This window comes from Podarcis vaucheri, assembly GCF_965113315.1.
Source record: "Podarcis vaucheri genome assembly, chromosome: Z".
Taxonomy (NCBI): Eukaryota; Metazoa; Chordata; class Lepidosauria; order Squamata; family Lacertidae; genus Podarcis; species Podarcis vaucheri.
In genome coordinates, this window is record NC_138758.1 from 50541706 (window position 1) to 51013930 (window position 472225).

At 47.1% G+C, this 472225-nt stretch overlaps 10 protein-coding genes and 3 long non-coding RNA genes across 32 annotated transcripts; 6 read left to right on the forward strand and 7 right to left on the reverse strand.

Moving 5' to 3' along the window:
- Window positions 1-11782: 11782 nt before the first annotated feature.
- RBM18 (RNA binding motif protein 18) lies at window positions 11783-27352 on the reverse strand. Of its 2 annotated transcripts, none has more exons than XM_082209020.1 (6): window positions 27191-27352; window positions 23459-23586; window positions 16713-16839; window positions 15549-15635; window positions 15124-15209; window positions 11783-12607 (listed from the first exon to the last, which is right to left on the reverse strand). In XM_082209020.1, the coding sequence occupies exons 1-6, from the start codon at window positions 27335-27337 to the stop codon at window positions 12448-12450; spliced, it is 735 nt and encodes a 244-aa protein (XP_082065146.1). In that variant the 5' UTR covers window positions 27338-27352; the 3' UTR covers window positions 11783-12447. The 2 variants fall into 2 exon arrangements, with proteins under 2 accessions (XP_082065146.1, XP_082065147.1); XM_082209021.1 differs by lacking the exon at window positions 27191-27352 and adding an exon at window positions 27033-27155.
- Window positions 27325-45145, forward strand: MRRF (mitochondrial ribosome recycling factor). The gene is made up of 7 exons (XM_082209018.1): window positions 27325-27426; window positions 29530-29726; window positions 33943-34092; window positions 35521-35639; window positions 38284-38375; window positions 43378-43537; window positions 44578-45145. The coding sequence occupies exons 2-7, from the start codon at window positions 29546-29548 to the stop codon at window positions 44653-44655; spliced, it is 780 nt and encodes a 259-aa protein (XP_082065144.1). The 5' UTR covers window positions 27325-27426; window positions 29530-29545; the 3' UTR covers window positions 44656-45145.
- A 9814-nt stretch (window positions 45146-54959) lies between these two features.
- Window positions 54960-64880, forward strand: LOC309524442. Its single transcript, XR_014215929.1, has 2 exons — window positions 54960-55164; window positions 64711-64880. It is a non-coding gene; the product is annotated as an uncharacterized lncRNA (long non-coding RNA).
- A 16053-nt stretch (window positions 64881-80933) lies between these two features.
- On the forward strand, window positions 80934-142072 carry PTGS1 (prostaglandin-endoperoxide synthase 1). Its single transcript, XM_082208927.1, has 11 exons — window positions 80934-81031; window positions 81166-81228; window positions 124081-124197; window positions 128289-128429; window positions 129263-129406; window positions 131896-132077; window positions 134714-134797; window positions 135171-135417; window positions 136610-136896; window positions 138679-138826; window positions 140416-142072. Exons 1-11 carry the CDS (start codon window positions 81025-81027, stop codon window positions 140775-140777), a joined length of 1782 nt encoding a protein of 593 aa, XP_082065053.1. The 5' UTR covers window positions 80934-81024; the 3' UTR covers window positions 140778-142072.
- A 9283-nt stretch (window positions 142073-151355) lies between these two features.
- PDCL (phosducin like) lies at window positions 151356-161894 on the reverse strand. 3 transcript variants are annotated; one of them, XM_082209006.1, is made up of 5 exons: window positions 161768-161816; window positions 159040-159165; window positions 155904-156090; window positions 153593-153774; window positions 151356-152656 (listed from the first exon to the last, which is right to left on the reverse strand). In XM_082209006.1, the coding sequence occupies exons 3-5, from the start codon at window positions 156079-156081 to the stop codon at window positions 152102-152104; spliced, it is 915 nt and encodes a 304-aa protein (XP_082065132.1). In that variant the 5' UTR covers window positions 156082-156090; window positions 159040-159165; window positions 161768-161816; the 3' UTR covers window positions 151356-152101. The 3 variants fall into 3 exon arrangements, with proteins under 3 accessions (XP_082065132.1, XP_082065130.1, XP_082065131.1); XM_082209004.1 differs by lacking the exon at window positions 159040-159165 and having other exon boundaries at window positions 161768-161894; XM_082209005.1 differs by lacking the exons at window positions 159040-159165; window positions 161768-161816 and adding an exon at window positions 158547-158700.
- Window positions 161895-164412: 2518 nt separating this feature from the next.
- Window positions 164413-215259, reverse strand: RC3H2 (ring finger and CCCH-type domains 2). Of its 3 annotated transcripts, none has more exons than XM_082208807.1 (22): window positions 215137-215259; window positions 207363-207581; window positions 200636-200933; window positions 198557-198674; window positions 197402-197635; window positions 196878-197053; window positions 195879-196079; window positions 194837-194969; window positions 193649-193767; window positions 190683-190795; window positions 187308-187619; window positions 186204-186436; window positions 183473-183894; window positions 182112-182288; window positions 180278-180433; window positions 179598-179811; window positions 179389-179473; window positions 178264-178345; window positions 177957-178091; window positions 173719-173826; window positions 171243-171391; window positions 164413-170053 (listed from the first exon to the last, which is right to left on the reverse strand). In XM_082208807.1, exons 3-22 carry the CDS (start codon window positions 200864-200866, stop codon window positions 169837-169839), a joined length of 3615 nt encoding a protein of 1204 aa, XP_082064933.1. In that variant the 5' UTR covers window positions 200867-200933; window positions 207363-207581; window positions 215137-215259; the 3' UTR covers window positions 164413-169836. The 3 variants fall into 3 exon arrangements, with proteins under 3 accessions (XP_082064933.1, XP_082064934.1, XP_082064935.1); XM_082208809.1 differs by having other exon boundaries at window positions 169886-170053; window positions 171262-171391; XM_082208808.1 differs by lacking the exon at window positions 207363-207581 and having other exon boundaries at window positions 215137-215251.
- A 4314-nt stretch (window positions 215260-219573) lies between these two features.
- Window positions 219574-228741, reverse strand: ZBTB6 (zinc finger and BTB domain containing 6). The gene is made up of 2 exons (XM_082208959.1): window positions 228533-228741; window positions 219574-224195 (listed from the first exon to the last, which is right to left on the reverse strand). Exon 2 carries the CDS (start codon window positions 224183-224185, stop codon window positions 222908-222910), a length of 1278 nt encoding a protein of 425 aa, XP_082065085.1. The 5' UTR covers window positions 224186-224195; window positions 228533-228741; the 3' UTR covers window positions 219574-222907.
- A 3232-nt stretch (window positions 228742-231973) lies between these two features.
- On the reverse strand, window positions 231974-238840 carry ZBTB26 (zinc finger and BTB domain containing 26). 7 transcript variants are annotated; one of them, XR_014215881.1, is made up of 3 exons: window positions 236824-237140; window positions 233063-236468; window positions 231974-232849 (listed from the first exon to the last, which is right to left on the reverse strand). XR_014215881.1 is itself a non-coding variant. In XM_082208952.1 (2 exons), the coding sequence occupies exon 2, from the start codon at window positions 236456-236458 to the stop codon at window positions 235115-235117; it is 1344 nt and encodes a 447-aa protein (XP_082065078.1). In that variant the 5' UTR covers window positions 236459-236468; window positions 238818-238840; the 3' UTR covers window positions 233436-235114. The 7 variants fall into 7 exon arrangements, 6 of the variants coding, with proteins under 6 accessions (XP_082065078.1, XP_082065081.1, XP_082065080.1 ...); XM_082208952.1 differs by lacking the exons at window positions 231974-232849; window positions 236824-237140 and adding an exon at window positions 238818-238840 and having other exon boundaries at window positions 233436-236468; XM_082208955.1 differs by lacking the exons at window positions 231974-232849; window positions 236824-237140 and adding an exon at window positions 238327-238450 and having other exon boundaries at window positions 233436-236468.
- Window positions 238628-338798, forward strand: RABGAP1 (RAB GTPase activating protein 1). Of its 3 annotated transcripts, XM_082208850.1 has the most exons (26): window positions 238638-238790; window positions 257831-258031; window positions 267203-267443; window positions 268747-268951; window positions 270666-270840; window positions 271898-272055; window positions 273909-274019; window positions 274801-274867; window positions 275024-275126; window positions 277033-277202; window positions 279308-279482; window positions 281400-281493; window positions 285647-285797; window positions 316915-317028; window positions 319108-319182; window positions 323670-323795; window positions 325286-325429; window positions 328511-328552; window positions 329531-329659; window positions 331384-331476; window positions 332080-332190; window positions 334238-334342; window positions 334828-334911; window positions 335293-335364; window positions 336376-336573; window positions 336863-338798. In XM_082208850.1, exons 2-26 carry the CDS (start codon window positions 257882-257884, stop codon window positions 336983-336985), a joined length of 3216 nt encoding a protein of 1071 aa, XP_082064976.1. In that variant the 5' UTR covers window positions 238638-238790; window positions 257831-257881; the 3' UTR covers window positions 336986-338798. The 3 variants fall into 3 exon arrangements, with proteins under 3 accessions (XP_082064977.1, XP_082064976.1, XP_082064978.1); XM_082208851.1 differs by lacking the exon at window positions 257831-258031 and having other exon boundaries at window positions 238628-238790; XM_082208852.1 differs by lacking the exons at window positions 238638-238790; window positions 257831-258031 and adding an exon at window positions 265037-265060.
- On the forward strand, window positions 286908-297097 carry GPR21 (G protein-coupled receptor 21). Its single transcript, XM_082208986.1, has 2 exons — window positions 286908-292483; window positions 295158-297097. The coding sequence occupies exon 2, from the start codon at window positions 295255-295257 to the stop codon at window positions 296314-296316; it is 1062 nt and encodes a 353-aa protein (XP_082065112.1). The 5' UTR covers window positions 286908-292483; window positions 295158-295254; the 3' UTR covers window positions 296317-297097.
- LOC309524428 lies at window positions 310896-314210 on the reverse strand. The gene is made up of 2 exons (XR_014215914.1): window positions 313691-314210; window positions 310896-311668 (listed from the first exon to the last, which is right to left on the reverse strand). It is a non-coding gene; the product is annotated as an uncharacterized lncRNA (long non-coding RNA).
- Window positions 338799-346122: 7324 nt separating the features above from the next.
- On the reverse strand, window positions 346123-466196 carry STRBP (spermatid perinuclear RNA binding protein). Of its 7 annotated transcripts, none has more exons than XM_082208889.1 (18): window positions 466091-466196; window positions 407255-407442; window positions 404488-404708; window positions 392178-392343; window positions 390093-390237; window positions 377816-377910; window positions 377233-377328; window positions 375837-375948; window positions 374586-374683; window positions 373019-373130; window positions 366740-366832; window positions 364941-365140; window positions 361125-361283; window positions 357386-357520; window positions 356484-356624; window positions 354382-354505; window positions 353072-353122; window positions 346123-347067 (listed from the first exon to the last, which is right to left on the reverse strand). In XM_082208889.1, the coding sequence occupies exons 2-18, from the start codon at window positions 407255-407257 to the stop codon at window positions 346973-346975; spliced, it is 2046 nt and encodes a 681-aa protein (XP_082065015.1). In that variant the 5' UTR covers window positions 407258-407442; window positions 466091-466196; the 3' UTR covers window positions 346123-346972. The 7 variants fall into 7 exon arrangements, with proteins under 7 accessions (XP_082065015.1, XP_082065017.1, XP_082065016.1 ...); XM_082208891.1 differs by lacking the exon at window positions 466091-466196 and adding an exon at window positions 421426-421510; XM_082208890.1 differs by lacking the exon at window positions 466091-466196 and adding an exon at window positions 413275-413412.
- A 1002-nt stretch (window positions 466197-467198) lies between these two features.
- On the forward strand, window positions 467199-470262 carry LOC309524423. The gene is made up of 2 exons (XR_014215909.1): window positions 467199-468182; window positions 468499-470262. It is a non-coding gene; the product is annotated as an uncharacterized lncRNA (long non-coding RNA).
- The last annotated feature ends 1963 nt before the right edge of the window (window positions 470263-472225 follow it).

Sequence of the window (472225 nt, forward strand, 5' to 3'; positions counted from 1 at the left end):
CCAGAGGTGAATTTTAAATAAAAGGACACATTCTACTCATGTAAAAACACACTGATTCCTGGACCGTCCGCGGGCCAGATTTAGAAGGCGATTGGGTCAGATCCGGCCCCTGGGCCTTAGTTTGCCTAACCATGATCAAGAGTCTAGAAGCCAAGCCTTATAAGGAACAGTTGAAGGAACTGTGTATGTTTTGCCTGGAAAAGAGGAGACTGAGAGGAGAATTGATAGGCATCTTCAAATATCTCAAGGGCTGTCACATGGAAGAGGGAGTGTGCTTGTTTTCTCCTCCTCTGGAAGGTAAGACCCAAATCAATGGCTTCAAGTTACAAGAAAGGAGATTCAAATTAAACATCAGGAAAAACTTTTCCATGGTAAGAGGTGTTGGACAGCGGAACTGTCTCCCTTGGGAGGTGGTGGACTCTCCTTCCTTGGAGGTTTTCAAGCAGAGGTTGGATGGCCATCGGTCATCGAAGCATCAGTTGAGAGTCCTGTGTTGGTTGGACTAGATGACCTTTGGTGGTCCCTACCAACCCTATGATTCTATAAGCCCTGCCCCACATAAATGATCAAAAGATCCAGCGCGCACACACCATTTGAATGACGATGCCCATCAACTTGAGGAGGCCTGATGCCCTCAAGTATTTTGTGGTGGGTGTGTGAAGTGACCTCGGTCCAACTCTCCCTCTCACCCAACAAAGCTGAATGTTAGATGATTCAGGAGCGATAAAATTAAGTCCCTCTTTGTGCAGCACAGAGTTAACCTAAGGGACTCCTACCCACAGGACGCAGTGAAGGCCACCAACTGAGACCATGGCTTCAAAAGAGGAAAAGAAAAGAAAAACAGAGCAGAAGGCTATGAATGGCTCCTAGCCACGATGGCTCTGCTCTGCTTCTGGGGTCAAGGGCAGTGAATGCTTCTGAATGCCATTTCCTGGAAACCACAGGAGGGGAGAGTGCTTCTCATGCTCAAATTCTGCTTGTGGGTTTCCCACAGACATCCGGTTGGCCACTGTGAGAACAGGATTCTGGACTGAGATGGGTCATTGGCCTGACCAACAGACTCTTCTTATGTTCTTATGTCATCTTCGGTTAACTATCATGCTCCATCATGCAAATAACATGCTAATGTTTACTATGCAGGAATCAAATATGTTTGGGGTTGTTTGTGTGTGTGCTACGTGATGCTTTTAACCACCAATGCATATTACATGTCCTCATGTAGATACTTAACGCACATGCACAACAGGTGTGTAAGAGAGAGCACTCTCAACGGGATCGTTGCCCCAAGTGATATGAGAGATGGACCAAATATGGTTGGGCTTGTCATGGCCAGACCACTGTCTCGTTAAGTTTGGATTGAGAATGTCACTTCCTCCCTGTAAAGGGGGTGAGCCCTCAGGGAATGATGCGACCTGATGTGTTCCTGAACGCTCTGGGGGATTTTTCATTGGAGAAAGCTGGTGGTCCTGTCAAAGACCCCATCTTGCTATGGGATGGCAAGATGACATGGGCCGCTGACACCATTCCTTCCAAGTGGAAGTTGGGAACCCAAACGATAATGAGCACCATCCGCAGGAGCTAGGCCCCGAGTGCTGTGAGTGTTCGCAGGGACTGGGTCCCGAGTGCTGTGAGTATTTGCAGGGACCGGGCCCTGGCCATGCTTGCTTTGGAGGAAAGAAGTACAGGCTGACAGGGGTCAAATGAGGTGATGTGCTGGAAAGGCTGTGGAAGAAAGGGATCAAGCTCACTTAATGTACTCTGTTAAAGGAAAATATAATGGAAATTATGTATAGATGGTATTTGTCTCCAGTAAAACTAGCAAAAATTTACCTTAACAATGATAATTGATGCTGGAAATGTAAAGAAAAAGAAGGTACCTTTTATCTTATGTGGTGAACCTGTCCCAAGGTGTAAGACTTCTGGGAGAAGATTTATAATGAATTGAAAATTTTTTGAAATACTGTATACATTTATCAAGAAACCAGAGGCCTTTCTTCTTGGAATAATAGGTTTGGAATTGCCCAAGAAAGATGTTAAACTATTTTTGTATGCCATAACTGCTGCTCGAATTTTATTAGCTAAGAATTGAAAAAAAAAAAAAGAAGTACCAACAGTGGAGGACTGGCAGATGAAGATGATGGATTTTTCAGAGCTAGCCTGACTGGAAGAGTCTGCAACCAGAAGGAGGAAGACTACCAGGAAGAATGGATGAAATTTAAAGAGATTATTTAGTTAAATATGTTAAGTTAAATTAATTGGAGAAGCTTGCAAATATCTGATAGGCTTGGGATTTAAATATGTAATGTGATGAATTAATATGTTTAATGCTGAACTAGAAAGTAAAAAAAAAAAAGATGTTAAGTGAATAAGTTAATTTTATAAGAATACTGGTTTTGAAAATCGTTAAAATGATATACACTGAAATTCAACCAGGGGCATATGAGGAAGTCACTTAACAATTTTACTAAGTTTGGTTTAAGTACGGTTGAGATTTATGTTTGTTTGTATATTTGTTTGTTTAATTTTTTTTTAGAAAAACAATAATTTTTTTTGGGGGGGGGGACAAAACCACAAGTGAGGTGATGTGCTGCACCTGGAGGCAAACTCAGAAGGACTAAGGTCTGCACTTCACCCTGGGTTGTTCCACACCAACGCGATTTCATGCCATGCTGTAGCTAGTTCCTGTTCCGGTTTGATGCAGTTATCCTGCATCCTGGCCTCCTCTGGTCCCTGACCTCTGATGGACTTGCTCCTGAGTTTGGGCCCACCAGCTGGAAGGCTACCAGCATCACTGCCCACACCTTGGTCCTAGCGTACCAGTCCTGGACTCTTGCCGCCCATGCGCCAGATTGTGACACAAGCAGCCCCTTGGTCCTCTGAGGAGCTCCACACTATGAAGCAAGCTGGACGAGGGTTGGAGCACAGGTGGCACAGGTCTCACTCTGAAGCCAACCAAACACTGGTCAGAACATATACCCGTATTTTTTGCACCATAACACTCACTTTTTTCCTCCTAAAAAGTAAGGGGAAATGTCTGTGCGTGTTATGGAGGGAATGCCTACGGGTTGCATGCCTACGGACTTTCCTCCTCTAAAAACTACGTGCGTGTTATGGTCATGTGCGTGTTATAGAGCGAAAAATACGGTAATTGTGCACCCTCTAGCAGCCAAACAGTGGAGATGTTTTGGTTGGTTCAGAGGTTACTGACTTCCAACATGGGGGAGGAACTTTTGGAGCACTTGAATACCTGCTGTGATCAACTTGCTATGAGCTTTGAGTCACTCCACTGCAGAGTGATCTTGACTCTACACCAGGGGGTCAGCAAGGTTTACCTCGCCTGGGTCAGTTCACTCCAGCGAAGATCCCTCTGTGGGCTGGATTGCATGTGCACATGAGCATGCGCAGCTGCAATTTCCGGCGTCTGCATAGACACGATTTCCGGTCAAAATAAAAAATAAAAAATTCCTTCCAGGTGCTACTGGAAGGAATTTTTTATTTTGACTATGGCAGACCAACACGGCTACCTATCTGTAACTGGAACCATGATTTCCGGTGTCTCTGACTGTGCAGACGTGATTTCTGGCACCACAGAAGCAAGTCTCCAAACCATGCTGCACCGGTTTAGCGCAGCACACAGGGACTTGCCAAGTGGGTGGCTCGTTTGGGGGGCAGCTCGTGGTCTGGTTAAACGACCTCTGTGGGCTGCTTGTGGCCCATGGGCCTTAGGTTGCCGACCCCTGCTCTACACTGTTGCAGTTGAAGTACTCAGTGCCACTATTAAGCATAGCTTTTTTTTTGCAGGAAATTCCCTTATTCCAGCGCCATTTCCCGCTGCTTTCCGCTGCTATCCCGGATTGTTAGCTATCCCGTAGCCTGTCCCTGGGACAGGTGAGGCTGCTGGTCCCTTATTTTCGAAGCTGCTGATCCCTTATTTTCAAATCTGAAAGTTGACAGCTATGCTATTGAGGATATTTTGTAGAATCAGTTTCACCTTAGGCAGTCAGCTGATTTGGACAAGGTATTGGTGGCAATGCATCTGACCACATGCCCCCTTGCTCTTGTCCCTCCTGGCTTATTAAATCTAGCTGGGGGGGGGCGCTATCTGGTTGGGTGGATGGATGTCCTCTGCAGAGAGTTCAAACTTAGCCCTGCTTCTTGATCTCTCATTGGCATTTTATACCATTGACCATGGTATCCTCCTGGACTTACACTTTGGAACTTCCTGCCCATTGATATCAGGCAGATGATGCCTTTGCTGTATTGTGTGTGTGTGCACGCACCTGCTAAAGACATTCTTATTTAAAGACTAACCAGATGTTTAAAAAGCTTGTATGAGTTTTAATTTATTTTAATCTAGTCTACTGTGGGTGTGTCCCCCTTATAATTTATTTTTTAAAAAATATTTTTAATAATCATAAATAAATAAGAATAAACATATGCACCCCACCATCGAGACCATTCCATTGTAACTATCCAACCTCCCAAAATTTCAACACCTCTTGCGATGGTTTGACCCTTTTCTGTTTTAACAGTACAAATTCTACAAACACCCTCCATATCTCCTCAAAATCATTTCTCCTGCATATTCCCTGTCTTACCTTAATGGCACATGTTAATTTATCGTTTATAGCTATACAGTCATACCTCGGGTTACAGATGCTTCAGGTTGTGTGTTTTCGGGTTACGGACACGTCGAAACCCGGATGTACTAGAATGGGTTATTTCTGGGGTTTGGTGATTTGCACATGCACAGAAGCGCCGAATCGCAACCCGTGCATGCGCAGACACGGCACTGTGGGTTGCGGACGCTGTGGGTTGCGGACGTGCCTCCCGCATGGATCATGTTTGCAACCTGAGCATCCACTGTATCCCACACCTTCTTACCATTCCTACCATTCTTCCATTTTATATTCTGCTTGCCCCTTCCACTTCCTGGCTATAATAATTCGTGCAGCTATCAATAAATGTGAACAGGTCCTTCATAGCCTGCGGACTTTCCACCCCAGCATAAACTGATACCAATGCTACCTCTGGACTTTCGGTCAGCTTTAACCCTGTGATTTCTATTATCTCCTTAAACACCCTTTGCCAAAAAAAAGTTGTACATATTTACACCCCCACCACATGTACTGTGGTTTTGACTTTTTTGTATGTTTTAAATTATGGTTGTAAGTTATTAAATGATAATCTTATTGCTTTATCATTTCACCAAATTTCTACCGTCATGACTAGAGTCTTGTTCTTTTCGCAACAAACTCAGATTCTCAGGATGCTGAATTCTGGGACAAACCCAAAATGTCTGATGCCAGCAGAGAACCTGAAGTACTGTGTCCTTGGTTAATGAATGAAGATGCATGGCAGGATTTGCACATGGCCCTCAAAGTGACTTGGGCAGGCAGTGAAGTTGAGCCACCCCATCAACTGTGCAGAGGGAGGGAGGGAGGGAGGGAGGGAGAGCTGGCTGTTGACTGCTCTCTTGCCTAGACTTGGCACCCGTCTCTGCTTTGGGCACCAGCCCATCTGAGCCTGCCTGGCAGCATGAAAGCAAATCATCCCATCCGCCCGTCACCTTGGCCTCTTGGCAGCCGCATCCAAAGAGGGCCTGCTTAGAAATTTGATCACCTCTGTGGCGCAAGGACCTCGCTGGGGCTTCTCTGTGGAGTCAGGCCCAGGGAAGTAACATGAGAAGATGGAGCGCCAGCGATGGATAATCACCCTGATTGAGCTTGACATCCAAATTGGCCAGTGCAAGAGAGAGGAAGTCATTTTGGGGGCTGCTCCAGAGGCTGACGCTGCACCAAAAACCTCAAAAACACATTAGGCTGGCAACAACAAAAGAGAAAGTGAGACCCACCAGCTCCCCACCTTCCTCCATGGCTGCTTCTTTGTGAAGAGTCCAGCCACCGGTCTGCCCTTGCCTCTTCTGACTTGTCATGGTGCTGCAAGATCTCCACTCCTGCTTCCTGATCCAGTGGTACCTTGGTTTAAGAACTTCTTAATTTGTTCTGGAGGTCCGTTCTTAACGTGAAACTGTTCTTAACCTGAGACACCACTTTAGCTAATGGGGCTTTCCACTGCTGTGCGATTTCTGTTCTCATCCTGAAGCAAAGTTCTTAACCCAAGGTACTATTTCTGGGTTAGCAGAGTCTGTAACCTGAAGCATATGTAACCCAAGGTACCACTGTACTTTTTAAATTGGAGTCCCTTGATCTCACTCCACCTTTATCTAGGTAAAGGTAAAGGGACCCTTGACCATTAGGTCCAGTCGTGGCCGACTCTGGGGTTGCGGCGCTCATCTCACTTTATTGGCCAAGGGAGCAGATGTACAGCTTCTGGGTCATGTGGCCAGCATGACTAAGCCACTTCTGGAGAACCAGAGCAGTGCACGGAAACGCCATTTACCTTCCCGCTGGAGTGGTACCTATTTATCTACTTGCACTTTGGCGTGCTTTGGAACTGCTAGGTTGGCAGGAGCAGGGACCGAGCAATGGGAGCTCACTCCGTCGCCAGGATTCGAACCACCGACCTTCTGATCGGCAAGTCCTAGTCTCTGTGGTTTAGACCAGAACACCACCCTAGTCCCTACCTTTATCTACTGAGCATTTATTTGCCGCCTTTTGGTCTTTGGGACCTCAAAGCAGGTCACAAAACAGGTTTAAAAAACCATGACATTCTCTTGCAAGCAGAAGGACAGTTCCCAGTTTCTCAGGTGCAATTTGGGTTTCTGGAGGTGTTCAAGGGCATTCTACCAATGGCTACAAGGTCAGTGGGTAGGAATTTTGTAACTCCTTCTCCCCACTACCTGACTCTCCTCTACCTAATCCGAAAGCCCCATTGTGGAACTTCTTTTTTCCTGGATGGGAACCCTGGGGCTCTCAAGATGCTGTTGCACCAAAGCTCTCCTTCTCTCTGACCATTTGACATGTTGGTTAGAGCTAATGGGTGTTGGAGGGCTACAGTTGTTCCCCACCCGTCAATGGGTGTCATCCCCTCCCCCCACTGTGCATGCATCAGAAACATGTGTTGAATGCAGCAAGGTCATGTTTTGCTAACAAATATACCAGACAGGTTCAGCGATACAAACCAGAGCAGATATTGGCTGCGGTTCCCTCTATGGAATGACCACATGCTAAAACTAGGCATTCGGGCAGGGAGCTCCCACCCCTAACTACACTGGACAGCATAAACAGTGGTGTTTGTGTGCTGTAAACAGTATCCAGACAAAGGGGTTGGACTAGATGGCCCTCATGGTCCCTTCCAGTTCTCCATTTCTGATTCTAATTACTTTGCCGCCTCCGCCTCCGCCTCCACCCACCACTGCAATGTGACCCAATGTGGCTGTAATTCATGATCACTTATGGACAGAGGGAGCTGCCTTAATATTGAGCCAGACCACTAGTCCATCTCCCTCAGTACTGCCTATACCAGCAGGGCACAGTGGTTCTCCAGGGCTTCAGACTGGGAGTATTTTCCAGTCCGACTTAAGATGTCACTGGGGACTGAGTCTGGGACCTCCTGCTGATTGTTTGCCTGGTCTTATTAGCAGACATAAAGATGCGGTTACCAAAACGCTTCTTAAAAAAAAATATTTGGACCTAGTCACTATGGCCAATTATTGTCTAGTCTCAAATTTTTAATTCTTGGGCAAGGTGATTGAGATGGTGGTTGCGGAACAACTCCAGGCATGCCAGTAAGATGTGGGCTATTTGGACCCCTTCCAGTTGGGTTTCAGGTTCACCAGTATGCGTTTGATACCCAGCTCTACCTCTCATTTAAATCGGAGACCAGTGAAGGAGGTGAATGTCCTGTGGGTGTCTGGAGGTGGTTGGAGGGTGGAGGGTGGTCAATGGATTGAGGTTGAACCACAAGAAGACAGAAGTACTGTTTCTGTGGGACATGGAATGGGCAGCTGTGGGGGACTCCCTGATCCTGAATGGGGTAACTGTGCCCCTGAAGGACCAGGTGCGCAGCCTAGGGGTCATTTTGGAGGCGCAGGTCATTTGTGTGTCCAAGGCAGCTGTTTACCAGCTCCATCTGGTACACCAGCTGAGACCCTACCTGCCCTCAGACTGTCTCACCAGAGTGGTGCATGCTCTGGTTATCTCCTGCTTGGACTACTGCAATGTGCTTTACATGGCGCTACCTTTGAAGGTGACCTGGAAACTACCACTAATCCAGAATGTGGCAGCTAGACTGGTGACTGGGGGCGGCCGCCGAGACCATATAACACTGGTCTTGAAAAACCTACAATGGCTCCCAGTACGTTTCCAAGCACAATTCAAAGTGTTGGTGCTGACCTTTAAAGCCCTAAACGGCCTCGGTCCTGTATACCTGAATTGGCGTCTCCACCCCCATCATTCAGCGCAGACAAGAGGTGAGGTTACAGGAAGCAGAAGACCTTCTCTGTAGTCATGTCCACCCTGTGGAACACCCTCCCATCAGATGTCAAGGAAATGAACAACTATTTGACTTTTAGTAGACATCTGAAATCAGCCCTATATAGGGAAACTTTTAATGTTTGATGTTTTACTGTGACTGATATTTTAATTTGCTGGAAGCTGCCCAGAATGGCTGGGGCGACCCAGTCTGATGGGCGGCATATAAATAATATATGCCTTTGCTAACCTGGTGCCCTCCAGTTGTTTTGATCTACAACTCCTATCAGCCTCCTGTCAGCAGAGTTGAGGAGTTGAAGTCCAAAACATCTGGAGGGCACAAGGTTAGCAAGATTCTCTCTCTCTCTCTCTCTCTCTCTCTCTCTCTCTCTCTGTGTGTGTGTGTCCCTCCCTCCAGCATCCTTTGTTGGAGGTTGTGAAATAAATGTAACAACAACAATAAAAAGCTCACACCCTCCCCACACCCACCCCTTGGATGCTGGCGTATTCAGCTTTGGAGGAAAATGAAAGTGGATGGATCTCCCTGCCTCTCTGTATGTTCCTGTTGCTCACGTGACAAAGATGCTCCACGCCTTAGAGCCAGGGTTGGTACCTGCAGCCCTCCAAGTGATGGAAGGACCCCTAGCTCAGAGGTGGGACATCCATTTTGCATGACATTCAACTCTAGAATTTCCATTTAGGGCTGGGAAAGCCTCTTGCCTGAAATCCTGGAGAGCTAGCTGCTGCCGGCCAGTGTAGACAATGCCAAGTTGGATAGACAACAGATCTGCACTGATCGGAAGGCAGCCAGCGATGCTCCTATCCTGAACTACAACTCCACCACCCCTGGTCATTGGCCATGCTGGCTGGAGCTGATGGCAGCTGGAGCCCAACAGCCTTAACTGGACCGAAGCCTTTCCACCACTGCCTTAGATTGGCTTGAGAGCTGAGTTTTGCAAGATGCCTTTCACCACTGCTTTCCTGTCCAAAGGGTGTCCTAAACTGGTGGGTGAACTTAAGGCAGAGGCTCAAATGCCTGCTCAGAAGAGGGCAACCAAAATGATCCAGCAGTTGAAGCAATTCTTGTTGAGGTTACAATTTTGGGAGCTTTTTAGAGAAGGTGACTAAGAGGAGACTTGTTAGAAGTATAAAACATTGTGCATGGTAGGAAGACAGTGGCTCAAGAAGGATCCTGCCCCCCCCCCGCCCCCCAAATCATGACATTAGAACTTGTAGACATGCAATGAAGCTGAATGTATGTTGGATGAGTCAGGACAGACAAAAGGAAATCCTTTTTCACACAGCACGGGATCAAAACTATGGAATTCACTCCCACAAGATGTGGAATGGCAATCAACTTGGATGGGTTTAAAAGATTAAACAAATTCATAGAGCTATTTGTGGTTCCAAGTCATGAAGGCTATGTTCTACCTGGACTGTTGGCCAAAGAACCACAAAGAGTACCGCACTTTTCGCTCCATAAGACACACTTTTTTCTTCCCAAAAAGTAAGGGGAAATGTCTGTGCGTCGTATGGAGTGAATGAGTGGTCCCTGGAGCCGAATTGCCCAGTGGAGAAAAGCAGATCATGTGGGGTTTTTTGAAAGAGGGAAGTGGGTGTTGAAACAAAGCCACTAATCAACAAGCGATCAGGGAGGGTGATAAGGGACGCTAGTAATAAAGGAGGCTGCTTGGGAGGGGAGAGATAAAGACAGCTAATTTGCAAAGAGAGGAGACAGGAAGACTAAAGCAATGAGGAGAGAAATTAGAAGAAAAGGAGGAGCAAAAAACTGCTCCAGCTAAGGAAAAGACACTAAGGCAAGCAAGAGGGAAGGGAGTGTTGAAAGGAAACAGCTGATCGGTGGGATCGCTAGCGATAAAGGAGGCTGCCTGGGAGGGGGGAGGTAAAAGCCCATAGATCCTCAGGATTTTTGCATTGGGTCACCCCAAAGTCACCATCAGATCACATAGCATGTCCATGGCTACAGCCTGCACCAAAAAAACCCCACACATCCACTGTTTCGTGGGGCCGCAATGGCGCAAAAACGTGGTTACAAAGCACAGATCCACATGGACCCTCAGGATTTTTGCATTGGGCTACGCCAAACTCACCGTCAAATCAGATGTCTGTGGCCACAGCATGAACCACCAAAATCATACATCCATATTTTTTTTCTTGTTTTCCTCCTCTAAAAACTAGGTGCGTCTTATGGTCAGGTGCATCTTACGGAGCAAAAAATACAGCACTTTCTTTGCTTTTAGTAATGTGTGTGCATTATGCTTGGCTGTGGGGCGTGAAGGCCGCTCCCTGCAAGGTCCTTTCCACCTGGCCTAGGGGGCGGGCCCCAAACTCACCAGCTCCACTAAAGAGGCTCCTGGGAGACCAGAGGGAGACTATGCCTGACAACAAATCCCAATTATTGGATTCTTTTGCCCCATCTTTTTGTGCCTGCCAAACAGCCGTGTCATGCTTATGATATTTTATTCTCTTGTTAATTATGCAGTTTTAAATGTGCATGTTATATTTTACTTCAATTAGCAATATTTTCTTTAGAAATGTTTTAAGTTTTTTTTTTGTTAACTTTATGTTAGATATGTATTCTGTAGTTGACCTACTTTATGTTTCATCTTTAAGATAATGTTTTAGTTTTCTGTTAATCATGTTGCTTTGACTATATACTCTATATTTGACTTTCTTCAGATTGGTTTATTGATGTTTGATTGATGTTTTAATATTCTGTAAACCACTTTGAGATTTTTCTTAAAAATATAAAGCGTATAGAAATGAAATTAATAATAATAATATGTTGTAGCAACGTCTTAGAAGCAGCATTTATTCTGTGAGAAAATACATCATTCAAGATAGTGCATGCCATCTCAATGCTTATAACCACCTATATTATATGCATGATTTAAAGGATTTTAATTTATTCATCTCAGCACTCAACGTAAACAGTGCAGCCTGACAAGGCAGCAGTAGCAAATGCTTAAGTGCCTGAGATTCGTGCCAGAGTTGGATGTGTGTTAGGATTCTGCAAGACGATAGACACTTGTGCAAAATCCTGCTTCTTGGCTATCTTTGCTGTCATCTAAAACACATTACGTGACTTTAGCTTTTCCAGATGGAAGAAGCTTCAAGCTATAAGGGTAATTCCAGGTGACACTGAAGGGGTCAGTGGGGTGGCTGAATTTGTTTGTGTTTGTTGCGGGGGGGGGGACGACACACAACTTCAGTACCTTGTACACCTTCTTGCTGTTCCCCCACCCCAATGCATAATGATACGAAGGAGTAAAATATACCAATGAGATCAGTGTGTATGATTTGGGTGCAGAATTGGGACCCTTTAAGTTTGAAAAGGCAGAAAACGCCCAGTTTTGTTGCATTCACAAGCATTTCACATTAGACTATTTTGCTTCAAAAGGTGCACTTCGAAAGTCTGCATAAAGTTTATTCCTGTACAATCATTAGAAAGTTTTGATACATACACCCAGATGAGCTGACGTCGGCAGAAAACCCAGCACAGAAATCCCACCCCATTCTTGCCAGGATTCAGGGTTGTGTCCCCAAGGTGCCAGGCACAGGAGACACCCGGCTGGCTCAGCTGCAGACGTCACAGAATTCATCCCATGTTTAGATGCTTGTCAAAGATACTGTTTTCTAGCCTACTAGCTGCATCAGGATTCTGTATCTTCAGGCTGGAGAAATACAGCAGGAGTGTGTTTGGTGTGTCTGTGAGATAGAGTGAGAACTCACACATATATCTGGAGTCTTGATGCAGAACTAGCCAGAGGAGTAGATGCTTCAGGTTTTACTACTGAAAACAACCTTGGGTTCTTTACAGGTCTGGAGATGGTGTTGCAGTCCCCCACCATTGTCACCACCATCACCACCACCACCAACACCAGGAGAGGATTTGCTCCCACGTGCAAATGGAAGATGCAGGAGAAAGTTCTGAAAAGCCCAGGATGTCACACTCTATGGGGAGGCAATGAAGTCCCATCCAATACAGTCCGCCTTTCATCCTGGTGGACCTTTGTTAGTGCCAGAAAGGGACTTTGCCTCTGACAGCAAATCATCTCTTTGACTTCCAGGCTGCTTTGGAGTATGGGGCAATCCGTTTTTTGTCTGGTGGCTTAAAGTAGGAGTATGGCGCTGCCGGTGGGAACTCGGCATCCGGGTTCTCCGCCATCATCTTCAGCTTGGCCTCAATGGCTTTGATCTTCGTGCTGACACTGCGGAGGAAGCGAAGAGTAAATCTGGTTGAAACGTCAGCCTGTCTGTCCCGGGCCTTGGTTTAAAATCAGAATCTAATGTGGATGGGGGCTTAGAGCTGGAGAATCATGTAACTGTCATCATCATTATTACTGATTCATTCGTATCCTGCCTTTCCCCCCAAATTGGGACTCAAGGCAGCTTACCCAAATTAAAAACAACACAGATAAAATGTATAAAAGATAACAGTTAAAAAGGTATCAAGCTCTAGTAGAATTTTAAAAATATAAAAAACCCTATTAATATACAGAGAACAAAAAGAAAACAGCACTGTTAAAGCTCTTTCCTTTAAAAAGTGTCAGATCCCAAAGTCCTGCCAGAATAAAACTGTGAAGACCTGCTGGCCGAAAGCCAAGGAGGAGCCAGTCTAGCTTTAGGCAAGAAGATCCAAAGCTGTCTGGGGGCTGCCACCACTGAGAAGGCCTTCTTCCGTGTGTCCCCCCCCCCCACCAAGCATGCCTGTGAGGGTGGTGGGGAGAAGGGCCTCTCTTGAAAATCTCAGAGCATGGACAGGCTTTATGGGAGGATACAGTTCTTCAGACAGCCTGATCCTAAGCCCTAGCGGGCTTTCATAACCAGCATGAGTACTACGCACCTCTGGGAGCTTCAGAGTTGTTTTTCTTCAACGATAGTCTTTGCAAAACTACCTGATAAGCAGCTTCTGAAGCAAAGCGAGCTCTCAAAAACCAATTGGTATTCTGGTGCCAGAGAAGGGTGGGGTATTTAAAAAAGCAAAATGCTATATTGCAGCTAGTGCAGAACACTGTTGCCCACCTGCTGACAGGTACAGGGTGGTGAGAATACATTGTATGCCTGCTAATTTGTGGTTTCCAGGCCCAGATCTGGAACTCCAGGTGCACCCTATCCATTCACCAAACCTTTTCCCCAGGGGTGACCCAGCATGTGGCCTGGGGATCTGCCATGTATTCTGAATTTGTCTTATGAATGGAATTGCACTGCTGATTTGATGCTGTTGACCGCCATGGCATTCCTGCCCCCCGCCCCTGCTTAAAGATAGCGCTCCTGAAATTTTAAAAGAAGAAGAAATAATCTGAGGTGCTGTTTGGGGCATTACAAATCCTCATTCAGGAGCCAGGGCACCCTGCAGCCCTTTCTGTAAATATGTTTCTGCTAGACTGCAACGCCCATCACTCTTCACCACGCTGGCTGGGGCTGATGGGAGTTGAGTCTAAAATGCCTGAAGGGTCACAGATCCGCCCCCCCGCCTCTCCCACACACTACAGTGGTACCTCAGGTTAAGTACTTAATTCGTTCTGGAGGTCTGTTCTTAACCTGAAGACCACTTTAGCTAATGGGGCCTCCAGCTGCCGCCGCGCCGCCACTGCATGATTTCTATTCTCATCCTGAAGCAAAGTTCTTAACCCGAGGTACTATTTCTGGGTTAGTGGAGTCTGTAACCTAAAGCGTCTGTAACCTGAAGCATCTGTAACTCGAGGTACCACTGTAATGTTAAACTATTGCAATGCACTTTGTGGAAGGCTTTCCTGAGTTTTCTGCTGAAAGGCAGCAAAAAAATATTGTAGAAATGAACCAAAACTCACACCCAGAACTTGGATGCCCAGGGCCCAATGTAAAGCAGCCATCTGGATGCCAGCCTCATCTAGGACTATGGGGCTGGGTAAGGTTCGAATCTCTCCTTGGCTACAAAGCTCTTTGCCTCCCAGCCTAAGCTACTCTGCAGGGTTGCAGTGAGGATGAGGAGAGACAGCCAGGATCCCGTGGCACTGGATCCATAGTCCTGGATCCAAAGAGCTACCTCAGGTTCACCTGAATGGGATTTCTGATTCCAAACAAAGACACTGAGCACCCTCCCCACACACAATCTGGTATCAGATCACCAACTGGTTTAGAAAACCCAGTTAATTTCCACAGTGAATGGCCATGCAGTCGGGCAGGGGGTATGTAGTTTGCTGCTGCTGCTGTGGAAGCAGAAGTTCACAAGCCTAAAATGTATTTCATATAACTGACTTTTTATTTCTAGTCTTTGTATATAATATTGTTGTTTTATTGCTATGGCCGATGGCTGATGCAAATAAAGATTCATTCATTCAGAAGTTCACAATGTTGCCCTATGGAACAGAAGTGGGACTTGAAGCAGCAGGATGCGCTGGCAAGTTCAGGACTAAAATAAGGACTTCTTCACATAATGTTTAAAGTGTTCATAGCTTTAAAAGGGGTTTGCATATAAACTGATGGAGGATAAGGGTTTGTCCACATACAGTATGGAACCTCCATGTTCAAGGCAGTCTACCTCTGAATAGCAGTCACTGGTATTCAACAAGAAGTTCCTGGCTTGTGGGTTTCCCAGAGGGACCTGGATAGCTGCTGTGGGAAAGAGGCAGCTGGATATGGGTCTGATCCTGTAGGCCGCTTCTTAAGGTGTCTCCAGCTGAAGCTGCACCCCCCCCCAAATGCATACAGCATGTTGCAGACATGGTAAAAGCACAATTCTCACCTCAGATTAGACTGGGTTGGCTCTGAGCTGGATGAGGGTTCCAGGCTGATGGGAAGTATCTTTTCATTCTTGTTCTGATCATATCTCTGGGAAATTAGGGGTGTTGGTGGAAAGAGAAACAGCAGAAATTATTTGACAAGAAGGGAAACAGGCCCAACCCACAAACAAGCAAAAGGAATACTGTGGACGCTCAGGTTGCGATTCAGCGCTTCTGCGCATGCACAAAGTGCGATTTAGCACTTCTGCACATGCGCAGCCACTGAAATCCGGAAGTAACCTGTTCTGGTACTTCCGGGTTTTGGTGGTCCGCAACCCGAAAAAACACAACATGAAGCGCCTGTAACCCGAGTTATGACTGTACAGGGAGATTGGGGGGGGGCTGCCTGCTCTTCTCTGAATTGGGAAGACGGTCAGGTTCTGCTTACCTTGACCTGGGCATGAGCCCACCGCACCACCAGCTTTTTGGAGAGGGCTAGCTTGCCATTGAGGGACTGGATCGCCTGCTCAGCTTCCTGCAGGAGAAAAACACCGTCAAGGGATGAACCCCTTTCCCAGGGGCTTCAGCTGAATATTTCTGGGCAGTTACTACTCTGAGCAGCTAATGGGTAGTGCCAGGCTTTTGAGGGAGGTTTTCATTTCAAAAGGGGCTGTAGCATAGAATTTAAGGGGACAATAGGTGCCCAGGGGCAGAGTGACCTGCAGGATACACCAGACTTTTAATCTTCCCAGCTGCTCTTTGTAGACCCATCAAATTGTAAAGCTGGAATCATGGAACTGTAGAGCTGGAAAGGAACTCTGAGGATCATCTATTTCAACGCCCTGCAATGCAGGAATATGCAGCTGCCCCATACAGGGACCAAACCTGCAACCTGGGCATTATCAGCAACACACTCGAACCAATGGCCGTCTAGTCCAACCCCCGGCAATGCTCAGAAAGCTCCACTCAACACTTGAGTGCAGTTTGCAGAACCAGAACAGAAGGCAGTCAAGGAGTGTTTTTAAAACGACCAAGGCACCATTCCAAGACACACAGCAAATCTGTATCGCCTCCAATTTCCCCAAGGCAACCCTGCGGACAGAAAGGCCAGCAAAAAGAGATATAGCTCCGAGGGCAGGAAAAATTGCTATACGATGAAACTCCATTGGGGAGGCAGGAACAATAAAAGAATGTCTATGGAAACCCCCCCCAAAAAAAAAAGGTTTGTTGGGAGTTAAGCAAAACATCTGGAGCACCAGGTTGGGGAAGGATGTCCTACTACAGTCACCTGGCACAGCCAAGCCCACATCCCCACCAGAATCCTTAAAGCTTCGGAATGCTCTAAACTGAGTGATCCTCAGCTTTGGGGATGGGGACGCAGAACAGTGGCAGAGCCCTAGATTCAATCCACCTGCCTGCGTCCCTGGCGAGCCACCTTTCCTCAACCAGGTGTTCTGCAGATGTGGTTGGGACCCCAACTTCCACCAGCCCCAGCCACGGATGGTAATGTTGTAGTCCAGCAACATCCGGAGCGAACCAGGCTGGGGAAGCCTGGAATAGACACTGCTGGACTGGATGAGGCCATGGCCTGACTCAGGACAAACCAACCCACCTGCTTGGTTTCAAAGTTCACAAAGCAGTAGCCTCTGGGCTGCCCCTCCAACACGCCAGACTTGTGGAAAAGGAAGTCAAATTGCTTCACCTTGCCAAACTTCTGGAGGAGCTTGAGAAGGTGGTACCTGGAAGGAGGAGGGGGGGAGAGAAGGCAAGATGATGACCTCTGTTGGTTAAGAGGGCTTGAGTGAAAAAGGAAGGAGGACAAACCCCTAGGCCAACTCAGTTCAAGCAGCTCCCAGCTTGTTGCTTGGGAATGGAAAAAAAATGAAGTTGTGCCCAGTATGTGTGTGTGTGTGTGTGTGTGTGTGTGTGTGACCAAGGGGATTTAATTAGTTAGTTCTATGTCCTGCTTGACTGCAGAACCTCAAAGCGGTTCAGAAAAAGAATGAAACAGTAAGATTATTAGTAAAAACAATCAAAGCATTAAAAAAAATTAAAACTAGCAATAAATGAAAAATGCATTGGCATTATAAATATATAAATATCTAAACAGCAATGTTTTAGCAGATACCGAAAAGAGTGAAGGTGCCTGCCTGTTATCAACAGGCAGGGAGTTCCAGAGCGTAGGTGCCTCCACACCAAAAGATTGATTTCTCACTAGTCTTATGTGCCAACTGTAAGTGCCAGTTCTTACAGACAGAAGCAGTCGAGTGGGCATATACAGGGTAAGGCGATGTTGCAGGTAATCTGTTCCCAAGTTATTAAGGGCTTTGTATACAGATGAGTGAGAGCTGAGGACCGTTCTGAGGGTGGGCAGTTCACACGGTCCAAGGCTGCTGTGGCCTTCAGCTGCCAAATTCAATGCAGTGACCTTGTAGACACACGGTGCCAGGCAGTTCTCTGAAGCCCAGTACAAGGAAGGACATTCCAGGAACTGAAGCGATCTCCCAGGCCAGGTTGCTACAGATGTGTTCCTGGAACAGGAAGGAAACAAGGGCCAACTCAGTTTGCCCTGGCCCAAGAAGACCCTAATGAAGTGGTGGAAGGAAAACAGCCGCTGGGTCTTATGGTGTGGACAGGTAGTCCTCACACTTTCCTTGAGGTGGTGTGGCTGGAGAGGATATGATGGAGGCAGAAAGCAAAATCTATCCAAAAAGCCCTTTTAACAAAGCCAGAAAAGTACTGGTGACTTTTTCTTCTTCGTTTAAAACTTTGGAGAGTTGTTGCTCCCAAACGTTTTGGGGCCACTACCCTATTGGTTCCATAATCTTGGTCCCCATAAAAAGCATTGTTCAGAACACTGTCCTCGCCTGAAAACACAAACACCTTTTGCCACTTGGCCAAGAGAAGCACACACCTAGCTCTCTCCTTTAGCAAGTCCTGTTGGGGTGTCTCATTTAAATGCATGTTTGTGCGGCTGTGCGTCAACCTTGATTTCATCAGGATTCACCGCGCATCTTTCCCTGCGGTGTCTCCACTGAGCACAGCTGGAAAGCGATGAAGCCTCAGGGACATCGAGCTTAAATGATATGCCGGATTTTGCTGGGTTGGTGAGAAATGCTGAACTGAAAACAATTTAGAATAGCACCGCAGTGTTCATACATGGCCAAAGATAGCAACGTCCCTCTCCACCCTGATGTTCATTTCACACAGGGATTTCTCAAGTTGGCAGAGACAGGGTTGTCCACATGAGAGAGGAAGAGATGGTCAGGAAACTGAATCCTGAACACTGAAGTGGAAGCCCTGGAACCCTGGCCTTGCCAAGGCAAGATGAGCCAAAAACAGAAAGAATATGAGGAGCTGTAGGTCAATGATAGGGTCCTTCCAAAGGTTGCTGGACTCCTACTCCCATCAGCCCCAATGAGCATCCTCCACAAACCTACCTTGGAGCTAGCCCCACTGAACTCAGAAGCTTCATTCTGAGTAGACTTGCATAGGATTAGGCTGTTAAGTACATAAACTACTGGTACTCTTGAAAGCAGCCAGGGAGCCTACAAATGTGGCATATTCACAGATGGGCCATCAAATAAGCCAAAGGATGTTCTGGGCCTGAACCCTAATAATTAATACCAGCCTGTTGTTCTTTAACCTGTTGCCTTCGGTTTTTCTGTTGTTATTGGTATTGCATAGGTGTTGGTGTTACTATAATTTTTAGCATGTGATGTTTAAGTGAAAAGTTATACACACACACACACACACACACTTATTGATCTATGGAGAAACTGGATGCTGGCTCTGCTTATGTCTGAGCTGAGCTGCATTTTGAGCTCTCCTTCTGCACATGGGCCTTTGCGCTCTGTGGAGTTTGCTGTCCAACAGGAACTGCCTGCTACAGCAGTGTAATTTTCTTTGCTCCCTTTGGAGAAAACATAAAAACCACCTGTTATGTTTCTGTGTGTGGCTATATTCTGTGTAGTTTACCCAAATGTCGCACTCTAGCTCATTATTCTGAAACCACATACACACACAAACTGGAAGCTGATCACAGAGGCATTAACTAGCACTCAGTTCCCTTGAGTCACAAGAAGACAGTTTCCTGGATTCATCACCAGCCTGGAATTCTGCATTTCTCCCTCATCTTCCAGTTTTTTCTTCCAGTATTTCTGAATGCAAGGAATTATTAAAGAGGCCCAGAAAGAGTTTGTGAGCAACTGGAGAGCTGCATTGTGAAGAAGGAACAAGAAGCGAGGCTGTTGGAAATTCCTGGAGCATCTTGATGGGCTACCTGGGACGAGGCAGGGGAAGGGGAAGGTCACAGCTCTGCTGCGGGCTGCAGCCAGGTCCCCATTCCTACTTCCTGTCATCCAAGGCAAGTGTGGGACAGCCCGTCCAAACCCCGCTTCCTTTTCCGTCAGTCTTCCTCCTGGCACCCTAAGAGCTATTCAAACACTGAGTCAAGGCTTCCTCTGAACAATGCTGTCCCAAGGATACAGGGAATGGTCCTAGCCACATGCTAAAGCCATTAAGGCTGGGAATCCTGCCCCACTGGGAACCAGCAAGCTGTTGTTAGAAGATGCTGTTTGCTGAGCAAAGCTTATCAGGATGGATCTCAATGCAGCAGGCAGAGCTGTGGCGTAGCTGTGCCTTTTCGAAGGCACCCCCCCCAAAAAAATTGAGGCAGCGGCTAAAACACAATGCTCTATCTAAAAGATAGTAACATGCACTCCTATGTAAGAAGGGCATTTTGCAAGGGGCAAACTATGGCATCAATGCAACTTTGGTAACAACCATAACCCTCCCAAATGGAAGTCAGTGCAGTTTAAGCAAGGTAGGCTGGAAATGAAGGGGAGCGCTTTGGGTTCTTTGCAGTAAATAAGCAAAGGACTGTTGACTCACAGTTGTTTAACAAGAGCATAAACAAAAATGCCTCCACCACTTTTCTGAAAGAGAAAAAAAGCTTAGGGGAAAAACCTGGAGTGGATTTGTGTGTGGAAGGGCTAAGGGCTGAGCTCTAGTATTGAAAACAAATCCCTAGTCCTGAGCATGTGTGGCCATAGACAGGAATATTGCCCCCACTTCCAAGTGCCTGTGTCCTTGTCCCCCCATGCTCCCAGCCTTCCTTTTTCACCAATCTCTGGTCAGTGGACTACAACATGTGTGTGTGTTGGAAGAGGGGGGTGGCAGGCCTTAATTTGAACTTAGGAACTGAAACAAATATTTAGAATACTGGACAGAAGCAGGCTAGGAACAGCAACTAACATCCCACTCCAGACAGTGGTTTTGGTGCCGTTTCAGCCAAAAATGCAATGGAGTCTAGCTGTCCAAAGTTCCTCCTCCTCTCTCCCCTCACCCTCTGCTACTCCCCACTTGTAAAATAGAAATAGGGACGCGGGTGGTGCTGTGGTCTAAACCACTGAGCCTAGGGCTTGCCAATCGGAAGGTCGGTGGTTCAAATCCCCGCAACGGGATGAGCTCCCGTTGTTTGGTCCCAGCTCCTGCCAACAGTTCCCATCATCCCTAGCTAGCAGGGCCAGTGGTCAGGGATGATAGGAGTTGCAGTCCAACAACATCTGGGGACCCAAGGTTGAGAAAAGCTGCTCTTAGTGTTTCCTCTTAGGCGCTTACTTTCAACATGTGAGCAGGTTTTGCTGCTAAAGGAGCACTGGCATGTCTGGAGATAGGAAACACATACATAGGCAACTTTGGAAAAGAAAATTATGAATTAATAGAGAAGTTTATCAGTGGCTGGTAATCTTAAAAGCTAAATGGAACCTCTTTGTTCAGAGGCAGTCTACATCTAAATACTAATGGCCGGATGACAATAGCAGACCCTGTGGTGGATTTCCCAGGGGCATCTTGTTTGGCTGCAGAGAGCAGGTATTAGATGGACCTACATTCTGATCCAGGAGCCAGGTTCTTCTTATGTTCTAGTGGGAGGGCATTTTCTGGATGTCCACAGGGGTCAACAAGCACCTGACAAAGGCAAGGTTTGAAGCTAAGCACCCCACCTTTTCTAAGTCCAAGCTCCCTTAACAATTCACTCAACACTGCTGACTCTGGAGCCCCAGATCTACAGATGCTTCAAAACGTCAGATTTTACAAGGTCAGGCAAATGAACTTCAGTTCCTAGATGCTGCGGTCAGAATTTTCAGGGAAAGAAAACTGTCTTGGATGTTCCCTGCCTTGTAAGGTATATGAAAAACAAAACAAAAAAAACCCCCAACAAAACATGGAATGCCTCTGTTTGGCCAAGTACAGAACCTGAAATCCCTAAGGGGCAGGTCAACCAGGCCTAACATGTACTTTTCTCCTTGCACACCTCCTGGGCCTTTAATTCCCACCCCCAACTTTCCAAACGGGCCCTTCCCCAAAAGGCCCAGGCAGCCTGTCAATTGAGCAGTGCTCACAATTACTCACCCCCAAGAAGCCACAGCAATATAAACACTGGGCAAAAAATGGTAATTAATGCAAAAACTGAGAAGAGGCCAGCCAGTGCAGCGCTGAATGAGTCGCCTGAAGAGGGCATTACGTTAATGATGGACTCCACTTAGAGGTACGATTATGAGTGCTGCCGGGCTGAAAGGAACAGCACTTGGAACAAAAACCTCAAGGCACTTCCCGAAACACAAGAAGCCGGGCAAAAATTGCTTCCACAGCTGAGAGGCCCACAATATCCGGGCGATAAAACAAGAACAGCTACTTGGAATGCATAAATTGGAGATTGTTTTGTAAAGTGTGTTGCGGGGGTGGGGTGGGGAGAGGAAAGACGGCCACCAGAACCCCTGGCCCGGCACATCTAATATCCCTCTGAGCAATCAAGCTCTCCTCCCTCGGCGTTTAATTGCCCCACTTCAACTTGCTCAAATGTGTTAGCACGCAATTTAAACGCGCTAATCATTTGGAGGCCAAGGGAATGTCAAATGCACACACTTAAAGCGTTCGCCGCCACCAGAAATGGGACTGGGGTGTGCACACAGCTGCGATTATTAGAGAAGCAGCTCGGAGGAAGCCCGAAGGGGCTTGGGCCAACGGAGTTTCTCTCAAGGCACTGTCAGCCACCAGGCCTCGCCACAGTCACAAAGGTTGACCCAACTACACTTGGTAAGCAAGTTACAGCCGTTCCTAGATCAAGTTAGCTGGATCTCAGTTGTCCATGCACTGCTAACCTTATGGCTGGATTACTGAGATGTGCTCTATTGTGAGGCTACACTTGGGGGCTGGTCTGGACGCTGCAGCTGGTGCAGAGCATGGCGGCTAGGTTGATTGTGGGAGCAAACAACTGCCAGCATATAACACCTTGCACTCAGGATTTGCACTGGCTGCCAATTTACTGCTGGGCCAAGTTGAAGGTTTTGGTACTAGCATGCAAGTCCCTATACAGCTCAGGACCAAGTTACTCAACAGACTGACTTATCGCTTATGCACCCAATAGTTCACTGCAGTCCATGGAAGAGTCTCTCCTGCAAATTCCAAAGATCTCAGACGCCCACTCCACAGTAACTTGGAGCAGGGCTTTTTAGTAGCTCCTTTGTGCTGTAGAATAGCACTCCTGTTCAAGATACAACAGGTGCACACTTTCTGGAAACAGCTAGAGACATTTTTGTTTCAACTGGTTTTCCTAGCTGGATGAATGGGTGTTTACCACCAACGTTAGTATTTTAGTCTTGTTGGTTTTGTGTTTTTAAACTGCTTTTAATTATTTTGTATAACTTGCCTTGAGATGGCAGTTTAGAAGACAACCAATAAATTAATTATGGTGCTGGAGGAGACTCTTGAGAGTCCCATGGACTGCAAGAAGATCAAACCTCTCCATTCTTAAGGAAATCAGCCCTGAGTGCTCACTGGAAGGACAGATTCTGAAGCTGAGGCTCCAAGACTTTGGCCACCTCATGAGAAGAGAAGACTCCCTGGAAAAGACCCTGATGCTGGGAAAGATGGAGGGCACAATGAGAAGGGGACGACAGGGGACTAGATGGTTGGACAGTGTTCTCGAAGCTACCAGCATGAGTTTGGCCAAACTGCGGGAGGCAGTGGAAGACAGGAGTGCCTGGCGTGCTCCGGTCCAGGGGGTCACAAAGAGTCAGACACGACTAAACAACTAAACAACAAATAAATTAACTGTAATGATGAGGATGATAATCCCCTAGACTCAGCCATTGGGATAACAAATATGTAGGTAAAATTGGCACAGTGGACAGGAATTAAACAGAAAATTAAATGCTAGCAGAAGCCGAATTCAAATAGCAGCAAAACAGAAACGATGGCGTGTTTTCTTTTTCTTTTCTTTTTTGAGAACCCCCTTCCTTTCCTGCCACTCAAAAGCTAAATCCCAAGCCCCTCCCTTCCTTGCCCCTCACTCACTCTGTAATTTTGGGGTCGAGGTTTCCGATCCACAAGCGATGTCCATCCTGCAGGGCCCCTTCGGACAGGATAGATGCATTCTCCAAGCGCAGGCTCTGCGTGGGAGGCACTGCGGTCGCCATCCGCACCTGGGGAGGTGGAGAGACAACGAGGAGAGTGCGTTTGGTGGGGTGAAATTGAAAAAGGAAGAGGTTGTACGCCCAGCAAGATTATCAGAATTATGAGAAAAACCTTCTCAATTATGATCTCTTGCTGATACAGTGGTGCCCCGCAAGACGAATGCCTCGCAAGACGGAAAACTCGCTAGACGAAAGAGTTTTCCGTTTTGGAGGTGCTTCGCAAAACAAATCTCCTATGGGCTTGCTTCACAAGACGAAAATGTCTTGCGAGTTCCTGCGGTTTTTTTTTCCTTTCCCCCCCTTTTTCTAAGCCGCTAAACCGCTTATCAGCTGATCCGATAAGCCGATAAGCCGCTAAAAGCGCTAATCCGTCAATGGGCTTGCTTCGCAAGATGAAAAAACCGCTAGACGAAGAGAATCACAGAACGGATTCTTTTCGTCTTGCGAGGCACCACTGTATTTAGAGTTTCACTTCTGAATCTGCTCCCTATGCCAAAGTCTAGCCCCAGGAAACATCACTGCAAACTTGGGTCTCCATATGTTTTTGAACTACAATTCTCATCATCCCTGACCACTTGTACTGCTAGCTAGGGGTGATAGGGGTTGTAGCCCAAAAACAGCTGGACCCAAGTTTGGGAAACCCTGCTCTAAACCATAGCACCACCACTTCCTCGTACCAGCAATTTAGGGATAATGATGTTGATGGCAGTTATGATGATACAGCAGACTGTTATTGTACACAGTGCTGGTATGCTGATCTTTAAAGCCTGCGTAAAGCCCTCCTGATGTCACTGAACTGCAATTGCCATCATTGCTACCAGAGCTGACGGGATCAGCAGTAAAAAAAAAAAAACATCTGGAGAGCCACAGGTTGCTCATTCCTACTTTAAAGGCACCTGTAGTTTACATCCAGGTAACAAAGGCTAAACACTCCTATCCACACTTAACCTGGGAGTAAGAGCCATTCAGTTTACCAGGACATTTTTCTAAGTAGACACGTAGAAGATTTCACTGAAAAGGATTATCTATTTGTTTTCCTTTCCTTTGTGTTATGACTTGCTAGTGTTGTTTTCTTTCTTAGGTTTCAGTAATAAAATTTATTTAAAATAAAATAAAAATTATTGCCTATGCCCACAAATCTACCCAAATGCCCAGGTTGTCCTTGAGTCCCATCAGTGGGTGCCTCTCCCTATAGAGGTGCAACAGGCACCAACCAACCAACCAACCAACCAACCAGAGAAGGGTCTTCTTAGTTGTGAGGAGCCATCTGTGAAACGCCCCCCCCCCCCCGGAGCAGCTTGCCTGCTGCTGCGGTCTAATGCTCCATAACATAACATTTTTAAAATAATCAAAAACTCAAATAAAGAAAGAAATGTCTGTTTAGCATCAGGTGAATCCTTTACTTAAGTATATCTGTTACTTGCATTGTTAGATTGGGGAGACCACATTGATTTTATCTGTGCTCCTCTGTTATTCATTATTATTACAGTGGTACCTCGGGTTAAGTACTTAATTCGTTCCGGAGGTCCCTTCTTAACCTGAAATTGTTCTTAACCTGAAGCACCACTTTAGCTAATGGGGCCTCCTACTGCCACTGCGCTGCCAGAGCACGATTTCTGTTCTCATCCTGAAGGAAAGTTCTTAACCCAAGGTACTATTTCTGGGTTAGTGGAGTCTGTAACCTGAAGCGTATGTAACCCGAGGTACCACTGTATTTGTTAACTATGCACAGTTCTCCTTTAAGAATTGTTTTGTAAGCCACCCTGGAAATTGTCAGAGACTGAAAAGGTGGAGAATGAAAGGCCTTAAATTTATATAGCAGCAGGCAAAACCAGAGCTGGCAACAGGACCTGCCATCCTTGTTGTCAGGGCCTCTAGCTCTAGGTAATTTTAATCTATTTAATCTATTTTAACTTTGGTATGTTTTGAATTGCGGTTGTAAATTTTTCATGATTTTCTTATTTTCTCTTTTTGTAAACCGCTTTGATGGTTTTTTAAACAATCAAGTGGTACGCAAATTTCATGAAATAAATACATACATACATAGCTTGCCAGGATCTAGCAAGACCCAACATGGATGCCAGCCTTGGGCCTCATATTCCTGCCCTACTCACTTCACAAAGCAGTCTTAGCAGCACCAGGTAGCTAGATGTAGTGACATTTTTAAATTTCCACAATGCGAGTAGCCGGCTGTCACTCTGAAGCACTGTGAGAAATTAAAAGGGTGGCAACCAAGGAATAAATGGCCTCGGTCCAGTATATCTGAAGGAGCGTCTCCACCCCCATCGTTCTGCCCGGACGCTGAGGTCCAGGGCCGAGGGCCTTCTGGCGGTTCCCTCATTGCGAGAAGCAAAGCTACAGGGCACCAGGCAGAGGGCCTTCTCGGTGGTGGCACCCGCCCTGTGGAATGCCCTCCCACCAGATGTCAAAGAGAACAATAACTACCAGACTTTTAGAAGACATCTGAAGGCAGCCCTATTCAGGGAAGCTTTTAATGTTTAACAGACCACTGTATTTTAATACTTTGTTGGAAGCCGCCCAGGGTGGCTGGGAAGCCAGATTGGCGGGGCATAAATAAGAAACTATTATTATTATTATTATTATGCCAAAGGACACTTGCATCTAAGGCCCCCTCAGACATGGAGCCAGCCCCAGGAAAAGCTTCAAGGGAGCTTACATTTAAAAACAGACAACCTCAGGAAACACCAGGGTAAAGAAATGTGAAAAGCGGCAGGGCTGGTCCAAGCCATTTTGGCACCCGCAGTCTCCTTGTCAGAGGGATTGGAACTCTACATCAGGAACAGGGGGTAGGGAGTGAAGATCATCATTGGGAATGAAGATCTACATGTGATGTGTGTCCTGGAGGTCAGATCTGCTGCTCCTGTGGATCCTGCCACCCAAGGCAGTCGCCTCACCTTTCCTCACGGGAGAGCTGGCCCTAACTGGGGGAGGGCAAAGGTGATTACTATGGATCACAGCGGTTGCATGGCCTGTAGAGTTGGAAGGGACCCCTAAGGGTCATCTGGTCCAACCCCCTTGCAGTGCAGGAATCTCAACTAGATCATATGTGAACTGATGGCCATCCAACCTCTGCTGAAAATCCTCCAAGGAAGTTTTTAATCTTGATTACAGCTGAGGAAATGAAAAGCAAGAGAGGGAGATGCAGGCCGAACTCTTTAAACGGGGAGGCTGGTCTCAAAGCGAAGAGTCAAGCATTCTCTCCCTCACTCGAAGGGCTGCTGCCAGTCAGTGCCAGCAACGTTGGGAAGCGGCCTGGCCAGGTGAACAGAAGGCCGCTTCCCAGCCTTGTCTTCCAGCTGAGAGGGGCTGCAAGGGCGGGGGGGGGGTGTGTCTCCTTTTTTATATACTTTATCTTCGGTTCTTCTTTGTCTGTCTCTGCCTGTGCCTCTGCGAGGCGCCCGCCGCCCAGCTCCCTCGCTCTCCGCCTAGCCCGCCTCGCTGGGTTGTTGTGCGGGGGACGAGGGAGGCCCCGCGCGCCGCCTGAGGTCTCCGGCGGAAGGGCCGGTTAAAAAAAGCGACAGGGTCACCCTCTGGGCATGTGCAGAGCGCTGACACGCCCTGACGGGCGCGGCCCCCTGGGCGTCACACTCACCGGCATCCCCTCAGCGCGACTCTCTTCCTCTCCGCTCCCCGCGCGCTCCGGCTGCGGCGTCACCGGTCCGCGCCGAGAAACGTCACGACGCTCCGCCGACGTCATCGGCGCGCGCAAAGAGTGGGCGGGGGGAGGGCCCGACGTCATCGACCCGCGCCGGCGTTGGCGCTCACTTCCATCCACACCTCCGACGAGGAGACTCTCGGGTTGGCGGAGCGGCGGCGGAGGAGCGAAGCGTAGGCTTGGGAAAGGGCGGGGGTCCGAAGGGAATGCGCCGAAAGCGGGGGCGGCGGCGGGCGGGGCCTGCGGGAAGGGGCAGGGCTTGGCTGGCCAAGCATGCTGACTAAGGAAGGGGGCGGGGCTTCTGTTTTCGGTGTGTTGGGGCGGGGCTTGTAGGCTCTGGGGGCGGGGCTGGTGGGCGGGTCTTGTTTGGGGGCGGGGCTTGGGGTTGGGGTTCTCCTATGGAGGTGGGACCTTGGGATTGGGACCCTTGACTGACTTATAGCTCCTGGCCATAGCTGTCAACTTTCGGATTTGAAAATAAGGGATCAGCAGCCTCAAAAATAAGGGACCAGAGGCCTCACCTGTCCCGGGGACAGTCTACGGGGTATCTAACAATCCGGGATAGCAGCGGGAAGCAGCAAAGGGATAAGGGAATTTCCAGCAAAAAAAGGGAAGGTTGACAGCTATGCTCCTGGCTATGTCAGGGTCATAAAAGCCCATTACTGCCACGATCACCACAGAAGGGGTGACTCCAAAGGACCTCATCCCTTTTGGAGCCGCAAGGGCACTATTCCCTCCTATTATTATTATTATTATTATTATATTATTTATTAAATTAGCATACTGCCCATCTCACAATATCTCACAGATCTCACAGTATAAAGATACCTTAAAATACAAAATAAAACCAGAAAGTACGTAATAAAAACAAGTACAAGAACAAACCAGTAATCCCCTCTCACACGCACAGACACATTTAAAAGGATATGGAATGTTAATCAGTCCAAGGCCTGGTTGCAGAGAAACACCTTCGCCTGGCGCCAAAAGATGTATAATGAAGGTACCAGGCGAGTCTCCCTGAGGAGAGCGTTACACAAATGGGGAGCGACTGCACAGAAGGCCTGTTCTTATGTTTCCACCCTCTGGACCTCTCATGGAGGGAGCACACGGAGAAGGCCCTCAGGTTATGATTGCAGGGTCTGGATAGGTTCATATGGAGAGAGGTGGTCCTTGAGGTATTGCAGTCCTGAGCTATTTAAGGCTTTATAGACTAAAACCAGCACTTTGAATTGGACTTGGAGACTAATTGGCACCCAGTGCAGTTGGGCCAAGTGTATTATGCTGAAACTATCTTGCCCCAGTGAGCAGGCTATCCCTGTCCAGCCCGGGCGCAGCTGAGCCATTCTATTCACTTCAGCCCCAATTCTGCAGGAGATAGGATAGTGTGTAGTGCCTAAAGTGCATGTGTGAACTGTTTCATATGAAAATGTCTTCAGATAGCTTCAGAGTGAGAGTCTGTAACTGGCAGAAGGCTGGCCCCTGGTGGGTGTGAGACATGGCAGGGAATAGAATCATAGAATCATAGAGTTGGAAGAGACCACAAGGGCCATCGAGTCCAACCCCCTGCCAAGCAGGAATAGGTGTGCTCTAGTGTGACAGTGGCCAGGTGGCTTCTGTGGACTTGAGTAATGCTGTTCCCAATTCTGTCAGATGCTATCTGGGATAAGTGGTTGTGGTAGATTTTGTTGGTGGACTTGTGTTGTCTGCATAATATGGGAGGAGTTTGGGGAAGGAGGCAGTGGCGTAGCGTGGATTGCCAGCGCCTGTAGCCATGCAGAGTTGGGAGTTGGTGGAAGGGAAACAGGCAGAGTACGCATGCGCATTCCACCGGAGAAGCCATTTCCAAAGGAGCCCAGGGACGGAAGCATGCAGCTGTATTGCGGCAGCACCAGTTGTTGAAATTTTCTGCTCCTTGCAATTTTGTGCCTGGAGCAACCACCCTGTGGCCCCCCCATGGTACGCTACTGGAAGGGTAGGAGGAGAGATATAGCTGTAGAAAGGTGATAGGTCGCAGTGGAAGATGGGGTTAAGGTTATTTACGTCTTGTTCCTTGCTCCCACCTCGCCCACAGATTGGTCCCTAGTTGTTCATCTTGGGGCATCTGTACAATGCCAGCAGAAAAAAACACAATTTTAAACACCAAACAACTCTGAAATATCCAGCACAGAAAAGCTACCAGCCCAGCACACTCATTAACCAACAATGTAACTGAACGAAAACCCGCCTCACCTATTATTTACTTGCCTTTTTAAGAATTAATGGTTCTTTCCAGGCAGCTTTCAACAGGACGACATGGCTGGGCCTCTGAGATGCCTCTGGCAGTTGCCTCCCCTACTGCGTTACTCCACTTTGGGGACTGCAAAGCCATCCCTGCAGGCCCCTCTGAGGGGCCTTTTGCTGCATGGCTGCCTGGATAACTGGGCCCACCCACAGACGTTGCAGGCCAGGCACCTCGCTACCAAGAAAGCCAAAGGTGAGAAAGGGAGTCTGTGGACCCGAACTTTCCCCAATTATGCGTTTTCTACCGATCACCCCATCCTGGTGCCTTGAGAGTGGGTGGGAGGTCCCACTACTCCCTACTCAACGGGAGTGGTGGCAAGATTGAAGCAGTTGTATTATTGATTGATCAGTTACAGATAGGTAGCCGTGTTGGTCTGCCATAGTCAAAATAAAAAAATTCCTTCCAGTAGCACCTTAAAGACCAACTAAGTTAGTTCTTGGTATGAGCTTTTGTGTGCATGCACACTTCTTCAGATACACACTGAAGAAGTGTATCTGAAGAAGTGTGCATGCACACGAAAGCTCATACCAAGAACTAACTTAGTTGGTCTTTAAGGTGCTACTGGAAGGAATTTTTTTATTTTGACTATTGATTGATCAGTTATTGTTATTTTTTATTAGGCCTGTCGCTTTTTTGCAGAGAAGTTTCCAAGGGACTTAAAACGTATTAAAAAACAGAAACGTTGTAATATTGACATGTTCATGGAAAAACACGTGCAGCTTGTAAAAAATGTATAGCTAAGACAGGTAAATAATGTTTTTATTCATCTTTTATGGTAAAGAACAGACATTTTGAGAAAACAATTGTTACAACAGTAAACAACAAATAATATCCTGATAAAGTTACAGACTTTTGTCATGCTGTGTAATAAAGTTTCATTTGATGACTCCCAAGAGATCACACCACATTTTCCCAAGAGTGTTAGGTGGATTCCTGCCACAGTCTGAACCATTTGTGTATTCAATAAATATCTTCCATATGTTATAAAAGGAATAGGGATTCTTTTTGCCCTTTGCCACTTGACTTTGTCATTTATCAGCCAGTGCTGTTGACCATACTCTTGTATACCAAGAATAGATGTTAAGCCCAATGCCAGTTTTCCAACATCTGACTACCTCCATATAGACAGCTGTCAATAGAAAGGCTAAGAGGTCATCATTAGGGTGGGATTGTAAGCCCAAGTCGTGCTACTGCAGGAGACATTTCAACTGTTTTGCTATATATCAAGCTTATTTCTTTGAAGACAGCACTCGAGAAAGGTTTGATGATATCACTACACCACCACATATGGAAATATGTACCTTTGACTGCGCATCCTTGACTGACTTCCTTAGATTTTCAGGATAGCCACATCATTGTCGCGTCACTTGTGCAGGAGTTTTAATAAGGATTCCCTGATTTTTGCAGAAACTTATTTCAACAGCCATCCAGTTCTCGCTGGAATTTGCACTTCTAGGTCCATTTCCCATGGCATTTTTGGGTATAATAGATTGCCATATTCTAGTGTTATTGTTGTTGTTTAGTCGTTTAGTTGTGTCCGACTCATCGTGACCCCATGGACCAGAGCACGCCAGGCACTTCTGTCTTCCACTGCCTCCTGCAGTTTGCTCAGACTCATGTTTGCAGCTTCGAAGACACTATCCAACCATCTCGTCCTCTGTCGTCCTCTTCTCCTTGTGCCCTCCATCTTTCCCAACATCAGGGTCTTTTCCAGGGAGTCTTCTCTTCTCATGAGGTGGCCAAAGTATCGGAGCCTCAGTTTCAGGATCTGTCCTTCCAGTGAGCACTCATGGCTGATTTCCTTCAGAATGGAGAGGTTTGATCTTCTTGCAGTCCATGGGACTCTCAAGAGTCTCCTCCAGCACCATAATTCAAAAGCACCAATTCTTCAGCGATCAGCCTTCTTTGTGGTCCAGTTCTCACTTCCATGCATCACTACTGGGAAAACCATAGCTTTTACTATATGGACCTTTGTTAGCAAGGTGATGTCTCTGCTTTTTAAGATGCTGTCTAGGTTTGTCATTGCTTTTCTCCCAAGAAGCAGGCGTCTCTTAATTTCGTGGCTGCTGTCACCATCTGCAGTGATCATGGAGCCCAAGAAATTAAAATCTCTCATGGCCTAGTGTTATTAGAGCTTTATAAATTGGAGGAAGCCATGCCCCTAGAGAATGAAGAGAGGTTAACAAAGAATCTTAACAGCTGATCGAAATGGTACCATGACTATTTAAGGTTTGGTATGTCATCTTTCTTACTTTGCAAGCAAGGGCTTTGTTGGTGTTAGGAAGCTGAGCTAGGTGGTCCCTTGGCCTGAGCTCACAAAGCAGTCCTTGTATTTTGTGAACCAGAGGTGGAGAGCGTGTGGCTCTCCGTGTGCCGCTCCCAGCACAGCCAGTGGGCACACATGATGGGAACTGGTGTTCCAGCAGTGCCCAGAGAGACACAGATCCCCACCCTTCCTTTAAGCGCACTCTTTTCGCATGCTGACTGAAGAATTCTGTGCAACCCAGGGTTTGCTACGCATCAGGAATGTTTGCTTGCACAAGCGCCAATGAAACGAACAGGAGCTGTATAAAAACACAGCTATGCTCCTGCTGGCGCTTCCGTTAGGAAACTGTTTTCGCGTAGTAGTAGTAGTAGGGGCTAACCAGGTCTGCCTCCTCCGCCTCAAGTGTCCTCTGGCTGTTCTGTCAGGCTGTCTCAGCGGGAGAGATGGGAAGCAGAAGGTTCGTTTCATCAGCTTTGCTGGAGGCCCAGCTCCACAGGGCACCTGCCCCTGAACTCTTGTCAGCTGCTCTTTATAAGAAATGGTGCCTGATATTCCTGCCTCCCACCCACTTCCCTGCCCCTTTCGTCTTTTTTAGAATGTAAGAATGCAGGGGCCGGGACTGCCTTGTTTTAACTGATGGTATTTAAGCCACTTTGGGGCTTCTTTTTTAGCTGAAGAACTGGTTGCAAATACTCTAAATCAGTGGTTCTCAAAGGCAGGAGAGGATGGCAGGTGTGATGCCAAGATTCAAGGACAATCAAAGAAACATTTAAACATTCCGGTATAGTATAGTATAGTATAGTATAGTATAGTATAGTATAGTATAGTATAGTACAGTACAGTACAGTGGTACCTCAGGTTACATATGCTTCAGGTTACATACACTTTATGTTACAGACTCTGCTAACCCAGAAATAGTACCTCAGGTTAAGAACTTTGCTTTAGGATGAGAACAGAAATCGTGCAATGGCAGTGGGAGGCCCCATTAGCTAAATTGGTGCTTCAGGTTAAGAACAGTTTCAGGTTAAGTACAGACCTCCGGAACGAATTAAGTACTTAACCTGTGGTACCACAGTATAGTATAGTATAGTATAGTATAGTATAGTATAGTATAGTATAGTATAGTATAGTATAGTGGTACCTCGGGTTACATATGCTTCAGGTTACAGACTCCACTAACCCAGAAATAGTACCTCGGGTTAAGAACTTTGCTTCAGGATAAGAACAGAAATCGTGCAGCGGCAGCAGGAGGCCCATTAGCTAAAGTGGTGCTTCAGGTTAAGAACAGACCTCCAGAACGAATTAAGTACTTAACCTGAGGTACCACTGTATAGTATAGTACAGAAATGGGGGGGGGGGGGAATACAACCAAAAACAGTATCCATGCCTCTCTTAAAGAGCCTTGGCTATTCTACAGATCTCCACGACATATTGTTGTGAACAGGGATTTTCGACGCTGACAAATAAAGTGGTACGTCGGGTTAAGTACTTAATTCGTTCTGGAGGTCCATTCTTAACCTGAAACTGTTCTTAACCTGAGGTACCACTTTAGCTAATGGGACCTCCTACTGCTGCTGCGCCGCTGGAGCATGATTTCTGTTCTCATCCTGAAGCGAAGCAAAGTTCTTAACCCGAGGCATTATTTCTGGGTTAGTGGAGTCTGTAACCTGAAGCGGATGTAACCTGAAGCGGATGTAACCCGAGGTACTACTGTATGAAAGGTTAGAAAAAAGAAAGGCTTCTTTGTATTGATGAGGAGACAAGATTTTGTTTGGTCTTTGTCTAAAATAAATGAGATTAGCCGGCAAAAGCCAAGTTACACCTCACTGTGAGTTTGTATACACACTTAAGATACATATGCAAGAGGCTTATTTATATTTTGGGAATGGTTTATGTTCTTATGTAGCTACACTGTTTTATACTTCTTGGAGGTCCCACGATCATATTATAAAGTAGTTGTGTTCTATGTTATAACTCAAGCACTGCTAGGAATTGTTTCTTCTTGTTTTCCAATGCATTTCTTACCAATATAAAATTCAGTGTGTTGCAAGCAAACTTTCATTCTGAAAGTGTGGCCCAGAGGAAAAAAGTTTGAGAACCACTTCTCTGAATAAATAAACAGCCTTGCTTGTGCTTCTCCAGCTAAAGGGAAAGGCGGGGCACGTGTGAACATCAACACCTCTCTTGTTGAGGAGATCATTGGCTTGGATGAGGTGAATGAGAAAATGCATTCTGTGGTCAAAACCCTGCAGGAGGATTTCAACAAAAACCTGAGCATCCGCACCTCGCCAGGTAAGTCGCTTCAGCAGGTTTGCAGCACCTGCTCTGAAGCAGCAGCCCCCAGCTTCCCCACATTGCCATCCCTACATCTCAGAGCTCTTCTCCAGACACAATAATTGATGGCTGCCTTGCGATTCTTAACAAAAGTGCTTTGCTTGCCCTGAGCTTGACCAGGAAGCATCCCTTCCTGCTAATAGCTTCCTGCAGGCAGTCATTGCAGAGTGGGAGATGTCAGAAGCATCTAAGCGAACCATTTGCAGATGTGATGACGAGGAGAATTGTCAGCTACCAGCATGGCAGGAAAGGGGCAATTGCCACTAAATTAGCCTCTTGGAAATTGCCCTCAAGATGTGGGGAGGACCAGAATTATCTTGACGGACTGGCACCTTTGGCTTAAAACGGGGTTCTTCTGTAGTGAAGGAAGGGCATCCCCTTCCTACGAACTTATATTGGTAAGCACCAATGTTTGCAGGCCGCGAGCGCAATCCTCGCCTCACTGATTTGATGGAGTTGCCGTTTCATAAGAAGAGCTTGGCTGAATTATGACGTCAAGCAGCGTGGCTTTACTTTCGTCCATTCGTTTCAGTGGGGCTGCTCTGAAAAGACTTTAGTTGTACACATCCCTTAGATCCACTTAACATTTTAGAGTGGTTAATTGGTTAAAAGGTTGGCATTCGTGTAAATTAGTTCCTTAGCCGCTGGTCTCTTTTAGCAAGGTAGGGAAGAACAGCAGCCTACCTCGCATATAAAAATGGAATAAAATGAGAAGGAGCTGGTAGTCGGACATTGGGGTGGAGAAAGTAGCTAGTCAGAAAACACTGTCTCCATCGGAACAACCCCCTCCTCAGTTCAGGGGTGGGGACCTTTTTTGGACAAGTGTTGGGCTTTGGTTGCCTTCATCACACTGTTCTGCTGTTCTGCTACTGTTGGTTTATTTATAAATATATTTGCATACTGCTCTATCGTTTAAAAAACATCAAAGCCATTTACAGCAACAAAAGCATAAAGCCATGCAGCAAAACACTGAAAAGGCCATAGAAACATTGTGTGTGTTGGCCTTTAGATAGCTTAGTCCAGGAGACCTCCAGCTTTGGAGACAGAACTGTGGTGATGCCTCCTGCTTCCCTGGGTGGACGTGTGTGTATATGTATACGTATACGTATATGTATATGTACATGTACATGTAAGAGTACAAACCCCCTGACTTTCACATGGTGGGAATGCAGCCTGCTGTTCAAAGGGAGGAGTCAAATAATTTCCCTGCTCCCTTTTGCCTGTCTCTCCACCCACCCATTCACATCGCATAGCCCTTGCAATGGAAAAGGTTGACCACCCCAAGCATGGAACTGCATGACGTTTGGGCTGTTTCCACGCTGTCTTTGCTTCCACCAGCACCCAGATGCTGACATGGCTTTGGCGTCAATGTCCCTCTTGTTCCAGGCGCTCTGGACCACATCACTGTTGCCACCAAGGATGGGAAGTTTCCCTTAAGCCATCTTGGGCAGATCTCCCTGAAATCCCCTCAGCTCATCCTTGTCAACATGAGCAGCTTTCCAGAGGTACGTGGACAACCCTTGATGGACTTCTGCATGGTTGGCTCTTGGAGTGATTGAGAACTGCATGAGCCAGAAAGGAGACTAAACTAAGGTAGCTGTGAATTCCCCAGGTGACCCCAGGAGCTGAAGGGGCCAGGGACAATCCCAGCATACCCAGGTAGGACTGGGAGAGTTCCTTGCCTGAAGCCCAGAAGAGCCATTGCTGCCAGTCAGTGTAGACAGTACTGAGTTAGATGGACCCAGCATAAGGCAGCTTCCTATGTTCTCACCCTGAAATGAAGGCTTAACGGCCATCGCAGCTGATGTTATTCATCTTGCCTTTCCCACACTGTGGACATTTAGAGTTGTAAGCTCCTTGTGGGCAGAGACTTCTTTTGGTGCCATGCTTTGACAACAATGAGAAACATGTGAACTGCCTTGTCAGCACTGGAGCATCTCTGTAATTCTGCAAGCTTTCCTGTTCCCAAGGGTCAGAGAACCATAGGCTTGTAGAGTTGGAAGGGACCCAAAAGTCAATCTAGTCCAGCCCCTGCAGTGCAGGAGTCAAGGCCCCCATCCTCCATGACCCTAAAGCTTGCTGTGGATTCAGCAGGGACCCTATTTCTTCCCACCACCCCTTCTTTTGTCTTTTTGTCTCTTTTTCCTCCAAGAGTGAGTAATGCTGGCAGGGGCTCATGCGAGTTGTAGTCCAAAGACTCACTGGAAAAGACTGGAGGAGAGGGCTAGATGGAGCTACAATTTGACCCCGCCTAAGGCAGCTTCAGGGATGCAGGTAGCGCTGTGGGTTAAACCACAGAGCCTAGGGCATGCCGATCAGAAGGTCGGCGGTTCGAATCCCCGCCACGGGGTGAGCTCCCGTTGCTCGGTCCCAGCTCCTGCCAACCTAGCAGTTCGAAAGCACATCAAAGTGCAAGTAGATAAATAGGCACCACTCCAGCGGGAAGGTAAACGGCGTTTCCGTGCGCTGCTCTGGTTCGCCAGAAGCGGCTTAGTCATGCTGGCCATGTTACCCGGAAGCTGTACGCTGGCTTCCTCGGCCAATAAAGCGAGATGAGCGCCACAACCCCAGAGTCGGCCAGATGTCTAGGTGGTTACTGCAAAAACTGTGGAGCTATATGGGGTGAACAGGATTTCCAGCGACTAGGTTTGATGCCGGTGCTCTTCATGATGTTTGCTTTTCCCTTGACTAACAAAACCAAAATAAATTATGCAGGCAGGAGAGGTGGGTTGCTTTTTTAAAAGAGAATGAACAAACTGACAACCCGTGTGTGTGAGAGTAGAACAGACAAAAAACCCCACTGCTTTTCAGTCAACCTGGCATCATTTTATTACATTCGCAACATCAATAGAACAGTCACAGTCCTTTGGCAACTTGTGGGATTATACCTTTGTTGAAAAACTGAAATGGCTCAGAAGTTCAAGGTAATTAAATAGACTATTGGTGCTTCTGGTGGTGGGTAGGGCTGGGAAATATATCAATATAGCATCCAAAACCTGTTTGAAGTCCATATTGTTAAATCGGTTTCATAATTTTTGACCTGGCAATATATTGCAAATCGTGTGTGTGTGTTTGCTATGCAAAAATTCCGTACAGGAAAAACCATGAAACCAGCCACTGCCTCTACATAGATCATGACGTCTGAAATAAGAATGGAGCTATCAGTATATCATGATGTTTAGCTGGTGATATATCACAGTGTTGAAAACCAGATATCACCCAGCCCTGGTGGTGGATTACTGTTCGATATTGACTGTTGCTTGTAAAAATAAATGAAAACAAATAAAAGTTGTGGTGGGGGGGAGGATAATAATTTAGACAGGTTTCTTCCTTTGGCACAAATTATGCAGGGTGTAGAATACAGATTTTGAAGTTCAGTATGTAGACTGCCTGGGCGCAGCACAGTGTGTGTGCATGTATTTTAAAAATAGCCCCCCAAAACGCCAAAGCCGCCCCCTCCACATTGCCTGTCAAAGGGGCTGTGTGCCTTGTCTCATCCCTGCCTGCCTCCCAGCTCTGGCTACAGATGGGGCTGGCAGCTTTCAGATCCTGCCTGAAAATCCACAGCTGTGAAAAACAGGCCTTGTGCTAATCCCCGTTATTTTCACACTTGCCTATGGTTGCAATGTGGAACGAGTTAAAATGATTTAACTCTCGCCTCTAAGCTCCTGCTGCATGAGATCTTTGGCACGCAGAGTCAGACCCTGGAATCTTTCATCTGCTTTTGGCCTATGTCTTGCAAAGTCCAGAGTCTCCTTCCACCAGCATCCCCTTGGGAATTCACCTAAAAAAAAAAAATCTGTATTGCCTCAAACCATCAAAATGGTTTTAGTTTTCCACTTTTGGTTTTCTTCCTCCCTTCCTTAGCTGCTGATCCCCCCCCTCCTTGCCCTCCCCCCACAGCCACTTCACTGATACCTCAATACTGGGGATGAGGGAGGGACTGCAGTTTGCAATCCAGTTTTGATCAAAGGGGCTTGCGCTGTTGTAACTTCCTGGTTTTGCTGGTAAGCGAACTAAATGTTTCCATGTTCTGTCAAGATGGATTGCTTCCATTGATGGAGAGCTCCGGCATTTGGTAATAATTATTTGCTAATTCCCTCCGCCTTTTTTATCTCAGGGTGGTTTTTTCATTTTTGTTTTTTGCAGAGCGCAGCTGCAGCTATCAAGGCGATCCGAGAGAGCGGAATGAACCTGAACCCGGAAGCAGATGGCCTGATCATTCGCGTGCCTGTTCCTATGTAAGCAACCACAACAGCCGTCTCTCTTGATTTGGCGACCACAGTGGGGGAATGCGATAGCGCTGGCTGGCTTTCCTGGGCAACCCTAGCTTTGCACCCTGGATTTCTTTTATGGAGTTGAGGGGATTAGCTGAAGGAGTGTTTTCTATCATGTAAACCTCCCCCTGTGTTGATGTTCTCTGGGTTCCTCACACTACCATTTGCAGCCCAAGCGATTGGAGAGAAGCCTTTCTCAGCAGCGGCACCCAAACAAGGAGGTTGGTGCCAGCTCCAGATTCAGCATGCCTTTGGGCAAGGTGGTCTCTGTGAATCCCCTTCCTCAAGGGAGTCCGTCTCTTGCTGTGCTGTCCAGGACACAGTGAGGTCCTTTCCCAGCTCTTTGTACAGCTGGCGCCCACTGAGCTGGCTTCGCCTCTGAACTGACCAATGCAGGCAGTGAATAGGTTTGAAAATGTATGATGGAGAGATGCTTTTCCTCCCCACCCACTCCATCACCTTGTTTCACCAAAAGTAAAGGTAAAGGGACCCCTGACCATTAGGTCCAGTCGTGGCCGACCTTGGGGTTGCAGCACTCATCTCGCTTCACTGGCTGAGGGAGCCGGCGTACAGCTTCCGGGTCATGTGGCCAGCAGAGCAGTGCACGGAAACGCCGTTTACCTTCCCGCCGGAGCAGTACCTATTTATCTACTTGCACTTTGACGTGTTTTTGAACTGCTAGGTGGGCAGGAGCAGGGACTGAGCAACGGGAGCTCACCCCGTTGTGGGGATTCGAACCACCGACCTTCTGATCGGCAAGCACAAGGCTCTGTGGTTTAACCTACAGCGCCACCCACGTCCCATAAGTTTCACCAAAAACTTGCCCATAAAGGCTGGTTGTTTATGTATTTATTTGGTTTCTGTATCACTACTCCTTCCACATTGGAGCCCTGGGCTGCATACAACATAACTAGAACAGCATCAAAGAATGGCGATTGGCAGTAACTTCCAGACTGAAAAGAAAACTGCCCTCTGAAACACAATTAATAATTCCAGTATCATCAATGTAATTTAACTTAGGTTCTGTTCAATAGCATAGCACAATGAACAGTGCAATGGGTGCTATTTACAGATGAAATCTTACGGAGTCCAAAAAGCAGTCTTTTTAAAGGATTAGATTTGATTCATGGGCAATAGATTAGTAGGTGATAGTAACTAAGGACCTTAGAATAGCCCTGCTGGATCAGACCCTAGCAGGCCTACCTAGCTCAGCCTCCTGTTCTCAAAGTTCTTCAGCCATGGAGGCAGAGCCATCTATGTCTTATCCTCCATTAATTTGTGTAATCCTCATTTAAAGTCATCTAGGTCAGTGGCCATAGGAGGGAGTTTCATAGTTTCTTTTTTATATATATAAAATATTTATTAAGATTTTCAAAATATTACAAAAGAAAAATAGAAAAAAGAAAAATAAAAATAATTAAAAACAACTCAATCTTTCCATTACTTATTTTTCATTAGCTTGTTTCCCGGACCTCCTCACGCCTCCCTTTTTTGTATTCCAATTCAGTTTGTTGGTTCAGCAAATCCTTCCCCTGCGAGTTTCATAGTTTCAACTACGTGCCGCGTGAAGAAGTGACTTAGTGGAACCTATGTTTGCAGAACAGTCTACCTCAGAAATAAGAATCAATGGGCAAATAGCAAAGGAGGGCCAGGCTGGAGCTGGCCAATTTGGGAAATGAATGCTGGGCAAGAGGGGTCTTGGCTCTGGTCCAAATTTCAGTCTCCAAATTTCCCATGGATAGTAGCAAGAGGCTAGTGTTTGATGGCCTTGGAGAAGGTGACCAGACAGGATAATGTTGCGTATTAGATTAAGCATATCATACAGGGTTAGTCCTACTCTGCGTAGAACCATTGTACTTGATGGCCTTGGCTAACTTGAGTACATTAATCTTATTAATTTCTTCAGTAACCATGCCATTGTGATGTAACATCACCGACACTTCGTTTGATCAAACCTACCTTTGTTGATATCTACAGGAGCCTGGCTAAAGGAACTTTAAAGACTGGATCTTGCTTTTGGAAACAATTTGAATGAGTTTTCTGTTTGTGGCTTCTACAGTAGATCTTGTACCTTGTCCTCTCAATTTTTGGATCATTAATATAAGATTTAGAACGTAGAATGGTTTGGTAGCGTTTTGTGTGCCGCTTATGTCTGCTTGCTTCATACTGGTCTACATTGTGATGTTTAAGGCAACTTTACTTGGCCCCCGGGGGAACTCACAAAAGTGGAGCCCCCAGCCCTACAAATTACACAGGCTTACATAGGGGAATCCCCTCGCCTTCGCTTTATACATGCGTAGAAATTATGTCCCTTTCTCAGGGCAAAAGCATGCCTGCATCATCAGAGCTGGATGCCGGATTTGGTGAGAAGAACAGGTCAGCTCAGAGCTGATTTTTTTCCTGCACAGGAGTAACTGACACATTCTTCATGCGGTCTGAGTAAGAAGAGTCGCCTATCTTAACAATATCCTTTCACACCCTCTTTTACATCTCTTAGGCTGTCTATCAAAGCATATAGTATAATTCCCACTACAAGGGCGACTCTTGAGTAGAACTTAGCAGGGAGGCAGCCCAAAGTCCCCAAAGAACCCTTAATAAAAGCAACCTCCCCACTCGCCTTGGGTCTTCCATTTCCCTGCACGTGGTAGGAAATCCAGCTCTTGGGTTTGGACTCCGCAGCGAAGGCCTTCAGGAAAGCTCACCGTAGCAGTTTCACAGGCATGTAGCCAAGGACTGAGGGACCTGAGCTCCCAGCTATTCTCAGCACCGGCCAGCGTGGCCTGAGGTTGGGGGTGAGGACAGCTGGAGCCCCCATCAGCTTCTCTCCCCACACCTGGGTGCAGGCAACATCAAGAGAGATCATCCTGAAATTAGTGCGGCCAAGCGCTCATGGCAGAGAATGGCTGAGCACCAGCATTTTTGCTTTGGCTGATAAGATCCTGCTCTGGTTTCTGCAGCTCCTCCTGCTCTCTTCTTCCTTTCTCCTCTCCCTGCCCGGTTCTCCCCTCCCCTCAACTCCCCCCCCCCAATGCAATCCTGAAGGAGGCTGCTATTATCCTCCTAATTGCTGAGGATTTCAACTGGGTGCACAGCAGCCTGATTGTTAACACACTCCCAGATCATCCCCTGGTTTGAATTACACAGGAGGAGGGAAGAGACCCAGGAGGAGCGGGAAGGAAAAAAGGCAGGTTCCAATGTTACTCTCGCATCTCCTCCTTTGTCCCAAGGCCACGCTTCTCCCTCTGTTGCCCCATTTCCTGTCCCCAATTGCAGGGTGTAACCAGGGCTTTTTTCCCTAGAACTTGCTGAGCACCCACCCAAAGTCATTGAAAGAAATTGATATCTTGTGGCACACATACTGTGGAACTCCCTGCCTATTGAAACCAGGCAGGTGCCTTTGCTCCTTTCAGTGCCTGCCTGCCCAGACATGCACAATTCTGTCATGTGTTTTAAGTTTTTAGTTCATTGTTGGTTTTACCCTTTGAAAGTTTTAAGGAGTTTTTACTGAGAATTTTATTGTTTTATTTTCCTTGTAAGCTGCTCTGGGTTCGTTTTTTGTTGTTGTTAAAACAAACTTGTGGTGTATACATTGTATGCTTTAAATGAATAAAATAAGACAGCCATTGCCCTGCATGTGTTTGGGGCTACAGCTTCCATCAGCCCCAGCAAGTGCAGGGAAGCATACAAATTGCCCAGAACATCTGGAGGGCCTCAGCTTCGCGAAACCTGCCATGTGATATACCTTGCTCTTCCTCACCTGTTCTTGTCTCCACCTCTCCCATAAAACTTTATCTCCTAAGCACCGATTTTCCCTATCACTCAAGGTTTTCTCCCCCACCCTGTTTTCAGGGCCAATCAGATTTGCATCTGCGTACACATTCAGAAACCTTTCTAATCCCCTGCTCCAGTAGCCTTGTAGCAATTAGCCCACACATTTATTGAGAGTGGTTTTCCTGACATTTCCTATTTATATTACACTTAATCTTATCGTTGCAATTTATTAATTGCCTTCTAAACCACCATCCCACAGCAGATTACATGTAAGATAGTTGAAAGGATTTAAAACACAGAACCAACAAATACATTCAAAACAAGACAAAAACCCTAGATGTAAGAAGACACTCATGGTAAAGACCCATCGATCCAGCTGAGGATTTGAAAGTGCGCATAGCAGGTGCCTGTTGTATCGCGACAGGTATGTGATTCCACAGGCCAGGGGCAGCCACACTAAAAGCCTTCCTCCGAGTTACTGCAGAGTTGGCTGCTGAGGTCTTTGGAACTTGAAGGAGACTGCAGTGATGTCCTAGGTGCATAAGGGGTAAGCAGTCTCTCAGATAACGCAGTCCTGAGCTGTATAGGAACGTATATGTTTAGTACCAACACCGTGAACTTGGCCTAGTAGCAAATTGTCAGCCAGTGCAAATCCTGCAAGCAAGGACTGCGATGCCTCAAGCACGCCTTACCCCATATGGACCAACCTGGACCCTGTGATTATCATCTGAGGTCCTTTGTGTGCCTCCTGTATGAGAATTTCTGGAGGGTGGCAACACAAGAACAGGCCTTTCCTGTGGTGGCTCCCTGCTTGTGGGATGTTACATATGTTGGGGCCATTCAGAAACATTCCTCTTCCCCCAGGCTTTTGGTTAGTTAAACAATCTTTGGCCTTTAAAACTGTGGGTGGGGAGGTGTTATAGTTTCTGTTTGTTACCATGCCAATGTGTTTTTGTATTCCAAACCACCCTGTGATCCTCAATATGAAGGGCACTATGATAATTTAATAAACAAATAAATGAAATGAGACTTGCCCCCACAATCCACTGAGCCGCCATGTTGTGTACCAGATGCAGTCTGTGGGAAAAGCCCCGAGGGTAGCTGCACATGGAATACATCGCAGAATTCCAGTGGTGAGGTTGTGAGTGCATGAGCAGCTGAGGTCAAAGACACACTTTGCTTACTGTTTGACTAGGGTCACCCGCGAGCACAGAGAGAACCTGGTCACTGTGGGAAAGCAGCTGACAAACAGAGCGAAGGAGTCGCTGCGGAAAGTTCGCGCCGAGGCCATCAGCCAGACCAGGAAGGCCAAAAGCTCCACGTCAGAGGATACCATCCGGTTAATAGAGAAACAGGTACTAGTCAGTTGATGGGCCATTTTCTAATACAGTGGTACCTGTACAGTGGTACAGTGGTTACAGACACTTCAGGTTACAGACACTTCAGGTTACAGACACTCCAGGTTACAGAGAACAGAAATCATGTGGCAGCAGCAGGAGGCCCCATTAGCTAAAGTGGTGCTTCAGGTTAAGAACGGACCTCCAAAACGAATTAAGTTCTTAACCCAAATTACCACTGTACAGTCATACCTTGGGATAAATATGCTTCAGGATAAGTATTTTCGGGTTGCGCTCCGTGGCGACCCGGAAGTAACGGAGCATGTTACTTCTGGGTTTCGCCGTTCGTGCATGCGCAGACGGTCAAAATGATGTCATGCGCATGCACGAAAGCAGCAAAACACGACCCGCGCATTTGCAGATGCGCCGTCGCACCTTACGTTCTATTCAGGATGCGAACGGGGCTCCGGAACAGATCCCGTTCGCATCCCAAGGTACCACTGTACTTATTTATTTACTATTATATTTAACCCTGGAACGCATCTGGACCTGCTCCCACATCAAAAGCCAGCCTGTCAGGGAGAACTCAGGAGGGGAGAGTTCTGCTTTTGCACTTGAACCCTGCTTGCTTGTTCCTCACTGTGAGAACCTCTCCTCTATTAATTCGTCTAGCCCTCTTTTCAAGCCATCCCAAGTTGGTGGCCCATCACTGCTCCTGTGGGAGTGAGTTCCATAGTTTTAACTGTGTGCGGCATTAAAAAAACCACTTAGGTGAAATCTACACACGTATAAAAACGCTGCGAAAATGCTTTTTTTTAAAAAAAAAGGTTTTGAAAACTATATTGAATTTGTCATAACTCACTGTCGCCATCTAGTGTCCCATTTGTGTGTTGCACTTTACAACGCAGCCAAAATGTTTTATTTGCAGCTGTATAGCTGAGTCCTTACTTTCATCTGTCCCGAACTTACCAACATTGAGCTTCCTTGGGTGTCCATAATGTTTTTTTTTGTTTTTTTTTTAAAGTTGCCTGCATTCACACACTTTTCTCCCCCTGCAGATCCAGCAAATGGCAGAGGACACAGTAGCCGAAATGGAGAAGCTGTTGGCAGCAAAGACAAAAGAGCTGCTTGGTTAGCCTGCTTACGGGAGATTTCAAGCCATCTATCACCAGGAGGAGTTTTCTACCCATCACTGGACTCTCACGGCCTCCTGTGTGGCTGCAGCATTTTGGCTCCCATCATGTGCGAGGCTCTTTGGATCGGGTCGACGATCATCCCTGCCACCCTCCCTAAGACTTTGGCATTGGCCAGAAAAATTGTATTGGCAACTTTGAGGGCAGCTGGGGCTGATGAAATTAATACGGACAAGGTTGCAGCCCCACTAAAACCTGGTTGACGTAACCACGTAGAGTGGTGGTTCTAGGCAAGAGAGAGAGCGTGCCTCATCAAAGAGGATTTTTTTTTCCCTGGGAGCAGTCACATTTTGGATTGTCGTTGACCGCCTTGGCCATTTTCACTCGCTTGTAAGCTTTGTCAGAGTGGGAGGAGGCAGCAGAGTCCAGGCGTCTTCACGATCTCACAGGGAATCTTGTACATTAAATAAAGCACCCCAGGAGGGATGAAGTATCTCCATGTGATCTGGTGATTCTTCCCCTGCCCTTTGTCCTTGCTGGGGTTAGAATGCAGGAAAGGTTACATGTAGACTTCCATAGCAGTTCGGGGCAGGGCAGCCTGAACTGCTGGGCTGGGTCCCGTGGTTCCTGGTGGCAGTTCCCATACTGCCTCAGTTTCCTAGATGGGAAACCTGGTGCAGTTTCCACACCCCGCCCTTATGGTAGAGCACGAGGCTGCGTGAGCAACTTGACTTCGGTAGGCTGCTAGCTTCAGTTTCTTGAACGCCTAGCCCTCATGGCTGCAAAGTTAGTCCCATGTTGGCAACGCTTGCGGGTGTCTCTGAAGGCAAGTTGAGGTGCCTGAATGAGATTGCTCATTGCAGGGCGCAAGGCGCCTCCCCAAGTGCAGCTGCGTTGAAATGAAAACGCAGAATTATTAAAATCCCATGAATATACTTAATGTGGGTTGTAGGGAAACGTGTGGGGGTAGGGTAGGAGGGGAGAGGAGGACGGTCACATCCAGCCCCCCAAACCACAGATCTTTAAAGAGTGTGCCTTTTTGTTGCAAAGGGGGCATTAGGGTTGTAGGAAGCTAATATATCCTGAGTTGGAATGTTGCTTCATCTAGTTCAGTACTGTTTACACTGACTGGCAGTCACTCCTCAGGGTTTCAGCATGGAAGAAAGGGCTCATTTGATAAACACAAGGCGAGCTTGAAAGGCCTAAGCTGAAAGAAATTTGCTGAGCCAAGTAAGCACCGTGGGGCATTCATTTCCCCCTTGATCCATTTATCAAAAGAGGAGGCACTTCCGGCAGGCGGCAGCAGACATTTGAACGGATTGCAAATGTGTCTACTCAAAGTAGACCCACTGAAATTGACAATCATGATGGATGGATAGGCCCATTAATTTTAATGGATCCTTCTTCTTTGGTGATCACTCGTAGCCGAGTAAGATTGTCTTCCATAAACACAGTTTTAACAATGAGTCTGTAAGTGACTGTGGAGGCCAATTCTGGACCCACACGTCCTTCCACAGTGGGGACACTGGTTTCCAGGCAGGAGCTGATCACGGTGTGGATTTGCCCTGCGTGCCTTCTTCTTGGCACGCTTCTCCCATGCATCCTGAGTTTGAGTGTCTTCAAAGCCCATGACACCTTTGGTAAAGGCTGTTCTTCAATTGGAGCGCTCGCAGCAGAGCTTAGTTAGCTACTACCTGATATTTCTAAGCACTTTTTGAGGGCAGGCTTGTATAAAGCGGGGAGGGGGCCGTCCTGCCTGGAGGTTTCTAGGGCTCAGGTGAGGTCCCACTTAGTCTGGAGGAGATGCACCTGGAACATCAGCCAAAACTGATAAGAGGCTCACAGTTGCTGCCTTGACCTGGGCCTCCCAAAGCGCCACAGGATCAAGGCACCCCCATGAAGCTAAAATCCTAATCCTGCAAGGGAGCCTGCACCCCAAACCCAAGGCCCCCAAGCCTCCCTGCAGCACTTCCTGGTGGCCTCTGCTAAGCCGGGCCAATCATCAGTGTGGAGAAACCCACCGGTGTCCCTAGGAACACAGGACGCTGCAGAGTGAGACCCACGGGGCCTCAGTTAAGAGGCAAGGGGGCGACAGACATTGGGGCCACTGGAGGTGCAAACGAACATCAGGCTATCATCCATTTTGTTGAACTGATTGAACCAATTTTGGTTGGATATTGAATGAATGTCTAATTGCTACTGTATTGAATTTCATTGCGCTATCTTCCTTGGCGGGTTGTGCAAACTGCTGTTTGATGCTTTTTTTATAAGGTAGGAGAGTCTTTTAGGCGGGGGGGGGGGTCTTTGCAGCCCTCCCCGCAGTTGCTGCCCTTGGGGGACTGAACTTTGCTCCATGTCTGCATGCAAAGCAGATGCTTTGCCCCTGAGCTGTGACTCTTCCCTGTATCCATGAGTGCTTGGGCCCGGCTGCCGGCCTTGGGTTCAAGTGATGCCTTTGCAAAGCACCCTCTGGTCCCAGTAGAGAGAGAGTGTGTGTGCGGGTGGAAAGCAGGAGAGACGTCCTGCAGGGGTGGCGGGGAGAGAACGGAGCAGCACGAGGGTCTGAGCCAGAGTCGAGTCCCTCCAGTGTCAAAACCCAACGCTGTGCTTCAAAGGAGAGGTGATTGCTCTCCTTGTGAGCCACTGGCGGCAGAGAGAGACGGTGCAATTGCGATTGCTTTTGTGTAAAGGAGGGCTGAATCCTCTCTCTGATTGTAGGCTTTCTGGATTTGTGTCAAACAAGGCTGGTGGTGTGTCAGAGTTTAGGAGGCGCATACATCTTTCAACAGTGTGCCTTGCCTGCCGGCAGTGCGGGCAGGGGGGCGGGGGGGGGAGATGAGGGAGATGCGCCCCCATAATCGCCTGCCTTCTATATTCAGTGTTGATTAGACGCGCTTTCGGCCTGGATTGTCGGGAGGCTCAAGTGGGTTTTTTTTAATCACTACAGAAGCTCATTACAGCTTCCCAGTGACTCTTATGTCCTCCAGTTCTCCTTTCAGATTAGAGCCCATCGTCGGATGAATATTGGATGATTTCATTACATACAAATGCAATCAACAGTTTTGCATAAAATTTCTCCTCTTTTTCTCGAGTTTCAATTGACCCCGGCACCCGTGGCGGTAGGCGCAATACACATGCAAATGAGCCTGCGCTGCCGTGCGAGATATATATATATATATATATATATATATATATATATGGAGCGGGGAGTAAGGAAAAGGGACACTCAGAAGCAAAATAAAAACCTCTGGAAAATCTTTGGGCATTGAGTGACGAGCCAAAGGCTTCCAGCTTCTCCCCCTCCAAAAGAACACATTTTGCCTGGGAATATACAGCTTGACTCGCTCTTCTGAGTTAGCTAGGGCTGTTTGTGCACTGACACACCTCTTGCTTATTTGTTTATGGCCTTTAGACCTCACCTTTATTTCTCCAAGGACCTCAATAGTTCTCAGTGCTGCCTTTGAAATCCCGGTAACATCCAGGAAATCTGGACATAGGGCAGTCCTATTCTGCATAGTAATGCGTCCCACCTTCCTTCCTTTATTGCTATTTCTGTTGCTCATGTATGCATTTTTAAAATTTCATACACAGGAAGCTGCCTTATACAAAGTCAGACAGTTCTCTAGCATTTCAGGCAGGGTTCTCCCTAGGGCTTTTTTTCAGTAGCTGCTCAAGGGAATACAGTACTAGCAGTACCTGTTGTTGTTGTTGTTAAAATGTGTGACACTTACTGTAACAACTTCATGGTAAGTAAATGTAAAGGGACCCCTGACCATTAGGTCCAGTTGTAACCGACTCTGGGGTTGCGGCGCTCATCTCGCTTTATTGGCCAAGGGAGCCGGCATACAGCTTCTGGGTCATGTGGCCAGCAAGACTAAGCCACTTCTGGTGAACCAGAGCAGCGCACGGAAACGCCGTTTACCTTCCCGCCGGAGTGGTACCTATTTATCTACTTGCACTTTGACGTGCTTTCGAACTGCTAGGTTGGCAGGAGCAGGGACCGAGCAACAGGAGCTCACCCCGTCGCGGGGATTCGAACCGCCGACCTTCTAGTTGGCAAGTCCTAGGCTCTGTGGTTTAACCCACAGCGCTACCCGCGTGCCTTCATGGGGGGGGGGAGCACTGGTTCTCCCAACCTGGAGATGCTAAGTTGGGGTGCGTTTGGACCTTCCGAGGCCTCCATGCAAGTCAGGTGCTCTACCACCGAGCCTCAAGCTTCCCCCTTGGGCATTTTGTAAAGGGCAAAGTGGGCGCAAAAAAAGCTATTTTAATAATTTGTCAGTTGCAGCCCCAAGTCCTCAGGCTAGAAGTCCTGGGGCCCCAGTAGGGGCTTGCTTTCTTCCCCATCTTGTTTCTGTTTGTTGAATCTGGGAGATAAGTGGTTAGTGCAAGACCAGCCAGGGCAGTGTGTGTGTGTGTGTTTGTGTGTTTATCATATTATTGCAGTTTCTCTCCCACCTCCAAGGAGGCTAAAATGGAGTACATGGTTCTTTCAGTGAGCAGCATTTCCTACATGTGGAATTGCTTGACCTCTTCTTGACCCTCAGAGGTCAAAAATAAAATTACAGTTCTGAGGTAGGTTAGGCTGAGAGGCTGTGGCTGGTCCACGGTCAACCTCCAGGCTGGACTTCTTTAAACCCCTACTAATTGAGTGGTTCCCAAACTTTTGTTTGTTTGTTCCATAGGCTTATCCCCTGTGCCCCAGAAGCCTATTAAAAGCATTATTCAGAGTAGCTTTCTGCAGGAGCCACTAAGGAAGATAATAACTCAACAAAATTCAAAACACAAACCATTAATTGCCACGTTTATTCAAACTATTTAGTTCAATTAATTCAACAAAGCTGATGAACTTGATACACAGCGATACCAGCTTTTCAAAGTTTGGCAGCTCTTTCCACCTGCTGCCCCCTTGCCTATTACTGCCCCCACCCTGGTAATCCCAATGCCATGAGCTACAGACCTTCAGCTGCCCGAAATCCAACTTTTAGCTTTTAGCTACAAACAGACCATCCAGCCAAGAAAAGTTTCCAGTCAAGCTGCTAGCGTGAAATTGGAACCCCATCAAAAGAAAGAAGTACCTAGCCTCTGCTTGATCCTATGGTCTCATTAGTCAAACTGGGAGGCCTCGTTTTCATCTAATTTGCTTGTCAGGGCAAGGAGGGGGTCATCCATTACCCTGGCGCCCCAGCAGATGACGTCACCACTTCCACTCTGGGAAAGGAGAGAGAATGTCCCGGAGTTGCACTTCTTTGCTTTCCCCTTTTGGTACCACTCATTTTGGAATAAAGGTGAAAATGATTTGAGATTTCAGCAAGGACTAGAACCTCCAGGCCCTTTTCGCAGACACAGCGGAACCATCATTTTCAAGACAGCCCTCGTCACAATCCTGCCAAATCTGGAATTAGACTTGGCAATCAGATCCCACTGATAAGTCTTCTTGGACTTTGATGTTTTCACCTGTGTGCGACTGTACTCATTCGATGTGCCTGTTTCATAGAAGAAGAAGAGGAGGATGTGTTTGGATTTGATATCCCGCTTTATCACTACCCGAAGGAGTCTCAAAGCGGCTCACATTCTCCTTTCCCTTCCTCCCCCACAACAAACACTCTGTGAGGTGAGTGGGGCTGAGAGACTTCAGAGAAGTGTGACTGGCCCAAGGTCACCCAGCAGCTGCATGGGGAGGAGCGGAGACGCGAACCCGGTTCCCCAGATTACGAGACTACCGCTCTTAACCACTACACCACACTGGCAATAGTTGATAGTTATTAGTCATTATGGATAGGGGGGAACCTCCATGTTCAGAGGCAATCTACCTGCGAATACCAGTTATCACTGAGGCACGTTGCTTCAGCGCCTCCATTTGTTGGGCTCCCCAGAGATAATCTGCTTGGCTGTCAGGGAAAACTAGATGCTGCACTGGGTGGGCTGAGCTTTGGCATTATCCATCCGGGCTCCTCTGGCAACATTCTGATAGGAACAAAGGGAGCAGCGTTATACTGAGTCAGACCTCCAGTCCATCCAGTTTGTGTTGTCTACCGCTCTTAAGCACTACACCACACTGGCTGTCATAGGTTCCCCCCCCCCAGCTTTTAATTTTCATCCATTGTCATAACTGATCTCCCTATTTTATATACATTATAAAATGAAGTTTTTGTTTTTTTTTAAACTTTGCAGGGACATTTGCAGTAAAACGAGGCTAGAGATTGGCGGCGGCGGGGGGTAGTGTAGAGCATTGCCTTGCAAACTGAAGGTCCCGGGTTCAGTCCCCAGTAGCATCTTCAGGTGGGGCTGGGAGAAGTTCCTGCCTGAGACCCTGGAGATCCATTGCTGCCAGTCCGTGTAGACAGCACTGATCAAGATGGACCTGTGGTCTGATTCGGTAGAAGGCAGCTTCCTAAGTTCCAACGAGGGCTTGAGAACAGAGGCCTCCTAGGAAGGGGGAGATGGGGGACTCCCCACCTGAATTTGTGGACTGCCTGCAACTATTAATTATCTCTCTGCAATTTACAAAGAGCTCCTCCCCAACCCCCTGGTTTGGGTATCACTCCATCCAGGGCTGTCTTAAGCATATGTGGCCCCAGGGTGCAAAGATCTGCCTGGCGCCACCGCCACCCCAGGTTGCCCAGTCCCAGGTGCGCAGGAGGGCGGAGCCGGCTGGCTGCCTCGATCGCCCCATAAACTCGTGGCACAGAGCCGCGCGCAACAGAAGAGCCCACTGCGGCGCTCCGACCAACGGGCAGCGCCCTGTACTCTCGGCCTGGCACCCCAGAGAGCCCAGCACCCAGGTGCCCCGCACCCCTAGCTCCTACGGGTAAGATGACCCTGACTCCGTCACCATCTTGGTCTCCCTCAGCAAATCCCTGCAACACGTCCAACTGCAGGACCTGCAGGGCATGAGGCAGCACGGATGCCCACAGCATGGGGAGGTGGGCACCCACCCATGAAACATCACCCCCAGATTCCATTAAAATGAAGAAGAGGTTTCCAGCATGCTTATTCACACAGCACCTAGTGAAACTGTGGAACTCGCTCCTGCCAGAGGCCGTTATAGCCACTAACTTGAATGGCTGTAAAATAGGATTGTGACGAATTCACAGAGCATGTGGCTCTCCAATAACCCTCACAGTTATGCTCTTAACTCCATGGTTTAGGGGTGGGGCTTGTGCATAAGGGGCGGAGCAAAGCAGGCTAGTGGGAGGAGCCTATTTTTCTTTGGCGATTCCAGGAGCAGAGAACAGTGTCCAGGCTATTTATTCCCCTGACGTGTACAGCTTTTAAAAATAATAATAGCAATATTCAAAACAGTTGGGGGAGATTGGGGGCTGCTTATCTTTCCTGGTAGTTGTTCTTAACTGCATGCACTCACTTTTTAATTCCAGTTTTATGTTTTGTTTGATATGTTAGTCACCTTGCTTAGATTCCCTTTTTTTTTTTTTTTTTTTTGGCCAGTTGCCTTGTATATCTTACAAATAGAAAGCTGGGGCAGAAATACTTTTAATAACAAACTGATCTGAAATTCAAATACCTGGGCAGGTCATGCCCCAGCCCCAGACAAGCTGGCAGCCCCACAAATGCAGAGGGGCAGATTGGGAAAGGTGGCAAACCTCTTTTTCCCTCCTGTGTTAGAAGGATGTTGATTATACCTTCTGGATTATACCTTGGAACCCAAAGAAGGCCCTGCCCTCCCTGCCTCTTTCCTAACCATCTCTCTCCTAATCATCCATGCTAATTTAAAGAAGCTGTCATTATAAATTAAAACCTTTATCAGCAAAGGAATCAGTGGGGAATGGAGGGGATAAGCCACTTCGGCTGTGAGAAAGCCTCACCTTCAGCCGCTTAATTTTCTAAAAATCAAACATACATACTCCCTCACGCCTACGTTGCCTCAGAGGGGAGGCAGGGGAAAAACAAACCCACTGGTTCCTTTTGATATTTTCCCCTTGCCGGTCTTAATCGTCTTTTAATTAACGGGAGCAACCTACCCTGCAACTGTGGCAATGAGCAGGTAAGGTTTTCCTGGAGGGCTAAGCCGTTGCTCCCCCACCCTTAAGCCCCCACCATGCCCAGGGTCTGCTTACTCCATTTCTCCTCCTCCCCCGGACGTAGGTCCATTCTGAAGCAATTTTTATAAAATAAACTCTCTAATCAGGTAAATGATTCCATACGCTAAATTGCTGCCTTGCAGCTGCTTTCCTAAACCTGCTCGCTCTTCCCCCACTCGCTCACTTTAAAAAAAAAAAAAACACAACAAAAAGGGGGGGAAACAGGGCTTGGGGGGGCAGGGAGATAGGCAGAGAGTAACTGTGCCCCCCCCCAATTAAAGACAAATATAGGATCAGGTGAAAGGGATCCTTTGCAAAGCTGCACTGCCCAGTATTAAAGATGTCACTTGGGACAATTCTGGTGGGCAGCTGATAACCTGGGGGTGATGGGGGTGGGGAGTATTGCCTTCTGTTTAGGTTCACATCCGCTGCAATTTCCTGGCCTCTGGCGTGGACCATGACAGACTGCTGGGCAAGTCAAACTCTGGGCCACGTGTGCCTCTTGCTGACCTGTGTCCTGATGAGAGAGGGGGGGGGAAACACCAGCCAGCCCAGCCTTATTTTGCTGATCATTTGGGCTGATTTCGGAGGCTGGGGTTTCCTAGCCACCCAGCCATGCAAATCTTCCCTCTCCACCCTTCCAAAACAAAGGCAAGATTATGTAAACAGCCAGCCTCTGAGCATGTAGAGAAAAACGCTTTCCTGATATGCTCAGAAACAAACGCTCTCCCTACACATCTCGGAAGCATTGTCAATGAGCTGTAATTCATATCACGGCATCTCCCATGTTCTGCGGAAGCTGCAGTCAACACACAGCACTGCTCAGAGACGCTCTGTTTGTAAGGCCTGGGTCTCCAGTTAATGCTTCTAGCTCAGCTTCATCCCCAGCACATATTTGTTTTCTGAATCAAAGGGATGTTCCCCCACCCCAATTCATCTTCCTCTTCTACTGAAAGGAGACCACCCAGGATGGCAGGAAGGGGCCACCACCTTAAGGTTACTATAGAAAACCCTTAGCAACTTGGGACCAGTTTACCTGTGAGATCTCCTTGCCCCATATTAAGGTAAAGGTAAAGGTACCCCTGCCCGTACGGGCCAGTCGTGTCTGACTCTAGGGTTGTGCGCCCATCTCACTTAAAAGGCCGGGAGCCAGCGCTGTCCGGAGACACTTCCGGGTCACGTGGCCAGCGTGACGAAGCTGCTCTGGCAAGCCTGTACCAGCGCAGCGCACAGAAACGCCGTTTACCTTCCCGCTAGAAAGCGGTACCTATTTATCTACTTGCACTTAGGGGTGCTTTCGAACTGCTAGGTGGGCAGGAGCTGGGACCAAACGACGGGAGCTCACCCCGCCGCGGGGATTCGAACCGCCGACCATACGATCGGCAAGTCCTAGGCGCTGAGGTTTTACCACCCGTGTCCCTTGCCCCATATTAGGCTTGCCATATTTCAAAAAGTGAAAATCTGGACACAAAAGCTACACTTCTGACACGGGTTGCTATACCTCCGGATTTTCCTGGACATGCTTGCGATTTCTGGATGTATGGCAACCCTACATATGTGCCCGCTCAACCAGATCAACTTAATCTGCAGAGCTGACAGCTGCCGCATGATGCCCTTTCTGCATTTGTAAGAAATCAATATTTAGTGTGACGGCACTCAAACTTTGGAACTCCCTTCCTATTGATGCCAGGCAGCTGCCTTCATTGTACTCTTCTACACCTGCTAAAAATATTTTTGTCTAGGCAAGCCTAGCCAAATGTGTAAAATGTTGATGTGCATTTTTATCTGATTTTAGTTTATCTCTGATTATATTTTATTGGAATCTTTTAAATAACTGTTTTTAACAATAAACTTTTTCTTTCGCTGCTTTGAGTTTTTATAATTTATGAATTGACTAAATCAATATCCCAACAAGCCTTGGAGGCAGGCTGTGGACCAGCCACGCACTTTCAGCCTAAGGCACCTTTGCCCAACCTGGGCTCCTCGTGGGGGTTAGGAACAGAAGGTGATTATTCAAGTAAGTTTTACTCAGAGTAAATCCTTTGAAATTAATGGACCTAGCTTGGTCATGTTAAGTGGATCTACTCTGAGTAAGGGACGCGGGTGGTGCTGTGGGTTAAACCAGTGTTTTTCAACCACTGTTCCGCGGCACACTAGTGTGCCGCGAGATGTTGTCTGGTGTGCCGTGGGAAAAATTGAAAAATTCGAAAGATTTTAAAAAAATAAATGTCAAATTTTCGCCCACTAGGCGGGCGCCGGACTGTGTCCACCCTATTTTCCATCCGTCCTGGGTGGGGATCAGATCGGATGGGATCGGATGAGAGCGGACAGGCGGTCCGCTCTCATCCGATTCCCCATAGAGAGCAGCGGGGCTCTGACATCTCCCTCTCTGCACACCGTGGTGGTGTGCCTCGTGATTTTTTTCATGAAACAAGTGTGCCTTTGCCCAAAAAAGGTTGAAAAACACTGGGTTAAACCACAGAACCTAGGACTTGCTGATCAGAAGGTCAGCAGTTCGAATCGCCACGATGGGGTGAGCTCCGTTACTCAGTCCCTGCTCCTGCCAACCTAGCAGTTCAAAAGCACGTCAAAGTGCAAGTAGATAAATAGGTACCACTCCGGCGGGAAGGTAAACCGCATTTCCGTGTGCTGCTCTGGTTTGCCAGAAGCGGCTTAGTCATGCTGGCCACATGACCCGGAAGCTGTACTTCTCGGCCAATAAAGCGAGATGAGCGCCACAACCCCAGAGTCATCCACGGCTGGACCTAATGGTCAGGGGTCCTTTACCTTTACCTTACACTGAGTAAGATTTAGTTTAATACCTCCCACCATAATCCATACCTCTGGTCCTTCCCACTCAAGACTGTCTACACCAAGAATCTTCCACTGGGACCCACGTATAATTCAAACAGGCATTTGGGGGCCAAATTCAAAATTTCTAACCATCTGTTTGCTGCTGCTATTGCGACCTATTTTACAGCAGGCAAAGGCCTGTCAGTGAGTTCCAAACTAACAGTGAGATGCTCTCGAGGGTTTCAGAGCAGGTTTGGGCTGCCATACATCCAAAAGGCAGCACTTTGCTCTGGATCTTAAGCTCAACAACTTTCAGGGTGTCCTGGTTTTTACTTTTTGAAATACGGGAACCGTAGGGAGGTTAAATAAGTTGGAGTGCTTGTTATTAAATGTACCAAGAAAAATGTTATATAATACTGTTTTATAATTTATGACTGTTTTATAATTTATGATAATTTAGAATTTAAATGTATTTTCATGTAATATTTGATACTTCCAGCTGATGAAGGTGAATACATTGAAACAGGGCCCTGTCCTTATTTCTGATCCATAAGTGACTTCTGAGTTCTGCTCAGTGATTGAAACTAAGAGACCTCTGTGTGGAATTTGACTATGGACTAACATAAACTTATCTCTACTCATAAACTCTTATCTCTAATTCTTTAACGAATTATTGTGTTATACATATCTTTATGAGTTTGAGTTTGCAATCTCTGTTAGAGTTTGTAATCTCTATTTGAATTTGTAATCCTTGTCAGAACACATACTTTTTAATGGATTAGTTTTTGTTACTATTGACTATTGATTTGCGAGTAGGGACCACTCCCAATATTGAAACTTACATTAACCGTAGGGAGGTGGTATTCCCGGCCCCACCTGGAGATGCCACTGGGGGGTTCAACCTGGAACCTTCTGCATGCAGGTGCTCTACTGCTCTACTATCACCCTTTCCCTGAGAGCAGGGAGTCCCTCAACATGGAGGTGGGTGGGGGGAGGCAGAGGCTCCCCATCTCTGCCCTACAAAATGATGGGGGTTCCCTCACGTATATGAAGGCTGCCTGCCCCCACTGCCCCAGCAGTAAATAGCCACAACCAACAGCTACATAAACAGAGGTCTCATCCACACCAGACATTTAAAAGCACTCTTATACCACTTTTAATTGCTACTTCTTCCCCCAAAGAATCCTGGAGACTTCGTTTTGTTTTTTAAAGGCATTGAGAGTTATTAAGAGGCCCCTCGCAGAGCAATAATTCCCAGCACCCTTACTAAACTGCAGTTCCCAGGTCCTAGTCCTACGTGCTAAAGATTGCACCCACACTGCCTCTGGTGAGGGTGTGAACAGAATGAGTTCAAAACCAGTTCCAGGCCATGTGGAGCAACTTCCTGCCCTATCTGCCAGTTTTGTTGTACCTTTCTTACCTTTCAGGTGAGATCCGCTAAGCCTAGGAAGGGAGGAGAGGGCCAGCCCTGCAGCTGCAAGGGATCATCACTGCAACTCAGGCCTGACACAGGAAACTTCATGCAGCTTTATGGGAATCATTTTTGGAAGCAGCAAGGTGCTGGATCATGCCAATGGCCCATTTAGTGCAGCGTCCAGGTCTCACTGCTGGAGACCAGCAAGCAGGATCACGCACAAGAGCCTCCTGCTCCATGAATCTGTCCAGTCCTCTTTCAAAGCCACCTACGTTGGCAGCCGTCACTGCCTTCTCCAGTGGGAGGGAGTTCCACAGATTAACTAAACCCCCAGCATGTCACTTCTTACTTGCCTTTTCTCTTAACTGAAAAGTCCTGAATGGGGTGGCTGGGGAACCACTCCGACTTCATCTCTGTTGCTCTTTTCTGAACCTTTCTGCTGCTGCTGCTGCTGCTGCTGCAGTAGTAGTAGTAGTAGTAGTAGTAATAGTAGTAGTAGTAATAATAATAATAATAATAATAATAATAATAGCCAGACCACAGCTCAGGCAACATCTTCCTAGCAGCAGCAATAATAATAATAATAATAATAATAATAATAATAATAATAATAATAATAATAATAATAGCAGGACCACAGCTCAAGCAACATCTTCCTAGCAACCTGGAAGCATTTATGCCTGTGAAATGGATCCCTTTTCTCCATGCCTTGCTGGGGATCTGCTGTGGCCAGCTACCCCGAGAGCAGATGATGGATTTGATTGCTGAGCAGCTGCTTTTTCCGGGAGGACGTCTTGGGTTTCGCTGTCCCAGACTTCCTGTCCAGCACCAGACTTGGCTTTTCATCTCTCCTTCCAAGCGGTCTGTCAGTGGCTCAGGAAACAACTGCCCTTCTCCAGAGGATGGCAGCAGGCGAAAGAGGCCACAGGCCAGCAAGGCTGGCAGGAGCCGGCAGAAAGAGAGAGGGTTTGTTGTATTTTTAATATTTTGTTGGAAGCCGCCCAGAGTAGCTGGGGAAACCTAACCAGATGGGCAGGGTATAAATAAATTACTACTACTACTACTACTACTACTACTACTACTACTACTACCAGGATTTCTGCTGTGGAGCAAAAAGCAGCATCATGGGGGAAAGAGGGAGGGAGGGGAGAGCCCCCAGACCTGATGGCCATCAATAGTGGTCAGCTAGAAGTTTTCAGTGCCCCCCCCTTACAAAACAACACATTGTTACTATTTTTAATTAATAAACAAAATTCACCAAAGATAAAAAAAAATAAGAAATGCTGTTACAGGAAGGTTGTAAACAGCATAATAAAGTTGGGCATTATTGTTGAATGTCAGTTTTTTCGGGGTCAGCGTTATTTATTTACTTCACTTTGTAGTGCGTATGGGACGCAGGTGGTGTTGTGGTGTAAACCACAGAGCCTAGGACTTGCCGATCAGAAGGTCGGCAGTTCGAATCCCCATGACGGGGTGAGCTCCCGTTGCTCCATCCCTGCTCCTGCCAACCTAGCAGTCCGAAAGCACATCAAAGTGCAAATAGATAAATAGGTACTGCTACGGCGGGAAGGTAAACGGGGTTTCCGTGCACTGCTCTGGTTCGCCAGAAGCGGCTTAGTCCTGCTGGCCACATGACCCGGAAGCTGCACGCCGGCTCCCTTGGCCAATAAAGCGAGATGAGTGCCGCAACCCCAGAGTCGGCCACAACTGGACCTAATGATCAGGGGTCCCTTTACCTTTACCTTTACCTTGTCTAATCCTCTTTTAAAGCATCTGAAAGCCAAGGGGAGAGAGCAGCTGCCATGTTAGGATACGACATACTCTGGGAACCTAAAACGTTTATGCTTGGTTATCCAAAATACAGTGGTACCTCGGGTTACATACGCTTCAGGTTACATCCGCTTCAGGTTATAGACTCCGCTAACCCAGAAATAGTACCTCGGGTTAAGAACTTTGCTTCAGGATAAGAACAGAAATCGTACGGCAGCAGCAGGAGGCCACATTAGCTAAAGTGGTGCTTCAGGTTAAGAACAGTTTCAGGTTAAGAGCGGACCTCCAGAACGAATTAAGTTCTTATCCTGAGGTACCACTGTATGTTATTTTAGAAAATGATGAAGAAATAGTTTTCAACCTTATAACTGCTTCCGAGATAATAATAGGAAATAATGGAGGGCTGGAGACATACGTCCTAGTACTCAGTCCTTTCCCTCCCCCCCCCCAAATGTTTAGGACTACTCTCATTTTAACTCAAGAAAACCACCATTTTATAGTTCAAATCGGGGAAAATAAATACAGTGCAAAAGTACGAAGATTCACAAAATGTTTAGGGGTATGCGTACCCCTGCGTCCCCCCAGAAAAAAGCACTGCTCCCGCTACATCTGAGTGCATTGAGAAAAATTGGTACAATTATTACCAAATAATACATATAAACCAGCCCAGTGAATTTATGGAGAAATTGGTATTTTTTTGGTGTGAGGGGTAAAGTTTTGCAACAAGTTCAACTATTGTCACAAGCCCAGAGATCTGGAACTATAAACCTGAACGCTTTGTAGCACTCACTCCGGAATATAGTTATAATGGAGAAAAGTACGTATAACTTCAGATTTCAACAAGGACTTAATCTCACTGTTTGCATGATTTGGCATTTCTTTATTACATGTACAGCGGAACCATTGTTTTAAACACTGTCCCCATCCCAGTCCTGAGAATCTGGAACTAGACTGACAATCAGATCCTGCTGATATCTGTTACTTGGAGTTTGTTATTTTAACTCATGTGCATCAGTACCCATTCTATGTGCCTATTTTGTAGTTTGGTTCTTCCGCCTTTACTTTTCTTCTGGTGTTATAATCGTTCTCTCTGTTTTATATGCACTATAAAGGTAAAGGTAAAGGACCCCTGACAGTTAAGTCCAGTCGCGAACAACTCTGGGGTTGTGGCACTCATCTCACTTTACTGGCCTGGGAGCCAGCATTTGTCTGCAGACCGTTTTTCCAGGTCATGTGGCCAGCATGACTAATCCACGAACCAGAGCAGCGCACGGAAACGCTGTTTACCTTCCTGCCAGAGTGGTACCTATTTATCTACTTGCACTTTGACATGCTTTTGAATTGCTAGGTGGGCAGGAACAGGGACTGAGCAATGGGAGCTCATCCCGTTGCAGGGATTCAAACCATCAACCTTCTGATCGGCAAGCCCAAGGCTCAGTGGTTTACACCACAACACCACCTGCGTCCCATAGGCAGAGTCCTAGGCTCTGTGGTTTAGATCACAGTGCCACCCGAGTCCCAATATATGTGGGCACCCACAATAATATAATTGTGGGGGCTAAAGGTAAAGGTAAAGGTACCCCTGCCCGAACGGGCCAGTCTTGACAGACTGTGGGGTTTGTGCGCCCATCTCACATTTATTGGCCGGGGGCCAGCGCTGTCCGGGGACACTTCCGGGTCACGTGGCCAGCGTGACATCGCTGCTCTGGCGAGCCAGAGCCGCACACGGAACGCCGTTTACCTTCCCGCTGGTAAGCGGTACCTATTTATCTACTTGCACCCGGGGGTGCTTTCGAACTGCTAGGTGGGCAGGCGCTGGGACCGAACAGCGGGAGCGCACCCCGCCGCGGGGATTCGAACCGCCGACCTTTCGATCGGCAAGCCCTAGGCGTTGAGGCTTTAGCCCACAGCGCCACCCGCGTCCCTATTGTGGGGGCTGGGCACCCACAAAGTCAATGAGAAAAGCTGGCAGGCAGACAAGCAGTTCCACTCCACCCTCCACAGCCACCGAGATAGGCAACAGAGACACGTGACATCACACACACCTGCCTGCGTGCACCCACAATCCTGAGGGTGAGTTGGCTCCCCTGCTAAGTTGCGAACCAATATATTAGCTATGTGATTTTACTCTTTTCTTCAACCAGGAAAATGCATGATCAGTAAGAAGACAGTCCCTGCCACCAGACTCTTAATCTAAATGACACGACACGAAAGGAAAAGAGATTGGGGAGAAAGAGGGGGAAAGCGAACCCGGGCACTTGTTCTGAGTTGCAAAGTTCTTGGGCCAGGGAGAAAGCAAGCTTGCTGCAGCAGCAGCTGCTTCTCTGGCCAGCAAGGGGGCAGGGGGTCTCCCCCATGCCATGATGCTATTTCCAGGAGGCAAAGGGCACAGCCTCCCAGTGTCCCTTAGACTCCTGGTCAATAGAAAGGTTCATCAGGAGGAGGGGCTGCGGCTCAGTGGTCAAGCACCTCCACTGAATGCAGAAGGTCCCTTGGCCTCCCCAGGTAGGGAATGGCCCCCAGCTGAAACCTGCTGTCAACCTGCTTGCCAGAGCTTAAGGCTTAAGGAAAAAATATATAACAGGCTAAAGAAGGGGTGAGGGAGACATACAGCCATCATTTAAATGTTTCGTTTTGCAGACTGGAGCTACAGCTGGTCTTTCCCATAGAGATGGTCAAAGACTCTATTGCTGCAAGGTTCTTACAAGCAATTTGTCCTCAAATATGATGCTCTACTGCCCTTCAGTGGCCGAATGTGGATTTGCAGCATGTCCTAATCCTGCTCTGTCTCCCTGAGCTGTTCACACTGTGCTGTTGTCATACATAATGGGCCCACTTTATCTTCTGCTTTCCGTGCTCGTATTTGTGCACCCCCCCCCCGCACACACACCCCAAGCCAGTGTTATAAGGATACAGCCTAGGACCCTCGTACCTACGGGACCGCCTCTCCCGGTCTGCCCTGCGGAGGACCTTAAGGTCCATAAACAGCAACACCCTAGTGGTCCCGGGCCCCAAGGAAGTTAGATTAGCTTCAACCAGAGCCAGGGCCTTTTCAACACTGGCCCCGGCCTGGTGGAACGGTTTGTCTCATGAGACCAGGGACCTGCGGGATCAGATTTCTTTCCACAGAGCCTGTAAGACAGAGTTGTTCCGCCTGGCCTTTGGCTTGGGATCAACTTGATCCCCTCCCTCTCTTTCCTTTTTTCTTTCTCCTTCTGTGATGGAACTTCTATCTGGGGACTTCCCTGGTTTTCTTCTGGCCCATGTAGGACCAGTCTGGATAGTTGGCCTTGGTGAAGATTTGACGTTTTCTCCCCCCAAAACAGTTTTTGATCTGGGCTTCCACTGAAATGAGGCTGCATTTTAAGTTGTATTTTAATCCTGTTTTTAAGTTGTATTTTAATCAATTGTTTTTATACCTGATGTTAGCCGCCCTGAGCCCGGTCTTAGCCAGGGAGGGTGGGGTATAAATAAAAATTATTATTATTATTATTATTATTATTATTATTATTATTATTATTATATCTCTCAAATATAGAATAAACATTCATAAATGTGTGCATATCTAAATATATAAAACATGTGTCTGAAATAGTACAGGAGAGCAATCCTGAAGCCATTTTGACTCTCCCAGTGACCTCAAATATTCCTCTGCAGTAAAGGATGCAAATGGCGAAAGCCTTCCCATTGTCTTTTCGCTTACAAATCCTGTCTTAAGGGTGTACTGCATTTGTGTATGAATAGTGTGAGCCTGTGAAGGATTTAGGAACCGAAGTATTAACCATCACAAAAGAATGGCCAGGCTGCCCAGGTAATGCAATCAGTGACCATTATCAGGTATCCTGGCAGACAAGATTTCTGCTGTAGACAGCCTCCTATGATGTATGCATGATGATTTTGGGGTGGCTAAGGGGTCTTTGGCTAAGGGGGTTAGGCAATGTCAAAAGTCTTTAAAAGTTCCTGGACACTTTTGTTCAGGGTCTCTCCCTCCTTGGAAAGAGTGGAGAGAACTCTGTTGCAACAGAAAAATGATTTGCCTTGCTTTCACTGCATCCTGCCTCCATCCATTCTTCTCTGGCTGATCATGGACTTAGGGGACTCAAAGTCCCATGGGGAGTTGGGCAGCAAAAGCAAAACCCCAATTTTTACGTCACCAGCATGACCTACAATGGAACTCACTGCCACAATACACAGTCTTTTTGCCGCTGAAGTTTTGCTATTTCGCTGTGCCTGTTTGTGGGCAGCTGGAATGATTTTGTTTTTATGCAGTACTTTTTGGCTGCTTTAAAAGGGGATTAGACACAGGGGGCAGGATGGCTGTGTGTGTAAAATTTTGGCATCGCACAGGGTGCTGCTGAAATTTGAAAGACCAAAGTCCACTTCTGCTGCCGGGCATCTCCCAGAGGCATCTTGTTTGTTTGCTTGCTTGCTTGCTTGCTTGCTTGCTTGCTTGCTGTATTTATGATCCACCTTTTCCCCCAAGGAGCTCAATGTGGCATGCATTAATTCTCCTCCTCATTTAATCCCCACAAAAGCCTTGTGAAGTAGACTATGCTGAGAGGCAGTGACTGGCCCCAGGTCACCCAGGGAGCTCCATGGCCGAGTGGGGGATTCGAACCCTGGTCCCCCACCTGGCACTCTAATCGCTATACTACTGTGAGACCGTTCCCAGTAGTGATGTATGGAAGTGAGAGCTGGACCATAAAGAAGGCTGATCACCGAAGAATTGATGCTTTTGAATGATGGTGCTGGAGGAGACTCTTGAGAGTCCCATGGACTGCAAGAAGATCAAACCTATCCATTCTTAAGGAAATCAGCCCTGAGCGCTCACTGGAAGGACAGATCCTGAAGCCACCTCATGAGAAGAGAAGACTCCCTGGAAAAGACCCTGATGTTGGGAAAGATGGAGGGCACAAGGAGAAGGGGATGACAGAGGACGAGATGGTGGAACAGTGTTCTCGAAGCTACCAGCATGAGTTTGACCAAACTGTGGGAGGCAGTAGAAGACAGGAGTGCCTGGTGTGCTCTGGTCCAGGGGGTCACAAAGAGTCGGACACGCCTAAATGACTAAACAACAACTGTGAGACCAGGATGCTGGACTAAATGTGCCTTTAGTCTGATCCAGCAGGGCTCGCCTGGTGCCCTTAAAATAATTTGTTAAATCGTGGCTTGGAGCTTCCACACCCACTAGCCCCCTAACCCATTAGACCTCTCCCCCCCCCCTGAGTCTTGCTCGGAATATCTCCTCACCCCATTCTCCCCATCTTTCACATGTAGACAAAAAATGTTGACCACCTGCTGTAGAATATTAGAGAGGGTTCCTTGCAAATTCTTGGCAAATATTCAAAATAGCTTTCCCAACCTCATTTGTATAAACGTGGAAGAAACATCAAATAGTTTATATACCAAAGGCCTTGGGGTATAAACCATCTGGCACATTTTGCAAACAGCATCCATCACAAATGCAAGAAAAGGAATTTCTAAAAACCCTTTTAGAGGATCCTGTCCACTTCAGCTATATTTATTTCTGTAACCACGACAGCAACTCTGTTAGGTACGTGAGGGTAAGGATTATATCTCAACATTGCAGACCAGCAATGGAGTGCTGGGAAAGTGAGGTTTGAGGCAGCTCAGTTTATGGGGTCATGGCTAAGTCACTGAGCTACATCAGCCCTCGACATTGGATCCTATGCATTTTATTTTATTTACTCTGAAGTAAACCCCATTGAGTTTTATTTGGGCTGGTTCCTAAGAAACTGTGCTGAGGTCTGCAGCCACAGTCAGATTTTAGATGGGAGGAAAGGGGCAACTCCATGTCATGAGACAAAGGTTCTTGACAGCAGAAGCAGTAAAATAATAAATAATAATAATATATTTTTTTTATACCCCACCCTTCCGGGTTCAGAAAACTGGGCTCAGGGCAGGTAACAACAAATTTAAAACACTTAATTGATGCAACAAAAAACAACATAAAATACAATATAAAACGTGAATAACAATATGTTATGTACTGAAGTTCTCACCCTGGGCCACCAGGAGTATCGTGTGGATAGTTTTCACTCAGGTCCACGTCAGTTATCTTAGGCGGGAAACCCTGGGTTGTTGTTGCTACAGTGTTGACAGCCGGCTGCCTATAAAAGCAGGCCGGCTGAGCTGTTTGCTGTTCAGTTCTGTTCCAGCTTACAAAATAAAGAGCTGCTTTGGAGAAATCGCTGTGTCGTCTGCCATGTCTACCCACTATTTAACACAATAAATTCTAAATTCAAAAATCAGTTTGGGGGGGGGGGGAATCCATCCAATAAACATTAGATGATCACCAGGGCTAGCTGGCTGAATTGGTCCTACTTGGGCCAGCGAGGAGGCCAGGGGAGAATTAGCTGTGGGATCCCAGAGCGGGTAATCTTCATAAAAAGGGGAGGGGGAGGGAAGGAAGGGGAATAAAAGATCAGGCTGAATTCAGATTAAAGGCCGGGCGGAACAGCTCTGTCTTACAGGCCCTGCGGAAGGAAGTTAAATCCTGCAGGGCCCTGGTCTCCTGGGACAGAGCATTCTTCCAGGTTGGAGCCATCACTGAGAAGGCCCTGGCCCTGGTGGAGGAAGCCTACACAATCATTCAAGCCTGCTAACTGTTAACTGTTAACAGCAAACTGCTAAGTCACTGTGACCCGTGACTCATCTTGGGTGATGACTCATTCTCCCTATAAAAGTAGCCAGTCTCTCTATGGGCCTCAGTCAGAGAGCTGTATGGATTGTGTATGGAGTAGTCTGTGGAATATAGTCATACCTCCTTTTGCGTCTGGGATTCGTTCTGGAGCCCCGGATGCTCAACGAAAGGGACGCTTGACAAAGCGCCACTCTGCGCATGCGCAAAGCGCAATGTAGTGCTTATGTCTGAAGCATGATTTATTGCTTCTGTGCGGGTGCGAGCAGCAAACCCGTTCCGGTATTCTGGGTTTGCCGCAGATGTTCTACGAAATGGACCCAACAGGGTGCGCTCAAAACGAGGTACCACTGTAGTGCTGTTGCTGCTGCTATGTAAAGCTAAGGCAGACAGAGTGCCTCCAGGACTCTAGTAAATCACTAGCTAAGACTGTGCGTCTGTGACGAGTCAGCTAGCTGCTATGAGCACTCTGTGTATGCTCTTTGACTATGCTGTTTCTGAACAAGTTTATTTTCTTCCATAAAGTTCTGTTTATGAAGAAGACTCTGTGTGGTTAATTTACCGTTGCACGACACTCCAAAGGGTACTTAGCCCTGCTCTCTCCTCTTGCTTCTGTGGCTTCTGGAGAAAGCTACACCAGGCGAACAGAAAAGCAGAGCAGCCCTGGAGAGGGATCAAAGGTGACAGACAACCTGAAGAGAAAACACTAACAAAGTAAAAAAACGGGAACAGAAGAGAAAACTGAAGCTGGTGGGGATTTTTGGTTGTGTGTGGGGTTTTTAAGGTGAGAAATGTTTCAACCTAGGAATGTTGTTTTCAAAGGATAAATAAGAAGCACCAGACCTAAATAACATTTTGGATGGAAGGCACAGACAAGGTTGCAAGTGCAGGGGCTCTCCTGAGCCTGATGGGGCTTTGACGCTAAACAGGCCAGACTCCTTTACACATCTGTAAACATTGCAGGCAGCAAGTCAGATGGCAGAGCAGTCTTGTCAGACAGCACAAGACGTGAAATGTGTATTTTGATTTGACAACGGTTACAGCTGGGTGGGTTATTTCTTGTTGCACTATTCTGTATATGGCAGGAAGATGGAGGACACAGAGCAGTTCTTAAGAGCAACAGCAGCAAAAGGTTTCCAGAGGCGAGGCCTGCATAGCTCTCTTTGCAAAACAGGGTAAAATACTGTTGTGTGACCCAATCCTTGGACTGAAGATCAGCGGAAACTGTGGTGTCTTCAGGATATATGGTTTTATTTACATACAACCTGAGCATAGGGTGGAGGGGCTCACAGCACTGACACTCCCGTAGTTCTTGTTTCCTCATTAGGTTTCCAGGGAAGCTCCCAAACTCAGCTTTGGATCCAACACAAAGCTTCCAGGGCCAGTGTGATAAGAATTTTAAAGTCTAAGATATATAATAAATGTTCATAAATGTACCAACCATGCACGTACATAGATCAGCACAGGAAGGCCGACCTGAAACCATTTTTAATTCCCAGACTGACCAAATGTTTTCTCTGCAAGGTCAAAGGAAAATGGAAAAGCCTCCCCATTTTCTCTTTCCTCACAAATCCTGTCTTAAGGGCACATTTAAGATATGAATAGGGTGTGAGCCTATGACCTGGCTCAGGAACTAAGTATTTATCATTACAAAAGACTGGCCAGGCTCCCCAGGCAATCCAGTCAAGTGACCATTAAACAGGTAACCTGGCAGACAGGAGGTAAATGAAACACTCATATTTCTGCTGTAGACCGCCCTTTCTGTGATGTAGGTATGATGTGTCGGGGGTGTGTCTTGAGCTCCACCCCTTCTGTGATGTATGTATGATGTTTCTGGAGGTGGTCTTGGACTCCAGGGAGGGAATTTAAAATATAAGGGCAGGCACACCTTGGTTCTAGGTTCCTCCACCTTCCCTGCGCCACTGCTTACCTACTGTTTACCACTGAATCAGAACAAATGTCCATCTGTGGAAAATCTGATACATGTTTGTTATCGTTCCATTGCAAACAGTGGAGAAAGAAGTGAGGTCACACAACAAAACTTATCAGACCTTTGCCTAGAAAGCCCAGGGCAGGGGGAAGGGAGTCTGTGGCCCTGTAGATATTCTTTGACCCTCAATTCCCGCCAGCTTGGTCGGAGGTGCCAGGGGCTGGAGCCCCACAGCGTCCAGCTGTGATGGAAGGCAGCTAGTAACATGCAAGCGTTTTGTCGCCACCGTTTCCATTCTGCTCCAGATGCAGCCAGCCACAACATTCTAGTTTGGGCGCCCAGACATGGCTTTTTAATCCACGCCTGAAATCAAGCCAGGAAGGCAGAAGTACCCAGAGCCAAGGGACAGCCGCCCAGCAAGACTAACACCAAGATCGGAAACATCTGGGGTGAGACAAGGCCATCGAGAGCACGCAAGGGGCCTGGAATGGCAGGGAAAGCAATTGCAGATGAGTCAGGATCTGCAGAAAGCCAGGGGGGCTCCCCTTGCACTCGATTCAGAAGCTGCGGCTGACAGGAGGGGCCCCTTGTCAGCATGTAAGCTCTCTGCTCAGAGACCTGCACTGGCTGCCCATTTGCTGCCACGACAAGTTCAGGATATTACAATATAAGCCCTTAACAGCTTGGGACCAGAGATCCTCTTACTCCATATACGCCCACACTACTAAATCAACACAATCTGCAGAGCTGGCACTGTTACAGGTGCCGTATGGCACCCATTCTGCATCCGTAAGAAATCAGCATCTTGGTGTGATGGCTCCCGCCCTTTGGAACTCTCTGCCTATTGACATGAGGCAGGTACCATCACTGTACTCTTTACAGAGCCTGCTAAAAACATTTTTGTTTAAACAAGACTATCTAGATACAATGGTACCTCGGGTTACAGACGCTTCAGGTTATAGACTCCGCTAACCCAGAAATAGTACCTCGGGTTAAGAACTTTGCTTCAGGATGAGAACAGAAATTGCATGTGGTGGCGCAATGGCAGCGACAGGCCCCATTAGCTAAAATGCTACCTCAGGTTAAGAACAGTTTCAGGTTAAGAACGGGTCTCCAGAACGAATTAAGTTCTTAACCCGAGGTACCACTGTATGCGGAATGTTTATATGTGTCTTAATCTGGTTTTTAGCTTATTTTTGATTTTAATTATTTTTTAAATAATTTTTTAAATGTTTTCAATAGCTGTTTTTAACTGTTTTTCCTGATAACTTTATTGTTTTGTATTTATATAAACCCCTTTGAGAATTATTTTTTTTTCAACACAATCAGTGGTATATCAATTTTATGAAACAAATGAATAAATACATAAATAGCCAGAAGGAGGCTTAGGCTGCCAGCCAGAGCTGGTTTTCTTCTGCTCCAGAGGGTAGGACCCGGACCAAGGGATTCAAATTGCAAGAAAGGAGATTCCAACTAAGTGCAGTACAGTAGACGCTCGAGTTGTGAACATGATCCATGTAGGATGTACGTTCACAACCCGCAGCGGCATGTCTGAGCACGGACAGGTTGTGATTCGACGCTTCTGCGCATGCGCAGAGCTCAATTTAGCGTTTCTGCACATGTGTGGCCACTGAAACCTGGAAGTAATAACCCATTCTGATACTTCTGGGTTTTGGTTGTCCGTAACCCAAAAAAACGCAATCTGAATCATCTGTAACCTGAGGTATGACTGTATTCAGAAGAACAGTAAGAGTCACTTGACAGTGGAATGGCCTCCTTTGGAAGCTGGTGGACTTCCCTTACCTGGAGGTTTTTTAAAGAGAGGTTGGACAGCCCTCTGTCAGAGATTCCTGCGTTGGAGGGAGCTAGATTACTCTTCGGGTCACTTTCTTCCAACTCTACAATTCTATGAGATCAAGGGCAGAACTGGTAGGGTTTTTTTGTTCTTTCTTTGTAAAGCCCAGGGGGATATCTTTAGAATTTTGTGAGTCTGGGGCCTAAAGGGTGTGGAATCAGTACCATAGCCACCTGGAACTGCAGAGGGAGACCTAACTTTGCATATGCTCAGAGTAGTCACCTTCACTTACTGAAGGCAGGTTCCGGGGCTGAGGGGAGCCTCACCTTGTCTCAGTTGGATAAGCAGGCATGAATTCCAGGGGAAAGTTTGCAAGAAATGCGTTTCACGGTTTGCTCTCTCTCTCTCCACCCCCCCTTCCTTCTGCCACCTTCTTCTCAAGGAACTGAGGGGGAGCAACATACCACAAGCCTGGCAAATCTGGAAATAGACTGCAGAGGGAGACCAAACTTTGCACATGCTCAGATAACACTTGTTATGTATTGAGGTTCTCACCCTGGCCACCAGGGGTATTGTGTATATGGTTTTCGCTCAGGTCCACGTCAGTTATTTGAGGCAGGAAACCCTGGGTTATTGTTGCTACAATGTTGACAGCCGGCTGCCTATAAAAGCAGGCCGGTTGAGGTGTTTGCTGTTCAGTTCTGTTCCAGCTTACAAATAAAGAGCTGCTTTGGAGAAATCGCTGCGTCGTCTGCTATGTCTACTCACTATTCAACACTGGCGACGAAGGTGGGATTGATGGACATCAGAGCACAGCCAGACGCAGCCACCCTCTGAGCTGAGCTGAATCAGGGAGCTGAAACACTGAGCAAAATCACGGAGCAGAACCAATTCGGAGCTGACTGTTCTGGCTAGAGCACGGTGTTCCATCCATCGCCCTTCACGCCGGCATCGGAACCATGGCTTCACTCGTGCCTCTACCACCGTTTGCCCCAGCCTCTGAATCATGGGACTCCTACCTTGCTCGGCTCGACTGCTACCTCCAAGCCAACGAGCTGACGCAAGTATCACAGGAGCGGAAGCGGGGCCTATTCCTCAGCCTCTGTGGGCCTGAGGTGTTTGAGATGGCCCAAGCATTGGTTGTACCTGTAGCAGTCCAGGCAGCACCGTGGGACACGGTTCAAGAGAAGCTCCACAACCACTACGCGCCAAAGCCGTCCAAGATTGCTGCCCGCCATGAATTCTACCACCAGAACCAGGCAGAAGGGGAGTTAACAACTACACCACCACCTCCGACAGGCTGCAATGCACTGTGAGTTCCGAGACTTAGACGATGCCCTGATGGATCGAATCGTCTGCAGGGTCCGGAACATCCATCTGCAACGGCATCTCCTTGCCAAGCCAGACCTCACTCTGCAAAAAGCCATTGAGGAGGCCGTGGCCTCGGAAGCTGCTGAACTCTCCACCCAGGAAATCCGCAAGGCCACCCGGACTCTGGTACTGGCCCTCGGCGATCCAGCAGGGCTTCCAAGCGCCCAGCGTATTTAAGAGACTATGTTCACTGGACAATACGCTTATGTGCCTTACTGAAACCAATAAGGGTATTGCTGTATGTAATGGAACCACTATGATTGTAACTAATGCCTTATCTCGGTGGGGAGGGGTGTTATGTATTGCAGTTCTCACCCTGCCCACCAGGAGTATCGTGTAGATAGTTTTCACTCAGGTCCACGTCAGTTATTTTAGGCGGGAAACCCTGGGTTATTGTTGCTAAATTGTTGACAGCCGGCTGCCTATAAAAACAGGCCGGCTGAGCTGTTTGCTGTTCAGTTCTGTTCCAGCTTACAAATAAAGAGCTGCTTTGGAGAAATCACTGTGTCTGCTATGTCTACCCACAACTTAACAACGCTGATATTCGTTTCAGAAGGAAAGGAAAGGAAATTCTCTTTAAGAGGCAGGGGATGAAATGTTATCTGCTAGGAAGGCAACACAGTTTACTTTGTTTGCAAAGAGTTAGAAGACCAAGCTGGCATCCTCCTTGAGACTCGCCTATCCTATCAGCAGGCTCTCATCATTAGTCACCCCAGGGGTTTGGTTTTCCTGTTGCAAGCTGGCATTCTGAGGGTGTCTGCTTTGTAGCAAAGGAGATAAGTTGCTCTTGTTCCTTTACACAGCTTAACGAATCAAAGAATGCAAAGCAGATAAAAGGGAGCTGTGGAGGTGAGAACCAGGGAGGGTCCTTCTGGGTTAGGTAGAAGCAGAAGTTTGTGGGTAGCTATGGAGCTACTTTGCATTAGATTTCTCCACCTGGGTGATGTCAGCACCAACTCTTGCTTCACATCGTTTTACCACTGCTAAGGCTGGGGAGGGGAGATCTTTTGGCAGGAACAGTCTAGCGTCAGGAAGGGTCATTTAAATGTGGAAGGCAGGGAGGAGAGAGACCCACTGGTCACGCTAATCACAAGCAAGTCCCATTGAATTGAACATGAAAGGAGGTGCCGCACCACTGTGGAGGGCAGCAGCTGGCTAGTGCCCACTGTGGTGTCACCAAGCACCAGGCTTTTGCATGGTTCTCAGTGAACCTTCTAGACAGCATCTTAAAAAGCAGAGACATCAACTTGCGAACAAAGGTCTGTATAGTTAAAGCTATGGTTTTCCCAGTAGTGATGTATGGAAGTGAGAGCTGGACCATAAAGAAGGCTGATCGCCGAAGAATTGATGCTTTTGAATTGTGGTGCTGGAGGAGACTCTTGAGAGTCCCATGGACTGCAAGAAGATCAAACGCATCCATTCTTAAGGAAATCAGCCCTGAGTGCTCACTGGAAGGACAGATCCTGAAGCTGAGGCTCCAAGACTTTGGCCACCTCATGAGAAGAGAAGACTCCCTGGAAAAGACCCTGATGCTGGGAAAGATGGAGGGCACAAGGAGAAGGGGACAACAGAGGACGACATGGTTGGACAGTGTTCTCGAAGCCACAAACATGAGTCTGACCAAACTGTGTGAGGCAGTAGAAGATAGGAGTGCCTGGCGTGCTCTGGTCCATGAGGCCATGAAGAGTTGGACATGACTAAATGACTAAACAACAACAACAGTGAACCTTCCACACAATAAGGTGGATTGGGCCCCATATTAATCAGTAAGATGCGGCAATAGTCAGAGTCTTGGCTTCTTGGGAGTGGGGGGAAGGAGAGAAAATCCTTCCAACTCATTTTCAGTTTGGTAAGCTGTGGAACTCCTTGCAACTGGGTATAAGGCCAGAAAATGTTGGGACTTTTTGTATACGGGAGCTTGCTTGGAGAAAAATGGGTGTGGAAGTGCAAGGAGCCTGCCAGTTTCACCCACCCCTAGAGCTACATGCCTGCCTTGCGCAGATGGTATCACTCACTTCCTTGCCTGGGGCATAGCAGCCATCATGAGTAATGTGGGCTGAGACTGGCAAAATGTGGGGCAAAAACACTTGACAAAAATGTGCACCCCCTGAGGAGCACCAAGCTTTGGAGTTATGCTGATCTCTTCCTCAGGCAAGTTGCTCCATGAATTGGAAAAAAAAAATGTAGACCCTAAAATATGGACATTAAAGTCTGGCAAACCAACTCCCCTCCTTTGCATTTAATGGAGGGGGGGCGTGTTTCCCCACTCCCAAACACACAGTTGGGAGAAGCAGTCTGTGCAACTCAAAAGCTTGCACATTTAAAAGATGCAGGCTGTGTACACATTGCTGCAGATTTCCACCTCTGGTGGGGTTTGAAGCTGAGTACACAATCCATAAGTATCCTGTAGCTTCTTAGCTCATAATCATCATTAATGATATTTATATACTGCTTTATATGCAAAATTCCTAAGCACTTTAACACAGTAAGATAATTTTTTAAAGGAAAAACGAAATGTATATACAGCATTTTAAACAAAAAATTAAAAACACCTCACATCACGAAAAGCAAAGAAGCTGTCAACAAGGATGGATTTTTATTAGGTAGATGAGGGAATATAATTAACTATATTCCCACCCCCTCACCCCCCAGACCTACATGCGTGGATCAACAGTCAAAAGGATCAGCTTTTCAGCTTGTTTTTAAAAGCGTGCAGCTGAGCAAAGTTTAAAATCCCATCTTAAGCGGTTTAATTGAAAGCAAAGGATTCAGCTCTTAGGCTGATCTCCCCCCCCCCCTTTGTAACCCCATTCATCAAAGAAACAAGCTGCAGACAGAAAAGTAAGTTTAAGACATATAGTTTATACACAGTCAAGCTTTTGTCTTTAGCATGTTGCAGGAACACAACACCCCCAATCATTCAGTTTGTACAAACACGACACACATACTCTCACACACGACATACGCGACACTTCTGTTATAAATTCATAGAAAATCAGCCGTACATCGGATCCGTACCGTTCCACTTTATTTTACTCCATGAAGGTAGGACTATCAAAGGAGGGAGACTTGACACAAGGCAGCCAACACGTCCGCAGCGAGCCCTACCCAGTTGGCATGTCAACCTTGATGGTCCTAGACAGAAGATCATGACACTCACAAAGGACCTGAATATTGAAGTGGACTAAGTAAGGACTGAAACAAAGGACAGTGACCAGCCCTTCCCTCTGGGGGCAGGAAACAGTGAACTCCTATTTGTCCTCAGGGATGTAATCATGGGGAGGGGGAAAGGAGGAACTGGACAGGTGACAAGACACTCAGGTTACCACCACAACTCCTCCCTGAACCCCTCCTCTTTGTGATGTATCATGATGTAGTTATGATGTAGTCTTAGGGGCGTAGCATGGGGGATTAGTAGCTAATAAAAGTTGGGGTCTTCTTTGGTTCAGGGCTTCCATCTTGTTCCACCTGGTGGCAGGTGGGAGTCCTGTTGCAACAGTCTTCAGTAAAGACCAAACCTACTGGCTGCTGTTTTTGCTCTGGTATTCCTGGCTGGTGTCCTTGTTTTTTGTCCAAGGGAGCCCTCAGATTTCTCCGTTAACAAGCAGCAACAGCATTAAAATAAATGCAGTAAAATACTTGTGTTTACAGTAAAAACAGCTTCAGGCTTGTGCCTAATGCTGGAGCATGTTTAAAAGATAAACCCACAACAATCCAGTTTCCATCCATTTGGAAAATGGAAGCCAGACCCTCCAAGTCCCTGATTTAGAGAAGCCGTCGCGGTTTCTGATTTGATCCAGGAATGTCCCACTTTTCCTTAGGCTGTCCCTATTTTCATTGGAGAAATGTTGGAGGGTATGGGAAGTTGCAGCCAGGCTCAGGCGCGTCCATTTCAGACAGCCATTGCACATGTTCAGATGACTGCAGGCACTGGTAATGGCTTCCGTGAATTCGAGCTCTGCATGGGGAAATGAACAGGGCAGTGGGCACTGGGTGAAGAAGGTACCTCCCCTCTGGAACGCACAGCATTATGTGATTTGAAAAGCAGTGTTGTTCAACTTCAACAGCAAATAATAGCAAATGCAGATGTGCACATTTGAGACACAAGTTCCTGCCAAAGCAACTGTATTTGCTTTGCTGGCCTGATATGTAAGAAGTCAGGGGGCAAAATAGCTTGGATTCCTAAGACGCAAGAAGCAGGAATGAATAAACAGTTCAGTTCACCAAACAACGTTGTCTCATTTCTGAGTGAGCAGAAGCTTAAGAGGAAGCCATATGCTTCGGACGATTTGTCCAACTAGTGTAAGAGAAGCTTCTTAGTGGCTCCTAGCCATAATGGCTATGCTTCACCTCCTTGGCTGCAGGCTGTATGCTTCGGAATACCAGTGTAATAAACGAAAATCTGCCCTTATTCCCTTATGGGGGACACAAGAGCCCTTATAGAGTCCTTTGTAGGTTCTCAATCGGTCAGAGAAAATAACAGAGGCCAAGCAGAGAATATTGAGAAGCAAAGCAGCTCCTAAGCCTGATCTTTATTGAACTGTTGCAACAGGGTGCTCCCCTCACCCGCAGGAAAGGAGGAAGACCAAGAACCCAGGTGTGCCCGCCCTTATATAGACATTTTAAATTGCCCGCCCTGGAGTCCAAGACCACCCCCAGAAACATCATATCTACATCACAGAAGGGGTGTAGCTCAAGACCACCCCCCAGACGCATCATACCTACATCACAGAAGGGGTGGTCTACAACAGAAATCTGAGTGCGTTGTTTACCAGATATCTGTTGTTTACTTCCTGTCTGGCAGGTTACCTCTTAATGCTTACTTGATTGGACACCCTGGGGAGCCTGGCCAGTCTTTTGTAATGATAAATACTTAGTTCCTGAGCCAGGTCACAGCCTCACCCTATTCATACACAGACATGCCCTTAAGACAGGATTTGTGAATGAAAAGACAACGGGGAGGCTTTTCCATTTTCCTTGACCTTGCAGAGAAAACATCTGGTCAGTTTGGGAGTCAAAATGGTTTCCGGGCTGTTTTCCTGTGCTGCTTCAGACATGTGGTTTATATATTTATGTATGTGTTTGCTTGGTACATTTATGAACATTTATTATATATATGAGACCTGAATTTTTTATTTCAGCAGAAACCAAAGGAGGAGAGAGGGCTCTTGGGTTTGTGTCCAGCTTGCAGATTTCCCACAGTGGGCCACTGGTTGGATCCATCAAGCTCCTTATATTCTTCTGCGCCCTAGGAGTAATGGGGCTTGCCGTCTAAAAACAGCTGGAGGGCACTAGATTGGGAATGACAGCTCTACTCACCAGCATATCTAGCAGAGAAGGTTGTGGGTTACCTGATGCCTTCTCACAGGAGATGTTTGGGATTGAACCTAAAACTTTCTGCATACAGAGCAGATGCTTTGCCCCCGGGGTGTGGGCAGAAAGAGAGGGAGGGGTGACCAAAACAGAGAGAGAGAAATGAAAGAGGTGGCAGAGAGAGAAGGGGGTGGCAGAAGGAAAGATGGAGGAAGGGTGGCACAGAGAGAGGGGGGAGGGAGGGGAAGGTGATAGAGAGAAAAAGGTGTGGCAGAAAGGGATGGCAAAAGAGAGAGGCCAAGGGCTTGCAGAAAAAGAGAGAGAACGAGGGTGGCATAGACAGCCAGGAAAGTGGTGGTAGAAAGAGAATACAGTGGTACCTCGGGTTACAGACGCTTCAGGTTGCGCGTTTTCGGGTTGCGCACTGCGCCAAACCCAGAAGTACCGGAACAGGTTACTTCCGGGTTTCGGCGCTTGTGCATGTGCAGGAACACTAAATCACGCTTTGTGCATGAGCAGAAGCACCAAATCGCAACCTGCACGTGCGCAGATGTGGTGCTGCGGGTTGCAAACGTGCCTCCCACACGGATCACATTCGCAACCTGAGTGTCCACTGTATTTATCCCTCCAGGTGCCAGGTATGTGGGCTGGACCCTTGACAGCAAAAATGAAAAGCATAGGAATTAGGCCGCAGAGCGAGTCAAGCTACAAAGCAAGCTGGCTTCACCCTTCCTAGCCCACTTAAGAAAGAATCATGCAAGCAAGTGTAAAAGTAAGATTTACAAAGTTTATAATCACGCATTGGTTTGTAGCAACATTGGCAGTAAAAACCATGAGGGCAAAATACTTAAATTTGCAATGTAACCTGCTTCAAGCATGTGACTAAAATTGGAGAGAGCGGGGGCACGTCTGCCTCCAACACTGGTCAGAGGAAGAACAGGAAGTACTTGATGCGTCTTCCTCTCCAAGAGAGGAGCGGAAATGACATCACACAGAGCCCTCTCTGCTAATTTTATCTGCCTATCAGCAATACGGATGCGGGTGGCGCTGTGGGTTAAACCACAGAGCCTAGGACTTGCCAATCAGAAGGTCGGCGGTTTGAGTCCTTGCGACGGGGTGAGCTCCCGTTGCTCAGTTCCTGCTCCTGCCAACCTAGCAGTTCGAAAGCACGTCAAAGTGCAAGTAGATAAATTGGTACCACTCTGGCGGGAAGGTAAATGGTGTTTCCATGCGCTGCTCTGGTTCGCCAGAAGCGGCTTAGTCATGCTGGCCACATGACCCGGAAGCTGCACGCCGACTCCCTCGGCCAGTAAAGCGAGATGAGCGCCACAACCCCAGAGTCAGCCACAACTGGACCTAATGGTCAGGGGTCCCTTTACCTTTATCTTTATCAGCAATGCAGCTCTTTGGTATTAGCCCCCTCATGCTAACTAGCAAGAACACACATTTGTTAGGTTGGGCTGCTAATCTCCTGCAAAAGGATGGTGGGAAAGAGAGAGTCACAGAAATCAAGGGGGGAATACTTATTTGGGCAGTTGCTCCAGGCTCTTCTAGTTTAAGCTCTGTCCAGTCCTGGCATGTTATCCTGCTTTTTCTTTCAGGGGACTCTCTCATTTTGGTGCAGCAAAGCAACCTTTCATAAACCACCTTGGCTAGGGCAGGGGGCAGAGGTGGAATCTACTGGTCAGGGGTGGGAGCACAACCTTGTTGATAATCCCAGTAATTAGCAAAAGCAAGACAATATTAGGTAAAATAAGAAGAAAAAGGGTCAGTTGTCATTGCATGCCAGCAACTGGATTCAGTGGTTTTGGCATGCAATTTTGAAAAATTCACTGCAAAACAAACAGTGGGAAGTAGTAAATTTATGGTGGGACCGTTGAAGAACTGAAAACATTCCATTCTGTGCACAAATTATGCCTGGCTCTTAAAAATTGATGGTGGCTCCCAGGAATTTGAAGTATTTTGCCTAACCTTAGAAGTGACTTTGAAGGGTTTTAAAAAATGGTTCCATTGTTCCATTGTTCTCCTCTGGGTAAATGTGGAGGAGGAAGGAAGTGGAATGGCAGGAGGCTTTGTGTTTGTTAGGGTTGGATGAGAGAGGGGACCAGCCTTTGGCAAAGGAGATCTGCAGCTGAGTAGCTACCAGGTTAGCAGAAACAGAGAAAGGTTTTTCAAATCACTAGGGGACATCTAATGAAGCTGATGGTTGGAAGATAAAAATACTGTAAACCCTTCTCATGCAGCCGTAGTCAGAATATGGAACCCCCTCTCACATGAGGCAGTGATGTCAACAGAGACAGGTGGCTTCAAAAGAAGACTGGACTAATTCATGGAGAAGGAGAAGGCTATCAATGGCTACTAGGCAGTGTGGTGTAGCGGTTAGAGTACAGGATGCGGATCTAGGAGACTAGGGTTCAAATCCCTATTCAGCCATTAGGCTCACTGGCCCCTCACTATATAATATAATAATAATAATTTATTATTTATACCCCACCCATCTGGCTGGCTTCCAACAAAACACTAAAATACAATAACCTATTAAACATTAAAAGCTTCCCTAAACAGGGCTGCCTTCAGATGTCTTCTAAATGTCAGGTAGTTGTTTATCTCTTTGACGTCTCATGGGAGGGTGTTACACAGAGCAGGTGCCACTACCAAGAAGGCCCTCTGCCTGGTTCCCTGTAACTTGGCGTCTTGCAGTGAGGGAACCGCCAGAAGGCCCCTGGAGGTGGATCCAGGTGTCCGGGCAGAATGATGGGGGTGGAGACGCTCCTTCAGATATACTGGACTGAGGTCATTTAGGGCTTTAAAGGTCAGCACCAACACTTTGAATTGTACTCGGAAAAGTACTGGGAGCCAGTGTAGGTCTTTCAAGACCAGTGTTCGAGACTCACTCTCAGACTGCCTCACAGGGTTGTTGTGCAGATAATGTGGGCAGGGATCTTCGTATGTTCTCTCTTGGGGGATGACCAACATATGTTGGACTCCTAATTCCCATCAGATTCAGGCAGTGGCTCCAGGCTGGTGGGAGACCAGTAGTATCTTCAAGGCCCCCATGGGGCTCCCACCCCTGGAATAAGCCTCACCATAAGCGAAAACAGGAGGGGGCTTGGAAACTTTTGGACCTTGCCCAGGCGAGTCGCAAGACTGAGTCAGTCAAGGGAGGCCTTGTGAAGACCTGTTGCAATACAGCTGCTGATTTGATGACAGATGGGGGAGGGTGAGTGCCGCCTGCTTTTGCCCCAAGCTGTCTGTGGGGCCCAGGAAGCTGCGTGAGATTCTCCTAGATAACACACCTCAGAACCCCTGGGTTCAGTCCTCTGCATCTCTAGGTAGGACTGGGAAAGGTCCCTGCCTGAAACTCTTTTAAGAGTTGCATTTGTAGCCCTGCACAGCAGCTGCCCACACAACACACACACACACCCAGGCTTAATTTAGAACCTCTTTCAAAAAATAGCACTGGCTGTGCTGCGGAAACTTTCAGTTTCCTCTGTGTCCCAGGCTTGTGTGGCGCTGGTGCTCTGGCATGCAGGAAAGAGCCCTGTGGGTGTCTAAAAAGGTTACCCACCCTACCCTAAGACTGTGGCCTCCGTGGCCAAGGTGCCAATGTTCAGGTGCATATGCATAAGGATATAAGAAGATCGCTGGCATTCTGCTTCCATGGATGCCCATGAATTACCGTATAGTGTTTCGAGAGAGGGAGGAAAACGTTTCACTACCCACTTTCTTCTTAGGGCTATGTACGCTTTTGTCCCACTGCTTTCCCTTCGGGGGAGGGGACCACTCTTTAGGGCTCCATTGGAGCAAATGGCAATTGGATATTCCACAGATTCTCATTTGTTCCAATTTGACGCTAAAGAGCAGGTGTTCCATGAGAAAGGAGTGGGGCAAGGGAAACACGACTCAGACTCATGGTTTTTAGGGGAAGTGTGGAGAGCCCTTGTTTGCCTTTTACATCCTGGAGTCTGAGGGTCAGGCCTTCCCAATAAAGGACAATCAATATTATATTTTGGGAGTGATTTGTGTCTTTATGCAGCTGCCTTGTTTTATACTTTCTGGATGTCCCATAATCGTGTTATAAAGTGGTCGTTTTCTGTGTTATAAATCAATCATGGCCGGGAGTAGTTTCTTTTTGTTTCCCATTGTATTTCTTATCAATAAATAAATGGTGTGGCATATGTAAGTTTTTATTCTGAAAGTGTGGCCCAGAGAAAAAAGTTTGAGAACCACTGGTCTAACTGTTGCACCGCTGTAACTGCTTTGAAATGAGACAGTTTATATAATCCTAAGCAGATGCAAGGGAAGAGGGCAGAAGCAACTGCTCACTTTCGTAGAGGTGACAGCAAAGTTGTGAAAGTTGGCTTGCTTGGTGTGTGTGTGTGTGTGTGTGTGTGTGAAAACACTAGGTCACCATCAGGAGTGTCAGCTTGGCTCCGCGGCCGTGGGTGCCCAGGGCTGTGGGTGACATGCAGCGTGGATGGCCCTGGCACCGAAATTTGTGGATGCCTGGCCACTTGGGGAATTTTTTGGGTGCTCGGGAGTTGTCACCTATGCCAGTGGCGTAGCGTGGGGGGTGCAGGGGGGGCCCCGGCCGCACCGGGCGCAACACCTGGGGGTTAGGGTTAGGGGGCGCAAATCCACGGGCTAGGGGGCGCAAATTACTTGCCTTGCCCCGGGTGCTGACAACCCACGCTACGCCACTGACCTATGCCACCGCAGAATACAAGAAAACTCATCAGCTTTCCCCTTCCAGCTTCTGGGCAGCTCATGTGTCACACTCAAAGACTTGCAAAAAGACCCCCATCCTAGGAACACTAGAAGAGTCTCCAGGAGGAGGCCAATGACCCCTGTAGTCCAGCATCCAAGTAAGAAAGATGCCTGTGGGGGGCCTGTAGGTAGGATCCAGGCACAAGAGCTCTCAGGAACTGGTGTTCAGAAGCATTATGCCTCTGAGCGTGGAAGCAGAGGCCACTGATTGCCTTCATCATCCATGAATTTGTCCAGTCCTCTTTTAAAGGTGGTGGCCATCACTATCTCCTTTGCGAGGGAGTTCCACAGTTTAACTACGTGCTACGTCAGGAATTCTTTACTTCTCCAAAGAAGAACTCAAAAGCCCACCGGCACAGCCTGTGCAAATGCACGCAGAGGCAAGAATCAGAAGGAGGAGCGTCCCACGGGGCGGGGACTTTGCCGGGCTGCCTTTGGAGCCCACGGCAGGCAGGAAAAGGCACAGCTATCTCTGCCTGCTGGATTTACCGTGCCTGGAGGCTCTCTCCTCTTGCAATGTACTGTAAGTCCTGGCCAAGCGCCTGGCCGCTCCCTGCTGCTGCTGCCGCTGCCCCCTCTTTCCCCCTCCAACCGCCCAAGGATTCTTCATCCTCACTCCCACCACTAACCAGCTTCCTTCTTTTTCTGACTTTGCAGGGCTGTGCTGCGCCCTTCCCTTGGTGATGCTCCTTGGTGCCAGCCCTGGAAGCCTCAGCACAGGTAGGGAAACTCTTCCACCATCACCACCACCACCACCAAGAACACCTGCAAGCTTTTGCAGCAAGCAGCTTGTGGCAGTGAGACCTGGGCAGTGTGGGTGAGAGACAGAGAGAGAGAGAGACTAGGCACAAATGTGCGCCCTGAGGTCTCTGAGGTCAGTGGCACTGATCATTCCTGGGTGGCTGTGAGAGAGCTGCAGTTGTTGGTCTGCAAAAGGCAAGGATGACACCCTCCCTCCCTCTGCTAGCCAGATTCCTAGGGTGAGCAGGAGGGAATGGACTTTGTTTCCATAGGCTTCTCAGAGGTGTCTGGCTGACCATTGCCAGAAACAGGATACGTACCGGGCTGCGGGTGGGGGAAGGGTTGGTCTGATCCAGCATTTCTTCCCCCTCGCGTTTTTCGGGATGGGAATTTGATTGGAACCAGGTCTTTGCTACAGAAGAGTTCCGCTGCGGAACACATCCTGAATTAGGAAGCAAGAGTCTCCAGGGCATCTTGTAGCATGAATATCTGGCAAAGACACAGGCAGAAGCTGGGCTTGCTTCTGTGAGGTGCCTGGCTTAGTTGTGTGGACTCGAGACCGGGCTCAGAGGAGGTAGCGCATCCATTTAGGTGACCCCTCCTTCACCTGGTGCCCTGGGACTACAATTCCCATCAGATCCAGACTGCTGGCTGAGACAACTGGGAGTTGTAGTCCAAAACATCTGGAAGGCACCAGGTTCCAGAGCACAGACATGTGGGCGTGTTGTGGAAGTTCCGGCATGTGCTTAAGTAACTTACAAAGCTTTTATAATTCACATTTTCCATTGTTGCTCTTTCATATGATAATCAAAACCAGTGGGCATGTGTGTGTGTGTGTGTGTGTGTGTGTGTGTGTGTATTAAAGCTTTACCCACAAGGGAAAAGAAAAGAAAAGAAAAGATAGAAACATTAAAAAGATTAAACAGATTTGACATTGATATATTAAGGATTTTTTAAATTTGCAACTCAGTATACAGTACAAGGTATATAATTTATATATAATTATTTTCAGCCCCTAAATATTGCTTCTATTTCTTTCTGTTATGTCCTTCTGTAAGATACTAAGCCCTTCTAATTAAAAAAAAAAGTTATAATAATTTACAAATAACTGTATGGCATTTACAAGCAATCCATAGATTGAAACCCGAAGCCTTGCATTCCTAACGGAGGAGAAACAAACCCCATTTTTCTACAGCCTTACCACCTGCCTTCCCTCTCTCTCATAAGACTTGTTAAATTAATGCTATCGATCATCACCTGAACTTCAGATAACTGCAAATCAGTTGAGGGTGCCGTATGGTTTTTCCAGTTCAGACAAATTATAATTCTGGCAGCTCGTTACAGATGGCTATGATGTTTCTGAACTATTTCTGAGAGCGAAATACTTTTAAGATGTCAGATGAATGTGCTGCAGTGAACTTCCTTTGGGAAACGGTACGTGAAGCCCTTAGGGGGCAGAGGGCTGTGCTTGTTTCTTTGGGTGCTCAGGGCCAGCTCTGGAGGCAACCAGGCAAAGCGCCCCAAAGCAGGGTCTCCTGCTGGTGGTGGAAGCAGCTGTACTGGGTGTGCCCCCCCCCCCGGTCGGTAATTAAAAGGTCTGAGCTTGAGTGTCAAGCATGCGCCTGAGGTGAGTGACTTGAGGCTTCCAGCCATGGAATTATATCCTGCAGTTGGAAATATTTTAAGGGCTCTGGCTGAGGCTGGTGTGAGGCCTCCAGGCCCTTCGGCCACACGGGGCACGTGGGTGGACTTGGCCTGAATATCTAAGGTCCTCTGACTTTCACTCCTCACCCCTCAAATACCTCCTTTCTTTGCAACCCCTGGTGGGTTGAGAAACTGACCCTGGGTAACCTCAGTGGGAAATGAAAACAGCCAGAGGTAGAGCTCAAAACCCCCATCTTGTTCAGTCTCAGGCTCTTCTCCAGGCTGCTACTGCTTTAAAGGAGGGATTCAAGTCTGTGCAAAAGTGGCAAAAGTGCTCTGCAACCCCACTGCAACCTTTTTTTAAAAAAGGAACAGGCTTTTTGCAGTTTGGGAAGCGATGGAGAGAGGCACTGGAAAGTGTAGGGTGAGCAAAAGGTGAGCAGGAATATGTGTAAGGACCACTTGAGCAAATCAAGATGTATAATAGAATGGTAGAGTTGGAAGGGACCCCAAGGGTCATCTAGTCCAACCCCTGGCAATGCAGGAACCACAGCTACAGAATTCTGCTTAATAAACCTCCCCAGTGAAGGGGAATCCTCCACTTTCCAAGGGAGTCCACTGCACTGTCATGCAGCTCTTACCGTCAGAAAGCTCGTCCCAATATATGTGATGAGTGTGGGATCAATACTCAGAAAAGACTGAATATGAGCTAACACAGCATATGCTAGACACAAGTTATTGTTGATGGATGGATGGATTGCATTTGCACTGGGCTCTTCAGCTAAGAGGGGCTTCCAGAGCGACATTTGGTAACAGGACAGTCCCTGCCTTCACCTGGAATAACATGACACAAGGGGAAAAGAGACTTGGAGGGAAGAGGAAAAATCAAAACACAGATTTCTAAATAAAATAAAATAAAATCATTTAAAAATTCCTTCCAGTAGCACCTTAGAGACCAACTAAGTTTGTTTTTGGTATGAGCTTTTGTGTGCATGCACACTTCTTCAGATACACAGAAACAGAAGTCGCCAGACCCTTATATATAGTGGGAAGAAGTGTGCATGCACATGGAAGCGCATACCAATAACAAACTTAGTTGGTCTCTAAGGTGCTACTGGAAGGAATTATTTTATTATTTTATTTGTTTTGTTTTGTTTTGACTATGGCAGACCAACACGGCTACCTACCTGTACACAGATTTCTAAGCACTTTCCCCTGTATTGACCCAATACTGCCACAAGACGTGCCTGATGGAGCCGGCCTCTCACAACAGAGCCCAGTAATTATGTTTGCTCAGTAATTATGGACCTTTTCAGTGTCGGCTCCCTGTTTGTGGAAAAGTCTTGCCAGGGTGGATCCCATGGCACTACCTTTATCTACTTTTAGGCGCCAGGCCAAAACTTGCATTTTTAACTCTGGCTTTTGGACCTCCATTAGAATCTTTTCTAGTACTTGTGGCATCTTTTAGTGAGGAAGGATCTGTAAGGCCCTGGCTGTTATCTGTACAGGTGTGGTTTCTAGGTTTGTTCTTGGCTGCGTTCATTGACGCTGGTTTTTATCTGTTCACATGGTGTTTGTTACATCACTTTGGGTCACTCTGGTAAGAGAGCGAGTAATATAAAAGCAAATATTTATCTGTTTATTGAATTTATATCCCACCTTTTCCCAAGGAGCTCAAGGTGGGGTACATAGTTCACCCCCCTCCCCATTACTATCCTGGGAGGCAGGTTAGGCTGAGAGGCAGTGACTGGACCCCAAGGTCATCCACTGAGTTTCATGGCTGAGTGGGAATTCGAACCCTGGTCTCTCCCAGATCCTAGTCCAACACTCTTAACCACGAGACAACATTGCCTGGAGGAGTCCTACCAAACTGGCCTTTCAGCTCTTCCAATCCAGGTCCCCTCCTGCTGCAAACCTCTCCCTACTGGAGCTGAATTTAGGTCAGTGCTGATCCTCCGAACCTCTTTTTGGCACCAGTGATCACCTCTGTTCCATCACCATTGGCACCCATTGAGCTCCCACAACTTCAGTTGCTTGAGAGCAATCTGCCTCTGAGCATGTGAAGAATTCTTTCCCCTAACCCCTGATTGCCAGCCAACCCGCAAGTACCCAAGGTTTAGTGGGTGATAGAGGCAGAGGAAGAGTTTCGTTCCATCCCCTTCTCATTCTGCATACCAAACACCTTCCTTTCTCCTACTTTCAAGTTGTTTTCCTGTTGCTAAATTCTTAAACCTACAGAATGCAGACAAAGGAGAGTTATAGAGGTGGGAAGAAGATGGGAGGGGGGGTCAAAGCTAACTAAACAGCTCTCACAATGAATATTTTATGTGTTACGAAGCTGTCAGAGGAAGCGGTGACGTAGGAAGCTGTCAAACGAAGCTGTCAGAAGAAGCGGTGACGTAGGAAGCTGTCAAACGAAGCTGTCAGAAGAAGCGGTGACGTAGGAAGCTGTCAAACGAAGCTGTCAAATGAGGCTCTCGGAGCGTTTGAGACGTAACTTGAGGGCGTTTGTGTCCGGAATGATCTCAGATGTCCAGTTGGATGTCGTGGTATCCGGTCCGGTCTGTTGAGCCCGATCTTGGCCCCGATCTGCTGGTCCAGTCTGTTGAGCCCGATCTTGGCCCCGATCTGCTGGTCCGGTCTGTTGAGCCCGATCTTGGCCCCGATCTGCTGGTCCGGTCTGTTCCTCCTCGTCGTCGATATAGGTGGCCGGCGAGGGAGGTGGGGTTGTGTAGGTATAATCTTCCCCGAAGCTTTCGAACGTCTCTTGGGGTGGCGGTGATGTTTTGCACCTCGTGTGGTGCAACCATGCACTTTTCTCTCCTACTTTTACGGCGGTCGGTGAGGTCAGGAGTACCTGGTAAGGACCTTCCCAGGAAGGCTGAAGGGGTTGTTTTTGGTAGACTTTAACGAGGATCCAATCTCCTGGGTGGAAGGAATGGGCTTGGACATCGATGGGTAGGTTCTGTCCTTCAACGGCCGCGTACTGGTGGAGGCGCTGGAGTTGAATCTGGAGCTGAATGACATAATTAGTGAGCTCTGCTTCCCCCACCTCAAGTTCAGAGAGGGGAAACAGAGTATTGTAAACGGGAGGGGGTCTCCCGAATAGGAGTTCAAAAGGGGAAAGCTTCAGGGGTCCGGTTGGAGCGCTGCGTATATTATGAAGGACTAGTGGGAGCGCATTTACCCATTTTAGTCCAGTGAGCTTGCACAGTTTTCCTAGCTGTATTTTTATTTCTTGATTCATGCGTTCTACTTGGCCGGAAGATTGCGGATGGTACGGAGTGTGCAGATCCCATTTTATTTGGAGGGTCTTGGCCACGATTTGGACTACATCCGCGGTGAAATGGGTCCCTCTATCACTGTCTAAACGGCGGGGTACACCGAACCTGGGAATAATTTCCTGTAGGAGGGCCCTAGCGACTACTGTGGCGGTGGCCTTTTTACAGGGAAATCCTTCTACCCAGGAAGAGAATTGGTCTATTATGATTAAGGCGTGTTTGAAGCCTTGGCATTGAGGTAGGTCAATAAAGTCTAGCTGTAGGCTTTCGAAGGGGACAAAGGCCCATGGTCTGGCTCCCGGGGGTTTCCTGGGCTGACGTTTGGGGTTGAAGTTACTGCAGACGACGCAGTTTTTTGAAGCTGCTGTGGCTGCGGCTGCTATCCCCGGGGCATACCAGGACCTTTTGACATGTTCTATTAGTCTCTCTTTTCCCCAATGTGTCTGTTGGTGAAGGATCCTCACTAATTTTGGAGTCCAGGCCTTTGGAAGGACGGCTCTGCCATCAGGGAGGATCCACATACCATTTTGCTCGGTGGCGCCTATGGACTTCCATCTAGTTTTTTCTTCTTCTAAAGCGGATTGGTATAATTGAGTGGGATCTATGTCTGCCGGGAATTGCAAGGCTTGGAATTCGGTTTCATTGTCGGGGGGGCGAAGGGCGGCCTGTTGGGCTGCCCTATCAGCCCGTCGGTTGCCCTTTGAGACAGAGTCCTTCCCTTTGGTGTGTGCTTTGCAGTGGACGACGGCTATGACCGTGGGCAGGTGAATGGCGGTTAGTAATCTTTCTACAAGGGCTGCATGAGAAATTTGGGAGCCAGCGGCAGTGAGGAAGCCCCTCTGGAGCCATATTTGGCCGGTCGTGTGGACTAGACCGAAGCAATATTTGCTGTCTGTATAAATAGTGACTTTCTTTCCCTCACTGATTTCGCACGCGCGTATAAGTGCAATCAATTCTGCGGCCTGGGCGCTGTATTGTGAATTAATTGGGTTGGATTCTAGGACTTCAAAATCGGAGACAACAGCATACCCACTCTTTCTTTCCCCATTGACGACTTTTGAGCTACCGTCGGTATAGAGGATTAGGTCCGGGTTCTCTAAGGGGAGGTGATCTAGATCCTCACGAGGCTTCTCAGCTTGGCGAACTATGGTGGCGCAGTCATGGTGTGGAGTGCCATCGTCGGGAAGGGGTAATAAGGTGGCCGGGTTGAGGGAATTGACTCGTTTGATGGTGACATTAGATGGTGTTAGTAGTAGGGCTTCGTAGCGGTTTAAGCGGGAATTTGAGAAATGATGGCAGCCCCTCAGGGTGAGAAGGGTGGAGACGGAGTGGGGTACATGAATAGTTATTTCATGTCCGAGTACTGTTTCTTGGGCTTTTTCAAGTAGGATGGCTGCCGCAGCGATGGCACGGAGGCAACTTACTGCACCTTTCGCAGTGTTATCCAGCTGTAGGCTGTAATAAGCTACTGGTCTCTCCTGATCACGAAAAGTTTGAGTCAGGACGCCTGAGGCTACCCCCATTTGTTCGTGAATGAATAGGTTAAAGGGGATGCGATAGTCGGGCAGTCCTAAAGCAGGGGCAGATCTTAGTTCCCGTTTTAGTCTTTCGAAGGATTTATAGGCTTCCTCTTCCCAGATCAGTGTGTCTGGGTGGTCTTGGCGGGTCATGATAGTTAAAGGCTTTGTGATTTCGCTGTAGCCGGCAATCCATGCTCGGCAAAAGCCAGCCATCCCAAGGAAGCCGCGTAGCTGGCGCTTAGTTTTTGGGAGTGGAATTTTAGTGACGGCTTCTATCCTGTCAGTGGCTAAACTTCGGGTGCCTACTCCTAGGATGTGCCCGAGGTACTTTACTTCCTGCTTGCAATATTGTAGCTTCTTGGGAGACACTTTATGTCCCTTCTTCGCTAACTCGGACAGGAGGTGTTTTGTGTCTGCTTTACATGCCTCCTCGCTGGTAGAACACAATAAGAGGTCGTCTACATAAAGAAGGAGGGCGGAGTTAGCAGGCAAACGTATATCTTCTAAATCTTGATGTAGCACCGCAGAGAAAATTGCGGGCGATTCTACATAGCCTTGGGGCAGCCTTGTCCACGTTAGTTGACTGGGTCCCCAGGTAAAGGCAAAGAGGAATTGACTGGCGGGATCTAAAGGTATACTAAAGAAGGCGGAGCACAAGTCCGCAGCGGAGTACCAAGTTGTTTCTGCCGGAATGGCATTCAGTAGAGAATTTGGGTTGCCCACCACTGGGTGGCGAGGTATGACGAATTGGTTTACCAGTCTTAAGTCCTGAACGAATCGGTATCGGATTGGGGCTCCTTCTGCTGAGGGCTTTTTTACTGGGAGCACTGGGGTATTACAGGGTGAAGCACATGGAACTAGGATCCCATTTTCAAGGAAATCTTCAATCATTGGGGTCAATCCTTCGATGGCCTCCTTGGGTAAGGGGTATTGTTTGGTACAAGGGAAGGGTAGATCGGTCCGGTAAATAATTTTAACTGGGGTGGCTGAAATTAAGAGTCCCACCGAGGTTGATTCCGTTCCCCATAGGGATGGAGGTAACTCGTCTAATTCTGGAGGGAGTTCCGGGAATTGGCGATCCGACTTAGCTTCCTGTATTATGCCTTGGAATGTGGGGACGGAGTCCTCGGGCATATATAAATAGATGCCATCTGCAGAACATTTTATGGTGGCATTTAGCTTGCAAAGGAGGTCTCTACCGAGGAGGTTTATTGGGCTGCTGGTTAAAAGGAAGGTGTGTTCCGCTAGTAGTGGTCCGAGGGTGACTTTAGCTGGCTGCGAGAGTGGGCAAGTACGGGGTATCCCATCCAGTCCCATTACTTTTTTCGTTACTGTTCCCGGTTGTAAGTGGCTGTCGGTTAAGGTGGAATATGTGGCTCCTGTATCTAGTAGGCATTGGTAAGGATGGCCGTCGATTTCGATAGTGCAAACGGGATCCTCAGGTGACAGCGCTAGTATGGGGCAAATGTTTTGGGCAGGAGTGGGATCCCCTTCTAGTTGTCAATAAGTGTCTTGGTCATCCGGTGGTGGCTGATTTGGGGGGTGCAAGGGAGAAGTAGTAGCATTGGTCCAAGGGTTGGGAGGCGGGTTTATGGCTGGCATTTGAATCCGTGGGCCCGGTTGGGGTCGCTGGGTCTGAGGAATTGGATTTGGAGGAGTGTGCGGAGTGTAGGTCGTTGGTTGTTGAATTGTATGAGGAGTGTGCGGAGTGTAGGTCGTTGGTTGTTGGATTGTATACCCCTGGGTTAGATTAGGCTGCGAGGGGAATGGAGGACGGTTGGTTCGAGCGGGGAGCGGCTTAGAATCCTGCCCTCCGTAAGGTGGTGTGTTAAGGTAGGGGCAGAATCTTTTTATATGTCCTTCCTCCCCGCAGTAGTAGCATCCGGTAGTCGGTCCCCATTGTCTGTTAGGATTGGGTGGTCCTCCTCCCCGGACCCCCTTGCCTCGGTTGAAGCCTCTACCTCGGTAAGGGTCATGGTTACTATCCATACTTAAAGCTAAAATTTGCTCGATCTCGGGCTTGTTTTCCTTCCTTTTTCTCTCATCTCGGGAGTTGTAGACGGACTTTGCGATGGACAAAATCTCACTAATGCTTTTCCCATCGTATCCAATTTGAAGGTTCAAGGCTTTCCTAATGTCTGGACAGGCTTGATCTTTGAAGAAACCTTTTACTATCACCTCATGTTGGGAATTTTCAGGATCTATTCCCCCCCAAGTCTTAATGGCCGAGACTAATCTGGTGTAATAATCGGACGGGTGCTCATTCGGTCCCTGCATTACTGTCTGGACCTTGGTCCAATTAACGGTGCGTTGTCCGGCCGCCTTTACGCCGTCCAGAATGGCCTTCTTAAATAGATTCAGGCACCAGATTCCGTTTGCGGTATTGTAGTCCCATGAGGGTTCCACACGGAGGCACTGGGCTGATAGAGCCTCCAACCCTTGGGGCCGTCCCCTCTGGTAATCTGGCAATTCTATTGCTTCTCCAGCCTTGGTTAGGATGTCTGCTTTTTCTGCCTCGTTGAAAAGGGCATTTAAAAGGACATGGACATCTGGCCAGGTGGGATTGTGGGTGGAGAAGATGGCACTAATTTGCCGGTGGCATTTGTCAGGGTCGTCCCTCAGGGAGGGCATCTGGTTCGACCAAGTTACAAGGTCGGAGGTATAAAAGGGGTGATGTGTATAAACCATTCGCGGAGGTCCGTCGGGTTGAAGAGGCGGTATCGGCAAAGCTCTTAGAGGCATTTGGACCGCAGTAGAGGTTACGGTTGAGCTCACTTGGTCAGAAGTTCCCGGGGCCTCCGCGCTTTGACCTAGGGGTTCTACTGTGGGCTCCTGTGGTGCTGAGGGGAGAGGCTTCTTTCTAGTTTGGACGGGATCTTCAACGGTATTATGGGGCAGTGGGGTGGGGAAGATTTTGGTCTTAGCTTGGTCTCTTTTAGCCTGTTGTCTCGTAATTACTTTGTTCTCGTTCCCTTGTGCCCCTTCATCCCCCGTCTCCTCGTCACTATTTGAGCTGTCGCTAGGGGCAGGCGGTGTTGGTCTCCTATAGTAAAAGGGGACCAGAGCTTGTTGCACATCGTCATCCGCGAGGTGTCCGTCATATGGGGGGGGCATGGGCTGCCGTCCAGGATTTAGTATAGGCAGTTGATAAGAAGTAGTTCCCTTTGAGGCTTGGAGTAATCCCTTTACGATCTCAAAGGTAGCCCAATATTCCAATTGACGGGGTTTTTCTTCCATTAAATGTTTCTTTAAATGGTTCATACGATCTTCATTAAACGAGCCTCCCGGGGGCCAGCGCAATTCTGGCTTGGAAGAGGCAGTACTGGCGGGCCAGATTTCAGAACAGAGGTCCTCTAACTTTTGTTTTGATAATAGTTTGTGGCCAGGGATTGACTTCCAATACGTAATAACAAATTGGAGAGGGGAGTCAGGGTCTTTCTGAGATCGGGATGGCTTTCCAGAAGCCTTCCTCCCAGAGTGAGCCCGCTCGTGTTTGGAAGTCTGGGTACCCATTTTAACTCACGCGTGTCTAGACAGGAAAGAAGAAAGAAAGAAAGAGGGTCGGTAAGGATTGGTATACCTAGGGAATTGGTATGCCTACTGCGAGGATATATAGTAAAGAGGGGTCTTTAGCTGCTAAGCAACTTCTTTAGTGGGGTTTTTAAGAGCTCTATCTACCTGGTTCCTTATAGTCTATTCCCTTACTTTCCTTTAACCTGGGGTTCCTTTTCCACTCTGCCGGTTCCCGCCCAATTCCTCATGGGCAATCTCTCCTGGCAACCTCCTACCTATCGTCACACTCTCAGGAAAAGGGGCCTTACTGGACGCCCGCGCCGTGCGGTGCCAGGTCGGGTAATCCCTGGATAGAATTCGAATAGGAAATCCCCCTTGCTTTCGGAAGCGGGCTCACGCACGATACACGTGTTACGTGGCACCGACCGGTGCGGCTGGGATTGGTGATAGTAAAGCCAGACCCCTTCCTGCCCCCTCGGTGAGGGCGCTCGGGAAGTTCGGAAAAAGAGCTCCAACCCCTTGCTTTCAACTGGGATGCCCGTTGCGGGGAGTCGGCTATCTTTCAAGTCGGGTCTCTCCGTCTTACTTTCGGGCTCCCAATTGGTGCGGCTGGCTGGAGATTTTAAGGAAAAGAGATAGAGCTCAGAACCCCCCTTTCGGGTTGAGCGGCGGTCCACGGTCTCTCTCACTAACCGGACCAAGAGAAAGGCAAGAAGGAGCGATAGAGAGGAGGGCAGAGAATTCAGTTGCCAGGAGACTTCCACCCCTTTCCCACCAGTGCACTGGATTTTCCTATACTCACGCGTCTTCCCGTCGATCCGATCCCGGGATCGATGAATGAGCCGGCTGGATCCCTTTTGCTCCCCGGCTGAACTCCTGGGGCTTCCGATTACCGCCCGGGAGATGGCCGGAGGTCCAAAAGGGTCTTCTCGGGCAAATTGGCCCGCAGCCGGCTGAAGAATTCGGGGCCTCCGGTCAGCAACCCGGGAGAACCGCCCGCCCCACGTTGGGCGCCAAGCTGTTACGGAAAATCTGGGTGCGTATCTACCCTGCCACCCAGCCAATCGGACCAAGTCCGTGGATTCTAGCGGAAGAAAAGGAAGCTCAGCCGGACGCAGGAGCAAAATGCGAAGATCCAAGTTTATTGCGCAACAGGTTCAAGGCGAGATTGAACCCCGAGAATGGGGCGACATAAACTTTTAAAAGTTCCCACCAAGTCCCATAACACAGTGCGCGGAACGTCATGAATACATTATGGGAAGGTTGGGTTTCATGGGTTACATCATGAATACATTACACACGTCATGAATATGTCAGAGAAAAGGTGGGGTTAGACTAATTTACATTTGAGGAAAGGGAGGGGGAATATGCAGAGCGAGGGTCATACACAAATATACATTTCATGAGTACCGGTGGCGGTGGGACAATGGGTTACTGATATGCGCTGTCTGCCACCTGGTATTGCCCGGGGGACGGGCTGGGCAGAGCGATCTGACAGGATTAAGGAGTTCCTGTGTACGTGACTTGCCGTCTCGAGGATTATGGAGTCGGCCAACATCATGGAGTCCTGGGGAAACTGAGTCGAATGACACCAAGAGCAAGAAAATTGGAGCTGTGGTTGATTTTATATGAATTTTGAAAGGTTCTGATGACTTTCAGTCCGTCCCGTAGCCTAGATCAAAAGCGGAAGCAGAATGTATCCATTCTTGTAGAAATGGATACATTGTAACAAGGGTTTGACAGTTTTACGAGGTCGGGAGTTTCGGTTCTATTGTTCTCGCCGTGGGGGGCCGTCAGCAGCTCGTCAGGAGGTTAAATGAGGCGTGCAAGAGCTCCCTGAGCTAGCTCCTGCAGGACGAATGCATGGCTGTGATTGGCCAAAGCGCGGCCATAGGAATAAGCGGAGAAGGGAAACACTCGGTCTACTCATTCTAAGTATGGAGCGCAGATAGGCATAGGAAAGGATAGGGAATATATATATATTCGAGCTTATTTCGCTCAGGAAAAGGTCTGGGAAACGTGTGGTGCTTGTGCAACGGTGAAGGGGGTTCGAGGGTGGGTGTGCGGTGGTACCCTTGAGGTCATCGCCTCGGACAGTAAAGAAGAAGGGGGAAATAGGTACCCCCCCCCTCGGTCCGTATCATATGTTAAGCATTTATTACAATCTGTCCTGGCTTATGTTAGACCAGTGGTTCTCAATTTTTTTCTCTGGGCCACACTCAGAATAAAAATTTGCTTGTGCCACACTAAACTTTTTATTGATAAGTAATACACTGGAAAACAATAAGAAACAACTAGTAGTGTTTGATTTATAACACTGAACACAGCTACTTTATAATTCGATCATAGGACATCCAGGAAGTATAAAACAAGGCAGCTACATAATATATAATATTATGTATAATATAGTATTATCATATGTATATAATATAATATAATACAATACAATATAATATAATATGTTTGTAATATAATAGAATAAAGTTTATAATATAAACGGCCTCGGCCTAGTACACCTGAAGGAGCGTCTCCACCCCCATTGCTCAGCCCAGACACTGAAGTCCAGCTCCAAGGGCCTTCTGGCGGTTCCCTCACTGCGAGAAGTGAGGTTAAAGGGAACCAGGCAGAGGGCCTTCTCGGTAGTGGCGCCCTCCCTGTGGAACGCCCTCCCATCGGATGTCAAGGAAATCAACAACTATCTGACATCTGAAGGCAGCCCTGTTTTGGGTAGTTTTTAATAACTGATGTTTTAATGTATTTTTACCCTTCTGTTGGAAGCTGCCCAGAGTGGCTGGGGAGTCCCAGCCAGATGGGTGGAGTAGAAATAATAAATTATTATTATTATTATTATTATTATTATTATTATTATTATTAAACGAGTCTCCTACATATGTTAGGGCTGTCATACGTCCGGATTTTCTTGGACATTACCAGGATTTCAAAGGTAGACTGGGGGGAATTTCTGAAAGGCGGCACTTTGTCCTGGATCTTAGGCAAGTCAGTCGAAAAATCGTGTACCTTAGGAATGCATACATGCTCACTGAGAGGTGTGTTTGCATCTGTATCACTTGATGCTTCTGCTCTCATTTTGAGAAGACATCTCTCAACATTCTGCTAATTAAAATAATATTTTGATACTATACTATATTGCACTGAAATGTTTAAATGTTTCTTTGATTGTCCTCGAATGTTCCTGCCACAATTGCGGTCCGCTCCTGCCACATGACTGTGGTGCAGCGCTTGAGTTGAGAACCACTGTGTTAGACTGCCTAACGACTGCCTTCGGACTTTGAAATCTAAAACACATAACATAAAAGGACAAAGCGATGGGCAGGGTAGAGGAAAACAAGCCTGCTCAGGCACCCATTGGTTCTTAACTCATCAAGTTGGAATCTGCCAACTTTGCCAACTCGACAGTGAAATTTGCCAACTTGACAGTGGAATTTGCTGCCAAGGAGTGTGGTGGAGTCTCCTTCTTTGGAGGTCTTTAAGCAGAGGCTTGACAACCATATGTCAGGAGTGCTCTGATGGTGTTTCCTGCTTGGCAGGGGGTTGGACTCGATGGCCCTTGTGGTCTCTTCCAACTCTCTGATTCTATTCTATTTTATTCTATTCTAAGTTCTTGCAATTTCTGGATGGGGTCGAAATAGAGCAGAGGCAGATCCAAGCGAAACTGATCACTGAGCATTGGCCAATGGAGAGACATTGTACCCCCATTCCCCCCTTTGCTGTAATCAGTTTCTTGACTGTCCAACTTAGGCACCTAGGAACCTTATCAGCAATATAGAAACTGAGCAGCTGGCATGTTGCAAAAAGGGGAAACTGCAAACCTAGCGACTTTTTCCTTTTTAAAAAAAAAAAGTTCCCCAGAACTTCAGAGTTCCTTCATGTATCCTTGTATTCTAGTTTTTCAATCTGGGTCAGTAGAAAAGGGGAAATGGGACTTCATGGCCTCTGGCTCCTGATAACCCCACACTATAAATTCCTGTAAGGCCTTACAGAATGTGCAGAATGAAATGGAGAACCCATCCACACTTCCCGTTGTCTTGTGGTTTCTTCATTTGTTCTGTGATTTCAAGACGTGGGTCCTGGAGGTTTTTGCTTTCCATCGCCACTTTCCCAAACTCACTGCTTATTGCTGAATCGGGACAAATGCCAATCTGCAGAAAACGTGATTGTTGTTGTTTAGTCGTTTAGTCATGCCTGACTCTTCGTGACCCCCTGGTCCAGAGAATGCCAGGCCCTCCTGTCTTCCACTGCCTCCTGCAGTTTGGTCAAACTCATGCTGGTAGCTTCGAGAACACTGTCCAGCCATCTCGTCCTCTGTCATCCCCTTCTCCTTGTGCCCTCCATCTTTCCCAACATCAGGGTCTTTTCCAGGGAGTCTTCTCTTCTCATGAGGTGGCCAAAGTCTTGGACCCTCAGCTTCAGGATCTGTCCTTCCAGTGAGCCCTCAGGGCTGATTTCCTTCAGAATGGAGAGGTTGAATCTTCTTGCAGTCCATGGGACTCTCAAGAGTCTCCTCCAGCACCAGAATTCAAAAGCACCAATTCTTTGGCGATCAGCCTTCTTTATGGTCCAGCTCTCACTTCCATGCATCACTACTGGGAAAACCATAGCTTTAACTATACAGACCTTTGTTGAAAATGTGATTAACATTGAAAATAAAGTTTGGGTTTTCCTGGGAAAGCAGTGTGACAAAAGAAAAGCCTCTTGGACCTGTGCCTAGAAATGATGGGGCAGTCAGTGTGGGTGAACCCATTGTTCTGTGGGGCCCTGAGGCATTTTTGCCATAGAGGCAAGTCGGGATCCCCCAGCCCACTCTCTGATTAGCTGCCATAAGGCAGCAAGATAAATTCCTGAAGAGTGGAGCTCCATTCATCAGACAGCGGCAAGAACAACAGGAACATCATGCAGAAGGTATGTTGGCGTATTGTAATATGTAGATTCCACAAGTTGCAAGACATTCTGGCGATAGCTAAGAGAGCAGAAGAGGTATTATTCCAGGATCTGACTTATCTATTCCACCTGCTGGTGTGCTATCCACAGGCACACTCATATTTTCAGAAGCTCCAGGAACACCTTTTAAGAATGAGAAATGAACCTCTGTCTGAGAGTACTGTACATTATCTGGAAGCCCATGAAGGTAGAGCTATTGATTGGTAAACATCTGGATGATCCTGGTAGAATATGGCTTGAGTTTATATGAGTTATCTTGGCTAGCAACACCCCAGCTAAGATCACAATGTCAGCTTATGAAGATGGGAATTTGACAATGTAGTGAAATGAGATTTCTGATCCTCTGAGGGTCAGACAGTGGCTGGAGTAGAGCCTAGTATCTTGGTCCTAGCACACACTTCACAGGCATGGATGTAGCACTTGACCTCATTTTGAAGAGATGGCAGCAAGCAGGCATGAACAAGGTTTTCAGGAACCTCTAGCTCCCTATAGTAGAAGCAGCCTGGAACTGGTGGGGCATCTGAAGACTAAGTAGACACCCTTTAATGTAGAGCCTCCAGTGGTGGAACGGGTGGTCAACCTTTGCATTGGTGATGGGGAACTTGTAGCCTTCCATATGTTCTTAGACTGCATTGCCCATCAGCTCTAGCCAGCAGGGCCAGTGGTGAGAAGTCCAACAACCACAGAGGATAAGGCTATCAATGCAAGGCTGGATTAAGACCTTTAGAGACCCTAAGTACTTAAAAGATGTTGGTGCCCCTGTATATATCTAATTCAAAATATAAACAATAAAAAACCATAAAATAAAATTTTATTTTTCGAAATGAAACAAAACCTACAGCAAGATAGAAAAGTAAGATGAATTTTTGTATACTTCCACTTTATTTATATTTGGGGGGGAAATCCTACTTTTTCTAACAGTAAAGTCTTTGATCAGATCCTCAGAACTAATCTTACATGACACATCTGCTTCCATACTCAGTAGAGATCAGGCATCCAGCCTGCCTTGTTGCATAGTTGTTCTTTTGGGTTTTTAAATATCCCTCAACTGAGAAAATGAACGCTCACCTGAGCAATTTGCAGCGAAAAGCAATGACAAACCTAGACAGCATCTTAAAAAGCAAAGACATCACCTTGCCAACAAAGGTCCGTATAGTTAAAGCTATGGTTTTCCCGGTAGTGATGTATGGAAGTGAGAGCTGGACCACAAAGAAGGCTGATCGCTGAAGAATTGATGCTTTTGAATTCTGGTGCTGGAGGAGACTCTTGAGAGTCCCATGGACTGCAAGAAGATCAAACCTCTCCATTCTGAAGGAAATCAGCCCTGAGTGCTCACTGGAAGGACAGATCCTGAAGACTTTGGCCACCTCATGAGAAGAGAAGACTCCCTGGAAAAGACCATGATGTTGGGAAAGATGGAGGGCACAAGGAGAAGGGGACGACAGAGGACGAGATGGTGGGACTGTGTCCTCGAAGCTACCAGCATGAGTCTGACCCAACTGCGGGAGGCAGTGGAAGACAGGAGTGCCTGGCGTGCTCTGGTCCAGGGGGTCACAAAGAGGCGGACACGACTAAACAACTAAACAACAACAACAATGTTAAAAATGCAAACTATATAGGGGCTGCAGCTAGGAAGGCAGATGGCTGGATGAATACTTCCCAGAGTTTTGGTTTTTTAAAAAAGAAAAGGGCATGTGTACTCTCTTTCCCTCCCTCCCCATGATAGGGTTGCCATATTTCAGAAATTGAAAATCTGGACAGAAAAGTCCGGCCCCTCAGCATGGCCCCAGGTGCTGGCAACCCGCACTATGCCACTGATGGTATCCTTCTAGAGGGGTTGTCCAAGGCTGGGAAATTGTAGCCCTTAGAGGGAATGAGGGGTGTGTGCGTCTCCTAACAAGCTAAGCAAACTACACTTCCCAGGATACTTAGAGGTGAGCCACGGCTGTTTAAAGGGGTATGATACTGATTTACATTTACAGCGTGGATGAGGCCATGTTCTGGAAGCAGTAGAATTAGTGGTGGATTGATTCTGCTTAATTAGTTGTTCCGTGATACAGTCATACCTCGGGTTACAGACGCTTCGGGATGCGCAATTTCGGGTTGCGCACCACGCCGAACCCGGAAGTACCAGAATGGGTTACTTCCAGGTTTTGGCGCTTGTGCATGCGCAGAAGTGCTAAACCACATTTTGCGCATGTGCAGAAGTGCCAAATCGCAACCCACATGTGCGCAGATGCGGCGCTGCGGGTTGCGGGTGCTGCGGGTTGCGGATGTGCTTCCCGCACGGATCACGTTCGCAACCCAAGCGTCCATTGTACTTCCTCAGTGCTGCCACTTATTGCTGTTTGGAAAAGGCTGTAGCGCAACAAAAGTGGTACCTCAAACATTTGCAGAACGAAACATCGTGAGATTGCAGCAGGAAATTACAGGATATGTACTGACTAGAAACAAAGAAATGTGTCCTCCCCAAAACTTTTGCAGGCATGAAACGTATCGAAAGCAGGATCACATACTAAAGTCTTGATAGCCTCTTGAACAGAGCCGTTTTTAGGTTTGATGAGGCCCTGAGCCCCTGAAGGTAATGGGGCCCTTTATATGTCCAGCTGTCCTTTGTCAACAACAAATGGTCGCTGTTTTTGTGTTGAATATATGCTATATGGTAATTTATGGACCTAATAGGTATCTAAAGCCATTTGCACATAACAAATAGGAGCCTACACAACACTGTTGCTGTATGTAGGTTTTATTTTATTTGTTTTTTATCTTATATTTTGGAAATGTACATCTAGTTTTTTTCCTTTAATTTTTTGGAGGGCCCCAAGAGAGTGGGGTCCTAAGCTTGAATTTGTTTAGCTTATATGTAAATCTGTCACTGCTCATGAATTGTCACGAATACACAGTCAAAAGGATGCCTGGAGGGACCCAAAAGGAGTCATAGAAATTGGGATCATGAGTAGACAATGTGTTGGCCAATAATTGCACCTCCCCATCCTAGCCTTGGTGTTTCATTAACTTTAATGTACAGTGGTGCCTCGCAAGACGAAAAACTCGCTAGACGAAAGGGTTTTGCGGTTTTTGAGCTGCTTCGCAAGACGAATTTCCCTATGGGCTTGCTCTGCAAGACGAATACGTCTTGCGTTTTTTGCAAGTTTGTTTCCTTTTTCTTAACACCGTTAATACAGTTGTGACTTGACTTCGAGGGGCAACTCATAGAACGCGGTGTGGTAGCCTTTTTTGTTTTTGGCGATTTTTGAAGCTTTTCCAAAACTTTTCCGACACCGTGCTTCGCAAGACGAAAAATTCGCTAGACGAAAAAACTCGTGGAACGAATTAATTTCGTCTTGCGAGGCACCACTGTAACCTTCGATGCCTCCCTCTCCATGGAGGCGCAGGTTGCAGCCACAGCAAAGGCGGCCCTTTTCCATCTCCGCCATATTAAGCAGTTGGTCCCTTACCTTTCCCGGCCCTATCTGGCCACAGTGATGGTCCACGCAATGGTCACCTCCAGGCTTGATTCCTGTAATTCGCTCTACGCGGGGCTGCCCTTGAGACTGACTCAGAAACTCCAGTGGGTGCAGAATGCCGCAGCAAGACTCCTTACGGGGTCCTTGCTGCGAGATCACATTCATCCAGTGCTTTACCAGCTGCACTGGCTCCCGGTGGAGTACAGGGTCAGGTTTAAGGTGCTGGTTTTGACCTTTAAAGCCCCTCATGGCCTAGGATGCTTGTACCTACGCAAATAACAACACTTTGGAAGTCCCAAGCCCCAAGGAGGTCAGATTGGCCTCAACCAGAGCCAGGGCCTTTTCAGCTCTGGCCCCGGCCTGGTGGAACACCCTACTTCAGGAGACCAGGGCCCGGCAGGATTTGACATCTTTCCACAGGGCCTGCAAGACGGAGCTATTCCGCCTGGCCTTTGGGCTGGACTCAGTCTAAACCCCCCCCCCACTTATTTATTTTGATGGAACCCCTCATATGGGATTTTGTATATAAATTTTCCCTCAGCTCTTTTGCTGGCCCAGGTAGGACCAGTATGGATAGTTGGCCCCGGTGAATATTTGACGTTTTCTCCCCTTATGGCTTTGATCTATAGGCTACCACTAAAACGAGGCTGCATTTTAAACTGCATTTTATATTTTAATCAACTGGTTTTTTGTTTAATGTTTTTACTGTATTTATATTTCAGTGTCAGCTGCCCTGAGCCCGGTCTTGGCTGGGGAGGGCGGGGTATAAATAAAATATTATTATTATTATTATTATTATTATTATTATTATTATTATTATTAAAATATCTGCTTTTGTTTGTGTGTGTATGTTTTTTGGGGGAGGTGTTCCACTGGCTTTGAAGGATTGAAACTGGAGTATTAGCTCAGTTATTAACTGATTGCACCATGGCCGTAGCCAAGATTTATGTTAAGGCAGGCAGAACCTCAGTTAAGTATTTTTATTGATTTACTTGATTTACAATAAAAAGTACGTTTTATTGTTCCCCACCCTGAGATTTCGTGATAAAAGCTAGGCTACCAACGTCTTTAGTAAACATAATATAAACTTAAATGGAAGCCTCATGACCCGAAGTGAAGCTGCGTTTCCTGGGTCATAACACAGCATTGTTCCCTGGGGTTTTTGTAAAGTAATGTGTGTGGTGGGGTGTGATTTGAAATCGCACGCCACCCTTGTGGCCAGAGGCCAACTCACACAGGGCTTCTGTGCCTTTCATAGTTGTGCAGGCAAGGGAATTTCAGTAGCTGCACGTTGTCATGCAAGCGATACCTATTGAAAGGTGCAAGATCCGTGGCTGATTTTAAAAACACAAGACCACCAGAACAGCCCTGCTGGATCAGGCCCATAGACCACGTAGCCCAGCATCCTGTTCCCACTGTGGCCAACCAGATGCCTGTGGGAAGCGAGCAAGCAGGACTTGACCACAAGTCTCCCCTCCTGCGGCTCCCAGAATTACTGCCTCCAGTTGTGGAAGCAGAAGAGAGCCATCATGCCTAGCAGATGCTGAACGCCTTGTCCTCCATGAATCAGTCCTCTTTTAGAGTCCTCCAAATGGGTGGCCAAATGGGACGCGGGTGGTGCTGTGGGTTAAACCACAGAGCCTCGGACGTGCCGATCAGAAGGTCGATGGTTCGAATCCCCACAACGGGGTGAGCTCCCGTTGCTCGGTCCTTGATCCTGTCAATCTAGCAGTTTGAAAGAATCTCAAAGTGCAAGTAGATCAATAGGTACCACTCCAGCGGGAAGGTAAACGGCGTTTCCGTGCGCTGCTCTGGTTCGCCAGAAGCCGCTTAGTCATTCTGGCCACATGACCTGGAAGCTGTCTGAGGACAAACGCCGGCTCCCTCGGCCTATAGAGCGAGATGAGCGTGCAACCCCAGAGTCGTCCACAACTGGACCTAACAGTCAGGGGTTCCTTTACCTTTAAATGGGTGGCCATCATTGCAAGTTCCATAGTTACCTCCATGCTGCATAAAGAAGTACTTTCTTTGCCATTGCCTTGAATCTTTCAACATTTAGCTTTGCGGGATGTCCACAAATCCTGGTGTTGTGGCAGAGGGAGGAAAGCTTTTTTCTGCCCACAGATTCCAAGCATAATTTTATAACCTTCTCTCAGGTTGCTTCTTTCTTGCCTTTTCTCTAAGCTTGTTGTTGTTATTTAGTCATTTAGTCACATCTGATTCTTCATGACCCCCTGGACCAGAGCATGCCAGGCACTCCTGTCTTCCACTGCCTCCCGCAGTTTGGTCAGACTCATGCTTGTAGCTTCGAGAACACTGTCCCACCATCTCGTCCTCTGTTGTCCCCTTCTCCTTGTGCCCTCCATCTTTCCCAACATCAGGGTCTTTTCCAGGGAGTCTTCTCTTCTCATGAGGTGGCCAAAGTCTTGGAGCCTCAGCTTCAGGATTTGTCCTTCCAGTGGGCACTCAGGGCTGATTTCCTTAAGGATGGAGAGATTTGATCTTCTTGCAGTCCATGGGACTCTCAAGAGTCTCCTCCAGCACCACAATTCAAAAGCATCCATTCTTCAGCGATCAACCTTCTTTATGGTCCAGCTCTCACTTCCATACATCACTACAGTACTGGGAAAACCATAGCTTTAAGAAGTCCCAAATGTTGCACCCTTTCCTCACAGGGGAGTCCTTCCATATCCTTGATCGTTTTGGTTGCCCTTTCTTGAACCTTTTTGCATCTGGCCATCTAGCCCCCTTGATACATTGAGTTCAAAGAGCTCTTCTGCCCTCCCTGCTCAGGTGAGGAAGGGGATCCGCTACTCCACCCAAGGACAGAGAATATGTGAAGCCAGTTGTGGCATCGTTCCCATGCTGCTCCAGGCTTCACAAAACCACCAGCATCCCCAAGGCTTTATTTTTGAAAGAAGGAAAGGGGGTGGACATGACTCAGCCACATCAAAAAGCCTTGTTCACACATTACATTGAACACAGGGTCTCTGCACATGTACAAGTGTTTGCATGAGAGAGGGTACACTTGTTGATTTGTACAGGTCAGCTCTTCCATGCTCAGGTACATTTACTTGTGAATGTACCTAAGGTGTACTGCTCAACACACAGTCTGCCTATGCAGATGGTATGATTGTTGGATGCTAGTATGTGCAGACTCAGCTCAGCCTGGGCACTCAGCACCAAACTGCATTATGAACAGAGGCAGGAACCTGGGTGTTATGTACTGAGTTGAATAGGATCCAAAAGGCAGCAGCCTGATTGGTCCTAGAACAAAAGGATCCAGAATGCAGCAGTCTGATTGGACCACAGTAGCCACCCAATCCAGCTCCAGGTGGAAGTGAATCCGCAACCTGATTGGCCTACAGGAGAATCCCGGAATTAGCCAATCACATGGTTCCCACTGTGTAAATAATGTATATAAAGCAGACATTCTGGGGGAACTTCCACTCCTCCTCAAAACTATGAGCTGAATAAAGAGCATGAAATCCACTCTCGACTCCGAAAATACACCCAACATTCTCCTGCAGGTACCTCTCCGTGGCAAAGGTACAAGTGGGAGGGAGGGCAAGACAGTGTTCAGGTGCCCCAATTCAAAAGAGGACCTGCGTTGCTCCTGCACCTTTAATAGTTGCGTGGCGGCTGAAATTCCCTCTTCTGCACTTCTTTTAAAGGTGCAAGAGTCCTTGCCTCCTTTGTCTTCTAGGCAAGCTGGTCTCTTGTGATGAAACTTCTCATTGCGGAGCCGCAGAGAAGCTTGCAAACAGCCCTCTCTGGGGGTTTTTTCTGTCTCATTTCCAGAAAAAAAAAAGCAGCTAGCTTCCGAAGCGGGAAACAGGCACAGCTCAGCCCTGCCTTTACTGGCCCGAGATAAAGAGTTGCTCCCACTTCTTCCGAACTGACTGTTGTATTAATATGTCTCATGCACCCCTCTTCCACTTCCCGGAGGTTAACCACAAATGAACTCCCACAAATGAACAATCTTTAGGGAGTTACCAGGAAGAGCCACCTCCATGCTGTTTTTCAAAGGGACAAGCGAGTTGCGTCCTTTCCTTCCAGCAGATTCAAATAGCTGGGCATTCCAGAAAGTAAAACATTCTGTAAATATGTGAGGAAATAGATAGGCCTTTTAAAAGGGCTTGAGATGTTTGCTTTAACTTAATTTGCAAGTAAGGCATGGGGGAGAGAGGCTTTGACATTCTCCCTTCACCAGAGAGCTTGATTTAAGCCTTCCTAGGCCCAGATGGTTTTTTTATATGTGCAAGTGAAACATTTTATCCTCTGGACAAGAACCAGGAATTCTAGCTCAGAGGCTGCAGCCCAGGATAGTGGACACGAGGGATGGGGTTGGGTAGGATTTGCTTCAGAGTTCCTCAAACATTTGTAAGAGCACAGTTTGAATTTATGCATCAAATGTAATAATTGAATCCCTTTTTAAAACTATGGGACTCCTACCTCTGAAAGTTTCTCTTGCAACCCAGGGCTGTGTCCACAATGACACTCTCAACCAAGGGAGGTGCTGGAGGGGGCAGGGGGGCAAGTACCCCCCAAAAGAGCTCACCCCCTCTTCTCCCCCCCCCCAATTTCTGGACTCCTTAACATATTGCTATGTGGCAGCCCAGTCTTCAAGTGGTGAGAAATTCCGGTGGTTCCAGGTTCGGTTTCCTTGGAGTAAAAGTCATCGGAGATTGCCGTGTCTTTAGGATATGTAGTTTAATTTACACATCTATACAACCTGAGCGTAAGATGGAGAGACTCACAGCATTAACATTCCAATGGGTTTGGGGATCCAGCACAGAGCAAGCGTGTCTCTGGGTCTCCAGCTTCCAGCCTGCTTTTTTCAGCTCAGCTCACACACACCACCCTGGCTCTTGTTCTCCTACCTAGCAGCCAGGTGAGGAGGGAGAGGAAAGACCTGCCCATCAGCCTGGAGGGCCTCATCCCTTCATTGTAGCTCTTGCAATGGAGCCCGTCCTTTTGGGATGCGGATGAGGACACTGCAGTGGCCAGCCAAGGCCATCATCTTACAAAGAAACTTCTCTGGCTAGTTCAGCAGTAGGACCCTCTCTTTGATTCTAGCCCTCCCTGGGTACGGGACCCCAAGAACTGGAAGGGACTTGTGGCATCATCTAGACTGACCCCCACGAAGCAAAACATCATTCAAGTGTAAGGTAAAGGTAAAGGGACCCCTGACCATTAGGTCCAGTTGTGACCGACTCTGGGGTTGCGGCGCTCATCTCGCTTTATTGGCCAAGGGAGCAGGTGTACAGCTTCCGGGTCATGTGCCCAGCATGTGGCAAACCAGAGCAGCGCATGAAAACACCGTTTACCTTCCCGCCAGAGCGCTACCTATTTATCTACTTGCACTTTGACGTGCTTTCGAACTGCTAGGTTGGCAGGAGCAGGGACCGAGCAACAGGAGCTCACCCCATCATGGGGATTCAAACCACCGACCTTCTGATCGGCAAGTCCTAGGCTCTGTGGTTTAACCCACAGCGCCACCCGCGTCCCTCATTCAAGTGTAGTCATATACTATTTCTGTAGCTTTGCAACAGTGCAGCTGCAGCTCTTGAGGCAGCAATGTCTGTGTCTTTTGCAGCTGCTGACAACAGATCATTGAGAACCCAGAAATGGGGAAGCATCTACCGGTAACTTACAGCATTGAGCAGCCAGATTCCAACCTGGTCCCCACCTCCAGCATCCCAGACCCACCCAACCAGCATGGAAACAGAGCCTTTAGTCATTGAAGAGATGTCTCCTAACTTTTTGTGCTATTGGAGCCCACCAGAATGAAAGGAGTATTACCCATGAGGATGGGCTTCCAGAGTAACTTTGTGGGAGAGGTGTGGGAAGGACACTGAGGAGGAATGTGGAGGACCTGGAGAGGATAAGAGCAGACAAGCACTTGCAAATTTACCAGCAGCCTCTTACTCTAGTGGTGACCTTGGAAGCTCTTTTCTGACTCCATTGTGGCCACAGTACTGCACTCTGGAGAGGGTGTCTTGCTGCTATTTGAGAGCCCAGGTTATCTTGAGCTTCACCAGAAGCAGGACTTGCACACAACTGAAGAAACATCAATCAAAGTTTGCTGTCCGTTTTGGTTGTCTAAAGCTGCATACATCAGCACTTGGGTTTAAAGCAATCATTCTGAAATGAGATAGTCACTTCCTTTGGTTTTGAGATGCTGCACGGATTGTCACGGCAACATTTTAAAAGAGATCAAGAGAGTTTTGTGTCACCCCTGAAGACTAGCAAATATATTACACAATAAGCGTTATAACTTAGAACTCTAGTCTGTAACCTTCAGATACTCCCTTAGCGACTGCCAGTTTCCCTTCACCCTCCCCATTTTCCATTTCTTAAAAAAATGAAGGGAGTTGGACTAGATGATGCCTTGGACCTCTTCCAACTCTACAATTTGGTGCTTTGGTTGCGATGGTCTGTTTTTGTTGTTGTTGTTTAGTCGTTTAGTCGTGTCCGACTCTTCGTGACCCCCTGGACCAGAGCACGCCAGGCACTCCTGTCTTCCACTGCCTCCCGCAGTTTGGTCAGACTCATGCTGTTAGCTTCGAGAACACTGTCCAACCATCTCGTCCTCTGTCGTCCCCTTCTCATTGTGCCCTCCATCTTTCCCAACATCATGGTCTTTTCCAGTGAGTCTTCTCTTCTCATGAGGTGGCCAAAGTAGTAGAGCCTCAGCTTCAGGATCTGTCCTTCCAGGGAGCACTCAGGGCTGATTTCCTTCAGAATGGAGAGGTTTGATCTTCTTGCAGTCCATGAGACTCTCAAGAGTCTCCTCCAGCACCATCATTCAAAAGCATCAATTCTTTGGCTATCAGCCTTCTTTATGGTCCAGCTCTCACTTCCATACATCACTACTGGGAAAACCATAGCTTTAATATACGGACCTTTGTTGGCAAGGTGATGTCTCTGCTTTTTAAGATGCTGTCTAGGTTTGTCATTGCTTTTCTCTCAAGAAGCAGGCGTCTTTTAATTTCGTGGCTGCTGTCACCATCTGCAGTGATCATGGAGCCCCAGAAACTAAAATCTCTCACTGCCTCCATTTCTTCCCCTTCTATTTGCCAGGAGGCCTGCTTTTAGGGGGCATTATTTTGGGGTCTTTTTATTATTTGGGGGGGGGCAGATAAGTGTTTTCCTGTTTAGAGGTGAGTGACACAGGGAAGACTCAATATGTGTCCTTCATATTGTCAAAAGGGTGTCATATGCATTAGACAACTGCTTGAAGAACCCCAAGGGAGTAGTGTCAGTGCAAGTTCCAGCTAGTATTGCATCATTGATCAGAAAGGGTTGAGCCCCGTTTCTTGTATTTTTAAAGTCATCAGCCTTCGGGGGTCTGCAAGAGGGTGTGGCAACCTCTGCTGTAGCTGCAGTGCTTTTAATTTTTATGTGGGGGGTTGGTGTGTGTGTGTGACAGGACTGCTACAAGCATTGTGCCATTGTGGTGTGATAAGAGAGTGTGAGACCAGGGTTCAAATTCCTACTCAAGTCATGAAACTCGCTGGGGGACCTACCATACAGGCAGGATATAAATGTAATAATAATAAACATATTCATTCATATATATATATATATATATATATATATATATATATATATGCAGGTTTTGGTGTCTTCGGGTGTCTTCCCGTGTAAGAGTCGGGGTGTCTGTGCGACGTTTCGACGAGGTCTCACTCGTCATCTTCAGGCCTGAAGATGACGAGTGAGACCTCGTCGAAACGTCGCACAGACACCCCGACTCTTACACGGGAAGACACCCGAAGACACCAAAACCTGCATTCCTGTACCCGTGAAAATCTACGAAAGCATATATATATATATATATATATGCAGGTTTTGGTGTCTTCGGGTGTCTTCCCGTGTAAGAGTCGGGGTGTCTGTGCGACGTTTTGACGAGGTCTCACTCGTCATCTTCAGGCTGGTGCTTTTGGCTTCTTGTTACTGGAACAGAGCAGAATCTGGTGTTTGAGTTCCTATAAATACTGTTGAGGGGTGTGGTGTATAGCCTCCAACGTTCTGGGCAGAGAGGAAGTTCCTAGATTAGTGTGCCTTTTCTAGGAACTTCCTCTCTGCCCAGAACGTTGGAGGCTATACACCACACCCCTCAACAGTATTTATAGGAACTCAAACACCAGATTCTGCTCTGTTCCAGTAACAAGAAGCCGAAAGCACCAGCCTGAAGATGACGAGTGAGACCTCGTCGAAACGTCGCACAGACACCCCGACTCTTACACGGGAAGACACCCGAAGACACCAAAACCTGCATTCCTGTACCCGTGAAAATCTACGAAAGCATATATATATATATATATATATATATATATATATATATATATATATATATAGTTTTTTACATATTTTTTTCAACAATCATTTAACATAACTTCTTACCTTATACATATTTAGACTTCCATCAACAACCTCTGATGATTTTCCGTTCTTTGTCACTTATTCTGCATTTCTTAATTTCTTAATTTCTCTATTACTCCTTATTACCATTAACTAATAATTCTCTTCATAGTCCATATGTCAAATAGTCCTCCTTACAGGACTTCTTGCAGTCCTACTAGCGTAATCTGTTCATTACAATTGCTTTTCAAATAGTTCATATATTTACTCCAGTCTTCTAAGAATCTCTGGTCCCGCAGGTTTCGAAACCTTCCTGTTAATTTATCCAATTCTGCATAGTCCAATAAACATAGTCCACTGCCATCAACCTCTCCTTCACTGGAGGTTTTCAAGCAGAGGTTTGATGGTCGCCTGTCCAGGGTCCTTAAGCTGTGATTCCTACATTGCAGGGGGTTGGACTAGATGACTCTTGGGGTCCCTCCCAACTCTACAATTCTATGATCAGAGGAGGAGGAGGGGTCTGTTTATGTCTACCAGTCATGGTGGCTGCATGGCCTTCAGAGTCTGCCTCATCTGCTAGGGAACAGCAGGAGGAAAGGACTGTGCTTCCTGGATACGACTAGCTGGCTGCTCTAGGCCGCATGGATCTCTGGTCTGATCCTGCAGCCGAGCTGTTCTGGAGGTAACTTCTGGCATCCAGTGGTGGATGCCTATTCCAAAAGCAGGAGGCAGCATCGTGGGAAGAGGATGGGCGCCACCAGGTCTGCACTTGCCAGGGGAGTGACTCTTGTCCCATGACGCTTGTCCATGCACAGCCTCAGGTGGGAAGGGCATGTATGCTCATGCCCCTCCATCCCCACCTCACATTCCCTGGGGTTGCCAAGTGTAATTCATCACCACAGCTGAACGAAGACTTCCAGAGGACATTCCCTTTAGAGACTGATGCCAGGAGGGTGTGTGTGCATTCACAAAGCTTTGCGGGAAAGGATCCCAGAAAAAGTCCTTCTGGAGGGCAACCAATATGATAATGGATCTGGAAAGCAAGCCTTATGAGGAACAGTGAAGGTGGTTGGGGATGTTTAGCCTGGAGAAGAGGAGACCGAGAGGTGACAGGACAGCCATCTTCATATATATCTGAAGGTCTGCCACATGGAAGATGGAACTAGCTTGTTTTCTGCTGCTCCAGAGGGTAGGATCCAAACCAATGGATTCAAAGGAGATTCTGACTGTAGCACATTCAGAAGCATTTTCCAATGGTAAGAGCTGTCTGCAGGGGAATGGACTCCCTCGTAAGCTGATGGACCCCTTTTCATTGAAGGTTTCAAAGCAGAGGTTGGATTGGCCGCCAGTCACAGACTCCTTAGCTGTGACTTCTGCATTGCAGGGGGTTGGACTAGATGACCCTTGAGATTTCTTCCATCTCTGCAATTCTGTGATTCTATGTAATGCTCAACAGACTTGATTGTTAGAGGAATGTAGGAAGGACCGTTCCAGTTCAGGAGAATTATGAACAGAATTATGAACATTTATTAATTATGATCATCTTTATCTTTCTATATTTCACATATGTAAGTTGCTTTTCAGCAAGTACCCATGAAGACATGTAAACCATAAAAGAACACCCACGTTTCTCACTGAGGAAAGAGATAGGTAAAGGGACTCCTGACCATTAGGTCCAGTTGTGGCCGACTCTGGGGTTGCGGCGCTCATCTCACTTTACTGGCTGAGGGAGCCGGCTTCCTGGTCATGTGGCCAGCAGGACTAAGCCGCTTCTGGCAAACCAGAGCAACACACGGAAATGCCGTTTACTTTCCCTCCAGAGTGGTACCTATTTATCTACTTGCACTTTGACGTGCTTTCAAACTGCTAGGTTGGCAGGAGCAGGGACCGAGCAACGGGAGCTCACCCTGTTGCGGGGATTCGAACCACCAACCTTCTGATCGGCAAGTCCTAGGCTCTGTGGTTTAACCCACAGCGCCACCCGCGTACCTGAGAAAAGAGATATTTGCTTGTAAAAAGGAAGAAGTATTTGTGTGCTTCCAAAAAAATATATACAAAACCCCTCGGAATTACAGTACATACTTTCTCCCTTTCTTTGCAATGCTCTCTGCTTGACCTCTCCAGGAGAGGCTGTTCTCCACCCAGTCAGGAAACTGGGACAGGAGCCAGTAAGGGCTTGGGATCTCACAGAGCAAGGAGTGCATGTTCGGGAAGAGTCCTTGGCCGCCAGTTGGTCTAGAGCAGCATTTTTGAGACTGTTACTAACAACTGTTAAGCACCATGTGAATCTCATTCCTCCCTATCTGTCCTGAGGGTGGCCAGTCAGCAGTGATGGAGCCAGGGTTCCTGTATGCTTAATAGCTGTGGAGAAGAACTGCAGGTTTCAGCAGGTGAAGACACTCTCTTCTGCACAACTGTTAAAACCGGCATTAAAGTACAGTTTGCCCTGACAGCAGCCCAATGGCCGCCATCACCTTCATTTCCAAAGCCCTGTCCTGAATAGGAAAGTCTTAGCCTACCCAACAAAAGGTTAATAAGAAGAAGGGAGTCATCCTAATCTCTCTTGGGAGGGGTCTCACAATCTGGGAGCAGCCACAGAAAAGGCCCTCTCTCATGTCACCACCAGCTGTGGAGAGGTGTTCACAAGAGGATCTTAGCACCTGGGCAGGTTCAGACAGAGAGATACAATTATCCAGGTAGCCTGGGACCAAGCTAAGTAGGGCCTTATAGGTCATAACCAGCACTCGGATGCCCGGAAATGGATTGGTCATCAGTGATGTTGTTGTAACGGGAATAACATTCTCTCTGTAACCAGGCCTCAGCCAGCAGTCTGGTAGCAGCACACTGGACCAGCTGAAACTTCCAAACACTTTGCAAAGGCAGCTCCACATAGAGTGTGCTACAGTAGTCCAACTGGGGTGTAGCTAAGGCATTGTATCCCGTGAAGCACCAAACTCACAGTTCTGAACTTTGTACTTTTATTAATGTATAACATAATTATTCCTTCTGTTTTATTAAATCTGAGATGCCAAAACTCATGGCACTGAAATACTGGGGTTTTTTTCCTAAGCTCACCATACTGTTTAAAAGGTTTTAAGGTTTCTACCAAGTTTTTAGTCTGCTTATGGAAGGTTCAAGGCCCACTTCTGGCAACCCTTAGTAGCCCATGCATTTGGAATGGGTGCTCAAAGACCCATGGAATTGTAGAGTTGGAAGGGCCCTCGAGGGCCATCTAGTCCAACCCCTGCAATTCTGGAATCACAGCTAAATAATCTCTGACAGGTGGCCATCTGGCCTTTGATTCATAACTTCCAGGGAAGGAGAGTCCAGCACCTTTTAAGCTGGTCTGATGTCAAACAGCTCTTAGCATCAGAAAATTATTCTGAATGTTTAGTCAGAATCTCCTTTCTTATAACTTGAATCCATTGAGTCCTACCCTCCAGAGCAGAAGAAATCAAGTTTGCCCCCTTTTCCATGGGACAGCCCTTAAGATATGTGAAGATGGCTGTCATATCTCTTCTCAGTCTCCTCTTTTCAAGGCTAAACATACCTTGCTCCTTCAACTGGTCCTCATAAGCTTAGTTTCCAGACCCTTGACCATCTTGGTTGTCCTCCTCTACACACCTTGCAGTTTGTCAATATCCTGCAGAACTGGACACTATTTCTGTTGATACAGTCAACAACAACAAAATAATAAAGCTCAACAACTTTGCCCCCCCCCAAAAAAACCCCTCAACATTTGTGTCCAGATTTTCACTCTTTGAAATATGGCAACCCAAATACATACATTGTTGTTTAGTCGTTTAGTCATGTCCGACTCTTCGTGACTCCCTGGACCAGAGCATGCCAGGCACTCCTGTCTTCCACTGCCTCCCGCAGTTTGGTCAAACTCATGCTCGTAGCTTCGAGAACACTGTCCCACCATCTCATCCTCTGTCGTCCCCTTCTCCTTGTGCCCTCCATCTTTCCCAACATCAGGGTCTTTTCCAGGGAGTCTTCTCTTCTCATGAGGTGGCCAGAGAGATGGTGGACTGGCCCACGGCTGAAAAAGGTTGCTGACTCCTACTCCAAACCATGCTCCAGGCTGCTCACAACATGGGGAAAAATGTAATTACAAACATAGGAAAAATAGTCAAACAATAAATAAAGCATCAAAAAGTACACAACCGAATAGAACAATTTCCAGTACGGTAAATCACAAGATGTAAAAGAAAGATACATAAAAGTAATATAAATAACAATCAATACCCCCCCAACAAAACCCCCTAAACAATACTGCAGCCTAATAGTCTGTTCAGCAGCCTCAGCTTTTGCAGCTGGAGTCAGTCAGGGAGTCCACCAGCCTTCCCAAACAGGCAACAGATCTTCCAGGACTCACACCCTAGATCAGTGTTTCCCAACCTTTTTTGAGCAAAGGCACACTTGTTTGATGAAAAAAATCTCGAGGCACACCACCATTACAGCCCCGTGACGTCAGCGCGCAGCGTCACGCCGGGAGGGACGCGCGAAAGTGTAAGTTTCAATTTTTTCCCCTCCCCCTTGCCGGGGAACCTCCAAGCTTTGGGGGTGGGGGGGAGGAGGCAGCAAAGTGAGGCAGGAAGGAGAGCGCGGCTTGGCTGGGTGAGCTTTGGCAGGGGCAGGGAATGAGAGCCGCGAGGCGGGCGCTGCGGACGGAGGCGCTGCCCGCCGAGCTCGCAGGCAGCCAGGCAGGCAGACAGACGGTGAGAGCCCCGCGCTGGCGGCCTCTCCTCGCCGCCGCCGCCCCGCCTCTCGCCGCCCGACTTGCCCGCCTCCCTCCAGGCAACATCTCGCGGCACACCAGGCAACATCTCGCGGCACACTAGTGTGCCACGGAACAGTGGTTGGGAAACACTGCCCTAGATGCTTATTCTTACCTAAGATCTTATCCACACTTTCTCTTGCCCTTCTGCTTTCTCGGGGTGGGGGACCACTCTTTATAAATGTCGCTTTTAAAGATCTCATCTGTAAGATCCTTACGCAGCCACACTAGTTTCTTTAGGTACCTCCCACTTTTCTTTCTTGTTGGAACTGTTGTGATTGTGCCTTAAAACACCTCACCTTTAAGAAACTCCCGTCCATCATGGACTCCCATTTCTAATAATGGGATCTTGCCCAGAAGTTTTTGAAACCAGCTTTCTTAAAGTCCAGAGTGTGTGTTTGACTACCCTCAGCTTTCCCTTGCCTCTGCGTAATCACTCCCAAGAGGAAATGCTCACTGCATGAGGAAACCTTGCCTTGGGTCCAGGAAGCAGCAGGAGCCTTGATAACTTCATTTGTGAGCAACAGCTCAGCAGCTCAGCACAGCAGCTGGATCTTCTTGCCTTAGGCAACGCTAAGGCTCCAACTATCTCCCACGATGGAGGGACTCACAGACCAAAGAGAGGAGGGGGTTAGGACTAGATGGCCCCTCAAGCCCCTTCAAACTCTACAATTCAATGATTCAATTATAGATCGAGTACGTCTCTCATAGGAAAAGGAAACCCGAGACAAATCCAGAGTGGGATCCTTCAGCTCTTGCAGCCAATCTGGTGCCAAACCTATTGCTCTGTTTTCCTTTGGACTACATCAGCAAGGCCCAGAGGGGGGTCTTGTAGATGTCTGGGCAGCCCATGACCTCCATACGCACGGCCCAGGCCTGTGCCCCGGGGGGGGGGTTACTTCAGCGCTTAGCAAGAGCTCAAGGGTATCAGCTGTTGTTTTACTACATTAGCCACTGATTATCTCTGAAGATGCAAGGATCTTCTCCAGCTCCATTTAGTGCGTTTGTTTAGTTCTTCCCCATCTCGTATAAACACAGCATTCTCCAGCGTCCTATTAATTTAAGCTTACAAACTACAGCTGCATCCCTGTTTGGCATGTCAAGAAAAAGACAAGCCACAACAGCTGCTGTGCAGCTGTGGGTGCTAATGTCATTCCGTTGGCTCAGAGGTCCTGGCTCTTGCTGTGGATTGGCCAGGGTGGGGCCGTGACGAGACACCAAGAAGGACTAGGGACAGACAAAGTTTATGGTTACGAGGACATGGTAATTAAAAAAACCCAAGCACCCCATGTTTAGGGGATGTATAAGTGGGGATACCAAACAGTAGTAGAGGGGCTGTTGCCTTTGTGGCCTGTCTGGGGGCTTTATGCAGAAAGCAAGGAGGAATTAAAGAACCTTTTAATGAGGGTGAAAGAGGAGAGCGCAAAATATGGTCTGAAGCTCAACATAAAAAAAACACGAAGATCATGGCCACTGGTCCCATCACCTCCTGGCAAATAGAAGGGGAAGAAATTGAGGCAGTGAGAGATTTTACTTTCTTGGGCTCCATGATCACTGCAGATGGTGACAGCATTCACAAAATTAAAAGATGCCTGCTTCTTCGGAGAAAAGCAATGACAAACCTAGACAGCATCTTAAAAAGCAGAGACATCACCTTGCCAACAAAGGACCATATAGTTAAAGCTATGGTTTTCCCAGTAGTGATGTATGGCAGTGAGAGCTGGACCATAAAGAAGGCTGATGGAGGGAAGAATTGGAGGGAAGAATTGATGTTTTTGAATTCTGGTGCTGGAGGAGACTCTTGAGAGTCCCATAGACTGCAAGAAGATCAAACCTCTCCATTCTGAAGGAAATCAGCCCTGAGTGCTCACTGGAAGGACAGATCCTGAAGCTGAGGCTCCAATACTTTGGCCACCTCATGAGAAGAGAAGACTCCCTGGGAAAGACCCTGATGTTGGGAAAGATGGAGGGCACAAGGAGAAGGGGACGACAGAGGACGGGATGGTTGGACAGTGTTCTCGAAGCTATGAACATGAGTTTGACCAAACTGTGGGAGGCAGTAGAAGACAGGAGTGCCTGGTGTGCTCTGGTCTATGGGGTCATGAAGAGTCTGACACGACTAAACAACAACAATAACAGTTGGCCACTCTTAGGATCTGGGTGCTGGACTATATCATTTGATCTCGTGGGTTGATTTGCATTTTTTGGTCAACTATGCCAGTGAGGTCTTGAGATGTGCTTCTGCATTGGCTCAGCCTCAGAGCATAAACTTGTTCAGAGATGCAACAGGCAGGTTTTTTTACCAGAGACTCCCCATGGGATTCATGCTGGTGAATTCAGATTGCTGGAAGCCCACTTCTTAATGACACAAAACTCTTCCTGGAGCCCCTTTTTGTACCAAGTATCTAGGGCAGTAGCCAATGTTAGTCCTGCACAGAGTAGACCCGCTGAAATTGAGGGTCTGTTCTGAGCAGGCTACAACTTGAGTAGACAACAACTTCTAGTTCACTGGTTTGGTTCAACACAGAGGAGTGGTGGGAGGAACCAAGTAAATAAAGTTCAGAGCCTGGGGATTGGTGGTGGGGTGGTGATGAGTGGTCACAGGGAGATGCCTGGGAGGAGGAGGTGTCAGAAGCTGAAGAGGTAACAGGGCTTAGTGAGCAGGGTGAGTCTGTGGCCAAGGGAAGTCTAGAAGCAGAGGCTGATGAGATAAAGCACCCTTGTCTCCCAGAACCTGAAGAGGCATTAAAAGGACAGAGGAGAGGTTGGCTGCACACAACTTGGGGGAAAGCCCTGGAGAGGAGGAGACGTGGGCAGCTGTGGAGAGCTGGTGACTTTCAGCCTCCGTGATTTCATGGAGGAAGACCCACCAGGAATGAGCTGGTGTGCTCATTAGGCCTGACACTCAGCCAAGTCTGTGAAGATCATGCTTTGCTAATAAAGAGCTAACTCCAACTTCGGACAGTGATTGCTGACTGGCACACTCTGGGACAAGTGGTCTTCAACCGTTCGGTCAGGACTCAGTAGTGGGTCGCAGTCTGATGACCCAAGGCAAGTCACGATGGGAGCGCTACCACCATGCAAATATGTGGTAAAAGATTAAGAAATGGGTCCCCAAATGTAGGAAGTCAGGCCATTGGCCATCTAAATAAACAAACAAACAAACAAATAAATTTCTATTTATACCACGCCCTTCCCGGTTTAGGAAACCGGGCTCAGGGCAGCTAACAACAAATTTAAAACAATTGATGCTACAAAAAAACCAACAGCATAAAATATGGTATAAAGCATAAATAACAATAAAATCAAAAATCAGTTTAGGGGGGGAAATCCATCCAATAAACATTCGATGATCACCAGGGCTAGCTGACTAAATTAGTCCCACTTGGGCCAGCGAGGAGACCAGGGGAGAATTAGCTGTGGGATCCCAGAGCGGGCAATCTTCACAAAAAGGAGAGGGGGAGGGAAGGAAGGGGAACAAAAGATCAGGCCAGGTTCAAATTGAATGGAATAGCTCTGTCTTACAGGCCCTGTGGAAGGAGGTTAAATCCTGCAGGGCCCTGGGACAGAGCATTCTACCAGGTTGGAGCCATCACTGAGAAGACCCTGGCCCTGGTGAAGGATAGTCTGACTTCCTTAGGGCCCAGGACCTCTAAACTATGGTTATTCAAGGACCTTAAGGTCCTCTGCGGGGCAGACCAGGAGAGGCGGTCCCGCAAGTATGAGGTCCCTAAGCCACAAAGGGCTTTAAAGGTCTAGCTCAATATTGACTACACTCTCAAGGATTTTAGGCAGGAAGCCTCTCTCCACCCTACCTGGAGATGCCAGGAATTGGACCCAGGACTTCTGCATGTTTGGGTCCCGGGTCTGAAGTGACTGAAGATACCTACCCTAGTTTGTATCTAGTTCTCTGACCAGATTGAAAACAGTCAGAGATTCTTGGCTGTAACTGAGAGGTTATCAGCTAGCTGTCAGGGTCAACTGTCCTAATCTTCTAATGCAGATAATTTGGGCTTCTTGGCTCAGCTTGGCTGCATGCTTTTAAAATTATCCTGAGCACTTGAAAAAAAAAGGCAAAGGGTCTGTGTAGAAATGGTTCCTTCATCAATTGCCTCGTTTTCTCTTCCCCCTCCTGCCACACCCTCTTGCAATGGCCAATTTGCAATGAAAATCCAACACCAGGCCCCTTTCTTTTGTAAAGAGATCCCGTGTGCTTCTAAATTTCCTTTGCGTGGTTAGGTGGCCCAGAGAAGGACAAGCCCTACATTGTGCTAGTGTACTTGTGGCGGCCTCATTTGCTTAAAGCCTCCAAAGGTGTGGAAATCTGCTATCATCAGGTCCCAAAATTCCCCTAATCTCTGATGACTGCAATAGCTTTACTCATCTGTGCCTATGCATGAGTTGCAGATTGGGGCTGGCACCAGCCCAGCGCAGCAACTTGTTCAGAGACACGGTAAGCATCCTCTTCCCAGGAGCAGATAGTTTTCCAGCGTCTCTCCAAGGGGAATTATTCAATTGTTCTGTCACACATTGGAGAGGTCTACTGGCAGAGTTAAGGAAGTGAGCTTGGAGCAGCTGCTGAGGCAGAGAAGCAGCAGGGAGAGTTTTCTATTGTGGTATGTGTGTGTGTGTGTGTGTGTGTGTGTGTGTGTGTGTGTGTGTGTTAATTATTTGATTCATCTTACCCCATGCCAAAGAACGCGGGTGGTGCTGTGGGTTAAACCACAGAGCCTAGGACTTGCTTATCAGAAGGTCAGTGGTTCAAATCCCCGCGACGGGATGAGCTCCCGTTGCTCGGTCCCTGCTCCTGCCAACCTAGCAGTTCAAAAGCACGTCAAAGTGCAAATAGATAAATAGGTAGCGCTCTGGCGGGAAGGTAAACAGTGTTTCCGTGCGCTGCTCTGGTTCGCCAGAAGCAGCTTAGTCATGCTGGCCACATGACCCGGAAGCTGTACACCGGCTCCCTTGGCCTATAGAGCGAGATGAGCGCCTCAACCCCAGAGTCATCCACGGCTGGACCTAATGGTCAGGGGTCCTTTACCTTTACCCCATGCCAAACCTGGTGCCTTGCAGCTACAATTCCCATCAGCCTCAGCTTTCCCAACCCACACTTCCATGGGCAGCAATTTCCCTATGAAGAAAGGTTGCAGAGTTTGGGACATTTGGGTTTAGAGAAAAGGTGTGTAATAATAATAATAATAATAATAATAATAATAATAATAATAATAAATTATTTGTACCCCGCCCATCTGGCTGGGTTTCCCCAGCCACTCGGGGCGGCTTCCAACAAAGATTAAAAATGCATTGAAATGTCACACATTACTTCTCTGAACAAGGCTGCCTTAAGATGTCTTCTAAATGTCAGGTAATTGTTGTTCATCTTTGACATCTGGTGGGAGGGCGTTCCACAGGGCGGGTGCCACTACCAAGAAGGCTCTCTGCCTGGTTCCCTGTAACTTGGCTTCTCGCAATGAGGGAACCGCCAGAAGGCCCTCGGCGCTGGACCTCAGCGTACGGGCTGAAAGATGGAGGTGGAGACGCTCCTTCAGGTATACTGTTGTAAATAAAAATATGCCCCTTTCCCTTATGGGGTATCCAAGAGCCCATATAGAGTCCTTACATAGGTTCCCTATTGGTAGGAGAAAATAACAGAGGCCAACCAGAGAATATTGAGAAGCAAAGCAGCTAGTAAGCCTGATCTTTATTGATCTGTTGCAACAGGGTGCTCCCCTCACACGCAGGAGAGGAAGAGGACCCCCCAAAATTGCTGTGCAAGGGCTTATAAAGACTTTTGAAATTCCCATCCTCTAGATCAAGACCACCCCCAGAAACATTATGCATACATCACAGAAGGGGTGTAACCTAAGACCACCCCTCAGATACATCCCACCTACATCACAGAAATTTTAATGTTGTTTTTCTCCTGTCACAGTTTATCTCCTGTCTGGCAGGTTGCTTGATTGGATTTCCTGGGGAGCCTGGCCATTCTTTTGTAGTGGTAAAATACTTATTTCCTGGGCCAGGTCACAGGCTCACACCTTATTCAAACAGACATATCTTTGAGACAGGATTTGTGAGGAAAGAGACAATGGGGAGGCTTTTCCAGTTTAACCTTGCAGAGAAAGGATTTGGTCAGTTTAGGAATCAAAATGGTTCCAGGTTGGTCTTCCTGTGTTGATCTATGTATGTGCAGTTATGAACATTACCATATATCTAAGACCATAAAATTCCTATCACATTATTGGACCAAGGCCATTTAGGGCTTTAAAGGTCAGCACCAACACTTTGAATTGTGCTTGGAAACGTACTGGGAGCCAATGTAGGTCTTTCAAGACTGGTGTTATGTGGTCTCAGCGGCCGCTCCCAGTCACCAGTTTAGCTGCCGCATTCTGGATTACAGTGGTACCTCGGGTTACATACGCTTCAGGTTACAGACTCTGCTAACCCAGAAATAGTACATCAGGTTAAGAACTTTGCTTCAGGATGAGAACAGAAATCGTGCAGCAGCAGCAGCAGTGGGAGGCCCCATTAGCTAAAGTGGTGCTTCAGCTTAAGAACAGTTTCAGATTAAGAACAGACCTCCAGAACGAATTAAGTTCTTAACCCGAGGTACCACTGTAGTTGTAAGAGGTGGCATGATAGTTCATAAAATTATGCATGGCATGGAGAGTGGATAGAGAAACCTTTTTCTCCCTCTCGCATAATACTTGGAACTCACGGGCATCCAATGAAGCTTACTGTAGGAAGATTCAGGACGGGTTTTTAAAAGTCCCTCCTCACGCAGCACAGAGTTAAAAACTAGGGAACTCCTTCCTTCCCCCAGGAGGCAGCGATGGCCACCATCTTGGATGGTTCTAAGAGAGGATTGGACAAATCCATGGAGGAGGAGAGAGCTATCAATGGCTCCTAGCCACAAGGACTACGCTCTGCCTCCACAGTTTGAGACAGCAGTGCTCCTGAATCCCAGTTGCCCTAAGGAGATTACCATCTTAATGTCTGGCAGTAGAGGCAGTAACGGAGGCAAGAAGAGCAAGGAGCCTGGCCACACTGAAAGCTGCTCCCCTTCAAACTTCTAGATGCATAGGTTCTGGGATAACCCAGAGGCTTGGGGAAGCCGCTGGTTCCTCCCAGTGTATGCTGTTAGCCTCTGATCCATTTCCAGAGGATGTGGAGCAGGAGTTTGGCTCCAGCGGTGGGGTGGAGTCTGCCTGGAAGGTACTGTTTCATCATCCACGCTTTCTGCTCCTGTGCTGGGCCACGTCTACCCCTTTGTTTGTTTAGCTCAGATTGCTTCCTTATCTCAGCACTCTGTTTAATGGGGCTATAAAAAAGCATAGGGCCTGGATCCTTTGCCAGCAGGGTTGATTTGTGATGGGAAACCCCTTGCTTCTTCAGTTGCCTAACTTTGCTACAAGGCAAGGCAACCATCTTCAAGCCCAGTCCAGCCAAGGACAACCATGTCTCACTTGGCCAAACAGCGGAAGCTGGGTGACATCAGATATGACCCTGAGCTCAACTAAAATCCAGCACATATCTTTTCCCAAGCTGGCCAGAGAACTCTGGACAAACCTCCACACCCTCTGAGCTTCACAGTTGTAGACAAACACCGGGAAGATTCAGGAGGAATAAAAGGAAGTCCTGTTAAATAAAAGGAAATTAAAACTATGGCACTTGCTTCCACAGGGGACAGTGATGGCCCCATACCTTAAAAGAGGATTGAACAAATTCATGGAGAAGGAGAAGGCTAACAATGGCTTCTGTTACCAGAAAAATGCCCATTGCACATCCCACCCCATTCTCCTTTCTCTATACAATATATCTGTTGTGTGCCACTGTGATAAGAATTTTAAGGTCTTAAAGGTAAAGGGACCCCTGACCATTAGGTCCAGTCGTGACCGACTCTGGGGTTGCGGTGCTCATCTCGCTTTATTGGCCAAGGGAGCCTGCGTACAGCTTCTGGGTCATGTGGCCAGCATGACTAAGCCGCTTCTGGCGAACCAGAGTAGCGCACGGAAACACCGTTTACCTTCCCGCCGGAGCAGTACCTATTTATCTACTTGCACTTTGACGTGCTTTCGAACGGCTAGGTTGGCAGGAGCAGGAACCGAGCAATGGGAGCTCACCCTCCCACGGGGATTTGAACCACCAACCTTCTAATCGGCAAGTCCTAGGCTCTGTGGTTTAACCCACAGCACCACCTGCGTCCCTAACCCTTTAAGGTCTTAGGTATATATTAAATGTTCATAAATGTACCAACCAAGAACGTACATAGATCAGCACAGGAAGACTGACCTGAAACCATTTTTGATTCCCAAACTGAATGTCCCAGGATATACATGAAAATAAGTGTATATTTATGCCATATACTTTCACCTGAGTTTCCCCATGGAACAGTGTATTCTTGCCTCTTTGCAATGTGGGAAATCCCCCATGATTCCCCTAGCCAGAGATAAGGTAGGCAGATAACCATCAGGGGAAGTTCCTGAATCTGCCATTGTTTGCTCAGATGTTCTTCATAGAGAATGTCTGATGAGCATCCTGATTGTCTTCATCAAATGCAAATGCTTTGTGTAAAACTGTGTCTGGAACCACATGAAACTTGCTAAATCTTTAGGAATACCACTCCTTGACCTACCTGAGCCATTGTAACCCCATATTAGGTGTGATGTATTTCTGATTTTGTTTGCAAAAGGGGATGTTCTTTTCCACGCTGAAAGGCAAACCTTGAAAAAGAGTGGTTTTTCTTGTTTCTGGGTCCTTCACCTCCTGACAAAAAAGCGAGGGGGGACGGGACTCTATTGCAACAGATCATAAAAGACCAGCTTTGCTCTCACTGGATTTCTGCTTCAGCTCATTAATCTCTGACCAGTAACGAACTTGGGGAGTTAGGCCATCAAAAGGCACCCACCCCTATTTTCTGGTAACACTACTAGCCCTGGTGGCTGGGCTTTGCCTCTATGGTCAGAGACAATACAGCTTTTGAATGATTGCTGGAAGCCACAGGAGGAGGAGAGAGGGCCCTTGGGCTGAGATCCCCATTGGAAAATCTGGTTGACCACTGTGAGAGCAGGACGCTGGACTAGAGGAGCCACTGGCCCCATCCAGCCTCGAGTCTCTTCTTATGTTCTTAGCATTGGAGAATCATCACAGACAGTAGAACATTGGGTGGACAGCCCATGGTTATTGTTTCAATGACATATTGCAGGAGATCCCTAAAAAAGCCAGTGGTCTCAAGGAATCCTGAATTTCTTTGTAAATTGACATCTGGCTTAAAGAAGAGGTCAGTTCATTTGAAAACACTGGTCCCTTTTTATGAAGCTTGATGCCTCTTCATAGTGTCTTGATCGGTAGGCACAACTTAAAGTAATAGAGAGCCAGGTCTAATGTAGAGTAATTGTGGTGTTTTGGACAGTTATATGTAGATCTCTGTTCATAAATCGTATTTCCCCTTTGCTGTTCTTTTCCTTTGCGAATGGAATCACTTGCCTTAGTATACAATCCCTATACACACTTAATTGGGAGTTAGCCCTATTGAACCCATTGGAATTTGCTTCTGAGTATAACAGTTTTCTATAATAGCCAGCAGAAACAATTCAGGGGCAGAGGGTGTTTGCCCTGCTTCCCAGCTCCCCACCCCACGACCACCCCACTCAGGCAGTCTGATGGAATAGCTGCCCCCAGATGGCAAGTGAGGGCGCATTGGCATGGTGGGGCTGGCCTGTCACTGCAGAGCAGATGGAGTGATAAACCGTTGGCCATCTAATTTTACATGCCAGAGGTTTCATATTGGATGCTAGATGCTTGTATACTGCAGAGTATCAAATCAACAACAACAATAATAATTTATTATTTGTACCCCGCCTATCTGGCTGGGCTTCCCCAGCCACTCTCGGCGGCTTCCCCAAAAAATTATTAAAATCCTCTAATACATCAAACATTGGACCTGTCACTGTGAGAAGAGAGAAGAATGTGTCTGCCATACTTATCATTACAGCCACTTCTATTTTTCTAGAAAAAGAGGTGCCGGAACTCACCATGAACACCTCCCTTGTTCTCTTATAATGGCAATGCCGCCCACCTGAGAGGTGGCAGAACTGAGTTCTGGTGAGTTCCAACTGGAAAAAAAGTGCCCTTAGAGCGGTACTTATACTGACAGAGAACATTTTCTGTTAAGTGCAGCGCTACACCTTTTAGGGCTGCATCATCTAGATTCACTGTTTTTGGAGTCAAAACAAAATTTAAAAATTCCTTCCCGTAGCACCTTAGAGACCAACTAAGTTTGTTATTTGTATGAGCTTTCATGTGCATGCACACTTCTTCAGATAGTACAAGAGTGTACCGTGGTTCCTCAGGTTAAGTACTTAATTCGTTCCGGAGGTCCGTTCTTAACCTGAAACTGTTCTTAACCTGAAGCACCACTTTAGTTAATGGGGCCTCCCGTTGCTGCCACGCGATTTCTGTTCTCATACTGAAGCAAAGTTCTTAACCCCAGGTAATATTTCTGGGTTAACGGAGTCCGTAACCTGAAGCATATGTAACCTGAAGTACCACTGTACAAGTTTTCAGAGTGTACATGTCCTGCTTATATCTCACCTTGATCACTCAGATCATCTGCAGAGAAAAGATGACAAGACTCATTTGACAGCAACAAGCAACTGGGCCTATACAGTGGTGCCTCGCAAGAGGAAAAGAATCCGTTCTGTGATTCTCTTCGTCTAGCGGTTTTTTCGTCTTGCGAAGCAAGCCCATTGACGGATCAGCGGATTAGTGCTATTAGCGGCTTTTAGCGGCTTATCGGCTTATCGGATCAGCTGATAAGCTGCTTAGTGGCTTAGAAAAAGGAGGGGGAACCCGCAGGAACTCGCAAGACATTGTTGTCTTGCGAAGCAAGCCCATAGGAGATTCATTTTGCGAAGCACCTCCAAAACGGAAAACTCTTTCGTCTAGCGAGTTTTCCATCTTGCGAGGCATTCGTCTTGCGGGGCACCACTGTAGTCTTACCAGCCCAGTCTTATGGAACGCTCTACCACTAGAGACTCGGAAGGCACCTTTCGTTTCAACATTTAAACGCCTGCTGAAAACTCTTCAATCTTGCCAAGCCTATGCTTGGCAAAGAACATATCTTTCCACAATAGTTGATTCCTTGATTCCTGATTTTGATTGTTTTATGCAGTTTTTGCTGTATGATTTTTGGGTGCAGTTGTTTGCAAGCTGTTATGATCTTTTTATGAAGAACATTTTTAATAAATAAAAAGTGACAATAATTTGTTTTCTCTCCCTGCCCCTCCTGCCCCACACAGTGAATCCATGCTGCTATTTCCCATGCCAACACAAGGGCGTGTGTGTCCGGGTTGGCACAGAGGGCTACGAATGCGATTGCACCCGGACCGGCTACTTTGGCACAAACTGCTCTCTGCGTGAGTATCCCCGTGGCCTTTCTGCAACATGGGCAGTGGTGTAAGGATGGATAAATAAGCAGATTCCAGATGCTGAAGGGTCCAGAAACGGCGGGGAAAGCCGCTTATCATGGAGAACCTTCTTGTTGCCGCTGTTCTACCATCACACGCCACCTCAGTCTCTGAGTGGTGAGAGTCTCCAGGGGTTCCAGGTGATCACCCAGGCTTTGGTTTCCTTGGAACTAAGGTCACTGGAGACTGGGGTGTCTTCAGGGTCTGTGATTTATTCACACCCATAGACAGCCTGAGCATAGGAAGGAGGGGCTTACAGCATCATTACCCCAGCATATCTTGCTTAGATCCAGCACAAAGCAAGCAGGTCTCTGTGTCTCCAGCTCCCGGTCTTCTTTTTTAGTTCAGCGCTCTCTCTTCCTCTCTCTTTCTCTCTTTCTTTCTTTCTTTCTTTCTCTCTCTTGCTCTCTCTCTCTCTCTCTCTCTCTCACACACACACACACACACACACACTGGCTGTTATCTGTAGCCAGTGCCACTTATGTTGATCGACGCAGTTGCGTGGGCACATGTAGAGAAAGGCCATTTTGTGGTTATCTGCATAGCTGTCAACTTACAGATTTGAAAATAAGGGGCCAGCAGCCAAAATAAGGGACCTGCAGCCTCACCTGTTCCAGGCACTCCGGTCTTCCTGTCCTCCTGCAGTCTGGTCAAACTCACGCTGGTAGCTTCGAGAACACTGTCCAACCAACTTTGTAACTAGAGGTTCAACTTAATAGAATCTGAATCACATGCACCACAAGGCCTATGCAGCCTCAACTTAAGATGTCTCCCCGGCCTGGCTTTGCAGTGCAAAGTTTGCAGCAGCACGTGCAACAAAATGGCGTCCAGCATTCAAAACCCCCCTCAGCTTGCATTAACTAGCCACACACAAGGCATGCAAGCTCCAACCCCAGTCGTTCTCAGACTCCTTATTGGGTGAGCAATACAGCCAAGCAACACAGTTGGAGCCTCCCTCCTCCCTGGCCGGCAGGGAGGGAGGGAGAGGAGCTGCTTCCTTTGAATTTTTTGTTTTGTTTTGTTTTTGTTTTACAAAGTTTTTATAAACACAAACAAGCAAACACACAAACAAACATGTATAATTTCGTATCCTTTTTTTCTTAAACCTTACTTCGCCGACTTCCCCCTACCTCCCCTTTCTACATCCCAATTTCCATAATTATTTCAGCAAATCCTAACACTTGATTTTATCGAATTTTTCCCTTATTCTTTTCTTTTACTTAATCTTTTACAGCTGTAACCCCCTTTCCCCCCCTAAAACCTCGCCATTTTAATATTCATTAATTTTGCAATGTTTCTTAAGATAAATTTTGAATTTCTTCCAATCTTCTTCCGCCGTCTCTTTCCCCTGATCACGGATTCTGCCGGTCATTTCAGCCAGTCCCATATACCGTATTTTTCTTTCTATAACACGCAGATTTTTTCTCCTAAAAAGGAAGGGGAAATGTCTGTGCGTGTTATGGAGCGAATGTGTGGTCCCTGGAGCCGAAAAATCGGGCAAAAATCAAACCGTGCTTCACAGAGAAGGGAAACCTGGAAAGAGGAAGTTTCTGCTTTCCTGCATTCTGCCTCAGGGTCTTACTGCCCACCCCCTCTGTTTCGTTGCTGTGTTTGCTGAAACGGAACAAAGAGCAGGAAAAGCCCCTCCCCTCCAGGCAAGAAGAGGGGAAAGCAGAGTGCCGTTCCTTCCTCTCTGTGCTCCGGTGCTGCTGAAAACATGCAGGTGGGAGACACACACACACACACACACACAGAGAGAGAGAGAGAGAGAGAGAGAGAGAGAGAGAGAGAGAGAGAGCTGGCTGGCTTGGGTATGTGCGTGGGGGAAACTTTTGCCTTCCTTTCCTCCCTCCCGTTATAACCCACTCCTGCATTCTTAGCCCTTCTGTGTTTTTCCTTCCCTCCCCACTTAAAATGTGGTTAAAAAGCATGGATCCACATGGATCCTCAGGATTTTTGCACTGGGTCACCCCAAATTCACCATCAGAGCACATAGCATGTCCATGGCTACAGCCTGCCCCCCAAAAATCATGCACCCACTGTTGCCTGGGGCTGCAATGGTGCAAAAATGTGGTTAAAAAGCATGGATCCACATGGATCTTTGCATTGGGTCACCCCAAAATTCACCATCAGAGCACATAACATGTCCATGGCTACAGCCTGCCCCCCCAAAATCATGCACCCACTGTTGCTTGGGGCTGCAATGGTGCAAAAATGTGGCTAAAAAGCATGGATCCACATGGATCCTCAGGATCTTTGCATTAGGTCACCCCCAAATTCACCACCAGATAACATAGCATGTCCATGGCTACAGCCTGCCCCCCCCCCAAATCACGCACCCACTGTTGTCTGGGGCTGCAATGGTGCAAAAACATGATTACAAAGCATGGATCCACATGGATCCTCAGGATCTTTGCATTGGGTCAGCCCAAATTCACCATCAGATCACATGTCTGTGGCCACAGCATGAAGCACAAAAATGATACATCCACTGTTTCATTCAGAATGTTTTTTCCCCTTGTTTTCCTCCTCTAAAAATGATGTGCGTGTTATGGTCAGGTGCGTGTTATAGAGCGAAAAATACGGTAGTCTATCACCTTCATCTGCCATTCTTCCAGAGTGGGTAAATCTTGAGTCTTCCAGTGCTTTGCGATGAGTATTCTTGCTGCTGTGGTAGCATACATAAAGAAAATTCTATCCTTCTTTAGCACTGCTTCCTTTGAAATTTAAGGGACATCATTTAAGGGACATTTAAGGGACATCCATCAATAAGGGACAGCAGCAGGACATGGCGCTGGAATAAGGGACTGTCCCTTCAAATAAGGGACACTTGACAGCTATGGTTATCTGTTGATAGCTATTAGTCATTAATCATAATCATAATAAATTTTATTTACACCCCACCCTCCCCAGCCAAGACCGGGCTCAGGGCAGCTAACACCAGGTATAAAAACAACTGATTAAAATACAACTTAAAAACAAGAATAAGTACAACATTAAAATGTAGCCTCATTTCAGTAGAAACTCAAATCAACAACTTTTTGGGGATGAAAACGTCAAATCTTCACCAAGGCCAACTATCCAAACTGGTCCTACATGGGCCAGAAGAAAGCCAGGGATTATGGATAGAAAGGGGGGAAACCTCCATGTTCAGAGGCATCTACCTGCAAATACCAGTTATCAGTGAGGCACGTTGCTTCAGTGCCTCCATTTGTTGGGCTCCCCAGAGATAATCTGCTTGGCTGTCAGGGAAAACTAGATGTTGCACTGGGTGGGCTGAGCTTTGGCATTATCCATCCGGGCTCCTCTGGCGACATTCTGATAGGAACAAAGGGAGCAGCATTATACTGAGTCAGACCTCCGGTCCATCCAGCTTAGCACTGTTGACACTGACAGGCTGTCCAGGCTTTCATAGGAGGAAATTCCCTGCCCTACCTAGAGAAGTCATTGGGGACTGAACCATGCATGAAAAGCAGATACTTTGCCCCTGATAGCTAAGAAGGAAGCCTCCAAGTCTAGTGGCAGTCTACCTCCAAATACCAGGTGCTGGGGCCAAGCAACGGGGGGGGGGGGTTGCCTGCCTGCTGCTGTGCCTGCCTGCTTTCTGGGCACATCTGGATGGAGTCTGTGGGAACAACAGGATTCTGGATGAGCAGGGATTTTTTAGCTGTAATTCCTGAATTGCAGAGGACTGGAGTGGATGACTCTTTAGGTCCCTTCCAGTGTGGTGTAGCAGAGAGCCAGTGTAGTGTAGTGGTTAAGAGCGGTGGACTCGTAATCTGGTGAACCGGGTTCGCTTCCCCGCTCCTCCACATGCAGCTGCTGGGTGACCTTGGGCCAGTCACACTTCTCTGAAGTCTCTCAGCCCCACTCACCTCGCAGAGTGTTTGTTGGGGGGGGGAGGAGAATGTTAGCCACTTTGAGACTCCTTAGGGTAGTGATAAAGTGGGATTTCAAATCCAAACTCTTCTTCTTCTTCTTCTTCATCATCATCATCTTCTAACTCTATGATTATAAAATATTTGTGTTTTCTTTCCCAGCGGAGTTCTGGACGCGGTTGCGCGATGCCCTGAAGCCGAGCCCAGCCTTCTATCATTTCATCCTGACCCACTTCCAGTGGTTCTGGACCATTGTCAACAACACCTTCATCCGGGACACTTTGATGCGTTTGGTGCTGACGAGTAAGTGAAGAGCAGTAGATTGAGAGCGGGACTTAGGGTGATTGGGGGGCAGACTCTATGACCACCAAACAAACAAACAACCAAACAACCAAACAACTCTTACCCCCCAAAAGTGAGCTTTTGAGCATGATTGCACAAGGGGGCCAGGGAATCATCCCAGGAATCCTGAGATCTTGGCAAGAAGGATCCATATCCTATTGATGCTTCCAGCAGTTCACCCAGGTTTCCCACTAATTAGCACGGAGGGCACAATCCATTGGGCCGATTGGCTCCTACAGGAGGCAGTGATGGCTCCTAGCCACAATAGCTTTGCTCAGCACATTTGGAGGCAGCAATCATTCCAAATGTCATTTGCCAGAAACCGCTGGAGGGGAGAGGATCCAACATGCCAGTTTACCGTGGGGATCTGGAGATTTCATGCTCTACAGAACAAGCCACACTGGCAACAAATGGGAGATCCCTAAAAGCAGGGGTCGGCAACCTAAGGCCCATTGGCCACAAGCGGCCCATGGGGGTCATTTAACCAGCTCACGAGCCACCCCCAAACTGAGCTGCCTGCTCGGCGAGTCCCCACGCAGTGCACTAAACCAGCACAGCACGGGGACTCGCTTCCGCGGCACTGAAAATCACGTCTGTGCAGACACAGGTGCTGGAAATCATGGGCCATGGAGGGATCTCCTCTGGAGTGAACCGGCGCAGGCAAGGTAAACCTTGCGGACCCCTGCCCAAGAGCATCACTGTGGTGAAGGTGTCAGTTGGCAGTGTTCCATGGAGGTTTATTTTGCCCTCTTCTCTCTCTCTCTCCCTCCCTCCCTCTCTCTCTTTCTCTGCAGTCCGAGCCAATCTCATCCCCAGTCCACCCACGTACAATTCCGCCCATGGCTACATCAGCTGGGAGTCCTACGCCAATGTCAGCTATTTCACTAGGGTGCTCCCACCGGTGCCCACCGACTGCCCCACGCCAATGGGAACCAAAGGTGGGTGCAGCTCAGCAGGGCCTCCACCCCAGCTTAACTTTTCTCTTAAGATAGCAGCAGCGAAATCTGCTCCGTATCAAGTCCATTCCTGCCTTCACAGCTGTGTCACATGGCTTAACTTTTCCGAGAGATGAAAGTGGTGTAGTGTGGGAGTTTCCGTTGATAGCATCTAGGTGTGGGCTGGTAAGGAGGGCTGTGTTATTAGGGAGGGGACGCAGCTCAGGGCGAGGGTTTGTTTATTTATTTGCCTCGTCAGTGATAGGTTCAATAACAGGCACAGAGCTGAAGAGCTCTTTCAAATTGTCTAGTCTGACCCAATGCACAGTGCAAACAAGACCTACAAACCAAGCCTTATGAGGAATGGTTGAAGGAATTGGATATGTTTAGCTTGGAGAAGAGGAGACTGAAAGGAAATATGATAGCCATCTTCAAATACCTGAAGGGCTGTCACATGGAAGAGGGAGCAAGCTTGTTTTCTGCCTCTCTGGAACCAACGGCTTCAGGTTACAAGAAAGGATATTCCGACTCAACATAGGAAAGGACTTTCCCACAGTAAGAGCTGTTCAGCAGTGGAACAGACTCTCTCGGGAGGTTGTGGACTCTCTTTGGTTTTTGAACAGAGCTTGGCTGGTCATCTGTCAGGGGCACATTAATTGTGATTCCCGCATTGCAGGGGGTTGGACTAGATGACCCTTTGGGGCCCTTCCAACTCTACAATTCTATGCTTCCGTCTGCAACTCAGGATATTACAACTGCAGCATCCTTGCTGCCTGAATATTTCCGTCGCAGGAGAAGCCACTGCCTGCTGTGGAGGAGGTTTCCCCACTCAAAAGTTCTGAGAGTGTCTGTTCTACTATCAGACTCAGTCTCCTCACCTCAGGAAAGGATGTTTCAGGGTTGGGCAAGATTCAGAAAAGGGCAGCCCAGATGATCAAGGGGACACTATGACTCTCCTGCAAGGAAACGTTGCAGTGTTTGGGACCTTTTAGTTTAGACCATGAGTAGGCAAACTAAGGCCTGGGGGCTGGATCCTGCCCAGTCACCTCCTAAATCCGGCCTGTGGACCGTCCGGGGATCAGCATGTTTTCACATGAGTAGAATGTGTGCTTTTATTTAAAATGCATCTTTGGGTTATTTGTGAGGCATAGGAATTCGTTCATTATTATTTTTTTCAAAATATAGTCTGGCCCCCCAGAAGGTCTGAGGGACAGTGGGCTGGCCCCCTGCTGAAAAAGTTTGCTGACCCCTGGTTTAGACAAAAGGTGACATGATAGAATAGAAAATGTATTTCTTGCATTTGTGTCCCAGCTTTTTCTCCAAGGCACTCAATCTGGCTTACATGGTTCTCCCTCTCCTAATTTAATCTCCTGTGAGGTAGGTCAGGCTGAGAGACTGTGACTAGCGCAAGGTCACACCCAGTGAACTTCATAGCTGAGTGTGGATTTGAATCCTGGTCTCCTAGTTTGTAGTCCAGTACACTAACCCCAATACCATCCTGGCTCTCTCACAAAATTATGCAAGAAAATGGATTGAGAAAAGTTGTTATCTCTCTTGCAGAGCTACAACTCCTAGAGTGGCTTAATAATCAATCCCTCCTCATCGAGAGTCCTGAGAATAGTAGTGCTTCTGTGAGGAAAACAGGGAATCTCCTAACAACCTTCACCACCCTTAACAAATTAACAGTTCCCATAAGCCTTTGTGGGAAGCCGCAACTGTTTAAAGTGGTGTCATAGCGCTTTAAACGTACTGTGTGAACATGGCCTTCATATCATTCTGGGCACCTTTTGTGGATATTGAAGAAAGCTTGTGAGAATGTTTATCAACCAAATTGACTGCTCCCGTTGTCAGAAGAAAAGTGTGGCTTCAGAAAACAAAGCAAAGGTGCCTTTAGCTCTGTACTCCAACAATTTGACAACTGGCCCAGCTAAAGTTGGTGGATCTCCTAAGTACAGACTTGTGGGTCTGATTTTATGGCCTGTTTCTTAAATGAATTGGAGTCCATGCACATCAAAACTCCCCCTCTGGTTGACTGGTGTGTGTTTCTATTTGCTCTCCTGCTGTGTGTTCACACACCTTCCAGCCAGAGCTACTAAACTGAGCCTTGATGTGAACTAACTCCATTGAAAAGCCTTGTCTTTGAGTTGCTTGGATGGGAGTCTTTGTAGTGGTTCATTCACATATGAAAGCCACCACTCAATTCTGCAGCTGTTTACTATCACCTTTAACCACTTCAATTTTGATTTTCAAAAGTTATTATTATTAGTGGTGTTTCCTATAAGGGCATGCTTGAGCCCCCTGCCTTGGCTACAGGGGTCTTGCAGCTTTAGCTGTGACTCCAGCGCTGCAGGGAGTTGGATTAAGTGGCCATTGGGGTCCCTTCCAACTCAGCTGTTCTATGATTCTATTAAATAAATGGACAGGAGAGATGAACTCTTAGCCACACGCCAGAGGGGCAATCTTGGAATTGGTTTTTCGTTCCTCCCTTGCAGGGCCACCGCAGCTTCCTGACGCACAGCTGGTAGCTGAAGAGTTTTTCCTGCGCAAGAAATTCCACCCGGACCCCCAGGGGACAAACTTGATGTTTGCGTTCTTTGCCCAACACTTCACTCACCAGTTCTTCAAGACGTCTGGGAAGATGGGTCATGGCTTCACCAGGGCTCTAGGCCATGGGGTGAGCAGAGCCCTAGCATGCTAAATCCTGGGGGGCCTTCAAAGCCTCATCCTGGGTCTACTGCTGCAGAAATAAGGGCATGGAGTGACCCTCAAAGGTGGTTCCCACCCCCCCACCCCAGTACAACATTGATATGCACCGCTTGATTTCTTTTTTAAAAAAGAAAGAACCTCAAAGTGGCTTGCAAAAAGATAAAACAAACAAACAAAATCAAGACAAAATTACAACAGTACTTTAAAACATACAAAAGTTAAAACACTAAAACAGTTTGGAATTATCTCAACTGGGTAGGCTTGATACGATAATCTTTATTGTCATTGTCCCATACAGAACAACGAAATTGAAAAATCTACATAAAACATTCAAAACCCAACAAGCCTGCTATCCCAACCTGGTTAGCCCCCTAAAAACTCTGATACCCCATAACTGAATACAATATACTCCCATAGAGACTACCTTACAATGCTTTTAAAACCAAAATCGCATTTAGATAGAAACTGTTTCTCAGGCAGCTAGTCCTAGTCTTTATAACCCTGGACCTTCTTCCAGAAGGCAGAAGCTGGAAGAGATAATTTCCAGGGTGCACACTATCCCTGCAGCTTTCTTAGGCACCTGGAAGCATAGATTTGATCCAAGGTGGGAAGAGTGCACCCTATTATTCTCTCCGCAGTCTTTACAACCCTGGACAGCGTTGTTTTCCCCCTGACCGTGCAGCTCCCAAACCACACACATAGACCATAAGTTAATACACTCTCAACCAGTGCAGGTCTCTGAGCACAGGTATTAGCAACCATGCTGCAGCCTTCTGCACTAACTGCAGCTTCTGGATCAGGCACAAATGAAGTCCCGCACATTGCAGCCTTGATGAAGGGGTGGAAGAAAACATGGTAGAATGGAGGAAAGACAGAACTTTTTCTGGGGCCAAGTGGAGTGCCCACTTCTGCAGCTGCCTGGTTCAAGGCCCTCAGAAGGTCAATGGTGGCTTCACATTTAAAAGAGCTGTGCAGAGTTCAGTGAGGGTTGCTTTAGTCAAGGGCTTTTGCGGGCAATGCTTGGGCTCCACCCAATGAGGACCATGAGGACAAAGAGAATTCCAGTGGATACAGAAAGGAGGGTAAAACGGCATGTGAAGCATGAGTTTCTCTTGGCATTGGGTGACAAAACAAACCATATGTCAAATGGAAGCATGTATACCACCTTGCAAGCATGCACATCCTGAAAGGTTGGTTAAATGCCACCCTAATCTCCCAGGTAGTGAGAGACTCCAGGGGTTCCAGGTGCTTACCCAGGTTCAGTTTCCTTGAGACGAAGGTCATCGGAGATTGCGGTGTCTTTAGGATACAGTGGTACCTCTGGATGCGAATGGGATCCGTTCCGGAGCCCCATTCGCACCCTGAAGTGAACGCAACCCACGTCTGCGCATGCACGGGTTGCCAATTACCGCTTCCGCGCATGCACATGACATCATTTTGAGTGTCTGCACACGCACGAGCAGTGAAACCCGGAAGTAACGCGTTCCGTTACTTCCGGGTCACCACGGAGCGCAACCCGAAAACGCTCAACCCAAAGCTACTTCAACCCGAGGTATGACTGTATGCAGTTTTATTCACACATCTATACAACCTGAGTGTAAGATGGAGAGACTCACAGCATTAACATTCCAATGGGTTTTGGGATCCAGCACAGAGCAAGCGTGTCTCTGGGTCTCCAGCTTCCAGCCTGCTTTTTTCAGCTCAGCTCACACACACCACCCTGGCTCTTGTTGTCTTACCTAGCAGCCAGGTGAGAAGGGAGAGGAAAGACCCGCCCATCAGCCTGGAGGGCCTCATCCCTTCATTGTAGCTCTTGCAATGGACCCCATCCTTTTGGGATGCGGATGAGGACACTACAGTGGCCAGCCAAGGCCATCGTCTTACAAAGAAACTTCTCTGGCTAGTTCAGCAGTAGGACCCTCTCTTTGAATCTAACACTCCCCAGGTACAGGACCCCAAGAATTGGAAGGGAGACATGGCATCATCCAGACTCACCTCCCAAACCCACATCACTCACTTCCAAGAATATGAATACATTAGATAAATAATATTGAAAGTCTGGCAGTCCTTTTGGAAAAGGAAAAGCTGTTCCCTGAGTCGGGTGGGTGGAATCAAGAGCAGAAAAATACAAGGGAAGGGCAATTAATCCACTCCCCATCAGGGTGTGTGACTTATTCCCAAGTAGGTTTAAACCCTAACACAGTACTTTTTTTTTTTTTTTTTGGCCAGGGGGAGGGGCAGGATGGGCAGGGAAGAAATTACTTACACAGGTTAATTTTTATATTGTTTTATTGCACACCAATGCTTTAAATTCTTTATTTTATGTTACCTGAATTTGGCTACCAGGTAAGCAATAACATCTCTAAGCAGTTTATGCAGAATATAAAATATACGTTTAAGAAGTTTATAAATGTGAGTAGTTAGAAAGAGCTTCTTCTATATCTGCAGCTGGAGGCAGTGATGCTTCAAATACCAGTTGTTGGAAACCACTAGCCTGATCCGGCTTCAGGGGTCTTCTGATGTACTTACATGCTTTCAAAATTTCTAAATACAAAGCAACTGCTACAGTTTCATGAGCTGTAACCACCTGGACCTTTTCTGCAGGTGGATCTTGGACATTTATATGGAGACAACTTGGAACGCCAACATGAACTGAGGCTCTTCCGAGACGGGAAGTTGAAATACCAGGTATGAAAGTGGTTAAATGATCCTCCTGCCTCGGGAGAGCAAAACATGATGACCCTAGACAGCTGCTGCCAATCAAAATAGTCAATACTGGGCTAGATGGGCAAACAGTCTGGCCTGCTCATCATCCCAGGTGGGGTACTCTGTCCAATGCCACAGGAGGCAAATCTGTGTTTTATTTGTCTGGTTTTAGAATGTCTCTAATCCCCTTCAGAATAAATATTTCCTGGGCAGGTTATGAAGCATGCAGATGAGGGTGATGGGACCAAGAGAAGGGCAGGTTCGTATGGGAGAACATGATATGGGAGATAGCTTGGGCCTGCGAGGTGTTTGAGATGCACCCCTGACGCGCACCCTTCCTCTCTCACCTCCCTAGGTGGTGAAAGGGGAAATTTATCCCCCGACGGTACTGGACGCCCCCGTGCACATGATCTACCCAAAGCACATCCCCGCAGAAAAGCAGCTGGCTGTGGGCCAGGAGGTGTTTGGGCTGCTCCCGGGACTCATGATGTATGCCACCATTTGGCTCCGCGAGCACAACCGCGTCTGTGACCTTCTCAAGCAGATTCACCCCACCTGGGATGATGAGCAGCTGTTCCAGACCGCAAGGCTCATTCTTATTGGTGTGTGAGGGGGGAGGGTTGTGGGGGAGGGCAACAGGGCAGTGGGGTGTTCCAACCAAGTGCCATGCCAACATTCTTCCAGTGTTATTTCCTACACACACACACACACACACACACACACACCCATTCTCCATCAATTAATGAGGAAACAATTTGCATTTGAAAACTATAGACTTGTAAAATGGTAGCATTGGAAAGATATTCCACACACACACCCACACACCCATATCATATCATCCAACCCCCTGCAATTTAGGAATCTCAGCTAAAGAATCCCTGACAGAAGGCCACCCAACCTCTGTTGAAATACCTCCAGTGGAGTCCACTACCAAAGGAACAAGAGAGGCGAAATCTGTGAAGCTGACTGTTTTACCACCAGTATTTTAAAAAGCATCAGACTTCCTGGATTCTTGACCTGTTTGGACAGATTAAGAAGCTGGTACAGCTCCAAAGTCCAGCATGATAATACCATCTTGCAGATCGATGTTTGTATGTTAAAAACTTTGTTATGGAATGGACCACCAAGCCCTTATTATCTTCAGGGCTTAGGTGGGATTGGCAAGGTGAGATGTTTGCGGCTTTTTAGTTTAAGAGAAGGTGAGTGACATAATAGAAGTATAGAATGTTAGGCCTAGCATGGAGAAAGTGGAGAGAGAAAAGTCTCTCCCCCCCCTAATAATAATAATAATAATAATAATAATAATAATAATATATTTATTCATACCCTGCCTTTTGGCCTGTCAGAATGCATAGCACTAGAACTCAGGGACATCCAGTGAAGCTGAGTGTTGGAAGATTCAGTCCTTCTTCATGCACCATATAGTTAAACTATGGAACCACAGGAGGCAGCGATAGCCACCGAACTAGATCGGTTTTAAAAAGGGATAGACAAATTCATGGAGGAGACGGCTGTCAATCGCTTCTAGCTATGATGGTTGTGCTCTGCTTCTGCAGTTAGGAGCAGCAGTGCTCCTGAAAGCAGAAGCTGGAAACCACAGGAAGGGAGAAGTCTCCTGTGCTTGAATCCTGTTTGCTGGATTCCCATTGGGCATCTGGAGGCCACTGGAAGGACAGGATGCTGGGCTAGATGGGGCCCCTTTGGCCTGATCCAATGGCCTCCTCTTACTTCTTAGATCCCAAACTCAGTTGCCTGCATCCTCACCCCTTGACTCCCTCCCTCTGCTCTTCCCAGGTGAGACCATCAAGATCGTCATTGAGGACTATGTCCAGCATCTGAGTGGCTACTTCCTACAGCTGAAGTTCGACCCAGAACTCCTCTTTGGAGTCCAGTTCCAGTACCGGAACCGCATTGCAGTGGAATTCAACCAGCTCTACCACTGGCATCCACTGATGCCAGATACCTTCAAGATCCAGGATCAAGAGTACAGCTACAACCAGTTTGTCTACAACACCACTATGCTGATAGACTATGGAGTGGAGGCCCTTGTAGATGCCTTCTCCAGGCAGCAAGCTGGGCAGGTGGGTGCATTGGCCACACCCATCCCAAAGGGCCAAGCCAATCTTGAGGAGCAGGATGGTTCTTGGTCCACCAGGATGCGAAAGCGAGCGAACCTAGGGAACTGACATACCTCAAGTAGCCGTACCATGCCAGCTGGAGCTGTCAGCTTTCAGTTCTAATAGATCAGTGGTTCCCCAGCTTTTCTGGGCCACTGCCCCCTGGTTTTGCAAACTTGCCCCAGTGTCCCCCTACCCTATAAAAAGGATTATTAAGAATAGCTGTTTACATGACCCACGGTGGAAGATACCAACAGAATAAAATTCAAAACGGTGAGAATTAAGCACACATTTGTTGAAAATCGAATTAAAACTATTTAGTGTAATTAAGTCAACAGAACTGATGAACTTGATCCAGTGATATCAGCTTAGCAAGAGACTTAGATACCACCTTTAGTAACTATTTCACTGTTCAGTAAATTCTGAATGTGACAGATGGGCTTGATGAAGTGAAATCAGTTTCCCAATACCTGGTTTAAAATCGCAGGAATCATTCATACACACACACACATACACACAATGCTTTTTTCTGGGGGACGCAGGGGTACGCTTTGTGAATCTAAGTTTGGCCTCATTGAGGGGCAGTATTTCAATATGAGTAGGAAAAAGAGGACCCCTAAACATTTTTTTTTAAAGGAAAAAAGCACTGTACACACACACTTCATCTACCACAGATTCATGGTCACTAACTTATCAGAAAATAAATAGCTGTTGCCAATAATTAGCTAAACAAACATGAACAAAGGACACAGATTTGACAATGAGAGGAGCAGTAAAACTTTAAATATAAAGTGAGGAAGGTGTTTTGCTTTAGGAAGGTGTAAACTGGCCAATGGTAACTGTACACTCAGCACGCTCAGAGGCACCCATCTCCAGCACACACTTGCCTCTTAGCACCCCACTAGGTAATCCTCCCCCAGGGGGTGATAGCACCCACTTGGGAACCACTGTTGCAGAGAGTCTGGATAAGAGTTTGAACAGTGCATTTGCTGTTGTCTGTCTTTGTTTTTTTGCAGTGCTGATTTGTGGTCTCTTTCTTCCCCTCCCTCCCATAAAAGGCTGTTTTCATATAAATGCCTGGCCAGCATGGCTGAGGATTTTAAGGGTTACTGCTCATTCAAAGTTTTCTTGCTCACAGGCTATTTTATTGCTTCCTGTTCAGTGCAGCTGAGGGATTTGTGATCAGCTGCACCTTAAGAGAAGGAAAATTATAGCTCCATAAAGAAAGAAGAGGGGAGAAGTAAACAATGAAGGGTAATTAAAGCCACTAATGGGGAACAGGAACTGACTAATCAAGGGGCAATTCACCACAAATCCCTCAGCCTTGTGGACTAGAAAGGAAGGACATGTAAAGAACTTCTTAACATTGCAGGGGACCCTTAACTGAAGGAGAATTACATGTGAGTAGACATTACATGGTCCCAGGGAGAGACTTAATGGGACCACAGTGCTATATTAAGTGCTGCCCCAAACCACCATTTTAATTACCGTACCCTTCCTGCTGACTGTAGAAAAGCAGAGCCTCAGTCCTGCAGCTGTGGAAGCAACTTTGGTGTCAGAAGTGGGATTTGGATTTTGACCCCTGCCCTCCCAACGGATGGTCTGCAGGCTATATCTGACCCCCCAACCATCCCAACAAATTACTTATGATTACATGCAAACGGGAACTTCTCAAGGGTGGGTGGGAAATCTAGGTGGCTTGGCCCCTCCCCTCCTGCTAACCAAGCCTCTCCATTGGCTTTTCAGATTGGTGGGGTACCGAACATCCACAAGCAGCTTCTTAAAGTGGCCATTGGAGTCATTGAGGAGTCAAGGCTGCTGCGCCTCCAGTCCTTCAACGAATACCGGAAGAGGTTTGGCATGAAGCCCTACACCTCCTTCCAGGAGCTGACAGGTAGGGCAGTCAACCTGCCGGAATGAGGGCAGGGGGCTCCCAGAGGGGTCACCATGCGGGACACTTTAGATGCCACCCCCACCCTGCAAAGGCCATTGTGTTTCCCTGTGAGGAAAAGGCTAAAAAGTGTGTGTGTGTGTGTGTGTGTGTGTGTGTATTGGTGTTTTAATTTGGGGAGGGGGAGGGGGAGTGGTAGAGGGTGAAGGGAGATGTTGGTTTCTGAAAGAGTATGCATGGAGTAGAGCCTGTTTTTCCTAAAGTGCTTGAATTCAGTGTTGTCCACTGAAATGGACACATAGAAGATTCAGAACTTTTTATTAATTATTATATTTGAATGTATCACTCACCTTTCACCCTGAGGTCCCAGACATCCGCACCCCGCAGCATACAGAACTCACTGCCACAAGGTGCATCACTGCAGGGATGACGACTTAGCCTTAGAGGCTCACTCCAGTGAGGGGGAGGAGCCAGGGTAGTTAAGCGGAAAGTTCATATTCGGATGCAGTTGACCCCTGAAGCTGAGGGGCAGGGATGGGGTGGGGGGATAAGGTGGAAGAGGGAAATTGTCTGTTGTGAAAATAACATGGGGAGGAAGAGAGCCTTTGTGTCTTCTTGAGCTCCTTGAAGAAAAATGAGATATAATATTTGAAATACCGTGGTACCTCTGGTTGCGAACGGGATCCGTTCTGGAGCCACATTCGCAACCTGAAAGGAACGCACCCCTCGTCTGCGCATGCGCGGGTTGCGACTCGCTGCTTCTGCGCACGCGCATGATGTTATTTTGCGCGTCTGCGCAAGTGGCAAAACCCGGAAGTAACCCTTTCCGGTACTTCCGGGTCGCGGCGGGACGCAACCTGAAAAAATGTATCATGAAGCAAATGTAACAAGAGGTATGACTGCAAATGAAATACAGAATCACAGCCCACTTTTGAGCAGAAGAGGAGCCCCGCTGGATCAGGCCCATGGCCCATTTAGCCCAGCATCTCATTCTCACAGTGGTCAACCAAATTCTCCAATGGGAAACCCGTAAGCAGAACCAAGCACAACAGCAACTCTTCCTTCCCGTTTTGTTGTTTAGTCTTTTAGTCATGTCTGACTCTTCATGACCCCCTGGACCAGAGCACGCCAGGCACTCCTGTCTTCCACTGCCTCCCACAGTTTGGTCAAACTCATGCTGGTAGCTTCGAGAACACTGTCCCACCATCTCGTCCTCTGTCATCCCCTTCTCCTTGTGCCCTCCATCTTTCCCAGCATCAGGGTCTTTTCCAGGGAGTCTTCTCTTCTCATGAGGTGGCCAAAGTATTGGAGCCGCAGCTTCCCTTTCGTAGTTTCCAGCAACTGAGATTTGGAAGCATTTCTGCCTCCCAACTGTGGAGGAAGAGCCGAGCAATCAAGGCTGGGAGCCATTCATTGGACAAATTCATGGAGGAGGCCAAGGCAATCCTCTTTCAAAGCCACCCATGGTGGTGGTTGCTACTGCCTCTTGCAGGAAGGAGTCCCATAGATTAACTGTGCGCTGTGTGAAGGAGGACCTTTGTCTGCCCTAAATCTTCCATATTCAGTTCTTCCTCTCTCTCTCCCTCTCTCAGGTGAAGAAGAAACTGCTGCCAAACTGGAGGCCCTGTACAGAGACATTGACGCCCTTGAGTTCTACCCAGGTCTGCTGGTGGAGAAGAGCCAGCACAACTCAATTTTCGGCGAGAGCATGGTGGAGATCGGGGCCCCATTCTCCTTGAAGGGTCTTTTTGGGAACCCCATTTGCTCCCCAGAGTACTGGAAGCCTAGCACCTTTGGTGGTGATGCTGGCTTCCAGCTGGTGAACACGGCCTCACTCCAGAAACTGGTGTGCCTCAACGTGAAGAGGTGTCCCTATGTGGCCTTCCGGGTTCCCGGCGGTGGAGAGGATGCCGTTGTGGTTGCAAAGGAAAAGGGGCCATTGGATGAGCTCTAGGACCGCAGCGGGGGCAGAGGGCAGGGGCTGCTCCTTGGCTTGGCTGTGGTCCAGCCAGTGGCAAGTGGCAAGGAGTGGTGGTAGACTATGGCTGGCTGGTGGGGAGGAATGGAGAGAACGGAACAGCATCCCTGCTCATCACATACCTGGAAATGTATTGTGGAGGGTTAGGTTCAGAGAGGAGAATTAAAAGTACAGTTTACTGTGAGAAATGAAAAGCCTTTTGTGGTCTGCCTGTCCTTTGCCCAGTCGGCTTCCTCTTTCCTTCCCATCTTCTCCTTCCAAGGTCATTTTGGCCCATCACACGCAGCAGTAAAACACGTATTACAGGGACATTGTTGGGTACCAAGACCTTTCGCCTTATGACACATAGCCCAAATCACCTGCTCCTCCTGCTTTCAACTTTGATTTTTATTTGCTTTACTTTGCTTTCTATGAGGGCTGGGCACTGTTGGGGAGCTCCTCAGCCACCTGTCCTGTTAATGTCCCAGTTGTCTAGACATAAAAACCAGCACAACGCATTATATGCAGATTTATGTCTGCTTCATCATATGCCATGGATTCCAATTGCACCTTTCACCCCCTGGAGCCAGTTCCTAAACATGATTCCCTAAAATCTCTAGAGGAAAATATAGAATTGCAGACCATGAAGTCGTAAGGGACTCCAAAGGTCATGTCGTCCCTTGCAATGCAGGAACATCAGTAAAGCATGCAAGACAGATGGCCACCCACCCTCTGCTTCAAAATCTCCAAGGAAGGAAAGTCCACAACCTCTCGTGGGAGACCATTCCACTGTCAAACAGCTCTTCCTCTCAGAAAGTTCTTCTTGATGTTTAGTTGTAATCTCCTTTCTTGTAACTTGAAGCCATTGGTTCAAGTCCTACCCTCTATAGCAGGAGAAAACAAATTTGCTCCCTCTTCTGTGTGACAGCCCTTAAGGTATTTGAAGATGGCTGTCGTATCTTTTCTCACTCTCCTCTTCTCTAGGCTAAACATACCCAGCTCCTTCAACCGTTCCTCATAAGGCTTGGCTTCCAGACACACTTGATCACATCTTTCGCCCTCCTCTGCACACCTTCCAGCTTGTCAATACAATTGCAGAACCAGTTCAATCTCTTTTAAACGTGGTGTATACGTGCCTTAGAATAATAGGTTTGGGAAATTTTTGTGGGAGATATAAAGTGTTTTCCTTTTGACCTCCACTCAGGTGAGTGTGTGTTTCTGCTATGGGCGGAGAGGGTGTTGGGAGTGCAGGGAATGGTCAGAATAAATAGTGATTTCATTTCCAAAAGTCACACATGTGCTTCCTTTCTTTAGGGTGGGGGACCATTTATCATGCCATCAACTGGCAAACATGGTCGATGCTGGGGGCACAGGTGTGGTTGGTGGGCCCTTGAGGACAAGATCCAGCCCATCATTCTCCTGAAAGTGCTAAGATCTCTAGTCCAGGAGTGGGGAGACTCTTTCAGACCAAGGGCCACATTCCTCCCCAGGAAATCTTTCAGGGGCTACTTGCCAGTGGCGGAGGGGTACAGAGGCCCAAAGTGGGCGCTTTGGCAATAAGCTACATTCTGGCCACACAAACAGCAGAAGCTTCTACATGCACACAAACATGCGTCACTCACCCAAACCAGCAAGAGGGGTCATCACAATCCCAGAACAACATCTTGATCAGGGAAGCCCAGCTTTTCATACCCCGTGGAGCACAAGAGCGCACAGACACACTGCCTTGTCATGCCGGGGTGGGGGGGAGTGAGGCCAAAATTTGAGCCCCTGCCCCACAGCCCTCGCACTGCCTTCCCAAAGTCAGCTCAGTGAGGTACCAGGCTTTGGAAAGGAGGTACCAGGCTCTGGCAGAGCCCTAGAGCCCTAACAAGGCTTTAGTTAAGCCCCCCCCGACATACATTGGGAAGGCAGTGCGATGGCTGGGGGGGTTTCAAATGTTGCCAAGGGCCTCAGAGAAGGCCTCAAGGGCCGCATTGGGCTGTGCATAGCACCAGGGGCAGAGGAAGGGAGGCGGTGGAGGTGGCCCGCCATGGATGTCATCATTGAGAAGGGTGGGATTCGGCATGCCACCCGCAACTCCCAAGCCTACCCCAAGCTGTCGGGGGGAGGGGCGGAGCTGCACCCCCTTCCCCCTTCATTTTGACAGCTCAGGGGAGGCTTGGGAGTTGTGGCCGGCCAGCTCAACATTACCCCACGCTCATGGTTGGCTCATGGTTTTTTGACACATTTCCACTCCAGTTCTCTGTCCCACAGGGCAGGAGGGGCGAGCAGTGAGCTGATTGTGAGAGTTTCAAGGTGCAGGTACGACCCACTGAAAACATTTTCGGAGAAATCCCAATGCTATCACCAGCTTACACTAAAAGTTCAACTGTGAAAACGCTCTCCTATGGAAGGCACCAGTTGGTCAGTGCCTGTGGAGTCGCCAGCTACCACACTCCTGTGCTGCTCCAGTGTGTTTCAATAAGGCTTCAGCAGGAGATTGTGACAGACTGAGGCCCGTGAGTGAGATTTCTCTCCCTTTTGCTCCCAAGTCTGCTGGGGAAGGCCTACCCTCTGCTGAAAGAGCCAGTTGGTCCCATGGCAACACATCCATGCATGGTCAACTCTTTAGACATGTGAGGTAAAGGGTCCCCTGACCATTAGGTCCAGTCATGGCTGACTCTGGGGTTGCGGCGCTCATCTCGCTTTATTGGCCGAGGGAGCCGGCGTACAGCTTCCGGGTCATGTGGCCAGCAGGACTAAGCCGCTTCTGGTGAAACAGAGTGGTACCTATTGATCTACTTGCACTTTGACGTGCTTTCGAAATGCTAGGTTGGCAGGAGCAGAGACTGAGTAACGGGAGCTCACCCCGTCACGGGGATTTGAACCGCCAACCTTATGATCAGCAGGTCCTAGGCTCTGTGATTTAACCCACAGCGCCACCCGTGTCCCTCTTAGACATGTGAACAGGGTGCTTAATAGGCCCAGCTCACTAGCAAACTCTGAGGTGGTGGCAGCAGATAAGACACCTTGCCTGTTTTTCTTTTGCAGCCATCGCAAGTGGGGGGGGCACAGGGGGGAATGTCTAATAAATTTAAAAGCTTCTCCAGAAGAGATGATGAGGCCACCCTTGGGGGTATAATGCAGGGAGGTGGCGCCCCCAAGTAAAACCTAATCTCCCTGTGTTTATTTTTAATTGGCCACGAAAAGCAAAGCAGAGGTGTCAACCAGTAGAGAATGGAAAACTTATATTGTTATCATTGTTTATGAATTAGTAAAACCGGGCAGCTGGTATAGGCAGCTGATATTGTCTTACAGCAGGTTTTGCAAGTCAAAGTATGAGTCAAAATGAAATGGCCGGCTCAGAAAAGGAAGTGTGTGGGGGGAGTGGAAGAGATATTTTAGCTGCTGGTGCTGCCACTCCAGATTAAACTATCAACTGGGCGTAGCTTTATCAGAATAACATTTTATGAGTTAGCATTGGAACCTTCACCATCCTGGTGTTGTGGACTACAACTGCGACATCAGTCCCTGTGATTGGCCTCGATGGCTGGGCCTGATGGGAGTTATAGAAGACATCTCGATGGCACCTGATTGGTAAAGGGTTCACCTAACCTCCTGCTGTAGCAGGTTAATATATCATTCTGCTATAGCAGCAATATAAGGATCTAGGGGTCTTGGTGGACCACAAGCTTAACATGAGTCCAGACTGTGATGCAGCAGCAAAAAACGCTAATGCTATTCTAGGCTGCATCAACAGAAGTCTAGGGTCCAAATCATGGAAAGTAATAGCACCACTCTCTTCTGCCTTGGTCAGACCACACCTGGAGTCCTGTTTCCAGTTCTGGACACCACAGTTTAAGAAGGATGTTCACAAGCTGGAAGGTGTGGAGAGGACGACGACCAGGGTGATTAAGGGTCTGGAAACCAAGCCTTGTGAGGAAAGGTTGAGGGAGTTGAGGATGTTTCGCCTGGAGAAGAGAAGACTGATAAGAGAGACAATAGCCATCTTCAAATACCTGAAGGGCTGTCAGATGAAAGATAGTAATATCCAAGGGAACACGATGACCAAATACAATGATATGATATCAATAGACACTCTTTATATAATATAAAATATATGAAATCACATAAACAGAAAACTTATGAATCTCTGAAAGTCACATAATATGCATTCTTAATGGATTCTCTTGAAAACATAAAACCAAATAAACATAAGTCTTATAAGTCTCTGAAAGTCTTTGAAGACTATGCAAGTCTCTAAAAGAAGAAATGTATCAGATTCCACCTAGCCCAGCACCCTGTTCTCACAGTGGACAACCGGATGCCCCTGAGGGGAAGCCTGCAATCGGGCCCTGAGCACAAGAGCAACACTCTTCCCTCCTGCGGACACCTCCCAGCCGCTGGCATTCAGAAGCATTTATTGCCTTTGACCAAGGAAGCAAAGCAGAGCCATTGTGGCTAGCAGCCATTGATAACCTTCTCTTCCATGAATTTGGGTGGCCATCCCTGCCTCCTCCTGTGGGAGTGAGTGCCATAGTTTTACTATGCGCTTTGTGAAGATGTACATATACAGTCATACCTTGGGTTACAGACACTTCGGGTTGTGCAATTTCGGGTTGCGCTCCACGCCAAACCCAGAAGTATCAGAACGGGTTACTTCCAGGTTTCGGCACTTGCGCATGCGCAGAAGCACTAAATCACACTGGCCAAATCACAGAAGCGCCAAATTGCAACCCGCACATGCACAGACGCGGCACTGCGGGTTGTGAATGTTCTTCCCGCATGGATCACGTTCGCAACCCAAGCGTCCACTGTACTTTGTTTTATTTGTCCTGAATCTTCCAACATTCTGCTTCATTGAGTGTCCACAAGTTTTCGCATTAGGAGAGAGGGAGAAAAGCTTTTCTTCGTCCACTTTCTTCATGCTGTGCATAATTTTACAAACTTTTACCTTGTCGCCTCTTACTTATCTTTTTTCTGAACTAAAAAGTTCCAAACAGTGGACAGGCAGCCATCCACCAAGCTAACTTTCATGTCAGTGAGATACACATGTTTAAAAAAAAAAATCCTTCCAGTAGCACCTTAAAGACCAACTAAGTTAGTTCTTGGTATGAGCTTTCGTGTGCATGCACACTTCTTCAGATACACATGTATCCGTGTATCTGAAGAAGTGTGCATGCACACGAAAGCTTATACCAAGAACCAACTTAGTTGGTCTTTAAGGTGCTACTGGAAGGAATTTTTTTATTTTGACTATGGCAGACCAACACGGCTACCTACCTGTAACTGATACACATGTTTGTTCAGCCTAGAGGTGGAAAAGAAAAAGAGAGGAATAGATGGGTTACAAAAGGGAGGCTGGATTTTCTTGTTGTTGTTTTGATGGCCAGTTTGCACAGAACTGTAACCTGAGCCTCATGCAAAAAAGGCTTTCGGGAAGGAGACAGATGGTGCGCCAACATTTCTAGTAAACAAGTGGCCTCACATGGTCCAGACACAGATCAGAAATTTAAAATTTAAAGGGCATTTGTGTGTTTGAGATCAAGCTTGCATGGTCTTAAAAACACTTCGGTTTTTTTTAGTGTTTGGTTGTATGCTCACTGATAGGCAGAAATGAATAATGTATCCACCCGAGCATGAGCACAGTGACATTCCTTGCATCACGGAATAAGTCATACCTATGAATGCTCTGCAACCCTCCAATGGCTGCAAGAGCTTCTGGGCCAAAGCAGGTCAAAGTGCACATTGCCAAATGGGAAAACCCACATCCCACCAATGGGTAGCTGCCAGTGGGAGCAGGAGGAAGCTTAGGGTGGCCCTTCAACACAGTTGCTTCTTGCAATCCAAAAGGATTTATTTGCTTAGCACTTTTGTACCTTAGGGCGCATGAGGTTTTGGGGAGCAGTAGTGCCTCAGGTGCTGTACATGTCATGCTCCTTCTTCGGTAGTTTGTCCGCCTTTGGTCCCCACCCTGCACTCATTTCTCACCTGTGGTTCCTAGAAGCTGTCAGCATGTGACAGCAGCCACAGCCTGGGAATGGCTTTGACTGGCAGGCTAAGCCAGGTGAGGAGAGCTGATGGGTCTCAAACTCTCAGTGAGTTAGGGATTTCCCCTGTATGTGAAGACAGGCTCCAGCGCATGGAGCGGGTGGGACCAAGAATGGGTCCAACAATCAAGAAGGTTGTTTCTGCATATGCTGTAGAGGGAAGTGAGGGGCAGGTGGGGCTCCTCAACCTAGGAAGGTAGCCCTTCTAGGAGAAGGAAAGCTCTAGTCCTAAACCTCTGCTGGCAAGGCAAGGCAAAGCTAAGGAGTAAACTGCACAAATCCCTAGGATGGTTGGGTGGTGCCTTGTACGCCTCCTTCCAGCAACTCATGCAGCCAACAGGTGCCAAACATCTTGCTCTGCTTTCCTTTGGACCACATCAGTGTGTTGTCATCTGGGGATATCACCTCAGTGCTGCTAACACAGTGGTTTGTCTTCACCCCGAAGGCACACTCCGTTGTCTCTCGAGACAGATGGAAGCCAACAACATTCATACCCTGCTCCTCAGCCAAGAGGGCTCCCAGGGCAGCTTGCAATAAAAAGAGAGAGACATGATACAAAAGGAGGGGGAAAGGGACAGAAGGGGAAGAAAATAGCCCCCTGCTCCAGGTTAGCTATCACCCCTCCATCACAATATGATCTGGACTTCATGATAAGTGGATTGGGATAGGCCATAGGTAGCTTGAGGTGGTACCCAACTGGTGCAGGTTGTGTGCTGTTGCTGGAAACTGCAGGAGGGGAGAGTATTATTCTTGTTCACAGATCCTGCTTGTGGGGTTTACACAGAAGCATCTGGTTGGCCACTATGAGAACAGGAGGCTGGACTAGACGGGTTGTTGGCTTGATCCAGAAGGCTCTGGAGAGCCAGTGTGGTGTAGTGGTTAAGAGCGGTGGACTCATAATCTGAGGAACCAGGTTCGCATCCCCGCTCCTCCACCTGCAGCTGCTGGGTGACCTTGGGCCAGTCACACTTCTCTGAAGTCTCTCAGCCCCACTCACCTCACAGAGTGTTTGTTGCATGGCGAGTTCCCGCCCCCCCACCAAGATAAATAAACACACGAGACACCATAATTAAGGTTAATTGGGTGAATTAGGCCACAACTTTATTGAATTCAGGAATGAGAGGCATTGGCTTAGGCATTGGTCCTACGGACTATCCGGCTCCAGCCCATTTGCTGGAGACACGGTGAAGGGTTAACACTAATCGGGGGAGTCTCCCGCCGAGGCAACGTCGACTAGGAGCTCCCCCGGGTCACCGCTCTAGGGCGTGCCTTTGGCCCACACCTCCATAGGCTTCGGACAGGGCCACGCCCCCCGGAGTCCTTTAACAGACCACCCTTCGTTCACTTGGGGGAGGTGATGGCGTTCCTCCCCCCCCACATCCTCTTAACCCCTTCTTACCAATGCCTACCGCCAATGCCGAAGAGTTGTGACGAGTTGCTACGAGGTAGGCGAAAAACCAAAAGGCTGGAAATTGCCAATTGGGAAAAATTCCTACCATGCCCCTTGCGGCGACAGGCCGAAGCCCATAGCAAAGTCAGACCTACCTAAAGCCCAACTAAAGGGAGGGAGGGTGGGAAAACGTGGGGCTAGCCGGAGAAGAGAGGGCGAGCCCCCTCCGCTCCGGCCCTAAATAGGGCAAGCCATGCCCCCTCCAGCCAGCTGATTGGCTGGCCAGGAGGCGTGGCCGGACGGGATTCCCCTGTTCTCCCGGGGGCTGAGACCAGCCCCCGCTCACGTGGGGAAGGGCGTGATGCCTGCAACCCCACCTCCTGGGGCAGGCCCGGAAGTGGCTTTGTGGGGGAGGAAGGGAAAGGAGAAGGTTAGCCGCTTTGAGACTCTCTTGGGTAGTGATAAAGCAGGATATCAATTCCAAACTATTACTACTACTACTACTACTACTACTACTACTACTACTACTCTTCTTCTTCTTCTTCTTCTTCTTCTTCTTCTTCTTCTTCTTCTTCTTCTTCTTCTTCTTCTTCTTGTATTATGAGTTTCAGTGCTTTTGCTTGTGTTCTGAACAGAGACAAAGGATTTTTCGTGCCTTAAAGGGATTATGTAGTTTATCAGCGCCAGTGTGTCCTACGTTGTCAAAAGCAACATCTCATACAAAATCTAAGTGACCTGTAGATACAATCGTATGAACAGAAAACAGAGGCATAAGCACCTTTGTTATCCATGAAAATCTTTCAATAAAAACCTTTTTTTTAAAAAAAAAACAACACCACCTGTTTTATGGATTAGCACCATCAATTAGTCTGCACTTTTCTGCATTTCGTTCACTTCAACCATTTCCCCAATTCTCTGGTCCCAAACACTTGCCTATTCACCTGCATCCCAGCTTAGTAGTCTGTGTACCTGATGAAGTGGGCTGTTGTCCATAACAGGTGACTCCATAATCAGCGTGTCAGTTTTTAAGGTGCTGCAAGACTCTTTGTGGAAAGGTAAACCATTTGGTCTTCAGATGTTGCTTATGCCAAAAGGGCTCCCACAAAGGATCACAACATTATTTTCTTGATGTTAGCAAATTCTAGTGAACTCAGATGTTTGTTACTGAGAAAGGTAAACTAATCTAATTCATTAGGCTATGAAATCAATTGCATTTCATACCTCCAGCATCTAGGTTTTTTGGGCTGGCCCAGAGAGAAGTCCTATTGGTATTATTATTATTTATTAGATATGTAAACCACCCTTCATTCAAAGATCACAGGGCAGTTTACAATATAAAAACACAAAATACATACCATAATAACAAACAAAAACAATACCCTCCATCTTAAAAGGCAATACAGTAGTACCTCCAGTTACGTAACCCTCTGGTTATATAAACTTCAGGATGTGAAAACAGCAAACCCAGAAGTATATTACCAGGTTTCGCCGTGCACACATGCGCAGAAGCGGTCCTCAGGTTGCGGAAACCTTGGGATCCGACCAGACCTCCGGAACGGATCCCATTCGCAACCGGAGGTACCACTGTAGATTGTTTAATTATCCAAAGGCATGGGATGATAGGAATGTTTTTGCCACTGCAGAGAAGGCCTGTTCTTGGGTTGCCACCCTCCAGACCTCTCATGGGAGGGGGCACACAAAGAATGCCCTCAGAGGATGATCGCAGGGTCCAGGTTGGTTTATAGGGGGAGAAGTGGTCCTTGAGGTACTGGGGTCCCAAGCCATTTAGTTCTAGTAGTCATTATGTCAATTTCCTGCTAGATGTTGTTACATGAGTCACATGCGTTAGGCCATGCACAGCAATGCACTAGGGTGGGACAGACACCTTAATGCTCTCTAGGCAGAGGTTTTCAACCTTTTTGAGCCCACGGCTCCCTTGACCAACTCCATTCTTTGTGGGGCTCAGGGGCCCAGTTAGGTCCCCCCTTGCCTGCAGAGCTGGCAGCCCCTCACCCTTTTTCAAACACCCTCCCTTGTGGAGTGTTCCCTCAGCCTCCTCTCCTCTCCCCGGGAGTCCTCTGGGCAGCTGCTGATGCTGCCCCTGGTCTCTGAGCTGTCCCCCCTCTGCCCCAAAGAGAGATGCCTCCTCACACTGCCCCACAGGGGCTGGGGAAGCACCCCCTGGCCAGCCAAAGGTACACCATTCGCCTGGGGAGCTTGTAGCCAGGGCTGCTGCAACAAACAGCTGTGCAAGCCTTGGGGAGGCAAGAGGGCATCAGAGAAGGGAGGGAAGGGAGGAAAAAGGGACAGGGGCCAGGGCTGCCCGTGGCACTCCTGACCATCATTCAAGGCACCCCAGGGGCCACGACACACTGGTTGAAAACCACTGCTCTCTAAGTATTGTTGAACTTAGAACTCCCATAAACCCATCCAACAACATTTTAGGTTAGAGAAAATGTGAGTAAGAGGTGACATGATAGAAGTTTATAAAATTATGCATGGCATAAAGGAAGTGGAAAGAACAGTTTCTCTCTCTCTATACCAGAACTTGTGGCCATCCAATGAAGCTGAATGTTGGAGGATTTAAGACAGATTTTAAAAAGTCCTTCTTCACATGGCACATGGTTAAACAGGAGGGGAGAGGGGTCTTGCATTTGTGTCCTGCTTGCAGGTTTCCCACAACAGGCGTTGGGTTGGCCACTGTGAGGAAAGGCTGTTGGACCAGAGGGGCCAGCAGGGCTCTTCTTGCATTGGAGTCCAGAGAGCACTGTGCTGGCCACCTTAACTGCAGGGTTTCACATCTGTAGTCACATTTATGGGTCATTAAAAATGAGAGAAAACCATCTGTTTGACAAGGGAGAAGATGGATTAAAAGGCAGCAAGTTCTACATGGGCAACACTGAGGCTAAGGAGGAAGACACTGGAAACGATTGCTGCTGCTGCTGCCGCCATCACTCTGGACTGGCTGCAAGAGGGGGTAGGCATGTTGGGCCTGATGTTGGTGGGGAATGTCCCATCCCTCCTAACAGACCGGCCTCCGTGGGTGAGCACCTGTACCTGTGGCTCTGCTTTTCTCCCTCCCGATGAACAACAACCCTGGGACAAGGGCTGCATAGCACCAACAGCTGCTCAAAGAAACAACAGGTCAGGAAGTTTAATGATATTCATGTCTTTATTGCATTAGTTTAAAAACAGTTAGGAATACATCACACATTTTCAAAGAGAGCTTAGCAAAATAGAGTCCATTTCTGCTGGAGGAACAGGGCGGAAGGTCATGTCTTATAGATTAAAACAGGGGATGAACATCCACAAACAAGCATAGGGCAACCTGCTGTTGAGGGCAATGTTGTACAGAGCAACACATCAAGGGTTGTTAAATGAATGCTAGGAATGCCCAGGACCCCGGAGAGAATAGCCAGACTTACCAAGCCTGGGACTGAGCTATGGTCTGCAACAGTGCTTGCCAGCCTGGGTCCCCTCAAGGTGCTTTGGATTACAACTCCCATCAGCACAACTCCCCCACCCCATTTGACACCTCGGGGTTCGTGTGAGCCCCATGCAGGCCTACTCCTTTGGGAGGGTGGGTTGCTGGCATCCAGCTCCTGGCCAAAATGCCGGCTTGTGCAATATGCAGGTGCAAGATCCATAAAAGCAAAGCAGCAACTAGGAACCGAGGCTTCGAGACCCATCGGGGGCAGCGGCAAGGGCTCTGTGATGGGCAGGGCAGGGCAGAGGGGCCACAGGCTGCTGGACAGGTTTCAGCTGGAGGCTTGAGGTGGGAACGGTATGTGTGTTTGTGTGTGTGTGGCAACTGGGTAACTGCCTTCTAGGGGCTAGTAAAGGGTGGGCTTTTCTACTTGCCCGTTCACAGGTGCCTCTCTGCTCACCCTAGCCTGCCCTCAGTCGATCTCCAGGTCACTGTCATCGCTGAGGCAGGATGAGGAGGCGTTGAGGACGGAGGTGAGGAGCACCAGTTCCTTCTCAGGGAGCAGGCCGCACTCCTGCAGGAAACCCTCCAGGTCCCCGGCGAAGAAGTCCTCACCCAGTTGGTCAGTGATACGGACAAAGTTGCCCACCAGTTCCCCACCCTTGTAGACCAGGAGGGCCGGCAGGGCGCTGGTGGTGAAGCGGGAGCTGGCGCCGATCAGGGAGCTCCGCACTCGGCAGAACTTGACTGCGGGGTACTCAGTGGCCAGGCAGACCATGCAGCCATGGAGGGAGTCGGCCCCTGGGACATCATCCTCGTAAATGTGGACCATCACCAGGGTATTTCTGGGCCCCTTGTCAATGGTGTCCAGGAAGGCCTCCGCACTGTGGATCTCGAAGACCTGCTTGAAGTACTGCCCGCTGCGCAGCTGCCGCCGCATCTCCTCCATGCGCTGCTTGCGGTACTGCTGCAGAAACTCCTCGTCATCTGGGCCCTCACGCAGCGCACTGTACTCCTGCAGGGTGAGCTGGGAAAAGAGGCTGCCTCCTCAGTCAGGGGTGGCCCAAGGCCCTGTGCCACTCAAGGCAGAACAGAAATTTCCTCCCTCCTGTCCTCCCGTTGCCCCCTCCCTCTCCCCCTCCCCCTGGCATGCATGGGCTGAGCTGCATAACATCAAGGAAAAGATGCTGATTACACAGTAACTGGAGCACTAAATAAAAGCTGCTTAAATTGGCACTTGCTGGAGGACAGCTCAGAAGCTGGAAAGGAAGTTCCCAACAAGCGAGGCAGGGCTGGCACAATACATTTTGCCACTTTAGGCAAAACAGTCAATGGTGCCCTCCTACAGCTGCCTTTGCCTGAGACGACTCAGGGCAGTTCCAGATAGCCGGAGGAAATGGGGGAGAAAAGAAGGGTGGCAGAGAGGCACAGGTGGCAGCAGTCCTGCTCTTCCCAGGCATCCACCAAAAGCAGCAAGAGCAGGAGGAGGCGAGCTGTGCACTTCTGGGGCCCCAGGATCTGCTGCCCCTCTCCTGAGGCAACTGCCTCACCAAGGCCAATGGACAGGCCAGCCCTTGCTACCAAGTTCCCCTGAACGTTAACCCACCTGCATTCCTCCCTGCCTGAAATCCCCTGCCCCCTGCCTGCTTTTTAACTGATTTGCTCCAGAGGAGGCACAAGACCCCAGGTGCAGTTGGGGACTCCAAGTCCCCATCACACTGGGTTGTGGGCCACGCTGGTTGATGGGATCTAGATTCCAAAAATACCCAGAGGGCTGCAGGTTTCCCTATGCTCGCTGTGCCCTGAACACTCAGCAGCTCCACCACCAGGTGCTGAGTGCCACTCAGGGCAGGTGGTCCCCCACCAGCTGCAAAACAGCACCTGCTCCAGGGATGCCTGTGGGGAGGGTTGGAATCCACATGGAAAAGGTTGCCGGAGAGGCCCCTCTTCCTGTGCCTGTTACCTTGCCATTCAGCTTTTCCTGGAGCTCCTTCTGCTTCCGCTTGTCCTCCTCGTCATCCAGGTGGGACCTGCATGTCACTGAGAGCTTCTGGATGAGGCGCTCCATCTCCCGGCACTGCTCCTCCCGCTGCTCTGTCTCCAGCTGCTTGAATCTCCTCCAGTCGTTGATCACCCCTTTGGGACCTGGGGAGAGAGGGACGGGATGAAGTGGGCAGAGACAGCAGCAACTTGCCACATCAGTAACAGACGATGCCTGTGCCTCTGCCTCCACAGTTGGAGGCAGTGGTGTTTCTGAACAGCAGTTGCTGAAAGGCACAGGGCAGGGTGGGTGAGAGCCCTCTTGGACTCAGGCCCTGCTTGAGGGCTGCCCTTTGGGAACCAAATGGGGGAGTCTGGATTACCTCAGATACAAGGAGCAGGCTGGCCTTGGGCTCAGGTAAAATCCTGTATAGATTACACACACACACACACACAGAGAGAGAGAGAGAGAGAGAGAGAGAGAGAGAGAGACAAACAAACACTCCTGCCTGAGAACAGAGGACTCCGGAGAAACCTCCGAACATCACAGTTGTGGATGAACTCTGGAGAGATTCAGAAGAGAGAAAAGAAACCACTTCTTCACGCAGTGCATGGCTGAACAGTTAAAACTACAGATCTCTCTCCCACAGGGGGCAGCAATGGCCAACAGCTTGGGTGGCAAGGCTACTAGCCAGAAGGGCTAATCTCTGTCTCCACAGAGGTAGTAAACAAACATATATTACAGCGGTTTATAGCAATAAAAACATATGATATTAACCATTAAAATGGTTAAAAACAGACGTCAATTATAACCATTGTGGAAAGATGTATTCTTCATTGCCTGCATAGGGCAGGCGATAATAGAAAAGTTGTCAGCAGGCACTGAAAAGGTTGGCATGAATAGAAAGAGAACCTATCCAAGTGACACTGACACAAAAGCATCCCCCCCCCATCTAAAAGAATGTATTAACTGTTAACACCAGTTAGCAGAATCCACAGGAGGGACGAGTGTTCTCATGCTCAGGGCTTCCTTGGTGGTTTCCCATTGGGGCACCTGAATGGCCACCGTAGGAACAGGAAGCTGGACTAGAAGAGCTCCCCTTTTATGGGCAGGGCTCTGCTTATGTCCCAGTCAAGAGTTAGCAGGGAACTCCAAATGTCCCATTAAGGAATTGCTGAAACAATTAACAGAAGTGGAATACAAAAATACAAAATACTTTGCCAGTCGGAATATAAAATCCTGGGCAGAAGAGACCAATGGCTGGATTTGGAGTAAGACAGGCTCTTACTTTCCAGCGCGGGACAACGACCACAGGGAAGCTTCTTCCAGGAAGGAGCCAAGAGGTGGATCTCTTACGCAGCTTTGACAGCCGGACAATTGTTTCTAAACACCTGGAAGAGTCACACCTTCCTGCATTTAACTTGGGGATTCCTACCCTATTTTCAAAGAAGGAAACATCTCCAACATTACCAGTGAGATCGCCTTGCCCCACAAATCCCCATCCATAAAATAATTCAGTCAGCAGAACTGGCACATGATCCTTGTTCCGCATTTGTAAGAACACTCAATATTCTGGTGTGGCAGCGCCTGCACTTTGGAACTCCCTGCCTATTTGTCAACAAAAATGCTGGGAAGCCTTTTTGCTTGGACAAGTCTGCGCAGATGTTTCGAAAGCTGATGTGAGCTTTTTAATAATAATTTTTATTAATCTTCAATTGTTATCCAATAATAGCCTCATTAAAACAATACGAATTTATTATAGAATCAATAACGTCAATCATTCAAATACCAAATTATACAATTTAGATAAGGCAGCCCTCCCACGGGCTAGAATTGATGAGTTGATGGTTTTCTTCATTTCTGCATTCCAAAATCTTGTTGATTTCAATTACGTTCCAGTCATAATAATAATGTCACACACAGGAAGAACAAGGATATAGTTTGAGATCCTCACCTGTAGTTTTATAAATCATTTAATGTGTCAACACGAATAGAAAGCTGATGTGAGTTTTAATCTGTTTTAGTCTACTGTCACTTTAGCTTTCTAAAAGTCTTAAAACATTGCTGCTAAACCTTCTTCCTGATTTTATTTTTTTTGTAAAACATTTTCAGGTGTTGTCATGGTTGTTGTTTTTTTGGCATATAAATTTTACGAAATAAAATAAAACTAAGTAAAACGTTCCCCAGCAGACTAGCCTTAAAGGATCATTCGTGAGTATTAAGTGCAACTGATCGGTTCAGCCCTAAGGAAGTTGTAGGTGAATTCAGGGACCTGGAGGAAAGGGAGGCACACCTGTGTTTACTGCACTGCCATCGCTGCTCAGCACCACGTTCCTGGGTTCCGTGGCGTCCTGGGGGGAGCCATGCTGCCGCTCCTCCCCCTCCTCTTCTTTCTCGCTGTCCTCCTCCTCGCTGCTGCTGTAATAGTACTGGAGTTTTTCACCCAACAGCTTGTCGTCCAGGGTAGTCATTGTGGGGAGCTGCCAAGAGAATGCACAGAGGGTTAACGGAAGCTCAGCTGCAGCCCTGGCTTTGTGTGCAAAGACCACTGGAAAACGGATGTCCGTGTTCCCCCACGATCCAACTTGGGTGGGTTAGAGTGAGCTTAAAGGAGAGGTGCAAACTCAACCTCAGCCACTAGAAGCAGGGAGAAAAAGCAGGCTGTGCCCCTATAAAGGTTACAGGGATGAGCGTGGATGAAATCTTGCTCAGGGGTGTGAGACCTGCCCCTCTTCATCGCTGGCTTTGAAGAGGTGGACGGGGTGCATGGCAGTCTTAAGGAAAAGAATACATTAAACTCTCAGTGACCTTGCTCAATGACTGCACTTCTGCTCCAAATACAGCCTTTACACTCCCCCTCTCTCCCACCTCTTCGGGCCCCAGAAGGACTTACCGTAATGCCCACGCCTACCGTTTGCTCATCCTGCAAATGAACAAGCCAGCTTGCATAGCACAGACACTGATACCTATGAGCACTGACACAGAGGATTCAGGTTTAGCACCACCCCTTTTTAATCCTTCCCTTTATCCTGATCTGCTCCCTCCGCCACGGATTTGCATACAGCGCTCTGCTCGCCATCTGGGATGCAGTTGCTCAGTGATTAAAAACAAAACAAGGAAGCGAGATTCTCCCATGAAACGAGAGATGCGAGCAGCAGCTCAGCAGCCCAAAACGTAGAATAATAGCGGGGCGGGGGGGGGGGGAGCATCTCTAGATCTGGTTTAGGAAATGTGGTGTGCAGGGAATAGGTTGCCCAAAGATGGAGTGATGGCCCAGGGTTCTTTAAAAACCAGCTCAGGCGGTCCACAAACATTGGGTTTCTTAAGGGTTGTTAGCCATGAGAGACAGAGTGAGCCTCCAGATGCAGAGGGCGCCTACCTTGGAACGGGGATGAACAACATCTGGCAGGAGAGGATTTGCCATGAGGCACCAAGTGATGTGAGAATGAGCCCCAGGACAGAACCATGCCCATGTCACTCTTGCCTCAAGCACAGGGCGACAGTGCACTGGCCTCCTCCCTCCAGGCCAGGAAGGCTGTGGTCAGCAAAGGGGAAACGTCAGCCTGGTCCAGCTGCTGGGGACTGCTGGCTGCTCAGTTCCCTCTGTAGTGAATTGCCACAAAAACCAGGCAAATAAGAGCCCAGCTCCAATCGTGAGGCAAAGGGCTACTAGTTGTGTGAGAACTTATGCCTCCCTTGAATGGGGTGTCTAGCCTATAGGTCAGTTGTGGCCCACAGGGACTTCTCTTTCTGCATCGAGGTCCCCCTCTCTGTTGTTTTTTAATGGTTGTGATTTTCCCCGTTTTATTGTTTTACCTTTTTAAAAACCATTTTGAGGGTCTTTTTTTTTTACAGTCAAGCGGTATATAAATTTTATGGAATAAATAAATATGTATTGACTGTAAAATTACACAGTGGGTTCATTTTGATTCATTTAATAAAATTTCATTTAACAATATACATATAAAACAGAGAAACGATTACAATAGTCAAAAACTGAAAGATGACAAACTAAATAACATAAAATAAGCACACAGAATGAGCACTGTTGGGTTTAAAAATAACAAAGCCCAGGTAGAACCACAGAATTGTAGAGCTGGGAGGGACCTCGAGGGTCATCCAGCACACCCCAGGCGATGCAGGAATCCCAACAAGATCATACATGACAGACAGCTACCCACCCACCCACCCCCTCCCTGTTAATGTAAGAGATGGGGGAGTTTATATGGAAGGTTAGCCACATGAGAACTCAGGCTAAAAAGGGTTCCCCATCCCATCTAGAGAATTATGCAGATTAGCAAACCAATCAGATTAGCAAACACATCAGAACCAATGGGGCCGACTCTGCTGGAAAACCCAGAGCAGCAGCTGTTGGAAAGAGGGAGGTGGGCAAATCACTCTCCATGCTCTTCAAGAGGGCAGGGTGGACATTTGCAGGTTTGCAAATAAGGCCTCAGAATCCTTGCTTCATGGCTTTGTTCCCTTTAATATGTAACTTGATGGATGCTGTTTTTGGATAGAGGAAAGTATTTCTCCCTCTCTCCTAAAGCTAGAATTTGTGGACACCTAATGAAGCTGGTGGGGATGCGGGTGGCGCTGTGGGTAAAACCTCAGCGCCTAGGACTTGCCGATCGCATAGTCAGCGGTTCGAATCCCCACGGCAGGGTGCGCTCCCATTGCTCGGTCCCAGCGCCTGCCAACCTAGCACTTCGAAAGCACCCCTGGGTGCAAGTAGATAAATAGGGATTGCTTACTAGCGGGAAGGTAAACGCCGTTTCCGTGTGTGCTGCACTGGCTCGCCAGAGCAGCTTTGTCACGCTGGCCACGTGACCCAGAAGTGTCTGCGGACAGTGCTGGCTCCCGGCCTCTAGAGTGAAATGAGCGCACAACCCTAGAGTCTGTCAAGACTGGCCCGTACGGGCAGGGGTACCTTTACCTTTTAATGAAGCTGAAGGACGCGGGTGGCGCTGTGGGTAAATCCTCAGCGCCTAGGGCTTGCCGATTGCTTGGTCGGCGGTTCGAATCCCCGCGGCGGGGTGAGCTCCCGTCTGCGGTCCCAGCTCCTGCCCACCTAGCAGTTTGAAAGCACCCTAAAAAGTGCAAGTAGATAAATAGGTACCACTTTCTAGCGGGAAGGTAAACGGCATTTCCGTGTGCTGCGCTGGTGCCGGCTCGCCAGAGCAGCTTCGTCACACTGGCCACGTGACCCGAAAGTGTCTCCGGACAGCGCTGGCCCCCAGCCTCTTAAGTGAGATGGGCACACAACCCTAGAGTCGGACACGACTGGCCCGTACGGGCAGGGGTACCTTTACCTTTAATGAAGCTGAATGTTGGAAGATTCAGGACAGATAAAAGAAATAACTTCTTCACGCAGCGCAGAGTTAAAAATCAGCGAACTCCTTCCCCAGGAGGCAGCAATGGTAACCAACTTGGATGGATCTAAGAGAGGACTAGACAAATTCATGGAGGAGGAGAGGGCTGTTGGTGGCTCCTAGCCATGATGGCTGTGCTCTGCCTCTGCAGTCAGAAGCAGCAATACTCCTAAGTACCAATTGCTGGAAAACACAGGAGGGGAGAGGGGTCTGGTGTTCAAATGCTTCTGGCTTTTCAAATCCATGAGCAACTGGTCAGACACTGTGAGAGCAGGTGCTAGACTGGATCAGCCATGGTCCAAAGGTTCTGAGAGGGACAAGGTAGGTCAGTCTCTGCCAGCCTGGTCCCCCCAGATGTTTTCAACAACAGCTGCTGCCAGCACCAGCCAAAACTGGTAGGCTGTAGGGTTCCTGTAGTTTTGTTGTGCGGTATGCACAACTTTTACTGTGAATTACTGAGATCAAGGCTATGGTAGTTGTTGTTTTTTTAAAAAAAGAATGAGATCAAAGGCACACTATTAAAATGCATTTCCTGTTAAGCCGAACAGCTGCTGCTGCTTTGGGAGTTTTCGACCTCTGAGCCAGGCTCTGTGCTCCCATTTCATGTCCTACATAATCTAGGTTTAAGGATGAAGAGAAAGGAGCTAGAGCACAACGCCAACACTCCCATTCAGTATTGCAAAAATAAAGGATGCAGTGTGTACTTGGGGGGAGATAGGCACACTAGCCCTGCCCCACATTCTCAGTGATGCTAACCTTAAAAAACAGCAACTGATTTTGCTATACCAGCATCGGAAGGCAGAAGAAGAGGAGGAGGAGGAGGAGGAGATGGAGTTTGGATTTGATATCCTGCTTTCTCACTACCCGAAGGAGTCTCAATGCGGCTCACAATCTCCTTTCCCTTCCTCCCCCACAACAAACCCTCTGTGGGGTGAGTGGGGCTGAGAGACTTCAAAGAAGTGTGACTAGGCCAAGGTCACCGAGCAACCGCATATGGAGGAGTGGAGACAAGAACCCGGTTCACCAGATTACGAGCCCACCGCTCTTAACCACAACACAACACTGGCAGCCCTGTATCTGGGAGGCTTTAATGTTTGATGTTTTGTTATGTTTTCATATTTTGTTGGAAGCTGCCCAGAGTGGCTGGGGAAACCCAACCAGATGGGTAGGGTATAAATAATAAAGCTATTACCAAAAGCACATGCATTGTCTCTTTTTTCAGGTTGTCTTTTCTACATATCAGTTACATTTGTTGTGAGCCATTAGTGTTGTATATAGTTAAAGGGTCGGGGAAGAAAAGAGGGGTGGGGAGAAGGGGTGGTTGTTCAAACTTATTTTATTTGGTGTACAGTGTGTGTCAGAATTTGCGTCAGCGTCACTTGGGTAGTCACTCTTCCTATTCGCTTATTGTATGTATTTCCTTTCTAGTAAGGGGGGGCGGGGAGCCCAGGGCGTGGTTGGCTGTCTTCCGCTTGCAGCAGCGAGATTTATTTGCGGGGGGGTGTGTGTTAAGTTAGACCACAAGAATCCACCGAAAGCATGCCAATCAATATGTTTTTTTATGTTTCTGAACTTGACCTAGCCAATTAATGCCTGCGATCTATGCAAATAATAACAGGATCCACCCAAGAGAAAACGAGCAGCTAAATAAGGAAGCCTGGATTTAGCCTTCCTCGATCCCGGAGGCCCCAGCCGACTTCCCCCCCTGCAACCAAGCGAGCGCGCCCAACCCAAAGCCCCCTTTGAGCCCACGCGGGCGAGCCCAGCCCCCTCCCTGCCCCCCAGGGCACCTGGCCGCTCTCTCCCCCCCCCGCACGAGAAAGGATTAAGCTGAGATAGAGCAGGAGCGGAATCTTCTCCCCACCCCGCGCTTCCCCCTTCCATGCATCTATCTCCGCTGCAGCACAGCCAGATGCTGCCGCCCCCCCCCGCCTCCCCCCGTGCCAGAGGTGCTGCAGGGGTTCAGAGTGTGGGGCTAAGACCTGGGAGACCAGAGATCGAGCCCCCCCCCCCCAATCCCTGGGCCGCGGCCACGCGCTCTCAGCCTCTACCTGCCTCGCAGGGCTGGTGGTGGAGTTAGATGGGGAAGGGGGCGACCGTGCGCGCCCCCTTGAGCCCCCCCCCCGGATGAAAACTGGGGGGCAGTGGCGTAGCGTGGGTTGCCAGCACCCGGGGCAAGGCAAGTAATTTGCGCCCCCAAACCCGTGGATTTTAGCACTAGAGTCTCTTCCGCGCGCCCCCCAGATGTTGCGCCCGGTGCGGCAGCCCCCCCCTGCACCCCCCCCACGCTACGCCACTGCTGGGGGGGGGGCAGGTGCAACCCCTAAATGCAGAGGAAGCTGAGGCGCAGAGATGCCCTGGGGCATCGTCCCTCAGCAAAGCGAGCCAGCACGCTGCCCACGCGCCACAGGAGACCCACCGCTGCCCCCACACGACGGAGACCCCCCCCCCGCCCCAAATCCCCCCTTGTGAGCCAGACACCGCCCCGCCCCCCCCGCACACGCCGCCTTCCCACATACGATCCCCACACACACCGCCCCACGGGGCTCTTCTCTCAACCCTTGCTATGCACCCCCTTGCTATGGGGCCCCCCCCCATAACAAAACAGCCCCGCCCTCCGTCACACACGGGGTGCTTAACCCTTTCCTCCCCCCGCGCGCGAACGGCGACCTCTGTGGGGCAGAGGCTCCTTCCTCCCTCCCCCCCCCCAGGGCTCCCCTCGATCGCCGCACAAGGGATCGGCACCCGCCACCCCGAAACCGGGGCCCCCCTTCCCCCTCCTCACCGGGATCTGCTCGCTCTCCCCTCAGTGTCTCTCCCGGTCTCCTAGTGACAGGAGGCGAGGGGAGGGGGAGGGAGGCGCGGGGCGCAAAGGCTGCCGGGACGAGCTCCCCCGGCACTAAGAGGTAAGGTGGAATAGCAGCCTGCAACTGCACTTGCTGCCGGATCCCTTTCGGCCGATGCCGCCCGTGGACCGCACCATGGAGGGGGAGGGGTGGGGGAGATCAGTCCTGCTCCCTGTTGTTGTGTTTTTTTTTTAAATTATAGCACCCTTCATAGGAGGATCACCGTATGGAAACACAAAAAATACATAGCAACAAAAAACAGTCACCCTCTCAATTTTTTTAAAAAGGCCTGGGAGAAGAGGGATGTTTTTGCCTAAAGATATGCAATGTAGGTGCTAGGAGAGGCTCCCTGGGGAAAGCATCCCACAAGCGGCGAGCCACTGCAGAAAAGAGCCCACTGCCACCTCCTCTTTCCCTATCTATCCGCAGTCAAACATCTCTTACAAGAAATCCCTTCTTTGTGCAGTACTTAGTTACTTCCTCCTGCAGGAGGCAACAATGGTCACCAAACCTGGATGGGCTTAAAAGAGGGACTGGGATAAACTCAGTGGAGGATAACAAGGCTGTCAATGGCTACTAGGCCACGATGTCTCCAGGGCGGCTGTCTACCAGATCCACCTGGTACGCAGGCTGAGACCCTACCTGCCCACAAACTGTCTCGCCAGAGTGGTGCATGCTCTGGTTATCTCCCGCTTGGACTACTGCAATGCGCTCTACATGGGGCTACCTTTGAAGGTGACCCGGAAACTACAACTAATCCAGAATGTGGCAGCTAGACTGGTGATTGGGAGCGGCCGCTGAGACCATATAACACCCATCTTGAAAGATCTACATTGGCTCCCAGTACATTTCTGAGCATAATTCAAAGTGTTGGTGCTGACCTTTAAAGCCCTAAACGGCCTCGGTCCAGTATACCTGAATTAGCGTCTCCACCCCCATTGTTCTACCCAAACACTGAGGTCCAGCACCGAGGGCCTTCTGGCGGTTCCCTCATTGCGAGAAGCCAAGTTAACCAGGCAGAGGGCCTTCTTGGTATTGGCACCCGCCCTGTGGAATGCCCTCCCTTCAGATGTGAAGGAAATCTTATCTTTAAAAGACATCTGAAGGCAGCCCTGTTTAGGGAAGTTTAACACTCGATTGGAAGCCGCCCAGAGTGGCTGGGGAAACTCAGCCAGATGGGCGGTGTGTGTGTGTGTGTGTGTGTTTGTCTTGCTTCGGAGTGTTCCATTGGGGCATCTGTTTGGCCACTGTGAGAACAGGATCCAGCAGGCTCTTACTATGCTCTTACAGTCCTAAACAAGCAGGATTTAGCTTCCTTCTTCCTTTCTTTTTCTTGCATTCCCCATAAAGAGGGATTAGTTGTTAAAGCACTTTGGGAACCAGAGCACTGGGAAGGGGTCTCCTCACAACTCTCAGCACCCTTAATGGATTCTTGTTTATGGGGGGGGGGGGGACTGTGGCTGTTTTAAAGTGGATTCGTAGTACTTAAAACATATACAGTGGTACCTCAGGTTACATACACTTCAGGTTGCAGACTCTGCTAACCCAGAAATAGTGCTTCAGTTTAAGAACTTTGCTTCAGGATGAGAACAGAAATCGGGCTCCGGCAGTGTGACGGCAGCAGGAGGTCGCATTAGTTAAAGTGGTGCTTCAGGTTAAGTACAGTTTCAGGTTAAGTACAGACCGCAGGAACGAATTAAGTACTTAAGCCGAGGTACCACTGTAGTGTGAATAAGCCAGAGCGGCATTTTTCATGCCGTTCCTTTTGTGGGGGCAGATTAGAAGTTCACTGTTGTGATGAGATTTCATATATATTGAAGTAATGAGAAACCTCAGAGGTTCCAGGAGCTTACCCAGGTTCGGTTTCCTTGGAATGAAGGTCATCAGGGACTGTGGTGTATTTAGGATACATAGTTTATTTACACATCTATACAACCTGAGCGTGAGATGGAGGGGCTCACAGCATCAACACCCCAGCAGCTCTTGCTTCTCCATCAGCCACATCTTTGGGTCCAGCCCAGAGCAAGCGTGTCTCTGGGTCTCCAGCTTCCAGCCTGCTTCCAGCAAGAGTATCCCTGGGTCTACAGCCTCCATCTGTTTCCAGCTCAAACACAATTCTGGCTATTTTCCTACCCTAAGAAAGTGGGCAGCATCTCTTAGCTGCTGTAGTGCTTGCAACAAAGCTCATTCAAAGTTTATAAATAAACATTTCAGGCCAGTTCAGCAAACTTCTTTATTAGATTCTGTCGCTGACCCCAAGAATTGGAAGGGCCTCAAGGCATCACCCAGACTGACCCTGCCCCCAAACCCACAATTGTGACTTATCCATAGGAAAAGCTATCATGTTCCTGCAGAGATTATCTGTCCCAGAACCAGTCCACTCTGCTTCAGAAAGGACTTTCCCATCCTCTGTTGCCCAATACTTTTTAAACAAAAGACACCAAAGCATGTGATCTAACCTTTGAGAAGAGCAAGCTATCACTGTGAATGCCTAGCTAACAGTTTCCACCTCCAACCTCAATGTGCAAAAATTGAAACAACCCCCCCCCTACATGCCCATGTTTAGAGAAGAAGGCAATACAAGTTAAGGTGGACAAAATGTTTTATTTTACGGCATGCAAATACATGTCAAGTACTGCAAACTTTTTTCTATTAATTCTCTCTCAAACACTGAAAAAACCCACGATTCGCTAAAGTCCGTGTCCAGCCCAAAAGCTAATTATCTTTTCACTTCAGTGCAACAGAAAAGACACGCACACAGACTTCACTCTGCTATTCAGGCTAAATCACAAAGCCCACACCCATCACTCAAACTTCCCTCCCCAAAAATACAGACCGTACGGTCTAAGCTTTCCCATGTAAATCCTATTCCTATAACACAAAAGGGAAAAACAACAGAATTTGGAAATCGAAAACGGAACTAAATGGAATAGAATTCATCCCCCACCCCAAATAGATCCCTTTTTTATTTTACAGATTTTTTAAGTTAAATTTTTTTTTTAAATAGAAGCTGAGTATGCATCATTAAAAATGAGGCATTAAATCCACCGTAGCGATGGTGTCTGCTTTATTATACATGATGGGTGTACACCATCTTTTATTTCATTTACATTTCAATCGAACAATAGATTTGCAAAGAAAATGTCTAATACAGACGTAGAAATATTCACACTTCAGCTTCACAACCGGTTGTAGAATTGACAAACAGCCCTCTTTTCCCAAACTTTCTGGGCCAAGCAGGTTTATAAAAAGGTTAATCAACGCAACAATAAAAGAAAAAGTGGTGTTTTTCTTTTCCTTTTAACTTCCAGGGAAAAGAATATGTAGTATATAGTATAAATGCAGACAGCAGATACTGCAAGCGAAACCACAATACTTTGGAGTGGCTGTACAGGGTGTGTGTGCAGTACAAAGAAAAGCCACGCATGTTGTATCACAACTACAGTATAATCTATTTGTCTGCACAGATAAGGAAAATGCATGCATCCCCATGCCTTGGACTAAATAACCGAGGACTCTCTCTGGGTAAGCAGGTGGGATCTGTGCAAAAGTGTACTTCGCCCTGTTTTCTGGCACTCAGAAACACAGCCAGAATTGTTTTTATTTTTAATTCAAACTCTGTCAAGTATATAAAGTGTCCATTAAAAAGCTTCACAAAAGCCTGTGTGTGTGGTGGACAGGTATTTGCTCTCTCAGTTTTGGGGCTAGTGGGATGCTCACAGTTTTGGCTCACTCCACTCCAGCCACCCCACTCCACCCTTACGCCTGGTAATATCGCTTTGCCAGCAAAGCACCGCGCTGCTGCCCTTCCTCAGAGCCAAGGAAGTGGCTGAGAGTTCAGGCAGGGGAAGAACACGCCCCAGCAAAACACTGTGTCATGCCATGTTATTTGCAAATTCAGTCTCTAACTATAGAACTCCTAAATACAAAGGGCTTAAAAATAAACGTCTCCCACAGGTAGTGAATGGCTGGCTATTGCCCCCTCCCCAAATAATATTGGGGTGTGGATGCAAGCACTTAGATTGAACCCTTTGCAAAGCAGGCCAGGCCTAATCAAATACTGAGAAATGCCAGCCGCTCACAAAATTAGACATGAAAACTGCTCACCACAAGAAAACCCACAGCCAAGCCGCATGGAGTTTTTGTTTGTAAATGAAGTTTATTTCACAACAGACCTGGCTTTCAAATTATCAAGAAAGAATGCAAGAAAGGATACTACCAGGACTTCTGTTCTGGCATGTGCCACAAACACTTTAGGCAAGCACTGTGTTCTACACTCCAACTGTCACCAGGTATTAATTTCGAACAGCGCATCCGGCAGGGACCAGTGGTCAAACCAGGCCTATCACAGACCTGCCACTCTTCCTTAGCACAGGCCAGCAGCTTCTCTATGCAGCTCAAAGTCTCATCTACCATCACACTCAGCATTTGCTTCACATCTGAAGCTTGGCTACCCAAAGCACTGAGTCAAAACGAAGCGGGAGAGTAAATGCACATTATGAGGAAGCACAGCTGAAGTTTTTCTTGCTACCACAATTACCCCCCCCCCCAGTATGCGTGCCCCCAATCCCCCCTGCACCTGCCTACAAAAATGCCACCTGCTGGCAGAGGGCAGGAGCCACCCTCCTCTGCTCTCTCCTCTGGTTGGCCTAATATTCTAAAGACACAGCTGCAAAGCAGGCTGTGGTGCTGATTCATCTCAGCACCCATCCCTCTGGCTGTCCCAAAGACAAGGGATGCAGAGCTTCTTTGCCCCCCCACCACCACCAGGTGCTGCTGCAACACAACTCCCATCACCTATGACTATTCTTGGCCATGTTGCCTGGGGATGCCCAAGGGCATCCAAAGGATGTACCATAAGTTGACTGCTCCACACCCAGACAGGCTAGTTTGTACAAACTGCTTCGGAGGTGGACAACGCCCTGCCAGAACGATGCCAGTTCCATGGCGAGAAAGTCCCAGCTGTTTCATTGAGCCTGCAATTCTCTGTGTTGAAGATTTAAAGTACAACCTTGGAGCAGAGGCTTCCTGTCAAGTGTGTGGCCCTTTCTACTAAACTACTGTAGTGCAGGAGTTCTCACTACCTCTGCCAAGGAAGCACAAAGGCAGCTCGTTCCCAGTCCAGGTGGTAAAAGGACAGCAGAAATATGGTGGCTTTTAAAATTATGCGATGCCACTGGACAAGTGAACGAAAAACTGTAAACAATTTATGCCACGCCCCCTTCCCCAGCAGCACAACCAAGGTCTTACTATATAGTCACCCTTGGATTGTACTGGCGCCTGGGGGAGCTCCGGTTCACAGAGGGGCTATTTCCCTGAGGGCAAAAATGAGGATCTCTCAGACTTCTAATATTTGTCTATTTTTGCAATAAAATAGCAATTCATTTTCTTCCTCCTTAAAAAACACGTCACCTGCAACACAGAAGATCTTATTGTTTAAATATCCATGTAAAAGAGAGAGAGAGAGAGGCTGTTTTGCATATATCTCTATATATCTGAAGTTACATATAGCGCAAAAAAACAACAACTTTTGGAAGCATTTCAAATGTAATATTTATATATACAAGATTTCCCAGCTGGATCAGAGAACACAATAACAACCCAAATGGCATTCCACACCAAAATCAGTTAATCTTAACAGTCACAAGTTTAAAGAAAATGGGTACTTTAGTCTCAAATCCCCAGCTGCCCTGTTTCCCTTGTTGCAGGAGTGAGGTGGCAACAGGAGGAGGAGCCTGAGGAATTGTCCCATGAAATTAAGAGAAGGGATTTGGCTGTCCTATTATAAATAGCTCTTTGTGCCTTAGTATTAAATAAGTGGCCGGGGTCTTTCACAACATCACTGGAATTATATATATTATATAAATATATATAAACTAATGCTTGGATTTTTTTTCAGATAATAATATTTACAACATAATTTTTTTCATGAACTTTCAAGTCAGCAGATATAAAATAAAAAAGGATGCAAGTCAGTATTGTAACCCTCAGAGAAATGCCTGTTTTTGCCCCACCCCTAATCCAGAAGTGTGCACGATATAGTTTCTTAAAAAAGGAAGTGAAAAGAAGCGGCCTGATCCTGAACACGGGGTGGCATCCCAAACAGTCACCAGCTCTGTTTTGCCAGTAGTAACATGATCGTCTCTTTTACAAGCCGTTTGCTAGTGGGACGAGCCCTTGAGTACAGTATACCTGTGAAAATGTCACTTGGCTAAAATATCCCAGTACAATTCTCCAAGTAAACAACTTCACAGAAGTTAATTATCAAACACTGCAAAAAAAGGAGAAGAGGAGTAATGCAAAAATAAGAACTAGAAAGCCATAGAAGACAAATGAGGAAGGTCTTATCTTGCCAGCAAGCATTCTTTTGCTCTACCACCTTCTGGTTGCCCTGAGTTTCTAAAGCAAGAAAGTAAAAGAAAATACGGCTCAGGGCCCAAGAGGTGTGTGTTCTTATTTCAGGTGATGGCTCCCTACTCACGTTTCCTTAAAGTCACATTTTAAAAAGACACATTTATTCGTTGTTCTGTACAAGCCGAGCTAAAGCTATACCATTAAGTGTTCAAGGCCTTGTCAAGTGTTGTCAGTAATAAAACCTAAACACTAAACTTCCCAGTAATGCTATAATCAAAACAACACAATGAATGTCAAAAGAACTGCTAATCACTTCTTATTTGAAAAGTACATCAATAGCAATACTGTGTTGTCAAGTCAGTGCAAATGTGACAGAAAATGTTTCTTTTGCAGGGAACGGCTGATTGCTGAGGCTCTGGGGACTGATCTGGCCGAAGGAGCTGCACAACTCGGAGCCCAGGGAACAAGTGCAGGGGGTTATTGGCCTTATCCACACTTAGGTTTTACCCTGCTCTTTCTAGGCAGAGGTCTACACTTTAACGAACTGCGTCTCAGTGGCTTTTTGTGGGGGTTCTGCCCTAAGCTTTCCCTGTGAAAACCTGCTCTTCAAATATGAATTGGAGCAAACACCCATTTGGGTTTTCTGCAGATTGCTCTTTGCACTTGCTGATCTTTAAAGAGCGGGTTTTTTGCAGAGAAAACTCCAGAGGGGGAAAAAGGGGGAGGGATCCCCAGATTGTCCCTGGAAAGAGCAGAGGAAGGTGCCGTACTTTTCCATGTATTAGACGAGGGGGCTTCTCATAGACGGAAAAGTACGGTCAGTGTGGACAAGTCCGTTGTTGTCGATGTAACAATTCTGCTTACAACTCAAGAGCAGGTAAAGAGACAGAAGATGTAAGCACTAGGATGCAGGCACTTCGATTTTGCACTCTATTATTTGTACACAGGCAAGTTGCTTGATATGTGGAAATACCAAGCTCTAAATCAGAAGAGGGGTGGGGTAGGGGAAATGAAGGGGGAGGGCCAGACAGGAATATGCAAAGTGCTACACGACTGCATATAATGCAGTCGTGCAAAGATAAAAGGGAAAGGAAAAAGAAAAAGTGTATCAACCCTGAATTAAGTCTTATGTTAAGAGGATCCCCAGCCCACCTCTCTCTTTCTCTTTCTCTTTCTCTCTCTCACATGCTTATTTCATGCAAAGTTCCACAGCTGAAGAAACAAGCAACTGCAACCAGATACAAGTTCCTCTCTCATGAAACAAAACAAGGCAAAACAAGTGAGTTCTATTCCCATGAGTCACTTCACCCCGAGGATCTGCTGGCTTCAATGAACTAACTTGCAAATTTATCTAGAGAGGCTGTCTCTCAACAAGAACGGCTCAGAAGGCGCCCTGGAATTTCCACAAACAAATTAAAAAGCTGCTCTTAAGCTTTTTACAAACCACTTGTGGAACGTGAACACCTGAGCCTAGCAAAGTGGTTTGTTTTCTCTTTTCTTTTTCCAGAATGCAAAGTTGAGAGGGGCCTGATGTATCAAAGAGTCCACAGGAAACAAATCACCCCAATAGTATTTTCTTAAAAAATATATACATTATATAATATAGTGTAAATGCTGCCTTAGCATGATCACGAGCTTGAAAACGTAACACCTCTCAGCTGTTAACCATCTTGCCATTTGCCACTGGCCTTAAAAAGTCACTTTTCCCTTCTGCCATGATGTGAGCTGCTGTGAGGCTGTGGGCTGTCTTGAGAATGAGGCTGCCCACTCCGGAGGAGGAAGCTGTGATGGGCAGGGACGTCACCCCGCTCACAGAGGATGCCGTTGGCTGGCTGAAACAGGTCATTGGCAGGGTTGCTTTCTGCTTCTCCCTGGTGATTTTTTTTGGGTGGGGGGGAGGGAGGGAGCAGAGGGGAGAAGGGGGAAATAAACCCTGATCATTATTTAAAATAGAACACAGGAATTTCAACATTCTCACAGCAATCCAAGGATGTAAAAAATAAGGGGCAGTGAATTATCCCTGATAGTTTTGATACCCTAGTTGAGTTGTGATTTTTCTTCATTTTTATTACTTATCATGACAGATAATGAACAGATGGGTTCTGACAGAGTGGGGGGGGGGGGAGAAGCTGTGTTCATTAACCCTGAGCTCTCACACTGCTAATAACCCAGAATCAGTAAATTTCTCTCCCTTCTCTGTGGAGCCACTGGTGTAACTCTGGAGCCTCTTGAGAGAAACTAGCAACACAGCAGTGACCAGAAACACTGTTGTGCCATCAGTTCTCAGAGCCATCTCCTTTCTTCACTCATCACAGTGGCTGAAGGGCCGCTGCAAATGAATGGGAGAGACTTGGAGGAGAGAAGGGGAAGAAGAGAGAAAGAGCCTGCCCTGTGTTGGTGCCCTCCATACATTTCGAACCATAACTTCTATCAATTTTAAGATTGCATGGGGCTGGTGTGAGCCCCCAAAATATGAAGGGCTCGGACTGGGTAAGTCTAAGGAGTAAGAAAGAAGAGACCAGGCAAGAGAAGGCCAGCATTTGGCAAGGAAGCATGGTGGATTTCTCCACTAAAAACACCCCTGAGGTGCTTGAGACAGCTTTACTTGGTCAGAACAGCAGTGGCTGCTGGGGAACCCACAATAGTGGATTCCATGGGCTTACAAATCACACAGGCTTATATAGCCATCCCTTCACCTTAGCTCTACACCAGCATAGAAATTAAGTCATGTTCTCAGAAGAAAAGCATGCCTGGATTATTGGAGCTGGATGCCTAATTCAGCAAGGAGAGCAGGGCGCAGATTTTCTAGCAGGCTAGCTCAAGGATGAGTCCTTCCTGCACAGAAATGATCAACACATTCTTTATATAATGTGAGAAAGCAGATTCTTTCCTCCACTTTTGTGAGTTTCCCAGCAGTCACTATTGTCCTGATCAGGTAAAGCTGCCTTAAACATTGCAATGGTGTACTTATTGAATAAATGTGCCACAGGGGACACCAGGAGAGACAACAAAGGCTCTGTATTAGGGCACAGAAAACTTCTGTTTCTGTCTGACACTCACAGAATAGCAAGGTCTTCACCTAAGGTGGGCCTCGCCTGCTGCCTGGGCTCTTTTGGAGGCTGTTCCAGAGGGTGGCCGTTCTCCAGAGCTGACCCGTTGAACAGATGATCGTCCTGGTCGCCAATGCCAAGCTGCAGGCTCAGAATCTCCTGGAAGTAGAAGGACAGCGTTAGCCGTGTGGGAGTGGGGGGTGCTGCCAACCAATCAGAACTCCCGCACAAAAGATGGAGAAAGGTGAAGTGGAAATGGCCTTGCTGAGAAGGAGCTGGGAGGCTAGAGGGCAGACCCTAAAGCTCCCTGCCATAGCCACCAGGGATTCCTTGTGGCCAGTCCTCAATGCCTTCTTTGCCTCAGTCTTCTCCGATAAAGAAGACAATGCCCGACCTGAAGAATTTGAAGCAAATGATTCAGCAAAGGAAACACAGCCCAGAATAACTAAGGAGATAGTACAAGAATATTTGGCTAGATTAGATGTATTCAAGTCTCCAGGGCCAGATGAACTGCATCCAAGAGTATTAAAAGAACTGGCAGATGTGATCTCAGAACCACTGGCAGTCATCTTTGAGAATTCCTGGAGAACAGGCGAAGTCCCGGCAGACTGGAGGAGGGCAAATGTTGTCCCTATTTTCAAAAAGGGGAAAAGAGAGGACCCAAATAATTACCGCCCAGTCAGTCTGACATCAATAGCAGGGAAGATTCTGGAGCAGATCATTAAGCAAACAGTCTGTGAGCACCTAGAAAGGAATGCTGTGATCACCAATAGTCAGCATGGATTTCTGAAAAATAAGTCATGTCAGACTAACCTGATCTCGTTTTTTGACAGAATTACAAGCCTGGTAGATGAAGGGAACGCAGTGGATGTAGCCTACCTTGATTTCAGCAAAGCATTTGACAAGGTGCCCCATGATATTCTTGTAAAGAAGCTGGTAAAATGCGGTCTTGACTATGCTACCACTCAGTGGATTTGTAACTGGCTGACTGACCGAACCCAAAGGGTGCTCATCAATGGTTCCTCTTCATCCTGGAGAAGAGTGACTAGTGGGGTGCCACAGGGTTCTGTCTTGGGCCCGGTCTTATTCAACATCTTTATCAACGACTTGGATGATGGACTCAAGGGCATCCTGATCAAATTTGCAGATGACACCAAACTGGGAGGGGTGGCTAACACCCCAGAGGACAGGATCACACTTCAAAACGACCTTGACAGATTAGAGAACTGGGCAAAAACAAACAAGATGAATTTTAACAGGGAGAAATGTAAAGTATTGCACTTGGGCAAAAAAAATGAGAGGCACAAATACAAGATGGGGGACACCTGGCTTGAGAGCAGTACATGTGAAAAGGATCTAGGAGTCTTGGTTGACCACAAACTTGACATGAGCCAACAGTGTGACGCGGCAGCTAAAAAAGCCAATGCAATTCTGGGCTGCATCAATAGGAGTATAGCATCTAGATCAAGGGAAGTAATAGTGCCACTGTATTCTGCTCTGGTCAGACCACACCTGGAGTACTGTGTCCAGTTCTGGGCACCACAATTCAAGAAGGACACTGACAAACTGGAACGTGTCCAGAAGAGGGCAACCAAAATGGTCAAAGGCCTGGAAACGATGCCTTATGAGGAACGGCTAAGGGAGCTGGGCATGTTTAGCCTGGAGAAGAGGAGGTTAAGGGGTGATATGATAGCCATGTTCAAATATATAAAAGGATGTCACATAGAGGAGGGAGAAAGGTTGTTTTCTACTGCTCCAGAGAAGCGGACACGGAGCAATGGATCCAAACTACAAGAAAGAAGATTCCACCTAAACATTAGGAAGAACTTCCTGACAGTAAGAGCTGTTCGACAGTGGAATTTGCTGCCAAGGAGTGTGGTGGAGTCTCCTACTTTGGAGGTCTTTAAGCAGAGGCTTGACAACCATATGTCAGGAGTGCTCTGATGGTGTTTCCTGCTTGGCAGGGGGTTGGACTCGATGGCCCTTGTGGTCTCTTCCAACTCTATGATTCTATGATTCTATGATTCTATGAAAATATAGGGGAGGGAGGGTCCAGGGCCAGTGTTAGGGGTATGTGCTCTGCACATAGGAGGTCCTGGGTCCAATCCTCCATCTCTACATTTAAAAGTGACTTAGGGAAGTGGGGCTGAGAAGACCCAGATCTGAACTGATGGAAAGCTGCTGCCACTCAGGGTAAACAGACTGGGCCAGCAGTTTGACTCAAAAATTCATGCAAGACACAATTCTACGGAATGGGGAATCAATACTCAGAATTTTATGAACATCTCAGTAACACTGCTGTGTCTGAACTGGGAGTCTGGCAAGGCTGGGATTCAACCAGAGTTTTGGTCTGTGATTATTTCATGCTTTACATGAAAACTTAATAGGAGGGCCACCAGCTCTGGATTTCTGGGATAGTACAGGATGCAAAGACACAGACACATAGGCATGTTCAGTGAATCAAGGAAACGGCAGTGTTCATGTACCTCAATTTGCTCTCCCTGCCCACCAAGCTCATCGGCATCGAGGGCTGACAGTTCCAGTTCAATGTCTCGGTCTGGCTTTGTGTCTGCACCGTCCTCCGGATAGTCAGACTAAGAAGCAGGATAGGAGTGGGGGGAAACAGACAAAGCACAACTGATTTAAAGAAAGGGAAAGAAAGGTATTTCTATGAGATCGCCTTACGGCCACTCAACCGCTTCAGTCAGCAGAACCAGCACTGTTGTAGGTGCCACAGGCCACCTGCTCCACATTCAAAAGAATTTGATATTTTAGTGTGGCAGCAAGCACACCCTGAAACTCCCTCTAGGTGTTTTCACTGTACTCTATCTCTGTTGTGTTTTTTTTACTGTTAAAAACAGTTGTGTTTAGGTAAGCCTGTCCAGATGTTTAGAAAACTGGTGTGAGTTTTAATCTGTTTTTAGTTTATTATTTCAGCTTTTCAAAAATCTTAAAATTATTGTTAATTCTTCTTACTGATAATTTTATTTTTTTCCTTTTCCTTAGGCTGCTTTGATATGTGCGTGTGTATTTACAATCAGGCGGCATGCAAATTTTACAAAATAAAATAATAAAATAAAAGTTAGGGACCTGGATCTTCTAAATACCTAATGGTTAGGGACTGAACTAAAAACAAACAAACCCATTTTGACAAGGTCTGGGTCCCCCGCGTCAGCTATGTAAACAGAAGTACATTCATGCATACTTATGGAGAAGATATGTCGCAGGTAGCTGAAGCCTTGGCGATGAGTTCAGTGATTCAGTTATACGGCAGTGTCCCTCCTCCATTTCCCTTCTTACATGTGACTGACATATGCAACGTGTAGCCACTCAACAGGTTGGCTGAAGCTGATAAATGTCATTTGTTATGCAACCAGAAAAACATTACTCAGAAAAAAGAAAGGGAGGGAGGGCAGTGCTCCAGGAGAAGGGCAAGGTGTAGAGAGATGGTAAATAAAGGAGAAGTAGCTGCTGTTCCTGTTTCCACAGAAAATGGGGGATCAGGCATACAAGAAACTGGAAGCTCATAGTGTGTCCCTCAGCTGCAGGCAGAAAGTGCTTCTGGATTACCTGTTTATTGGTCATTCATCCTGATTTGTTTGGAAGGAGATTAGACAATGTTGGCTATTGTATGAGCATTCACTCCTATTTGTCTGCAGGGAGGTTAGAGGGCAGGTCTCACCCTACACTTTCCCAGTGCATCTTTGCATTCACTTTCCTTACTGAAAAAAGTACTGACATTTTGGGGGAGCCTGCCTGTTGCACAAGACCTTGCAGCCAACTATAACTGCATGACCTGGATTTGCCCATAAGTGGCAGGTCCTGCCCTGTTTTGCATCTGAAGTGAGAAATATATAAGCTGCTGAATCAAGCCCTAACTCAGGCACTGCTTTCTCCACTTGCTCTTGGAGGAGACCTGCCCCTTGAGAACACAAGGTGCCCTTCTAGGACCTTTGCAGGCTGGCCAAGGAAAAGAGTGGGCACATTTCACACAATGCCATTTCCTTCTTACTGAAGTTGCCCCTTATCTCAGGCCAAAGACATTTGTGGAGCTGGAACACTTCTGGGCATTACATGGGAAGGCAGAGAGTGACTAACTGGGATGTGTCCAAAGGAGAACGTGACAAAGATGGCGAGTCAGCTAGTTTTGTAGGTGGGAGTGTTTATATTATTTACTTATTCTGTTTATATCCCACCTTTTTCTCCAAGGAGCTCAAGGTGGGTCTCCCCTCCTCATTTGAGGTAATATTGGGCTGAGAGGCAGTGACTAGCTCACTGAAGCCAAGTGAGTTTCACGGCTGAGTGGGGATTTGAACCCTGGTCTCCCAGATCCTAGTCCAACACTCTAACCACTATGCCACACTGGCTCTCAGCATTGCTCTGCTGCTCATCTTTGTTTTGCTAATGTTTTTTATTACTGCTATGCAGGAGGGCTGGTGTTCAGTTTTTGTTTTCCAAGTATGCTATATGGAATATTTATGGGTTACGTGATTCCCTAACCCCTTTTCTATTGTATAATACATTTATGCCTATTCATTTCTTTGCAAGTTGCTTGGAGACCATTGGGTGGCAAGCGACTAGAAAGCTTAGGAAATAAAGAAACAACTGAAAGGCTGCCCCCAAGATCAGGGGCAGGGGGCTTCTTTCAGCCTGAGGGCTGCCTCCCATTCTGGGCCAAGCCTCCAGGGGTGAAACTCCAGTGGTAGTTAGGGGCAAGAAGCATAAGCAGGTGGAGAAATTAATGTATTACCCTCAGAAAGGAGGCTAGTTTCTACACAGGCTCACCCCTGACAGATGACAAAGCAAGTTTGTTTTCTATTGCTCCAATGGGTTCAGATTACAAGAAAAAGGATTAAAACCAAACATTTGACAGAACTGTGGGATAACTAGCCTCATATAACTAACATGCTTAAGTCTAATTAATGCATGATGGGGTTAATGACATAGAGTAAACTGTCCTGCCAGGCTTAGCTAGGTCACTTCTCCTTACCTTGAGGAGTCAATAGATAACCAAGCCTATTGTTCCCTTCCAGTCTACCTGAGCAGCTCAGCGTTTGAAGAGGTTTCAGCTGGTTGTTCCAGCTCAACCACATGGCTCTCACAAGCCACTCTGGAGTTTCTACACCAAAATTTTTAAAATTTAGGAATCATCATAATCATAATCATCATCGTATATTTATACTGTACTCCACCCATCTGGCCGGGTTTCCCCAGCCACTCTGGGCAGCTCCCAAGAGAATATTAAAAACACCAAACATTTAAAACTTCCCTAAACAGGGTTGCATTCAGATGTATTCTAAAAGTCAGATAGTTGTTTATTTCCTTGACATCTGATGGGAGGGCGTTCCACAGGACGAGCGCCACTACCGAGAAGGCCCTCTGCCTGGTTCCCTCTAACCTCACTTCTCACAGGGAGGGAACCGCCAGAAGGCCCTCGGAGCTGGACCACAGTATCCAGGCAGAACGATGGGGGTGGAGATGCTCCTTCAGGTGCTTTTACCACTTTGTGACTAAGACAAGTTTTGCTGCCTGTGCAACTTTCTGAAGCACATGAATCTGACCTTTGGAGAGTTTGTAAGCAAAATGTATTTAATTGACAAAACGTGTTGCCTTTTCCCACGCAGGGGGAAGAGAAAAACTTTTGAAAGAAACCTTTTAAGGGGACATTTTGGAACTCATTTGGAGGGGCACGTTTTAAAGGTCTAACAGCCTATATTCCCATGCTTTACTTTGCTGCATACTTTGTGAGTTTAAATCTCTTGCTGGGGTTCTCTCACCAAAGAGAACTTGCACTAAACTTGGATCTTGGCCTCTAGGAAATTATCATATACAGTGGTGTTTTTTTCTGGGGGGATGCAGGGATACGCATACCCCTAAACATTTTGTGAATCTGATGTTTGGCCTCATTGAGGGGCAGTATTTCAATATGAGCAGGAAAATGAGAGTACCCCAAACATTTTTTTTTTTAGAAAAAAGCACTGCTCATATACATACACATATACAATCACACCTTGGGTTACAGATGCTTCAGGTTGCGTTTTTTTTGGGTTACGGACCCGCCGAAACCCGCAAGTACCGGAACGGGTTACTTCTTGGTTTTGGTGGTCACGCATGTGCAGAAGCACTAAATCATACTTTGCACAGGTGCAGAAGCGCCAAATCACAACCCATGTGCCGCTGCGGGTTGCAAATGTGCATCCTGCATGGATCACGTTCGCAACCCGAGCATCCACTGTACATATACATATACATATACCAACAACAACAACAACTTCCTGATGGTACTGAGCTCCTCAGCAGGGAAGGCAGCAGTCTGCCTTCATTAGAAGAGCTTTTTAAAGCAGAAGTTGGAGTAATGTATCAGGGAGATGGTAGCAGTGGTCTTCCTGCCTAGCAGCAGTAGGCTGGTCTAGATGACCGCTGATGTCTCCCTCCAGACTCTGTAATGCATTTACAGTGGTACCTTGGGTTACAAACTTAATTCGTTCTGGAGATCCGTTCTTAACCTGAGGTACCACTTTAGCTAATGGGGCCTCCTCCTGCTGCCATGCGGCCACCACACGATTTCTGTTCTCATCCTGGGGCAAAGTTCGCAACCCGAGGTACAACTTCTGGGGTTAGTGGAGTTTGTAACCCGAAGTGTTTGTAACCCAAGGTACCACTGTATTCTAAAAGGGGTCCCTCCCTTCAGTGTCTTCTCCACCCAGCTCAGCTACTTTTTTACCTCGCCGTTTCTCAGACTGATTTCATTGCTTAGGAGGGTCAAAGAGAGGGGGCTTCCTTCTGCCAGGGAGCTCCATTTCTGCTGCGTGGCAAGTGCGTTGGCCTCTCTCTGAAGCAGCAACGAGTTACTTTTGGCCTACATGGAAGAATAACAGAGCAAATGGCAGGTTGGAAGCAACACTCATTCCATCCCTCCCTCCGCCCTGCAGCTCATGGACCATGCTCAACAGACTGGCCGGCCCCCTGTAAATTCTCCATCCCCCAAAAAAATTCCAGAGCAGGAGGCAAAGTTGCCGGATCAGCCATACCTGCTGCAGTTCGATGCTCAGTAGAGCTCCAGTGCTAGAATGCTTTCTTGGGGCAGGCACATCTGTAAGGATGAACTGGTCCCTTGAAAGAGGAAGGAAGGTTTAGAAGTTGCTCCCTGCACATTGCTTGGAAGCAGGACACTGGACCTCTGATGAAGAAGGAAACAGAGGGGGCTCTTGAGGTGGGCCTGCCAGCCAGGGGTTTCCTTTCATCCTCAGACCTTCTGAAGGTGCACAGAAAGGTCCAGGGATAAAAGGAAATTCCCAGCTGACTGGCCTGTCCCAGGATTCCCTCCTCTCTGCAGGAAACTGATGCCCAGCAAAGAGACAACTGAACCTCTATCCCCCACCCTCAAATTGAACAGCCTGGTATGAATTAGTCTGCACAGGGGTCGCTGCAGAATGCCAGGGAAATGACTACAATGGGGTTTCAACACATCGTATTTCATGCAGGGCAAATGTTGTCAGAAAGCACCCTCATCCGAAGCCCAAGCCCAGTCGCCACGCACTGGCTCTGGCAAGGTGGCGCTCACTCCATTCTATCGTCCTTGTATTTATTATTACATTTGCATCCTGGCTTTCCTGGAATGAGCTCCAGGTGCAATCCCCTGGTTCTCTCCCTCCCCACATATTCCTTTTAAGAATGTAGCAAGAGCTCTGTTGGATTAGGACAGGGCGGGGGGCACTAGCCCAGCATCCTGTTCTCACAGTGGCCAACCGGATGCCCCAGTAGGAAGCCTGAAAGCAGGAGCTGAGTCCTTGTGTTCTCCAGCAACTGACATTCAGAGGCAGACTGCTTCCCACAGTGGAGGGAGAACACAAGGCATCCTGGCTGGCCACCAGGTATACCTGCATCCTCCATCCTTGCAACAACCCAGTGGGGTATGTTAGGTTTAAAGAAAGTGGTTGGTGCAGTGAATGGTTGAATGGGGATTTCAACACAGATCTCCCAAGCCCCAGTCCCACCACTGAGGAGCTGTGAACTTAGCGCTGACTGCCGTGGCCTGAAAACTCCTACTGCTTCCATGGGATCTGGCAAGGGATCTGGGCACGCTGAGCTTAGGCGAGGTGATGTCCAGGATGGGCTCCCCAGATGCCCCCTTCGACAAGCGCTCCCTCACCTACCGTTCTCTGAAAGGCGCTGATGAAGTAGAATCGGAATTGTAGGAGCTCCATCTTGAATCAATGGTGCTGACGTAAGGGGTGTAATCTGCAACAGGCAAAAGGTGCAAACTCAGCTCAGGCCAGAGAGAATCCTGTCCCCCACCCACACCTGCTACCCTGGCATCCTCTTCTATATCGTTTCCAAGGCTCCCGACCAACCCAGCCCATACCTGACATGCTGACTGGCTTTGTAGCACTTCCTTGGGAAGCAGTAGCTTGAATTGGGTCTGTCGTGTGATAACCCGTGCGCGACGACCTGGAGATGGCGCCCCATTTGGAGATGATGGGCCCATCGCTGAACGGAATGATTGGGTCTTCCTCCTTTGCCCTTCTCTGGGTGTCGAAGAGGTGCACCCGCCTCTTCATGTCCCCGCTGTCCAGATCCTGTAAAGCCCCACAAGAAAAGGAAAGCCCAGAGATAGAATCACAGAACAGTAGAGTTGGTAGGGGCCCAAAGGGTCACCCAGTCCAGTTTCCTGCAGTGCAGGATCTGGCCTGCACATGGCCTGGTGCGGCAGGGAGGCTCATTCTTAGGCCCAGTGTAACATTTTGCACTCATAGGAACCCTTTTAGAAGCAGTTCCCTTCGGAACGTCATCTGGCAGGGCATCCAAATCACTTCTCACAATCCTTACAACAACCCTGTAAGGTGCTCAGGACAATATATTTTCCCTTATGCGGTAGACTGGGGGAGGGCACTCGTGCGTGTGTGCACGTTGACGTAAGATGAGGTTAAGGGAATCATGTTTTGGAAACTGGTCCTAAGAAAACCCAGCACTGGCAGAGGGAGAAGCGCTGGCTCTGAGCCTGGCTACCAAGAAGAATGGGCTCCAGAGGGGAAGCTGCCTTACCAGGAGCACAGCACCAGAATTGGCAATGACGTCCTTGGGCTCTGACTCAATGGCACTTATGCAGGAGCTGATGGTGCCACAGGACCAGGGAGAGTAGTGGGAGAGGCGGTCGTCCTCGTACTTGGAGCTATGCGGGCTGCTGGCACTCTCACAGAACTGCAGAGAAAGGAAGACACCAGGTAAGTTCTGTGGGGTGGGCTTTAATCGGTAGGAGAGGCTATATTCATTGCAAATCATCTCTCCAGGTGCCCTTGTGTGCGGTTTGAATCAAGTTTCAAAACCCCACCCTTGGTAGCACAATTAAAAACATAGGAAATAGACTGTAAAACCTTGGGGGGGGGGCTTACCCCTTCCTAACCCACTTAAAGCATCAGGCAACAGCTTGTCAAGTTTATAATCATGCACTATTTCACAGCAATGGCAGAAGTAAAAAACTATGCAGCCAAAATACTCGTTATTTACAGTATAACCAGCTTCAGGCTTGTGCCTGGAGTCGGAGCAAGTGGGGTCTGCTGTCCTCCAAATGCTGGTCAAAAGGAAGAGAGAGTGGAACAGGAAATACTATATGTTCCTACCTTTCCAGCAGAGGAGGGAAAATGACACCACACAGAGCCCTCTCTACCAATTTTATTTCTATGGTCTGGGTATCTGCCTATTAGCAATACAGCTCTGAGGATTTAGCCCCCTCTCATGCTAACTAGCAAGAACATGCATTTGTTAGATTTGGAGGCTAATCTCCCACAAGATCACCCCAAAGGCCTTTTGTGTTTTTCCCATGTCAGCAGCAGAAACATCTGCACATTTGGGGATGCTGTGCTGTACAGAGTAACAGAAGAAAAAAGGAAAGCAATTTCCCTGCGATGAGGAGGTTGCAGGGAAACACATGGCAGAAAGGGAAGAGAAGGAAAAGGGAAAGGAAAAGGGAGGTGGGAACCAAAGATGAGTAAGAGCAGGGTGCCTGCTGAAGTTTTGTTTCCACTAGGAGGGTGGCAGATAGGCCTGATGTGGGAGGTTTATCTTTTGATCAGGCAGCCATGCTAACCAGGACTGCAACTTAATAAAACAAAGCCAATAGATTCACAGTGCAAGAAAAAAGATTCTAACTAAACCTTAGGAAGAACTTTCTGGAGGTTAAGAGCTATTTGACAGTGGAACAGACTCCCTCAGAAGGTGATGCATTCTCCCTCATTGGAGATTTGAAATCAGTGATTGCACGGCCCTCTGCAGTGCAGGAGGCTCAACTAATGACCCTTCGGGTCCCTGCAATTCTGTGATTATGAAAAATCTCCCCCAAACAGATAAATGGTCCTATGCAATTTGTTTAATCTCAATATCCTTCCCCAATCTAAATGCTGGCCCTGGTGCAAACTGCTATTAGCTTGTGGTAGGGAGGGGGGTGAGAAGAAGAGAAAGAGGTTGTAGCTGCCTTGTTCCCCTCCATGAAGTTAATAGCAAGTGGGTGTGTATGGTGGGGGGGGGGAGAGATTTGGAAAAGGAAAAGTGTCTAGGAGGATTAAATCACATCCCAGCTCTTCAAAGCAACCATGCAGGACTACAAATTATCAAAACAAAATTGGAGGAGATCCCAAGCCTCAGGACCATCATTGGTCATTAGACTACAGATGTGGCCTTCCAGATGTTGCTGGAATCAAACTACCATCACTCCTGGCTGCTGGGGAGGGGAGAGCCTGGAGCCAAGCCATATTTGGAGGGCCACAAGTTCCCCACAATGCCCTATGGAGTTAAATCCCAAGGAGAAAGGAGTGCCAAAACGTCTGGTGGAGCAGTTGTGCTCTTCCCCCACCCACATCCCTGTAGCTCTCTGGTGCCTTACTTCTCGGCTGAAGTCCACGTTGAAGAGAGGGGAAGGAGGAGGAGGAGGAGACTGTGCGGCTGCAGGCAGAGTGGAGGAGGACACGAGAGGCGTTTTTGGTATGTGGCATGCGGCCCACTGCTCCGGCTTCCTCCGCAATGGGTCGTCGTAAGTGGGTTTCAAGTGGCCACAGGGATCCTAGGAGAAAGGTGCCAGATCAGGACCGATTAACATCACATGGAACACAAGAGTCAGCCGCTCAAAGGCTTGTGTTGCAAGAACACAGGAAGTTGCCTTGTATGGAGTCACACCATTAGTCCACTCAGCTCAGCACTGTCTCTGCTGACTTGTGGCGGCTCTCCAGGGCAGGGGAGATTCCCAGACCTGCCTGAACCTGGGGAGCCAAACCTGGGACCCTTTGCACGCAGGGCGGGTGCTCTGCCACATCAGCGGCAATGTAGAATTCTGTACTGTTGGATGCTATTTCATGGTCTGTTGTAAATATACTGTTGTGGGCCGCCTTTATATTTTACATGAGTGGGTGGCACATAAACCTATTAAATATATAAATGTTCAGCTGGCAATGCAAGGAAGGCGTTAAGCTGGATCTCCTCCCACCATGCCCAAATTCCTCCTGATCTGAACCATGCGACGGCAGATAAAATCAGAAATACACAGTATAAGCTGTCTTATACTGACCCAGACCACAGGTCCACCTAGCTCAGTACTGTCTACACTGACTGGCAGCAGGTTTCAGATACAGAGACGCTCTACCACTCAGCTGCAACCTTTCCCCTACACTCCCACACACCCTTCTCTCTGATACTTCCCCCAAAGGAATTCACCAGCTGGCCAGGAGCTTGCACTGATTAAACAAAAGACAGGCAATAGCAACTTCCCAAAAGGGGAAGCAAGCTTTGTATCCTGCCAGCCTACAACCCAGAAGTGTGCAAGGATTCAAGTGTGGTACTGGGGTAAGGAATGTGGGGAGGAGGGTCACAAGGAGTCCTAACTGGCCCCTGCCCCAAGAGCACTTGCCTTTGCTCCCTAGGTTTGCTTTGTTTCACCTCTGCCTTGTTTCATGCAGCATGGGAGTGCTCTTCAGCTCAGAGCCATAAACCATTTAAACAGAAAAAAATCAGGTCGCAGAAATGCCCCAAAGTTCTAAGACATCATCTCATTCGGCCTAGGGAGCTTCCAAAAAGGAAGCCACACAGGAGAGTAATTCATGCAGCAAGTTTAAGAGTCCCAGGCAAACAAAATGTGTCTCTGCCTGCAGGCAAAATGGCACCAGAGGCCCTTGAGGTGGAGCTGGGTTTGGGATATCTGAGAGGCCTCAGAGCAGTAAGGAACAAAGCTCCAGTGGCTAGTGGGGAACCTACCCTCAAGGAAGGCACCGTCCTCTGGTCAGCCGGCAACTGACAGGCCATGGAATGGTAGCTGTCCAAAGAGTTGTATCTCTCCCGCAGGAAGGACTGGTAGACAGTGGGGTGGACGACGTCCATGGGAGGCAAGGAGTTGCTCCGGATTATGTCATCCCTTGGGTACATCTGCGGCCGCCAGATCCGCCGGCTGTCGTAGAGCGGGGCATACATCCCAGACGGGACTGGCCCATAGGGCTGCGGTGGCGGTGGCGGCTGGTAAGGAGAGCTCAATCTGTCCCGAGGGGGGAATGCGCTGTAATGGTCGCCGTATGGCACAGAAGCAGATGGGAGGGCGGATTCAGGAACATTGCTGGGCCTCACAAAGCGAGGGAGGCAAGGGGCCACACCAGCTGGGACTGTCGGTGGTGCTGGGTAGTATCCTATGGAACAAGAGACACTTGCTGAGCTTGGCCTATCATCTAGAACTTCACATTGTTCCAGGGCCAGTCTGCACATGTAGCAGAATTAGGAAGTAGGGTGGACTGTACCATGTTCAGGTCCATTTTGAATGCTTCCCCATGCAAAAATTAATAATAATAACGATATCCCCACAAGGAAAAAACTGGCACAGCAGGGAGCAGACTAAGCTACAACTTCGCTAGTGTTCTACTTGCAGGGAGACGTTTTCTTTTAAAATTATCTTCCATCCACCCACCTGAAGCCTGCAATGGTACAGATAATTCTATCACCTTGTTTTTGCTGCATGCATTGACCAGGTCTTCTTAGCTGCCAGAACTTAGCTGAACAGAACTTACTTCTCTACATAAAAACCACTCCTCTCCTCAGAATATAAGCCCAATAATAATTTCTCCCCTCTGTACACATTTAAATGGACCAGAAATATTCTCTTCTTTATATGCCACAATGTAGACTGACATAAGGCAGCTGCTGTCAGTGGAGTAAAGCTATTGGTAGAAATATTTAAGAGAAATCAAAAGTCAATGAGCTATATGAATTTTACAACATACAGCTGCTAAAGGTGGGGGAGAGAGGGTCATTTCTCATCATGGTTCCCACTCACCCACAAAGCCTTCATTAGTCTCCACTGCCATTAACTACAGAACAATAATGGTTGCTACTGTTAACTGACACTTACAATCACCTGTCTTGGAGGCCTGTGGTCATGCACAAAGGTAAGCTATAAATGTTAACAATAAATCAACAGCTTTGTGGCACCTACACATTAACAAAATGGCATAATGTTTTCTATGCTAAAAGTGTGTATAAAAGTAGTTTAGAGGCGGAGTGGGTGAGGGTGAGTTCTGAACAGTACAGATGCTGCTTGTATTACCAATGCAACTTTTTTGTGAATGACCACTGTTAATAATTATCATTGTTTACTTTTCTGAATTTTATTTACCTCTGACCTCATTGATGAAAAACCCCCACCTCCTCAATGTGCAAGCAGAATAACATTTCATTTTTCCCATCTACAAAGCCTGGTGACAAAGCCTGAGACCCTTTGTCAATTTTGCTGTGATATACCAACACGGGTACCTCTCTGGTAATTGTTTAATAAATACCTGATTAATCAATTTACAGCTCAATTCTGTGCATGTTTACTCAGAAGTAAATTCCACTATGTTTAGTGGGGTTTAGTCCCAGGTAAGTGTCCTAAGAATTGCAGCCTAAATCTGCATATGGGTATATAAAATATTTCCAAAAGAGGATGGGGGAAGAAGAGGAGATATTTTTGTTTGCAGATAGCATATTTGTTGTTGTTGTTTAGTCATTTAGTCGTGTCCGACTCTTCATGACCCCATGGACCAGAGCACGCCAGGCACTCCAGGCATATAGCATATTACACATGTAATAATAATAATAATAATAATAATAATAATAATAATAATTTATTTATACCCCGCCGATCTGGCTGAGTTTCCCCAGCCACTCTGGGCAACTCCCAATCGAGTGTTAAAAACAATAAGCATTAAATATGAAAAACTTCCCTAAACAGGGCTGCCTTCAGATGTCTTTTAAAAATAGGATAGCTTCTTAGTTCCTTGACATCTGCTGGGAGGGCATTCCACGGGGTGGGTGCCACCACCGAGAAGTCCCTCGGTTACATGTTACATGTGTTGCATCTTCTTTCTCCCATGCAAGCAGAAGGAATGCCTTTTTTTAAGGTGCTTGCATCTCTTTGTAATATACAGTTGTATTAAAAAATAAATGTTAAAATCTGCCACTCAATATTTATTAGGAAGCACATTTTCAGTTGATGTTTTGAAACCAATCCATCTAGGCCAACTTTCCCCAGGTGCCCACCAGGCGCTTTGGACTACAACTCCCATCAGCCCCAGCCAGCATGGCCAGGCTGGAAGAGACATTGCAGTCATGTGCTGGGGCATCAGACTGAGGAAGCTTGAGCTACACACTGTGTGAAAAAGTCCTTTCTGTCCTGAAACTTACACTATTCTGCTTCACTGGATGACTCCACTAGGTTCTAGTATTATGAGAGGGGGAGAAAAACATCTCTCTAGACACACCACATAATTTTATACACACAGTGGTAAAAGTTTTACTCCACCAGTGTGGGCCACCACTGAAAGCATGAAGGAAGAGGACTGCCCCTACTTGGGGCCTAAAGGACAGCAGGTCCGATGGCCAGTTCCCTCTGAAGGTAGGTCCATGATCCAGAGGTGGCCACAGAAAAGGCCAGGTCTGCTTGAGTGCCCTGCCAGTGACTCACCTGCTTGCGGGTACTGCTGGGGTTCATAGGAGAGGTGGGTTCTGGGATCTTGAAAATACTGGAGGCTGTCAGAGTGAGGCGGGTAGACAGGCATTCGAGCAGCAAATGGGCCAGCTTGGGGCGTGATGGAGTTCATCTCTGTGCCCACAGGAGGAGGAGGCGGCGGCGGAGGAGGACCTGCTGAGGTAGCTGCCACCTGACTGACAGGAGTCTTCGAAAGGGAACCAATTTTACTGGAAGAAATTCAGAAAGAGAGAGATTAAATTTAGCCTGTCTCTTGAATTATAGAAATCTTGGGGTAACTTTTAAAATTTAGGCACGTAGACAAAACCTCTAATGTTGATTTTAAAAAGCATTCCCTACATGGCAGGAGTGGGGAGCCTGGGGGCCTTCCAGATGTTGCTGGACCCCCAATGCCCACCATTCCTGGCTACTGACCAGGCTGGCTGCACACATCACAGCAGGGGCCTTCTTGAGAAGAGGAATTGCCTCCTGCATTGATAAACAACGTGTTCATGGGGGAGTAATGGGAACAGAGGGAACATAGGAAACTGCATTATACTGAGCCAGACCACAGGTCCATCCATAGGCGCCGACTCCATGGGGCCTGAGGGGGCCTGAGCCCCCTCAAAAATTCGTTTGGGGGGGCTCTGCCCCCCCAATAATCTCGGGCGCCCCTCCAGCAGAGCGCCACCGCCGCCCCTCCCCCAGCCCAAAATGCACAGGGTCGGGCTGCATGCCTCCTGCCCTCCCTCCCGAGCAAAAGCTCCACCCAATTTCCTTCGGAGCTGATTAATAGGCGCAGCACGCTCTCCCCTATTCGCTCACGAGGCGGCGGCGCCACTTTATCTGCATATTCATGAGCTTTATTATTATTCATGAGCTTTCCCGGGCCCCCCCAATATTTTTTATAAGTCCGCGCCCCTGGGTCCATCTTGATCAGTACTGTCTACACCGGCGGCACCAGCTCTCCAGGGTTTCAGGCAGGGAGCCTCTCCCTGCGCTACCTGGCAATGCCACTGGGGACTGAACCCGGGACCCTCTGCTTGCAAGAAAGATGCTCTGCCGCTGAGCTATGTTCCTTCTTTCAAGCACGGCACATACTTTTCAGAGAGAGGGTCTGCCAAGGAGCCCGGGGTGTTCTGTCCATTGGCTCCAGCTTTCCCCGCTTTCTTCACGTTCTCCAACACCATCATGGACGAGGGGTCGGCGCAACGTGGGATCAGCTGGGGGCTGCCACTCTCCAGGCTCACAATGCCGTTGGTGCTCTGTGCCATCTTCCCAGAGCTCTCCGCACTTCCCATGATGGAAATGATGCTTCCTGTCGTGGTGGAGACTGCGCTCGTGACACTGGCTTTGCCTAGCAGGGGGAAGGTTCTCACTGTGGCACTGATCTTCTTGTTCCTCAGCCGATACCTGTGGTTGCAATAAAGCAGTGGGCATGTGAATTTAGGTGACACTTCCCTTCAAAATTACAGGAAGGGCTTTATTATGCCAGCTTTGCCGTTTCCTTCATTTGGCACTGGTATGTTATTTTGAGTATAAACAAGACTCCGTTTTTGTATCTACACACACCACTTTTAATTGTTTTCTGAGATAAGGAGGGGAGGAAAAGGAAAACACACATTCTGCGATCAGAAACAGGGACGGCTTCTGAAATTCTGGGGTTGTCCCTGGAAAATCAGGATACCTGGAAAGCATGCATATGCCTTTTTTTAAAAAAAATACTAATTTTCTTTTCTCTCATTACAAATATACTTATAACATACAGCTTACACCACATCTCTCCCTCCCCCCTTTTGGACTCCCCTAAACTTCCATTTTTTATTTATTAACCTCATTCATATATTCTGCTGTTTTCTACAAATATCATATTTTTCCTTTCCTTACATTATCTGCTCCCTATCCACAAAGTTGTGAATGTTTAGTTAAATCCTACCATCAGGTCAATATTCTTTCTTTGTTTCTGCAAATATAATTAAAAGGTTCCCACTCTTTTTCAAAATCCCTATTGTCCTTTTCCCGAAGCCTGTGTGTCAGCTTCGCCAATTCTGGAAGGCAGGCATATGCAGAACAGCTTCCACATTTGTATGGGCCTCAGATTGCTCAGAAAAGCCCATTTATTATTTCTTAAATTGGAACTGTGTGGTAGAAAGGCTGGCGCCCTCATTATACATCTTTAGGCAGCAGGTGAAAATGGTCTTCGACCAGGCTTTTGGCTGACAGACACCCAATGCTCTTTTAAATGTGTTGTGGGAGGGGGGGGGGTTATTTTCTTGTATTTTTATGTTGTGAACCACTTCGAGATCTATGGATGAATATAAATTAATAAATAGATGGTGATGGTGATAAATTGAATAGGGCTTGCCACAGCATCTGAAGATGTTCCAGGAAAAGTCAAACCAAAGGGAGACTGGACATCAGGGAGCCATCCCCAAAGCTAGATCCTTTTGAGTTGTCTTGAAGGAAGGGTCACTGCCGAGACTCCCACCCACTTCCCTCCTCTGCCCCACAGTTCTCTGTCTCTAGCTCCATCCCCCCTCCAAATCTGAGCAAGGGGAGCTCCTCTTCAAATTAGAGGCAGGTGACTGTTTCTGCCAAAAGTAATTTGAGAAAGGCTACAGCATTACAACTCCTCTGGTCAAATGGTGGTGGGTTTTTCTAAAATGGTTTATTTATTTACATTTCAAAAAAAATAATCCATTAGTAGTTAATTCAATTTTTAAAATTATAGAAAATTGTAAAATTGCATATTTAAAGCCTTTTCAGTCTTAATAATTCATGCTGTGGCATCTTTTGTATTCCCTTGTAAGACTCTTGCTGTGTAATAAGCTTGTTTGATAATCTTTATCATTATTGCTTGACTGTCTCTCATGGTATGTTAAAGTATGCTGAATAAAATTTATTCAGCCTCGTGATTTTTTAAAAAAATCTCTGCCACTTTTCAGTTTGTTTTTAGCTAAGCAATCTTTGTCAGTGCCAAAACCTTTTGACCAAATTCACTTACGGTGCATTCTTCAATGCAGGAAAATAACATACTGTGCAGGTAAGGAATTCGATGGAAACCCAGTTGATTAGATAACAAAGGAAGTAATGTTAGTATCTTAAACTTATGACCTAAATGTAGATGAGATGGAACGTTTTGGAAAGCTTGCTATCATTTAAAGAAGTTCATGATTTAGCTAAGCCAAATACTTTTTTTTGCAGGGGGAGGCACTGTCAAAGTAAGGTACATCAACATATTTACATGAAATATGAGGGTGGTATCCAGCTAAATAGACCTGCTAGCGCAAGTGTAGAAAACCTTTGGCCCACCAGATGTTGCTGAACCACAACTCCCATCAGCCCCCCAAGTGATGGTCAGTAGCCAGAGATGATGGGAGTTGTAATTGAGCAACTTCTGGACGGCCAAATGTTTCCTCCTCCAAGCATACCTGCCATCTTAAAGGCAAAAGGGATCAGGAATTACTCACACTGAGATGTTGGCATGGCTTCAGAACAAAAGGAGGCCTCTGAGGATGGAACAAGAGGACAGAGAGAGAGGCAGGGATGGGGGAACTACAACTGCTGTTGGATGACAACCCACTCCCATCTTCCCTGGTCTGGAGTCAATGGGAGTGGAGTCCAACAACACCTGAATGACCGCAGGCTGCCCACCCCTGCATTAAGGGAAAGCTCTGCATAGGAAAATAAAATTATAAAAGGGATTGAAAAACTAAAGAAAATTGAAATGCATGTGAAAAGGGCTAAGTGAAGTTAAGGTTTTGTCTGCAAGGAAACTGTGAGAGAAGGACAGGACATGTATGTAGAAGCTACTGCTACAACTGTTAAAGATCAAGAAAGGAGCGGAAAATAAGAAAGTTGCTGTGCCTTGAGATTAAGCCAGTAGAAGCCAGTATAAGGAAGTGCTGCCATATATGGACACAGCCACCCCTTTGCTTGTAAAGCTATAAATGCTTGTGTGTTGGTCCCCCCCCCCCCCATATTTGGGTGTTACCTCTCAACTACCTGCTGGCTGAGGTTGTATCACACTGGCCTTACAACGTCTACGTAAATGTCCTGTTTGCCCGGCAGTTGGAGTCTGGATCTTATTGGCCATCCAGGCTGAATCCACAGGGTATTATTGAACTGCAATACTTCCCCACCCACCCACTTCCACCTTCCTTGGTCTGGGGCCAATGGGAAGTGGAGTACAATGACACATGGAGGGCAGCAGGCTGCCCATCCCTGCATTCAGGGAAAGCTGTGCGTCAAGCCTCTCCTGCAGCGCATCCACCAGCTTAGGGAGAGTTCCTGCTCCCAGTGGCGTAGTGTGGGGGGTGCAGGGGGGGGGCCGGCCGCACCGGGCGCAACATCTGGGGGTTAGGGTTAGGGGGTGCAAATCCACGGGTTAGGGGGCGCAAATTACTTGCCTTGCCCTGGGTGCTGACAACCCACGCTACGCCACTGCCTGCTCCTCCCGCACTTCCCAGTACTTACTTCTCCAGCTCTTCCTGAGAGTGAGCGAAAGTGCAGTTGGTCCCTCGCGGACACCCGCCTTGCTGTCGCAGGTCACGGCACATGCTTGTTTTGTATTTGCTATTTGGTTGCAGCTTTCAAAACAACAGAGGGAGAGAAGGGGTGGGGAAACATTGCATTACATAAACCAAGCCTGGAATAAATCCCCACCAGAGTTGTTGCTGACCCCACTAGAATGAGAGAACCGCATTTGCAAGACTTTCGCCTTACTGACAGCTGTGCTGGGTTCTGTACTCACCATAAAACTGAAGAATTGTAGGTTTGGAAGGGACCTTGAGGGTCATCTAGTCTAACCCTATGCAATGCGGGAATCACAGCTGAATAATCCCTGAGATGTGACCACCCAACCGCTGCTTAAAGGCCTCCAAGGAAGGAGACCCCACCGCCTTCCAAGGGAGACCGTTCCACTGCTGAACAGCTCCTACGGTCAGAAAGCTCTTCCTGGTTTTTAGTTGGAATCTGCTAGTCAGTTGAGCATGAGAACTTTCATAGTTCTGTTAGTTCAACGCACAACCACGCTGAGAGAACATAAGAAGAGCCATGAGCCCATCTAAGTCCAGCATCCTGTTCTCACAGTGGCCAACCAGAAGCTTGGGGAAAACTCGCAAGCAGAACAGGCGCACTCCCTCTCCCGCCCTGTGGCTTCAAGCCACTGGTATTTGGAAGCCTTACTGCCCCCAGCCAGAAGGTGTTAAGAATATGCCAGGCAGCATCAGAAAAGAGAACTAACCAGGAGAGTCACTGCCTGCCTCTGGCTCCTATCCTAGAAAAGCCCACAAGTGCCAACCCCCATGAATCCAAGAAACAAACAGCAAGCTACTTCCAAGGAGTTAAAAAACCACCCCAACAACTATCCCTATGGACAGCCACAAAGCCCTATCTGGCCCATGGATCATTGGTTCCTTTCTTTTCTTTCTTGTTTTAATTTTTCTTCATATATATATTTTTAATTCTACAGTTATTCTTATACCAAAAAAGTTAGTTGGACAGGTAAACACTTTTACATCTTTCTCTTTTGTTGTTGTTGTTGTTCTAATTCCTGTGGGCCAAAGAGGATCCTATAGTGTTGCAGATTTATGCTGATTGTAAAAATGGAATGACACATAGTCCATGCTTAATACTTTGGTTTCCTAAGAGCAGTTAGCCAGGTGCCTCTGGCCACCCGTAAGAAAGGCACAAGCACCACCTCTTTACCGCCAGCCACCGGGAATTCAGAAGAGTCATGGCAGCAGGTGGGCATTCCTAGATTAGATAATAATAATAATAATAATAATAATAATAATAATAATAATAATAAATTTTTTTTATATCCCGCCCTCCCCAGCCAAAGCCGGGCTCAGGGCGGCTAACAACAATCAAATAATCAAACAATCAAATAATCTAACATTCTAAAACATTTCATTATAACAATTAATTAAAATCAAATTAATGGCAACCGTTAAGCAAAGTTCTGTGCAGGTTGCCAGAGGAGGGAGTCAGGCTGGGCCCTGACCAAAGGCCTGGTGGAACAACTCTGTCTTGCAGGCCCTGCGGAAAGATGTCAGGTCCCGCAGGGCCCTAGTCTCTTGTGACAGAGCGTTCCACCAGATTGGAGCCGTGGCCGAGAAAGCCCTGGCTCTGGTTGAGGCCAGCCTAACCTCTCTGTGGCCTGGGACCTTCAGGATGTTATTATTTGCAGACCGTAGGTTCCTCTGTCGGGCATACCAGGAGAGGCGGTCTCGTAGGTACGAGGGTCCTAGGCCATGTAGGGCTTTAAAGGTTAAAACCAGCTCCTTAAACCTGATCCTGTACTCCACCGGGAGCCAGTGCAGCTGGTACAGCACCGGATGGATATGATCTCGCAGCGAAGACCCCATAAGATAAATTCTAATACTTAGATACATATGTACCTTATTGAATCATTTTAAAATATACTTTTCTTTAGTCCCTTGGACCCAGCTGCCTGCGGCAGGGGGAGAGAAGAGGTGCAATCTCCCTTCTCTCCCCAAGGGAGGAGCCCAAGGTGGCAAACACAGTAATAATAAGTAATTAAAAGCACACTAAAAACAGATTCCAAACATTCAAAAACATCTAAAAATAATAAACACAATGAACCACCTAAAACAAATGTAGGAACAGATACACCCAAATCATGTGTTCAGACAGGCCTACCAAAACGGGGGGGGGGGGGGAGGTCTAAAATCAGCAGGAGTCTAAAAGTGCAGAGCTCAGGTGCCACCACAACCAAGGAATGACTTCTTAAAAACAAAGAGCAGACATTTTATGGCACTTTTAGAAGCGCAGGTTCTGCAGATCAAAATGACCAATTTGACATATATGGGATAAGGCAATTGCTTAAGAAACTAGTCCCATGTTGTTCTGGGCTTTAAATACCAGCAACAACACCTTGACCTCAGCCTGGTAGTGAACTGGCAGAAGGTGCAAATCTCTGAGCACAGGGGAAGATCCTGAGAAACTCTTGGTCCCGTCAGGAATTATGCAGCAGCATTCTGCACTAAATGCATTTTCCGGACTAAGCACAAGGGAAGTCCTACATAAAGGACTGCAGCAGCTGTGGAACCAAGGTCTCTCTGAAGCTGAATGATTTTACCCTCAAAATGTGCAGCCAGAGGTCTTCCCCCTCAGTGGGGGTCAGAAAAACTCTGGACCACCATATATCTTAAAATTTTATTCACATCCCAACTCTACAGATCAAATCTTAACTGCCCAGAGTAGCTGGGGCAACCCAGTCAGAGGGCCAGAATACAAATAATAAAATTATTATTCCCAGTTCAGGAAGCTGCCTACACCTTCTCTGGGATTTCAAACAGATGTCTTTCCCCCAGCCAGCCCTCTATGGAGAGCAGGTGCTCTGCCCCTCAGTTAAGCCCCTTTGTTGGCCGAAAAGAAAGCTAAAAACAACCAGCTAAATAATATCAGTCAGTCACCTGTGGAGTTTCATGGCCTTTCCTACTGTAATTCTGAATGAAGTCCACCAGGCCATGGACAACTGTCTTCACAGCCACCATGGCATTTTCCAGTTGTTCCCATGTTGGAGATGTTGCATCTGTGGGAGCAGCAAAAGAGAAGGAAGGGGAAAGTGAGCTATCCGCAGCAAACAGGGATGCACCACATTTTTTGGTCAGTTACAACTTTTCTCTTGAGCTAAGCAGAAACAATCTTTGAAGTGCGGGGCTAAACTAAACAGGAACTCTGCTGGTGCCAAAATTCCCACCAGGCTACACTGATGCTCTACTGACATGGCATCATTTTCTCACAGTATTTTTCTGGTAGAGCCAAACTGGAGTCCTAAAATCTTGTTTTCCCAGATTTGTGATTGGGCCTCTCCCTCTCTACTGCTTCTACTATCTCACAGTTGGCAACTGCATAAACTGCCTCTCCCCATATGAACCAACCCAGACCCTTATCTCATGATCTGGAGTCCTTCTTAGCATGCCCCCTCCATGAGAGGTCTGGAGGTGAAAACGTGAGTACGGGTCTTTTCTGTGATGGCTCCCCACTTGTGGAATGCTCTCCCCAGAGAGGACCACCTAGCATCTTCTCTACATATATTTAGGCACCAAGCAAAAACATTCCTCTTCTCCCAGACCTTTCGCTAATTAAATAATTGATGGCCTTTTAAATGGCCAATGTATGTTTGAATGGAGGAGTGTTATTGTCTTATTTGTTATCATGTTATGTATTTTTGTGTTCTTATACCATAAACCATCCTGTGATAATCACAGGATATATCTTCAACCAACCAGGCTTCCTTTACCAGATGTCCTCTATATGTTTTGGACCACAACTCTCATCAGCCCCAGACAGCAGGCAAGGGGTCAGGTTGATGGGATTTGTAGTCTAACGACATCTAGCAGGTACCAGGTTACTACAAAGAACACACTCCTGTGGAGGAAACCGCACAGAACAAGATAAAGATTGTCCCATGTGACGAAAGCATATCTAGGTTTCCCATGGCATGCACAAATCTTGCTGTGAGTAAAACAACTAAGAAAGAAATCCCCCAGTATACAGTGAAAAGGGAAATAAAACTATCCCTCTCCTTTCGTAAGGAAGGAATGTAAAACAAAATGTGAGTGTGCATGCTCAAGTACACATGCAGACCATTCACATACCTGGATTAGGATCTATGTTGGCCAATAGCTCCAAATGGGGACGAAGCCTGTTTAAATTTGCAGGGTCTCCCGTACGTTGCAGAACAATGGTCAACTCCTGCACACTTTTTGCAAAGGATTCTGGGGACTGAAGCTAAAGAAAAGAAACAAACAAGTGCTATAATAATAATAATAATAATAATAATAATAATAATAATAATAATAAAATTTATACCCCAACCATCTGGCTGTGTTTCCCCAGCCACTCTGGGCGGCTTCCAATAAAATATTAAAAATACAATAAAACATAAGAATCCTTGGTGCAGCGGGGAGGTTGGTACACCAAAAGGAATCCTGTACTGCTTTGCACTATATGAAGGAAATTCTACTGTGAACCTATGAAGAGGTCTGCTGGATCAGACCAACTAGTCCAGCATCCTGATCTCTCAGCGGCCTCTCCTGGGAAGTCCACAAGAAGGACCTGGGCACAAAAGCAGGTTCCCCACTTGCAGCTCCTAGCAACTGGTATTTAGAGGCCTATTTTTTCCAACAGTAGAGAGAGAACATAACCATTGTTTCTTGTAGCCACTGATAAGACTTATCTTCTATGAATTTGCCTTATCTTCACTACATCATGTGGGAGCAAATCCCGTAATTTAATTATGCACTGTGTGAAGAAATACTTCCTCTTCTCCAGCCTGACTCTTCTGTTCTGTTTCATTGGATGGCTCCAAGTTTTAGTATTATAGAAGAGGAAAAAGAGCTTTTTTCTACCCAATTTCTCTACACATATTTTTGTGGATCAAGAAACAGAAGTTTTTCTTATAGAAGTTTTTCTTCTATAAAATGGTTGCTGTTTGATTGACCTGAGCCGAAGGTGTAGGCAGGAGAGAAATATTCCATAATTAACAGCACGTCTTCAGGTTGCATGAACTGAGGATCAGTGCTGAGAGGCTGTATCTCTCAGCTCAGAATCTGCCCTATGCAGCTTCATCACCAGACGTAGTGCTGTATTCCAGAAAAAAAACAAATAAAAAGCAACTATTCTGTAGCCGCTACACACCTTGTCAATAATGGACTGCATGTGGGATTTGTGGGCCAGGTCTCCATAGAGTAGGGAAGACCACTGCTCTGGTGATATCCGAAGGCCGGCTTCCATGGCAATGTGGACAATCTGAGCATCATGTTCCCTACGCAATGCCTCGTAGCTGCGAAATTCCTCTTTCAGTTGCATCAGGGAAGAATCTTCATCTCTTTTGGTGACCTACACAAATCAGTCAATGAACAAACATGCCTGTTGTTGTTTAGTCGTTTAGTCATGTCTGACTCTTCATGACCGCATGGAGCAGAGCACGCCAGGCACTCCATGCCTAGTGCACTCAAATATCGATTTAAAGGACTGTGGGGCTGCATCCATGTGCAGACATAGTCCATCTAAACCACACTGCCTTTCAGCAGAATGCATGCTGATACCCCCCCCCCATGCATATCCAAAAGTGCATTTGATGGAAAGGAATGCGCCCCATGATTATTGTGTTATCACCAGTTACTGCTGTCATGAACAATACTACGCTCTCATTGCATAGATTTAAACTTTTCTAAAATTGACAGGGACTTGTCATTAGGGTAAGGAACCCCTGCCTCTACTCAAACCCAGAGGGTAGTAAGTTGCTTTGGCTGACCTTGGAGAAGATAAAAAAATAACAAATGTAATAAATAATAAATGGATAGAACCAAACTTTTTGAAAAATATATTAGTTTTTGCACTGGTCTTCCTTTGAAGTTTTAAAAGAAGTGGTCAGAGAGAGTGCTACAAAGATATCTCATGAGTTAATTCTTATTACTAAATTACCCTAACATTTTTTGAGGTATTGTAACCAATATTTCATTAAAAGCAACTTTGCTAACTATGAGTTGCCTAGCTGCAGAAAACCTAGAATGATTTTTTTTTTCTATGGAATTTACTTTACCAGCAGGGTCCAGGGTGGGCTATAACAATGTAAATTTCAGAATTAAAAACAGTTAAAACAGATTAGAAATGAGAAACTCGAAAGCACTGCACCTTGAAGCATGAGGCTCGATATAGAAGCTGTACCACGTGGCCAATGCTGGTTTTGGATGCCTGGGGGAATCTTGGCTCCAGCCTCTGGACAACAAAAAGCACCAAGACTTTCCTGGAGAGGGCTGAGCCGTCTTCCAAGGCCAGCAGCACCAGCTTCAAGGCTTCTTCCTGCATAGCTAGAAAGCCATAGGTTGACGTTATTTAGGGTCTAGAAATGCAAGGGCAAACCATAGCAGGTTAAAGGATGTAGGCCCAAACTATTCTTTGCCTGAACCTTCGCAACAGTGAAGGCTGGGAACTTAAATTATTTGTTCCAAAAATAAACAGAGCCCACCAGCTTCTACCCCAAGGTGGGAACCTGGTAGGAAGTTTTCTCAAATAGTGTCTGAGTGATGAACAGCCCAATCCTAGATGTATCCATTCAGAAGTATGAGTCTTAGTTCCAAGGGAACTTGTACAGGACTGTGGCCTCAGTGTTTCACTCTGACAAGTCCCTCTCTCTATTTACTCCAGCTAGGGGTTACCTGGACCGAGGAACTGGCACCCTCGTGCCCGGACAGCGGCCCAGAGATTGGCAGACAGTTGCTGAGGGTTCTGGTGCTGCAATATCAGCTCAGTGACAGTTCTCTCCCCGAGGGAGCGGGCTGCCCGCATGGCCCTGACCCGGCCTTCCTCTTCCACCAGCTGACAGTTCACTAGTGTCACCAGTTTCCGTTGCATAGGCCGGCTCAGTGCGCTCTGGTTCAGGCTGGCAATGCCTTCAGAAGGAGGAACAAAAGGAGAAAGGTTAGCAGGGAGGCCTTCTAATCAATGTGAAAGGCAAGGATTTCCTCAGTGAGTAGGTGGGGCACAATGGCACGTGAAATGCACAGATTTTGGTAGTGGTTGGGGTGTGGTGTGGTGCAGAATTCATTCAGTTTACATTTCTGTATGAACCTACTACATTTGCACTTCCTGAGCTAATACAATACAATACAAAACAAAACAAAACAAAACATACGCTATCCTTTGATGTCTCTTAATATTGTCTGTTTCTGAATTTTACACTGCAGTGCATATGATGATGAATATGTTAGTGAAAAGTACACTTATAATGGATATATTTAGGAAAAATATGAACAACAATGCAATTAGGAGAAAACAGAAAATACTAGGCAAAATTGTGTACAATTTGTATATATTAAAAGAAACAAGCATGCAAATGCACACAGATTCTCCCTGAAGACGCTGCCCTTTTTTTCTTTTTTTTACTGCAAACAATCACAAATAAATGGATTGAATCAAACTAAAAGTTAGGAAAATGAGAAAATGAGAGAAACTGAAACTGGCAGAATTGTCTATTTCTAACTGGGCATCAGGGAAAGGCAGTTGACGAATAAATTAATAAATTAAATAAATTAATAAATTAATCTCCTTCTGTGTGGAAACCACCATGCCTTTGAATACCATTTGCAGTAGAACAATAGTGGAACAGGGCTATTGCGCTCATGGCCTTGCTTGTGGGTCTTTAATGGGATCCAAAAGGGCCCTCCTTGTGTCTTGGAACCTGACAAGATGAACAAGCAGTCTGACGTGGCCGAAGGCAGCTTCCCACCACGTGCGATTCATATTTAAAACCTTCAATTTGAAAAGGACACCAGCTTGACTGGCTTCTTTCACTACCTCATGGGGGAACTTACCCTTGCCTCCACTTAGTGGCTTCAAATAAAGTGCCAGATCTTCAACACATTTCTTTGCCACTTCATAGTGTTTGTTCTCTCCTAAGTTGCTTAGCTTGATGGTCTGGTGATCAGGTGCCTGTAAAGGTCAAATGCAGGAAGGGAGAAGCAGTATGTAATTTGTTATCAAAGAATGGAGAGAGATACACACCATTAATGTGATGCTGCAGGAAATTATGCACCATCTCTCAACAAGCACCCTAATTCTGGAATTATGCAAGATCAAAGAGCTGCCACTAAAAATCTGGCTTGACAATAAGCAGCAATGCTTGCTTATTTGATTAGACCCAGACCTAGCATAAGCTTTCATGTCTTTAAGATACCACTAGGGTGTGTGTGTGAATACTTTTTATTAAAGGTTTTCTTGGTTTACAAAAGTACATGCAGACAATGCATGCAGCTTGTGAGGAAACAAAATGTTGATGGATCAAAATGTGATTTAAACACTTTTGTTATTTGAGGAAAGCCTTTATTGGGGCTTATCTGCACTTACCTTTCTTCTGCTCTTTCCGGGCATGGTCTGCACTTTAAAGCTCCATGTCAGAGCGCCCCCACTCATTTCCCCCCTCTGGAGCTTTCCCTGTGAAAAGCTGCTCTTTAAAGCTCAATCAGACCAAACAGCAATTTGCAGAAAACTTGAGTTAACGTTTGCTCTGCTTGAGCATTAAAGAGTGGGTTTTCAGGGGGGAAGCTCCAAGGCAAAAAAATCCTCACACTCAGACGTGGAGCATTTAAGTGCAGACTTGTACTTGGAAAAAGTGGGGCAAAAGGTAAGTGCAGATAAGCCCTTCGCCTGAACCTGAAGGCAAAGAAGGCAACAAAAACAAAAGACCAATGAAACAGAAGGAATAAAACCAATGCAGTATCAGAACTATAAAATGGAAACATACTGGCACGGTTTCCATATAATGCTAATATTTTTCCAGGCAAGATAAACCACAAGCCCAGGTTCAGACAACATGCTAAATCAAACCATGGCTTAGTTTAATGCAGCAACAAAATTACTGGAGGTGCAAATTAGCCACCATTCCCTCTCTGGAAGCCTGCACCTCTGCAGAAAGCCATGGTTTGGCTTAGCAGTACATGCAAACAAGGTTGCTATGAAATTAACAAGTATATGGTACCTCCTCTCTCTCTTCTCCTTCAGACCCCCCTTTTCTGCCTGGCCTTTGGCTTGTCAACTTTAATCCCCATCCCCAACTATAATCAAACTTTAAGTATGTGGCACAGGGCTTGCCCACATAATTATAATAATATAATAATAATTTATTATTTATACCCCGCCCATCTGGCCGGGTTTCCCCAGCCACTCTGGGCGGCTTCCAACAGAATATTAAAAACACGATAAAACATCAAACATTAAAAATGTCCCTGAACAGGGCTGCCTTCAGATGTCTTCTAAAAGTCAGATAGCTGCTTATTTCCTTGACATCTGATGAGAAGGCGTTCCACAGGGCAGGAGCCACCAGCGAGAAGGCCCTCTGCCTGGTTTCCTGCAACCTCACTTTACACAGTGAGGGAACTGCCAGAAGGGCCTTGGAGCTGGACCTCAGTGTCCAGGCTGAATGGTGGGAATGGAAACACTCCTTCAGGTATGCTGAGAGGTAGAGCTTGGTATCATCTGCATACGGATGAACACCCATCCCAAACTCATTCTCCCCTTCCTCCCCTGTGGCAACAAGCTGGCTCAGGAGGGCCAGTATATGCCATGGAGCATGTACAGTACAGTGCTGCCCTTCGACCAAGGGGAATGGCCAGAAAATGGGGGTTAGGAGCACCAGCAAGGAGGCTGTCTCCACTGTCCCCAGCATCTGCTTGCCTTATGCAAAGAACAGCTGAAAAAAAGAGAGATTCCCTTCTCCATCTATTTCCAGTTAAGGTATTTGAACTCCCAGTGTGTTTTTCCAGCTCCTGTACACAAGCAAAAATTCACAGAAGGATCAGACCAGATAGTATTATTATTATTATTATTATTAGTAGTAGTAGTAGTAGTATTTTGAGAGGTATAAATTCTAACCAAAACAAGCTCCTTTCCTTTACCTGGGCTCCAACTAATTGGAGAAGTGCAAAGTTTACAGGAAGCACATCAATGTCAGTGTTGATGGCTGTCTGGTCAAAAGGGCAGGCCTTGCGGTGAAGCTTATTCAAGCAGGTCTTGCAGACCGTGTGTGAGCAGCCTAAGCTGATGGGCTTGTGCACATTCTCGTCGAATTCGTTGTAGCAGATTGGGCAGGACAGGAACTCTGTCCACTGAGCCGCCTGCACAGGCATCGTGAAAGCCAGGCACTCAGTCAGATAGCTAGCAAACCATGCTGTCTCTTGTCTAGGGCTCTGGCGGCTGTGAAGCAAATAAAATAAATAAATAAATAAATATTTTTCTCCTGCTATATCCAAAGCTGATAACCAGCCACCACTGACACAATGGCCTTACCCACCCACCCCAAATGGTTTTGTAAATATATAGTTCCATGTAAGTGTTTACAGTTCGTGTACAGTGAAGAGCTTCCCATCCATTGCAGTGTCAAAAACAGTGCATTTGATAACTAAGAGGCCACAGCTAATCCATTTTTTTTTTTTTTGTTCTGGAGTAAGGTTCCATGTGATTAGAAAGTATCATGGCAACACTGAGTTACTATGACTTTACTGAATTGTATTAATTGCATTGATGACCCCGTTGCTGCTGTTTGCTTTATTTATACACTATTTTGTTTGATATTATGATGATTGCAGTGTTTGCTTTTTATGCTATTGTGAATATTGTGAACTGCTTTGAGTTCAACATTTGTTGTTGGAAAAGTGGAAGACAAATATTGTATCAAATCAAATATACAAAGGCATTTTTGAATAGAGACATATGTACATTCCTTTGCTTTTTCAAGCTGCAGAAAAGGTTGGGAGGTGTTTGTTTTCATTTAAAAACAAAAAGCAAAACACACAGCTGTCCACTACCTAGGATGCTACACTGGCATGGGGGTGCGGGTTGACATTCTTGCTCAGTGGCAAACAGTAGACAGGTTAAGATGGCATACATATATCTTAGATCAGCTACAAAAGCACATGAACGCCTCAGTGTTGAGAAGGAAGAATGCAAATATAGTCGTATCTTGGTTTTTGAACAGCATAGGTCTCGAATGTTTTGGCTGCCAAACGCCGCAACCCCGGAAGTGACTGCTCCGGTTTGCAAAATATTTTTGGAAGGGGAACGTCCGATGGGGCTTCCACTGCGTCCGATTGTCTGCAGGAACTTCCTGCAGCCAATCAGAAGCCGTGCTTTGGTTTCCGAACGTTTTGGAAGTCGAACGGACTTCTGGAACAGATTCCGTTCAACTTCCAAGGTATGACTATATAGCATTGTTTCTGTCCCTCAGTGGCTTAGCCTGAGTTGCAAACAAACTACTTGGCAATTAGACAATTATCTGGCTGCACCTACCCATCTGAACTCACTATTTGCTACACAAGCCGTCGAGCCCAGATGGCCCTGCAAATGGAATAACCCCCACCCCCCACCTGCAAACACTACGCCACACTCTTCAAGTGTTCCTATTTTCCAGGGATAGTCCCAGATTTACAGAAGCCAATGTGATCCTGGAATGCCCCACTTTTCCTTAATATGTCCCTATTTTCATCAGAGAAGTGTTGTAGGATACAGAGTTATGCAACCCCTGAGCCAAGGAGATAAGTAGCTATACAACCTTTAGAAGACACCTGAAGACAGTCCTGTATAGGGAAGTTTTAAAATGTTTATTGTTTTATTATCTTTGTATATATGTTGGAAGTCGCCTACAGTAGTTGGGGCAACTCTGTCATATGGGCAGGATATACAGTGAGGGGGGAAAGTATATGATCCCCTGCTAAATTTGCCCGTCTGCCCTCTGATGAAGAAATGGCCAGTCCATAATTTTAATGGTAGGTTTAATGGTATTCTGCCTCTCACAGCTAAAATAAACCTACCATTAAAATTATGGACTGGCCATTTCTTCATCAGAAGGCAAACGGGCAAATTTAGCAGGTGATCATATACTTTCCCCCCATCACTGTAAATAATAAAAAGATGATGATGATGATGGAATAGGATGTCCCTATTTCCATTGGAGAGGTGTTGAAGGGTATGCTAACCTCAAAAGACCCTGCCACAACAGTCAGTGAATGGGCTAAACAAAACACTTTCAGCCTACTGGCAAAAGCAAAGAAGGTAGGGGCACAGCCTGGCCTCCTTTGGAAACAAGTTCCACCATCTGGTTACAGCCACTTAGAAAGTCCTCTCTCTCGCTCCACCGGGGAAGAGGTAGGCAGTTAAAATAAAGATAACGTACCTCCAAGCCCAGATGGAATAAGGGGGGGGGCACTTTTGCAGGTGATTTTACATGACATAGCTAGGTTAGCCAACAGGTGTTTGGCATCTAATGCCCCGGGTGTCGCTAATCCTGCCAAACTCCCAGCTTCCAACGCAGTAACATCCACATCCACAGCCGTTGGGATCAGGACGACAACACTTAGATAATGCAATTATAACACACAGGCACAGTCCAACTCTTTGGGAACTGCGGGCAAGCACATTTAACCAACCTGTCCTTTGTAACACCTCAGGTTTGGGAGATGCAATCCCTGTTTGTTTGTTTGTTTGTTTGTTTGTTTGTTTGCTTGCTTGCTTGCTTGCTTGCTTGTTCACAAAGCTTTTTCTATTTGGCAGAGTCAGAGCTGTGGGCACGCTGCGATTACGTGGAAGCATGGGAGTGGGGAGAAAGAGCACAGAATGCGATGTTAGGAGTGGCTTCCTGAGCATCTGTTTTTGCTACCCAACTCCTAAGTTAAGTTCCTAGCCTTTAAGTTCATGAAGAAATGCTTAAAAGTGTAGGCAATCCCTGTTGCTGAATCATAGAAGCCTAATGAACAGCAGTAGGGCATTGGTGCCCATCCCTATGGTCAGCAAAACTAGAATGAATTATGTAAAATAAGGGAATTTGCATGATTTACACAGCCTGGGCAAGTTCAACTCCAGCATTTTAATTTTGTTAGGATGGGAATGCACAAAGAATGGATACCAAGAAGGCCCTGAAACTTGAAGTAGAGCTATTTCAACATTCTCACAAGCCACATCCTGGCTCCCAAATTGAGAGCTGCACATCAAAACTGAAATGGGGAGCAGCCCCACCCACAGTGGGCAGGCCTTGACTTTCAGGTACCACAAGCAGGAAAACCACTAAACTGGCTGCTTGTGATGGGCATCAGCAATCTCACAGCAATATGCCTCTCAGTGACATGCAATGGTTGTCTGGCTGTGATGATGGGCAGGGTGAGGGCTAGCAAGCAGAGACTGAATCCCAACAAGACAGAGGCACTATAGGGGGGGGGGAGTCCTTGTGGGCCAAACTGGACCCTCTGGAGGGCTAAAATTGGCCTACAGCATGGAGGTTCCCCACCCCTGTTATAAGGAATGATTTACAGCTGGGATTTTTAGTATTGTTGGTTTTATTATGTATTGAGGTTTAACACATTTTCTTTGCTACCTGCTCTGGGGAAGCTTTATGCAGTGAAAGTATGGGCTATGAATAGGTTGCATCCAACCAAGCGCTACTATGAGTAGTTCTATTTAAATTAATGAGCCTAAGTTTGCCGTGCCCATTGATTTAAATGGATCTGCTCTCAGTAAGACTGCCCTGGGTACAACCCTAAGTTTTAAAATAAATATGGGCAGCTTTATCAGAAGGCCCTTATTTTTGCTACCTTTGCCAGGAGCCAAAGATAGCTCCAGGCAGAAGGGGGGAGTTGGCGAAGATGACAGCTTTGGGCTAGATGTCTTCAGCAGGCTAATGCTTGCCTTGCTTCTGTTGCTGCTGCCCATGGTCGTATCTTCCTCTTCCAGGCCCAATACACACTGCCTGCCAGGAAGAGGCTGCTGGTTCTCTTGCTTGTGCCTGTCACTGCACCCTGGTTCAGAGGCAGTAGGTGCACAGGCAGGAGCAGCAGCAGCAGCAGCAGCGCCAGAAGGCTCCAGGGCCGGCAGTGGTAGCCCCTGTTGAGGAACAGGCCTTGGCAGGGCCCCAGCCATGTCAAACCCTGATGCAGGCGCTTGCAAAGAACCACTGGGTCATCATTCAACCCACCAACTGGGGTAGATTCAAAGAGTCAGGGCTCGGACCTTGTTATGCAGCTGAAAAACAGGAATGAAAATATGCAGCCACATTAGATTCTCGTGAAGGTGAACAAGGAAGACAGTAAATCACTTCTGCATAGTGGGCAAATCTGAACTGCACCTGAATTCCTCAGTTTCTGATTTCATATCTCACTTGGGCTTTGGCTGTGCAACAATCTAATTAGTAGCAACACATTAAAGTGCTTACTAGAATGCTGCTGATTAAGACTTGCTTTTTTGCATACACTTTAATTACAACCATCTGTTTAAAAATTCTGTTTGGAACCTCAGCTATCTAATGCCCTTAAGCAACAGGATATGCTTGATACACAGTGTTCTTATCTGCACTCAGACTATTAACATTTGGAAGGCTTATTATTTCTGATTCTTCCAACTTCTGATTTCTATGCTGCTTTTGCTGATGTAACATGTACAGGCGTTCCCCCCCACGCGTGATCAACTCACAAGTGACCATGTATATGCACAGCGCTGGGAAATAATTAAATAATTCAGTTCTGTAAGGCGCTTTTTTCTTTTACAAAGTCCCCCATGATATTCTTGCGAGGAAGCTGGTAAAATGTGGGTTGAACGAGGTAAGTGTTAGGTGGATTTATAGCTGGTTGACTGAGTGAACCCAAAGAAGGATCTGGCAACTTCTGTTTCAGTGTATCTGAAGAAGTGTGCATGCACACGAAAGCTCATACCAAGAACTAACTTAGTTGGTCTTTAAGGTGCTACTGGAAGGAATTTTTTTATTTTGACTATGACAGATCAACACGGCTACCTATCTGTAACTGAACCCAAAGAGTTCTCATTAATGGTTCCTTGTCATCCTGGAAAAAAGTGACAAGTGGGGTGCTGCAGGGTTCTGTCCTGGTTCCGTGGTTGTTTGATGTCTTTATAAACGACTTGGATGAAGGAACTGAGGGAATGCTCATCCACTTTGCAGATGGCACCAAACTGGAAGGGGTAGCTAATGACGCAGAAGGCAGAACCAGAATTCAAAATGACCTCAACATATTGGAGAACAGGGCCCAGGCTAACAAAATGGATTTCAATAGGAACAGAAGTAAGATCCTGCACTTAGGCAGGAAGAACCAGATGCACAAATATAGGACGGGGGACACCTGACTAACTAGCAATACATGTGAAAATAACTTGGGAGTCTTAGTAACTCACAAGCTTAACATAAGTCAACTGTGTGATGCAGCAGCGAAACAGCTAATGCTATTCTCAGCTCCATCAACAGAAGTCTAGTGTCCAGATCAAGGGAAGTAACAGTCCCACTCTATTCTGCCTTGGCCAGACCATACTGGGAATACTGTGTCCAATTCTGGGCACCACAATTTAAGAAGGATGTTGACAAGCTGGAAGGTGTGCAGAGGAGGGCAACCCTGATGATCAAGAGTCTGTAAACCAAGCCTTATGAGGAACAGTTGAAGGAGCTGGATATGCTTCGCCTGGAAAAGAGGAGACTGAGAAGAGATAGGATAGCCATCTTCAAATATCTTAAGGGCTGTCATATGGAAGAGGGAGCAAGGTTGTTTTCTCCTGCCATGGAGGGTAGGACTCGAACCAATAGCTTCAAGTGACAAGAGAGAAGATTCTGACTAAACATACACAAATTCTTTATGACAGTAAGAGCTGTTCCAACAGTGGAACAGTCTCCTTCAGGAGGTGCTGGACTTTCCTTCCTTGTAGGTTTTTAAGCAGAGGTTGGATGGCCACCTGTCCTGGATGCTTGAGCTGAGATTCCTGCATAGCAGGGGGTTGGACTAGATGACCCCTAGGGTCCCTTCCAACTCTACCATTCTATAATTCTGCGATTCTATGATCTGCATCACAAAGGACAGTGGAGGTTTCTCCTTTGTAACTGTGCTCAGTAGCAACTGTTAAACACATCCGCTGTGAATTTGTCCTGAAGGAGGATACCAGCAACTATTAGCCATTAAAAATTAAACAAAACCTCCATGGTCAGAGCCAGTATACCTTTATTAGATGTACGGGACAAAATAACAGAAGATGCTGGGAGCAACATGAATTGAAAGAGTTTTGCATGGGTTTTGCAATCTTTCAGATGAGCTTCAAGCAAAATTGGTTTATTTATTGCCCCTACCCCCTCCCCAATCTCCCCAGGTCTTCAGGATGGGAAGGGTTAGCCTTTTAAATAAAATAAATAAATAACACAGCTTCCTTAGACCAAGCGCCTCACAGCTCAATCCTAACTATGGATAAATTATTTTTAAATTAATGGCACTTGCTTCTAAGTGAACATTGCTAGAGAGATGCTTGTTTATGTGCAATTTTAAGCAGATTTCTCTGAAACTAAGCTTGACTGAAACCAACTTGACATACTTTCAAATAGTTGTTGTTATTGTTGTTTAAACTGCATTACAATGTTACTAAAAACAAAGCCATGGTTTCAGTGGCACCAAACTCCATGCTTTGGCTAGTTACAACTGGTGAGAATTACACAGCGTCTTCAGGGAGGCGAGAGTCACTAATTTCCATCTAAACCAAACATGAATTTGTCTAGTCTGTAGAAAGGGGAGGATTCAAAAATTATATTGAGCTGGAGCACCTCAGTCAGTTCACTACTTGCACTCAACAAGGTATTCGCATGGAGTTACTTACAGAGAGGACTTCCGTCTTTTACACACCAGTTTTCTTCTGTAGCAGCCAGATAGAGACCTGAGTCATAGTCAAAGCCCAGGGAAGAACAGCAGTCACAATAATAGCACCCTGCATCGTTTAGACGTGATGACTTGAAGCTTAAATAAACCTTCTCTAGATAGAACAGACTCACTTATTTCTGCACATTGCATGATGTCTGCCACAAGCCAGGGCTCAGTCCTGGAATATGTGAAGAAATAAAGAAGACACACACCCTGAGCATGTGCAGAATGCCATTCCTTCATGTCTCATTAGCCCCTGCCTACTCCCACATTGCTGGGGCCAGCAGACAAAACTTCCAGGTCACACAAGCTGTCTGTAGAAATGAAGCACCAGCCACAACTAGGCCTCCCTATTAGAAGAGTTTCATATAGTGAATGGCTGCATTCGGGTGTCATGCTAAACCATGACTTATAGTGATTGGAACAAACGAGGTTTTCCTTGGGGCTAGTGTGCCCCACTTCCCTGTGGTGCTGCTATGCTGGTCAAGGAGATCAAAAGCTTCTGCTTCCATTTTTCTTCCTTAATCACAGATTGGTGCTATGTCCAAATGCCCAAACTGTGGTTAATATTAACTATGGTTTGTTTAAGCAACCTAAGCAACCCTGCTTCATGCCCATGGACTGAAATTTAAACCATAGTTCACATGAAATATAGATTGGTCCAGGCCATAGTATATCATAGTTTATGGATTACTGTGGACATGGAGATCACTCCTGCTGTGCTCACTACATGAATGGGAGCAACAAACTATAATCCATGGCCTGGTGCTACATCTGAAGCAGGGATTGTGGCTTGTTCATGAATACAAACTTTGGCTTGAGCAAAGTGGGAGCCATCTACACCTTCATGGCAAGCCATTAACTATGGTTTACCACAACCTGTGATTGCAGCCTGTCAGCCTTGCATGGAATAACAAGCTGTGGTTAATAAAGAATGAAAGTGAAAGCTTTGGATCACCTCCTTATAACAGCACTGCAGGAAAAGGGGAGGGAGGGAGCTTGTGATTTGCCTAGGCTTATTCTCTTAATGATAAACAGTAGTTTAATGTAGCCTTCCCCAGCCTAGTAGCCTGAAGCATGCGGAAGGTGCAACTCTCACCCTCCCTAGACATGCTGCCTGTGGGAGGTGCAGTAGAGGTCTGGAGGAAGTACAGTGGTACCTCTGGTTGCGAACGGGATCCGTTCCGGAGGCCCGTTCGCAACATGAGCAGAACGCAACCTGCGTCTGCACGTGCGCAGGTCGCGATTCACCGCTTCCGCGCATGCGTGTGACGTCATTTTGCATGTCTGCACATGCGGGAGCGGCGAAACCCGGAAGTAACCCATTCCCGTACTTCTGGGTCGTCGTGGCACGCAACCTGAAAACGCTCAACCTGAAGCAAACATAACATGAGGTATGACTGTATAGTGGGGTGGAGGGAAGCAAATACTGCACAGCACGTTATTGGCTGTGCTGCATGCTGGACCCTCCCCTAACTGAGGGTACACTGTGTGCTCTGTCATCCAGTCCTTGAACCTGCAGGTGCTGTTGGCTTGTTTTAAATAAAATCTCCTCCATCCACAATGACTGTGGATGAGGATGCTGATCTGACTTGTGTAAGTGAAACCTGGGCAGATGAGCAGCAAGGAGTTGGGTTTTCCCCAGCTGGGTATTTTTTGCCAACCTGGGTATTCAGGGTAGCATGAGTGGGGGGGGGCTTGGGGTGTGTGTACCACATGACCAAATTCAAGTTCCGTGTGTAGAGGACATGTTAGGAGGCTACTGGTATAATGCCCAGTTGTCTTCCTGCTTGGGCTGACATAGGCAGTCTCCATACCGTGAGCCACTGAGCTGTTGGTCATGGGGGATTTCAATATTCATGCTGGATCTGGGGCAGCTGAGTACTTCATGCCTATCACAACAAAGATGGGGCCTTCCGAACATGTCATTGGTCCAATGCTCACAGCTGGACATGCTCTGGACAGGACAGAAAGAGGGTGATCTGAGAGTGGAGGATATTATCAACATTCCCTTTTCATGATCCAGTCACCCCCTGGTGAGATTCAGGCTGTCACTGTCCTTTTCTCTATGTGGAGGAAGGGTATCAGTTAGGATGGCCCACTCTGACAGAAAGATGCCAACAACAACTACTACTACTTCCAGAGGCTGAGTCAAACAGATTACCAAACAGTTGGGGCTCCTACCTCCCCAGCTGATAGAACTGATGCTCCTGTCTAAGTCCCATGGAGTGGAGAGGTGACCCAGGATCACTCCTACTTGATAAAGCCCAGATAGCTCTGTGGTACACCAGGGAGTAGAGGGTGCTCAAGCAGGTTGGGAGATGGCTTGAATGTGTGGAGGAAAACTCCAGACAAATGCAACTGAACTAGTATTCATTTATTATTGAGTCTGCTTAGTAGCAGTGAAGGAGGGAAAGAGGGTTTCTTTGCTTCTTCCATTGCATCCTTTATATGCTGTCCAGCGGAGCTATTCTGTTGCATTTAACAAATTGGCCTAAGTGAGTTTTTGGAGCCCACAGCATCCTGCTATGTCTTGTTTGCAAGACATTTTAAGGATAAAATTGTATCTGCCAGGACTTGGACTCCACTATTGTAGCAGGTCAGTCTCAAGAGGTACCCAGAGTACTGCCTGGGCCAGTTTTGTTGGACGAATTCTAGCTGACATGGCTTGAGGTTGTGGACAATGTGTTGGTGGATCACTTGACTTCTTGCTCTTGCCCCTCAAAGCTGGTAAAATCTATGGAGGTGGGGCTTGTTAGGCGGGGAGGGATGAATGCCTCGTTGCAATATGGAGCAGTCCCAGGCAACTTGAGATAGGTGGTGTTAAGGTCACTCCTGGTCAACATTCCCTGGACCCAAACAATATGGACAAAATAGAAGAGTCACTCCTGTCCCTTTCTTGTGCAAGGTTCTCAAGTGTGCGGTCACTAACCAGCAAAAGACAATCTTGGATGGGACTGATTTTCTGGACCATTTCTATTGGAGTTTGTTCCTGCTCTTGGCAGAAAAACTGCCAATATGATGACCTACGCTGGGAGAGATGGGAGTGTCACCCTGTTGATTGTCCTCTCAGTGGCTTTTGATACCATCCATCTTGCTATCCTTTTAGAGTTAAAAATGGGTGGTGCTCCAGAAGGTGGTGTCTGGGGAGAGGCGTATTGTTTGGTCCCATGGAATCTCCAATGCAGGTTTCTGCAATGTTCAGTTTTATCCCCCATTCTATTCTACATCATGCTGCTGAATGGAGACATTCAGAGTTTGGGAGTGTGTCATCAGTACTCCAATCCAGTTAAGGCAGGGACACAGTTAGTGGGCAGTTCCTCAGTCTGTACAGGGTGTGTGTGTGTAACCTGTTAGGATGGGATCGCACCTCTCCTGAAGGAGCAGGTACTCAGCTTGGGGGTACTATTGGATCCATCAGTGTCACTGCAGACACAAGTGGCTTGCATGGTGCAGAGTGCCATCTCTTTGCCCTGTCTGGTGGCCCAGCTGCCACCCCATCTGGATTAGGATAGTCTGGCTTTGGTGGTCTATGCTCTAGTAATCTCTAGTTAGATTACTGCATTATATGTTGAGCGGCCTTTGAAGATAGTTTAGAAACTGATGCTTCTGCAAAATTATTGACTACGACCAGCTAGCCCAATGGGGAAGGGTGCTAAAAAGCCAAGAGAGGAGGTTGGAAGAACCAGAAGATGACCCCTGACCGGTCACAGAGAACTTGGCACTGCTTCTGCCATTGGCAGCAGACCCACACCCCTGGAAGAAACATGTTCCTTGAAGTGCACCAGTCTCTTAGAGAGTATTATGAGTGTGCTGCGTCTCACCTTTAAAGGGGGGGGGCATGACCAGTTGTAATGTCTTCAAAGCTACTGCCTGGTCTTGGACCCCTGATGTCATTCTTTAACTCTTTAGCTATATAATCTGTTAACGTAGCTTGACCTGTACCATAGCAAGCCTTGAATGAAGCTTATTTTCTTACTCACACATAAGCATCTGAGTGGGAGCCTGGACCATCTTTCTACCTACAAGCCTACCTAGACCCCATGACAATAATCTCAGGTCCTTCTTAGCACACCACCTCCAAAAGAGGTTTGCAGTGAGAGAACAGGCCTTTCCAGTGGTAGCTGGCCCCCAACCCTGCAATCTGCCTGTCACCAACACTGTTATTTTTTATGGCACTAGGGGAAGACGTTCTTATTCTCCCATGTATTTAAGCACTGATACTGTGTTGGGTCTTTTGGGGTTTTTCTAGTAGAAACTGGTGCTTACCCTGCTGCTGAATGGGGAAGAGTGGTTTTGTATTCTGACTTATTTTTGTGGGTGAATGCTTCAGTGTAATTTTTAAATACAGTATTTTCTATGGGTTTCTTCAGAACTTCATTGCAGGAAGCAAAATGCAAATAAGTAAGTAAGTAAATGATAAAAAACATCTGCTTGGCACAGGGCTGGGAAAGACTTGTTTATCATGACATACAAATGCAGCCAGCAAGTGGTATAGAACAGGACACAGAATGGATGCAACCTCCTAGAAACCAAAAAATTGCCACTTCTGTGAACAGATAATTCAATTTATTCCACAAAAAGAGCAGCAGCTCAAGGCACACCAAAGCACCACCCTGCTACTTCCATTTATAACTTTGCTTGAACCAAACAAATTTTAAATGAAAATAGTCACATTAGCATTAACATAAAAACATTAGTAACACTTTTTGTATGGCTGTGAGATTTTGTGTGTTAGGGTTAAATTGGGGGAGGATAGTTGGGAATTTTTAATGGTAGTTTAGTCTGAAATTTATTCTGTTCAACGCCTTGATTTTTAAATTCTTATTAAATGATTTTTAATTTTTTTATTAAAATGGTGCCAACTTTATTTTAGAAACGTACAAATACATGTCAAAAAAGGAGGGGTAATAAAAAAGAATCAATAAAACTAACATGGGGAACTGCCGGACTATCTGTCCACACAATGCAGTATTGACAGACTGACTAGAGCTCTCCAGGGTTTCAGTCAGAGAAGGATCTTTCTCCTTCACTTGCTATCTAATCCTTTTAACTGAATATGCTGGGGACTGAACCTGGGACCTTCTGCATGCAAAGGTATGTGCTCTACAAGTAAGCTATGGCCACTTCCTTGAGGACTGCTTCCTTCGAGCTGAAATCTAAATAAATACGTATAGTTATGTATTTCACTTCTCTAACTCTGCTCCCTTCTACATGGGAAGACAGCCGTTCTACTTGAACACTAGCTTGTGAAAAGTCACCTGTGATGGAACTGATATGGCTCAGAAAGTCAAAGGTTATTGGGCACCCCACTGCTGGTGCAAATAACAGAATTCTGAATTACACAGAGCTCTTCCAAAAGGTAGCGATTAAAAGCTCTTGCTTGCTGAAGAATTTTGTGCCACTCAGAAGCCTGCTTCCCTCAAAGTCACATAATAATAATAAACATTGCCATAACTATTTTATCTCTCTAGAAATGGTAATGATTGTGTTCAGAACCCTTGATTTCAATCAACTATGCCCCCTTGATGGTTCAAGGCACAGACCATCTCTAAGCAGCTGCAGCAAGCTGAGCTAAATAGCTGGCATCTCTTGAGCTATTCTAGCATACATGCTGCATTTTTCTGTGCTGTAAAGTCAAAGCAGTGGAAAGACAAACTGGGCCTTGTTCAGACCACCACATAGCTGAGCTTCAATACATTTCCATCAGCATTTTGTCTTCAAATTTCCCACAGGATATAAGGATGAAAAGCACTTCTATCATCTTTGAGCAGGAGCACAATCAAATTTTAACTCACAAGCTAACTAACCCCACCACATGTAGGCTTATAAAAAATATTTCTACACTCACTAGGAGGAAGGTGTGGTGGCAGGAAACTATAATAAAAATAATGGCATTAGGGTGACAAGTTTTGCAAGGATCTAATTTTAAAGCGACCACCTCTGCATACAGAGTACAGTGTTAGAAATAGTAATTTTGAGGGTTTGAGCAGGTTGCTTGAAATCAGGGGTGGGGAATGTGTAGGGCTCCTAGGCGTTGTTCCACTATAACTCCCATCATCCCTGACCACTGCTCACATTGGCTGGGACTAGTGCAAGTTCAAGCCCAAAGACACCAGGAGGGCTGCAGATTCTCCATCCCTGATTTAAACTCTCATGAGGACAATCAAACGAGGAGGCAAATGGTGGTGCCTTTTGCCCAGAATGAAAGGGCTGCTCCGAACACACCAGAATTCCCACATGAAAAACACTTCCATGTGTGAAACAGCATACAATGCACACATAGATCATCACATGTGACATAAACACAACACACATGTAGCCTGGAAGCAGTGGCATGCGTTGTGTACTGTTTCTTTGATCAATATTTCCCATGTACAGAAGTTATCATGTCTAAAGCAGCCCTTTGGGGCATTTAGCGACCTGGCTTAACTGTCTGCTTGTGTGCATATACTTGACCCGAACGTATTAACATGCTGGGCATGCAACCTCACACTTTTTAAAAATCTGAGCTCTGACTGCAGAATCCTGCAGATACATTTTGTGCAACCTGAAAGCTCATACCCAACATTTTAATCATCTGGGGGCAGCAGGTGCTCACATAGTTCTTCTCAAACTTTCCAGGGAAAAAAGAAGATGACAGGGCTAGGGGATAGGAACATAGCGCCTGTCCTACCATTAGGCAGACTAAGGCAGCCAACCTAGGCAACTGCTTCTGGGTATCAGAAAAGGGCAACAAATTGCTAATTATTTTGTTTGTTGCAATTTCACTGTTAGAAAGAAAGAGAAACAATTTTGGGGATTTCTTCCTCGAGTGCTCCATTGGTCCTGAGTACTATGCATCAAGATCCAGTGTGGTTAGGGAGAAGAGACATCATCTGCTGCTCTGCCTTGGGCAGCAGAATAACTTAGGCTAGCCCTGGGAGGGTGAGATGAAACAAAGTGATGTGTTTCAACGGTGTACACGACCCCTCTTCTTTTGAGGGAGAAAGTTCCCCTTATTCCTTGCCCCAAGAGAGGAGGGGGGAATTAGTGTGTGTGAGGCACCCACCCAGGGCAGCCCACCCCTGTGCAGCCCAGCTATCAATACTGGGGAGAAAAACATAAAGGGTCCCTTGCCAAAGGCCCAACTAGTGCAGCTGCCTGTTTCTCGCAGCAGCTAACCAGAAGGGCTCCCCAGTCCGCGAGCAGGACACAGGAGCACAGCAGCACTCGCCCAGCTCACCACCAGCAACCCATCAGCCCCCAGGGACCACGACCTGTAGGGCAGCCTTGTTCCCCAGAGGGGCTGCTGGTGGGGAGCCCAGCTTGTGTGTGCATTGGGAGCGGGGGGGGGGCTTCTCTCTTTCTCCCGACCCCACCGACTACCAATACTTTTTTGAAGGGGGAGGGAGAAGGAAATGACATCAAAAACAACAACTCCCCGCGCCCCCCCTCAAATAATCGCCATTCCCTTTCCTTTGGAGTGGGGGGAGGGGGAAGGGTGATGACCCACACTGAATGGAAGCCCCCTCCCCGCACAGCACCCGGGGGGGGGCGGGAACAAACACTGCAGGGGAGTGGGGAGTGGGGGGGTCGCCCTTCTTCGCCGCCCCCCCGCTGGGAACGAGCCACGCCCCCTCCCCTCCCCCCATTTCACCCCCTCGGCCCGCGGGGTGAGAGGGCAGAAGGGGGGCGGGGCCGCCTTCCGCCTCACAGCCGCCGCTGGGCCCCCGCCCTCCCGGGCCCCCTACCTGCAGGAGGGCCCGGGATCTCCTCACACCCCCTCAGGGGCGCACCCCGGAGCAGCCCAGCGGCGGCGGCGGCGACGGCGCCTCCTCATCGCGGTGACAGCCGGGAGCCCCGCCCAGATCGGGCCCGCCCCACCTCTCGCGAGGGTTCGCCTCGCAGCCGCGGCCCCGCCCACCTCCAACCCAAAGTCACGTGGACGGAGGCGCGCTTGCTGGGAACGGAGAGAGAGAGAGAGAGAGAGGATAGGAAGAAGCGTCAGAAGGGCATACCACAGAGATGAAGCGCCCAGATGGGACCGGTAGCGACGATAGATGCAGCGCAGCGACGACCGCTCCTCGTTCCAGCTCGCCAGCCGCTTTGCAACGCGCGTGCGCCCTGCACAGAAGTGAGGCCGGCGGGCGGGCGGAAGAGGCGACGTGCGCCGCGGCTGCGCTTCCTGTAATTCGCGCACGTTCGCACAATCACAGAACGATAGAGCGTTAAAGGGACCCCCGAGGGTCATCTAGCCCACCCGTGCACTTCACCGCAGTAGAAATATTCGGTCGTGGCTGGTTTTAATTTTCTTTGCTACTCATTTTGTAACTATACAGTACAATCCTCGTAGGAGTCTTGTGGGGATTAAGCGAGGAAGAGGAGAACCATGTATTATTCTACCTTGAGTTCCTCGGAGAATAGAAATAAACGAATAAATTTAGTAATATTTATCATTTCTGTCATACAGCTTTGCTTTTCATCCGTTGTTATTATTGTTCTCTCCGTTTTACAAAAACTAAAAAATGAAACGGGGGAAAAAGCTTTATGAAGAAAACATAGTACTGTATTCCCTCGCCACCCTGTTGTTTTTAAAAGATAAAAGTATTGACAGGCGCCTTTGCTCATCCTTCAGTGTTTCTCCCCATACATTTGTAGCTCGATTCTGTCTGGAGTGGCAATATAGAAATGAAGAGGGAGAAGATTTGGGGAACACCCACATCATACATTTAAAGCACATGACCCCCCCCCCAAAAAAAATATTATAATCCCGGGGACAGTAGTATGTTAAGATGGCTGAAAACCATAGCTTCTGTGAGGGCAAAACTACAGTTCCCAGGTTTGGGGAGGGAGGAGTTGTGAGCTTTAAATGGTGCGGATCGGACTCTATTTAAAGCAGGTGGGGAGGAGTGGGAGAAATAAAAGAGGGTAACCCCTGAGGTCCTGAAGTTGGAATACAATAATAAAAATAATTTTTATTTATACCCCGCCCTCCCTGGCTAACACCAGGCTTAGAGCAGCTAACATCAAATGTATAACACATTAATATATCACAATCAGATTGTCGCACTGGATATTTAGTAAAAGCTTAAGATTTCTCTTCACACTAGTGATTGATTTCTAGTAAGACAGCATACTGCTGAAAGGATATACAGTGGTACCTCTGGTTGCGAATAGGATCCGTTCCGGAGGCCTGTTCGCAACATGAAAGGAACGCAACCCTTGTCTGCGCACGCACAGATTGCGATTTGCCGCTTCTGCACATGTGCGCGATGTCATTTTGCGCATCTGCGCATGCGCGAGCGGCGAAACCCAGAAGTAACCCTTTCCGGTACTTCCGGGTCGCTGCGGGACGCAACCTGAAGCAAACGTATCATGAAGCAAACGTAACAAGAGGTATGACTGTATATCGAGAGCTACTTGGGTGTTTTGTAGGATCAAGTCCCTACTTTCACTTTTGTTATTTTTGCTATTAGTCTCTCGGTTGTCAGATCTAGACCGGTTACACCCCTGTACAGGATGGCCTTGGGGGAAGGCAAGACTGTGGTCAGCCTCTTTAGTATTGAGGGAACTATTGCCTTCGGGCAGAAGATATAGGACAATGAAAACACGAACCACACGCCTTCTGAATAGTTTCTATCCAAGAGCTCTGATTGCACTAAATAATGATCTCAGGGCCAGTTGCAAGGTTTAGTAAGTAGGGAGTAGAAGGAATGAGATAGGTTTTAGGTTATGTTATGCCTTATGCCTTTAATAGGTAAAGGTAAAGGTACCCCTGCCCGAGCGGGCCAGTCTTGACAGACTCTGGGGTTTGTGCGCCCATCTCACTCAAGAGGCCGGGGGCCAGCGCTGTCCGGAGACACTTCCGGGTCACGTGGCCAGCGTGACAAAGCTGCATCTGGCGAGCCAGCGCAGCACACGGAACGCCGTTTACCTTCCCGCTGGTAAGCGGTCCCTATTTATCTACTTGCACCCGGGGGTGCTTTCGAACTGCTAGGTTGGCAGGCGCTGGGACCGAGCAGCGGGAGCGCACCCCGCCGCGGGGATTCGAACCGCCGACCTTTCGATCGGCAAGCCCTAGGCGCTGAGGCTTTTACCCACAGCGCCACCCGCGTCCCTGCATGCCTTTAATAGGTCATGCTATATTCTGGATTATGTTATGTTTTATAGATTATGTCTAAATAGGATGAGAGTTCGGAGATACGTGCAAATGTATATGCGAACCCGGTCTTTGGGGGGGTGTTTGATTTTCGTTGTTGTGTATACTGTGTATATACGGACAATGACAATAAATAAATTTATCTATTTATGGCCGCCAGAAGCACCAACTCAGCCAGGAGTGACATTACCTTTTCTAGTTTGGTGTTAATTTCCTCCACTGTTCTTGCAGTCAGCAGACAGTGGTCCGCGAGTATCCCCGCATAGAGTGGTGCCCTCTCAGGTAGTAGTTCAAGAGATGGTTCATGGGCGCTCATCTCAGCGTTCTCCCCTGGGTGGTCTCCACCCATTAAAGCGTCCCACCTATCTAGGAATGAACTCTGTTTGATGTGGTAGGTGCTGGATTTGGGGCTCTTACAAAATCATCCAGTTAACTCTGCTTGCACTTCTGCTATGGGCTCACTTGTGTAGATGAAGCCAATGGCTTCTTAGACATTTTCACAGAGATGCAGCTGCCACTACTTTCAGCTGTAAATCAGGAAGCTCGGAATCCTTCCAGGTTTAGGGCGTTTGATCTCCTCTCCTGCTGATAAGTAGTTGGTAGACTGAGTCCAGCTGGAGCTAATTAAGGCTTTCTCTGGGATGTTGCCTAAAACTTTTAGCTTGAACTTTGTGATTAAAATAATTAAGAAAAAGATACTGATTGATAAAATACTAGAATACCAGTAAAAGCTCTTAAAATGCTGATAAAACTAATAAAAACTAATAAAACCTTCTTTGGGAAGGTTCTCAGGCAGGGTAGAAGGAGAAAGAACTTGCCCAGGTGAAGACCACCTGGTGGAAACCCTCACACATATCGTTCTCAATTGTAAATTATATGCTGATCTCCGTCAGCAATTTCTAGATCAACTCTGTATCCCCAAATGGAAACCAGAGTCGGAGGTCATACATTTTCTGTTACTGGGGAATGATCAGGAGCTAGTGGCTAAATATCTCTCTTTGGTTTTTTGTCGTCGAAATACACTGCAGACATCTGATCTCCCTGGAGACCAAGAGATGTGATGATAGACTGCTCTGCCTCCTTCCTTTGAGCAAATGTTTTGTGCCACTGGGGAGGTGGTAATTCTGTATTGATTTGTTTTGGATGTTTGTATGTGATCAGAATAAAATCCAATCAGATGGCAACTCGCAGATTAGGGTTGGGGACCTTAAATGCTCCCCAGGCCCAACTGTTTGTGCTGAACTTATATGAGCTTGTAGTAGTCTGGAGGCACCAGCCTATATCTGAAATACAGTGGTACCTCGGGATGCGAACAGGATCCGTTCCGGAGCCCCGTTCATATCCTGAAAGGAACATAAGATGCGACGATGCGTCTGCGCGTGCGCGGGTCACATTTTGCCGCTTCCGCACATGCGTGTGACGTCATTTTGAGTGAAACATGGGAGTAACGCGCTCCGTTACTTCCGGGTTGCCGCGGAGCGCAACCCGAAAGCACTCAACCTGAAGCACATTCAACCCGAGGTATAACTGTACTATGGTGTGTTTTTTTAATTGTCTTCTTAGGGACCTGAATGGATTTGGATACAGCATTATGTGAATAGGAAGAAAAAATATAATTAAAAGGAACATAACTGTTCACTAAGTGCTGTTGAAAATTAATTTATGGTGCTCATACATTTATGAGAAGCAAAATTTTAACACAACGCTCATGGTGATTCTTCATATGTAAGTCAAACTGGGATTTGCTTCTTAGCAAGTGCATTTAGGGTTTCAGCTGTAAACTCCCAAGTCTTTTTTTCTTAAGAAATTGGTGCATTGAAATGGCAATATTTATTGAAATGTGAAGCTTATAGATCAGGAGGCACAACTTAAAAGAGCAACATCAAGGAACTTCTAACTAGTTAAGGAAACTGGTTTGATTTGTGCAAAAAGGCCTCTCTTCTCTGTGCAAAACTACGTATGTGTTCCAAAAGAGTTCAGCATGGTTTGCAGTCCTTTCAGTTCATTCAAGAGCATCAGAAATATGTCCTTCAGCTGTGGGAAAACTTTATTTTCACTACAAGTCATTTGGAGGGGGATTGGAAATGCAAGTCAGCTGGCAAGTCAGCCAAGAAAACAGGATATCAAAGCTGCCATTCCAATAATTATGCCCTGAAGACAAAGCAGGTAATGAGTGACAACTTGTAAAAATTAGCACTTAACACAACTCTTTTACAATGGGCTGGAGAGAGGAAGATAAGCCTTTAAACAGGCAGTAGGACACCACTCAAATACAGACTTTTCTGTTAAGCTAGAGCTTGTAGCATACCAAAAAAATTGACATCCAAATTTACAAAAAGCCAAAACCAGCAGATCATATAAGACAGAAAGCCTAGGTCAGTTTAAGGCTGTGAACACACATTATGGGATGCAGGTGGCGCTGTGGGTTAAATCACAGAGCCTAGGGCTTGCTGATCAGAAGTTTTGGAGGTTAGCATCCCCATGTGCTTGGTCCCTGCTCCGTTGCTCAGTCCCTGCTCCTGCCAACCTAGCAGTTCGACTGCTCCTTCGGCCAATAAAGCGAGATGAGCGCCGCAACCCAAGAGTCGGTCACGACTGGACCTAATGGTCAGGGGTCCCTTTACCTTTACACACATTTTATTTTGCATTTCCAGTGTGCTCCCACTGCTGGTTTGGGAAGCAGTGCGTCGTTCTATTTCTTACAAAGTGCTGTGTTTTGATGCATTTCCCCACAAACCAGCTTCAACCCAAATTGAGAAAAAATAACAACTTGTATACCTTATAAGCTGGTAATGTCTACACAGCTTCTGTTACTGTATAAACTGTGTGTATACTATATTTTGTCAGGATAGATGGAGCTGACTAGAAACAAAGGTTGTGGCAAACTTTTACAACAATAGGGGGGAAAGGACATGGCACTTAATAATGCCAAAATTGGCAAGGTGCTACACGACATGATCATGTCCAGTGCCTCTGCAAGAACATCCATCATCCAACTTGACCAGTAACAGCAGCCATTGCATCAGATTCCTGTTGGATAAAGCATCGAGGACACCACAGCAAAGCTATGCGCCATACAAAAGCAAAACCTGCCTCAAAATAGAACCAGATTGGCTGGAAACTTGGGGAATTGTTAGATAATGCACCACAGCACAAAAACGCGGTTTCAAACCATGGATGCTCAGGGTTTTTGCATTGGCCCACCTCTAACTCACTATCGAATCACACATCATGGCCATAAGCACAGCCTGCACACACAATAAACACGGACCCACGGCTTCCTGGCAACACTGTGGGCGAAAAACATGGTTTCGAAGCACGCATCCTCATGGATCCTCTGGGTTCTGGCATTGGGCCACCCCAAACTAACGATCAAATCACACGTCATGTCCATGGGCACAGCCTGCACCAAAAAAAACACACGGATCCACGGCTTCCTGGCAACTGTACTGTACTGAAACGACTCAGTGCCCAGACCTCTCACTCCAAGCTGCCTCTCATAAAATTAAGATTGTGGGTGACTTGGGTCCCACCAGCACTATGCTTTGCAGCACACCCAAGCACCCTGTGAGGAGGGCAAAATTTCTGTTATAGGAAGTCAGACCATGGGTTCATGCAGCTGAATACTGTCTACACTGACTGGCAGCAGCTGTAAAGGATTTCAGGCAGCAAGTGTCTCTCAGCTCTCCCTGGAGATGCCATCGGGTTTAGAACCTGGGACCTTCTGCATGCAAGTCAGATGATCTACCCCTGATGTAGCCCACTGTACTTTCCCTAAAATGGGTGGGGGGGTGTTTCCCTCCACACCCAGAATCACCATTTAACAACATCCTCACTGGCTGCAAACACCAGGTGCTCCCAACATGCGATAGCCCACCAAGTCTAGGGGGAAGAGAGAGAACTTAAGCTGTAGATAGTACCTTCTTTTTTATGACACAACATACAAAGGTAAGCCAGAGTAACAAATGGTCTAAAGAAACAACAGTGCCATAAATTTCTGGTCTTTTTCACCACCATCCTTAAATACCAGACCTCTGAGGCCTATTTTCATCAAAGAATTAAACAGCACTTAGGAAATCCACAAGAAAATGAATATATCATATAGAGATAGCCTAACCTGTTCACTGAGCGGAACGTGCCAGCACCAACGCACACCAAACCAGTCCACATGTTTCAGCCAGAAGGAGCAGAGCAAAATCTTCAGCTGAAACTGATCTGGTTACAATCACACTCTTGGGCATCTGATTGGTCCTCCTGACTGCCACTGGCCTCCCCCAGCTAAAAGTTCTAGCTTCTAAGAGAAACATTAAGCTGTAATCTTCTTTTAAGAAACAACAAAAGATAAAGCGTGAAAGTGGTGTCACTGCTCCATGCAAACACAAAATCCAACAGCATTCGTTGCAGCTGCACAGTTTTCCTGCCATGAGAGAAATCAGTAACAACCCATTAAATATTTAATTCACAGTGGCCTCCACTAAAACACCAGCGGTCCAAGACTTAATTTTTCTTTCAAGATTTGGGCTCAAGTCGTCTTGCAAAAAGTACTACTACTAGTAATAATAATAGCAATAGTAATTAATAATAATAATAACATCATAATCACCACCAGCAACCAAAAAAACTAAGTGCTGTGCAAAAGTAAAATAAGTCCCCTAAAGTTTTTTTTTCCTTCACCCCACACATCTGTTCATCCCTTGACAACTCACCCCCCACCCCCGGAAAGGGATGGGGGGGGAGGAGATGAATTTTGTTCCATTTCCTGTTTGTGTATAGGATGTTCTCATCTCGAATGGGCAACTGGTTCTCCAACAAGCCTCCATGAACATCACCAGCGGAAATGTTGTGCTACATCTAAATACCCATCTTGTAGGGTTGAGATCCAAAAGAGAGGTTGACCTCTATACTTGCAAAGCAGCTGACCTTACTGCACACTAGAGATGCAGTATTACAGTATTTTAATATATATATTTTTGGAAACCGCCCAGAGTGGCTGGGGAAGCCCAGCCAGATGGGCAGGGTATAAATAATAAATTATTATTATAGAGATGGAGAACTCCTTTGGCTCAGTGGGCCAGATCTTTACCTCCCCCCACTTCACGGGCCAACTGTGCATTTTGATGGCTGCTGACAGATGGTTGGGTGGTCCCACTTTTGTCAACATTTGGGGTCTACTTTGCAAAGCAGCACCTAGCAGAATTGTACCAGGCGCTCCCACCCATCCACTAATGTCAATCAGTGATTTCGGCAGATGGGCAAGTGGGCGTGGTCTGTGGGAAACAGCCTCGCAGGGTGATGTGGAAAACCCCTCACCTGGTGGGCTGGGGGTTTCCCAAGCCTGCTCTACAAACCCTCCCCACCTCCCACTAGTCGTAGTCTATTCTGACTTCTGTAATGGAGTCAAAGGTGGCTTTGTCCACGCTGCCCCTCCCGTGTACAGATGTCAGGTGCTTCTTGAGGGCAGACTTGTGCTTGAAGTCCATGTCACAGCAGTGGCACTTGTAGGGCCGGTCCCCACTGTGGATGTTCAGGTGGTCCTGGAGGGTGCTTTTGGCTGTAAACGTCTTCAGGCAGACCATGCACTGGAAGGGACGGATGCCCATGTGCCCGCGGATGTGCCGGTTCAGGTTCTTCTTCTGCGTGAATGTCTTCCCGCACTGCAGGCACAGGAACAGCTTGTGCATCTTCAGGTGGCGGAGATAGTTCTCCAGGTGGAGAAATCCCCTGGGGCACTTGGGGCACTGGTGCCGCCACGAGTAAGCAGAGTCCCCTGGGCTCTGGAACCCACCTGTGGCCGTTCTGTTGGCTCCTTCCGGATTCTCCCCGCCAAAGTCTTGGAACTGATCCCTGGGCACTTCTGTGACCCTGCTCTCCACCGTTGAATTGATCAAAGAGTGCTGAGTCTCGGGGAAGTACAAGTTTGATTTGGAGGAGGTGCACGGCTGTGGAAACTGCTCACCTTCCACATTAGGAGCGCTGACGGAATCCATTCGGATAATGCAGATTTCGTTGTCCTTATAACCTATCTTGACAGTTGATATCTCAGGGCTTTTAACGTTCTTTGTTTCTGATAGCAAGCTCTGCTGAAGGTCCCCCTTTTCCAGTTTTATAGGATCCTCTGAATTCACAGGGCTGTCTTCAGAAATCTCAATGATTTCACAGTCTTTATCAGGGCAGCCATCACTGCATTCCAGCTCCTTCTCGGAGGAGTGGCACTTCTCAGGGCTGGCCGCCCGGCTGCCCTCCACGGCCGCGTCAATCTCCAGGTACCTGGACAGTGCCTCCGTGCACTTTTCCACAATGTGCACCATCTGCAGGTAACTTGCAGCCGTAAGGTACTTGAGAAGCTCCTTCTTCTTCACTTCCAGAGCCCCCGTGTAGCAGGAGAGGAGCAGCTTCCGGCCTACCTCGGCACTCTGCAAGATGGTGATTCGCACCTGCTTGGACTGGGTGAGCAGGAACTGGTCCCGCATGAACGTGGAGCAAGCGGCGAAGATGACTTTGTGCCCTTGGAACTCCGTGTCGTTGATGTAGATGGAGACATCGCAAAATAGGTTCTGCTGTCTCAGCAGGTTCATCTTCTGCAACATGGCGCCCCCCTGCTGCTCAAACTGGAAGTGCAGCACATCCGAGTCGGCCGCCATAGTGGTGATTCTGTTTGGGGAAGTGGGGTGGTGGAAACAAAAGAAAAAAGAAAGGTGCATTCCATACAAAGATCATCAGGTTGTTGTTTGTTTGTTTGTTTGTTTGTTTGTTTGTTTATACATACCCCGCCCACCTGGCTGGTCTTCCTCAGCCACTCTGGGCGGCTTCCAACAAAATATTAAAATACCGTAATACATCAAACATTAAAAGCTTCCCTAAACAGGGCTGCCTTCAGATGTCTTCAAAAAGTCTGGCAGTTGTTTTTCTCTTTGATATCTGGTGGGAGGGCGTTCCACAGGGTGGGCACCACCACCGAGAAGGCCCTCTGCCTGGTTCCCTGTAACTTGGCTTCTTGCAGCGAGGGAACCGCCAGAAGGCCCTTGGAGCTGCACCTCAGCGTCCAGGTAGAACAATGGGTGTGCAGACGCTTATTTGAATATCCTCCACTGCACCCCGACGACAATGGCCTATTTTAGTGGGTCCTACAATATTTGTGACCTGAGGCAGCTGCTTCACTCTATCTCATAGTGGAATCCTGCCAGGCAGCTGAAGGGTGAAATATTCATGACAAACAAAACATCTTCACACAATGCAGAGTTAAAATTACTGAATTCCCTGAGGCTAGATGTGCTGGTGAAGGACGCAGGTAGCGCTGTGGGTTAAACCACAGAGCCTAGGACTTGCTGATCAGAAGGTCAGTGGTTCAATTCCCCGTGACGGGGTGAGCTCCCGTTGCTCAGTCCCTGCTCCCGCCAACCTAGCAGTTCGAAAGCACGTCAAAGTGCAAGTAGATAAATAGGTACCGCTCCGGTGGGAAGGTAAACAGCGTTTCCGTGCGCTGCTCTGGTTCGCCAGAAGCGGCTTAGTCATGCCAGCCACATGACCCGGAAGCTGTACGCCGGCTCCCTCGGCCAATAAAGCGAGATGAGCACGCACTAGATCACTGCAGTCTGCAGGAGAGCTTCTCCTGTAAGGTCCGAAGACCTCAGAAGATCACTCCATAGGAATTTGGAGCAGGGCTTTTAGTGTGGCTTCTCCTGTCCTGTGGAAGCGTATTCCTGTTGAGATACAATCAATAACCCACTATGTGCCCATTCCAGAAACAGTCAAAGACATTTTTATTTAGACATGCTTTAGTGGCTGGATAAATGGGTCTTTATCCCAAGTGCCCACCGGTTGCAGCGGTTCTCCACCTGTGGGTCCCCACATGTTGTTGGACTACAACTCCCATCATCCCTGAGCTCCGGCCTTGCTAGCTAGCGGTGATGGGAGTTGTAGTTCAACAACATCTGGGGACCCACAGGTTGAGAAAGGCTGGTAGGGTTTTAGTCTTGTTTTAAAAGTATTTGCTGCTTTTGTGTTTTTGACTGTTTTAAATGTGTGTGTGTGTAAAGCCCTTTGGAACAGTAGTTTAGAATGTGGTTAATTAATCCTAATAGTATTTAGAAGGCTTTAAAAGAGTGGTGGCTGACTCTCATCCCAGGGGCTTAGTAAGGCCTCCAAGTGAACGTTTCTAGCAGCAAAAACTCGCCAATTTTGGGAGTGGCAGCAAAAAGAGAAATACAGTAGAAACAGTGTTGGTAGTGGAAAGAGGAGAGGGGTGTGTTTGTGACAGTGTAGAGTGTACACACCCACCGCTGGCATAAGGTCTCACGAGGGTTGGCCAATGGTGGATGCAGCCTTCAAGCCAAAAAAGAAGGCTCTCATTGGCTACTAGTCATGATGTGAGAAACGAGTAGTGCTGTGGTCTAAACCACTAAGCCTCTTGGGCTTACCGATCAGAAGGTCGGCGGTTTGAATTCGCACGATGGGGTGAGCTAGCAGTTTGAAAGCATACCAGTGCAAGTAGATAAATAGGTACTGCTGTGATGGGAACGTAAACGGCGTTTCCGTGCGCTCTGGCTTCCGCCACGGTGTCCTGTTGCACCAGAAGCGGTTTAGTCCTGCTGGCCACATGATCCGGAAAGCTGTCTGTGGACAAACGCCAGCTCCCTTGGCCTGAAGCAAAATGAACGCCGCACCCCGTAGTTGCCTTTGACTGGACTTAACTGTCCAGGGGTCCTTTACCTTTCTTTTCTTTTTTTTACTAGTCATGATGGCTATGCACTGCCTTTAGGATCAGAGGCAATGTGCCCTGGGATACCAGTCACTGAGGGGTGTCAAGAGCAGGAGAGGGCTGTTGTGTTCATGCCCTGCTGTGGGCTCAGGAAGCAGGATACAGAACTAGACAGAGCCCAATGGGACTCTTCTTATTTTATTAAATGACAAGCGGTCCTGTGGCACCCTAAAGACTAACACATTCATAAGCTTTCGTAGACTACAGTCCACTTCATCAGATAACATGAAAAATCTGTGAGATGCATGGATTGCCACTGCAAATAAGGCTAAACCTTTTGCCTCCTGCCTTTGCAACTGTTTCCAGAGGGATATTCACAACTATATCTTGCAGAAGAATGCACAAAACAGTACTTTGCAAAATTGCAAAATTCCAGTTGTTTTGGCTACATGTCTCTTGATTGTAAAGAAAAGAAATTAAAACCCTCAATGCACTTTACCAAAAGGGCAAAGGAATGAGATATAAGGGAAAACCGTGAAACAGCTCTTTTATACATTTTAGACATTTAGTCTCGTCAAAAGACAAACTCAGCAGTTCCAGAGTGTAGGTGCTGCCACACTAAAAGATTTCAAATCTGGAATGGGTAATGTACAGTATTGCACTTTTAACAGCACCAGTTCTGCAGATTTAAGCATTCAGTTGGGGATGTATAGCGTGATATATCTGTAAGATACATATCCCTTGTACCTACGGGACTGCCTCTCCCGGAATGCCCCACGGAGGACCTTAAGATCCATAAATAGCAACACCCTAGTGGTCCCGGGCCCTAAGGAAGTCAGATTAGCCTCAACCAGAGCCAGGGCCTTTTCAACACTGGCCCCGGCCTGGTGGAACGCTCTGTCTCCTGAGACCAGGGCCCTGCGGGATCTGATTTCTTTCCGCAGGGCCTGTAAGACAGAGTTCTTCGGCCTGGCCTTTGGCTTGAAGTCAATTGGATTCCCTCCCCCTCTTTCATTTTTCCTTTCTCCTTCTGTGATGTTTTAATGTTGTATTTTAATCTTGTTTTTAAGTTGTATTCATTCAACTAGTTTTTATTATTGGTTGTTAGCCGCCCTGAGCCCGGCTTTGGCTGGGGAGGGTGGGGTATAAATAATAATAATAATAATAATTATTATTATTATTATTATTATTATTATTATTATTAAAGCGATCTCACAGGTAAACTGGTCCCAAACTCTTAAGGGCATTATATACTAGCAGTATATTAGTATACATTGAACTTGACCATGCGTTATATATTTAAAACATTCAAGAAAACAGGAATATCAGCCAATACAGATGGAGTCCTCTGATGCTTTTAATCGCTCCAGGTTTCCTTCCTTTGTGGCCCCCCCCCCCCGCCCGGAACTGATCCATCCCAAGTGCCGGTCTTTGGGATTAGTCACCATGTTTTGATTTAACCAACATCAAAAGGAAGCGCAGTTCATTTACTCCCCCACTGCTCTAAGTTGGTGTTTGTGTGTGTGTATGCGCGCGCGCATGCTGGAGGTGTAAATGGCTATCAGACTTTGAAGGGCTGGTATAACTGGACCAAGTTCGTCAATTTTGTCTAATTAATTAAACTGCATAGTTTTAGTTGACATTCCAATAAATGCACAATTCATTGTGACTATTTTGAACTTTGCTGTGCTACGATCTTCCTTAGTGGGTCATGCAAATAGCTTTCCATAGGGTTGGATAGGGGGGGGGCAGTGGGGGTGAGTTCACGGCACTAGGTGTGGTGGAGCACCAAATGGGTTTGGGAACCACTGGCTTAGCAACGGTGCAGCAATATTTAGGGGCGCTTTTAATGTTTGATGTATTACTGTATTTTAATATTTGGTTGGAAGCTGCCCAGAGTGGCTGGGGAAGCCCAACCGTATGGGTGGGGTATAAATAATAAATCATCATCATCATCATCATCATTATATGTGCTTCAGCAGGTGCAGCTAATTTTGCCAGGATGGGGAAGAGGAAAACAAAACAAAATAAAACAGCATCAGCAGCCCTTTAAAAATTCCCTCTTCTGCACAACAGCCCTGCTCTCTGCCTCCTGCCTGAGAGGGGTCAGGACCAACATTTCCTTCAAGGATGGAGATGCAAGCTTATTCCAGGAACTCCTTCAGGTGGGACAGCTCCCTTCCAGGCATCCCTTTAAAGCCCTGGGACCTGTCAGCTGAGGCTGCCTTGCACTCTCTGCCACCTCCCCTCCCCCACACGCAACACCCCCAATTCCCTGCTCCTTGCTCACCGGTTGCTGCAGTCAGGGGTGTGGAAGAGGTCCAGACTGAATGCTTCCCAGGCAAGGGTGCAGATGGCTCAGGCGAAGGAATAAACTTCCGGCAGTCCCTCCGAGCATCACCTCTTCTCCCACTCTAACCCGGAAAAACATCAGCAGACCCATAGCCTCCCAAAATGCATGCACCTTGTTCCTGATTGGCTGCTCCTGCAACTTTTTCAACCAGCAGGGAGGGAAGAGGTAACAAAAGGCACACCACACACACACACACACACACACACACACATACACACGCACGCACACACACACACCATCCCAGAGGACATCTGCTGACTGCAGCTCTGGATATGTAATTTTTGGCAAGCAGCGCAGAGTCTCTTTCCAATAACACAGTTCCTTCCCACATTTTCTTATGAATTTCTATCCCTTTTCATATATTTGTATCCCATTCCCCTGTGAATATATGGGACGCAGGTGGCGCTGTGGGTTAAACCACAGAGTCTAGGACTTGCCGATCAGAAGGTTGGTGGTTCGAATCCCTGCAACAGGGTTGCTCAGTCCCTGCTGCTGCCAACCAACAGTTCGAAAGCACGTCAAAGTGCAAGTAGATAAATAGGTACCGCTCCGGCGGGAACGTAAACGGCGTTCCCGTGCGCTGCTCACGTCCAAGTGCAAGTAGATAAATAGGTACCGCTCCGGTGGGAAGGTAAACGGCGTTTCCGTGCACTGCTCTGGTTCACCAGAAGTGGCTTAGACATGCTGGCCACATGACCCGGAAGCTGTACGCCGGCTCCCTTGGCCAATAAAGCGAGATGAACTCCTGAGTTGGTCACGACTGGACCTAATGGTCAGGGGTCCCTTTACCTTTTACTCCTGTGAATGGAACTTAAATGCACCCCCTCACCCCAAATATATGCTTACCAGTATCCAGACAGCTGCCAGTGCATTCACTATCATTTTATTGTTTGTGTTCGGTTCTGTATCATTTAATCTACCTGCCTCTATGGACAGAGGCACCAATGCTTAAAAATATCAAGTTGTTTCGTGGGAACCATGGGCAGGGAGAAGGCCCTTCCAGGCTTCCCACAAGCATCTGGGTAGCCACTGTTAAGAGCAGGGTGCTGGCCTTGGTGGGCTCTCTTTGGCCTGACCCAGCAGGGGTCTTTTTATGTTCAATATGTTCATGCTTTATTTTATCTATTTCATTAATAAACTACCTAACATATATATATATAAAAGCAGCATACTCAGAATGGCTTTCAACAACAATTTAACTAATAATACCACAATATAAAAGTTGAATGCTATGTAAAACTAGCCTTATTTAAATGGGGGGGGGGGGCACAGACCCTAAGCAGGGCCATTCCCTGTGAAAGAAAACTAGTCTAAGTGAATGAGACTCTTGCCTCACATTATGGTGGTCTCTAATTTGCAGGCTGAGGATGGGGAAACTCTGGCTCTTCAAACACTGCTGGGCTCCCAGGTCCCGTCAGCCCCAGAGAGCACCCAATGGCCCCAATCAAAAACTGCCACGAACAGGCTTTGTTGGGAGGGAGGGAGGTCTGCCTAATCTAGCCTGCTGGCCTTCAAATGGTTTGGAGGGAAGCCCCAATCAGCCTCCGCAGCAGGACTGCATGGTGCTGGGGCTGATTGTAGTCCCAATCATCTTCCCCCAAAATACTGTTACAGGTTTGGGGGTCAATCTGGATGATACCTGGGGGGGTCCCCTGCAGGCCTGTGATCCTGAATCCATGAGGTTTGCACTCTAGTAGTATGCCAAGCAAGTTTCTTCGTATGATAAGGGTCTTGGTTGACCAACTAAGTCCTGTTATTCACCATATCCAAAGAGGTTGCTGTGCTGCCACAGACCAATGGCTCTGCCATTTCCACCTCATTTGCCTGGATGCTTTGGGGTTGCACTTAATGATACCAAGACAACACTGAGAGAGCATCTTTCTAATCAGCAGGCCAGAATGGGAAACGACCTGAAGTTAAAATGTATACTTTTTTTTACTTTCCAACGATTCCAAGTACCAGTTTCTGGAAACCATAAGAGGGCAGAGGGCTCTTTGTGCTGCTCAGGTCCTGCTTGCAGGTTTGACCACTATATGGTGAGAGGATGCTGGACTAAATGGGCCCCCTTTGGCCTGATTCAGCAAGTTCTTCTTAACATCCCAGTGCCTTTGATGAGCTGTAAACTCTGGAGAGTCTTTCAGATCTCTCTCCTATAGCCTGCTGACCTTTTTCTTTATTTCTAAGACGGCATTATTTTACATTTTGGACAGATGGCTGTGTTTGTGCATCTTTAGATTCTGTCTAAGCTGCCTTGAACATCAATGTCTAAACAAAAGGTAAGGTATAACTTTCAGTGAATATGTAAGATAGACAGATAGAAAGATGATAAAATGGATGTATGGATGGTCTCCTCCCTTCCCCCTGCACTAGTGGTTAGTTATATTAGATTGAGAGGCTTGCATAATGGATAGAATACACCCCCCCCAAGAATTGCACTAGTATGGCATTTGCTGACTGGGTCCCCTCCACTCATTTTAGACTACAACTCCCATCTGCCTCAGGCCACAGCTTTGCCTACATTGCCTCATTCATTTTTAGAACAGCCCCTTATGTTAGTCCAGTATTATCATTCCCGTGTTAACAGGCTGGGGTTGAGAGGGATTAGCCAAAATTCCACCTAGAGCATGCAGTACATGGGGTTCAGAGTACTGTTTAGGGGGACTGGCTGCTTTGTGCATTAGTGCTGGCTGGAGGAGATACATATTTTATAGCAGTAAATGGCTCTAGTGTTTGTGTGAATGGCAGGAGTGGTATTGTGAGTGGTTGCGGCAAGAGTGTGTTTTATGTTAACTTGTATCAGGCTGGCTGCCTAGTGCTTCCCCCCTTCATCTCTAAGTTACAGTATATAGATGCAGATAGTACAGTATGCATATTCATTATGTTTGCATTTGGAGTAATCTTAAGGTAAATCACCTAAGCTTGAGATTAGTGTAATTTATGCATTTTGATTTTCCTTACTGTAAGGAAAGCGCTGATACTGGTGAATAACAAGCAATCTGTAAATGTACTGATTAAACAAATAAGGGTCACTTGGTGTGTTTGTGGCTAAGATGAGATTCAAGCAGGCAACCTCAAAGGTCATTAACTTGCAAAGGAGCAAGCAGGCTCCCGATAGTTGCTTTGCAGCCATGTATTTTTCTGCCCCATATCTCATGTCACCTATGTCATCAGCTGTGGGGCAGCAGTTTGTGGGTTGAGGTAAAACGGCCTCAAGGGCCAACTTAGGAGCCCTGCTGGGCTAACTTGGCCCATGGGCCAGAGGCTCCCCACTGCTGATTTAGCCACTCCCCCCCCGGGCTCTCTTGTAATGAGTAACATTCTGCTCGGAAACTTCCCCTCCCAACCTTGCAAAGCAGCTCACAATGATCACGGATCACATTTCACATTAGGAGGTGGTGCAGTTGTTTTATTTCGAAGCCACTGTGATGACTTGGCACACACAATGTCGAGTGGTCTTTTGGTCCTGCATACAAGAGCACATTCACAGATCAAAAGCAGCCTATGTTCTCTCCAGTAGAGGTATTTGCAAAGCTTTTACCCTATGCTGATTCACAAGGGGCCCAACCCACTCGCACTTGCTGACATGGAGAAAAGGGGCGGGGTTATGATGGTTGTGGCTCCACCCACATTTCATCATGAGCCTCCCACCCCACAGTGGAACTCCCGTAAGCCCCAGTCGACATTGCCAAAGATCATGGATGAGGGGAGCTGTAGCCCAGGAACATTTGGAGGGCTACAGACCCGCTGCCCTTGTGCTGGACACTTTAAGGAGGACCCGACTGGTAGCTGAAATAGGAGTCACCCCTTCCCCAAATTAATGCTTACAATTCCCTCCTGTCTCACAACAGGGGAAGCAGGAGAGATGAGAAAGTGAGACAAAGACCCTGGTTTGCATGTAAAGCTGAAGAAAACTATGGCTAAGTGTATGAATGGGTGAGTACTCACAGCATAAACAGCCTCAAATGTTCCTCCATCTTCCTGCTCTGCTGCATCCTGCCAGAGCTAAACTCTAGGGCGGATACGCTTGACAAACTGCGATCAATAAACTACGAACAAACTTTGGCTACAGCTCCTGGCTTGCTTGAAATCAGACACAGCAAACAGCCAATATTAGACCAGAATGCTAAGCCAAACATGGCAAAGCAGCAGCAGCAGGGCTGGTGAGAAGTGAAGCTTGCGAGCTTTTGCTGTGAATACCTAGACACTCTCTCATTCACATTTAAGTCATAGCTTGGCTTAGTATTACAGTGGTACCTTGGGTTACAGATGCTTCAGGTTACAGACTCTGCTAACCCAGAAATAGGACCTTGGGTTAAGAACTTTGCTTCAGGATGAGAAGAGAAATTGTGTGGCGGTGGCGGCCCCATTAGCTAAAGTGGTGCTTCAGGTTAAGAACAGTTTCAGGTTAAGAACGGACTTCCAGAACGAATTAAGTACTTAACCCGAGGTACCACTGTATGTGTGAACTTGGCCAAAGAGGATGGGAGAACAAACAAGGTGTGTGGGGCGGGAGGGGGTCTCAGCTTGTGGCACTCTCCTGCTTTTCTTTTTACTTCTTGTGGCACCAAGAATGAGTGGATGTGGCTCCTGTGGGCAGATGCCAGCAGAGGCCCCAGGCGAGGAACAGCGCATGCAGTCCAGGTGAGGCGTGGAGGGTGCTCTTCACCCTCCGCGCCTCCTGCCCCCCCCCCCGGGAGAGCGCTTGAGCGCAAAGTGGGGGCAGGAGGTGCAGAAGCACTGGCCCACCGGTTGGGGCCTCCATCAGTGGATGGGAGAGTGCTTGTGTGCTGCCCGAAGCACGGGGAAGGTCATCTTCACCCTCCCTGGTATGCAGCTCCCGCCACTAGCAGGCTGCAATGGGGATCTATGTGGGGAAGGGGCTGGTTTGTGCCCCCCAAACTGTGTGCCTGGACCACAGCCCCCTCAGCTTTATGCAAAATTGAATGCTATTCCTTCCAAGTCATGGCAGCACGTATCACCCTCCCTTGCAGTTCAGCCTCACAACAGCAGTGAGAGAGACTCCCTCAAGAGAATCCCTGTTCCATTTCCTGCTTCCAGCTCTCAGGCCGGAGTAGTCTGCAAAGAGAATGGTGCAGAGGGACAGGCAGCCCAGGGTCGGCCTGAAAGAGACTCCCATCCTGCTATACAGGCCTGACTGCAGGGTGACACTGATGCTATAACTCACAATAAATAAATATTTAACCATTATTTGACTGCTCAAGCGTTCTTCCCTCCTCACAGGTGTGATCCCAAAGTCAGCTTGGGAGGTAACAATCTGCTAACCACCTTGGGTTCCTGCGCCTTTAAGAGCTCTGATGTCTTGGAGGTGTGGTAGGGGGCCAGTTATGCCAACTCCACCCACCTCGCCACCTGCAACAGGACATCTGAATTATCTCACAAGTGCCTGCAGGATTCCAAGCAGCATCCACAATGCAGAGTGAGATCCTGGCCCAGGCCCAAGAGCTTGCAGTCAGTGTCATGGAAGGAAGGGCTCGAGGGTGAGGTCAAGGACTGAGGAGGTAAAGGAAACAAAGAGACACTGCAGGTGAGGACAGGAATAGTCAGGTGTGGCAAAGGGAGGCTCCAGGAACAAGCCTGGAAGCCACACAAAGCAGAAGAGGGGGGAGCCTGGCAGGCTGCTGGACAGAAAAACGGATGCCACTTCCGATGAGAGGAACAACATGAGAGAAAGGCCCAGAAGAAAACAAAGACAACTGGGGCATGCAAGTTTAGCCTTTCTAGTCTAAGCACATACTTTCCACAAAGGGTGGGGTGGGTTGTTGGGGACAGGAACTCAGCCTGGGCAGAGGCACGGAGGCGATTGCCATATTCTGTAGCAGCAGCCTTCACCCATTTTAAATCAGGAAAGCGACTTCACTCACAACAGTCAAACAAGTTTAGGGGTGAAAATGGTCAGCTAGAGGGTAAGAAGAACAGAAGGCAAGTATCCAATGTTAAACAATACAGTTTTAAAAAATCACAGATGGACTAACAAATATTAAGAGCTTATAATTATCCAGTGCTTTCTCCCCATAAGAACTCAAAATCCCCCCCTCCCCCCCGTTGAAAAACATATCTATCACAGGGTATGTCTGTATTTACTCCTTCGGCCCACAAACTGGTAGCTGCTTCTTGGAGGTACAATTCAACTACCCTTCAAAAAAGGGGGGCCATCCAGCGCTGCCTTACCTAAATATCAAAGGAGTCAGGCTTATGCCTCTGTTCTTTCCACACTAGGGACAAAGACACTTGGAGTCACCAAACACATCAAACCACTCTAGGGCAGAAGACTTGCTACAATTTTCAGTTCAGCCCCCACAGCTCATCCAGCAGAGCCTCTTGGGCTGATGTTGTTGTTGTTGTTTAGTCGTGTCCGACTCTTCGTGACCCCATGGACCAGAGCACACCAGGCACTCCTGTCTTAGGCTGATACCCAAGTCCAAAGCCTGAAGCAGCTCTTCACGGCTCTTCCTGCCCCAAGGCTCATAGAGAGGTGCTCCATCACCCATTTCAACTCGCTCAGGCGCTGTCACTCCGCAAACTGAGCACTGCCTGTGCCAGTTTCCCGGTGTCCAGCACCTGACTGGCCTCGGCCTGCTGGCAGCCTTTTGAGTCTGTGCCTGAACTGCAGCTGAAGGAGTCAAAATCCACGGCAATGTCCTGGACATTCCTCTCATTGGCATTGTCAAAGCTATTCTTGCCATGGAGCTGCTTGAGGTGCTTCCTAAGGACGGGCTTGTGGGCAAAAACCATGTCACAGTAGTTGCATTTGTGGGGCTTGTCCCCACTGTGCAGGTTGAGATGGTCCTGTAAGGAGCACTTCTGCGAGAAGGTCTTCCCACAGATCTTGCACTGGAAGGGCTTGATGCCCGCATGCACCCGCATGTGCCGGTGCAAGTTGCCCTTCTGTGTGAAGGTCTTGCCGCACAGCAGGCACATGAAAAGCTTGTGCATCTTCAAGTGGTTGGCGTAGTTCTCCAGATGCCGGAAAACACGTGTGCACTTGGGGCACTGGTGGTGCCACTGAAGGCCTTTGTCCACCCCCCGGTTGCTGGTGCCAAACATGTCTTTGGAAGCCATGATGAGGCTGTCTCCCCCCATGTACGAGAGGGTGTAGTTGTGGAGTTGGCCTTGCTCCAGGTCGCCAGCTCGGTTCTCCACCGTGGAATTGATGAGGGAGTGCTGAGGCTCTGATGAGTGGAGGCTGTTCTGCTGCTCTGAGGAAATAAACTGGTTCTGGTCCTTCTTGCTTCTGACCTCTGCAACCTCCCCAATGGACTCCACCTTCACAATTTGGATGTCGCTATCGTCCATGTCCAGGCTGTCTTCAGAGGGTTGGATGCATGGAGAGTCTGGAAGCAAGGAGTCATCTTCCTCCTCCTCCTCCTTACTCCCCATCCTTGGGCACTCGTTTGGCTCTGAAGAGTCAGTCTGCTGCGGCTGCTTCCCCTCCTCTTTGTTTTCAAGCTGATGTTTTGGCCGGATGAATTTCCACAGGGCCTGTGTGCAGCGCTCCACAATGTGGCTCATCTGAAGAAAACTAGCCGCCGTCAGGTAGTTCACCAACTCCATCTCGGGAAACTCCAGGACACCAGTGTAGCAGGACAGAAGCAGCTGCCTCCCAACCTCCGAACTCTGGAGGATAGAGATTTTCACTTCCTTGGAGTCATTCAGCAGGAACTGATCCCTTAGGAAAGGAGAGCCAGCAGCAAAGACTATTTTGTGGCCGTGAACCTCAAGGTTGTCTATGTGGACCGTGACATCACAGAACTTCTTCTCTTCCCTCAGCTTGTCCATTTTTTGCAGCATGGAGTCCCCATAGTTGTCGAACTGGAAGTGGAGGCTATCAGTTCTCTTGGTCATGTTGACAAACCTGAAAGGGGCAAGTGGATGAAAACTGTGAATGCCACAGAAAGAAATAGTTTCAAGACTGTACTAGCTTTAAACCAAAAAAGATTCAGACATCAGAAACACAGTGGTGATCTACGACCATAATCAGAGACCTGCCACTTTCTTCCCCTGTAGCTCTCGTAATGATCACATCATCACAATAATTACTGTTTTCTCAGTTTCCCTGCTTGTCCCAAACCCAATATTGCTGAAAGAAGTGACTGGACTGTGGAAATCACATTAGCTGTTGGAAAGTACCTTAGAAATTAGGTTATTTGCAGTGCAACCACGAATGCATTTACTCAGGAATAAGTCTTACTAAGTTCAGTGGAGCTTACCCCCGGATAAGCATGTACAGGAATCCAGCCTTACAAAGAAACAAAATGGAAAATAAACATAATAACTGTGGGGGGTGGGGAGGTGTTTCTGAGCAAGCAAAGCAGCACAGATGCACCATTTCATCCTAAACCTACCAATGACATTAAGCACCGAAAAAGGCAAAGGCATCAACCTCTTCACTGTAGGTTTTGAAAGGGAGGCTGGACAGCCACTTGTCAGGTATTCCTTAGCTGTGATTATTGCACTGCAGGGGGCTGGACTAAATGGCCCTAGATGACACAGCTGGTGTGGGATGGTGCTGAGGCCACAACTCAGAGATGGAGTACCTGCTTTGCACACAGAAGGTACCAGCTGAACCCACTCCTCCCCAGAAAGATACACAGACGCCTTCTTGAAGGTCACCAGCTCCCCACGTGACTGTACTTTGGCTCTTTCAAATTCAACACTGAGAAGAGAGGATCACTGCAGTACTCACACACAAACATAAGAAGAGCCTGCTGGATAAGTGGTCCATCTAATCCAGCAACCTGTTCTCACAGTGGCCAACCAGATACCAGAACATGACCACAAGAACACTCTCCCCTCCCATGGTTTCCAGCAGCTAGTACTCAGAAGCATTATCGCCTCCCCTCAAGGAGGTGGTACAGAGCTATCCTGCTCAGCAGCCATTGACAGTAGCTTATCTCCTCCATGAATTCAGCTAATTCTCTTTAAAAGCCATCCAAATTAGTGACCATCACTGCCCAGGGGCAAAACACGAGCATAGGAAGAGCCTGCAGGGTCAGGCTAGCGGCCAACTCAGTCCAGTCACCTGTCCTCACAGTAGGAGGACGAAAAAGGGAAACCCGCAAGCAGGACCCGAGCACAAAGGCTGCAGTCTTCCCTCCTATGGTTCCAGCACCTGGCATTCAGGAGCATTTACTGTCTCAGACCATGACGCAGAACATAGCCATTGTGGTTGACAGCATTATCTCCTCTGTGAATCCGTCCAGTCCCCTTTTAAAGCCACCCAAGTTGGGGTGAAGAATAGCCCCGCAGCTGAATCAGGTCCAGTGTGTGTGGGGAGGTTATCTAGCGCAGCCTCCGTCCTCACAGCCCCCAACCAGATGCTTATTCTAGGAAGCCCAGAAGCAGCGGCACAAGAGCAGCTCTCCCGTCCACATTAAGCGCGCTGTCAAAACAACCACCACCCTCAAGTCCCACTCCGCGACCCCCCACGTCCCCACTCCCTCCTTTTAGCCAAACCACGCCTCTCAACCTCCGGCTGCATTTACGGAGCAGAAAAACGGCGGCGGCGGCGGCGGACCGCTGTCATGAATGCGGAGGGCGATGGTCAGCTAGGCTCCGCCTCGTAACGCCCCCCCCCACCCGCAATCGGAGCGCTCCTGAGGTGGGACAACCTCCGCCGGGTCTAGTGGCCGCGAGTTCCACCAGCCAACGGCTGGGACGGGAGCAAGCGGGGAGGATCGCCGGCCCCCCACAGACCCCCAGCCTCACCCCACCTCCTCTCCGCCTCCCCCAGGCGGCGCAGCCACGGGGCTGGCCCGAGGGGCGCGGGAAGGACCGCGCGGCCAGCGGAGCTCCTCCGCCACCTCCTCCTCCTCCGCCACCGGAAGCTTGAATCCCCGCAACCCCCCCTCCCTCCCCGCAGCCCCACTTCCGGCGCCGCTTCTTTCTTTCCAGAGAGGAGAGGGATAGAGGGGTTGCTAAGGAAGAGGACGGGACGGGGGGGGGCGGGACCGGAAGCCCCGGGAGCCGGAAGTGGCCGGGCGCCCGTCTTCCGGCCGAGCCCCGGTCACGTGAGGGCGGAAGGCGGGGAAGGAGGCGGAGGCGGGGGGCGGGATCGAGGTTGCGAGGCGGCCCGACTGAGGCCCGGCGGTGGCGGCGGCGGCGGCTGCGCTGCTGCTGCTGCTCCTGCTCCTCCTCTTCCCGCTGCCCGAGGAGGCAGACGGAGGCCTTCGAGAGGGTAAGCCGGGCGCCGCCCAGCCCGTACCGGAGCGGGGCTGTGGGGCGGGAGGGCGCTGGCCGCCCCTGAGAGGATCCGGGGCTGGGCCGGCCGGGGGGGCGGCGGCAGGGAGGGAGAAGCAGCCGCCGCCCTCGGGCGCCTCACCCCCGGGAGGGTCGTCGCTCCTCTGTGTGGAAACAGCGGTTGGCCGGGCGCTTAGCCCTCCCTGGGCTCAGGGACCGAGGGGTGGGTGGGGCTGGGGGCCGGCTCTCCATTATTTATTATTATGGGTAGCTATGACATGTATGTGCCGTCCTACACCCGTTAATCCCAGGGCGGTTCACAGCATGGAAATGAAAGGTTAAAGCACAAAATGCGTAATGACAAGAACAAAACAGACCAGTAACCCCCCCCCGCCCCAATTCCAACAAACCCCTTTCCAAGGATATAGGATGTCAGTCAGCTCAAGGCCTGTTGAAGAAGGTTTGCCCCCCCCCCTCCCCACGGCACCTAAAGGTGTATAACGATGCTGCCAGGGAGTTTATGGGAGAGCATCCCATAAACGGGGAGCCACCACAGAAAAGGACCGTTCTGTTGTTGCCACCACCCTCCGGACCTCTCGCAGCGGAGGCACAGGTGACAATTGCAGGGTTTGGGTTGATAAATTTGGCCCATGCATAACACTTACAAACGTTTGTCATGTCACCCCTTGGTCACATTTTCTCCAAACTAAATGCTTTCAGGTTCTGCAATCCTTTCTTGCTTGGCTACAACCCCTTATGTGGATTCCTGCTGCTGGAGTGTAACAAAATCTTCCTTATATTACTTATTTTAGCAATAATTCCTCTTTGTACAGTTGCTTTTTTATGGATCTTCTCAGTAGATACCCCTATAAATGTAGGCATTCATATTATTATTTTGCACCCTTTCGGCTCACCTTCCTATGCGGCGGGACCACCCGCACCTAAATCCTGTGCTGGTAACTCCTATCATTCTTGACCACATTGCTGGGTGGGGCTGATGGGAGTTGGTGTACAGCAATTTATGGAGGACACCAGGTTCTGCATTCCTGACATAAAAGCTACTGCTGTTGTCACGATAATGCTCTCTTGGAGCAGGCACACAAAGAAGGGCCTCATAATTTGGCATACAAATGATGTTAAATAAAAATAAAATATTTGCAGTTGCGTTGGGGTGCTCCTGTTGCTCCTGCCAACACCTGGTGTTGCTTTGGCGTTGCATGTTCTCTGTGCTGTCTCACCATTCCCAAAGACTCCAGTGTGGTGGAGAGTATCGCATGAGAAGTGGTGAGGCCCAAGTTGAAGTCCCCTTTCAGTCATAAAACACAGTGGGCAACCTTGGGCCAGTCGTTCTCTTTCTCAGCCTGACCACAGGATTGTTGTGAGCATAAAAGCGGGGGGGGGGGGAGTAGGCCCCTGTTTGCTGCCTTGAGCTCCTTGGAGGAAAAGTGAAAGTTAAATTTACAGAATAAACTGGGTTGTTGTTTTTGTTGTTATTGATGATACTAAAAAATAATAACCATGACACAGTATTATTAGCAGTGATAACAATATAGTGGCTGTTTGTGTTGTGTTTCCACTAAAAAGTACCTGAGACAAGTGCAGTAAAATTTCCGTAGCTGCGTTTCTTTGTCTCAGGCAATATTTCGGTGTCCATGGTATGAACCTTCACATGTTTTGGGTTAATAGTCCACAGAACAGCCCTGTAAGTTATGCTGGTTTGAGTAGCTCTGCAGTGTAAGTATGTGTATTGTAGGGGAAGACTGAGAGAAAAGTAGCCTTCATAAAGGTAGCCAGTGATGCTGCAGCTGGGGTTTTAATTGGGGGCCTTTTTCAGTACAGTGGAACCTCGAGTTGCGGACGTAATCTGTCCTGGAAGCACATCCACAACTCGAAGCGTTCGTATCCAGAAGTGCCACGTCTGCGCAAAGGGCGATTTAGTGTTTCTGTGCATGTGCAAAGCGCGATTTAGCACTTCTGCACATGCACGAGCAGCAAAACCCGGAAGTAACCATTCTGGTACATCCGGATTGCCGCGGGACGCAACTTGAAAAGACATAACTTGAAGCAGACGGAACATGAGGTATGACTGTACAGTAACATCTCTGTATGTGTCATGTGCATAAAAGGCCCTGAGATGTAGGCTGGTACTGACTACTCATGCAATGGTGAGTTGATAGCTTGAGCTCTTAACTCATGGATCTTCTCAGCTCAGACCCTCATTCTGTACCTTGATTGAGGGGAACCATGGAAGTTAGAAGATTTGGGCTGCTGACCTAGTGTTGTCCCAAATGGAAGAGGATTGCAGAGCTTTGCCAAATCCTTAGGAAAAGCTGATTGAAAAAATATTTATCTTGGATTTTGTATTTATTTATGTAATAAAATTTACACACTGCTTTAAAAGCTTCAAAGTGGTTTACAAAAGATAAAACAGTACCCTCGTACCTTGCTTCTCTAATGGCTTAGTTGCCGAACAAATTGGCTCCCGAATGCAGCAAACCCAGAAGTAAGTGTTCGGGTTGGCAGACGTTTTTCGGAAGCCGAATGTCTGATGCAGCTTCCGCTTGAGTGCAGGAAGCTCCTGCAGCCAATCGAAAGCCATGCCTTGGTTTTTGAACGGTTTTGGGAGTCAAACGGACTCCTGGAATGAATCGATTAAGTTCGAAAACCAAGGTACCACTGTAAAATCAAGAAAAATTTACAACCCCACTTCAGTACATACAAAAGTTAGAATACTAAAGCAAATTAAAATCACCTCACCTTTCTAGGCATCTGGGTGGGCTTTTCTAAACAGGAATGTTTTTAGTAGATGCCAGAAAGAGTACAGTGAAGATGTCTGCTTTATCTCAGTATGCAGGGAGTTTTGAAGCATAGGGTGCCATGTTTTTCTCTTGTAGGTGAAGACAGGAGAATAGGGAGGTTCTTGAGATGGTTTTCCTTCGTGGTGGTTAGATGTCAACATCTATGGTATTATAAAAAATTCCTTCCAGTAGCACCTTAAAGACCAACTAAGTTAGTTCTTGGTATGAGCTTTTGTGTGCATGCACACTTCTTCAGATACACATGTGTGCATGCACACGAAAGCTCATACCAAGAACTAACTTAGTTGGTCTTTAAGGTGCTACTGGAAGGAATTTTTTTATTTTGACTATGGCAGACCAACACGGCTACCTATCTGTAACTGGATCTATGGTATTGTCTGCCAACCTTGTATCCTCCACATGTTTTGGATTGCAATTCCCATCAGTCCCAGTCATTGTGGCCATGCTGGCTGGGACTGAAGCGAGTTACAGCCCAAAACATCTGGAGGGCAGCAGGTTGACAAAGACTGGCCTGTGTAGTCTGGTTTCATGCCCCACTCCTCTCTGTTTCCTGGCCCTTCTCCTTTCAGCTACATGGGAGTCCATAAAATTTATCTGAAGGTGTTTTAGAGCTGATCTGCTTCAAATGGAACAACACCATGATGGTAGCCAGGTCTCTGGGATGAAGCACTCATGCTTGCTTCTATAGTTTCTGTAGGGTGTTCGCTTACAAAGCTAGGATGGGGTGGAGAGGGGTGTGTGTGTGTGTTGCTGGGCTGTTGACAATCCGATTGCTGTAGGAGGGAGAAGTGAAGCTGCAAGGGTGTGTGCACCCCAGAAGTCCCTGGGCTGTGTTAGGAATACAAGTGTTAGGAATACAAAGGCTTTATCCATGCAAGTGTGTGTGAGGGGATAAACTTAGCCAGCACAAGATTAGTACTGGTTTGGCAACAATATTGTGTGGTTGGGGAAAGAACGAGGTTTTTCTGACTTTCACAAGAGGGAGTGGTGAAAAACAGTAAACTTGTTGTCTTTTATTCCTGTATATATCTGATTTGGCATTTGGTGTTTGTTTTAGAAAAAGTTTTAAGAGAGGAACTGAACCGGAATTAGAACAGTGCACATACACAAGACGCACACTGCAAAGGCGTGGGGGAGGGAGGGAGAATGAAAATAAGTTGACACCACAGCCATCTGCCTGCCACTGCCCCACCCCCTGAGGCATTTGCTATGCTGGCTTAGTTGGATGAGCATGTTATGCTTAGAATTACCTGATTGCAGGCTGTAACTCCTTTGATAAAGGGCAGGGAGTGTTTGTGTAGCTTGAGCACCAGCTTCTTGGTCCCACAATACAGTGTACATAACTAAGAGTGCTACAGCATAATACTGGAAAGAAATTGGTTGTGATGGCAGGGAGAGGCAGAACTCATGGACCACAATCCAGCCAAACCCAAGCACTTTAGACTTGCATTTTTTTTCAGTGGAGGAGTTAAGCACAATGACCAGTCTGTCCCCAGTGAGATCAAGGGGACATAAAAAGTGCTCAACTTTGGCCTTGTTATATGCCTGCCTGCCTGCCTGCTTGCTTGCTCACCCCCATTGCAAAATCTTTTTAAAAAGGGTGTGTTTAATGTGGTTTTCAAAGGTTAACAAAAGAACAGGGAAATTCTAGAATATTTGACATTTCACAATGGTTCAAGAAATTGCAAAAAACTAAAAACAGACTGTGCAACTAAAGAAGAATAAAAGGGAGGTTGGATATTTGGTCTTGTTTGTAGATGAAGTATGATAGCAAATGTGTATACACTGATGTGTCTCAGGAGCTCTATGTCTGTTGGTATGCATTGAAACTGATTGCTTTTTGAAGTTCATACAAAAGAAGGCTTTGACAATTTTCAGCATAGTCTGATGATCACTAATTCCTTAGACCACAGTTTCCCAAATTTGGGTTTCCAGCTGTTTTTGGACCACAACTCCCACCATCACTAGCTAGCAGGACCAACGGTCAGGGATGATGGGAACTGTAGTCCAAAAAGTCTGGGGACTGGAGTTTGGGAAGCTCTGCCTTAGATTATTGAAAGCTTCAACTGTGACCCAGAGTTTCTGAGAAGTAATTGGCATCCAGAGAATTACTATTTATTTATAATACTTGTATCCTGTTTTATAGCCTTGAGTGAAGGTTATAAAAAACAAATAAATGTAATGTAACGTTGCTTTCTCCTGATTTATGCCCCAGACAGTCTTCAGCAGTGTGTGTCAATGAAATTCAACACCAACCAGAGAATCCAAGGATTTGTCAAAATTTTTTAGGTCCATCTCTGGAGCGGAGCCTGTAGTTCATCATCAGTTTATTTGTATGCAGTTTTTCCACAGTGGACCTCAAAGTGGCTCACAACATACCAAATGAACAATAATTATAACTCAAAAAAACCCATTAAGAACAATTAGGGACAACTATAATATTAATGAACACAAAAAATCAAGCCATACAGAAGTGCTGTAAGTAACCTAACCTAATTTAGCATCTTAAAATTAAACAAGAAAGAACTTCAAGCTTTTCCTTCCCGGTGTTGTTGGGCTATAACTCCCACCTTCCTTGGGTAGCATACCTGTGGGGGTTGCAGTCCAAAATCACCTGGAGTCCACCAGGTTTGGAAAGGGTGCCATATATAGTGTGCATATATAGTTATATATATTGCTGTGTATTGAGTTATGTAGTGCTACAACCCTTCAGGACGTTGCGGTTCTCATTCCCTGCTGAAACCAAATGGAATCTTAGTAGTTGAACAGAATTGCAAGGTCTTCAGGACAGGGACCTATAATCTTTGTTGCACTCAAGCAGAGGTAGCCAGTTTGTTCCCTCCAGAAGTTGGTGGACTACATTTCTAATAATCCATGACTATTGGACATGCTGATAGGAGTTATGGTCCACAAAATCTGGAAGGTACCATTAGCCCTGCTATGCACGTATGTGGAACTGTCTAAATAAATGGCAACAATGATGATCACACACCCCTCTCCCACAGAAACTGCTTGTTTTATTGCCATATATGTAGGTTATATCCAAATATTGTCTCCCATGTATTTTTCTGCTTCTCAACATGAGTCTTAGAATACACATTAAGAAGAGAATGTCAAATTCTCTGGGATCTTTGACTGCCACCATGTTTGGCCACCATCTTCTGTTGCCGATGACACTGTTGTGGCCACGTAGCGACCCCCCCCCCAACAAAAAAAGTTGGAAGAGAGCCTAATAGTAGCACTTGGGCTACTTACTAATCCTCAAGATTTTAAGATTAAAGTCTAATTGGTCTGAATGCCCATATTTGTACTTAGTTTCCCATTGAGTCAGCCTTGTATTTATATGCTCCCTTTGAGACAGCACAGAGCTTTATACAGGTGGGTAAGTGGACTAGCAGAGGAAAGCTGAGATGTTAAGCCCCTCTTTACATCTAGCATGGCAAGCAAGAAGGCGAGAAGCCCCCCCCCCCCCCCGTTCTCCACATCCAGCAGAGAAATGCAGGAGGGATGTTCTCCCTTCTTGGGCAGTCTCTAGCCAGCTAGTAAATTAAATAAATATCTTGCCTATTATGAAGAGTATTTCAAGGTGGCTTACAGTAGAATCCATTGAAAATACAAAGATAAAATAATAAATCCAGCAGCGTTTCAAGACTCCGTTTAACTAGAATAGTTCTGACAAGTGGCTGGTATACTTGATAGCAAAGGCCTCAGTAAACACGTAAGTTTTCAGCATGTGCCAAAAACTGCATGATCGCTTATTGTTGTTGTTCACTTACAAGACTGGATAGGGAAATCCGAATTTCTCTCCTGGGTGGCTGAAGCATGCCATTTCCCCTTTCAAAATGACTTGCAAAGGTTCTGGGGGCTGAATTCTTAGCCCAGAATCTTTGTGTTTTTGTGGCTTCTCAGACTGAGTGGTGGATCCTCTTTCTTGTTCAGCAAGAAATCTTTATTCTCCAGCTGAAGGGTGATTGGGCAATGTGAAAAGCAAACTTTTATTTTTATTTTTTATTTAATAAAAAAAAGATGCTTTACTGCTTCTTTGGTGTGCCACTTTTCTCGGATAAAAATGAACAAAACTATCAGGGGATGATTAGCTGCTTGTGCTTAAAATGGTGCCCCTTCAGAGTTTGTGCGGCCCCACAAACCTCTGTGTGTAACAGAGCTCCTCAGACATGTCTGCTCTAGTCACTATTAGAGTCCGACAGTGGCTGTTTGCGGAAACGCCTCCAACAAAGAAGTTCCTTAACGGAAACACGTCTCCTGGACTCACGACGTGACAGCTTCCGACGAAGCATGGGTCTCCCTGCAGTTGCTTCTGACACCTCCCCACTATTTTCGCTGGACGTGTCTCTCACCCCTTTCTCTCCCCTGCTTCCTGCCTGCGTTGCTGCGTCTCTCTCAGTATTACTGAGATCCTCCTCCAGAGACCCCGCGCTCCCCCTGCTGGTCCCTGCTTTGGCTGTTGAGTCTCTCCCCGTCTCTGGGAGCCCTATCACCTCCTTTCCCTCTGATGTCAGTTCCCTGACATCCACCTCCCCTCCAGGGCCCCCTTCCCCCCCGCCCCCTCCCTCTCCTCTGGGCGGTGAGGAGCTGAAACCCCGAAACGAATCCTCTTCATCTTCAGACGTCTCGAACATTTCCCTCCATCGGTCTTCGTTCCGACTCGCTGAATCCTCCTCCACCTCGGAATCAGAGAACCCCTCCAACTCCTCTTCTTCGTCGGTGGTGGCGAAGTATTCCCTCCGGAACCTCGCCACTGGCTGGGGTTTACGAGGGAATCTCTGATGAAAAGTTTCAATTAGAACCTCGTCATCTACATCCTCTGCCCTGACCCAGGTGTTTTCCGACTCCGGTTCCCCTTCCCACATTACCAAATACTCTACTTGCTCTCCCTTCCACCTGGAATCTAGAATCTCCGCTACATGGTAGCTGTGTTCTTTTTCCTCCATCGCTGGTCCCCTATTGACCCTCCCCTCTCTGTCCCCTATATACGGTGACAGCAACGATCTGTGGAACACTGGGTGCAACTTCATGTGGTTCGGTAACCGGAGTCTGAAAGCCACTGGGTTGACCTGTTGCGTGACTTCAAATGGGCCCAGTCTTTTGGGTCTTAACTTCTTACAACCTCCTTTAAATGGTAACCCTTGGGTGGACAGCCACACCTGGTCTCCCACCCTAATGCTTTCCCCTTCCCTTCTGGTTTTGTCTGCCTGCCTCTTATATTCCTCCTTCGCCCGGTTTAAATTAAGTTGGAGTTGGCGATGGATCGCTTCCATTTCTTCAACGAACTGTTCTGCTGCTGGAACGCTCCAGTTCTCCCCCTCCCCCCCTGGGAAGGCTCGGGGATGACACCCGTGATTGGCCAAAAAAGGGCTCATCCCCGTGGACACGTTCTCTGCATTGTTGTAAGCAAATTCTGCCAACGCCAGCTTCTCCACCCAATCATTCTCTCTGTCATTAACATAACACCTCAAATATTGCTGGAGGACACCATTAGCTCTTTCCGCCTGCCCGTTGGTTTCTGGATGACGGGCAGTAGAGAAATTAACCTCTACATGCAGTAAGCTCATGAGCTTCCTCCAGAACCTGGAAGTAAATTGTTTCCCTCGGTCCGAAACCACCCTCAAGGGGGCGCCATGCAACCTAAACACATTTTCCACAAACAATTTGGCGGTTTCTTCTGCTGTGACCGCATGTGAGCAGGCTATAAAGTGGGCCATCTTGGTTAACAGATCTACCACCACCATAATGGCTGTTTTCCCTTTGGACCTGGGCAGATCAGTCATGAAATCTATTGCCACTGCCTCCCACGGTCTTTCCGGCGTGGGTAGTGGTTCTAATAAACCTGCCGGCGCCCGCCTCTCCCCCTTGGCTCGTTGGCATCGGTCACACCCTCTCACATACTCCCGTACATCTTCCCTAACCTTGGGCCACCAGAATTCCCTGGTAACCAGCCACATGGTTTTGTGTTGCCCAAAATGCCCTGCTGTGGGGTTATCGTGCAGTTGCTTGAGTACCTTTTCCCTCAATTCCCCTTCAGGTATGTATAACGCTCCCTTGTAGTACAACGCCCCATTTCTCTCCTCAAAACCCCCGGGTTTGTCTCCCTCCCTCCTAAGACTCCTGAGTTTGTCCTGGGCGTATTCATCCTGCCCCGTTCCCTCTACCAGTTCCCTTTGCCCCACCAATGCCGCCCCACACACCCAGCGGTCCTCGGGAATGACATGGGTCTCTTCGGGTGCACCCTCTCCCTCCAAATATTCAGGTTTGCGTGAGAGAGCGTCCGCCCTAACGTTCTCCGGGCCTGGTACGTAACAAATCTCAAAGTTAAATTTGGAAAACTCCTGGGCCCATCTCAACTGCCGTTGGTTGAGCACTCGCGCAGTTCTCCAATACTCTAGATTCTTATGGTCCGTGCACACTTGCACCTTCTGTTGTGCACCAATTAGTAGGTGCCTCCATCTCCGGAAGGCCTCATAAATTGCAAGAAGTTCCCGGTCGTACACCGTGTAGTTCCTCTCAGACTTGTTCAGCTTTCGCGAAAAGAAGGCACACGGTCGCCACTCTGACCCCTCCTTCCCCGGCTGCAGAAGAAGCACCGCCCCTATGGCTCTGTCCGACGCGTCTGTTTCGACCCTCAGCTTTTTTTGTAAATCCACATGTAGAAGTTGTTCGTCAGAGGCGAAGGCCCTTTTCAGTTCCTCAAACGCTCGCTCCGCCTCCCCCGTCCAAACAAACTTCTTTTTGCTGCTGAGACAGTCCGTGATGGGCGCCGTCAGGTGGGCGAAGTTTCGGATGAACTTACGATAAAAGTTTCCAAACCCTAGGAACCTCTGCACATCCTTCTTGGTCTTGGGTGTTTTCCATTCCAGCACCGCTTGAACCTTGCCGGGGTCCATGGCCAACCCCTTATCTGACAAGCGGTACCCCAGGAATTCCACCTCCTTGGTATGAAACTGACACTTCTCCAGTTTCACCCACAGTCTGTTGGCTTGCAGCCTGCTCAACACTTCTCTGACGTCTCTCACATGTTGCTCCTCATTCTCCGAATACACCAACACGTCATCTAAGAAGGCCACGCAATTCTTGTAGAGCAAAGGCCCCAGTACGTGGTTCATGAAAGCTTGAAAACACGCGGAGCCTGTTTGTAATCCAAAAGGCATAACTAAGTATTCAAATGCCCCCAAAGGGGTGAACATGGTGGTCTTCCATTCATCCCCTTTCCTTATACGTATCAGGTTGTACGCCCCCCTTAGGTCCAGCTTTGTAAAAATCTTTCCCTTCCGCACCCTGGTCAAAATATCATCAATCCTGGGCATAGGAAAAGCCGCCGGCTCGGTCACTGCATTTAAGGCCCGAAAGTCACATACCAGCCTCGGCTTGTCCGTGTGTTTTTTGTCCACAAAAAACACTGGGCTACCCCCCGCCGCCTTGGACTCTCTGATGAAGCCTCTCTTCAGGTTCTTGTCAATGAACGCTCGCAACTCCTGCATTTCCCTGTCTGACATGGCATACAACTTGCCTACAGGAAGCTGTGCTCCGGGGAGTAAATTGATCTGGCAATCAAAGGGTCTATGCGGAGGTAGTTGGTCAGCTTCCTTCTCGCTGAACACGTCGCTGAGATCAGCATACTGTGGTGGCACCTTCCCCTTCTCCATTACTTCAGTCCCTGCCAGGGTGGCTTGGGCCCCTGCTGACCCCTTTTCCCCCCTGCAGTGTTCTAAGCAATGTGCGGAACCGAAGGAAACCACTCTTTGATGCCAGCCCACCAGCGGATCATGTAGGGCTAGCCAGCTCATTCCCAAAATAATGGGAGCACCTCCCAAGGTGGCCACATTAAACGCTATCAGTTCTGTGTGCCTTGCCACCCTCATTATCATTGGGATGGTCTGCAAGCTGACTCCTCCTCCCAACAGTTCCCTGCCATCGATCGTGGTCACCTGCAGGGGGTTGCTTAAAGGGATAGTCTGTATCTGGTGTTCAGCAGCAAACTCCTTGCTCATAAAATTGCAGGAGCTGCCTGAGTCCAACAGTGCCTTTATTTTTAGGGGGTGTCCATTTTGCAGCTCTAGCGACACTTCAATCACTAGAGCAGGTCGAGGAGCTTCTGGCACTGGCACTTGGGGAAGGGGCACTTTCACTGCTCTTTGACCTGGCTGCAGTGCCCTGATGGCAACCAGGCGTTGGCTTTTACCTGCTCCGTTTCTCCCTGCTCTTCCCCCTCAACAGCTCCCACCATTCCTTGCCATTCCTTCCTCTGGGGGCAGACTCTGGCAAAGTGGCCTGGCTGTTGGCAGAGATAGCATTTCCGGGCTCCCTTTCCCTCCTTCTTCGCCCCCTCACTGGGCTTTGAAACTGCGCGCGCGCGGGCTGTTCCGATTTCCATCGGCTCTGCCGGCGGGAAAGCTGGCTCAGGAATGTCTGGAATGCGTAACTCCTTCCAACGTTCCCCTCTCCCTTCCCGCCTCTCCAAGGCTCTTGCCTCCTGGCGCGCTCCAATGGTCAGCGCAGATTTGGTCAGCTGATCCATAGACACCGCCCTGGGGCTCCTGGCCAGCTCGTCTTTCACAGCTGAAGAAAGACCTTCTTCAAATAGCATCTGAATGGGTGCTGCCGATAAATCCCACCCCAATCTGTGAATCAGCATGGTAAATTCAGTCCAGTACTCACGGACAGATCTGCTTCCCTGCTTGCAAGCCATTAACTGTCTGCGCACCGCCCCTTCCTCAATGTCGCTGGAAAACATGATATCCATTGCACGAAAGAATTTCATAGTGTCCTTTAGGATATCGTTGTGCGTTGCCATCAGGGGTCGAACCCAGTCTCGCGCGCCCTTCTCAAGATGCCCAATTACAAAAGCAACTCGAGATTCCTCATCAGGGAACTCATCAAACTGGACATTCAGGGCATATTGCATTTCAGTCCTAAAGGCATGGTAATCCTTGGGGTCCCCCCCAAACTTCTGCACCAATCCTGGTACCTTTCTGGGGAACTGAGTGGTTCTCCCCTTCTTGTCTGCATCTTGAGCCCTCCTCTCCTCGAGCCTCGCCGTCTGCAGCGCCAGTTGGACCTCCAATGCTCGGCATCTTTCTTCCAAGCTTGGATCAGCTCCTCCCCCTGCTACTCCGGCTCCGGCTGGGTCGCTCATGATGCTTTCTCCTGCACAGGCAGCGTACAGAGACTGTCGGACTGCTATCAGGGGATGATTAGCTGCTTGTGCTTAAAATGGTGCCCCTTCAGAGTTTGTGCGGCCCCACAAACCTCTGTGTGTAACAGAGCTCCTCAGACATGTCTGCTCTAGTCACTATTAGAGTCCGACAGTGGCTGTTTGCGGAAACGCCTCCAACAAAGAAGTTCCTTAACGGAAACACGTCTCCTGGACTCACGACGTGACAGCTTCCGACGAAGCATGGGTCTCCCTGCAGTTGCTTCTGACACCTCCCCACTATTTTCGCTGGACGTGTCTCTCACCCCTTTCTCTCCCCTGCTTCCTGCCTGCGTTGCTGCGTCTCTCTCAGTATTACTGAGATCCTCCTCCAGAGACCCCGCGCTCCCCCTGCTGGTCCCTGCTTTGGCTGTTGAGTCTCTCCCCGTCTCTGGGAGCCCTATCACCTCCTTTCCCTCTGATGTCAGTTCCCTGACAAAAACTATTGTGCTGATTACGCACATTGAAGGATGGCTGCAACTGTGCTGGGTCAGACTTTACTGCTGGGCTGAAGAGGCATTGTATTTCTCTGGTATATGCAGAAAATGTTAGACCTACCTTTGAAGCTGAAGTTTATTGGTATTGGCACAGAAGATGACCTGTCCCAAAGATGGTGTAACTACCTGTGGAAACAATGGCCTGTCTTGCCAGCTGTTGAGAAAATAAACTTGTTGAGGGAGAGAGCCTTAGTGGGCCAAATGCTGTCTGTCCTTTTGTATTCTCCCTTTAAAGGAGGACTCAGAAAAATCTTTGAATCAAGATCTCTGGCCTGGGTTTTAATAGATGGAATGCTATTGTTGGATATTGTACCTTCTGACAGATTGCTGGTCCTGCCAATGTGGTATATCTCAAATTGTCAAGGAACCGGTTTTTATTCCTCCTTTACGTAGCTGCTGAAATCAGAAAATATGCCTGGGGAGAGGAATTAAAAACCTCAAAAGCAGGAACTTTTGGAGAAGGCAGCGTTCCATAGTCTTATCTGGCTGGCTGCTTCTGGCTGCTTGCTTCTTCTGTGGTCTCCAAAGAGCCTGGGAGAAATCCCAAGCTTCAAGGGGTATAAAAATAATTTGGTATCACCAGCTTCTTCTTGCTGATGCAGTGCTATGAAATCTAGACCTCTGTTATTTATTGGAAGGAGCACAGGAAGGGTGTTTTTCTTGAGAAGCCCTCCTTTCTTTGGGGTGCAGCTATTTGAGGGTGCAAGATCGTGTGGGTGGATGTTTGCCCTAGTTTTGAACTTGGGTCAGCCTCCAGAAATTATTCTGAGGAACAACTGCTGTATTTGGTTTAGCTCTCTTGGTTTGGATTAGCTGCAAGTCTGTTATCAGTAAGGTAGCTGGAGTGTTGAGTACAGTGGTACCTCGGGATGCGAATGGGATCCGTTCCAGAGTCCCGTTCGCATCCTGAAGCGAACGTAAGAAGTGACGGTGCATCCGTGCGTGAGTTGCATTTTGCCATTTCCGTGCATGCACGTGACGTCATTTTGAGCGTTTGCGCATGCGCGAGCGGCGAGACCCGGAAGTAACGTGCTTTGTTACCTCCAGGTTGCCGCGGAGCGCAACTCGAACACGCTCAACCTGAGGTATGACTGTACAGTAGTACCTCTGGTCACATACTTAATTCGTTCCGGAGGTCCGTTCTTAACCTGAAACTGTTCTTAACCTGAGGTACCACTTTAGCTAATGGGGCCTCCCGCTGCTGCTGCACCACCTCATCTTGAGGTAAAGTTCTTAACCTAAAGTACTGTTTCTGGGTTAGCGGAGTCTGTAACCTGAAGCGTCTGTAACTCGTGGTACCACTGTACTCCTGGCCCCTCCCTGTCTCGGGCAGGAGCAAAATGAAAAGGCGAATACATTTAGCTTGCTGAATTGGACTATTCTTGGGGCAAGGTTTGTATATGAATGTGTGCCTTATATATGCATGCACACACATGGAAATGAAGCTTTTATTTGGCCAGCAGCAAGGCATGACCCTGGCTACTTCACTTTCCCATTTGATTCATGTATGTGAATAAAGGACAAGTGGATTTTCTCTGTCCAAGGAGGAAAATGTAGTTAAATGTTAAAACACCTGAAATCTGGAGTCCCTCCCAACCCTTAGCTCTCTGAGTGATCTGGAAATACCATAACTTGTTTATATCTTCTTAGGAAGAGACATGGCAATTGTCTCTTGCAAGTTTTTTTTCCTTACTAAATTTGTCTTGGGCTGCATCTGTGATTGTGCCAAACTCCACTTTTCTGGGAGGTCTGAAGTTATCTGAATTATTTGGCGTATACTCTTGTAGTCTTGCTTAAAATCTCATTTTCACATTCCTCTGGGAGTCAGAGTGGGAGTCAGCTTTCTAAGTGTTGCAGAAATACTGTGATGATTTTTAATACGTATGCATGGGATGCAAAGTGTGCTGAGCCGTGGAAGTAGCTGCAGTGAAAAATCATGCCCATTTCTGAGTTCCTAGATAATGAAACCAGAGGTTTGTGAAGTGGATGAATCCCAGGTGAGGCCACAGCAGGAAGAAGTTCTTTGAAAAGAGAGAGCCTAGGGTCCTGGATCTGGGCCTTCCTACTTGAAGGGAGCAATGGAGACAGCCTCCCCCAAACTGAGAAAGCCTTTCCCCCTCCCCACATGCCAGCTTAGTTTGCCCAATTTTCTTTAATTACTCCCTTCCCTCCTTTTTTGAATTTTTGCCTAAATGTGGAAGACGGCCAAGTCTGAAAGAGGCAGGAAGGAGCCGGTTGTGCCAGCTCAATTTTGTATTGGTTTTTTGAAGCGCTGCCTGCCTTATAATGTGTCAGCCAATTGATGCATCAATACACAGTGTATTGTCTGCATTGAACTGCAGCAGCAATTTCAAGCAGTGGATATTCCAAACTCTACCTGGAGGTGCTGGGGTGTGTGTGGTTAGGCCATTTGGCCTGTGGTGAAGGTGGAATGCTCAGGAGACCTTTTCACAACTCACTTCTTCCCTAGCTGCTGCAGAACGGCCCTGCAGTGCTGCCAGCTGGACCTTCCGACCCAGTGGTTGCTGTCACCACCAACCCCAAAAGCAAAGGAGGGAAACTGGGAACTGCCAATTAATTGTTAAATCCTGGGATGCTGGACCAGTGCAATTTACACAGAGTACAAGGCCCACTCTCCAGCCCTCTGCTTCTCCCTGAGAATAGGGTAAATTCCACTCTAGTCTTAGACTTCCAATAGTGTGGAACCCAATGCAGTCTAGGTGTGGTGTGGATATCTCTTATTAGAAATATCTCTTCTTAGAAATAACAGATAACGGAAAAGCAGGCAACAGGTCAAGCAGAATAATACACAATAAACTGTAGCTAATTTACTGCAACATGGTATTGCTAGTCCATTTAGCTGAGGATGGTGAAGCTTCCTGTTGGAAGCCCTGGACTGGATTCCCATCAGCGAGATTAGGAACAAAATGCAATGGCAACTCGGCCTTTAAAGGTTCCCCTGCAGCTGGAGGCCATGTCTTCTGGCTCATTCTGATCAGTGAAAGCCAGAGTCAATCAGGTAGATCACATCTCCCAAGCAGCCCTTCTGAGCACTCTTCTGCCTTTGATAAAGCTGGAGGGAGACACATGATAACTAGGGATGGGCGATGTAGCAATACATTGTCCAAAATTGGTTTGAAGTCCACATTGTGATAACAGTTTCATAATACCTCGTGTTGCGTTTGCTTCAGGCTGAGCGTTTTCAGGTTGTGTCCCGCGGTGACCCGGAAGTACTGGAAAGGGTTACTTCTGGGTTTCACCACTTGCACATGCGCAGACGCGCAAAATGACATCACGTGCATGCGCAGAAGCAGCCAATCGCCAGACATGCAGATGCAGGTTGCATTCTGCTCATGTTGCGAACGGGCATCCGGAATGGATCCTGTTCGCAACCATAGGTACCACTGTATTCAACTTGGAGATATATCGTAAAAAAATGTGATGTGGGATAAAGGGTGAAGCTGGTCATCACTCCTCTCATTATTCCTGCCGCCCCTGTTGCTCTGTACTATAACAAAACAGTTGTAAAAACATGTTAAATGTAAATAAAAATGTATCGGGGGTTTACACCCCTATGTAGTAGCAGTTGTCAGGACATTACCCTGTTCACTTCTACCTAGTTCCACCCTTATTTCAGACGTTGTGCCATATTGGTATATCACAATGCTTAGCTGCTGATGTATCACAGTGTTGACCCAGCGTAGAGAAGTGGTGGGGCAGGGGACCGGGGTCCTGCGTCACATGGCCCATCTAGCTCAGTGCTGTTTACTTTCCAGGGCCTTGGGCGGAGTGCCATTCCAGTGCCACGTTATTGGGTCATTCAGCTTGGGGGTGGGAAGCACTTTTCAGCTTGAGGACCTTAGTTCCTCATTGGAGAAACTTCTGAACAAGCCACGCCAGTGGTGGCCAGTGGCCAGAGGCAAATATTTGGTGTATCAATAGATGTGAATCCTAACCTTGTATTACTATCATTATTAAAATTTGTATACTGCCCAACATCCATAGATTTCAGGGTGGTTCACAACATAAAATTACAATATAAAAAACACAAAAGACAGAAATCATTATCATCATCATACTCCGCCCATCTGGCTGTGTTTTCCGAGCTACTCTGGATGGCTTCAAGCAAAATACAGTGGTACCTTGGTTTTAGAACAGCTTAGTTTATGAACTCCTGCCAATCTAGCAGTTCGAAAGCACGTCAAAATGCAAGTAGATAAATAGGTGCCGCTCCGGCGGGAAGGTAAAGGGCGTTTCCGTGCGCTGCTCTGGTTCTCCAGAAGCGGCTTTGTCATTCTGGCCGCATGTCCTGGAAGCTGTCTGCAGACAAACACCGGCTCCCTCGGCCTATAGAGTGAGATGAGCGCACAACCCCAGAGTCGGTCACGACTGGACCTAATGGTCAAGGGTACCTTTACCTTAGTTTATGAACAACTTGGAAATAGAACGCTGCAAACCCGGAAGTAGATGTTCTGGTTTGTGAACTTCGCCTTGGAAGCTGAACATGTTCAGCTTCCTGTTGAGTGTGTTCCATTTGTAAACTGAGTCCCCCGCTGCTAATCAGAGGCTTCCTGTTGAGTCTCTCGGCTGTTGAGTCCTGAGCCACCCACACAACATAGAGGTGATATTTGGAGCTTTTGTTTTTGCTATTTTTTTCGTTTTTGTTTGTGTGGCTTTTTCGTTTTTGTGACTGTGACTTGTTCTTCGTTTTATGGGACTAACTTGTGACTGTGGCTTGTGACTTCGTTTTTGTGACTTGTTTTGGTCACTGTGCGGGAACCCAGTTCAGCTACTGATTGATTGATTGTGTGACTGCAGAAATGGATAAAAGCCCCTGTCTTATTTATTTTATAGTACAGTACTTTGATTATTGCTTTCATTTTATGGATCAGTGGTCTCGTTAGATAGTAAAATTCATGTTAAATTGCTGTTTTAGGGGTTGTTTTTAAAAGTCTGGAATGGATTAATCCATTTTGCATTACTTTCTATGGGAAAGCGCACCTTGGTTTTGGAACACTTTGGTTTTGGAACAGAATTCCAGAACGGATTAAGTTTGGGAACCAAGGTACCACTGTATAAAAACATAATAAAACATCAAACATTAAAAACTTCCTGATACAAGGCTGCCTTCAAATGTCTTCTAAAAATTTTGTTGTTTATATGTTTGACACCTGAAGGGAGGGTGTTCCACAGGGAGGGGGTCCACTGCCGAGAAGGCCCTCTGCCTGCTTCCCTGTAACTCTTGCAGTGAGGGATAAATAAATAAAAATAGGAACAAAAACCAAAAATCCTCCCTCCCACAACACATTTAAAAGGGCATCAAATGCCAATCAGCCAAAGGCCTTATTGAAGAGGAATGTTTTTGTCTGGTGCCTAAAGGTGTATAATGAATCCTCCAGCCAAACCTCCCTGGGGAGAGCATTCCATAAATGGGGGGCCACTGCAGAAAAGGCCCATTCTTGTGTTGCTGCCCCACCGGTCTTGTGGCTATGTTTTCAATCAAACAAAAGCCAGCGGTTTCTACACACGCCCTGAGCGCCTCTTCTCACCCACCATCCATGCAAGCAAGAGGTTGCATTCTAGCCAAGGAAAGGGAAGAGGGCATGGAGGTGGGCCAGTGAGGGGTGTGGCCTGCAGCAAGTCCTGAGGGCTACTTGGGGCTTATTGGTCTGAAGTTCCTCTGATATAGACGAATATGCCAGTAATCTAACCTGGGACTTTTTGCATGGAGTGCGTTATTCCAGGGAGCTGAATTCCATCTCTAGCATGAGGATGAATGGTGCCATTTCTCTTTTAGCAAGCAGAATGGCGGGGGCAACTTGGGAATGTGCTTTATTAAAAACCCATGTGGAGGTTGGGACAGTGAAGTGGGTGACATCAGCTCTGTCTTGATTTCAGCACTGTAACTAAAGATAAGGAAAGGCCTTGTGGGTTGCATAACTCTCCCCTCTTCCCCCTTGGAAGATCTGTGTCAGTGCCTTGTGCTGAAATGATGAGATGTGCCAACCTCTGCCCCAGTTCCTGCTTCAGGGGCCATTTCTTAAGGTTTAGGGCAGTAGTGGGGAAGTTGTGGGCCCTTCAGATGTTCACCAGCCCCACTCAGCATGGTCCAGTGGGAAGGGATGATGGGAGTGGTGAGCCAACAACATCTGGAGGGCCATCGGTTTTCCACCCCTGGTTTGTGGCATTTTGCTGTATTTTTAAACCACATAAAATAATAGAAAATATCCGAACAGTTTACTGTAAAAATACTCCAACAATAAAAAGGAAATAGTATTTAATGTAATTATTTTAACTTGGATAAAAACATGCTGTTTGCTGCTTTGGGGGCCTTTTTGGCTGAAAAAGTGGTGTATAAATAAACTGTAGCGATAAGTGGTGACTTGGCCCAACAGCATCTTGAGGTGTGCGGGTTCTTAACACTGTGCGGCTGTGCAGAATTTAAGAACATCTCAAGGCATGACTTTCTAGGAGTAGCTTAGTAATAAACATACTTATTTTATTTGTTTTTCAGGTACTTGTAATACAAGCCCATCCATGAGTCCAGCTTCCTTTTTTTAAAGTCATGGATGACAAGGCCTCTGTTGGAAAAATCAGTGTGTCTTCAGACTCGGTATCCACTCTTAACAGCGAAGATTTTGTCTTGATTTCCAGGCAAGGGGATGAAACACCATCCACCAATAATGGTAGTGATGATGAAAAGACAGGCCTGAAGGTAAGAGCCTGCAGTTCAAGTCTGATCAGACAGTGATGGGAGTTCAGTATTGGGGGAATGGGGGAAGAAGGGAAGGTATATCTGCACATCCTGGTCACTCTCTTCCATTTGTCATCAGTTATTTGCTGGAACGGGCTTCTGCAATCCCAAATTAAATCGTTTTTTAATCTGAAACATTTTTACACCGCTCTTCAACTGAAAAGGGCTCCCAGGGTGGCTTGCAAAGATCAGTGATAAGACAAGTCTTTGCCTTCAGACTTGCAGTATAAAAGGCATGATACAAAATGAAAAACATTTGGGAAGGAGGAGGAGGAGGAGGAAAGCAAACCTGGGCATTAGGTGAGTGCTAAGTACTTTGTAGGACGCGGGTGGCGCTGTTAGGACGCGGGTGGCGCTGTTAGGACGCGGGTGGCGCTGTTAGGACGCGGGTGGCGCTGTGGGCTAAAGCCTCAACGCCTAGGGCTTGCCGATCGAAAGGTCGGCGGTTCGAATCCCCGCGGCGGGGTGCGCTCCCGCTGCTCGGTCCCAGCGCCTGCCCACCTAGCAGTTCGAAAGCACCCCCGGGTGCAAGTAGATAAATAGGTACCGCTTACCAGCGGGAAGGTAAACGGCGTTCCGTGTGCGGCTCTGGCTCGCCAGAGCAGCGATGTCACGCTGGCCACGTGACCCGGAAGTGTCCCCGGACAGCGCTGGCCCCCGGCCAATAAATGTGAGATGGGCGCACAAACCCCACAGTCTGTCAAGACTGGCCCGTTCGGGCAGGGGTACCTTTACCTTTTTAAGTACTTTGTAACTAAGATCTATTGCCAGGCTGGATAACTTTTCAGTCAAAGTGCTTCATTTCCTTGTGGGCACAGTGGTGATGGGCAGAACAAAAACCAGACACTGCCAGAGGTCAGTAGGTTATATTCCATCCATTCAGAAACCAGAGGTTTGTATGTGCGCACGTACCCTCTCACACCTTATCACTCCATCTAGGCAAGCAAGAGAGATTATCACAGCTGAAGCACACATTCCATCCAGATGAAAGCATTTGAGGAAGGCAAGTGAGGAGTGCAGCCTGGGAATGAAGTATGGCCTGCTCACATGAATCAGTTCCTCTTTTAGGTATAGGTACCTGCAGTGGCTCTCTCTAGAGCACTGCTTCTGCCTTCTCCCCATTTAAATTTCTTGGCTTGGCTGCTGCTTCTGACCATATTCTTTAACTGTGCACTGAACCATACCAGGGAAGGGGTGCTGAGTGGTTGGGGAGTGTTGTCCCAGTGCCACAGATCATGAGTGTCCAGAATTCTTCCGTGTTGTTGTTCCAGTATTTGAACTGTGTTTATTAAATGTTTGGTTGATTACGTGGTGTGGCTGATAAAGCCAAGCTTGCAGCCTACATGATTTAGTGCAGATTGTTTCAATGTGATGTGGTTTGTTGGGAGCCCCGGCAACACTGAGCTTGGTGCAAGACACTGAATGATTTCCTCCAGCCCAGTGCCTGGATGCTTCCTGTTTCTCCAATTAGTTTACATCTGCTCCAGAGTCTAAAGAATAGGCTTCTTCCCAAAGGTATTGTGTTCCCTGTTTAAAAAGTAGGGGCCTGGCCCAGCTCTGCTCTTGAGCAGGCTTTTGAAAAACAATTCGAGGTCACAGTAATTACCAAACGGAATTATCTAATCTGGAACTCCACACTGTGTTACATTAGAGTGTTTATCACAGGCCAAGGTTAGATACAGTGCTTAATGACTTGGATGGCTTTGAACCTTATCTTGCTTCTTGTCTTGGCTGTGGTATTTGAGTGAGTTTGTTGTGTTTGAGTGATTGCTGTCTGGATGTTGAAGGGAAGCAGGGCAGCCTCAGCTGAGTGTGGGGGAAGCCCAAGCCACGTGGAGCCTGTTAGGTTTCCTCTCATAGTTTTGGCCTCTCTTACTTCACTGAAGAAGTGCATAACTGTGCATTGAAAGAAGGCTCTCCATGCTGGGCAGAGAGAAAACATGCCCTGAAATACAGTGTGAGTGTTGAAAAATAGTGATGTGGGTTTTCTGGGGCGGGGGTTGGATTGTATGCAGGGGGAGGGGGAATCTGTGCAAATTAGGTTAATTTGCATTGGAAAATTGTCAACTTGCCTTGGAAGACTTTCTGATGCCATACAGTGATGTAGTTTAGCATATTTATTTCACTTGTATTTAGCAAATGAGTATCCTGTGGTGTTTTTTTTTGTCCCAATACACCATAAATATTTGACCTGAAATGCTTTGAAACTTCTAAGCATGCCTAATACAGTGGTGCCTCGGGTTAAGTACTTAATTCATTCCGGAGGTCCGTACTTAACCTGAAACTGTTCTTAACCTGAAGCACCACTTTAGCTAATGGGGCCTCCTGCTGCTGCCGCGCTGCCGGAGCACTATTTCTGTTCTCATCCTGAAGCAAAGTTCTTAACCTGAAGCACTATTTCTGGGTTGGCGGAGTCTGTAACCTGAAACGTATGTTAACTGAAGTGTATGTAAGCTGAGGTACCACAGTGTTGGGTTTTCAGTTGGCATCCATTCATTCTTCTCAATGAACTTATGAAATATAAAATTTACCAGTGGCTTTTTTGGTGTACATGTAAACACATTTACTGCCGTCTCACCATTGGGAATGCTGTTGAACAAGGCTTGAGCTCTGATCATAAATGCTAGCACTGCCTTGAATGCTGCTCTTGACACTCACTTCCTATTGCCATGCCTCTTCCAAGGGAGTAATTATTACAGGGTGAGATTGGTTTTTATTTTTTACCTTCTTAAAGTTGTAGAGCCTGGAAAGAGCTTGCAATGCTCAAGCACAGCTAGAAATTCTAGGGCACATCCATGGCATGAGCTTACGCTGGTTCCACGGTTGTGGCTTCTCACTGGGAGGATGCGGAAGTTGCATTGCTGGAATGGGAGAGGTGGTGGGCTACCACAGAGCAAGGATGAGACCTGTGGTAAACAGTGGTCAAAACTGTGAATTTTAATTATTGACCACTATTGCAGGGGCTGAGCCCCATTTATGTTTGTGGTGCCCAGTTAAGAATTGCTATTAAAAATGTTATATTAACAATGTGTCACTGATTTGAACTATGTATTAGTTCATGTGTTTCGAAAAAATAAATGGAAAGGGTGACTGAATTATGTTGTGGCGTCTGTAACCTAGGTTTCAGGAGCCATCTGGTGAATATCTTATGTACCTGAGTTTCTAACACTGACAGCAGCTCTCCCCACATGTGATTCCTGGCAGCCAGTATTCAGAATCACACGGCCTCCTCCTTCAGTTTACTTGAGTGTGTGTTTGCACATGTTGGGGGCTGGGAGACCATTGCTCAGTCCCTGACAGCATCTCTGGTTAGGAGGGTTAGGATCTGCCTCGGAGCCTTGCGAGACCCTGCCTCTCACAATACTTTCCTAGGTGGTCAAGTAGTTGGTCTCTGTATGACGCAGCTTCCTACATTATGTGAGCAGTGATCGGGCTGGGAGGTGTCTGATTGAGCGCGCACATCTTTTAGCATGCGTTGTTCTGGGAGAGTCACTTCTGTGCTTGCTTTCGCCCCTCATTTGCCTACACGTTTGGAGGGGGGGTGTGCTAATCAGAGGTTGAAGTGAGTTGAAAGACTTGACAGCACCCGGCAAAATAAGGGACTCTTGCCAACATGCTTTGATCCTGGCACTAGTTGCTGGAAACCACAGGAGGGAAGAGTTGCTGGAAACCACAGGAGGGAAGAGTGCTACTGTGAGAACAGGATGCTGGACTAAAGGGGTCATTGTCCTGTTCCAGCAGGCCTCTTATGCTCTTGCGTTACCAGCAGTCCAGCTTTTCATACCATAGTGGGTTTCAAGAGTACTTCAACCCTGAACCCACAGGTGCACACAGCCAGGCATCATGTGAGTTTTGCAACTAGAGCAGGTCCAGTAGCGACCACATGGAGATCTTTGGATGCTAGGTTGGCAGCTGATATCTCCATCTGGCTAGCCTCTCCAGCTTTCTTAAGCAGGTAAGCAGAAGAGCTTATTTATTGCATTTATATCCCACCATATTCTGCAAGGAGTACATGGTTCACCCCCTCGTCAGTTAATTCGTACAACAACCCTGTGATGTGGGTTTAGAGGCTGTGACTAGCCCAAGGTCATGACTTGAGTGGGGATTTGATCTCCCAGGTCCTGGTCCGACATTCGATAACCCCTACACCTTGGTGGCTTCCTAGAGCATTTCTGCTAAGGGGCAGCTATATAGATTAAGTAGGTAAATAACTATGGAGAAAACAAAATGTCACTTAGAGAAGGATCCAGGGTGGATAAAAATCAATGATTTTTTAAAGAAAAATAAATCAGATCTTTTTATTTAAATCAGATTTTTTTAAAAAAATGCTTTTGGAGGAAAAATCTTTTTAAAGATAGTTTTCTATTTAAGTTACATTATAGTCCAAAGGCTATTCATCAGGAAATAAGGATTTGTTTAAGTTTCTCATGTGTGCTGAAACTAAGTTTTTTTAATTTTAAAAAAATTGTTTAACCACATCAGTTAACAAAGATGGATATGTATGCTTTACAGTACAGTATGTTACAGTATTGTCTTATTTAAATAAATGGTTTAAATTGTTATTAAGGAAATGATTATTTTTCTCATTCCAGTAAAGTACAGCGGAAAGGGTGTCCAAATGTAAACAGTTAACTTATTAAACCTCACTATAATTTCATAATTATTGGTCTATGTATTTCTAATAGTATAACCAAATCAGTAATTTTTGATATAACTGTAAAAACTACTCTGAAATTTTTTTATTCCCAAAATGAAACCTTCATCTGGTTGTAAATATTAAGATTATACTAGCAAGAATGAGTCTTTCTGTAAAAAAAATGATTTAAATCAAGTCTTACTGGCTAGTGATTTAAATCGTGATTTAAATAAATTTAATTTAAATCGAATCCACCCTGGAAGGATCCAAAATATTTTCCTTGAAGCTTGAATTTGTTTTATACTGGATTGTTTTATTTGATGTTTTAATATGTTGTAAACCACTTTGAGATTTTTCTTTAAAATATAAAGTGGTATATAAATGAAATGAATAATAATAATAATAATAATAACAACAACAACAACAACAACAACAACAACAACAATAACAATACATTTCACAGTTTAAAAAAGGTACCTAGACATTCTGCTGTGGTGACCGTAACTTAGGTTCAAGGTGCCATTTGGCAATTAGCTTATATGTCTGAGTTTCTAACTCTGGCTGCATATTGCCTTGCTGCATGTGGGGCTGGGGCAGAGGGTGCAAAGCCACCCCACCAACCCTTGTGCTGCCTTCCTAAAGCTGGATAAGCAAGGCTCTAGGCTTTGGGAAAGATGTATTAGGCTCTGGCAGGGTCCTAGAGCTCTCCCATCTCCTTCCCAAACCTGGGAAAGCCCTAACTTTGCTTTGGAAAGGAGACAGGAGGACTTTAAGACCCTGCCAGAGGTCTTCTCTCATACCTCACACCTTCTCAAAGCCCAGTGACTTGCTTGGATGTGAGGGTCACATGTTGCTTAGGTCCACCCAAAAGGTCCTGAGTTAGACGGAAGCAAGTTTGTTACCTATGGTGGGCCAAATTCCACTTCATCATTGGCAGCCAAAAACCCAAGAATGGGGCTGCAGTCACCTACAGTGTACATAGCAATGACTAACAACCTGGTTCCTGTAATGTTAATGGGTGATGATGAACCCGCTGGCTGGCATGCTGACGCACTCCTTGCTGCCCAATGTCTACTTGTATCCCTTCATATATTACACTGGGATGGGAATCTCCAGCCTTCCAGCTGTTGCTGGACAGAACTCCCAACATCCTTGACTATTGGCCATGCTATTAAGTCCTACTATATTTGTTTCTCTTGTTCTGGAAACCAGCAAGTCTCTCCAGCTAAAATGCCCCCTTTGCATATGGTCTTTTACGCAGTTAAATATCCTCAAAGATCTCCTTTCCCTCCTTTTGGATTTAGACTTTTTAAGGGCAGATTATTTGTGGATGCCTCTTCATTCTGTCTGCTGGAGTCTTCTCTGTGCACAGAAACCTAGGGAATAGCCTTCTACTACACTTAAAAGAAATGTCAGACTGAGTCAGACCATGGGGCGTTGGTCACCACTCAAGGGGTGGGGAACCTTAGGCCCAGGGCAGAATCCAGTCCTGACGGCTGCCAGGACCGTCTTCGCAGTTTCCACAGACCATGCCCCTCACTAGCCTTGCTTTGTATCCTCCTTGCGCTCTTTTGCCTGGCTGGAATTGGCCTTTGAACTGTGAGGAAGCCTCTAGCTTGCCTGGGTGGAGAGGTGTGTGCAAATCCCTAGCTGCTGCTGCTGCATGGTTGGAATGTAGCCTACATTTCAAAGGCAAGAGTCACATGCATTGCTCTGCCTGCGTTTGATTCTGGCTCCCAGAAGGTTCCCTATAAATGAAGTGCAGCCCTTGGGTTGAAAAAGATTCTGTTCCCCTCATCTCCCCTGTCCACAGTTTCCAGGATCTTGGGCAAAGGTCTATCCTCTCCACCTGCTTTCTGATTATTTTAACTGGTGATGCCAGGGACTCACAATGGCACCCTCTTTGGTACACAAAGCGACTGCTCTGCCTCTGAGCCTACAGCTTTTCTCCAAAGGCTCGTTCTCTTCTGATGCAAATTACAGGGCAAAGCTACCTGCTGTCTAATTTAGCTCAACAGGCTTAACCAGATTTCAGGCCATCTTGGTTTGTCCTTATACCGATACGTGAAAGACTTCCTTCCAAGTGGAGACAGTAATGTTCCATGTGGCTATGGCCTCGGTCGCATTGAATCTGTGAGCCAGGATTGGCCAGCTTTGTGGCTCTGGAGGTTGCCTCCTGTCCTGGAGATGGAAGTGAATGTGACTATGTGGCATCTCCACACCTACCATTTCGGTAGTTTACTCCCACGTTGATAGGGCAGGAAAACTCCTGTTTTGTGTACTGTTTGCACTTCCACTTCACTACTGGAGGCTTAAGTAACTGGTGTTCTTTGCTGGAAGGAAGCAGCCATCAGGTAAGTGAGGTGGAGAGTAGATGGAGGGGGGTGCTTTTAAAAGGTGGCTGTACCCAGTTATTTCTCCTGGGGAAGATGGGAGTGCTTGCATTCTGAATCATTTCCTTCAACTTCTCATTTGAACATCTTGGAGGAAGCAGCCATAAGATGCATCTGGCTACAAACTACCTCTGGCCAAGTGTCAGCTCTGTGACTCTCCCCTTTCAGTTTTCAGTGGAAGCTAGCTGGCTAGGAAGTGGCCAAGGTACACAGGGGGAGAGGGGTGTTTTTGGCCAGGCAGTGGTGGAGAACCGTGGCACAGGATGGGAGGGAGAAGTGGGGGCTCAGAGGCAGGGTGGTTTTGGCAGGGTAGTGTAGTGGCTAGGGTGTCAGACTAGAACCTTGGAGACCAGATTTGAATCCCAAGTCAGTCATGAAGCTCACTGGGTGACTTTGGGCCTGTCAGTGCTTCTCAGCCTAAGCTATTTCACTGTGAGCAATAAATTAGGAGAGGGGGAACCATATGAGCCACCTTGAGCTCCGTGGAGAAAATGCTGGGGTTATAAATGTAGTCAGTAATGCCAAGGGAGCTACATGGTCCCTGTCTGTGTGGGAGAAGCAGGAGCAAGGAGCCGCATAGAATCATAGAGTTGGAAGAGACCACAAGGGCCATCGAGTCCAACCCCCTGCCAAGCAGGAAACACCATCAGAGCACTCCTGACATATGGTTGTCAAGCCTCTGCTTAAAGACCTCCAAAGTAGGAGACTCCACCACACTCCTTGGCAGCAAATTCCACTGTCGAACAGCTCTTACTGTCAGGAAGTTCTTCCTAAGGTGGAATCTTATTTCTTGTAGTTTGGATCCATTGCTCCGTGTCCGCTTCTCTGGAGCAGCAGAAAACAACCTTTCTCCCTCCTCTATGTGACATCCTTTTATATATTTGAACATGGCTATCATATCACCCCTTAACCTCCTCTTCTTCAGGCTAAACATGCCCAGCTCCCTTAGCCGTTCCTCATAAGGCATCGTTTCCAGGCCTTTGACCATTTTGGTTGCCGTCCTCTGGACACGTTCCAGTTTGTCAGTGTCCTTCTTGAACTGTGGTGCCCAGAACTGGACACAGTACTCCAGGTGAGGTCTGACCAGAGCAGAATAGACCTCACCTGGAGTACTGTGTCCAGTACTGGGCATACCATACGGCTTTGGCTTTAGTGCTTAATAGTAATCAACATTTTTATCCCAGTCTTTCTCCAATGGAATCAGTGACACGGTGCCTCATTTTACCCTCACAACTACTCTGTGCAGCAAGTCAGACTTGAGAGGCATTAACTAGTTGAAGGTCACCCAGCACGTTTGACCAGAGGCTTGGGCCCTGCCTCTAGGTCTGAAAGGCTAAACACTAGCACTGCTGCCTTATGCAGCAGGCTGTGGGAAGACTTCTGAGTGGGCGCCTCTTTGCATTCTTTCTTCTTAGTAAATACTATATTATTCCATTGTTTTGACACAAATGTGTTTGGGATGGTCAGATGCTACTTGATCTAGGCTGGGACTTGTCAGCAGGCAGGCATTTTAGTTAAATTGGTAAATGTGGAAGGATTAGGTGGGGAATAGAAAGCCATGGTAGAAATAGGTATGGTGCCGACCACAAGGGCAGCCCTGGCAGCTTGGGTGTCTGGGAGAAGTTGCCTTCATCTATGAGTTGTGAAGGTGTTGCAGCCTCTTCCCAGTCTGCTTTAACCACTGTGGAATGCTCAGCCACGCTGTTCCCAGCTCCTTGCTGTCATTAATGCCCATCGGAATTCCACTACTGTTGTTGCTCTTGATTCTGTGTCTCTACTGTGCAGTTTGCACATTCAGAGGTCTGTAGGGCTGCTCCTGTGCTTTTGTGCTGGAGAGAGCAGTGCAGCATTTTCTTGGCCAAACCTGTTGCATCTCCAGAAGAACGAGATCTTAGTATGCTTATGTATTGTTTTCATGAGCATTGGAGATACCCAATGAAACCTTCTAGTGATATCAGTGTCTCTTGAGAGAGCTGAGCAAATGCAATGTTATTTGAACTGCTTTTAACCTCTGTTTAGCCTCCTGTAGTGAATGTGTGTCTGGTCTCAGTCAAGCCCCCATCTCTCCTCTTTTGGCTCACCCTTTGCCACTTGCTTTCACAGATTATAGGGAATGGGAGTGAGCAGCAACTGCAGAAAGAGCTTGAAGACGTCCTAATGGATCCCCCCATGGAAGACCCATCAAATGACCGAGAACACGAGGAGGAGGACAGCCATCATGATGGAGGAGAGGGAGATGAGCCAGTCCTCCTCGAGGCTTCCGCATCCTCCACAATTAACCCTGTGTCTGTGGCGGGACCCCAGAAACCTGATATGAGCTTGCCAGTGAAGCCAGCGCAGGGAGGTGAGAGAAATTTGGGGCAGGTGGGTGGGAAATGAGAGGGCGCAACCGGGTTGTGAGAACCCTCTGAAAGAAAGAGAAGGAAGCATAGATGCAGAGCAAATCTGGGGTGAGTTTCTGAAAGTCATTTCTTAAAACACTCATATTGTGCCTTCCTGTCAAAATGACACTCAAGGCAGCTAATGAACAATTAGCTTAAGCAATAATGGAGAAAGCCAGCAGAAACACTCAAGGCAGCTGACAAATGTCAAGGGACAGCAGCTGGTCAACTAACTTCATGCAAAGGCCTTCTCTTTTGTATCTACCCTCTGAGGTTCAGGTGGTGAAGGCAGGGGACATGGGGGACTTTTCAGTGGCATCCACAATATACAATTCCCTGCTCTGTAAGAGACCTAGAATCATAGAATCATAGAGTTGGAAGAGACCACAAGGGCCACCGAGTCCAACCCCCTGCCAAGCAGGAAACACCATCAGAGCACTCCTGACATATGGTTGTCAAGCCTCTGCTTAAAGACCTCCAAAGAAGGAGACTCCATCACACTCCCTGGCAGCAAATTCCACTGTCGAACAGCTCTTACTGTCAAATTCCACTGTCGAACAGCTCTTACCTGACCACTTCATAGGGAGTGTTTTACAAGGCAGGTCAAAATGGGCTTGTTCAAGCCTGTCTTTTATGAAACTGGGACCGGTGACTCTTCCTGGTCCTCCCTGGTGTTCGTTACTTGGTTCTGATATTTTGGTTAGATATTTTGGTTGGGAGCTGCCCTAGGGGGTAGGCTTAAAGGATGGAAAGCGCAGAATATAAATGTGTTATTAAGTCTTAACCTGCACAACAGTAATGCCTAGGAACTTGACGATCTTCTTGAGGTTGAACCCTGCCAGATACAGCCTTTTGCACTTCTATGGTGCTTTCTTGGAGAGGAGCAGAATATGCACAGCCTTTGTGTATCCTGAGCAGAGACTGGCCAGGGGGCTTCATTGTCCTTCCTAGCTGTTCTCTTCAGAACTGGTTTTTCCAATCATGGCTGGTCTTTCACAACCATTCCCTAAAGGGTGGGTTTCTTTTTAAGGGGGAAGGGGCCAATTTCAATCACTGATATCACTAAAGCTTCCCATTGGCACCCCTGCTTAATGGTGCAGATCCAAACTCTGCAAATCAGATAGGGTGCAAATAGTCATATCTGAGAGTCAGATTGATTACACAGGAGAGACTCATTTTAACTTAATGTGAGTGGTAGAGGATACTGATCCAATTTAGCAATTTGATACACAAATTAACGGACTCCGCTTTTCTGCTGTTTTGTAGATTCCGAGGAGTCAAGTCCTTTTACTCCAGTTGCTGATGAGGACAGCGTTGTCTTCAGCAAGCTCACTTACTTGGGCTGTGCCTCGGTCAATGCTCCCAGGAGCGAGGTGGAGGCCCTGAGGATGATGTCCATCTTGCGAAGCCAGTGTGAGATTTCCGTGGACGTGACTCTTTCGGTTCCTAATGTGTCGGAGGGAACTGTGAGGTACTTCCCCACCTGTGGTGTGGCATTGGGGGGGGGGGCTCTGTAGGTCCACCTGTCGTTGGCAGTGGTGTTTTTTAGGACCTGCTTTGTATACTGTGGCAATAGTTTCTAAGTTGCCTCATGGTCACTATGGGGCAACACCAAGGCAATCTTCTGAAAAGTGTCTTCTTTGATAAACTGGTTGTAAATTGTGGCTGTTTATTTTCTTTTTTTAAAGTTTCATTTATTTCTGTGCTGTTTGTCCACAGTGCTAAAGCAGTTTATCAAAGTACAAAACGTTGGGGGGGGGACGGGGGGACGGCACACAACTTGCTATGGAACATGTCAAGGCATTCAGATAAGACAAAAAACATTTCAGGAAACATAGGATAAATGCCAGTACAGCAAGCGCACAACTTACGCAGGGGTTACATTCTTGACATTATGCCTAAAGCCAAAATCACGTATAGTCAAAACACTTCAAGGTGAAATGGTGTGTGGGGTTGCAAACATCTTTTCCCCCAGTACCCAGCCCCTTTTTAATTTTTATAAATTATTTTCTGACGCTTGTAAAGCTGAATGTACACAAGTTAAATGTGCGAACGTTGCGGGCTTACTGTATTGCAAAGAAATGAGTCTAGATACAAGTACAGTGCAAAATCTTAAGTTAATGGGCAAAATAAATAAATAAAGCCAACCCATACTGTAAGTAAGTGTGTGGTCTTGCTTCACTCCACGGTGACGGCAGCAGCCTGACTTAGATGCAGTTCAGTTGGGCTAGGGATCTTCTCACCAGGCGAGATGGTTCACCGCCAACTCTCTGGTCTCCATAGGCATTTGCCAGCAGCAGGAAGGCAGGTAGGTGGTGGGGAAGTCAGTGAAGGGAAGTTCGCTCCTCCAGCCTCCCAGGTGTTCTGGTGGCTAGTGCTGGCTTTTCTGTGCTAGCACTGATTTTATTATTTTTCAGATAACAGGCGTTAAACTCAAACAAGAAATCTATAAAAGGGAGAATGGAGGCATAATTATTGTCTAGTCTGCTCCTGCAACTTCTGATTTATGTGGACGGAAGATTTTAATATCAGCAAAAGAACAAAACTCTTTTTAAAATTATCTGTAATGTCCAGTGGAAGGAATTCAGTGTAGCGCTATGGCAGTTATTCCGACAGAGCAAGCAATTCAGCTTACCCCATGCTGTTCTGAGGGTTCTCCTACCCCCGAAGCCAATGGGGGGGGGGAGAGATAGGGAAAGTCATGTTGCCTTAGTGGAAGTCTTTGCTAGTGGGTGTGAGGGCCTAATGATGTCCTCTCTGCCCTCCAATCAGTGAACCTGGGATTTACAAATATAATACTCTTGGGATGGTACAGAGTGATTCAAGAGAGTTGGGAATAAATTCATATTTTCAAAGCCATCCCATAGATCATGATGGGCGTCAAGTATGAACAGTCCTCCATCAGGGAAACATGTTTCTTTGAAAACCACCTTTGCTTCCTTTAAGGAGAGCTGTAAAAGCATTCAGTAAGAAAGAAAGCAGAAACACAGAAGGTGCACTTCTGAATATGAACTAAGTTGCTCAATTTAGATCCTTTTTCAGCCTGTTAGAAAAGATTTTGCTCACTTAAATTGACCAGTTAATTAGTTGAAGATTGGATCCATCATGAAACTACTTGCAGCCTGTCTGTCTTCAAGGTGAAGCATTTGCAGCTCACACCTTCATTTCCCCCTTTTTCTCTGTAGGCTGCTAGAACCCCCAACAAACACCGAAATAGCCAACTATCCCATTTACAAGATCCTGTTCTGTGTGCGGGGACACGACGGGACTCCAGAAAGCGACTGCTTCGCTTTCACTGAAAGCCATTACAACTCAGAGCTCTTCAGAATTCATGTCTTTCGGTGTGAAATCCAAGAAGCTGTAAGTTCAGCATCTGCTTTGCCTTTGTTGATGCTCCTGCCTTGCACGTGGAAGATCCCAGGCTTTGTCCCTGGCATCTCCAGAGAGATCCCGTACTAGAAACCCTGGAGAGTCGCTGCCAGTCAGTGTGGACATACTGAGCTGGAAGGATCAGTGGTCTGACTCAGGATTAAGGCCTAGATTTCATTTATTAATTAAATTTATGTCCTCCTCTCCCTGCCAAAGAAGGAATCTCCTTCGTATAATGTCAGTACCTTCTTAGTGATCCTTGGTAACCCTGATGATGCAGATCTTCTGCTTCCAGCCATTTATTTGTGCTGACAGTTTAGCATCATACTATGCTTCAGTTATTCTGGGCTGGGCTCATTAAACTCTGACTGTGATCAGGTCCTTCTTCTCTGCGTTGATAACGAGCAGTGTTGCTGAGAAGGATTTCAAGATAGGCACTTGCAAGACGGAATAATTTGTTAGATTTTGGCACAAATTTCTGATTTGGCTCATAGTCACAGACTTGGGCTGCAGCCTTGTGTACACTTAACACAGTAGGACTTACTTCTGAAAGGCCATGCATAGAATTGCACTGTTAAAGGAAGCCATGGCAGAGGTGTTCCATTCAGGCACCAAATTCAAAGAGTGAGGCTGAGCAACTGAAGGGAGTTTGGAGAATCCTAATGAAAGCTGAAAAGCATATCCTATCAAAACAAACAGAGTGGGTGTAATGTAGCAGTTATAAGAGTCGCCTTCAATCTGGTGTGCTCCAGAGGTTCTGGACTACAGTTCCTGCCATGCCTGGCCATTAACCTCTGCTAGGTGGAGCTGGTGGAGATGTAGTCCAGGGCCTCTGGAAGCCACCAGGTTGGGGAAAACTACATTAGAGTGTCTCGCCAGCCCTGTGTTGAAACCCTCATTAACTTCAAAAGTGCACAGGATAGCTGCTAAGCCACTCACGGACTCACTCCACCCTCAGAAATAACAAAAGAGCCATTTCCCTAACTCTGCTCCTCACTAGGAATCCCAGCTTCTGACTTTCTTTCTCTCTGGCTCTTCTTGTCCACAGGTGAGTCGGATCCTGTACAGTTTTGCCACCGCCTTCCGCCGCTCTGCCAAACAAACCCCGCTTGCTGCTCCCTCTGCTCCGCAGACACCAGACAGTGACATATTTACTTTCTCCGTTTCTCTGGAAATAAAAGAAGATGATGGGAAAGGATATTTCAGGTGTGCTTTCCCCACTTCCTCTCCAGAACCCTTTTAAACGTGAAATATGGTCCAAGTTATTTTTAGCTGGATTTTAAAATGCTTTTTAAAGAATTGTTTTATGTTGCTTGAAATGGTCTTTATGTGGATATAGTCTGATTTTATTGTGTTAACCTTTTAAAAATGGTATATTTTATTTTTTATGAATGATGCAGGGGGTGTGGTTAATGAGGGGTCAGTAAGTGGGAAGCTAAAATAGCTGACTAAGGCATTCCTAGAGTAGACCCATTCAAATAAATATGGACTCCGTTGGCTACCACCCAATAAAGATGAAGTAAATGTGAAGCACATTCTCCGAAATCAGGTATGGGAGTTTTATGTGCTGTTATCTTCTGGTTTGGACTTTGTTCAGTCTTGGCCCTTTTTGTTAAGAAGGGAAGAGCCACCGTGCAGCTGGATCAGGGGGGCTGGATCCTGGCCCTGACAGGGCAACACTCTGGGGCAGAAGTTCAGGACCCCTCCCAGCAGAAGGAGCAGGAAGACCCCACGAAGGCACCAGGGCTGGCCAACCACATTTTTAAAGTGAAGTAATATACATTAGTATCTAAAGAGGAGGGCCTCCTAAGGCCACAACGGGGAGCTGTGCCCCTCCAGGTCTCCCTTGAGACCCTAAGAAGAGCCTTGTTGGAAGGGGAAATATAAAAATAAGAGAGAAGGTAAAAAAGTGCTTATAGAAATGCTAAGATTAAAGTAAATATATATGTCAGGAAGAGGGGCAGGAGGAGGTCGGTGCTCTGATAAGATGCTCCGGTAAGAGTTTATTGATGTATGTATGGATACTGTGATTACAAAAAATTAAAGTGTAATAAAAATTATTATTAATTTTTTTTAAAAAAAGCAGAAGAGCCTTGTTGTATCAGGCCAGTGGCCCATCTTCTCCAGCCTCCTTCCCTCAAAGCGGGTTTTTTGTGTGCGTAAGGTTTTTCCCCCATTGGATACATGCTGGAGATACTGGTCTCTTGACTTTGTTGCATTTGAGCGCCCATTGCCAAGCCCAGAAAACTTAAGACCTGCATCCTTAGCATGCTTTATCTAGTGACCACCCTTTTTTTCTTCTGATGTGCACTGCCTTGAAGTCATAGAGCTCTGAGGCCACCTGCTGTTCATTCTTGTCATAGCAGCTCTACATGTGTCAAACAGACTGGTGGCTGAGTAAAAAAGATTGCCTTTTAAAAATCTTGGTGCCTCTTTTAAAAGAGAGTGCTGTGCATATTGTTGATAGGAAGCTACATTCTAGTACATCTTAGGTTTTTTGTTTTTGTTTTTTTTAAAAAAACCCAGTCTTCAATTATCACCTCAGCTAAATCTTAGATCTTCTCACCCCGTTCTCAGGCTTCCAGTTCCTTATGTTTTCATTCCTCTACACTCTACTGTTTGTTCTCCAGTATTGGTTGGAACACTTATTTCCTACCATCCTTCCGTACCCTGCCACAATCAGACTCTAAAAAGCCTTTTCAAGCCTAATTATTGTTGTGGTATGTGTCCTGGAGATTTATTCTTGCCTCCCTAGCTGCTGTTTTCCATTAAGACTACCCACCACCTTCAATATGCTTGAAAGAAACTATAAGCGCTGATTCCCCCCCCCCCCCAGCCTTATTTCAGGTGTGGGATGGAGAGCAAGAAAGAGGTGTGTGTGATTGCAAATGTTGGTGGTTCCTGTTTTAGGGCATGCTGTTGTCCTTGTCGAATCACCAACTCTCTTAGATTTCTGGACTCACCAGGCTGTGAAAACTGTCACTTGCCTACTGATTCTGTTCTCAAATTTGTGACTACAAATAAGAGGACCGTGTGAATATTTCCCTTTTTGACCACAGTGCTGTGCCCAAAGACAAGGACCGGCAGTGCTTTAAACTGCGCCAAGGCATCGACAAGAAGATCGTCATTTACGTACAACAGACAACCAACAAAGAACTGGCAATTGAAAGGTAACTTTGTGTCTGTTTCCTCTGAAAAGCTTTGGTGGGCAGGCAGGAAGGGGCATCTTTGGTGGTGGCCCCACACCCATGGAATTCTCCCCCAAGTAAGATCAGACAGGCCCCCTCCCTGCTGCCCCCATCATTCAGCCCCCACACTGAGGTTCCCTCACTGCAAGAAGTTACAGGGAACCAGGCAGAAGGCCTTCTTGGTAGCGGTGCCCTCCCTGTGGAATGCCCTCCCATCAGATGCCAAGGAGATAAAGAACTACACAACTTTTAGAAGACATCTGAAGGCAGCTCTGTATAAGGAAGTTTTTAAATGTTTGATGCTTTATTGCTGTCTGTTGGAAGCCACCCAGAGTGGTTGGGGCAACCCAGTGGGGTACAAATTGAAATGCTGCTAACATTTATTCTTACTGTGCTTGGTGGATTGTAGGGGGTTTTGTGTGTGCTGGCATTTTTAAGGTCTGGAGTTGTGTTAAGTTTTGAATGGTGTCTTTTGTATTGCGTTCACCGCTTTGTGATGAGACTCTCTTGAAAAGCATGATAAAATCTATAAAATAAGTACTTGTAAAGTACTATTGAGCTGAAAATCTCCTCTAACCCTGCTGCCCAGTTCCTCACTTCAATTCTTCTCAAAGAGCTGATGGGGCAGTTGTCAAACAGTTTAGTACATACTGTGGTTTTTCTCCACCAAAGTGCCCCATAAAATCTGACTACCTTTTTCAGAACTACAGTTCCGCATGGAAATGGTTGCTAGAGGTTGGCTTTTTTTCTTTTTAAACCACAGGTGTTTTGGGCTCCTCCTTAGCCCTGGGAAGGATGTGCAGAGTGGCAATATGCACCTGTTGGATCTGGTAAGGTGCCCTTCAGTTTCCAGAGATTTCCCCCTCAAATAGCCCTACTAAATGACATGATGCTTGTGTGTTTCCAGTGATTTCAAGTGTATTTTGTGATCTGATCTAGCAGAGCCTATGGGCTTTGTTTTAACTCACCCTATTCTGTGGTTTTAGGAGTCTATGGGCAAAAGCTCTGATGGGAAGTCTTATGTCATCACTGGGAGCTGGAACACAAAGTCTCCACACTTCCATAAACTGAATGAAGAAACACCGAAAGGTTTGTGATCAGTGACTTTTCTGTTTGGGTCAGATTGCTTGAGATGTGTAAGTTGTTTCCTGTATATTTTGCTAGATATGTGTGCAATGATCAGTGGCCAATCCCAGATAGTCGAATGTAGGGAATCTTTTTCCTATCGAGGACCTCATTCCGTCTGGGGTCATCTGTTCAGAGCCACATACTGACAGTGGGTGGAGCCGGAGACTTAAGTTTTCTGGATAAACTAACCTTGAAATAAGACTGCCTTTTTTCAGATTTTACCATGGCTGTTTCACATTAGAATTGCTAGTCCCCTGCAGGTCTAGGTGGGTGTAAGCTCCACTGAGTTGGATTGGAGTACACTCAAAGAAGCATCTAGAGGATTTCTTGTTAGTACTTTAGTGGACTGATACAATTACTGTTCTGCAAAGCAAGTGAAATTAATTCCTTTCTGACTTTAGTTAAACCCTACTTGTTTGTTGTCATGCTTTTATAAAATCAGGAAGAATAGGAAGGAAGGAACTTGGATGGGATGGAAGAATGGGGTAACTTCAGAAGAGTTTGAGGGCCACAAAAAAGTGAAATCAAGGAGTGCACCTGGTCCCAAGTCAGCAAGTTGCCAACCTGTTTTGTCAAGAATGTTTTGTCAAGCTGAGATGGCGTTGAGTCAGGGTGTCTGTGTGTGTGGCATGGAGACGTAATTGACGTCTCTGTGTTCTAACCCTTCAAGCCAGACTCTGGAAGACAGTTCAGGTGGGAGCAATGGCAGGAGGATAGCACCAAAACGATAGGACAGCCCACATAATATGTGATGCAAATGCTGGGAAATGTAATTCCCCTTGCTGGGAGATCACTTTGTTTCTGGACTCCATTCAAAATACTGGCTGTGAGCTACAACATTGCCTGGTTTATGGAGTGCTCTTTTGGGAGGAAATGTACCAGGTTCTCTGTCATAGGCTAGTTAAGGTGGGGGGTGAGGAACCTCCAGGCCGCAAGCCAATCTTGGCCCACCAAGATGAGGCTTCGTCTGCAAGACCTTTTCCTACAAACCACACCTACCTGTCCCTCAGCTGAAGTGACTCATGGTGGACAGGAAGGTGGGGTTCAATTCTGCTTTGGCTGTCCAGGCAGGGACGTGCAGCCCAAAATAGGATCTAGCCCTCCACTTGTCAGCTGAAGAGCAGGGGCTAAATCCTGCTCAGTTTTGGCTGCTCATGCTGGTTCTCTGCTGAGAACAGGCACACACAGTCAAGGCACTTTGATATTTTTTTAATGAATATCAATTAAAAAAATTTTTTTTTATCAATAGATAAATAAGGCAAGCAAAAAGAAGCAGAAACAGTGCTGGAAAATTCCCCTCCATTGCCTTTGCTTGCCAAATGCTTTGCAAACTTCACTCCCTGCCCCACTTTCAAGATTGAAATGAGATAGGGGAGAGGCCTGAAAAAGCCTTTGCAAATTGTCTCCCTCTTCCCTTTTAAATTCCCAATCTCAGGGACTTTAAAGGGAAGAGAGAGGATGCTTACAGGAACCTTTAAAAGCCTCTTTCTGTCCACTCCCCTTTCCTTTCAATCTCTGTCTGATATTAAATGGGATGGGGAGACGTGCAAATGTTTTCAGATCACAGTAAAAGTGATTTTAACAGGTGGGGAAAATGTGAGGTATTTTATATGTCGTCATAATAATAATAATAATAATAATAATAATAATAATAATAATTTACTACTACAACAACTTTCAGCTACAGTGCTGTTCACCCTTAACCTGGGAATAACCCCGCCTGGTCACCATGGTATGGCTGTACCTGGGGTTTGGCTACATGTGTCTTGGACACACTGGCATGGTCGATTTGGGCCATAGGCACAGGGCAAGGGCTGTGTTGAATGGCCGAAGGGGAAACACCAGCTTCCCTGCTTCCTCTCCGTAGACAAAGTGCTGTTCCTGACCACGGCTGTCGACTTGGTGATCACTGAGGTGCAGGAGCCTGTGCGGTTCCTCCTGGAGACCAAAGTCCGTGTGTGCCCTGCCAGCGAGAGGCTCTTCTGGCCTTTCAGCAAGCGGAGCTCCACAGAGAACTTCTTCCTGAAGCTGAAGCAGGTAACGCTTGTGGGTCCCATCCTTAGTGGTGTGGATATCGTGGGGTGGGCCCTTTCGTTCCTTCCCTAACTCCGCGGTCCTTTGAGTTATGTTTGTCTGGGACTCTGGTCTCGCATGGAGGAGAAAGCTAAACTTTTGGACCTGGTGCCGTTTGAGGGCTTGAGCCCAGCCCTTGTGCAGGCAGTACTTCCCACCTATCGCTGGGAGGGTTGGGAGAGGCTGGGCTTATGCATCTTTTCCCTTCTCACACAGCCCAGGGATGGGCAGAGTTGCTTCCTGCCTTGGAATGCTAAGTGGGGCTGCAGCCTTCTCTGGGCTGCTTGGGTTGGTGGGTGTCCTGGTGTGTTCAGAGTTCAAGTGATGGGAAATGACTTTCTGGAGATACTTGGCTAGCCAGCGTGCAGTGTCCATTGGAGCCTCAGTCTCTCTCTGCCCTCCTCCTCCCTCCCTCATAAACCCCAAGGATGGCAGCGATCCCAGACAATAACCTACCTAACATACCACACAGGATTGCTTTGAGGATGAAATGGGGAGGAAGAGCACCATGTGCGCCACCTTGAGCTCATTGGGGGGAAAGGCGGGATGTGGATCAAATAAATAGTACGGGTGGCATCTGATTGACACGCAACCCCTGACACACACATCCTTTTCAGCCCTGGAAAGGGGTGCGGAATGGGCTTACACACGACTGCTGACGCGCATAGTGACCCAGAGTACAACCCCGCACAAATGGGGGAGTTGCTTGTAAATCAAAGGAAGATGATTGCAGCACATTTGAGGTTCCACTGGAGAAGTGGAACTTCATGCCTTGGCACGTTGGGCAGGGGTGTGTGGGAAGTCTTTGAGGTTATGTTCTCCTCTCTTGAAGGTGAAATGTGGAGAAGTTTGAACAATTGCTTCTCTTGGCTATGAATACTTCTCGGCCCTAAAAGCATAAGCCTTGTTAATTTAAGGAAGTTTATCTTACTGAGCTAATTCTGTTGGCTCTTGTCTCGCTCCACCCACTCTCATTGTGAGGCTTGTTATCTCATTAGTCTTGGCTTGTTCTCAGCCCCAATCTGACTCCTGATAAGGACCAGGCTCACCTTGGGTGTTGTGGGCGGAGGGGGGGGGGCACTGCTTTGTTTTGGGGTGTTTCTTTTGAAGAGGTGCTAGAGAGATTTTGCCTGGTAAACCTCCAAAGAGAACCTGATTCTTACAGACATCTGAGCAGCCATGCTGGAAGTGGTTATATTTATTTACCAGTGGTGTTGGAGTTTTACCAGTGGCGGCAGCCTGGTGAAAAGAATAACTCACTTCCCCCAGGAAAAACGAAGCCTGAGCTTAATTTTTGGAAATGGTTTCTGTTGGGGAGGGGGAACCATCTTGGACCTGGTTGTAAGGCAGGAACTCTGAACAGTGAATCAGAAGCTGAAATGAAAATATTTTAATTTTATTTATTTACTATTACCTTTCTATCCCACCAAGGAGTTCAAAGGGGCATATGTGGTTCTCTGCCTCCTCATTTATCCTCACACCCAGCCCTATAAGGTAGGTTAGGCCGAGAGACCTGGCTAGCTGAAGGTCACCCACTGAGCTCTGTAGCTGAGTGAGGGACTTGCACCCTCATCTCCCAGGTCCTGGTCCCAACACTTGAACCACCAAAAGCATCTCAGCCTCCCCCAGAAGGTCCATAGGTCTTGTCTTGCTGCCTTATAGAAGGCAGTTGGAATCCCCCCTTCCCAAGCATTAAGGAGCCAGAACATAGCGGAATCTGTATCTGGGGCCGTTGTCTGAATTCTACATACCTCCCTCATCTCCCCCATTCCTGTCCTCTTGCTCCTATGCATCAAGGCCTTCTGAGAGGAAGAGCAAAGCGCTTTAACATAAAGTTTTGCCCTTTTGGCCACAGAGCAAAGGACCTTTGGCAGATGTCTCTCTGGAATCCGGAAAGACTAACCCAAATTATTTTCTTTCTCCCTCCTCTGTGGTTGTTGAATAGGAATAATTTCTTCCTCCTGTGCCTTCTCACAGATATATACAGAAAGTTGCTTGCGAGTCTGCCTAGGCATTTCTTGTCAAGCTCTTCCACAGTGCTGAAACCTAATCTGTCCTGTATCCTTCAGATAAAGCAGAAGGACCGGAAGAACAGCACAGACACACTCTATGAAGTCATATGCCTGGAGAGTGAGTCAGAAAGGGAGAGGAGAAAAACCACCGCGAGCCCAGTGCTCCGCCTGCCACAGTCCGGATCTCAGGGCTCCATGATCCCATCCCCTCCAGAGGATGATGAAGAGGAAGGTAAGAAGGGACTAGCTGTGTCCCTCCAAAGCAGAGCAAGGAGATAGCTTTGTCAAGACTGCCTCCTGCTGTGAATCAGCTAAAGGTTTGCTGCAGGGAAGGTTACAAACGTGTCATGTGTTTGGGCCTGGGCGATGTATTGCTATATCACCCAGGACTGATTCGAGGGCCAGATCGCGACGGCATCGTCACCTGGCAGTACATCATGGAGGGGGGGGGCGCTTGCTGGCTGGCACCTAACCTTCATTCTCCAGCTGCCTCCTTCCTCCCTGTGCCAGGTGCTGGTGGCAGCGGTTTCATCCCAGCACCTCGCAGGTCTGGGGCCGATGCTCCTTCCTATCAACATGGTGATGTATCACTATATCGCGATGTTTAGCTGGTGATACATTGTGATGTTGAACGCCTGATATTGCACAGCCCTATATGTGTTTTTTTTGGGGGGGACGCGGGTGGCGCTGTGGGTAAAAGCCTCAGCGCCTAGGGCTTGCCGATCGAAAGGTCGGCGGTTCGAATCCCCGCGGCGGGGCGCGCTCCCGCTGCTCGGTCCCAGCGCCTGCCAACCTAGCAGTTCGAAAGCACCCCCGGGTGCAAGTAGATAAATAGGTACCGCTTACCAGCGGGAAGGTAAACGGCGTTCCGTGTGCTGCGCTGGCTCGCCAGATGCAGCTTTGTCACGCTGGCCACGTGACCCGGAAGTGTCTCCGGACAGCGCTGGCCCCCGGCCTATAGATGTGAGATGGGCGCACAAACCCCAGAGTCTGTCAAGACTGGCCCGTTCGGGCAGGGGTACCTTTACCTTTACCTTTATATGTGTTTTTACTGAAGGCTTCAAAGCTGAAGGTAACTGTAGATGCTACTACTGTTCCTCTACAGCAGCTTTAAAAAGCCTGGGTGCCTTCCATAGGCTTGGGGCTACTGCAACTTCGGTCCAAAACATCCGGACAGCACCAGGTTGGGCAAGGCTGCATTCGGTCAACTTCATCTGCTTTTCCTTTTCCTCTACCATACTAGCATTCCCCATGCTTTCATGAAGCCAAGAGTCGTATTTGGCAGGTACCTATCTAGCTGTGATCCCTGCATTGCAGAGGGTTGGACTACAGGACCTTTGAGGACCTTTCCAACTCTATAATTCCATGATTTTATGCCCCGTTTAGCTGTTGGCCGTGGTGGAGGATGAAGTACCAGGCCCTTGCTCACAATCCTAAGTGATCAGCTGAGAACTCTTACTGGTGCTTTCAGTGCAGGCCTTTGTTCTGGGCTGGCAAGTGGTGGTGGGGCTAGGAGGGGCATAGGCAGTGTGTGTGTGTGTGTGCACCTGATGGTCAGGGTGGTGGTCAGATCATATTTATGCTCTCTAGTATGTGGGGTTAATTGACCACGGCTGTAGAGCATGAGTGGGGAACCTCAGGCTTGGTGGCTGAATTGAACCCTCCAGGTCTCTGTCCAGCCCTCAGGGCTCCCCACTGGCTGTGTTCCTGCTCAGGTGCTTTGGCCCCTTGCTTCCAGGGATAGAGGTTTGTGTGAGCCTGTTTTGATGAGTGTGTAGAAACCTCTGACTTGCATGGCTGGAATGCAGCATACAGTATAAAAGAAGAGCCAAATATGTTGCTGCACCCACTCTCTTTATGGCTCGCAGACCTAGAAGGCTACACAGGAGAGAAAGAGAGCCGCCTTCTGCCTGGAAAGGGCTCCCCATGCCCAGCGTCTTTTCCTGCTCCATGGCATAAAACAGGGATGTGTTGCTTCCCCCCGCTTCTGGCTTGGGCTGAGCCACCCTGCCGTCTGTGCCGTGTTTGCACAGGTTAAGCCTGATCCAACAGGTGCAGCACATCCTAGTATTTCCTTCTAAATGGAGGTCAGAAGTGGTGCTTCTTGCTCTCATGTCCCCTCCTTCTGTGCGGGTTTTGTGTCTTACAGATAACGATGAGCCTCTCCTGAGCGGTTCTGGAGACGTTTCCAAAGAGTGTGCAGAGAAAATCCTTGAGACATGGGGAGACCTCTTGTCCAAATGGTAAGCAGGTTCATTCACCCCTCTATTGTGAACCAATCTGTTTGAAGAAGCTTATGGTTGAGAGTAAGGCAGGCAAGACAGTGACAAAGAGGCAGGCAGGTAAGAGCACTGGAGGCTGCCATACACTAGATCCATTCTGTCCTAGCCGGCTTGTGCTTCTTGCTACCTGATATGCTCCTTTAAGACTGCTGTGCAAGAGAGGTCAACTTCCACCCACTGCCACTTCCCACACGTGGTAGACAAGCCAGCTGAGAGTGGAAGGCTTACCTGGGCTGCTGCAGACTCCTCCTGCCAGCATCCTTCTGCCATAAGCCCTGCCAGCCAGTCCTCATTCATCAGCCTCTGTTGAATGGATCTTCTGTGCCCGTTTGCATGCCTTAGAACTGCTCCCCTCAATTTATGAGCATGGGGCACTTGGATGTTGATGCCTTCCAAACTGCCTCAGAAGGTGGTGGATTCTCCTTCCCTGGAAGTTTTTAAAGGGAGGCTGCATGGCTGTATGTCATGGAGGCTTCAGCTGAAATTCAGAGGGTTGCAATAGATGATTCTCAGGGTCCCTTCCAACTCTTCAGATATGTGATTCTACTTACATGCACACCATTTTTTTCTGTGAACCTACCTGCCAAATATGTTCCAATGTGGGCCTGGTCCCCAACCCCCCCTTCTGAATACATGAATGTGCTCCCTCCACATTTCTAAAACGATAGACCTGTCATCCTTTTTAAAAAGAGCATGGATTTGTTTAATTGTTTTTTTAAAAAAAACATTTATATACAAAAATATGTTACAGTGGTTTATAACAATAAAAAACATAAAACCAAACAATAACATCTTGAAAAGTTAAAAAGAATTTAAAAGCAAAAAGAAACCAGCAGATCTTATTTGCCTGCATAGGTATTGTGGAATAGAAAAGTTTTCTTTTTTAAAATATATATATATATATATTCCATTTTAACAATCCAATCCAATCACATTAAATATTCCAGATTATACAAATACATATCATATAGTCCAAATATTCCGCCAAATTATAAATTTTTATTGGGACTTCCCATGATTCAAGTTCGGTGGGGCTCTGATCATCTTATATCTTTACTGCCTTGAGTTTCCAAAAGTTCCTTTAAATCTTCCTGTTGCTACCCTTCCTTCTTTCTTGGCCTCTGAGTTGCTTCCACAGGCGAGTTGAAGTAAGCAATGATGTGCTTCTGTGTGAAATAGAAAAGTTTTCAGCAGGCCTTTAAAAGTTGGCGCAGAAGGCTCCTGCAGAATCAACAGGAGCAGGGTGTTCCTTATGACTGGGCTGACGACACTAAAGGCTCAGTTTCTTCTTGTTGTGAAATGAGCCTCACCAACTCAGGGAATGGCCAAAGATTCTCCTGCAGCTGATCTCAGTGATTGAGCTGGGATAGAAGGGTTCAGGCGATTCCTGAGCTATGCTGGACCCTAGTTGTTCAGGACTTTGCAAATCAATTCAAGTACCTTGAACCTGCGTCAGTAACACATGGGCAGCGAGTGCAGCCATTAACCATGGTGTTCACATGTTCTTGAGGAGAAGCTCCCATCAGCAATCTGGCTGCAGCATTCTGCACTAGCTGGAGCTTCTGAACCAGACCCACATATAGAACACATTACAGTAATCTAGTCCCGAGGTTACCAGTGCGTGGACTGCAGTGGTCAGACTATCTCTGTCCTGGAACAGGTGTAGTTGGCGAACCAGATGAAGCTGGTAAAAGGCACTCCTAGTCACAGAGGACACCTAGGTCCCAGTGATAAAGGTGTATCCAGGGGTACCTTCAAACTATGCACTTGCTCCATCAGAACTTCCTGACAGTAAGAGCTGTTCGACAGTGGAATTTGCTGCCAAGGAGTGTGGTGGAGTCTCCTACTTTGGAGGTCTTTAAGCAGAGGCTTGACAACCATATGTCAGGAGTGCTCTGATGGTGTTTCCTGCTTGGCAGGGGGTTGGACTCGATGGCCCTTGTGGTCTCTTCCAACTCTATGATTCTATGATTCTATGAGGGGATGCAACCCCATTCAGAACAAGTAACTTGCCAATTTCCAGAATGTGGGAACCACCCACTCAAATAACCTTTGTGGGTTAAACCACAGAGCCTAGGACTTGCTGATCAGAAGGTCGGCGGTTCGAATCCCCGCGACGGTCCCTGCTCCTGCCAACCTAGCAGTTTGAAAGCACATCAAAGTGCAAGTAGATAAATAGGTACTGCTCTGGCAGGAAGGTAAACGGCGTTTCCGTGTGCTGCTCTGGTTCGCCAGAAGCGGCTTAGTCATGCTGGCCACATGACCCGGAAGCTGTACGCCGGCTCCCTCGGCCAATAAAGCGAGATGAGCGCCACAACCCCAGAGTTGGTCATGACTGGACCTGATGGTCAGGGGTCCCCTTTACCTTTACTATCTGGACACTGATCCAAAGTGTTCACAGCCTCTCCTGGTTCAGATGTTGCAGAGAAGGAGAGCTGTATATCATCAGAATACTGGTTGCCCCCAAACCCCTAATGGCATCTCCCAAGAGCTTCACATAGATATTAAATAGCACTGATTCAGTTCTACTCTCTGGACATGAATTTGATGTGAATGGAACCACTGTAATACAGTACCTTCGATGCCCATCTCACTAAGTCTGTCCAGGAGGATACAGTAGTCAGTGATATCAAAAGCCACAGAGATCAAGCCACCCAGAGTGGCTGGGGCAATCCAGTTGGATAGGCACTATATTATTAATTAATTAATTATCAGAAGTAACAGGGTCACACTCCCGTGTCCCTGTCATGATAAAGGTCCTCCATCAGGGCAACCAAGACTGATTCAGTTCTGAAACCAAGTCTGAACTCAGATGGTAGTGGATTTAGATAATCGTTCTATCCCAGGAATGCCTGTAGTTGCTCTCCATCACCCTGTAGTTGTTATACTCCGTTGGGTCTAGGGTTGGCTTTTTGAGGAGTAGATACACGGCTGCCTCTTTTAGGGCAGTGGGCACTGCTCTTATCACACAAGGATGCATTTATCATACTTTCGACCCGTCCACTCACCCCAGCTCAGCTAGTTTTAATAAGCCAGGATGGACAAGGATCACTTCATGTGTCCTGTCCATATTCCCAGACCATATCAATTGGAAATGATCTCACAACACCGAGCTTGATGTTGCATTGAACACCTGGTCAGGTACTCTCACAGCAGCAGTATCTAAATCACTGTAGAGCTGAGCAACTTTATCCTTGAAGTGTTTAGCTATCTGGATACAGCTAGTTACTGTGTGCTCCAGAGATCCACCTCCTGGTCAGGAGTAAGCAACCTCCAGACCACACAGAACAGCTCTGCTGGGTGGCTTCCCAAGGATGCAATGGAGGCAGTGAAATAGGATCTCTTTGCTGCCCTCACTGCCACATGGTAGGCCTGATTATGATCTTGAACAAATGCTCAGCTAGCTCCTAAGTGAGATTTGTGCCTCTTATGCTCCAACCCTCTTCCAGTCTGCCTCATTGACATCAACTCCTCCATGTACCAAGCCGTGAAAGAGACCCCACAGGGCTAGAGAAGGTACTCAGAAGTGATCATGAGTCTCACCATTCCACAGTGGAACTAAGACCTCAACAGGAACACCCCCTCTGTCCACAGGGAAATTCCCCAGAGGTGTCAAGAATCCACCAAATTCCATCTGTTTCTGGTGGCAGACCATCCTAACTGGTCTCCCCCCCTTGTAAGGGGGGACAGACATAGCAAGTCCAAACCTCACCAGGAAGTCATCTGACTCTGACAATGGGGTGATAATCAAACACACACCATTTCCAGACCACCCCCTCCCCACGTGGATCAAAGGCTACTTCTGTGCATTGGACCGATAACTGTGTGAGACAGATTCAGGTAGGTAGCCGTGTTGGTCTGACACAGTTGAAATATATATTAAAAAATTGTCCAGTAGCACCCTAGAGACCAACTAAGTTTGTTCTTGGTATAAGCTTTCGTGTGCATGAACACTTCTTCAGATACTGAGACAGGCCCATGGTTGCATCATGGACCTGAGGCATCATCAGTGTGGATGTTGTGGATATTGGAGTCGTCCAAAACCATTCAGTCCAGGGTCTGTATCCTGCACACCCTTCCTGGTCTGATGTCTGGTCTCCTTCCTCTCTTCCAGGCACTTGAATCTGAGTGTGCGACCAAAAACCTTGTCCACACTGGTGAGAAGCGGAGTCCCTGAAGCTCTCCGGGGGGAGGTTTGGCAGCTGCTTGCGGGATGTCACAACAACGACCACCTGGTGGAGAAGTACCGGATCCTCATCACAAAGGTAGGCCAATGGAACTGTCTGTGCTTGGGGGGAGGGGAGAGAATGGTTTAGTCCGATAGCAACTTCAGGAGATTCCTCTGCCTGACACGTTCATCTTTTTGGCACTGATGGCTTTCAGTCTGTTTCTGTGGAATCCTGGAGCCATCTCTGAAGGTTATTGCAGGCTCCTCAGTAAGATCACCAGTAATGGCGGATGCTTCCTTGAGGGGGCACTGACTCACTGCCGCCGCTCCCCTGTTAATGTACAACTGTGGCAGAGCTGTGAATGCATTCTAAGGCAGCAGTGGGGTTTGTTTATGTCATAACATTTATAGACTGCTTGACTGTAAAGAAAAAAATGTTAAAGCGGCCCACAAAAAGAATAAAACAGTTATCAGTAAAAACAGTTAAAAACAGCTATTTAAATCTTTCAAATAATAACTGAAATAACAAGTTAAAGGACTTGTCAGCATTCTGTATATCTGGATAGGCTTGCCTGAACAGAAATGTTTTCAGCAGGCACTAAAAAGTGTATAAACAGTGCCACCTGGCTGACGTTAACAGTCAGGGAGTTTCAAGTGTGGAAACTGCCTTACCAAAAGACTCTCATAAGTGCAGAACGAGTATTATGTGGCACATGTAACAGTTCCGGTTCCACAGATTGAAGAGGGGTTGGGAGCAGGGGCACTGCTATGCAGTGGGTCCACTCCTTTCTCCTGGGCTGTGTCTAGAAAGTGGTGTTGAGGCAGGAGTGTTCAGACCCCTGGGCGCTCACTTGGGCTCTGTCCTTTCCCCCATGCTTTTTAACATCTATATGAAGCTGCTGGGCGAGATCATCAGGGGGGTTGGGCTGGGTGTTCATCAGGATGTGGATGATACCCAGCTCTACCTCTCTTTTAAATCAGAACCAGTGAAGGCGGTGAAGGTCCTGTGTGAATGTCTGAAGGTGGGTGGAGGATGGTTAATGAATTGAGGTTGAATCTTGACAAGACAGAAGTACTATTTGGGGGGGATAGGGGAGGGCAGGTGTGGGGGACTCCTTGGTGCTGAATGGCATAACTGAGCCCATATAAGACCAGGTGCCCAGCCCAGGAGTCATTTTGGACTCACAGCTGTCCATGGAGGTGCTCTGGTTATCTCCTGGTTGGACTACTGCAACATGTTCTACGTGGGGCTACCTTTGACGGTGACTTGGAAACTACAACTAATCCAGAATGCAGCAGCCAGACTGGAGACTGGGAGTGGCTGCCAGGAGCATATAACACCAGTCCCGAAAGACCTACACTAGCTCCCAGTATGTTTCCAAGCACAATTCAAAGTGTCAGTGCGGACCTTTAAAGCCCTAATTGACCTTGGCCCTGTATCCCTGAAGAAGCATCTCCACCCTCATCATTCAGTCCAGACACTCAGGTCCAGACACCTCCCAGGGCCTTCTGGTGGTTCCCTCACTGCAAGAAGTGAAGTTACAGGGAAGTTACAGTTGGCTGCGGTGCCCTCCCTGTGGAATGCCCTCCCATCAGATGTTAATGAGATAAAGAACTATACCACTTTTAGGGTATAGGTGGGTTTTTTAGGGATAGGTTTTTTAGGGAGGTGGGTGGTCATCTCAGTCTAAACCACTGTCTTGTGCTTGTCGATCAGAAGGTCAGCGGTTCAAATCCCCACGACGGGGTGAGCTCCCATTGCTCTGTCCAGCTTCTGCCAACCTAGCAGTTCGAAAGCACGTCAGTACAAGTAGGTAAATAGGTACCGCTGCGGCAGGAAGATAAACACGTTTCCGTGTGCTCTGGCTTCCCTCACGATATCCCATTGCACCAGAAGCAGTTTAGTCATGCTGGCTACATGACGCAGAAAGCTGTCTGCAGACAAACGCCAGCTCCCTTGGCTTGAAGCGAAATGAGCGTGGCACCCCATGGTTGCCTTTGACATGACTTAACCGTCCAGGGTTCCTTTACCACTTTTAAAAGACATCTGAAGGCAGCCCTGTATTGGGAGTTTTTTAATGTTTGACGTTTTATTATGTTTTTATACGTGCTGGAAGCTGCCCAGAGTGGCTGGGGCAACCTGGTCAGATGGGTGGGGTATAAATAATATAATAAATCCACTAAGTGGTTGAGTGGGCATATACGTGGTAAAGTGAACTACAACCCTCATCAATCCCAGCCAGCATGTACCAGGGTTGGCAAAGGTTGGTCTGTAATCAGACACGTATGTGGAAAATGGCTTTATTGAAAGCTGAGTGGAGCCTGCATTTTCAGAGGCAGAATGTGCATGGAGTAGCAGGTGCTGTGGGCAAAAGGCTGTTGCTTGCAAGTATCCCTGAAGCTTCCAGCAGCCCACCATAGGAAGCAGGATGTTGACTAGGTGCACTGTTTGGTCTGCTGCGTCCTGTGCTTTGTTCATGCCTAGCAGCCTCCTCCAACCTGGGCGATGCTAGTTGAGACGGAGGGGAGTTGTAGTTCAAAACATCTGGTTGAGGAAGGCTGCTGCCTAAGGTCGTAATCTTGTGGTGAAGGGCTTGGGTGCATGGGAAAACTGTAGGTCACCACTCATTATGGTGCCAACCTTTGTAGAAACACAAATATGGCTTTACCATTTAAAAAAATTGTTTCCTCCTTTCTTTTGTTGTTTAAGCAACAACCTCTGTTGCTTCTTTTTTACTGCCACTGGCTTGGATGTGCTCACTGAGAGAGTCAGTCAGCAAAATTAGCTCAGTGGGTTTTTAAAATGCAGCTTGTTTGCATTTATTTATAATGCATTGCATATATTATATTGCGTCAACTTCTGGCAGTGCTCTTTTCATCTTCATTGTTCCTTATGAAAACATTTAGCCAAAGCCAATAAAAGTACAGTTGAATTGGGTCCTAGGTCTGTGACTTAAACCTTGGGGAAGAGTATTTGGGCAGATAGATGGTGGCCTGGTTTTGTGGAGGGCATCAAATTAGTATAATGAATGATAGATGCTATTATCTACCAGGTTGGGAACTGGGTGGGCAGAAATCTGGGATTGCTCAGCAGAAGTAATGAAATCTGTTTGAAAGCTGCCGAGAAGATGGTTGTAATCTCACTGTTCTTTCCGTATTAAAACTGGTGCTAATCCATTTTCTTTATGTCTTGCTACAGCCTTGCATTTAACAGCTAACCTGGTAGCCTTAGATGACCAGGAATTTCACGCAGGCGAGTGAGTGGGCTGGCAGAAGAGGAACAGACTCTTCCATCCCTCATCCACCAGCCTACTTGGTGTCCATGCTGGGAGTGTAAAAACTGTGATGCATTTGTCAGCGCAGCACTGTGGCAATGAGTTTTAATGTCAACAGACATTTGCAAGATGTATTCTGAGTCTAAATTTGTGGCAGTTGTGTGCCTTAAAGCCACCCACATTTCACGCTGGGGCTCTTGCCAGCTGTGCAGCACAGAAACCTGTCAAATGAATGTGGCATTTGAGGTGGAATGAAAGAAGGAGACAGGTGCATGCAAGCCCCCCGCCCCCTTTTGTGGTAACTAGCATGGTAAAGGGTACTGAAGAAGCAGGGAATATAGGAAAGCTCTCCAGTTGGCGGCATTAGCAGCTTCTGCTGGGTTGCTTGGAAGAAGGTTGTGATGCAGCTTTGAAAGAAGAGTATGATTATTTGGAACGGGGAAACAGTAATTGCATTTGGGTTCCAGGGAATCTGCCTGGCCTGCTCAGAACCAGACGGAGACAGTGTTACTCACCCACATGCTTGCATCATGGTATTAATGTGTGGGGTCTGCATAGGAGATTCACTTAATCTTCCTATACCTGTTGATCCTACCTGTAAATCATGCTCTCCCCATCCCACAAGCACACATACTAGTGGAATGCCACAAACACGGAATTTCAAACACCTAGTTTTCTTTGCAAGGCACTGCTCCTTGCTTGCTGCTGGAGCTTATATGTTCTGTGCCAGACCTCCATCTCCTTCCAGTTTCCTCAGGCCAAGTCCTTCCGTTGCTGTCTGCCTTTTGAGAGTGGTGCAGTGGGACTTGCTGTCTGAATTGGCTCACAGTATTGATTTAGCTGCCTCCTAGAACAGGCATAGGCAAACTCGGCCCTCCAGATGTTTTTGGCCTACAACTCCCATGATCCCTAGCTAGCAGGACCAGTGATCAGGGATGATGGGAACTGTAGTCCCAAAACATCTGGAGGGCTGAGTTTGCCTATGCCTGTCCTAGATCTTCTTGATTGGGCCACCTGTTACGCTACCCACTTGCTTCTCTTCCCCTTTCTCCCAATAGCCACCATCAGTTTTCCAGATAATATCATCTCCCAGGCTGGCCTTCAATCAGATTTCTGTCAAAAATGCCAGTTTTGGTGGATTAGGAGTTTGCTAGGCAGACAAGCAAGCAAGAAGTCTGGTTGCTGTGGTTCTGTTCCCTCCTGCCCAAAAGCAGTTGATACTCTCACATGCCTACTTTTTTGCTATCCTAAAACAGCACCTCTCTACTCTTCTCCAACATCCTGACTGTGCTTGATTTGCAGGAGATTTATCTTTCTCTCCATGCTGTTGCTCTCCTAGTCTTTGGGGGGGGGGACATCAGGAGGAGAACTGGTTTTCTGCAGACTCATTTGCATTTTGAGTAACAACGCTCTCAGAATTTTGGGTGAGCTTGGTGTAGAATTTGCATTCACTTGGGAAACAGTGAATACAGCCCGAGAAGAAAAAGAAATGCCACTGGCTTTCTGGATGCCAGCTTCCAATTCTCAGGAAGTTAAATAGCAACTTAAATAGCCCCTTTCAAAATCTTCAGGCTCCTATCCCCCAAATTTCATGACTTTAAAAACATAGGAAGAAGCTTCCTTTATAGTGTGCCAGACCAGGTTCTGCCTCCACAGGCGGCAGCAGTGCTTCAGTTGCTGGAAACCACAGGAGGAGAGAGGGCTTTTGTGCTCCAATCTTGCTTGCAGGATCTTGCTTCCAGCCATCTGGCTGGCCACTGTGAGAACAGGATGCTGAACTAGATGAGCCATTGGCCTGACCCACCAGGTTATTCTTATGTTCTTTATTTCAATCTATCTCCATATTGTTTATGCTGACTGGCAGTGACTCTCCAGGGTTCCAGACACGGTTCTTTCCCAACTCTACCTGGTGATGCCTGGAATCGAACCTGCGACCATCTGCTTGCAAGCCAGATGCTCTGCCACTGAGCTATAGACCTTTCCCAACTTCTCTTTCCCTTGCTTTTAAAGGCTATATGCCAAGAAACCCAGAAGGATGTTGTAGAAGCCAAGATATGCACTTTCTAGCCTAGCTTGGTCCTCTGGGTCTCTCCCTCCTTTGAGAGGGTGGGGGCAAAGGGCCAGGGTCTGATTTTTCTCCCTGGGAATTTTGATCTCTTGCTTTACTTTGATAGCCAGACCAGCATCCATCCTTCTGTCACTATACATTTTTATTTTTAAACAGGCTGAATTTTGTGTGCTGTTTCTTTTTAGAGGCTGCACTGAGCCACAAATGGCTGTTTGGCTTCTCCTTCCGCATGAGTAGCTGCTCCACTGACCCAGCAAGCTGCTGCTTCAGCTTGTGCTGGCTCAGCAAAAGGGGGGCAACAAATGAGGAGATCCATAATGCAACCCTGATGGACTCGCCTAGTTTTCCTGGCAGGTTAATGAACTGCTGTCAGGCTTGGAGTCGAGAGGAGTCCTTTGGGCACATAAGAGGAGCCTGCAAAAGCAGACCAGTGGCCCATAAAACATCCTCCCGTTTTCACAGTGGCCACCCAGGTGTCTCTGGGAAACCAACAAGCAGGATTTGAGCACAGGAGCAATCCCTCATCCTGTAGCTTCCGGTTGAGCTCTGCAGAACAAAACAGAAACACTGAATGCGTCAAATGTGGGAAGCCTCTTTCTGGTGGCATACTGGCTATTTTCACTGTGACATCCGGGAGATGCTGAGTAAATGCAACTGCAAAAGGAGCTGGTGGAGTGTCTGAAAGGCCTGTCGGTTGGAATATCTCTGAAAACCAACTCCCTTTCTTAGCTAGGACTCAAAACCTTTGTTTCAGAAGTTTGCCCTTGATGACTTTTGCCCCTCTGTCCTCACTGGTGGGTCTATGCCCCGCATGGCCGAAGGCCCTTACATTAACACATCCATCTGTGTTGGCAGCAGCTGCTGCTGCTCTGGAACCATTTCCCCAGCAGATGTCTCCGGAGCGAATAGAACTAGATGAAGTGAGAGCTGCTGCAGTAAATCTTCTGGCCCTTTTGCCTTTCCATTCAACTAGTTAGAAAGTTTTCCAGGAGAATATATATCCAGGCATGTGTCAAATAATTCTGGTTGTCATTTCACAACAGCAGAGATTGGGATTGGCACTTCATCTCCCCACAGGCAGGTGGGTATTGTCCCAGTAGCTGTGCTGACACCTATTTACAGAACTCTTTGTGGATTAAATAATTTGAGTTCTGGCTTCCATTCCTCCCAGTACAGTTCAAACCACTAGTTATAGAATACAGTCGTACATTGGAAGTTGAACGCCTTGCGAATTGAACGTTTTGGTTCCTGAACGCCGCAAACTCAGAAGTGATTGTTCCGGTTTGCGAACATTCTTTGGAACCCAAACATCCGACACAGGTTCCACGGCTTCCGATTGACTGCAGAAGTTTCCCGCAGCCAATTGGAAGCAATGCTTTGCTTTCCGAATGTTTTGGAAGTCAAACGGATTTCTGAAACGGATTCCATTTGACTTCCGAGGTATGACTGTAGTAGAATTGTAGAGTTGGAAGGGACCCTGAGGGTCACCTAGTCCAAGCCCCTGGAATGCAGTAATCGCGACTAAAGAATCCCTGACAAGTGGCCATCCAGCCTCCCTTTTAAAACCTCCAGGGAAGGAAAGTCCACAGCCTTCCAAGACTGTTTCACTGTTGAACCATCAAAAAGTTCTTCCTAATGTTTAGTCACAATATGCCTTCCTGTCATTTGAATCCATTGGTTTGGGTCCTGTCCTCTGGAGCAGAAGAAAACAGGCTTGCTCCATCTTAGGTGACAGCCCTTTAGATATTTGAAGATGGCTATCGTATTTCCTCTCACTCTCCTGTTTTCCTGAACACACCCCACCCCCTCAACCATTCCTCATAAGCAGGGCTGTCTTTACCCAGGGGTGCAGGGCACCCAGGCCCTACCGCTCAAGCCGCCTAAGCTCTTAACTATCTACCTGTTATGAAAAAATAAGTAATTTTGATTAAGCTGACATTCAAAGCTGGCCTCCCCCCGGCCGCTTTCTCCTCCCCAGAGTTCCGCCCTGCATGGAGAGGCGTTGCTTTCTTGTCCACCATCAGCATGGCTGCTGCGTCCCTCCTCTTCTTCTCCTTCCTCCTCCTGGGGAGCTTTTAAAAGTGCCTGGATGTGAAGCTGCGTGCCTTTGCGGAGCTTGGGCGCCCGGTTCTTGAGGGGAGACAGCAGCAATACTTGGAAGGGCAGGCTGCCGCCATGGCCTTGCCTGCAACCACGGAGAAGTATATCTTGGGTGTAGACGTGGGCAGTCTAAATTTGGGGGCACCGGGCGGATCTTTGCACCCCAGCGGCGCATATGCTAAAGACAGCCCTGCTCATAAGGCTTGTTTTCCAGGACCTTTATTACCTATAAAGAGTTTGTTTGTGAACCTGCTAGCCTCAATTTCGGCTGTTGTATGTGTCACTGAAGCAAGGTTGTGGCTTCTATGAGAAACGTTTAAAGTTGGCTTTGTGTCCTGGCCTGTTCGGGATCCACAAGCCATAGTTTCCCCATTTGGACGTAGCAGGAAACTATGGCTTAACTGTGGCTTCCTGTCTGGTTTATTCATTCACACAAAGGAAGGAGCGAAGTGTTTAAAAGCAGGTGCTTGAAGCTTATTTATATGGTGGCTTATTAAGCTAAGATTTGATCAAGGGATTGCAGCCATTGTCTTTGCTTCTATAGAGGCTTTGATGCTATCCTCTGAGGGACGCTCTTGCACAGTTCCTAGTTACTGTAAGTCAGATACCTTTCAGTTGTGTCTTCCCCATAATGTCCAGATCACTATCATTTAGTGGTGATTTTGTATAGGACCTGTTAAGAGCATGGCAGAGCATAATTGCCAAGCTTAAACATCTCAGTGGGCATGGGAGTGTGCCAGCTGGGTTGGGTTCAGATGGTTTAAACCACGTGGAGAGTGTGTCTTGGGAGAGAGAGCGTGCACTTTGGGATGTGTGAAGCATGCCGTCTGCCCCGCCCCCTCGCAGCCCACTCCTATGCGTCTAACTCAGAAGGGCATATTAGGATTTTTGCTGCACATCTTAGGTGAAGAAGGACAGCTTTGGAAAAAACAACAACTTAGTGCCTTGGTGATCCGCCAAGGAAAGACGCGTTGCAAACCTGTAAGGCAACTGGACCTCTGAGCGCACGGTTACTCTTCGCACCTCCGAGACCCCTTCAGAAGAGCGAAGCGGGTGGGCTTGGCTCCTGGCGGACTCAGCCGCGGCCCCTCTTTGCTAAAGGGCGGGGCGCTCCTCTTTGGAGATGAGGGGGCGCACCGGCGATCGAGCCAGGAAACGAGGGCGCGCGCGCCTTTGCTGCGGCTATCCGGGCGCGGAAGGGAGGCTCTCGGCTGCGCCCCCACCCCTCCTGTCGCCGCCGCCGCTGCCGCCGCCTGGATCGTCTTCCTTTGTCCGCCCCCTCCCTCGCACCTGGGTTCCTCCCCCTGCGCCGCGCAGGCTCTTCTACGGCCGGCAGCTGCTCTGCCTGGCTGGGCGCATCAAAAGCAGCCGCTGCCGCGTCCCTCTGCGTCTGCTCCCGGCGCTCGCTTCGCCTTTGTCCCTCTCGGCTGCAGGTAGGCAGGAGGGCAGCTCAGCCTAGCCCAGCCGCGGGGGAGGGGGAGGGACCCGCAGGCCGGACCCTCTCTTCTTCCTCCTCTTTCCTCACTCCTGCATCGACGGAGAGGTGCGGGATCCGGCGCGGCGGCGGCGGCGGCGGCGCCCATTCTCCAGCCGGCTGCGGAGAGGCTAGCCCGAAGTCCTTCAGCGTTGTGGGTGAGGAGGCCGGCTTGTACGCGTCCTGAAGCTATGGGAGGGGGGATGCTGTAAAGGCACCCCTCCCTCCTTTCCTTTTCATCTAGCACCCGCCCTCGCGTGGCTATTGCTGGATTCCCCCCCCCCCCATTGCACAAGCAAGCGAGCTTCCCTCCATCCCTTTTCTCTATCGCCCCCCCCTTCCACGCATCTGTGCGTGGTGTGTTGCTGAGCTGCCAGCAGAGAGAGAGAGAGGAGGAGGAGGAGGAGGAGGAGGGGGCGGTGGCTGTGGAGGCTGCAGCCCAAAGAGCTGGTGTTTCCTGGAGGGAGCCACTGCGGACAATGCCCAACAGCTCCAAGGAGCTTCTGCATCCCTCTCCATCTCCTGTTTGGGCTTTGACAGGGTGGCACGTGTGGCAGCCGCAATGACAGCAGAAGCAGCCAGGCAGCATCCACCATCAGTGGCAGCAGAGTGAGGGGGTTTCTGCCACCAACGCAAGATGAATGCCTCTCTCGATGGTAGCAACCACAGCAGCAGCAGCAGGCCCTTCTGCCTCCTGTCTGCCGGCTATCCGGAGGCCTTGGACATCTGCCTGCTGGAGCTGATCGTCATTGTCTTCCTCACCGTCCTGATAATCTCGGGCAACATTGTGGTCATCTTCGTCTTCCACTGTGCACCACTGCTGAACCACCACACGACAAGCTACTTCATCCAGACCATGGCCTACGCTGACCTCCTGGTGGGTGTGAGCTGCCTGGTGCCTTCACTCTCCCTTCTGCACTACCGGGTCACCTTCTTGCCGGAGTCTGTGATCTGCAAAGCCTTTGGCTACGTGGTCTCCGTGCTCAAGAGCGTCTCCATGACCTCCCTGGCCTGCATCAGCGTGGACAGGTACATCGCCATCACCAAGCCGCTGTCCTACAACACCCTGGTCACCCCCTGCCGCCTCCGGGTTTGCATCCTGTTCATCTGGCTGTACTCGGGCGCCGTGTTCCTCCCGGCTTTCTTTGACTGGGGGAAGCCCGGCTACCACGGGGATGTTTTTCAGTGGTGTGCTGACTCCTGGGACACCTGGGCCATCTTCACCCTCTTCATCATCATCATGCTGTACGCGCCGGCAGCCTTCGTGGTCTGCTTCACCTACTTCAGCATCTTCCGCATTTGCCAGCAGCACACAAAAGAGATCAATGAGAGGCGTGTGCGGTTCAGCTCCCAAGAAGGGGAAGCGGCTGAGGCCCAGCCCTGCCCAGACAAGCGCTACGCCATGGTTCTCCTTCGCATCACCAGCGTCTTCTACATCCTCTGGCTCCCCTACATAATCTACTTCCTCTTGGAGAGCTCTTCTGTCTACCACAGCCGAGCAGCCTCCTTCCTGACCACCTGGCTTGCCATCAGCAACAGCTTCTGCAACTGTGTCATCTACAGCCTGTCCAACAGCGTCTTTCAGAAAGGCTTGAAGCGCCTCTCCGGCGCTGTTTGTGTCTCTTGCGCCAGGCGCCGGGCGCCAAAGGAGTCCTCCGCCTCGAGGAGCAAAAGACCTTCAAATGGCTGTCATGCGTAAGATACACATTGCTCTCCGACAAAAAACAACAACAGAAAATAGATTAAAGATATTGCCAGGTTTGCAAAAAAAACTGACAAGAACACACAATTTTTCTCTGAGAAATGCTGCTGAAGAACTGGAGATTTCCACAAGCATGTCTGTTTTAGTGTTTCACTTTACAAATGTCCTTGTGTGAGGCGGGTTTGGTGACCTGGCACCTGTGTTTCCAAAACTGAGCGCTCCTCCTCCTCCTCCTCCCCTTTCTCTCCTGTCTGGAGTGCCTGCCAGTGGTGGGCATGCAAGACCTCTGGCAAAAGAGACATTTGTGTTCTTCCTTTAAAGCTTGGGCATTTTCGGAGAGCTTTGATCTTGCGTGTCAATGTGGGAATGTGTAAATGGTCTGATGGTATACTCTCTGATTATTTGCTTTTGTTTTTCTGTGCAAATGCCAAAGTATATTTCAGAATTCTTAACATAAGGGGCCAAAGTATAGTCTCCCTGACTTCCCCCCCCAACCCCATTTCCCCCGTAGCCCTATAAACAAATAATGTAAACACTTGAACCTTTGATTTTGTCGTGTGATACAGCCACACCACATGTGATTAATCAGTATTCTGACCTCCCCTGATGCTTTTTCCAAAAACTTCTCATCCTGAGTGCCCTGTTAGAATGCTCATATGTGATTTACAGTACAGTGTTTGCATTTTTATTTTTTAAAAAATGTTTGTGTAGTAATTGGGATGACTTTGAAGCAGACAAAATTTAGCAGTTGAATAAAGTATTTTCTTTTTCTAAGTAAGTGGAGAAAATATTTTGACCATCCCTATTGCTCTGGATATGTAGGCGGCAGCTTGAGAATGAAACAAAGGCATTCTCATTAGAAACCAGTGTGTGCTCAATTTTTGTTGTTGTTTTAAGGAAATTTCTTTTTAAAAAACTTTCCTTTTAAACTTTCTTTTTAAATGTTGAATTCCTCTAATACTTTACATACAGCTTTAGTAGCAAAACAAAAGTGAAGCATTAGACCCCTAAATAACTCGTATTTTCAAGAAACGTGCCATATTTTGGATTTCCAATTGGGAAACTGGGGACCCCTTCCTCCTGTTAGGGTAGATGGGATTGATACCTGTTCAAAACCCCCAGGAGCCAACTGCATTTCTGCTTTACCAAATGGAAAGAGGAGTTGGGCTCCCTGAACTTGCCTGGGGTGTCCTGTATGCCCCCATTTGAGGAAAGCAGAGCAGATCAGTGTTCTGGGTACAACACTCTCTGTTGTCCCTATCACACCCCTGGCACTGCCTTGGCATGATAAGTTTCTTTTGTGGGAGAAATATACAGAAAGCAGACTGCTAGTCATGATGGCTATAAAGTACATTTCTGATCACAATTCAAAGTTGGTGCTGACTTTTAAAGCCCTAAACGGCCTTGGTCCACTATACCTGAAGGAGCGTCTCCACTCCCATCATTCTGCCCGGACGCTGAGGTCCAGCTCCGAGGGCCTTCTGGCGGTTCCCTCCCTGCGAGAAGTGAGGTTACAGGGAACCAGGCAGAGGTCCTTCTCGGTGGTGGCACCTGCCCTGTGAAACACCCTCTTATCAGATGTCAAGGAAATAAACAACTACCGTGGTACCTCTGGTTACAAACTTAATTTGTTCCGGAGGTCCATTCTTAACCTGAAACTGTTCTTAACCTGAGGTACCACTTTGGCTAATGGGGCCTCCCGCTGCTGCCCCTGCATTATTTCTGTTCTCATCCTGAGGTAAAGTTCTTAACCTGAGGAACTACCGGGTTAGCGGAGTCTGTAACCCGTGGTGTTTGTAACCCGTGGTGTTTGTAACCTGAGGTACCACAGTATCTGACTTTTATAAGACATCTGAAGGCAGCCCTGTTTTGGGAAGTTTTTAATGTTTGATTGTTTATTGTGTTTTTAATATTCTGTTGGGAGCCACCCAGAGTGGCTGGGGAAATCCAGCCAGATGGGCAGGGTATTATTATTAATAATAATAATAATAATAATAATAATAATAATAATAGTTCTTGTTATGAATCTCCCAGTTCAAAGCCAGTCGACCTTTGAATACCAGTTATCAGAGGGGAGCAACAGAGCAGGAGGGCTGTTTTCATGCCTGCCTTGTGGGCTTCCCACTGTTGGAAATGGCAATGTGGTGCTTTGGGCTGATTCAACAAGGCTCTCCTATTAATTTCTTTCCCTTGCCTAGTGGAGGGACAAGTAGGCATGCAGAAGCTGAACTCTCACTCTGTGGCTGCAGGTGACCTGCTCTCTTCCACTCACTGGGATTACTGGTTATGCTCCCCACTTTTTCAAGCTTATCTTCCCCGGTCATATTTTGGTGAGTTTGAAAACAGAGACAGGGAACTTGTGGCCCCCCCAGAAGCTGTTGGACTCCCATCAGCCCCACCCAGAGTGACCAGTGCTCAGGATGAGAGGGCTTTGTAGTCCAGCAGGATCTGAAAGGCCCCCCTTTTAAAAAAAAAAACCTTCTGAGACAGCTGCCACTGGGACTTAGCCCAGCTCCTGTTGTCTGGAGCTGGTAACTTTTTTGTTTGCATGCCTGATAGAGAACTTGTGCCTCCGCCGCAGCTGGGTCCTGACTAGTGTTTCATAATTTTAGCCAGTGTGCTGTTTTTTTTAGAGCTAGATGTAAATGCTGAAGCTGCTGCCTGATGATATCTTCTGAAGAAGACGAGGACAGCTGTCTCGAAGTGAGCGTTCATCATGTTTGTGGGCTCTTTGCAGTCTGCTTCTTGATACAGATTTTCAATGAAGGCCTGCTTTTCCAGGTGCCTAAGAGCAAGCGGGAGGTGCGGGAGGCGGTGGAGGACAGGGGTGCCTGGCTTTCTCTGGTCCATGGGGTCACGAAGAGTCAGACACAACTAAACGACTAAACAACAACAACAACAAGAACAGCAGCAGCCAGCCTGCACCCTCCAGACACTTCCATCACCCCTGACCATTGGCAGTGCTGTGTGGGGCTGGTTGGGAACTGTAGTCCCAAACCTGGTGAGTCCCACATTTGCTACCCCTGTTCTAGAGAGAGATCTTTGGATCAACTTTTTCACTTCTTGGAGACATGCCTTTCTCTTGCATGCTGTGTGCACCCACCCACCCATTCTGTAGCTCTCTTTATTTCAGGAATGTGGGGAGGCTTTAAAGAACAGCCGGGGGGGGGGGAGCAATTTCCATTAAAGAGAAACCCCTTTTTCCTCCTCAAGCTAAGGCTACTGGTGTTGCCCATCAGCTGATGGGTGACTGGGGGTGTGCCCTTCTCCAGCAGTGGAGCCGCTGGGAGCCCTCTTTAAGCGCCTGCTCCATCCTTTAAAGCCCTACCATTACCTGCCCAATACCTTATGTCAGGGATGATGGCAGATGTATTTGTGCGTTCACCAGAATGACCTGGCTAGCCAAAGGGGAAGGCTCTGGCAGCTCCGTTTCATCTGTGGGCCAGAAGTTCCTCTTGCTGGATTAAGCTGTGGCCAGACATAAGATCCTGTGTCTCTGACCTTCTGTCCCCAAATGAACTCACCCATCTTTACTGTACTAATAATGCTGTGGGTTATGATAAATAGAAACTGTTGTTGTATCATAACTCTTTTGCCACAGAATGTTCACGAGTGTTTTGCAGTTTATTAAAGAGAGGGGCCAGCTCATAAAAAGTGCCTTTTTGATGGGAGGTAGACTTCAGCAAAACTGAAGAGGGGACGGGGAGCCTTAAATAGCGTATTTAAGAAAGGCAGGAAGGCACATCAGGAAGTGGCTGGAATGAGTAGTCTTGAGATGTGAGGTCACCCTAGGTAGCATAGAAGTACTTGGGGCAACCTCATGACTGGTCCATTGGGCAAGACTGGATCTAGACACACCAGAGAAGCGTTTCAGTTAAACTCATTGTAAACTTTGCATGACAAATCGGGTTGGCAAAAACCAAACTTCACAGCGCCATCTGGTGTCACAGTGTTATAATGCATATACAGCACATATAAAGTGCTTTTTCTTTGCTAATGTAGCTGAGTCCCCAAAGGTTGACCTGCTTCTGTGGGATCTTATTCTTTTAGTTTGACCACACACACATCCCTTGGAAAGTGTACTTTGCTTTTCTGCATTTGCTGTTTGATAGATTACACATCTCCAGCGTCACTTCTCTTACTCTGTTTATTTATTTCCTGAAATAATAATTATAATTATTATCAACATTTATTTATATAGCATCATCAATATATATGGCTCCATACGCAATTATAGTGAGAAATTCTGCTCTGAAGTGTGTACAGTCTAAAATCTTATATGCTGCTTGGCTGAGCGGGGATGAGGGGAACGACCCTCAAAGTACACTTGGTAGTGTTTTATATCAGCCTCCCTCAACCTGGTGTCTTCCTGGTGTTTTAAACTACAACTCCCATCAGCTCCAACCAGTTTTTGTTCAGGTTTTCAAAGCAACAGAATCCCTCCAACCTCTTCTGAATTACTTGAAAACTGTGAGCATGTTCCTTTCCCCTTCCACCAGCTTTCGTCAGTGCCAAGGGCCTCCCTGTAGAACATGAGGTCTGTTTTTTATTACCCTGTTCTGAAACCCCTTTTTTTTCCAGGGCTGCTTGAACTCTACAATAAAATAACTTTAAAATCCTTTGCTCCAGGTGAGCCAGTTTCTGTACCAAGGAAAGCCAGATATTTTTGCTTGTGCAGAGTTGCTTGTTTTTATTTTGTGTAACTGATTCTGCAGTATTTGCTGTTTTGAATAACTCTAGGGCAGGAAGAAGGAGCTATGTAGGGTGCACAGTACCCAGACCCCCTCGTCTTACTTAGCCCTCCCCCCAAAACTATTGCCCAAACACTCTCGTCTGTCTTAGCGGCTAGGAAGGAGGGCAGTTCTTTCTCTGACCCAGTTTGCATGTAGTACTAAGCATAGGCATGGTTCAGTGCAGACAAGCACACATGAGAGTTCACAGAGTGAATATGACAGCCCTCAAACTGTTGCTTGACTGAAGAAATCTTACAGCTTTTAAAATGCGTGCATAGCTGCACACTCTTGAAATAACTGAGGACCTGGCTACTTTCAGGGCTGCCTCCTCCCATCCTATCCTGCCTTTCTGCTTTGTTCAACTGGGATGGTCCTTTTTTGATGTGTGATTGGCAGGAATGTGTGAAAAGGCTTTTTCTCTTGCAGTGATTAAGCTGTGGGAATCCTTGCCCTGAGATGGGCATCCACATGGCTTCCTCTCTGATGGCGTCCTGATGCCTTTGGCTTTACTTTCAAGTGTGGGGTTTAAAACTTTTTGTTGTTGTTGTTAGTCACCTTGGGTGCTCCAGCTTGAAAGGCAAAGGTGAGATATAAATGGATTTTTTAAATAATAATAATAATAATAATAATAATAATAATAATAATAATAATTTATTATTTATACCCCGCCCATCTGGCTGGGCCTCCCCAGCCACTCTGGGCGGCTTCCATAGAAACCAAAAAAACACTAAAATATCATACATTAAAAACTTCCCTGAACAGGGCTGCCTTAAGATGTCTTCTGAATGTCAGGTAGTTGTTTATCGTTTTGACATCTGATGGGAGGGCATTCCACAGGGCGAGTGCCACTACCGAAAAGGCCCTCTGTCTGGTTCCCTGTAGCTTTGCTTCTCGCAATGAGGGAACCGCCAGAAGGCCCTCGGCACTGGATCTCAGCATCCGGGCAGAACGATGGGGGTGGAGACGCTCCTTCAGGTATAAATAAATCATGTGGAGGAAAAACCTAGCTCTGGAGAGCATCCCTTAGTTTTTGATGGTGCTTACCTGTATTGTCAGAGGCATTTTCAAAGAGGCATTTTCAAAGAAGAACCCCATAGAAGTGGGGTTATTATTCTACGATGGCGCTTGCCATCTTGCCGTTTTCGCAAGCTGACGGTATTTTAAAATAATTTGAAACATTTAAAAGAGATTCTTCTGACTAGTTCGAATTGGGGGCGGGGCACCTTTTTAGTTGGCAAAATGGTTTCTTTAATCAACAAAATATGACAGAACGTGAGTAGGGTTGTCTTGTGGTACATGCAGGATAAATTACATGCAGAATGAATGTAGATGGAAAAGGTAAACAGCATTTCCGTGCGCTCTGGTTTCCGTCAGGGGGTTCCGTTGCACCAGAAGCCGTTTAGTCCTGCTGGCCACATGACCCAGAAAGTTGTCTGTGGACAAACGCCGGCAACGCCGGCTCCCTTGGCCTGAAAGCGAGATGAACGCTGCAACCCCATAATCGCCTTTGACTGGACTTAACCGTCCAGGGATTCTTTACCTTTTTACCTTTACCTAGATAAAAATCCATGGGGTCACAAAGAGTCGGACACGACAAAACGACTAAACAACAAGATGGAAAATGAAAATCCTTCACTTGCCCTCACTTGCTATGTCTTTTTAAGTGGAAGAGATCAGTTTGCTTGGGGGAGGCCCCTCCCTTCATGACTGTTGAACTCTTCTGGAGGGAGGTGTTTTTGCAGAATTGACCAATTGGCAGGAAGTGGTCTGGGGACCTTTTTTTTTTGGGGGGGAGGCCCCACCTCTCTCCAGAAGAGCCCAGTAGGCATACTTACTGCCCCAGAGGGTGGGGCCTCTCCCTGGCTATCTGGCCAACTCCCCCTTGAGAGAAGAGGAGCCTTCCTGTTCTGGCTTGGATTGCTTTTGCCTCCTCAGGGCTGGGTCTGGTGAATGACACAACCTTAATATGGCATTGGCCTTTTGTGCCATATCTAATTTAATTGCTTTGTTTTGGACATGTGGCTTTTGCAGACATATAAATGTGTTCTCAGGTTGCTCTGCAGCCTGGGGGCTCACATTCCGCAGTGGGAGGCTTTTTAATATGCCAGTTATTAACTGTTCCTTGGCAGGCCTTCGTGAAGGAACATGCAGTGGCTGTGAAGGGTTCAGATGCAGTGAACTAGGACTCCCTAGAATAATTTTGATTCTGTCCGCTGACACTGAAGGAGTAAGCCAGACGTGAGTTCAGATTCCCCACTTCGCCATAGAGCTCAGTGCAGATGCTGGATCACCCTATATGACTCCAACCAGGGCTGGGGAACCTGCTACCTTCTATTGTTGCTGGACTCTGGTTCCCATCAGCCCCATCCAGCCCTATTCTCAGGGATGATGGATGCTGTAGCCCAGCAACACTTGCAGCTTCCCCACCCTCCACCCAAGTCAAACGGCCTGTGGGTGGGGAGTGCTTATACCACACCACTAGCGCTCATGGCACTTTTGGAGGCACTATATGTAGGCAAGATTCCTGCTCTAATGAAAGAACTTGAGTCTATAGGAAATTTCCTCATGCTGAGTCATCCGGCCATTGGTTCATTTTGTCTTCACTGGCTGGCAACAGCTCTCCTGGGTTTCAGACTAGAGCCTTTTCCCAATCTGAAGATGCCAGGGGTTTCTCCTGGGACCTCTTCTGCATGCAGGCCATGTGTTCTGCCATTGAACAACGGCCCCTTCTCATGCTACTCTACAAGCATACTCCCATAAGCTCTTCGAAAGAAATATGTGATGCAAATAGAACAAATGCTTAAAAGTTAAGGCTGCAGCAGTGAGTTTAATCAGTGGTTCCAGATTTTCTGATCTAGGTCAGCTCCCATATTTTCCTTTTGTGGACCACTTGTAATTCACTGTGGGTCTCAGCAAACCTCCCCCACACCAGCACCTTTGTGAAAACCAGTTTTAGTATGTTATGAAAATCACAAGCCTTAGGCTAGGCCATTGACAAAAGAGTTGTTTTAGCTTGTCAATTCCTAGAGCAAAAATAGCACACAGCACCATTGCCATATTACTAAAATCTCAGGTCTTATACCAGGGCCTCCTTGGCCCATTTAGCAAATTGTTTTCATCTGTGTTGTCAGGGGCACAGAATCAATTATTGACTCTTCTGCAGCTGTTCCTTGGGCTGCCTGAATGGAGGTTGCGAACCGCAGTATGAGAACCCCTGACCTAGATTAACTTAAAATCAATTTTTAAAAAGAGATCTCTTTGTTAATCTGGCAGCAGATAAACATACAATGGAAGTATTTTTTTAAGCTCCAAAGGCCACCACCAGAGGTTCTCCACACGCCCAATTTGCCCTTTCATTCTAAGGTGTTACTGCTTCCTGGAACCTGTGGCCTTCCAGAAATTGCTATAGATCCAGTCTCCCACCATCTCCACCCATTGAACATGCCAGCCACAGCCGATGGCAGGTGGGATTCTAGCAACACCTGGGAGTGTTCCCCACCCCTGCTCTGCGTCATGTGCAGGCATCACACTTTTGGTGGCCAGGAGCTGCTTTGTAAAGGAGAACTGTGGAGGCTTGTAAGATTCTGCAGCCAGTGGTGGGATTGTGTTGCTGCAAAACTGGTTGGCTCAGGAACGGAGGCATCCTCAGGTTTGGTGCTTGAGAGATCTGCTGGAGATCAGTGGGTTGTTTCTGAGGGAGCATCCTTATACCAGGGGACCTCTTCCATAAGGTGAGCCTGGGAGAGGCATGGATTCTTTGTTCTTCTTGGATCACATCGGGGATTCTGCAGATCTGAGTGCTGAACGCCTCAGCTTTGAGCCTCCATGTTGATGCCTTGTGCTGTAAGCAGAGTCAGTCCCCTCAAAACGTCAGGGGAGAATCAGAAATGCAGCCTAGTTAAATAAAACGAGGGTTAGTCATGTAAAGGAATGACAAATGCGAGCAGATAATGTATTTCTCTTTGTTCTTAGTTTTGTACGTGTCATAAGTAATGACAGCTTGACAGAAACCAGCATTTTCATTTATGAGCTTATTTATTTTAGGGAAAATGGAAAGCGGAGGAGGGGTAGCGGAGAGGAGAATCAGGAGGTCCGGAATAAATCCTGGAACTAAGGAAGGCCAAAATTTCCAAAAGGAAGAGCTGCCTCTGTTGGCAGGAGCATTAAGGCAGTAAAAACAAACTTCTTTCAGTATATTTATAGTGCCAATAGTTTTTCTGTGCTTAATCTTTTAGTGTTTGACAATAATTGTATGCCTTTGATCTTTCACTGTCCCTCGGTGCCCAGTTACTAAAAAGCAGGTGAGGGCTTCAACATTTCTGAACAATTTTTGTTATTTTGTTGTTGTTTTTGTCTTGAGCAGGAAACAATCTGACATGCGAGGAAGCTTGTTTTACAATGGGACCTGTACTGATTGGCTGGAAAGCAACAGGTACCTTGCCTACAAAAAGGCCTGTGTGCTCTATCTAGCATAAAGGTAAAGGGACCCCTGACCATTAGGTCCAGTTGTGACTGACTCTGGGGTTGCGCGCTCATCTCGCTCTATGGGCCGAGGGAGCCGGCGTTTGTCCGCAGACAGCTTTTGGGTCATGTGGCCAGCATGACTAAGCCGCTTCTGGCGAACCAGAGCACACACAGAAACGCCGTTTACCTTCCCACCAGAGCGGTCCCTATTTAGCTACTTGCACTTTGATGTGCTTTCAAACTGCTAGGTTGGCAGGAGCAGGGACCGAGCAACGGGAGCTCACCCCGTCACGGGGATTCGAACCGCCGACCTTCTGATCAGCAAGTCCAGCGCCACCCGCATCCCCTTTATCTAGCATTGGCATAGGCAAACTCAGCCCTCCAGATGCTTTGGGACTACAACTCCCATCAATCCCCTGACCACTGGTACTTTTAGCTAGGGATGATGGGAGTTGTAGTCCCAAAACATCTGGAGGGCTGAGTTGCCTATGCCTGATCTAGCAGGCTGCTTTGTGGGATTGGTAGTTAAGAACCTAAGAAGAGCTTGCTGCTTCAGGCCAAAGGGGCCCCATCTAAATCCAACATCCTTCTTCTGACAGTGGCCAACCACTATTAGGAAATCCACCTGAGCGCAAGAGCAATATTCTCCCCTCCTGTGGTTTTCAGAAACTGGTACTAAGGAGTACCTGTGCCCCTAACTCTGGAGGCGGAACACAGGCATCATGACTAGCAGCCATTGGTGGCCCCCTCCTCCATGAATGTGTCGAACTGCCTGCACGGCACTTCTACACCCTTTTTAAAAGCTTCAAGAAGGAAAACTGTGCTCTCCAGGAATACATGCTCCTTCTCACCAGGTGCAGTGTGGGATGGGTTTTGCTCAGAACGAAGTACAGTGGGTGCTCGGGTTGCGAATGTGATCCATGCGGGAGGCACGTTCGCAACCCACAGCAGTGCGTCTGCGCACGCGCGGGTTGCAATTCAGCGCTTCTGTGCATGCACAAAGTGCAATTTAGTTTTACTGCACATGCGCAAAAACCCGGAAGTAACCCGTACCAGTACTTCCTGGTTCAGCACGGTGCGCAACCCGAAAACATGCAACCTGAAGCGTCTGTAACCTGAGGTATGACTGTAGTGAGTTTGTTGAATCTAAGTAGGCCAGAGAAGATTATGCCTTAACTCAGGGGTCAGCAAACCTTTTCAGCAGGAGGCCGGTCCACTGTCCCTCAGACCTTGGGGGGGGGGGCCGGACTATATTTTGAAAAATATATATGAATGAATTCCTATGCCCCACAAATAACGCAGAGATGCATTTTAAATAAAAGCACACATTCTACTCATGTAAAAACACCAGGCAGGCCCCACAAATAACCCAGAGATGCATTTTAAATAAAAGGACACATTCTCCTCATGTAAAAACACGCTGATTCCTGGACCATCCGTGGGCCGGATTTAGAAGGTGATTGGGCTGGATCTGGCCCCTTGGCCTTAGTTTGCCTACCCATGCGCTAACTGTTGGTGGTTCTTAAGGTGCCACAAGATTCTTGTTTATTTTAGCTGCAACAGGCTAGCATGGCTCCCTCTCTCACATTGTACGTGTTCTCTCTAACCACAAACAAGCCATGCTTTCCTCCAGTGACTCAAGAGGGTATAGGCTGTCAAGTTGCATAACGGTTGAATTCTTTTATATGCTAATAGTGACATGCTTGTTCAATCCGCCTCTCGACATATGCTGATGCATTTTTGCATCATTCAGGTGTACTTTATTTTAAATGACAGATTTCTAACATTTAGAAAGTAATATTCCCAACCAGCTCTAGCAAAACTGCTGCTGTCGCTTCAGGTTTGGAATTAGGAATAAGTTAGTGCTTGTGAGCTAGATTTCGGGGCCACATAATGCAAACATTTGTGACAGGGAAGGGCCCTCGCTCGGTGGGGAGAGAACTTGCTCTGCATGCAGAAGACCCCAGGTTACATCCCCAGCATCTCCAGGTAGGGCTAGGAATGTCACCTGCTTGAAACTCTGCCTGTCAGTGTATCCAATACTGAGGTAAGTGGACCAAGGGTGTGATTCCGTGTAAAGCTGTGTACTTAGGTATATGTGAGCTGCCTTGGTAGCAGGGAAACTTTGAAGCCAAATTGCATGCAGATGGGTGCAAGTCCCAATAGGAAATATTTGGACAGTCTGGGGATTCTTGGCTTCTCACTCAGAGGTGATGCTGCTGTAGTATCTTAAGATGACCTCTGAAAAAATTGGCTGAAACAATAGATTTTGGGGCCAAGTGTAAAACAGCCATTAATAAACAGCCAGGAGTAATATGAAGACTTTGAATATTGACAGGACTAGGGCAGAATGGAGGCAATGTAGCCAAAGCAACAAATTAATATTGTAAGTACACACATGCATACAACACATGTAAAGGTAAAGGCACCCCTGACCGTTAGGTCCAGTCATGACCAACTCTGGGGTTGCGGCGCTCATCTCGCTTTACTGGCCGAGGGAGCCGGTGTGCAGCTTCCGGGTCATGTGGCCAGCAGGACTAAGCCGCTTCTGGTGAACCAGAGCAGCACACGGAAACACCGTTTACCTTCCCGCCGGAGCGGTACCTATTTGTCTACTTGCACTTTGACGTGCTTTTGAACTGCTAGGTTGGCAGGAGCAGGGACCGAGCAACAGGAGCTCACCCCGTCGCAGGGATTCGAACCGCCGACCTTCTGATCGTCAAGTCCTAGGTTCTGTGGTTTAACCCACAGCGCCACCCACATGTACACGTATGTTATTTCATCTATATACACAAAAGCACAGGCTTTTCAGGTCTTTGTCCCAAAGTCCTTACAATCTACGAGCAGATAACAAGTGAAACATCAAAGGAAGTGAAGGGAAAGGGAGGTAGGGCTGAACAGACAGAATACAGTGGTGCCTCGCAAGACGAAAAGAATCCATTCTGTGAGTCTCTTCGTCTAGCGGTTTTTTCGTCTTGCGAAGCAAGCCCATTGACGGATTAGCGCTATTAGCGGCTTTTAGCGGCTTGTCAGCTTATCGGATCAGCTGATAAGCGGCTTAGCGGCTTAGAAAAAGGGGGGGAGGAAAAAAACCCCGCAGGAACTCGCAAGACATTTTCGTCTTGCGAAGCAAGCCCATAGGAAATTCGTTTTGCGAAGCACCTCCAAAACGGAAAACTCTTTTGTCTAGCGAGTTTTCCATCTTGCGAGGCATTTGTCTTGCGGGGCACCACTGTATGTGATTCATTCATTCCTGGGAGCCTGTGGTGCAGTGGGTCAGTGGATCTGGCTGTTAACCAGGAGGCTGGTGCTTCGAGCTCACCCAGGGACTGCTGTGGGCAGGGTTTCTGCATTGCAGGAGGTTGGACTAGATGGGTCCCTCTGGGTCTCTTCCGATTTTTTGATTCAGATGCACATGCATAGACTTTGTTACAGGAGAGGCAGATGCCCTTTGATCAGAGTTAACACTTGAAACCATTTTCAAACATTGAAATATAGTGAAGCATGCCTGATGATGGCATCTAGTTGTTTTTGTTTATTTTTAAAAATGCAGTTGTTTGCTGTAGCTTTTGTCTTGCTAGAGCGGAGTTTTCCAAACTCTTCATGTTGGTGACACACTTTTTAGACACACATCTTTTTGTGACACAGTAGTTCAGTTTTACTAGGAAACCTGTGGGCTGCCTGTTCATTTTCCAGCCCCGAGGAGTGTTTGCGTAACACACCTGCACAGTGCAGGTGACACACTAACGTCGCGACACACAGTTTGGAAAGCCCTTTGCTAGAGTGTAATGAGATCTTGTGCTGGAAGAGAGAAGATGGCACCTTCATCACAGTCTGTTCTGTGTTGTAAAGCACTTAAAAGCTATTGCCCTCTTGTGAGCCTAATATGATCACATGGAGTGAGAGCCATATTTGCTGGACTCCTCCTGGAGAGGGTAATATGATGCTGTTGTTTAGCACTGAATTGTACAAAGCACTTTATGTGCCTCTTGTTTTTCCTTTTTACAACCACTCAAATGAGGTGGGCTAGCCCGGTGATGTCCATCATGCTTGTGCGTCTACTAAGAAATCCACCAACCAGAGCCTCGTGCAAAATGCATTTACCTGGAATCAAATAATAGCAAGCGAGAGATTTGTTTTCAATATCAGAGCAGAATTGAGCTCACAGTGCTTTCTCACAAAAGCCCAGTCCTGACTGGCTTCATGTCAGATGCCTAGTCATTTTGCTGACAAGCAAGAGCCATGAATTCTTGTTGATCTATTGCAAGTCATCAGGATCTACAGTACTAATAGATTCGGACCTACATTCTGCCCACCCTTGGACAAGGCTTAGCGAGGGTGACTTGGCTTTGATTCTCCTGTGCTGAACCCAAGTTTTCTATTTGCACACATCTGATGAGTTGAGTGACAGTTTCGCCAAAATTTTGTTTACCTGTCCTCTTGGCATCTTGCCTATGCAGCATTTTTAAAGCATTCCCATATTAATGGCAAGACATCCAGGGCACAGCCTGTTATGATCCATTTTTTGTTTTGGAGGCAATACCACTGCTTCAAAGAAGTGTGGCTAGTTGTATTTGTGGAGTCTGAGCAAGCGATGGCTTCGGAAAAAGGGTTCTCAGCGTACATTATATTCATCCTAGAAGCATGCTGTTCTAGGAAATGGTTGCAATCAGTTTTTGTGTCAGCTTTCATTTTTGCATACAGAGACTCTCCTCAGTGTCCCTTTCCCTGTACGTAGCCTTGATTTGAAAATGCTGGTTCTCATTTAAAATAAACACACCCTCGTATTTCCCCCCTTTTGTGGGGTGCTGACTTTGTGCCTGTTTGCATTGCGGGATAAGCTATTTGGGTGTGTGGGTGTGTATTCATTCTTTTCCCTCACCCCCACCCATTTTCTTTCTCGTATGTTCAGAGAGAAGTTTTTGCCTGCCACGTTTTTGCCTCAGGCACGAAAACAGTGTCTGGGCATTTCTGTCAAAGCTGCACTAGATCCTCATGTGATTGTAGCATACATCTTTTTAAATTTTATATATATATATATTTACCAAGTGCCTATTTATGATTTTCCTGTGGGAAACTTGATCCCTAAAAGGAAATGAGTGCAGCTGGGGATCACTTGGGGGATTCACTCTTATTTTTAGAATCAGATTTATTGCCATATTTGGCCTGAACCAATGTCACATTGGAAGCTTATTGTAGCGTGGCCGGTCAGTCATTCTCACCTGATCTCAATTGGACCTGGGTTCAAGGTAATCAGTGGAACCTGGACAAAAGGATTAGTAATAACAAATGTTTGTTGACTCAGGAATCCTGAATTTCCCATAAACAATTTCTGGTGATGAGGGAGATTGAGCTTTGCAGGATGAAAACCTTTTTCAAAAAAATAATAATTCCCAGGTGTAGTTCTCAGTGCAGATGCTCACTCCAAGAGAGAATGAAGAGACAGACATTTGATTGATTTAGTTTCTCCTCCCCTCCCCTCCCCAAGGCGATAACAAGCAATTCAGAAGGAGAAATATACAGTGATACCCCAACAGATCCCACAACCAAAGCACTCCCCATTTAGTCCTTGACATGGAAGCCAGCAGAATTTTTTTTGTTTGCCATTAATTTGTTTTTATTAGAGATTTTCTTGGGTTACAAAAGTACATACCTTGTCTCTATTTTCAGATCATAAAGTCCTTTTTACATATCAGTTATGTTTGATGTGAGACTTCAATGTTGTATACAGCACAAATTTTTGAAGCCTTCCAACACCAGCAGAGGAGAGGAGGTTCTCTTGAGCATGCTCCATTCGTGGTAGTGCTTTTGAGCCACTCTCATTTCCACTAGGGTTGTGTGCAGGATGAGTTCCCAGGAAGCATTTCCGCCACCACAAACCCAGTCTGCCTTTAAGACTCTCCATGGGATTTAGTTTTAAGGTTGGAGCAGCCATAATTAAGCCCCCCCCCCTCCATTGGCACGTGGATGGTCAACCCAGTCATTAAGCGTTGGAATGACTACAGTATCAGGGCTGGGGCACCTGTGGTGGCCCCTCCAGGTGTTGCTGGACTCCATCTCCCATCATCTTCATCCTCCTCCATCCTTGACCATTGGCCGTGCTGGCTGCTCCAAGCAGGACAACATAACCTGAAGGGCCACAGGTTCCTCTGCTGTTGGGCAAAAAACAGAATTGGATTACTCAGTGGATCTGACCAAGGTCTCTCTAATCCTCTCTAATGGCAAAGAATAGATGGAGGTAGCCCTTCTCTGTTGTTTATTCCTCTGCTCATGCATATGGTAGCCAGTGATATGCTACCACTTTAACATGGAGGTTCCATTTAGCCATCACTGCTTAGATATTAGCAAGCCCACCTGCATTCTCCATGGATTTATTTTAAATAAGTTTGTCAGATGTCAAGGAAATAAACAACTATCTGACTTTTAGAAGGCACCTGAAGGCAGCCCTGTTTAGGGAAGTTTTTAATGTTTGGTGTTTTATTGTATTTTTGATATTTTGTTGGAAGCTGCCCAGAGTGGCTGGGGAAACACAGCCAGATGGTTGGGGTATAATTATTATTATTATTATTATTATTATTATTATTATTATTATTATCCCTTTCCAAAATTAAAAAGCAGTTTAAGACAGGGGTAGGCAATGTGGTGCCCTCCAAAGGATGAGGCTCAGTTATCATTTGGAAAGTGCCACGTTGGCTGCTTATGATCTAAGCCAATACCCATGACCACCACACTGTGTTGCAGTGACTTCTGTAAGTTGGCTTTGGATGAATGCACATTCTCCTCTGTCAAGCCAGTCTTGCGCTGACCTCTGGGTGGCTGCTGTTCCAAGAAGGAATGGGGATCCTTACAAATCTGTCCTCCTCAAAGGCTTAAGGGGCCCAAGTATTCTCCTGTGTAGTGAAGAACCCAGTTCTGCTCTGTGCTGCTTCCCACCCATTAATCCCACGAAATTTCCTTGCCCTCCCTCCTCCCCATAAGACATATTTAAGGCTTCATTAACCATTCATTCATTTGATTTATACCCTGCCCCTCCTCTGAGTGCAGGGTGGCACCCCACTCGCAACAGCCCTGTGAGGTGGGTTAGACTGAGAGTGCATGACTAGCCCAGGGTCACACCTTCATGGCCATGTGTGGCGATTTGAACTCTGGTTGCCCAGATAATAATAATAATAATAATAATAATAATAATAATAATAATAATAATAATAATTTATTATTTATATCCCGCCCATTTGGCTGAGTTTCCCCAGCCACTCTGGGCGGCTCCCAATCAGTGTTAAAAACAGTACAGAGTTACATATTAAAAACTTCCCTGAACAGGGCTGCCTTTAGATGTCTTCTAAAAGTCAGATAGCTGCTTATTTCCTTGACATCTGAAGGGAGGGCATTCCACAGGGCAGGCGCCACTACCGAGAAGGCCCTCTGCCTGGTTCCCTCTAACCTCACTTCTCGCAATGAGGGAACCGCCAGAAGGCCCTCGGCGCTGGATCTCAGTGTCCGGGTAGAACGATGGGGGTGGAGACGCTCCTTCAGGTATACAGGACTGAGGCCGTTTAGGGCTTTAAAGGTCAGCACCAACACTTTGAATCGTGCTCGGAAACGTACTGGGAGCCAATGCAGATCTCTCAGAACCGGTCACAGTCTGGCGCTCTAGCCACTGCGCCACACAGGCTCTCAACAGTTTAGGCCCCCAGTTTCTGTCACGAAGCCCACAGAGTGATTGCAGGCTAGTCAGGCTCTCTCAGTTTTGCCTTCCATACAGGTGGCCTGTTCTGAGGGTGGGTCATATCCCCATTAAGGTGATGGGGGTACTGTCAGCGTGCCCTCGGCCAGCATTGGGGGGCCTGCCTACTTGCCTTCTTACATGCATCCCAGTGGGGTACAGCCAGCTGTGTGGGGCATCAGAGGAGAGGGTGGGCATAAAACTGGAATTAGTTGGCCATTGGTTTTGGCTCCAGCTACTTACTTTTGCCCTCCCTTCTCTGCATTCTTGTTATCCCACTCTCTGCTCTTAAAGTCCCAAGGCTACAATGATTGAAACACAATATTTAAAAGTCCTTTAAGAGATCCTAAAACCACAGAAATAAGGTGGGGCCTAAAAAATACACCAGGCTGAATGGGCACCAGCACCAATGGGATCTGGGGACCAGGGGGTGGGATGCAATATAGCCTACCTGCAATTTTGAGCCCCTTGGAAGAAATACATCATCATTTACTTTGCCATAGCCCAGGAGTGGGCAAACTTTTTCAGCAGGGAGCTGGTCCACAGTCTCTCCGACCTTGGGGGGGGGGCTGGACTATATTTTGAAAAAAATATATGAATGAATTCCTATGCCCCACAAATAACCCAGAGATGCATTTTAAATAAAATGGCACATTCTGCTCATGTAAAAACACCAGGGAGGCCCCAGAAATAACCTAGAGATGCATTTTAAATAAAAGGACACATTCTACTCATGTAAAAACACGCTGATTGCCGGACCATCCACGGGCCGGATCTGGCCCCTGGCCTTAGTTTGCCTACCCATGCCATAGCCAAAGAACAGGAACTGTTGGAGAAAACATGTGTTGAGAATGATTTTTGTTTGAAGATTTTCCTCTTTTATTTGAATGCACGTGCAGTCAGTTTCAGATAATTTGGCATTATAACATGCATCTAACTTAGGCCCTTCCTCTTCTTTTAGCCTCTACCCCCCCCCCAATATATGGTACCTTTCTGAGCCTGGCTGTCCCTGGAAAACTGCTGAGATGGCTCCGGTGCCAGCCGCCCTCCATTCTCGCAGCGGAGAATGCTCTGCTCTCCCACCTATGCCATTCCTGCCCTCTTCCTGCCATTTATCGCCATCTGTTTTCAATCCTAGGGTGTGCGCGCACACTTCCAAGCGCTTCCCTTTGCCTTGCCCCCACTCCCACACCAGAAGCCTGAGAAATGACCCAGACATCCATTCTTCACAGAAAGGTATAAAAATAGGAGCTGGAGAAGGGGCTCACACAATAGCTGTGACTGCATTCTGTTTGTACCACCAAAACACACATTTCAAAATGTTATCATTTCCGTACATTTCCCACCCCCCTTCCTTTCACTCCCTAAACAGAATGTTCCAGTAAAAGGGTAGTGGTTCCAAAATCCTTCGGCCAAGTCTTGGTGCCACTACACATTTAGGAGAGAGAAGCATGTCGCTCTTGCGGATAACACCCACGACCCAATGTTGTGTAGTGGTTGCAGTGGCAGACTAGGACCTGGGAGACCACTGGAAGCTCACTGGGTGACCTTGGGGCTGGTCACTGCCTCTTTCAGCCTAATCTATCTCACAGGGTTAGGGGGGGGGGATAAATGGAGAGCGGGAGAATTGTGTACGCCACTTTGCGCTCCATGGAGGAAAAAATGGGAGATAAATGCAATAAATCAATGAATTGCAGCAACCCAGTCATCTCAAACTCATCCCCCCTGAACAGGTTGATGTCTCACTTAATAGTATCACACCTTTTTTCTAGAGGGGTTTTCTGTGCCCCCGCCCGCCAGTACCATTCGAAAGCTACCACAATTCGCTTCTGCTTAAAGTAACACATTGGGGATATGAAATTGTTGACAATAACTGTGGCTGTCCTTTCGCAAGCTTTGCTTACCTGGTTCTGTGCTTCAAGCAAACTCCACCTTAAAGATTCAGATACACAGTAATTGCATTGTTAGGGTGTTAATTGAGAGCAGGGTATCGGAAAGTCCACAAATATTGTTTGGTTTTTAATTTGGCAAGGCTAGGGAGGCATAATGCTTGGGGAGGGGGGTGGGTTTCCACCATGTTCAAATTTCCCATCAAGCACGACACTTGTAAGCACACTTAAATAAATAAGTTCAGGACCAGATTGGCAGATCTGCACAGAATTTTTTGCAGAATTCATTTTTCTTCTTATAGTGGGTTTTTTTTTGGGAGGGGAGGGGGGGGAGTTCTGAAGAGCAGTGCGAGTGCAAACATCCCTGATTCAGCTGCCTGCATTTCCAGCTAAAGGGGTCAGGTAATAAGTGATGGGGAAATTCTCTTCCTGCCTGGAGAGCTATTGCCAGTCAGAGTAAACAGCACTAGTCTAGAGGGGCAAACAGTTTAGCTAGGTATAGGCTTCCTATGCTGACACGACCCATCAGCAGAAATCCTGCTCGCCTCCCTACTGGTCTTTTATTTTACCAAACGTTGCCTATGTTGTTTCTGCAACCTTGGAAGACTAGAAGCTTCATTTGAACAAAAAGTTAGTAGGGAGTTTTTCTGGTCAGAATTCTGCAGTGCATTGTGGCTCTTGTAGCTACGGCCAGTGCAGTTTTGAGTTCAATGAAATGGCCACGACTCTGCCTGCAAGTGCCAGCTGAGCCCATTGGAGAAGGAGGACAGGCGGCTTGTGCAAAGCAGTCACCACCCATCACCTGTCAGGCTCAGAACCTGGAGAATAATGTTGTGCTTTGGGCTTCGAGAGTCTGCAGTGAAACTAGAGCCTCTGTGTGAATCCGTGCAGAGCTGATGATGGAAGCTGCTCACCGTGCAGACATAACAGGTTGTTGGATGGTATAAAATGTACAAGGTGTGTGAACGACTCTGAGATCTACAGATGAAGGGCGGTATACAAATCTAATAAACAGTGATAATAATTACTGGTGGGATGCTCTCTGGGGAGTTGGAGGGAGGTGAGAGAATAGCTCAGTGGTAGAGCATCTCCATTACAATTCCTGACTGAGGGAGATCCCTGCATGAAACTCTGCAGGGCCATTGCTGCCAGTCAGTACAGAGCCAGATGGATCTATGATCTGACTCAGTGTGTGGCACCCTCCTATGTTCCTCCAACTTCCTGGGTGAAAGAGGTAAGAAACTTGGTTAACCTTCCATAAACTATGCACAGGAAGTGGGAGTCTGTTTTCTTTTATCAATTTAAATGTGGCACTCTGACTGCAAGGGAAGGTGATTCCTTTCTCCCCTTCTCCCACAACTGGTTCCACTGAGTAGTCTGCATAAATCTTGATACGAAGCAGGACCAGGAAACCTCAGTAGCTGGTGCCTGAGTAGCCTGTGCCTAGAGCTGGCATAGTACCCAGCAAGGGGTGGGTGGGTGGGAATCTGGCACCTTGAGCTTTTATTTTCTCCCCCTTGACTCCTCCTAATGCTTAAGGTCACCCTTTGCCTCCTGTAGATTCCTCCTCTGCACTGGATTTTCATGTAGAAATGAAGAAACTTAATGAGAGTGTGAATTGACAGCACCTTTCTCTTACATGTGCCCTCTCACTTTAAAATTGGAAAATGCTATCTCTGATTCACACTCCTGCCCCCGTCCCCAGTGTCTTATGGTTGCTGCAACCACACCCATAATTCTGGGGCTTAACAGTCTCCCCCCAATTTCTCTCTCCTTGGCTTTGCAGGAGTCTCCCCAGGACAGTGCCATCACACGCGACATCAACCGGACGTTCCCTGCCCATGACTACTTCAAGGACACTGGGGGCGATGGCCAGGACTCCCTGTACAAAATATGCAAGGTACCCTGACCGGGGTGCTGTCTTGGCTCACTTGTGGACCAGGATGGTGGAGCGTCCTTGTGGGAATAAATGTGCTAGGCCAGGTTAGCCCTGGGTTCTTCGTCGTGAAAGCACCTACAAGTGTGAGGTGTAGCGTTGATAATAGAATTATGGGGTTGGGACCCCAAGAGTCCTCTAGCCCAGCCTCCTGCATCACAAGTATCACAGCTAAATACCAGCAGGTGACCTTCCAATCTCTGGTTATAAACCTCCATCGAGGGAGAATTTGTCACCTTCTGAGGTAGCCTATTCCATGTCAAACACCTTTTACCATCAGAAAGTTCTTCCTATCATTTGGTTGGGATTTCATTTCTTGTCATTAGAATTCATTGTCTTGGGTCCCACCCTCTGGAGCAGAAGAAAACAAGCTAGTTCCATCTTCCATGTGGCAGCCCTTCAGATATTTGAAGATGGCTGTCTTATCCCCTCTCAGTCTTCTCTTGTCCAGGCTAAACACCCCCAGCAAAAAGGTTGTTGAAACATATTGCCTGTTGTGCCTGCTAATTTAGCCTTACTGGGATTGTAGTCCAGAATTATCCAGAGGGCACAAGTTTGTGCTCGTGGATGCCTGGGGAAATCAGCCTTTTGCCTCAAAGGGCATTCCCAGATCTTCTGGGCTCCTTGCATCAACTGGAGCGGCTGCTGTATTTCTTTTTTTGTGGCAGAAAGCAAAGGAAGTCTCAGCAAAAGGATCTTTGCTCCTCTCTAACACTCTGGAAAATTATTCAACTCCTCATTTGCATTATAAGGCAAACCACAAACACATTCAAGCCACTCATTAAAATGCGGGAGGCAATTAGCAGGTTAAAATAAAAAATGTCCGCACTCTGGTTTGATCCCTTTACCTTGCTTGACCGGAGGATCCGGCTCTTTGAACCTGGCATTTAGAAAGCTGCCATTGCTGCCTGCTCCTCCTCCAGAGGCTGTTTGGCCTGGGGAAGCAGCTTGGCTTCCTGGCCACCTCCTAAGCTCTCTGACAAAGCACACCATTAAAAAGGATGTGCTCTGCGTGGGACGCAGACCAAGGACTGGCGCAAGCAGCTTCCTATCCGCTCCCTGTCTATAATTGATATTCAAATCAAAGACTTAACGGCACAGCTTGAAAGATTTGTTTTTGTGTTATTATCCCTGCATAAAATACTTCGGGTCTCAAACATGCTCTGGCTTATTTTGGGAGAGTTGGATGTGGACGCCAGATCCCCACGGTGTGCATTTATGCTTCAGCCCCACCCCCACCCTTGCAGCTCAGTGAACCAAGACCTTGGCCCAGGACTTAGCTTTCCACTCTCTCTCTCTAAAATGCCATCAAGGTGAAATTATGCCCCTCTTGCTAGGTGTCCTGGGCTCCCTGCCTGCAAAAGGCCGGGGAGCCTAAGGCTTTGGTGGGCAGATCCCCTGCAGACGTTTCGCTTTTCTTGTGACTCTTGTGAAATCCTGGTCAGGATAAGCACCCCCTTGCCCCAAATTGCCTCCTTAGCAGCCTTCACTGACTTGCTCCAAGTTCCCTTTGTCAGCCCTTTCTGTGCTGAGGGACAAAGTAAGCTATTCCACGTGCAGACAGATTGTGTGATTGGAACAAGGTTGGTTCTCTGGACGGCTGAGACGGAGGCAGCCCTTGTTTTCAGCCAGAAGGTAGTGACCTTCATAACCTGCTCCCTGCCACAGCAACACTCCTGCTGTGCAACAAGCAGCCTCCGTGCCATAATATACAGAGGCACACTGAAGCTGGGAGGCTGTTTTGAATGGAGCAGGGGTGGTTGTGGCCAAGCCAGTGGTGGTGGTGTAGTGGTTATAGTGTCAGACTAGGACCTGGGAGACCAGGGTTCAAATCCCCCCCACTCGGCCATGAAGCACACTAGGTTCCCTTGGGCCAATCACTTCCTCTCAACCTAACCGACCTCACAGGTTGTTGGGATAAAGTGGGGAGAAGAACTATGAGCTCCTTGGAGGGAATGCAGGCTATAAATGCAAGCAAGCAATCATTCAGGTGGGGCATCTTGTGTTGTTGAAGTCTTGACCGTTTCCTGATTCTTCTTCCAGGCCTATTCTGTCTACGATGAAGAGATTGGCTACTGCCAGGGCCAGTCATTCCTTGCTGCTGTGCTGCTTCTACACGTGAGTTCCTCTTTGCTTCCTGAGAGAGGGCCCTGTGCAAGAACGTTCCAAAGCGTGGGGTGGAAGGTCCTCTGCAGCACTCAGGCACAACCCAGTCTCCCTTTGCTCTGCCTTCCCCGCCTCCCTCCCTGCCCAAGACCTGTTTAATTAATCAGAATCCGTGAGCACTTTGAACCTGGCAGGAGGATGGGCAAATGTTCCTGAGTGTTTAGGAGACCCTGGTATGTGACCCATCCATGTATGTTCTGTGACTTGTATTGGTTTCCTTGAATGTAATGTCACCCTTTGTTCCCTTTCCCCCTTTTAAATGTCTAAATCACCTTTGATGCTGTTTGCTGAAACATAGATTAAAGCCTGCTTACATGCCCACAAACCAAAGGTTGCAGCAGTTACCTAGCCAACAACTAGCAATGAATCACTGCAAGTCTAGTGATTTTTATATCATCAAAACCAGGACAATATTTTATCCTATAATTTATATGTATATGTAATATTTTGTACATATAATTTATATGTAAGAACAGATGGAAGAGCTCTGTTGGATCAGGTTGTTAACATATCCAAACTCCATCCAGGCTGCCTGTTGGTTTCTTGTTGTTCTTTGTGCTATTGAGCAGTAATGCAGGTGGATCCATTGTGAAGATCCCAAAACTTACTCACGTCCAGAAACAGTTGCTCCATACATGGTTGCTGTCTCTTCTAGAGATGTTACAGAACTGAAATTTTTCATTCTTCATACATGCTAATAGTGAACTTGGGTGCAGAGCTAGGGCAGATTTGCAGCCCAAATTGAGATAGGGAGAATGCTTGCTGGTAGGGAGGAGCAGCCCAAGGTTTGTAGAAGTAGGAAAAGGAAAAACACATAGCGGGGGGGGGGGGGAGAAACTTTTAAAATAGTCCACTAAGGACTGAGTATGCTCGTTGGCTGCAGAATCCGGGTGGTAGGTGTCAGGCTCCAGGGAATCCGATCCCCCCACGGTAGGCTGCCAGGGATAGATAACAAGGAGAGTTCTTACCAAGTCTTTTATTCAATATTCACAGAGAGAGGCTTAGAAAAGCTGCCTCTTGTAGTAATGGCGTTGCTCCCAGTGAAACCCCACCCCCTCCCTACATTGGCTGGTCTGCCTCTGAGCTTTCTGTTCTCCTACTTTCAATGCCCACCGGGTTCGGGGTGTGTGTCTGGAGTGCTTTCTAAATACACTGAGTCTGTCCGCTGCCTCTCCCCTGGTGCTGCTTCTTCCTGTTCCTCTCCCAATATTTCCCAGCTTCTCCCTTCTGCAGCCTCTGAGCTGTGACCTCCTGCAACCCACTGTTGCAAATCTCTACTGTCTTCCTCTTCTCTGGAAGGTTCAGGCTGAGGAGGCGGTGTCCACTATTCCTCCTCCTCTTCTGCCCAGTCCCTGACAGTAGGATGGGCAGTCAGGAAATCTGTTGGTGTTTGAATGGAGTATCCTGGCAAAGGGCATGGCTGGCTGGTTGGCACCCTGAGCACAAGCACTCCACAGTGCAGCATTTTGGTACAGGTCCAAGTTTCATAAATCCTGTGCATTTACCAGGAAGATGGGTGGCATGTTTTTTTCCTGCTTTTGTCAGTCAGGGAGTCAAGTCAGGTTACCAGGCTGCTCAGTTCGAAGTCTACCTGGGACCAGCTTGGGCTCTGGGCCACAGGTTTCTTCTGGTGCCTGAGTGGACTGATTTCCACATCTCACCAGTGGCCTCTGACTAAACGAGCTTTGTAGAAAGGCTTGAAGGGAGGCTACAGTCTGTTGCAGGTGTCAAATAAAAGCTGGTTGGGGGGGGGCGGGCTTTGTAGTTTAAGATGACCACCCACTCCCAAGGCTGAATGTCTTTCCTTTCCCTCTCTTAACACATCAGAGGTTATGTGGGCCTTTGAGGGGCGAACCGGTCTGCGCGGAGTCCACCACGGGGAAATCTTGGACAATCTATTCAAAAGTAGTTGTCTGGATGACCCCTTCGGGTACTGGTTGCAAGTTTCCTCTTGCTCCTTGGAAACAGCCAACTCAGAATACCAGCAGGGATGCCTGCCCTGTCTCGCTTCATTTCCCTGGCTGTCCACCCCACTCCATCAGTTGCTGAGCATTTTTTGCAGCTACTTCTCTCCGACACCCTTAATTCCCTTTCTGCTGCTAAAAGTTATTTTTAAACCACATTCATGTTGTTGGTTCTCTTTCTCTGCTCTCTCCCCGCTTCCTCAAACTAGCTATCTCTGCTGTCAGTTACTGAATGACACTCTGCAGAGCTCCCAGGCCCATTTGTTGTTCTGATCCACAGCAGGCTCCTTTTCCTTTTTTTAAAATATCCCACACCCCCCACACCCCCAGCAACCCTTCAGCTTATTTGAATGATGGCTGTACCATCTTCTCATACTAAATATAAAGAGACTTGGTGTGTCTCTGAAAACCAGACTTCCTGTCAGTTTGAGAGGAAAGTATCCCCCCCCCCCAATGACACAAGAAAGTTGTAGGGAGATATTCTGAACACCAGTCATAAGGGTAGTTTTGTTGTAATTGAACAGCAGCTCCCAATATTCACAGTGAAAACTGGAGACCTCACAGAATAATGAATTTAGCGGTTCTTCGCCTCGCCACAGGCAATGCAGGCATTAGCTGTGCAATTCATAAGAAATGAAGATGAAATTGCGCTTAAATTGGATCTTAGAATTGCTTCTGAGGTTGCTTTTGGAAGATTGTGATGGGTTTTTAAGAGCTTAAATCCCAGTCTGGAGATGTAAGCCTTTGAATTGTGATACCTGCTTGTCTTTAAGAGAGGGCAGCCTGCAGAGCAACAGAAGCTGAAAATATCATTCAAAATGGGTGGCTTTCCTGGGCCCTTGGATAGAGGTCTTGGATTTCCGTGAGTGCACCTCTCAAATGTTCATGAGGTGTGCATGAGCCTTCCTGGTGCATTCTTCAAAAGCACCACAAACTCCCTCTTTGCAACAGTTTTATTTCCCCCTCAGTAGGGACGCGATTGGCACTGTGATCTAAACCACTGAGTCTTTGGGCTTGCTGATTGGAAAGTCGGCAGTTCAGATCCGCGTCACCGGGCTTTGTCCCAGTTTCTGCCTAGCAGTTTGAGAGCATGCCATTGCAAGTAGATAAAATAGGTATCGCTGTGGCAGGAAGGTAAACAGCGTTTCCATGCACTCTCGCTTCCATCAGTGTTCCATTGTGCCAGAAGTGGTTTAGTCCTGCTGGCCACACGACCTGGAAAGCTGTTAGTGAACAAACACTGGCTCCCTTGGCATATAAGCAAGATGAGCGCCGCAACCCCATTGTCGCCGTTGACTGGACTTAACTGTCCAGAGATCCTTTACTTTTTTTTTTAACCTATTCCCCCCTCAACTTGTAAAAGACCCGGTTGACCTGGCCCAGAACATGAACCTTCATTACTGTGGAAAAACAGGGTGAGTTTTTGAGCAAGGGAAGACGACAGACTTTTCCAGAACGCCCTGGGTAAGGATGATACCCACTTAAGACTGGCATGGTGTGGATAAGGCTACCAGTGGGTTTTAGCCATGATTGCTGTGCTCCACTTTCGCTGTTGGAGGCAGGATGGCTCCGAATATCAGATGCAGGGCTCTTCCGTTCCTAAGAGTAGATATGACACCATCGGTTTACTCCTCATTTTCTGCTGAACTGCTGCTAAGCCTTCCCTTGCTGTCATTTTCTCACACAACCTGTGGTGGTTTACGGTTCATTGGTGGCAGAAAGAATGAGCAATAATCTGCCTTTTCCTTGTGGGAGTAGAGTAGGGCCACATTCGCACCATACATTTAAAGCACACCTTTACCACTTTTAAACAGTCATGGCTTCCTCAAAGTAATTACAGAAGCTGTGGTTTGCTAAAGGTGGTGAGAGTGGTTAGGAGACCCTGCATTCCAGAGCTACAATTCTCAGAGTTCCCTGGGAAGAGGGCTTGATTGTTAAACTATTCTGGGAGCATTAGCCCTGTGAGAAAAATGGGGGTCTTCTACTAGCTCTCGACACCCCTAACAAACTGTAGCTCCCAGAATGGATGATTAAAGTGGTATAGTTAGGACTGCCGTGCATCTGAAATTTCCCAGCAGTGTCTGGGTGGGATAGCTTAAATGTCCAGGAAAATCCAGACTTCCATGTTGGAAGTGTAGATTTTGGAAATTTTCCTTAAAAGTAGCTCAAAAACGTCCTTTTCTTTCTTTTCTTTCTTTTTTGTGATCTGGCAAAAAAAGTTTAGCAACTTTGAAGAAAAAAAACTAAGCGACTTTTGTGTTTGGATTTTCACTTTTTGAAATACGGCAACCCCTAGGTATAGTGCTTTAAAAATAAGGTGTAAATGTGGCCCACGTTTGGCTGCCAATGAAGTAAGGTGGTTCTCTCAACATACTGGTAGGAAAGACTGAAGGAAGAAGTTAGATTATCATGCTTAGCTCCCCACCCCACACCCTTTTAAAAATGACAGCCGGTTTTGTTCTTTGTCTTTGACAGATGCCTGAAGAACAGGCGTTTAGTGTTCTGGTCAAAATCATGTTTGACTACGGACTCAGGGAGCTTTTCAAACAGAATTTTGAAGATTTGCACTGCAAGTTTTATCAGTTGGAGCGACTCATGCAGGTAAGAGGTGCTGTCTGTCCCCGGAGACCAAGATTTGACAGGGGGCGGGGTTTCATCCGAGAGAGTGATGCTCTTTGCAAGGTGAAGTCCAGAGGTGATGCTAACAGTGGTGGCCTGGCTGAGGGGTGGCCACAAGGCCTTTAATCATGAGACCAGCTGTGCCCCATTCTTCCCTTGGCCATTTTCTTCTTCCCACGACTATCGCAACGGCGTGTGTAGCACAGTGGCAGGGAGAGTGGGGTGGCTGCTGTGATCCTCATTACTGGACTCCAGCTCCCATCATCCCTGCCTACTGACCATGCTGGGAGTTGGAGTGCAGCACAGCTTCCCCCAGCCCTGGAATAGCATGCCTTTATTCTCTCCCCTTCAATTTCTTTCTTTTTTCTTTTTAAATTGTTCTTCTTCTACCAAGTGTACTTGAAGCATCTTGTGAATTGTTCAAAAGAGCCACACACTATATATTTAGTGTAATATTGAATGAATGAATGAATGAATAACAATAGAGGAGAAGCAGTGGAATATAATAATAATAATAATAATAATAATAATAATAATAATAATAATAATTGATACGACAACCCAAGAATTCATTAAGTGAAAATGCTTAGTCAGATTTGTATTGTCCGTTAGGCAAAGACCATTGCAATACTAGTCACCAAAAACAGTAATAAGAATCCAAGAACAAATTAAAACATAGATTGTCAAAATTTAAGATTGTAAAGTTCCTCAGTTCATTTAGGTTTAGGTTTTGTAAAAAAGATCCCCTTGGCAGTTGTTTTTGCTTAAAAAAAGGGGGGCCTGTAATTTTATTTTTTACTAAAGTAAAAAAGGTAACAGACTTGTCTACGTTTGTGCCAGCAGCCGTCTGATTGATCCCTTAGAAAAAGAATTTATTTGCTCCACATCTGAGAGCTGCTGGAGGTGCAGCTGGGGTGGGGAAGCACACGCGGGAGGCCACAGTTCCACAGTTTTGGGGCCACACTGGAGTAGCCCCCCCCCAACCACGTATCCACCCACCACATCTCCAGCGATGAAGGAATTCGTGGCAGGGCCTCTGATTAGCACTTTACAGTTTGAGCAGGCTCACATGCCTGAATCCCCGTGTTTCTAGAATGCCAGGCAAGTGAAAAGTTCCTTGCCAGGTCATTTGCAGTAGCCTTCAGCAGCCGGCTGCCCTTGGGCATCTTGGCATTTCAGCAGGCCATTGGGGTCATTGGGGGGGACGGGACGGGACGCTGGGTCTTGCCCCTCCCCTGCTGCCACCATTAATGCACCTGAATGGGTGTTTTTTGAAGCTAGTTGCTGCCCAGGGGCATTGATGTCCAGGAGACCTAAACGTTCTAAATTACGTTAATGGGAAACTTAAATGTTCTGTGGTGCATTATGAGTCCGTTGTGTGCTTCCATCTTAAACAGCATCTTGCAGATGAGAAGATGGTTATTTATTTATTGGTATTTGGGGCAAACTTTTGTCTTTTTCTTCTCTTTTAGGAGTACATTCCTGACCTCTACAACCACTTTCTGGACATCAGCCTTGAAGCACACATGTATGCATCCCAATGGTTCCTCACACTGTTCACAGCAAAATTCCCCCTTTATATGGTCTTCCACATCATTGACCTGCTGCTGTGTGAGGTAAGGGCGATCGCCTTTGACAAATTCCAGTAACCCCGGCCCTTCACGTGGGTATATTTAGTTATAAACCAAACACACGAGAGTTCCTCTTCCTTGTAAGCAAGCAAAAATAAAAGGGTGGAGAGAAGGATGGTCTATATAAAGTTCCACAATCATGTTCATTTTCATAGATGTTTTTCCAGCCTTCTGCAGACATGGCATCATGTCTTCCAGCCAGTGCATTAGATGTTAATCTCCCATTTCTTAGAATCCACCTATTGTGTGCCTGTGTGTGATCTGGGCATTGAGTCGCTGGCAAAGGAGGTCAGCTTTGTCCCCCTTAATCTCTGAATGGCTGTGTGCAAGAAGCTGGTGCTGGAGGAAGGAAATGATTCAGCAGCTTCAAGAAAGTTTTGGGCATAAATGACCGGGTTAAGTTATGGGCAGAATGTGGTGCCAAGAAGAGCTTGCTAAAAGCTTGCTTTTATTGTTGCTTATAGTTCTCAGGTGGCGCAATGGGTCAGTCATTCTTGCTGTTAACCGGAAGGTTGGTGGTTCGAGCCCACCCAGGGATGGCTGTGGGCAGGACTCCTGCCTTGCAGGGGGTTGGACTAGATGGCCCTCAGAGGTCCCTTCCATCTCTATGATTCTATTACCATTGTGGTTGTATCAGCTGCAGAAAAGAATATACATGCTAATACAATATTTAAAGAAACGACATCAACCAAAATATATTGTTACATTAAAATATATAGTAAAAATAAATGAGGTAAAAATAAATAAATACAAAAGGTTAAAAGGAACTAATGCATAAAAATCACCTCCATTTCTAAATGCTGCAACACAACAAGAAGAGTGCTGAGGACTGCTATGCTGTTGACAAACATGCTTGATGGTAGAAAAGTCTTTTTAGTTTGAGGCTATTTTTCACCTTGTTCTTTAGTCATATAGAGGTCCCAAGGAAACTCACAATTCATATAAAAAAAAGAGCCCTCCCTGCCATCAGGCTTACAATATAAAAGGACATGACACACAAGGAAGACGCACTGTGAGGGAGGAGGAAATCAGCATGCTTAGGTTAGACGTCTTAGTTACTTGGGAGACCCACGGGTCTTTTCCCTGTGGGATCCATGGCCAATTGCTTGGGTAAGGTCTTTCCATGCCACTTTCTAGTACGTGCTGCTCTTGTTTGAGTTCATTGTTGTCATAATGTGCTAGGAATATCCATAAAGCCGGGGAGAGATTGCAGCTCAGTTGCATCTCAAGAGAAACAAAGCAGTTCCGTGGAAAACGCTTAACTGGGGTGTGTCATGGTGTGTGAACGAGGGACATAGTCTGACCTGGTCTTAAGGCAACTGGGTATTAATCACCATTCTGCATTTGGCAGAAACACTTTTGGCTTTGGGGCTTCTGATTGTTTTGGGATTCTGATGGTGTGGAACTCTGGTGAGGAATTGTTTCCCCTCCTTTTCTGATTTAAATATTTGAAAGTCATGGGCGATTCATGCTGCCCCCTACCCAGTTCCATTTGGGGCACCTTCTTAGGGACCAGCCTTCCACACCAGGAGAAGGGATTGTGCTTGACTCCAGCTCCTGTCAGGCCAGCCTGCAAGGCCTTTGGCCGGGAATGAAGGGAGTTGCAGTGCAGCAGCATCTGGAGGGCATCTGGAGGGTGGGCCTTGATCTAGACTATTTGGCCATGTTCGGAGGGTTCCCCTGGATTCCCTTCCCTAAACAAACACTGGATTGTGCAAGGGGCATCCGTGGGGGCTGAAGGTTCAGACCTGGATACAGTAATCTACGAACTTTCCCCAGTCTTCAATGAACTTTTGGTCTTTGGTGTATCTGATTTTGCCAGTTAATTTATCCAATTCCGCATAGATTATAGTTCGTAGATTATCTGAAAAACATATGTGGCGTGAACACAACGCTAGTGGGATTTCAAGAGGCACTGTAAAACCAGAGAGGTATTGTTAATATGAAATAGGGGGAGCAGGGAAGTATAACGGCAATACGAAAGAAGGGAATGTGTAACTAAAGTTATAAATACAGATGATTGTCAGAGATGCTGAAGGAAGTTCAAAACAGAGATAATTTGTTGTATTTTGGATAAAAATGTATAACTGTATGGAAAATCAATAAAATTTATTTATTTATTTATTTTAAAAAAAGAAGGTTCAGACCTGGAAGGAGAACTTAAAAGTGGAATTCAATGCAGTGCAGTGTTCTTGTTCGAGAGATTTAGAGGGTTCCTCCAAACCTTGCAGCAAAATTGACGAAACATGTCTAAATCACATTTGTGAGGGAGCAGTGAACAGAGCACATTTTAGCCAGGCAGCAGCAGCAGTGGTGGCGGGAATGGCTTCCTGGGAGGCAGTTTTAATAATTTGTGTACTCGCTTGCTAATTAGCAACATTCATTAATTCTCAGTGGACTTTCCCCCTCGGAAAATGGCACAGTTCTGCTGTGCCCCCTTTTACTGAGAGATCGTTCTGTTCCTTTCCCAGCTGGGGTCTGTGCTCCTCGGGGTGTGTGTGTGTGTGTGTGTGTGTGTGTGTGTGTGTGATGGGGCGAAGAGTGGTGCACCCTGCTGAAAATAGCAGCTATCAGCTCTGCTCTGGCCTGTCTCTTCTGAGCTGCCAGAGGAACTGTCTGCCCATTTTCAGCTTTTCGTTTTCAACCATGAAGAATAGGAACCCTTTCCTGAAATCAAAGCAGTTCAGGTGGAGGCTGCATCCCATGATCTAGTTGTGCAAATGTCTAGGCACTCTTCTTTCTCTCTTCTCTGCCCACAATTACAAGAAAAATATATGCAGACTTACTGGTGGAGCTTGTGTTCTAGGAAGCTGTACAGCAGCAATGAGCTGTTGAGTCTTCTGGGTACATTTAGCTTACGTCCTCACCCCCTGCAGTAAGATGACGCTTAGTAGAGGGTATCAAGGCTTTGGAGCAGAGAGAAATACCTGTCTGTTTAACAGACTTTAAATCAGAATGGGTTCTGGGGCTGATAGTTCTCGTCCAGAACAGACTTGGCAGAGACTGCTCCGAATGTTGGTTTTGTCTCTCACTACTTGCTTTTCTTTCTTGTTTCTTTTCCTGCAGGGCATCAGTGTTATATTCAATGTTGCCCTTGGGTTGTTAAAAGTGAGTATCCAGCCCCTCTGTTCCGCTTCACACGATTTGTGCCGAAAGCCCTGCAGTGAATGTCTGCACTGTAGAAATCCTTAAGCCGTCCTGCAGAATTATCTTACAATTTTTAAAAGCAGGGTCTAAAAGAAAGAACTCGGCAAGAGAATGACTAGTGGGTTCTGGCTCCAGTGGAGTGAGTTTTACAGTGGGGCTCTTGCTGAACACCTTGGGGCTCTCTCCCCACCTGTGGGGCCATGTTTGCAACGTAGAAAAAAGCGCTGGGGTAAATAGGCATTATTTTTTAAAAAGAAGGAAGGAAGGAGCCGGAATCCAATAACTCCACACTGGTAGTCAGGACAGACTGTGAGCAACCTTCCCTCCTGCCCACCTTGGACGGGAGTGTCTGTCTCTCTTTGTCTTCCCTGGGGTGGGGTGGAGTGGGGAAGGATGAACCGTACTTTGCTAGGAAGGACCTAGCAGAATGAGGCTTTCCTCCCACTCAGTGCCTTCATTTTGCCACTAGCGTGGGTGGATGAGGAAAGCAGGGAGGCTGCTCTTGCTTCAGAACTTCCTGCCATTGTCAAAACTTTCAGTTTTAAACTGTCTGCGACAATCCAGACATCCTGTCCCTTAACCTTGCTAGCCTTCCCTCCATCCTGTCTTCCATCACAAAGGACTCCTGCCCCACAGCAGCCTGCACCAAGGTGCTGCCCTCAGGGTGCCTGGGACCGCAAACTTCACTGGCCCCAGCCAGCAGGGGGGGTTGTGATCTGGCACTGGGCTGCAGACAGCCACACAGGAAAACAGGAATGTGTTGTGTTGTGTTGTGGGGGTTTTGTGTTTTGTTTTCAATAAAGCGGAGTTAAATATCATTTCCAAGTTCTTCCCTAAGGAAGAAATGAAGCTACTTTTGCCACCACTTTCCTTGGTTACAGGATGTGGGTGCCACACAATTTCATTTTCCAGAAACCCTTTTTCTCTGCACTTTCTCAGACAACTAGGGACGACTTGCTGCTGACTGACTTCGAGGGTGCTCTGAAGTTCTTTCGCGTGCAGCTGCCCAAGCGATACCGCTCTGAGGAGAATGCCAAGAGGCTGATGGAGTTGGCTTGCAGCATGAAGGTATGTGAGTGGAACCACCGGCCCTTGCGGGGTTGCATTTAAGTGGAGCCTTGCTATGAAATACTCGGGGGTGGGGGTGGGAGGGTGAATATGCCCCTCGTGCACTGCCAGCAGCGATGCCTCCTGTTCTGGCTGTGACTGGAGACTTTCCAGACAGTTAAATAGCTGCTGTAAAGTGGAGGGAGGAAGACTTGCACTGCCAGAGGGAGCCTTGGTGGAGCTTCTGCATCAGTGCCAGTAGAGGGAGCAAGAGGACAGGTTTTGTGCCACTCCAACATCCCTTGTCTGACCAAACTGCAGGAGGCAGTGGGAGACAGGAGTGCCTGGCGTGCTCTGGTCCAGGGGGTCACGAAGAGGCGGACACGACTAAACAACAACAACAACATCCCTTAATGAAACTGTTGGTATCCTTCCTGGGCAGCCTCTGGCACCAGCCTGGGCCCTCCAGATGTTCTAGACTGGGGCTGATGGCAGCTGTAGTCCAGAACATCTAGAGGAGAGCCCCAGGCTGGTCTGGAGGCTGATCTTTTTGCAAATCGTGCTCCCCATCCCCTTCTGATTGACAGTCTTGCCTGTTGTTGTCCTTTCCGTTCATCTCTCACAGTGATAATTGCCTTTTTGTAGGGTGAGCTGATTGGCCTTTCAGCCAGCCTCAAAATAAACCTTACTTCATTGGGAGGGGGGACAGGTGGGAGCCCCAGGTTTGCTAGCTGGCTTGCCCATTCACGGGGATAAGAGGTTGGCGTGGGTTTGCTTCACTTTTCCCTTTCCCTTCCTGCATTTACTTCCCATCTTTTCTCCATGAAGCTCAAGGTGGCATATGTGGCTCCTCCCCATCTCATTTAATCCCCAAAACAACATTCCTGTGAGGTGGGTTAGGCTGAGAGGCAGTGACCGGCCCAGGGCCATGGTCGAGGGGGGTTTGAACCCTGGTTAGACACTCTGCTACACCACACTGTTTGTTTTGCGGAGCAAAAAATAAATCCAAGGCTTTAGATTTGTGTGATAACATTTCAGCAGTTAGAAAAGCAGGGCACTGGGTAGTGTGTTTTCTTAAGTGTCAGGGAATGTTAAAAAACTGCCAGATTGCATAAAAGAGGGGGTCTCCAGAAAGTCCGTGCCACAATAGATATGGACTTAGCACAAGTTAAAAAGTACAGGTTAATAAATGCTACCTGAGCCCCACTCCCAGCCTGAAGCCCCCTCCTTATTGAGAAGCCAACCATGATATGTTCCAGCTCTCGCTTGAGGTGAAAACATGAAAGATTGTTCTGGGGAAAATGTCTGTGTTTGTGATGCAATGGCGAGGGAAGAGGAGACCTGCTTCATGGAGCTTGGATCAGTGTGTGTGTGTGTGTGTGTGTGTGTGTGTGTGAGACATTTGCTGAAGATGCTTTGAGGCGCTCTAAGGGTTATGGGATGGGGGCACTGTCCTTCTGAAGTCACAGCCTCTGTCCCTCTCCCGACATGCACAACTCCTCCACACATGTGCTGATAAGAATTCCTTTATCCTCTCTACTGTGTCCAGTGACAAACTCTGTAAATTGGAAGGCTGCCTAACTGTAAGCTTCCTAAGCAAGAGACTCCCAGCCAAATAAATCACCAGAGTTCCGTTTTGTTTTTATAAAAAGGCTCCAGCGGATATCTTGAGTTAAAAGAAGCGAAAGCGCAGCTTCTCCACATGTCTTGACTGAGATGCTCTTGATTCTCTCCCCCACCCCTAGATTAGCCAAAAGAAGCTGAAGAAATATGAACGGGAGTACCATGCCATGAGAGAGCAGCAGGCTCAGCAGGAAGACCCCATAGAAAGATTTGAGGTAATTTATGTTATTCTGTCATGTTGGGGGCCAGCCTTGGACCAGATAACCACACGTGTCTCAGTGTTGTATTGTGTAGGGACCACAGAGCAGGGATGGTCTCAGGCAATCCTTTCTGAGAAGGCAAATCCATAACCAGGGGCACTACCACTGAAAAAGTCCTGCCCCTGCTGGCGATATGCATCATTTAATTCCAGCCTTGTAATTCAGTCTGCAAAAGTCAGTCTCCTGCCTGCTTACACACCCCATGTCTTTCTTGGTGGGCAAGCTGTTGGTGGCCTCCATAAAAAAGACATAAGGAAGCTCCTTAGCCCCCTATTTGCAATGCCGAGTTCCAGGCAGCTACAATGAATGTTTAATTGCAGGGTTTAGGGTGGAGGATACCCTCTGGGGTGACCACTCTGGGGGCAGTTGTTTGGGGGCACCTAGAGGCTACTGCCTTGACAATAAGGAAGCATCTTGTGGAGCAGGGACGCTCATCCCTTGGGTGAAGCATTGGTGGCCTTCTTGGAACTTAATCCAGTGTCTTCTGAGGTGGGGTCACTTAATGAGTCATTGATTCAGGAACTTGCTATCTTTTGACTCTTTTTTGCCTCTATCCAGCGAGACAACCGGCGCCTGCAGGAAGCGAACATGAGGCTGGAGCAGGAGAATGATGACCTGGCCCACGAGCTGGTGACAAGCAAGATCGCCCTGAGGAAGGACTTGGACAATGTAAGAGCCAGAGGCCTGGCCTGGCCATTCGCTGCCCTTCGGTCTGTTTGGCCGCCATTCTCTCTCGGTGCCCCTGAGGACAGAGCCCGTCTTTTGTGAAGGGCTGTAGCATCTGCTTTCCATGCAGAAGGTCCTGGGTTCAACTCCTGGTGTCCCCCAAATAGGGGTTTGGCTTAAGGCAGCTTCCTGGGTTTTGCCCTTTGAGAATCCATTCCCTGCCTCCAACCTTCTCAGCCCAGTTGACTTGGGAGCAGAGCCCCATGACCAACATAAACTGGCTTTATCCCTAGTCACTTGCGCCTGAGTGTCCTGGGGAGGGTTGCTGTGTGACAAAACAGTTGCGGGAGCTGGGTACCTTTAGCCTGCAGAAGACAGAGATGTGATAGGTAAAGGTAAAAGTGACGGGATAACAGAGGTCCCATGGAAGATGGAGGAGGCTTGCTTTCTCCTGCTCTGGAGGTGGGACCCGAACCAGCAGATTGAAATGGCAAGGAGATTCTGACCATGGTGCGTTGGCAGAGGCAATACGGCCATGAATCGTAGCAGCTGAAGACTTCTGGGCCCCCTGGTTGGGGAAGCTTGCTCTGATGAGGCAAAGCATTTCCTTTTTTGCAACTATCCAGGCTTCCTTCTTTTCTTTTTACTTTCTACCAGTTTGGCAGCAGGTCTTTGGATCCTGCCCAGCCTTTCCTGTGCCTTATCACAAACAGCCATGCACTCTCTGTTGGGTCATGTAAAATGGCACCAGTCGACTTGGTTTAGCCAGGTTCTCATGTTAGGACAAGGCAGGAATGTTCCCAAAACAGTGACGGTGGATAAGTCTGCCATCTTCTCAGAGAGCAGTTGACTCAGGAAGAAACTGGGAAGATTTGTTCTGTGCAGCTCCTCCTAGCCAGCCTGTTTCTTCTGGCACTTACTGGTTTTAAAAGACCTCTGAACCTCTCTGTATTCACATACAGTGGTGCCTCGCAAGACGAAATTAATTCGTTCTGCAAGTTTTTTCTTCTTGCGAGTTTTTCGTCTTGCGAAGCACGGTTTCCCATAGGAATGCATTGAAAATCAATCAATGCGCTCCTATGGAGACTGTCCGGGGACAGAGGGGAAGCGCCGCGGGCCTTCCCCTCTGTCCCCGGACCTGTTTTAAAGCAAGGGAAGGGGCAGCGGGGAGAATCGCTTCTCCCCGTTGCCGCCCCTTGGTTCAAAAGTGGTCCGGGGACAGAGAGGAAGGCGCACGCGCGCCTTCTCCTCTGTCCCGGGAGATTGCGGGGCTGGCAACGGGGAGAAGCGATCTTCTCCCCGCCGCCCCTTGCTTCAAAAGAGGTCTGGGGTGCGGGGGCAAGCTTCGTTTTGCGAAGCAAGCCCATAGGGAAATTCGTCTTGCGAAGCAACTCGAAAACGAAAAAACCTTTCGTCTTGCGAGTTTTTTTGTCTCGCGAGGCGTTCGTCTTGCGGGGCACCACTGTAATCCCAGAACATTGTGTGGGAGGAGGAAACAAATGAAGGTTACCTGGCAGGTGAAAACACTGGAGGGGTGGATGTGCACAATGGATCCCTTCTCAATGTCACTACCCTGTCCCTGGGAGGCCCTCATCTTGGAAAATAGCAGGAGAGGCAGATGTTGGAAATGACACTCGCTGTGCTTGTAAAGCAAGCAAGCTTTCTGCTTCTCCTTTTGTCTGGATTCCCGGTTGAAAAGGCAGTGCCTTCAGTGCAAACCCTTGTTTCAGTATCGTGGGGTGTCAGCTTACATGCCCCCCACCTCGGCCTCTCTCCCCCTTTTGTATATGAAGTGGGTTTGCTGCTTTCTGAATGGTCTCAGATATTACCAAGGCTTTATTCTAAATTTAATGTGGAAGACCCAGCCTCAAATCTCAAGTGCCTGCCCATGTATACACCCACTTCTCCACAACTTTTTATTTGCTATTTGCAGAATTGTTGCTTTCTGCTAGGAATGTTTTTTTTAAAAAAAATAAAATAAAATAAATAAAACATGACCGGAGATGGACTCTGTGACATTTTGGCTCTCCCATGTTTGGCTTTCCCACAGGCAGAGGAGAAGGCGGATGCCTTGAACAAGGAGCTGCTGATGACCAAGCAAAAGCTGATAGATGCTGAAGATGAAAAGAGGCGGCTGGAGGAGGAGTCGGCTCAGGTTTGGGCCATGGGGCAAGGAGGTGGGGATGGTTAGGCTGCTCTCCCTCCTCTCCGCCAGTGGGAGGGAGAGCAGGCACGGCAAGGGCAGAACCGCCGGTACTAAAGTCCGGCAGCCTCTCTGGGTGGCTTTTCTGTGGTTCTGCCCTTGCCAAACCCAGCTGGATTCCAGATACCTGGGGGGAGAGGAAGGTCTTGTGCCAAAAAGACATCTAGAGTAGGCACTGTGCAAGTCTCCTTCAGGAGAGGGTTCTAGAGTTTTTCAGGGCACCACCACCAAAAAGGCCTGTCCCTTGGTGCTGCCTTCCGCTCCCCAAGCATATTCAGAAGGAGGGCCCATGTGGAAGACCTTCAGGCTTGGGGGTGGGTGGGGAAGGTACATACAACTCAGATGTGAAAAGTTACTATGCATCTTTGCTTGTAAGCAGAATGAGAGCTGTTTGCTTTTTTGCCCAGCCCTGACCCCTCCTGGTCTTCCTTTTGCAGCTGAAGGAGATGTGTCGCCGGGAACTGGACAAGGCAGAGTCCGAGATCAAGAAGAACAGCTCCATCATTGGAGACTACAAGCAGGTGAATGCAGGGGTCTTCCAGGTTGCTGGCTGCAAGGGGAAGCCTTCTGTCTTGCTGCAGATGGATGCAACTCTCAAGAAGGCCTCATGAAGGCTGCTCCACCCTGATGCCCTCCAGGGGGTGATGGACTTCAGCTGAGGCTGATGGGAGTTGTATTCCATCTAGACCAGGGGGCTGGGACATCCTTGCGCATGAGCAGAAGAGAAGAGGCCACAATGGGTAAATGGAATCTCTCTCTGCAATGGCTGTGCATATCGCTTCATGTCTGTCTTTTGGACAAGTCCTAACCATGGCTTTCTCAAGGCCTCTAGCCGGCCATTTGGGAAGCCAGGACCAAGGACTTGAATGGGCTCCGCTGAAGTTCTCTCTCTGTTTTGGTAGATCTGTTCCCAACTGAGCGAGAGACTGGAGAAGCAGCAGACCGCAAATAAAGCTGAGATTGAGAAGATTCGGGTAAGGAGCGTCTCTGCCAGGGCGTTGGTTGGGTTTAGCACTAGGCTGAAGGCAGCTTGAATCCCTTGGAGGACATGTGAGCTGAGGGCTGTGGTGCTCAGGTCCTGCCTTCAGACTTCACATTTGGGCATCTGGTTGCTGAGCCAGATGGGGTCTTTGGCCTGATCCATGCTGCTACAGGCTCTTTTGGCATCCTCTTGAAACAACCCCTGTGCCATTTTAGGATTGGGCCGTTTCTGGGATTCCTCCTTGAAAGCGTAATAATGTGTTGGAGGTCACCCCTGTTGCTTTTCAGTGGGGCTCATCCTGATATGAAAAGGGTGACTCTGAAGCCTCTCATCTCCCTGGGGACCTTCTGCTCCGGATGCCTACCCCTCTTTGAATGTGTGAGCAATTTGGACCTTGAATTACATATTACAATTGCAGCCTGCCTTTCCTCCCGCGAGCTCAAGGCAGCACACGTGGTTCTTCTCTCTCCCACACCCTGAACTTTTATCCTCACAACATCCCTTTGAGGTAGTTTCAGCTGAGAGGCAGTGACTACTAACCCATGGTAACCTCAGTTAGCTTCATGGGTGCACGGTGATTTAGACTAGGGTCTAGCCTGACACTCTAACCCCCACAACCATACCAGCCATATGGGAGTCAAGGTGTGTTTGTGTGTGTGTGATGGAATAGTTCTTGGACTGGGGAAACTGCACTGGCAGCTGGAGTGGCTTTCCTCTCCAACAGGCAGAAATTTACCCCTTCCCAATTGAGTCATTCCAGAAGCAGAAAAGTTAGAAAATCCTGTGATCGTTAAGTTTAAAGCTGCATCAGTTTGGTGTCCATAGCATCTGTTGGCTACTAAAGGTTGCCTCTGGGCAAAACTGCTGCTTTGGACCCAGGCTCCTGCCGCTGGCTTTGGGGGGCAAATTATGGGCATGCCAGGGGCAGGTTGGCACACAGGCTGCAGTGGGAACCCTGCTCCTGTGGGTGGGGAAGCTCACGGCCTGATCTCCTTGGCTTCAGCAAAAGGTTGATGACTGTGAGCGCTGCCGGGAGTTCTTCAACAAGGAGGGGCGGGTGAAGGTGGCCAGCGTTGCCCGGGAGGGCTCTGAGGAGGACACAGACGAGGAGAAGGAGGCGCTGAAGAACCAGCTGCGGGAGATGGAGCTGGAGCTGGCCCAGACCAAGCTGCAGCTGGTGGAGGCAGAGTGTAAAATCCAGGTAGGTCACATTGGGGGCAGTGGGAATGGGGCGGTGCACCAAGCCAGTGCCCCTGCCTTCCTACAAGGGTGAGTGGCTGTGTCCAAAATGAAATCCCCATTCTTAAGCCGGAAACCACTCCTGAGTTCTTCTCTTAAAAAATGGTTTCTGGAAACAAGACGACGTAGAGCTGGTGTGAATTTTGTACCCCCTGCTTAGGTTTGTTCAAGTGGGGTTGGGGAGGGAGTGGGGGTGGTTGTGTGCACAGAATTTGGGAGTTCTGTGACTCTCCTTTCCTGTTGCCTTTCAGGATCTGGAGCACGACTTGGGGCAGGCGCTGAATGAGGTGCAGGCCTCGCGGAAGACCTGGTTCAACCGAACACTGAGCTCCATAAAGACAGTGACAGGCGTTCAAGGGAAAGAGACGTGCTGAAGGGGCGGCCTCCTCCCGCGGCCCACGTTCCCCCTTGGGGCACCTTCTGCCTTCCGTTGCTGCCTCGGCCAGTTGCCGATGCTGCTGCCATGTGGGAGAGAGAGGGGACCAGGATGTACATAGACTCTAGAAACACACAGCGCATGTTGGGGCTTTCCGCAGGTCAGTGGCCCAAGCTCTCTGCGAGGCTCAGCGCAGGATCTTCATACTACTGATTATTTAACCAGGGGGTGTAGCTGTAGACTGGAAGCTCTTTTCAGAGGGGCAGGGAGGGGGACACACACACACACACAAAAACACTCCATTCTACAGTCTGGCTGGAGGCATTTCGCAGGCCCAGGTACGAGAATTTACCAAAACCTCAGACTTACTAAGTTTACAGATACAAGAACTTCTTTTTTTTTACAGTTATAACTCTTTAAAAGAACAAAAGGGAAAAAATACTATTTCCAACAAGTTACTCCAGTGCCAGAGACCATACCCCCCCGAGTTAGTGGGGGAAGAAGCATTTGCATGGTTACCTTTTGGAGCAGGTTCGCGCCCCCCCCCCGCAAGTGTGTGAACACACCTCCCTGTGTCTCTTCCTTTGTCCACCATTTAGTTATTGTGTCACTAATCAATTCTATGCAAGTGGGTTGGAGGAGGGGGAGTGTCATCATTGTCTTTTCAAAGTACCTGTCGCTCTTGGAGTCCTCCTCGTCTCCGAGCTATTTAACTTCTACCGTGGTCCGTTCCACATGTGGTTCATCTTCCAGAGCCATATATAACACATACCTGTACCATTTCAGTGGGCAGGACCTCTGGACTGAGTTAAGCTAAACTTGGGCCCTAACGAAGTCTGCGAGGCTTTTAACTCGCGCCTAACTTTGTCTCATTGACTTGGGTGGAATCTTCAGATGCTACTTAGCTTAGTTTGGATCCAGCCCATTTGTGAACCAGAAGCTTCGTCCTTTTAACTTAACAAGCATTAAGACTGTCTGTCTGTTTAACCAGCCTCCCTTGCACTTTCTGGAGAGCTGCTCTGCCTCTGCGGGAGCTATTATCCTTTATCCTTTATGGTTTTGCACATGGATGGGAAGAGGGCAACACAAAATAAAGGGGTGGGGAGGGAAGGAGGGATCACTGCACTGGCTGCGCTGTTGCTGTGTGTAATGTTTCGCCGTCTTTGCCTGGGCCTCTCCCAGGCAAGGCGTTTCGTGGCTCCAATGGCTGGCTGGGTTTTCCTTGTTCGTGTGCACCATTCCCGCTGCCATCATCCCTTCCCTTTCCCTCCACGCTTCCTGTAACTACACTGGTAGGTCCTAGGTCTGCTTGGATTTCTGAGCGCTTAGACTACCCCGAGACGTCTCACCAGAAAAGCTGTAGAATGGAGGTTTTGCACCTTTGTAATTTCTTCTTTTTTAATTTATACTGGTTTGTGCTACGCTGAAATGAAATAGCTATTGTATCAGCGGATAAACTTTTCTTGTGTGCAGCGTGTTTTGAGTATAAGCTGGTTACAATAAGAGGCACTGGTTTGTATATAAAGATAATTTGTATTTCTACGTTATTATTTTTTTTTTGTTGTTGACCAGACTAATGCTAGCTAATGCAGCCTGAGACTACCAGAGGCAAAAAGACCTTGCGGTGCCCAGGAGTTCATAATTTCTCTTCCCCTTAAAACTGTGTACATGAATATCTCGTATTGTTTTAATAATACCAAAAAATAACTGTAACTCCATCATTAATAGATGTGTGGACATTGTAGTAGAAGAGTAGTTTGCAGAGTATAGATCTTTGAATTGATATATAAACTAGTAAAATTGTATTACTATTTTCTTGTTGTCTTTCACTTTTAATGGAAATGTCATCTGGTCAATTTGTCTCTGCTGGGGCAGTAAGAAAGTTAAGAAAAGGTTGGGGCATTAGGAAGTGGCCTTCTACGCTCAGAGCAGCAGCACTCCAGCGTTTCAGACAAGAGCACCTTCCTGTGCTTTACGTGTAGGGAATGAGCCCAGTGCTTTCTGCACACACAGCAGGTGCTCTGCTGCTGAGCTTTGGCGTTCTTGGTTCCTGGAACCCACCCTCTCCAGCATCGCAGCTGTGTGTTGATCTGGGAAGAACATCACTCACAGTAAACACATCCATTAAAAGCCCCCTTGCACTGACCCACAGCACCTCGCTTGCACGGAAGCTCCCTCCTTGTTTCACATAGGAAGCCCTGCTGGATGGGGCCATGGGCTGTGTGTGTGTGTGTGTGAGAGAGAGAGAGCATGTGTCTGTGTGCCTAAGCCTAAAATGACCTCAGGCTCTTGGCATGGCCAGCACCTTTGAGACCTGTGCTAAAAGTTCCCACTTTCCTTAGCCCTGGGAAACACACTTTTGGATGCATGGCTTGCTGTGTCTGGAAGCCTTGGGGTGGGCAGGCACATGTTTTCCATTTAGTTATTGACTAAAACAGGGGTCTGCAACCCGTGGCTCCAGAGCCGCATGTGGCTCTTTTACACCGGGGCGGATACTAGCGAGGGGAGGAGGCGCATTGTGCAGTACACTCCCCACTGTGGCGGGTGCTGTACTGGCTGTGACGTCGCATGGGGGCGGTGCGTGCGTTAGTCACGCACCGTCCCGACGTCACCTTCCCACCCGCTGTCAGATCACGGCTCTGGAGATATATTTATTTTAAATGTCGCAATGGTTTTGCGGCTCCCAGTTTTTTTTTCCTTCGGAAATGGGTCCAAGTGGCTCTTTTTGTCTTAAAGGTTGCAGACCCCTGGACTAAAAGAACATTGGTTAAAATGTTCTCCAGCGCGGTTTGGCCTGCAGGACACAGTACTGTTCTCTTCTCCCTTCATCCTCACCTAGACGGTGGCTCTGCTGGAGGTCTGGTGACTGCATCAGAATTTAGCTGGTGAGCTTTGTAGCTGAGCGAGCACTGGAAACTCTGCACTTTATTCCTTGGTTGCAATTTGAACCCATTTCAGAGAGGACAACTGCTGAGAGAGTCATTTGGGAAGTTCAACTGCTGAATGTTTACCCTGACAAGTGGGGAACTTCACAAGACATCTCTGAGCGCCATTATGGATATATTACAGGAAATTGCTAATTGTCATCTGTTAACTATCAGCTTGTTGGTCTATAGCAGCAGTGGCCAACTCCCAAGAGACCTACTTACAGAATTGAAAACTAGGGTTCAGGTCAAAGTTGCTGACCTTTTTTGGGAAAGGAAAGCCCCCATTTTGGGGAGTACAGGGCAGTGTTGTTAAGCTTTTTTTAGGGAGAAGGAAAAGGGAAGCCCCCATTTTTTTTTGGCGGGGGGGGGGACAGTCACTCAACAACAGATCACTGGGAAAACAAACAGCCTCACTGAGTAAACTCCGTCTTCTGTTCTGCAGATCAACAATGGTAGGCAGGGCAAAGGGGCAGGGCAGGATTCTATTTTTCAAACGCTAAGGGAAGGGACCCAGCGATCGACCATGATCTACCAGAACCTCCCAGGGATCCACCATTGGATTGCGATCAACCTGTTGGGCATCCCTGGTCTATAGGACTGCAGGAAGATGCCTTACCCTGAGTATGACCATTGGGCCATCCAGCTCAGCAAACCAGCAATGGCTTTCCAGGGTATCAGGACAGGAGTCTTTGCCACCCACGCCTGGAAATGCTGCCAGGGACTGGGACCTTCTACGTGCCAGGCAAGTGCTGTACCACTGAGCTGCACCCCGTCCTTTAGCAGGTGCTGAATTGTGCCCATGGATGAAGGAGTGTTTTCTGAGTTGCTTCCAAGGTCCACTTTTCTGCCTGCTTGTGGTACCTTGGCTAGCAGTTAGATAATTGGCTGCAAAGGATGGCTGTCATCGGGTTCCATGGTCAATCTGTGCACATGTTTGAAGATTCAGGTCCAACGTGGAATCGAGCCCCTGTGTGCGGCTCGTGGGCTGTACATTTGTTGATGGGTCTCAGAAGGTAGTGGACTCGCCTTCATTGGAGGTTTTTAAGCAGAAGTCGGATGGCCACCTGCCAGGATTCTTTAGCTGCGATTCCTGCACTGCAAGGAGTTGTGCTAGATGACCCACCCACCTCTACAGTTCTGTCTGTGGACAAACTCTGGATCCCTCGGTCTGAAAAGTGAGGCGAGCACCACACCCCATAGTCGCCTTTGACTGGACTTCACTGTACAGGGGTCCTTTACCTTTCAACCGCAAGCTGAAGTTTGCTCACTAGATGCAGCAGCTTCCAAAGCACGCACAGGTGTTGCCAGGCTGCCTAGCAAGGGAGATGTGCTGCAGCATTCTGCTTTGTTGCTAATTGCTTAGGAGCCTGTCTCTCCTTCCTCCCCTTTTGAATTTAACAAAGCTAAGAATAGCTTGGAGGCCACCTTGGGGCAGGCAAGGCGGCTGCTTTGTGCAGGAAGAAAGGGTGCCTGGCTGACCAGAGCATTTAAGGGGCAGTGTTGCTGCCAGGAAGCAGAAGGCGTGTGATGCTGGGAGCCCCCAGGGATCCTGCCCTAGTGGGCAGGGTGGGGACAGCCTGCTTAGAGGCTCTGTCTCCAGAGGCCACAGACATAGCAGGCACACGGCGGGGGGGGGGGGTCTCAGCTGCTTCTCCAGAACCATTTTCGCTGTGCAAAGGCTGGGAGCCCAAAGGTTCTCCACCATCATTTTCCTCTGGGTTCCACTTTTCGGGGGGGGGGGGGTTCATGATGTATATTGCATGTTGTCCCTACAAAGTGCTTGCTGACTTCTTTTGTGTGAAACAATACACTTCATGTAATCAATTTTCATGAAGTATGGCTCATTCAGTGCAGCAGGGTCGCGCACCCCCCACCCCAGTCTCTTACAAGTCCTTTATTCAGTTTGTCTCAAGTTCCTTTAGCGCAGACAGGCGACTGTACGGAGAGCCATCTGCCTTTCTGGCACCTGATGTACCTTGCACCTTAATGCACTGAAACCTCTGGCCACAGAATTGCCTCCTCCCTCTGGGAATCCTTTTTATTGCAAGGGCCGCATGCCAGTGGCCGGTAGGGCCAAAGGTGAAAGTAAGTGGAGCAACAAATCTGAATTTTAACTTTGCACAGTGGGTTAGCTTCTGCACACGTGCACACACCCGTCTCTGTCCTCCATTCACACAAGAGGGAGGCATCGCAGTTCAAGGATAGGCAAAACCACTCTGGGTGTGAAGTGTGGCTTGGGCTGAGACCCAAAGGCCAGACGAGAAGGCTTGGAGAGATGCATTCTGCCCCTCAAGGACCCCAACCCAATTTAGGCAATGCACTGCAGCTCAGTCTGCAGTGACCGCCTTGACTATCTGGCCTGCTCTGTGCATGTGATGCAGTTGCCCTGGGCCACAGGAGTATAAGAGCCCAGGGAGAGGAGGCAGGGAGCTGGCAGGCTCATTGGTCAGGCTTGGTGGCCCTGATGTGGCCACAATCACTTTCTTCAGCCACAGGTGCTCTTGACTGGCCTTCTGAATTGATGTTGCCAGTCAACACAGCCAAGGAAAAATGTTCTGAAAGTGAGCCAGGATAGCAGGGATTGAGGACACCCAACGGAATATTGAAGTTCGTTGGCACAAATCAAAAGGTAAAGGTAAAGGGACCCCTGACCATTAGGTCCAGTCGTGGCCGACTCTGGGGTTGCAGTGCTCATCTCGCTTTATTGGCCAAGGGAGCCGGCGTACAGCTTCCGGGTCATGTGGCCAGCATGACTAAGCCGCTTCTGGCGAACCAGAGCAGCACACGGAAACGCCATTTACCTTCCCGCCGGAGTGGTACCTATTTATCTACTTGCACTGTGACGTGCTTTCGAACTGCTAGGTGGGCAGGAGCAGGGACCAAGTAATGGGAGCTCACCCTGTTTCGGGGATTCGAACCGCCAACCTTCTGCTTGGCAAGCCCTAGGCTTTGTGGTTTAACCCTCCAATCAAAAGGTAAATGTGATTAATTCTATCCTTGAATAATTTAGCCAATAAGTACTAGGAGCATAATAGAAAGATGCATCTGTGGAGCTTTTAAACTTTTTTTCATTTGGTTTCCATTGGCTTGCAATTGATTTCAGTCCCAATCTGGAGGTACTTGCAGGGTGTGTTTTTAGCACTGTGGAATCCAGCGGAAGGAGAAGTTGAAGTAAAGTATGACTTCACCATGCAGAAAAAAGGAGAAAAGGGTGTGAAAAATGGCCCTTGCTTTGGAATAAGATGGTGGTGTGCAGAACAGGTAGCTGCTTGAAGGAGAGAACGAGAAGCAGCCTTTTTTTATAAAAGAAAAAAAGCACACACACAGAAGTCATTGGAGGAAATGAATAACTTAATGGTTTCCCAGCCTGGGCTGACTTATAAGCAGAAGCTGGCTGGCCAAGGTTACAGCACGGCTGTTGACAGCATGGGGGCTCGTTTGCTCTCAGAGTGGCAGGGCACAGCAACGCCAGGAAGGCAGCCAAGCTGTGTGTGGTCAGAAGCTTCCCTAAACACCAAAGAAGCATTGCTGCAGTTTGTGAACTCCTGGCCTTTAGGAGGTTTGTGTTGTGCTTACTATCACACACACCAAGTTCACTTGCCAAACTCACCACTGGTTATAGCTCCTTGTGATAGCTATATGGATTTATTTTTGCTGCTGCTGTTGGGGTTTGTTTTTGTGTTTGTTTTGTAACTTGCCCACAACTGACTGCTCCAGCGTGTGGTTCCAGGCTAGACTGTATCTCTTCAAGCTGCAGGAATGAATTAAAATCAGTGTTGGGAGGGGTATCAGATGGCTATCTAGTCCAGCCCCCACTCTTACCATGTCCTGGACAGGCAGTTGTTCAGCCCTTGCTTGAAAATCTCCAGCTAAGGAGAGCAGCCTTCTGAGGCACAGTCTGTTCCAGTGCCAAATGTCTAAAGTCTAAAGTTTTCCCCTTGCAGTTTGAAGTTGGGTCCCATTCCCTCTGGAGCAACAGAGAATGGACTCAGGTGCAGCATCTACAGAGCATCTCAGCACATGGCTTGCATCTCACCTCTGGAAGGTCTCTTCCCCAGCCAAGCCTGTTCCTACCTCAAGTAGGAACTGTTGCAGGCCCTTCCCCGTGGTGCTGCCTTGAATTATGAATGTTGTAGCTGGAGAACATGGATTGAGGTGCAGAAGGTAGACTTCCTGGGATGGGGGAGGGGTAGAACATGACACACATCACTGCATGGCCCACGTGCTTGTAGCATGATTCTTGTATGAAGGCTGTAGCGGTAAATTTTTATAAGTAACTGGTATTGGGCACTAGGGACAAAGGAGTATTTGTGTTGGGGGGGTGGCATTCGAAGCCTGTGCAAAGGGAGACCTACACCCCACAGCTGACTCCATTTCCCATAAGCAAATGGGGGGGGGAGGGGGCAACAGCTGTGTGTCTCTAAGGCCGAGGTGGGCAGCCTTCAGCCTTGCCAGGCTGGTTTGGGGTTTTCCCTCTCTCTATCTTATGGGGGAGCTCAGTGGCATTAGATGTGAAGAGACAGTTCCAGAAATTCAAAGTTGCAGAGATAAAGAGGTAATTCTCATTATAGCACAGGGTCTTCTTCCCACTTCACTTTTCTAGGTTCTGTTGACACAGTATGCAACATTTTAAAAATTGAACCCAAGAGCAGCTTCAGAACCTCCTGCGACATTTGGAGAGTTTATTAAAGGTTCCCATCCAGTACCAGCCTTATTAACCTATAAGTTAAACACTCGTTCTCCACGCCACCCTTTCACCCCCACACAGGAATTAATCCGCTCTATTTATAAACATGTTCTCTGCTGACTAATGTTTCTTTTTAAATAGTAATAATAAAAACATCAGAGCATCAGTTAAGTGATCAGATTTAATTATTGATAAGAAAACATTCATTTCTTATTCATGACAGTTATTATGGGACATCCTCTTCTGTTCTTCAGAAGCCAGCAATGAGGGTGGTGGTTTCAGCACAAGCCCAGAAAAGAGGGTGTGGGTTGTGGCCTCTGGAAGCACCAGCCCCCACCTCAAGGACTGCAGCGTCTAAAATGGGTGGGGATTCAGTGCCAGAAAAAGTTTGGCAGCTTCAACACAGGCTGCTTTAAAAGGGGGGAATTAGGCAGACTCACAGAGTGAAGGTAAGGCTTTTTCATCATTATAACTGCAGGTGCCCAAAACAGAACCGTCTAGAGGTCACCCGCTGCTAAATTACAGGAACCAGGGCTGCCACCAGCAGGGTGGGCTCTGGACTAAGAGAGTGTTGGGGGAACTGGGGACTCCAGCTGTCATCAGCCCCAACCACAAGTTTCCCACCCAGACACAAACCAGGCCACTCTCTGGTCCAGCTGCGCTGCTTTTAGGTCATTCAGATGGAACACAAAAGAGAGAAAGAGAAAGCTCTAAACTGAGGACTTTTCAGTGAGGACAACAGTAATTGAACCACCTGCTCAGAAGTGTGTTAGGAACCAGGTCTCCCTGTTGGGGTCCACCCAGCTCCTACGCTGATTGACAGTGGCTCTCCAGGGTTCCCAGGCCCATGTGGAGATGCCATGGGGGTTCAACTGGGACCTTCTGCATGCAAAGCAGACACTCTTCCACTAGGCAGTCCTCTGAATGCTGCCTGCCTCAGTGCTAATGGTGTCTTAAGACAAAACAGAAATAATATTTTCCTTACGGTCAATTCCTTGAGCAGGACACCAAAAACACAAATTGGTATTTAACCAAAGAAATAAATATGTAAGAAAAGAAAAACAGAAAATCCTCCCTGGATATTTACATTCCATTTCACAAGTGAAAAAAAACTACAGAGGAAAGCCTATTAACAGTAAGGTGCAGTGAAACAGCAGCATGGTTGAAAAGGAAGAAACAGAAACATTCTCTGGGCCAACAAATAGAAGTGCTATTCCTCTTCCAGCCACAGTTCAAGCCTAACTTTATAAACAGAAGTCCAGAATGGCTGGAAGCGTGATTTCTATCAAACCTCCTGAGAAGCAGGTATAGCAAGGATTCACTTGCTATGGAGATATACCCTCCAGGACACAGCCTGCACATCCCTCACAAGCTCTGCTGGAATAAGAGGGCTGCTCTTGCCCCTGACCCCCCAAAAAAATTCCAACAGGACTTGAGGATTGGCTGCATTGATAATATAAGTGATACACCTGTCCTTGCAAGGGGTGTGTGTGTGTGTGTGTGTGTGTGTGTGTGTGCAAGGTAGGCTTATTGCTCCCATTTTATAGGAAAGAGCTGGCTCTTAAGCAAAGCCACACGGAAGATCCACCGCTGAGCTATAATCTGAAGCCAAAGGTTCTGCACTCTCTTGCTAGCAATTGGGCTGGATTCCACCCCAAGGAATTTGCTTGTTCCCCATGGACCCAGCGCCCTCCAATGGCACCCTTCAGGCCATGAGGTTTCTAGGGCAAATGCTAATGGAGAGGGGGGGCAGCAGCAGGAGGGGGCACATTTATTTGCAGGTGAAAGAGCCTATAGGTTTCACAAAGTTGTGCATAAGGAGTGAAGCTTTCTTAACTCCCCCCCTGCCCAAAAAACCCCCATCTAGAAACCAGGAAACTTCCCACCCCATTGCTGCAATCCAGGGGGTGGGCAGGCGGGGGGGGGGGGGGAGAGTGGACAGAGAGAGAGAAAGTGTTCCCTCCCATTGCTCAAACTCAAAAGCCCAAACTGGAGTTCCAACAATTTGACCCGAGCAGCTAGGCCAGTGCTCAGAATGCAAAAAACCCCCAAAACCTCTTTTCGACAGGGTTGTTCCTTCCTTAGTGAAATGCAGAAGTAGCCAAACGACATTCTTTTTGTACATCTATTGCTGTGGTTTTAAGAGCTGGGGTGGGTTGTATTGCTTTTTGGGAGTTCAGGAAAGTTGAGAATTAACAAAAAATATAAACGAGCTTTTTTCTTTTCTTTTCCTTGAAAGAGAAAACTAGAGAGTCCCAAATCTGATTGCTGAAGGCTGCCCCCTGCTCCCTCCTTCCAAGTCTTGCTTTTAAAAACGCGTTTGTTGGAGGGGAAAAAAGCACCTTTTTCCGAACCGCATAACCTGTTTGCTCTAGAAGTCAGAGAAGAAATCTTGAGGGCCCAAGTGAATGATAAAAGGAGCCATGTCGAGAGGTTGGCAATAAGGGCTGTCAATGAAAAAGCCACCTACAGCAGAGAGAAGAGCAGAGAAGCAAGAGGAAGAGAAATTGCAGGTTAATTAAAGAAAAGGGAAAAGTAGCGAGCGCCGCTTAAATTTCTCTGCTCTTTCAAGCTGTAAGTGGGATTTTCATTGCAAAATGGGCACATTTTTTGATACCTTTTTGGGGTAGGCGGGTGGTTTTTTTTAGGTAAATAAAAATATATATATGGAACCATCCTATATTAGCAACCTCAAAAAAAAAAAAAAGTTAACAGTTACCTGCTCCCCCCCTTCATATATTTGTCGACATATAAAAAATAAGGAACCGATAGCTTATTAGGATTTTCAAGTAAAGCAGAGAAATGTAAAATACGCAGCAAAAGGGCAGGTTTACAGACGTGGTTAGTAACTCCCGACATGACAAAAAAATAAATGGAGAGGAGAGGGCAAGGGGAAATGACTTCATATCAATTATTGGAAATGATTTTGCCATCAAGTTGGAAAAGAGCATAGCACCCACAGAGAGCTGTCACAACTGACCAGGGAGAGGATCTCTCTGGAAAGCGAATCCTCAATAAAGTCAGCAAGATTTGTGCTTGAAAGGTTTTTAGTGTGGGGGTTGGGAGAATTTCATGGCATTAACCAAAACAAAAACACACACCAAAAAACACCCCCAACCCTTGAAATTTATCAAGCTGCCAATTTGCACGGAAACAAATCTTTGTTTGGTAAGTCTTATCTGCCATGCTTTTCCAAGCTCAGTGATGGTCTTCCTTTCATCCATAGGCCAGCAAGACAGTCAATGGTTTTATCAATACTGTTCTCGATCTGAAGGCACCCCAAGCCTCAGTCCCATTCCCAACCTCCCCCCTCCCTGCATTAAAAATAGCAATCCCTGTACACAGATGCAAGGGAAGACGAACAGCAGACTAGATGCTGCCCATCCAAGACAGCCTTTAAAGCACCACCGCCACTGAACCAAAAAGCCAGAGGACAAAGTGGAAACAGCTGTGGAGGACGGAGAAATCACATTCCAAAGAAGCACAAATACTTAGGTGCTCACTTTACACCGCCACCTTTTCCCAAAACCACAACTGTGGTTAACCCCGAAGAAAGCTGCTTGTTTATATACTCTGCCCCTGAAGAAGGCATCTTAAGGATAGAGCTCTTCCTCCATGGAGGTTTAGAGACCCCACAACTCAACCTCCTTTCCACACACACACACACACCCCACCACACATTGACCAAGACCCACCTTGCCCCTGTCCAAGTACACCTGGAGGAGAGCAGAGTATATAAAAGCCTCCTCTGGGCAGCACAAAACCATCATAAAAAAGGTGAGCCACAAATGGGTGACGTTTGAAAAGAAGGGAGCAAGAGGAACACTTACGTTTTTTGTGGGGGTGATGCCTTAATAGCAGTTCCCTTAGCTAAGTCCCCTAGTGCAAAAGAGTGAAGAGCCCCCACATAACCACACATAAGTCTTTCTCGAGAACAGTCTCCTGGATCTCAAAGAGAAGCAGGTATGTGCACAGGCAAACCCAATGCACATGACCCAGCAAATCGCCGCTTTTGCTTTCAATGCTCGAATGTTAAAAGAAAAGGGCAGATACTGGCCTATGGCTGAAACGGCTAACTTTCCACAGCAGCACTGGACGAGACCAGGACAATTAAGGTAGCAAGTTTTCATGGGGACCGTGTTGCTGCTTCAGATTCTTAGAATTGTACAAGGTTGTGGGTGGGAGGGATGGGAAAAGGAGAGGCCTTAGTTTTAGCTCTGAAAAAGGGGGCAAAAAAATGCGCACCAATGAGCTACAAGATCCCAGACTGAGCGAAGGAGGCCACAAGAACATCCGCGAGTTGGGCTCATTTATTTGAAGTTGGTTTTCTTTTTTTTAAAGGTGGGGGGGTGATTGGGGAAGCAGACTTTGGAATTAAAGGATCTAACTATTGGAGCATTTAACTCCAATAGATCTAACTACTGGACTTTTATTATATTCCAACGCTCTCATTTATGGTCTGAGAACTTTCTCAGTTTGGATTATTTGATATGCCTGACTCATTTGAAATTTGAGGGGCAGGGGAAGAGGACATTCGAAACTTCTCTATAGCCACCATCTCTGGTTCCCCAAGTAGCAAAATGAATCCTAACACAAGAAGAGAGCATAGTCTGGATCAAAAGTGTCCAGGTAACCCTCCTAAATTAGCAGCAGATTGCACCAGAGTATGAGCAATCTGTCGCACGTAGACATAGCCCGCATTATCACTGTAAGTGCTAAAGAGATAGGAAGTCCTTCCAAGACCTGGGGTGGCATATCCCAGGAAGGACCTCACAAAACCTTCACATGGAATTCATTCAAAGCTTTCTCTTTGAAGCAGTAATTGAGCCCATATTCTACTGGATTACATGACTTGGTATTTACAAAGCTAGACAGGTTTTTCAGGGGGTGGGTCTTCTATTTTATTTTTAGTGCAGAGAGTATGTTTTTTAGAAAAGCAGCTACACCACATATCCAAAGGCCTAAAGGGGACAGGCACACGGAGGCCATGGCCCTGTGTTAGAAAACAGGCGAAAACTCTCCATTACAACAAGAACTGGTTTTATTATTCTTTTGTGATCAGCGTCTTATACTCTATACATCCTTCACAAGTTTTTTTTTTAAAGTTTTACATAATTTGGGTACTTCACTTAAAAACAATGATTTTAAGCATCTAAGTTTATTCCCTATAACAGAAGGCTAGTATAAGTTATTTTGGAAAAAAAATGAGGTAACCATTTTCACAGACCATTGTTTGCTTGCTTCAAGTTTTTAGAGAACTAAATTTGCATTTTCTTAAAATAAAAAAGTAGGAAAAGATGCTTCTTTACAAATGGTTTTTGCTCAAGTATGCGTTCAAAGAAAACCAGGATTAAAAGCAGGCAGGACGTCCTGTCAATCTGCCTGTATCACTTTTACTTCTAGCATTCTGTACTGTACTGCAGTGGTCAGTCAGCCAGAGGGGACTGGTTTCTGCCATTTGCTAAAAGAAGGAATAATGGGGCATTGGGTAGGTGGGAAGTTTCATAACTGGCAACAGAAGCATTCTCTTGGGCAAACCTAAAAAGAGAAGAAACCAAGAGGACTCCAGGTAAGTCTAACCATTGGAAAAAGGCAAGTTGTCTGTTTGCTTGTTTAACTGAGACAAGAGGAAGCTTCCTAATTTGGCCTCCTGGTGGCTACCCAAGGTCAAAGCAGCCAGGATGCTCAGGGAGACAAGGTCACCCTCCCCTGAAGCCAACTCCCTCCCAAAGCAGACCAGAGCAGACAAGGAACCGGAAGTGGTTCATTAGGGGCCTGCAACTAGTTTTTGTTGTTGTTGTTTTTTTAAAGGAGAGATTCAGCTAGAACTTTGCCACATACACCAGGGCAGGCTGGAGTTTGTTTCCCAAGCCTGCTATGGTGGCAAATACAGCATCAACACCCTGCTATGTGTGTGGAAGGGAAGCACATCCGAAAGCTGTCCCTCGGGGGCATTCACACCCCTCCCTCTGCAGAAGGCCTCAAAGCAGACAGCAGAAATGCAGCTCAGACAAGTAATTTGTGGGAGTTCGTCCTCTTAGGCGGGGGAAAGGGGCTGGAAAAATACAACCAGGTCTCTCTCTGCCTAATTTAACATTCTTGTGGCCTCACTAAGAGTCTGTTGCAGATGCTTGTTTTGTTTTGTTGGGGGAGGGGAAAAAGAGAGTAAAACAACAAGTGTTTCCTGTTTGAAGGGGCCCTGGGTCTTTTCACCTACATGTTTCTTTTCAGAAATCAGAAAGCAGCAACAGCAGTTATTCCAAGAAGATCGAGATGATCAGGGAAACTTTCCCAACATGCAAACAGCTTCACAGAGGCAGAGAGAGAGAGAGAGAGAGAAAGAGAAGAAAAAATGGGGGAAGGTGGGTGGGTGGGAACCTTACAGCCAGGAGCAGCGCTTCTGTCCCCAGACTCAGCACCACAACCAAGCAGTCAGACATTTCCCAAAAAGTGGTGAGGATCCTTTATGCAGAGAATGAGGGCAGCATTTCTCCAGGCAAGATGCTGGGAGTCAGCGATGGGCCGTTTAAGGTGGGAGGGAGAGGGAAAGGGGCAGAGAACGACACAATTTTAGGTGCCCAATTACCTCAGCCGCCCCCCCTCCTGAATTACTGCCCAACTTTCCAGAGCTATGACGAGAGAAAGAGGCACGAACACTGTGGCGCTCTCAGCCTTTTCCCCAAAACTCCACTAAGGCAGCTCCCATTTCGCCACTCTGAGGTGAGAGCCCAGTGTCTCAAGGGAAGGGACTAAAAAGCCCCAAAAGATCAAGACATTAAAATCAGCTGCAGAAGCTCTCCTTTGCCTCTCACCTCTGAGCTGTGGATGTGGGGAAAGGCCTTCTCTGTGGCTGCCCCTTTTGTGCTCTGGAACGGCTCTTGCCGCTAGGAATATAGAACTACAGAACTGCCGAGTTGGGAGGGGGCCCCCCAATGGTCTTCTAGCCCAAAGCAGGAATCACAGCTAAAGAATCCCTGACAGATAGCTAGATTAGATGGTTAAGATTCCCCCCTAATGCTGAACTGAAGAATGGCTTCCATTTCCACCCGTTTTGGTTTTGCCCTCTGGTGCAACAGAGACCAAGAGTGCTCCATCTAATGTATTGCTCTCCATATATTGGAAGAGAGCAGGGCTTGCACATTCCCTCAAACTCCTCTTGTTCTGGCTGCTTTTAAATGTACAAGGAATGGTCAGAAGAGCTGGCTGTGACTTGAGTTTCCAAAACCCCTAACTGGCTGCCCCCCTCTCCACTTTGCCAAAAGCAGTCTTAAGAATGCAGTGTTCAGACCTGCAGGAACCTGAGTTCCAGGGAATGGTGCAGGCAAACAGCAGGCCTTGTTCTCTGGGAAGGATGTATCCTCAAAACAACAAAAGCTTCTGACTCCTTCAATGGAGAAATGTGTCACAGCAAATGATTCAGGGAAGGGGGGCAGTTGGGATTCCACAGGATCTGGACCGTATCGCTGACTCCAATGGGCTTTGCTCTCATTGCTGCATAAAACTACATTCAAAGTAATCCAAAGAGCCAGGGGTTTCCCCCCCAATTAAACAAGACAAGGTTGTTGTTGTTGTTGTTGGGTGGGGGCCAGCATTGGGGGGGGGGAGAACTACACACTTTCGGAGGAAGGAGTGTTGAGCTTCTTTTGCTCAGCACACCAAGTGGCACTGCCTAGTTTTTTGTTTGTTTGTGGGCAGGAGAGTAAGCAGAGCCAGTTGGACTTGCTCACACAATCCTGTAGGAGGAAGAGTTCACACATTACCTTGCTCAATTAACAGCCATTGCAGCTATTGTTGCTCAATATTGAGATCTGCTGCTGTGGACCGCTGCCTCTCGCAAAGCCCAGTTGAGGAGAAGAAGGGGTGCACAGCCTCAGGTGTGTGAACTTAACCACCACAACAACTATGGCTCTGTTAACACGAAAGGGACCCAGGACTGTGAGACTTCAACACTGTGTCTGTGTGTCCCCAAAAACAGAGCAGTGACAAAGAACTGGTTCGCTGCAGATTGCAAAGAGGACCCAAGAAAGCTGTACAGCCACCAATAAGCCAGCCATTTTGGGGGAGAGTTGGGCGGTTCAAGTCAATCGAGCATTGGCCCTTCGGGTTCCTTTGAATGGAGTACGAGATGGCTGTAAGAAGGTAGGAGAGCTACTCAGGCAGGGGGAAGAGAGGTTCAAGTTCTGGTATGAAAGGGGAACAGGCAGTTAGAACAAGCAACCCTTCCACAGTCAGGCAGAAGCAGGAGGAGGAAGGAGGAAGCTACTCCAACCAGAACAAGAGCCACGGCAGGGGCCAACAGCCTTCCAGAGAGACAAAATGAGGTGCTGCGGTTTATCAACGTCACTGGGGAGTCAATGATTCCTCCCAGGCCGCTCCCAGAAGCCTTTGGCTCACGCCCCATGAGATAATAAATACTGTACATACATACAACATGGCCTGTGGGGTCACGTAAGGAAGAGGCTGTACATACCGTAAGCTGGTGCGGCAGTAGCTGTGCTGTATCCATAGGGTGCCCCATAGCCTGCAACAGAAACACACGGAGGGGGCAAAACTGATTTGTCATGGCAGAGTGTTGAGAAGAAGTAGATACTTGAAGGGGACCTCAGAAGAAGCCGTCAGGCATTTACGCACTCAAGGAAACGCGAGTATCTAAAGGAAAAGCATCCCCTGGCCGGATGTTGAGTGGGGCAGTTTATTGACACCCTACCTTAAACTGAGCCCCAAGGCAGCTAAAACAATTCCAAAAAATTATGGCAGAGAATCTGGGTGGGAAACCCTTCTGTTTTTAAACAAACGCCTTGACAAAAATGCAAATGTGCAGACTCATAACCAGTGCTTTTTCTCTAGAAAAATAGGTACTGGTCCTCACCATGAAATTGTTACAGTAAGTGCCACCCCTTTTTAACAAAAAAAGAGGTGCTGTACTGTGTACCCTTGATTGCCCCTTGGAAAAAAAGCACTGCTCATAATCCCCAGGTTTGCTTGGTTTTTTGGGGGAGGGTGTAGAGATCTTCAAAAATGTAGGAAGTCTCCAAAGGTTTGCATTCAGTGAAGATGGGAGCATCAATTTAATTCAAAACAGATGCCTATTTTGTTATTCCAAAGTACATTGCTGGCTGCAGCTCTGCCTAGCCACCACAAAGTGCCACGGCACATTTTGGGGAGGGGGAGAGATATGGGAGTAGGTGGCACATTCATTATGAGCAGAGAAACATGCTTAAAGCACAGGCCAGTGTTACCTGCTGGGTGCTGGTGAGCTTAAAAACCAAAATGGGATGGAAGCCTTTCTATTTATTTATTTATTTATTAATTATATATCTATTGCATTTACATCCCACCTTTTTCTCCAGGTGCTCAAGGTGGCCCTGGGGGAGGGAGGTCAGGCTGAGAGGCCATGACTAGCCCAACATCACACCCAGCGAGCTTTTTGGCCAAATGAGGAATTGGACCCTGTTCTCTCCCAAGTCCTAGTCAAGACACCTTAACAACAAGACCACACTGGCGCTGCTCAGAATCCTCTCATCCTCTCAGCCAGGGTTGAGGTACCTGTGGCATTCTAAAATCTTGCTGGCCTCCACATCCCATCACCCTTGACTGTTGGGACATTCTGGCTGCTGGGATTTGGAGTGCAGCAACTCCTGGAGGGTGTGGGACGAGTTGGTCCCCATTCCTGCCCCATGCAAAGCTTGACCCAGTGCTCCCGAGATGTGGGGTGGACCTCTGCGGCTGGGTTTGGCTCTCCGTTGCCACAACTGGGGGGCAGGCCTGGCTTGGTCATACCTGGTGCTAGGTAGCCAGTGGCAGCTGTTGCCCCAACAAATGCGCCCCGTGTGAGGGCCCCTCTCCCTCTTCCTCGAGCCACCTGGACCGCTGCAGACATGGCTGTGTTTACGATCCCTTTTGTCTGCGTGGAGAGAAAAATGCAGATGAGGCACAACCAAGGAAAGATGGATCCCAGGCAGCTGGACACCTGGGCTATTCAGGACACCCAGAGACTGTTCTCAGTCGTGCTCAGACTCTGGTGCTGCCTCCTCATTCAAAAGAGCACCAAGCTCCTTGAACACAAGAGCATAATAAAAGTCTGCTGGATGAGGGAAGTGGGTCATTAGTCCAGCATCCCGTTCTCAGGTGCCCCTAAGGGAAGCCTGCAAGCAGAACCTGCGCACAAGAGCAACTCTCCCTTCTTGTGGCTTCCAGAAACTGGTATTCGGAAGCAGAGCCATCATGGCCAGTGGGTTAATGAGAGCCCTCTCCTCCGTGTCTCTGTCCAATCCCCTCTAGCGTCATTGAAGTTGGTGGTCATCCCCGCCTCCTGTGGCAGGGAGTTCCACTGTTTAACTATGCATTAAGAAGTACTTTCTTTTCTCTGTCCTGAATCTTTCAACATTCAGCTTCACTGGATATCCCCAAGTTCACATGTTATGAGGGAGAAAAACTTCTCTACCGACTTTCAATATTTTTAATAATTTTTTAATAATATTATTGTGCCACCTCTTATTTGCCTTTTCTCTAAACTTAAAAGTCCAAAATGCTGCACCTGTCCCCTTGATACCTGGGCTGCCCTTTTCTGACCCTCAATGCTTAGGGTCAAAATAGAGATCTTCCCCTCATTTTGTAGCACTGGGGACAAAATGTGTTGTGCTCTGGAGCTGCAAAGCATCCCTACAGTTCTTGGCTCCTTCGGATGGTCTCTTCCTCTCCAGTGTGTTTGCATGAAGAGCCTGAATCCAATGCCCTTTCCACTTTTCACGTTATAACCATCTAATTCCTTAATTACCTTCTGGCTCCATCTGCTCTGCTCTTCCTCCACAGTGGAAAGTTCCAGGGCCTGGTTTTAGAAACCACATACACACAGGGGAGCAGGCCCAGCCAGGGGCAACTTATCTGACACCCTCTCCATGATTCAGGCACTCTGCCAGCCTACCCAAGGCTCAAATCGCCAGTTCAGCTCGCGGCAAGTGCCAAGCTGAAGCTGGAAAGCAGGACAGGTGCCCTCCTATGACTTTATGGTGTGTTTGTGTGTGTGTGTGTGTGTCCCAGCAGAGCTTTCTTGACTCTGCTCTCACGGTGAAGGGAGCAGCCTCAAAGGAACCTGCAAGAGCCAGGTCCCTGGTGCCTTGCAGTTCCCCAGATAGAAGCCTGCTGGATCAGTCCAGCATCTAGTCCAGCACTCTGTTCTCACAGAGGCCAACTAGATGCCTGTGGAAGACCAGCAAGCAAGAGTCCCCTCGCCTCCCGTGGTTTCCAGCAACTGCTATTCAGAAGCACTGCTGCCTCCTGCTGTGGAGACAGAGCAAAGCCTAGGAGCCATCCATCACCCTAAAACAAGCTGACAGAACTGGAGGAGGAGACAGCATTGTCTCTGCTTTCACTGAAACAGAAGGCCCTGGGCTGCTTTCTCAGCATAGACGGAGAACCTCTGCTGCCACAAACTGGTTGCTGGATCTGACCATCCCACCAGGAGCAGCAGCTACCTGGGCAGCTCCAGAGCACCCTCGCCCAGTGGACCCAAACCATTTAAGTCAAGCTGGCATCCTCCAGGAGATTTGGAGTGCAAGTTCCTGTCAGTGTTGATTTGTGCTGGCTGGGGCTGATGGGGCTTGCAGTCTCAAACCACCAGAGAGCACCACGCTGACAAAGACTGCTTTAATCAAGGCTTTGAAACAGGTGACTGACCTGCAGCCCATCAGCTGGTGCTTGGTCCAACTCCTATCAGCCAGTATGGCCAACGGGCAGGGATAGTGGGAGCTGCAGTCCCTCCAAGAGGAGAGCTAAAGGTCCCCTGTCCCTGCTAGAAAGTTCCAAAATCAGCTATCGGGAGTCAGCAACCTCGTTTCTGCTGCACTGGCCAAAAGGAAGCGGCTCTCCCAGACAACCCTCACCTGGGGCAGAATCTTCTTCTTTTTGTTGGCAGCTGCGTTGGGGCCGGAGAAGAGCTTCTCGAGAGCTGCCAAAGCTGCGCTTGCCTTGGCCACCTTCTTGTTGGGACCGGCCCCTCGGAACTTCTGCCCATCTACTTCTACCTGGAAACAAGATGCCTGGTTTTACACCTGCCGCTCTGCGTCCTCCGCTGGGGGCTCTCAAGTCCACTACGCTTTCACACTGGCACATCACAGCAAAGGTGGGGAGAATCTGGTGCCCTCCAGAAGTTGCCGTACTCCAACTCCCACTATATGGGAGCTGCTGATGGGAGCTGCAATTCCATCACATCTGAAAGGCCACAAGATTTCCTCTCCTGCCTCACAGGTTACCAACATTTGTTACCAAGTCTACGCTCCACAGCAATACTTCTGGGGGCCTATATAAGATGATGCACATGGTATCTGCTGTACCCACACATTTCAAGGTGCAGATTTAACACATTTTAGGTGCTCAGCTCCCACCCTTTGGGACTCCCCGCCAACAGACACCAGGCAGGCGTCGTCACTGTTCTCTTTTTTGCACCTGCTAAAAACATTTTTGTCTAGGCAAGCCTGTACAGTCATGTAGAATGTCCTTTGATCTCTGTTTTAGCTTGCTGTTGATTTTTTAAAAACATGTGAAATCACAGTTTTTAACTGGTTTTACTCATAATTCCATTGTTTTGTTCTCTTGGTAAAAACAAAACAATCTCCTCCTCAAAGTGCTTTACAACCAAGCAGTACATAATTCCTATGAAGTAAATAAATCAATTCTGTTGCCTGACACTCTCTCTCTCTCTGGCCCAGGACTTTGTACCCCATCAAAAGGTGTGGTAAAGCAAAACTGAGGCCAGGAGGCCACCATATGCTTCCCCCCTCCTCACCTCCATCACGAAGCGCTTGTCATGGCTGCCGCCTGTCTCGGAAATGAGCTCATACTTGAGACCTCGCCGCTTCTCATTGAGCTCCATCACCGGATTCTTGCCACTAGCTGTGAGGATGGGACCCTGAGTTCTCACCTGAGCGAAGTAAAATACGTCAAAAGTCAAGCAAATCAAACGGAACTGACCCAAGACACAGACACACATACTTCTAAGGCAGGGACAGGCAGACTTCAAAAGCTTGTTCCCCACCCCACAGACCTCAGGGGCAGGAGGAGGAGGGAATGGTCAGGATTAAGGAACAGGAGTCTGAGTATTCCTCAGCTGAAGAACTTGGGGGGGAGTGGGGGAAGGAGTCAGAAATCCTTGGTGATCTATTGCTGGTAACCCAGAGATCTTCCAGGAGGTCCTGACCTCTGAGTAAGGCATGGTTAGCCAACTGGCAAAGACACAAACACACACACACACACACACACACACACACACACACGAAATGCAGCAACGAAGACAGCTGTGCTAGCAGTGCCTGTGGACCACATGAATCACTGAGCTAACACATCCTTGTTTCAAGTTTCTCATGTTGCCATAAACATGTATGTGTAAGCCAAAATTTATACAGTGGCCCTCTGGCTTATAAAACTGTGTGGCAGCTGTTAAACAAAGCCCTATGAGGGATGGCCTGACCACTGTATTCCAGGCATTTGGTAACGTCAAGGCTACACTGCTGCACTGCGCTCTGCGTGGGGCTGCCCTTGGGTCTGGTTCTGAGGCTCCAGTGACTGCAGAGTGCAGCGGCCAGATTTCTGGTGGGGTCACCTGGCCGACCATGTGTGGCCCCCTTGTTGAGGCATCTGCACTGGCTGCCCATCTGCTACTGGGTCAGGGTCAAGGCCCTTGTATTAATTCACAAAGCCCTGGGCAACTTGGGTCCAGAAGCTCAAACACTCAGATCATCTGCAGGCGTGTCATTAGTTGTTCCTCATGTTGGCGAGAGTCCTTCTGAGAGTAACAAGAAGCTGAGCCTCTAGTCCTATCGGCCCAGTCCTGTGGAACACTCTGCCACTAGAGATTCCACAGGCACCTTCTGTCTCAACTTTTAAATACATGCTGAAAACTTTGCTATGCTGTCCGACTTATGTGGGCAATTAAGAATACATTGTTTTTGCACTGTCCTCTTTTGGCGTCTGCTGAAAACATTCTTGTTAAGACAAGCCTTTCCACACACTTAAGAAAGTTAATGTGAATTTTAACGTTATGGTATTTTGACTTTATGTATGTTTAAAAATACTGTAATTTTTTCCTTGATTTCCTTGTTTTATCTTTTCTGTAAGCTGATTTGAGGTATTTTTAAAAGCAGTGCATAAATTTTACAAAATAATGAGTAATAGCTGATGTCTCATTTAAACTTTTCAAATGTATGGTTTTAGGTACAATTGTTGCAAATCGCTCTGATACCTTCCTCCTCCTCCCCAAAAATGAGGGCCGCTGCTCATTCCAGGCAGCCACCTGCTGTAACAAGCCACTTGCCATCTCTCTTGAAAGACCCCCTCAACCTTCCGCTCTGCCTGAAACGGGAATCCCTGGGCTCAGAAGGCCAGCTCCAGGACAGCCAGAGCAAGCCAGCGTTCCCAGTTACCAGCCGGCACCTGCTCTGACGCTACAGATCACCTTACCTGCTTCCTGCTCTTGCCTCACACAGAAACCCGTGTTTGCTAACAGTAGATCTGGCTGTACCCATCTCAAAAGTCAGAGAGAGAAGAAGAAGAAGAAGAAGAAGAAGAAGAAGAATAGTAGTAGTAGTAGTAGTAGTAGTTTGGATTTGATATCCCGCTTTATCACTACCCGAAGGAGTCTCAAAGCGGCCAACATTCTCCTTTCCCTTCCTCCCCCACAACAAACACTCTGTGAGGTGAGTGGGGCTGAGAGACTTCAGAGAAGTGTGACTGGCCCAAGGTCACCCAGCAGCTGCAGGTGGAGGAGCGGAGACGCGAACCCGGTTCACCAGATTACGAGTCTACCGCTCTTAACCACTACACCACACTGGCTCTCCAGGTCAAATGAGTCACTGAACAGATACAGACTGTTCAAGCAGGTTTCCTTTTAAAAGAAGAGCAGGGACTCATGATTTAGGAGCAAGGACCTGTGACAGCTGAAAAAAAAACTATTTCCAGATTTTTGGAAGAGTTTGTAATGGCTGGGGAAGCTGCACGATATAGCTGGACTTCCAGCTCCCACCATAGCTGACAAACAGCCGTGCTGGCTGGGACTGAGTCGAGCTCCATCCAGGAGGCCACAGGTTCTCCATCACCGCTGTACAGATGTGTGAAGCATCCTTGCTGTCAGTGAGTACCTTGTTCAGGTGTCCAAGAGACACGGTGTCACAGCACGATATGGTCTGTGTGGAGGACTGCCACAAAAGAGCGGAAAAGCAATACAACTCTGTAGTTGTATAATGAGTTTAAGGGCTTAGAAGTATTCGTAGACTCTTTCCTGTTACCCCCAAACTCTAATGGAGGCCTGCTCCCTGGCACTTTCAATTCTAAAAAAGTATCTCAGGTCAAAGGCCCGGAAAAACTTGGGTGAACTGCTGCTGCCAGTCAGAGAAAACAATACTGAGTTAGAAGAAGAAGAAGAGTTTGGATTTGATATCCCGCCTTTCACTCCCCTTCAGGAGTCTCAAAGCGGCTAACATTCTCCTTTCCCTTCCTCCCCCACAACAAACACTCTGTGAGGTGAGTGGGGCTGAGAGACTTCAAAGAAGTGTGACTGGCCCAAGGTCACCCAGCAGCTGCATGTGGAGGAGCGGAGACGCGAACCCGGTTCCCCAGATTACGTGACTACCGCTCTTAATCACTACACCACACTGGCTCTCAGTTAGATGGACCTGTGTGTGGCCTGATGCCTTGGGCTATAGGATTTCCCCCACATTAGTTTAGGGAGGAGGGGCAGTGTCTGAGGCTGAAAGAGAACAAGGTCTTCAGTTATGGTTGCAGCCTGCAGTTCTAGTGTTGAGCACTATATTCTCTAATGTTCAATTTTCCTATTTTGAGATGAAATTCTAGACATCACAGAGAAAAATGAGTGGACACAGATGCAAGTTTCTAAAGGAGATTCAAACTAGGGAGGGAGCTGGATAGAACGTGGGGCAGCTAAAGAGATTGGGGAAATCTCTTTACTGCCAGAAAGATTACCGCACAGAGGGGGGAGGAAGATCCCAGAATCACAGAATTCTAAGAGACCACAGGGTCATCTAGTCCAACCCCCTGCAATGAAGGGATCTCAACTAAAGCATCCATGACAGATGACCATCCAATCTCTGTTTAAAAACCTCCAAGGAAGGAGACTCCACCACCTTCCTGGGAAGTCCATTCCACTGTTGAAAGGCCCTTATCCCCAGAAAGTACTTCCTAATGTTAAATCAGAATCTCCTTGTCATTTGGATCCATTGGTTCAGGTCCTACCCTCTGGCGCAGCAGAAAACAACCCTGCTCTGTCCTCCAAGTGACAAACCAAGGGCCCTCCAGACCAGGTTGATGGACTCCCAATTCCCATCAGCTCCAGCCAACATGGCCGATGATTAGGGATGATGGGATTTAGTTGTCCAGCAATGTCTGGAAGGTGCCCTGTTGAGGGAGCCTGAGACACAGAAGCAAGAAGCATTAGCACCCTGTTCTCACTAGCTCGGCCTCTCCACCTATTTACTATCTCCCACTTCCTCACTGGATGACAACTGAACAACCACCTCCAAGGTAGCAGAGGTGTCAATTGTAGAGTTTCCAGTATTATTGCTTGAGTTTGAAGAGACTGTCTCGTTTTTGCCTTCAGTGTCTGACTTCTCGTCAGAGCTCGTACATTCCATGTCCACATCGAAACCGGTGGGGTAGCCCATTGCTTGCAAAACCTGCATGTACATAAAGAAAGAAAAGAAAAATCACATTTGTGACTAGGTAGGATATTGAACCTGCCCCTCTCTCCCCTTTTAAGAAAAACCCGGACACGCCATGTGTTTAGGGTGACCTGAATTGAATTCCGTTGCTTGACTTGTTGAAGAGGAGGAAGGAGCAGCCTTACCCCAACCAAGTGCCAACTCAGTAGGCCTGATGGGAGTTGTAGTCCAAAGCACCTGGAGGGACTACCAGGCTGGGAAAGGCTGAACTAGAATACTTCCTGTGCCCAATAGCAGCTTCCCAGCGCTGCTGACCCTGTGGGTACCATGAAGCAGGGCTGCAAATACTCCCAGGTTTTGTAAAACAAACAAAAAACAAATCCAAACTAAATTTAAATATCTGCTCCTAGAAGACATTGACTCCTGAATCCTGTACAAATTATGCAAATACCCAGAACTTTTCCTATTTTGTTTTGCCTTTTGTTGTGTTATTGCCTTCCTTAGTGGGCTGTGCAAACCGCTATTCTGAATAGTACTTTTTATAAGATCAGGTGAGGGACATTGGGGACAGGTTTATGAAACCCAGCTGGGGGTGGGGTGGCCTGAAAAAGCTTGGGAACCACGGATCTGAACCCTTCTCCATGGTCAGTGTGCTACATTCATGAAATTATCTGTGGCAAGCATGCTGCATCCCCGCATCTAGAGGAAACTGAAAACTGTGTGATTAAAACAACCCAGAGTCTAAATGTCACTGCTTTACATGGGGCTTAAACCTGTTTTGCCTTTCCATGGATTGTGTGCAATAAGCAGCAGGGAGAGGCAGTATGGTGTAGTGGCTAGAGTGTTGCACTTGGACTTGGGAAACCAGGGTTCAAATCCCCACTCAGCGGAGCAGACTTCCAGGAGAGTTTTCAAGCAGATGCTGGATCTGTCCTGTATGATCTAGTTGAGATCCCTGCATTTCTGGGGGTTGGACTGGATGACCCCTGGGGGTCCCTCCCAACTCTACAATTCCTTCGTTCTATGAAGCAGACAGAGTGTAACGTTGGGCCAGTTACTCTCTCTCTCTCTCTCAGCCTAATCTACCCTCACAGGGTTGCTGTGGAGAGGGGGATGAGCTATGCACATCAACCTGCACTCCTTGGAAAAAAGGTGAAATATAAATGCAATAAATAAATAAGTAAAATAAAATATATAACGTGTCATAGTATGACCTTTCCCCCTGAAACTAGTGTTTTTCGCATTATTTTCAGAACTGGGGCTCTTTTATTAAGAATACCAACGTTGACAGTTTGATGAGAATTCATTCATTCTATATCCCAATTAGAGAGATAGATAGATAGATGCTCTAAAATGCACAGCAAGGGGTTGGGGGAGGGAAAGAAGGAATATTCAGCAACTGGATGGGAACGGACAGTGCCCTAGGAAAGAATAGAAAGAGCTTCTCTCAAATACTTTGGAGGGACTTTCATGTTCAAAGTGAGCAATGCATAAAGGAAAAGTTTCTCTGGGCTCTGAAATGAAGGAATCAAACCGCTGCCAGATGAACTCTGAAGAACGAAGGCCTCATTTGGAACACATGAAAGGAACCACTTTTTGATTTATTTTTTTAAAGACAGGTGGAACCACTGCAGGGCCTCTCATGACTGAGAATATGCCAGCTTTGGGGGGGGGGAAGGATTCCTCCTCCCCACTCCTCCTCCAAGTCCTCCTCCTCAAGCTGGCTGGAGGTGAACTTCCCCTATCAACTATCACCAGGGCATTGTCTTAAGGCTGCCACCTTGCTGAACTTAAGAATAGGAGAAGGGCGCTGCTGGAGCAAGCCAAAGACCCCTCTGTTAAGCACCCCACTCTCACAGTGACCAACCAGTAACCCCCAAGCAAGTCCTGAGCACAAGAAGCATATTTGCTGCTATGTTCATTAGGGGTATAACATTTAAGAATATAAGCGGTGCCTGCTGGATCAGGCCAATGGCCCATCTGGCCAACATCCTGTTCTGGGAAACACGGAAGCAGGATTGTAGCACAAAAGCAATCCTCTCCCCTCCTGCAGTTTCTAGAAACTGGTATTCAAAGGCACTGCTGCCCCCAATTGTGGAGAGCAGAGCAAAGTCATCGAAAGCCCTCCCCTCCATGAATTTGTCTAATACACTTTTGAAACCAGCTAGATTGGGGGCCATCACTGCCTCTTGTGACAGTGAGTTCCACAGTTTAACTCTGAACTGCATGAAAAGTCTTTTATTTCCCCTGTCCTGAAGCTTCCAACATCAGCTTCTTCCGGTGCCCACAAATTCTAGTGTTAGGAGAGAGGGAGAAAAAGTTTTCTCAATTCACTTACCCCATACCAGGCATAATTTTATAAACTTCTATCACATCACCTCTTACCTGCCTTTTCTCTAAACTAAGCTAAGCCAGGTCTGGGTCTTGTAAGAGTCCAAATGGGTTACCACTTGGCAACCATATATATACAATGCCCTGGGTTACAAAATAGTAGTAGCAAATAAATAGAAGAAAATAAATAGAAGCAAATCAATGCTGGTAGGCTACGGAGTCATTCTAACCTGCCTCTAATGTTTAGTCTTAGCTATGGTTTGCTGAACACATCAACTTCAAACTAGAGTTCATAAGGCTTGCTTGTTTTAATAAACCCTAGTCAAGATTAGCCTCACAACTTAACCACGTGCTTTTCAGGGTTAAGTACTTAAACAGCAGTTAATTGAAATCAAATGCTTTCACTTACTCTAGAGGAGGGACAGGCAGAAGCCCAAGGTTCAAGCATGTGAAACTAACCCATTGCTTATTGTTACGCTCATGCTTTGCCTCTGTGACCTGGGAAGACAAAGCTGGCTACTGCATTTGAACATGTCTTAACCACAGTTTGTTCAACAGATCACAAGCAGCCTCACAGAGAAGCAAACAAGTCACAGGTTTCCTTCAAAGTTTTGATTGTTTCCCAGCTGCTCTTGCCTCGTGCCAAACATCTGGGCTACAGTGGCCAAACAATCCATGGTTAAGCAAGGCTGTAGTGGCACATAGTTTGGTCACAATGCCAAACCATAATTAAAGCTTCAACCAGAGCCAGGGCCTTCTCAACACTGGCCCCGGCCTGGTGGAACGCTCTGTCTCGTGAGACCAGGGCCCTGCGGGATCTGATCTCTTTCCACAGGGCCTGTAAGACAGAGTTGTTCCGCCTGGCCTTTGGCTTGGAATCCACTTGATTCCCCTCTCCCTCTTTCCTTTTTCCTTTCTCCTTCTGTGATGGAGCTCCTATTTGGGGACTTTCCTGGCTTTTTTTCTCGCCCACGTAGGACCAGTCTGGATAGTTGGCCTTGGTGAAGACTTGACGTTTTCATCCCCCAAAAGTTTTTGATTTGAGTTTCTACTGAAATGAGGCTGCATCTTAATGTTGTATTTTAACCTTGTTTTTAAGTTGTATTTTAATCAATTGTTTTAATACCTGGTGTTAGCTGCCCTGAGCCCAGTCTTGGCTGGGGAGGGCGGGATGTAAATAAAAAATATAAATTATTATTATTATTATTATTATTATTATAGCAAGCCAGAGTTACATGGCAACAACCCATGGCTTCACATCATGACTAACCATGGTTAGCCTGCGAACTGAGTTTGGATGTTCAAATAAACCACCTTTTTGGCTCTGCCATACATCTTTACCTTCACTGCAACATGAAGCTTGGCGGTTTTCTTGGAAGGCCCTGAAGCTTCGTACGTCGTGCCATCCACGTCCACTGACATGGTGAAGACCGGGGCATGGACAGGGCCAGACTGAGAAAGGAGCTTGTACTGCAATCCAGGCCGTATCTGATTGAGACGCATCAAAGCATTCATGAGATCTATTGCTTTGCTGTCAAGGACTGGAGTGGGAGGAAGAGGAGAGAGAAATATTGGCAGTTGGAACAGAGCAGGCCACATACTGACGTGGGGCGAAAAACTTTCCACAGCAAATTTCCCACTGGAATGCTGCTTCATAAAATTAATTAGTAGCAATGAATGAATGAACACAAGGCATTTTGCCACCGTCACCAGCGCATGCCCTCCGCATGTTGGGCTACCATCATCCCTGGTCCATTGGCCACGCTGGGTGGGGCAGCACATTGGCCACCCATGCTTAAAGGATTCAGTCATGCTCAAGGCACACATTACACTGCAAGCTCTCGTGGACTAGAGTCAATTTCATCAGATGCACGATATGTTATCCTAAATTGGCTCGCGTCCAGAAGTAGTGGGGTCAGAGAGAAATGGAATACAGAAAATGCATGCTAGGGCGGTTATGTCAAACCTTAAAATGTATAAAAAATTAGGCCAGTGGCAGCAGTGTTGGTGAACCATTTCTGAAAATTTTCAACTCTACACTGTCCCTTTTTTAGACGAGGCGACCAGAACGCCATACACAGTACAGTCTTACCTTGGTTCTCGAACAGAATGCGTTCCGGGGGTCATTCAACTCCTGGAACCATTTGGAAACCAAGGAGTGGCTTCCAATTGACCGAAGGAGCGTCCTGCAGGCAATCAGAAGCCGTACCGGACATACGGCTTCCAAAAATTGTTCAAAAAGTGGAACACTCACTTCCGGGTTTTGATAGTTTAGGAGCCAATTTTTTCGGAAGCCAAGGCATTTGAGATCCAAAGTACAACTGTATTCCAAATGCTGTCATGCCACAGATTTCCATAACAGCATTGTGTAGGCAGTTTTTATTTTCAATTCCTTTGCTAATGATGATCCCTTGTATGAAACTTATCTTTTTCAGAAATGAAATAATTGACAAAGACCCCTCCATAAGTGGGGCCAACCATTATAATTCAAACACTTAGCAGAACAGCCTCCGGCAACCCAGGGCTCTTTGAATGTTTTGGGCAGCAACTCCCATCATTCTTGACCACTAGCTATCCTGGATGGGGCTAACGCAAGTCGTTGTCTAATAGCACCTGGAGAGCACAGGTTGAGGAACACTGCCAGAGCTATCAATAGCCTCATCCGCCATTGTTTTTCAAGCCACAGTCTACAATCACTTGTAGCACTACCACAAGGGTACAGGCCTAGTAGCTGCTAAACCACTGCATACTCTCAAACACCAATGGTTGCGTAGAATGGCTGCATAGATCTGCCGTCCCAAGAAACTGAGCATATTTTTCAAGATGCCTCAATGGAAGTTCCAAGTCAGGGACAGGCCCCTTCTGAGGTCATTGGAGTCCCAACTCTCATCAGCCCTAACCAGTATGGCCAAGGGTAACCCGGAAGGTCAAATATTCCTCATCCCTACTTGTAAGTGCAGTACTGTGGAAGGAACAACACACACACACACACACTACCACCCTACTCCTCGATCAACCTGGGGGTCCCTGCCTCTACCCAATCCCCACAGCACTTCAAAGGCTTTCAGATCAGCTCCCTGTACAGCACTTTGGCTCCTCCTTGGAGCAAAACAGAGCGGGGTGGAGATATGACAACTTACTTTTCCTCAAGTTACGCTTCATCTTTTTATTTGGGTCTTTCTCATCTCCCAACCCATCTTCAAATGGCCTCTTCAAAGCGGAAGAGCCTGCACCTACAAAAGATAAAACTCCCATTAGGTGGGTTTTGGAGATGGACCAAAGGGAGCGTTCAAACAGTGGTAGTAAACAAAAAACACAACATACCCACCCAAACATTTGTTAAGTTAAAATTCTGATTGCAAGTAAAGCTCTTTTGCAACTTGGCTAAAATTCGCACAATCTCCCCATATAATTCTGCACTGCCCTCATTTTGTATTCTAGTCTTGCCAATTCCCCAACTCCCACTGAATCAGCGTTGCCAAAGCAGCTGTTGAGAGCTTGGAGATCTTGTTCAATCCATTCCCATCCGGCTTCAGAATTTTCAGTGGGCATTGCGCACGCATTTCCAATAATATCTTCAAGGTCTAAAAACTTGGTCTTTTTGGTTTGTTTCTTCAAAGAAGGAAACTCTGATTCTCGGAAATGTGAATTCTGCGCAGCCCTGCTTGCTGTTTCCAAACACTGCCATTCACCTGGAGCCTCAGCAGAGAGAGCAAATTAAACGTATCAAATGATTAGGGCTTGTACTTTGATGTCTCTGGCCCAAATCCAGCTACCTCTCACCCAGCCACCCACTGCTCTTCCCATCAAGACCACCCAGCAGATTGCTCCCTTCTGCAGCTGAGGGGATGCATCCCACGAAACCTGCAGTAGCAGCTTATGCAGTTATGTGTGGAGAAGCAAGAGACTGGGGCACAGACTTGTCCTGCCTCAGAGAGCAGAATTAAACCTAAGGTGCTTAAGTCACATGGATGGATGACTATTAGGAAAACTTCTCAATAGCAAGAGGAGCTGGACAATGGAACCCATGACCTAGAGGAGTCTCTTTGCCTGGAGGAGTCTTTGAGCAGAGGCATAGCAGTCACCTGGCCCCAGCTCTGTGCTACAGAGACAGCTTTACACAGAACTCAGCAAGCTAAAGAGCATTAAAGAGAACCCTTAACGCTCCAAAAATGCAAGGAAACAAGAAACCAACAAGAAGGTGATGTGGAAAGTGAAGAAAGATAGATATGAAGCTTTCTAAAGGAAGAACAATCTGGCCTGTGGAGGAGGTGAGGGCCACAGCAGAGCTGGGCCAAAGGCCTAGAACAGCCTCAGAGAGCTGCCACTAGATCACAAAGAAAGCAGAATCTTTTTTCAGCCCAAGGGCCACATTCCTTTCTGTCAACCTTCAGAGGGCCACACACTGGTGGTGGGAAGGGGAAGAGGCACCAGTAGGTAGAGCACAAATATGTTTACCTTTGTACAGAAGGCTGGTTTCTACACATGCGCTCTCACACACCTCTCTATCCTCCATCCAGGCATGCAAAAAGGCATTTTCAGAGAACACAGTCACATTCACAGTCAGGAAACACACACAGGGAGGGTGTCGTTCTGGACTAGTGAGATGTGGCCTGGAGAGAGTCCCAAGGGCCATGCAGAGAGGTCTGGAGGGCCGCATTGGGCTAGAGGTGGGTTGATGGTGTGTGGCGTAGGGCCAGGCAGCTTAGTAATTTTAAACAAATAATGAATAAGGGCGGCAGATTGCTGCAAGGATAAAGTTGCTTTGTAAGCTGCCTAGTTTTCCACCAGGGAAAGCCAGCACCCTCATTGGAAAGGAGGTGACTTTCTCCTAGGTAAACCTGCAAAAACCAGTTCAATTACAAGGGACTCAGGGGCAAATTAATTCAACGAGGCAATAATTTGCTGGAGGAAAAGTAGGAAAGCAAGTCCAGGGATGCCACCGGTCGCTGGTGCCATCAGCTGTTGCCTAGACAAAACTTCCTACCTGCTGTATTCTAATGGTCAGTTACTAGTTTTGCTGGATTACAAATTTAGGTGTTTCTTGCCTAACTCAGGGTCCTAGGATGGGAAGAGGTAGGCAGAAAACATTTAATTTGTTTTGTAACTTTAAAAAAAAAGTGTTCATTGGATTCTTACTGTTAACAGAGATGGATCTTATTACCGGTGGGAATTTAACTGATTTACTGCCAGATCATTGGAACTGTCTTGACATGGATTTGTTCTGTGTTTTAATATGTATCCCGGGGGTTGTTTTTTTGCTTACTGAATATCATTCTGATACTGTGTGTTAATTCACAGAATCAGTGAATTGTAGAGCTGGAAGGGACCCCAAGGGTCATCTAGTCCAGCCCCCTGTAATGCAGGGATCCTCAGCTACAGCATCCAGAACAGATGGCCATCCAGCCCCTGCTTAAAAACCTACAAGGAAGGAGAGCCCACAACCTCCCGAGGGAGTCCGTTCCACTGTCAAACAGTGGGGTTCCACTGCATTTTGTTGTCAGGTGCTTTTGGCTCCTCACCCCCCAAGAAAGGAACGTGGCATTAAGAAACACAAACAGCTGGAAGAACAAAATAAAAAAATTCCTTCCAGTAGCACCTTAAAGACCAACTAAGTTAGTTCTTGGTATGAGCTTTCGTGTGCATGCTTCTTCTTCAGATACACTGAAACAGAAGTTGCCAGATCCTTCTATATAGTGAGAAGGTGGGGAGGGGTATTACTCAGAAGGGTGGTGGGAATGGGAGATTGGCAGATAGCTGAGATGAGCCTGTTGACGACTCTTAACGACTGCAATAGGTCTTACAGGAAAAGGCAAGGGGTGAGAAGGTGAAAAATGGCTTAGTCATGTATAATGAGATAAGAATCCAATGTCTTTGTTCAGACCAGGTCTCTCCATGGTTTTGAGTTTGGTAATGAGTTGCAATTCAGCAGCTTCTCTTTCCAGTCTATTTCTGAAATTCCTTTGAAGTAAAACAGCTACTTTGAGATCTTGTATAGAATGTCCTGGGAGATTGAAGTGTTCTCCTACTGGTTTCTCTGTTTTGTGATTCTTGATGTCAGATTTATGTCCGTTTATTCTATCTGTAGCTGGAAGAACGTTATCACTGGGAAGGTCCCTAGAGACCAACTAACTACAGGTAAAACTCGAAAAATTAGAGTATCGTGGGAAAGTTCATTGATTTCACTAATTCAACTTGAAAGGTGAAACTAATAGATGAGATCGACTCATGACATGCAAAGCGAGATCTGCTTCTACTTCTCAGAGGTCCAATCTTGCTCAATTTGCAATCCTTGTTTTGCTGATTTCATTTAATATTCTATTTTTTTGAGATTGTTAATTTGGGGTTTTCATCAGCTGTACGCCATGATCATCACAATGATAACAAATCAAGGCTTGACATATCTCACTTTGCATGTCATGAGTCAATCTCACATATGAGTTTCACCTTTTAAGTTGAATTACTGAAATAAAGGAACTTTTCCACGATATTCTAATTTTTCGAGTTTCACCTGTATTGTGCTTGCTGCAGGATATACAGTGCAGAATGCATCCCTGAAAGATGCCTCCCTGTCTCCCTGGACTGTTTCCATGCACAAGCCTTGCTGACAGATCAGTCATGGTCAAAGAGGAGCTGGCATTGTACAATGCCACACAGAACCAACAAACTGCAACAGAATGAACAGGACTGGGGCAGGGATGGTAAAGAGACAGCACATTTGCCCTAGGCCAAATATTAATGAGGCTCACTGGCACATCCTGCGTGGGTATAAATAAAGCACTGGGTTTCCACAGCCAAAAGTCACCTGGGAACAGAGCGTCTTGCTCCCTCCCTCTCTCCTTACCCTGAAGGGACTGATAAGCCACCTCCAGTCTGAGAGTCTCTCCTGCAAGTCTATCTTAGATGCTGCAAGCTAATAACTCTGCTATAAGCATCCCGGCTTCAGCATCCATCAGGCTGGCTGGAAGGGGAGGGAACGGAGAACAAGGGGCCTATCTATCGGCATCCATCATTTGCCTTAATAGCAATAAACTCGCCCGTAATAGAGGGTGTCACAGGATCAATGTTCTCACTTTAAAAATAAATGGCTGGGGCGGCCTAGGCCATCACTAAAGTGCCAAGAAGCCATTATGCTTTTGACAGCAGCGGGTACCGAAAGAGGCAACAGTTTAATTGCTGGGAAGTCCCACATGCAGCCATTGGTGTGGGGCAGCTGCACAGAGCTGCTCGGGGGAAATGGGGTCTGCGAAGAGATGTAGCTGGCAACTGAAGCCCAGCTCCTGCAGCAAGGAGCCCCCTCAAGACACCTGTATCCAAACAGGCCCCTGGAGCATGGCTAGTTCTGCCAAGGCATCAATTAGATTTACGCCAGCTGGGTTTGAGAACCTTAATAAATGAACAAACAGACCAGTGTGTGTGGTTGTCTGGTAAACCACCCAAACGTTGCCTGCTATTCCCACACTGCAAACAGGAGGCAATGGGGAAGGCTAACAAATCAAAGGTCCGTATAGTTCAAGCTATGGTTTTCCCAGTGGTGATGTATGGAAGTGAGAGCTGGACCATAAAGAAGGCTTTGTGATTGGAAGCTTTTGAATTCTGGTGCTGGAGGAGACTCTTGAGAGTCCCATGAACTGCAAGAAGATCAGACCTCTCCATTCTGAAGGAAATCAGCCCTGAGTGCTCACTGGAAGGACAGATCCTGAAGCTGAGGCTCCAAGACTTTGGCCACCTCATGAGAAGAGAAGACTCCCTGGAAAAGACCCTGGTGTTGGGAAAGATGGAGGGCACAAGGAGAAGGGGACGACAAAGGACGAGATGGTGGGACAGTGTTCTCGAAGCTACCAGCATGAGTCTGACCAAACTGCGGGAGGCAGTGGAAGACAGAAGTGCCTGGCGTGCTCTGGTCCAGGGGGTCACGAAGAATCAGATGCGACTAAATGACTAAACAACAACAACAAATCTGCACCTTGCAAAGAGTTCGAATTCTGAGTTGCACAACTGGGGTGTCTATTAAGAGAGAAAGCCTGAGCAGCTGAGAAGAACCTGAGCAGCAGGTTAGGAGGGAAACTCAGGATTCCTTGCAATTGTTAATCTTTATTCTGCTTCATCCCACTTTCAAAGCAGGTTATGAATCACACAGTGTTATTCATAGAGAAAGACAGCTATTTATCTTACAAGCCCCTCAGGGTGGTTCCCCTCCCACACACTTTTAACTTCACAACCGCCCTCTGAGGTAGGCAAGGCGGAAAGCAATGACTGCTCTGACACCAATTAGCAAGCTTTGTGGCTTTCGTGGACTCCCAGTCCAATATTCTAGCCACTGGTTCTCAGAAGGGTAGTGGTCTCCCACTTCCCTGGAGATCTTCAAGCAGAACCTAGATTTCCTACATCAAGCGGGGGTGGGGATATAACTTTAGCTGGCCTACAAGGAATCCTCTAACTATAGGATTCTATGAAAACACAAAACACATTACTTTTCCAAATTTGGAATAGACAAAAATGGAACAGCTATGTATTTGATCCCCCAAATCCATTCAGAAATATTCACATATTCTCTCTCTCTCTCCCCCCCCCACCGGAAAACTGTTTGTTCACTATGCATTTGAACGCTGCATAACATATCCGAACCAAATTTTGAATGATGATTCCTAAGGTGGAGGTTTTGGTAAACAGCATCTGTCATGGATGCTTTAGCTGAGACTCCAGCATCACAGGGGATTAGACTAGAACAGGGGCCAGTAAACTTTTTCAGCAGGGGGCCAGTCCACTGTCCCTCAGACCTTGTGGGGGCTGGACTATATTTTTTTTTTGGGGGGGGAGGAATGAACGAATTCCTATGCCCCACAAGTAACCCAGAGATGCATTTTAAATAAAAGCACACATTCTACTCATGTCAAAACAGGCTGGTTGCCGGACCGTCCGCGGGCTGGATTTAGAAGGCGATTGGGCCGGATCCGGCCCCTGGGCCTTAGTTTGCCTTCCCATGGACTAGATGATCCTTGAGTGTTCCTTTCAACTCTACAATTCTATGATTCTGTGATTTGGATGCTGTTTCGAATCGAGGGGGCAGGCTGAACCTTTCACAACTGCACTGATTTTAGCAACTGATTTCAAAACTGCCCTGGTGGTAGTTCTAACCCCCCCCCCCCCGCAATTTCTTAGAATTCCTGAGCAATGCTGGGTAAAAGGCTGCTAATCATTTGCATTTGTTCGCTGCCCCATAAACACAAATTCTCTGGGTGGAAGATAAGATATACTTCATGCTGTTTCTGAAAATTAAAGGAGGAAATGCTGCTCAGGGATTCTTGAGCCAAAGACTCAGAGCTACCACCCTCTTAGTTCCCACCCTCCTAAAACAAAGATAGCAAAACCAGATACTACGCCTCCTCAACTGACAGGGAGATTCCCTCTCCAGGTACCTTCTTTGTCGGATCCTGACCAGGAATATTTCTGGAACGACTTATTGGAAGGGAGAGGATCCATTTCCAGCACCTTGTAGATCTGCCCAAAAGCTGACTGTCTCAAGGCATGCTGCAAGAAAGAAAGGTTATTTTCAAGCCCCATTGCTCCACAAGGTTCTCCTAAACACATATCAGGCTATGTTCTGCTCTGCAGGCTGATCCCCACCACCTAGGTAACGGAGGTGTGAGAAAAGCACACGGGGAGAGAGAAAGCCCCACTCCCACCAGCAGGCAACAGGTAAGACAGGTGCCAACCCAGTTTTTTCTTATGGGAGAAGACTCTTGAGCTCTGTAGGAAAAGCAATCTGTTCTTCCTCCCCATTCCCTGACCCCTGCAAGGAAGCCAGTTTTATGACACTTGAGAGCTACATATTTTAGAACCCACTCTATTTTTGTGACTGCAATTATTTTAAAGCTGATTTTAATGTTGTATTTTAAATTGCTGGAAGCTGCCCTAGGACCTAACGGGGAAGGATGTAGGAAATCGAAAAATGCCAGTTCCAGTTTGTAGGTAGGAATTCAGGTTTGGTATTAAAACTCCACAGAGGGAAAGGCCCACTAATTCCACACCCAAACCACTCCACTGCCAGTCCATTTGTACCCCACCCCAAACCAGTTCATTTTTAATTAATCCAGTTGACTTCCCAACAGATCCTGCTCTGAATAAATGAAATTCACCTTCAAGTACCCACAAAGTCATCTCAAGATAGTCATCATAAACTAATCCTCCTGCCCAACAGATAATCTGCCTAGGAACACAGATTACCCCCCCCCCAGTTCAGTTTTTCCAAAATCCATTAACCACCCGGAAACACTCAGAGAAAGATTCAAGGCCCACAGCCCACAAGGCAAGGTTTATCAACTCCTCTGCAAGAGGGAGCCATCTGTGCTCACCCCCTGCTTCCAAAACCCAGAGGGAGGGAGGGAGAGGAAGGAAGAGTCCAGCTTGGCTCCAGGACTAGCCTGGTACCCTTAAAAAACAAAACTGGCTGGTGAATTGAATACACATCTTGCCCATACATACAACTTAAAATGCTGGCTTTCTAAAACAAGTATTGCAGCCACAGTATTCAATTGGTACTACATCTCCTCATACAAGGTGGTATTACTCAGGATGCAATTACCGTATACAATGTGAAGGATGCAGATGTTTTCCATAGCCAACATTAATGTCACAGGCTACCTTGGGGTTTTTTGTATTCATAGAACGTTGGTCAGGAAGCCAATGTGCTTATTTTGTTTTGACCCAAACGAAAGCTCTGACCTAAGGGTTTTCCTAGGCTTGCCATACGTCAGGAAAATTCCTGACATGTCCTGGTTTTCTGGTGTAAAGATGGCATCGGGGTGAATTTTACTGAATTGGCAAAATGTCAGGGAAAACCCGGATGTATGGTAACATGATGGAAAAAGCAGCAGAAACAGCTCAAAATATGGCGACTCTAGTTTTCCAACCACTTGTGGCCACAGGAGATGAACAAAAGGTGGTCCAGGATGCTCTCCCACCCAGGCGCCTGGCACATTTTACCTGGGCACTGTGGGTAATGGCTTCTCTCTGTTGAACAGTCAGATTGGACAAGGCATCCGTTGGCTCCCGCTCACATGGATCATGCACACCAGGCCCACCTGTGGGGCAAGAAAGCAGGACAGCTCAGATCAGCACCAAGGACTTTAGGACCAGGGATTGGGGATCCTTGGCCCCTTCTAGGTGCTGCTGTGGCTGCAACTCTCCGCAGCCCCAGCCAGCAGGGCCAGTGGTCAGGGGTGGTGGGAGCTGCAGTTCAGCAACCCTGGCGACCCATTGTAGCCCTGTGCTTCCTTCTTTTCTGAACTGCTGTGAGGACAAAATTATTAAGGAAACCAGGTAGTTTCAGCAGAATAGGGGCAGGGGGAATGGCCACCCAAAAACACCTGGATGGAGGTGGGGTTTAAGGGCCCAATTTCTCTATTATTCTAGGACTGTTCATTCTGCCATATGCTGATGCTTTTAAGCCAGCTTCTGCTGTGTTTTGTGGGATTTGACCATGTATGCTTGAAGAATGTGAGTCCTTGTGACTGCTCAGTGGGGCAGGAAACAGGGATACCAATGGGAAGGATGGGAAGTCTACACTGAAGCCTTCACCCAAGTATCTTTTCTCACAGTGAGAGATCAGGAGCAGACCTTGGGGGAGGGGGAGGACTCTAGGTCAGTGGTAAGAGAATCTGCTTCCACCGCAGAAGGACTTAGGTGCAATTCCTAGCAGATCCAGTTCAAAAGACCAGGCACCAGACCATGGGGAAATACTCTCCTTTCTGCTGCCAGCCAGAGCGGACACCACTGGAGCAGACAAAGAGTCTGAAGGAAGCTCCCTTAGTTCCACTACACTCTTCTTAATGTAGAGAGAAGGGAAGAAGCAAATCTAAAGCCGGCTCTCTCCACAAGGAGAAAATAATGTCCAAATGAACCAAGGCATTTCAAAACCTATCGTAATGTAAGCGAAAGAGCCCCTCTGTGTTCAAGCGCCACCTATTTCAAAACAGAACAAAGACTGCAAAATGGTACAGATCGCCCAATAAAACCACTGCGTTATTAAGAGACTTTCAGTGGTGCATGTTTGTTCCTTCCAAAGGTGCTAAAACAACACTCAATTGATTCACTTGCTTGGGGAAATACTACTTTAAAAACTCACAGGACTAGGACTGAGGCTGGCGCACAAGTAACAAACAGGACAAGTTGAAGAGATGTGTGCCCAGGCATGTACCACCCAGCACCTCAGGGAGTTCCTGTGGCAGCTCTTACCAGGTAACAGGATCCCTGATGCCAAACACTCCATCACTCGCCGCAGAGCTTCACCGGCACCCAAGGGTCTATTGCACGTGCCTATGGCTTTCTCACAAATGAGCTCCAGTGGCTAGAAGACATTGAGACCTCTGTCAGTATGAATACCTCCCATGGGGAATAGGCAATGTTTGTTTGACACTTGGGTGCTAGGTTTTCTACTTTCATTCTGCATCAAGGGGTGGGGATTGTAAGTGTGTGTAAAGGAAGGTAGTGTATGCTTTAAAATGTCTGCATACCAGGAAATGGTGGCATGAACTGTGCATTAATGAACTGTGGGGTTGAATGTTTAAGGAAGGAGATGCGTGCAATGCCTGGGCAGACAAAGGGAACAAGAGGGATCACTCACAGCAAGGATGGGGAATCTGTGGCCCTCCAGATGGGTGTAATACTACAACTTCCAGCATGGTCAAGAGTCAGGGATGATGGGAGCTGTAGTTTAGCAACATCTGGAGAGGGACAGGTTCCTCATTCCTGAGCCACAGACTGCTCTTCATGCCCAAGCCCTGGTTAAATGAATGGGAGCTACATCAATTACTATCCATTCCAATGGGCTTTTTCATAGGAGAAATCCCCAAATGGATTGTGTCTGCGGCAAAAGTAATTCAATCCACTTCCCACAAGGGTATCAGAAGATCCATGTCGAACTGTGCAAACAGTTATAGCTCTGTTTACTAAGGCAAGTGGCCCAAGCGAAGGGCACTTGCTTCTGACGTGCAGTCAGATTACTGCAATGTGCAGAGCTGCTTTTGAAGATGGTTCGGAAGCTTCGGCTGGCGCAGAATCCAGCAGCCTAGTTGCTCACCAGGGCAAGATGGCTTGAGCTCATAACGCCAGCCCTGGCCCAACTGCACTGGCTGCCAATTAGTTCCCAAGCCCCATTCCAAAGTCCTGGTCTTGACCTATAAAGCCTTTTGCAACTCGGAAGCACAATAACTCAAGGACTGTCTCTCCTTATATGAACCAACCCAGATCCCATGATCATCATCTCAGGTCCTTCTTCAAGTTACCCCTCCATGGGAAGTCCGGAGAGCAGCAACCCAAGAATAGGCCTTCCCAGCAGTGGCTCCCTGTTTGTCGAATGTTCTCCCTAGGAAGGCTTGCCTGGTGTCTTCCTTACATATCTTTAGATGCCAGCCAAAACATTCCCCTATAAACAGACCTTTCTTTGGCCCTTCAACTATCTGTGACCTTTTACAAGTTATGTTTTTAATAAAGAATGATTTTATTTTATTTTTAAATCCTCAATACTCTTTGGAATGAAGGAAATGATGAGCTTGTAATCTCTCTTTCCCCCACCATGCAATTTAACAACCCTTTTCCAACTGGTGGGGCTCAATTTCATTCCAGTACTTACCCATCCTTTCAGCGGCGCCCAAGTGTGGACTCTGTTGCACAAATCTCGCAGAATACGCAGCACAATCACACAGGACTTTAGTCCATTTGCCCTTGCCTAAAACAAACAGAATTGTTCCGATCCACTTGAAAAATGCCCAGAATAAGCAGGTTTTTTTTAAAAAAAGCAAGCCTCTGTGTTTTGTTTTTAATGTACAGGGATATAAGGAACACTCTTTTACATACAAACATGCATAACAACAATATGACAGTAAAAAAAGTTACCCAAAACAAGGGGTGGGGGTAGAATTGCTTTCTTTTTTTAAACAGGAGGCAGGATAAGAAAAGGAAGAAAGATTTTTTTTAAAAAAAGCAGCATTGTGACATCGCTTTGTAACCATTCCAGACCATGACATGTGAGAAGCAAGTGGCTCACAGATCTGCAATATCTCAGCTGTTGAGTAGAGAAGGGTACTGAAAACACTAAAATATAAAAATAAAAATAACAGAGGCAGCATTTCTGATGTGTTTCAAAATAGAAAGACAAAAAAGGAAAAGGGGGAAAGCAGCAACTTCTACAATAAGGTAAGAACGAAAAGCCCAACCTGGAACCATTTGGCGTGCCGCAGAGACGCCAAAGCATCAAGGCATTTTTGCCTGTCGAGTAAGTCCGGAGGGTCTTTCATCGGAACACTGTCTACTGGGAAAAGGGGAATATAAAGAAAAACAGAGACAGACACCATTTGACCAAGGGGGTTTCTGTCACAAAACCACAGAAGACTTGGCAGCATGAAGGGGGTGGGGGACTTAATAAGGCTCCCAGAAGTCCTTTTGATTCCACCCCAAATTTTATTTTCTTCTCCCAACACTGCAAAATGACATTTCATAAAATAAACGAAGCCAATTTTTGAAATAGTAAATATGTGTCCGTGTAAAAGAAGGCATTTTTTCCCCCAATTGGCCACAGTGAATCTGGGATCTTATTAATTTTTTTTAATTTAAAAATGTAACACATCGGGGGCAGACCATAAAAAGTGTGACGCTTTGCATCATCCCTGCTACTCTTAAAGACTTTTGGAGTCGAATGGAAAATAAAACCAGAAGAGATTTATTCAGCACATCCTGGCGCCTGGGAAGGACTTTGGCAGTTCCCCTCTCTCTGAATGTAGTGATCAATTCTTTATTATTCTCACCCCAGCGTCCCACTTCCAATTTACAGGGAGCGAGGTTGGGATGTTTAACAATGATCAGATATTGCCATTAAAACCCCAGGAGCCAAGAAACTCTCTGCATTTGGCAATTGGACAAATGTCTCAGCCAGAGCTGCAACCCAGATGCAGTCACAACTTGGCAAGACAGCAACACCTCTATTGACGTTTATGCTCTTTTCTCTCTCTCTTTTTTTTGCAAAAAAAAAAAACATACTTCTTTGCAGCAATTAAACATGTTTTAGCCAATTGCAACTGGACAATCTACAGCATCTTTATTTTTTCAGCACAGAGAAATTCACATCCATAAGGATTCACTTCTCTTTTTAAAGCCACACCACATTAAAGCTCAGATGGCTTTAAAGGGGGATTAGACAATTTCGCTGGAGGAAGAAGGCAAGGTTATTAGTGGCAACTAGTCCCAATGGCTGCATGGAAGTTCTGGATTCAGAGGCAGTATTCCTCTGAATAAGAACCACTTGGGACCATGAGAATGAGGGGGTTATTGCAACCGCACCCATGCGTAGGGACCCCCCAGAGGCATCCACTTGGCCACTATGGGAAGCAGAACACTGGCCTCGGCCCAGTAGACCTGAAGGAGCGTCTCCACCCCCATCGTTCAGCCCGGACACTGAGGTCTAGCACCAAGGGCCTTCTGGCGGTTCCCTCCCTGCGAGAAGACAAGTTACAGTGAACCAGGCAGAGGGCCTTCTCGGTGGTGGCGCCCGCCCTGTGGAATGCCCTCCCACCAGATGTGAAGGAAATAAGCAGCTATCCTATCTTTAAAAGACATCAGAAGGCAGCCCTGTTTAGGGAAGCTTTTAATGTTTAACAGACCACTGTATTTTAATACTTTGTTGGAAGCTGCCCAGAGTGGCTGGGGAAACCCAGCCAGATGGGCGGGGTATAAATAATAATTAATAAATTATTATTATTATTATTATTAGGACTTTGATCTGATCGAGCAGAAATTTTCTTACATTCACAGGAAATATATGCGATGACTGTGTGGGTCTCAAATATTAGTATGGGGAAGGGTCATGTCAATACCACACTTCAGAGCACATGCACAAGATCCCAGCTCAATTTCCAGATATATTTTTTTTGGGGGGTGGAGTATGTTTCTTCCCAGAGATTTCAAGAGACCTGTGGTAAGGAGGGAGGGGAAGCTGTGGCCTACCTGCTGCTGCAGGTCAACAGCTCAAACCTTCCCTGACACGCGTAGCTGGGTTGGCAGGAGCTGGGAGCCCAGCAGCGACCCTGAAGTAAACAGGAGCATGCTAAACGGACCAATATAGGGGGGTCATAGCTCAGTGAGAGCACTTGCTTGGCATGCAGAAGGCCTCAGGCTTAATCCTGACCATTGCCAGTTAAAGGGTTCTGTGTGAACCATTCAGAGTGATGGCTGGCCAGAACAGCTTGCATTGGGCTACCTGGGCTAACACAGCACAAAGCAGCTTCACATACGCAAAGCAGAAATGCTTGTATGCTTTGGCAGGGGCCAAGCTGTGCTGATAGTCCTATGCAGTATTTTGGAGCTCCAATAAAACAGTCTTCCAACATCTGGGCAAAAGCTGTCCTGATGCATTGGGCTGCCCACTATCAGAGACAGGTGATGGGGGGAAGTCAGGAGCCTTGGGTTTCCAGGAAGGCAGGCAGGTGAGGCAAGGTATGGCCAGCACCACGGAGAGGGACCATGGTGCGAGTTTTGGGACCATAACTAGCAATCCTGTAGCTGAGACAGAACATCAGCAGCATCCTGGAGCAACTTGCAGATTGCCAGGGCCAGGTGTTCATGGGGCAGAGCCCCACACCTTGAACTCTGTATCTGGCAAGGTAAAGGCCTAGTGCCTTATTCTGCTGCCAGGAGCTTCTTCTAGGTACTGGAGTTTCAAGCTGTGGAAGTATTGTGCGTGTTGTGTGGTGTTAGAAATCTCCCAGGCAGGCACAAGGTGCATTTTGCACCTGGCATGGGTCCAACTGCGACCATGTGAAGATCTCTGGATGCCAGATTAGCGACTGACATCGCCATCTGGCTGGCCACCCCAGCTTTCTTAAGCAGGTAGGCAGAAGAGCTTGTTTATTTCATTTATATCCCATATTTTTCCTCCAAGGAGTACATGGTTAAACCCCCTCCTCAGTTTTAATCACTACAGTGACCTTGTAAGGTCACCCACTGAGCTTCATGTTTATGTTTATGGATATTGTTTTACGTATTTTCTTATGTGTATCATTTGACATGTTTTTGCTGTGCTTACTGTGCAGATATGCTTATATATTTACCTACTGTAAGCTGCTTTGAGATTTTTCAAATGTTAAATGGTCTATAAACAGAAATGATGATGGTGGTGGTGGTATCTCATCAGGGCAATCTCTCTGAGCAACCTGCAAGAGTCTGATGGCAAAGGCTCCTCCTCTTCAGGACTGTGGGGAGGAGATGTGGACTCTGGTTCCTACAGACCAAGACATGGCTCTATCTCCTTGGGGCTGCTGTCATCAGAGGACTGTATCTCTCAGGATCCCTGCTCTGGAGCCATAAAGAGAGTGACTTAAAAGCTTAAAATTGTTCTCTCTCGTTGATGGTATGGACATGGCTTACTGGAACATTAGATATTCAAGAAATTTCATTTCCTGAAATAAAATTATTTAGGCATCCTCTCTTATTGCTGAAAGAGGATCCAAGTTTAGTTTATAAAAAGTAGCTGGGTTTATCATTTTATCTACTGCGGTCTGGAAAGCCTGCCAGTTCAGCGTGTCACAGCCCTATGCAACCCGTAATCTAGCAGGAGAAATTAACAAGCGTAGAAGAGCATAAACCTCAAAGAAAATCCAAAGCCGTCTTGATTTGCAGCTTTCAGCTCTGGCTGTGACAAAAAAAGGAGCCACAAAGCGCCTCACAGTTATGGTTCAACCCATATTAACTTTGCAGCAGATATTTGCATTGTTCTTTGCATTACGCACATCAACAGGATTGCAACACTCCCAATAAAAGCTGCAAAGTCGTAAATGGGATTAGCTGCTGGATGTTTTTACAAGCACAATAAAGGACAGTTTGGAGATTTATTTTAAAAAAGTTGCTGTTTTGTTTCTCCCCTCCAACCCCAACTCTTGCCAGCATCTTTTAGTTCTGTGAGTGGAAAGGGCTTTGCCGTTTCCTTTCTCCAATGGTCAAAACCAGGATATTTTCTGATGCAGAACAAAAACATTTTGCATGCACCTGGTGGGGGGAGTTGGGGGAGACAATAGAAACATCTGCTTCAAGATCATGCTTTGGACAATACAGCAACCAGTGGGTGAGAAAGAATCTCTTTTAATAAATTGCGGGGGTGGGGGGAAACAACAAGAGAGACTGACCGGCTGCAAGGCCGCTCCACCAACCATGCAGAGACCACCTGGGCACACCTTGCAGGGAAATCGTGCAACCAGGTAACCATTAAAGCCGCTGGCAAAGCAAGCACAACCTTAAGAGCGGCACAAATGAGGAACTTTGCTCAAGTAAGACAGATTCTGTCTGCCTTAATAAGTTACCCGGAAGAAGATAACTATCACCAAAAAAAACCAAAAAACACCCACAGGGGCTGGGCTTCCACAGTGCTCATTTAGCATTAATTGAAGAGGCCATGGTGAATGTGTTAGGAAGCCTTTGAAAGCAGCGAGGCTCTGAGAAGCTCAGTTTATCCTCTCTGTTTTCGCAAGGCCGAGTCCCCCACGTCGCAGGCAGCCAATGCGTGAGAGTTAAGTGTTGCAGAGGAACAGAGAGATGGAGAGAAAAGTGGAATCTTCAAGGGGGTGGCTCACAGCGTCAGGACTCGTTTTGGCGACCCTCACTAGAATAGGTGTGCCAGCTCATGCTCTGACCGTCAGGGAGGCAAAACATCTGCAAAAAAGACATTCGGGTGGACAGGACTGGGTGACTTTAACCACTTCATTACACGGGTGGAGGGGGGAGAGGAATGTAAGCAAGGAAGAAAGGACTGTGGGGCAGTGCCATAAACACATCTGGGGTGAAATGCAGCCATGGGGAACTGCCCTCCAGAGTGAAAAGCTCTGTGCCACCTGTGCTCCTGCTCACCCAACCTCCACCTGGCCCATTAAAACTGCAACCCTTCAGTTATTTATATGCTCCCTTAACCCAAGAGGTTTATTAGTTTTTAAAGGAGGCAGGGTCAAAAAGCTGCAGGCTTTCCTTGGGGAGGTCTTCTCCCTTCTGCTCACCCATCCTCCAAATTCAGCCCAGAGACTGAGCTGGGTGTCAGGTCTGTTGGTGCAAGATAACTAAAGGTAAAGGGAAAGGTAAAGGGACCCCTGACCATCAGGTCCCATCATGACCAACTCTGGGGTAGCGGTGCTCATCTCTCTTTACTGGCCGAGGGAGCCGGCGTACAGCTTCCGGGTCATGTGCCCAGCATGACTAAGCCGCTTCTGACGAACCAGAGTAGCGCACGGAAACGCCGTTTACCTTCCCGCCGGAGTGATACCTATTTATCTACTTGCACTTTGACGTGCTTTCAAACTGCTAGGTGGGCAGGAGCAGGGACCGAGCAATGGGAGCTCACCCCGTCATGGGGATTCGAACCGCCGACCTTCTGATCGGCAAGTCCTAGGCTCTGTGGTTTAACCCACAGTGCCACCCGCGTCCCTTTGCAGGATAACTAAAGGCAGCTCATTTGCAGAGTTGGGCCAATGGGACAGGGCAGGGCAGAGAGATCTGAAGGGACCAAGAAATGCGAATGAAACATATTGCCACCTACTGGGAAAGGAGAAACTTATATACACACGACAGAATAATTGATTCCTTCATTGCAGGGGGTAGATGAATTCTATAATTCAAAAGAAGGATTTGCAGAGGAGGGGTGGAATCAGCACATTTTTTAAAAAAAGGGCAAAAGAGAATTTAAAAAAGAGTTTTTTAAGGGCCTACTGAGCAAAGTGGCAGCGTATGCATCTATTAGGGATGGGGGGGGGAGAGACCTGTGGCCCTTTCTCTCCACATGTTGATGGGGAACAACCCCCCTAGCCAATATGGCCAGTGGTCAGGGATGATGGGAGCTGTAGCCTAGCAACATCTTTAGAGCCCCCAGTTCTGTGCCTCTGGTATAAATATATAAAAACTCCAAATTGTTACAGCTAAAAAATAAATGGTCAGCAACCGACAAAACTATAGGAACGCCGGGCCGTGTGGCAAGTGCAAGGAATGTCGCCTGGCCTTCACAGCTGCAGCAGCAGCCCTGGCGCTGGGTCCCTCCGCTGCCACCAGGAAGGCCAGGCCACGTGACATTCCTTGCGCTTGCCACCTGGGTCCAGTCTTCACAGCTGCAGCAGCGGCTCCAGCACTGGGTCCCTTTGACAATGGGGGGGGAGGAGGGGGAGAGAAGGGAGGGGGGGCGCTATCAGGATCCACGTCAGCTGCACGGCTCCCTTTGATGGGGGCATGGGGGGGGGAGAAAGGGCTGGCTTGGGGGGGGGAGCTGCTTTAGGGGGGGAGAGAAAGGGCTGGCTGGGGGAGAGAAAGAACTTTTGCCTCCCTTTCCTCCCCCCCCCCCATAAACTTCCCCCTCTCATGTCCAGTTAGCCAGCTCCTTCCACACAGCAACCTGCGCACGCTCCTTGTCCCTCCAATGACAATGGGGAGATCACTGCCAGTTTTTTGTACTGGGAGTAGATCACAACCTTTTGGAAGCTGGATGTGCCTGCTACATATCAAGCATCATGATTTATCTAGCATACGATCCCTCTAGTTCTCCTTCTCGTTCCCTCTACTGACCACAAGCCTTGCCCACTCTCAGCCTTGTTGACTTCTCTTTCTTCCATTCTTTTCACAAATAAGAACAGCTAAGGAAAGGTGGGTGGGAGGCTGATTCTTTGCCTTTGGGAAAAACCAAGGTAGTAACTGCATAAAATGATTAAAAAAAACCAAACCCACCCCAGACCTAAGTTCTTTATTCCCAATGCATATTGAGTAGCTAAGAACACCTGAAGCCCCTTTCTGGGTCAGACCAAAGGTCCACCTAGTCCGGCCTCCTGGTCTCACAGAAGCCAACCAGGTGCCCCAATGGGAAGCCAATGGGCAGGATCCGCGTGCAGCAGATCTCTTTCCCCTCATGTTGCTCAACAACTGGTATTTAGAAACCTACTGGGTACACATTACTCAACACTACAGGTAAAATGTGGCCATCATGGCTGGTAGCTATTGATTGACAAATTTGTGACAGATGAGGCTAATCCACTTTTAAGGCCGTGCAAAGTTGGCCGACGCTACCTCTTGTGGCAAATTTCAGCGTCTAACCATACGCTTTGGGAAGAAGTACTTCCTTTTGTCTCTTTCAAATCTCCCAGCATGCGGATCCGTTGGCTGTCTCCCACTGGCTTGTAGTTCAGAAGAGAGGAAGGTTCTTATCCACTTCTCTACACCACACAGAATTTCATTTTTCAAATGAGCAGAATTGGATTGCTTTGGTACATCAGTGAAGTACATTGTCCTTGAGAAGAAAGTGTTATCCTCAAAAATATATTGGGATTTAAAAGAGAGTCTCTGTTCCTCTACCCCTGTTTCCGTGCCTCCTTAACAACTCAGTGATGCTTCACATATCTTCTATTAATTCCCAATTCTTTCAATCCATGCCTGGAGGGAAAGTCTGGATTCTAATAAAATGCTTACAATTACGATTGCTAAGCCAGGGGCTGGCATTTATCCCTGCTAAATTAATGGGTTTATTAGTTGCAGGGGCCCACAAATTTAGGCCAGGCTTGGTAGTCAACCGTTGCCTCTGGTAGTTTGCAAAACTGGGCCACCTTGCTTCCTGCCTCACAAAGGTGAAAGCAAGAAAAATCCCTCTGAATTCACTGCCTACAGAGAGTTTTATAAGAAGCAAGGATTTCTGCTCCCCACTGAACCCCTGCAAAGGCGAGGGCTTGGTGTGAGGCATTCAGACTATTACCTTCCCAATTCCCACTTCCACACATCTACATCTCCAACCCACCCAATTTGGCCATGAAGCACCCCTATCGCCATTCCACCTGCGCGAAACACTTCTCCTAGCAGTACATGTGAAAAGGATCTAGGAGTCTTGGTTGACCACAAACTTGACATGAGCCAACAGTGTGACGCGGCAGCTAAAAAAGCCAATGCAATTCTGGGCTGCATCAATAGGAGTATAGCATCTAGATCAAGGGAAGTAATAGTGCCACCTTATTCTGCTCTGGTCAGACCTCACCTGGAGTACTGTGTCCAGTTCTGGGCACCACAGTTCAAGAAGGACACTGACAAACTGGAACATGTCCAGAGGAGGGCAACCAAAATGGTCAAAGGCCTGGAAACGATGCCTTATGAGGAACGGCTAAGGGAGCTGGGCATGTTTAGCCTGGAGAAGAGGAGGTTAAGGGGTGATATGATAGCCATGTTCAAATATATAAAAGGATGTCACATAGAGGAGGGAGAAAGGTTGTTTTCTGCTGCTCCAGAGAAGCGGACATGGAGCAATGGATCCAAACTACAAGAAAGAAGATTCCACCTAAACATCAGGAAGAACTTCCTGATAGTAAGAGCTGTTTGACAGTGGAATTTGCTGCCAAGGAGTGTGGTGGAGTCTCCTACTTTGGAGGTCTTTAAGCAGAGGCTTGACAACCATATGTCAGGAGTGCTCTGATGGTGTTTCCTGCTTGGCAGGGGGTTGGACTCGATGGCCCTTGTGGTCTCTTCCAACTCTATGATTCTATGATCCTTCCAGGGGCTCCAAACACCTGCCCCCAATTCCATCCTGAAGGAGACAAATTAAAACTGACCAACGCTTCTCATAGTGATGATGGTTCAGTGTGGGGTGGAGGGCAGGGAGGGGAGAGGGGAAACAGAGGAATATGTGGTATGTCTAGAAATGGAGAAAGAGCAACCAGGAGTCAAAAGTCTGACATTGCTCAATGGCTAAATTATGGAGAGGGGGAGAATAAAAAGCACTGGAGACACGAGTAAGGAATTCTATTCCAGTGGGGATGAATGGGACAACCCTATGCGTGCCTACTCATAAGTTAGTCCCATGGAGTTCAATGTGGCCTACTCTTGGGTAAGGGGGTACTCGGGGTAGGGTCGGTGGGTAACATGGCAAGAGCCCTGAACACCATTGCTGGTTTCCTATGAATGCAGAGGAAACATCCTCCATCCATGTCTTTTCTTGTGCCTGAACAGCAAAGTCCAAGTGCGTAACAGGAGATGGGACAAGACACGGTGAGGAGACAGATGACACCCAGAGAACGTTATGTGCGGCGGTTTAAGTATGGCACTTTAGCAGTAACCTCAACTCTGTCCTGCTCGTGGGTATTATTGGCTTAAAGGGAAACACACATCAATAATTAGCAGAGAAGGGGAGTCTTCTGGAGAAGGAAAAATACCCAACAGCTTCATCACTACCATGTTGGGCAACGCATTTGTGAGAAGCCCCTTCTCCCGAGTATCCACTGTTAAGACTCAGATTATTTAACACAGCATTTAATCAAAAAGCAAACAAGACTTGGTATCTGTTGTTAACCGATAGCAAAATTGAAAGGGAGTCAGCAATGGAATTTGCTAGGTGTGCCAAAGTCCAAGCTGAGAAGGTATAAAAGTAGGATCTGACACTCGTCCTGAAAGGAGGCAGCAGAGGCACGGCACAATGCCTCTGCATACACACAAAGCCAAAGAGCTAGGGCGGGGGCCAAAAATCCCAGCCAAGGGGTAGGCAACCTGGTGACCCTCCAGGTGTCACTGAAATACAATCGCCCTTGACCACTGGCCACTCTTGGCTGGGGCTGAAGGGAGTCCAACAACATCTAGAGCAGCCTTTCTCAACCTGTGGGTCCCCAGATGTTGTTGAACTACAACTCCCATCACCCCTAGCTAGCAAGGCCAGAGCTCAGGGATGATGGGAGTTGTAGTCCAACAACATCTGGGAACCCACAGGTTGAGAACCGCTGATCTAGAGGATATCAGGTTGTCTGACCCAGTCCTGTCCACCCCTTCCCCACCCCAGAAATATGAGCTGATCAATTTAACAGTGGTTCCCAAAGACCAGTGGTTCCCCAAGTGGGTAATATGGCCCGGGGGGGGGACTGGGGAGGGCAAGGGATATGTAAATGAATACCAGAAACTGAAAATCTGGTTTCACTGTTCATTCATTTTGTTGAATTAGTAAATTAAACTAAAATATTTTAAATTGGATTTTGAATAAATGTGCAATTAATTCTTACTGTTTTGGGTTTTGTGGTTATCATCTTCCTCATTGGGCCATGCAAACCCTTTTTTGAATACTGTTTTTATGGGGATGAATTTATGGAACCAAGGGGGCAGTGGTCCGAGTAAGTTTGGGAACCACTGGTCTAGACCAAATGATGTTTGCAAAGCTAAGAGTTATGTATATGGAAAGATTCTGTTCCATCTGGATAGGAGACCAGTCTGTTTCTGAAATAAATTTAAAGTCCTGTTTGCAGCATACTCAACGTCAGGGACAGGGACACAACCTTGTAGTCCAAACACTCAATGATAATCATTTTCCATGAGCAACATGTTAAGAGTTTGGGTTAGAAGGCTTCTGGTCCTGCCTGTCTTAATGGAGGCAGCCCCCACAACAGCGGGGGATCGTCGACAAATGAAAAACAAAGATGACAGAGGGCAAATCATCCTTGCAAGTTCCCCCCAGGGACGGGGGGGGGAGGGGCTTCAATCACAGTTCATCTTGGTACCTGGCTCTCACTCTAGCATGGAATGCAGGAGGCCGGGGGCTGCTGCGTGCAAAAGCACTTTGCCTGACGAAAACCCTCCTACGCCGCCATTATGAAACAGAGGTTCTCCTTTTAACTAGCTTTAAAATACCGGCATAAGGGTTGCAACAACATATTGCCAAAGATACCAGCTACATGGATCAAAAGTTTGAATTGAAATAAGATTTTTTTTGGCGTGAGTATCGGTTGGGGGGAGGGAAGCCCACGGTTTGTTTATTCTAAGCTTATTTTATATATCTATGATTTGGGAACCCTCTCCAGGATATAAAATAAAAATATATTTACAAGTGAGGAAGGGAGGTTGGAGTAATATTGATACTAGCAAGCAAAAATTGAAACTGTGTGATCTGAAATGAAGAAAGGAGGGGAGGGAAAGCTCAAATATGACTGTGTTGGAAAGACAGAGCAATTCCCCTCACCTCCGTTTAAAAACAACAGACAAGGAAAGAGAGACTGAGATTTGTGTGTTCTACTGACAGAATGTACAGTAAGATAAAGTTTAATTGGGCCATAAATCTCCAGCTGGAAGGAAAAGAATTTGGGGGCTGTGATCAGAACCCTGCAGAGATTCTGGGAGTTGGAAAGGAATATTACCGTATTTTTCCGTGTATAAGACACCCCCTATTTTTTGGGACTACAAATTAAGTAAACACCCCTCAGAACTACCTGTGCATAAGATGAGCCTGAATTTTAAACCTAATTTTTTGTTTAAAAAATCCTAATACTTCACAGTATATCTTCAGTGCATTTGAAAACTGCCCACCTTTTCCTAGGTTGAGGGGGAAATGGCGGAGATCTACGACATGTTTTACTAGTGAGACAGAATGGTTTCTAGCAGACTGCCATCTGTTCTGAGACATCGAAGCAAGGGATGGAGAAATAAGACCTCTGAGAAACTTGGAAATTCAGTTCCGCCCGAAGCCATGATGGGAGAAAACAACAGCTGGGACGTGAAAGAGCAACACCATATATGGACAGAAGGAATCTCCATCGATATAACAGTTTTCACACGCAGGACAGGAGAAAGATAATAGTTTTGAGTTCCACACGTGAAGCTTTATAAACATATGTATTATAACATAACAAATGGAAATCACTAATTCTGTTGATTAAGGATTATTGTAATTGTATTGTAACTGACGCAGTGAAATGCACCCAAACCATCAGGCAGGGAGTCACTAGAGCTAAAATGTATTAATTTGAAGTTAATTGCCACTTTGATAATTGTAATTGTATAATTGTATAATTTGGGGATTAATTGTTATTGTTATAATTTGGCTATTATTTGGGGTATATTGGAAAACTAATAAAAATTATGTAAGAGTTGGGGATTAGTAGCAAAAGCAGTATCTCAGAGGGAAGAAAACGGGTGAGTAAGCTGTGATCCTCTAGATGGGCTCCAACTCCCATCAGCCCCAGCTATCATGGCCAATGGTCAAGGATGGTTGGGAGTTCAACATCATCTGGAGAACCAAAAGGTTCCCCACCCCAGGAATAAAAATTAATAATATTTTAGACCAAGACCTGCCTTAACAGAGAGATTTTCACACAGGGGTGAGAAGAGGGGGCAAGAGGAGGAGTGCATTCTAACATCTAAGGTCAGCCATGGAAAAGGCCCTGAGTGAACCATGTTTATATGATACTGAAAGCTGACTTGGGTGGGCTGTTCTGAAAATAGTGTCCTAGTAACAATCTCATAAACTAACAGAGTTAACTGAAGGTTAGCAACTGTACTCCTGTATACAACTTTCTCTGAATGGGGCTGTCGAATCCCTAGTGAGATCAGATGCTTCTGCCCATTCTTTTGGCAAGTAAACTGAGGTTTGCTGGTAGCACAACAAGGAGAGAGAACTCCTTTTTCACCTGCACAGTATAAGGAGGAAAATCATTAGCACAATCAGGAAAACAAGGGAACTCCTCTCAATACCTCCGTCCTTCTTCTCAGCTTCGTCCCGGATTAGAGGGGAGGTTAGGGTCACCTTGAGAGTAAGTGGAAGCTCCTTTGTGCTACGGATGATGATGGCTGCCTCACCCACATGATGCTCCACGTGGTATTTCTCCTCTGTGAGTTTCTGAAACAGTTCAGAATTGCTCAGTTGAGTCACTGCGGTGGGAAATCACAATCTCAGCAAAGAAAAAGACGTGTTTATGCTGGATGGAGCTGATGGGAGTTGTAATCCGAATTTTCAGGAGGGCAAAGTATTGACTAACTTCCTAGAAACTGTTGCTTTGAAACAATATCAGAACACTTGAAAACCAAACAACCCAACTTCTCATTTTCCTTCCACTGGAGATGGTAAGGCCAATATAATCTTCTCCCTCTAGGTTGGGCTGAGAATTTGGAAGTTCTCATTATTTATGCATAACTCAGGGAAGTTTGTAGTGGGTCTATCTGAGCACCAGGGTTGACGGGGCCACCCTGTTGGCATTATGTAGATTATTCCAAAAGTGAATCCAACCCCAGCAACAGTTAAAGCAGAGGTATTAGAGCTGCCAAGGGTTCAAAGTCTGAACCAACACATATTTTCCTTTTTTATAAAGGGCAAGCCAGAAGGAAGATACGCCTATCCATTCTCATCCTCCACTAACTGAGCCCCTAACAAAGTGGACAATATATACTAAATAATAACAACTTCTCTTGACACACATAGTTTAGTAGGGGAGTTGGAGAATTTGCTTTATGAGACATCTGTGATTACTTTTTAAAATAATAATAATAATAATAATAATAATAATAATAATAATAGTACTATTACTTTTAAATTGTGTGTGAATTTTTAAATTATTTGTTCTGGCAGCCGGAAAATTAAGAGCTAAAATTGTGGCTCCCAATGTTGAAAGTTCTTTCTGTTTTGCAATGGCTTACAGCCAAACAAATAAAGTTGTTACTTAGCTGCCTACCAACCTAGAGAAAAAGTTTATTTCCTTAATAACATTATAATCATTAGTACTATTTATTAGATGTAGCTTTACAGATAAATGAGAGGGCAGCTCCAATTCTGAGAGAGAACAGAAGCAAAGAATGCACTTAGGCTTTGTTAGATCAGGGCAGAGGGACCCATTCCCCCCCCCATTTGTGTTGTCTACATTTGTTACTGTGATATCTGGGTTTCTTGACTTCCTTGAAACTGATGTTTTCAGAACTTCTTGACCCAAATAATTTTGATGCACATCTGGACTTTCAAAGAGACATCCCACTGAAAGGAACCCCTGCAGGACAGATAATACCCCCATACAAAAGAGGGGCAGGCCGCTAGGGAGATGCACAGAATTTATTTTCTGTTCATTCAGTTTATATAGCATCCTTTATCGAAAGATCCCAATAACAGTAAGAGCACATTATGGAGCACCAATTATAAAATTCATCATAAAAAGCATAATAACCAAAGATGAGCATATCCATGGCTATGTGTCCCATGTGCTGGGGAGAAACGGCAGAGGAGGCTTATCACTTCCACACCTTGTGGGGAGCTTCTCTTTGCCCACAGTTGAAAACAGAACACTGGTCTGGCCTGGTCTTTCTCAAATATGAGATCTCACTGTTAAGACAAATGAGTCTTCTGGCTTTTTAGGGGAGAAGGGTGTTGCAAGAGAATTGCATGCTGAGTGTTCAGCTTTCTGCAAACCTGTAAAAAGCCAGCACTCTTTTGGGTTACAGAATTTTGGTTCCTGAACGGTGGCCATATATCATGGCACAGCAAGTGCATACTGAAAAGAAAAAAAAGATGTTTCCAAGCCATCGCCCTGAGCAACAGTCAGAAGGAACAAAGCAGAGAAAAGCAAGGCACTTGTGCCATTTCTGCTCACCTTCTCTGGAGGATAGCCTAGATTTAAGGGCAGAGAACAAGCGATTCATCTTTAAACTGTTTCAGGTTTTCCGTGGTGGAAAATTCAGTTAATGTTTCTTCTTTGCCCAGGACAGCATTCAATTTTTTAAATAAAAAACACCAGCGCTGAGCAGTGCTTAGCTGAGCCATTCATCACAGCCACAGACTGCCCTAATTTTACTCACCTGGATTTGGATGGGGAGGTTGTCTTTGACGAGAGACAGTAAGGTCTCAGTGGGCTTCTCTTTGCACATAAGAACCAGCTCCAAGTCCATGTCGTCTTTTATCAGCAGACCTTTCGCTACCAAGCCAATCCTCATCACTCCACACAAGACCCGGCCACCATGATCCCTGAAGAGAGGAATAGATATATTTTCCCCAGAACAATAACTGCAGTGATATTTTGCACACTCAACATGTGTGTGCATGTAACAATATGTTCTGCTTCACATCCTTAGCACAGGGCAACAATTTTGCTGCCCCCTTATTTCAAACTCCTGAAACAGACGGAGGGCTATGAGTAATAACAAGGAGAAAATCTGTAAGTAATGAGTTTTTTTCCAGAGGTGTAACTCTCTTATCCTCTCTTGCAGCAAAAAGAGCAAAGAGTTTCGGGGCACTTAAAAAACTTCCTCTGCAACTAACCTTAGGGAAACCGCCCTTGAACAAAGAAACTTCAATGGGAGCCTCCAAGGTGACACTATTGAATTGCCACACAAAGGAGCTCAGTGCTGTCATTTGTGGGCTGAATTGGCATAATGGATTTTTATCATATTACACGTCTTAACTAGCTTGCCAGTTCCCAAATGCCTGTCCTGTCAATTACTAGTTTGTTTGTTGTCAGCCATCACATAAGATAATTATTAGGATCTGCACTTTTTGGCATTTCCCTTCCTTTTGACACGACTGTTCAAAATCCTACCCACTGGGTTGTAAACTTAACGCATCTGATGAAATAAACTCGAGTCCATAAAACTTTATGCCATAACACATTTGCTATTCCTGAGCTTCCCCTTAAAATAAACAAGATCCCTCATGGTTCTAAAGCAGGGGTCAGCAAACTTTTTCAGCAGGGGGCCGGCCCACTATCCCTCAGACCTTGTGGGGGGCCGGACTGTATTTTGGAAAAATAATAATGAATGAATTCCTAGGCCCCACAGATAACCTAGAGAAGCATTTTTAATAAAAGGACACATTCTACTCATGTAAAAACACACTGATTCCCAGACCATCCATAGGCCAGATTTAGAAGGCGACTGGGCTGGATCCGGCCCCCAGGCAGTGGCGATGGCAGCTACCCAGGGTTTCAGGAAGAGGAGTCCACCTAGAGGTGCCAAGACTGGACCTGTGACCTTCTGCCGCTTCCCTATTTGCAGTCTTTGTAAGTATTAAAATACTCTTTAAAATAAATGAAACTGTTGCTGTATCAGGGCCATATTTAGTTGAAAGAAAGTTATTTTTAACTGACTGAGGGATGAGGAACCTGTGGCCTTGTGGGAGCTGGCAGCCTGCAACTCCCACCACCATCCCTGACCACTGGCGTTGCTGGGAGCTGGAGTCCAGTGACATCCAGATGAAGACAAGATCCCCAGCTAATTATGTTGGAAGATTCAGGACAGAGGGAAGGAAGTCCTTCTTCACACTGTTGAGCTATGGAACTCTCTCCCACAGCAGGCAGAGATGGCAACTGGGAAGGCTTTAAGAGACAGGTTCATGGAGGAGGAGAGGCTCTCAATGGCTGGGCTCTGCCTCCACAGCTAGAGGCAGCAGGGCTTCTGAGTAACAGTTGCTGGAAACAAAAACAAAAAGTGTGTGTGTGTGTGTGTGTGTGTGTGTGTGACCTTGTGCTCAAATCCTGCTTGTTGGTCTCCCACAATGGGCATCCTGTTGGCCACTGTGAGAACTGGATGTTGGGTTACATGGGCTGTTGGCCTGATCGAACAGGCCCTTATGTTCCTTAAATGTTACATCCCTAACAAATGTAGCAAGAAATGTGGCTAATTAGGCTGATTTCTATTGCAATCAGTATAACCCTAAAAATTTTTATTGGCAAACCATCCCCACTGCGCTCCATGGGGCTTAGTCCCAGGACAGTGTAGACTTGGGGAACAGCCTACGAACAGTCTTTGTCAGCACGAGGAGCTTAGACATCATCTGTGGCTTCGACAGACTGGACCATTTTTCATCACTGCACCATGTATTCAGTTCTCAGTTGTCCGGATACATTGACCCTGTACACGGTCGCTTGACGAAACCCAACTGGATTCTTTCTTTGGAGGTTCCTGGAGGCTTTCTCTCCATGATGGCTAAGCTGTCCAGACAGCACTCCTTTCATACAAAGCCGTGGGAATCAAGTCCCTCTCCCTTGGAGGCAACTGTGGGAGAGGGCTGCTTTCGTCCATCCCAAAAAGACATTGGAAAGCAAGCTGCTTGCTAAAGGTTAAACAGACTATGCTAGCCTCTAGGCTGCGGACAGTTTAAAAGGGCTGGAGTGTCACACAGTCATCATAGCCAAGCGTTACTGATGTCAGGGCTCCCTGTAGAATTAACCACCGGGGGCCAAATTCAGCAATTTTCCGGGCCTTAAGACGACCTGGAGAAAAAGTGTGGACAATGCCAGGCTTGTCAGCTTCAGGAAATGGCTTATCATCACCTGTTCTTACATTAATATCCTGCCTTTCCTTCAAGGAGCTCAGAGTGAGATGAATTTCATATTCACAACAACCCACGGAGGACGGAGGTAGATTAGACGGAGAGAGACGCAAGCAGCTCAGTCACCCCAGTGAGAGCTTTGTGGCTAAATGGGGCTTTGCACCTAGGTCTTCCCAGCCCTAGACCAACGCTCTAGCCACCAAGCCAAGCTGCTGGCTCTCAAAAGATGAAGCTAAGCTAGGATTTCTAATAGAAGAGGTCAAAGACTTGTTCTTTGCTGCTGCTGCTCCCGCTGCTGCAAGAAGCAAGAGTAGATACAGGGGAAACTTGAAAAATTAGAATATATAAAATGAAAACTGCAGAATGGAATTACAATCTTATATAATCCAAAACCAAGATGGAGGGAAGTCAATTTGTGTGTTTCTTTTTTGGTCCATTTAGGTTTTCTGTTGTTCTTGTTTTCTTTTTTCCTCTTTTTTATGTACAGTTGTTTTGTTTTTCTGTTTGCTTATGAAAATTAATAAAAAGAATTTTAAAAAAATTAGAATATCGTGGGAAAGTTCATTTATTTCAGGAATTCAACTTAAAAGGTGAAACTAATATATGAGATCAACTCATGACATGCAAAGCGAGATCTGCTTCTATTTCTCAGAGGTCCAATCTTGCTCCATTTGCAATCCTTGTTTCGCTGATTTACTTGAATATTCTAATTTTCTCAGATGGTTAATTTGGGGTTTTCATCAGCTGTACGCCAGGATCATCACAATTGTAACAAATCAAGGCTTGACATATCTTGCTTTGCATGTCACGAGTCTATCTCATATATTAGTTTCACCTTTTAAGTTGAATTACTGAAATCAAGGAACTTTTCCATGATATTCTAACTTTTCAAGTTTCACCTATATAACAAATAACGGCTTGACATATCTCGCTTGGCATGTCATGAGTCTATCTCATTTATTAGTTTCACCTTTCAAGTTGAATTACTGAAATAAATGAACTTTTCCACGATATTCTAATTTTTTGAGTTTCACTTGTATACTAGGCTTAAGTTACAGGATGGAAGATTCTGGATGAACATTATAAGAAACTTTAATGGTAGTAAGGAAACCAAACCTTAGGAGGAACGGTTGAGGGAGTTGGGTAAGTTTGGCCTAAAGAAGATAAGACTGAGAGGTGATATGACGGCCCTCTTCAAATACCTGAAGGGACGTCACACAGAAGATGGAGCAAGCCTGTTTTCTGCTGCTCCAGGGGGTAGGATCCAAATTAGTGAATTCAAATTAGAAGGAAGGGGATACCCACTAAACATTAGGAATAACTTTCTGACAGTGAGAGCTGTTCGACTGTGGAATGGATGGCCTCAGAAGGTGGTGAGCTCTCCTTCTTTGGGGTTTTAAAACAGAGGTTGGGTGGCCATCTGTGGGGGATTCTTTAGTTGTGGTTCCTACTTTGCAGGGGGTTGGACTAGGTGACCCTTTGGGTCACTTCCAGCTCTACAGTTCTATAATTCTATGTTAACAGCAGCTCCACAATGAATTGGCAATTAGGTACCCCCCCCCCAACCTAACCAGGAGAAGCAGAATTATTTAAAAAAACAATTAAAATGTATGCAAATATGTTTCTGGGAGATCTACTCATGATAGTTTTCTTCTTAGCCTGATGTGTTGTAGTAATTCTCTTTAAGCACAGAGCCTACCCTCTCGAACTATACCATGAAATAATGGTATGTGTGCTTTGTATGCCTGGTAAAGGTAAAGGGACCCCTGACCATTAGGTCCAGCCGTTGCCGACTCTGGGGTTGCGGCGCTCATCTCGCTTTACTGGCCAAGGGAGCCGGCGTACAGCTTCCTGGTCATGTGGCCAGCATGACTAAGCCGCTTCTGGCGAAACAGAGCAGCACACGGAAACGCCATTTACCTTCCCGCCAGAGCAGTACCTATTTATCTACTTGCACTTTGACGTGCTTTCAAACTGCTAGGTGGGAGCTCACCCCGTCGTGGGGATTTGAACTGCCGCCCTTCTGATCGGCAAGTCCTAGGCACCCACAGTGCCACCCGCATCCCTAAGCCTACAGCACCCAGTATTCCCAGGTGGTCTCCCATTCAAATACTAACCAGACCTGACCCTGCTTAGCTTCCAAGATCAGACGAGATCGGGCATGTTCAGGGTAGTACGGCCGTAGACTGTATGCCTGGTGGTGAGTCACAAAAAACATACAGGGTGCTCATGAGATACCCAGACCTGCAAATGATGGTGGCAGAAGTGGGGGTGCAAGGTTCAAGCCACTGCAAGTAGAAGACATACAACATCTGGTGACGAAGACCCCTCCTTTAAGCGACCCTAATCAGGAATGTTGTAAGCACCAGAGAGATGACAGAGGTGCTCATTTCTTGGCCATTCAACTGAAGCCTGGGGTGGGAAGACTGTCCCACCCTTTTCTTCTTCATGCAGCACCTAGTTAAGCTGGTTGGCCACAGTGAGAACAGGATGGGGACTAGATGGGCCACTGGGCTGATCCAGCATTTACACACAGCTCTGCTCAGGAACTCCAAAACTGACCTCTTCCCTCAAAAATTTGGGCCATGTAGGAGAAAAGCATCTGTTGTCTCCTGATGGGGACAGTCACACAGCCAGCAGGCACGATCTGTCGTCTTGCTGGCTTTTTAACCAGACAAGAACTTGCTCTGTCCTGGTTTTGCTGTTCAAAGGCTTCTTCCAATCAAATCAGATTTTCTGCTCTGCAGAAGCTATGACATGAACATTCCGTGTCTTTTCAGCAAAACTCAGCAGAACAGAACCCTCACCCACTGAGAAAGCTTTTCATTATAAAGGTGCGCAGAAAGGAATGAGATTCGATTTTCCCTTTTTCTTTTTGGTGGGCCCAACAGGTGAAACCCCTGGCCTTGATGCCGTTCTCCAGCATGCTATTCTGCAGGCAATCAGCTCTTTGTGGGAACATCTGGACACAGACGTTTGAGTGCGCACGCACACATGCACAAAAACACACTGTGCCCTAAATTTAGAGTGGGCTCATGAAAAATCCGGCACAGAAAACCAGGAAGAAAAGAGCCACCAGGTTGCTCGAGTGTCTGAAACAGCACTACTCGCAAGCCTAGAGCTTACACCAGAAATGTTTTGTTAAAAGGGCAATCAGCGCCTCATTTATTCCCAATCAAAAATAGGAAAGAAAATGCATGCTGCTAATGCACTTTGAGGAAGAGATGCTGATGATGAACTGCAGCCAGGCAGGAGGAAGGAATGAAGGAAGGGCAGTGGCTCAGAAATGGATTACAACAGTCCTGCTGCCGCCACCACAGCGATCAGCCTCCAGCTTCCAGGAATGAGACTTTCACCTGCTCTCTTGCCTTTGCTAACAAGGCATGGCCATTCAAAGCAACTTGCTGCTTGATTTCATGCACAGTATGCAGAGATCTGTCTTATCCTTATGCAATGTCAACTCTCTACTTGTGCAGGGGAAAAGTTGTTGTTTGACCTAAGGCAAGAAGTTAGCATGAAAGAGAGAAAAGGAAGGTCTAGTTAGCGCATCAACTATGGATTAGTATGATGTGAACAAGCAGAAAGGAGCAACGGCTGGCCTCTGGCTCTAAGTCTCCTGCCCTCCCTGCGCACAGCCAAGAGGAGATAAGAAGCTTTTGCTACCACATTCGACTGACCACACTTTGCTGTGTTGTATGAACTCTGAACTGCAGTTAACGAAGCCCGTTTTGTTAACCATAGCTGGTTTGTAACTGTGGTTAACATCAACCCACAGTTAAAGTATAGGTTTCTCAAATTCCTCCCTCTGACAGCACAGAAGAGAGAAGAGGGAAATGGCATGAGCAGAGGTTGTGCAAAGTGATGGTTTAGTGTGGGGCTAGGCGTGGCCCAAGGATGTTGACAAGCTGCTTATAGCGGTTCAGGCCACAAGATCCACTTGCCCACTGAGGCTTATTTGAGCGGGTGCAGAGAGGAGCGAGGAGGTTAGGAAAGTGGGTTCAGGAAGGGGTTAAAGTCTCTTTGCCTGGCACCTTGAAGGAGGTGGCAGTGCAGGTGCTCCTAAAAGGCCCTGACAACTACTACACTTTTATTAATAGCAAGGTCACAAGACATAGGGATAACCATGGATTTTACTGAAAGGGGGAATTAGACAAAACCATGAAAGAAGAGAGATCTATCCATGGTGATTAGCCATGACAGAAAAACGGCGTGTCTGCATTAGGGGCTGCTGCCGTCCTGCCCCTCTTGTGGACTTCCCAGAGGCATCCCAGTTATTGTCCAGTGAGAAGATGCTTGCTGGACTGCATAGGGTGCTGGTCTGATTCTTCTTGTGCCACACTAGTCATGGAAATTAGGACTGGAGCACATTCATGGAATTGCAGAGTTGGAAGGGACCCAAGAGTCAGCTAGTTCAATTCCCTGCAATGCTGGAACCATTCAGACCATTGATCCATCTTACTCAGTACTGTCTACACTACCTGGCAGCATCTCTCCAATGTCTGCAAGAGGGGTCTTGAAAGCCCTACCTGGAGACACTCAGGGATTCAACTTGGGTTCTTTTGTATGCAAAACCATGAGCTCCACCCCTGAGCTATGACCCCTCCCTTTTCAGAGAAAGCCTTCCTCCCAGAGTACCAGATAGTGATGCTTCTTGGCCTTCCCAGTGGATCTACTAAGGAACAGCTGGGCCTTTTGCCTGATTCAACAAGCTTCTTCTTCATACAGTAATGGCCGCGCATTGTGTGAAGTATACTTGCAGGACTTAAACAGGATCAAACATGAAGGAGTGATTTTAACTAAGAACCATTACTCTAGGAAATATTTTTATGCCACAACGGGGACTAAAAGCATGCTCTACAGAAGTCAAGATGCCGTGTTGGATACAGGAGGCCCCATATAGCATCAATTCCCCTCGCCCCCCCCCCCCAGTCTGCCAATACATGGGCAGCAAAAAGGGTCCAACACAATTCCAAGAGGCAGCGCACTCTCCTGGGATGGGCAGTGAGGAAATCACACCGGCCTGCAAAGCACAGTCCCTTCCAAAGCCCCAACAGCCTGGACCAGACTGAGAAATGGCAGATATTACCGTAGCTGGGATATCGCTGGGATATCCCGCAAGTGAAAGGAGGATGCCTCCCCATTGTTCTGAAAATGTTTCTTATTGTACAGTATTTTGCTTTAAAAGGATCTTAAAATTTATTATTGTTGGCGAAAGACATGCAACATTTTGAGTGCAAATGTGCCTCTGAATCTGACCTCAAAAGATTCCCCCCAGGCATCAAAAGTTTGGAAAGAATTAAGGGAAATAGTCAGATGGTGTAGTTCTATTAATATGCGCGCTCTCTCTCTCTCTCTCTCTCTCTCTCTCTCTCTCTCACACACACACACACACACAGAGCTGGTGCAGCACTGCAACCACAAAACATTGATTTGCAGACTCAGCTCTGCAGTTCCTGCCCAGGCACCCGCTTACACTAATCAAACACCATGCAAACACTTTGGGCTGGCAAGGAGGAAATGCATTTTAAAATATTAATACACAAACACACAGCTTTTGACTGTTTAACATAAGCATCATTAATTACAAGTTGAGCAGGCCAGAGACGCAGAGCAGTGAAACGGTGTTCTGAGACCTCTTAGGCAGCCGTTACCAAATCAATCTTCTCTTTTAAGTATAGATAATTTGCTTCAAGTGATTACCCGTCTATCTCTTCTTCTCCTCTCACTCTTCCATTTGTGCACACGCACACATGCACGGCTTTCTACGCTAAATGTTCGCTGCAGCCTTCAAGTCCCAAGTCTGTTTACTTTCTGAAAAGCAGAGGCACGTGAAAACACAAGCAGTTGTTCCAGCTGTTTTCCAAACAGCCAGGACAGGGCTAGAGAGTCAGAAACTGGCACAGCTACAAGAAACAGACACGGACACACGGCAACATATGTTTTGCACACAATCTGTCATCACAATGGATTCACAACTCCCTTCTCGTAGCAGAGGCTATCCCTCCCAGCTAAATGAGACATGGTTCTTAAGCTCACCCACGGCTGCTAACCTGGCATGGAGCAAATCCACATGCCTCAGCAGTTACAGGGGCTTAACTGCACTTGTTAATTCTTTCTGCTAGTAGGGAGCTCCAGCAGCTGAACTGCAAACGATACAGAGTGATCCTTCCAAACTCAGCCCCCTTTCAGCATTAGTGCCTTGCCTTATTTAACCCCAGCACACTCCTAAGTTGGCAGCTGCAGGAGTCTCGTTGCAAGAGGAAAGGCAGATGGATGCTCCATTCCGTCGTAAATCGGGGAAAGGGATGTCCTCAGGCAATGACCTCTCCTTACGACCCCAGTGGGCAGCTAGATTAAGATCAGGCAATGAGTCCTCTTGTCCCACCAGCCGCTCATTTCTAGGCAATCCTGGGAGAAGGCCAACAGCAAACTTCAAACCTTCTTCCTTTGGCTCAATCAAAATCCTGGCTTGGAAGACCTCAGGAGTACAGAGGGAGCTGTTTCCTACAGAGCTGCTGGTCCCCTGATCATTACAAAGCTTTAGGCTCTCCAGATGTTGCTGGACTCCAACTTCCATTAGCTCCTGCTACCATGGCCAATGGTAAGTAATGGTGGGAGTCAGGGTCTAACAACAACTGGAGGCTCAAAGCTTTATGAGTACCAACTTGGTCTTCAGAACTCACAGTTCACTAAGGCAGCCTCATCCAACCCAGTGCCATCCTGATGTTTCTGGACCACTTCTGGCACCATTGACTACTCTGGTGTAATAGGTGTACAGTGTAGCAATGGGAAAGGGTTCAATTCTCAAAAATCCTTGAATCACTGAGCACAGTGGGGAAACCCAGATGCTGCAGAACTACAGCAGCAAGGTCTCTCGCCACAGGCCATGCTGGCTGGAGCTGGAGGGCCACAGGTTCCCAACTTCTACCCTAGAGACATGTTTCATACTTAAGAGTAACCTCAAGACTGGATTGTTGCATTGCATGCTGTGTGGGAGGTCTGGAAGCTGCAACTGGTGCAAAATGCAGCAGAGCACCCTTCTGCTAGCATGCAACACCTTTGCCAATACACTACTGGGCCAGGCATACAAAGCCCTGATGGATTAAAAAGAGAGAGAGAGAGACTAAATAAGAAATATTTTTTTAAAAGGGGGGGGGGAAATAAGAAATGAAGCAGCTATGGGGGAATATATTGGACATATGATGCAAAGGGAGTGGGAAACCCGATTTTAAGAAATTGTATTAAATTAAAGTAATTTGGTTTGATTTGTAATAATTTGGAAAATTAATAAAAATAATTATTGTGTTTTTGTAAAAAAATGAGAATGTAGAAGAAGGTTGGTAGGTATGACGCAGAAATCAAGAGGAACAAATGGAGCGAAAGATAAGGAAATGAAAAATAAAAAAATTCCTTCCAATAGCACCTTAAAGACCAACCAAGTTAGTTCTTGGTATGAGCTTTCGTGTGCATGCACACGAGAGCTCATACCAAGAACTAACTTAGTTGGTCTTTAAGGTGCTACTGGAAGGATTTTTTTTATTTTGACTATGGCAGACCAACACGGCTACCTATCTGAAATGAAAAATGTTATTCTTGCTTTGAAGCAGGCTCTTGTGTCGCCTCTGTGCTGGCACTTCCAAACCCCTATAAACCATTTAGACCAGTGGTGTCCAAACTTTATTCAAAGAGGGCCAGATTTAATGAAGTGAAGGGCTGTGAGGGCCGACCAAAGTTGTTGAGGTTTTTTTTTATTTTACTCCAGACCCCCGAGACGGACTTTGGACATGCCTGATTTAGTCTAAATGTACACGAAGCAAAAGGAGTGGCCTCTGGGGTCCTGATATGGCGATGGAGCCCAGTCTGGAGGGTGGTGGGATATTATTCAAAGAATCTGGACCTGGTAGTAAAGTCTGGCTGGCATGTTTGAGAGTGGTGTGGCAGCTTCTAGCTTAACTAGTAGAAGAGGCTAACAAGATAACTTTGGGCGATGAGATAGAGGTTTGAGCCTCACATGGAGTCCCTCAGATCTTAGGAACTGATGGGGGGAAACTGTTACACCCAGGGCAGCAGTCACGCTATGAGGTTGCCTTGCTCACCAACCCAAATGTGACATTTTGGTGGGTAAACACAGTGAACCCAGCCTCCCTCCTTCCAACTACCAGAAGCTTGGAAGCCCACGATTGTGTACAGGTTTTGAATGAAAAGATAGTGGTGCATCCCAATTTACAGGATTTTCCATTGGAAAACATTGAAATGGAGATGTTTGTTGATGGGTCCAGTCACATGTTGGATGGCAAAGGACATTCAGGCTTTGCAGTGGTCACACTGGAAGAGGTTCTACGCCAGGAAAGAATTTCCTCACAATACTCAGCACAAATGGCAGAACTGATAGCTCTCACTAAGGCCCTTCAATTGGCAGAGCGAAAGCCGGCTGACATTTACACAGATAGCACGTATGCTTATAACGTGGTACATGCCCACTGACTTTTATAGAAAGAGCGGGCTTTTGTAACTGCCTCAGGGCAGCATGGAGCCCATGGTGAGCAGATCATTGCTTTATTAGAGGCACTGCTCTTGCCAGCAAAAATAGCAGTAATGCTCCTATTAGCACATGGGAAATGTGCCAATACAGAAGGGAATAAGAAGGCTGATGCAGCCTCAAAGATGGCAGCTCACTTGCCCACTATCACACAATATCCTATTCCCAGAGAACCACCAGCATATTCACAAACAGGGAAGAAGGTGATGAATTGTTGGTGGGCTTTTCAAGATGGTCGTTTCTTGGTGACTACACCCCTTCTCAGACTTTTACTGAAAGAATTACATTCCAAAGCCTAAATGGGAAGTGAGGCTCACCTGATGGCGAGGACTATAGTGGCTTGAGGGCTGTTCATGGAGGCATACTCTATAGTCTATAGCTATGATGTTAGCCAGCAATCACACACGGTAGGAAAGGGACTGACACCCCCCCCTGCACCAATAGGAGGTCGCCCATGGGCCCAGTACCCAATGGAAAGACTGTCAGTGGACTGCAGAATTACCACCCAGTAACAGATACAAACATATATTGGTGTTTGTGGACCAGCTCGCTGGATTTGTTTAGGCATTCCCATGCCGCAACTGTACAGCTCAGGAAGTGGTCAAGAAACTACTTGAAATAATTCCTAGATTTGGAATACCAGCAGTTTTGGATTCAACTCAAGGGACACACTTTACAGCTCTAATAGTTAAGGAACTCTCAAGAACTTTAAACATACAAATGCTCTCCCCATCATGTTGACCCACATTTTGACCCCCCGAAAACCAAAAAAACAACTGGAAAAACCCAGAAAAACTCCCCGAATCCTTACTAAAGTACAGATCAGTAGAGGTCCTCAGCTAACCAGCAAAAAACAAGCAAGAAAGGGAAAAAATGTTCACTGTTCGGATATCTGAATCTGCAGTGTGTATAACGAGCTTTGAGTACCAATTCCTCATGTTCAGATAAGTGAATTTTCGCAAAGTGAACATTCAGAAAGAGGAATCCAACTGTAATAACATATTATATTACCTATTATACATTAGATATGACATAATACAATATAATACACTATATATATATAGAGAGAGAGTGTATTATATTCAGAAAATAACTCAAGTGGCGTAAAAAAATATATGGAAACATGCAATAAGATATAATCATGTATACACACACACACACACACACACACGATTATATCTTATTGCATGTTTTCATATATATTTTTTACGCCACTTGAGTTATTTTCTGAATATAAAGCAGATTAAAGAATGAGGCTTCAATAAACCTTAGCCCTTTTAGGGAGTGCATTTTAACCCACTCACTTGCCGCTGCCCACATCTGAAGGCTCCTCCTTGCTGTCCACGCTGCCCTCGGCCCTGCTGGACCTGCTCATTTCATCCATCCAATCGGAGACCTGCTTGAGGGCGCACTCCACTGTGGAAACCATGTTCTGGACAGCTTCGAGTTCTTCTGGAGACGGGTAAATGGTTGAGTGCTTCATCATCACGTGCCGGTCATCGTTGGCAAACGATCGGATGGATCTCTGTTGAGAGGGTTAGGAAATAACAGGGAGAAAGAAGGTGGGAGGAGGCAGAAGAAGTTGTCAACAGCTCTTCTTTTATGAAATGAGAGGATGAGGGTATTATTTGAAAAAGGGATGGTTGACTCAAACCTGCTGGGCATTTTAGGGCATCACACTTCTGTCCCAATGGCAGCAGACAAACCTATCAGAAGGAGGCACAACACCTGTTCAAACCCGTGAAGTCTGCTTTAAAACCAAAAGAAACAAACAAATGGAATCTCAAAGCCAATGTCTACTGGCCATGTTGGCTATGCTAGGCCTCCACAGCCAGGGGCAGCAGTGCTTCTGAATACCAGTGACTGGAAGAAGATGTAGGAAGGGAGAGTGCTCTTGTGATGGGGTCCTGCTTGGGGTTCCTCACAGGGGCATCTGAGTAGTCACTGTGGGAACAGGATGCTGGTCTAGATGGGTCACTGGCTTGAAAGAGTGGGCCTCCTCTTATGTTCCCTAAGAACTAGCAGTAGGGAGCTACCTTATCCCAAGCCTGACCACTGATCTGAATGTGCCTCCAACTGTGGAGGTAAATGACTAGCAAACATTGACAGCCCTCACTTCCTCCATGGATTTGTCCACTTCTCTTTTAAAGCCACCCAAGTAGGTGGCCATCACTGCCTCCCATGGGAGTGAGTTCCATAGTTTAATAATGCACTGGAGGAGGAAGAGAAGGTGCTGATGGTCTACCAGCAGCAATTGGTTATGATCACCAAATGTCCAGAGACAGTCTTCCTCTGACTGCCATATACTGGGGAATGGCAGCAGGAGAATGCAAGTGTCTTCTTGTCCTGTTTGATGTTTCTTGCGTAGATCTGGCTGACCACTCTTGGAAACAGGATGCTGGACTGCACAGGCCAGTCTTTCCCAACCTACTGCCCTCCAGATTTTGTTGGTCGGAGTTCCAGCTCCCACCAGCCCCAGCTGGCATGGGCAATAGTTAAAGATAATGGGATGTGATTGATCCAACCATATCTGGGAGGAACCAGGTTAGGAAAGCCTGAGATAGGCCCCCGACCCAATCCTGGAGGACTCTATAAGTAAAGGTAAAGGGACCCCTGACCGTTAGGTCCAGTCATGACCAACTCTGGGGTTGCGGCGCTCATCTCACTTTATTGGCCAAGGGAGCCGGCGTACAGCTTCTGGGTCATGTGGCCAGCATGACTAAGCCACTTCTGACAAACCAGAGCAGCGCACAGAAACGCCGTTTACCTTCCTGCCAGAGCGGTACCTATTGATCTACTTGCACTTTGATGTGCTTTCAAACTGCTAGGTTGGCAGGAGCAGGGACCGAGCAATGGGAGCTCACCCCGTCGCGGGGATTCGAACCGCCAACCTTCTGATCGGCAAGCCCTAGGCTCTGTGGTTTAACCCACAGCGCCACCTATCCTTAAGCAAATGCAAGTCCAGAATTGTTCAGTCTTCATCTGTCTTCATCCCCACAAGATTTGGAGGAGGAGGAGGAGGAAGCGACCCCTTTCAGCAGTGCCCCTCCTGGCGCTCAGCTACCCTCCCTCTCCTGCCTCTGCCACCCACAGGAGAAGAGGGGAAGCAGAAGGGCACCAGAGCAATGAAAACCTCCACTCCATTGCCCTATGGCTCATGGATATCCAGGCTGCTTCTGACTCAGATGCACTGGCAGGCAATAAATCCTCCTGAAAGTCTGTCTCCCATTTGCTTCTGAACTGGCACCTGAAACATGTTCTTTTCCCTTCCTTCCTTCCACTCTGTCTCTTAGCAATAACATTTGGAGGACCACAGAAGAAATCAATAGGCTTGTGATGCTCTCCCATCAGTTGGCCAGCAGGAATTCATTAATTGTGAGTGTGCCACCAGCCCTACACCCCCTCCTGCTCGTTAGCCATTGGTCCAAAATAGATTTTAAAGAAACGGCAGAACATCGCAATAGTTCAAGTGCAGGAAGGCACAGCTGTCTTTCTCCCCTCTCTCGGCACCCTACAACCAAAAAGAGGTAAGGAGGAGTGGGGACCCAAAGCAGCGTCCCTGGAATCCCTGTGACTGGGCAGGTGAGTTTGAAAGCCCATGTCCCAAGCCCACAGCAGGGGTTTCACTTTGTGGAAGGGCAGGGAAAGGGCTGGACTGAGCTGAGAGCATCAGCATTTGGTTATACAACCCAGCAGAGTTCAAGGTCGCCTGCGCCACTCTCTCAAGCAAGATAGCTGGTGCCACTTCCAGCAAAAAAAAGAGTCACTTTATTCTTGAGCGTTCTCTCCCCCCCCCCATGCCTTCACTCAATAATTCATAGACTGCAGCCTCCGTGCTCCCTGGGTTTTGATGATGCCCCAGCCATAAATCAAAGACCATTTTGCTCTGCTTGAGAGTGGTGCCAGACCACCTCCCTTTTAACTCAGCAGCATCTCCTCCTTCTCCCCCGGAAGCTGTTTTGGCAAGTCTGCTAGCAGGCCAGGAAGGGAGAGGGAGAGAGGGAGGAAGTCTTCCCATGGCCTCCTTCCTGCCTGCTCATTGCCCCAGCACCTGCAGCTATGGGGACCTACCATGGCTGGCTACAGTGAGCTTCAGCTCTGGTACCCTTCCCCTTCCTCTTTCTCCTTCTCCCTCCTCCGGGGTGTCTTCGCTAGGCACTGTTTCGCCTGCCAGAACCTCCTCATAAGCCTCTCAGTCGCTTGACGGCTCAGGAGGTCACGCAGGTGCAATGCTCCAGAAGTTAGACTCTGCAGCACACCTGCAAAAAAAGCACAGAGAAGGAGGAGGGGCGTGTTTCAGAAACAGAACGCTGAAGTCGGAAGTGGTGAGAGATTGGGAACAAATCCGGAATGTGAGAATATGGGGGGGGGGGAGGCTGATGGGAGGAACAGAAGCCACACTGTGTTTTCAAGTAACTTTTTTTTAAAAAAATGATTTTCAGCATACAGGAAAGTAAGAAACAGTTTAATACCAACTGTATATATAAAAAAAGAAAACAAAAGTTAACTGTAAGAAATAAAACTTGAAGTTGACTTTCTGGGCCTGTGCATAATAAACATCTTGCATGAGTGATCTACTCTGGTAAGTACATCGGGCAAGCATCTGAATCAATTTTTGAACTTTCTGTCCCATTTTTCCATTTTGGGGTCTAGGGAACTGGAAACGCTAAGAAGGTTGTATGGAAACCGACAGAACTCAAACCATCCAAATCCACTTAGAGGCTGGAGATGGAGACTGCGCATGTTCCTGCATTATACCCTTACATCACAAAATCATACCGTATATCTTTTTCAGTCTGGCCTCTAAGAACTCTTAATTTGAACAATTTTCAAGCAATGCAACGTCCCATACTTTCATATACCACTGGAAACAAATCTGAAATATGGGGTGGGGGAGGTTTAGGGGGGAGCAGAAGCCCCCCCCCCCGGAAGATGGAAGCCACTATGAGGCCCCTTCACCAGAACTAGCCAGCCCAGAGAATTTCCAGCACTGCCTTCCCTCTAAGCTTCAGTGGTGCGGTTATTCAGGAAAACACATTCTGAGCATGAGAAATGTTCTGCGGAAATTTCTGCTGCCCTAAAATCAATGGGAGATCAGATCTGGCATGTTTGTTTGACTTCTGCTCAGTAAACAAAACTAACAACAACAAAGTATTTTATATTAATGTCATGCACTGCATAAATATCTGAATTCCCCACCACCACCACCAACAGGAAAAAAACAGCTGAACTGAAATATTTTATCGGGAAGGAGCAGGGGAAGAATCAATAAAGTGCACTTAGTGCAGTTTAAATGTTATTTTCAAATAAATTCACCGTTTTATTTAGAAATTTGTTTTAGTGGAGCGCTTTTTGTGGCCTGCTTAATTTTATTCTTACCTATTATATGCCACCAGAGTATCCTCGTGAGATCCAGTGTGGCTTAGTGGTTAGAGCTCTCTACGAGGAACCGGAGACCCAGGTTCAAATCACCATTCAGACATGAAACCCAAGGGGCCCAGACACCATTTCTCAGTTTACCCTACCTCACAAGGTGGTTGTGAGGATAAAAGGGAGGGGGAGGAGTACATACATCACTATTAGCTCTTTGGAGAAAAGGTGGCGATATAAATGAAACTTTTTAAAAAGAAATAAATCCCTGCCGGAGCCAGATTCTCTCTCTCCACACGCCGGATCAAGAACTGTAGAGTTGGAAGAGTCATCTAGTCTAGTCTAACCACCTGCAATGCAGAAATATCAACTAAAGCATCCATGACAGATGTTCAGGTACATATTTGCATCATATACCTGGCCTTTCTCTTCGAAGGGCTTCTACCTGCCGAAGGAATGACCCTGAGAACGATGGCGAAAGGGAAGCCCAGTGCACAGATTCTTGAATTTCGTTTGCATCCTTATAACCTGACGCCTGTTTTATCTGTAAAAACCGTGCATTTCCAGAGAACACATTTCTAACCTTTCTCAGCTGCCCTACTTGGTCCTCACATTTGCCTTCTCTTTTCTCTCTGCCCCTCCTGCCCCATTGCTGAATTTACAGCTGTGAAGTCTGCAAATATATGTTTTCCTCCAGAACTGCTGGATATTGTCCGGGAGGTTTGCAAGTTGCAATTATCTTTGCTTGTTTGTCAATTCTGTTTCGCTCTGTCTAAATATGTCATTTGCCACCGCCTCCCCCCCTCCCATTTAATTGCTGGGATCCTCTATGCCCTGCCTTGGCATGCCCTGGCACTCTCTGTCTCTCTCTCGGTGGGTACAATGGTTTGATTATTCCCAGTCGTGGACCAACCGCCAAAGAGTGCCTTTGCCTGCTTTCAAATCACCCCCCCCCCAAACACACACCATCCCCTTGTTGTTGCCAAGCAGAAGTTTATTGCCTCAAATAAAGGGTTGGGGGATAGGGCAAGAGAGACTGTTTGATAGACAGCAACCCAATGGATAATTATTTCATATTCAGGTCAGCACAGCATGCAGGCAGCTGCAAAAAGGGAGAATTCCATACTGGGAATCATTAGGAAAGGGGTCGAAAATAAAACCGCCAATATCACAGCACCGTTATTCAAATCTATGGTGCGGCTGCGCATGGAACATTGTGCACAGCTCTGGCCTCCTCACTTCAGAAAGGATAGTTGTTTAGCAAAGATCCAGAGCTGGAGCAACTTCCCTCTGAGGAAAGGCAGTAACCTTTTTTGTGGGGAGGGTTAGTTATGGGGGGGAGGAGCAAGAAGGGGTATAATGTAAGAGGTGTCTTAAGGTTGTGCATGGGGTTGAAAGAGACATTTTTCTCCCCATTAAAGCGATATGCAGGTCCCTCCATCCAATCACAGTGTCAGGAAACTGTGTGTTAGGCAAGCAATTGCATAACAAGTCAACAATTCCCATTGATTCCTATGGGGAAATTTCTAACATGTTTCTGACCACCCCAAAATGATCGAATAAAACCGGGGAAACCCTCTGAAACCTTGCAGAAGGCATACAAGGAAGGAATAAGTGCTCTCTTGTTTATCCGATCTCCTTCCCTCCTTCCCACTACGGTTTCTAACGAAACAGGTGCCACAGACCAGCAAAACACAAAAAGTAAGGATTGTTTAAGGCTGCTTATCTGTTTGCAGTACTACACGCAGGTCCAGCTGCCTGTATATCTGGATCTGTGGTGTGTATAGTGAGGTTACTAATTCCTCGTGTTTGGATAAGTGAATTTTCGTATAAATGAGCACCAGGATAGCAGGACCTGTGTGTATGTGTGTGTATATATATATATATATATATATATGCTTTCGTAGATTTTCACGGGTATAGGACACCCCGACTCTTACACGGGAAGACACCCGAAGACACCAAAACCTGCATATATATATATATATATATACACACACACCTGTATATATATACAAGGTGTATAACCTTGTGGAGCCATCCAAATGAAACTTAATTGTTATAAGACTCAGGACAGGCAAAAGATAGTGCTTCTTCGCACAGCGCGCAGCTAAATGACAGACTCTGCTCCCACAAGAGAATCAACGTGGATGTCTTTTAAAGAGGTTCAGACAAATCCGCGGGAGGGCGGAGCTAGCAGTGGCTACTAGCCATGATGTCTACGTTCTGCTTCAAGTGCCAGAGACAGCATGGCTCTTCTGTTGGGTACCGCAGGTGGAGACAGGTCCTGCTGAACTCAGGTCCCACATGCATCCGACTGGCCAGTGTGGTAACAGGATGTTGGACCAGATGGGATTTTGGCTCTCCTTATGTTAACTTTCATAAAATGCAATGGCAAATAAGTTAAGTTTTGACATCCCTGGGACTTAATCTCAGGGTTGTGAGTTTGAGCCCCATGTTGGGCAAAATAATAATAATAATAATAATAATAATAATAATAATAATAATAATAATAATAAATTATAATTATAATTATAATTATTTATACCCCACCCATCTGGCCGAGTTTCCCCAGCCACTCTGGGCGGCTCCCAATCGAGTGTTAAAAACAATACAGCATTAAATATTAAAAACTTCCCTAAACAGGGCTGCCTTCAGATGCCTTTTAAAGATAAGACAGTTGCTTCTTTCCTTCACATCTGAAGGGAGGGCGTTCCACAGGGTGGGTGCCACCACCAAGAAGGCCCCCTGTCTGGTTCCCTGTAACCTCACTTCTCACAGCGAGGGAGCCACCAGAAGGCCCTCGGCACTGGACCTCAGTGTCCGGGCTGAACGATGGAGGTGGAGATGCTCCTTCAGATATACAGGACTGTGGCCATTTATGGCTTTAAAGGCCAGCACCTGCATTCCTGCGTTGCAGGGGACTGGACCAGATGACCTTTGTCACAGGAGCCAACTCCAAGAGCCCAAGGTTCCTTCCAATTCTACAATTCTATTATTATACTATTCTGTGATTCTCTGACCTGGCACCAAAAAACAGGGGTGGGGAAGAGCAACTAAGCACCTAGCTAACTTTGCTATCACATCACACCCACACACCAATACAGTTTAATAAAACTGGCTACTGCCATCCATACAAAAACATTTGTGGTTTCATTGCATAATTACAGTGCAGCCAAAACAGCAGTGCTGCCAAGCCAAGAAACCATGGTCTAGGAAGAAGCACATCCTATCTAGGAAACCTTCTGGGTGCCACAGGCCAGTAGCAGGCAGAGCAACGAATGTAAATGTCACCTTTGTACAGCAGGCTAGTTTCTGCACCACCTCTCTACCCTCCATCCAGACAACCAAGGGGGCATAAGCAGAGGTTCAAGGACACAGTCATGCCAAGCCAAAACAAAACACTCAAGGGGGGCATTAAGTAGGGCTGGCGTGTGGCCTAGGGAGAGTGAGTGATGCTGAATGGGAATGCAGAGTCTCAGGGGCCAGACAGAGAGGTTTGTAGGGACATATTTGGCCCCTGGCCTGAGGTTTCACACCCCGGAGTTAGTGTAACAGATGGACCTGGAATCAAGGCTCATTTCTCCTTAACGAATAATGACCACTAGTCAGCCTTCAACCATTGGTGTAGGCTTAAGGAGAATGAGCTGTCTGATAATGGAATCGACTATCTCGGAAACAGGTGGGCTATCCTTCACTGGGGGGTTTTAAGCAGAGCTCAGATGGCCACCTGTTAGGGGTCCTTAAGCTATGTTTCCTGCCATTACAGAGGGCTGGACTAGATGGCCCTGGGGGGGGGTCATTTCCAACTCTACAATTCTATGATTCACTGGGGAGAAACAATCCACAATTCTGATTTCTGGAATCACACTAAGTTAAATCCTTTGTGGCATGTTTACCCCCTCGTAAGAAGACTGATGTGGGGTGCGCAGGCTGAAAATGTTAAAATGCACTGCGCATGCAGAGTGCAGCTTACAGTGACATGGGCTTTACAGAGAAAAATGCAAATATGACAAAAATGCAAAGGAAACATTTTCAGTTTACACTGGAAACTTTTCTTATATCCTATGGAATGACCTAGTTTAAGCATGTTTACTTTACTTTGTATTTAGCAAACAAAGTTCGTATTTTACTTGTGTGTTGTAAACAACATCCACCCATTGTTACTAAAGAACTCATAAAATGAGGGAGCGATCCCCCCCCACACAACAAAGCACTAGAAAGTTTTCCACTTTGGAGCCGTTCAACCCCACTTCACTGCTTACTAAATCAAAATTTACAGCTTAGAAATACATGCAAACTCGCCCAGCAGGCAAACTAGATCAATGGAATTAAGTTTCAAATTCTAGTGAAATGAAATCATACAAGGGATAGGCTGGAAAGCTAGCTACTCTGAGGTCAAACCCACCTCGATCATGCTTAGGGTGAGAACACCCCTTTTCAGAAGCCCCATTGATATAGGTCATTCCTGCTCAGAAACCACCAGAGTTCTTGGCTTGCCAAGCAGATTCTCAAAGCAGCCATGTCCAATCCCACTCCCTAACTCAAAGCTTGAGGTTTCCTCCCTGGCCTCGTTCCTACTTTGACACCCATCCAGCCAGAATGCAATACGTTTTACTCTTTTCCTGCAATCCCATCTCCCCATCAACAGTGCCGTCCTTGAAGCTTTCCTGCTAAATTACTGGATGTGCCCACATCCCACCCCAGAATTCAAGTCTTACCTCTGTCAAGTGTCTTGGATGCACCAAGCTCAAGCGACCTCTTTGGAAAACCCAGAGGAGCTTGTAAGTGCTGACAAACACACCTTGGTTTATCAGAACGCTGTCACACTGAGAAAACTGCACTCGGTAACCTGTGGCTAATTTGGAGGTGCAGCAACAACGCAGCTTTACAGAACCTCCGTGCTTCGCTAGCAAGGAGGACGAGTTTGACAGGTATCATTGTTAGAGCTTGTTCAACCGGCCTTTCCTCCCAGCAGAGAGAAAGGAAACAAAAAACAGAAAGGTATCTGGGCAGAGACTGCTCATTTTAAGCAGATTACAAGAAACACCTTTGTGTTAAGACTGAGGCAGCTGAGGAATCCATCCCTCTCTCCCAAAACGCTTCTCCAGAGCAAGAAATCCACACCTCCATACAAAAATGTTTAAAATAGAAGACATTGTGCAGGTAGCTTCTCTCGCTACACAGCTGAAAAATTAGAAAGCGCATTGTGTTCCTTCTGCAGTATAATTTTAATTCCTGGCCTCTGTCCAAGGTGCTCTCTGGTAGCATCTGTCACAGTCGGAAACTGTGCACCTGGGTCACAGGAGAGAAAGAGAGAGAGCGGCTCTGAGAAGCCCTGAGTTTCGGTGCTGGGAACTGATGTTGTAAACTGAACTCTTTTTCTGGGTAGGGGAGAGACAGAGATCAGAATGAAGGTTTGCAGAGCTGACCAGAGGAAAGATACCTTGCTAGCAAACAAATGGAATGCTTAACCACGGGTGACAACTGAGCACAAAGTCCAAATGCAGCCAGTATATCTACTGGGGTCCTCCCAGCTCCCACAGTACATGCTACTGTACTGAAATTCCCTTCAGCTCTAAAAACAACATTGCCCTGTGACACAGGTAACCTATATCTGCCCCTGCTCTGCACACACACAGCCCCAGGGTTCCATCACATTATAACCAATTAAAAATAATCAGGTGGCAGGTGAAGGGAAAGGCCCACATCTGCTGGAGATTCTGGAGAGGTCCTGTCAGTCAGAAGCAGGCAATTACTAGACTAGAGGGATCACTAATCGGGCCTGGTGCAAAAGGCACCTGGAAGCACTGCTTGCAGAGAGCATGTAGAACCAGTTCTTTGGATCCCAGCATCTGTTTCCATACTCAAGCTTCCAAAACATAGACCAACAAATCTACCCAGAACACCAAAATGCCCAGAAGAAGAGTAACTGCTCCTTGTGAGTGCCTGTACCAGCTAACACTCCCAGAAGGAGCAGCAGCTGCAGAGCTTGTTGGTGTTTTGCAACTTTGACCTGTTGCAGGACCTTAGCCAGACCTTAGCAGAGCATACGCAGAGTTCCAGAAAGCAATCAGTTGCAGGCAGGATGGGCGAAGCAGGAACCAGACGCTGCTACCAGTAACTTGTTTACTTAGAGGTGTTTATTATTTACAGCAGACTCTACAAGTAAAGATAAGGGGACCCGTGAAGCTCCTGCAGCCAACTGGAAGTCACATAAGCTGCATCAGACATTCAGGTACCAAACAGTGTTCACAAACCAGAACACTTGATTCTGGGTTTGTGGTGTTCGCGAGCCAAAACGCTCGACTCACAAGGCGTTTGGGATCCAAGGTACGATTGTAAAACCTAACCTTCAAAGGTAAAGAGTCACATCCACGGCTGCTCCCCCACTTTGCCTCTCATCACACCCACTGGTGGCATGCTGCCCCTGGAAGGATAACATGGCCCTCAGAGCTGCCCTAAACTTTAGTAAATTCAATCTTCCTTGCACACAACTTGAAAACAGGCAACAAGCAGCATTAGAAACTGGGATAGAAAAGCTAGGAGCCAAATGGCTCCTGGGACCTGGGTTGTGAGCGCCAAAACAGAATGCTTGTCGCCATTTGCGGGGGGCGGCAACACTTATTTGTTATATTCATAAGCATAAACTACCGTATTTTTTGCTCTATAAGATGCACCAGACCATAAGACACACCTAGTTTTTGAAGGAGGAAAACAAGAAAAAAATATTCTGACTCTCAGAAGCCAGAACAGCAAGAGGGATTGCTGTGCAGTGAAAACAGCAATCCCTCTTGCTGTTCTGGCTTCTGGGATAGCTGCGCAGTCTGCGTTCGCTCCATAAGACGCACACACATTTCCCCTTACTTTTTAGGAGGGAAAAAGTGAGTCTTATAGAGCAAGAAATACGGTAATTCACATAAGTTTGTTAATATAGCACATTTCTAACAAAAATTGCTAATATGTTTAATTTGGTGTTTACAATAAAAATATTGGTACCATACTTCAATTTTTGAAATACTCTACTCTTTATTGCTATACGCCTTACCATATTGTCTACTCTTAACATATACTTCAAGGCTTCAAAGCATATACATTTCGGTAATCCTTGAGGGTCAATCGGGTGCAAAAAATGGCACTGGGTGAATATGCTCCCATGGCAGGGACCCTGTGAGGAGTCTGGTTGCAGTATTCTGCACCTGCTGGAGTTTCTGGGACTGTTTCAAGGGCAGCCCTGCGTAGAGCGAATTACAGCAGAAGGGCTTGGGAGAGTCTTGAAGGCCAGGGAGACAGGCCTGGAGGGCTGTATTCGGCCCCCAGGCCTGAGGTTTCCCACCCTTGTGATAAAGGATCTAATGAAGTAGCAGATCCAGGCATGGCCCATCCATGATGCAAAGTGAAGCAGTTTGCCTGGGCGGCAGCTCCCAGTGGGGCAGTGCCATGCCCAACACATGCGGCTTGGGTGCTTGCTTGTGGCTGCCAGATGCGTATCTCCTTCTCCTGCTTCTCCACCAACAACAGACGCCAATGGCTGACCAGCTCATTGAAACCTCTCAGCACAGAGAGGCAAGTATTTAAGCTGAAGTGGTTTTGGGAGGGTGATTTATTCACAGGAGAGCTGTAGAGGCGCTCTCTGGGGTTAGAAGACTGAACTGCCTTTTCAGGTTTGTGTAGAGAATAATCCTCAGCTGGCATCTTCCCAGGGGTAGTCAACCTTTTTATACCTACCGCCCACTAATGCATCTTTCTTGATGGTAAAATTTCCTTACCGCCCACCAGTGCTGCAGTAACTCAATTATTTTAGCACAAGTAGAAAGGAGGTTTTTGTTTTTTAAGTACTTAAATTTATCTTTTTATTCCTACTTTATGCATGTTTATAATGTTTTTAACTTTATGAAGTTAAATGTGGAAACAATAAATTGAAATTACTTTTAACTGGCGATTAATGAGATCCTTGAGGCTGATGCTGTGAGACTAAGTATGTGATATCTGGTTCAATTTTCGTAAGGGAGAAACGAAGGTTTCCTCTTTCGGTGATATTCAGATGGTTTCTCTGTTTGCTCATAATATGATTAACAGCACTGAAGCCTGATTCTACAAGATATGTGGTAGGGAAAGGTATCAATAAATTGAATATCATTTTCCACATATTTGGATATAATGCAGGCATTTTTTTATTTTGCTAGAGTTTTTGGTATCCACCACTGCTGAAATTACATTTACTCTCTTCGTCGTTTTTAAGTTCTAATAGTTCTTCTTGGCAAGTTATATCAACCTCAGCAACATTGGCTATAAAAGGATTTACCATATTTTTCGTCCCATAGGACGCTCCGTCCCATAGGACGCACCTAGTTTTTTTGGGGGGAAATAAAGGAATTCCCCCCCTTTATTTCCCGCCCCCCAAAGCAGGTTGGGGAAACAGAACCAGGTCGAGGAACAGCGGGATGGCGGCGCTGCGCCTCCCTGCTGTCCCCCGAGCTTGTGGGGCTGGCCGATGTCTGCCCTGCGCGAGGGGCGCTCTGCATCAGGGCGCCCCCCCCCGTGGGGCGGCAGGCTGCTATCCGCAGCATGGGGAGCCTTGCGGGGAACTCCTGCAAGGCTCCCCACGCTGCGGAGGTCTGCCTGGCGCGGGGGGCGCTCTGCTTCAGGACGCCCCTCACGCTGGGCGGCAGGCTGCTATCCGCAGCCTAGACATCCTTGCGGGACCTCCCGCAGGGCTGCCTAGGCTGCGGATGTGTTCCTGAAGCCTGGAGAGCGAGAGGGGTCAGTGCGCACCGACCCCTCTCGCTCTCCAAGCTTCAGCAAAAGCCTGCATTTGCCCCATAGGACGCACCCAGATTTCCCCTTCATTTTTGGAGGGGGAAAAGTGCGTCCTATAGGGCGAAAAATACGGTATCATCCAGTCATGCACCTTCAAGTTCAAAATACATTCGTACCTCGTTTTGTGGCCAGGATCTGTTCCGGAGTCCCGGCTGCTAGCCGAAAAGGAGGCAGGGCAAACTGCTGCGTCTACGCAATGTGCAGGATGGTTTGCGCTTCTGCACATGCACGAAGTGCGATTCTTCTGCGCATGCGTGAACGGCAAACCCAAAAGTAATCTGTTCTGGTACTTCCGGGTTTGCTGTGGACGTTCGCCGGAATAGACGCTGGATGAGGCGGACGTTCATGGAGGTATTACTGTATCTTGAAATCGTTTTTACATATCCAATTTATTATTATTGTCCTGGCACAGCTGTCAAAACATTCTATTATCTTTGGTGTTAGATTTGATCTTATTTACAGCTCTAACTATTATACTTAATGATGAATGGAGACTTGTACTTAAATGTTTTCCTACAATATGTTGTCTGTGTACAACACAATGAATACACAAAACGTTTGGCACTTCTTCTTTCAAGTAAGCAACAAATCCACAATAGCGACCTACCATTGATGGTGCAACAATATTGTTCAAGGGTATATTATTTTGTGCAAAGTATGATTTCACAGCATTAAATATTGATAATCCTTTTGTATCTGTAATCAGAATGACAGTGAATAGCATTTCTTCTTGCAATGTTTTCATCAAGGTACCAGACATATGTCATCAGTAGAGCATTATTATCTGCAATGACGGACTTGTCCAATTGTATGGAAAACGAAGAATTTTGGAGAACACCTATGTTTATTTTCAACATTAGCCACTATTTCATCAATGTGTCTCTTTACTGTGCTATCACTAAGGGGCAGTGTTTTTAAAACTTCAGGTATGTCCTGATGCATTACTGTTGAAATAAATTCTTAATAGAGGGTATTATCAAAGTTTCTCCAATATTATGGCTTTTTGCAATTAATTGTGATTCACAATAAACTGCAGTTAATCCATCGTCATTCTTTGCATGTTGTTTTTGAAACGATGCAGCTATTGTTGAACGATTTTGAAATATTTCATAGATTTCTTGAAAATATTCAGTGGGCTTATCTTTATCTTGTGAATGCTATGTAGCAAGATGTTCTCCAAATCGACTTGGCTTCATTGCTTCATTAGATAATGTCTTGTGGCACAGTAAACACATTGGAAGCTGTTTATTTGTAACAGATTTCAATGAAACCTATCTTCAGGTACTCTGGTAAATAGCCAAGAGCATATTTCTTTTTTCCAGACATGGGTTCTAAATTTGTTGCACAATTTAACAACTACTTTTACTCTTACCATGTTTTGATCTGTGCTCCACACAGTGCCCCCCCCCCTTTCCCATTTTATTACAAACATCAAAAACAACGCTGTATTAGGTGGCAATTTTTATTATGTGTCACTATAAAAAGAAATCCCCCCTTTTCTACTTTTCCTGTCTTCTTCTTTACCTTCCTTATATTATATCAATATAACGGGGGTCTCTTTTTCCCTTTCGCTTTATTCTCTCCATCTCCTTCCTTTCCTTCTTTCTTTTACTTTCTAAGATAACGAAACTTAACTTGCCAAAACACGAGCCACTCCAAACACCATGATTCTGCCTGTCCCTGTTTTCTCTACTCCACTATTTTCCGCCATTTTTTCTATTTTTCTTCCTTTTTTTCGGTTTTTTCCCTTCCTTTTCATGTCCTTTTGAAATTCTGTTCTTTTACCTTCCTTATGGCAATGCCCAGAAGTAAGGCTGAGCTAAGTTAGCCCAGTTATTATTATTAGTCAACAACAATTCCCTCCTTCTCCTGCCTATAACTTTTCTTTTCCCTCTTTCTCCTGTTTTGCAAGCACTCTGCTCCGCTTCTGCCTGTCCTTGAAGAAGAAGAGTTTGGATTTTATATCCTGCCTTTCACTCCCCTTAAGGCAGCCTTTCTCAACCTGTGGGTCCCCAGATGTTGCTGAACTACAACTCCCATCACCCCTAGCTAGCAAGGCCAGAGCTCAGGGATGGTGGGAGTTGTAGTCCAACAACATCTGGGGACCCACAGGTGGAGAACCGCTGCCTTAAGGAGTCTCAAAGCGGCTAACATTCTCCTTTCCCTTCCTCCCCCACAACCAACACTCTGTGAGGTGAGTGAGGCTGAGAGACTTCAAAGAAGTGTGACTGGTCCAAGGTCACCCAGCAGCTGCATGTGGAGGAGTGGAGACACGAACAACCCAGTTCATAGAATCATAGAATCCTAGAGTTGGAAGAGACCACAAGGGCCATCGAGTCCAACCCCCTGCCAAGCAGGAAACACCATCAGAGCACTCCTGACATATGGTTGTCAAGCCTCTGCTTAAAGACCTCCAAAGTAGGAGACTCCACCACACTCCTTGGCAGCAAATTCCACTGTCGAACAGCTCTTACTGTCAGGAAGTTCTTTCTAATGTTTAGGTGGAATCTTCTTTCTTGTAGTTTGGATCCATTGCTCCGTGTCCGCTTCTCTGGAGCAGCAGAAAACAACCTTTCTCCCTCCTCCATGTGACATCCTTTTGTATATTTGAACATGGCTATCATATCACCCCTTAACCTCCTCTTCTCCAGGCTAAACATGTCCAGCTCCCTTAGCCGTTCCTCATAAGGCATCGTTTCCAGGCCCTTGACCATTTGGGTTGCCCTCCTCTGGACACGTTCCAGTTTGTCAGTGTCCTTCTTGAATTGTGGTGCCCAGAACTGGACACAGTACTCCAGGTGAGGTCTGACCAGAGCAGAATACAGTGGCACTATTACTTCCCTTGATCTAGATGCTATACTCCTATTGATGCAGCCCAGAATTGCATTGGCTTTTTTAGCTGCCGCGTCACACTGTTGGCTCATGTCAAGTTTGTGGTCAACCAAGACTCCTAGATCCTTTTCACATGTACTGCTCTCAAGCCAGGTGTTCACCAGATTACAAGACTACCGCTCTTAACCACTACACCACACTGTCCCTGCTATTGTGCACACTCCTCCCCTTGATGAAAACATCTTATAACATCACCCCACCAATCGCTCTCCTGCGTTTAGATTATTTCCCTTTTTTGCGTATGGCACCACTTGGCAGAGCAAGTTGCTTTCTTGATTATCTTATATCAGGCATAGGCAACCTCGGCCCTCCAGCTGTTTTGGGACTACAATTCCCATCATCCCTGACCACTGGTCCTGTTAGCTAGGGATCATGGGAGATGTAGTCCCAAAAACATCTGGAGGGTCAAGTTTGCCTATGCCTGCCTTATACGGTACACCAGGCCATAGAAGGCGGCCACATTCACAGGCAGGGCCACTGGGTACTTTTCTACTGCAGCTGCCCTGCCTATGCATGTAGTAATAATAATACTAATAATAAATAGATAGATAGATAAATAAAATTTATTTATACCCCACCTTCCCTGGCCAAAACTGGGCTCAGAGCGGCTAACATCTAATATATAACATATTACCATAAAATCAAGCAATCAATTAAAATACATCCTAAGATCAAATCAGAATCAAAGTGAAATCTAACCAGATGGCAACCCACAAATTAGGGATGAGGACCTTAAATGCCCACCAGGTCTAACTGTTTATACTGCTCTTATATGAGCCTAAGAGAAAAGCTGGGGGGGGCACTTTCATGCAAGTTCTTATGGGGGAAAGTGGAGTCAGACTGAACCCCGACCAAAGGCCTGGCGGAACAGCTCCATCTTGTAGGGCCTGCGGAAAGATGTCAGATCCCGCAGGACCCTGGTCTCTTGTGGGAGAGCGTTCCACCAAGTCGGGGCCACAGCCGAAAAGGCCCTGGCCCTGGTCGAGGCCAGTCTAATCTGTGTGAGGTCTGGGACCTCCAAGATGTTATTATTTGCAGACCGTAAGGTCCTCCGTGGGGCATACTAGGCGAGGCGGTCCCGTAGGTACGAGGGCCCTAGGCTGTATACCCACTTGATGCCTCAGAAACATAAGCAAAACACAAGGGTGTGTTACACTCACTCTCGTTCGTGCTTTCATGTGCGCTTGCACCCGCCCACACTTCCTGGTAACCACCGAATGTGAATAGAGCACTCATCTCTCTCAATGGAAGGAGGATTCAGATTGTGCCCTAGAACCCGCTACCGCCCACCTGGAATCCTGAAATGCCCACTAGTGGGCCATGCTCTAGCCCATGGGTAGGCAAACTAAGGCCCGGGGGCCGGATCCAGCCCAATCGCCTTCTCAATCCGGCCCGTGGACACTCTGGGAATCAGTGTGTTTTTAAATGAGTAGAATGTGTCCTTTTATTTAAAATGCATCTCTGGGTTATTTTGGGGGCATAGGAATGCGTTCACTTTTTTCCTTCAAAATATAGTCCAGCCCCTCAAAAGGTCTGAGGGACAGTGGACCGGCCCCCTGCTGAAAAAGTTTGCTGAACCCCTGCTCTAGCCTATCGCAGTTCGTTCCCTGTATACTTGAAACTGCCTTTCAGAACACCCCCGCCATTCTCCCCCTAATTCTTTCACATCTCACCTCGCCCTGTAAATCTGGTTACTCTGAGAAAGAACTTGTGTGTAAATGTCCCTGGTCACTTTCCACCCCACACCCTCAGCTTCTGGTTTAGTGCCCTACAGCTTAATCTGCAGAAACCCAGACATTGAGCAATTCAGGCTGGAGATGGACCACAACTCTGATCAGGAAGAAGTTTATGGGTGTTGCTCGCTGCCTACGGTGACACTCACGCATGATTCTTTTGGCCCTCAATTGCCCCAGTTAAACAGGCTCTGGAAACCATGACAGAGACCCATTTACCAGAGGCAAAGAAAATAAACAAATAAACAAACACATAAATACAGGGTGAGCACGCACATCATGCACAGCGAGCCCACTTAAATGCACTTTCGATGTGGGGTTGGGTTGAGAGACAGATTGGTCTGCCTCCAGTCAGATACACTAAAATATTTAACGAAAGGGCATGCAAGAGTAGGTTAAATCAGCAGTCGTGCTAGCAAGGAAAAGGGCTGTCCTTGCACATTACGGCACCTCATGCTTTTTGAGCTGCACCACCACCAACCGTCATAGGGACAGACAGAGAGGATCAGCTGCAGTGGAAGAATCTCTGCCCCATTTTGATTCCGGTGTCAGGTCCTGTTACCAACTGTATTTCCGAGTCCCTGACTTCCCTTGCCTTTGCATCCCACTTTTTAAAAAATAAATAAATAAATGCATAAAATCATTGAGGCAGCAACTGACAAGCTAGCAGTGCATTTAAGCGAAGGCTCATTAAACTTTAAACCAGCTAAGAGAGACAAGGAAGGGGCCCGTGGTACCAATGCAGATTTGCAAAATGAAAAGAAGAGGGACGGGGAGAGAAGTGCCAACTTGTTCAAAATACAGTCAATAAGGGACAGCCAAGGAAATAATTCAAGAGGGCAAACAGCTGCTGCCACTACAGCATTCCTTTAGTAAGGATAAGCAGGGTTTGGAACCAGCATAAAAATGAAATGAAATGAAAAATAAAATAAACACTTTTTGGATTGGATTTGAATGTCTGCACTATGTTTTAAAATACGCTTCCTTAATAGAAACCAGAGGTTTTGGATTGTCTTTAGACATTTCAAAATGGTGTGGACAAGATAAATAATGAGGTTCGTATGCACATGCACACACACACACACAGAGCATTTTTTTTAAAAAATAAGCCAATCCAAGCCTGTTTGCAGGTTTCATTAAACTTCTTCCCTGCACTGCTTTCTACTTTTCTCAGGCGCTATGATGGCTATGATTCACAGTGATGCCATCAAGGCAGCACACTGTGGCCATCAGGAGCACCTGCCATTGTCTCCCAACACAACAGGACTGGCTCATCACATTTTAAAGCATGTGAAATAATACATTTTACCATTTAACTAGGGCAGATTGGGGGGGGGGGAGGTTGGACATGATGCCATTAAGTCCAGAGTCCACAATCACGCAAAGGCACCACTGGTTATTCATGGACCAGGCATTGCTCAAAATAAGGGAGGATCACCATTCGTCTTGAGGGTACTTTCTGTAAGAGACCCTCAGTCCCAATCCGCAAGCCAGAGGATACTGCGAGCTGCAGCTAAACAAGTCAGTGAGCCAGTGTGTGGCAGATCACAACAGTGAGGAGCCCAAAAGCTGCATCTGCCCAAAGGAGGAGCCCACAAACGGATTTGGCTCCTACACAAGATTATATGCAACTTTTCGCTTGAGTCAGAATGGATGTGGCTCTAGTTCAGTGTTTCCCAACCTTTTTTGGGCAAAGGCACACTTGTTTCATGAAAAAAATCTCGAGGCACACCACCATTAGAAAATGTTTAAAAAATTAACTCTGTGCCTATATTGACTATATATAAAGTAATTCTCTTTAATAGGAATCAAATAAACACAAAGAAAGTATTTTACATTTTCTGGTTTTGTTTTTAACAGAAATGATTGTGCGTGTTTTTGGTACTCAGATACCTGTTGGAGCACCCCTCCTGCTATGTGCCAGGCTGGCAGCTAAGATTTATGGAGGGGTCCCTCCTCCTGGTCCCACTCCTGTGCAGTGTGTGTGTGTGTGTGTGTGTGTGTGTGTGTGAGAGAGAGAGAGAGAGAGAGAGAGATTTTTATTTCTCTGCATTTTATTTTATATCTTTTGTTATTAAGAAGATAATAAAAACTGAGGTATAAAAATGTCAGAATAAATAAATAAATACAAATCTTGAAGCTTGTCATTCTAAAACTTAAAATGGTCACTTTTTCCAATAGAACAATTCTTTCCACTCTTACTATTTGCTAGGTACCTTTGCCATTGCACTGAGGATCATAAGAGACTGAGTCAGAACGAGGAGTGATGTGACAAGAATGAAGCAAAGGATATTTACCATATTGGCACCAGCACCGCACAATACCTGCCAGGCTCAACGCCGGTCTCGCGCTGCCGCTTCCCGTGCTCTCAAGGCCCCGGGAGGAGGAAGGCGTGAAGGGAATCCCGAAGGCGCGAAAACCTCGCGCATGCGCAGGCCTTCCGCCTGCGACAGCCCAGTAGGCCGGCCGAAGCGAACGGCGATGGGATGTGAGAGGGAGTTCGCTCGCCGCCCCGCGTGTGCCTATGTGGGGCACGTTACAGCCCCGTGACATCAGCGCCACGCAGGCAGCCAGGCAGGCAGACGGCGAGAGCCCCGCGCTGGGCAGCCTCTCCTCGCCGCCGCCGCCCCGCCTCTCGCCGCCCGACTCACCCGCCTCCCTCCCACGGCACACCAGGCAACGTCTCGCGGCACACTAGTGTGCCGCGGAACACCGGTTGGGAAGCACTGCTCTAGTTTTCGTCCCACTTCAAAGTCTGCAGATTGACTCACTTGCAAGAACTGCCATTTATTTATTTATTCAGCTACATTGATACCAAGCTTTTCCTGAAAACAGCTCAAGGTGGCATGCAGAGTTCTCCCGCTCCCCGTAATTATCCTCACAACAACCCTGTGAAGAAGGTGCAGCTGAAAGACAGCAACTAGCTTAAGATCACCCAGTGAGCTTCACGGCTGAGTGGGGACTAGAACACCCACCCCCCCAGGTCTCACCCCAGCACTCTAACGACTGCACCACAGCGTCTCTAGAGTGGGGAAGGGCTGTAGCTCAGTAGACGACCTTTTGCTTTCCTTGTGGCACATTCAGGTAGGGCTGGGAACAGGGCTCTCTGGACCAATGATCTGGCTGGGTGTAAGGCAGTTTCCCATGTTCCTATCCGGCTCTGCAATAACCTTTGTGCACTAAGACAGCTTTCTTCAGTGAGTACAAAGTGCCTGGTTTGCACCACGATCAAGTCTGTGGTGGACAGAAATTAGACAACAGTTCAGTGGCCACTTCCTAGTGGCAGCCGAGAATTTCAGCAGAGCACTTCTTCTGTTTGCTAGCAGAAGTCCTAACTCCAGATTGCTTAAAGCACACACTTATAGTGTGAAAAGCTTTCAGGGTTTCTTGAGCATGCAGTCCTTGCTTTGCAAATTTAGGCATACTTCAGCAGACCCGAGATTCTAGCACAAAAGAAAGTGGACCAGGTAAGACTGCAATCAAAGATCATCCTTGGTGCAGGATGATCTGACAGGAGGGGCGGGGCTGGGAGGAGGGAGGAAGAGAAACAGCAGGTTCTGCTTTGCATACTGGACCAAAGAATCTCTTAGCACGCAATCCAAAAAACAAAACACCAAACCCATTTACTTGGGAACATGCTCTGCTGGTTATAGTGGGATTACTTGTGAGTATGCATACATAGGACTGTACTGCTATGAAAAATGTCCATGCATGCCCAGGAAGAATGACACAACTACCACTCTTCCATTTTAACTACAGGCTCCATTCCTCATCCCCACCCCCACCCCTAAGCATGAAATATGTGCTGAGACGGCTTGCATGTCAAAAGGCGCTGATTACGCATCACATTTCAGCAGTGGCTTCTCTTGGGTTTCTGCTCTTGCCTCAGCCTGAGGTGCCTCAGATGCAGCCACACAGATCTGTCACTGAGAAACAAGCACGCAGTCATTTAGTGTCAGAGCAAATGTCCCTTTGGTGTGCCTGCAGTGGGGGGGGGGGGGAGAGAGAGAAGAAAGCATAGCTGCAATTCTGCGCAATTGCCTGATTAATCACAGTGCAAGCAGCACCGCTTTGCCCCCTTCAGTATTTGTGGCCATGGAAGGGGCGGGGGGAGAAGTTGCTGCTGGTGCAAGAGAGGGGAAACCACCACCCACCCCTCTTGCAACCTGGGCATCCAGCACTATCCAGGCCAGAGTCCAGAAGGGTTGTCTTGACTGCTTGAGGGGCAAGCAGTGCTAGCCATCATGTCTGCGCTCTGTCTCCACAGCTGGAGGCAGCGGTACTTCTGAATACCAGTTGCTGGAAGTTGCAGGATGGGAGAACGCAGGTGGGTTTAGGGGAGAGTGACCGGTTCAGTCGCACTGGGTGCGGAGCCTCAGGGGTGCTGCAGGGGATGCCACAACTATTATTTAGAATGGAGTGCAAGAGGTGGAGGCGCACCAAATTTTGGCATTGCCCAGGGCGCCAATGAAACTTGAGACCCCACTAGGGAGAGGGCTCCTGTGCTCAAATCCTGCTTGCAGGTTTCCCACAGTGGGCATCTGGTTGGCCCCTGTGAGAACAGGATGGTGGAACAGATGGGCCACTGGCCCGATCCAGGATGCGCTTCTTACACCCAGTACACACTGAATAGCAAGATGGGGCTCTCCCTGGAGGGGAAAGGGTTGTGGCTCACTGAAAGAGAACATGCTGTGGATACAGAAGGTCCCTAGGTTTAATCCCTGGCTTCTCCAGGTAGGGCTACAAGAGATCCCTGTGTCTGTCAACACTGAGCTAGATGGTCTGGCACAGTGTAAAGCCATTTCCTACATTCCCTTGTTGCCTAAGAGCCCCAGCTGCAGCACTGTCAGAATCACAGAACTGTAGAATTGGAAGGGAACCCAGGAATTTCAACATGCAGTCCCCCATTCAATTTGAAAGCATACTGGACCGTACTTAACTTTGCAAAAGTGCTAGGAGTTTTATTGCTGCACCACTAGGTAGGAAGCTAGGCCTTAAGCTTTTGCACCCCTAAATTGAGGGCCAACGCTATGTTCAGAAGCCCATCCTCAGGTCCTCCAACCCAGCTATGAGAGGTGGGTGGCAGGTTAAGGAGGAGTTTTTCAGGGGTGTCCTGTCCTGTTCTGACAGCGGCCAACCAGATGCCTGGGGAAACCAGAAAGCAGGTCCCAAGGGCAAGATCATTCTCTCCTTCTGTGGCTTCCAGAAACAGAGATTCAGAAGCGTAAGTGGCCCTGGGCATGGGGGCAGGCCAGCGCCATCTTGGCCAGTAGCCATCGGTAGCTGCCTCCTCCATGAATTTGTCCAATCCTCTTTTATTTTAATTTTATTTTTACTATTCCAATCTTTATTACATTTTAAAAATTTACAAAGAAAGCATATATTAAACATTACATCCAAATATTCAAAAAGAAAAAATACAACACAAAAAAGAATAAAAATATAAAAGGGAAATAAAAGGGGGGGAGAGAAAAGAGAAAGAAAAAAAAAGAATTGATAAAGTACACCAAATTATTCAAAGGATACAAACAGTGATTTGATTATTCTATACATTTGTATTCCTTCTTTTCTTTCTTTACAGTCTCTTTCTGTTCTGGAAAACTAGTTTGAATCCCTTCTATGTTGATTGACTTCCCTCTATTTCTTTGTGGTTTCTATACTTTTCTTAAGTAGCGAGTATTCTGTATTCATTTATTAACATCAATCTATCCCATATAACTGTGAAATTAATCTAGGCACAACAAAGTATTATTTTTGTAAACGTATTTTATCAGATAGTTTTTGAAGCAATACCATTCCTTTTTTACCTAATCGCTTGAGTGGTTTCTTATTAGGGCTGTCATTTTGGCTAGTTCAAGGTACTCACACAACTTTAATTGCCACTCATCTTTTGTTGGTCTTAATTCACTTTTCCAATATTTCACTATTAGCAGTCTGGCCGCTGTTGTCACACAGAGAAGCACTCTTTTATTTTTGTTTGGAATGCTTATTGTTAGAATGCCTAATAGGAAAGCTTCAGGTTTGTTTAAAAATGTGTGTTTTAGCATTCTTTTTAGTTCCTCATAGATCATTCCCCAATTTTTTTTGATGTGGGGACATGTCCACCACATGTGGAAAAAGGTTCCTTCATTTTGTTTATTTTTAAATAAACACTGTTTTATTGTTGTTAGCCGCCCTGAGCCCGGCTTCAGCTGGGGAGGGCGGGATATAAATAAAATTTATTATTATTATTTATTATTATATCTCCAACACATATTGTTATTCTTTTTATATATTTTTGCTAATATAGATGGGGTCAGGTACCATCTGTATATCATTTTCATAAAGTTTTTTTTTTATCAGATAGCACACGGTGAATTTTAAGTCTTTTTTCCTTAATTTTTCCCATTTTTCCATCTCAATTGGATAACCAAAATCATGTGCCCACTTCACCATCACCTCCTTCACCTCCTCATCCTTATGGTTCCAGTCTAGTAATAGTCTGTATGTTTTAGATAATATATTTTCATTGTTTAATAATAATTCTTTTTCTAAATCTGATATCTTTGTGTCAAATCCATTTATCTTTTTATCTGCTTAAAAAAATTAATTTAACTGATAACATTGTGGCCAGTTCAGTCCTGCCTGCTTTAATTCTTCATATTTTTAAATTTTCAATTGGTTATTTTCTTCTTCTAACATTTCCTTATACGTTAGCCAATTATTGCCCATATTTTTCTTTTTTACTGCTATTACTTCTACCAGGGACAACCACCAAGGGGTTTTGGGTTCCAGTAATTTTTTTTTGTTTCTTTCCCGTACAGTAAATAGAGATTTCCTAAATATATGATTGAGGAACCCTTTATGGGTTTTAACTTTATTATATCTCAGATAACTGTGCCAGTGTCAAAACCTCTCTTCAGCCTTTCCAGGCTGGTGGCCATCACTGCTGCAGAGGACAGCTTGCTATCTTCCTAACACCAGGGGACATTCCTTTCTAACTAGGGCTCGCTTTATCAGGTTGTAAACCTTATTTTGAAGGAACCCCCTGGAAAGCAGGCAGGGACAGGTGAACCAAATAGAGTGAAGGAAAGCAAAGACTCACTGCTGAGCTAAAAACTGGAAATTAATTTGCAAAACACATAATAGGCAGAAGGCAACAATATTCCAAGCAGCGGCACATTCACTGCTGGATGGAGAGGGGTGGCAAAGCACCTTTCACCATTGTGCTCAATCCGGTTCCCCTGTGGAAATTTCTTAAGGTATTTTTTATAAAGGCTGGGATAAACCACAGTCATAAGACAAGAATACAATGGGATCTGCTAAACGCTGCACTGCAGAGCTAAAAATAGTTACGCGCTGCAGGACGCTTGCATATCCAGGAATAATTCCTAAGGGACTAATGCTGAGAAAACAAGCGGGGCGGCGGGGGGGGGGGGCAGGTGGATGGAAGAAAAGCATGGAGACAGCAAAAGTAAGAAATGGGGGCAGGTGGGAGAAAAGGGGAAGGAGGATGAATTTTGCAATGCTTAACGTTTTCCGCCCGTAAGTTAGCAACAACAGAGAGACTAGTAAGAAGGAGTTACTGCATGAATCTTTTAATAGAAAAAAAATGCAAAAATTCATCTGCACAAGGAAATTAGAAAGTGTGCAGTGTGGGAAAGGGACAAGTTTTGGGGGGGAGATTCTGTCCTTCTACAAGCAGTGATAAAGATCACAGGAAGCAAACTGTAAGACTAATTGCTGCCAACCTGGTGCCCTCCAAATATTTGGAACTAGAGCTTCCATCAGCCATGCTGTCTTGGGCTGATGGAAGTTGCAGACCGAAACATCTGGCAAGCACAAGGTTAGGGAAGGCTGGATTAGATCATAATTTTATGGCAAGGGACAAGGCGTTTCTCTCTAGACTAGGAGCCTCTTCACACCTTATGCTCCAAAGTATACGCCTAGATGTATTTAAAGATGCAGCTAAAAAACTTAACAGCACAATCAGAACAATCAGAACAGGCATGCCCCCCAGGGCCAGGGTGGTCTATACACTGTGGGCAAACGCAAGGCTGCCCTGTGCAGAGCGTGGAATATCCTCAAGGACTTCCTTAGACTCTGGACTGGAGCAAACTGATCTAGGGCAATAGTGCGAAATGTCTTCTAGCTACCCCACGTGCCAAAGGGACAACCCAAAACACGTGACATCAAGTTCCAAGGTATCAACATTCAAGAACAGGGTAGCAGAAAGCTAACGGTGACTAATTCTTCCGGAATTAAGATTGCCGGAAGAAATATCAACAACCTCAGATATGCAGATGACACAACCTTGATGGCAGAAAGTGAAGAGGAATTAAAGAACCTTTTAATGAGGGTGAAAGAGGAGAGCGCAAAATATGGTCTGAAGCTCAACATCAAAAAAACGAAGATCATGGCCACTGGGCCCATCACCTCCTGGCAAATAGATGGGGAAGAAATGGAGGCAGTGAGAGATTTTACTTTCTTGGGCTCCATGATCAGTGCAGATGGTGACAGCAGTCACGAAATTAAAAGACGCCTGCTCCTTGGGAGAAAGGCGATGGCAAACCTAGACAACATCTTAAAAAGCAGAGACATCACCTTGCCAACAAAGGTCCGTATAGTAAAAGCCATGGTTTTCCCAGTAGTGATGTATGGAAGTGAGAGCTGGACCATAAAGAAGGCTGATCGCCGAAGAATTGATGCTTTTGAATTATGGTGCTGGAGGAGACTCTTGAGAGTCCCATGGACTGCAAGAAGATCAAACCTCTCCATTCTGAAGGAAATCAGCCCTGAGTGCTCACTGGAAGGACAGATCGTGAAGCTGAGGCTCCAATACTTTGGCCACCTCATGAGAAGAGAGGACTCCCTGGAAAAGACCCTGATGTTGGGAAAGATGGAGGGCACAAGGAGAAGGGGACGACAGAGAATGAGATGGTTGGATGGTGTTCTTGAAGCTACTAGCATGAGTTTGATCAAACTGCGGGAGGCAGTGGAGGACAGAAGTGCCTGGCGTGCTCTGGTCCATGGGGTCACGAAGAGTCGGACACGACTAAACGACTAAACAACAACAACAACGGTGACTAACAACCTTTTGGGGACATATCCCAGCAACTTGTCACATGTATCCAAGCATGATTTAAATATATATATATATATATATATATATATATATATATATATATATATATATATTTGCTTTCGTAGATTTTCACGGGTATAGGAATGCAGGTTTTGGTGTCTTCGGGTGTCTTCCCGTGTAAGAGTCGGGGTGTCTGTGCGACGTTTCGACGAGGTCTCACTCGTCATCTTCAGGCTGGTGCTTTCGGCTTCTTGTTACTGGAACAGAGCAGAGTCTGGTGTTTGAGTTCCTATAAATACTGTTGAGGGGTGTGGTGTATAGCCTCCAACGTTCTGGGCAGAGAGGAAGTTCCTAGATTAGTGTGCCTCTTCTTCTTTTGTTCCTTAATTACTTGAGGGATATCTTGGGTGATTTCATGAGTGATATTCTGAATATCACTGGGTGGGTCATTGATTACTTGAGGGATATCTTGGGTGATTTCATGAGTGATATTCTGAATATCACTGGGTGGGTCATTAAGTTGCTTTAGCAACTAATCTACACTTAATGACCCACCCAGTGATATTCAGAATATCACTCATGAAATCACCCAAGATATCCCTCAAGTAATCAATGACCCACCCAGTGATATTCAGAATATCACTCATGAAATCACCCAAGATATCCCTCAAGTAATTAAGGAACAAAAGAAGAAAAGGCACACTAATCTAGGAACTTCCTCTCTACCCAGAACGTTGGAGGCTATACACCACACCCCTCAACAGTATTTATAGGAACTCAAACACCAGACTCTGCTCTGTTCCAGTAACAAGAAGCCGAAAGCACCAGCCTGAAGATGACGAGTGAGACCTCGTCGAAACGTCGCACAGACACCCCGACTCTTACACGGGAAGACACCCGAAGACACCAAAACCTGCATATATATATATATATATATACCATGCTAAACCACTGAGCCTCTTGGGCCTGCAGATCGGAAGGTTGGCGGTTCGAATCCCTGCGATGATGGGGTGAGCTCCCGTTGCTCAGTCCCTGATCCTGCCAACCTAGCAGTTCAAAAGCACGTCAAAGTGCAAGTAGATAAATAGGTACCGCTCTGGCGGGAAGGTAAACAGTGTTTCCGTGCGCTGCTCTGGTTCGCCAGAAGCGGCTTAGTCCTGCTGGCCACATGACCCGGAAGTCACACACCGGCTCCCTCAGCCATTAAAGCGAGATGAGCACTGCAACCCCAGAGTCAGTCACGACTGGACCTAACGGTCAGGGGTCCTTTACCTTTATGAAGAAACAGCACCACCACAAAAACAAAAACAACTGTGAAAGTAATGCACCTTTGACTGTCCCTGAAAACTAACAATATGACTTTCAATAGGGTGAAATTTAAGGTTCTGCACATAGGCAGAAATAATCAGATGCACAAATACAGGATTTGACAGCAGTACATGTGAAAAGGATCTAGAGGGACCCCCCTTAGTCAACATGAGTCAACAATATGATGGAGCAGAGGGGAAACCCTAATGCAGTTCTGAGCTCTGTTCTTGTTGTTGTTTAGTCGTTTAGTCATGTCCGACTCTTCGTGACCCCCTGGACCAGAGCACGCCAGGCACTCCTGTCTTCCACTGCCTCCCACAGTTTGGTCAAACTCATGCTGGTCGCTTCGACAACACTGTCCAGCCATCTCGTCCTCTGTCATCCCCTTCTCCTTGTGCCCTCCATCTTTCCTAACATCAGGGTCTTTTCCAGGGAGTCTTCTCTTCTCCTGAGGTGGCCAAAGTAATGGAGCCTCAGCTCTGAGCTCTATAGTGTCCCGATAAAGGGAAGTTATAGTGCCACACTTTTCTGCCTTGGTCAGACCCCACCTGGAGTCCTGTGTTCAGTTCTGGGCATGACAGTTTAAGAAGGATGTTGACAAGGTAAAGCTTGTGCAGAAAAGGGAAACCAAGATTATAAAGGGCCTGAAAACCGAGCGTTATGAGGAACAGTTGAGGGAATTGTGTATATTTAGCCTGAACAAGACAGAGAGGTGACAAGATTTCCATCTTAAAATACCTGAAGGCTGTCACATGGAAGATGGAGTAAGCTTATTTTCTGCTGCTCCAGAGTGTAAGACCTGAACCAACGGATTCAAATTACAAAAAAGGAGATTGCAGCTATACATTAGGAAGAACTTTCCGGCAGTAAGAGCTGTTCGACAGCGGGGCAGTGGACGATCTTGGAAGTTCTTCACTGGAGGCTTGTTTTAAAAGAGGTTGGATGGTCGCCTGTCAGGAGTTCTTTAGCTGCGATTCCTGCACTGCAGGGGTTGGACTAGATGACCCCTGGTGTCCCTTCCAACTCTACAATTCTGTGATTGATTTTAATCCTAAAAACGGAAACATTTCCCAAGCAGCTTTGTTTCCAGAGCTAGACAATATTTGAGATACTTGAACTGTTCATGCTCCAGTGCTTCTTAATCAGCACATTAATCCATAGTCACTAACACCATGGGCTTTCAGACGGGTTTCCTAAAAAGACCAAGATTAAAATGGGATGTTTTTCAACGGTGACCTGTCAAAGGCCAAATGGCAACTCCCATTAGTCTTCTAGTGAGATTCAGATATATGGCCAGCCTTTGTTCAGGGAGTGTGGTGCGAGCTGCTCCAGAGATGGCAATCAACACTTGTGCCAATTTACAGTAAGGTAATTTTCGTAAGGCAGGAAGCCATCGCAAGGGGATTTCACCTCGTCCGACTTAAGCAGGGAGTGTTTCTTGCAACCGACCTGCGTGTGGAGATGGCTGGCTGTGACATCACAGAGGCATTCTCATACCTACACACCCATGTGGGTAGAAGCCAGAGGCTTGCCACACACAGGTTTATTTCATAAGAACAGGCAGGTCTACATGGCTCCAACGTGTAGGCACTCCCTTAAGAGAAGGGGTCAAACGCAAATGTGAAGATTTGCACCAGAAACCTTGTTAAGCCACCACAAGGATGACTGCTCATCCCAGATACTGTTAAGTAGGTAAAAGGCTGAGGAAGGCAATGGAGAATGCCTGGCTGTGCTCGACATAGTTCTATTTTGAAGGGATGAGGGCTGGGGATTCACACTTTCAGAAACAAAATGGGAAAAAACACAGCTTACAACAAGCCAAAGCCAATGGCTGGAACCAATTACTATTCCAACCAAGCGAAATAGAAGCTGCCACTGCAACCAAGCAAGCAAAGGAAAAATATTCCAACACTGATGAGGAATAAATTGAATAAGACATCCTCAGGAATGACAGAAGAGACCGGCTGGGGAAACCATTTCTCCATCTGCCAGTAAGGTGACGGAATGACTCAGAAAAGACTTGGGGGTTGGTAGAAAAGGGAGGGGAGCGATAATGCCTTGGATCTGCATTCACAGTCATCGAAACCCTCATTTTGCACCTTACACAGAGGCCTAGAGGTGTATTCTTCAGCATTACCATTTATATCAAGGGCATATGTCCTGAGTTCTCCCTCAATCCTCAAACACCAGAGAAGCTTTCGCCAAACTAATGTTCTCCAAGTTTTCTGGATTACCATTACACTGAGATCCAGCGCCGAGGGCCTTCTGGCGGTTCCCTCATTGCGAGAAGTGAGGTTAGAGGGAACCAGGCAGAGGGCCTTCTCGGTAGTGGCGCCTGCCCTGTGGAACGCCCTCCCTTCAGATGTCAAGGAAATAAGCAGCTATCTGACTTTTAGAAGACATCTGAAGGCAGCCCTGTTCAGGGAAGTTTTTAATATTTAATGCTGTGTTGTTTTTAACACTCGTTTGGGAGCCACCCAGAGTGGCTGGGGAAACTCAGCCAGATGGGCGGGGTATAAATAATAAATTATATTATTATTATTATTATTATTATTATTATTATTATTATTATTATTATTATCATCATCATCATCATCCCTGGACAGCAGGTTGAGGAAGGCTGTTCCAGGTTGTGGCATCAGAGAGCAAAGGATCCCGCATGCGCACTGGGGAACATTAGAAACACAGGAAGCTTCTTTATTCTGAGTCAAGCCACTGGTCCTAGCTTTGTGCTGACCACACTGAGTGGCCATGACTCTCAGGGTCTGACAGAAAGTCTTTCCCAGTCCTACCTGGGGATGCCAGCGAATGAACCTGGGACCTTCTGTATGCAAAGCAGTTACTCTGCCCAGGCTTGTACCACCATCCGTCCACAATGCAGCTGCAGCAGGAGATAAGCAGCATTGCATTAAAGCTCATCAGACCAAAAATGAAAGGGTGGTAGAAGGTTAGCAGGACACTCCTCTTAAAGGGAAAGGGGCCAATGACCATTAGGTCCAGTCGTGGCCGACTCTGGGGTTGCGGCGCTCATCTCGCTTTACTGGCCGAGGGAGCCGGCGTACAGCTTCCGGGTCATGTGGCCAGCATGACTAAGCTGCTTCTGGCGAACCAGAGCAGTGCACAGAAATGCTGTTTACCTTCCCGCCGGAGCGGTACCTATTTATCTACTTGCACTTTGACATGCTTTCAAACTGCTAGGTTGGCAGGAGCAGGGACCGAGCAACGGGAGCTCACCCCGTCACGGGGATTCAAACCGCCGACCTTCTGATCGGCAAGTCCTAGGCTCTGTGGTTTAACCCACAGCGCCACCTGCGTCCTGACACTCCTCTTAAAAGACATTTATTCCCAGGATCAATAAAGCTTTACTCCAAGCAAAGTTCGTTTAAGGGTGTGTGCATGTTTAAGGAATAGTATATTAAAAGGGGAGCATGAGGAATAAAAACACATGCTTTGCAGCAGGTATGGTGAGGTTCCCCGTGTGATCTGAACGGCTCCAAGGTGGAGAGACGACTTTCAAAAGGATCTCTGCTTCCCAAGAGGAAACAAATCTGTCAGGGTCACTGAGGCAGCATACCCAAATGGCACCCACCCACCAGGCTACGTTCACTGCAGTTCCCACTAATGAGTTGCCCAGGAAACAGAGAGTGGGGATAAAATTCTGTGCCTGCAGAAACACCCACCAAAATCCTCTCTACTTCACTTGACACCAGTAGCCAGAATATGACCTCTGACTTTACCGGGAGCCTTTGGGCTGGACTCCCAAAGGTATAGGGTTCCCCCAGGCTATTTCCACTCAAGGGTTACAAATACACTCTGGAATACAGCTATAATGGAGGAAAATATGCATAATTTGAGATTTTGACAAGGACTAGAACCTCCAGATCCTTTTTACATATACAGTGGAATCATCATTTTGAACACGAGCCTAAGCATAAGCCTGGCAAATCTTGGATTATGTTTGATATTCAGATAACGCTATTATTATTTACTTGGACTTTGTTATTTAACCCATGCACAACCGGGCCCATGCTATGTGCTATTTTGTATTTTTGTTCTTAACCTTTTAATTTTAATGTGTTATAACTGTTCTCTCCGTTTCAATATACATTACAAAAGGGTTGCAAATGAAGGCCACATCTTTGCTTTAGAACCCTTTCTCCATGGAAACTTTATACCAGGGACACAGAGGTGGTGTAGAGCGAGAGTAGCACAGTTTTCTGCTGTCAGGGTAAGATAAGAACAGAGACGCCCTTCACATCTACGCCACCACCTTTCCAAAAACAAGCCCAGATGGGAACATTTCTTGGTATCTCAGGCAGCGACCTTCAGCGTCAGTAAACAGCTGGTCAGCCTTGGTTTAGTTTGAAGGTTGATTTCCTCATCTTGTACATCAGGGGCAAGTAGACTTCAGGTTTGTCAAAATCCACTGGTTTTTTTGCAGACCTCCACAAACTTTCAACCACAGACAAGCGAGAATTAAATGTGCAATTGAGCACATTCTGAGCAGGGGACTTCAGTACCAGGACTGAACTGAGCTCATGAACCTTTCACCAGGGCCAGCCAAGGACATTTTGAAGCCTGAGGAAACCACAAAATCCCCCCTCCCATTTGGGAAGAAGGAGTGAGTGAAAGTTTACTTCAGCAACAGGGCAGGGAGGGAAATCAAATCAGAATTAACCAACGAGGGCTATCAGAGTGAGAAAGGGGCCTTCTCTGAATCACAGCAGGTGGGCAAAGACCCCAGGAGACCCCAGAGGGCAGCCCTTGCCATTTCCTCCCTAGAGGCGGGAGGAGATCAGCGGTGTCCCCTACAGTGGTACCTCTGGTTGCGAACGGGATCCGTTCCAGAGCCCCGTTCACAACCTGAAAGGAACACAACCAGCGTCTGCACATGCGCAGATCGCAATTCGCCACTTCTGCGCATGCGCGTGACGTCATTTTGCATGTCTGTGCATGCGGTGCAACCCGGAAGTAACCCTTTCCAGTACTTCGGGGTTGCCATAGGACGCAACCTGAAAAGACGTAACCTGAACTGAACATAAAAAGAGGTATGACTGTATTTGCCAACAGGTTGCTGTTGAGGCAGCATTTGGGGAGGGGTCTCGCCAAAGAAGAAGCAGACCCAGCCTCCAAGGCGCATGCACAGCTGTTGCTGCCACTGTGGCAGAGGCCAGGTCCTGCCTTCCATATACAAGCCGGGTCCTAGTTAGTGCTCTGCATTTCAGCAGACTACTTTACGTGGAACAAGTCGGGCTTTTGTTGCTATGGTTCAACAACTGGGAGCAAGAAGCTCTTGCAGAGCTGCTACAAACCATCCAAAGATCTGCTAGTAGGTTCAAGTCCGACTTCTGCCCATCCTGGTTGGATGTTCAGCTGGAGGATCAAGCAATCCCAAATGCCATTTAAACAAATTACTTGAAATTGTTTATATGCTGGCTTTGGGGGGCATGCCCCACCCAAGAAAGCATATAAGATTATAAGATGGCAAACAATCATAGCAATTAGTTACAATAACATTAACAGCTATTAAAAAGACCATTGAAAATAAATAACAGGGCTTAATGACGCTCCCCATGGTGCATTCTGCAATATACACCAAAAAAGTGGGTTTTTAAACATCAAGGCCATGCACATCTCTGTGGGAAGGGAATTCCACAATCTGGGGGCCACCAGAGGAAAGGCCCCCAACTTCCATGCATGTCAACTAAAACACAGGCCGGCACACTAGCAGGACCTCTGGGGCAGATCTCAATGCCCAGACAGGATCGTATTACACTTCAAATAAGTCAGCCCCAAACATTTAGGGCAAGGGTAGCTAACATGTTTCGGGTGAAGGTCAATCCTCCAAGAGTGGCTGGGGAAACCCAGCCAGATGGGCGGGGTATAAATAATAAATTATTATTACTATTATTATTATTATAAGAACAGAATAGTGTTAAAGAGTGGGCCGTAGCCAATGTTAACTTTTTGAAAATTGGGCAATTTTATTGGCGTCTTGGGGCAAAAAAAAAACAAAAAAACTCAGCAGAATTCGCTAGTTGCGCTGCAACTTAACCACCCCTGGCCTTGCGCTTTATGAAATTAAAACCAGCCCTTTGGCCCTTAAAAATGAAGTCTTAACCAGTGCAACTGGTACAGAATTGGTGTCCCACACTCTGACCACCTTACCCCTGCAAGCCACCAAGCAGCAACAGTTTGCACCAGCTAGAGTTTCTGGGTGGTCTTCAAAGGCAGACGGACATAGAGCACATTACAGTAGCCTAACCTGGACATGACTAGTGAATGGATTACAGAGACAAGGTCCGATTTCTCTAGCTAGGTTCATAGCTGGCACCCCAGCCTCATGCGGTAAAAGGTACTCCTAGTCACTTGTGCTTCCACAGACAGCAATGAGTGAGGGTCTACACCACCCACCCTACTCCCAGCAAAGCTATGAACCTGATCCTTGCTCCTCTTGCCATGCGCAGCACTAAGGTGCGTGATAAGGAGGTGATTTTTCCCCCTCCGGCTTTAATTTTTTTCTAATTGTTATTTTCCATCCCTCCCCCAATCTGCTGAGCAGCACTTGAAACCAAAATATTGTTTTGCGACAGATGGGAAGCCTCAGAAACAGAAGAACAGGACTTATAATAATCTGCAGCCTCATTTCCATAAAGTCTCTCAGAAGCCCTGGTGCCTTTTGCTCATGGAGTGATTTCAGAAAGATATGTCCGGATGACAACTGCTTCTGCATTTAACACTCAAGGCTAAGTGAAGCCTGTTTGGATCCTTATGAAATAGGCAGCACAATCCGACCTTTTCCTGCACTAGAAAAACCATGGTACTTTCCATGACGCATAGGGAAGTTGAGGCAAGTGTCAGTTGAAGCAGAATTTGAACCCTGAATTGAAAACTTCAAAATTCATATTATGTCTGGAAACATCTTTCATTAATGATTTGGAAGAGCCTAAGCTCTCACCTACATCCCTACCCAGGGCCAATTTGCACAGGGAGAGGGAGAAAGCCCACCGTGTATGCCAGTGTGGTGTAGTGGTTAAGAGCGGTAGTCTCGTAATCTGGGGAACCGGGTTCGCGTCTCCGCTCCTCCACATGCAGCTGCTGGGTGACCTTGGGCCAGTCACACTTCTCTGAAGTCTCTCAGCCCCACTCGCCTCACAGAGTGTTTGTTGTGGGGGAGGAAGGGAAAGGAGAATGTTAGCCGCTTTGAGACTCCTTCAGGTAGTGATAAAGCGGGATATCAAATCCAAACTCTTCTTCTTATACACTTAAAGTACCTAGGCTAGTGATGTGACTTTAAAAGCTACATTTCATACATACACAACATAATTAGAATTCAAAGTTGATGTTAAATATACAGTGGCAGGTTTAGTGATTAACGTGAGTCATTTACGCAATGTGAATCACGTTGAATTTTCAATTTCAAGTTTGTTGCAAAATAACAAAGAATGTGAATTCACTGCATTGCCCCACTGAATAGAAGTATCTGTATAGTTTTTGGTTGCCATCTGAACAAGTTTACCCATGAATAAACATGTATATTAACTAATTATATCATTTTTGATGTATTAAATAAAATGAATATTCTCCTATTTTAAATGAAAATTCTCTAATATTCTCATTAATCAAGAATATTCTTGAGAATATTCTCCAAAAGATTATTCTCGAGAATTTAACATCACTAGTCCTGGGTGGGTTGGAAGAACCCCCAGAACAGGAGCACGTGGGGGGAGCATTCTGCCTAGCAGGCAGAAGTGCTTGCGCAGACAGAACAGCTGTTATAGTGTGACACTGAATTCCACCCTAACCACGTTAGTCCTATTCAAAGCAGATCCACTGAAATTAATGGGCATGACTAAATGTATGTCTATTAATTTCAGTAGCTCTAGTGTGACTATAATGCAGCTGAATGCAATTCTATATACCCAAAATTATGTGAAATAGACTATATTTGAATTTTATGCTTTCATTGTGATACATTTGCGGGTTCTTTTCCCAAGATGCAAACATCATTTCGTTGGGCTTTTGACATGCCCAATCTCGGTACATTGTGATTCAGACGTACACACACACTCTCTCTCTTAGAGACCCAGCATAGTGTAGTGGTTAGAGTGGAGGTGAGGAATCTGTGGCTCTCAAGCACTGTTTGAAACTCACCAGTCACATTCCACAACAGGGAATGGTCCAATTGCAAGCAATTTCTGAAGTCTTGTCTGCAATTGATTAAAATTGCTGACCCTGCTAAGAAGCTGTTGCCCATTGCTGGCTGACCGTTTCATCAGCTGATGTTTGCGTCACAGCATGGGTCAGGCCAGCTAATAGGTAGCAACATTTCATGCGCAGGGCTGAGGTGAATGGGCCGGAAGTGTGGGCTTGTTCGGTGTGGTTCTGGCCTGACAGTGAGGCTGCTTATTTATTGAGATTATTATTTCCATTGCAACTAGACATTCTGCTGTAGCAACTGTAATCTAGGTTTAAGGTGGCATGCGGCACCTAGTTTATATATACCTGAGTTTCTAACCTCTCACAGTATTTGCCTCACCACAACTCCCATCATCCCTGGCCGCTGGCCATGTTGACTGGGACTGATGCAAGTTGTAATCCGACAACATCTGGCAGGTCACAGACTGGCCACCCCTGCTTTAGAATATTTAGGCTAGGACCAGAGAAAGTCAGATTCAAATCCCGAATCCACCAATGAGGTCACCTTTCATTCTCTCTCCACGCCTTACCTTCCTGACAGGGTTCATGCTGCCTATGTTCACCAGACAAAGAGAAGGGAAAATGTAATCAACGAAACAATAAATTAAGCCAAGCCAAGTAAAACACAGACAGCACTTGTCTTACCCCCTTCAAATCCCTCTCCCAAAACCCACCTTCCCAAGGATGTCATAAACCCTACCAAATTACCGTATTTTTTGCACCATAACACTCACTTTTTTCCTCCCAAAAAGTAAGGGGAAATGTCTGTGCGTGTTATGGAGGGAATGCCTACGGGTGGCATGCCTACGGATTTTCCTCCTCTAAAAACTACGTGCGTGTTATGGTTGAGTGCATGTTATAGAGCGAAAAATACGGTATGTCTGGATACATACAGTGGTGCCTCGCAAGACGAAAAGAATCCGTTCTGTGATTCTCTTCGTCTAGCGGTTGTTTTCGTCTTGTGAAGCAAGCCCATTGAAGGATTAGCGGATTAGCGCTATTAGAGGCTTTTAGAGGCTTTTAGCTGCTTATCTGATGATCGGATCAGCTGATAAGCGGCTTAGCGCTATTAGCGGCTTATCTGCTGATCAGATCAGCTGATAAGCAGCTTAGCGGCTTAGAAAAAGGGGGGAAAGGGGGGGGAAACCAGCAGGAACTCGCAAGACATTTTCGTCTTGCGAAGCAAGCCCATAGGAAATTCGTTTTGCGAAGCACCTCCAAAACGGAAAACTCTTTCGTCTAGCGAGTTTTCCGTCTTGTGAGGCATTCGTCTTGCGGGGCACCACTGTATAAACTTAAGAAACACAGAGAGCCAAAGTGGTGCAGTGATTAGAGTGTCAGGCTGAGGCTCAGGAGACCAGGGTTCAAATGTCCACTTGCCCATAAAGCTCCCTGGATGACCTTGGGCCAGTCACTGCCTCTCAGCCTAACCTCCCTCACAGGGTGGTTGTGCAGATTAAACCAAGAGGGGGAGAACCACGTATGCCATCTTGAGCTCCTTGGAAGAAAAAGGTGGGATATAAATGCAATAAATATTAAAGACAACGACAATAATATTCTTAATATTCCTGCTTTTTCACCTGCCTCAATTTCCTTCCCCTTCCTCTTTTATCTCCCCTGTATCAAATTATAGATTGCAAACCCCACAGGGCACAGATTTGTCCACTTGCACTCTGGAAAAGCAGCAAAGCAGTTTGATGGTACTATACAAGTGACAGAATTCTCGATTAAGAGTTTAATTACTGTTACTGCATATTTAAACCCATCCTTCACAATCACACCTCCTCTTCTGCCAGGAAAACGTGCCTGCCTTCTGCCCAGCTGCATTTGGGGGGCTCATCCATTCCCCACACCATGCACAAGCGCATGCATTTATCCTGCAAGGCCTGCTCCTGTTTTGCAGCATTGGAGCAGCTGGAGAAGACTGCCAGGGCTCATTCTCGGCTCACTCCTTGGCGCTGCTGCAAGGCAGCATGTACTGTAGTTCAGTGCAGGAAGCACAATCGGTTTTGCTCAGCACTGCAGAAGTTTCTGCAAAGCTAAGCTGCAAGGGGCAGGGAGAGCTCACTTCCCAAAAATTCATTCAATCACTGTGATGTCTTTATGGGGGAGGATGCTAAAAAAAAAAAAAATTGACATACAGCCACCCTTGCAAAAAAACAACAATACCCTTCCCTTCTCAAACAGTGAACTTCTGAGGCCCCTTTAGTGGGAGATATTTTTTAAAAAGTCTCTCGCACACCAAACAACCCCTACACAGCAGCCCACAAAAGTCCCAAGCCCAAATATCCATTTTTAAATATTGCTGGTTTCATGGAAATTTCATCCAGAGAAGAATTTCACACAAAAAACTGCCAGTAAAAAACACCATCTCTCCACCCGCAAACGTGGTGGGCCCCCAACTGAATGAGTTCTTTCTTTTACAATCTATTTTATTGGTTTTTAATAAACAATCATACAACATCAAACTATGTACGGAGTTCAGTCATCTAAGCCCGTATCATACAATGCACAGGATGCCGCATCCCTCCGCAGGGTGACATGTGCTGCAGGAAGAAGAAGCTGATTTATTAAATGTAAGGAAAAAACAAAAGCTAAGCCACATCAATCCTATCCTATCCTATCCTTTTTTAAATAAAAAAAAACCTGACTTCTTATCATCCTACTCTGCTGAGTTAGATGCCCTGATACAGCTGCCTCCCACCCTCTAGCAAACCACTTGTGAGGAGTTGAGTCCTGAACCAGTTTGGTTGCTAATTCACTCCTAAAGACTGTAGTGATGAGCCCTCAAAATCAATGACATATGCAGATGTGATAAGAGTACAGGGACTGAAGACGTTATACGCCACTAGAGAGCCAGAGAATTCACTGTGCAGCTGCTTTGCTATCCCTCTCCCGAGAAGAGAATCTGGGTGATCAAGTTTCTGGTGCACAGCCATGGCATGGGGGGGGGTAGACGCATTGCCGGCTGACAAGTACTAGGCACAGGTAACTTGCACTATCAAAGCACAGCAGAAAAAGTGCAAGTGCAGGCCGGCTGAAAGCTAAGCCACCGTCTTGCCTAGCAAGCAAACCCTCCTGCCCTTCTCTCCTTCAAAGTCCTTGCCATTTACATCACCAATATACAAAAAGGCTGGTGGTGGCACAGGGTGTTCCAAGCGAGACCACTTAATTCTTAATTCTTTCAGATTTGAAAATAAGGGATCAGCAGCCTCGAAAATAAAGGATCAGCAGCCTCACCTGTCCCAGGGACAGTCTACGGGATAGCTAACAATCCGGGATAGCAGCGGGAAACTGCGCTGGAATAAGGGAATTTCCAGCAAAAAAAGGGATGGTTGACAGCTGTGTATGGAACAGCCACCCCAGACAAGACAATTTCATCAGAGCTTTCCAAAAGAGCAATAGGAAACATCTCACCAGAATGCAAACACCAACTCCCCATGCATGATTTGCGGCGGCACACCTCGGCTGCTGCGGTAATGGAGCAATTTCCAAGAGCTGCTGCTAAATAGAGAGTGATTCTCCCAGAAATACACAATCATGATACTTTCCACTAAGAACAGAACTCTCCCCAAGTTAAGAGAAATGTATGAGATGTACAGGACATCAGCCAACTTTTAGAGGCCGCTTTGAGATCATTCCCCTGGTCAACTGGTTGATTGCGGCAGAAGCACCATCTGGGTCTGGAAGTTTGCTACATGGAGAGGGTTCCCTCCCCCCCACCGCCACTGTAAGTCTTCCATATAATGCTAATATAGCTGCAGTTAACAAGGTGGGCACTAAGAGGAATGCAGAACACACATTCTCCTGGACAGACAGAGAACTAAACATCAATATAAAATAAGCACGAGACCTGGATTTAACATTCTTACATCCTCCATTCAATTCTGTGCGCACACACAGACATGAAGTATAATCTTTCTCACCCACAAACACAATCACTTTCTTACCCCCCCCCAAGTGTCGGCCTATAAGAAAACATCCAAATCCATAACATCCTTGCTAAGCCCACCAAAATGTCACAAAAATGGTTTGCAATCTCCAGAGCTCTCTTCAGCAGATTAGATGCTAATCAGCTAGAAAGTGGAGCAGAGGAAAAGTTGTCTGGTGGCGAAGGCAGGCTGTCTGCATCCAATCAGACAATAAGGAATCAACCATTGCATGCTCCTAGGTCACAGCAGCCTGAAGCGCCACATGAAACTTGTACAGGTGAAACTTGAAAAATTAGTCAAAATAAAAAAATTCCTTCCAGTAGCACCTTAAAGACCAACTAAGTTAGTTCTTGGTATGAGCTTTCGTGTGCATGCACACTTCTTCAGATACACACTGTTGTAACTTAGTTGGTCTTTAAGGTGCTACTGGAAGGAATTTTTTTATTTTGACTATGGCAGACCAACACGGCTACCTATCTGTAACTTGAAAAATTAGAATATCGTGGAAAAGTTCCTTGAGTTCCGTTATTCAACTTGAAAGGTGAAACTCATATGTGAGATAGACTCGTGACATGCAAGGCGAGATATGTTAAGCCTTGATTTGTTATCATTGCAATGATCATGGCATACAGCTGATGAAAACCCCAAATTAACAATCTCAGAAAATTAGAATATTCAAGGAAATCAGCAAAACAAGGATTGCAAATTGAGCAAGATTGGACCTCTGAGAAGTAGAAGCAGATCTCGCTTTGCATGTCATGAGTCGATCTCATATATGAGTTTCACCTTTCAAGTTGAATTAGTGAAATAAAGGAACTTTTCCACGATATTCTAATTTTTTGAGTTTCACCTGTATAAGCAAGCACCTAACAACAGTCTTGTTCGAATGCCTGCTACCTCCTCACATCCCATCTTAAGACCGTCACCTGATGCAGGTTCCATGTGGTCACTACCAGTCAATCTTTTTTGTCAGCTGTAGCAGGAAACATTTGTCCCCCAGCTTCCTAAGTTAGTTAACTGCACAGATCCTGAGAGCTATGACATCACAGGTGTTCCGGGGGCTCCCAAACAGGCAGCTGCAATCTGTGGCAACACCATTACTCTGACGAGGCCAGAAGGACTGACCCGAGAATAACCTCTGTCCATCACCGATGCGCACCAAGGACTCAAGAGACTACTTTAAGCACAGCGTGAGTGAGTGCCCAGATTCTCCCACGCCCACTGTGCAGAAGCCAATGCCAATAATTAACAATCCATGATAGTTCCGTTTGGCAGAAAGGAATCACCAGCAGCAAAGCTTCGCGACATAGCCCTCATTTGCAGCTGCCAATAAAACAGAGCGGAGAAAGCAGCTGTAAGATGGTTGTTTGGCTGATCCAGCCTCCTCAGACAACCTATAAATTCAAGGCTCGTTACGGACTGCTTATCTCAATGCAATTTTATTGTAGTCACATATACAGGTTTTTAATGGGGCCATTCAGTGAGGTTAATAGCAATTTTTGAGAACTCAAAGCACACTACATGTCTTTTCCACAATGCTTACAACAATCCTGTGAAGTAGGGAAGCATTATATCCCCCCCCCCCCCAGAACAGGGAGTTTTTCCAAGGCTACCTTGCAGATTTAATAGCAGAGGTAAGATTCTTATTTATTTATTTAATAGGTGAATATGCTTTTTCGGTGGCGCTGTGGGTTAAACCACAGAGCCTAGGGCTTGCCAATCAGAAGATCGGCGGTTCGAATCCCTGCAACGGGGTGAGCTCCCGTTGCTCGGTCCCTGCTCCTGCCAACCTCGCAGTTCGAAAGCACGTCAAGTGCAAGTAGATAAATAGGTACCACTCCGGCGGGAAGGTAAACGGTGTTTCCGTGCGCTGCTCTGGTTCGCCAGAAGCGGCTTAGTCATGCTGGCCACATGACCCGGAAAGCTGTACGCCGGCTCCCTCGGCCAGTAAAGCGAGACGAGCGCCACAACCCCAGAGTTGGTCACGACTGGACCTAATGGTCAGGGGTCCCTTTACCTTTATGCTTTTTCCAACTCTCTGGAGTGGCCGGCATAAAAATTAAACCACACCCAAGGAAGGAGAGAAAAGTGGAAAGCAAGAATCACAACATCAAGGCAGCAATGTCAACTTTAAAATAGCCACAGAACACCTATTATTTGACAGTTCCTGGTTCTGAAGCTGCCCCTTGAACCCTACCTAAGCACAAAAGATTGCCAACATCAGATCTGCAGATACGGCTGGAGTGCAGAATTCTCAGGAAACAGAAGTGAAAAGAGGGGGGGGGGTCGGGAACATCAAAATGTGTGGCAGAAAAGCCTTGGAATTCCTCATCCAGGTAGACAGGCAGGGCTAAGCCTAAGCCTTTTTTCTGCTCGAGTCAAAGAAGAAGATGGTGCCACTCCTATTCATTTCAGAAACAGAAGCTGACTGGACTACCAGTTTAATGTTACTTTGAGAGGATGCTATAACTCCCCAAGGAGAAATGAGGTGACAGCGCTTGGAACTTGTCAGTTTAGAGAAAGGTGGGTAAGAGGTGCCACGAAGGAAGCGTGAAATGATGCATGGAACGTGGATAGAGAAGGTTTTCTTCCTCTTGTGTAACACTAGAACTCGTGGACATGGAAGGAACCTGAATGTTGGAGGATTCAGGGCAGACAAAAGAAAGTACAGTGGTACCTCTGGTTGCGAATGGGATCCGTTCCAGAGGCCCATTCGCAACATGAGCAGAACACAACCTGTGTCTGCGGGTCGCGATTTGCTGCTTCTGCGCATGACGTCATTTTGAGCGTCTGCACATGTGCGAGCGGCGAAACCCGGAAGTAACACTTTCCGGTACTTCCGGGTCGCCGCGGGACGCAACCTGAAAACGCTCAACCTGAAGGAAACATAACATGAGGTATGACTGTACTTCTTCATGCAGCACACAATGGCTACCGGCCACGGTGGCTGCGCTCTGTCTCCACAGCCAGAGGAGGTAAAGCTTCTGAACCACAGTGACTGGAAGCCAAAGGACAGAGAGTGGCCCTTGAGCTCAGGCCCATTGGAGGCATCTAGTTGGCCACTGTGAGAACAGCATGCTGGACTACAAAGGCCACTGTCCCGATTCAACAGATTCTTCTTATGCTCAACACTGGTAACCAGGACAGTATCGTCCGCAGTACCCAAGTACACAATATACAGAGCTGTATCTCCAACACTTTGCTATTGCTCTGCACCCCCAGCATCTACTGCCGGGCAACATCAGTTTTTCAACACTGTAATTTGTCACCAGCTAAACATCGGGTGGCGCTGTGGGTTAAACCACAGAGCCTAGGACTTGCTGATCAGAAGGTTGGCGGTTCGAATCCCCGCGACGTGGTGAGCTCCCGTTGCTCGGTCCCTGCTCCTGCCAACCTAGCAGTTCAAAAGCACATCAAAGTGCAAGTAGATAAATAGGTACCCCTGTGGCGGGAAGGTAAACGGCGTTTCCGTGCGCTGCTCTGGTTCGCCAGAAGCGGCTTAGTCCTGCTGGCCACATGACCCGGAAGCTGTACGCCGGCTCCCTTGGCCAGTAAAGCGAGATGAGCGCCGCAACCCCAGAGTCGGTCACGACTGGACCTAATGGTCAGGGGCCCCTTTACCTTTAAACATCGCAATAGTGATAAATCACGATGTCTCAAATAAGGAGCAGGAAGGAAATAAGTTGAAGAGAAGCCGCCAAGATATATCACTACAGCCCTACAGTATTGGCCCCACTCCTGGGGAACACCAAGGGAGAGGAGATCACAAGGCTGGGCAGACATGACACCGCACACACAAACAAGGTGTCCTGGACCACATAAAAGACTGCCCCTTGCCCAGGCGAGGCACAAGGTCGAAGCTGCCTCCACCAGTACCTGGTGTGCAGAGGCAAGAGCACGGAGCCCCGGCCCCAGGCCAAGAGACTCCAGGTTGAAGCTACTGTCACTTCCATCATCACCTGTGCCCAGTACGAGGAGATAGGAGGAATGAGCACCGGCCCCGGCCCCACAGGGCACCAGGGTGAAGCTGCTATCGCTTCGCTGCCAGTGCCCGGTGCGAGGAGGGAGGGAGGAGCACCGGTCCTACAAGGCGCTGGGGTGAAGCCACCACCAGCACCCTGTACAGGGAGCAAGGACGCAGCCCACCTGCTTGGCCAGAGAAGGTGCCGGCTGGCTGGCAAGCCTCATTTGCAATGTACCACCAGGTGAAAAATCAGGTAATTGCCATCGCGATCTGGCCTTCCAACTGGTCCTGGATGATGTATTGATACATCACCCAGGCCTACTGCTGCCTGAGGCAGCTTTTCCTCCACCTGACAATAGGGCTTGTTTCACTGTCGAGACTTGTTGCTCAGGAGGGCTGTTGCTTTAGGCCTTGCCTGAGAGCTTCCTAGAACAGTATTTCCCAACCTGTGGGTTGCAAAGCCTCCGGCAAGTGGCTTAAGTAGGCCCAAAATAACTACTGTTTACAACCCTTACAACTTTTTGATTTGTGATTTGATTTGTGGCTTATTATATTGCTAAGTTGGCATTTGCAACTGAATGTTAGCAAGGTGTCTTAACATTCCCATACACAAAACTGTGAATGATTTTGTAAGTAAAGTACTATAAATACTTCAACCAATTCCACATATATTGGGAATTTTTGCTTCAAGTAATGATAGAAGCTAACTTACTGGTAAAATCAAGTTGTCAAAGACCTAAGATCCAAATTCATGTTAAATCAATGGGTCACCATACTGAGTAAGTTTGTATGTGTGAGTCGCCATACCAAAAAGGTTGGGGACCATTTTCCCAGAGGTACCTAGGAGGCCACTATTGAAAAACGTGTTCTCCTAGATGAACCATCGGCTCTTCTTAAGTCTTTAAGAAAAGGCAGGAGAAATTGCCAGATCTGTCCTCTTATCAGTAGTTCTTGTTCATGGTAGCCAAGACTTTAAGTTGCATTTTTAGAGGCAGGATACTTCTAAATGTTAGGTACCGGAAACAAACTTTCATGGTCAAGCTGTGTATTATTAATTATTATTATTATTATTATTATTAAGAAACACTGGCTGGCCATTGTTGGCTGCTAGTGGAGTAGATAACCTGTGGCCCCACAGGCACTGACAGATCGCAATCCCTGACCATTGGTTATGTTGGCTGAGGCTGCTGCAAGTTGGAAACCTGACAACATTTGGATGGACATGAGAGTCTCAGCCCTGGACCACATGGTCTGATCCAAAAAGGATGTTCTTGTGTTCCTAACAAGTACAGTGGTACCTCAGGTTAAGTACTTAATTCGTTCCAGAGGTCCATTCTTAACCTGAAACTGTTCTTAACCTGAAGCACCACTTTAGCTAATGAGGCCTCCCGCTGCTGCTGCTCTGCCGGAGCACAATTTCTGTTCTCATCCTGAAGCAAAGTTCTTAACCTGAAGCACTATTTCTGGGTTAGCGGAGTCTGTAACCTGAAGCGTATGTAACCTGAAGCGTATGTAACACGAGGTACCATTGTACTCAATAAATGACCTCATAAAGCCCTTTAGGTGAAAACCAGCCCTAAGCTCTCTTAAATGATATTTAGAAATCACACAAACAGTAGTGAAACCTCACAATGGAAAAACAAACTTTATAGTTAGGGGTGTCATGTGTTTTCTTCCATCCATCCCCCTCCAAAAAAAAAAATTACACAATTTAATATAAATGTTTCTTCCGCACAAAATGACACATTGGAGAGAAAAGCCACTGTAATGAGCAGCCCTGAGCCTTCCTGACATATAAACCTCAAAACGGATGAATTAGTGCCTAGTAAAACAGCATATAATTTACATTTTGTTATGTCAATCACTGGAAGCAACCAAAGGCTCTTTATGACTAAGCAAGCCAAAACCACAACATGCAAGAACGGCTCTAAATCATCCCCCACACACACAGAGAGAGAGAGAGCAGTCTACAAGCAGGAGGAAGGGAATCTCCCCAAAGGAACGAGAGGGTCCTGAAGTGATCTCCCTCCCTAGGAATTCCACGCCGGCAGCGCAGGCCCATTATTTTTCCTGACAAGTCACTAAAGATGAACATACCACAAACAGCCATAAATTAACGAACTGGTTGTACCACAATTTCCAGCTTATGAGCACAAGCAATTAAATACAACTGGGCAACACGGCAGCTTGATGGTTTTGGCAACTCCCAGCTCTGCCCAATACACTGCTGGAATAAGGATAGGAATTCCGGCTTGACCAAGAACATCAACAGAAGCCAAAACGCCAGTACCACTGCCAAGAGCCACACTCCTCACAAGACTTGGTGTAAGGACTTGACCCCAGGCTGATGTGAATGGACAGGGAATGCGTTTCTGCTGGTAGTTTACCACTTCTTTGCTGTTGGCTATGATCCTGAGGACACACGGTTTGCCTGAGAGTAGGAGGAGCACAGGCAAAGCAAAGACTAGTATATCCATGGGATGGAGAGACTCTCTTATAAGGAAAGGTTGAAGCATTTGGGACTCTTTCGTGAATACGTAGCAACATTATAGAAGCTTATAAAACTATGCATGGCATCCAGAAAGTGCGCAGAGAAATGTTTTACTCCCTCTCTCATAACACTGGAACTTACGCACATCCAAGGAAGGTGAATGTTGGAAGAGTTAGGACGGATAAAATGAAATATTTATTCACACAGCACATAGTTAAACTATGGAACTCCTTCCCACAAGAAGCAGTGGTGGCCATCAACCTTAGGTAAAGGTAAAGGGACCCCTGAACATTAGGTCCAGTCGAAGACGACTCTGGGGTTGCGGTGCTCATCTCGCTTTACTGGCCGAGGGAGCCGGCGTACAGCTTCCGGGTCATGTGGCCAGCAGGACTAAGCCGCTTCTGGCGAACCAGAGCAGTGCGCGGAAATGGTGTTTACCTTCCTGCCAGAGTGGTACCTATTTATCTACTTGCACTTTGACGTGCTTTTGAACTGCTAGGTTGGCAGGAGCAGGGACTGAGCAACGGGAGCTCACCCTGTCACGGGGATTCGAACCGCCGACCTTCTGATCAGTAAGTCCTAGGCTCTGTGGTTTAACCCACAGCGCCACCCGCGTCCCGGCCATCAACCTAGATTGCTTTAAAAGAGGGTTGTACAAATTCAGAGAGGGCTATTGGTGGCTACTAGCCATGACGGCTATGCTCTGCCTCCATCGTTGGGGGGCAGCCATGCTTTTGAACACCAGATGCTGGAAACCACAAGAATCCTAATTGTGCTTGAATCCTATTTACTGGTTTCCCCTTGGACTTCTGGTTGGCCCTTCTGAGAAAAGATGCTGGACCACTGGGGTCTTGGGCCTGATCCAACTTGCAGCCTCCTGGCCAGAAACAGTTAGCTAGAGTGCCCTTTTCTAATGTCACCACCCTCCTAAACGCAAGGAGGGATTGGAGGCCCAATATGCTTTCTTCCCGGCATGGGGAGGAGGAGGAGGAGGAGGAACAGCAGTCGACATCTCCCTGCCCCCTGCAAAAAAAGTGGCAGCATGAGCCATACAGAAGCAAAGTCCATTCCAGTCAAAGGAGGTGGGAGAAGCAAAGGAGAAGAAAGGGCTGACTGCCTGGGGGCGGGGAGGCAAGGCAGGCTTGGAGATTTCATTTAGGCACCACCCCATTTGTTTTGGAAGTTTTACTGTGCTTCATTTTAAATCAAGTTTGCCATGTGCTTCTACTACAGGTGAGGTAGTGTATAAATGTTTTAAAGTTTTAATAAAAAGGAAGCATACATGTGTGAACACACATTGCAGTAAACTGGCAGCATTAGAAATTTGCTAGGTGCATTTTGCACCTGGCTATCAGCCACTTGCAACCAAATGAAGATGCCTGGATGCCAGGATAGTGCCCAATGTCTCCACTATCCGGAGGTGCATGCCTGGGGATCCTTGGATCTTGTCTGTTTCCACACATTAACAACACATCCTGTAGACTTCTATCCATGGTATTTTATCTGCACAATCAAAACAAATTTCAGGAACCAAAAATTCCTATCGGATAATACGACTTCCAAACCATTTGGCCCCAAAATAGCAACTAGGCCTTCCATTTTGGTGACTGTAACCCTGGTTTATGGAGCCATTTGGCACCTGGGTTATGTATCTGAGTTTCTAATATTGTTTCCATGACTTAAAAGCCATTTCATATTCCTAAGCATCTATATAACCCCGTAATAATAAACACAACAACACTTAACACTTACTTTAGGGGTGGGTAACCTCCAGCCACCTCCAGCCTCCCCATTTAGCCTGCAAGGATGTTTTCCTTAGGTTGTAACCACCTGACATCAGGTGTGACACAGGTAGAGATGGGGCTACAGAAAGCATGACTGAACTCCCTGCACATCAACTGATGCACAGAGAGTTCAATTCTGCGTAAGCAGTACTCACTCCCTACTTTGTCAGTTGGGTGGCACAAACCACCTGGGGTCATTATTATGAGTGGCAGGTGGGTGGTCCGACCTTGCTGTCAAAGTTGGCCTACAAAGGGCAAGACGCAGGTCTGGCCCACTGGGCTGAAAGGGAACCCCATTCCTGAGTGACACAGTGAGCTAGTGTGGCACAGTGGCAAGGAGTCCAAGGTACAAATTTCCCCAGTTCAAACTTCATCTCTGCTATTAATTCAACAGGTGGCCTTAGGCAAGTCACTCTCTCCCCCCAGCCTCAGCCCTCCCATTTGCAATATAAGGAGGGACAGTAATAATACCGGTTTACTTTACACAGTTGCTGCAAGTATTATGATTAGGTAGTGCATATGAAATGCTCTGAAAATATGAAAGTGTCAGGCAAGTATCATTTAGCAAATGACATTTAGAATGTTTAAAGCACTTTACTGAATTGAAGTAACTCTTACAACAGCCCTCTAAGGTAGACCAGTATTGTTATTCTGAACACTACAAGGGAGAAATGAAGAGGGAGAAGTAGGAGAATGTGCTTTAGCTTAAGGTGTCTTAGGGATTTCACAGAAGAAGAGAAATTTGCACCAGGGCCATGCTAACCTGCTAGATTCCCATCCAGTAGCAGAATAGGTGGGATATACTTTAATATGACATGGACCCTCAAAATTTGTCAGGTTAGTGCAAAACAATCACTGAAGAACAGAATCCGAAGGCAATAATATATAACCTTATGGGAGCAAAATGGTTGCCTCTGCAGTGTGGGAGTAAAGGGACCCCAGGAATGCTGCTTGAGTCAGAACTATGGGGCATGAACCCTGAATCTTCTTCCAAGTCTCTCAAGAGCTTCTGTGTGTGAAATGAATTCAGGAGAAATTCAGTGGAGGTGGTCTTGGTTACTGGGTAGTCCAGTGGTACCTCGGGTTACGTACGCTTCAGGTTACATGCACTTCAGGTTACAGACTCCGCTAACCCAGAAATAGTGCTTCAGGTTAAGAACTTTGCTTCAGGATGAGAACAGAAATCATGCTCCAGCGGCGCGGCGGCAGCAGGAGGCAACATTAGCTAAAGTGGTGCTTCAGGTTAAGAACAGTTTCAGGTTAAGTACGGATCTCCGGAACGAATTAAGTACTTAACCGGAGGTATACCACTGTATATTTATTTGGGGGAAATAATTTAAGCCGGCTGACTAGAGTTTATTTGGGGGTGATGGATGGGGGCAATTGTAGGGGAATTGATTTGGACATTCATTGCAGCAAATCAACTGAAAAGTGGGAGTACAGTGGTACCTCTGGTTACGAACTTGATTCGTTCCAGAGGTCCGTTCTTAACCTGATACTGTTCTTAACCTGAAATACCACTTTAGCTAATGGGGCCTCCTGCCGCTGTGCCATTTCTGTTCTCATCCTGGGGCAAAATTCTTAACCCAAGGTACTACTTCCGGGTTAGCAGAGTATGTAACCCGAGGTGTTTGTAACTTAAGACACCACTGTAATCTGAAGAGGGGTGCAAATTAGCATAATTTACCTGGGGTGATCTCGGTGTGACATTTTGTTGGCTTGCCTTCTGTGGCATTTAAAGTCAACATCTGCATCTATACAAATAAATCAGCATTTTTGCAAATGTGGACCCAAATCTTTAAAGTACATATTAACATCACTGAGCTACCCATTATACTGGTTCCTTTCCAAATATTAACCAGCCTATGAAGGCAAGAGCATGGGGAGACAACAGTCAGGTCAGTTGGCCTTCTAATCTTCTCTTTGCAAGAACCCTTGCAGAGGCAGCTCAAGATTCAGACAGCTTGGGAGGGGCGGGGGGGGGGAAGATGTCTGCAGGAAAAGTGCGCTGCCCATAAGCCTTGCTAAGTACCTTACCAGATGCCCTGCTAAGGCTCAACAGCATCTCAGGTGACTTTTCCTCTGGCCTAAGGAACAGAGTTTGGTAGCAAAGGTTGGCCGGAGCTCTTATTCTCTCTGCATCCCCTTTCTTTCTTTCTTTCTTTCTTTCTTTCTTTCTTTCTCTCTCTCTCTCCCTCCCTCCTTCCTCTCCACCACCTCCAGAAAGCCAACTCTCCAAAGCACAGTTGGTTCTACAGCTGTGTGGAAAAAATGTGTGGGTGCTTTTTTAAAGCATTATTTCTATAAAAAGAATTTAAGTTTTCAAATCTTGCCTAAGGCAACAGGCACACTCACCAAAAATAAAGGTAGAAAAGGGGGAAGAAAGCAACAGCAACGCCCACCTGGTTAATTTTTTCTTTAAAGTCTAATGATCCGTTATTATTTTTAGTGAGAAAGGAAAGGGAAGGCTTCTACGTACCCAGTGAAGGGCATATTGAGAAGGGTACAAAGGGCCAAGAATCAAGTGGAAATGTTTAAACCACATCATTTTTATTACGGAGCGGGGGAATGAGGCACTGTTTCCATTAAAAGATGCAAAGCTCTCCAAAATGCAACCGTGGTTCAGACCACTCAGTGGTAGTATTTTAAGCAAGTGTAAACCCACACCCACCTCTTTGCCTGTCAGCATTTCAGGCATTTAAATGCCCTTATCTGAGCATCCAGGAAGGTCTTTATTTAGCCTCCTCACCAGCAGGGAGAGGCTCTATAGACACTAAGCCAGTAGGACACCCAGTGGTTCCAGTGGTGCTGCGGGGAGGGGCGCAAAGGAGGGAAACCAACTATGGCATATGGGTAGCAATACAGCAGGTTTTAAACCTTTGGGGTCCATGGGTTCCTTGACCAACTACATGCTTTCTGGGGCACCCCTGTGGGGCTCAGGAACCCCACCCCACCCCTTGCTCACAGAGCTGGCAGCCTCTCGCCCTTTTTCAAACACCCTCTCCTCTCCCCTCTCCTTGGGAGTCCTCCGGGCAACTGCTGCTGCTGTCTAGGTCTCTGAGCTGCCCCCTCCCGACCCCAAAGAGAGGCACCATTCACTGGAGGGCTGCTGCAACAAACAGCCACACAAGCCTTTGGGAGGCAGAGAGGCAAGAGGGCATCAGAGGAGGGAGGGAGGGAAAGAAAGAGGGACAGAGGCCAGGGTTGCCCACGGCACCCCTGACCATCATTCAAGGCACCCCAGGGGGCCACGACACACTGGTTGAAAAGCACCTTTCTTTCAAGCTGAACTTTTTGTGTAGTCCTGCCATGTCACCCTGACCAGCAACATTTTGTTCACAGGATGGTACCGGTAACTTGTGAGCCCATCTTAGGAAATGGTTTCCAACTTCTAGAAACAAACTTGGAAACAGCAAGAAGCATTTAGGCGTCACCTTGCACAGGAAAGGAACATGAGTGTCAAGATTTCTTAACACTGAGTGTCCGGGTACCTCAAAAGTTTTTGCTGCCCAGACCATGAGTCATCCTCCCTGGAAACAAAGCAGCGGGGAGTTTTGCAGCCTGCTAATGTCATTTGTAAGACACAAACCTGAACCCCGGACTCATTAATCCCACCCTATGAGTAGAAACATTTCTCCTCCTTGCTCAAATACTGCTACGCCAAGAACCCATCTGCAGACCTCACCTGGAGTACTGTGTCCAGTTCTGGGCACCACAATTCAAGAAGGACACTGACAAACTGGAACGTGTCCAGAGGAGGGCAACCAAAATGGTCAAAGGCCTGGAAACGATGCCTTATGAGGAACGGCTAAGGGAGCTGGGCATGTTTAGCCTGGAGAAGAGGAGGTTAAGGGGTGATATGATAGCCATGTTCAAATATATAAAAGGATGTCACATAGAGGAGGGAGAAAGGTTGTTTTCTGCTGCTCCAGAGAAGTGGACACGGAGCAATGGATCCAAACTACAAGAAAGAAGATTCCACCGAAACATTAGGAAGAACTTCCTGACAGTAAGAGCTGTTCGACAGTGGAATTTGCTGCCAAGGAGTGTGGTGGAGTCTCCTGCTTTGGAGGTCTTTAAGCAGAGGCTTGACAACCATATGTCAGGAGTGCTCTGATGGTGTTTCCTGCTTGGCAGGGGGTTGGACTCGATGGCCCTTGTGGTCTCTTCCAACTCTATGATTCTATGATTCTAAGTCATGGTCTTGCATGTGAAGAAATCACAAGGGTCAGATAAGCCAAGAGGTCTTTAAGCAGAGGCTTGACAACCATATGCCAGGAGTGCTCTGATGGTGTTTGCTGCTTGGCAGGGGGTTGGACTCGATGGCCCTGGTGGTCTATTCCAACTCTATGATTCTATGATTCTAAGAAGCTATTGTTATATAATGGAACTGTTTACATGGTGCCTTAAAGAGCAGCACAAGCAAAACTAGAGGTTCCTGCCCCATAGACCTTACAATATGAATATACCGTATATATCAACAAAGAGGTCTAGCAAAAAAAGAGGAGGAAAGGAAAAGAGCTAGAAGAAACAGAGATGTGCTGATAAATTGGCTTTGGGCAAACTGAGGTCAGGATTGGGCACAGACCAGAGGGGCACAGAATCAACAACAATGAATCTCCTTTAGAATGAAAGCGGGCCAAAGTAGAATGTATAATGTGTTTAGATGCACAGTGACGTGGTACATCATCAGGCTTCTCTCACACCTGAGTCCCAATTCTTAAGCGTCGGCTGGTACTGTAAAAGACCACCACCAACTGACTGCACAGTGGTTCATTAAAAAAACACAGGGGTCTTGGGTGTGTTTTTTTTTAAAGAAAATAGAGATACAGAGCAGAAGGTGACATTTAAATGCACAGTCAAGGCCAATTCCATATTTCAACACCTGGCTGGCAAGAAAACCTTTCACATCCCTGAGAGTGGCCAGCCCTTCACACCAGGTGAGTGTGCAGAATGACATTCCCATTAGATGTTCAGCAAAGGAGTGAAAGAGGCCCCACATCTGCTTCTAAAGGAGAATGAAAGTGCAATATGACGACTGTTAGGATCACGAGCACACTGAGCATGAAGTGCTGCTGTCTTGCTTGAACCTTTGGCACTGGAACTGCAAGTCAAGATAGTCATAACAACCTCAGTATTGCCCCCAGTTGCTGGGGGAACACAAGTGGGACATAACAAATATTTTACTCACTTATATTTGCTTTCCACCTGCCATAGAACCCAAGGCAGTGGTGGTTCCAAAACTAGTCACTCATCCAGGCATTGATCAGAATCAGATCTGCCTCATGTGTCTTTGGACCTTGGATCTCATACCCTGGTAACAGGCTTCTTATAGACATGTGGTTGGTCACTGTGAGAGACAGGATACTGGACCAGATGAGACTTTGGTTTATCCAGAAAGGCTCTCCTTATGAACAACCCTTTAGTTCCAATACTCTACAACAGGCTTCTTCAACCTCGGCCCTCCAGATGTTTTTGGCCTACAAATCCCACAATCCCTAGCTAGCAGGACTAGTGGTCAGGGATGCTGGGAATTGTAGTCTCAAAACATCTGGAGGGCCGAGGTTGAGGAAGCCTGCTCTACATTAAAAAATCCAACTGCAGTAATAACATATTGTCCTGTTTACCCCTGACCACATTTCTCTGCTTCTATTTTTAGACTATCGACCCCTTGAGAGAGCCAGTGTGGTGTAGTGGTTAAGAGCGGTGGACTCGTAATCTGGGGAACCGGGTTCGCTTCCCCGCTCTTCCACATGCAGCTGCTGGGTGACCTTGGGCCAGTCACACTTCTGTGAAGTCTCTCAGCCCCACTCACCTCACAGAGGGTTTGTTGTGGGGGAGGAAGGGAAAGGAGAACGTTAGCCGCTTTGAGACTCCTTAGGGCAGTGATAAAGCGGGATATCAAATCCAAACTACTCCTCCTCCTCCTCCTCTTCTTCTTCTTCTTCTTCTTCTGGCAAGGGCTTATCAAACCTGTAGGAAGCTACCTTGTACCAAGAATCAGATCATCAGTCCACCTAGCTTAGAAAAGTCTATACTAGCCTTCCTCAACCTGGGGCCCTCCAGAACAGGTTAGTCTACAACTCCCATCATCCCTAGCTATTGGTTATGATGGCTGAGGCTGATAGGAATTGTAGTCCAAAACTTCAAGAGGGCACCTGGCTATTTCCCAGCCTCACAAGGAGTTATCAGGGATTAAACTTGGAACTTTTTTGCATGCAAAGCAAAGCTACAGCCCTTCCACATGAAGTCCCATATACATAGGTTATGCCATATAAATACATGAAATAAGCACTATAATGTGGATGCCTGCTCTCATTATTCTTCAAGCCAATACAGCCATCTCTCCCCCCCCCCGCCAGCTATAGAATAAAGTTCAGAGAGAACAAGCATCCTGCTTACAAATATTTGTTTTGTTAGAAAGAAGAAGAAGAAAATGCTTGGCAAAGCCCCTCCAGGAGCAGTGATGTGGGAGGGTGGATACGCCCACCCTGAAGATTGGCTGCTTAAGAGGACCATCAGCTGTATAAGGTAAAGGTAAAGGGACCCCTGACCATTAGGTCCAGTTGTGGCCGACTCTGGGGTTGCAGTGCTCATCTCGCTTTATTGGCCGAGGGAGCCGGCGTACAGCTTCTGGGTCATGTGGCCAGCATGACTAAGCCGCTTCTGGTGAACCAGAGCAGCGCCCGGAAATGCTGTTTACCTTCCTGCCAGAGCGCTACCTATTTATCTACTTGCACTTGGACGTGGTTTCAAACTGCTAGGTGGGCAGGAGCAGGGGCCGAGCAACGGTGGTTCTCAGAGCTCCAGCCGTGACTATACAACATTTGTATCTCACCTTTCAAGAAAAAGTTTATTGGGGGGGGGGTTCTTTTAGACAGACAGCAATTAAACCGACCTTCATTTAAGTTTGTCACAACTTGTGTTGCTATATAGTCACATCACATTCCAGTCAATGGATCAAGGAAGGTCTAAGCTCTGTTCGCCTCTACATAGTTCCATCCTTATTTCAGACGTCGTGATATATTGAAATGTTTAGCTGGTGATATACAGTGGACGCTCGGGTTGCGAACGTGATCCATGCGGGATGCACGTTCGCAACCCACATCTGCGCATGCGCGGGTTGCAATTTGGCGCTTCTGCGCATGTGCAACCACCAAAACCCGGAAGTAACCTGTTCTGGTACTTCTGGGTTTTGTAATCCAAAAAAAAATGCAACTTGAAGCGGCTGTAACCCAAGATATGGCTGTATTGTGAGGTTGAAAACCAGATATCATCCGGCCCTAATTATGGCCCATTCCTGAGCTTCTGAGGAAATGTGACCATCCACTGTTAAGAGACAGAAACTAGCAACTATTATCATGGAACTGTATATTTCAAAGGGACCCCAAGGGTCATCTAGTCCAACCTCCTGCAATGCATGACAGATGCTTTTAAAACTACAGTGGCAGACTAGATGGACATTCCTACTTGCAGGCAGTTATTAGCTGAAGACAAACACCACTGCTGTAGAGAAAGGTGGAGGGGTTATGCCAATGAAAATGGGCGAAAAGAAGCAAGGACTTCCAATGGCAGTGGCAGAGGCTCTGGAGGGACTTGACCCCTTTGACTGGGCGCAAAAATCATCAGGTACCCAGAGCAAGTAACATTTGACCTGTTAGCCAGACCTTCACTCTCTAGTCAGAAGAGAATGAGGCACATTTTAATGCCGGCCAGTGAGCAATTCTGTGCAACTTGCAAAATCTACATCAACAGAAGCCATTTCAGTCAAAGATACCAGAGCTGCTACCTTGTACGCAAGGATCAACTGCAGTGAGGCAGATGCTATCGACAGCCATCAAACACCATCCCATATCCATCTCTTATCCTTTCATGCTGGCAAAAAGCCAGGAGGTCCCAATGCTGACAGTAGCCCTTGTGAGGACACACATAGGAACTGGATATCTCACTGCATGGAAAAAGGCCCCGTGGTGTTATTGCTGGAATATTATTATTTTTCCCTTTAAAAAGGAACATGGGATCCATTTAGAAAGCCTTTGCATATCTTTTCTTTTTTAAAAAAAGAATACAATTCCAAGGTGAAGGCTGTTCTATCCAAATCACGCAGCTTCACCCATTCTCATTGACATCTCTCCCTTTGTATCCAGCAGGTCCCCAAACCAAAAAACTCCATCTTGTCCTTTGCATCCCTCTTAAAGAGACATGACTCCTACCTTGATAGTCACCAGGTGGTGTGAGCAGCCATTTCTACAGCACCACAAATTTCTAAAGATACACACACACACGCAACAGCAACACCACCCCCCAAAAAAATCCTGATTGCATTGCCTCCTTTTAAGCTCTTGGCAATTGCTCTCATTTCGCAGGAGGAAACATTTTTTAAAAATCAATTTCCAAACCAGATATTTTTTCTCAGTTTGTTCCATTGCACTCAGCCCTGCCAATCTCCCAAACGCTAATCAGAAAACATGCCTGAAAACTCTGTGGAAGGCCACTGCAGCGCACACAGATCTCAGATCTTGACAGAACAGTTCAATGTTCAAATCCAAAGTTCAATGCCTCTTAGCTGAACTCACTCCAAGTCCTGTTGTGACGATAAGATGGGAGAACAGCCCACACACATATGCACAACACTATGTATATCACTCTGTGCTCCATGCTGGAGAAAGCATATGCAGGGATAGCCAGGATGGTACCCTCCAGATGTTCTGAACTAGAACTCCCAACTAACATGGATTAAGCTACAAAATGATGGGACTTGCAGTTCAGAACAGCTGTGGCCGGGCACCATGCTGGCTACACTACGCAATCTAAGTAATAATGACTATTCCATCCAAATCCACTCCTAAAGCACACTGAATGCCCTTCAGCTGTCCCCTCTTGCTAACGATATAATCCTAAGCACACCTACTTGAATGCAAATGCTGTTACAAACAGTGACACTTACTTCCCAGTAAAAATGGTTGTTTGCCCCTTGCTCGTTTTGTTGGGTATGCTTATAATGTACACTTAGGGGTTAATTTTGAGCGGGACTTTCCCCTGGAACCTATTTTCCTCGGCCCACCCCAGGCCTGAGGAATACGTGATGAAATTCAGTGTGTCTGCTCTGCATGCAGAATGTCTCAGATTCAATCCCTGAAGTCTCTGTATGAGGCTGTTTCCTGTCTGAAACTCTGGAGTATAACCAATACTGAGCTAGATGGATCAAGGTGGAGTCTAAGGTGACAACCCTGTATTCCTATACACACAAAGTACATTTTCCTCCTAAGTGAATGACCTCAAACCCATCTAGACTTCTGAGATTATGGGGCAGTGCTTCCAGGTCAGAGGGGGCAATTTCAAGGCAGGTTTCAGAAATTTCCAAATGTTTTAAAGAATGAAATAATTAGGTTTTGGAAAATTAAGCAAGCACCAGGGGATTGGTATTTTTTTTATTTATATATATTTTATATAACACAGATAAAGACTTACAGAAAGGATAGTATTTTAAAGAACCTTTTCAAAATGAATGAAATTTAATTATTATTAATGAAATTAATAGTTTTCATCTATTGAAGAAAACAAACGTAAATTGTCTTCTCTGGAGTAGCAGTAATGTGTGTTAATTTAAAAGAGAAGTTACCATATTGTTGATATCTAACAAGATAATGAACATTTTTTAAAAAAACAAACAAATAGGTTTGTTGGGAATGAGATTTAGTAGCAACAGAACATCTGCATTTGTGGTGGTCTTGCCCCAACATTTAAGTATTTTGCTATCCAGAGGATTGTCACATGGTGGGATCAAAAACAGTGCCTATAGATACCAATTGTTCAAGAATACCCAAAATATATTGAGTCATGATTTCTTGCTGACGGACAGCCCCTAACTTGGTTATAGCACAGAACTGTAAACATCCCAAAATTCCATTGAACCAAGATTGAGCAAATAAGATGTGGCAGTCAGCACAACTGAAAATGCAATCCTTGCGCTAGCAGTCCTGCACACACCTTTGCACCAGCCATTCGTGGCCTAGAATGTTTTGCAAAGCTTCACTACTGGGTTAGCCAGAGGACATTTTTACATACCAACTGACAACTGACATAAGCTTACTAGACATCAGGCCATGTAATGATAAAACTACAGCATTAACAAATTTCACTGACCCGGATAGTCACTAACAAAGATATTAACAGAATCAGAAACACTAGAGCAGGGATAGGCAACCTAGGGGCCAGATCCAGCCCAATCGCCTTCTAAATTTGGCCCACGGACGGTCCGGGAATCAGCGTGGTTTTACATGAGTAGAATGTGTGCTTTTATTTCAAACGCGTCTCTGGGTTATTTGCGGGGCATAAAGGTAAAGGTAAAGGTACCCCTGCCCGAACGGGCCAGTCTTGACAGACTCTGGGGTTTGTGCGCCCATCTCACATCTATAGGCCGGGGGCCAGCGCTGTCCGGAGACACTTCCGGGTCACGTGGCCAGCGTGACAAAGCTGCATCTGGCGAGCCAGCGCAGCACACGGAATGCATTAATTTTTTTGTTCAAGGCCGGTCCCCCCACATGGTCTGAGGGACGGTGGACCAGCCCCCTGCTGAAAAAGGTTATCATGGTCACCAGTTAGATGGCAAATGTAAATGGAGTTTTGGTTTTGCGGGCAGGTGAGAGCCAGTGGAGGGAGGGGAGCGACAGCAGGCAGAAATGCTGCACATCAGGAGGTTAGTAGAAAAATTCATGTGCTTTCTGTTCTATTTAAACATACCATCTTCTACAGATGTTGCTCCTCCTCCCTTTCCACATTCCTCCCCAACATCAAATCTGGGGTTTAATCATTAATAATCAGGAGACAGTAAGTTCAGAGAGAGAGAGAGAGAGAGAATAAGGGCAAGGGGGAAGAGAAGCAAAAGCAAAGCAAAGCATGAACATTTGCAATTAAGAACTGCATACAGAACTGGTGCTCAGGCAGAGCACGGAGTGTTCAGAAGCCACCAGGAAGTGCAGTTGCTTCATTTTTGGAAAAATCAGGTCAGCCTGAGAGACAATCTGATGCGCCATGCCAGCTGCACGAAGGCTGAATTTCGATGGCTACGGATAAGAGAGGAAGCAAGGTCAAGCAAAGGAATACGCCTGCTTAAACATTAAGCGTGCACACACTCATTCTTGCTCTCTTTAAAATTAAAACTCCTCAAAAAACCAAGCACCTGAGGAAAATCAGGGCCCCATCTCTCATTTGTTATTACCGCTGGTAATAACAGTATGGCACATTCATCGCCACACTAAAGGAAAGCACATCTAACCCCAGTTGTGTACAAGGAATTGGACAGTTCACTTTCACCACAGCTGACAGCTGTCAATACTTCACAAAGTCAGCACCAACCCCATCTCTTGTCCCCACAAACAGCCTGGAACAGACATTAAGACAACCATTCTAGCAGTGAATTGTCCTACAATACTCTTTCAAGCCATGGGATTCTCCTTAGCAGACAATGTCCACACCACAAGCAGAACAGACAATAAGACAATAGCCAAAACGTTTTTTACAGAACCCCCCCCAAAAAAAAACAGAAGCAATATAGGAATGACTAGAAGTTATAATGCTGGATGTAAACTTGCAAGTCATACTGGAATCTTCCTCATGCTGGATGCTGGGAACCCGGGTTAAGAAAAATAAATAAGAGAAACACACAGTAGTTATCTTCAAGTTTGTGTCCAAACGAAAAAAGAATGAAAAAGCAGAAAACCTGATATGCTTCTATCACTCTTACAGGACATTGGTTCTGAGGAAGAGTCCTGTGTTACTTACAAAGTTTACACACATCATCACGCCAGTGAAACTCATTCAGAATCCATCCCCAGTTCCACATTCACAATAGCTTAAAATGATTACATGATATTAAAAGGAAGCAAGATTCAAAGATTATTAGCATCCGCACTTGAGCTGTAAACATGGGTTCAAAAGACAGGTGGGGAATCCAGCCTTTTACTACCCTCACTGTAAATCCAACAAGGTGGGGTTAAGCAGTAAACAATCTATTACTTGTGTACAGTGGGCTTCCTGTCTTTCTCATGGCACAATATGAATCAGAGAACCCAAGAGCAACCAATTCCATCCAAAACACTGGTTGGTATATCCCAAAATTGCTGCCCAGTGGCTCTTACCTTCCTCACATCCCTGTTGCCCCTGAGCTTCACACTCACCCTCCCATCAGCAGACCTTCGCTAGATACCTGGAAGTCTCCACCCAGTTCTGCATTATCTCAGGGTGCACCCCCAGCACCCTATTCCCCAAAGCCACCACTGCCAGCCTTGCTCTTACCCGCCCAGTCGAATCTCTCTCCTTTTCTGCACCCAAACTGCACCAGGTACCCCTTAATCTGTGGAGCACCCCCAGCTCTCTCACACTAGTGTCCTCTAGTCTAGCTTATATGGCCAGCTGTCCAACACTCAGTGGCCCCTTCAAAGTCTGAAACTTAAGCTTCCCTACCTGACATCCATGGGCGCTGATTACAGTACTCCCTTCTCTACAACACTTCACCCAGTGCTTCACAACCCAGCGGGGCAACCCACTGCAAAAACACCACCCTCGGCAGGACTTATTCCTGCTATTGCTCCAAGGGGGCACCCAGGAACCCGCAGACCCGCTCCCACCTCGCAGCCGCGCTAAACCCCGACCAGACCCCGTCATAGCTGTCAGCGTTTCCCTTTTTTTAAGGGACATTCCCTTATTCCGAATAGGATTCCTCGGAAGAAAAGGGAAAAGTTGACAGCTATGGACCCCGTGCACGCAGATACCACCTCCTCCTAAGATCCAACCCGCACCCCCCAGTGCTTGTTCTTGACCCCCGAGCCCCTTTATTGCGGCTGTAGCTGCTCCTCTTCCAGCCTCCACAACTCCCCTTCTCCCACCACACCTTGCTGTCCCACGCACCATTATGACCCTGCCACAGCAGCAGCCTCTCTTTCCACGGACCCCTGCCATCACCATCAAGGGGGAGCCCCCTCCCACTGCTTCGCACAGCAGGATCCTATGCAAATTTACTTGGAAGCGAACCCGCACGGCGTCCAGTGTGTGGGGGGGGGGGCGCACTCGGTAGCAAGGGTGCATGTGTCAGGATCGGAGATTCGGAGCTCTCAGCGGAGACGCCTGTGCTGCCGGGGCCATATGGCCCTCCGTCCCCAGCTGCACCCTCTCGACGCCCCCCTCCCCAGCCCCCCGAAGGATGGAGCCCCATTTTCCCCTCGATTTCCACTGCACCGCCCCTTTTCCATCTTGCACGTTGCACCCCCCCTCCCGCCGCCTCCAGACCCTTTGCATGCTCCGCGCTGCATCCCCCCACCACGTTATCCCCAGGGTGGGGGGGGTCCTTACCCGCCTCCACACAGTCCCCCCGGCCCGGCTCGGTCCGGCTCTTGCAAGCTCCGCAGCAGGCAGCGTTCGGGGGCTCCAGGGCCACGTGACAGCGCCCAGCGCCCCCATAGGCTGGGCCCGGACCAGGGCTGCCGGGCAACGGTGAGCCCGCCCTCTTTCCCACCCTCCCTCTTTCCCTGCACCTGAGAGAGGACGAGTGCGCGAGGCAGAGCCGCCTTACGCCGGTAGCGCAGCCCGCCACGCAAGTGGCGTAGCGCGGCGTTCCCCGAGTCCCTGCGCAACAGCGGCACGGCCAACGGAATTGGCGTAAGATGCCCGCCGATGTTTTTTTTCTACCTGTGACGTCGCTCCCCCCTCCAGGCCCCGTTACGCACATTACGCACCCCGGCTCTTCTATCTCCCGTTCCGCGCAAAGTGCGTAAGTCTCCCCTTTCGGCGTCCCAGTTGCTGTACCTGAGGGGTTAGCGCGTGCGCAGAGCTGAGCAAAATGCGTAATGCTTCGGCTTAGGATACGGAGCGCCTCCTCCTCCCCCCCTCGGGGGCTTAACCAGAAAGGGGCGGGGCTTATGGTCTTTTAAAAATATAGAGGGGGGGTGATTAAGGTGCGGTTGGGTAAAAAGGTAAAGCAAAAAAGGCGTCAGGCAGGTGCGGAAAGAAGAGGCTTTGGGGGGGGGAGAGGAGGGCCCGGAGGGAGGCGGGTGAGGTAAAAAGTGGAGGAGAAAGATAGCAGGATGGAATGTAAATATAAAACTGCGTATAATTAGGGACGAAGGTTGAGGTTAAAAAAAAAGAAAGGCGTGAGAGAGCCAAAAGATGCTGCTGAGGGAGAAGCGACTGGAGCGGGGAGGGAAGCTGAGGTAAAAAGCCAAAGGGAGGAATGGAGTTGGGCGAAGGTCGGCGTGAGGGGAAAGGCAGGCTGAGGTAAAGAAGCGCGAAAAGTGTGGAGGCGGGAGGCGTCGCGTGAGGCCGGAGAGGCGGGAAGAAGGCGAGGCGAGGTCAGCCTTTAGCGAGGGGAGGGTGAAGTGGGAAAGGAGCAGCACGCGGCGATGAGGATGGGGGGGGGGGTTAGAAATAAGGGGGAGCGAGAAAGTGGGTATAAGCGTCGGGGGGCGAGCCGAGGGGGTTTCAAGGAGGCGGCGAGGCGGCGTCTGGCTGCTGGAGTGGCAAAGAGCGGAGGCGGGAAGGGGAGGCTGCCGCCCCTGGAGCTGGGACACGGTCTGAGAGAGAAAAGTGGGGAGGGGGTTTCATATTCGTTTCAACTATAACGTGGAAATATACAAGATACCCGCACGGCATTGTCAGACGGAAAGCGGCACACCCTCAGGTGCTCTCATTGAGACATACACTGCCCAGGGGCCATGAAGAAACGGCCCTGAATAAGACTGCTTCCTATGTTCATAGCTGCCAACTTTCAGATTTGAAAATAAGGGACCAGCAGCCTCGAAAATAAGGGACCAGAAGCCTCACCTGTCCCCGGGACAGTCTGCAGGATATCTAACAATCCAGGATAGCAGCAGGAAACGGCGCTGGAATAAGGGAATTTCCCGCCAAAAAAAGGGAAGGTTGACAGCTCTTCCTATGTTCTCCAGCTCCTTGAGCACCTGCATGCTAATATACATTTCCTGAATACTTGGTTCATATGCTGATAAAGTCCTCCTTTTATATTGGGGATGTGATTAGGGACTAAAATGTCAAACTCTGGTCGCAAGGGAGAAACATGGAAGGCACGCTTAGCAAATCCACACCGTGATCAACTCCTGTCTGTCAACTTTTCCCTTTTTTAAAGGGAAATTCCCTTATTCAGAATAGGATTCATCACAAGTAAAGGGGAAAGTTGACAGCTATGGAGACCAATGTCCCCACTGTGGAAGGACGTGTGGCTCCATAATTGGCCTCCACAGTCACGGACTCATTGTTAAAACAGTGTTTATGGAAGACAATCTTACTCGGCTGCGAGTGATTGCCAAAGAAGCAGAATAGCTTAGCAATCCAATTCAAAGTGAAAAAATAATGCCAATGGCTAATAAACAAGCCCTGTGGTCTGTAGATAATAGAATCCTAAGTATGCCTCATTGTAAAATAGAGTACAGTGGTGCCTCGCAAGACGAAAAGAATCCGGTCTGAGAATCTCTTCGTCTAGCAGTTTTTTCGTCTTGCGAAGCAAGCCCATTGACGGATTAGTGGATTAGCGCTATTAGTGCTATTAGCGGCTTTTAGCGGATAAGCGGCTTAGCAGCTTAGAAAAGGGGGGGGGGGAACCCCGCAGGAACTTGCAAGACATTTTCGTCTTGCGAAGCAAGCCCATAGGAAATTCGTTTTGCGAAGCATCTCCAAAACGGAAAACCGTTTCGTCTTGCGGGTTTTCCGTCTTGCGAGGCATTCGTCTTGCGGGGCACCACTGTAACTAGCCCACCTTCTAAGCTGTTTATGGGTGACACCAAACTTTACTGAGGTTTGCAGAATGAAGCCATATTCTGTCCCAGGCAGGTGAAGTGGCAGAGGGGAGAGACAGGCACATTGCTTGATAGCAGCCCTAGGGTAAGAGTTAAAATGTACAGACAGGTTGCTAAAAGAAGCCGGTTGCTTTAAGGGGCTGGGCTTTGAGGACCAGCATAATTAATCCCTTAACCCCATCTATGATGCTGTTATCAACCACCTGCCCAAGAGTTTCAAAGAGGATTAACAAACACCTTTCAAGACTTGCTTTGTGAACAACTCTGGGGGTTTTTGTCTCTGACAGCTGCTTATTTTCTGTTCCATACCTCATCTCCCTACTCATGTGTAGGCCTCTGCTCATAAACAGGCTGCAGCTGCTACTGTTAGCTGAGCAAGTGCTCCAGAGCTTGCAGTCTTCTGGGCAACCATTGTTTGGACAGATGCTTTTAAAATGCAGCCTCTCTGGGGCAGGGCTATTGTTCCCTCAATGGTTCACCTGAGGCACCCTCTTTCCTACTCACCCACCCATCATAGACCTATTCCTGTGACCTCAGCACTCCTGGGTCAAGCCAGAAGCATACATCTAAAAACTTAGTTTTCTTTCAACAGTATTCTGTTATACTTTTCTGTGCATCCTGACAGATGCCATTCAGAATAGAGCTGCATAAATTAATGTACCTAAGATAGCCATGCCCATCATTTTCTACTCTGAGTAGGAGTAGTAGTGCAAGTATAAACTATTACCATACAGAGAGGTGAAGTAGGTTGCCTGTCGGACGAGAATGACAAAACTTCTGAACCCTGACTTTCCATTTCCCTAGAGTGGCAATACCTTCTTTGGTATTTATAACTACAGTAATATGATGAAACAGTAACAGGAAGAGAGAGGCAGATAAACACTGGATCACATGTGTTAAGACAGGACAGAACTGATGCTACAGAGGTCTGCAGCCACCAAATTCCTTTAGAAATGATGTATTCAAAAGTTTTAAAATCAGGACAGTTTCCTGCACCTGTAATTCATATGTGAAACTCTCACAGACTGAATTATTTCCTTTCAGGAAAGGTGTATTAACCAAAGTGCTGGTGCTAGGAGTTTCCCAGGTTCACAGCCTGGCACCTCCATGTGGAACTGAGGAAGTCCCCTATTTGAAAACATGGAGAGCCACTGCAGTATGCTTCATGGTTGAGATCCCAGCTTGCCCTGTTTGAAATATATTATAGGAAGTGGGGAGATATGATCCTACCTAAAAGCTGAGACTTTTGACCAAATGATTATTACACCAAAGATACTACCCCTTAGTCATCACTGCCTCAGTCACCATGAGTACTACTTGCACTAACTGCACATCAAATGTGCCTGGGAGTGCATGCCCCCCCCAAAAAAAACCTCTTGAGAATTGCTTACTAAGAATTAGGCAACAAGATTGAGATCAGTTGTGCAATTGGTCACTAATCTGCTTGCCAGAGGCAAAAAGCAAATGCTTTTGAGAGGGAAGCCAGGAGACAAACTACCCCCCCCCACACACACACACTTCCAGCAAACTACACACATTGTCACAGTTAAAGTTGTATGCTCTGACCATAGGCTTCCTTTGTGCATACTGGTTGCCTGGCAGAAGAAGAGGACAAGCAGAGTAGGATCCAGACTAATTATTTACAAAGCTAATTAAGATAAATGTTTTAAAATGTATTTTTTAAAGTTTTGAAAAATACATTGAATTTTGCATAGCTCACTGTCGACATCTAGTGTCACATTTGTATGTTGCACTTTATAACACATTTAAAATATTTTATTTGCAGCTGTATAGCTGAGTCCATAGAATGGCTCCTGAGCTGTCCATTCTTGAGCATAGCATAAAATGGGGTTTTCTTGCCTTATTTTCACAAGATGAACCTTTGGTATGAATTTTTGTTTGCAATGGTTTGACCCCTTTCCGTTTTAACAGTACAAATTCTACAAACACCTTCCATATTGCCTCCTACATATGTCCCGTCTTACCTTAATGGCACGTGTTAATTTATCGTTAATAGCTACAGGTGAAACTCGAAAAGTTAGAATATAATGGCAAAGTTCCTTAATTTCACTAATTCAACATAAAAGGTGAAACTAATATATGAGATAGACTCGTGACATGCAAAGCAAGATATGTCAAGCCTTGATTTATCATTGTGATGATCATGGTGTACAGCTGATGAAAACCCCCAATTAACAATCTTAGAAAATTAGAATATTAAATGAAATCAGCAAAACAAGGATTGCAAATCGAGCAAGATTGGACCTCTGAGAAGTAGAAGCACATCTCGCTTTGCATGTCATGAGTCGATCTCATATATTAGTTTCACCTTTCAAGTTGAATTACTGAAATAAATGAACTTTTCCATGATATTCTAATTTTTCGAGTTTCACCTGTATATCCCACACCTCTTTATGACACTCTTCCATTTTATATTCTGCTTGCCCCTTCCACTTCCTGGCTATAATAATTCATGCAGCTATCAATAAATGTGAACAGGTCCTTTATAGCTTGCGTACCTTCCACGCCATCATAAACTGATACCAATGCTACCTCTGGACTTTCGGTCAGCTTTAACCCTATGATTTCTATTATCTCCTTAAACACCCTTTGCCAAAAAGAATGGTACAGTATATATTTACACCCCCACCACATATGAACATGTCCTGGTTTCCTAGAATCCCCTCCAACATAGCACCGAATATTCCTTTTATTTGATTTAATCTGACTGGTTAAATACCATCTCCAAATTAATTTATAATACAGTAATTATAGACAACATTTTCAAAGTGCGTTTCTCCCGGATTTTCCCCCAATTTTGACTATCTGCCCTGTTGTCTCCTTTTCCCACACCTCTTTTAATTGATCTTGTTAGTCCTCCATTACTGCTAATATTTTATAAATTTCACTGGTTTCCCCTCTTATAACTATATTTTCTTCTTTATCTCCATTTTTTATAATTTGTTATAGTTTTGTATATTCTTTGCAGTTCTTGTTTTCCATTAAGCACTTCTTTGTCCATTGCTCCACTTGTATACAGTTAAACCAAATTATTTTACTTCCTGTTAGAGCTTCTCTTATTTGTTCTCATTTTCTCCACCCACTTGTTTAAGTATTTTTGTTCCTTTTTTATTTAAAAAAATCATTTTCAGATAAATAAATAAATATAGAAGAAAAGAAATAAAGTTACATCAAAACATCATAAAAAATTCCATATATTGAGATTACTCTGTATCTCCTGACTTCCCCCCCATCCCATCCATGGGTCCTATTACTTCTATTTTCAACTGCATATCAGTACTCCTCCAATTTTTCATATTTCTAAATCATCTATACTTTCTGTTATATTACAAGTGTATTTAAAATCCTCCTAATGTTTTGACTTGATTACAATGATTTTGTGTGTGTGTGTGTGTGTGTATATAAAATAAATATTTCTCATTCTTTTTTGAATTTCTTGTCTTCTTGGTTCCTGAGCTTCCCAGTTGATTTTGCCATTTCGGCATAGTCCATTAACTTGATTTGCCATTCTTCTTTAGTCATGGTTGAGTCTTCCTTCCACCTCTGAGCTAACAACATCTGAGCAGCCATTGCAGTGTACATGAAGTTTCTTCTGATCTGTTGGGATCTCGGTATCTATAATTCCTAACAAAAAGGCTTCTAGTTTTTTGGCAAAGGTTAT

Bases quoted from the DNA above. Each gene is read 5' to 3' on its own strand.
- RBM18 (XM_082209020.1), bottom strand. From the start codon at position 27,337: ATGACGTCGGGCCCTCCCCCCGCCCACTCTTTGCGCGCGCCGATGACG. The intron at 16,840-23,458 runs GTGAGTGAGGGG...TCCTCCTTCCAG, and splicing joins CTCGACCCCAAAATTACAGA to GTACCACCTTCTCAAGCTCC. The intron at 15,210-15,548 runs GTAAGCAGAACC...CTAATTTCCCAG, and splicing joins GGGCTCATGCCCAGGTCAAG to AGATATGATCAGAACAAGAA.
- MRRF (XM_082209018.1), top strand. From the start codon at position 29,546: ATGGCTGGGCCTCTGAGATGCCTCTGGCAGTTGCCTCCCCTACTGCGT. The intron at 38,376-43,377 runs GTAAGCAACCAC...CTGTTTGACTAG, and splicing joins ATTCGCGTGCCTGTTCCTAT to GGTCACCCGCGAGCACAGAG. The intron at 43,538-44,577 runs GTACTAGTCAGT...CTCCCCCTGCAG, and splicing joins TCCGGTTAATAGAGAAACAG to ATCCAGCAAATGGCAGAGGA.
- PTGS1 (XM_082208927.1), top strand. The intron at 81,229-124,080 runs GTAGGGAAACTC...TGCCCCACACAG, and splicing joins CCCTGGAAGCCTCAGCACAG to TGAATCCATGCTGCTATTTC. The intron at 129,407-131,895 runs GTGGGTGCAGCT...CCTCCCTTGCAG, and splicing joins CACGCCAATGGGAACCAAAG to GGCCACCGCAGCTTCCTGAC.
- PDCL (XM_082209004.1), bottom strand. From the start codon at position 156,081: ATGACTACCCTGGACGACAAGCTGTTGGGTGAAAAACTCCAGTACTAT. The intron at 153,775-155,903 runs GTGTGCCTCCCT...CTCTCTCCCCAG, and splicing joins TGGCAGTGCAGTAAACACAG to GTCCCAAAGGGGTGATCAAC. The intron at 152,657-153,592 runs GTAACAGGCACA...CTCTTTTCCCAG, and splicing joins AGGAAAAGCTGAATGGCAAG to CTCACCCTGCAGGAGTACAG.
- RC3H2 (XM_082208807.1), bottom strand. From the start codon at position 200,866: ATGCCTGTGCAGGCGGCTCAGTGGACAGAGTTCCTGTCCTGCCCAATC. The intron at 194,970-195,878 runs GTGTGTAGCGGC...TCTTTTCTTTAG, and splicing joins TGCAGTCCATTATTGACAAG to CTTCAGTCCCCAGAATCCTT. The intron at 179,474-179,597 runs GTATGGGCTGGG...TGCCTGTTGCAG, and splicing joins AAAGCCAGTCAGCATGTCAG to ATTACACCCCTTACGTCAGC.
- ZBTB6 (XM_082208959.1), bottom strand. From the start codon at position 224,185: ATGGCGGCCGACTCGGATGTGCTGCACTTCCAGTTTGAGCAGCAGGGG.
- ZBTB26 (XM_082208952.1), bottom strand. From the start codon at position 236,458: ATGACCAAGAGAACTGATAGCCTCCACTTCCAGTTCGACAACTATGGG.
- RABGAP1 (XM_082208850.1), top strand. From the start codon at position 257,882: ATGGATGACAAGGCCTCTGTTGGAAAAATCAGTGTGTCTTCAGACTCG. The intron at 267,444-268,746 runs GTGAGAGAAATT...GCTGTTTTGTAG, and splicing joins AGTGAAGCCAGCGCAGGGAG to ATTCCGAGGAGTCAAGTCCT. The intron at 268,952-270,665 runs GTACTTCCCCAC...TTTTCTCTGTAG, and splicing joins GTGTCGGAGGGAACTGTGAG to GCTGCTAGAACCCCCAACAA.
- GPR21 (XM_082208986.1), top strand. From the start codon at position 295,255: ATGAATGCCTCTCTCGATGGTAGCAACCACAGCAGCAGCAGCAGGCCC.
- STRBP (XM_082208889.1), bottom strand. The intron at 377,911-390,092 runs GTATTGAGAGGA...CCCTTTTCCCAG, and splicing joins AGCTGAGAAGAAGGACGGAG to TAGACAGTGTTCCGATGAAA. The intron at 353,123-354,381 runs GTATGACCAAGC...TTTCTGTTGCAG, and splicing joins CACTGGCTACCTAGCACCAG to GCTATGGGGCACCCTATGGA.